At 41.2% G+C, this 517,107-nt stretch overlaps 5 protein-coding genes, 3 long non-coding RNA genes and 2 pseudogenes across 25 annotated transcripts; 5 read left to right on the forward strand and 5 right to left on the reverse strand.

The window, feature by feature from the left end:
• Positions 1-83,326: 83,326 nt before the first annotated feature.
• Positions 83,327-83,423, forward strand: LOC112656824 (U6 spliceosomal RNA; annotated as a pseudogene).
• A 13,412-nt stretch (positions 83,424-96,835) lies between these two features.
• SPATS2L (spermatogenesis associated serine rich 2 like) lies at positions 96,836-257,610 on the forward strand. Of its 11 annotated transcripts, none has more exons than XM_025441883.3 (14): positions 96,953-96,967; positions 119,251-119,300; positions 136,477-136,537; positions 177,987-178,047; positions 199,339-199,447; positions 202,617-202,666; positions 205,282-205,528; positions 220,190-220,396; positions 221,754-221,889; positions 241,751-241,809; positions 248,242-248,351; positions 250,782-250,884; positions 253,926-254,146; positions 256,700-257,610. In XM_025441883.3, the coding sequence occupies exons 4-14, from the start codon at positions 178,009-178,011 to the stop codon at positions 257,093-257,095; spliced, it is 1,677 nt and encodes a 558-aa protein (XP_025297668.1). In that variant the 5' UTR covers positions 96,953-96,967; positions 119,251-119,300; positions 136,477-136,537; positions 177,987-178,008; the 3' UTR covers positions 257,096-257,610. The 11 variants fall into 11 exon arrangements, 10 of the variants coding, with proteins under 10 accessions (XP_025297664.1, XP_025297668.1, XP_025297663.1 ...); XM_025441878.3 differs by lacking the exon at positions 96,953-96,967 and adding an exon at positions 97,878-98,058; XM_025441874.3 differs by lacking the exons at positions 96,953-96,967; positions 136,477-136,537 and adding exons at positions 97,959-98,058; positions 107,836-107,975.
• LOC112656483 (uncharacterized) lies at positions 161,421-167,611 on the reverse strand. Its single transcript, XR_003134336.3, has 3 exons — positions 167,350-167,611; positions 165,140-165,218; positions 161,421-163,655 (listed from the first exon to the last, which is right to left on the reverse strand). It is a non-coding gene; the product is annotated as an uncharacterized LOC112656483 (long non-coding RNA).
• On the reverse strand, positions 222,631-228,966 carry LOC118353448 (uncharacterized). Of its 2 annotated transcripts, XR_004812392.2 has the most exons (4): positions 228,838-228,966; positions 228,551-228,623; positions 224,823-224,996; positions 222,631-224,331 (listed from the first exon to the last, which is right to left on the reverse strand). It is a non-coding gene; the product is annotated as an uncharacterized LOC118353448 (long non-coding RNA). The 2 variants fall into 2 exon arrangements; XR_007408976.1 differs by lacking the exons at positions 222,631-224,331; positions 224,823-224,996 and having other exon boundaries at positions 227,885-228,623.
• Positions 257,455-266,564, reverse strand: LOC118353524 (uncharacterized). The gene is made up of 2 exons (XR_007408977.1): positions 263,308-266,564; positions 257,455-257,545 (listed from the first exon to the last, which is right to left on the reverse strand). It is a non-coding gene; the product is annotated as an uncharacterized LOC118353524 (long non-coding RNA).
• Positions 266,565-268,198: 1,634 nt separating this feature from the next.
• KCTD18 (potassium channel tetramerization domain containing 18) lies at positions 268,199-289,353 on the reverse strand. Of its 2 annotated transcripts, none has more exons than XM_035710689.2 (7): positions 289,196-289,353; positions 286,706-286,941; positions 285,030-285,241; positions 282,598-282,791; positions 281,390-281,484; positions 275,451-275,553; positions 268,199-268,899 (listed from the first exon to the last, which is right to left on the reverse strand). In XM_035710689.2, the coding sequence occupies exons 2-7, from the start codon at positions 286,863-286,865 to the stop codon at positions 268,488-268,490; spliced, it is 1,176 nt and encodes a 391-aa protein (XP_035566582.2). In that variant the 5' UTR covers positions 286,866-286,941; positions 289,196-289,353; the 3' UTR covers positions 268,199-268,487. The 2 variants fall into 2 exon arrangements, with proteins under 2 accessions (XP_035566582.2, XP_035566583.2); XM_035710690.2 differs by lacking the exon at positions 289,196-289,353 and adding an exon at positions 288,615-288,754.
• A 497-nt stretch (positions 289,354-289,850) lies between these two features.
• On the forward strand, positions 289,851-346,169 carry SGO2 (shugoshin 2). 6 transcript variants are annotated; one of them, XM_035710692.2, is made up of 9 exons: positions 289,851-290,074; positions 310,588-310,722; positions 312,219-312,394; positions 313,187-313,264; positions 322,052-322,137; positions 331,061-331,197; positions 332,700-335,867; positions 338,029-338,179; positions 344,296-346,169. In XM_035710692.2, exons 2-9 carry the CDS (start codon positions 310,590-310,592, stop codon positions 344,309-344,311), a joined length of 3,945 nt encoding a protein of 1,314 aa, XP_035566585.2. In that variant the 5' UTR covers positions 289,851-290,074; positions 310,588-310,589; the 3' UTR covers positions 344,312-346,169. The 6 variants fall into 6 exon arrangements, with proteins under 6 accessions (XP_035566585.2, XP_025297420.3, XP_035566584.2 ...); XM_025441635.3 differs by lacking the exon at positions 289,851-290,074 and adding an exon at positions 304,849-304,984; XM_035710691.2 differs by lacking the exon at positions 289,851-290,074 and adding an exon at positions 305,158-305,315.
• A 20,692-nt stretch (positions 346,170-366,861) lies between these two features.
• Positions 366,862-442,915, forward strand: LOC112656803 (aldehyde oxidase). The gene is given in 40 exon segments (XM_049106447.1): positions 366,862-366,918; positions 373,921-373,972; positions 375,993-376,089; positions 378,250-378,358; positions 379,828-379,894; positions 379,897-379,953; positions 381,872-381,946; positions 386,556-386,647; positions 387,582-387,662; positions 388,467-388,611; positions 389,489-389,581; positions 390,722-390,873; positions 391,067-391,148; positions 392,571-392,698; positions 393,714-393,731; positions 393,733-393,836; positions 393,838-393,912; positions 394,819-394,981; positions 396,639-396,731; positions 399,516-399,685; positions 400,333-400,450; positions 403,600-403,722; positions 407,052-407,145; positions 413,030-413,130; positions 414,814-414,900; positions 414,902-414,954; positions 415,910-415,953; positions 419,187-419,272; positions 420,079-420,279; positions 423,139-423,366; positions 428,775-428,799; positions 428,802-428,869; positions 430,972-431,100; positions 432,001-432,075; positions 433,589-433,641; positions 434,875-434,989; positions 438,038-438,103; positions 440,262-440,450; positions 441,163-441,330; positions 442,257-442,915. Coding segments are annotated over 40 exon segments (3,984 nt in total). The 3' UTR covers positions 442,308-442,915.
• A 33,092-nt stretch (positions 442,916-476,007) lies between these two features.
• LOC112656592 (60S ribosomal protein L21) lies at positions 476,008-476,643 on the reverse strand. The gene has a single exon (XM_025441990.3). It carries the CDS (start codon positions 476,592-476,594, stop codon positions 476,112-476,114), a length of 483 nt encoding a protein of 160 aa, XP_025297775.2. The 5' UTR covers positions 476,595-476,643; the 3' UTR covers positions 476,008-476,111.
• Positions 476,644-483,547: 6,904 nt separating this feature from the next.
• On the forward strand, positions 483,548-484,120 carry LOC112656706 (translationally-controlled tumor protein-like; annotated as a pseudogene).
• Positions 484,121-517,107: the final 32,987 nt, after the last annotated feature.

Here is a 517,107-nt window from a genome sequence, read left to right on the forward strand (position 1 = left end):
GTGAACGGAGAAAAAAACAACTAGATAACATGACTGAACACATTTCCCTAGCAAGGTACTGTGGTTCTTGTATTGAAGCACAATTGAACATGATGTGTACAAGATTTCTGTTCAAGAAGGAAGCGCATTTATACCTGTCTTCAAATTGACATTCGAGAATTTCATTTCCTAATTTGATTATGTGACTATGGGATTTGCAGACTTAACTCGATCACAAATATTATTAAAACTGTATACAGGATTTTAAGTTCACTGAGTAGATATTATCTTTCTAATCGTTGCATCCTTCTCAGCACCTCTTCTACAACAGACTCTCGATGCATATCAAATTGATATAAATAAGTATAAATAGGTCTTTAAACACAAATAAGTATAAATAGGTTTTAAATACAACAGTCTGATTGTTTCTCATATTTTTCTGCATTCTATGAAAGAAAATGAGATGTAATAACACTCATGGTATTAGGGACACCTTAGTTCTGAATAAGTGTAATTTCTGACCAATAAATACTATTCTTCCCAAATGGCTGCTTTTTGAGAATATGCTTGACCATATTCTGACCATAACAACCAATAGGGCAGGTTAAGTGACTCAGGCCACTGGAGGAGCATCTCCTGTGTTGTAAGAGCGCTCAGAATCCCACAGCACGGCCTCCAATATCTCAGCCCTTTCCTGCCTGAGTGTTGCCCACCCCCCCCACCCGCCTCCTCTGGCTTTGCTATTGCATGGATATCTGGTTTCTCCATTAGAAAAGACAATACAGCTCATAAAAGGTGATCAAAATATTACCTCAAATAAAACCGTTTTAGTTGAGAAAAGAAAGCACCAATAACTTTTCCTCTTCGCCTGCCCTCAAAAGTGTCAGAAAGAAAGTTACTCTAACAGGAAAATGAAAAAATGCTCCATCCTGCCATTCTTGCAGGGTTTGCTGTGTATTGTCTCAGAAGAGAATAATTACAGTCCACCACCTTGTTTTTCTTCAAGATAGGAGGATGCCAGAGCTGCACAGCTCCACTCTGGAAAACTCTGAAATGAACAGTAGGGGAAGTGGATCACCTGGGATCAGAAGTGGGCTGCGAGGTTTTACTAAAAGTTGAGTATTCTTCTGTTTCATTTCCTCCAGGATTTATGAAGGTAGAGCCACCATAAAGTTTTATTTCCCAGGACATTCCCTGGAACACTACAGGCACCGTGTCTAAGAGAATCGCCTCTAGGTTTTGCTCGTTGTAACTTTAACTTGAACTCTCTTCTTTTGCTGTGGTTCACTGCCGGCGTCTCATCTTATGTCATGATGACCCAAAGTTGGAGATTGATAGCCTGAACTTCACTGAGCCAACACGGTCTCCCAAGGAAACTCGTGTATTTATTAACTAAAGAAAAATGAATACTTTTTCTGCTAAGCATGTGTCTCGGAAGCCTCTGAATGATGTCTATAAGACACAGACAATAGAATATCCAAGAAGCAAGCAGGAGAAGGGTAGATAGGATCAACTCAGAACAGCTCAAATGAGACTGAGAACAATACGGTGCTTTGATTGATAAGGTGATTTAAAAATTAAAAGAGGGGAGTCTATCTGTGAGCTGAATGCCAGTTACCAGAGATTGATGGATGGCATGAGTCTTCTTTCCTTTGTGGCATCTCTCAGATAAAGACGTGTTTTCTTTTAGAGAGGATCTTTATGAGACAATTGCTTGACTAGGAGAGTATGAGTGTGTGTGTGTGTGTGTGTGTGTGTGTGTGTGAGCACGTGTGCACGCACTGCAGCATTTTAGGGCAGGGCTCTAGACCTAGAAGGCAAGGCTGCTCCATAGCTTTGCAAACTGTCTATGCTTTCCATAGCTCGTGCACAGCTCGTGCATTCTTTAAAAACATCCTTCCCGGATAAGCCTTCATTTCCAATTGTGTCTTTGCACCATGTGGTAGCCAGCATGATTAAGGAAAAAGTGATTGTGTGAACCTCCAAATCCATCTGTCATGTCATTGGCATTGAAGAGCCTCGCTGAAAAATTAGCCTCCTCCTTCCCCCAACTTGTGTTTTCCCATCCTCAAGACAATACAGGAAGCTCTTAGCTAGGAAAGAAAGGAACAAAGGGGCAAGGAATTCAATAAAAAAGAGATCCTAGGCAAAATGAAATATTGTTTCCCTGCCTGTATTGCTTTCTTTCTCTCCAATCCGCCCGAGCATTAACCACTTGCCTGCTGTACTATGAAGCAGCATCATTTCTAGGATTTGTCTGCAGAAGGCCGTAGTCTCTGAAGACATGAGGGATGTCCAGAGTGATGAGTAGTCTGGAACACAAGAGACTAAACTGGACATAAAAATTATAGCCAAATGTGAGAAAATTCTTAGATTTCCTCCCTTGTAATTTCTCTAATATACTTGCTTATTATTTAACTGCACATACAGGCTCAAAGGCTTATTGGATTTTTATATTCTCTGTACACATTTGAGGACTTCCTGGAATTGCATACCAAATTTTATTTACCTGCACATGTGTGCATTTTTCTGGGGAGAGGATTTTTGCAATCTTCAGTTTCTTTAGAGGGTCTGTGACCCACAAAGTTAAAATTCACCGCAACAAGGTATTTGCTGTTCTGTTTATTTTCTGTTATAGAAGGTGCACCTTCCTTCTATAACTCATTGGAGATTAGGAGCTGGGGGGGGTGGCGAATTCTGACCACAAAATACTTAGACCACGAGTAAACCACAAAAAATCCACAGGTAAATAGGGCAACAAATGCTGAATTAGAAGATGAAAGAGGATAAGGTGAGGGATATTAGATTTATAAGGCTTTTGTTTCATGTCATATTGCAGTTCATACTCAGTCAAAACATATAACATGCATCTTATATGGATTTGGGGGTTATTTTACTTTTTTTAAAAGAAATTTTCTTTTTAATTTCTCTTATTTCAATTGTTGAGAAGAAAAGATGTTGAGTTATTTGGACTAATGAACTCATTTAAAATTTCCTCAATTGAATATTAGATTTAAAGAAAGTTAATTAAAATGGGGAAATGACAGGTTAGCCAACTTGTTTCAGGTTTGGTGCTTTTGATGGAAAGGATTATTAACATAGCTTGCCACAAGCAGGTCAGTTAATGGTCAATGAAATTTTTAATCTGTGTCCATTCATCTTCACCGGGATATTTTCTAAAAGTTAAAAAAAAAAAAAACCAGCCTTCCTAGGTATATTTTACAATGGAGTATGTTGGCTACAATAAGAATAAAAGTTTTAGAGGCAAGAGAGAGACCCCTTAATATTGGGAATAATTGAGGGTACTATGTCTCATGAAGACATGAAGAACTGAACCCTAACACTAATTGCTCAGTTATCAGACTATGTAAAGCAACCTTAAAGAGACCAAAAATATCCTTTCATGATCGAAACAGTCAGCAACTAGAAATAGATGGAATTTCCTCAAACCAATAAAAGACATCTCTGAAAAACCAGAGCGAACCTCATTACTCAATGGGTAAGAGTAAAAACTTCAGTCATGAAGGTCAGAATGTTAATCTGAAAAGCCTATTGATTAGCCATTTGTGGTAGATTCGATTACTTGTTCCAATTCTTTATTCTCTTGGATGGTAATAGTATAAAGTCGAAGTACATGTTATTGACATTTTTGGATAAGTAAAAAAATGGTCAGGTATCAGCGATTTCATATGGTTTAACCTGTTACCGCTCATACCTCTGGCATGTAGCTTTGCAGTGCTCCCCCAGGAAAGGTGGGGTTTCCTCCATCATCTCACTGATGTAGGGTTTAGGCTTGGCCATTTGACTTGCTTTCAAGTCAAGGTAGTGACTGTTTGTGAGCAAAGACTTTCAGTGTGCTTGTGTGGTTTGGCTTGTACACCAAATTGTTCACCATGAGAACTTTCCCTGGTAGTCCCTTAGTCCATGGAGGATCAAATACGTATGGAACACAACCCACCGTGTGGAGTTGAGCGCAATAGACTTGCCACCTGAAGCAGAGCCTCCTCTCCCGGGGCAACTGAACCCCAATCTTCCTGCAGATTCTCATGAGCATGAGAATAATTGTTTTTGTTGTAAGCCACTGAGGTTTGAAGTTGTTTGTTACTCGGCATTCTCATAGCTGGAGCTAACTAATACAGCACTGAACAAGGGAAAGTAGCTGAAACAAAAGTAGGGTGTCTGTTCAAGCAATATTCAGAGGAAATGGAATCTTGTTACTTCAACTGGGAGCTTCCCAAGAGGAGACAGGCAGATGGGTGGAGTGCAGCCGTGGAAGCAAACACCCCAAGCAGTAGACCATAGCTTGAAGATAGGTTTTGAATAGTTGGTTGTGTATCACACTAGAGGGAACCAATGACAACCATCAATTTTTAACACTTGTCAATCTTGACCAAGATCTCTATCATCACCCAGGCTTTAAATTGGGTTCACATAAATAGGGGGGAAAAATCAAGAAAAGCAAGTTGGATTATAAGCAAGGGCATGACATTAGTTATGACTGTAGCATGCTGAGGAACAAACGCCTGGATTCTATATTGCTTTCATTTACTCTGAATTTTATGCTCAGTATTTTTCACTTCTGCAAGTCCTGGAGTTGAGAACAGTTTCAGAAATGAAGCGACAATTAACTGAAGTTGTCGGAAAATGTATAATCATGGGCTCATGCATTTATTTATGTCAACAGTTCCAGAGGAAATTGCTATTAAGTCTTATCAACTGTCATCCACTTGTCCTCTTTCATACCCTGGGTTAAACTATTACAACAATATCCTCCAGTGTCCCCAGTCATAACTGTAGCTGCTGTTTATAAAATGTTTATTACCATGTTCCATGAACTCTGCTAGGCACTTTTTTTTTTCTTTTTTGCTAGGCACTTTTTGAACGTTGTATCTAATTCTCACAATAACATTGAAAGACAAGTATTATTATCCCCATTTGAGAAGTGAGGTATCTGTGACTCAGAAAGATTGAGTAACTTCACCAATAATACAAGCAACTACCAAGAGGGGGAACTGGAATTTGAACCCTGGTCTAACTATAATCCTATTTAACCTTGAGCAAACATCAGTTCAAGCTGGAGGTTTAGTTGTGGAAATGCAAACATTCTATCCATGGAGATTTAGCTACTGGTATAGGAAAAAAACTTTGTAATAAGTTAGTCTCAGTTACCTTATTTATCTATCTACAGTAATCTATCAACAAGTTACCAGAATTTTCCAATTTGATCTAGATTGTTTCTTCCTTTGTCCAAACATTTAATTCATTTTCATTCTAGCTATCTTCTGTGTCCTCACAACACGTTCATCATGGATCTTTGGATCATTCCAGAATGGAGTTGTTTTTCAAAAGCATAGTATAAATGAGAATTCTAATATTTACTTATATTTCTGAAATGTACAGTGTGGGATATGAGTACAAAATCCCTAACAGCTTTTTAAAATTCTGTGTCTCCTGGGAACCGCTTCCTTTCAACCCCAGAAAATCCCCTTCCCTTCCCTCCCCTTTCCTTCTCCTCTTCTCTCCTCCCCTCTTCTCTTTCCTCTCCCCTCCCCTCCTTTGCTCTCCCCTCCCCTCCTCTTCCCTTCCCTTTCTTCCTCTCCTCCCCTCTTGGGTTCTCATAAATAGGGGGGAAAAATCAAGAAAAGCAAGTTGTTGTAAGGAGGTTGGAGCATGAGAGGGACTCAACCTCTCCCTTCCCCTCTTCACCCCTCCCCTCCTCTCTTCCTCTCTTCTCTCTCTCTCTCTCTCCTTCCACCTGCCTTCTTCCCCTGTGCCCCTCTCCTTTTCAGCCTATCAGTCCTAGGCCCTGCCACCTCCTCAGCAACTTCTCCCCACCTTCCCCACAATTCCCACCCTGTTCCCAGGCACTGGCTGACACTCAATCTATCCAACCCCATAGAGAATTTAGTGCCTCTTTCTTTATGCAGTAACAGCCCTTTTTTGGCAAAAAGCACCCCCAAGACTCTGATGTCTTCTAACCTTCCCCCTTTCTTCTCCTCTTACTCACTTCTCCCTCACAAAGTTCCAATAAAGCAAACTGACCTTCAGAAGGTAGCACGTAGCTAAGTGGGTAACTCCAAATTATTCTATGTCTGGGAAATAGTCTGGAGTAGAAAAAATTAAAAGGCTGAGATCTCCCTCATTCCTCCATATGAATGTTGTTTGCCCCACCATGTGATGAATTAGTTTCTTCTTGCTGCTGTAAGAAGTACTACGCAGTTAGTAGTTTAAAAAAGGTAGTGCACTATCTTACACTTCTATGGGTCAGAAATCCAACATGGGTTTTACTGGGTTAAAACCAAGGTGTCAGCAGGCTGCGTTCCTTTCTGGAGGCTCTAGGGGAGAATCTATTTTCTTGCTTATTTAGTGTCATTGGCAGAACTCAGCAACTGGAACTCAGACATGGGGACTGATATCCCCGTGTTGTTGCTGCTGTCAGCTGAGGGGCCATTCCCAGCTTCTAGAGGCCACCCACATTTCTTAGTTCACGGCTTCTTGCTTCCATCTTCAAAATCAGTAAGTGGTAGGTTGAGTCCCTCTCATGCTCCAACCTCCTTCCATCTCACCCAGTGAACCGATCCAGGAGAGGTTCCCTGCTTTTAAGGACTCATGACTAGACAGGGCTCACTTGGATAATCCAACCTCTCTCTCCTTCTCCAGGTCTATATCCTTAATCACATCTGCAACGTTCCTTTTGTCATGTAAGGTAACATAGCTGCAGGTTCCTGGGATTAGGGTATGGGCATCTTCTGGAGGGTCATTATTCTACCTTATATACATGATAAGTTTCACTGTTATTTTATAGATAGAAAAGCTGAGATCATGAGGGCATTGCATAGAAATGGAAGTCCTTCTATCATACCAAAGATAATAGCTGAGAGCTGGGCTAACCTGGATCATAAGCTTCTCAACCGAGGCTATATCCTCAGCCTATATATGACCCTTGTAGAAAAATCAAATAATCATCCTTAAAAGTCATATGATAACTCTGTTTTTTTTTTTACCTTCCCTCTAGATATTTCTATTAAATTTAGAAAGTTTTTACTTGTAGTATAAGAAAAGATATGACTTAGAAGATATATGTTCTTAGGGGAAAAAAACTAAAAAACTAAGTACATGTGGTCAACAAAGAGAAAGCCTCATTCATAGTTCTATTAGGCCACCTTTCCACAAGATTTGGTAAATTTTTGCCGAAAGTTCTCCTCACAATGGTCTTCCAAGAAGCTAACATTTTCCTACAACATTTTCTCTAAATGTTTTGAGTTGGATAGGTTGAGATCATTCCAGAGTTTCAGGCCCCATCACACTGGAACATCTGCTGAAGATGCTGAAGATGAGATATTTTAAAATATGTGGGTAAATGGAAGTCTTGTCAGGAGGAGGTGGGGTAGGGAATATTCGTGTGTTTATACCTTTTCCGAGTAGCTACTGCTGATGCTTTATGCTGTCTAGGAAAATTAGAAGCCCAGATTACGGCAGGTAATTTCAATGTGCAGAAACAAAGCGAGATACACTACGGAGGCTGCCAGGAGCAACTATGATTAAATTATCAATGACGAACAAGTCCAAAGGAAAAACGTGAAGCAAATTGGGACACCAAAGCTGAGTGAGTTATCATCACACATCAAGAGCTAATAAGAAGGGTGGCTTATTAGCCACCTTATTAGCCTCCCTGGGTGGCTCAGCCCGCTTAGCATCGCCTTCAGCCCAGGGCATGATCCTGGAGTCCTGGGATCGAGGCCCATGTCAGGCCCCCTGCATGGAGCCTGCTTCTCCCTCTGCCTGTGTCTCTGCCTGTGTCTCTGCCTGTGTGTGTGTGTGTGATGAATAAATTAATAAAATCTTTATTAAAAAACCCAAAAAACAAAAGCTAATAAAAAGGAAAGCATGTGGGAATGGGAGGTGTGGCCTAAAAGTGAGATAAGAGGCTCTACCTGCAGGACAGTCCGGGGTCTCTCGAAGACCTTTCTCAAAATAAATAGTGTTTCAGGAGTCTTGGCAGTAGATACAATGGGACGCTGCAGTGCATGCCTTGTTGTGGGGATTCATACGAGAGAGCTTTGTGCCGTATTCTTTGTTGTGTATTTTTATCCCACGTGCCAGAATTTTCTATTTATGCTTTCTCTTTTTCTTCAGCAGAGAACAGGAGAGTCATGATGGGCAGTTGATAAAAATGTGGGGCTGAATTTACATAGTCACTCGGTGACTGTAATGCGCCCTGATGCTTGTGGAGTACAATTAAGAGAGCCTCTAATCGGGATAAAAATCTGTTCTTTTCGTTTCGTGTCATATATAATATCACTACAAGCTCATCTACATAGGCTATTATAATGCACACTTTTATACTACTATAGCCTTCACCTAATCAGTCCTCTACGAGCTAATCAGCTCAAATACTGTCACAAGTGGCATAATGCATGCAATTATCCTTAATTCAACTTCTAAACATGGAGGTGAAAGATCAGATTTAACCAAACAGGCTTATCAGGAATTCATGAATTGATAATCATGATTAATGGGAAATCACAGTGCAAAACTTGTTTTAATTTACCTGTTCATGTGTTAGAGAGAAATGCGAACTTTCATCCAAGCAAACAAAGAATGTCTAGACTCTCAAATGAATTTTAACCCCAGGGTAAGAAACATGCATTCACTATTTCAAGGATAATCTTAAATGACAGAAATCAGTGTGGCTAAGTCAGGATTATAGTTTTGAAAATATCCTGACCTTGACTCACTGAAAGAGAAATAATTACTCAGAAATGGAATCTCTAGTTATCGCCAATAAACGTTTGAAGGGGAGATTTACTTTGAATGGGATAAACTGAACTGCGTGCCTCTGTAGATCCTCAGATTTCTGTAGAGCTGGCTATTTTTGAAAAATGGCCTTTGAAGATAACTGTGTTAGGTTTTGTGTTCCCCTAAATATCGACTACTTATAAGTCACTGAGAATACTGACCTACAGTTTATTCATCTATTGAAATATTTATTGAGCAAATATTATACAGCACAACCTATGCTAAGTAATGGGGATAAAAATACTGACAAAAGAAGTCTCATCTTTGAGAAACTTGCAGTCCGGCTGGCAAGATAATACAAAGAAACTGGAATAACTGATATAACAGGATGAGACATTGAGGAAAATGCTGCAGGCTATCTTATTTTGTTACTGTTTTGCAACAAGGAGTTCACCAGGGAAGAGTACAGCACATGCTACCGCAACGCCAGTGCTATGTCTCTGAAAGCCTTGGATTTCCCTTCTATACCTTCCCTGGCGGCCAGAGTAAACAACTTCCCTGTTCCTGGCAGGAATGTAAGGGTGAAAGCAGATTGCGCCAGCGGTGGAAGAGTTGGGCCTGGTGTCCCAGGTTAAAGTGGGAGCCTGGCCCAACCCCAGGGGGCAGCTTCCCCAAAACTGAAAGGGGATGGTGGTCTGTGGGTTCTCAAGGCAGAGATACACCCTCTTTATTCATATACAGCAGGGAGTGATGACCCAGAGGGTGGGATACATATGGGATACTCATGGAAACTGGAAATGGAAGGGTTATGAGTAGGGTCTGTGTTACCGAGTCGTTAGTCCATGGAGAGGACCCCAGGGGGGCACATCTCTGAGCCGACCCTGCTCACACACAGCATGTCAGTGGTGCACCCAGACAGCAGGGGACCCACACCGGGCAGAGCAAGGATGACAATCTTGGCCCCACTCTCTGGGAACTGTTCCAATACAGAAATCGTATACATCCCTGTGCATGTTTGGGGCTCCACAGACATGCCTGAGATTGAATTTCTTGCCTGAGGAATCTACTGTTGGGGAGCAAATCCATACCAGGTGGTGCAAACTAGATGCCCACAGGTATTACAAGTACTACAAAGGGATCTAGTGATGAAGTGGGCCTGGTTTGACTAAGGTAAACCAGAAACTATCCGCCTTTTACACAGAGTGATCGCTACCCAGCTCCAGCCGGTTATGGCCATGTGGGAATGCTGGTGGAGTATAGCGTGAGCTCTTTGATTTTTCTGATTTGTTTTTAAGAGAAGCTGAAGCGTTATGTAAACATCCTGAATTTGAAGTGCTGCAAACTAATTCACATTTTAAAATATTGTGCAGACCAAATAAATTTCATTTGCCATACCTGATCCAGAAACTGGTCATTGGCAACCTCTGGGCTACCAGGAAGATAAAAAAATATTTTTTTAATTGTGGAAAGTTGTGGGAAGTGAGTAGAGATGTTAGATTTTGAAATGGGACTAGGAGAATGGACAGGGCTTCTGATAAGATGCGAGATATCAGAAACAACTGAAAGAATGAAGCACCAGAATTCTTGTTTATTTTTCACTCAATCAATATTTACTGAGTTCCCCCGATATCAGGCAGTGTGCGAAAAGTTGGTACAGTTGTAGGGGAGTATAAGCAAGGTATCTCTGCAGAGCCCAAGAAAGTCTGTAATGGCTGGATGACAGAGTTCAAGGGGAACATGGTAAGAGGAGGCCAGAGAGACTGATAGAGGCCAGAGCCAGGAGTGCCCCCACGCAGAGGCCCTGCAGAAGAGTTTGTTCCCATCCTAAAGGCAATGGAAGATTAATGAAGGTTTTTAAACAAAAGTTCCACAATCAGATGTGAATACTCAAAGATCTCTCAAGGTTAGAGTACAAAACATAGAAAAAAAGGCCACGTATTGGACAATGTTATTCTGGTGAGAAAGAAAGGCCAGATAAAGCAGAAAGAAGTGAATGGAGAGAAGTGAATGGATTCAGAGCCAGTTAGGATGTGGAAGGATGATAAAAGGTAATTGATGAGTAGAGAATGAAGGAAGAAAGGATTTAAGGCTAATTTCCCCAAGTTTCTGATTTGGGCACTGTGTGATGATGGTGCCATTCCCTGAGATAATAAGCTCTCATCCGAACAAACAAACAAAACGGAAGCAGATTTAGGGGAAAAGTTTATTTGTTCAGCTGTGCCATGTTAAATTTATGATGTCAGAGAAACATCCAAGAAGAGATCTGCACAGGCAATTGGGTGTATGGGCTACGAAGTTAAGAGGAAGCTTTGCACTAGAGATGTAGCCTTGGGCTCCGTCAGCATGTAACTGGGACCTAAAACTGGGGAGAGAGGGCACTGTCCACAGACAGTTTAGAGGAAGGATATCAGACAGTTAAGGGAAGATCCCTTGGGACTAGTGGTACTTAAGGAATGAGTAGAAAGGAAAATATTATAGAGATAGTAGGAAGCAGCAGCCAGAGAGGCAAAGGAAAAATAAGATGATTGTAGCTAGAAGGCAAGAGAAAGGAATTTTTTTTTTTCAAAGAGAGCAAAACAGGGGCCTGGGTGGTTCAGCCAGTTAAGCATCTGCCTTCAGCCCAGGTCATGATCCTGGGGTCCTGGAATCAAGCCCCACATCCGGCTCCCTGCTCTGCGGGGACTCTGCTTCTCCCTCTTCTCCCCCACTTGTGCTAGCTCAGTCACTATCTCTGTCTCTCTCTCCCTCAAATAAAGAAATAAGATCTTTAAAAAAAGAGAGAGAGAGAGCAATACAACTAAAATATCCTTGAGACTTTATGACGTGTAGGACACGGGGAATTTAGGCAAGAGTAGTTTCAGTGGTCAGTTTTATCCTTATCCTTGGTGAAGAAATACAAACCCCAAATGTAGACAGTTCTTTAAAGAGTTTATTGTAAAAAATAAAAATAAAATAAAAATAATTTAAAAGTAAATTCAAAAAAAAGAGTTTGGTTGTGAATAAGAAGGGTGAGGTTGCTGGAGCCTTGACCAAAAGGTAGCATGGGATTAAGAAAAGGAGTGTGTGTGTGTGTGTGTGTGTGTGTGTGTGTGAACCGTGAGCTTATCTATATGTGGATACGAAAAGGAACCAGTAGAAGAAGCAAGGGCATTTTCTCCAGCGTAAGAGATGCCGAGGGGTCTGTAGATGTGGAGACATAGACATATTTCACTCTCACATCTCTTTCCCTGTGCAATGGCAAGCAAGGATATCAACTGAGAATGGAGTGGAGGAGATGGGTGGCCGGAGACTGGAAGAGACTGAGCAAGGTGTGACATAGATGTTGTGAAGAATGAGGATGGGAAATAAAATGTTGGGAGGGTTCAGGAGCCCTGCTGAGATTGGTGCTCATAAATGTGTGGTGACACAGATCCACTGCACTGTGACGTTCCCTTTGGCAGAGCTCGGTAGCCCAGGTAACGGCTACAGCATCAGGAGAGGGGCAGCTGGGTTCCTCTGGGGTTGGGGTATCACCAGAGGACACAGCAGAAGGAGACTGGGGCTGGGGGTTCTGGAATCCTAGAGAAAAAGTAATTAAAATCTTGAAACTTAACAATCTAAGAGGCCTCCACTAATAATAATATTATAATAATTTTTAAACTGTTATTATTATTCCTACTTATACAATGCTCGCTATGTTCCAGGCAACATTCTACATACTTCACGTAAATGACTCACAACAGTGTGATGTCAGGGGGAGTGTGTTCCCCATTTTACAAGTGAAGAAACTAAAGCACAGAAGATTTGATTAACTTGCCCAAGGTCGCACAGCTAATAGATGAAGAGTTAAGACTTGGACCCAAGCGACCTGGAGGTCATGTTTGTGACACGTTTGTTGATAACAGGTTTGTCACCATCTCCATCCTGCCTCTTTCTCTGACATCCATGCACAGGCATTTTCTACTCAATGGGAGAAACAGATGAGCCAGGCTTGCCTCGTGGAGAGATGAACACGTACAGACATAGCCCGGAGACAGGAAGCAGAGTCGGGAGGGTCTCGACTCCTTTTTTCTTTATTCTAAAATACCTAGATCAGACATGAGACTTGCTGTTCCATCCCAGAAGGACTCGGAAGCGCCCTTCTCTGAAAACCGGCATATGACAGTTGCAGCCACACCCCATCCTGACCGCCACATGGGCAGTGCTGGTGGGTGGAGCATCTATCAGTCCCTCGAAGCTGCTGAAGGGATCACTATCCCCGCACCCTCCTCCACTCCACAACATCCCACATCCCCATGGAGATGCACTCCTTTGCATTCAGCTAAAATGCGCACACTCTGCTGAGCTCTAACAGCCTAGTCGTTTGCACCTCGTTGTGGAAGTGTTTTCTGAACTCCAACTTTAACAGATAGGGTTACAGATGACAAGGTCACGCACGAAGGGGAAGGAAAAGAGAAGCATAGAGTGGACAAAACGTTGTGCCTACTTAAAATTTTATCACCCAGCTGACGGTGACCATGGCGTTTATAGTTACAGAACAATTAGATTGAACTATTCAGACCAGCTCTAGGACTTAACCTGGACTGTGATTCACTCCTAAATTAGAGGAATTTTTAGAATGAATGTATTTTCAGTGTCTTTTAAACAATGGATTCTTGCTTGGTCTTTTTTTTTTAAGTACATGTAATATAGCATTTTTTATAAAGCGTGGTTTCTTTGAGGTCTTTAAAAAGACTCTAGCTGTATAGAAATATCTCATTAGTGACAAAGACAAAGCAGGTTTTTTTCTCCTTTGTTTGCTCTAACAATGGAGGACTCATCCTACATTGGTGCCTCGGCTTACAATGGATTGTATAAATTGGGCATTTTTTTACCGTTTTTTAAACATTTCCTCCTCCTAGCATTTGTCCAGGTGCTCAGATTTCCTTCCAAAGTCACAAAATACAATATGAGTTGAACATCTGGTTCATAAAAGTACTTTGAAGGCAAAGCAGAGTGCCTCTCCAACCAAAGAAAGATGCAGGAGAAAGTATGTCCAAGGATTCCTACCAGGTATGGCTTGGAGGCTCATCTTGTTCATTGAAAACTGGAAAGAAAAAAAAAAAAAAAAAGAAAGAAAGAAAGAAAGAAAGAAAGAAAGAAAGAAAGAAAGAAAGAAAGAAAAGAAAAGAAAACTGGAACGTTATCGTCTGTCCTGGATACTTAGCTGCTGGGTATTATAATCAGGAAGTATTCAAAGAATAAGCATCCAGACAAAAGACAGAGTACACAGCGTCACGCCCTAAGCATGCTGCCTAGAGAGGTATAAGGGGTATTTCCTGCACGCTGTACAGCTAGGTGAAGTTGCTCTTGACACAATAACCATCTAAAACCTGCAAGTGTTTAATGACCAAAATATAGAGCTCAGGAAGCAAAAAGGAAAATGTCGAAGCCACTCACACGAAAGGATGATGAAAAAAGTCTGTATTTGATAAATCCTATATGACCTGTTGAGCTTGAGGCCAGGTCTCTGCTATTCACTTCACAGCACACGTAGGGGTCGTGGGTTTTGCGCGGCCATCCGTGTGTCAGCCAGCATGCGGGCCTCTGAGGGCAAGGATCTTGTCCATCTTAATCAACAATTGCATCTCCTTTGCCTTAGACAAGGCCTGGCACCAATTGGGCCCTAAATGATTTGTTGAATCCTTTAAAGACCAAATTACCTAGACTAAACCATTCCATAAATTACCTATGAAACAACTGTCAAAAACACATATTGAAATGTTGTTACTAAGACTTGGCCTCCAAATAAATAGCTTATTAAATGGATTTTTCCCCTCAGCTTTGTCCATGTTTTAATGGACATACTTCATTTACCTCGTGGTCTTCTGTTCCAACAGGAAAGAAACAAAATGATCTTTTCCCTTAGGTAAGGCCTTCCAGAAGGATATATTGCCTCCAGAATGTTTTAACAAATTTCTTACCCTGTTGGGTTCAAATCCTGGACACCCAATTTAGTCAGAAAAGAAAAACTATTGTCTCAATAATTAGAAGGGCGAAAAAAAAAAAAAAAAAAAACAACAACAACAACCCAAACCCAGGCCCCTATTGCCCAATAAACCTCCAAGCTATGTGACAAACAAATATCGAACCAGCACAAAGCCTGAGAGAAATTCAATAGCATCCACCTTGAGAACAAGCTGGTCTCAGGGGAGGACAATTATCAAGTGACCAGCGCTTACCTCTTGGTTATTTAGTGCGGTCAAGTATGGAGGCATCCCTGAGATGCCCTGACGCTCCCTCCTGCTCACCCCGAGCCCCTGACTCTGCAAAGTCACAGGCACTAACACTCAGACGTGTCCTGGGCTTCAGCAACTTCAAACACACCCCAGTTTCTCATTCTCTTTCTCTTCCTCCCTTCCTTTCCTCCCTCCTTCCTCTGTTTATTTTGATGGTTCAAGGGCTAACACCACACAGCAAGCAGAGGACACATGAAAAAAAAAAAAAAAGATCATTTGAGAAGAGTTTACTGAGAAGGCTGCGAACAAGAGTACGGCAGCCAGGGACAGTGCAGCACGCACCCCCAGGGGAGCATCGGTGGGACGCCCTACTAGGCCCGAGGGGGCAGGGTAGGCTTGGTGAGACCAGCTGGGCTACGTGGAGAGGGCCTCCCTGACAGGAGAGTAGCTCTCCCATCACTTTCCAGGGACCCCACAGGGAGGCAGCAGCCCCGTAAATACCTGCTTCCCACAGTCTCCTTTCTGTACCTGCTGTTGACCTCACCCAACAGGAAGCCAAGGGGCCAGCAACCTGTTAACATGTTCTGTACAGGTCAGACTCCGGAGGCACACAACAGTGCAGAAAGAGGTCGGGGGAGAGTCTGGAAGGGGAAGCAGGAGACGTCCAACATGGAACTAGACTCCTGGCTCCCACATTTAATTTCTGGCTTCATGACATAATTAAGAAGCCTCTGAGCCCAATTTTTCCCTCCCTCAATTAGATTTCAAGGCATCTTTATTCTTCTGTCTGCTGACTATATGGCCTATTTTATTTTAATTTCATAGACTTTGATTGCCTGCTTCCCAAACTCCATGATTATTTTAGAAGTCACAAACCAAAGTGATCATTTAGAAAACCAGTCTGGTATTTAATATCAGACAGACAATGACGGGTATTCAAATACTCATTGTTAGCATTTTAAATATCTAGGGTTAACTTTAACACACACACACACACACACACACACACGATATCCTGGAGCCTGCACTAAGAGAGCAAAAATGAAAACCCCTCAGTCCAAAGCTAGACAAAAATGCTAGTTCTCACAAAGTTAACCACATAGTCCTCTCTGTGCAAAAATTCATCCAGGGCGGCTTATGCTGCTAATGCAACAAGCGCTTGAGTCCAGAATGATACTTGGAATTCGAGCTTGGAAACCAGAAGAACATTTTACCTGCAAAGTTTTTACATCAGGTCCTCTCCTCTCTGCTCCAACACCATAGTAGGGGCAGAGGTTCTGCTCCCCTCTGCCACATCCCACCCTCACATGACCATAATAAAACTCCCCCCATTCAGTTTCCCAGGAGAGCCATCATCTGATGGTATCTAGCTAGAGAGTCGTTTTTTATTTATTTTATTTTATTTATTTTATTTATTTCTTTTTATTTTATTTTTTATTTATTTTATTTATTTATTTTATTTATTTCTTTTTATTTTATTTTGTTTTTTTTCATTTTGGTTTTAAACACAAAATTACTTCAGGTCATACATGGGTCGTTTGTCCAGCATGCATCCGTTTATATGAGCGCATTTTCAATCAAAACTCCACGTCCTTCAGGCTAGCTATTTTGGATACCATATTTCGCAAGTGGAAAAATAATCACGGTAGATCAAGCCACGTGGCCAGGCACTCCTGCCCAGCACTGGACATCCAGCAACCGTGACTGAACGCAGATGCCAGCCAATGCCCATAGACAAGTGAAAGTAAATACAAGGAGACACTTGATGAGTAGACATTTGATGCTATCTCTCAATTTGTTCCACGTATCTATTCTCAAACCAGCGTTCCTTGAGAGTAATTGAAGGCCTATCTAGTCCACAATAATGCCAGGAAAGAGGAGTCACTAGCTCTTTAGCACAGATCTCTGTATCTCTAGCTATAGGTACCAGCATTACCTACTGCAGGCCCCAGTTACGTTGTGCTCGGAGTTAAAGCTACTTTAGACATCTCCATGTTTGGTCAAGAATATCTTTACGGTAAGGATTCTAAATGTCCCCCACGATCATAGTTGCTTGTTGTGGAATTGTGCGTGTCATGTTAAATACTCCTTGACATCTACCCTTGCTCTGTAAGTCATGCAGCAAACTGTAGTCAAAAGCAATACAGAAAAAAAAAAAAAAAAAAAGCAATACAGTTCTGACTTCCTAGTACACTTGGCTTAATTCTCAAAGCATTTTTTTTTCCTTTGTCTAGTCATTTGGTCCCTTTATAAGGTAATAAGATAATAAGCATTTTTAGGTCCCAGCATGTGCAGTATGATGTGATAAAGAGAAATAAACCTTAGGGAGGGTGCCTGACAGGGACCGCCCCCCCCCCCAGCCCGGAGCAGAGAAGCAGTCAGTGTTGAAGACCCCCACATGCAGAGAGCTAGTGAAATAAATACCTGATCTCACTACCTTCCCTCTACTTAGCTTTTTTTTTTTTCTCTTTTTTCTTTTTTTTTTTTTCTTTTTTTTTTTTTTCTACTTAGCTTGAATCCCACTTTCTCCACTTATCAGCTCTGTGGTCTCAGACACATTTATTAGCCTCCCTTAATCTTGAATTTTTTTTTTTTTTTTGGCAAATTTGGGATGGTGATAAAAACCTATTCCACTGGGTTGCTGTGAATGTTGCTGATTAAATGAAAATGTAAATCCCTCAGGATGTCACCTATAATACTGACAAAATGAATAATAGCTTCCATCCCTCTTCCTTCACTTCCCCACTCCACAGAACCAGGCAGAAGCAGCACTTGCTAACAAGCTGGGAATCACAGAATTTGATCCTTCAAAAGGATAGTAGCGGTCACGTACCCTCCCTTCCACGTATCATTCCCATTCAAGCCCCTCTTGCATAAGCTGTGGGGTTTAGGCCTCATTTGGACTCTAGAGAGCTTTGTGGCCTTGAATAAATAAATCAACTTCCCTGGACCTCAACAGATCTAGGAAATGGGGGTGATGACACCTGCACAGACGCCTTCGGGGTGGAGGGTGCAAGGGCTTGTGCACACCAGCTGACAGCTCTGTCATGCTCCTCCCTGCTGGCCATGCTTCAACATTTCTCCACGTGACGACGCCCTTGTTTCTTTTAACGGGTTTTCATTTGAAAATTTTAAAGGACAGAGCATATTTAAAATACGAGCTGGTGACTAAAAATGCTTAATAAAAAGTAACAGTGAGCAAGGGTCTTCCAGACAATAGGCAGCGAAGAAAAGGTTCTGACTTTGAGAAAAGCACACAGGATAACGGGGAGATGATCCCAATATTAATAAGGAAATTGCATGCCCTCCTGAGAATGTGGCTGATGGATTTGGGATCCAGCTAAAAAGTTTAAAAGAGATATAATAGAAAATTGGAACTTCTAAAAGTCTTGAAGCCAGAGAAGGACATAGTAAAAGTGCCACAATAAGAAGCGTTTTCTCCTTAAAGGAGAAGACCTTGGTCAAAGCCTGCAGGAAGGATGGGGACCATGAAACCCCAGAGTTAAAGATGCCAAATGTATACCGGGTAGGAATGCCCACGTGAGCTGCTGGAGCCTGCACTAGTGGGGTAGTCGTGACATAAGTCGATAAATGCGCACACAAGACAATCTGAGGAAGCATCCGGTGGGATGTGGGAACTTCCAAGATGCAGGAGACAGCAAGAGGAAGCGTGAGGGTCCATTCCAAACTTTCAAATCCACACACCTGGGAGAATGTGGGGACTTGGACCAGAGGCAGGAAAGTGAGAGACAGAGTTTTGTGGAGTCCAGAGCAGACACCAGTCTCCCAGTCCTGTGTGCAGTGGTAACAGATATGGGGTGGGTGGGGGGGTGGGAAGCATGGTTGGTGGCTCTCTCCAAAGGAGCACAGACATGTGGCCCAGTCTGGCTCCTATGCTACACTGGCTTGGTTTATTTTGATTTATTTCTCATCTTTAAGTGGCAGTACTATTGCTGTGTCTTCATCACTCTACTCGTACAGTTTATGAGTCTGTGTGTTATTGTAGCTATTTCTGTCTATCTTGTCCTTAGCGGACTGTAAGCTCTTTGAGAGTAGGGATCCTGTCTAGCTTTCCTTGATATCCTCCAGGATGTCTTTACGCACAATAGGTGCTAATCAATATTTTGAATAAATGATGAGCCTAATTGGCTAAGATACAAGGGAATCCTGGAGAGAGACAAAGTGGGCTGCAGCAGTCTCTGATGACTTTGTATTCCCTAATACAACAGACATGAAGCCTGTACAGGAAAATGGTAACATCCGCCAGATCTGAACGCTGAATGACAGATGTTTCTCGTATTAGTCTGGAGCTTTGGTGAGGAAGGGGTTACAAAGAACCAAACGAGTAGTTTTTTGGCCCCGGAATAGAAACAATTGTCAGCCTCAAAACACTGTCCTCACTCTTTCTGCCTGTTCCACTCTCTGTCACCATTTTGAAACTGTTCCAGATATGGATGCAAGGCAAATTAGACCAAAAAGGATTACGAAGAATGAGCAAACTCCATTCATCTCATTCTGATCACTTGTGGGCTTTGGTTTTAAATCCCAGACACAGACTGCTGCTGTTTTGTGACATGTTTGGCTGCTTGATGAGTCAGCAAATCCAGTGACTAGGACACAGAGTCAAGGTGCCTTTGTGGAGAGGACTGAGCGTGGACGGGGTGATTTCACTCACCTTTGTACCTTTTTTAATTAATTGTTTATCAGAACACCTCAGAGTCTCTTTCCATCCCTAGGGGAAAGAAAAGGATTATTAAGGAAAGAAAATGACACCCAGATTTTGTTAGCAAATATTAGGAAAATTTTCAATCATGGCAAGAAGAAACTGCCAGTTGCCCTGGAAGCATATAGTAGTGTCGATGTGGGGGTTGGAAGGTAAGATGACTGCAAAGCCCTTCACTTTGAACCTATGAGCAAAGCAAAAGTCAGAAAAAGAATATTGATTTTTTAAGTAATATAAGGTTTGATACATTTTTTCCCCTGTAGAATTAAATTTATTGTCATTTTCATTGTGATATTTCACTCTAAAGATGTGGATTTGGAATTGAAATGTACATGCATATGAAAAAGCATATAAAAATTGCACAAGCATAATGTGGCCTTTCTAGATGGTCTCTGCTGTTAATCCACGGATGGCTGTGCTAGTAGGTATTCATGGTAAACCGATGACATGTCTTTGAAATAGGTGCTTAATTGAAGAAAATAGGATTGTTGGATGCAAAGCCACGAAGGTGCTAGCTGGCTTATTTTCCAGAAGCACTCAGCCCAAAATGAATATCCTTGCCTATTTGCAACATTATATTCAACATTAATCTGAATGATTTTTCAATGGAATAATTTCAGAGTTGTTAGCCGTGATTTTTGAAATTGCTCATGGTGGTTATTAATAAAGAAGTCTCTCGTCCCTCCTCTTACACCCCTCTGGAATTAGTTCTCATATAGTTCTACTTCCAAAGACCTGCCTGAATTTTTCCACTTTTCCCAACCCTCATCCAAGCCACCCTCCTCTCTCACATGACACTCTGGTCTTCCCGTAGCCACTCTGGCCTCCTCCCTCTATCTGTTCTCCATACAACAGCAGGAGGAATCTTTCTAAAATATGAAACTGGTCGTGCAATTTCCCCTTTGAAAAAAGTTTTCTGGCACTTGCTTCCTACTGACTTTAAAATTCATAATATGGCCTAGAAGATCCCACCTCCTGCTTGTGACTCCAGACTCTGCTCAGGCCACTCCCTGCTTCCTCCAGACACTCCTGCTACTGTGTGGTTTTTATTTTCAATCCAAGTTATAATATACTTAGAGAAGAAAGGAAAACAATTCTGTGAAGTTTGTAATCCCCCCATCTGAGGAAATGTCACACGCCCCTCTTCCCACAGCTTCCATCTCCTCAGGAGCAAACACTTAAAATTATTTCAGCTGATTCCTTGGAATTTTGTGTTCATATCTCTAAATACTATGGTTTTAAGGCTACTTTTATTTTGGTTTTTATTTATTTATTTACTTATTTTTAATAAACCTCAAAGCCCAACGTGGGGCTTGACCTCAGGGCCCTAAGAATCACATGCTCTACTGACTTAGCCAGCCAGGCACCTTTTCTTTTGGTCTTTATGTATTTCATTATTATTTTTTTTAATTTTTAAAAGAATTTTTTCAGGAATCTCTTTACCCACCATGGTACTTGAACTCATGACTCTGAGATCAGGAGTTGCATGCTCTACCCACCGAGCCAGCCAGGTGCCCCCTATTTTTGTTTTAAGCATATTCTATTGAGTTCTTACTATGCAACATCAAAATTTGTTCTTTAATGCTATTCTCCAGTTCTGTCCCCAACACCATCCTTCCCATTCCCAACATAGTTACCTGGTGATTGTGGTTAGATAATACCCTGTATTTACATTATTTGGGCTATGTAAACATTTTTACAGCTAAGCAATGTGCGTCAGAGATTACTCTTCCTTTCCTGAATTGCTTGTACTTTCCCTGGAGTTAATAATTGTCATTTTTTTTCCATTGGCTTGATTTTCTTATCACTAAGTCAACCCTACACTCCCCCTTAGGTGTGTAAACATCTTCTCCGTACTCTCAATTAAGTGTATTGTCAATGTTTATTAAGATATTTCCCTTGCCCAGACTTCTGCATCTGATGAGTAGCTGTCATCCTGGGTTCTCCCTTTATTCTCATTTTAGTGTAATTTCAGGGAAAGGCAAAGTAAGGGCACATGTACCATTTGCCATCTCAACCCACACTTCTGGCTTTCTTTCAGATCCTTATTCAGAGGCCCCAGGGCCTTCACACATGCTGTTCTCTCTTCCTCAAATCTCTTCCCTAGTCTTTGCCTTATCTCTTCTTGTCCCTTAGATCTGAGCTTAACAATCACTTCTTCAGCAGCATTCCCTGACTTCCCAACCAGTCATCCTCATTACACATTTTCTTAATATCCTGTGCTTCACCTTTATAACACTTACCACAAGTGTTAGTGCAGTGCGATAGAAACTTGAAATATTAATTTTTTTCCCTCCACAACTTACACATGACCTTTTCCCTAATCAGACACTTCCATTTATTCAAAGAAAGTAAAATTTATATAAAGGGAGTGACAAGAACAGGAAACATTTCATGCTCAGTTTTTCCACTTCCAATAGAAGCTTGTAAAAATTAAAAGGGCAAGTCATGAGGATGCAGGTGGAGAGCAGAGCTGATGCTGTAACCTGGGGACCAGGTAAAGAGGAAAAGTGGAGTTGGCATCAGGACCCTGCCAAGCATCATTCTTGGCCACTACAGAGAGCCCTGGGAGGGAGCAACACCATATAGTCAACTATTTGGCAATCTGATGCTAATATCCACTAGTACATAAACCAATATATAAATCAAAAATTTTAAATATTCCCTTTTATTGTCAAAATTATCTAAACTAGAGTATGAAACTGCATGTGATGAATGCAAATTATAGTACAAGTTAGTCATTAACTCATTCTAACAATTGCCAAAGCATTTGTTGGGTTGTGACAATTGGTGCACCCGTGTGTTTGATGCAGCTGTCACTAACTGAGGAAGATTCTCCGGGCACCCCCTACCACCACCCCGGGGCCTCCCTCTAATTTCAGTTGCAGCTGAGGTAGTTGGCTCCCGTGCACACCATCAGCATCCCAACACAAGTGTCTGCTAATCTCTTCGCGTTTCTGCTTCGACTCTTTCTCCGAAGCCACAATTCAACCAACCCTTGTGCAGGCAGATCCTGGGAGTACCCAAGAGCAAATACCCCAGGAGCCAACCTCAAACAACAATAACCAGGCATCAATGGGAAACAGTGCCCCCAGACTCCCACCCTTTGGGAGGACAATTTTGAGGTGTTCTGCATGGTTTCTCAAAGTGTCCTGGCAGGATCTGGCCCCAGTCGTCCACAGTGAAAACCAGCACAATAACAACATCTCATCTGTTGACATCCCTTCGTTTCCCATCCCATTCCCACTCCCCTACTGTTGCTCTCTTGGGTTGACTTCAAATGCACTCCCTGTACCCAAGAGAGTATCCTTGTCTCAGGCTCTGTTTTGGAGAGAAACCCAAGCTAACATGCTCTCTAAATTATTTCCTGGAATGAGTCATGGTTCGATATTGGGTATTGCAGCAAACTTTTCAATGACTTCTCTCTTGCTGTGATCATCATTAGGTGACTGGAGACCCTGTGAGGACCTGAGTGATGATTCAAGCAGTGGCCCTATCTCAGCTCAGCTGTGTGGTGCTATCATCCCAGGAAGACTTCAAAAACTAGAGTGATGGATATGTTCATGAACTGATGGGAGGAAGCCTTCCGTAAGGCCTATGTATATGTTTATCAAATCACGAGGATGTACACTTCACATGTCATTTTGTATGTCAATTTTACCTCAATAAAGCTGATTTTTTAAAAAAAGAAGACAAATTAAAAAAAAAAAAAAACTTTAAAAACCAGAGGCGTCTTTCCAACACCTGAAATAAATAATCTAAAACCCAAAGCAAGTTCCAGTAATCTGCACTCAAATCCAGAAAAACAGTCTCAATACTCCAGGGCACGGGGTTTCTGTGATAAAGCTCATGTTCTGGAATGTATATTATTTATTCAATTTCATTACATATTGTAGTTATTCTTAAATTATTTTACAACTGGTATGAAAGTAGTCCCATACTTTAGCAGTCAGTGCAGTCATACTAGCGGACCTGCAGATGATCGGTCCTGCCTGCAGACTTTTATCTCCATTCCAAGATAGCCCTGTATAGGCCTATGGATAAGCCAGCAGAAGCAAAATAAGTCAGTCAGAGAAAGACAATTATCCTATGATCTCACTCATATGTGGAATTTAAGAAACAAAACAGAGGATCATAGGGGAAGGGAGGAAAAATAAAAATTGGACAAAATCAGAGAGGAAGACAAGTCATAAGAGATTCTTAACTCTAGTAAACAAACTGAGGGTCGCTGGAGGGAGGTGGGTGGGAGGATAGGGTAACTGGGTGACGGGCATTAAAGAGGCATGTGATATAATGAGCACTGGGAGTTACATAAGACTGATGAAGCACGGATATGTCATTTGCAAATATCTTCTCCCATTCTGTAGGTTGTCTTTGAGTTTTGTTGACTGTATCCTTTGCTGTGCAAAAGCTTCTTATCTTGATGAAGTCCCAATAGTTCATTTTTGCTTTTGTTTCTTTTGCCTTCGTGGATGTATCTTGCAAGAAGTTACTATGGCCGAGTTCAAAAAGGGTGTTGCCTGTGTTCTTCTCTAGGATTTTGATGGAATCTTGTCTCACATTTAGATCTTTCATCCATTTTGAGTTTATCTTTGTGTATGGTGAAAGAGAGTGGTCTAGTTTCATTCTTCTGCATGTGGATGTCCAATTCTCCCAGCACCATTTATTGAAGAGACTGTCTTTCTTCCAATGGATAGTCTTTCCTCCTTTATCGAATATTAGTCACCCATAAAGTTCAGGGTCCACTTCTGGATTCTCTGTTCTGTTCCACTGATCTATGTGTCTGTTTTTGTGCCAGTACCACACTGTCTTGATGACCACAGCTTTGTAGTACAACCTGAAATCTGGCATTGTGATGCCCCCAGATATGGTTTTCTTTTTTAAAATTCCCCTGGCTATTCGGGGTCTTTTCTGATTCCACACAAATCTTAAAATAATTTGTTTTAACTCTCTGAAGAAAGTCCATGGTATTTTGATAGGGATTGCATTAAACGTGTATATTGCCCTGGGTAACATTGACATTTTCACAATATTAATTCTGCCAATCCATGAGCATGGAATATTTTTCCATCTCTTTGTGTCTTCCTCAATTTCTTTCAGAAGTGTTCTATAGTTTTGAGGGTAAATACCCACCATTTGCTTCAACGTGGATGGAACTGGAGGGTATTATGCTGAGTGAAGTCAGTCAGTCGGAGAAGGACAAACATTATATGTTCTCATTCATTTGGGGAATATAAATAATAGTGAAAGGGAATATAAGGGAAGGGAGAAGAAATGTGTGGGAAATATCAGAAAGGGAGACAGAACGTAAAGACTGCTAACTCTGGGAAACGAACTAGGGGTGGTAGAAGGGGAGGAGGGCGGGGGGTGGGAGTGAATGGGTGACGGGCACTGGGGGTTATTCTGTATGTTAGTAAATTGAACACCAATAAAAAATAAATTAAAAAAAAAAGACTGATGAAGCACGGATCTCTACCTCTGAAACCAATAATACATTATATGTTAATTAATTGAATTCAAATTTTTTTAAAAAAAGATAAACCAACAGATCACCTCTCCATTCCTATGTCTGTTAAGCCCCGTCCAAATGTCACCATGTGGAATTTCACCCACACCACCCCTTTCAACACCCCTTTAGGAAGATAAGTCCAGGCCTTGTTTCAGTTTTCATCTTCTGTATAAAAAAATGCCAAAACCTATGGCTTAAAACAAGCATCTATTATGACCTTTAATGGTTCTGAGGGTTGACTGGTCCCAGCTGGGTAGTTCTCAATTGTGGTCCCTCACGGGGCTGTAATAGAATGTCAGCTGGGGCTGCTCATCCAAAAGCTTGACTGGCTGGGACAGCCAAGACGGCTTCTTCACCACATGTCTATACCCTAGCCTGGGATCCTTGGGAGAACTGGCGGTTGTAGAGGCATTTCTCTCCCCACGTGGCCTCCTCACATACTAGCTCAAGCGTTCTTGGTGCCTAGTGGACTCAGGTAAATGACTGGTTAATATTTCAGCAAGCCTTCCATGAGACCAGGTGAAAGGCTTCTCCTGGCCCAGTCTAGAAGCCACACCATGTACCTTTTCCCATACCCTCTGGCTTACAAGCAGGTTATAGATTAGCCAGATTTTAGGTGAGAGGAAGACTATATGAATCTGAATCGGGATCCTTGGGTGGCTCAGCAGTTTAGTACCTGCCTTCAGCCCAGGGCGTGATCCTGAAGTCCAGGAGTCCTGCATCGGGCTCCCTGCATGGAGCCTGCTTCTCCCTCCGCCTGTATCTCTGCCTCTCTCTCTGTGTGTCTCCCATGATTAAATAAATAAATCTTAAAAAAAAAAAAAAAAAGAATCTGAATCCTGGGAAGCCCATTAAATTGGGGGCCATCTTTTAGAGACTTCCTACCATAGGTCTGGATATTAGAGGGGCTGAGAAAGGTAGTTGGGTAAGACCAGACAATAGTCAAACCCAACCACTTTGCTTAAATATCTATTTACTTGTGTAATCATGTGTTTGATGAATTCTATCAAGACCAGCGGTTGGCAAACTTTTTCTGCAAAGGGCCATATAGTAAATACTTCAGGTTTTGGGAGCCCTGTGACTCTGTCACACTTACTCAACTCTGCCCTCCTGTGTGAAGGCAACCAGAAACGAGTGAGCAAGTGGGCTACACAAAATAAAACTTTCTTTATGAACACTAAAATGAAAATATCTTATAACTTTCATGCATTGCAAAGTACTGCTCTTCTTTTGATTGTTTTTTTCAATTATTTACAAATGGAAAAACCATTCTTAGCTTGCAGGCAGAGCAGAAGCAGGCAGCGGGCCAGATCTGGCCTGGGGGCTCTAATTTGCCAACCCCTGGTCTGGTCTGGACTGAAGCAGGGACTATGTCTGCCTTATGCGCCCTTACAAGCCCTGTATTTAGTACATCATAGCAGTGCTCGGTAAATATTTATTGAATGAATAGTTGATTTATAAACAAATTATAAAACCCTGAAATAAGAATTTCTTTGAAACATCTTTAGTGTTCACCTCAACATCAATCTCCTCCACTTAAAACCTAGGTCAAAAATTACATTTGCAGCTTTATTGACATTTTCCTGGAAATATAGCAGTATCAGTACACCCAAGTCTCACTTACCCATGCTAAATGTGCCCAGAGTACCTTGAATAATCTGAGACTTCAATACTGAAGAGTGATGGAGGTTTATTGCCTTCTCAGCTTCTCAGAGGCGCAGGCCGTGAATCAGTGGTCTCATAACTCCTGAGCCACACATCGCTATTGAGGTGCTAGCAATATGACACCGTCGCATCCTAGAATTGCCAAAAGTCATCCTGGAGACTCTTGGTCATGTCCCCTCATTCTCCAGCCATCCCGCCGGCCATCCCTGCCATTGATGCCCTAACCACAGGACCCGCTGCCAAACCAATGGTCTTGTCTCTCTGCATTCCAACCTGCTCCTTCTCCTTCCTTGTTTCTATTAAGGATACGATCAATCCCCAGTCCCTGCGGCTCAGAACTTTGGAATGTCCTCTTTCTTCTCCCTCTCCCCCATTATCCCATCTTCTCATTGCCTCAGGCCCAGTGTAGATCCTATTAATTCTTATCTAGAATCTAGACTAATATAATCTCCTAATTCCCCACCTCCCACCTACCCCCCTACACCCCCTACCTCCCCCCACCTGCCTCTTCTACCTGCAACACAACCTGTAGGTGCTAAACTAGGAGTAACCCTCAAATTACACTTAGTTGTTACTGCCTTACTTCTTAATCATGTTAGTAGCAATCTTCCTAACGTATAAACCTCATCATGTTACTAGCCGGCTCCAAAACCTGTAATGTAGTCCATTGCCAACCAAATTAAACAACATTGGCCTAACATTGAAGTGCTCCTAACCAAACTTTCTAGCTTCACCCATCACACAGAGTCTACCCTTTTGGCAAAGTGGGAGTGGAAGTGAAAGAGACTGTCTCCCAATACTTGTTCTTTCCTTTTTCCTTAGAAATAGCACTCCTGGGGGCAACCCGGGTGGCTCAGCAGTTTAGTGCTGCCTTCAGCCCAGGGAGTGATCCTGGAGACCCAGGATCGGGTCCCACATCGGGCTCCCTGCATGAAGCCTGCTTCTCCCTCTGCCTGTGTCTCTGCCTCTGTGTGTGTGTGTGTGTGTGTGTGTGTGTGTGTCTCATGAATAAATAAAATCTTAAAAAAAAAAAAGAAAAAAGAAAAGAAATAGCACTCTTGGTTTGCACACAGGCTCCGGGCCACTGCATTTTCCAGCCTGCCCTGAAGTTAGGCATGTCCATTTGACAAAGTTCTGTCAAACAGGATGTGAGCAGAAATGTTGTGTGCATCTTGTGAGAAATACCCTTAAAGTGTGGAGGGTGAGCCCTTTTTCTGTTTCTTCCATCCAGTTAGGCAGAATGTGAGTGTGACGGTTGGACCTGGGCAGCCATCCTAGGCTGCAGAGTGAGCAACCACTGATGAAGGATGGCAGTGCGACATGATGGAAGGAGCCTGGGTCTGGGATGCTTGCAGCCATCCTACAAACCCTGAACTCTCCACTCCTTTGCATGAGAAGAAAATAAGCTTCTATCTTGCTTAAGCTGTGGTTATTTTGTCGTCTGTTCTTTTGTTTTATCACTTGCAGGCAAACCTAATCACAGGGATGTCAGGGGTCACTCCTCATTTTCTCAGAACTTGTTCTTGCTTCCAGGCCTCTCTTTTGTCAGTGTTCCCTCCTCCCGTTGTACTCAACCATTTATGTCCCCATTCCCTTCTTCTACGTATATCTCTACCTTTACGATCGACTCATGATCAAGGTCCATCTCCAGTGTCTTCTCCATGAAGCCTTTCCTAATTGTTCAGTCACTAGGTTCTCCTACTCCTTAGATTCCTCCAGAACTTTCAGTTCCCTTATGCAATGTCTTTCCTCATAGGGGTCATCTGTAAACTAATCTTACCCCATGACCCTGCTTTTCTATGTGAGGGCAGATAGCCACCTATGATAAGGAGGTATCTGTTGAGACATATTTTGGGTGCTGCTCCAGCTCCCAGAGACTCTCCTGTTTTTGGCAACTGCCACTGCCCCACACCCTCTCCCATGACCACCCCCCCCCTCAGGTTTTACTATATGACTGCCCAGGGCCCTGGCGGAGTGGACACATGGACACCTCTCTCTCAGCTGACCTAGTCAGAATCTCTCTTCTGAGAAACGGGTGTAGAATTCTGAGGCAGCACGTAGACTTGAGAGCTGTGGGCAGCCATGTTCTACCACAGGGGCAGGAGAAGTGGCAAATGTCAGTCTGCAGTATGATAAAAGGTAGACAAGAGATGGACAAAAGTTCTGATGACTTTCCACCTTCTTGGAATTTTATTTAACTGAAATTGCTAGAGGGTCACAGATTAGTTAGCAGCAAAGTAAAGGAGTTCTTCAGCTCTACCAGTTTGGTGGAACAACCACATGGGCTGGGAACTTCATAAACGTCTTTTTCTTTCTTCCTTGGCCCGAACTGTGCCCTCTTTGGGCTTTCTGTGACATTTGTTATCTATGGCACTCACATGACTTTATCAATTATTTACTGCCTTGTTTGGTTGGTCTCCACGTGCAAATCTAGCTCATAAACTACAGTGGAGCGTGGCTTTCTTACTTATCCTCCTGTTCCTAAAAGCTCAATGAATCCATTGGTGCGTTAGTTTTTCTCTATTTGCTTTGGGAATAAACTGAACACTCACAGGCCAGTGTTTATTATCCAAATTAGATTAATACCAAGATTGAATTTATTTTAATTTAATTTAGTAGAAAACTAAGTCCACAGATGGAAAGAAAGAGAGAAAATGCTATATTTTCTGCACTACCTAAAAATCCTGACCCAAAAGAGAAGGAAAAAACAGAAGAATGTTGAAGAAAAATAAGTTTCAGTAAGTGAATAACTTTAAGCTTTAACGTGAAATTCACTCTCAAGTGTGCTGCGCAACGGAACACGTATTCTTCTGTTTTCTATGTTCAGCAGACAGCTGGAAACCCACACAGGATGCCAAAACTATGTGACCTACATTTGCAGCTAGACGGCATTTGCTAAAATGAAATCTAAGATTTAGAATCTTTTAGTTTAAATGTCCTTGGGAGTATTATGTATACTGGATAATGGGGCAACAGATGCATTACTTTGTTTTTTTACAGGTATTTAAAACCATGCTAATCTAGGTCTCCATTCATTTAAAAAGAAAAAACAGAAACAAAACAAAGCACCTCACTTTTTGAAGGACTTTTGTCAGGGTATGAAATATTAATCTACTGAAAGTTTAACCACATTTCCACGTCTTTGGAATTAAGGTAGACTCTAAAATAAACGAAACTTCTTGCATTTTGGCTTACATTTGCTCTTTGTTAGTGTGGGTGAAATAAATAAAGCTAAATAATTAACATTGCAGTCAGATTCATTTTCTCTTGAGGCAAATGGCCTGTGAGTACATTTTCAGAAGCCAAAAGCAACTGTTTTAAGGGGAACTCCACATTTCCACAGGATTCCCTGAATAGGCTGACTCACATCTAGCGGCTAACTCCTTAAAGAGGGCACAGAGTTGGTTTTGATGACTGTGGTAACCATGGAGGTGGGCGGGAAAGTATCTTTGCGGAGGCCAGGTCAGGGAGGGACTTCCCTTAAAAATCAAGATCTGTTCTGAACTCAAGTGTCCACACCCTCTGACTCTCAATCCCCAAACTGAGCAAAGGCAGCCTCAACCTGAAGTGGCCACACATCCTCGCAGCCTGTAGAGCCGACTCACTGAGAGCCTTCTGTTTTCCTGCATGTCCAGGAGCAATGAACAAGCTATTTCCATGTTTCCATGGCTTCCATTTCTGTCTGGAATGTTTTTCCTACTCCTCTTTATTATTTCTTCCCCTCTCCCCCCATTCATCCACCCCATGTGCTGAGATCTGTCTCAAAGGTCATTTCTTCAGGAAGTCTTCACCAACCCACCAAAATGAATCATTTTCCTCTCAGTGCCACCCACAGTTCTGTTCTCATATCTACAGCTCTTACAAATTACCTTAGTAAACGCTTCTGTCCCCTTTCCCAGGGGGCTCGCTCCCCCCACCCTTCCCCCAGTATATGAAGTCCCTTTGTGATGTGGCCCTGTTTTACTCATGTTTGCATCTCAGCACCCAGACTAGTCAGAGTTTAAGAGTTGCAGAATAAAAGTTAGTTGCTTTGCTACATCAGTTAGGCGCTCTCCCTCCTAGATCTTCCCTGGCTCTTTTTTCTATGTTTATAAAGGTGCTTAAGTGTTTTCTTTTGTTCTTTTAAACTACCCATAGTAAGAATGAGATCCTGGGATTTGCAACAACATGGATGGACCTCAAGGGTATAACGGTAGGAGTTAAAAAACTCCCCATAGTAAATGATTTTAAGTGTTTGAATGAATAAAGATCCATGGCTCCACAGTGACATGAATGAATCATTAAATGAATGGAGGAGAAGGGAAAGCTCTTCCTTATACTGTGAAGCCAATTAATACATGTAGAAGGAATAATGAATTTAGAAAATTACCATTTTGCAACCAATATGATAATAATTGATTCAGCAAGAATCGTCAACAGATGCTATAGCTAGGGGTAAAAAGTTGAAGAGAAATGGACTAGTTACATAGACTCAAACGATCTCCCATAAGATTCTTATTAATTATAAAGAGAAAAACAGAAAGTTTAACAGTGAAGAGATCTAGCAAATATCATCATCTTGACCAGATAATTCAAGTGACTGGTGTGAAACCAATCAGCACCATGGGCCTCCTGATATGTATGAGAAAGACCAACATCACTTGCATAGTATTCCTGCCATAAATGCATTAGCAGGATGTAATCAGGAGAAGCATCAGACTCACTCAAATCAAGCAACATCCTACAAAATAACTGATTTATTCTCTTCAAAAGTGCTAGTCCACTACAAAGTATAAAGAAAGACTGAGGAACCATTCCAAATTAAAGGAGACTAAGAGCTATGACAAATGAATGAAACATGTGATCTGGGATTTTCTTTTGCAAAAGAGGACACTATTGGAACAATTGATAAAATCTAAGTAAGATGCATACATTACATAATGGTATTATATCAACATTAATTTCCTGATTTTGATTATTTGCTTATTGTAATGTAACAGAATATCCTTCTCTTTTAGGAAATACACTGAAATATGAAATATAAAGCCACGTTATATCTGTGACTTATTCCCAACCAGTCCAGAAAAAATAATGAAGTGTGTATTGAGATGTGGGGTAGTGCATGGAGAGAGAGATAGAAATAAAGCAAATGAAGAAAATGTGATAAAATATTAACATCCAGGAAACACAAGGGCTAGATAGGGATTATTTGCACTATTGGAAATGAACTGAAGTCTAAAATTCTGTCAAAAAGAAAAAAGAAAACCACAAGTCAATCAAACTTCTTTTAATTCCTCATCCTCCAAACAAGGTTCCAGAAGATGGTGTCTGGAGTCTCTGTACTTCTCATTGACTCTCACCCACTGTAATCCAGTATCTTTATCCATTACCCAACTGAAATGATCTTGATTTACCCTCCAATGATCTCAGTGCCACCAAATCCAATAACATGTCTCTGTCCTCTTCTACTTTTCATCCCTGCAGCACTTGACACTCTCTTTACTTCAGTCATAGAAGTTCAGGTCCTTAAGCCTAAACACAGGTTATGACTTTCTCCTCACCTACTTTTGTAGCTTCCCTCCTGACCATTCCCTGCAAGGAGGCTCCTTTACTATTATTGGAAGTGTAGTACTATTTAAGTATGGCTCTTCTTATGCATTTGTTTTACTTACATTGCTCTCATCTTCAGTTAGCAAAATCAAAGTCATCCACCAATTGTCAGCTCACATATCGCCTCCTTTGAGAAGTCTCTGCATGCCACATCGAATTTTGGTGGTACTTTTATCCTATGTGACTCCTCTCCATAGCAATTAGCACCATAAAATATAGTTGTGAATTTACTTATCTGTCTACCCACTATCAAATTCAGAGCGACAGAGACCATAGCATATTCATCTTAATATTTTCAACATCTAGAACAGTTCTTGGCACAGAGCACTCAGTGTGTAGTGGGTGAGTAACTGATTGACAGAGTAACATGTTGGATCTGAGAAAAGAATCTGGCTTCTAGACATCAAAGAACAAAATCTTATCTAAAGCAGAATGTTGTGGTGGGGAGAAGGCGTTCATTTTTTTTAAGTAAGCATATTTCATAGTTATGGGTATTTAGTATACTAGAACTGTAATACCATTTGTGGAACTACTGTCTGGCTCCTATAATAACAGACCACAACGAGAGAGCAAAAGCCTTCCATGTAGACTTTCCTTGATGTGCAAGTCTTCTCAAGATTAATGCCAGTTATATTTCTCTTTATACTCGAGTTTCCTAGTGTTTTCCATTTTATAGAGAAAATGAGGTCTGGCATGGAGCATAAAATTTGTTCATTTATCTTACAGCAGCTTCAAAATGATGCTTAAATAATGGCCTCATTTTTCTGAAAAAATATTGGTCAAATTGTTGAAACAAAATGAAACCCTGGAAGAGTTTTGCCAGAGAAGCACATTGTTTTTGTCCTCCATAAGGACTCTGCTAGAGACCAGCATTCATAGTTATCTTTCACTTAGAAAAATACTGACCTATAGCGTGTGTATCTAAAACCATAAAGATGTGATAGAGATGACACTTCAAGCCCTTGACAGGGTTTACATGCTATGGAATAACAAGTTCAGTGGTGCTATTCTTTCTTAATAGTAATAAAAATCATTATTTTTTTTTTTGAGGGCTATAAGGAAAGGCACATTCAGAGCTAAAATTGGCCTGGCGCCTAGTTTCATTGGGCTCAAGTTAGTATTCTTCTGTACTTTGGCTTTCTCTGTTATCTTAAGGAAAACATGGCTTCAGCTCGGTGTGGTTTTGTGGGGTTTGGATTTTGGATAGGCGTTCTGGATGGACAATAAACTATGAAAGTACATAAAAGTCTCAACAAGCTGGGAGGGAGGAGAATTGCTAAGAATTCAAGAGTTTTCCTCAAAGATTCCTTTTTCACACACCCAAAATGTAAATTCAAATGCTGTTCTTGTGCAATGCTCTGCACACAGAAATTCAATATTTAGTGATGGTGATGATTTAGAACACACACAGTTTCTGAGATATAAAAATGGAAGTGTAACAGAGCAATCTTTCTTGTGCCACAAGAGCACAAGAAGGATAAAAGGTGACAACAAGATCAGTGAGGAAAATTAAGTATTTGAAAACTGATTTTCCAGGGAGAGTACAAAACACATAGGAAAACATCCCCGGGGTAGGCAAAATTTCTTAAGTAAGATACAAAAATAGTGCTAAGCGTAAAAGAAGGATGAATAAATTAGAGCATCTTAAAATATATAACTTAGGTTTATAAAGAGATACCATTAATGAAAAGAGAACATACCTTCCCCCCAAAAGTGGGGAAAATATTATTAGCATAAAGAATTTGATTCTAGGACATTTTAAAAGAAACCCTCCCAACAATCAGTAAGAAAGAAAACAGAAAAGTCAGTTAAAAAAAAAAAACTGGTTATTGATTTGACAGTACTTCATGAACAAAGATATCCAATCGGCCAATAAACATAGGAAATGCTGTTCGACCTCATTACTTGTCAGAGAATTAAAATTGCTAGTTTATCTTCAAAGATAAGTGTTTCTGTACTGGTCATGGGTATAACCAACTATTCAAAGATGCAAAAAATAAAAAATAAAAAAAATAAAATAAAATAAAACAAAGATGCAGCAGGACACCTTTTTACTATTTCTATTTACTTCATTCTGCATTGCATAAAGGAAAATAAAAAAGGTTCCAAGATGCTATGGCTCTGTCCTGAGTAACAATAACTGAGTCTTGGGAATAGATCTCAGTCGTTAACAGCGTGGCTCTCACTGAGGAAGTAGATGGTGGCTGGCCTCTTACGTATTCATACGTGTTAGTTTCAAAATGACCGCATCCCAATCACATCAAATACCTAGATGAACATAATCACCTCAAACCATTCTCTTTAAAGTGAAAAAGGAAAGAAAAGTAATTTTTTAAAAGTCTAAAATAGCAAATAATTCATCCAAATTCCAAAAACAAATATGAAACCTTAGATTTTAATTATTCAAATATTATTTGATCCTTCCTTCAACGAATCAGTCATTTCTTAAGCATCTACTACCTGTCAGGCACTGTGCCAGGGTTCCAGGGATGAGAGCTATACACACTTGTGGCAGGTAGGATACTTCAAGTCACTAACTCAGAAGAGCATACATGTAATTTATTTTTTGCTAACTGGAATCATCTTCTATCTGTTGGCATAGCCCTTATTTTAGTCATTCCCAGATAAAACCAGTTGTTTCAAGGTCTACCCCCAGATTTTCCCTTTCCCTCCTTGCCTTCTGCTGGTTATGGGGTTCTGAGTTCCTAAGGTCTAGCACAGCGGTAGCAGTGGGAAGAAGAGGGGGGATCTGATCGGCAGTCCGATGCTGGCATAGGTCAAGGTGACTGATCAGTCCCTTGGGTTCTCAAGCATGACCGCACCTCTGTCTGGGATTATTAGGACAAGTTATTTCTCCAGTCCACAGTTCCTGTGTCCTCCTCATCCAGGGATTACAAACCTACTCTCAATCACCATCTTGGAGCAGAACTGTCAGAAGCTCTCTTGGAATTTTGAGAGCAGGGTCAAGCCTCTCAGTGAGCACATGCCGTGATGAACATTTCTACTTTATTGATACTACACTGTGGTAGATAGGATTATTTTTCCCAGTTGCTCTTTACCACCTTTTGGATGTGGTCGGCCCATGTTTGGTAGCTTGACTAGAGGAGAATCGGAGTTCACGAGAAGAAATTCAGTGGAGTCCAGTGTGGAGTGGAAACACTTTTATTAGGAAATCAAAATAACATCTCAATGAATGCTTTCAAAGAATTTATAGCCTCCTAGGGGAGATAGACTTTCACCAGTAAATATGAGGAAAGCTTTCAGGTCTGCAGTAGATACATTCATGTAAGGAATTTATTGGAGTCCAAAGGAGAAGAATAGTAAGTACCACTTGGAAAGAAACATGAGTGAGAAGTCTCCTGGAGAAGATAATTCTAAAAATAAAATTTAGGGACACCTGGGTGGCTCAGTTGAGGTCTGCCTTTGGCTCAGGTTGAGATCCAGGGGTCCTGGGATCGAGTCCCACATCGGGCTCACTGCAGGGAGCCTGCTTCTCCCTCTGCCTGTGTCTCTGCCTCTGTGTGTGTGTGTGTGTGTGTGTCTCTCTCATGAACAAATAAAGAAAGCCTTTAAAAAAATAATAAAATAAAATTTAAAAGGTGAACACAATTCCTGTGGATGACAAGTTAGGATAAAGCTGTTTGGAGCAGAGGGAATGAGCAAACTCTGAAGGCTTTGTCCTAGATATACCTAATTTTGAGACATATTGAAATCTCCTGTTATAATTTTTATTAAGTTCTCCTTGACTTCCCAATGGACTTAGTTTTATTTTCTAGGCCATTTGGTACATATGGATTAATAAGTGTTATAGCTTCTTCATAGATTATGCTTTTTACCATTGCATAATTTGCTTCATTGTCCTATTTATCACTTTTAACTTGAAATTCCAGCACGTCCAATATTATTTTTCTGCTTTCTTGCTTTCTTTTTTATCTTATCTGGTTTTGTTTTGTTTTGTTTTGGTATCTGTTCCCCTATTCCTTTATTTTCATCCTTCTTTTTAAGAGATTCTTCTTTAATCAGTGCATAACTGAGTTTTGTTTTGATCCTAATTTAATAGTCTCTGTCTTTTGTGGGGGAATTATGTTAGTTCCCACGTACTACCATCACTGATGTAACTGATTTTATTCCATTTATTTCATATTTATTTTATATTTTCATTTCTCCCCTTTTCTCCTGTTTTTCCTGATTTGATCAAATTGCTTTTCATTCCATTTCTTCCCTAGTGAGTTCACAGTATTTTTCTAATCCAGTAAATTGCTACCTCTTCACCCTCTTATCATTACTTGTCAACTTTTCTTTTGTTATTTGAAAGCAAAAATAGTATTATATATTAACTTATTGAATTTAAATTTAAAAAAAGAAAATAAAATAGTATTTACACCAACATGATATACTGTTTCCCCGTTGATAGGCTATCTTTCCCTTCTGTTTCTCTCCTGCCTCGGGAGGTGACCTTTAGAACACTTTTACTTCCCTCTATGCTCTCTCATTCCTGCCTGCTTCCTAGGTTTTTATCAAACAACTCAGCACTTTAGATCTCAGACTGCTTTTGAATTTCACCTGAAGTCTGTCATTGAAGAGTTTTAAACATGAGGCTGAAGTGGTCAAATTTGTATTTTTAAAAGAACACTCTGCTTCAGTGGAGAAGCTTGGATAGGAGACAGATATACTTTACAGCTCACATTTTCAGATCATCCATATGCAGAATAAACACTCAATAATAAATGATGCAAGCATGAATGAGTTATGTGCAAAAATATGTATATTGTTTCCAGTGACAGACATGTTTTTGTATTTTGTGCTTTATAAATATTGCCTCTTATAAGCCTCATAAAGAAGTGGTAGGTAAGCTAGAAGCAACTGATAGAAATTCAGATGATGATGGGATCATGAACTGAGCACCTTAATTTTCCGATCCCTATCTTTAAGTCTAGAATGCCAGTAGCTTAGCTTTATGGTAAAGAGAAATTAGAGTAGTTAGAAGGGGAAGCACCATCTAGAAGTCTAAGAATGTCCAAGAGCCTGAAATGAAAGATCTAATTCTACTTCGATTTCCTGTGGTTTTTGCTTTGTTTTAATGACATACTTGCTATCTATCCTATCATATATATATGTGTGTGTATATATATTAGTATTTTATTTATTTATTTGAGAGAGAGAGAGCAGGCGAGCATGATGGGGGGAGGGACAGAGGGAAATCTCAAGTAGATGCCACATTGAGAGTAGGGCCAGAGGCAGGGCTGCATCCCATGATCCTGAGAGCATGACCTGAGCTGAGCCCAAGAGTTGGACACTTAACCGGCTGAGCCACCCAGGAACCCTTATTCTATCCTATATATAAGGGAAACATGGATATACTTTCTTCATTCAAGTGTGGCATTCCTTTAACATTGTAACTCCTTGTAGTATGACTTTAACAGTATAACTCCTATGTCTGATGTCACAACATCTCAGGATAACTCTAGCTATCTCAAGGCAAAGCAGTCATAGCAGTAATACCTAATGAGTGTCGAGTGATTATCATATGCCCAACATTGTTCTAAGTGCTTTATATGGATATTGAACAATCATATCAGAATTCTCATAATACAAGCATTTCTGTTTGAGCTAATTGAAAATTCACTGTGCCTAGGTATCTGTCTTAGAGTCCAGCCTAATGAAATGATTCAGAATATGAAAAATACCCTTTACAAAAAAAAAAAGAAAAATACCCTTTACATGATTATGAATATTGCTCAGAATAAGAAACAGGGGAAAATAAGTAAAACAGAGCATATCTGCCTGGTGAAATATTTGTTATATTTTTTAAATGATCACACAACTCATATTTTTTGGAATTATCTCTTGAAAGCCTAACTGCCCTTTGAGAATGCCATCTGTAGGTCTGTTTTCTTCCCTACTATATTTTTGGTGGCTGCATAGGGTGTCTGTACATAATTGGTGCTCACTTAATGATTGTTAAATTATTGGATGAGCCACAGAGAAAGGTGCTCATAACCAAACAGTAGATTAAACAATGAAGAAAGGTCATAATACTGAATTTATAACTATATAAAATATGTCTGTGAAAAAGGCTGGTGCGGCCTACTGAAGCTGATCACTTCCCTACAGGAGCGAGATTAAGGAATTTACTTTCTACTGTTTTCGCAGTACCAAGATTGTAACAGGAGTCTAAATGGAACTTCTCCAGGCTGTGAATTGAGACATAACAATACCTGTTTAAGTGTTCACATATTCTTGTAACATTTCCAAACCACGCATGCATGATTTCCAGGCTCTTCTGCTTTCAGTGTCTCTATATAAGAAAAGGTCAGCATGAGGAGAAGGTTAGAAGAGAAGCTATTTTGGGAAGAGATTTGTTGCAGGGCCTTGCTCTTCCTTCTCAGCCACTTTCAAAGAAGGCGGTGTCTCCAGAATATGGGCTTGAGGTTTGGCCACCGAGACCTATACCCACTTCTCACTTAGATAAGGGCAAAGTGAGGGCTGTGAGCCGAGAGAGCTGCAATGGAAGCAGTCTACACTCCCAGCATTTTTCAAGGCCAAGATTCCTGGTGCTTCACATGGAAAAGTGGACGTCACAACCAGTAGCCAAGTATGATCTGTCCTGGGAAGACCCCATCCCAGATTCTGTGGGAAGGGTATTGCCAGAAGCAGTTCCAGCTAAATCACTGCACTGCACAACCCCATGTAAGATATGGTGGCACTGAAAGGTAAACCCTATGTGTCTAGAAAGGGTGCAGTGGAAGAGTCTAAGAGGAAGGTCACCAAACAAACCCCAAAAGTGCCCCATTAGGGAAAACCACTGCTTAGGTAACAAGGACCAAGAGGAGAAAAGGAGGCCCTCTGTCTCCTTTCCTCTCTGCAGGTGTTCAAGCGTGGGTCAGGTACAGGTATTGAGCAAAAGTGAAGCTTTAGACTGCATGAGAGTTGGGAGATTATGGCTTAAAGTAAGCTGGACCTTTTAATACTGGAGGCTAGCATTGTTAGTATACACAAGTGACTGGAAAAAAATGACTTGCCTTAGAGACCTTTGAGTGATGGGGAAAGGTGAGTGGATAGAGCAGTTCTGAAACGCTGCGGTATGAGACAATAGAGCTGCTTCACAATTCCACTCCACAGACTCTAGCTCATTCATTAAACTGGTTCTATTGAGCAAAAGAGAAAAATCCGCTTTATGCTTTTTAAATTGTGTGTGTGTGTGTGTGTGTGTGTGTGTGTGTGTACCTACATGCATATATACATTGTGAGGAACTGTGTTTCTTGCAGAAAAATGCAAAGGTAAGGAATAGGCATCTTGATTATCAAGAACAGAAGGGGGAAAGAAGGCAATGGTAAATCTTGGTATAAAAGTAAAGAGAATAAAGGAAAACTTTCAGCCACCAAATATTTATTTATTTATTTCCCTCCTGGTTTGCCTCTGCGGCTCTAAGGTCTACTCTCTTTCCCGCCCAGAGTCCCAGGGGGCTGACTTCCATGGACTACTTCCCCTAGCCCCTTGCCTTTGATTGTAGAGGCATTACTAGAAGATCAATGGGCTTTAGGAATAGACCAATACCCTACAGTATTTATTTCCTGTCATCCACCCCTCCCCACCCCCGACTCTTTGCCAGGCCTAGGGTTTGGGCAGTGGTTGCATTCCTCTGCATTCCTCTGGATTCCTCCAGGCCTCTTTAGGTCCTCAGTTTTTCTCAGAAGTTTCCTCTTTTAAGGACTCAGTTGTACTGGATTCCAGTAATATCATTCCCCCTCCTCCTCAGGCTTAGGGGTGGTTGTGGCTTCCTGCTAATCCCTGGGTGCCTCACCATCCCCTCCTGGTTCTCCTGATGCCACCCACACCTCTGTGAAAAGAACTTTTCTTAAATGCTATCCATTAAAACTCTTGATGAAACCATCTCATTCTTTCTGAGAATCTAAATAAAACAGTACCTCTCTCCAATCTCTCTTACCATTATACAAGGGGAAGAGACAAGATAACTCCCTTTGGAGAATTTACTTGCAGTCGATGATGAACAAGATTACTGATGTGCCTGGCATAATCAGTAAGGAGGGGCAGCGGAGGTACGAGATCATGGTAGTGTAGCAGTGAGCTTGGAATCAGAAGAGTTGGGTCTGGGTCTCAGCTCCAACATTTACTGACCATTTATATTTTCTTGTAATTACCAGGGAAGAATAACTCTTACTCTATTGCTTCATAGGACTGTTGTAGGAAACAAAAAGAAAAGAAAAGAAAAGAAAAGAAAAGAAAAGAAAAAAGAAAAGAAAAGAAAAGAAAAGAAAAGAAAAGAAAAGAAAATGTTGTACATGAGAGTGCTTTGCTTATCAGGCATCTGCATCTTTTCTGAGTTTCACAAGGATATGGCCACGGTGCATTGGCTTCTATTGTTTCCTAGCAGAGAGGGACGGAGAGCACTCAGACTATGGGTGAAACAGTGGCCACGGGAAAATGCTCCCATCATAAACTTCTGTCTGTAGAGGGTCAAGAAGGGTAAAAAGGGCAGGGAGGAGAAATGTGAGCTGGATCTGCTGAGACTCCAGTCTTTAATCGGGCACCCTACAGCTTCATTCTGTATGAATCGTCACCATCATTTTTAAAACCAACAAGGCTCCACAATAGCTTTGCCTTTACCATCTTTCTTCTAGTCCAACGATTTCTCACTTTTCCAGATTGCCCACTATTTCCAGACCTCATAAAAGCAACATGATATAAAATTATCTGATGGAGACAGCACACATGTATGCATTTTGTGCATTGTAGGGAACCACTTAGGCAGACTCCTGCAGAGAGAACTTCACAAGGCATACTGCTAACTGAGGCTGGGCCACTGCCATTCAAATGCTCTACGCTGTTCTGAAGTTCAAAAGACATAATCACATCACTTTCTTCAACAATCAGGAACGGTAGAGACAAGATTAGGTGACAGTCTCTAAACATCTGTTTGCTGGCATTACGTATTTATTAATGAGACTTTTTAAACATGTACATACTCCTAAACCACTCAGAAAATTTTAAATACTTGTGCTTTAGAGACTACTCTGGCATATTAACATTTCATTGTGATAAACTCAATTGGTTCTATCATATGCCTCAATATTTGTGGATCTTGAAGATCAATACATGCCAGCAAGGAGTTTGCTAGCTTTTAATTTGCCCTTTAATTTTTAATCCGTGTGATTCTTAAGGAAGAAATGTAATATATTGATTTGAAATTTTGTTCAATGAAAAATTAGCTCTCTCTGGGCTGCAGTTTTAAATTAATCATCAGTGAATTTATTGAATCACTACAAAGGACCTAAATTTCTGTTATATGGGTGGTAACATGTCATTAAGCAGCTTCCTTCTGCAAAGGGGGAAAAGGTGCTCATGCAGGGGGATGAGGGAAATGCTTTTAGAACAGAATGAACTTTGCCGAAGGTTTGAATTGAGCATGCAGAGTCAAATAATGAGGAAAATAAACAATAAGACTATTTTGAAGAAGAACTTGAAGACAGGTAAACCTTTTGGCCCTAACCTCAATCACCTTGGTACTTGATACCTCTTTCCCCTCTAAAATCTCACCCAGATCCCCAATTGTTAAGCCATAAGTGAGAACCAATTAGACTTTAGTAAGTCACTGCTGTAATTTGCCCAAATTATATGCCGTATCCTTAAGAGAAATCCATTCATTTATTCAACAAACATGCATCTTTCACCTTCAGTGTAATATTCGATGAGGTAATCCATACAAAGCTCACGGAATAAGTTAACTGGGAGATAATGTCAGTTACACGATGAAGATAGTCATCATCATGATGATGATTTACCAAGCATTGTGCTAACTGCAAGACATATTTTTGTGAACAAGAAAAATATGGTCCCTGGCCTTGAGTGCCTTTCTTTCTGGTTGGGTAAGACAGAAAACACACAATAAAAATAAGCAAGATAGTAACAGTGTGATAAGTGCTTTAAAGGAAACAAATGGGGTGTTTTGATAGAAAAACTGGGAAAGTCATTTTTTATAGGATTGAGTCTTGTGTAAAGAATTTAACCAATGGGTCTGAGGTTACTTCCTTTTGTTAAAATACCCTGATTTGTAAAAAAAAAAAAATTATCATTTGAAACTAAATCTCTTAAGACATTTGTTCATCACTGTTAAGAATCAGGCAATCATCCCTCTCTTCTTTCACTTGGCCTGTGTAGGGTTGGATCCGTCTTTACTAACTTTATTTATCAGGAACAGAATGTAATCTACAGAATTCTCTGCGAGAAGGAGATACATGAAAGGAGTCACCCTCCCACCACAAGGAAACAGATACCGGAAATACCCCATCCTAGGTCAAATCTCTTGTTCCAGTTCCTGCCAAAAATTAGTTGTTGGATTCATTTCCTGGCCGCCCCCCCCCTTTTTTTTCTTGAGTATAATCCAATTACTAAATGGCTTAGAAGAAATCCTAACGAAGCAAGAGTCCTGGTTAAAGGGGAGAGAAAATGAGACTTTGAAGTACAACCCCAAGGACCAACTTTTTTTTTTCTCTGTTTCTCTGCGAGCGCATGATGTTTCCGCGTAATTTAATTGGCTCATTTCTCATTTTTTGTCATCTCTTTCTTGTTTCCTAGCCCAGGGGCAGACCTCTGTACTTTATACTATTGTTTTAACCTCTATCAAAGGCCTTATTATGCATACACCATCATAAGTAGTATCAAAATCCATAATCCTTACCTTCAACTGAGTTAAATATAATTGGGCTTAAAACAACCAATTATGTCCTCAATTCAGCTGGTGTATAAGGTGAAGAATGCAATTTCCCTGAAGGAAATGGGAACACCCTGATTCTATAAAATACTTCTGAAGGAATTTTATAATTGTTCCCGTTCCCTGCCAGGCCTATCTCCCCTCCAGCTCCTGGAGCAAGATTACATTTGTGTATGTTACCTACCCTCTCCCCAAACCCCCACCTTCTTCCCAGCACTGCTTTTGTTCTCTGTAGAGAACCCCTTTCCTTCCTCCCTGTGACCACCCGCCCCCCCCCCCCCCCCCCGAAATCCTACTCATCCTTCAGAGCTCAGCTCAGGTGTTACTTCCTTCTCAAAACTTCCCTCATTCCCAGAATTGTTACTGTCCCTTGTTTGCCCCTGTAACATCTAGCATCTCTTCTCACACCATGCCTGATTTTATGGATACTTAAGGTCTTTTCCTTATTTGTAATTTTTTTTAAAGATTATTTATTTGAGAGAAAGAGAGAGAACATGTGCGTGAGCAGGGGGCAGTGGAAGAGAGAAACAGAATCCAAGCAGACTCCCAGTTGAGCATGGAGCCTGCCGTGGGGCTCGATCCCAGGACCTTGCCATCATGTGACCTGAGCCAAAACCACCAGTCGGATGCTTAACAGATGGAGCAATCCAGGAACCCCTCTAATTTGCAAACCGTTAAGAACAGGAATTTGGACATGTATGTTTAGATCCCTTTATCCTCTTGCATGTTGCCATTGGCCTACAAGGCAGTCCATATTTGTATTTAGTGAATGAATATCAACCAGTCTACATACGACACCCATAATGGTTTTCTTATGTTCCAAATCCTGTGGAATAGAATATGTTTTTTCTTCCAAAAAAGAATTCCATACTAATAAGACTTTTTTCTTCCTATTCACGTTTATAAGAAGATATAAAGCCCAGTACAGAGCAAATGGCTAATGTGGGCTTTCTTTTTCCCCCCAGCAGCAACTGCATATCTAGAAAGCTATTTTTCTCTAATCATTGCAATGAACATGTAACGTACTCTGGTAAACACTGCTGTCTGATGTGAACCTTTCCTGATGTAGGCAGTTCCCTGGCCAGGGCTTTCTTTAAACAGTGCACCACACTGGGAGCTGGGAGCTCTACTATGCATATCCTATGACAAGACATCTGAGTCTTTTATTGGCACATATATGGTTGTTTCAGAATAGTAGTTTTTCCACCTCTTAATTATTGAATGCAAAGGCAATTAACATACATTTACTGGATTGGTGATTTCATTGAATTAATTCCAGATTTGAGAAGACATCTCCTAGAGGATGCCCAGCCCATATGGACTCAGAGTCTTCAAAACGGGAGTGGTCAGACATTCAAGTCATTAAATCAAAGAATGCTCTTCTCCCTCCCTAATGTTTGGATGGAACTTTTAGCACGCTCACACACACACACACACACACACACATAATTGGTTTTTAGGATATTTCATCAGTTTAGCTAATCTAAAAACAGAGCAGAACATTCCGTTTTTACATGTGTTGGGCTGATCACCAAACTTGATTACCTCTGCAACAAAAGGTTTTATGAACAAGTTTAAGCGAGATGTCCCAGTTATAAAAACATGTGCATGAAGCTCCAGGCTTTCAGCCCCCCTTTTCAGACCCCTCAGACTTGCCCTGTGGCCATGGACTGGGTTACCTTCAACTCCAGCAGTTAAATTTTCAGTCAAGCTCGAGACCGTGCTCTCAAGAATGGATACAGTGACCATTTTGGTGCATCTCCCACAAGATGTGGCTCAAGATGAAGCCAGGCTGTGCCGGCTGCACACTCCCCACAAGATCGCCTCTCAGTTGTGCTATGGTAGCCCTGTGACACAGCGGAACACTGCAGACGTTTTCCTGCAAGCTTGAGACTTCACTGTGTCCAAAAATAACTAGACAGGCCAGGTTTGGATCTAGGAAACTTTTTAGCTCATAGACATGTTTAATAATGGAAACACTGGCCCAAAATTTCCTACAGAGACCTCTGCTTTGGAAATGGTTTTATTTATACACAGCCACAAAAATACCATTTCTGAAATAGTTATGTGGGGCCCAGTATTTAATCTTTTCGTGACTCCTGGAAAAGTTCTTTCAACTGGTAAAATCCAAGCTCTTCTGTTTTTCCTCAACAGCCACCTCTAGAAGTGTAACCAAGACTACAAAAAGCAAGTAAAACCAGGGCCCATCCGCCTACTTATGATTTGACACTTCCTTGATAAGGACTTCTTTTTCCCAGAAAAATCTAGGTGCATTTTGTTCTGTTTCATACCACCCTATATTTAAACTTGCAAAAATGGTGGTGGATATTTTTTTATGTCATTTAATGCTTAACAATGCTATGCATATTGTCATTATGCGGCTTAAAATAAATGTTATAATTCCAGGGGAGTTTCGAATTCCCTGGAAAACCTTGTAAAACGTTTAAATCTCATTAATTCCAAAAAAAAATACTCTTTTTAATCACCAGAGTATGCGGTTATTGCTGGATATAAAAGAAAAGGCATCTTCCTACAGCAAAGGCCTTTACAGTGCTCCGGGCTGGTGCTGGAAATATGGTAGCAAACAGGATCCAGCCCTTTATCATCTCCGAGAAGAAAAGGACTTGGGCTTTAAAGTTTTGTCATTGAAGCGCTGGCTTTGCTACCCCCCGTACAAACCTAACTTCATGTTACAAAGCCTTTATTTTCTTATCTGTAAAATGGAGCAATTCATTCTTGCTTTCCTCCCCCCAGGACTGTCGGCAGAATGGAATAATATAGCTTGTATGTGCAATGCTTTGTGAGCTATGAAGGATCAAAGAAACACATGTATTACTTTTTTTTACTTTTTTAAAAAGGGAAATGAATTAAGTTACTTTAAAAGCTACTGTGGCTTTTTTTGGAGGATGGAATATGTTGTCTTTCACCTTCCTGATTTCTATGAAGAGGCAAACGTAGCAAAGGAGAGCTTTCCTATCTGCTCTCCAGCTCTCTGACAGCTAGGCAAAGGAAACTCATCTGGCCAAAAGAGTTATCAAAAGCCAATAGTACTGAATACATGTTCTGTTATTCTTACACATGCGGACAAGCACTCAGAAACTGAATCTGTAGCAGTAATTCTGTACCTTCAACTGTGGGAGGTCTCTGGATTAATGAGGATAACGCTGATTCTCATGAGGAACAGATCCTCACATATACAATGGCCCAAATACGATATATTATCTCTTGCTCATGTGAAGACCAGCACAGATGTCCCTGAAAGGTAAGGGCTGTTTTCCAAGCAGCATTTGAAACACAAGCTCCTTGTATCATCTTTTTTTTAAGATTTTATTTATTTATTCATGAGAGACACAGAGAGAGACCCAGAGTCACAGCAGAGGGAGAAGCAGGCTCCATGGGGAGCCTGATGCGGGACTCGATCCTTGGACCGGGATCATGCCATGAGCCAAAGGCAGATGCTCAACCACTGAGCCACCCAGGCGTCTCTCCTTGTATAATTTGGAATCATATTTTAGCCTCTAAATCTACATATGTTTTTAAACTTAAAGATGACCATCTGTGGAAACATTGCCTGTAGTTTATATACACCTTTATATACATCTTTAAGAATTTCGAATCTTGAGTACGTTGAAAAATAAGGATTCAGTTTTGTTTTCCCTTTTATGCATCTGTCTTAATCCTGAACTCAATTTTTCTCTTAGAAAATATTTAAATTCTAAAAACATCTTGCCTCAGAAATGCTAAATTTACTTTTAAATCTCCACTCTTAAAAATTTTTTTCTAAACACACAGGTATGCAAAACTCTAAAATGATAGGTGTGCTGCTTTCTTTTATCCCAATGTTATTTTCAAATTATAGGGTCGCTTGGAGAGTGGGCCCGAAGAGTAGCATTTGGAGGCGGAAGAGCATCATCCTCGTCAGAAACACTGCCATCTTGGTCTTGAAGGAAGAATGATCATTAAGAAGCAAAAACATCTCTGAAATGAACACACCCTCTTTAAATTCAGTTGCATTTTTATTTTTCTTACATTCTGTGCAAGATTTATGATGTTCTCATGATCTCTTGCCAATTCTTTTGATTAAGAAGATTGCGTGGGGAAAAATGCTTCTTTGAGCACACATCATACATTTTCCTGGAAGAATTGTACTATGCAGGGTAATTAATGTTGTCAATAGTGATTTTTTATTTGCAAAGCTCCTGGGCCCAGGTCCCAGCTGGCTAGGTGAGTGTTTCCTCAACTGGGAAGTGCACAGTGTAAGCACGATGGCTTCGGTACCCAAGGTGGGTGCAATGGGAGAGGAGCTTAGGGATACCATTGTAGGAGGAGAGACTCCCACATTACCTCTAAGTTAGCAGGAGTTGGCTTCCGATCCTAAACTTTGACTGCGTTTTCTGGTAGCATCAATGTGACATCAGGCAATAGCGGTGTACAACGAAGCTGAGAGCATGAATTTTGGGCTCAAACCGAGCTGGGTCCAAGTTCTGACTCTTCTCCCTACAATCTAAATGACTTTGGACAATTTGCTTAACTTCTCCAAATCCTCAATTAATTCTGTACAACAGCACTGCCTGTGTTACAGGATTTTATGAGGATTGAATGAGATAATGCATGTAAAATACTTGGAAAACGTCTGGTATATGGCAAATGCACAATATATGCTATTATTAAGTTAAATTTTAAGACCCAAAAAGGAACCTCACAAGTAACTATGAGGCTTCATTTTTTTTTAATTACTCATGAGCAAATCCCTCTGAGTCAGAGAAGAATTACCATTGTTATAAAACTCCAAATTTCTTTTTAAAGGCCTCTATAGGCTGAATTTGGTCTTCTCTAAAATTTGATAAAAAGGCCCTTTACTGGCATCATGTGGCAAAATAATACAGCAGATTAATTTATATTTAGAGAGAAAAAGATGTGTCATCTGTCTGACGTGAGATACAGATCACATTCCAGAGTGTCATCCCGGATTGTACTCTCCAGATCTTTGCTTGCCCAGAATCCAGACGAGAAACACTCTTCGGGGCTTTCCTGGATTTCAGCACCGCACACCTCAACAGCTTCACCGTCCTGGTTTGGTGATCTGGCTTGGTGAAAGGCATATCCCTTTGTGCTGCTCAAGAATCCAGAGAAATAAACAATACTAAACTCTCGTGTCCTGTGGCATATCACCTCAGTCATCTTTAAGGGTGGAGAACTGAGACAATTATCTAATCGACAAGCCACACACTGTCTCAGGGAAGTAAATTGAGGCTGTTCTCAATGTGATTTCCCTGTCATCTGGCAGACGAAATCCAGGTTCTTTTCCTGGCTCTTATGCCATTTAAATCTTAAAGACTTAGGAATTTATGAACTTCAAAAATTATTTTCTATTTAAATGCATTACTTATTTTGAGAGAAGATTTCATCTATTATACACCAGTATTAAAGCATGATATTTTCTGCCTTTTGGGGAACTTCCTTTTTCACTCTAGGGACAAAATAATAGCAATTCTATATTTGTTGGTAACTTTCAATTTCTGCCTCATATCACATTAGATTGACCCCATAAAATACTTTATTTCAAAGGCAATTGCACAGGAAATGCTAGCTTAACTCTTTGGCAATGGCTACACTACAGCTTTAACGGTTTTGTTCACTGCTGCATCCTAGCACCTAGAACTGTGCTTGGCACATACGTGGCCCACGTACATGAAAATTAATTGAATAGGATAATAATCCATTAAATCAACCTTAGACATAAAATTATGTTACATGCCGTAGTTTTATTTTATTTTAAGATTTTATTTATTTATTCATGAAAGACAGAGAGAGAGAAAGGCAGAGACACAGACAGAAGGAGAAGCAGGCTCCATGCCCTGGGCCGAAGGCAGGCGCTAAACTGCTTAGCCACCCAGGGATCCCCCTTGCCGTAGTTTTCAAATAAAGATGCCTGCAAGATCATGATGGAATCAAAATAGAAAAAATAATTATTACTCATTAAATGAGACTATTAAAATATCTTTATTGATTGTCATGCATCTTCAACAGTTAATAGTATATAGTTGAACAGAATCATCGGCCATATTCCTTACACAAGTAAATCTTTGATTCTTAAAGTTCAAAGTCAAAACCATCAGGCACTAGAAACTCTTTTGATCAACTGAAACTATTCCTTTGCTCCAGGAACTGCTCCAATGAACAGAATTTTCTTGTTTGCAATTTTCAGCTGGCAGATGAGAAACGCATGAAGCTTTATCCAAATGGAAAACTCAGTCACTCTTGGTAAAGTAGAGGGAAAAAAACCTGTCACCTCTAAGAATTTGTCACTGGGAAGAATTTTAAAGTGATGCACCTTATTTGCACCTTATTTGAACTGGAACAGGCATAGGCTAAGAACTCCTAATTTTCACATTTAACTGGACTTTCATCACAATTATTCCTTCTCTTCATTCCCCAGTTCTGCTGCAACACTTACACACACACACACACACACACACACACTACACACTCACTCTCATATGGGTGGTTTCTAGGAATTTCTTGGTGGGATTGGAAGGGTCACAGAAGGGGGAGAGATTCTCTCCCACCTACCCAGTCCCACTCAGCCTAGGACTCATGCAGGAGAGGTGAGGCGAGGGTTGCTGTTGTGATTCTCCTTCTGGGTCAGCTCTCCCCTCACCCCGGCCTGCAAGTTGCATGGGAAAGTGCATATTGCTGATGACTACAGAGGCCCTCCTGGGAGGAAAAGCAGTGTTTATACAATTATGACTGAGCTGGATTCCAAACTCTTTATTGTTTTAGCTGTCTGTTTTAAATCAGAGAGAATGGCTAGGAAGTATTTTGGAAGCCAACTGAAAAAGAGAAGTGATGTAGACTTCTCAAAAGTCAGGGGTTCCCAGACTTTTGGGTTCCATGGACCAGTAACATGTCAAATAACTTCAAGAACCAAAAGACAGTTGCCTCCTTTTATTTTGCCACGTAAGACAATAAAACAATATCAAGTCATAATGTCCACAATCGTCAGCTCTTCATAAAAGGAGCAACGCTCTAATACCAAAACAGCAGGAAGAACACAATCTAGGAATAAAGGACCGTTGTCCTAAGACAGAATGGTTGGTGGCCTTAAACAGCGAGGGAGAGTGAGCGTGGGGAGAGGCTCTGGTAAGGGAGCCCACGGTCACCCTAGATTTCCTCAGATCTCACTCGCTGGTTCTTTGTGGCCACCTCCCAGCTTCTGTGCTGTACTTCTCTGGTCACTCCACCAGCCTCCCTCTTCAGAGGACTCAGGGTTCTAGAGCTGCTGGGTTCATGTACAGAAAACTAGAAGTGGCTGCATGTGGCTAAATATGCAAACCCGACTCCCTTCCTTAGAAATGGATGACCCCTGAGGGGTAATTTATCCATGATGGAGGGAGACTGGGATTGCCCCTGAAGTCATGCCCCTACTTGGCTTCCTTCCCATCCTGTCCTACTTCCCCACCTTTTCTCCTGGGGGCCATTCCTTAATATTTCCCATGCACATAAATCCTCATCTCTAGGTAGCTTCTATGGAACCTGACCCAAGACACTTGGGTAAACACTTCTTCCCAGATTGGTGTCCATGCATCTATGGCCTTTGAGGGAACATCCAGAGAGGAGACTTGGATGAGAGGGTTTGGGTCCAAGTGCAACCTTCACCACCAACCAACTGTCTGCTCTTGGTCACATCCCCGACCTTTGGCTTACCCTGTTTCACATCCATGTGACATGGTGGCTATGTGGGAGATATGAATGAGGGTGAAGTTGGGAGGCACTTCCACAAACTCAGGGAGGGGGAAAATGTAGCTTCTCTACCTCCTAGAGCTGATCTCATTTTGCTTATAAACCTCTGCCCCACTGTAGAATGAGGGCAAATGCCATTCCAAACTAATCGATGTAGTTCATCCAATAATTTAAATAGACTTTTCACATCAGTCTTTATCAGCCAAGTGCTATTCTTTCAGGTGTCCCATTCCTTTCTGAGGTGGCATCCAGAAGAACAGAAGGAAGGTATATGACCTCAGAGTGGCAGGAAAAAGGGGAACCTCAGAGTGTGGGGTGAGGACTAAGATCAGACTTTCTGCTGCCTGCTCTCTTTGGCCTTGTCCACTCAACTCCTGGGCACCCTGCTGGCATTGGGTGCTGAAGTGAGGGCTGGGCCACAGGCAGCAGCTTCCTTGTCTCAATCAGAGCATAACCCGCTCCTCTGCAGTCTAGACGTCCTCAACAATCTCCCTGCCATTAGAATCCCCGGAGGTGTCCATCGAAAGATGAATGGATAAAGAAGATGTGGTTTATGTATACAATGGAATATTCCTCAGCCATTAGAAATTACAAATACCCACCATTTGCTTTGATGTGGATGGAACTGGAAGGTATTATGCTGAGTGAAGTAAGTCAGTCGGAGAAGGACAAACATTATATGTTCTCATTCATTTGGGGAATATAAATAATAGTGAAAGGGAATAGAAGGGAAGGGAGAAGAAATGGGTGGGAAATATCAGAAAGGGAGACAGAACATAAAGACTCCTAACTCTGGAAAACGAACTAGGGGTGGTGGAAGGGGAGGTGGGCGGGGGTGGGGGTGAATGGGTGACGGGCACTGAGGGGGGCGCTTGACGGGATGAGCACTGGGTGTTATTCTGTATGTTGGCAAATCGAACACCAATAAAACATAAATTTATTTAAAAAAAAAAGGACCCCCGGAGGTTTGACTGCGACTTCCATTTGATGGCCACCTGGATGGCACTCTGTAAGCCTTGTCACAATTCACTATATGCCTGCTGTGGTGACCCCTCTGGTAGGTGCCCCAGCCACACTCTCAGTCTCCATATGTTCCTACAGATCATGAAGGACATTCAGGTCTCTGCGATACCACAGAAGAGCAGAGCAGGGCTAGCCCCACCTTCCCCTCTGCCCAGTCACACTGTGTCATCACTTTACAGTGAGCACAGGGTACGTGCAGCAAAGGCGTATCTTCCTGGAGCCTCAAACAGCAATATGAGAAGATGTGTTCTTCTTTGAGCTTTCCCCTAAACTTACCCAAATGCTTCACCCTCTGGGATTTCTCTCTGAAGAAGAAAGATCAGGGCTCATAGTCTATCCTTCTCTTACGTCTGTCTTTCTCCTCTCCACAACTCATGGAGGTCCTGAAGGATGAGTTCTTTTTAGCCAGGTCCAACCCTTGGTACATCAGGGGCCACCACGTACCCTTGTACAGAGTGCCTGCACAAGAATCCCCAGTGGGACAATGAGTAGGTCTTAAAATCCAGCCTTCTCTCTGCTCACCCAGCCAAGAGCTCAGGCCTGGACTTTGTCTCTTTAGAGCAAGAAGGTCCTTTTTCTAGTTGTCATGAAAGTATTGTAAGGGCTACCAGCAGCTCTGGTCATACCCGTTCTCTTCTGAGGGTGCTATCCACCCCTTCCCTGGAGCTTCAATGGCTGTCAGAGGACACCATTTACGAGGGAGAAGAATGACATACATGCTGCTTAATATTTTCTAAATGCAGTCCACATTCTAGAGGCTGAAGGCCTTCGAGACCAGAGGCGTCTGGGTGGTCAGTTAATTCACAAGTAGCTGTTGTATTTTGCCATGAATCAGCGTTGTGCAAGGGCTGGTGTGATGCGGGGTTGGGGGCGGGAGAAGTATGACATGACCCTTAAAGAAGGAAAACTGAAGTGAGCTTTGGGGAGCAAAGCAAGAAACCACACAATTAGGCACCAGCTGTGCAGCGTGGGCTTCCATCCCGTGGAACTTCAGGGCGGATGCAGGCCGGTGAGGTCAGGAGCATCCGGGGAGGGCTGATATCTGTGACTGGAATACAGATGAGGGTGGCTCTGCTGCTCTTAAACATGGCACAATCTGACTTCTCTTTTTCAGAAGACTTTATCAGTTTGGGTTTTTTCTCTATTCTATGTCTATTCAATCCCTTAAAAAAAAAAAAAAAAGAAGACAAGCGAAGCTTCCAGAGGTGGCTGATTTTTGTATATATGTACTTAGAACAGGAAGATTCCTGGAAAGTCTACTGATTTCATGAAATCATGAAAGTCTACTGATTTCAACTTGATTTGTTTCTCCTGGTCAGAAAAGATCTGAAATATGATGATGAAAGTAAAACTGTGAGTGGCTAAAACAACATTGAGCGACGGTGGATTTAATCCCACCTCCTCAACATGACGCTCACCTGCCATGTTGTTTGTGCCTGACCTCGATCTCATAAGACATGGGCGTGTCCACCAAGACTTTATTTGGCCAGTGTCCATAGTATGACATGTGGACATCTGAGCTGCTGTGGCCAGGTTCCTCAGGTTGTCAATGACCATGCATTTGGGTGCTTCCCTCATATACTTGATTGTTGCCCAAAGGTAATTTGTGTGGCTCAGAGCAATCGGTTCACCGAGAAGTGATGGGCATAATGGTCCTCCAACACCTCACAGACCAAGTAAGGGTGACATATATCTGAAGAGGGTGCAAACTTGGAAGATTCGGAGAAATCAGTGAATGATTTACTTTTAGTGAACTAGGGCCTATATCTACCTTATTTCTGTAAATAAATAGGTTTATCAATTTATGTGGCATCTATAAGTATTACAGATTGTTTCTAAGGAAGGGGGGAAGAGAGTATGAGAAAGAAGAGAGAGAAGAGAAAATAAAAAAATGCTTTGCTAACAAGGGTGATAAAAAGGTCTATTTATGGCCTTTCTCAGGAGATGTTTTTGGGTGCTTTTTCTTTTCTTATGTTTATCAGAGTAGACACACTATGGAAAAATAATGCACTACCTAAATTCTACTTATATTAGCATAAAAATGAAAAGTAATCACAGGAAATGATTACAGTATAAGTATGCTTATAAATTCAATATTTTTCTTTGCAAAAGATGCAGCACATGATTTTTTAGTAGGAAAAAGAAGCATGTTTATTTCATATCATCTGAAAATGGACTTTTTTTTTTTTTAGTTTGAGGAAGGAAAAAATACCCAGGATGCTTCATGTGAGTTAATAGAATTACAATCAGTCTGAATGACACTCCCTACCATCTGAGGCACTCACCAATATTGAACAGAAATGCCAAGTCTGATGGGCTATCAAATGAGAATAGCAATATTCATGGTTGTCCCTGCCCATCCCATCGGGTTGTTCTGGAAGATAAAATGAGCCAGTAGCATGTACAATAGGGACCCAACCCTGCATCAGCACAGGTGCTTTTTTCTCCATTCAGTCACAGCCCCGACTGTCAAGGCCCAACACCATCTGCATGCAGAATGCAGGGTACAAGCATCTTGAATCCTTGAAAAGAAAGGGCATGCACCTGAAGGGGCTTGGGTGGGGCTTGGCAAAGTCTCTGAGATGTGCCATCTTCCTCCTGATGGTCAGTCCAGGACCACTGTGCAGGTGACGGCAGCTGACAGAAACATACCCCAGGGCCTCAAGGCAACAGCCACCCTGGCTCCTGCCTCTGGCTGACATGCGGGGCTATCTCTAAGGGACAGTGAAAGAAAAGAAAATATCAGCATTTTAAGATTTTATCTTGAAGCAGACTTACATTTTTGTCCTCTCAGCTTCCCCCTCTTCCCTACCCTGGAAAGAGCCTTCTCTCTTTGCCAGCCCTGGAGACAGGAGGAAAACAGGGCTGGGGTCTGAGGCTGTGGAAGGGAGTTGACTGGGAGTAAGGGGTAAGAGTCACAAGGACGAGAAGCTTCTGTTCACTTGGTGTCTGAGAAAATGAGGAAGAGAAACCCCCAGAAATGTTCCTAAAGACTGTGAAGCAGACCGTAAAGTCAAACCATACAATAACCAGAAGATAAAAGTTCTTTGAGAAGCACAAGTAAGGCTTGAAGCGCTCCTTAATTACCTTGGGACACTAGATTGTGGTTTTTCCTGGATGATATACTAAGTAACACTGGGCTGCATGAAGCCCTGGTATTAATTTAGGTGTTTATTCAGGCACCTCGCCCCAATGGCCTATATATTGCCTGAATGATAACATATTGCTGACAAAACTCAAATGATAAATCTAGTAAGATTTTAGTAATGAGACCTATCTCATGTGCCACAGAAATTCTTGAAACAACTAAAAATTCTTTCAGATCTCCACAATGATGTGGAAAGCAAAAGACTCTGTTTTCCACAGGAAAGTGAGTGTTTCTAAGGATGCAATATGCTCTAGTAGGAATTAATATGTGAGTCGTGAGTCTTATCATCTATTTCCAGTTACAACCACAGATTATTTTTTCACTTTGGCTAAGTCATCCTTTCTGACTCTTTATAACTCTCCCAAGGATGTAGTAAGAAAACAAATCAGATTATTGTTTGTATCTGTAACGTTTCAGCAAAATGAGCCATGAGTCACAAGGCTGGTGCATGAGGCAGTGTTCTTGGGAACCATGTGGCCCAGTCAAGTTGACACATAAAGTTAACCATCACAGCTGGGTTTCTAAAATTATAAATAAAACCACATTTTCATTTGATAGAATGTTGCGTATGATGTGTCTCTGCCTCTTTGCCTCAGAACTTGCCAAGAATTCATCCTTTGGGCAAGGGTACGCCAATGTTGAGGGATTCCCCTGATAGATGTTTTCCTACCTGGAATTGCTCCTGAAGAGCCGCCCTCTCGGAGTAAAGGGAGGTCAGATGCAGGGTCAGCAGCAGACTGAGAGCAGGATGGGCAAGGGGGCTGGGAAGAGCCTATGGGGGCTCACAGGATGCCCAGAGCCTTACAGTGGATGCCTCACTAGGACACCTCTATGGAAACAACTTCTTCCCACACGGAACTCCCAAGAGTTTGTGCCACCAGAGACTTAAGAACTGGACAATCTTTGAGACCTACAACTAAGGGCACGATGAAGTTGCTCAAAGAGGAAACAAAGGAAGGCCTTGGCTGACTGCTGAGCTCACATGTCAGCCCCAGAGAGCCAATTTCTCTTCTTTGCTTTGTCTCTCAGAGTTCACTTTGTTTTCCAACGAGAAAGAAATTTCATTTTAAAACTGTATCTAAGTTACACCTCCACTCTTCTATATTAGGGGGCACCAGCTCTTCCCAGAGTGTGCCTTGCATCCAGATGAGAAATCCTTAGTGAATATCATTCTGGAGTAATAGCTCCTTTATAATAATGACTTACAAGTAACTCATTACCTTCTCACCAGCCAAAAATATGCACTTCTCCAGGGCATTTCTACATGACAGTAAGTAAATATAGAAGGAAAGAATTAACTGCTTTACATGGAAATATGCATTAATTTCTTTTCATAGAAATTGACTTGACAGTCTGATAGTTCTGCCCTGATTCCTGAGTAGGTAACTGTTCTTAGTCGATTACTTCTCATAATAAACAAGATTCTGGTATACAAACTTGTTGCTCAGTCCTCAAGCTAATCTCTCTCTCTCTCTCTCTCTCTCTCTCTCATTTATCTGTCCATTTCCTCTAGATTATCAGCCTTGTGGTATAATTATTGGGGTATACATCTTTTTTTTTTTAATTTTTTTAACTTTTATTTATTTATGATAGTCACAGAGAGAGAGAGAGACACGCAGAGACACAGGCAGAGGGAGAAGCAGGCTCCATGCACCGGGAGCCCGACGTGGGATTCGATCCCGGGTCTCCAGGATCACGCCCTGGGCCAAAGGCAGGCGCCAAACCGCTGCGCCACCCAGGGATCCCTATACATCTTATCTTTCTGCTACATTGTAACTTCATTTACCTTTGTGTGATTCACCTTTACACCTTACATAGCACTTAGCACAGTGCTTTGCTTTTAGTAGGTTCTCTATAAATATAAGCAACATAATGAGAACATGTATTTGCCATGCAAAAGCTAGTTAATACTTACTGAGCAACCACTTAGTAACCAACACTGTGCTATCCCAATGGAAGGGCATCATCTCCAACAAAGAAAGGTTTAAAATGTTGTTAGTGAGATGACAATTACTTCTACACAAACAACTAGACATTTTGTATAGAGATTACTAGTGGGCTACTTTCTGCTTCGGTTAGTATCTTCTTCAGCTTGGTGCAATGACAAAAATAAGAAAGTATTCAAAATAAGGGACACCTTATTATATATACATGGTTTCTGTAATACCATTGCAGTATATTAAGAAAAACTGACATATACAGGCACACACACACACACACCGTATCTTCTTCATCCATTCATCATAAAAAAGAATGAAGTCTTGCCACATACAGCGACATGGATGGGGCTAAGGAATATAAGATGTCAGTCAGAGGAAGACAAATGCCATATGATTTCATTCATATGTGGAATTTAAGACACAAAACAACTGAAAAAAGAGAGAAAGAGAGGAGAAAACAAAAAAAAAAAGACTCTTAACTACAGAGATGAAATTGATGGTTATCAGAAGGGAGGTGGGCAGGGGAGACGGATTAAATAGGTGATAGTAATTAAGGACAGCACTTGCTGTGATGAGCTGATATTGTATGGAACTGTTGAATCACTTTATTGCACACCTGAAACTAATATTACACTATATGTTAACTAATTGGAATTTAAATAACAACTTTAACATTTTTAAAATTTTTTAAAAAGAGAAAAAAAGATGTCTGATTTAGTAAAAAAAAATCTCTATAAAAAATGAGGGTATCAAGTTAATTGTAAAGTTCATTTGCAAGAAAAGCAAGCAAGAATACCAGAAAAAAATCCTTTTTAAAAATTTATTTGTACAAAAAAACAAAAAAACAAAACCCCACACACAACCAAATAATAATAGCAGGGGAAAACCTTTAAAAAAGGATCAATTGTGAAGAAGTATATTGAGATGTATTACCAAGACTCTATAACTAAAATTGTGTGGTATTGATACATTAAGAGAGGGAAAGACCAATGGAAAGGAATAGAAAATGCAGAAATAGCCTCAGTTGCACATGAGAATATAATGTATGATGAATTTGAAATCTCAAATCAGTGGAAGAAAAACGTGCATCTTAGTAAATAGTGATAATTGAAGAATTACAAGGAATAATATAAAATTGGATCCATTCCTCACACCACACACCAGGATAAATTTCAAATGGATAGAAGACTTAAATGCAACGAAGTAAAACTGAATAGAAGAAAATGACATGAGTGAATCTATAATCTGGGAATGGGAAAGACTTTCCTAACCAGAACTCAAATATCCAGAAATAATGAGAAAGGTGGATTGCTGCTACATAAAAAAAAAAAAACCTTTGAATGATAAAAGTATACTATAAACAAAATATAAAGATAAATAACACATTTGGGAAAAATATTTGATAAAAGGTTAATGTCTCTAGTCTATTCGATATGAAGGAATCGTTATCAACTTTTTAGGTGTGATTCCTGGTCTGGTGATTATGTTTTGGAAAAATAGTCTTTATTGTTTAGAAATTCTTATTTAAATACTTATGGATAAAATTATATGCTGTCTTGGACTTGCTTCAAAATAATCAAGGGGGGCTGCACTGGTGGCCCAGCGGTTTGGCGCCACCTTCAACCCAGGGCATGATCCTGGAGACCCGGGATCGAGTCCCATGTCGGGCTCCCTGCGTGGAGCCTGCTTCTCCCTCTGCCTGTGTCTCTGTCTCTCTCTCTCTCTCTCTCTCATGAATAAATAAGTAAAATCTTTAAAAAAAATAATCAAGGGCAGGGAGGAGAGGGTAGATGAAATTAGAGCAGACACGAATTGAAAATTGTTGAAATTGGGTGATTGTAACATAGAGGCTCATTCTACTATGTTCTCTCCTTTTGTATATATTTTAAATTCTCCATATATAAAGATCAAATCCTGTTGGGAAAAAAGTCCATATAAAACACACAAGTAGCTTAAAAAAAAGTCATTAGAGTCATCCTCAATCCATTTGTGTTCAAATGGAATGCAAACAGTCTCCCACATTTTGCCTGATAAATCCTTATCCACCGTATTTTTAAAAATAAAGGTCATCGCCTTCATCATTATGGCTGACCAGATGCTCTTGGGGACTCTCTGCAAAACAATGAAATCCTATGAAAGACAAATTCTGAGACCTGACTGATTTCACACGAGATAGGTGGTGTGTTGAGAAGTCCTCCCCTCCCCTCTGCCCCCAAATCATTGGAGACCAGAAGTTCCAGGACATGGAGCAGCTGGAAGGGACAGGGTTACCAGAGTCTCATTGGACAACAGTGGGCTGACTGGCTGTGGCAAGAGTAAAAAGAACCTCAGACTCTCTGTGCTAGCTGAGACTCTCAGAGAGGATGATGTGATCCCACATACAGAGCTCCTCTGCCACAGCAGAATCTAATCATATCTGGGGGAAACACATCCAGGCTCGTGTATTTTTGTATTGCCAATAATTATTTTTTGCTATGGAAGCACAATTGAATAATTGCAACAGAGACTATAAAGCCCACAAAGCCTAAAATATTTACCATCTGGACCTTTACAGAGACATTTTTGCCAACCTTATCTTAGATCTTTAAGGATGATGCCAATTCCACTATCACCTCCCCACTCCAAAATGTATGCTGTGCTTGATTTACTATCTTGGCTGGGCAGAGGAACAGTTTCAGAGGCCTCTGCTTCACTACTTCCCTATCACAGGTAAAAGATCCAATGTGGGGATTATTCCAATCACCATGCATAAAAATTCTAACTGTACATTCTGAGACCAAAGAAATGATCATGGACCACTGTGTCAATAAACCCCGGGGAATGCACTGTAAGTTGACCTTGGCCAGGACTTCATCTGTCACCTGGCTTGCTTGTACTGGTATATGCTAGCTAGGTGCTATAGCTACTTTAGGGTATAGTCCCTTTCTTCCCTTATCAGTACCCTTACATCCCCAAGCTGGTTAATGCCATGACTTAGCCCTAATTATAGGCCAAGTGGTCCAGAGGAGGGTTAGAGGTAGATCCTGAGGGGGCACATGTTGTCATGTTGGGGAGAAACTGCTCAATTGTCTCAAGGAAGGCGAATGTGCTAGTTCTTAACAGGGACAGGTGGTACACTTCTGAAAGCTTACAGGGTGCAGGAATCCGTGATTCAAACTGGGAGAGGTGATTAATCCAGATGTCTGCAACCCAAAAGTGGAGCCCCACTTTACCCAAACTCGGCCTGACCTGGGCAGAACAGAGCCATCTTGGTTGGATCGTTAACTTTCTCTGGGGTTTGGTCATTTGCTTAAGTCCTGGGCCTCAGCTTTATATTCAGCTTTTTCTATCTTTCTGCTGCAAGACATGAGAGCCCCCTTTGTAAGTTATCAGAGAAGTCCTCTGCTTTTCAATTGCTTGTTCAGCATGTACAGCTTTTCATCACCTGTTTCTAGGACTCAACAGTGCTTAGCAATAGCCATCCAATCTCATTGCCCTTAGAGCTGCTATTTCCATATATTTCTCAACGGTCTGGTATGTCATACTAGCTAGTGTATTACACGCCAGTACACCGCCCTAATTCATCTCTGGAGAGAGCGTTAACCAGCAGATCACTACCTTGCATCAGGTGCTGTAGGTACTATCATCCTACCACGGTGATGGGAGTGCCATTGCCAATAGGGAGGTGTGTGGTCCAACTCCAAAACATCATCTTATCACCCAGTTTCTCTGACTACTCCTAATACCACAGCTGTCTCAGATTGGGTTATTCCTGCAGAAGAAATGGGGATTATATAAGGGAGAAGCACACAGATTTATGGAAATTATAGCTAATGTTCCTGTTCTTGGATTGAGTGGTTGAGATTTACTGTTGTTTATTGAGTTATTTGATAATTTACATATATTTACATATAATCTTTTGGGTATATCTAACAATACTTTTTAAAGATAGGTAGGCAAAAAATAAATTGCTTATTAATTGTTTACAGTGCATAGCATCTTAAGCTACCATAATTAGAAAATTATTAAAAAGTATTATTGCAGCAAAAACATTCTTTTGTAGGCTTCCAGATACTTTAAACCAGTATATGTGTTCTCTTGTTGTTGTTGAAAGTATATATGCTCTGCTGGACTTAACCCAGAAGAGAGGTAGTTCATTGCCTTTGTCACATTTTTTTTTAAAGATTTTATTTATTTATTCATGAGAGATACAGAGAGAGGCAGACACATAGACAAAGGGAGAAGTAGTCTCCCTGTGGGGAGCCCGATTCGGGACTTGATCCCAGACCCTGGGATCACGCCCTGAGCCGAAGGCAGGTGCTCAACTACTGAGCCACTCAGGTGTCCCGCCTTTGTTACTTTTTATTGTAATCTTGGTAATTGATTTTGAAAGAAAAATGGCTCAATTAACTTCTAATAATATAGCTTACTTTAGCCTTTTTTGGAGGAGGAAGGACAAAGGAAGAGGAAGAGAATCTTAAGCAGGCTCCATGCCCAGTGTGGAGCCCGACATAGGGTTCTATCACAGGACTCTGAGATCATGACCTGAGCCCAAGTCAAGTGTCAGACAATTGACCTACTGAGCCACCCAGGTGCCACAAGTCCATTTTAGCTTTTAACCAATTAATATTTTACATCTCCATTTTGAGGTGCAGATATCTCTGTAAGAAGTCATGACCTGAACGGGGCTCTGAGGTAGCATTTTCAACAAAGGATAGTTTCCTGGGTCAAATGCTAATAAATCATCTGTGCTGATCTTGCCTCATTGAGTTTCATTTTTCCATAAACTTTATTGCAATGTTAATGTACTGATTCTCAGTTCTTTGCATGATGGAATCCTTAAATTTTGGTAAGATTTTATATGGGCCAGAGTCATCAACAAAAATCTTGGATGCCTATTTTTAGTTTTTTAAGAAAGAGAGTAAATGATTATATCTATGTTTTGTAAAAAAAAAAATCTATATTTATACCAGCTATATCTATCTATATCTATATCTATATCTATATCTATATCTATATCTATATCTATCTCCTGCTGTTCTGTGGATAATGAATGCAAGAGAAGAGTGGAAGAAAGAAAGGAGAGATCCCACTGAGGACTCTTACCAAAGCCAAGTGAAAAACAGTGTCTGAATCAGATGGTGACAGTGATCATGGGGAGGAGGAACTGAAACAAGAAACCTTCTGCATATACCCTGGGGAAGGGCTTGGTGATGAATTCAATATAGAGATAAAGGTAAGGACTACTCAAAGGTGACTCAAGTTTCTAGTCAGGTGGACTGGGTGGAAATGGTGCCATCTGCACAGTCAGGTAATCATCAATGAATTGATAGGTTAAGCAAGGAAAAGATTAACTCAAGTTTTACTCATATTGATTGTGAGAAGCCTGTCGAGCACAAAGGTAGAGCCATCAGGGATTATCAAGCAAGGACTATTTTAAAAAATTGTTTGTAAGATTTTTAAATTTTTAAAAATTTCTTCTCTGCTGTTACCTCAGTTATACTTTTCCTATTTTTTGAGAGGAAACCAAACAGATCTCGTGGCCCTGTGGGAAGGAAGACAAGATCACCATAAAGACAGCCTGAACTTGAAACAGCCCTGGGCCAATCCTAGTACCATGTGCCAGCCCATGGAGGTCTAATATGGAACTATAATTTTCCCATATTATTGTCTATTCTATTCCTTTTTAAAGTAATAGCACAAAATATTGCCAAAACTACAAACAGTTCAATTCTTTGTAAGTTTGTAACATACAGCTTATACTTAAAATAAATGGTCATACGTTGACAACCACACAATCCATAATTCCCATTTGGGCCAACACAGAAATAATCAATACATAGCAACAGGCCTACCAAATATCAATATACAGCAATAAGCCAAGCAGTCCTTTTATAGATGGGATGTATGAAGCATTAGCAGCAGGCCCACTTCTGGCTTTTATTTTTAGTTGAGCTTAGCTGACCTTTAAATAGATTTGCATTGGGAGAAATGTAAAATTTCCTCAAATATAGTACTACTTAATTCTACACAAGCCATGGCAGGGGAGGGGGATGTCTCTGGAGAGACTTTTTATATTCCAGTAACTGTAAAAGAAAGGTTTAATACTAAGCTATTTCCCTGAAATTTTCACATTCTAGTGAAGTTTATAAATGTGTCTTTGGGCTTAATAAAAATGCCATGGAACTGTGTGTGCCCTCAAAGCTGTTCTCTCTTCTAGGATTAGTTTCTGGCATCCACTCTCAGGGTGATTGTTTCACTTTGACAGCTGTCCCTGCAATTATGTTATGATGCCACAAGATGGTGATAAAGAAAAAATATTATGATCAAACTATAGAGGCTGCACCACCAGGATGCAAGAAGGGCAGGCAATTAATTGATTGGCTGACACATCTTTTCCACTCATGATTTTAGTTTGTGTAGTCACAACACACAAATCCATTACTGTGGGCAAGTCTTAAATAAGTGTCTTCTGGATCCTCAACTTTTCCACCCCTTATGATTGTAGGTACTTCTTCCATTCTCTTGCCCACCATTAGTACTTGCCTCTGCTCCATCAACGGCAACCACAATAGCTGGCTTTGCCTTTGGTTGGCTTTATTCCATCTGCACACTCCACATGGTAGGCAAATTTTACATAGTCCATACTTAGAAATCACAGCGGAAAAATAGCTTCTTCAACTGGTGTCCATATATCAATTTCAAAAGTGGATTGTGATTGGCTCTAGTTGGAGCACCTGTCCACCCCTGAACTGATCACCATGCCTTGAGGGACACAATGGTAGAGTCTGAGGAGTCGTGTGCACACGCCAATGGCCAGTGAGGCAGGCTGTGTGATTAAAAGTCTATAGGGATCTCCCCATGTATGAAATGAATTCACTTTTGAAATTGATATATGGACACCAGTTGACGAAGCTATTTTTCCACTGTGATTTCTAAGTATGGACTATGTAAAATTTGCCTACCATGTGGAGTGTGCAGATGGAATAAAGCCAACCAAAGCCAAAGCACTGCTAAGACATGGAGAGAGTCACAGGGCCTGATGACATCATTTGAGCTCTTGGGTATATTACTTAGACTTTTAGTTATATGAAATAAATACACGTGCACACACACATAAGCAAAACATTTTGTATGCATCCATTTTTTTCAGACTTTATTTACTTGATTGAACTAAAGAAGCAATATAAGTTAGGTCAAAAGTATAAGAAGTTAGGGATCCCTGGGTGGCGCAGCGGTTTGGCGCCTGCCTTTGGCCCAGGGCACGATCCTGGAGACCCGGGATCGAGTCCCACGTCGGGCTCCCAGTGCATGGAGCCTGCTTCTCCCTCTGCCTGTGTCTCTGCCTCTCTCTCTCTCTGTGACTATCATAAATAATAAATAAAAATTTAAAAAAAAAGTATAAGAAGTTAGATTGAGTATCTTTTGATCTGTTGCTTGGAACAAGAGTCTTGACTTAACAAAGAAAAAAAAAAAACAATGGTACCCTTAAATCTAGCAGTTAATGGAGCTTAAATCTCTGAGGGTAATAAGGCATAAAGTAGAGGGCCTGGTGCGGATGCCCTCTTCCTCATTTGCTGTGCCCATATAAACAGCTGTCTTGAGTAGGCGTTCACCGTGTTTCACTGTGTTTCCCAGGTCTCTCTCGGAAGGACTTGGAGCAATTTCTGCTGCTCTCTGACAGTATCAAGGAGGTCGCTGAGAAAAGCATCTTGGAATCCTAAGTACCCAAGCCAGCCTTCACCTTCCTATTAAACAGTTTGAACGGTTTGCCATCAGGTATTGGGACTTGACCCTTTTCCTTGCTCTGACTCTCTGCAGATGCTGAGCAATGAATTGAGTTCGCTGATCTAAGGTTTCTACCTCCACAAAGAGAAATATTTTAGCTCATTCCTGTTAGTGCTGAATAAATAGACTCCCAACTATGAATAATCTGAAAATAAGCATTTTGTGGGCCCTCACTGACCATTGTTAAATTGCTAAGTCATTAATCAATTTCAATTACCTGGCACGATGGGAGGGTGAGGTCTGGAAGCCAACCTAATGGCTGACATGTGGTCCAGGGTGCCCTGGTCTGGAATCTGGCTACCAAAAACATGCAAAAAGTAGCTGGGGTTTCAGCCTCACAAGCTCTGATGATTTACCGCTAAAAATAAACATGTGCTCAAGAGACAACTACTATGTAAACACTCTCAGAAAGATTTTTCAGCATCTGCATACAGAAACTGCCATCCAATACCCAGGGAAGCTGAGGGCACAGCACACAAAGAATGCTTTATCTTTGGGGGAGCCAGCATCTGCTGAGCATGAAGGAAAGGCAGCACAAAGAGTCGCTTCTCTTGTTCAGGCAGGGAAATGAAACGTGATTCTTTGTTCTGTCTTAAGCAGTCACACACTTACTGTTCCGTAACTATGCGAAGTCCTGGAGTTTGCCTTTCATTAGACTAGAAGGCCCATCCCTAGCCTTGGTTTTGGGCTACCAGATACTTCCTAGGAAGTAGAGGCACCGATACTCCTTTTGCTCACTGAGTCCTCTGTGCCATGCCCAGCATCTTACCTGGCACTTAGTAGGCACTTCAGAGATTGTATTTCTTGCCCATCTTTCCATTAACACTGTCTACTTTAGGCAAGTACAATTTGTGAAAAGCAAAACCATAAGGCAGCTAAATTAGGACACAAATATGCAAAATCTAAGGACTCTTTCCTTTGCCTCGGGTTAATTTTAAACTGAAAGTTTCCTCACTTGAGGTGCATTTAAAATGAACAATTTATTTTTTTAAAATGCACAATTTCTATACAACTCCTCAGCAACACTTTTAGTATGTAAGAAACAGGGCACATATTTGTGCGTGCCGTTTCACCTCCATCAGGATTTGCAAAAGAAGGCTAAAGGAAGAATTGAGCGAAAGAACAGCTGTTTCATGAGGCAAGAAGTTGAAAACTTAAAAGCTTTTAGCTTAAAATTAGGTTTGGGGATTATCTGAGGTCTTCAAATATTCATACAAATTGTATTCTCCGTTATCACGGGTCATAGGAGAGACGGTGCAATGCATGAGAATGCACTGCCTAGCATTGTGACGGGAAAACCTCTAGAATCATCAATTCGTGGATTTATGGGTTTTGAATATGAATTCTTTGCCATGGATCACAAACTCAACAAGTTGCATTGGCCGAGCTGTGTGGGACACAGAAGCCCCTGCCAAGATGAGGAGGGGTGGGGAATGCCATGAGGCTGGGGAAGAACTGCATGCTACTGGATTTCTCGGCTTGTGTGGAGGTCTGAAAGCCTATGTCTGCCCCTCACCAGAGATCACACTTCTCTGAATAGAAGAGCCTCCCAGATGAGCCCCTAGTTCCTCACCAGCCCAGGCCTGCCCTGCGGTTATTCACAACTGTCCTAGACACTGTAATGAAATTCTCCACCCCGATCTAAGCTTGAGTGTCTCTACAGGTGTCTTTCTAAATTTAGGCAGATGGTTTAGTTTCTTTTCTCTTATTTTGAATTTGTTTATGAATTTGTGACTTTTTATAGTTACACATAACATTTAAGAAGGATTGAGGTTTCTCTTGACTAGCTGAGGCCTGATTCTCATTCATAGCATTCTGGCCACCAGCTAGCTCCTTTCCATTCTTGCTCCCCACATCAGAATTTATGAAAAGCCATCATCTAACTCTTGTGCTCAGTGAGTCTCTCGTGGGGCCTTAATGTCAGAGACCAGAATTTTAGAAACAATCTTGTGACTAACTCTACAGGCTTGAGCAATTCCCAGACTCCAGGCCTCTTGTGATGGTTAATCTTATGTGTTGACTTGGCTGGGTCACAATGTCAAGCGATATGGTTCAATGCTATCCTGGTTGTTTCCGTGCAGGTGTTTTTGGATCAATGCACTTAGTATAAAGCAGATTGCCTCCGTAGTGTAGGTGAGCCTCATCTAATCAGCTGAAGGCTAAAATAGAACGAAATTTCTGAGCTCCTCTGAGCAAGAGGGAATTGTGCAGCAGGCAGCTGGCTTTCAGACTTGAACTGCAACATTGGCTCATCCCTGGATCCCCAGTGTGCTAGCACTTGCCAGTCTCTCAGTTTCCATAATCATGTGAGCTAGTTCCTTAAAGTAAATCTTTCTGTCTTTGCGCATGTGCACATGCGTGTGTGTGTGTGTGTGTGTGTATGTGTCTTATTTGTTCCGTTTTTCTGGAGAACACCAACTAATGTAATATTTTTTCTTCCATTTTAAATTATGGAGTAAACTGAAACTGTTCTGCAGACACCATGACTGGTATGATGAGCTAAAGAAATACTATGTGCAAAAGAGATTTGAAATAAATAAAGAACTGAACAAATATAAGGATTTACTCTAGTAAATAAAGCACCAGAGATTTCTTCTGGAAAAAGCTCTTGGATGAATTTCTCTTCTTTGGTCAGGTTTCTAGCAGTGGGGTCAGACAAGTTTGACCTAAGTATGGCCCCAAGTGCCGCAGTAGAAGTGACACCATTTTTAGATGAAAATCAAGGTTGCTCTCCCTGAATTGCTCACCAAGGTCCTGGGAAGAAGAGAGGTCCTCACTAGTCTCTAATAAGTCCCCACTCTCTTCAACAGAGTACACAAGGATTTCCTAGGTGACCCCCCAAAATCACCTACATTTTCTTCACCAAGACCAGACTGATGACACAGAGACCTCTTTGTTGATTAATATATATATTATATTATATTATATTATATTATATTATATTATATTATATTATATTTTATATATATATTATTTTTAACCTATTCCTTCAACAAGGCTTTTAGAAAAATCCATTGGTATGCCACACACCAACAGTACAAAGAAGATGAAGACACCATCCCTGTCTAAAAATATACATTATAAATTCTTAACATTTCCAAGGGAGATGACCTGAAACTTCTCAAATCCCTAAAATCGAGAATATGGAAATGCTTTCATAGCATCCTGGTTTTTCTCCTGATTCATATTTTTTGCTTGGAGTCATATACAATCTATGAATATTTTCACACCGCATGTTAACCTCCTTTTCAACTTGACTTGAGCTTAATCTCTTTAGAAGGTACTCTTTTCCTTTCGCATAGAAAATGGCTTTGTTTGTTATGTGTTTGCTCCTGTTACCAGAGATAGAATCAGTGATGAGCAGAGAGGATCAGAATCGATGGGTCAGGAGGTTTATCTATTTACCTGATGCCCAGACTTGGACCAGAAAATTATCCATTTGGACCTGATATCCAGTCTCATAATTCAAACAACTGAACTGATGCCCGAGTTTACATATTGACATATTTTTTCTCCTGTAGTTGACAAAGTGTGTGTTAAACACTTAAATGCCAAGACTCAACCACAAAATACATCTTTGTTCTCACGCCCAACTTGGATCTCTGAGTGTTGATGCCATTCTGTCCTCTGGAACTTGACACCTTGCCTGGGCATTCTTTATGGTAATGTTTGCTCCCCATCCACTGATCTCCATTCATGGGTTGCTCTCCCCACCCTACCTGCCCCACAACTGAAAGGCTTTATTGATTTGTTCAGATACTACCAGTCTATTCAGTGTGCCCTAGTCCACACTGCTTCATTTCAGTCTAGTTCAAGCCCTGATAAGAGGCTAGGCCAATTGTTTTACTTTTATTTTATTTGAAGTAATTATTTGATTTTCTATCAAACTCTTCAATATAGTCTACTGTATTAAGCTCTTCAATATTATTTTTCTTTTGAGCTTCGCGAATAATCTTTTTATTTCATCTTTTGATGTTAATATTGCATAATACAGAAATTGTAAATGTATAGCTCAAGGAATTTTCAGAAAGTGAACATATCTGGTGGATAGGAAGTACCCAGATTAAAAGATAGAATATTATCCTCACTATTAAATAAATAATAGTTAATGTCTATTAACTAAAATAGACATTTTCCTTGTATTCCCTTCCAGTTATTGCCACCATCTTGACTTGCCTGTTTTGTTTTTTAAGATTTTATTTATTTATTTATTTATTTATTTATTTATTTATTTATGAGAAACACAGAGAGAGAGGCAGACACACAGGCAGAGGGAGAAGCAGGCTCCATGCAGGGAGCCTGATGCAGGACTTGATCCCAGGACTCCAGGATCACACCCTGAGCCAATGTCAGGCGCTAAACCACTGAGCCACCCAGGGATCCCCTGTCGTTTAATTTTACGTAAATAGGAGCAAGTAGTATTGTTGCAAACATGGGTATATGCCATTCAGATCTCCCTTTAGGAAGGAACTTGCACTGAGGAGCGTGATGAGCTGACACCCTCTACGAATTGCACAATCACGAGCCATTGCAGAATTTCACCAATACCATGCTCTCTCTAGGCTGCACCCAGCCAATGACTGAGCATAGTGTGGGTACTAGAGCCAAACTATTTCTGCTTAATGCTGTTCTAATAGGCAATCTTTGGTCTAGGGATCCCCGTGAGCCTGGCTGCCCTATTGTCTGAGAGTCTTCTTACCCACCCACCACCTTCCTTCCCCCTTTTCTTTCACACTCTACCTGCCTATTTCCACTCTCTCCCCTTTATTTTACATATTACATCTCTTGGAACTTCAATTCTATTTGGCATCTGCTTCCTAGAGGACCTGACCTGACACACATTTTTTTGTGTGTGGTGTCTGGCTTCTTTTGCTTAACATCATATGTTCATCCATGAGCAATCCTTTTATTATGAAGTCAAATTATATACCAATAAGGCTATTAAAAATCTGTAGATTTATATGTTAAATTTTTATAACTCACTGTAGTCTCTTTCTCATCTTTGTGATTGGATCTATTCTCCCAACTGCCAGCCTCCTTGAGCCTCAGATTCTCCCTGAAAGTCTAACATAGTTTGAAGTGCATCTCTGATAACAACATGTCTCAGAAAAAGCTCATAAACTTTCAATGGCTCATTCATTCGTGTAACAAATAGACATTAATACCCACAATGCCAGACTCCAGGAGGGGCACCCACTGGTAGGTCAAATAAATTCCAAATTCACTGCTGATATCTAGCAGTGGAGAGTCCCACAACGTGGCTCCAGTCTGCTTTTTCAGGTGCACCATCATGAACCCCATATTTACCCTTGAAGATGTATGTTCCTCCATGCCAAGGATTCCTTAAAACTTCCCACTTGTGCCAGTGTGACCCTCAAGGCAGATCTGGGCAGGACTGCAATCCCTCCCTATCTGCATCCCCCAGGGCAGAGAGTCAAGATTTGACTTCAGCCCTCAGGCAGTGTCTATGATGCTGGTTATAATAAAGGTAGGCCTTAAAAAATAAGGAGGAAAGCACTGGGCTGAGAACTGAGAGAACAGAGTTCAAGACCCTGTTCTTCCACTTACCGCCTTTGTGATTTGACCTCGTCATGTAATCTTTCTGAGCCTCATTTGTTCAATGAAAAGATCAAACTAGATTGATCTAAAGTCCCTGATGGCCCTGTTGAAGACTAGATGATTAGAGAAGAGACAGTACTGGTGCATTTGGCTGCATAATGAGCCACAACATGTACTAAATGGTGCGGTCACTTTCATTGTGTCATTTACTTAGAATCTTCTGCACTGCCTTGCCCAAACACTGGGTTACCCTGGTGTCCATCTGGTACCTATTCTGTGGGCATTTCAGGGACTTTCATTTCCTATATTCAAGTCTGGAATCTTTGAGAGCCCTAATTTCAATTTGGAAGGGGATAAAATTGGCCCTGCATTTCCAAACTTAGAAAAGCTCAACATTCTATGATCCATCTGTGTCATAAACATGTTCACACACAAACACACCCCAAAATCCAATGTCATTAATATGGAACAGCTGTGTGGCATATTAATAACTTTGGTTTTTAACTTGATTTTATACAATTGAATCTTTATATCCTTTTGTATGGGTCTAGAAATTTTAATTGTAAGAAGCAAAGTGTTCATGATTCTAGGAATGCAAAATTAGTCATTTCAATAACGTTCCTTTGGTTTAGAATTCCTGCCAATGATCTAAAAATAGTTAAAGAAGTTCTTTTGCTTTTATTTTAAATATGAGTTCCTTTAGACTTGATCATCTGTCATATGAGCTTCCTAGCTTTCCTCTGAATCGAATTCCATGTGTGAATTTGTAATGCCTGAAAATAGTAGTTAAAAATGTAAGCATCAACAACATACACATAACTATGCTCAAGTTAAAATGCTTACTATTAATGAGTATGATTATGTAATATTTTAAGCACTTATTAGCACTTAAAAAATCTTCATATAGGGCAGCCCCAGTGGCTCAGTGGTTTAGCGCCGCCTTCAGCCTTAGGGTGTGATCCTGGAGTCCCAGGATCGAGTCCCACGTCAGGTTCCCTGCATGGAGCCTGCTTCTCCCTCTGCCTATGTCTCTGCCTCTCTCTCTTTCTCTCTTTGTGTGTGTGTGTCTCTCATGAATAAATAAATAAAATATTTTAAAAAAATCTTCATATAGCTCTAATTTTCCTAGGAGTCTTAATTCCATTTTCTTAGCACATTTACTTGGCAGTTTTAAAAATGGCTAGAGAAAATCTAGATAAATTCTGACTGGAAATTTAGTACATCTCTTTACATTTATTATATGACAGGGAAAGAAAGGAAACTAATATCGATTATGTGTATATGTGCTAATGCAAAAGCTAAGTACTTTCACATACATACTCTCATTTAATTATAAACAAAAATCTTATAGTAAAACAAAAAAAAAGTATAAATGAACTTAAGGATTTAATAGAAGTCTAATGACTTTACTTTGAAGATTTTTTCAGTGCCTATTTTAAGTTCAGGTTGAATAATGAGCATTTATTTGAGCTCCCTAAAAGCATCACCTCTGGTGTATAATTAAAATAAAATCTTCCAGGATAACCTTGATAATTAAAAATAGGTTCTGCGTTTTGACCCTTCTATTTCTCCTGTTCTGTCATGTTCATGTAATATTAAAATTACATTTTATTTAGTCTCCCTTTGTTCAGCTTATTTTCTAGAAAATCTGAGGACAAATTTTCATTAGGTATGATATGTTCTTCATTGAGTGTTGCCAAAATGGGTTTCATTTATATCTAATAGACTTCATTGACATAAAGTAAGACATTTTTAGGTTACTTCTAATTCAAGTTTTGAATTGTTAATGAGTCTGCAGCAAAAAATAGCAATTAAAAAAATAATAGCACTTAAATAGACCTATTTGTACCTCTGAAGTATACTGAAATTGTCTAAGCATGCTATCATAAAATAGAAATTATTGGAGGGGCAAAACCTCTTTTATCCTGATTGGCAATGAATAGTCACCAAGATAAAAGATTGCAAAAATTTTATCCTTGTACAGAAAGAGCAAAAAAATCCTGCCCCTCCTAGGAGCAATTTGTAGAAGGTATAAAATAAGAACACATTCTTTAATTATGCATAAATAGAAAAACATGGACAAAAGACAAATATTTTCAAATATTAAAATGTATAATAGCAATGGCAGTGGCAATTTTTCTAATTGATTGAAAGTTAGCATTTTGGGGAATTGCCACATACTATTATAGTTCACTAAAGTGGAAATTTAATAAGTAAGACTCAAGTGACTTAAAAGACTCATGTTATTAGAAACAGTTACTGACATTTAGGAGCAAAGAACCACCACATTAGTTTCTGGTTTGATTTGCACAACAGGCCAGGAAGTTCTCCAACATTATCACCATTCCCTATTATAGGCCATGTCGATGTTAGAGGCAGGCCAAGATAAGAATGGCCCCTAACTCCCTGTTGGCCTCATTTTTCCAAGAAGTTTAATTGGGGGCATCAGATGTACATAATTATTTACGTTTGTTCTCTCTCACCTATATTCAACTCCTGTTAGCTTAGCCCATCAAGAGATTGTATAAATTATAGGCCAGTGTTTCTCATTACCTACAGAACTTGTTAAAATACAGAATCTTGGGTGCCTGGGTGGCTTAGTTGGTTAAGTGGCTGCTGTTGGCTCAGGTCGTGATCACAGGGTCCTGGGATCAGGCTCCCTGCTGGATGGGTAGCCTCCTTCTCCCTCTCCAATGCTTGTGCTTTCCTGCTCTCTCCCTCTCTCTTGCTCTCAAATAAAATCTGAAAAAAGAAAGAAAAGAAAGAAAAGAAAGAAAGAAAGAAAGAAAGAAAGAAAGAAAGAAAGAAAGAAAGAAAGCAAGCGAGAGCGAGCCCCGGCGCACTCTCCTGGGCGCGCAGGTGCTCTGTTACTGTCTCAGGGAACCCGAGGGCATCCTCGCCCTCCTGGGTCCTGCTCCAACTCCCCACGAGCCCCTTCCCGCAAGATACATCCACGAAGGCAAAAGAAACAAAAGCAAAAATGAACTATTGGGACTTCATCAAGATAAGAAGCTTTTGCACAGCAAAGGATACAGTCAACAAAACTCAAAGACAACCTACAGAATGGGAGAAGATATTTGCAAATGACATATCAGATAAAGGACTAGTTTCCAAGATCTATAAAGAACTTATTAAACTCAACACCAAAGAAACAAACAATCCAATCATGAAATGGGCAAAAGATATGAACAGAAATCTCACAGAGGAAGACATAGACATGGCCAACATGCACATGAGAAAATGCTCTGCATCACTTGCCATCAGGGAAATACAAATCAAAACCACAATGAGATACCACCTCACACCAGTGAGAATGGGGAAAATTAACAAGGCAGGAAACAACAAATGTTGGAGAGGATGTGGAGAAAAGGGAACCCTCATACACTGTTGGTGGGAATGTGAACTGGTGCAGCCACTCTCGAAAACTGTGTGGGGGTTCCTCAAACAGTTAAAAATATACCTGCCCTACGACCCAGCAATTGCACTGTTGGGGATTTACCCCAAAGATACAAATGCAATGAAACGCCGGGACACCTGCACCCCGATGTTTATAGCAGCAATGGCCACGATAGCCAAACTGTGGAAGGAGCCTCGGTGTCCAACGAAAGATGAATGGATAAAGAAGATGTGGTTTATGTATACAATGGAATATTACTCAGCTATTAGAAATGACAAATACCCACCATTTGCTTCAACGTGGATGGAACTGGAGGGTATTATGCTGAGTGAAGTAAGCCAGTCGGAGAAGGACAAACATTATATGTTCTCATTCATTTGGGGAATATAAATAATAGTGAAAGGGAATATAAGGGAAGGGAGAAGAAATGTGTGGGAAATATCAGAAAGGGAGACAGAACGTAAAGACTCCTAACTCTGGGAAACGAACTAGGGGTGGTAGAAGGGGAGGAGGGCGGGGGGGTGGGAGTGAATGGGTGACGGGCACTGGGGGTTATTCTGTATGTTAGTAAATTATACACCAATAAAAAATAAATTAAAAAAAATAAAAAGAAAGAAAGAAAGAAAGAAAGAAGAAAGAAAAAAAGAAAAAAGGAAGAAAGAAAAGAAAGGAAGGAAGAAAGAAAATCTCAGACTCAAACCCCAAAGATTCAGATTCAGTAGATCTGGGTGGACCTGAGAATCTGTATTTTAACAAGTTCTCAGGTGATGCTCCTAAATGCCAGTCCTATTTATTATGTTTCTGTGGAGAATCCTGATTAATACCAATACACTATGGGAGCTCCACCCACATCATCTTGACATTTTGGCATTGTGTACTGCCATGCGTGCTACCCAAGGGCTTCTAACAGACACACTTGCAACTCTTAGCCTGATGGATTTCTCAGGCCAATAGAATCTACTTGACTGGTACACAGAGCTGCTGGAAGTGCCAGCCTGTAGGACTAGAGGACACTGAAGCTGTCCACGGCAGCAATGTATTTGAAACTACACTTTTTATTAGGCTCTCTGCCCCTCCCTGTCTCATTTCCTCATAGTCCTACTTGTACTTCTAAGGATTACCTCCTAAGTAAACTGTTTTATTCAAGTCCTTGTTTCAGGGTCTATTCTGGGTGTGCCTTCGCGACAAAAGTAGTACATACAGGGTGGAAGAATCAATAAATAACAGTCTGTAACAGTCTAAGCATGTTGTTCACAAGCATTGACAACAATGCCAGAAGAAACAGGTAAAACAGCTGAAAGTCATTGCCTCTGGGGAGGAGATCCGGGATAGACCTGAGGAAACAGGTAGGCAAAGAACAGCTGGTGTTTGTTAAAACTTTGTAATATTATTTGATTATTTAATACATGCATATGTATTTCTTTTATGAAAATAAAAGATAATATAGTATGCTTTTGACTTACTTGCAGAATAGGAGCAGCAGGGGAGAAGAAAAAAAAAATACTGGTTGATTAAGCAAGAAGAAGAAATTTTCTTGGAAGAAATGTGATGTTAGTAATCAGGCCAGAAAGAGATGATGGGAAAAAAATCTACACAGACTTTATCTATACAGTTTAGGAAGGAAAATGTACCCAAGTCTAACTGCATATAAATATGGTAAGATAGAACATGGTGGTGTTTAAGTCATTGCTAGCCCTTCAAAAGTGAATGGGGCTCAAAAGAAATGTAAAAGAGAAAGACTCAAGATTTCAGGGAGCAAAGTGGAATGGTATTCCTTAAGAGGGAATTCAGATGCAAGAAATTTTGAAGAGCATTCTCTTAAAGCCATGAATAGGATGTCCAAAAAACACTAACCAAGAAATAGCCCCTTTGGAGAATGAAATGTCTCTAAGTGATAACAGAAAACCTGAACAGCTTTTGAGAGAAAACAACTGAGAAAATCAAGATAGAATATGCAAAATATTATTAGGTAGGTGGATTTCACGGTGACCTAATTTTGTAGCATGAATCCAGAAACTGCCAGTCCTATGAGAGAATTCACTCCAAACATTCATAAAATTAAGTGGTTCAGCTTCTGGAAATAACTGAATAAACTCCTATCAGACCACAGACTACAAACTCCAGGAAAACTATAATAACAGAATAATCTGAAGTACTAGAGAGAGAAAAAAAGAAGGCAGATGTTGGAAAGGGGTAGATACTTGGAAGAAGAAGATGAACCAAGGTGAATTTCCCATTTTTTGTGGCTTTTAGCTCAGGGCTAAGCTGCAATTGGCACCACGCAGAGCATCTAGAACTTTGAAAGGAAACCAGTTACTTTGCCTTGAAGAACCAGAAGACATAGTGTGCATACATACAGCTGCAAGGAACTGAGAGAATTATCCCAGAAAGTATTTAGATAGATGGAGCTCCAATAGCTCCGTACAAATCTCTGCTGGACCCCTCAAGTCTAGATAATGATAAAAGAACTGAACTGAGATTTGAACTCCCATCTAAGAAACAGTGTTTGAAGTTTTAGTCTAACCAAGTCAATTGCCTGATAAACCAAAACAAAATTAGATAAAACAAGAAGTCAACACTCTCCAGAGGAATTTAATACCATCTAGTCTCCACATAATAATAGCCACATTGTCTGGGATACAGCCCCAAATACTCAACAAATAAAAACAAAGAAATTGCAACCCAGACTCAAAAGAAACAACAATCAATGCAGACCAAACCCCAAATTATTCAGATATTAACATTAGGAGGCAAGAGTATTTTAAGATTTTATTCATTCATGAGAGACACAGAGAGAGAGGCAAAGACATAGGGAAAGGGAGAAGCAGGCTTCCCATGGGGAGCCTGATGCAGGACTCGGTCCCAGGACCCTGGGACCATGACCTGAGCCAAAGGCAGATGCTCAACCACTAAGCCACCCAGGTGTCAATGAGGTAGAAGAAAATATGCTCAAAATGCATGCAACCTAGAAAATCTCAGCAGAAAAAGAGAAACCATGAAAAAATAAAACAGAAATTCTAAAACTGAAAAGTGGAATATAAAACATTTGCTGGGTGGAGCAGAATGGAGATAACAGAGGAAAGAGTCAGTAAACTTGGAGATAGATCAATAGAATTGCTCTAACAAATAGACGGGGGGTGGGGGGGGGGCACCTGGGTGGCTCTGTCAGTTGAGAACCTGACTCTTGATTTTGGCTCAGGTCATGATCTCATAGGTCATGGGGTTGAGTCTTAGGTCAGGCTCTGGGCTCAGCAGAGAGTCTGCTTGAGATTCTCTCCCTCTGCTCCTCACCACTGCTTGTACATGTACTCTCTCTCTCTCTCTCTCAAATAAATAAATAAATCTTTAAAAGAAAACAGACAGGAAGGAAGAGGCAGGGAAAGAAGGAGGGAGGTAAAAAAGAAAAGGAAAATTAAAAGACAGAAACTCAGAGACCTGAAAGACGATATCAAAACATGTCAAAACACCTTAACGAATTTATAATTAAAGTCCCGGGAGAATAATAGCATGAAGCATAAAAGAATATTTTTAAAAAGTCACAGCCAAAATTTTTCCAAATTTGGTAAAGTCATAAATTTACAGATTGATGAGGCTCAGCAAGACTCTAGCAAGATAAATATGAAAAAGCCCTTATTAGCACATGATAATCAAACTGCTAAAAAACTACAAAAAAGAAAAAGTCTCAAAAGCAGCCTGAGAAAAATACATTTCCCCCAGGTTATTGTTAGCTTCGTATCTGAAACAATGGAGGCCACAATACAGTGGAGTGACATATTTAAGATAGTGAAAGAAAAAAAAGCTATATGCAGTGAAAATATCCTTCAAGAATGAAGATGGAATAGAAACACATTCTGAGTTAAGAAAAAGAAACTAAGAGGATTCATCCTCAGAAGTCCTGGACTACAAGAATTACAAAGAACATTCTTCAGCCTGGAGGAAATGGTACTAGATGGAAACATGGATCCTCAGGAAGGAATAAAGAGCATTAGAAACGGTAAAGAGCTGGTAATTATAAACACCTTTTAATTCAACCTTTAAGAATGCATACAGTTTAGAGCAAAAATTATAACACTGTCTTGTGGGATTTATAATATATGAGGCTACAATAAATATGCTGATTATAGCATAAAAGAGAAAGGAGGTAAATGCAACCCCTATGGTTGCAAGTTTTGTACGTTTTACATAAAATGGTTAAGAATAGGGACACCTGGGTGGCTCAGTGGTTGAGCGCCGTGGGCTCAGGCCATGATCCTGGGGTCCTGGGATCGAGTCTTTTACCTCTGCCTGTGTCTCTGTATCCGTGTGTCTATTGTGAATAAATAAATAAAAATGATAAAGAATAACTCTAAGAAGGCCATAAAAATTAAGGATAAATTTTGGATTTTTAAAAAAATATATTGTTTATTTATTCACGAGAGACACAGAGAGAGGGGCAGAGATAAAGAGGGAGAAGCTGGCTCCTCGCAGGGAGCCAGATGTGAGGGATCATGACCTGAGCTGAAGGTGGACGCTCAACCACTGAGCCACCCAGGTGTCCCAAGGATAGACATTGTAATTCCTAGAGTAATTAGTCGAAACATACAATAGAAAAAGATATAGCTAAACAGCCAATAGATAGATTAAAATGCAATTCTAAAATATATCCAACCGGTCCAGAAGAAGGCATAAAAGGATCAACAGAGGAACAAATCAACAACAGGAACAAACAGAAAACAAGTAACAAAATGATAAACGTAAATCTAACCATATCAATGAAAACAATTCAATGGTAATAGGAGTCTTTCAAAAAATGGCATTGGAATAACTGGATTATCCATATGGAAAAAAATCAAACCCTCGCTCACACTATACACAGCTAGAATCCGCCATGGATCAGCCAAATCCATAATCAAAAGCAAAATCATGGTGCTTTTAGAAGATAATCTAGGGAAATAGTTTCATGGTCTGGGGATGGGCAACACTTTTTAAGACAGGATACAAAAGCAATCAACTGATTTGGGAAAATGATAAATTAGACTTCACCAAAAACAAAAACTTGTGCTCATCAAAAGTTACCGTTAAAAATAAAGAATAGATAAGCCACAACGAAGTGAAAACTGGGATTTATTTATAAGAGGACTATTTATAAAGATGTGATCAGAGTTTAGGGAAACCAAAAGAGATAATGCCAGACCAGAGCTGGAACAGCAGAGGGCAAGCAGAGGTTACCGGAAGCCCGAAAGATAGAATCCTGTACAAAGAGTCACATTTGGGGGAGCTGGGAACTCCAGGATGCAGATCGGTGATCCTTAGTCAAGGAACACAGCCAGCTTGGGGCAGTTCCATAGGATAAGACCTAGGAGAATAAACAGCCTCACATTACTCTCCTCCATCTCTCCCGTCTTTCCCGAAGGCTCCCTCTTGACTGAAACCAACCAGAAGCCAAGGGCAGGGAGACACTGTAGGGGCCCCCACCCCCATCACCTTGGCATTTATATTCCCATATGATTCTCTTCAAAATCACATTTTAACATTTTTATTATATGATCACACAGGACTTGCCAACAGGACCATTCCAGAAGTCCCCACAGACACGTGGTCAGATCTCTGCCAACTCTCAGCTTCCCAGCTCCTTCAGCTCTCACACTACCCATCAGAAGGTTAGGGATTCCAGAAAGCACAGTCTTGGACAGCACATTCACGTTGCCTGACAGACTCTTTTCTGAGAAAGCTTTGGTAACTTTGGTTAACCCAGAGCCTACTGTGGCAGATTTCCCTACCCCCTGTCACCATGCTTTTTAATGCTTCATCTCATCCTCCAGGGTGGAGTGGATCAGCCAGCTATCTGTACATTTTCCAGGGACTTTTTTTTTTTCCAGGGACGTTTGACAGACATTTTGAAATTATGCCTGAGTGACCAGACCAAAATTTGAATGTGGGATAAAGTAGAAGCGTCAGGTAACTGATAGTATTTGGAGCAGAAAGCAGCTAAGTCACCAGTAGAAACAGAGCACTGGAATAGGGTTAGATTCTAATTTCTGAAGAGATTAAAAAAAATCAGATCCCCTAAATCTCAACTGCTTCTTGAACCAATTTTCAATTTTTCAAGAGACTTGCTAAGGCTTTGAGCTGTATCCCAAGAAACCTGAAGAAACTCTAACAGACCTCAGTTCTTGCAAACTTAATATACTCAATTGTTTCTTTCCTGCAGTTAAGTGACAGGCATAAAAGAAAAAGGAAACTTATTGCCTCGCACAATTGAGCAGTCTTGAAGTAGTCAAGTGAATTTTGATCTAGCCGCTCAATTATATCACTAAGGACTTTTCTCATTGTCTATTCCTTCTGCCATCGACAATGTTGGCTTCATTTCTAGGTTTCAGACAGAACCTATCCTTTCGTGGTGGCAGCAGTTTCAGCCCTTACCATTTTATCATTGAGTGCTTGGAGAGCAGAAAAGAAACTTCTGATAATTTCTGTACAAATCTTGAGATTCACTCTGATTGAATCAACTCCTATCACATTCCTATCCATGAACCAGTCTCAAGCACCAAGGGCATTATTAGAGCTAATATATCAATGTTTTACACATGAAGCTAGAGATGGGTTCAGCTTTTATAAAACTATCTGACTTCCCAAAGGTATGGGGGTTATGAAGAATGGGACAGTGGAGAACGGATGCTTGGAAGCAGCACATATGTCCACATATGTCCTAAATGGCTATCCAAAGATTATACCTCTTCCACCGGTTTATTGAGTCCTGGCATTTGGCTTTAGGACTCCATAGACCATTCCAAATATTTCAGACATATTTTATTAAGCTCTGGTGGGCCACTCCAAAGGGGAAGATGGGTTTATCCTAGAACTTCTCTCTCCACTAAATTAAAATAAGATCTGTAGTCAGCCATCTTCTTCCTGCCTTCTACTAAAATACCCAGACATACACATACTATTAAAGGTATTTCATTCTTGGGGTACCTGGGTGGCTTGGTTGGTTGAGTGTCTGCCTTCAGCTAAAATGGTGATCCCAGGGTCCTGGGATTGAGCCTCACATCGCGCTCACTGCTCAGCAGGGAGCCTGCTTCTCCCTCCCTGCCTGCTCATGCTCTCTCTCTCTTTTTCTCGCTCTTAAATAAATAAATAAATAAATAAATAAATAAATAAATATTTTAAAACGGTATTCTATTCTTGCATGGGTCAAAATCCACACAGAAAAGATGCTTCATGGGGCACCTGGGTGGCTCAGTAGGTTAAGCATCTGACTCTTGATCTCAGCTCAGGTCATGATCTGAGGGTCATGCCCCACACTAGGTTCCAGGCTGGGTGTGGAGCCTACTTTAAAAAAAAAAAATGTTTCATGCAATAACCCTGAAGTTTCCCTAATATGGCAGCTAAGGGTTTTGAGCATTTTAATGAGGTACCAATTAAATACATTTATCTCTACTTTATAGCTACCTTGTTTCCCATTATTCCTCTCTCACCTGCCTGCAAGACCCAGGATGCTAGTGATAGGATAGTGACAAATTAAAACCACAGAGAGATACCACTTTGCTAGATCAAAGCAAGCTACAGAACTCAAACTTGACAAGCTGATAAGCCAATGGAACAGGAGATACAAATTATGCTGATCTATTCCTTTACTATACAAATAAAAAAGGTAATAAGATACCTTGAAAATAGAGTAAATAAAGAATATGTTTTTAAAAATTAGGCAAGCAGTTAGTTTGGGCTGTTGGCATATTATCCTTGATTACAGAATTTTAAACTAAAGGTTTCCACTGATTCACAAGAAAGATTCTCTTATAATTTGTTTACATTTATGTGTTTCAACCAATTAAGTACCCTTTTGCAAAACAATGAACTTCAACCCATACCTTCCAACATATATGAAAATTAACTCAAAATGGATCATGAACCTAAATGTAAAATCTAAAATTATAAAATTTCTAGAAGAAAACATGGGAGAAGGGTGCCTGTGTGGCTTAGTGGGTTAAGCGGCTGCTTTGGGCTCAGGTCATGATGGGGGATGGCTGGAGTCTGGTTCCCTCCTCAGCAGGAAGTCTGTTTCTATATCAGCTCCTCTCTTTACTCATGCTCTCTCTCACTCACTCACTCTCTCTCTCTCTCTCAAATAAATAAAAAGTTTGTTTTTTTTTTTAAAAAAAAAAAAAGAACACATGGGAGAAAATATTTATGACCTTTGGTTAGACAGATTTTTTGGATATGCTATTAAAAGCTCAATCCATAAAAGAATAAATTGAACTTCACCAAAATTAAAAACTTCTTCTCTTCAAAAGACAGTTAAAAGTGTAGAACAGACAAGCCACAGACTGGGCAAAAAATATGTGTAAATCATATATATCTGGTAAATAGTTGTATTCAGAGTATACAGCTGATCTTTGGACAACATGAGTTTGAACTGCGCTGGTCAACTTTATACATGGATTTTTTGGATAAATACAGTATAATACTGTAGTGTATTTTCCCTTCTTTAAGATTTTCTTAGTAATGTTTTCTTTTCTCTAGCTTATATTAATATAAGAATACAGTATACAATACTTACATAAAATAGGTGTTAAATCAACAGTTTATGTTATTGGTAAGGCTTCCAGTTAATAGTAGTCTATAGGTTAAGTTTTGGGGGAGTCAAAAGTTATAAGTGGATTCTTAATTCTGTGGGGGGTCTTTACCCCTAGTCCTTGTGTTGCTCAGGGGTCAACTGTACAAATAAATCTCATAATAACACATTTTAAAAATGGGCAGAGAAAATGAAGAGACACTTCGCCAAAGAAGATATAGGAATGGTAGGTAAACACATGAAAAGATGCTCAACAGTATTAGTCAAGAGGAAAATGCAAATTAAAACCACAGAGAGATACCACTTTGCATCTGTTAGAATGGCTAAAATTAAAATTATTGACCACACCAAATGTTGTTGAAGATGTGGAGGAATTAGAACAGACCCCTGGTGGGAATGTAAAATAGTACAAAACTTTGGGAAAAGTTTAGCAGTTTCTTATAAAGTTAAATATGTACCTACCATATAATCTAGTCATTCTGTTCTTACTTATTTATTCAAGAGAAAAGAAAGCATATGGCCACACAAAGACTTTTCCACAAATGTTCATAGCAGCTTTATTTGTAATCACTAAAAACTGGAAACAACACAAAGGTCCATCAATCTGTGAGTGAATAAACAAATTGTGGTATACCAGTACAATAAAATACGATTCAGCAATAAAAAAAGAATGGATTACTGATACATGAAGCAATATGAATAATTAAAATAATTATGATGACTAAAAGAAGCCAGGCCCCAAAGGAGAGTATATAATATAGGAGTTCATTTATAGGAAATTATAGAAGATGGGAACCTGGCTATAGTGACAGAAATTGGATCAGTGGTTGATTGGTGGTGGCAGGGATGGAGAAGATAGAGGGTAGGGAGGACGTGAGGGATGAATCACAAAGGGGCACAAAGAGGCAACTTTTGGGGATATGACTCTGTTCCCCATCTTGGTTGTAGTGAACATTCAACAGGCGTATATATGTCAAAACATCAAATTGTACAATTCAAATGTGTACAATTCTTTGTATGCCAATTATATTTCAGTAAAGTGTTAAATAAATAAAGACTTAGTGCTTGTTTCAGGAGCACATACACTAAAATTGGAATGATACGGTGTGGTCCCCGCACAATGATGACACACAAATTTGTGAAGCATTCCATATTTATAAATATGTACACAGGGACATTTAAATATGTTTGTTGGAAATATCCAACCATGTTGTCATTTGACAATATTTGCTGAATGTTTCCATGCACTGAAGGTACAAGAAAAGGTCTGAGATGTAACCCCTATAATCCAAAGGCTTTCAGAGTTGTTGGCAAGTTCTCATTTTGAACTTGTGGGGTCTGAGCTGTGTGTGGGATCTATGATCCAGATTTAGGATCTAGAAGTCCAGAGCCAAGGACAAGGTATGAGCTGAAGGCATAGATACTGGAGTTGGGATACATCACAAATGTATTTATTTGGAGAAATCACCCAATAGGACACTGTTGTATACTGGAGCACCAAAAAGATAATGTCTGGGTCTAGTTTTTACTGCTTTGTTCTCTTATTTCCCCAAATAAACATAATCCTATTCTCCTAATTTTGATCAGAATTCATGGCAGGCACCACTTCGTTATTCTTTTTTTCTCCTTCGCTCAAGCTCTCCATTCGAATCGTTATTTCCTTCTAGATCCATCTCTCTCCTTCAAGTGCATCTCTACTCCCTGAAGCTCTCCTCACCATCTTCAGGCATCTTGAAGTCTGGTCCTGACCAGAGTGGGGGTGAGCTGGTGAGTGGGGATTGTAGTATCAGATCAGGGGTAGCCTGCAGAGTTTCATCACCAGACTGTGGGAAGCCAAATGTAGATTGTTCATCCAGACGAGAACTATAGCATCTCATGAAGTCCTCGTAGGTCTTGATATCTTCTACATTCTCTGAAATCTTCACTACCAATGCAGTTACTCTTTAGAGTAATGACCTACCTGGTCATTACTAGCCTGAGATGGCCCTTCTCTGTCCACAGCCACCCAGCACTTGACTGCCACCTCTAGACCATCTGCTATCCTGCCTGTGGCTTATTGGCAAAAGGCAACGTTGGATGGGAGACTTCAGAATCTGGATTGAAGTAGCTTCTTCAGAGAAGTAGGCTTCAAATAGTGTTGCCAGTTTCCCTTTTATCTTATCTCATAGTCCTGGTAACTGTGCCTCTTCCTTCTTCTCCACCTTGTACTAGAACTCTTGAAACAAAATCCCCATCTCTGCTGCTTTCCTATTCCTTAGCACCTGGCTTGTTGGCTGGCTGTATCAGACAAGAATTTCAGTTGGTACCAAAGTAGTGAATAACAGTGGCTTAAACAAGATAAAAGTTTATTTTTCTTTCAGGTAAATAACATCCAGAGGTAGACAGCCCAGGAATGCTGTAATGGTTCTTCAATGCTCAGGGACCAAGATTCTGTCTTTCTTTCTAAAACAACATTCTTAGCCCTGTTTCTATTTTCAAGGTTGCCTCCGGGCCCCCATTGTCTGTTGAAGCGCTGGCCATCACTGTTGTCTTTCAAGGAAATAGCAGGAGAAAGAGATAACGGGAGAGGGAGTAGGGGGGGGGGGGCACATGGCAACTTTTCCTCCTCTTTTTACAGAACCTTCCAGAGAGTTCTACCTAGCAACTGCTGCTTATATTTCATTGGCTAGAAATTAGTTACACGGCCAAACCTTGCTGTGCAAACCAAATAAAACAAAGATTCTAAGTAAGACGGAGAGAATGGATTTTGGATACACAATCAGAAGTCTCTGACAAAATCGCTCAGCTTAGGAACTTTTGCCATTCACATTATATTCCCCTCTTTCCCTGGTCCAGTGTCCTATCCTATCTCCCTGATCCTAATATCTGCTGATGGACTTCTATAAATCTGACTGCCTGCTGATTACCCACCTGGGTCTCCAAATTTTGTCTGTTTCTCTTGCTATATATATAATTGCTGAAATTACTCGATTAGTCCTAATTGGCCTTCCATGCTGTTGACACCATGCTTGGACTTCCTGTCTATGAATTCCTGGTGAGCAGTATTTTCCAGTATTGCCAAAGATGCTTGAAGTTTCCTCAGGGAGAAGAAGATGAACATATTGCACAAGAGGCAAATGTGGGAAAGGGTGATGACAATCACCATGTCAGACAGGAACGCACATCTGGTCTGAGGCAAGCAGATCCTTACCCTGCCTAAACTACAGCATCTTCCTCTTCTCCTTCCCGTCTAATCAGTCCTCCTGTGTGGGATATGCCCCTGTATCCAAGGCCTTCATTCTCAGTTTGGAAACTAGATCGCTATCTTCCAAAATTTCTCCTCATTGTGGCCTCCCTGGCTCAGAATCATTTCTGGTTGTAATTCTTCAGTCTTAGACTTCATCTTAGAAATTATGTTTTCTTGACTGTTTTCCTTCACCTGAGTTGTCAGACACCCATTCTCAATAATAGTATCTCCAGGCTCTACCCTGAGAATGGTGATAAATAAGTTTGCTGGAACAGGATCATCCTGGCTTGAGAAACTCAATTGTTAAACTTGAAATATATTAAAAATAAAAATAAATATATAACGCAGTTGAGATGTTGATAGCTTGAAACTGGCTGCGGTAGGAGTATTTACAACACGGAAATTGGCAGATGCTACCAACTAGGGCCTCTTTTCCCCAAAAAAGTGGTTTACTAGCACATCATTGCTTGTTTCTCCCCAAAATTGTCCCTTGTGCACTCACGTGTGTGTGCACCCCCCCCACACACACACACACTCACACACACAGTGGACAGTTGTAGCTCCAGATCTTCACCTCTTAATTCTACCTTAGCTTCCAGCAGCAGATAGCCTTTTACTACGTACCTACAACCAGGATTCAACATTTTGACTCCTACTTAAACACTTTTGATATTCAATAACTGAATGAGAATTGATATTTTTGAAATACATTCTAGACCTTAAATACACTTATCCAAAACTCCTGAGCACACTGTTTGAGAATTGCTAATGTAGCACATCTGTCTACAGATAACACATATAACCATATGCAGGAATCATCTGTGGGGGGAAAACCTATATACCTAAAGTGGCGTTTCAGTAGAGGGATTCATATATTAGCATCAGAGATGGTTCACCACAGAATATTAACTTCTATGAACTTAATATTTGGAGAAAGAGAGCCAATTAATTATTATAGGTATTTCAGAAAGCCTTGTGCAAACTGTGCAATCAAAAAGCTTCATGAGCCAACCAAAATTGTCAAGTTGCTTTGCCTTTGACAAGAATTATGTCAGTTCAGATAATGCTGTTACCTCATCATGATCAGGAGCTCTGTGACATGTTTCTTTGATGAATAACAATTAAAAAATGAAATATTCCTTATCTTTACAGTATTTTAGTAAATAAAACCATTCAAAATATGGAAGAAAAAATAATAGAAGGATGAAGGAAGGCTGGGGACACTAGACTATGAATTTTTTAGAGGTTGCAAATACGGTGATTAGAAGCACAGGCTCTGGAGCCCGACTGCCTGGGTTTGTATTAGAGCTTTGTCACTTACTAGCTCTACGATTCAGGGCTAGTTACTTCATCTCTCTGTGCCTCAGTTTTCTCACCTATGAAATGGAAATAAAAGCACCTACTTTACATGATTATTGTAAAACCAAAATGAAATACCCCATAAAGTGTTTAGACTGGTGTCTGGTATGTAGCAAATAACTAATAAATATTTGCTCTCATTTTTATTATTAATGCTATTTTTGGAGTGCTTATGATGTGTCAGGAACTACGCTATATGCTTTAGATTGAATCTCTTGTAACAGTATGAGGTAAAAAGTAAAACCCATTTTGTGAGTAAGAAAACAGACCTTCAATGAAATGATGTACCTTTTCCAAGTTATCCTGGCTAGTAAGTGAAAGAGGTTGGCTCAGTGTAGTTTCGGAGTTCCCATTTAAATGATAGAAATGTGTAAAACCAATCCAAGCTGCCTGATATTTAGTATTCTATCGGGAAATTATTTCTTCATAGTCAGCCGAACCCTTGCATGCTGTAGCATAAACTATTCTGTTCTGTCTTCAGCAGAGTCAGAAAAACTCATCAACATCCCTCTGTTTCCACTCAAAGGCATTAAGTTTCCTTCTGACTTGTTGTCTCCAGGTTTTAACAACACACAGGCTCCAAAGGCCTTCTTCATGAATTCTATTTATTAACCATAGAATAATTTCCACAGAAGTATTTCCACTTTCTTTACTGTAATTTTAAAATTAGACTTTAAATGTAGGGTTCATTCTTAATGTAAGTAGGGTGCTGTATCCTTTGGCTGAACTTGCTTTGTTTATGAAACAGCTGGATATAAGGATCCTTTTCCCCTGTTTTAGACTTCTTATCCCAAATTCTTATCTAGAAGCTGCTGTTCACAAGTTGTCACAACATACTTAATAAGAATTTTTAAAATGTTCAAGTTTTCATTTTGTTTCATCAGGGTAAGTCTAGGTTCATTTACATTTAGTTGTACAATCAGGAAGACTTTTTTTTTTTTTTTTTTTAGGAAGACATTTAAATAGCTGTGTGGACTGGTGTTCTCTAAGAGATGGATATTATGTCATTGTTTATCATTCATTCATTCTCCTTGTCTGGGTCAGCAATGTGCTAGACATCAGGAACAAAGGACAATAGTCCCTGATCACAGGGAGTGTGTACGTTTGTCTCATCAGAGACAAAAATGTGCAATTGCCTAATTACAATGGTAGAGCAAAGTACAGAAATCAACAGGAACATGAGAGAAAGGGGGCAGGAAGATACCCTCAAATGTGGAGATAGTGGGGTCTGATAAAAATCCGTGGTGACTGACCAATCAGAGACCCAGGCTCTAAGTCCATGCTTACTATTTACATCATAATTATGCCATCCATTATGGTTGAATGGTACTCCTCCCATGAAAACATATGTTGGAGTCCTACCTACCCCCAGCACCTCAGAATGGGATCTTACTTGGTGATGGGGTCATTAAAGTGAAGTCACTAGGGTGGACTCAAATCCAAAAGAGAGGAATTGGGATGCAAAGACAGATGCGCATGATGGGAAGACAATGTGAAGACATAGGGAGAAGTCAGCCATCTACCAGCCAAGGAACACATCTTTCCCTCATCAGTCCTGCTGACACCTTGATCTTGGACTTCTGGCCTCCAGAGCTGTGAGGCAATACATTCCTGTTATTTAAGCCACCCACCCAGTCTGTGGTACTTGGTTATGGAGGCCCTACCAGACTAACAGAGCACTGTGCTGTCATAAGCATACCTCACATCACAGGCTCCACTCTGGGTGAGGCGCTCAAAGTACAACCAACCATAAAACTGTCTGCATCTGCCTTTGGCTCATTTGTATGCTATGACTCAGAGGAATCTTGAGGTTTCTTTAAATAGTGACTTTGAGTCTACAAGATTCCTTTATCCTCTTTAGTGTGGATACCACCCATGGGCCTTTGTTTGTTTATAAGGTAAGAAATATACAAGTATATGGGGAATTCTGGAGTACAAGCAATACCCAATGGGTAAAACCTTACAGTAAGTAACAGATCACTATGGCACTACTTAAGATAAATGGTTAATAAACACAAAAAAGATGTTCTGTCTCACATGTAATCAGATTTGTGACAAAAGTACTCTTGGTAAATGGAAGAGGCTACTACACATCAGAGAACCAACAAATGCACGCATCCAGAGTGAATGACGGCCTGTTCGCATATATCACACACACACCACTGCCATTTGTCCTCCTGTTGAATGAACCTGGAATTATCATCCTGGAATACACAGGGACATGTGACCTTTAAAACCAAAAACCAAAAAAACCCACCTTCCGTTGTATATATTCACTTTAGGCAATAGCTTCTGAGGAGAGATTTTTAACCTGGAAAAACTCTGAGGCCGTGAAAAGATAACCTAATATTTAGCTCCTGGATAGACTAAGCAAGTTCAGCCAAAGGACATTATTTGTTTTGGGGTTTTTGTTGTTGTTGTTTCCAGCATGTTTTGCCCTTAGGTCGGCAGGGTTCCCCTTTCTTTTCTCATCCCGAGTCTTTCTCTCCCTGGAAAATTTCCAAGCAGAACCCTGGTTCCAGGTCCTAACAGCCCCATCTGCCGCCACTGGAACTCAGAGGGATGACTCATTCCTGTGTGTTTGCCTCAGCAAGCTCTTCAACAAGACTTCGTTCCTCTGCCCTTCCATCCCTCAACCCCTCGGCCTTGGCCAGTGTCCACAGTGGGCTTTTCTTTCAGTCTTTCTTGATTTCTGTCCTTCTACTGTAAAAGAAAAAAAACTAAGTATGAAAACCATATACATAGGGGAAAAAGGAAGTGAATAAGGTTAAAAATGGAAGCCCCTCCTTCCAAGGATTATCAGTAGCATCAATGTGTACATCCTTCAAGGTACACAGATTCCTGTTCCTTCTCCCCTTTTTAAGAGTGTGTTCTCTACATATTGTTCTGACTGGCTCTTATCACTCAAAAATATGTCAGCAAACATATATCTCCCTCATTTTTAACAGCTATTATTCCACAGTGTAGATGGATTACATTTATTTAACCATCCCTCTACTCCTAAATGTTGAGGTGTGGTCCGGTTTTTTTGGCTCTTACAAATGGTACTATAATAGACATACAATATAAATATATTTTGCACATTTAGTGTTTCTGTAGGACAAAATACTTGTGATGGAAATGCACGGTCAAAGCATATATGCATTTTTAATATTTATAGATGCTGCAAATTACTTAACAGAATTTTTATCAGTTCACACCCCAGTCAGTTGAGTATGCAAGTTGTTACTTCTCATACACACTCATGAACACTTGATATTAAAGCTTTTTTTTTGCCAAGCCAGTAAGAAAAAAGTGCTATCTTGTTTTTACTTACACTCTGATTATCGGTGAGATAGAGTATGTTTTCATATGCTTATTATCACATAGTCCTTCTTTTGAGAATTATTTCCCCATATCTCAGGTCCATTTTCTTATTTTGCTCATTTTCATTTTGCTGCTTCTTTTCCCTATTAATTTCGAGAAGCTATTTGTTGTTCAACTTCTTCCTGTTGTGTATATATGTTGTATATATATCTTCTCCCATTAGGTAGCATTGTTTATGGTACCCTTTGCTGCATAGATATGTTATTTTTTTGTACTCAAATCTGTTTAATCTTTTCTGTTAATTTCTAGAGTTTTTATAAAGATCACTAATATTGTGAGTCGGCTATATTTTCTTACAGTCATTTCTATTTTCCTTTGTTTAGGTTATTAATCCATCTGGAATTTCTTCTGGAACATAGAATAAGATAATGTTTTAGTTATGCTTAACAGGTTTGTTTTTTTTTTTTTTTTTTTTTTTTTTTTTTTACAAAGATAACAATTCCCTGTCGGTGGTCCACAAGTAGCTACCATAGAGTGACTCAGAGATTCAGGCTCCTTTCATCTTTACTCTCCTCCAGTAAGTAATCAGCAAATTACCATTCAGGACACACTGACACACTGCCTATTTTTGTAAATAGAGTTTTATTAGATCACAACCATATCCATTTGTACACAGAGTCTATGACTGCTTTCCTATAAAACAGAGTTGAGTAGTTGCGATAAAGACTTTATGACCCACAAAGCCTAAAATGTTTACTATATGGCCCTTTGTGGAAAACGTTTGCTGACTCTTGCTCTAGAGACCCAAGCTCCTGAGTTTTACATGGCAGATTAAAAAGAGAGATCATGTAGTGGAGTATAAAACGTTCCATTGGTCAGAATTCAGTCACGTGGCCTCACCTAACTACACAAGAGGTGGGGAAATGTGAATTAGTTGTGCCCCCACAATGAAAGAAAACAGATTTGTGGAATTGTTAGCCAATACCTTACACAGTGTACCCTGCAATGATTTTTTTTTCTTCCTCTCTACTTTTAATCAGAATAGGCTAGCATATGCTACAGAAACATTACAACTCCTAAATCTCAGTAGCTTAGAACAACAAGGTTTATTTTCTTGCTGGTACTACATATCCAGTGAGGGTGAGCAGGGGTGGCATTGCTCATTGTTGCAGTAAGCCAAGCCAAGAATTTGATTCTGGAGCCTGGGAGGATTATGCATTGTGGGAAACCCAGAGTGGGAGCTGACTCTAGAGGAGAGAGGAGGTGCTGGGTTCTCAGAGCTTTGGCTTGGGGCAGTGGCCGGTAGGCAGCAGGGCTGCCTCTTAGGAGGCTGCTTCTAGGGGCACAGGGGACTTTTCCCAAGGACCACTGCCTGGTTGTAGTAGAACCAGGCATCACCTTGTAGTAGTAGAACCACCTATAGTGGTAGAACCACCACCAGTAGAACCACCAACACCTTGCTGGTTGTAGTAGTGGAGGGCAAAGAGAGTGTGGTGATGTGTGAACCTCTTCACTTCTGCCCGGAACCGATACTCATCACTTGAAAGCAAGTTGTAAAGCTCCACTGTACTTCAGTGGCATGGAGAAGTGCATCCTACCATGTGCTTCAAAAGAAGCAGGGCTAGAATATTTGTGGACAGCCCTAATACATGCTACACTCACACACAAACAACACATTCATCTCCTCCCTAAGGGAAATCACCAGTTTCCACTCAGTCACTCCACCTAGTCAAAGTCAAGGATCTCTAAATGATGACTCTCCAGCAGGTCTGAATAGTGGTTTGGAGCCTAGTAGTCTAGCGGTCTTAGATTAAAGCCTAGCAACTAAAATCACTCTCTGTCCCCATTACATATTCAGATGCCAAAATTGTTATAGAGACAACAACTAATCATGGCCTGTAACGGCCTTCTGGGATCTGAGCCGTTTGCATGAGTGTGAACCCTGCTCTGAATGTGCAGAGAATCAGGAGCCAGCACAATCTAGGGGGGTGGAATATGGCACTTTGCTGAAATCAATACTGCAGGGAAAGAGCCTCATTGAGGATAGGTCAGTGTTGCCCCACACTTATAATTAAGTACATTGGATAAAGGGTTTGAGTGACAATATAGGGGAAAGCGCATTAAAAACACCTTTATAGAAATATTTGAATATGTAAACTAGCATAATTTGTTCATCCCTAAGAGAACATTTACTCTTAGGATTCTTGTTTGTTTTCTTAAGAAAAGACCTTCATTGTTCTATTTGATTTAGAAAACAGTAAAAAGAGGTTCATGGATTATAATTATAGAGAATCATTTTTGAACAACAGTGTCATCCTAGCATTAGACAGGTAATCCCCAGATAAAAATTTCAAATGATACAATTTTTCAGATAAATTTTCAATATCTGATTCAAACACTGATATTCCAATATTTTTCCATATCTATTTCTTTCAACTTTTACATCTCCATGCAATTATAGAAGTGCAATTTGTATGTTTTTAAAATCATTTATGCTTAATTCATCAAAATACTGCTTTGTGAGTTATTTGATGCGCAAAAAAAGGTTTTTTTACATACTTTTCAATAAGCATTTAAAACCCTCTGTCCCAGAAACAGGAGAAATTTTCATTTTTTCCAGAGTAAATAATTATTTTCTTTAGTTACTTTATAATTGTCTTTCCATGGGCTAGGCCATTCCCAGGAGATGATTAATTTTAGTCCAGTTTGTTGTACAGTGGCCACAACTACACAGCTATTCTCCATTTGTCTTTTTTCATCAATTCAATGCTGTAACATTTTGCTCTCAATACACATGCCAGTTACTCTGATAGCTACTACCTACTTGGTGGGAAATAGCCCTCAAATGCAAAATGCCATGTATGGGCTTCTGAAAACTCTTCCCGCTGGTCATATTCAGTTCTTGAAAGCATTTTTCTTTCAGATTTTACTAAACCAGTTAGATTTGGGAAGAGAATGAAGTGGTGGAGGAAAGGAATAAAGACTGAGTTCAATGTTATTTCCAAAGCCTTCCCAGGAAAACAATTTATTATTCACTTTGGAATTCTAATTATAGAGATAACCCCTCTAATTAAATGAATTATTTGGCCACAGAACCTAAAATGTACATCAAATTTAAGTCTAATTGCCACAAGTTATCTTTTACACCTAAGTTTAATAAGCAATGGGATGTTTATCCTTCATATTTCTATGTAATACGGCTTCTCAATGCAAGTTTTTCTATCCACGGCACAGGTAGGGCCAGACTATATAGATAAAAATCCTCATTCCACCATTTGCCAGCTAAATAACTTAAGCAAGTTTAAAAAAAAAAAAGTTATTTAAATTAAATTAATTAACATATAATGTATTATTGGTTTCAGAGGTAGAGGTCAATGATTCAATGATTCATCAGTCTTACATAACACTCAGTGCTCATTTCATCACATGCCCTCCTCAATGTCCATCACCCAGCCACACCATTTCCCCCCCTCCAGTGGCCCTCAGTTTGTTTCCTACGATTAAGAGTCTTTTGTGGTTTGTCTCCCTCTCTGATTTCATTTTGTTTTATTTTTTCCTCTCTTTCCTTTGGGACCTCTGTTTTTTCTTAAATTCCACATATGAGTGAGATCATATAATTGTTTTTCTCTGATTTACTTATTTCACCTAGCATAATATCTTCTAGTTCCATCCATGTCATTGCAAATGGCAAGATTTCATGTTTTTTTTTTTTTTTTTTTTTGTGGCTGAGTAGTAGTCCGTTTATATATATATATATATATATATATATATATATATATATATATGCCACATCTTCTTTATCCATTCATCTATCGGTGGACATCTAGACTCTCCATGGGTTGACTATTGTGGACATTGCTGCTATAAACATTGGGGTGCAGGTGCCCCTTCAGATCACATTTGTAATCTTTGGGGTAAATACCCAATAGTGCAATTGCTTGGTCATAGGGTAGCTCTATCTTCAACTTTTTGAGGAACCTCCATACTGTTTTCCCGAATGGCTACACCAGCTTGCATTCCCACGTGTAAGAGTGTTCCCTTTTCTCCACGTCCTGGCCAACATCTGTCATTTCCTGACTTGTTCATTTTAGCCATTCTGACTGGTGTGAGGTGGTATCTCATTGTGGTTTTGATGTGTATTTCCCTGATGCTGAGTGATGTGGGGCATTTTATCATGTGTGTCTGTTGGCCATTTGTATGTCTTCTTTGAAGAAATGTCTGCTCCTGTCTTCTATTTCTTGATTAGATTATTTGTTCTTTGGGTGTTGAGTTTCATAAGTTCTTTATAGATTTTGGATCCTAGTCCTTTATCTGAGGTGTCATTTGCAAATATCTTCTATTCTGTAGGTTGCCTTTTGGTTTTGTCCAGTGCTTCCCTTTCTTTGCAGAAGCTTTTTATCTTTATGAAATATCAGTAGTTCAATTGGCCTTTGTTTCCCTTGCCTTTGGAGACGTGTCTAGCAAGAAGTTGCTGTGGCCAAGGTTCATGGAGGTGGCTGCCTGTGTTCTCCTCTAGGGTTTTGATGAATTCTGGTCTTTAGGAATTTAGGTCTTTCATTCATTTGGAGTCTATTTTTGTATATGGTGTGAGGAAATGGTCCAGTTTCATTCTTCTGCATGTGGCTGTCCAATTTTCCCAGTATCATTTGTTGAAGAGATTGTCTTTTCCTATGGATAGTCTTTCCTGCTTTGTCAAAGATTGGTTGACCATAATGTTGAGGGTCCATTTCTGGGTTCTCTATTCTGTTCCATTGATCTATATGTCTGTTTTGTGCCAGGACCATGCTGTCTTGATGATTACAGCTTTTCAATAGAGCTTGAAGTCTGGAATTCTAATGCCACCAGCTTGCTTTCTCAATAATCCTTTGGCAATGTGAGGTCTTATCTGGTTCTACAAAAATTTTAGGATAATTTGTTCCAACTATGTGAAATAAGTTGATGCTATTTTGATAGAGATTGCATTGAATGTATGGATTGCTCTAGGTAGCACAAACATTTTAACAATATTTGTTCTTCCAATCCATGAGCATGGAACTTTTTTCCATTTCTTTGCGCCTTCCTCAATTTCTTTCGTGAGTATTCTATGGTTTTCTGAGTCCAGATCTTTTGCATCTTTGGTTAGGTTTATTACTAGGTATCTTATGGTTTTGGGACCAAATGGAACAGACCCATAACCAGCAAAGAAACTGAAGGAGTAATCAAAAAGCTCCCAACAAACATGAGTCTAGGGCCAGATGGCTTCCCAGGGAAACTCTACCAAACATTTAAAGAAGAATTAATACCTATTCTACTAAAGCTGTTTCAAAAAAATAAAAGTGGAAAGAAAACTTCCAAACTCTTTCTATGAGGCAAGCATTACCTTGATCTCAACACCAGACAAAGGCCCCACCAAAAAGAAGAATTACAGACCAAAATCCCTGATGAACATGGATGCCAAAAATTTCACCAAAATACTAGCTAATAGTATCCAACAGTGTATTAAGAGGATTATTCACCACAACCAAGTGGGATTCATACCTGGGCTGCCAGGATGGTTCAACATCTGCAAATCAATCAATGGGATACACTACATTAATAAAAGAAAGGACAAGAACCACAGGATCCTCTTGATAGATGCAGAAAAAGCATTTGACAAAGTACAACATCCTTTCTTGATTAAAACTTTTCAGTGTAGGGATGGAGAGAACATACCTCCATAGCATTAAAGCCCTCTGTGAAAAGCCCAAAGCGAATACCATTCTCAATGGGTAAAAACAGAGCTTTTTCCTTAAGGTCAGGAACACGACAGGGATGTCCACTATCACCACTGTGGTTCAACATAGTACTAGAAGTCCTCCCCTCAGCAATCAGACGACAAAACGAAATAATAGGCATCCAAATTGACAAAGAAGAAGCCAAACTCTCTCTGCACTGTATGGAAAAACCCAAAAGACCTCACCCCCAAATTGAAAGAACTCCTACAGGAATTCAGCAAAAAAAAAAAAAAAAAAAAAAAAAAGGCAGGATCTAAAATCAATGCACAGAAGTCCGTTGCATTTCTACACACTAGCAATGAGACAGAAGAAAGAGAAAATAAGGGGGTCAATAGCTTAGGCAAGTTATTTGATTTCTCCATGCCTCAGTTGCTTTATTTGCAAACAAAAACAAAAACAAACAAAAAAAGAAAACAGAGAGAGAGGAGAGAGAGAAATCGTATCTACCGGATAGGATTGTTTGAAGACCTAATGAGTTAGCACATATAAAGCACTTACAAATGTTTAAATTATGTGATCAACACACAAGCTCAGTGGAACAAGAACCACCACCACCACCAGGCCACGTAAGTTACTTTGAGCTCCTCTATTCATCCTGGCTGTGCTTTGCCGACACAGGCACGTAACCTCGGCAGATCTGCACTTGACCAGAGAGGGGTCGGATTTTACGTCCGATTGTGAAGTCCTAAACACGGAACGACGAGCCGTTCTGTACACTCTCTGGACCCATCGCGCAGCGTGGGAGACACAAGCCACCCGGGTCTGGTGCTCGTCGGGGGCCGCCGAGAAAACAGTTACTAGTATTGAGAGAAAGGGAGGCTAGGAAGTCCCCCTTTTCAAAGAAATCAACGGAGCTGGGAGTGCTGCCGGCGGCTCAGTCCCGCGCCCCGGGAAGAGCGCTGAGGGACCGCCTCTGCCGCCGGCTCCCGCGCTGCCAGGTGGAGGCCGTGCGCGCGCCCAGGTGTCTCCGCAACTTGGTGGCTGCGCGCGGCAGTGACCCAGCCCCCGGCGCCCGGTGGGAGCGGCAGCCAGAGAGGCGAGCGGCGGGGACGCTCGGGGTGAGCGTTGCCAAGGGGGCACCGGCGCCCCGGCACTTTCTCAGCGCCTGGTTCTCCGGGTCCTTCCGGAATCGGCATCTTTGTTTGGGCTTCGCGCTGGGCTCGGCGCCGCGGGGCACCACTGCCTTCCCCGCGGAGGAGCATCCTGCAGCGGCGGACGGTGCTGGGGGCGGCGGGAAAGTGCACCCCCCGGGTGGGAGCCGGCTCTTGGGGCGCGCAAGGCGGGAGGCAAGGTCTCTGAGTGGGGGGCGGGGGGCAAAGTGCATCCCCCCCCGGGATGGGAGGCCGGCTCTTGGGGCGCACAAAGGGGGCGAGGCAAGGTCTCTGAATGGGGGGCGGGGGGCAAAGTTCACCCCCACCCCGGGATGGGAGGCCGGCTCTTGGGGCGCGCAAGAGGGGGAGGCAAGGTCTCTGAATGGGGGGCGGGGGGCAAAGTGCATCCCCCCCGGGATGGGAGGCCGGCTCTTGGGGCGCGCAAGGGGGGGAGGCAAGGTCTCTGAATGGGGGGCGGGGGGCAAAGTTCACCCCCCCCGGGATGGGAGGCCGGCTCTTGGGGCGCGCAAGGGGGGGAGGCAAGGTCTCTGAGTGGGGGCGGGGGGCGGCCCGGGGCTGGGGGCAGGCGAGGAGCTAGGTGCGGGGCAGGCAGGCAAAGTGCGGAAGCCGTACGGGGATGCTTCTAGAAAGTGGGGTGGGAGAAGGAGCTGGGGCGGGCGTGGGGAGGGAAGGCATCCGTGTCAGAGCGTGCGTGCGAGCCGATGCAGAACCCGAGGGGCGGGAGCGGCTCCGAGTGTGCGGGCGGGAGCGGGGGGCGCCGGCTCGGGTGTGCGCGCCCGGGTGAGTGACACCGAGGGGCGGGCTGGCCGGCGGCCGGCGGGCGGGGGCAGCCGCGAGGGGCGGGAGCGTCCCTGCGTGGAGCGGGCCGCGCCGGAGTTGAGTCGGGGCCGGCGTCCAGCCCGGGGGCCGAGGCGGCTGCGCCCTCCGCCGCGAGCGCCCGCAGCCCCGGGCCAGCTCCGCTCGCCGCGCGGCCCGCCCTCCGCCCGCAGGGGCCGCCCCGCCGGCCCGGGACAGAGCGGCCGGCGCTCGGCGCGGAGGTAAGCCGGTCCCCCGCGCTCCTCGCCCCCGCCTCGTCCCCCTCCTCGTCCCCCTCCTCCTGCTCCTCGTCCTCGTCCTCGTCCTCGTCCTCGTCCTCGTCCCCGCGCGCCGGGCCCGGGCCGGGCTGCGGGGCTGCGGGGCCGCGGGGCCGCGGGGCCGCGGCGGGGCCTGGGCGGCCGGGACGGAGGCTCGGCCGGGGCCCCGCGTTCCGCCGCCGCCGGGCCGCCCAGCCCCCGCCGCCTCCCGGGGCGCTGGGTGTGGCCCCCGCTCGGCGCCGACGCGCGCTGGCGGCTCAGACCGGACGCGGAGGTCGCCGTCCTTCCTTTCCCGGGCCGGCCGGGCGGGCGGCGGGCGCGCTGGGGAGGCGGGCGGCCGCCGCGCTCAGCCCGGGACCCGCCCGCCGAGCCTCGCCGCCCGCCCGCCCGCCCGGCGCGAGCGCCCCCTTGGCCTCGCGGAGCGGAGAGCTCGCCCGGAGCCCGGAGCCCGGAGTGCGCGCCCGGCGGGAGCGGGATGCGCGCCCCCTCCCCGCGATGCCCCGCGATGCCCCGCGATGGGCCGCGGGCAGGTGCGGGCAGGTGCGGGCAGGTGCGGGCGCCCGGGGCGGCGGGACCCCGAGTCCGCGGAGAGCGCCCCTCGCGCCCCGGGCACGCGCCCCCCCCCCCCGGCCCTGCCCGCGCGCCCCCCCCCCCCGGCCCTGCCCGCGCGCGCTCCTCCGCCCGGGGGCTCCGCGCTCCCTGCGGACGTGCGGCCCCAGGTGACGCCTCACCTGCCCGGGGCCGCCCCCGAGGCTTCCCATCCTCGCAGGGGCGGCGGCCGGCGCTCGGGCCCGGGGTGCGCGCCAACTTCCCGGGCCCCGCTCCCCGCCGCGCCGGGCCCGCTCGCAGGACTCCTCCCGTGCAGCGCCTTGCCCGGAGGCGGCCCGCGATCCGCAGCTCGAGCGCCGGTGAACAAACCCTTGAACTTCAAACACAGCCTCTTTCTTTACAGAAAATGTGATCTGTGATATTTTGCACTTGCTTTTTTTTTTTCTTTTAAATGTGAACCTTATGTGAAAAACTTTTGCCAGTCCTATCAAAACTAAGAGAAAAAAAAAAAAGAAAGAAAACCGACTCAAATTGTAGAGCCTATGCAGAGGAAGAAAAGGCTTTATTCCAATATTTTAAAGAGTATCGTCGTGCGACCTTTTAGGATGTCGTCTTAGTGTGTCTTAGAGGAACAGTTCATTGCCATTCTGATTGATTGTGTTTTCTACAGATTAAGCAGATGGGCAAGATGGCAGGGAAAAGAAGGGACAGGAAGTCAGAAATTGCTTCATTCTAAAAAAAATAAAAAAAGAATAGTCAAGCAGCAAATCCAATTATTGTGAAAGATATTCTGAAAATAAAGACTAAGATTGCTTTCTGGATAAAGTATTTCATTGGCTTTATTATTGTTTTTTTTTTAGATTTAAATTCAATTAGCCAACAGCTTTGGCTTTATAAAATTGTATCACTTAACTAGAAAGAAAAAACAGTGTGTTGTATGCATGGGGGCAGTTTTGTCAAGCAACTGAACTGTTTAAAAATATCTGTGTATGATAATATTTATTGGATCTTTAGCTGGGGAAAAATCAACTTTAGGAATGATTTTCTATTTGAACAAGGCAAATACTGCTGCAGCCTCTAATAAGTATTTTGGATTAAACTCAGGCTTTGCTAGAACCTATTTTATGGAGGAAGAGAATGTAAAACCTGTCGAGTTCTGTATCTGTGTGGCTTTATTTTTAAGATTTTATTTATTTGAGAGAGAGGAGAGAGGGCATGGACAGAGGGAAGGGGGAGAGGGAGAAGCAGACTCCCCTCTGAGCAAGGAGCTCCGCAGCACTGGATCTTAGGATCCTGGGATCATGACCTGAGCTGAAGGCAGATGCTTAACCGACTCAGCCACCCAGGCCCCCCTCCGTGTGGCTTTAAACACACACACACACACACACACACACACACACACACACACACTAGACTAGCCCCAAAGATAATTTGCATAAAAATACAGATCACTTGAATGCAGGGAATATTTAAGAGGATAGTAAAATCTCAGCATCTGGGAAAGGAATATATTGGCAATTTTCTTTCTCCCTTTAATCCTTGCCTCTGAAAATATTAAGTCATTTCCAAGAATCAGCATAGTTTAACATACTAATTTGAGCAGGCAAGATCATAAACTCCTTTTGTATTCATGTGGTTTGGGGGGAGCTCCCTAATGAAAGTCTTAAATTGATTGTTTCTGTGCTCCCACTGATTTTCAAGTGGCCATTGTGAGGATGGGCTTGTGAAGCTGTTCTACCTACCACTTCATAATGATCAGGGAAAGAAAATGCTTAGGCCACACCATCGCAGGCTTTGAAGCGCTGCCAGTCGGGAGCATCTCATAGATCAATTTTGCTGTGCAGATGGAAATACTTGCCATAAGAAGTTAAGCTTTAGCGATGTCTCATTTTGGGTTCTAACTTCTATCAGTTTCTCAGTCAGTGACCATAGAATTGTACTGCCCTTAACAATGAGTATTCATTTATGGCTTATGGGCGAAGGGCGCCTTGGTGGTCTTTCTTCTATTCTCTTTACACAGTTTTATTTTTTTTTATTTTTATTTTTTTTCTTTACACAGTTTTAATCAGCATCTCATGATGTGAGCCAGGATGAGAACTTTTGGGTACAGTGTTGATGAAATGGAAGAAGTTGGGGTAGCTCATAGTAAGATCCAAGTGGCCGCCACCTGTCTGGCCATATGATAAAAGTGGAGTGAGTTTTAGATAATAATAGATATTGCCTACTCACTGCCCTGTCATCTTCTGTAGACCCTTTCCTGACTCTGATAATTGAATCTTATGGCTGTTACAATTTTTGTACACAGAGTAGTCGCTTTTATCAGCATGGCACAGAACATGAGAGCAGATATATAATATGGCAAGATTTAAGTGATGGAGTCTGTTTATTGATTTCTGAATGATTGTGCGTAATTCAGCTAATCAATTCATTCCATCCCTGTTCTGCCTTAGAATGTAATCACGCAATTAAAATATGATTTTCTTGATACAAACAGTTAAAAACCCAGTACACATAATTAGAGAAGAAAAACAAACCTTTCTTTTTTCTTTCCTTTTTTTGAAGTAGTCTGCTATGAAGGTGTTATTTCCTTGACACATCAAAATGGCTAATTTGGAGTTGTGATGCTTGTTATGTAAATAGGCCATATGTTGAATTTCTACAGAAGTTTCTTCGTTCAGTGTTGTGGTAATGGATAGGATCCCCTAAGTACCATAACTAAGAAACATCGTCTGTGAAGATGTATCTCTCTACTATTTATATCATTCCTGTTATTTTTGTTTAATAGCTGGTGTTTTTATTTTCTAATAAAATATTCTTAGATGCGATGGTGTTATCCTTACAGCATATACATTTTTATCTCTAGCTCTGATACAAACTCTGCTCCTGTTTATGCACCTGTTTCATGGTGGGTGTCCTGCTGTCAGACTAACCCTGCTGTGTGCCTGATAACAAACTTTGCATATTCTCTGCTAAACCTGTGCCTTCCACAATGAAAAGACTTCCCTTTGCCTGATACTCAGGGTTCTTTTCATCGCCCAGGTCCTGTGAACTTTTGCTTTGTAATAGTTTCTCTGAGCCAGTCCCCACAATCTCCTCTGCATTCCTCACTCTTCCTGAGAGCTCAGGTCCTTGGCCATCACTGTTCTGGAATGGCTAGAGCCAGCTACATCTTGATCTCTTAGTAAGTTGTCCCCACTTTGCGTGCTTCCACCGCACCAGCCTTCCTAAACTCTTCTCGTTGGAACTCCTGTCCAGGGACTGTCTTACTGGAAGACTGTGTTGACCTCAGGTTTATCTGATTCTAAAGCCAGTGCCCCTTCTACTAGTTCAGATACTTTCCATACTGTACCCCCCCACACTTCAGTCCCATCTCTCCATCAGGCTCTAGTATAGTATATACTTCACAGTCTTGCCCAAATTTGACTTACCAACTTTATTTTCTACTTCTTTCCAAAATGAACCTTCTTCTCCTCCTGGTAATTGAATCTCACTGCCCTTCTAAGATGACTTTGTACCCTTTTGTTCATGCTCTGCCTTTTAGAATGCCTTTTCCTTTTCCCTCTAACCTAACAACCGTCTCCAAGTTAAAGTCAACCTGATTAGGTTACTCACTGGTTTCTTCTTCTTCTGCCCTTTTGTCTGCACCGTCCCTTTAGACCATCAGATACTCTCCTATGCTATCCCGTGCTTAGTTCTTGCTTTTCCAACCTGACGGCAAGTTCCTTGAGGGTGCTGATGTACCTCGCATGCTGCCCTTGAACCATCTACAGGGCTTTGGCACAGCAAGCTCTTGATAAGTATACCAGCAGAATCAATAGGCTGTAAGGGTGAGTTTTTTTTCTAAGTGATGGGCCTTGATATTGCCTGTGTCTTGCTCGCCATTATGTCCCCAGAGCCTAGCCTGCAGCTTGACACCTAGTCATGACCTCAATAAATATTTGTTAACATAGAAATTAATGTTGACATTGGATAAAAGGGACAGGCATTTGAAGGAGACATCTGTCAAGGAGTTTTTTCCCATTTTTCTTCCGTGGTTCTAATCAGCCTCTCCATTCATCAGCTGTGAGATTCTGAGGCCTCGGCATTTTCCAGAGTCGAGATAATGATGGAGGCAGGCAGTTGTGAGTTGGAATTAAGGAGGCTGTCGTTTTTTTAAGGTGGAGTGATGGGTCCCAGTAGTGAGCAAAAATAAAAGCATTCGGGCTTTATGCCAGTACCTTATACCTAAAACAATTAGGCTGGAGTCCTCAGTTAAGTACGAGTTCAGCTAATCAGCCATAAAATCCAAGACTGTGTTGCAGGGACTGCCCAGCACTTTTCATTTTAAAATTTCCTTGTAAATTAAAAAAAAAAAATCATCTGGGGATCCATCCACAGATGAAAGGTAAGGTAAGGGAACGTTGCCACACCAATAATATTGTATTTGGGACAGAATTCAATTCTTTAAGCTTGCAGTTAGACTCCCTTTGTACAAGACCCTGTTTTTGCCAGGAAGGAGTTTATAGTTTTAACAGGAGAAATGACACCATGTGTCCCGAAAATGAAGGTCTAAGAGGGCGCAGAAGGGAAGATTTCTTCTTGGTAGGAAGTAGTGGGGATCTTTCTAAAGTGACAGTTGTCTGAGCTGTTTATTGAAAGATCTCAGTAGCTGTCATCGGGAATATAGGAGCAGGGGAATGGTGGCGGGGTGTGGGGTAGCGCTGGGCAGGCATTCTGGAGTTCCGACTGTAACATCTGTACTCTGTGACACTGCCACTGCTCCTAAGCTGAAACCCCGCCAGAGCTCTCCTGGGCCTTGGTGGGCTGCAGTGTTCAATAATGAAATGTAAAGGATCTACAGATCCCTGCAATAATTACTTTTGGTGCCAACTGCTGAACTGACCATGACATAAAGCACAAAATAAATCTTGTAAGCAATATAACCAGTGCATTCCTGGGTAGCATCCAACTTGCTCAGAATGCTCAAAAAGGTTTCCTGCATTATAGAAACGTGGCTGAGGATTGAAACTTTAATAGGGAGAGGTCTGGCCCTCAGCAGCCAGCCATCTGAGACACTGCCTCGTGTACCTAAGAGAGCTCAATAAATGAGCAAATATACTGTTCTGTAGAATCCTGGTTCTGATTCAGTAGAATCAATATTATCATGAGCTGTAAAACTAGGACAGATGGGTCTAAGTTTCAGGGAGACAGATTTGGGGTCAGTGTAAGAAAGGTGGCCCTGATATGGATTGTGCTAACCCCCCGCCCCATGACAAAATGTATTCGAGCACAGGCTGTAACAGGTAGCATCTCATTTAAACACATGCCTTACCTCCTTTTTTTCCCTCAAAACAGTGCTTTGAAGTACATCCCCTTATTACCCCCGTTTTACCGAAGCACAATACCCAAGCCTGGAAAGGTTGAGTAGCAAGTTAGGGGTAGAGCAGATGTCAGACATTTGAGGGTTGAGACTAAATATGTGCCGTGATGAAGAAAGGACACCAATACTGGATGGGCATTAGGATTTTTAATATACTTTTTAAAGATTTATTTATTTATTTTAGAAAAAGAGCTCAAATGAGTGAGAGTGAATGGGGAAGGGCAGCGGGGTGGGGGGAAGAGATTCCTCAAGCAGACTCTTGAGTGCCGAGCCCAGCCGGGGCCTGAGCCGAGATCAGGAGGCTGCTGCTTAACCAACTGAGCCACCCAGGCACCCCTTGGCCGTTAGGATTTTTAGGGCCCTTCCTAACACTAGGATTGGTGGTGTAATTCTCCTTAGGGATCAAGATATTGATTGTTGCAAAGCACAGATTCATCAACAGCAGCACCCAATTCTAAAAATTCAGAACAAAGTGAATAGAATCCTCACCATCGTGATAGGTATCATCTCCTGATCATCTCATTTAAACCTTGTGGTGATCTTGCAAGGTAGGAATTGCGTATCCTTTTATGAGAGAGACACAGAAGTCAGGGATGTTACATAACTTGATTGAATCTGCAGAGTTGATAAGTGGTAGAGGAATCTGTTTGGTGTCTGACTCCCCCCCCTCTCGCCCCCCAAAGCCTCGGCTCTTTTCTTACACCGCTCTGTGAGATAATTCGTGGAGATACTGAAATATTTACCTATCAGTTCAGCACAGACACTGACCGACCAGAGGGGCCACAAGCTATAAAGAACTGCTGTGGCTCTTCCGAGTAACCAAGGTGACAGAGGTAAAGCCCAAAGGTATGCGAAAGGCTTGGTCGCACACCAGACCACAGATCGGGGCTCCAGGAAACCAGTGCCTTCTGTGTTCAGCATTTATCTGATTTTATACATGATAGGTAGTACTATTTTTTTTAAGTCTTTTTATGTAATTATATTTCATTTCTATTTCTAAATAAAGAGAAATAGTTTGGCAACTAAAATGTTCTCTCTTCCTTATAAATGGTAGGTCTTCCCTCGCACCTTTTCTTCCCTTTTCTCTCTTTACTCTGCAGCTAATCTTTCTGGACACCTTCCCCTCTTGCTTCCTCTGGGACTTGGCTCTATTTTCTCTCTTTTCTTTAGGGTCTCAACCAACCTTTTCTTTCAGTGCATGAACATGTGTAAATCTCCTCGTGTTTTATAAAAACAGGAGACAAGACAAAACTTCCTTGGCCCCTTCCCTCTGGGTCTGGTTGTGTTCCATCCCGTTCCCGGTGTTAGGAGGACAGGGTCTTAGGCAGCACTGCACCTCCCCTTCTCCCTGCTCAGTCCTGGCCTCTCATGACAGCCACGTCTGACCTTCAGACTGGCAGATCCATTGTCCGGGATTCTCTTCTGAGTTTTGACCTATGTGCCTTAGAGATCCCTCTCTGCTCCTCAAATCCTTGCCCACCTGTTTTCTGAGTCACTCCTCTCTCCTGGTTTCCCCTTACAGCATATTCCTAATGTATTTTCTCTCCTGATCAATGAAACCCACTTCACCAATTTTTAAATTGGGAAGTTGTTCTAGATTCCTCCCTCTTCCTCAACCCCTACATTTCATTGATCACCAAGCCCTATAGAAACCATCTTTCTCAGCTCTGGAATCCACCCTGGCGAGAGCACCACCACCGTTACTGCTTTGGTTCGGGCCCTCATCACTTCTCTTGAGGGTCATCGCAGTGGCCCCGTAACTGGTCTCTCTGCCTCTGGCTGGCCTGCCTCCAGTGCGTTCCCCACACTGCTGCCTTTCTAAAAGGCAAATTTGATCACGACTCTCTGCTGCTTAAAATCCTCCAGCGGAGTCACTGCTTCTCCACGAGAAAATCTAAGCTCCCTAGCATGGCACAAAAGCTCCTTTGTGATCTGGGCTCTCCCTTCGCGTGTGTATCAAAAAGTCTTCTCTAATGTCCTGGTCTCTGCCCTGCCCATAGCATCCTTACTAGAGGAAATGAGTTGTTACAGGAAAGCAGTGAGAGAAAAGATGGGAACAGAGAAGAGATTATAGAACCATGCTATCTAGTACTGCAGCCACTAGCTGCATGTGGCTACGGAGCACTTGAAATATAGCTAGACCACATTGAGATGTGATGTGAGAGTAAAATACACCACAGTTCAAAGACTTTTTTTTTAAAGATTTTATTTATTTATTCATGAGAGAGAGAGAGGCAAAGACACAGGCAGGGGGAGAAGCAGGCTCCATGAAGGGAGCCTGATGTGGGACTTGATCCTGGGTCTCCAGGATCATGCCCTGGGCTGAAGGCAGGTGCTAAACCATTGAGCCACGCAGGGATCGCTCCAAAGACTTTATATGAGAAAAAGTCTCATGTATGTAGACTATTTTGTTAACAAATTTAAATCTTGATTACGTACTGAAACAGTAATATTTTAGATATGTAGTTTAAATAGAATATATTATTAAAGTTAATTTCACAAATTTATTTTTACCTTTTAGAAACATGGCTACTAGAAAAACTTAAATTACCTGTGTGGCTTGCATTATGATTCTGTTGGACAGCATTGTTATAGAGCATCTCGTTCCCGGGAGGTGGATCCTATATGAGCCAAGCCCATGAGCTTCTTGAATGATTAAGTCAGCCCTACAGGTATAGAGAAGCAGCAATTGCTCGGTTTCTTAAATCCAGAGATACAAAGTGCTTTAGATAAGATTCAGAATCAAACAGACAGATTGTGAAAGCTACAGCCAGGAGTCATACTTACAGTGTGCACAGAGCTGAAATCATGATTAAAGCACATCTGTCTCCCTTGGCCTACCCAGTCACCGTCAGGAGTGGGAAGCAAGGATACTTGCATGGTAGAGGGAAGATTTGAGATAGACAGGATAGGGGCAAGAAAGGGCAAGTGGAGTCACATTCCTGAGTAGCCTCCAACATTATGGCACCAGCTGGAACGACGAGAGTCTTGCCTCGGTCTCTGAGATGCCCCCATCCTGCCATTGATCCTTCCTGATGGTCTAAGACCCAGCTCCCCCACTGTCTAGCTCTAGGATTCTGAGCAAACTAATGAGCCACTGGGCTCTAACAATACGTATGGCACAGAGTCATTGTGCATCAAACAAAATGACGTGCCAGGCAACCGTCAGGTACTGAGGGCAGCAGTCTGTGGATCAGTTGGCCCACAAGGCTTTGAGGAAGGGCATGTAGACTGTCAGAAAGACCCAGAAGATATGTTGTGTCCCAGGAGATACGCAGAGCTTTGTGTTTTCACAGTGGAAAAGCCAACCAGTGATAGGAAACCAGAGCTTATCAGGTCGGAGCAGCAGGGAGAAACCTGGAGGTGAGGGGAAGCAACCATCACCATCATGAGAAAAATTTAGCAGGATCAGATTCCAGTGAAGTCTGATAGGCAGGGTGACTCAGCGCCCTCTCTCCTGCTCGTTTGCAGATTGTGTTCTGTTGAGCCCCCTCCAGTTCAGGGAAGAACCCCCTGAGGAGTTGTTTTTACTTGTGTCTACATATTAGGCATTTGTCTAAGATTCTCGTAAGGAGAAAGTTTCATGTGCTAAAAATAAAATTTTGAAAGTGGTGTACCCACAGAAAATGGCCACCCAGTCGGTGTTTTGCTGTGCCATCTGTAGGATCTGGGACCAGCGTAGGCCTTTGCAGGAGGGTTACAGCTCCTTGCATTCGTACCTTAGGGGCTCTCCATGGGATTGGCCCCATAGTTTGCCTTGCCCAGGCAACTTACCTAGGAAGCCATGACGCATCCTCAGTCTTGAGTAACCACATTTTCACTTTGTGCCCTAGGTTTCACTTGTCTCCTCATTCCCAAGTTCCTGCTTTGCGTTTTTGTGTAGGAAACCCAAATTGCCTTCGATGAAGGTCCGGTCATGTATCTCTGTGCCTTCTTAAGACCGTAGTTTTGCTGCTGAGCCACAAGCCCTGGGGTAAGTCCCTGCTACTCCCTTCCAGGCTTCTTCAGTACTGACACCTGCCAGCAGTGGGCAGGAAACTCACTGAGATTGACAGCCTCCCTGGACCCTGGCTGTTACCTGGTTCCAGACCCCTAACAGCAAATACTACTTACTAATGAGCTGTTCCCCTGGTCTCTGGGTCCCATTTGTACCATATGTGCAACTTGGGAAGAGAAGGGGAAGGCAAAAAGACCCGGCTGTTTTTCCTAAATTATGATACATCCTCTTCTTTGTCTCCAGTGGGAAGGCTGGTCTCACGTGTAGACGAGAAAGGTAGCAGCCTTCATGGTGTGATTTCAGAATCCGTACTACTCGAAGAGGCACTTCAAATATCAACAGCTTCTTTCCTGCTAATATGTGAAAGCTTACATCATACAAATTCTGTTCCCTTTCTTAACATCAATAGGATTTATCAGAAAAAAAGAGGACAAATTTGGTGCTTGAAAGACTTGGATTTGGTTTAGGTAATTGGCTGTCTGTATTATTTAAATTATTTAATCTTCCTGAATCTCAGTTTCCTTATATATGAAGTGAAATTAGTGATACCTACTTGTTTTGCTGTAACTAAATAAAATAAGGTATCAAGTGCCCAGCAGCCGGGGCTCAAATGCAAAGGCTAGGGAAATGGTAACTTAAATGGGTTGGACCCATGCTCCTTAGGTCGAATACTTTGATAAACCCTTCCCTGAGACTGATTAGGAAGAGAATAAGCAAACTGGGTCAAGGGGCCCAGACTTTACCCATCCAGGGGTGAAAAAGGGCCATAAGGAAGTTTCGCTCAAGGCCAGTCCTACCTAATGGTTTGCATCAGTGGAAGTATTCATCTGGGATTGAGTACAGCTTGAAGGCATGTTTACATCCTCTGCCAGGATAATATAAGAATAAACAAAGCAAGTTTTTAAATCTCTGAATAGCCAGGTGCGCTCCCGTCAAAATAAACTTTTATTTCTATTCTTTGCTGATAAATTACAAATAAAGGAAGTCACTAAAATACCCTGAAAAGGACGATTCATAGACAAATTAGACACCAGGGACAGATTTCACACTTACTTTGTTGGAGCCGTTCTTTCCTTAACTGTGGGTGTTTGGAAAGTTCTTTTGTTGTAGTCTTTGTTGCTTACAAGAAGTGGAGAAAAGCTTTAGTGTACTAAGGAAAGAATGGTTTTGATTGGAGGCAATATTGTTCTCAGTGTGGGCTTTCATATATTACAGTGATTGCTAATACATAACTGAGAAAACCCATTTATTGAAGTGCCACAAACAGCGGTGGGATAGTCTGATGTGACATACCGCCACTAATGATCGATGAGTGTTTATTATAGGATTGTGGGCAGTCTTCTAATTTTTAAGAGAGAAGTAGAAGATATTATGCTGGCTCTTGTGGCTGCTAATGTCCAGACCTAGAAAGTCTTTGTCCTTTCTGTTTACTTCCCCTGTGAAACCTGAACGGTGGGCTGGATTCAGGGCATGCACGGGGCTCCCAGCGACTTTCTCAGCTGCTGATGAAACTGAACCACCCCCCTTTGATACCGTAGCCTCAGTACAGTGTCATGTGAAAATAGTGAATGCTCAAGGAGAAAATGCAAATCAACGGCCTCAAAAGTTAAAACTAAAAGCATTACGAATATTATTTAGTGCTGGTTTGTGACATTGAATATATAAACCCATTTATTGTTTTGATAGTCCCAGAGCAAGAACTGTTTCAGCTGCAATGGCTGATATCAACTGAGGTTGCCATGACAACATTAATTTATAATTTCCAAACTTTGGGAGAATTTCACCTTCTGGACTCTTCCAGATTGCATTTAAATTTATAGCTATTTCTCATTTACCAAGGCAGGCATATTTGGATATTGCTTACATAAATGCCCCAGGACTATCTTCATGAAAGTCACTAATGTGAAATTAGAAGCATAGAGTGTGTGTTGGAAAGGCATAGTGGGTGATACGGTTTTTTTGAGTACCTCCCCCCGCCCCCAAGTGCAGGATTCCCCTCCACAGCATCCCAGTCAGCCAGCTGCCAGTTGAACCCTGCCAGGAATGAGGACTTCACAATTTTGCTATGCTGAGGAATTCTGCTGGCAGTCGCCTGCCATGCTTCTAAAGCACCTTAGATTTGGACCTTGTCTCATGTGTGGTGGATGGACCAGCACTCATTATGAGGCACAGGCAGACAAAAAATGCTAAAATCCACCTCCCTGCAGCTTCTCCGTTGACCCCCAGAGTACCACCTTCTTGTGGTAGCTCCTTAAAGTATTTGACCACAGCTCTTGGACCTCCTACTAAGAGTCTTCTCTTTTCAGGGAGACTTGGTCCCAGCTCTTTCAGCTGAGATTTCTCATCCTGTTGACCCTCCTCTGATCACCCATTGCTCTGCCCATGCCTCCCTCTGACTTCTCTAAACAGTAGGAAACAACCTCGTTCAGGGCACCCTTCTTTTATTAATCTAGCCAAATAAATGTTCTGTTGGCCTCGACTTTAAATCTAGGGCAGCACCTCGTTAGTTTATCTCCAAAGTCAAATAAAATTTCCAAGTCTTTTTTTAAACAACTACTACAAAGCCATGTCTCCCTTGCTGTGTATTTGTGCAGTTGATTGTGTGAACCTGTGTAGGTGATTTAACATTTGTCCTTATTACATATTGTCTCTTTTTGTCAAATAATTTTTCTCCTCTAACAAGACATTTTTGAATCCTGATTTTTTAAAATTTAATTTATTAATGGTACTTCTTTCACTTACTAATTACACACTTGAGAATTGCACTTTCTCTCTCATTGATCAAAAGTTGACCAGGACGGCCCTGTGACTTTTCTTTCTAAGAGACTTGGCATCAATATGTGAATTTTGTTAGTTGTTTTTTTTTTTTTTTTTTTAACTAGTTTGTAGTCTTTCACTTGTGTTTCCTTTCTTCTCCCCAGGCTGTCTAAGAGAATAGAGTCAGGAAATATTTAGTGAGATGCCTCAGTAATGCTATCATTGTTGATTCACTTATTGCCAATCATAGAACCTCTATTATGAAGGGAAACAAGATTAATTTGAGGTCACTTTTAGATGATATTAATCAGGTTTTCTTTTGAAAAAATTACTAAAAGCATACCTAAATAACCTTATTTTTAATTTGATTTAAAAATAACAATTTTATAAAACAAATGCATCCCTCATCTATAATTTCAACTCACATGAACTTATTTGGTTCAAAGGAATTGCTTTTTTGTACATCATTCAGTTCTCTTTATAGAATCATTGCTCTGAAAACGAATTGGTGGTGTGACAGGAAATCACTCCTTAGGTGTCACTCCAACACATCATTATATTCACACCTTCTGGGATAGACAGTAATCAGGCTGAGGCATGTCCAAACAGTGTGCTGGTGTCTACGTAAATGGCTCTATGACAGTATCACTTAACATGACCGTGACAGAGTATGCTGATGGCATCATGTCACTAATGGATGTGTTTTCTCTAAGTGGAAAATTCTGTATTATTTGAAAAGATTTTTTTTTTTTACCCTCACACAAGCTCTTTGAGGTTTTGTATTAATATCACATATCTGTCAAATATACATATGGCGCTTCCTGTACTATATTTGGTTGTATTCATATTCAGAATAGTTTTTTACATGCTTTTTACCTTGGACTCAGTGGAAAGAAAAAAATGATGTAAAAGAATAGGAGCACTGAAAAACTCACATTTTCTTTTTTAAAGAACTCTGTAAGTCCAGGAACAAACTATCACATCATCAAAATACTAGTATTTGTGTAATACTTTACATTTAACAAAATATTCTCACACCTTTCCTTCTTTGAAATTTTCTTTCTGATTGTAAAAACAACGCATACCCATTGAATTGGAATTTTTATCATTGAAATGGATAAAAAAATAATAATTAGAAGTCAGCTAAAATTTCACCACTCGGAGATTGTCATTGCAAGCAGCTGGTGTGTTTTCCTTCCAGATATATGTGAGTGTGGGGTTGAGTATGCATATGTGTATGTGTGTTTAAACTAGCCCCCTGGTAGACCTAGGAAGTTTGTATCGAAGAATTAGTGTGACCTAGTAGTTAAAAGGGCTTTGAGGGTACCTGGGGGGCTTAGTTGATTAAGTAGCCAACTCCTGATTTCAGCTCGGGTCATGATCTCAGGGTCCTGGGACCATGCCCCATGTTGAGCTCAGCACTCAGTGGGAAGTCTGCTTAAGGATTCTCTCTCCCTCTTCACCTGCCCCTTCCCCTGCTCTCTGTCTTACTCTCTCTAATAAATAAATAAATCTTTAAAAAAATAACATAAATAAAAGGGCTTTGGAATCAGACAGTTCAAGATTCCAGTGCTGGCTATGCTATTTAAGACTGTAAATTACCCAAACTATCAGAATTTCAGTTTTTCTTTCTATTAAATGAAGATGATAATAGTATGCATCTAATAGGTTTATTTTAAGAATTAATAAGACAATGCATATAAAGTACATAGTATGGTGCGTGGTTCATAGTCAATGCCCCGTAAGTATGAGTTGTTATTATTATACAGGTTTTCTCATCTATTTTCCTCACTTAAATTCTAGGAAAGCAATTTCCCTTGTCATAAAATATTATTGGAAAAATATTTGGAATGACTGCATACATTTCAATATATGAATATACTTTAATATAATCATTTTCCTATGCTTAGACCATTTCCAATTGTTCGCTATCATAAAGAGCACCAGCATTAATATCCTTTACATTATTTTTTGTGCATAGACACAGATTCAAAATGAATCACTAATGGCATTTTATAAGAGAGGTGGGGAAAAAACTAACAATTCCTTAGTGTATACTAATTTACTAGGCTGTATGCTAGTTTTTTTTACAGTAAAATTCTTGTTTATGTCTTCCACAACCCCTTTGAGGCAAATCCATTACCCCCATTTTTCAGATGAAAAAGCTCTGAGGGGAGATAAGTAGTTTGCCCAAGGTCATAGAGATAGTGGTGGTGGAGATGGTATTTGAAGCCAGCTGTCTGATTTCAAAGCTTAAGCTTTTCCATTCTGGCATGCAGCTCATGCCTATCCTTTTAAGGCTGGCGGAATGAATAGTTACCATTGTGCTTTTTACAAAATGTCACTTGGTACCACGTAAAAGATAGGACACTTGGCTGGAACTCTTGGCTTACTCAACATAGTACCTCTTGTGTGCGTATGTTCTTATATGTTTTGGAATTAAGCCTCATTAAAATAAGGTGTTAACTAAAGGCAATCAGACATTGATATGATTATTTGATGAAAGCAAACATCAGGGAAGAAAACATTTATTTAGTCAAAAATACAAAAGTCATCTTTGTTGTAGTTGTATGGACTAGGCCAGAATTACTTCTCTCCCTCGGAATCAGAGTATTTCACATAAATCAGTATAGGAATTAAGTGATAAAAACAGCCAAAGTAAATTGATGGTGTCAAAAGAAATTGTAAATTTCATTACTTTTACATTAGGGGTTGAAAGGAAAAATCTTTAGCTTTAGCTATAAGATGATGCATCAGGAAAGAGCTATAATATTTGCTCAACATGTAAGTATAGGTATAGGGGAGACATCGAATATATTGGGATAAACCCCCAAAGAATTATTTGGTGAACTGACAAGTTGTCTTTAAAAAGCCAGCCATTTGGAACATTTATCTTGGCAGCTCTCAAATCTGACTTAGAGCATGTAGTGTGGCAGTCAATTTTGTAGGAAAAATGCATAATTAATATGAAGATCAAGGTGTAGGTATTGCCAGTCAGTACCTAACACAGTTTCTTAGAACAAAGGAACAATTGAAGTTGTCTTTTAATAGGGTAATCCTGGTTTGTCATTTTGTAGGCTTCAGTTCTTACTAAAAATGAACAACAACAACAAAAAATCCTAGTAGTAAAATTTCACATTGAAGAGGTACTTTGTTGCAGAGTTTATAACCAACTATTGTCTAGTCAAGAAAACTATCTTTGCCTAAGAGAAAAAAAAAAAGAAAGCTATCTTTGGTTTTGAGTTCTTGAATTTTTATAGCCTTTGAGCTTACACATTCTTGCCTTAGAATTGTTCCAGTTCTCCTTAAGTCATTTTAGTACTTGCAAGGGATCAACAGTGTCAGCCACAGCCCCAAAACTACAAAGGTTTGGATCTTGACAGAACATGCCTACCAGCTTGACCTGTTGAGGGTATGTCCCCTGTGGCGATGTCTTAGCTGCAAAGGGCCCAACAAGTTAAATTTGGGCTCTGTATGCAATTGGTGAGTAGTCGTAATATGAACAGAGAACTGGATCTGAATCTGCAGACTGGATTCAAGATGTGGCTCCATTATGTGTTGGCTGTCTAACTTGGGGCTGTCTCTGACCTGGGCTCCCTCAGCACAGAGGGCATAGAGAGGATTAAACATATTGAGCAAACCATTTGGTTAACTTAAAAGTACTTTTTATAATGAGTTTCCAAATTATTAATTAATGGCCACAGGTCATCCCTCTGGAGGAGAAGCCCATTTACCATTTAAAATATTTTCAAATGAATAATGGGAGTATTTGTAAAATGTATGTAAAAATACACCACTCCTGGGGCTAACCTCACCAGACCCTCTTAACTCTTTGCCCCTGCTTTATCCCATACTAATGGGATAGGCCCTTTCTCTGCTCTGGAAACCCCTGGTACCTTGCTTGGAGTCCCTCAAAGCTCATTCCCATGGTTCATTCCTCTGATGAGGGAAGGAAGCCCTTGGCATCAGTAGGTGATTCCTTTGAACACAGTCAAGACCTTTGTGAAAATAGGCATTTAAGATCTATTATGTTCCGAGTTAGAAGCAAAATTTTTATATTTGATATGTTATGTACCTTTCAATAAAAAAAGACTCAAAGAAAAAAAACTAGAAAGTGGAAAAACATATTCCAACTAGATTGCTTTATACAAAATTATAGGAAACTCTTTGATTATTAAAGTAATCATTGTTGCTGGAGGGAAAAAGGAAAGAGAACAAGAAGGTAAGAATTTTGACACTAGGCAGTGTCCATGCAAGCTCTTCAGAAGTCCCTCTTGGTTTTTCCTCCAGCCCTGACTATGTATGTCCTAGTTAAGGGCACAGAAACTACTTCTGAATCCAGCTGTAAGAAAGTAGCTCCCAGTCCCAGGGCTGCTGTGGGCCAACCTCTCTGCCTTTTATTGCCTCCCAGTCATGGTGGTCCTTTCTTTCAGTCCTTTAGAAGGACACAGTTTGACCATTAGCTGCCCTAGGGCTGAAGGGGACTGTAGGACTCTTACAAAGGTGTTTCTGGCAATTAATGATTGAAATGGCTCTGTGGCATTCTGCAGGGATGGGCATGTGTAAGCTGGGTGCTGGACATTTTAGACAGGCCTCCATGACCGTTGAGCAATAGGGAGCCACCTGCAGGCCAACAGATCCCCAGATGACTTGAGCATGCTAGCTGGGAATGGCTAAACCTGCTTGCTATACTCATTTTGAATCAGTTTCTAAAGTTTATCTCTCTTACACTGGAAACCATTCTGAATTTCCCCTCATTTGCTTTGGTACCACATTTTATTCAGCTCATTTCTTCATCAGCTATTCATTGCGTGTCTATTCGATTCTAGGCACCGTGAGAGGAATAAGGAGTAATCAGACACTGAAAAGGAGAGAACATTACATACCTTGGGTGGAAAGTGAGATATGCCTCCAGAGTTGGGAAAAGGGGGAAGTTAAATCCATAATGATTTTACTTTTTTGCTGTACTTTCTACAATAAATTGTACTACATAAAAATCTATACCAATATTCATTTATGTAGCAAATCCCATTATAATGAAAATTCATGTTATCTGTGACTGGGGCAAGCATCACCAGAGCACAATACCAATACAGCAGAAGACTTTGGATGGTGCCTCGGAGGGAGCTGAAATGGGACTTGACCTATATATCAAGCTTTTCATGGTTTTGATATTTTTCATTTCCACGTGTCAACAAATACCTGACTTGATATTAAAGCCAGTTAAATCAATATTTCTTCCTGTAGTGAAGGTACAGCAACATATATCCAAGGGCAACATATCCCCAACAGCCATATTTTGTTGAGTACATATATTTTGTCATAAACCTAACTGATTGAACTACCTTCAGTGAATAGGATGAAAATATCAACATAGCTAGCATTAAAAAAAAAAAAAGAAAAGAAAAGCCATGAAAAAATCTTCTCCCTCACCCCTCATTTAAGCAATCCCATAATTTATTTTGCTTACTTTAATCATCAGGAATGACAAAATGGAAAAGATCTTGATTGTGGTAGCTGTGGTTTCTCCTTGTGCTCCAGTGGGTCTGCCTTAACCCTTCCCCCAACTTCCATCCCAACTGGAGGATTTCTGAACCAGAGCAGCATAGTAATGGGTGCAAGGGAGTCCAAGAGTTTTAGATTGTAGGGTCCTAATGATTGTGATGGAAAGGAGAGTAGGGTATATACTCATTCCTACATTTTTTTCTGAACTTGTAACTATTAGAAGATTTCTGAAAGTTACCTGTTAAAAATTCCCAGTGTTTCTATAAATAAATGGCCCGAAGTCAATTTATACACACACATTTATTTCCTGTTACCAGAGAGGGCTTACTTCCTTGCGTACCATGGAGAGAAGAGGGATTATTATTCACTGGGCTCCTACTCTGTGCTAAACACTGACAGTATCTCACCTCTAGTAGTTGTTATATCCATCTTATGTGCATCATGGGCTGCTGAGTAGTGTATCTGAGGGCACCAAACCAGAAAGGGATTTGAACCCAAGTTTGTCTGCTTCCCAAATCTGTTCACTTTTTATATCAGGTGATTTTCCATAACATAAGGATTGAAAAAACATTTTAAAAAAAATTGGTAAAGTAACACATGCTTATTATAAGGAAGTTCGGAAGGCAGAGAAATTATAAAGAAAAAGGAAAAAAAAACCAAACCACCCGTAATTCTTCACCCAGGGGTTAATCACTACTAAATTTTTAATTGTTTTCTTTACAAGCTTCAAAAAACTATCATTTATAAATTCAAGTGAGTATTGTACCTCAGAGTTGTCATCTTTGACATTTATACATGTACTCCAGCAATGTTGCTCAAAACATTTTTGGAATCTCAGGGCCAATTTAGGAACCAAACTCTATAGACGTCCATGCACAGGGTACTTTATCTGGATACCTATCAAAATAATACTTTTTGGGGGTACGTTCTTCCATTTTTTGCCTTCTAAATTTTTTTGCTGAAAATACTTAAGCACCCTGCAAAGAATACCGTCGTCGCTGTCTTTAAGAACCATAAACATCTTGTGCTGACTGACTTCTGTTGTGGTGGGAGACAGACTTTGCCAAAATGCTACTTCCTCCCACGTCAAAGATTGATGGACATTTTGGGGCATGTTTAAAAGTCCATATTAAACATTATATCTATAAATGTTTAATAGCTTATTTGACAACTCTTGTTATTTATTACATTGTCTCTACAACTTTGTTTGCCTTTTTTAGTTTATAAAATCAAAAAATTGCTTCTGTCAAAAGTTTGAAAAGCATATTTTAAAATCCATTTCTTTTTAATGGAAGTATTACACTCACAGAATTATTATTCCCCTCCGAGGAGTTTCTGTGAAAGCAAACATGTTTAAGTGTGATGAACTGATCCTTAAATAAAGTCAGTAGCATCTTGTGTCAAAATAGATGTTTCTCAAAGAAGCAGTCACGTGTGCACTCACACACACACACACACACACACACACACAAAAGATTGCTACCAAAGTGGCCATTCGTATACCCTGATGAAGTCAAGAAAGTCAAAGTGTCAGACGAGTTCTCATCCCTTTGGTTTATTGCGTCCAACACTATTACTTTGAGAAAACAAACCTAATGCTCAGCCCAGGCATTTCACTGCTTGTCTGGTTTCTGCCTTATTTTTCACAGACCTTTTCACCTGCCCCCTCCACGTAACACCTCCTCCCCCAGTGTGGGACTCCAGATTTCGGATTGATGCAGAATTCACTGGGCCACCCCCAGGGTTCGTAGAGGGCAGGGTGGGTGCGTGCAGCTATCCTCAGGGCTGCAGCCTTCCCTGGGCTTCAGGTTGCCAAGATCGCCGGGATAGGACTTGGGCACTATGCTCACAGAGCCTATACAAGGCGCGGGCTGGGCCTTGGGGTGCGCCCCAGCGCTGCCCGCAGTGCCTGGCTTTGTGTTCCCCAAGGTGGGCTGGAGGAATGAAGGATTAGAATATGTTCTCTCAAAAATGGACTGTTGAGAGGAGGTTAGTTAGAGTGAAAGAGAATCAGAATAGAATTGCAAATTGGGATCTCAGGGTGTAAGAGCCTCTAGGTCGGTCCCCTCCTTTAAACATGAAACCCAGAGAGGTCAGCTGACTTGGAGAAGGCCGCCAGGAGGGCTGGTGCCAGAGCCAGGCACAGTGTCCCACATCCTGACCTCCTCGCCCGTCCTTTCTGTGCTTCCTCCTTGCTGTCACTCCCCATTTGCCTCTTGGAGGTTGAGCTGACTGCAGGATCAATGACCAGAGCCCCTGCAGCCCCACACAGTGCTTAGCAGGACATCGGGTGTCCACGAGCATTCTCGGGGAACACCTGAAGAGATTGTTGACTTAGTGAGTGACTTATGACCCTGGCACCTATCCCTGTGCCTAAGTGGTTACTAGCTAAATGGTGAGCTCCCTGGGGTTTGGTGAATATTATAGACTGTCTCTTGGAGAGCATTATAACAGTAACAATAAGAGGAGTGAACATTTGTTTGTAATAAATTAGGCAGGATATCACTGTATAGCATCCAGCTTCGGAGGCCAGATGGCCCCATGTCCCTCCTCCACCACTTACCTGGTATACTTTTATGACTTGACCTTCCAGTGCCTCATTTTCTACATCTGCAAAATGCCAATGGCAGTAGTGCCTACCTCAAGGTATTGAAGAGTCAGCCTATTTGAAGCCCTGGAGCAATGCTGGGCACTTTCTAAGCAATAAATGTTAGCTATTTGTACTTATTAAAACAGCACTGTTGTGTTTTGAATTCATTGCATGAATTATATATTACCCAGGCTTCTCAACAACTCTATGAGGAGAGGGTAATGTTAGTATACCCCATCTCACAGAGAGGTTCATCTACCTAAAAGGTAGGAAGGTTAGGAGGGACCAATTCCATGTCTGCCTGCCTCCAGATCCTGTGCTTGGGTGTGGATGTGATGGAACGGGGTGATATGGCTGCTAAATGTGAGATCTGACCTCCCAAATTAACTTTCTTCCTAGAACATCCCGGGATCCAGGCTGCTTTCAGGAATATCTCCGTGGATTCTTGGGTAAGTAGAGATGTTCCTTCCCTTCTCTGTGTTCTCTTCCATTGCCCCTGGCCGGCTGTCCCTGCACCTGCAGCTGACTCCCAGAGGGCCTCATCACTGCCTTTGTCAGCCTCTCGGGGTCTCAACACCAGTTCTATTTACAGGGGTATAGACCGAAGGCACTCTTGATGGGGTGCAGGGCAGGGGCAGTGGCCTCACCCACATCGCCCTTCTCCACCTCCATGAGCACTTCAGTGGATTTCTTCAGAGTAGTTTCACGCATGCACAGTACTTCAGCATACCAACAGGTATTTTATAGATGCCTTGTGATGGAGAAGGGAATCATTCTTTCTACAGAAAAGAAGAATGATTTCTGGAGCCAGGCTGCCTGGCTGTCCCTCCTTGCAATGATTCTATTTTTGCTGTTGCTGCTGCTGCTGCTGCTGCTATTGAAGAACTTGCTCTGTTGCCTCTAGAAGTCTGACTTGCAGTCTTCACTGCTCACCCAGGGTTGAGTGGCAGCAGAAGGACATAGGCTTTTGAGCCAGACAACCTGGCTTTGCATCCCGCTTCGGCTGCCTAGTAATTATGCAGTATTTGCGTGTCAGCTGCTTCTCTGAGCCTTAGTGTCCTGCTCTTTGAGATGGGGATAGTTCTACCCATCTTGCAGAACTGTTGGGATATTTCTAGCCATGTGTGTAACGTGAACTGCACAAGATTGCTATTCCATTACACACTAATTATGATGATCAGTCATTAGTATTTGAATGGGTTCATCAAAAGTGTCTGCTGCACAGAAAGCATATTGTTATTTTTGATTCATCATACTTTACCTGGAATATTTTTTATTCTTCTCCCAGTAGTCTTGCCTGTTTAAATTAATGTGCTTAGCAAGCCATATATTCATTGTGAAAAGATCATCACTGGCCCATCCGGACACTGTCAAAGGATTGTCAATTCTAAACTGAGGTAGTCCAAACGAATGAGGTCTCATTGTACCTGAATATTTCCATGAATGTTAAATCTGAACTTGACTTTTCTCTATAACCCTGAAGCTTTAGTAGTAAGATGACTGTAACTTTTCGAAAAGAACCATTAACATTGGTGGGAATTGGGATTTTTCCATGAGTGGACTAGAATAAGTTTACTTCCTCATATCTGAAATCTGAATCACCACTGAAAACACTTTGTTTATAGTTGTTCAAAGAGAATTATTATGGAAACTACTGGCTGGATTCCTTCTCTCTCTCTCTCTCTCCCTCTCTCTCTCTCTCCCTCCCTCTCTGTCTCACACACACGCACATGCACACACACACACACACACACACACACACCTGCTGCTTAGTTTTTCTTTGAGTTAGGCCACTGAAGAGTTACTGTGTAAATTCTGGCAGCCTTCTCCCCATCAGACAAGCAAGGGCACAATCAATTACTGTTTTCTTGGAACGTACCAAATAATCAGAAACTCTGATTATTCTGCTGGAAGGCAACAAACAGCTTGATGGAAAGATATACCAATTGAAAACAATTCTGATCATATTTTTGTCAGGAGAATGAGATGCCTCCAGCTGTCTGTCACTAATCATATTAGAGGTGGAAAGCAGGAATGTTTTGGCCTGCAAAAGATTACTCCAATCGCATGTTGGAACACTACTTTTACTGGCTGCTTATCCCAGAACAGTAACATTGGACATCCATTCTGTAACTCGTCTTGCCAGTTGGTCTGTAGTCTCAAACATATGTCACATGAGCACACTTAAGGAATTTTCTAATTACAGTTCAAAGGCTTTTCTTTTATCTTTTTATGCCCGCTCTGTACACATCGCTGATTGAAATGATTTCTCCCTTAGCATAATCCTATTGCCAGCAGTTACAAAAGAGTAGGGAGATGGCAAAGGAAACCCACAATAACTGGAGAGGTGTCCGAATTCAATTAAGAAGAGGCCTCTCCCATGTGGATGCATAAGCCATATAAATCCATTTTAATTGTGAGCTTGTGGTACTTATCTGGTCATGTTTATTTTGGATGAAAGTGCCAAAGCTGGATATAGACCAGAACTCCAGATCTTTGAGCTCTGATGACTAATTTGGGTATGCATTGAATCCCTTAATTCATTTCTTAATTAGTTCTCCCAGAGTTAGAGTTGCTTGGTTACAATCATTTTCACAAAATTTTCATAAATCAAAACAAATGTACATGGATTTTTTTTTCCCTCCTATTGGTTCACATGTTTTGCTCTGGTTTTGTTGGTATCAAAATAAACAACAATGCCAGCAGTGATGACAATCAAATCAGTATGTTGCCAGGCATGTCTTAGAGTATGGACTGAGACACCAATTAGTTATACCTAACTCAACCACTTACTGCCGTGGACCTTGGTCAAGTCACTTTCCTGTCTGTACCTCATTTCCTTTTGTAATTGGGAAGAATAATAGTACCTATCTTAAGGATTGTTTTGAGGATGAAAATAGCATTGCATATATGAACTAATTTGCAGAAAGTACCTGGCACTATAATAAATATGTTTATTACTATGCTTTTTGTCAGTAAGATAATGAGAGACTGATGAGCAGAACAGTTTTGCTGGTTCCACAATATTGTCATCTAAGTATGTTCTGTCCCACTTATGCAATCCATTTGGAGATCATTCATGATGGTTATGAAACATTGGAAACTCTAAAGTTGGAATTAATCTCTTATTTGCATTCCTCAGTTTGGCTACAGGATTAACATTTTGGCTTTTCATGCTTGATCAATATGAGTGTTAACTTGAACCCTTTCGGTGCAAAATTCCCTTTAAGATTTGAATGAGCATTTTGTAGATACAATATTGGCCCTCATGAAAAGGAAAATTATGATCACAATATGTAAAAAATGTGGGGAGGGGTCTTGAGAGAATTGGCTTCAATAAATTCACTGGAAATTTTCAAACTGTTTTTAACAGCGTTAAATGGATTTAATATCGTGGTTCAGATTTAATGATTGTGCAGGAGTGAAAATCCAGGGAAAAATAAATTTAGTAATTTAATGAGCTTTCATCTTGGCTTCAGAAGAGTTAGTTAATATTAAAATTGATTTGCAAGAGATGCACTAGAATTACCTTCCCTTAGGTGTATTTTGTTTTTGGGGGGTTTTGATTTGCAATCTGTAGTGATCTCTATTGTCTTTTCTTTTTTAAAAAATAAGTTTAAAAAAAATAACATAAATGTATGTTTCAGATGTATAGTTTTAGAATTTGCCATCAGTATACGCTACAAAGTGTAGTGTTACAAGTCTAGTTACCATCCATCGCTGTACAGTTGACCCCCGTCATCCATTTCACCCACTCCAACCCTCTTCCCCTCTGTTAAGCATTTGTCTGTCCTCTATATCTGTGAGCTTGTTTGGGCTTATTTTATTTGTTCTTCTGTTTTATTTTTTTAGAGTCCACATATGAGTGAAGTCATATGATATTTATCCGTCTCCATTTGACTTATTTTGCTTTGCATAATACCCTCAAGGTCCATCTCCGATGTTGCAAATGGCAAGATTTCATTCTTTTTTATGGCTGAGTAGCATTCCATTGTGTCAAAAGACCACATCTTCTTTATCCATTCATCTATTCACAGACACATGAATTGTTTCCATATCTTGGCTATCGTAAATAATGCTTCAGTGAACATAAGGAAAAAACTTTTTAAAGGAAAAAATTAAATAGAACTGCCATATGACCCAGCTGTTCCATTTCTGGGTATTTTTCCAAAGAATACAAAAATACTAATTTGAAAAGATAAGATGCACCCTTATGTTCACTGCAGCATTTTTTGAGGAACCTCCATACTGCTTTCCACAGTGGCCGCACCAATTTACATTCCCACCAGCAGTGCACAAGGGCTTCTTTTTCTCTGTATCCTCTCCAACACTTGTTATTTTTTTGTCTTTTTGATAATCACCATTCTAACAGGTGTTAGGTGATATGTCATCATGGTTTTGAAATGCATTTCCCTGATAATTAGTGATATCGAGCATCCTTTCATGTGCCTGTTGGCTGTTTGTCCTTTTGGAGAAATCTATTCCGATCCTATGCCCATTTTTTAATTGAGTTGTTTGTTTTCTGTTGTTCAGTGATATGAATTCTTTATGCATTTGGGATATTAACCTCTTATTGGATATATGGTTTGCAAATATCTTTTCCCATTCAGTATGTTGCCTTTTCATTTTAGCAGTGGTTTCTTTTGCTGTGTAGAAGTTTTTTACTCTGATGTAGTCCCATTTATTTTTGCTTTTGTTTCCATTGCCTTTGGAGTCGGGCCCACAAAGATGCCGCTAATACTGATGTCAAGGAGCTTACCACCTATGTTTTCTTCTAGGAATTTTATGATTTCAGGTATTACATTCAAGTCTTTCATCCATTTTGAATTAATTTTTGCATATGGTTTATTTTTTATTTTTTATTTTTTTAATTTTTATTTATTTATGATAGTCACACACACAGAGAGAGAGAGAGGCAGAGACATAGGCAGAGGGAGAAGCAGGCTCCATGCACCGGGAGCCCGACGTGGGATTCGATCCCGGGTCTCCAGGATCGTGCCCTGGGCCAAAGGCAGGTGCTAAACCGCTCACCACCTAGGGATCCCTGCATATGGTTTAAGATAGTAGTCTAGTTTCACTCTTTTGAATGTGACTATCCAGTTTTCCCAAAACCATTTATGGAAGAAACTGTCCTTTCTCCATTGTATGTTCTTGGCTCCTTTGTCATAAACTAATTGTCCTTATATGTGTAGGTTTATTTCTGGGCTCTCAGTTCTGTACCATTGATCTGTCTACCTGTTTTTGTACCAATACCATACTGTTTTGATTACTGTAGCTTTGTAGTATAATTTGAAATAAGGCACCATGATTAGTTTTTTTAAACTATGATAGGACCTAGCAGTTCCACTTTGTGCACAGATGCACATGCATATGTGTATATATTCTGCAGAAATGTAAACCCTTGTGCATCCAGACACAGGTGTGAAGTGCTCTTAGTAGCATTGTTTATATTCATCTCAAGTGAGAAACATCCAGAATATCTATCAGTAACAGAATGGCTGAATATATTGTGATATAATAGTAAGATGGAATACTATGCATCAGTGAAAAGGAATAGACTAGAGCTACACACAATAGCACAGATGGATCTTATAGACAGGATGTTGGAAGGAAAAAGATACAAAAGAATATATAACAATCTTATTCTGTTTATATGAAATATGAAAACAGACAAAACTGCACTCTGTTGCCAAGGGGGGCATACATAAGTAGCTAAAACTATAAAGAGAAGTAAGGAATTTATTACTGAAAGAATGAGGATAGTGGTTACCTCTTAGGGGAGGGTGTGCTAGGGAAGGAAAGAACCTGGAGGGCCTGTGGGAATGCTGGCACAGGTCCTGTTTTTTTTTTTTTTTTCTCCACAGGTCCTGTTTTTTGACTGGTCTGGTAATTACATGGATAATATGCAGCACATTGCATCAAACATTAATATTTTATGTGTTTCTCAGCCTGAGTTATAGTTCATAATTTTAGAAGTTTTTAAAATGCAAAATAACTTTCTTTGTGCCCTGAGTTGGTTTGTCCTTGTCCTCCAGAGTGTTAGGCCTGTCATTGTAAGATGCCCTGGAAATAAACTATTGCCTTGTTGCATGGAAAAGTGGACTCCAAAGCGGGATGTCGACCGTGGGGACCTCTTGAGAAGATGCATTTGAGTGGAAAAGAAATTGATTAGAACCTACATTTACATTCATTTTATTTTCATAAAACATTGTGATAACTGCTGGTGACTATACTGATACTGACATAATCCCTAGGTCCACAAATCGAGTGGTCAGTTATCACCTGGAGAGAGGGAGGCAAGGCCAGGCCCTTCATAGCGGCTTCCCCACTGGTTCCTCGACTTAGGTTTTTTTGCGAAATATATTGTGCCTGGTTAACTGGATTTACAAATTTTATATTTTAGTTTTAATGAATCCTCACAAACTAACAGAATCTTTAAAAGATTCTGTAAGGAATTTCATATTCTTTTGAAAATGGCAGAGTTTAACATGAACTCTCTGTCAGGCACATTGTGAAGTAATGACCGTGACCCTTGAATCAGATCTTGCAAGAAGCTGGCTGTGAAAATTCTAAATTATCTGGGAGACCTATGGATTTATGTCTACTGTGGTTAATTAATCCTTGACCTTGTCCTATGTATATTTGCCTGGAGGTAGTCATGGTTAGCAAAGCTGTCCTTTTCTATTTTGTTCATGTTATTCAAGGTATATAACATGTTAACATAATAATATAGGTATATGAATTGCAATTAAATAATCACACATATTTGGGGATACATGTTGGAAACATCTTGAACACCCCTGCTATGTAGCTCAAAGGATACACCCTGCTAATAGTTAAAATATGTAGAAGATGGTAAATTTGCTACCCATATCAAAAGGAGGCACCTCTCAGCCCTAATGTTTTTTTATTGGCAAATATAAACACTAAGGCAATAGTTTATATATTTTACTTGATTAAAACTTTTCTCAGGAGTGGGAGAGATGAAAAGACATGCACACACACTCAGAATAGTTCTGTTTTTCTGTTTTGTTTGTATTCTCTGTACAAACATATCATTTTAATTTTTTTAAGATTTTATTTTATTTATTCATGAGAGACAGAGAGAGAGAGAGGCAGAGACACAAGCATAGGGAGAAGCAGGCCCCATGCAGGGAGCCCAACGTGGGACTCGATCCCCCGTCTCCAGGATCACACCCCGGATGAAAGCAGCACTAAACTGCTGAGCCACTGGGGCTGCCCACAAACATATTCTTTTAATTACGGGTTTTGTATGTTAACAAATAAAAAAAGTTGAATACCATCAGGTAGGCTTCCCCAAAGCCAAAGTAATAGAATGTACTAGATGGCACATGCATCAAGGCTGCAATGGGAAGGGCACTCTCCACCAGCCGTCAGTAGGCATGGGTTCTCAGCCTGGTTCTTGCCACTTGCCAGCAGCCAGGCCACAGCACACAGCACACACCTCTCTGAGCTACATTGCCTTTTCTCCATTGTGAGGGTGATAATAGCAACCCTTCTTCAACCCTTACGGGAATCACATACGAGAGCATCTGAAAATGTAGGGTTTCCTACAAATGTGATGAATTATGATCGTGTCCCTTTTCTTCTCCTTTAACAAAATGTACCTCTTTATTGAAGTGGTGATGTCCTTAACCTACCAGTTTCTTTGGTTGGAAGACACAGAAACTGACTGATTAGCTTAAACAAACAAACAAAACCCCAATCATTTTCAATATTTCTTATTGGGAGTATCCTGGGGCATCTCACCATCTTGAAGGAAGGGTGGAGCCATGAGCTACATGAAGGTTTGCAAGCAAGGAAGCTCTGGCCATCAGTGTCTGTCTTCTCCAAGATACTGCTATTAATGTGACCAAGCACTGATGACTTTCACCCTCTGTGTTTCATAGTTCCAAGTTTGAGGCCCTTGGAAGAGAGAATCTTAATTTGTCCAACTTAGGTTGATTGACAACTTTTGACCAGTCAGCCTTGGGTGAGGGGACAGGGTCACCGAGTATAGACAGCATTCCTGGGAGGGCTAGTCCCGCATACCCTGGGCCATTCCAGAAAATCAGGGATCCCTGTGAGCTTCTACCTACATTCGTGTTATTAGTATTAGTGTTCCAATAATTGCTAATGACTCGACTTTCTTTAAAGAATTTACATTAAAAGCTTCAGATATAAATACAGAATTATGTGAGTGATTTCTTCAGTAAATGTCAACATACTGACCTGAGCCCCAGCTGCTTCTCATGCTCTTCTTTAGGTGTACACTGAACTTGAAATCACTTTCATTGTTGTGGAAATTTCTGTGTAGGTCCCAAGGGGCATCCTTTTGCTCAGGCTGCTTCTCCAGGGTTTGACTCTGTGTCTCCCTTAGCTGCTGCTTGACCTCTTGTTAGAAGGTATTAAATACACGTTAGCGTTCCTAATGCTGACATTCCCTTCACTGACAGCCCGACTTGCCCTAACATTTTATGGCAAAGTGTAAAGATGGGAAGAGAAGTGCACAGAGTCTGTGTACTACAGATGTGTTGTCCCACTCTTAAAGGATCACAACTTTTTTCTCTTGGTAGCCTCTTAAAGTATATTTGAGTATATCCCAGCCATTCCTCACACGAGACAGGTATCTGATAAGTAGCATTTGTCCCACCAAGGCTTAGGCAATTCTTTGTAATGTTTCAAGAATGGAAATGATAAAAACATTTATATGCCTGAAAAAGTGATAACAATCTTCCAAAACAAGCTACCCATCACTTTCAAATATTGCCCTGACAGGTCCTAAATAGGATATTGTTTCATTTGGATCATTCACCATAAAGCATTGAGAGTTCTGAAATTCTTTGTCTTTCAAGCACATATACATCCAAAATCACCACAGTTTTTATTGTTAATACAAAGGGACATATTCCTCCCCTAAAGAAGTTTCTTTCTTAGTTAGAGAACGCATGCCACGAAAGACGGAGAGACAGTAAAGCAGTCACCATTTACTTAGCCTCCATCGTCCAAAGTGCTGAGTTACAACACAATCTACAGTATGCATTCTTTCTTACCAATTCCCAATATATTACCAACCAAGTGCCTCCCTGGTTACAAGGATGATTTATTATTCGTCATATTTTAAGTGCTGAGCCACGAAATGTTAAACTTGTATTGGCAGCTGTTGTCTAAAGGTTTGCAGGTGCCCTGTCTAATGCTTTGAAAATCTAGCATTAGCAATAAATCACAGCATACATAATTTTTCAATAAAGTAATGGAAAGGATTTTGCATTCTGGTTCCTCTAAGCTTTGGTATTTAGAAGTTACGTGGGAAATTCAAGTCAAGGGGTAAAACATTCTCAGGCTTTAACCCTTGAACTTTGGGGCAGCCATAGTCAATAGCAAAAGCATCTTGGTAGCTTTGTTCTCCTAACCCTGAGATCTCTTGGCTCTGGGAACTGACAGAGTGCCAAGTATAGGCCTGATTGCATTCCTTGTTACTGAGGAAAACAGTCAAAGGAATTTTCACTTTCTTTTCAAGGGGGTACCTTGGGCATTAACATTTTCCGGAATAGTGAAATTGTCTGTAAGACTTTTGCCAAGCTTGCTGAAAAGAGCGCTTCAAGAGGGCTCTGGCAGCCAATTAAGAGGACATGTGTTGCTTACCTAGAGTGACAAAGAGTTAGGGAGATTAAATCAGAGAAGTAGGAGAGATGTGGCTTTGTCCTCTGGGAGCTTGCACTCTGATTAACGAGCCCATGTCCTCTTTTCATCTTCTTTCTCTGTGGTTGGCTCAATGATTTACTAAGAGTGCATGCCATATTCAGCTAGCCCCGTAAGAGACCACCGACCATCCAAATGTAAACTCTCTTCACAGTATCCCCAGTGCTGTGCCCCTTGCCTGGTACATAGGGATCTTTAATTAGTGTTTGTTGAAAGAAGGAATATGTTCTGGCAGTTGTTTCTGCGATTGACATATTGATGAATTAATCACATGTTGGGCCCAGATATACTTGGGACCAGATAAACTCTGATCAAAGAATCAGTGCCCAACTCTAGTAGATTGGGATCTTCCAACCCATGGAGCTAACATTCTAGTAGAGGAGCCAGACAGTGAATAAACACAGCAAAACCCGCAAATGATAAGGGCTACAAAAGACCTCAGCAGGGTGAGTGCTGTGATGAGGACTAAGGGATCTGAGAAACCAAAATCTAGAATAATGTAAACACTCAGTGATAGGGAAGGAATTGATACAAGTTTCCAGAAGGCTTAGTTTACTCGAGTAGTTAACATATCCAAAGAAAAGGTTTCAGCTGATCGCAGCATTTCTTAATGTAAATAGGTTCGCAGAGTTGTCACCATGCTGGCAGTGGGAGTTTCTACTTTACGGAATTTTGCTTTAACCCATCAGTTGATTAGGGCCTGGTGCCAAGGCCAAGGGTCAGCTCTCTGCTTCACTTCCCTCCTCCAGGCTGCAGCTTCTCGCCCAGAGCCAGGCAGCTGTCTCCCAAATGTACGCTGTCAGTCACATAGGAAACCAGACGACCGAAAGAGGGTAGATCAACACAAACTTATCATCAAAGCTGAAAGAAAGAAAGAAGCTCAGAGCGAAAGCTGTGCTGACTGTGGGCCAGAAGTGTTATCTTTGTATCTCAAGGACAGAACGTTTAATAAAGATTTGGGTACAAAGTACACATCACCCTCCAGGCATGCTGAACTATGTCAACCGGAAAACTGTTCCTTAGGGTTTACAATTTCCCCTTTTTCCTAAATTAAAAAATGCTAATGTGAACTCTTGACTCTCAACAACACATGTTATTATTGTATATAGGGCAAAGAGTAAATAAGACACTTGCCTAATGACATAACAGTTCATTTTAACTCAGCAAGCTGGAAGTAATTTTAGCTTGTTTTCTTTTTTCCATGCTTCTTTAATGGAAATAGGCCACAATCATTTTTATCCTACCATTCTTCATAACCTTCTAGCATGCTTCCTGTTTATGCTATTAAGAGCTGTTTTTAAAGACCCTTGAGGGATATCTTTTAATATATTCTTTTAAAAATAATTAGTCATCTATAGTACCCCCTTAGAATGTCTGAGGGCTTGGAAATATAGAAACTTCTTAATGAGGTACGCTAATGGTCTATGCGGAGTATTGCAATGTTTACACCTAGTTCAGCTAATGTAAATTATTTTTAATTAGTCATTCTGGAAAAGTAGTAGATGTAGATGTTTTAGAATAGGTTCAGTACCTAAAATGCACCATTTGGCTTTTATGTGTGATATTTATAGATAAAATTCTATAACTAGTATTTATAGACTTTTTAAAAAAAAATCACAAAGCCAATTGTTAGGGACTCATAATAATGTGAAGAATGTGTCTTGTTGGGGCATGAAAAATACCCATGTGGGACGGGCGACCATTTCTATTAAAATGCTTTATAAACTTTAAAATCCTATACAGATGTGATATGTTATTATTCTTTTTACACTGGTGACATGCAGAACTTCTGGAGTGAGCATAGCTTTGTGTTTTAATGCTAAATATGTTCCTGTTTTGAGTGAGTCTTTTTTTCACATCTAACTCTTATGTCAGAGATACCCTTGAGTTCCCTTTCCGGGTTCCTTCATACTACACTTGACTTTTGAACCCTCCAGTCCACACTTGTGTCACCAGAAGCACGCGTCACATGATGCTTTAGAAGGAGCTGCCATTTCTAGGAAGGAATGTGAGCCGACCGTAGATGATGGCCATCTCCCCATCCCTCACTTGCCCTAGAAGAAGACTGAGCAATCACTCAATCACTCATTCCTGGTCTTCTGTGGGTCCTCTCATGACCTTCTGACATATCTACTCTTCAGAACCTCTCTACCGTAACACTCTTTGCTCTTTGGCATGATACTTTCTTTGCTGCTTTGGTATGTTCTGCAGCCTGGTTCTTTTTTCTTTTTTAAAAAAGATTTTATTTATTTGAGAGAGAGAAAACACACGCTGGGGAAGAGGCAAAGGAAGAGGGAGAAGCCGACTCACCACTGAGCAGGGAGCCCAGGGCGGGGCTCGACTCCAGGACCCCAGATCCTACCTTGAGCCAATGGCAGACGCTTGACCGACTGAGCCACCCAGGCGCCCCTCGTTCTTTTTTCATAGTTCTTCTAGGCACCTGCAGTTTGCATCTGGCAGCCTTGCGTGTTGGTTATTTCCTCTGTTCCTTCCTACCTTCCCAACACCACCTTCTCTGCACTTCAGCCTCTTCCCTCCTCACCCCCACCACAGCCACAGGAAACTACAAACAAGAAAATGTGTTCTGGCGATACTCCTCTGCTGATTTCCCACCGCCCTCTTCTCTGAGGGAAATTGCTCTTTTCCACAGCACTCCAGAGTTGCCAGCTGCAGCTTTGTTCTCCTCCTTTCACAGAAAGCTCACGTGGAGTGGGCGAGCAGGAGGCGGGAGGACTGGGTTGGGGGGCGGGGGCAGGCCCAGCTCTCTCTCCTCAGTGCTCCGCCTGGGAGAAGTGCTTCATTGTCCACATCAAGGACCAGGCCATGGGAAACAGACTCCCCGACAGTCACTATGGGCTACACAAATATTACTTCCATTTAGCTTGACCTTTCATTGTGCTCAAAAATGACTGAAAATACTTAAATCGTGTACAGTATTTTTCTGGAAACAGAAATTAATGGGGTTCTTTCAAGAAACCACACTTGAACTTTTGCCCTTTTCTCTCTTTTTGACTCATTATATCCAATTCAAGTTTTCCTTTTATCATGTATTTTCCTTTTGTGAGAAATAGCTAATTTCTCTACTGATAAAATCATGAATTACAGAAGCAATGTAATTGTTAAAAATATGGATACCCATTCGGCCTTAAAACAGCTCTGGGACCTGACTCTTCCAAACATTTTTGAAGTGCTTACCGTGTAAGCCAGACTGGCTTTCTAATTCTGTAACTACTCTAATGTATTAACTCGATTAGTTCTCAAAACAACCCTGTGAGGGGGCTAGTGCTGTCATCTGTCAACGTTTTACGACATAGACACTGAGGCCTCGTGAGGGTAGCTTGCTCAAGGTCTCATAATTAATGGTGGGTAGGGCCTGGACTTGAACGAGGTGGTCTTGCTTCAGTGTCCATGTTCTTAGTCACTGAACAAATAGCCTGAGTGACTCGACCGTGTCCTGTAATCTTTGGGAGCTTGACTTTCCCCATCTCTGAATTGGAAATAGTAACACCTGTAGTGAGGATCAAACACAATAATCATTTGAAAGGACTTCATACCCTGTGAAGAGCCACAGTATGAGGTTTAGGTTGGGGTCAACTGTTGGTACTTTCTATTAATTGGGTGAATTTGGCCCTTGCTCCTTGGATATTCTGCTGGTTCAGGGGAAAAGCAACATGTTTCTCTTGAGGTTTTCTTGAAATCTCAGCAACCCTCGGATTTCACAATGAAAATGATTTTTTTTCCTTCCAAAATGGTGGCATTCGGGAATATTTAGCGCTTCGGCAAACTCGGCCTAACACTTTTAACATGCCAAGGAATTTCAGTGATACTTGTTCCCTTTGATTCTCCCTTATTCATGTAGTCCTTAACACCCTTTCCTTTTTTTCCCCCCAAATCATGCAAAATCTATTTTCTTTCAAGTCTGCTCACCACATACTGGTGACTTGTCTTTGAGTGTCCTTCAATGTGTCATACAGGGTCTGGGACTTGTGTCTTACTGCTCGCAGGGGCCATGAAACAGAAGAGGATGTCAGACAAGGTTTAGACCAGTGGAAATGGAGTGGAAATCAACTACAAACATGAGGATTTAGAAAGGCCATGGCAAGGAAAAAAAAAAAAAAGAGGCTCCACAATACGGAACAGGAGAGCAGAGCTAGACTCCAGAGAGTTGTGATGGGTGGTGCTGGAAGAGGAGAACCAGGGAAGAAAAAGGGAGAGGAGACTGGAGCGACAAGTGGTAAAGGAGATGAGTATTTCCTTGCCACTGGTCTAGGGAAGATGGAAGCTTCCTCCTCCTTCTAATGCTAGACCTGCTTTCCTGGCAGGCTCCTGCATTTTCAGGTCTGCAGTTCCCTCACAAATTAGAATGTTGGGGGATCTGAATTCTTACAGTCCCTTGAGAAGAATGAATAGCCTCAGGGCCTGACTTTTTGTGATTCGTTGGAGCTTTTATGCTTCTTAGATATTGAGTTCTTCCTATTTTCTTTTAATGGGACTGGTATCGCATACCCAGGGTCACTTTGTTTCAAGGGGTCTTCCAGGCAGGATTCATGATCATAATGAGTTATTTTTTCCCCTTTTCTGGATAAGAACAATATCCTTGTCATTCAGTCTCCAAATATAGCAAGCAGTTATGATAGAAGAATATCCTTATGTTAGGAAAGAAGTTGGCAGCCTCAATGATGTGAAAATGTCCAATTTAGAAAACATGTTTAAAAAGAAAAGCGGCTTTAAGTCCTTTTTGGAATCAGGTGGAATAAAAAGGAATAAAAAAAATGTAAAAGAAAACGTGTGGTCTGACAACACATTCCATTTCCTGTCTTTAGTCTTACAGGTACTTGTTGATTTTGCGGGAACTTCAAATGTCATTTCTATCATTTCATTAAAATGTCAAACTGCAAACTGGTTCTGGCATCTAATTGGGAGCATAACTTGGAGGATAGATTTTTTAGCTGATGCATGTAATCAGAGCACTACAAGAATGTTGCCAGGGACTGTCTAGAATTGCTTTAAGAATGGTGTTAAGTGTATAAAAAGACTACTTAGCACAGGGAAGGGGAAAAAGACATCAAATCCTAAAGAAAGAGTCAAAATGAAATATAGAAGTTAATCCTGGCTAGAGGTATATAAATAGGGAGCTCCTAGTATAAAATTATCTGATTGATTAAAGTGTCTATAGTTAACATTCATCAGAATTATAGGTATAAGCACATCTATCACATTTGGCCAACCCAAACATGCCTGTAGTTCCTCTTTCTGAAGTGCTGAACTGACCATAGCATTTGAAATGCATATAACTCAAGTAAATAGAACCGTGTGAGTCCCTTTGTAGAGGGTAGTTTGACAATATGTATTTTTTAATCCTTTATTTAAAAATTTTATTTTATTTTAAGTAGACTCTACACCGCACTCAGGGCTTGAACTCATAGCCCTAAGATCAAGAGTCACATGCTCCATGGACTTTCATCACAGAACTTTTATCTCTAGGCATTTGTGCTGAGAAGATAAACTAAGGATACATGCAAAGGTTTTAGCCACAAAGATATTTAGCAAAGTACTTACTACTGCTAGACATACTTGCCAATCCTGCATTTTTCATTATTAAATCCATTATTTACAATAGGGTACATAAGAAATGTACAAAACAGATTAGTTACAAATACTATGTCTAGTACAAGAGTGAAATACACTGTTCAGCTCCTATAGATGATCTTGTAGATAAATGTTGATAAAGAAGAAGTTCATTCTATGTTAGGTGATGAAATCATGTTCTAGAAAAATAAGGATGTACAATGTGATCACATTTTTGTTAATGTATGGATGTATTCTTAGAAAATATACTTATTTTCTAAGAAAACCTGGAAATATATTTAAGGGTTTTGAAAGTGGTTCTCTGGGTGGTATGTATGATCATGGGTATTTAAAATGTTCTTTTTTGTTTATCTGGGTCTTTAATTTTCCTACTCTAAACACATACTGCTTTTACAACAAGAAAGAACCAACAAAGTTTATTTTTAATTGAAGAAAGGAAAGTATGTGAGCCAAACCATATGAAAATGACTGATTCTGGATAACTAGAGACCTCATGTGTTGTGTTTCAGCTGAATATATTTGTAAACATATTTCAGCTGAACATGTGTGCCTTGATTTGAGAACAGTGATCACTGTTTCATGCACCTGATTTAGCAGAGATTATGAGCTTTTTTTTCCTAATCTCTGCAAAATAAAGGAACTCAACTTTGTAGACCAAGTGTGGGGTTTCTTCCTACTTCCAAACCCCAGGTCTATACTTTCTAGGTTTACACAGAGAAACTGCTGAGTTAGAGACTCTTGCATTTCTCATATTTACAAGCTGCCAACTGGTGAAAGCATATTAATAAGGATTCACCTTATTATTTGTAGTACACTAACCTACTCTGCAGGTTTATCCCTGGTGTCTTTTTTCTGCTGTTTTGAAGAGAAGCTTTCAAAAGAGCTAGTTTTTCCATTATTCGATGGTTACTCTAGTTTTGAACTTTTGGGGGAAAGCTTATGGTGAGGATCACACAGCCAAGAACTGCTCTGTGTTCCAGGGGAACTTTGGCAATAGGTGGGTAGCGGTTGAAGCAGACGGTGGCAAAGAACTCACTTCCTTAGCAAATAAAATTCAAACCAGCTGTTAAACCCTCATGACCTTTCAGTCTCGGCCTTTGGTATCATGGAGGCCTCTGTCTGCCCACACCTTCTGGGCCCAGTTTAGCACAGGGAGGGGCGATGTCATATGATTTTACTCATCAGTCACTCTTGACAGATGTCATAATATTCTAATAATTTTCTCCTGCCTTTAAAAGTATAGTTTCAGAAGGAGTCCACAGTCATCAGAGAGGTAGATTACAGTACACCTCTGGCAGACAAGCTTCCTCATCCTCTATCTTCTGAAATGGAAGTTAGTGCAGAGTGTTGTGCCATGAGTTAGGAAACCCGTGTTTTAACTCTAGCTCTGGCATAAACTTGTTGTAAAACATTAGAGGCATGACCCAATCTTTTTAGGTCCAAGGTTTTCTCTGTACAGCGAGTGGGCTGACTTTGGTGGTTTTCAAGCTTCCTTTCAGCTCTGAGATTGTATGAAAATGATCTACAAAGGCCGTTTATTGTTGTCTACATAACTCAAGAGTGAAGGCAGGGCTTCTGTTAACAATCCAGCCCTGTGCTTCTTCCTCCTTCTTATCTCTCCTGGTGCAATAAACCATTGTTTTCTTGTTTATCTTCCTTTTCTCATGCCACACGACATTATTTCAGAGAGAATCTCATTCTGGCATTCTCTATATCCTCTAATGTATGATGTGTTTTTGTGACTAGTGAAAAAAAATTCTTAAGCAGCTACTTCCATTATTCTCCAGTTTTAAAAGCTATCCCCTGGGAACTAAATGTCAATTCAAACATTCGTACATTTGTTATCATTTCTAACCTAACCCATAGAAGTCTAAGGCATAATTTGAAACAGAAGAATTCCTGCCTTGAGACAGTGGACTCATGAATATGTAGTATGATTTATCCCTACAATTTAAGAAGAAATTAGGATATTTAACATTTTTAGCAGCATTTTCTTTCAGCATCTACGTTGAATATGAAAAATTCGCCTGCTACACATGCTTGCCAATTCTGCATTTTTAATTGTAGATAGCATATTTTAAAATTGAGTAACAATTTCAGATGAATCTACTGTAAAAGAAAAATCAGGTTAATCTAATGAAAGATTTACAAATCAGAGATTTTACTTGGGTGTTTTAGTTTGATATCTAATTTGTAGACTCTGAAATATGTAACATCTCCTTAACCTATACAAGGTATCTGTTTTCTGTAGTAAGCAAGAAACCCCAACCTAAACAGGCCACAGAAGAGACTGGAAACTGCTCACTCAATACCCATTCTTTCTTCCTTCCTTAGTTATACAACCTGACTTTATTCAAGGAGCCAGTGTGCCCAGCCAGAAGACTGCCTCCTGCAGGTAGGGGTGGCCAACAGAGAAATCTTTAGACAGGACTTCCAGGAAACCTCTACAGCAACAGTTGCCTGGGCTGTGCATTCCTTGACTCTGCTTCCTCTACATTCCTCTATGTTAGCTCTTCTCTGAGCTCCACATGTTCACAAGATGGCTAAGGCAGCTTTAGTCCCACCACTGTCTTCATGCAAACCTAGCAAAGAGAAAGTCTGAGTTTTCTAATAACTCAAAGTTCCAGATTTGCTTCTCTTTGGCCCGATTGCCCATTGAGGTTGCATCAAAGCCATGACTGAGGCACTTAGAATGATGATATGCTGATGGGTTCATCCTGGGTCATATTATCTCACCCCCAGACCCCTTCTGGATGTAGCTTTACTGAGTCCTCTAAAGCAGAATAGAGCAGCTGTGGGAGTGGTTAGATACCGGAATGTGGATAGATGCTGGTGGCACAAATATCTACCCTACCAAGTTTGCCAGTTTCTTCTCCGATTTATTATATAGTCTCCAGTAATGAGGTAAACTTGGTTTGCAAAGTTACAGTACACAATGATTTGGTCTCTGAATTCATTTATGGTGAATGAAATTGAAGTCTCAAGGCCACACCATTAATCCAGATTAGATATCAAAATATCTGTCTTTAATTTTTCAGATTAATGTCTTGCAATAAGCCATACAATTTCCCACTTTCATTACCTTCCTCTATTTGGCCCTCTGAAAGGGTAGAATCAGTTTGCTGAAAAATGTTTTTAAACCCCAAACAACTGTATTTTCCAGTATAGCTTGTTGATGCAGCAGAGGACATTGTTTCCAAACATAAAGTTGTATAACTAGTTAGAGCTAAATGGAATTTAAAATGACTTGTGATAAACCCTGAAAAAGTGGTACTTTAAAACAGTAATGTCAGCAAGCTGCCTATTATGTTACCATAATACCAGTGCTCTGAGTTTAGATGGAGGAGCTACAGGGCAATGACAAAAAAATATTGTGGGCTTCTGTTTTGTATGAGTGAACATGCAGAAGTGATTTTCAAGTGATTTACTGCAGTTGCATGTTGGGACATGGTATGCAACAAGACAGATGATTATGGCCACAGTTCTGAAAATGTTCAGATGGCTTTCAATTAGCTTTGGGCAAGGCTGCTTCTTGCAGAAGCCAGTATTGATTTTTCAGAGTGCCTTGTAGCTTTTCAGCAGAAGGGCTGATCATGTCAGTCCTTTGAAGCCACAGGAAATGTCATTGGAGAGTGGACTGCAGAAGGCTCGCCTGCTGGGAGACTGGCTATCTGGGACCAGCGTATGGGTTCAGTTAGAGGCAGATCTAGCTCTGACCCTGGCCCCCCCACATGTGCCAGTAGATCACTCAAACTCTTGGAGCTTCGACTTCCTCATTTGTAAAGTGGGGGTACATCAGAATCTCATGAGAAAAGGCAAGTGAAGCTTCTAGCCAGGGCCTCAGACCTATCTGAGTATTTAGTAAATGTTAACTATTGTTCTGTTTTCAGAGAGGACTCTTGAAAAGAGGGAGGGGAGTTGAGTTTTTCGCTTTTTTCTCTTTTCTGGCATTTCATTCAGAAAAAAAAAAAGTGTGAGAATGAAGAAGTTGAGTTTGGGTTGGCTCCACCTGATGATGCTTTTACTTTGTCATATGAAAAATGGAGAGTTGATATTGGCATTTTGTAGGTGCTCTGTCCTCTACTTACTTAGGACGCAGGTTTGTTGAAAACAGCCTCTCTGGAAGGATGGTGTCATTGCATCACATCTAAGAATGGCAGCCATCTGCCGTGGGAGCAGCAAGGATTTCAAGAAGTCATCGAAACTTCAGGCTGCAGATGGCACCACGTTAAAGACCCCTGACATTCTTTCTGTTTGTCATCAGAGACCTGCTGGGAAGAGTGAGCATCTGAAAATAACAGGACCCAAGGACTGGAGACTGAAGCCTAGAAAGAAAAAGTGACTCAGAGGTCACGTTGATGAGTCAGTGACAATTGCAGGACCTAAAGCCGAGGGTTCCTGATACCCAGGTCAGGGGGAATAATGACTGTAACCACCGGATAACTATTGGTTATCCTCAAAGTCTCTCCTTCCTCTTGCCATAAGCCATATAAATTCCCTTTCTCACTACCACCTATATATGGCCCTCTGAAGGGGCAGTTGCTGGTCTCACCCAACCACTGGAGGATAGGAACTCCCTTCTGCAGATTCAGTTTGTTAGAAGCCACCTACTCCCTCCCCAAATGTCAACATTTGTAGATCTTCCTATTGTCACTCTCTTTTCCATGAATTGAAGCCACATCTCTTGCTGGAGTTCTCAGAGTAGCCACCCTCCTAAGCTGGTGAGTTGGAGAACGGCTGGAGGTCTCACTGTGAGTGCCTCGACTTCCTCCTAAGGCCCTTGTTTCCAGCCTGGTGCCACAGACAGCCCTCCATCATACCTGAAGCCTCCTGCTCCTTGGATTCCATTTTTCTAGAGAATAAACCCATGTCCCGAGGGCTGGGGAGGGTGGTTGCCTGGCTACTCTGAGTGGGGTGGATCTCTTATCCTCCTGAACCTTCTTGGGGTTGGAGAAGCCAGCCATTTGGGGTCCCCAGCTGGCTGGCTTCTCCTGGACATTCTTATCTCGGGGTCCTTGAGCTCGGACCACCTCTGCAGAGTCCATTCTGCTCTTCACTTTGCCTTCCATCTTCCCAAACTTTTGTGTCACATCTCAGCCACTTGTGTCTCCTCACCCATTTGTTGTCCTTTTGGGCTTTTGCAGTTTTTTTTTTTTGTTTGTTTCTTTCTCACAATACTAGCAGGTTTTGGAAAGAAGCAGACATCAGCGTATCTGTTACCTACCTCCTGGATGTCAGTACCCTCCCCCTTTCCATATGTTGTACAAAACTTCATCTCTCTTAGTACGAGGCTCTAATATGGATCTAAAGCCCAGTGAGTAGCGACTGACCAGGGATGACTGTAGTTTATTATGATTAATTATAATTATAATTATAATTATAATTAGGGTATTGGGGATCTTGACCTTCAGCTACAGAGAATGGGTTAAGGAAATCTCTCAGTACTGATGTGTGCATTACCCCCAGCAAGGAACACACCATATGTCCAGTCACTACCAAGAACTTTCCAAATAACAAATTCAGGTTTTGTGTTATCACCAAAAATTAACCTCACAGTCATGTTTATGAAAGTGTTCTGAAAATGAAATGCACCACTCTGAAATCAATGGATGGAAATCAATGAGAACTCTTGAGGGAGAGGCGGATTTGCGTGTTCTTCTGTAGCTGAGCACTTGCAGGGAGGAAGTGCTGAACCTCTCTCTCAGTGCTTGTGTTTTTTAAATGCATAAACCAGCAGCAGAAGGCTTTCCCACATGTGTGCACATATCAGGGATGCAGGAAAACAAACGTGTGTTTAGTGTTAACGTACGGCAGTGGATTTTTGTGACTACAGCATGTTTGCAGTAAAAATATTTCAAGGCAAGACGCTTTTCAAAACCCCGAGAAATTAAAGTTAAGTGAATGGTGCATATTCTATTTTGCCAAGGACTAAAATTCTCCATTAACAAATAAATATATTAGCCTGTCAGTATAATTTTTCCACCACCTGATGTATTTTAGTTGATACTACATTATTCCTGGGTACTGACATGCATAATTGTTACTGAAGGGAGTCACTAATAGTGTATTCAGAATTGATGACTGATTTACATACCTTAAACTGAAAGGTGAGACCAAAAATTTTGGCATTTCCCCCTCCCCCATTCCTCCAGTGAGAGATTATAAATTGAGTTTTTGCTTTACTACAACTACCGTTCAGCCTTGAGAAAACGTAGCTAATGGTAATGTCGACTTCAGCGTGAGATAGCCCCGTGGACTTCATTCAGAAAGTGCTGGATTCTAGAAATATCTGAAGGGCCCGGTGGTAAATCTCTGCCTCTTGACATAGTTCTTTAAGAGGGTGGATCTGGTTCAGTATTGTTCAATTAATGGTTGTTTCCTACGATCCTTTAATGGATTCTGAGAATGTTGTTATATCTCTTCTCCAGTCTCTTTGGCCACCTTTCCAGTTTGGGTACATCTCAAGTTTTATGTGTATGTGCTTGAAGAAAGAACCAGAGACTGATGATGTCTTTCTGTGTCCCACCTCTTGGGTTTTGTTAGCGCCCCACCAATGAGACAGTGCCTCATGGTTAATAGCCAAAGGAGAAGCAGCTGCATTTGTATTCTGAGTTTGTGTCCTTGTGTGAGCAAAACTGGCAATTTAAGGACGATGGAAAAGGGCATACACTTAAAGACATAAGATGAGTTTTGCAAGCTGTCTATTAAATACAAACCCTTTTGATTTTGAAGCCACTATATAACCAGCAGAAGCTAAACAAAAAATAAAGGCAAACAAGCAGTGTTTCTCTCTTAAACATCATCCCAAATAACTGGTTTAACCAGTTTCTCCGCCAGTCTATTGATCAGTTGCTCTGGCCTGGTGCAGATGCGGCTATGGAATGCTCTTGTGAACCTGCTGCCCCTTTTTTTTTTTTTTTTTTTAACCCTTGGCTTTAGAATAGCTGGATTTAATGGCAGGGGGCCTCAGCCTCCGTCCCTGAAGGCACTTTTCCTCCGACTCCTTGGAGGGGGAAGCATGATTAATTTCTCCCCCTTCCTGATGATAGGCAAGATCGGCAGGCCATGGGTACCCCCGTGCCAGCACACCTGAATTCAGGGGGCAGCTCCCCAGACAATTGCTCTCTTGTTCCTTAGTCTCTTGGGCCTGGGGAGCAGTGAGGGCGAAAGGGTAATGAATTCCTCTAGGTGGTGATAAGAGCTACATTCCAAGAGGATTCACGGCACAAAAACCAGCTTCTAGGAGGAAGAAACTGAAAAAGCGAGGGAAGGGAGACACCCACACTGATGCACAAACATAGACGCACAGTGAGCTTTTTCCAGTGTGCTCAAAACCACATTCCGATTTTAGCTGTCAGAAAGTGCAGCTACTTTGACAAGAGCATCTACATGCTTTAAAAGGCTTGGGAGCACCTTGGTTTGCTGAAGGGAATTGTGGTCATATCCTCCACTTCGCCGTAACAATTACATCTGGTGACTATCACGACCTCCTCCTTGATCAAGACGCAGAAACATTTTCCGAATACCTTGATTTCAGAGTTTTCAACCTAGAGGAGCAGAAGAGGGGAAGAAAAGGTTCACGTAATTCGTGAACCACATCTGAGAATGGTTCTGTCAATAGAAATTTGGCCCCATTTAAATGTTCCTCAAATGGCAGGATCACTGCAATGAAATTTGGGATCCTACTTGTGCAACTCAAGTGGAGGCCCCTTGTATGTGCTTCAATGGATTTATCTGGTGAAACGTAAAGGCAGTATCATTCCTGTGTGCTAATCGAGGGCCAGAACCAACCCACACACATCTGCCTAGCGATTCCTCACTGCTGTTATGAAAATAAACCTCTCATTTTTTACAGGAAGTCACTACCCCCGAAGGGGAAAACGAGAGCACATGGCTGTGGTCCTTGATTTCCTCAATCACTTCCAACCCTTTACCACCCCCTCCCCCCAGTTGTTGGGATACCCTAAATGTTCAGATTTTAAATCTAAACACCTTCTGTCTTGCCATTTCCCCTATTGCTGCACGTGTGTGCGCGTGCGCACACACACACACACACACACCAGACTTAGTTTATCTCCACAAAAATAATTCTGAAAGTGTTTGCTAATCAGACACATTTCTTGAGAAATAAACACATCATCAGCTCTTATGGAAGCAATGACTTTTACAAGTACTGTGCTATAGCCTAAACCAGAAATACATCACACTATTGTAGGAAACTACAGCTTTTACATTTTCTTGTCTGAACTCTGCTCCTCTTTTTAGTGAGAAGAGGACATCCATCCCCTAAATATCCAAGCAGGGCTTCAGTAGAGAAGCCTGACCCACACTTTGTGTGGCCCAGTCCATCGGAAATCTACCCTCTTGATGTCAGTACAGGCTTAATGAAGTTAAACATTTGCCTAGTGAGTTTGTTTTTGAGAGGAGTCGCTTCAGGAAGGCATGTTGGAACAAATCTAAGCTTAGCTAACCATGAGTAATTCTTTGCCCGTGTCCATAATTTTAACAATGTGAATCATTAGCTCAGACCCTGTTTTTTATCCCAAAGAAGAAAAGATGCATTAGGCAAGACCACGAATTTTAGTGAAGGCTCTTTGTGCTTTAGTAGAAAAGAATGTTGATGTTCCTCACCTTTGTGCAAGGAGATGACTTTAGCCTTGGCCTCGTGACCCTTAAAAAGGAGCCGCAGGTTTCTGCAGTGTAACCTGCTCTAGTAATGAGCCACATTTGGCCATTTCCATCTTGCTTACGTGCTTTGGTCTCCTGCCTCTGGAGGCCTCACCAAAGTGGGAGGCTAATTATTGACAAGGATTCTTGTTTTGTTTTGTTAAGATTTTATTTATTTATTCATGAGAGACACTGCGTGAGAGGCAGAGAGACACAGGCTGAGGGAGAAGCAGGCTCCCCGCGAGGAGCCCGATGTGGGACTCGATCCCAGGACCCCAGGTTCACACCCTGAGCCAAAGGCAGACTTCAACCATAGACCCACCCAAGGTGTCCCACCAAGGATTCTTGTTAATATCCTTTCTTCCCATTTTGAGGGAAAGTTTGTAGAAAATACAAGTAGCTTTAAATGTATTTTAAAGTGATTTCTGGGATACACAAGAAAATGCTTTTCAATTGAGTTTGTTAGTTATTTGCTATGACTGAACAAACCAGATTTTAGCAACAAAGGCAGTACCTTTGACGTCTTGCCAGGGTTGTGTTTTGTAGCTAAACATGACATTTAGGAAATGTCAACTCTGAATGACTTTTTAAAAAATTGTAGTAAAGTACGGTTGGATATACGTACAATCTCTGATTTACAAGAACTTGACAAACAAGTTTCCAGTGGACATAAAAGGCCGCCCTTCCTCCTTCTCTCTCCCCTTTCAGGATCCCTTTCATTTCTCCTCTTTGCCCTTCCACCCGTCTCCCTCCCATCCCCCTCAGTGTCAGGCCACTTCAAGCACTGCCATGGAAACTGCCTGTGGAAAAACTTGGCTGTTCTGGAAAATGCGTGGTTTCTATAGAAAAAAGTGGAAGAAGAAACTGTGTAATAGGCACAATTGAGCCTGGCCCCAGAGATCACTGCTGGGGAGGACCAAGTGGACTCCCCAGTATTTTCTTTAATGTGGCATGATTCCTTTTTATTCCATTTACTTTCTTTGTCTTAATTTACAAGTTAGTTTCTCTCTCTTTCTTTCTTTCTTTCTTTCTTTCTTTCTTTCTTTCTTTCTTTCTTTCTTTCTTTCTTTTTTTTCTTTCTTTCTTCCTGATCTAGCTACCTTTGAGAGAGTCAAGGAAAACTGCTTTCATTTGGTGGATTGAGTCAGGCTATAGTGACCATACTCATACACAACCCTTGTGTATGTTTAGCGCTTTTTGTCTTACTGTTTACAAAAGATTTCCACACACACATTTGTTCTTCAGCTGCTTTACAAATGGTGAGACAGACTCAGAGAACTTGAAATATTTGAGCTGCTAGAAGCAGAACTAAAAACTGCAAATTTAAATTCTGAATTTAGTTCTCCTTCCATTCCATATTCCATTGTGTGTGTCAGTATTTTTATGCATTATGTTTTTGTATATTCACACACGTGCACACATCTCTGCCTTTTTAAATAGTGGAGCAAACCTGTTTGCAGATGATTAAGAAACAGTACAATTCACAGACTCTCAAACCATCTCTCACCTCAATATTTTGCTATCTTATAAGATCCTTATGCCTAGACGGTGAAAATTAGATAACTGGGCCTTATTTTGAGAGCTTTAGAGATTGAGAATGTTGTGTGTGTCCATAAAACATACTTAAAAACCTGAATGTTAAGATTTTACAACTTGACTAGGAAATAGCTATGTAACTATTAATTAAAAAATTAATAAAATTCATGAAATATATCTTTTCAATAACAGGCCTAATCCCAACACTAATAGTATTTTTACGTCTGTGTTTTGCACTCCTTATGTATAGTAAGTCAGTACACTCTTGGCAAATGGGTATTATTTGTAGCTACAAAGTATATTTGAATTCCATATGAGAAAGCCAGGTTCATTAGATATTTTCATGTGTTAACCTTCTGATCAGGGCTTAAATAACACAGTTCTGAAACTGAAAATGATGAAACATGCAGAAAAACACATTTTCCAGGTCTATTTATAGTAATAATAATGATAGTTCTAAACAGATTGTCTCACTGGCAATGAACATACAATGGGGACATGATAAGAGATGAACTGGTGCCATTTTCTGAGATAGAAAATTCTCACATTTTACATAAAGCCAGAAGTAAAAATGGTTCCAAGAAAAAACATGTGTTAAGAATTATAAGTGTTTAGCTTAGAAGGAGGGAAAAAAATTGGGTTATCACAAACATTGCTTTTTTTTCCTCCCAAAGTATAGAAACAGTTTCCATTCTCTGACTCCATGATGTCATACTCTGAATAAGAAATAGTGAAGGAAATGGAATTATGCAAATCAATGACAAACTTGGTATCAATTAGATTTAAATAGGAAATGAAAATCTGAGCAGTGTGGTAAATATCTACTAAAGCCTTAAAGATCGTGGAATTATTATTTGTTAGAATCTTGTTTATGGCTAAAATTGTGTAAAGTTCTACCTAAATATTTTCTCAAACTATAGCATCATCCTCTATAAGAATATAAGAATATATATATATATATATATATATATATATATATATATATATAATCTATAAGGATCTATAAGAATCTATAAGAATATAAGAATGTTAACATTCTTAACAGATGTTGAATTTTTGTTCCATTCATTATTATTTTATGGCCGGGTTTTGGGGAACATATATTTACCTCTCTAATCTGCCTCACTTATAGGTTACTGCTATTGCTGATGGTCATCCCAATGGCAGTATCTATAGGATTAGGTACACTTGGCTCTGCTGCAGCCTTTAGCATTGCTGGCTAAGTGAGGCCACTAAGAAATGAAGCCAACCCCCCAGTGACCTGGAAAGACTTCTCCCTATCTGAACCTGACAGAAGTTCATAGGCTCTAAATCTCAGCTCACCCTCTCACTTTCTTTGGAGACTGGTAGGCAGTTATGGAGACCAGCAACTTGTGCCTTTCGAAAAACCTGGAAAGGGAGAAAAGCCACTATGTAACTGATGTGATTTTTTTTTTTAAATGCCTCTTTTCTTAGTTTAAATAGGGTTTGAAAAGCCAACCCAGACCAAATTATTTTTTCCATACTTTGATACATCTTGGCTAAATTTTAAAGCACAGGTTGTATTTTATATAATGAGGACAGGGAAACTTTATTCCCATTTCACACAAAATTCCAAGTACAGTGACTTGGTCTAGGTCCATTTACATGCAAGTAGACCATCATAATGTTAACTGTGAGCTAGCATTGGGTTTTAAAGTCTTTGTAGTTAATTTTAGAGCAGCAGTATATACGTGAGAGCAGTACCTGTCTCCCAAGTGCATTGCGGACATCATGTTTGAGAGGTGACAAGGATAATCAGTTTGACTTCATAGCTGAAGGCATCCAAGCACAACAGAGCCTGGGAGAGACTTACTTAACCAGAGACAAGGAAACTGCCCTGATGTCAGGCAGCTAATGTCCTGTCACTTGCCAAACATTCCTGCTACAGATTCATGTTCTGAAATTTTCATGAACCAACTAGACGAACAAACTGTGTGGTCTGGATTAAATAATATCTGCTGAAAAAGAAAGGAGTGAAGTTAGCCAGAAGGCCAGATGGCAGCTGTATTTTCTGCAGAACTCTATTTGGAAAGAGCTTTATGTAATTTTTGGTCATTTCTTCCTGTCTTAGGAGTCTGCTTTCAGAATAAGTCACACAGGTTTCAAAAAACAAATAGCATAGACATAGGCTTGTCATACAACCCATCCACACAGCATTCTAGCTATTTGATGAAAAAGCTTGGTTTCCATTTCTTCCAGAATTGTTGTCTATTCTATCCTCTGTCCTTTTTGTTACCCACCTGTCTGAATTACCCCAGAGCTCACTTCCACAGCTTACAATACCGTGGAGTTCACATAGAGGAAAAATGGGGCTGAAGAGGTCATGAACTTATCACTAGCTCTTTGTGGTTGACTAACGTTGTTCGGTTATGTGCGGGAAACCAGCAGTTGTCAACTGCATACACACAAATGTGGAGTTTCCTTTTTCTTCAAGGCGGAGTGCCATTTCTTGGCTGTATCTTCCAGCAAACTTAGAAAGTAATACCTTGGACTCATGAAAATTTAGTTCCTGTTCCCTGTTTCAGAATTTTCTCCTGCGGTTATAGGGTGAGCTTCAAGCATTTAAACAGGAACAAAAAAACACCAACTCACACCCGGATTCCTGAACCAGAGCAAATCAAGAGAGAGCAAAATGTCCAGAAATCAATTAAGGTTGTTCATTTTCCAAATGGTGGGAACATCTCTAGGCATATTTTGTTTCTTCTCTTTCTTCCTTCATTTCTTATTGGTAACCAAGACTTGATCATATTCCTTCTAATTGGCTATTTGTTTGATAGTTTCTTCACCATGATCTCCTTTATCACTCTAGCCAGAGTCTCATGGTCTCATTCTAGACTCTTCAGAGCTGCTCCAACCAAATGCAAATATTGTTCCATCTCCTATGCATCCTAACCCTAGTCTGACCTTCATAAAACATAAAACACGATGGTGTTCACATCTTCAGAGAGGCTAGCCATTCCATAGTTTGTTCTGCAGGAAATGCAATGCAGATAGATATCTCTGCCTAGACCTCATGGCCTGAGTGACCTGCCAGCTCCTCTCTTTTCTCTGTCCTCCAAGACCCAACTTCATTTCCCACTGCTTCACATTATGTTGGTTCTGAAGTCAGCGTCTGATGAAAGCCAGCCTGTATCCCATTTCTGTGATGTCTGTTTTTGGAATAAAGTGTTCCAAGAGAAGTCTCACTTGGACTACCCTTCCCTTTTTCCTTCTAGCTCAATAAACACTCATTCATCCACTTTCTCCTTCTAGTTCAGTTCAACATATACTTCCTGAGCATGTGCCATTAAATAGTGCATGGTGGAGTGCAAGGCTGTGTGAAACAGGGTCCCTACAGTACTTGTCCGGTACTTAAAGTCTAGACCAGCAGGCTACAGAGTGGAGTGCTCAAAATAATCCACTGGGGTTATTTTGAGCACTCCAGGAAGAATGTACTGGAACTTATATTTACATTTTTTCATGTCATTTTAAATTTCTCTGTGAAGTATATAACATATTAGTACATGGTATTAGGCACATGGTAGACATTTACAGATAAATGGTATACACATATTGTGTATCCACATGTGAAGCATTTTTACTAATGGAATGAACAATAAAAAAATATAGAGAGCCTCAGGGGCCCCTGGGTGGCTCAGTCATTTGAGTATCTGACTCTTGATTTCGGCTCAGGTCATGGTTTCAGGGTCCTGGGATCGAGCCCTGCATCAGGCTCTGTGCTCAGCAGGGAGTCTGCTTGAGATTCTCTCTCTTCCCCTCTCTCTCTGTCCCTCCCCCTGCTCTCTCTCTCTCTTTGTAAAATAAATAAATAAAATATTGAAAAAAATAGGGCCCCAAATTCAGAATTTTAATTGGGGTTGTAGGAGGTCAGCAAATTGGCCCACTCCAATCCATTTATTCTCCATTTAAAAAATTATTTGCTAATCCTGTACAGTGTGCCAAGCAGTGTGGAGAGAGAGAGGTCAGGTAAGAGATCAAAATCTCAGCTATATTTCTGACAGATGCTCACTGGAAAATGTGGCTTTATATCAGAGCCAGGATGATTAGATAATACTTTGCTCTTGCAGTAAGCAGACCCAGTCATAGGCAACATGGGACATTATAGGACATTTTCTACCTCCCTCCTTCTTAACCCAAAGCTTACTGGACCAGGAGCAGCTAAGAAGTCACTCTCTTTGTTAGAAAGATCCTAACATGGGGCATGCTCAGATTTTTTTAAATGCACCTATGAGATAAGCCGCTTCCTCATGGGGGAGAGAAAGTAGGCAGCAGGTGGAAAGAGGTCACAGTGTTTCTATAATATGCAGTTCCCTTCTGATAAGTACGCCACTTTTGTTCAGCTTTTATCACCTCCTAATAAGTAAGATTTTCTGTTGTTTTGAACGTATCTCCCTAAAAAAAGAGCACTCTTTTCACCAAAAGTATAAGCAAAACACATAAAACTTGATGACGGGATTTTGAATTGTGTGCTTGAAGGCCTAAAATGTATCTGGACTGAGGCCTGGAACCTGATGCCATTATATGGCCCTTCCCCAGAATTCACTACTTGATTTCTTAACCCTGCATTAGAACACAAAGTGTGTGTGTGTGTGTGTGTGTGTGTTTGAAAATAATGGTGTGGCTGTCAGTTTCATCTAACTTGTGAAACTCCTTTCCTAGCTCTATCCCTCTATTCTTCATCACGAGTGCACAAAAGCACGCACACACACACACATCCACACACAGGATTTCCTACAGTTAAATTTTGCAATTTTTGGCACGTAACGGAATCAAAAACATGGGTGAAGCCATGCGGCCCTGGGGGGGAAAAAAGCAAAGAACGACAAAACTTGTTGCTTCTCAATGCTAAGCACAAGGTAATTTAGTGTCATTCTAGAAAGAGCGAGGAAGGGAGAAAGAGAAGATGCATTGGAAGGACATCTCGTCTTGGAGTGAGGGACTTTGTTGAGGTCCATTCTAGTCCATCCTCACTCCTCCTGCCTGACCTTCTAGGGCAAAACTCTAACATGACCTTCTGGAAGACTAAAATCTATCCAGTTTTTAAATATCTACAGAGAAAGATTTCACAACTTCCCTCAATAACTAATTCAAAGGATTAAAATATAGGTTTAGAGAACACCACAAACTGTCCAGGCATTCTTGCTTCAGTTTAAAATGGTTTTCTTTCAGTACTGGGAGAGACAATTCATCACCATCCCTCGTGTGATATCATGGTATTAAGTTGACCACTAGATTTACAACTGAATAAGCCAATCCAATGCCATCATATACCTCCTTTTGTTTACTTTGAATCGTCTGCATGGTGTCTCTGTCTTCTTCAATTTTTTGCACCCTGCTTTAGATGTGGAAACTAAATAAAAGGATTGTATGATGGTTTCCATGTGCTTATCCAAACTAGTCAGCTTAAAAAAAAACAATGCTAATTTAAAATCAGCTTTTTGCCTGTCCCTTTTGATTTCTTCGGGGTATTGGTGATGTGGAAAACAAAGGCAGAAGAGAAATTATTAAATTTCCTTACTACCTACAGCCCATTGACAAGTCCTTGAAACAGGCTGAGTGACATTCCTCTAGGGGCTCAACTGCCTTGATGTTGATACTTTGCTAAGGGCAAGAGGCAGTCTGATCCCCAGGACCCTGCAAGTCTACCTTAACATATAAAAATTCCTTTGGAAACTTCCTTTATCTCTGCCCTCCAAGATACGTGCTGGCAGTCATCCCCCAAGCATCTGACCCATCGATATACATCTGAAGGGTCTCATGACTGACTTTTTACTAAACAATAATAAATGACCTTTTGTAATAATAACTAGCCCCTTTGAGATCCTGGAAACCTTATTTCCAAAATCCCTGAGAGGTTTACGCTCTCCCCAACCCCCTCCCAATTTGAAACTATAGAACCAGCCACTCCTCGTGACCCTAGTGCAGCTCCTTCTGCCCACGGGTTCTCCCCCCTACTTTAATAAAAACCACCTCTTTTGCACCAAAGACGTCTCAAGAATTCTTTCTTGGCTGTCAGCTTCAAACCCTAACGTCCTTCCTACGTCATTAGGACATTTATACATAGTTCTTTAGATTACCAGAAATCTTCTTAATCCAAAAATGTGAATGCTGGAAATTTCAAGAAGGTCAGGGAAGGAAATTTTTGAGCAGATCTTAGTTAGGATACCTATTTGGCTTCTGAGATAAAAACAAAACAACAGTGGCTTTAAAATGTAAAGGTCACTTTCTCCCTATGAAAGTGTCCACAGCGTGCAGGCTGACGTAGAGGCTCCACAGTCAAGGGGACTCATCTTCTTACCTCGTTGCTCTGCTCTCTTGTCCTGATGGCTTCCATTTCAAGATATTGTCACATTTTAGCCAACAAAAGAGTGCAAGAGGAAGAGGAAACCACACCTTTGTTTTTAAGGGGACAGCCTAGAAGCTGTGCATCTCCCTTCTGTTCACATCCCACCCGCCAGCACGTAGCTGCATGAACATACTAAGCTGTAAGGGAGGCTGGGAATGATGCCAGGTGGTCTCGTGCCCAGGTAGGAGTTCAAAGCTGTATTACCAAAGAAAGAAGGAGGGGATAGATGATGGGGGTAACAGCCCTGCCTCTGGCTCTGTCGATCCAGCCTGAGAAGCACGTTTTGACCATGACTTCAGCCAGGGGACCTTTAAGTAGTGTAGAAAATACCTAAGGATATGAAGAAGGAGAAAATCCTGCTGTCCAGTAAGAGCCCAGACCACTGGAGAAGATTTGTGTTTCAGGCTAGCGGATCTCAGGCCTGGCCTTCAGTCTCAGGCCTAGCCCTCTCCTGCTACTAGAAATGAAGTTGAAGCTTAATTAACTCCAAGAATACTTTGGCTACTGTACCACCTAATTAAAATATATTATCTAAGTGAGGTTTCCAAACTAAATAGGTTCAATATAAAACCAAGGTCACAACTTTGCCTGGTTACTCTCATATCAGGCCATGGAAGCCACGCTGCTCTGTCGCTCCTTGATCTAGATCATCTTGTTAGTCTAAAGTATTGCTACACTTCCATGAAAGGGGCACAAACATGTATCTGAGGCTTGTAGTAAAAAAGATATAAAACTTTTTAAATGCCAGTAAATGAAAATTTTAAGTTAAAAAACAAATTGTACTACTGCTACAACTCCCCTTGTAAGATCTGTATAACTTTAAGAATGTTCTAGGAAAATACCCATAAAAAGACATTTTGCTGATTACAATGCTATACATATTCCATCTGGGACTTGCAAGTTCTATTTGTTTACTCGATTAACCAGGCGCTTTTTCCTGTTAGTGTCCACATTCGTCTTTTTCAAATGTAACCCTGGTTTTCATCTCAGCCTGACAAGACCAACCTGGATTTTGACAGTCACACTGATTTTTATCTATTTAAACTGCTAGAAGCAAAATCTGATTTTGTTCCTGGCTTTTGTTATTGAGAAAAGTAATAAAAACCAAGGCGGAATTAGATCAGGGACATCCATTATTTTAACCAGGAACAAAAAATAAATATATAGCTCTACCTAAGTATTGGATTAATTTAAGTATATGGGGGATATTAAAAATTGCATTTAAAATGTGTTTCTCAGCTGATCACTTATTTGACATACAAATTTAACACTTCTATTGTCTGATGTAGAAATAATAATATAATAATAATGAAAATTCTCATGTGTTGAGTTCTCAGTATGTACCTTCCTGGCACAAATTTCTCTGTGCTCAATGCCTAAGCCTCGAATCAGTCCTATCCCATCTGCATAGCTGCTAACAAAGCAGAGGAAGGAACTTTGAGTGGAAGATAAACAACAGGTTCTACCTCAATTAATGCTCCCAATGGAATAGATTATGCATTCTCATCAAAGGCTATATTGCCTGCAAGGGGGTGAAAATTCATTCTTGAAGAGTGAAGGAGTCAGATATTATGGCTGAAGTCAGATTGGGCGGGGAGGAGACGTGACAGTGGAAGAGTGGCTGGAGAGAAGCTACAATGCTGACTTTGAAGATGGACGGGGACAGGAGCTAAAGCATAGAGATGAACTCCAGAATCTGGAGTTCCAGATCCTCCTCTGGAACTTCCAGAGTTGAATGCAGCCCTAGTGACACCTTGGTTTTAACCCAGTGAGATCCGTGTTGGACTTCTGACCTACAGAACTGTAAGACAATAAATTTGTATTCCTCGAAGCCACTAACTTTGTGCTAATCTGCAATAGCAAGCTAATACCCCAGTTTCCTGTCCAGAAGAATAGAATGATCTATGTCACAGGTTTTTGGTAAGCATTAAATAAAATAGTCCATGAAAAGCACTTAGCATAGGGAGCATAGTGACATCCTGACCTTGCCAGTGCTTGGATGGTCAAGGTTTGCACTCAGAGCGCACTTTTCCCATGTTTATGTTGCTGATAGACCTCTTTCTTTCTTTCTTTCTTTCTTTCTTTCTTTCTTTCTTTCTTTCTTTCTTTCTTTCTTTCTTTTTTTTTTTAAGATTTTACTTATTTATTCATGAGAGACAGAGAGAGAGAGAGAGAGAGAGAGGCAGAGACACAGGCAGAGGGAGAAGCAGGCTCCATGCAGGGAGCCCGACGTGGAACTTGCTCCCAGGGCCCCAGGATCACGCCCTGGGCCGAAGGCAGATGCTCAATTGCTGAGCCACCCGGGGATGCCTGACCTCTTTCTTTATATCAGTGACAACAGTCAAGTTTTATACTGGCCCTGTCACTTTAAAAAGATTCTGTAGATTTCTCCTTAGATTCATGATACATGAATTTATATTTCAATTATGGGAAATGCCTTTTATTAACTTCTGTGAACAACCAATCCTTAGGTCCTCCCCCAAAGCTGTTCTGTGTCTTCCCCCTCTCTGCCCTGTCTGAAGAAATGCTTGCAGCCTTGGTGGGGTCTGTGGAGAGGTGAGAGAGCAAATCCCCAGCAGTAGCAGAGAGGAGAGAAGGGCCAGCTACCAAGCACCCCAGTAAGGGAGAGGGAGCACCAGGTGAGGCTGCCCTTTCCGAGAGAGGCTTTCCAAGTTAGAGCCTGGCTGGCCTGGGAAGGCTGAACCTCGGCTGTATTGTTTTCTTTTCTTAACTTTAAGGAAGTGTGTGTGTTTTCATTCTTGCTTTTTTAACAACCAGGACAATCCCTGCTGAAAATGAGAATCTTTGCAATGAACATTCACTGACTTGCTTCATTAAGTCAGTTGGGTAGAGCCTAGTGTAAATGAAGTGAAGTCCACAGGTTTTTCTCTATCTTTGTTGAGTCAATTATTTTCACAGAGAACAGATTTTGCATTATCACAGGAAAAGAAACTAACAGCATTATATTCCTACTACCCGAGTGTTAAAACTGTGTGTGTTTACATATGTTATCTTTTAACTCACAGCATTGCTGTGAAATAGAAATTATTACTCTCATTTCCTGCTGAGGAAGAGGGAGTGTCCTCACGGTATCACTATGAAGTAAATCAATAGGTATTATTACTCCTGTTGTTAGCCAGGAGCCCAGGGGCTCAGGGAGGGTGGCATCTGTACTGGTTTGGCTGGGACAGCAACGTGGCTGTTGTCTGGGGCTGCTGCTAGCTGGTTGCCCAGGCAGGACCTGTTCCTGAAGCCATGTTTCAAAGCCTGGTTGTTAGTCTTTAGGATCCATGTATTAGACTTCATCTGTGAGCTGAGAGATGCTCAGATTCTACAGTGATACACTCAGGCTAACGAAGTTTTAATAAGGATAATGAGCAGGCCTTTATTTTTAGGGCATTTCTTTCTTTCTAAGGACCAGGACATCCCCTTTCCAATATTAAGGGCTCATGGACTTCTCTTGCTCCCCACACCAGTCTGATCCCTGCACTGCCCTAGCATTCTTTCTGAAATGTGCATCTGGCCTTTCCCCTCCCTTGCTTGTGGCCTCTCAGGGACTCCTTGCTAACCTCAGGATAAGGCTGAGGCTCTACATCCTATTCACAGACTTCTCTTTATGTAGATTCATCTCCTCTTCTGGTTCTCGGATACGGAGCACCAGGCCTGAACATCTTTTGCACCTGGGCTTTGGTGAATTCCAGTCCCTCTGCTGAGATCATGTTCTCCCTTTTCATTCCCTCTTCGCTGCACCCCATTCATCTGAATAATCAGGGTCCAACTTAGATCTAACATCCATCTCAAAGCTTTCCTTGAACCTCTTAATGTTACTTATTTACCCCCCAACCCTCTGCCCCATCAAAATGCTCTAATAAAATCTTGTACTTCCTCTGTAATAGTGTGTGCTGACTCGTGTCCCGTTTACCTGTCTGGTAACCCTCACCAGAATCAAAGTTCCCTGAGGCCAGGGTTTGTATTCCACTCACTGTTTTTCTAGTACTTGGCACAAGTCTACGCATTTAGGAAGTTCTTGGTAAAATGTTCTCAAATGAATAAGGAACAGAAGACCTACGTTCAAGTCCTGGGCCTGCTGCTTTCTAGTTGTGACTAGAAAGTTGACTTTGGACAAGTTCCTCATACACTTAGGGTCTTGGTTTCCAAATTTAAAAAAAGAGAAATTTTACTGAGATGTTATGAAGTTCTTTTCAAGCATGAACATACTGGGATTCTAATGCAACTCATTAGCCATCCAGAAACCATAAATCAGCAATCATGTCTTGCAAATGAGAAGCTGGGAGCATTGCCATGGACTTAATTTCTTGAACATGGATTGATTATTTCATTCCATCCACTTATACACATTAATGGTCAACAGATTCATACTTGTTCTTATGTTGGTATTTTTGTTCTTGACCCAAGGGTTTATTTTCTTCAGGATACTCTCTTCATTTTATACTGACTGGCATATCTGAAAAGAGCCCCTTAAGCCCGAGAAAATAATAAAGCCTGTTTATGTCTACTTTTTTGTTCTTATGTCCATCTGTTTTTACCCAGAGGGAGTTAATGAAACTTATTGCTGTACTAAGAATTTCAAGTGAAGGTAATTTTAAAAACTGTTAGATGAGAAACTGTAGTCTCAAATAAGAAACAAAATCTGCAATTTTTTGCTGATTTTCGTGGACTTGAGTTGGTAATAGATCTAATACCATATATAACTGTGTGAAATATTTGATATGAAAATAGAGACGCCTGGGTGGCTCAGTGGTTGAGCGTCTGTCTGCCTTTGGCTCGGGTCGTGATCCCAGGATCCTGGGATCGAGTCCCGCATAAGGCTCCCATGGGGAGCCTGCTTCTCCCTCTGCCTGTGTCTCTGCCTCTCTTTATGTGTCTCTCATGAATAAATAAATTTTAAAAATATTTGATATGAAAATTAAAGGAAAAAAGAGAACCACTAACATGCCAGCAGCAAAAGTGTTAATGTCAAATGTAAACCATTGCAGTAATTCACATGCAGTAACTTCACTTTCCTGGTGAAGGAATCCATGTCAAACTAGGGGTTATCTGTGCTTATACACTTTGGAGGTTGCTTCCTTCTATGTTCCCAGCACTAATTATCATAGGAGTCAGAATCTAAGTATATCTCAGATACTTGTTGCTAGTAAATTAAACATGTTTAGATATTTCATTCATATTTCCTACATAATAATCTACAGTGGTAATTTACTAAGAATTTCTATAGATATAATTAATTTTTCCTAAAATTTGCTATATATTTCCTGGTAAATGTGACTAATTCAAACTTGAAAATGATTTTTAACATTTTTCGAAAGTTACTTCTTAACCTTATTGCAAAGTCTTGATCAATATTATTAAAATGTTACATCTAATGAGATAAAACATCAGTACTCTACCTAAACCCACTACATGCGATTTTTATTTTCTGCTTTTAATTGAAAGTTTTTCTTGCCCAATGCAGAATTCCTTTTATCTTTGGACAAAACTGTATTTGGCCTAGCTTATAGGTTAATTAGCATCAGGATCTTTTCCCTGTATCTCCATTATTTTTATGCATTGTTGCTTATTTAGCAATCCATGGTGATCTCTGACCTCCTGACTCAGCAAAGCTCACTTCCAGGTCAGGTGGCCATGACCTCTTGTAGACAGAACAGTTTGTTAGCAGCACACCGGGAAAACACCAAAGACAAATGGATTTGTTGTTTCTTTAACAATGAGTTACTCAGAGCTCAAATCACAGCCAATGAAAATTATTTGATGACTCAAATACTTGGTATAGAAACCTTGATGAAAATCTATACTTTTCAAGAAAATAAGAATATATCTTTATTTTATATGGAAAATAAATTGTGGTTTATTTGGGAGACAGTTTTTGCATTTGATTACAGATGACTTAAATTACTTTGCAACATCTGAGTGTTGAAGTGAATTCCAGTTTTTTAGGCTGCATATAGGGTATATGGATGTGTAAATGAAAGTTCAAACCCTAAAAGTTACTGGACACGTTGATGATCCACTAAATAATACTATTAATTTGGCTATATTCTTTAGCATGTTAATAGTTTCCATCATTAAGATCAATTATTTTTTTAAGGTTTTATTTATTTATTTTGAGAGAGAGAAGGAGCACAAGCAGGGGGAGGGGCAGAAGGAGAAGGAGAGAGAGAATCCCAAGCAGACTCCCTGCTGAACATGGAGCCCTATGTGGGGCTCAGTCTCACAATCCCGAGATCATGACCCGAGCCAAACCCAAGAGTCTCACGTCCAACCAACTGAGGCACCCAGGCATGCCCCAAAATCAATGATTCTTAATGGCAGGTGATAAATGATGCAGTTCATAAACAGTGTAGTGCTTTGTCTCATAGGTCTGATTTTTAGAAATTACTTAATTTGATATTTCAGTAGCATTATAGGAAAATAAGAATGTTTTCTTTATCAAAAGATTGAGAAACCTTCCTTTAATTAATCTGCAGTTTAAAAAAAGGTTGGTTAAATGGCAGGATTTTTGGCAGAGAAGAAACAAGGAAAATGAGTTGTTCCCGTGCAGCAGGAATCCAGATGTTCCAGGGCAGGCAGAAGTGTGGGTATCTGTAAACCCAAGAGAGGACACGCACTTGTAAAAGGAGGAAGGGAAAAATACAGTGTCCAGGAGAGTTTCTTGTGCTCAGTAAGCGCTCAGTAAATAGTTTTGAGCGAATAAATGAGCTGAGACCACCCAGCCATATCAAGCATTGGTATAATTTACTTCTGATATAGCATACAAAAGTGACACAAAAAATAGTAAATGGGAGTGACGAGAAACTTAAATTATTTGGGCATCTGCTAGAAGTCTTATTTATGTTCAAAGAAATACAGGGTTTCAGATACCAATTTACCTCATTTTCATCCCTAAGAAGATGAAGGAAATGAAGAGAACTGCTATTTTGGATCTAATTTTAACCAAGAGATTGGTTGGTGGAATAGAAGGAGAAGGAAACTTTATTCACTTATTCAATGAAAGTTGAGCGTCTACTATGTGCCAGACTCTTGGAAGATGGTGACCGTGTCATTTTAGCTTTGTGATAATCAGCGAGCAGGTGATGGATAAAGCCAGATATATATCACAGATATTGGGAGAGAAATTTCAAATTTCAGAGAAGAAATAGATATGATTCTACAGGTTGAGACTCTAGACTAAAGAGATGAGAACCTCAACTCTTAAAACTGTGATTAGGGCTCTTTGAATGTGCTCTCGAAGCTTCTCAAACCTCCCTTCTCAAATTCAGTATCATACCAGGTCACTATTGCCTTTGTACTCACTTATCTATTTGTTGTGAAACTTTAAGCTTCAACAGGGCAGCCCTGTATCTGTCATGTTTATCTTTGTATCCTAGTAAATGGGACAGGCACATAGCTGATACTCAATAAAGCACATGTATACACTCATACACACACACACACAGGCACACTTCATTGTGTATATAATGAATTAAGCAATAAACAATAATGAAATTCTGATAATATAATCATGAAAGTTTTTCCAAATTATCAAAGATAATGCACACACACACACACACACACATTTGTTAAGTTGAAGAGTCCACATTTTTTTGAATGATTAGAACTAGAGGTTTGAAAGTTCTAAAAGGGTGAGGAAAAAAGATGGCTATGGCTGCAAAGGGCATACTCAGGTTAACTCAAAATATAAAAGACCATTTAAAGAAAAATGCAAGGATAGGCAAATAACCAAGAACAGATACCAAAGAGAGAGATAATCCCAATAGAATGGTGTCAGGAAGCCTAGAGTTCAGAGTGAGCTGAAGTATGTAAAAAAAATTCTAAAAACAACAAAAGGGACTTAAAAAGCTGGCAAGGAAGCGTTCTACAGAAAATGAAGGTCACAGAATAAACCAGATGTAGAAAATTGGAATGCTTATGATGTCAACTGTGTTGTTCCCATTTTTGATAATGACATAGTTACAATTTCTGTCAAGAGTGGAGTATTATTTTTAGTTGTACTTCTTACTGTAGAATTTTGTTTTACTTCTGTAGAAAAAAGAACAAGAAAAGGACAGGACCTCTGATGAGAAAAACAAAGGACTGTTCAGCTCTTCTTATTCTTGGCTTTTAATCAAGGATCAGGATCTCCCATCTGATAAGGTTAGAATAGAATGAGGGTAAGAGGGAATTGAGGGAGCAGCCCAGGTGGCTCAGCGGTTTAGAGCCGCCTTCAGCCCAGGGTGTGACCCTGGAGATCCGGGATTGAGTCCCACATCGGGCTTCCTGCATGGAGCCTGCTTCTCCCTCTGCCTGTGTCTCTGCCTCTCTTTCTCTCTGTGTCTCTCATGAATAAATAAATAAAATCTTAAAAAAAAAAAAAAAAAAGAGGGAATTGAGGCTGATGGCAGCATAATACCAGATCCTTAGCCCTTCCTTGTAGATTGGGGTCTCCTGGCCCAGATTGTAGCCACAGGCCTGAGAATGCTCACACCTGTGATTCCCCCGCTCCAACCAGCCATCTTGAGGGAATGTTAGCAAACACAGAATCTCAGCAGAATTTTATAATTTATTCTGAAATTTTTGGGAACACTCAGAAAAGAAAGCGATAATCATTAGGCACCAATAAGAAATCAAGAGGGACTAAGTGATATTCCTGTTCCGTAGAGAAATTAGAATGCAAGATGAAGAAAATGTGATAGTTAAAGGTGTGTAGGAATATCATCCAGCCAGTTTTCACAGTATCTCAAGATTTTATTGTCGATTTAATAGAGAAGTATGAAGGGAATAACAATAGTTAAGTGGATTCACAAGTAGGTTTGCATAACCAAGCCCAGAGAGTGCTAAAGAATGGGTCCATGTGATCACAGAAAGTGATGTATAGACATTTACTTCTGTTTTATTCTAGGTTTTTCTTTAGCAATGACTTTAACAATGATGAGTTGGATGAAAATAATAGGAATGACAGATGCCTGTTGGATTCTTAATGTGTCAAACACTGTTCTATTACTCTGCATTATTAGTTTATTTAATCCTTACAACAATCCTATGTAGTCAATACTTTTATTTCCACTTTATAAATGAGTAAGCTGCAGCACAGAGAGTTTAAGTAACTTCCTCAAGGTCACACATTTCTTAGGTATCAGAGCTGTGATTCAAGCCCAGACTGTTTATTTAATGGCGTAAGTTACATAAATGATATCCTTCAGGCTTGTGAATGACCAAAGTGAAATGTACAGCTGAAGTGAAAAGCTGTAGATTTGGTATCCAAAAGAATTCCAATAGACTGGAAAAATTGGTTAAATTAACAAGACAAAATTAATTTAAAGTAAATATATCCTCATGCACTTAAGTTCCCCCAAAAATCAACTGTGAAAGTAAAGATTGGGGAAATGGGACTTACTAATGAATCAAATGAGGAAGTCTTGGGTTTCATTAGTAGAGGCTTATTATAACCAAAGTATAGTGTGGTGTAGTTGTCAATGAAATGCAATCTTGGGTTGCATTAAAAGAAGAATAAAACCATTAAATGAATATATATATGTGTGTGTGTATATATATTGGCACATAACACGATACAACATAATATATGGTATAGATATCATATATACCAGAATGAGAATACACAAAACTATGTCATGTGAGGAATGAATGCTCTCTCAAAAATAAAGTTCTAAAGATCTGACAATACAAAATGTTTTGTCTATAAAATAATTTAGAGATTTATGAAGTCCTTACCAAATCTAGCCTGAATGATCCTGTACTAAAATAGAGAAAGCATACATAGGACAAATGTGACACATGGAGAAAAGTGGTCAGATTTACGGACTATCTGAAAGCATAGCTAGGAGCATTGCATGGGAAATTATAGGAAGGCAGTTGATTCAATTTTACCTAAGAATTTGTACACAACTAGTCTCATGCAGAAGCAGCTACATTAAAAGGCATGGAGTCCCCATGATGGAATTTGTTTGAGCAGACACCGGATGGCCACTTAATGAGGGTGTTGGAAAAGAATTGACTTGTAGGTCAGGAAGATGGGAGACCTCTGAGTCCCTTCTAAGTTCAGATTCCAGAAGAATGAACAATTACTCGACCTCTCTCTATGAAATAAGGAGTGAGGGATGGATGTTGAGTGTTGAAACTGTTCCAGCTTACAGAACTATGGGGAAGTTGAGACTCCAGGGAAGTCAGATTGAGTTATGATCCAAATCAAACAAAAAGTCTAAGTTACACAGGAGTTATCCATGCCTTTCTGGTGATAGTTTTCTCTTGATTTTATCTCACTAGTAAGCCACAAATTATTTTCCAACAAAGCCATAGATTTGGAAGCATTTCCAGTCTTGCCTGCAAGCAGGCTTTTTTCCGTGACCATCTCAGATCCTGGGCACAAGGAACCCAAAGAAGTATTTCACTTCTAGGAGTATGCCTCGAAAGTATCAGCTAGACCTAATAACTTGGTTTCAGTATTCATGTCAAGCTTTTAGACAATACACGACTAAGGCAGAATGAGACCAGTCTAGATACTTCATGGAAAACTTAGAGGAAGACGCTGAAGAAAGATTATAAAACTACCTCGTCTCCCCTTTTGGAACTTTGAAGTTTCAGAGGGACTCTGAGGTCCCCCATTTTCCTGAATTATAAGTGAATTGTTTAACAGGAAGTATCCGGTGCAAATTTGAATATTTCAGACCTGAAACTTCTCTCTCTCTCTCTCTCTCTCTCTCTCTCTCTCTTTTTTGTTTGCATTTTTGAACAGGGTGTCTCCTCAAGAGAGGTGAATAAAATTCAAAATGGCATAGCAGCTAGGGTTCACAGCTTTGCTGCATGACTTGTGATGGTGTCTGGAAGTCATCCTTCCTTTGGACTTTCCCACTCCACTTAGAGGCCAGGAGGCCAAAGTCCATTCTGTGCTCTGACTTCTGTACTACTGTGGCTTCACCTTGCTCTTAACTGAGGTTTATATGCAAGATAGAAAAATATCTCATTTAAAAAGGTGAAAGTCTTAACTCTTATTTCTCGAATGCATAGTATCTTAATTCTACCCAATTTCCTAATAAAGGAAATCTTAGGAAAAAAAAAAAAAGCATCCCACTAAGTGGTCTTCCAGTCTATGCTTGAACAAATCCTGTGCCAGGAGACATGTTACTCTTAATGACAGCATCTTCCATTTAAAGACACCAGATGTTAATATGACGTGTCAACTATACTTCAATTGAAAATTAAAAATGGGCAGCCCCAGTGGCGCAGCGGTTTAGTGCCGCCTTGCAGCCCAGTGCGTGATCCTGGAGACCCTGGATCGAGTCCCACGTCAGGCTCCCTGCATGGAGCCTGCTTCTCTCTCTGCCTGTGTCTCTGCTTCTCTCTCTCTCTCTCTCTCTCTCTCTCTCTCTATGGATAAATAAAATCTTAAGGAAAAAAAAGAAAATTAAAAATGTTTTTAAAATAATAATAAAGATATAAGACGTAATGGGAAGAAGGGAAAGGGAACTCAGGGAGATAATGCAAGTAAAAGAAAGGGTGAGCAGAAAGATGAGACATGGTTTTGGCAAAGTGTATTCCACCGTGATTTGTCCTCACTGGGAAGTGAAGAACAAAATTTAAAACACTGAGAAAACATTGTTCTTCCCGTTAATAACTTTTCTATCCCATTTGGCTTTTCTGCCAATCCGGCTTTACAGTTCTGATTATAATTGTTGCAAATACTAAGATTTCCTAACTGGATCGAACCCATTAAGTAGTTTTTAAACAATTTCCTATATTTGCATCAAACCAAAATAATGGCAGCTGTCTAGTAGAATAAGGACAAGCTTGGGAATCAGTTTCAGAGATGTGAGTCCCTGCCTTGCTATTGACTGGCTCTGGGACCTCGGCCTTAACTTCTCTATGTCCACTTCTCTCATCTATGAAATGAAGATAGTAATACCTGTGGGAGCACTGGGAGGACTCGGTGAAATAGACATAAAGGGATAAAACCCAACATGGTGCTTGAGGAATTTTTGTTTTGTTTGCTATTGCATTCCCCAGCATCTAGGGTAATGCCTGGCCAAAGGAGATGCTCACTAAATGTTTGTTAAGTGAATGAATGAATGAATGAATGAATGAATGAGTCAGTGAGCCAGCTCAGCATATGACCCTTCTTGCTAAAGGCATGTCAGTGTTATCAGACACGAGAAGTCTTCTGATTAGTCAGAGGTTTGAAGAAGGAGAATGCTTTGTCACAGATAAATGTATTTTTTCCCATCATACAGCATAGCTTCAGGATCTTTAAAAAATTAAACCAAAACTCTGAGCATTGGGTTGTCTTTATAGTCTTTCCTCAGTCCTTCCTTTGTGTTTTCCATGAGGTTGTCTGGAGTGGTCTCATTCTGTCCAGTCATATTTTGTTAGAAAGCTTGAAATGAAAAATGAAACCAACTGAAGTCTGGCTGGCAGCCATTCAGAAATAGACTTTTTTTTAAAAAGTAGATTAATTTTCAAAGGCATTTTCCCTCTTTAATACTTACTCAGATTTTTAGAAGAACCACTTAGTAAAACAAACAAGAGTGTCTTTTCAGTGTCTGGTTATCTCTTTTTCAAGACTGAGTTTGGTAAGTTACATAATATTAACTGTTGATTATTCCTGGGGTGCAAAGCCAGGTAAAAAATAAAACCAAATGAAATATTTAATTTATGAGTTGCTTTCCTAGAGTGAAATGAAACTCAGCTGCATAGCTTTTATTTGTTTTAGAGCACATATTTAATATTAGTCAGATTAAAGTATATTTTTGCAAAAATAAAGGAAAAAGAATCAAGTTGCACCAAGTTGAAATGGTTAAAAAAAAGTCAAGTTTCAATTCATATCAAAAAAAATAGAGAAAATTGAGTTTAGTTTCATTAGTCATAACCAAAAATGACAGGGGAGTGGCTCAGAGAATTGGCGTGCAGTGGAGATGGAAAGGAACTCTCTCGTTTGCTAAAAGGAAAACAAAACAAGGATGTTATCTCTTTGCTTCAGTATGAACAAGACAAGTGTGTAATTGAAACCTCACCATATAACACCTTTCACAAACCAATTTCTGATGTCATCTGATTGCTTACTGCCTGCTAATCTTATCTCTGTTCAAAGCTAATCTTAAAACATTGCATCTATCTGAGGTGCATAGTGGACCCCCAATAAATATTTATTTATTTATATTTATTGACTTCTGTGCACTATGGAGGCAGGCTTTCCTTCTGGCCTTACATGTGACTTACTTGTTTCTGCCAGAGAGGTTTCAGTTTTGCTTTTCCTCTTACCTGAAATGCCATGCCCATCATTGTCAGTACTTCCTTAAAATAGTGTAAAAGAGCCCCGCCCCTCAGAAGCCCTAATAAAGCCACCTATACTAAAGCCTCCTTGCCCCTCTGGAAGCCCCATTATAAACATGATTATAGACATTTCAGAATGGTTTAAGATGCTGCTACTGGCATTCTTATTTCTCTTGGTTCTGACACACCCCCAACTAATGCCCCACAATAGACATCCCTCAAGAATGATTATCATTTCCCATGGGGACACACACGTGTGGACATCCCTCCACATGCAGTGTCCAGCCCATTGGGGGCACACTCACAGGACATGTTCTCTGGCTGGATAATGAAAGTTTTAGCCTTAGTAAAAAAAAAAAAAAAAAAAAAAAATTAACAACCCTACTTGCTTGTTTCTGCCAGTCTGCCAAGAATGGGTATAAGCGGAATCGAGGCTGTGAGAGATGGATCTTTTTTCATCAAACAAGTGATCAAAACCTAATACATTTACACCTGAAAATTGCTTTAAGGTAGATTGGATGACTAACAGAAAGTCTTCCAAAGGGAAATAATATATGGTATTATATTTATTTGAAAGGCCTGTACAATATTTGAACTACTGTACAAAAACCAGTTTTGATTCAATCTTTAGAAAAATGATTTGGAAGAGATTAAACTACATATCGCTGAGGCCTAACAGACCATCGTAAGCATTGGGTATTTTCTGGACTTCCCCCAGTGTGAGTTGAGCCACAGGGCAGGCTGGAGTTCAGTGCAAAGGAAAGAGGGTGAGGTGTGTGCTCCCACGCCTTTCATGCTGTAAACTCAAGGAGTAAGCAGGCTTGCCGTGGAAAAGCTTACAAAGAACCCACAGCATACATATGGGTGTATGCAGCAATGAAAATCTGTATCTGTGGGTAGAGTTAACAGGCATATATAAATGGTAAGGTTAGTGGTTAAATGTAGTTACCTTTGGACTGAAAACCAATTAATTTTTGTTTTCTCATATTCCATAGTAAGGGTACAGCTTCAGCCTTTCTCTTTTGGGCAGAGTATAGGTTTTGATGGAGGGGAACTAACTAGAGGGCTAGTCTAGTGACCTGGTTACCCCAACTACAAGACTATATGTGCAGAAGAAATAAAATAAGTAGAAGACATTGAGGAAGTTACCTGGTTAAAGAGATGGGACACCTGGGGTTTGATATGGGAAGATGTGGAGGACTTCAGTGCTCATGGTTGGACCTTGACCCTGAGAATGACCATAATATTACAGATTAGACATACGGGCTGGGGAGGAGGATAGGGAGTGGATTGGAGGGTATGTAAAGTGACGTGGCTAGAAGAGCATTGGACAATGCTGGTTTTCATGGTGGTGTATAAAGTGATAACCCAGTCTTCGATGTTGAGAACCGGGGAATTTCTTGCAATCAAGAAAGGAAAAATAAAATAAGAGGACATTCCTTGATTTCCATGTCTTTACTGAACATTTAATTGTCTAAGGCACTCTTCTACACTACTACTTTGGAAAAGAGGAAGAAGTGGAATTTATCAGAGATAGGCTTTTTAAAGGGAAGGACTTCTTTTTGTAATTCATTGAATCTATTAATATCTTATATGTTTGAAGTGCTTTAAAGGTCTTTATTTTCTCATCATAGCATATTTCAGGTGGCAAGTTTTTATTTTTTATTATAGTTAGAAACTGAAAGAAAATTTACTAAAATAGTAAATATGACTTGTAGAATTTTTAGCATATCATAAACTGGTCAGAATGAGTTTTTTATTATCAGTGATTGCATTAGAATAAACTCAAGAGCATTAAAATCATATTAATTCTCTCTTTTATCCATCTTAATATGGTTACTTGAAATCAGAAGGTATGAAAGGAGATTTAGTAATTTTTAAGCTGTTCTCTAATTAGCTCTAAGACTTCATTTGAACTTTGCTCTTTCTATATTTTTACTGCTTATTGTCCTCTGAAGACAGGTACCTTAGCTATGAATTTGGTCACCAGAGCACCTATCACATCTGGTTAGCCACATGGCCAGAAACTGACTTGGCATGGGTTTCCAAGCTGTTCTGCAGGGAGGAGGTATTCATGAAAAAGAACACGAAAAACAAATGACCCTTTGGGCACAGTCGGAGCAGTGAGAGTTTACATCTTTCTTGGCAATGCTGCAACCAGGCCTCCGTTTGCCACCCACGCCTCTCTGGAGTTGCCCTAGGGTGGCAGTATTCAGGGGAGGGGAGGGCGTAGCCCTGTAAGGGCAATTTGTGGTCAGAAGGTTGCATTTCAGGGGTCAGCCCCATCACTGGCTAGATGTATGGCCATGACCTCTCAGGCTTAGTTTCTCACATAAAATGAGGATTATGGAAAAGCAACCACACAGGCTATAGAGGGATCTAGTGAGATGATTTCTCTATTTATATTTATTTTATAACTCCTACTGTGTGCCAGGCACTGTTTTAATCACTTTTACAAGTCAGAACTCATGCCATCCTCATTACCACCCAATGAGGTCCTTATTATTATCACCCTCATTTTACTGATGAGGAAGCGAAGCCATAGAGAGATGGGGGTAGTCACCCAAATCCCAGAACTACTCAGAGGCAGGATTGGGATTCCAACTTGGTAAATTGTAATTTTTTATTTCCTATCATAAGAAGATAAGTAAGGAAGAATCTGAATAGCAAAAAAATAGGCCGGTTCCTCTCTGCAATTATTTAAGGGCCAAAGGTGCTCCGGATGTTGACAGAAGCACCTTCACTTGTGCACCTGCCTCTACCAGTCTAGTACGGGGCCAGCTGCGTGGGCTCCTCAGAGGACTTTGCCTGTGGGCGGTTTAACATGGGCTCTGGTGGTGGGGATCCCGACAGGCCTGACCCTAAAAAGAAATAGCTCCTTTCTGTGGACATGTTGAACTCACATACTAGTTTTTTTTGAAAATCAAACCAGCAAACAGAGGTAACACATACAAGACTAACTTGCCTATAGGGAGAACAGGTGTTCACAGGTAAGAAGGCCCTCTCCATTTGCCGGGCCCCGGCCCTGGTTATCCCCACCCCCATACGCCTCACATCAGCTTTTCACTGGGAGAGACTGAACGTTCTCCATGAGCATTTCATTCCTCTGGCTGAGAGCATGAGCCCTCATGAAATGGATATACCCATGGATATAGTAGTACAGTATTCATTTAGTGCAGAATTAGCCAACAGATGCTTCCAGTTAGGCCTAGAACCTGGGGACAGGTTTTAGAAGGGGGAGGGGAGACAGCAAGCCTCAGGGTGCAGAGCCAGGAATGTTTGCTAATTGATTGATGCGCCTGCACTAGTGGTGCAGGAAGATTAGAAGCCTTTAGCCGATGACCAGACCCAGACCTGACCTTTGGAGCGATCGCTAGAGTCCCAGCCGTACTGTCTCTCGGCCTCCGAGGCAGCGGAGGGTTCGCAGGGCCCGTCTTCTGGCTCGGCCTTCTCTGAGAGAAGAACGGAGAACTCGGCGTTCACTGACAGGCCTGACGGCGGAAGCTCGGGCCAGTTAACAGCCGGTCGGTCCTCGGAAGGTGAGTCCCTCTGAGCCGCAGCCGGCTGAGGCCACTCCGGGCCTGAACCTACTCCGGGCCACACCCAGGATCCTGCCACCTACCCTGGTTGCTGACTCCACCTGCATCATGATTGAGATGACTGGTCACAGTAACAGCTTGTTGATAAAGGTGGCCAGTTGGGGAACAGGGTTGATCTGCCTGTTGAGAAAGCCAGAAGCTCGGGCCTTGGCCTGGGATCCCTGATTTGGAACACACCGGGAGGCCTGAAAAAGTGAGTTGAGGTTGACTTTGTTGGAAAGCCTCAGGAGGAGCAGTCACTGGGGCCGCGGGGGCTGGAGTGGAGTGAGGCGGGTGGGCAGGTGTCGGTGCGTTGGAGTGGCTAGGCTGCTGGCTGGTTCTCTCCTGCTGGATGTTGAGGTGCCGCCTCAGCTTCCTCATATTCCCTCCCAACCCAAAGCCAGGGCATGTGAGACAGTCATCCTAGACCGTCTTTACCCAGTCAGGGCCAGTGCCATTTCAAGGAAGTGGGAAAAACCTTCCTCTGCTACTTTGAGAAAATCATTACGTGTTTACTCAAAGACTTCTGACTTAATGGATTAGGAATATTGCGCGCTTCTTGGAACAGAAGTTTTTGAAACCAGACTATGCTCTGAAAAGATGATGGTTCCTTTGCCAGGTGTATTCCAGGACAAATGAGCCAGCTTCCCCAGAGCTGGCTTTGAACGTGTGGCTCCTCTTTGCCAAGTTTAGTTAGGATTTCTCTTTGCCAGTCCAGAGTTATGTTGCAGAACTGCAGTGCATGTTTTCTTTGGAGATGCATATCAGTGTTTTCTTTATAAAGTTGCTATAAAAATTTTTAAAAAGCCTACAGCCCCCACTGACGGCAAGCCTGCCTCCAGCCCTCTGCTATGCCTGGTCTCTGCTACGAGACTTGCAAGCAGCCCTTAGTGCTGCTCTGCCCAGAACCTTGAGCCAGCTCACTGCCAACTCTGATTTCCTGAGTCCACACTCTGATTTCCTTCTCCACCTCCTCGTCTGGCTCTTGTCTATGTTTTTGTGTACATGTCTGTCTCTATCCAGTGATGGAAGGAGTCGGGAGGTCCAAGTCGAGTGCTCAACTCAGGCACTCATTAGCAGTGGGACTTGAATAAGTAGCTTGTTCTCTACGCTTCCATTCCTTTTTCTATGAATTGAGGATAGCACACTCCATATGGAGTTATGATGAGAATTAAATGAGTTAATACATGCAGAGTGCTTATGCAGCGCCTGATATACAGTAAGAGTTCAGTAAGTGCTATTTGTAACCGCTGCCAGCATTCCCAGTAGAGCCTGGCACGTCGTAGGTGTTTAGTGAATGTCTGTCACGTAGTAAGAACAAGCATTGCCCTCTCTGTAGGAACCGCCCATAGCTAGTTGAAGAGCTGGGCACAAGGAAGTAAAGGGAAAGCGTGTGTTTTCTCAGCATTGAGGCTGGGAGTCGTCTGTGCATTTGGTGCTCAGCTGTGTGAAGGAGAACTGTGCTTGGTATTTTTGTCCACACCCCTCCGGGATCAGAGATTTGCTCGAGGGGCAGCAGAGGGATGAGGGGAAGCCAGTGTAATCTGTGGGAAGAGAGCCTTTGATGGCATGCTTGGACAGAGTGAAATTTCTCCTTCTGAACCAGTCACTTCACCTTTCCCAAGGCCTCTCTGAGGATGGGCATGTTTTAAAGACTTGAGCTGACATCATTGCATCTTGAAACATAATTGAACTGCTGGTACAAGTGGGTACTTGTGCCAGGCCCAGGGTCACCCACATCGCTATGGAAACACATGTATGCTTGAAAGCCCGCGATCAGAAGCAGAGCCTTCCAGGAGCCCAGCACCAGGTCACTTTTAGAAAAAGGCATTTATTTATATTCGCAAGCCGTCAGAGACCTATGAAATGAAATAATTTCAAATTAAATAGAAAAACCATGCCACAGCTGAATGCTAATAAAGCCTGCCACACGCCCACCCCGTGTGCTCGCAGTGCCTGGGATCTGCTGCATTTATTTTAGTTGCCCTCTGCTCTTTTGCCTCCATTTGCATTCTGCTGCCGCCCGTGGGGAGGTGGTTTGGCTCTTGATGCAAAAATGGTTCATCTTCATTCACACGCATTTGCCAGTACCAGAGTGGAAAAATGCAAAGCGGGGCCTGCTATAGAGTGTGCTTTGTGCTCTTGCTCTCTGTGTCTGTGTGTGCAGCACATACAAGGGCGTCCAATTCGGATGACTCTGCCTCCCACGCCAGTGCTGGGCTGTTGAGTGGAGATGTTCTCCCGTGGAGGCCTGAAACTTGCATCAGCACATCTTGCCCTAGATGTGCTCGAGTGATATTCTAAGTGATTGGGAGCTTTTATCTGCCTCTGGAAGCAGGCCTTTTCAAATAAGTATTGACTGTTAATGACCTGTTTAAATAAAACATTCAATTTTCTTTCTTCTCCCCACAAAGAACTTTGTAGGCAGCGACATTTCTAAACCAGAGGCTAACCCGGCCTTTCAAAAGAGGCAGAGCCTGGGCTCTTAAATGTGAAATTTTTTCCTGACATTTGCCCTTAAAATGCTTCTCAGCGAAGTTGTTCTAACGGTGAGTTTAGTACATTGAAGTCTCTTTGAATGGAAATGCAACCTTGAGAGGTTTTATTCCCCCTCCAAATTAAACAAAAAAGTCCAGGTAAAGTATCCTTATATGAAATTCATATTTCAGTCACCATTCTCTGTTTCATTGTTTATGTGTCCTCATTCCTAATAATTAAAGGAGCTTTCCTCCAAGGAACAAGGCACTACACAAGAATTTTTATTAAACTGCGGGAATTAAACCACAGAAGAAAGAGCTAAAGCACTCGGAGCATAAGAGACCTCAGTAATTACGACACCAGATAAGGAGCAGCAAAGGACGGAGGGGAAGGGACCAGAGCACAAAACAGAAGAGGGGGATTAAGCAACAGGAAGGTCAAGCACCAGAAACCCCACATAGTGTTAAATTTAGACGAAGTCCCGGTCTTATAAATTTTTAAATTTATTCTGAATTGTATAAATGTAGATGAAGCCTTCTGCTGGCATGAAGGTACCCCTGGTTGTGCTTGGCGGACTGGACGGTTAGTCCCTGACCAGTTTAAAGGTGATCTTTACAGGGAGACAGCCTAGTACTTTGGAGATGACACCATGCCTTTTTTTTTTTTTTTTTTTTTTTAAGGCAAATTTTTAACTTTCTGCTGCCTTAGCTGTTGAATGCATCCATCCCAGGGCCCGTACCCCCTTGTAGTACTGAGAGCTGGGAAGGACCACAGCGGTCATGCTCTGAAGGGTAGAGAATGTGTGGCCCCGAGTATGACTGTAGGAATTCAGGACTTGCTTCCAGAATCTGCTCCTTTGACCTATTGATTTCTATGAGCTGTAGGCCCTTGGAAAACAGCAAATTCAGGGAGAGGCTGTGTCCGAATTCCCCTTGGGCAGTTTTGTCAACCAGGTAAGACTGTTGTGTCCTGTCACAGGAGAGAGAGGAGCCTAGAAGTTGACAGCACATTCAGACACACTTTATCACAAACTATCATACCTCTCGTCTTTCCTAAAAATCATTTGCTCTTCCCTGAGAGGCCTGCACACACACACCCCTCCCCTTCCCTGGTAAGATGGTATTTAATTCTGAATCCTAAGCCACCTCGGGTGCTTCCCCACTTTTCCTTCGGTATCTCCCGTGACTACACAAGGTACACATGTCAGTAAATTTCTGTTTGTTTTTCTCTTGTTCATCTGTCTTCTATTACAGATTAACAAGAGAGCGTGTCAGGTAGGAACTCAGGTAAAATTATTTTTCTTCCCCTGTAACTCCAGCCTCTTGTTCTGTAGCTGGAGACCTGAGGCCCTCATGCTGTATGGTACGGATCTAGAACCTTTCTTCAGATGTCCATCAGGACGAGGCACCCCATGTAGACAGATCTAGTCGAAACTCGCCTGACCTGTTTCTCATTCCCTCAGAACACTGCTCTCTGCTAAGAGCCAATCAACGGCAGAAGAGAAGGAAATAAATTAATCGGTTGTGTTACACCTTCTTCCAGAGGTACCAGCATGCTGTACACCGAGTAAGAAAGCAGATGGCTCTTTAAGTTTGGACAGGTTAGGAGCTGGCACTCTGGGCGACTGTTGGATACTCTGCTTTGACTGGGGTTTTTTGCTGCTTGCGTCGATCGTGTTGAGTAATTGACTCCCCACCCACAAGCTCAGTCCTGAGTCTTCCTCTCTGAGGCACCCATGAAAACGTCTCCAGGGCCACCTTCGTGATCACACGCTGTCTGGGCTGCACCAGAGTCAGATACGTGGACACTTTAATTACTTTAATGTAGAAAGAAGAAGCAGTTAAGCCTTAGACCCTGGAATGTCCTGCAGCCCCTGGGCAGCATGGAGGAGCCTAGGAAACACTTTGTTGGCTCAGGGCCAGCTAAATGCAGCCTTCTACACGCTCCTGCGAGGTAGGAAGCCACAGGAAAGCAGCCATCTCTTTATAACAAGTCCATTCCTGTCCATTCCTGTGTGAGTTGAGTGGTTTTGCTCTGCAGTTTGTGTGCCCTGCGTAGACAGGCCCAAGGCACGTGTCCCATGCCTGCCCTGCTTGAGGAGCCAGCGCTCGGACGGCCTCCACTCTCCCGCAGAATTCTTGCAGCACTTCAGCAACAGCCCATGACTTGTTCGTGATGGTTTTGAGGGGCTGTACGCACAATGGCCGTGGCTCCAAAGTCACATGGCCCGGGTTTGAGTCCTGGGCCTGCCACTTACCTTGAGACCCAGGCTCAATTATTGAATTCCTGCGTCTTGGCTTTCACACATGCAAAATGGGGGATAATCATCATTTCTACTTTATAGGGGGAGGGTTAACTGAAAAAAACAATGCTTGTTGAGCACTTAACATAGTGCCTGGCTCCATAAGTGTGTTAAGTGCTCCATAAGTGTGTTAATTATTATTAATAATATGTTGGTGGCCAGATCCATCTTTAATGTAATCCGTGGGAAACTGGGCCCCCATTTACGTGTCTAGGCTTCTGTGAGAGTCTGTGTGTTGTGTGTGGTGGTTGAGATCAAGAAAGAGGCCCTTTCTTAACATTCCCAGGATGGAGACTTGAGAGTAGTGGTTCTCAAAGCCTAGGCCATGTGCCTCTGAATGCCCTGGGGGGGCCGCCTAAACACTGATGCTGAGCTCCCCACCAGAGCTTTGGCTTCGGTCGGCTAGCGAGAGGTGGACAACTGGCGTTTCTAACAAGTTCCTAGGTGACGCTGATCTCCTCTAGGAATCAAACTGAGAGCAGCTACTCCAGGACAGTGCTTCCCAATAGAAATACAATGTAAGCCACGGTGGTCATTTAATATTTTCTAGTAGCCACCTTTAAAAGAGTAAAAAGAAATGAGCAAAATTCATTTTAATGTTGTATTTTATGTAACCCAGTATGTCAACTATTATCATCTCAACACATAATAGATAGGAAAAATATTGAGACAGTTTACATTCCTTTTTGTAGTAAGTCTTTGGAATCGAGGGTATGTTTTACAGTCCCTGCACATTCTGGTTCAGCCAGCCACATTCAAATCTGGCTTTGCATGAAAATGACCTGGGGAGTTGCTTTTCTCAGGCCTCAGCCCCCTCATCCCAGTTGGCGTTGGGTTCCAGAAAACCCTATTTCTGAAAGCTCCCCAGTTGATCCTGATGATTAGCCAGAAAGTCAAACTGATCCCGTCTTCTCCCAACCTGCTCATTTCCCTCTCTGTGCCTTATTGTCGGGATGTCCGCCACTTACCTATCTCCTTCAGCTACATTATGATAATTTATGAAATACTCTATTAACAGCTCCAATTATGCGTTATGATCTTTATGCCTTTATAAATCATGGGAGAACTTTGCATAAATGACCTTGAAAAAATTTGCTAAAATCATTATTTTAACATTTTTCTTATGTATTACCTCTGGTTCCCTGAATCCATTTCAAGAAAAGTGATGTAGTACCTGAGAACAGGAAAGTGAATCTAAAAGCAGTAATAGGTTTCAGAGAAACAAAAGTGAAACTTCATTACTGTCTACACAGTAAAACACAAGGGAAACAGGGTCAGAAAGCAATTTGACATTTCAATGTCTTGTTTTCACTTTTTGTGTTGTATATGATTGCCTGAGAATTAGAAATACGTATATTTCTTAAACTCAGAGTTTGGTAGTTGGACAGATTGTCATATGCTGAGTCTCACTGAATTGTATTAATTAGAAATGCTGAAGCATATTTTCCAGAATTTGTTCTGTTCAGGTTTTTCATAAAGAATATTTATTTTTGTTATAAACTAATAGATTTTCTGACTGGCATTAATGTATATTAAGTAAGATCTCTGCATAATGAGTAGTTCAGTTTGATATAACTTTGTACATGAAGTGACTAGTGGTAACCCTATTTGTGGATTATTAATTTTACACCAGAGAAGTGTATAGATGATATATTGGTGATAAATTGTGAAATTCTTTTCTTTGGATTGATATCTTTTCCTAATAAATTTTTGACTATGGAATATATATATCTAGAATGAAGTGAGAGATTAATCTGTTATTTCATAAATAAAATTTCAGTAAACAACTTTCTTGATCTTTATTTTCTCTAGGATATATATAAAACTTAGATGATATCTCTGTATGTTTGTAATATTATTAATGAAAGCGAAGTACAACTTTAAGGAAAGGAATTTCAAGCAATACCTAAGCTATTGAAACGTTACATCGATATCAGGAATTTCTGGTTATTTTAATTTTATATTGATTGATTGATAGGTACAGAGTATGTATTTATGGATCTGAATAATTGGGCTTCAGTAACTGGTAGGTTCTGAGAACACTCTTAAGTGATAATTAGAAACAGAGGCTTTGCCAGGAAGTCAGAGATCCCTGTACATTTCTTGTGGATTTAAAGCTCTTTTGATCAAGGTATGTTAGGATATGGGCATCCATCCTGTCTGATAGTGATAAACAAGTACGTGTGGTGACCAAGTGTGACATGAGAGAAATAAGGAGGTCTCTTGGTCCCAAACACCTGTCACTCACAGCATTAGAGGCCTCTTAGGTTAGCTCAGGGGTCTGCAACTCTAAGTTGCCAAACTCTCTGGGTTTATTATTTTGGTGTGTTCTTTACCTAAGTTAAGCAATCAAGATTAGATCAAACTGATCCGACTGTCCAGATGGAGTCCATAGGAGAAAACAGAATCCCCAAAGAATAGGAGCACAGCATAGTTTCATTGTCATAGAGGAGGAAGTGAGCTCAGGAAGGGTAACGAGCCTCTGATACCAGGCCACTTGGGGTGCGCTTCGCAGTAACCCAGTGGGACTGGTGCCGGACTGAGGGTGTGGACATTTAACACGGGTCCTCAGCTGGTGATCACCCCTGCCCAAACCTTGTCCTGACCGAGAACTCAGTTTGACTGTCTAGCCATTTAAATTCTTAATTCTTTAAGGCAAACCAAATTTAAGTTCTATTTATATTAAAATCCTTCATCTAGTTTCCATAACTGGAACTACAGCTGATTCCCCAATCTCCCTGTTAGGCACCAGCCAGCCGAAAGCCTTGACATAGAGAGAGCATTGGAATCCTCCTGGAAGGTAGAGCCTGTAGACGCTGTGCTCCACACAGGGGGAAAAAATTAAGAGAATAAAATGGGCCAAGAGCAGCCCCTACAATTATCTTTATCTTAATCTTTTCCATCTGAGAAACCTATAATAGCCCCTTTCTACCCTCAGAGCTGGCTTTTCCTCACACACAAACTCATGTAATTAATCCACTGGCACCACTACCACAGAAGAGTCTTCTTGAGTTAGACGTTGAGGTCAGAGAGAAAGGGAATTGCCGAGGAAATGTATGTAAATATGTATATTAAGTAAAAGAAAAGTATATGTGTGTGTATTGTTCATCTCCAAATACAGCTCACCTTTCAGTGCTGCTACCTCCTCAGATCTCAGAAATGTTCTGTCCTCAATGGAATTCTTCCCTGATTCCTCCGTGGATTCACTCCAGCCTTAGGAAACTCTTCACACCCAAATCCTAGACATCAAAGCACAACAAAAACAAGACGCTTGCTTTTTCTATCCGATTTCACACATCTATAACGGCAAGAGGAGATGTATCCAGAAGATTCAGCTAATCTAGTCTAATGAAAGGAACTGTGGCTCCCAGATCTATCCTAACAAATAGCACTAAATCCATCTGTCACCTTTGACCCTCATAGTTCCATAGGTATAACCCGTATCTCCGCCTCCCTCACATCCTTGTTGCCACACACACACACACACACACACACAGAGTAACATGCAGAAAAATCCACATATGTGCACAGTGTGTGTTTACATGCCAAAACTTCCATTTGAATAAGAAAATCAAACATCCAAATGTTTTCAAATATGATTGTAGACCATTTTGAAGGTATTGTGATGACTGATCAAAGGTTCCACTTTTCATCTATGGCTTATCAACAAAAATGCTTGCTTATTTATCCTTGCACTTCACAGACCATGTCTCTTCACTGTTCCAGATCATCAGAAAATAATCCCATTCTCTGTTACTAGTAACTGTCAGGAGTAGCAATAAATGAGAATGAAATTCAATTCAGGTATTATTTGCTGGCTAGTATTTTTTTTAAGATTATTTATTTCAGAGAGAGAGAGAGAATGGTGGGAGGGGCAGAGGGAGAGAAAGAGAATCTCAAGCAGACTCCCCACTGAGCACAGATCCAGACACAGGACTTGATCTCAGGATTCTAAGATCACGATCTGAGCTGAAGCCCAAGAGTGGGTCGTTTAACTGAACTTTGCCCCTCAGGAACCCCCCAGCTAGTATGATTTGCTTTCTTCCATATGCCAAATCAGAGGATATAGAATTTGCAGTCAGTTATGTAAATGGGAACTGTATTCAATGGGATGGACACTCATTGCAGCCCAATATGAGAAGGAGCTGTCTTACTGGGGATTGAGTTCACAGAGTCTCTCCTGCTAGTGTGCCCAAATGCATGTGTTAGTGGCATTATCATTTGGAAACTTATTAACATGAAATCTTACTGTTTATAATATCTGATAATATGTAGTAATAGATCTATGTGGATTCCTATTTGAGTGGTAATAGAGTAAAGAATACATATTGCCAAGCTTTCATCCTAAATGAACAAAAGATAATGGATCTGAATTTATGTTTTATTTAACTTATTTAAGACCTAGGTTTAAAAGGAAATGGTGAGGAGAAATCAGAGACTTATTGCAAGTTGTCCCCGAAATGTATCAACTCTAGATACACTCATTGTAACCTGAGTCAAAAAAGAATGTAAGATAGTTTCAGTGGTTCTTGATTGACAAAAAGCATTAATCATGCAAATAGGGAGTATAACGATATCTTGGCCTATCCTACTGCTAATTTGAACCAATCTGTTTGCCCACTGAACTCATTTATGCTCTATTTCAAAAAGAGATTGAGACTATTAAAGGCTTAAGTCCTGTCTTCCATAGTAATGGTGAAAGATTTAGACCAGATGAAAAGAAAGAAAACACCACCGATTCTTATTAAGAGTACAGATCTTTCCTGAGTGGGTCATTTCACAAAGAAGTTTGGGCTCCAGAGGTGGAAACCCTAAAGAATTTAAGGAAACAGAAAGACTGTGGGCAATTTTAAGACTCCATTTGATAGAGATCATGAATTTATGGTCATTAAAATTATGGTGAAGTTATTTATCTGGAAGGATGTTCATATGTTGATAAGTGAAAAAGCCAGTTTAAAAACTTAGTACATGGGGCACCTGAGTGGCTCTGTCAGTTAAGCATCTTCCATTCTGCTCAGGTCATGATCCCAGGGTTCTGGGATGGAGGCCTGCATCCAGGGCCCTGCTTCTCCCTCTGCGTCTCTCTGCTGCGTGTGCTCTCTCTCTCTCCCTCAAATAAGTAAAATCTTTTAAAACTGTTATGTACAGTGTTTCTTATGTTTAAATTTGGAATCATTTCTCCTGTTTTCTTCCTTGAGTGCTTTCGTATAGTTATGTATATGCAGGAAAGACTCAGTAAATGTTTATTTTATTAACTAGAGGCTAATAAAAACTTTGGGACAGCAAGGATTGGGATGACAATGCTCTGTTAAAATAGATATGCTTTTCCTCCTCTCACTGTTCTTGACCACCTTTCTTTTACTTAATAAACACGGTTTGGGTGCACACCCATCTATCCTTGTCATTTTTCATGTCAATACAGTATGAATAAAAGATTTTACATTGCCTTCTAGAGTTATCATAACATGTTTTTAGAACATATCTAAGACAAATGCTTAGCTTTAAAATATTTTTATATTCTAAAATGGTATTTATGATTATGACTGAATGAAATTGTTTACTGTGTTGGGAGAGAGCATGAAAATATCACATTGAGAAATCAATTTTAAAACTTTAATCCTTTTTTCCTTTTTTATAGGGCTTATTCCACTAGAAGCAAGATGGCTGAACTCAATACACATGTGAATGTCAAGGAAAAGGTAGGATACAGTTATAAATTGGTTATAGAAACTCCAAACTGTGTAGTCTTTAGCTGGTAAAAACTCAGTTACAATGGAAGAAGGGAAAAATGGTTTTAGGGGATATACAGTACGTTTGACAACTAGAAAACCACCCAACAGAAAGAATCATAAGAAGTATTTACTCATTGTGTGTTAAGCATATTACTTTCATTTTCTCACTTAATCTTGACCATAACTCCATGAAGTTAATAGTGTTGTTATTCTCATTTTATAGAGAGAAGAACTGAGATATCAAAAAGTTAAGTAATTAGCCTAAGTTCACATAGCTAGTAAGCTACAGAGCTGGGATTTGAATCCAGGCAGTGCCATCCTACAGCTCATACTCTTAACCACCATGCTGGGTTACATCTGAAGGCTAGGGTATTATGTTACATCTCCAGAATAGCCTCATATAGAGATGTCCACAGCATTACCTAGTGGTTATGCTGGATAACCTATAATGTTTCTTTCAATGCAGGGAGTTCATGACTCTGAAAATCTCCCCCTTCTCATTATTTGTTGGGGGCTGATTATACTTCAAAGCCCTCCCATGTCTTGTCCTTCTCTGTGAAGGTTCCTCACTGTTAGGGTCAAAACCCCTCACTTATATATGCTACCGTGCACTACTAGCACTTAATGATCATAAACCGTAGACCATATGAGACCATGGAGACAAATTTGTCCAAGCCATTTATCTGGCACTGTGGAGACTGAGGCACTACAAGAGATTTGTCTGTGGTTGTATGACAGAGTGGGAAGGTCTCTCCACCTTCCACAGGGCCAACTCCCATCCTCCGCTAGATTGTGAACTACTTGAGGGCAGGAGTTTGTCTTTCATGTGTTTGTATCCTCACAGTACCTAAAACACAGAGTGAAGGGTTAGAGAAGTAACATTTGTGGAGTCCTGACTTTTTCCCTTTCATTTGACAAAGAAGTGTTGAACTCCTCCTTTGTGCCAGACACTGTTCTAGATGCTGGGATTATGGCACTGAACATGTAGGTGAGGTTCCTGCTACCATGGAGCTTGCTTTTTAGGGCAGAGAAACAGAGTCCGTACTGAGAACGTATAAATGCATATAGTCATTTCAGACAGTGGTATGATGAGGCTGGCCTGAGGAGAGGGTCTTTAAGATGGGGTTGGTCAAGGCAGCCCTCGCAGAGGAGGGGACACTTGAGCTGAGATGAAGACAACAGGAAAGAAACACCATGCAAAGATCCAGAGACAGAGCAGATAGAAAAGCAAGAGCCTGGAGGTGGGATAATTTGAATGTGTTTGGAGGCCAAATGGTTAGTGTTGCCAGAGTGTCCGACAGAGGGATGGCGAGGGGGGATGAGATCAGTGAGCACGGCAGGATCCAGTGTTGGTAGTGTTGGCTCTTCTCCTGTGTTGCTGGACCTCCACAGGATCCGTGGGTGGAGTCCAGGGTTCCACAGACTTGCATGAGAGAAAACACATTTTCGACTTCACTCACATCTAAATGAAATATAGCATCTCCTGCAATCATGAATGCAGGCAAAGGAAGAAACCCACGGTTGCAGCAGGAGTCTCTGCGACTTTCACAACTAGAGGTCACAGATACCTTCATATCAAATTACACTCGTTACAGATGTCCTGAAATGTCGTTTGTTCATGACCACTTCAAAACTACTGTAGTTACTGGAACTTCTGCTGCGTTGTGTTATTCGATGTTAATAGAGGAGCACAGATATTACTGTAGCATGAATTTTTTAATTTCAACTTTATTTCAGTGTGAATGGTGGTTTCCTTTATAATCATATGTATTTTATTTAAAACTTCACCAGACTGCCAAAGAGGGCCTGTGCCCCAAAAGGTTTAGGATCTGAAATAGCCATGTAGGGCTTTATTCAAAGGGCAAAAGTAGATGCTAAAAGTTTTTAAGCAGGAGCCTGACCTGTGTGATATTTTTTTAGAGCTCACCCTGGCTCTGTCAACTACTATGCTACCTATTTGACAGATCTTCGTATTAAATAACATTCTGAGGACACGGAAGTTTACAGTAAAGTAACTTGGTCAAAGTCAGACTCTCAGGAAATGTGGAGGAGCAGGGAGGGATTCAAACTCACCTGTGTCTGGTTCTAAAGCCTATCTCCTTTCCTCTGCATTTCTGCTTCCCAGAGTTTTCCACCAAAGTACCCCCAGGACACAAAAGAACACACTTGTGACCCCAGGTCTCTGAGAAGATGGCCAAAACCATTTTCTACATCATACAATTTATTTGAAGTCTTTCGTGTTATCTTAGAAATTAATACAAATTTTTTAGTTACTATATTCTATAAGATATTCCATATATTATGTTAATACAAAATTATTTTTACTTATTAAGTATTGAGCAAACAATAGCAGAAAGATGTGCCTCTTTTACATCATGACTTCACATTCTTCCTGACTCACAGTCATAGTCTTAGGTGAGACTGTGTTTCCCAGTTTGAGAAGTTGGGTCTGGCACCACCATGCTGACCCAAGATTGGCCCCTTTCCAAATGTCTGTTGATGAATAGATTGGACAGCTCCTGAAGTTGGATTATGGGAAGGAAAAGCACTTTAAAGAATCAGAGTCATAGTAATCGATTCTTTGCAAAACATGGCTAGTTGGACAGACCAATATGGTAGGCTCAGCAGAAAGAGTGTCTTATTCAAAACGAGGTGGCATCCAGCCAGTCAGGGGAAGGAGGCTCATCTGTCAGCGCCCAGACCACAGAGGTTCAGTGTGAATGCTCCATGTATTGGCTTAGGCGCCACATTCATCCACTTGTCATGATCAATGGCACATATGTGCACGAAGATTAACAGGAGATGGTGTTTCTGCCATCACACTTCAGTAACTTATCAAAATGCTGGCATTATTTTGAAAGAGGGTGACGCTTAAGTTGTAAATATTATCAATCTGCATGACAATGAAAGTAGAGCTCCTCTAACTCAATTAGTAAATTCCATCTTCCTATACCAAAAGGTTAATAGATTTCTCAACTCAATAAAATAAATCATCATAAACAACAGAAAATTCTGATCATTTATAATTTTACATTGATTTATTTTAGTACATGTATTTCCTTTAGTTATTAGCTTTTATGGCCTTTTTATGATTAGTTTGTTTTTCAATCTGTCACATGAGCAATGACATTTTAGTTTTGAAAATTAAGAATAATAACAACTGTTATGTCTTAAATTATCAATTATAAGCTTTTACAGACCTGAGAATGGATCTATGCAGTATTCTTATAAAAACCTAGACAAGCACTGTGGGAAATTAATACTTAACAAAAGCCTTGTGATGAAATGAGTACAGTAGTTACCTCTAGTGGATCCCCTGTTGGATGAATCAAAAAGGAGTAGGTGCTTGGTGAAGAAATCATTTCTGTCCTCGGGAAGCTTTTAGTCCAAAGGAGAAACTAATAATTGAAGGTTTAATATCCAAGACAACTGAAATTTGTAATTGACGCTCTCTGTGGCTGTTTTATTTTAAACTATCATTATATTATTGGATTATAAGGATTTAAAATCAAAGTTATCGTTGACTCAAAAGTTCAGTCTCCTTAGTGTGACCTACGTCCTCTGAGATCTGACCCTGTTGTCTTTTACACCTTGTTTATTGCCATTTACCCACATGCCCCCTTCAGCACCACTATCCTGACCTTGAATGTTCCTGCCTGGGGGCCTTTGCAAAGGCGGTTTCCTCTATATGGGAGGTGTCCTCAGGAACCTGGCCCTCACTCACCTCCCTTTCAGGAGCTCTTTCAGGGGAATGTCTCCCTTGTCTTCCCTCCTGCCCCATTTGAATTCTCTATCCTCTTGTTCTCCTTTGAGTGGCTGCTTTCTGATCAAAACCATTATTCAGATTGTGATTGTTAGTTGTCTTCTCAGCAAGCAAGGCTTTGTGCTTCTTGGGGGACGGGATTGGGCCTCTCTTATCTTCATATTCTGGGACTTAACACATAGTTGACCCCCAAATACAATTGTATAAATGAATGGAAAATGAATGAATGAACATCTCTACTTGAATAATGAAGTACTTTAGAGACTATATGTCCCATTCACAAAATTTTGCGAAATCTGGAGCCTTCTTAAAAACTAAAATATAGGTTAATGGAATTGTCATCTTATTTTAGTACTCTCTTTGCTATGAGATAAAGCAAGCCTTGAATTGCTTCTTAAAACAGAAAGTAGGGTTACTTAGGTTGACGGTGGTTTTGCACAAAAAAAGCAGCATCTTTATAAGATAGTTATCAAATACCGGTAGCCTCAGATAGGTTTCACCATAACAGATGAGGTCCTTTGGTGAATAAAACTAGTCATCCTGATGTACAAAAAGAAGAAGAAGATGAGGAAGAAGAAGAAGAATCCCACATCTCACTTTGTTAAGGAAAGAATACCAGAACAAAATCTTTATGCTAATCAGGACCTTATATTTGGGACATCTTCGCTTTTTACAACTCTTCTAAATGACATATTTTTTAAGGAGTTCAGTACTAGAAACTCATGGATGAATTAGGAAAGAGGCTCAGTAGTGATGATTATATTATTTCTCATGTGAAATACTTGATTGTCAAGCTAAATTGATTAATAAAATTTTATATGTAATTCTCAACTAAAAAAATGATTAGAACTGGCAAAGACAAAATAACATTTCTAGTCAGATATTTTCATGCATTATTATAAATCAGTTTAAATAGACTATAATTCAGCAATACAATTTGGGGATGGAAAGCAGAGGGGAATCCTTGCTTATAAAATGGGATTACAAAATAATATTTACTGACTGTCCAGTAATGGACTGATAACTCATTCCAACAAAGAGTGATCCCCAAGCAACCTTAGGGAACCGTGTATGCTTGGGACGTGATCTCCAGTGAGGTAAGGTCATGGAGTTTGGAGACAGAGGCAGAGATTATCAAGTCACCTAACTTTTCTGGGCCTTGTTTCCTAATCTGTAGATTGGACATGGTAATAATACCACCTAACAAGTCAGCAAATACAATAATAAATTGAGTGTATGAGCTCTTAAACTCTAAAAGATCTCGGGGGAGCTCATCTGTTTTCATTTTATAACATAAAAAATGGAAAAGGAGCTCTAATTAGCATTCTTGTTTGGAACTCAAAATACAAATTCACACAGAACCAAGATTAGAAAAAAAATAAATAAAAAAGCCCAAATGAGAAAATGAATATAAAACTGGACTTGACTTTTTCAAAGAAACATTTTATAGCTATTGCTGAGCCTCACAAAAAATAAGTGAGGCTGGAAAACAGAATGATATGGCAATGGAGAATAGCTTAGTCTAGAATATCCTTGCTGAGCTGTACCACTTATTGTGAATAGCTTTGAGAGCTCTTAACATTATAGAGGTAAATTGGGCTGTAAACAATAATCATAGAGAGTCATTAAATTGAAGAAGGAAGAAAAGAAAAGGAGGGAAGAGCCTCTAGTCCACCACGAGGACAGAGAGGGGTCATTTCTACAGATGACCGAAATAAACTGTATCCTAAAGTCTGTCCTCAACAGGTGGGCAGATGTCCCATTTTATGACTCTTTTTTCCTATTAACTGTCTTGATCTACGTTTTACAACGTACTGAAATATAGGTCTTTTTTTTTTTTTTAAGATAGTTCAATTCTTTATGTGGGATGGGGTATGGTCAGAAAAACCTAAGCATTTGATTAAAGAAATTTTAGCAGGGTCAAAGCATCTGTAAAATATTAGCTTCATTTAACAGAGAACTCATTTCATAGGATGTGGGACAATTTTAATGATAGGCTGTTGTGTTTGTTTGTTTAATTCCAGTGTAGTTAACACACAGTGTTATATCAGTTTCAGGTGCATGGTACACAGTTGTTTTTAAAGACCAAATCATGCCAGCTTTGGGGCAAATCTTAATTTCATGATTTTGTAGGGATGTGTAAATCAGTTGAGCCCAGTCCTTGGATTCAAACAGCAAAAACACAAACCACACAAACGGCTTCCAGGTTTCACATGGACAGGTTCTTGTCATCATTTTCTCATAGGAAAGGGTCATTAAATTTCCCTTTCAGAGAAAGGAGAAACATTGACAATAGTTATTGCCTAATGCTTATGTACAGAACTGCTGTTATTGTTGCTTGGCAACTAGAAGAGATTTGACAGGGAGTCTAAAGGAACTGAATGAATAAATGGAAATGTCAGCATCAGTTTCAGGGGATAAGAAGAAATTTACTATTGCAGGATTAGCATCACATTGCTTTTTCCAGGCTACATGATTGGAATTCACAGTGTTTCTGTTCTGCTTCTCCTGCCCCCCTCCTTCCAGCCTTTTGCTGGGAAAGGAGCCCCTTTTGCACTGTGGCTGAGAGGTATATGTAACATAGATGGTTAATGCTAAAGTATACAAGGGCACGCCAGAAATTAAGACCTTTGGCAGCAGGGAAAAAGTTACTTCTGTTGGCAATCCCTTGGAATTTATGGGCACTTCACCAATATTCTAGCTGTTTCTCACAATGATCCTTCGTATTAAATTATCCAATTGATAGGGATTTTTAAAAAATGACAGGGCTACAGTGGTTTCTTCTCTTCTGACCTGGAGCACTAAAAATCTGTCCAGATATGTTGGATTGGATTAGATTAGATTAGATTAGATTAGATAGATTCAGCACTTAAAAGTGTGCTGCTTATGCTGTTACTGAAGCCACTCTTTCTCTGGAAGTCATTCCTCTACAACTTGATTACTTGCTCCTTACAAACACAAATGGACTTTTAATTTAGTTATGTACTCAAGGGCTCCTGTAATAGTAATATCATAGACTTTGTGTCCCTAAAATATTTGTTAATCAATATTTAGCTAAATAAATGAGCCAAGATTCTGTAATGGTGGTTCTCAGCTCCACCCCCAAGAAGGGAGGAGGGAGTGGACCATGCCTCCCTGGTTTGGGGCAAACATTGGAATGTCAGTGGGGAAAAGACAGGACTAATTAGAAAAAGCATATTTGTGTTCCTTTGCGTCCTCCAGGAAGCAGATGCCAGTGTGGAATTAGATGAGCAGGAGATTTCTTGGGGGTAGGGCCAGTGACAGAGTGCTTATAAAAGAGAAGGGAGAGGAAGCATGAGCAAGCAGGAAGCATCTACACACTTCCATGCGGGTCCGGCGTCTTTGAAAGAAAAGGGAGAAAAAAGGAAAATCCGGTAGGAAGAGTCTGAGCTTGCAGTGCAGTTTTAAGGACATTTCTGCTGATAGAGAATCCACTGGCCGAGTCCCACATCCCTTAGAAATGAGTTTCCATTAATACCTGCCACCACAGTCACTGGCTAGGAGCATCCTGTGGGGAGTGTGGCTTGGGTTCCGTTGTGGCTTCCCACAGCGAGAGATTTTCATAGCACCACAATAATTCAAGAGTATAACATTTTATATTTTAAAAAAATGGAAATACCTATATTTAAATTCAATCATATAAGAGAAAAGCGTAAGATTTATATGTTCATTGTAAAGAATTAATAAAAAGTTTGAGAACCACTGTTAATTAGTAAATTAAAATGCAAACTCCAGTATCCCCCTACCCCTTTAGCAAGCTAAGCCATACTGCCACTGGTATTAGGGAGCCTTAACTTCTTTGGCAAATAATAATATTTTCTATTAAAAATGTATTCTATTTCTAATCACATTTAAAGAAACAAAACATGTTAATTCTGCTGAAAAACTGTGTATCCTTTGGTAAGATTGTATAACCTTTCTGGCCTTCAGTTTCTTTATCTGCCAAATGAGAGAATTCATGTAGAGGATTTCCAAAACCCTTCCCAACTCTAATGTTGGAGAAGTTCATAGTCATTCCCACCTTATAGGTATTTTATAAGACCGTCAAAGTGGACTGCATCGTGGGTCAGAGAACATGTAGGCAGTCATGGCTCTGAAACAAATTAGCTGCCTCAGTTCAAATGTAGGACATAACCTTCCTGTACTCAGTTTCTTGTAAAATAAAGAAATTTGATTAAACCAGCTCTAAGGTCCATTTGTGGCTCACTGGTAGGGCATTTCTGATGTCACCCTGTCTATAGACCCTTCAGAAGAACTCTGCTTCTCAATCCTTGAAGATAACTGTCAATAAAAATGTATTGAAATGATGATGGGGATCAATTACATAAGCTAAAGTTAACGTTTTTTCTTTTATTGTGGTAAGAACATTTCACACGAGACCTCCTCTCTTTAAGTGTACGATGTGTTTGTTAACCGTAGGCACAGTGCACATCCCTAGGACTGAATCATCTTGCATCATCACTGAAACTTTGTACTCATTGAAAAGCAACTTCCCATTTTCTTTTCCCCCAGTCTCTGGCAACCCCTGTTCTTACTCTTTGCTTCTGTATGAGTTTGACTATTTAGATACCTCCGATGAGTGGAATCATGCAGTATTCACCCTTTGTCTGGCTTATTTCACATAGCAGAATGTCCTCAAAGTTCCTCCTTGTTGTCACATATGACAGGAAGTTTCCTTCTTTCTTTGAGGCTGAAGAGTATTCCATCCTATTTACATACCACATCTCTTTATCCACGTATCCATCAGTGGACATTTGTTAATGTTTGGCTTTTTTATTGGCTGAAATTGTAATTTTAGCTATTCAACCAAGACTGAATATGCAAACTAGTTTTAACTCTTTTTTACTGCCTTTAGAGGAAAAGCAAACAAACGCATAAAATCATCAGGAAAACAAAATCGGATGATAATATTTATGGATGTTTAAACCAGTATGCCTGTTTTGAATTTGTCAAACCTGTTAGAATTAAAACATAGTATAAAGGTGAACAGCTACACTTCCCCCGTAGCAAGTGTTCCTGGTTTCCATGGTGTTTAGACAGTCTCCTTACTTCACACCACAGTGAAAAAATATCCAAGGTTGTGATATAATTTAGAGATTAACTTAACTCCTTTATTCTGGTATTGACTAACAGGTAATTAACTTCTTTATTCTGGTATCGATTAAATGGTAATCATGACTTACATCTTCCTGGTTACTCTTTATCTGAAAAGTTCTGTGAATGAGCGGGAGGGGGGGGAACCCCAGAGGGAGAGTGGACGTTAATAATTCCCTTTTTCCCCCAAGTGGAGACCTTAAATTCCAAAGAAGAGGCGGAAAGCTTTTTACTGAGTATTCCAAGTTAGAAGCAGATCAATTAAAAGCATCTTACTTATTCCATTCTGATTAAAATCTCAAAAACAAAATCCCTTGAAAAAAATAACATTGCCTTTTTTTTTTCTCACTAATAAGTCGAAATGTGGAATCCATCAGAGAAAGTAGCCAGACAGAGTATTTACCCAAGTCCTAATACTGTGTGGGTGCAACGGGCTGCTGGAAGCACTTCCAGGGGACCCAGGGGCTTGCCCTGGTCTGAATTATGTACAAGTCTAGCTGGTAGTTCTGGGAAAGTATGAGGGGTCAGCCCAATTACAGTCAACACACAGGTATGTACTGAATCCATGCTAGCTAAATGGGTAAAATGAAATGTGTATGAAGCTCTTTGCTCGTCTCCATATGGATGAGAGGGACCACTGCTGCTAATAGCAGCCATTTGATATATATTTTTTTAAGCCTGGAAGTATCAGATTAAAGGTCAGAATTTGAATTATGAAAAATTTATCATGGACTGAAATTAAAAGATTTAAGACACTTTGGTTATTGGATTTTAATTTCACTATTTCTTTAGATAGGAGAAAAGTCCACATGAGTACCTCTTGCTCTCCAAGTCATTTCTAAGAATTAAAGAAGTGATGTAACTTTAAGCTATTGGTTTTCATTTAGTATTATAACAACAGTTCAGTTAGTTCGCCTCCCTCCCCCACCTTCAGATGTTGAGTGACTTGACAAAGCGTAGACCTCGAATTGATGGAAAGAAGTCTGGGTGGTGGTTGTTTTTAACCCTTGTGTGCTATTCTTCAATGGCTGGAACAACATTTCTCCCATTGAGAGATGGGGTCTGTGTCCCTCCCCCTAAAATTAGGTAAGTTTTTGGAACTGGTTGACTAGGGCAGTAGAAAGGAGATAACACCATCGTGTGACTTCTAAAGTGGGTGATTCAGCATCTTTCTTACCAATTGGAACACTTGTGCTGGTCCTCTGGGATGCCATATAAACAACTGAATTATTCTACTCCCACCGTGTTGTGCAGAAGCCCAGGTTAGCCCGTAAGGAGAGGCCACATGGAGAATGCCTGAAGCTCCATAAAGAGAGAGGAGAGATGCCCGGCTAGATCCCACCCATACCTGCGTCCCTCGGCCCGGCTATACCCGCTCCTCCATCTGTCTGCACAAGAGACCCAAGCCAGACCTGTGCAGCTGAACTCCCAAATTCCTGGCCCACAGAAATGTTGAAAAATTACAGACTGGTTGTTGTTGTTGCTGCTTTAAGACTTTATTTATTTATTCATGAGAGACACACAGAGAGAGGCAGAGACACAGGCAGAAGGAGAAGCAGGCTCCATGCAGAGAGCCCGACGTGGGACTTGATCCCGGGTCTCCAGGATCAGGCTCTGGGCCAAAGGCAGGCGCTAAACTGCTGAGCCACCCAGGTGTCCCTGATTGTTGTTTTAAACCACAAAGTTTGGGGGTGACTTTTTATGAAGCAGTAGCTATCTGGAGTACGCTCTCTAAAAGTAAAACTGTCATAAACCGGAACTGATATTTTTGAAGTTATGGTGTTGCGTAAGTAGTGGAGAATGACTAGATGACTAGATGGTACACACAAGTGAATTAGTGGATAGGTGAGCAGTCTACACCTAAAAAGAGGTCTGCCTTTCGCGATCCTCTTTTTCTTCCGTACTGTCCCTTACCCTTGTGTTTCTCATTCATGGTTCTCAGTTTCTGGATGGACATTAGAATCACTTAAGAAAACAAAAAAAGAATCCATGACCAGGCCTAGATTTAATTGTCAGAGATGGGACCTAGGTGTAGGAATATTTTTAAAATTCACCAGGCAATTCCAGTTTGCAGCTAGGGTGAGAATCGCTATTTGATGGCGAGACGGTGCCCAAATCTGTTTTTCCTGGCTCGGTTCTTCCTTGGAACTGCAGATTCAGAGACTGAGCTGCTTTCTGGGTATCTGCATATGTAGAGACCTCACAAACCCCTCAAGTAGAGTGCTGCACCTCCCCCAGGGCTCCTTGTCTCTCAAATGATACCACTCTCCACATAAATGGTCAAGCCAGAAACCTGGGTCACCCATTGTCTTTTGTCTTCCTCATTCCTTGCAGCTACATAATACAAATTAGTCACTTCTTCTGACTAATTTGGGAGTCATTCTCTATAAACTGCCCAATCTTGGGCTATTTTCTGTCCACTGGACACTGCATCAGAATCCTGCCATCCACTTGACCTCCTCCCACTCACCCAAATGGAAACAACAGTGACCTTCTTAAATATGCAAATATCACTCTCTTCTTCTGAGTAAACCATTCAGTGGCTTGCCCTTAAAATGATGAAGCTTGCTCAAAATGATAAGATGGCTTACAGAGCCCTACACATCTTTGCCCCATGCCTTTTCGATCCAGCTTCAGCTGAAATCCCCTTCCTTGTAACATGCAATGCTCCCACTGTCCGGAAGCTTTGAATGTGCTTCTAGTCACTCTCCGTTAATAGATGCTGTATGCTCTTCTTGGAACACTCCATTTCTCCCCGTCCCCGTCCCTTGTGGCCTTAATCACCCTTCATCCTCAGTGCTCAGATGGCGCTTCCCTGACTCTAGATGAGGATAGGCTTCCTTGTTACTGGCACCCAGAGCGTCTCTATGCCTTCTGTAGCATTCCTCAAGCATCCGCCTTCCTGCCTTCCTGCCTTCCTGCATTGTGAACTCCAAAGCCGGTCAGGGAGTGTGTCCGTCACCACCTACAGTCCAGCCTTTAGCATAGTCTGTACATTGTGACTGAATGAATGAATAAGCAAATGAGCATGGGTTAAGAGGTGAACATCAGCTCGGAAGGAAGTTCTTGTAGTAATACTCTGGCCTCTGTACTTGGCTCTGACCCATCCAAGCTTCAAATCAATTGGGATAAGGTATAGAAGATACCAACTGATTTTAAAAGCAATACAAAGTTAGAAGGAATGGCTAATGCATTCTCTGGTTTTTTTTTGGGGGGGGTGGATGGGGGGATGGCAAAGGCAAGGTTCCAGTGGATAACAGCTGGCTTGAGGGATGGGTCAGAATTTACAGATTGAAACTTAACAAAGATGAATGCAAAATCCTACACTTGCATTCTGGCTGCTGCACAAGTATAGGACAGGGGACACTTGGCGAAGAAACGGTCCACGGTGCGTTCATTGCAAAGGAAGCTCCGTTTCAGCCAGTAATTGATGTGACTTCTAAAAGTGCTAATGCCATCTTAGATTCCTTTAATGGACAAATGGAGCCCAACCAGGACAGCTGCAGGTCCCACAGTCCTCTGCTCTGGTCCAGCCACTCCTGGAGCAGTGTGCTTCATTTAGAACCACATTTCAGTCAGATGCTGGACCACGGTGGTAAAAGCTTGGGAAGCACCACTGATTAAAAAAACAACAAAACAAAAACCCAAACTGCTGAAGAGAATACATAGAGAATACATTTACTCCATACAAGATGGCATTCTGGGGAACACTTTGGTCCCTCAGAAAAAGTGAAGGGCTGGCTGGAGGGAAAGGATTATATTTACACCCCAGAAGACTGGGACCAAGGATTGGCGTATCTAACATCGCATCTCTGGCCACATCCTTCTTATCATTGGCCTCTCTCATCCTCCATCCTCTCCCTCCCTTTGACATCTGCTCTGTGTTCTTGACAGGATTCCTCATCCCTCAGCCTCTCCCTTCTCTCACTCCATCACCCCCCTTCATAGACCACAGAAGCCTCCATCAGCTCCATTTATGATTCTCAGCCCCACTATCCTGGAGTCCTAAGATGTACCACCGTGTTCCATAGGGTCTGTAACCTTGAATCATTCCTTTTCTCTGCTCCTGCTCCTGGCTTACTGAGAAGTGCTGTAAAGACCATGACAACTCTGTGTCCAGCACTTGTGGAGACCCTCACTCCTGCTCTTCATTCTTGCATTCATCAAGGCCACTCCTCTCACCTTCCCTGAGGCAGCTCTAGGCCTGTTCCCAATATTTAAGCCCTGAAGCGAGCTGTAAAATTCACTCAGGAAATCATTTCCTTACATTCTCCTCTTCACAATCTCAAGTTTGTATTATACCCTCCTTCCTCTTCTTTCTCAAAATTCTGAGAATGAGAGGGAAGACTGTCCCCTCCTTTCAAAAGCTTGCTTTCCCACATGGATTTTGATACCAGTTTTCTTTCATTTCCTCTGGGGCTTTGTTTCATAATTCATCTCCTGTCTTTCCTCTGCTCAAATTCTATCTCATTGCCGGCTCCTTCCCTCAGTCTGATAAACATACTCACCCATTTTGAGGAGGCTAATTGTGCAGTGATTGTTTTAAGATGGTTTGGAGAGACATAAAAACCCAGCCAGAGAATTCCATCAGAAGGCTTTTTCCAGAGTCCGGGCAAAAAGCAAAGGGAGCATGTGAGGGGTAGTGAAAGGAAGCATAGAGAACATGTGAATCAGAGAGGATTTCATTGTCAGAATGACTTTTGTCTGGTTGTAATTTATGACTTTGCCTTATTTTCCCACTGTTTTGTCAGTTCCTGGGGGCAAAGATTGTGTCAGATTCATGTCACTTTACCTCACAAAATCTGGCTTGAATGAATAGTTGGAATTCCCTCAAAATACATGTGTGTGGTAGGGAATGCTGCCCTTTGAAAGGCATCTTCTTTTAAAAGATTTTATTTATTTATTCAAGAGAGAGAGCACAAAAGGTTGGGGAGCAGGGGCAGAGGGAGAAGCAGACTCTCAGCTGAGCAGGGAGCCCACCACGGGGCTCCGTCCCAGGACCCCGAGATCATGACCTGAGCCCAAGGCAGATGCCTAACCGACCGGAAGCATCATTCCTGGAGGGTAGACATTTTCTTAAAGAGGTTAGTTGGCAAGCCAGGGAAAGTCATCCCTGTATTAGGAAGAAGAAAGGAGCAGACCTTTGCTCCTCAATTGTGCTCCCCTGTATTAGTTTCCCTTCGTTGTAACAAATCACCACAAATTTAGTAGCTTTAAACAACACGAATTGATTATCTTACATTTCTGAAAATCAGAAGTCCAGAGGGTTCTCACTGGGCTCAAATCAAGATGTCAGCAACAGCTGTGTTCCTCTCCGGAGGCTCTAGGTGCAGAATTTGTTTTCTTGCCTTTTCCAGCTTCTAGAAGCTGCTTGCACTCCATGGTCATGCCCCCTTTCCTCTTCAGACTTAGCTGATCAGGTCTTTTTCACATTGCATCACCCTGACATTGACTCTCTTCCTCCTCCTTCCACCTACAAGGACTCGGTAATTATATTGGGATCACTGAGATAATCCAGGATAATGTCCCCATTTCAAAGTCAGCTGCCCAACAACCTTAATTCTGTGCATCCTGAATTTGTCAGGTAACCTAACGTATTCACAGGTTCCAGGGGACCAGAGCATGTATGTCTTGGGGGTCCATAACCACACTTACCACCTCCTTGGACAAGCAGCCTCTACATCACCCAGGAGCTTATTAGAAATGCAGAATTTTGGGCTCTGCCCCAAGCATCTGAATCAGATTCTGCATTCTGATCAGATTACTAGGTGATTTGAATACTTTAAAGTTTTGGAAGTCACAACTAGACTATCTCTAAGATCTTCTCTACTTTAAACTATCCATGATTCTATGAAAATTGCATTTTTTTCCCACCTTCAAATCTTCATTATTCCTTCTAATCCTGGTTTCCTGCCAAAAAAAAAAAAAAAAAAAAAAGTTAATTTTGATTTGTACCCCTGGTGTTAATTCCCAAAAAGTCAGCCAAGTAGAACATGACAACACCTCATGCATATTTTTTTGCTGGCAGAAAGTAGATGTTAGAAAAGGCAATTAAATTATAGAATTATCCATGATGCAGAGGTACTGGTCTACAAAGAGTATTTTCTTCCTCAGGATTCATAAGAGAAGTGCCTTCATTAGCGTGAAGATATTAGTGGTCCAGCAAGTGAAGCAAAACATACACAGATGAGCTGTTTTTAAGGCGTCTCTGAATGGCTCAGCATTTGAGAAATGTGACCAAAGCTGATTATAAAATTCCTTTCAAAGTTGCAGGAATGGCAAACTCATAAATAACTCTGGCTCTCACTGATGTGAAAAGGAGGTTGCTGGCTGTTTGATTGCTGTCCTTGTTGTAGGGGATACGATTAAGCTGCAAGATTGCAAGCTCCTCAAGGCCGAACCAGCCATGTACAATGCCTGGTACCTAGGAACTCCATCCATTGTGGGCTTGAATACTTTTTAATACTGTAATACTTTACACTGAATTTCAGAAATGCACCGGGAAAGAAGTGGATAAATAAAACTGGAATATTTCATTGGCCATCTTCCTAGACTTCCTACTCCCTTTGGTTCATTCACTTGTTCATTCATCTATTCAGCAAACATTTATGGATCATTTACTGAATGCCACCCATTGTTCTAGGCTCCCATCAATATAAAACTATGGTCTCTGTCACTCAGGAGCTCATATCCCAGTGAAACAAATAGTCACATAAGTAATTATGCCAACACGAGTGCAGAAAGCAGTATGTGAACAAGGCTCATGGGCCTTTTCCATTCTGTTCCTTTCACATTCTAACTGGATTTATCTGGAAAACCCTCTATTTCTCCCCTTTGCCAATAGAATCAATTATTTGGCTTTATTATTTTTATCTTCAGCCCTCGCTGCTAGCGTTGCATCTAGGCACTTGCTGCTTATCGTGGAAAATGAAACCCTCTCAAACCAGTGCAAGTAAAAGAGGGGTTATTAGGTCCAGCATGGTCTCGTGGGACTTCAAGGAAAGTGAGAGGAGCAGGAAAGGCAGGAAATGAGGCAGCTCCAGAACAGCCCCGCTTCATCTCCACTCTGTTCTCTCTCATGGCGTTAGATAGTCCAGAGTCCCAAAGGCTGACAATCCGAAGAGCCCACTCTGTCTTTCCTGACAGGCCGCTCCCTGACCCCTGTGACCGGTGTCACTACATCTTGATTGCTTCCTTCGTATCACTCACTTAGCGTGAGTTGCAGTTATGTATAGTTTAAATTTACACATTCACATGTCTTTTCCTGTGTACATTTGTTGTGATCATATCTGTTTCGTTACTGCTGTATCCGGCCACTAGTACGTGCCTGACCATAGAAGGCATTTAGTGAGGGAGTAATGAAAGCCTTGGGTCTGCTCACCGTTCACTGAGGCTGTGCAGGAAGTTTCTTGAGAAGTACCAGCACCCTGGCCACATGTTCTTTCCATGTCAAAGACACTCGAGAGGGACCCTTCTCCCTTGTGGCCCAATGTAAATGCGCCAAGACGTCTCTTTTTGAAATTTATTGAGCAGCTAATATATGCCAAATTCTATATCAAACACTTTACATGCATCATCTCCTTTCGTTTTTACTGAGACTCAAGCAGGTAGTATCCTCATTCTACAGCGACAAAACCAAGTTTTAACAGCTTAAGCAGTTCATCCAAGGTCCTAGGGCTTGCAGGTAGGGGGACCGAGGTTACACCGTAGGTCAGTTTAAGAGCTCTGTCCTCTGTAAAGTATTCCCTCCAGGCAGGCCTTACTGCTGCTCTCTCTGTAGTACCACATACCTTGTTCATGAAGACGGCACTTTCACGTGCAGACGGCTCTGGCTCCCCTGCTACACTACGCTGTCCCTCTTAGGGCAGGAACTGTATCCTGTTCCCCTTTGCATCCTCAGCACCTGTCACTTTGTGGGAGCTCAACCAGTCTCTGTCTGTGGGGCTGACCTTTGCAATGACAGGCAGTTACTATGCTATTTCATATTTTTTAAATCTCACAAAATACTATGAGTACCTAAAAGGAAGTAAAATTACCAGGTGTCGCGAATAATCCATCCCATCTCTGTTATTGAAATTTAGAGGACATACGCAGATCCTCCCCACCCCTGTAACGTTGAGGTCATATCACAGTCAACTGACCCCCACCCCCATGTTATTGTGGATGGTACATGCAGAGTGATGGGATGGCTCAGACCTGCTGGCAGGATCTTCCTTTGACTCAGAACGGCAGATGGATACAGCTACGAGCTGACATTCTCTCACTCAACAAATAGTTAAGTACCTACTACGGGCCGTCGTTAGTCAGATGCGGTGGGCGTGTTGAGCATGTGGAAAAGTCTGAGAGGAGAACTCTGGCCCTCATGTCGCTTACCATTGAATAAACACAGTGCGTCCGCGCTTAGGATAGAGAGCAGAATGTGCTAAGTGTAAAGAGGCACCTACTGATAAAGTCTGTGGGAACTGAAGGGGGGGTGACTTCCAGCAGGGCCAGTAGAAAAGGACTTCGTGAAACACGTGGCATCTCAGCTGGACCCTAAGATTCAGACAAGCAGACACCTTTCGTGTCAAGGGCAAAGCACAGAGGTGGGGGTGGGGCCTTTTGGAAGGGCAGTTGAATGTGAGACCATAGGGAGGTAGCTTTATTCTTAAGAAAGGGAGGAAAACGCCATGGCTGTGCTCTAGAAAGTGCAGTCTGGGGTGGCCTCGGAGTGAATTTGCGGGAGATACTGGAAGCAGAGGGAGCAGTTATTCTAAGTTTATTTGATAATACTGGGTCTCTCTGATCACACAGCTGTGTAGGTGGATTGAAAACTTTGGTCAGGGAACCCTTTTTTGAAACCCAGACATAGTCTGAGTGACTCATCAGTAAGCCAAGAAGACTTTCTAAGGAGTCATCACAGACAGGCTCAAAAAATGCACACTGTGAACGAGGAAACCTGCTAACAGCTCTTAAACCAGACAACTCAAGTCCAGGGGAGGTCGGGTAACGTGGGAAACTGCAACCAAACAGCGTCTGTGCACGCCAGGCCGCCTCGCTGCTCGGTGCGGGCGGGATGCCAGCGGGGCGGGCCTGAGGCCCAAGCGGGCAAAGCCTGCTGAGCCAGATAGAAGGCTCCAGAGAGAAGAAGAAGGAAGGGGAGCTTAAAACTCAGAAGGTAAAATCAAAACAACTTCTGAGGCGCGAAAGGCAGATTTCGCAGTTGCAAACCGAATTTGCCAGGCCAGGTTTAACTTGGTAGAAGCCAAACGAGGGAAGTGTGATTTGAGAAAGCTTGAAGCAGCTGCTGGAGGACCCGCCGGCTAAGCGGTCCCCACTGTCACCCAACAGTGCGCCCCTGAGGGGCCCGGCGAGGGCCCAAGAACCCAGAGGGTGTAGCCACTGGGCTGCCAGCCGGCCTCCATGGGCGCTGCCACTGCAGGCACCCGCTCGGGCCGCGGGCCAAGTGAAGGCCGCAGACCCAGTGAAGGCCGCAGACCCAGTGAAGGCCGCAGACCCAGTGAAGGCCGCGGGCCGAGTGAAGGCCGTGGGCCAAGTCAAGGCCGCAGACCCAGTGAAGGCCGCGGGCCGAGTGAAGGCCGCAGGCTCTACCAAAGTCCCTGCAGGCCTGAAGTTTGCGAGCGACCCATCTGCGACCTACCATCAGTCACGTGTTGATTGTCCCTTCCTCCAGGAGCTTCAGTTCTCTACCTGCTCACTGTAACCCCGCCTGTGTCGCCCACTCCTTATTTTTAGGGTCACCTCATCATGAGGCCTTGCGAAGGTTTAAACGCTTAGACCCCTCATTATGACTCTACTGTGTCCTGAATCTAGTGACACTGCGAGGTTCCTGTGTTTTTACGCGCACATCTGAGCACATAGGACTTCTCCGTCTTTCTCAAAGACGTTTTCATTGGAAAATAGATGGTAGCGAATTTATAAATAAGAAAGTGGAAAAACAATACTATGCTCTTCACATTAGCCAAGCCCTGTGATGAAAGCGAACGCAGAGCTTGGCCTGGAAATTCACTAGAATTCAATATTACTGTGGAATATCTAAGAATAAGCAGAAATTCTTTTTTCTTTTTTCTTGTTTCTTTAAAACTTGACGTCCATGTCTTAAGTATCTTCCTCTGAGAATTGTATGCAATATTCATTGTTAGATTTGATATCAGAACTCAGTTATTGGCAATTTTCTTAGGATATGTTTGGAGCTAGTGTATATAAAATGACAAGGATGGATGTTTTCCATATATGACTGTGGTTATATTTTTTTTCCTTTTAAAGAGGAATAGGCAAGGGCTGTATAAATGTCTACAAGGGAAGTGTCTCCATAAGCTGTGGTTTATATATTATGTTTTACTTTAACATAATAAAAAATATGTTCTGCAGAGGAGAGATTGGAAGCAGGGCCAACACTTATTTTATGTTTCTTCCATAATTCTGTGTCTTTACTGATCAAACAACTATGCAGGGAGATTGAAAACTTTGGTCTCATGTAATTTTGATGCAGTTAACATAATTAATTAATAATTATTGCACTATATAGAAGGGTATGGCTGATATAGTAATAATAATGTAATTATCAAGAAATTTTATGTAATACTAACCAACCATGATGGCTTGAAATACTAGAATTTTATTTAAAAGAACTTCAGGGGCACCTGAGTGGCTCAGTCAGTTAAGCATCTGACTCTTAGGTTCAGCTCGGGTCATGATGTCAGGGTCCTGAGATCAAGCCCCCTGTTGGGCTCCGCACACACTCAGCACAGAGTCTGCTTAAGATTCTCTCTTGCTCTGCCCCCCACCAAATAAATAAATCTTTAAAAAATAAATAAATAGGGGTGCCTGGGTGGCAGTTAAGTAGTTAAGCGCCTTCCTCTGGCTGAGGCCATGTCCCAGAGTCCTAGGATGGAGTCCCGCATGGGGCTCCCTGTAGGGAATCTGTTTCTCCCTCTGCCTAAGTCTCTGCCTCTCTCTGTGCAAGTCTCTCATGAATAAATAAATAAAATCTTTAAATACGTAAATAAATAAAATGTTTCTTGTTCTATCTCTATCTCTGTTAATGTATAAGTGAAGATATCCTTCTAATGTAGTTCTTTTATTTATTTAAGAACCATAAAAGGTGAGAATAGAAAAAAAAAAGGAATCTTGAGTCGCATACATATAAATATATATATTGCATTGAAGTCCTTGGTAAAACCCATATGTTTAGCATTTATGATTGTCAAGTTTCAGAACCAGCTTTCTCATCAATAGTGTCAGACTTCTATACGTTAAGTACTTATAGCTTATGCTGTTTCCTCACGATAATCTAAATACTTTTGTTTAGTGATCTATGTGAAACAGGCCGCCTATTTTCTGACATGATTAGAAAATGGGCTATATTGCTTAACTAAATGTTCTGCTCATTAGACTCACATTACACATATCTTACCCATGTAATCCATAGTCCATGAATCTGATCACAGTGAACTGTATATAACTCTAAAACTCAATTAGCTATAATTTAACCATGATTTCATGATCATCATTATGGATACCACTTACCCTTGCACATGCAGACTAGAATCTATCAGTAGCAGCTACAGTAATCCCCATGATAGAAAGTTGGGTGAGCTAGGTTTTGCTCAGGTAAGTAGAGCATCCTGTAGTAATTCCAAGTTCTGTGGGATAGAGGTCAACTGATTCTATTAGTAAAGAGTATGTGCTAAATTCGATTAAGAAATACTTATAGGTCATTAAAATTTTATTATAAACTTGACCTGTTGAAATCCTTAGCCCTTACTTTTACAACGTTTTAAATGTTTGATTTTTCAGAAATACGTTTGGGAACATTCTATATTATGGCTAAGATTGCCATTTCAAAAGTATAGTGCCCCACATTTTTATAACTCTATAAACATTAACGGAGTTTTACAACACACTGGTGTGAGCCTTGACATGACTGCTTCCACTGTGCAGATGAGAGAAGCTGAGGCATGAGGCTATTTTTGTAAATTTTCCAAAGATACCCCCTGAGCCAGTGGAGAGGAGAGCCTGAAACAGAAAACAATCTGTGTCTTCACTGAAAACACATCCTGTATGCATCTGTAGTCTTGGGGGTGGGTTGGGGGTGGTGGGGTAGATCACAAGACCAGAGTTGGCTTTTCACACTCACTAGTACGGTTCCCACAAGGAGCTCTTTGTGAAAACGTGTACACAAATAAAAAGGATATCGAGGTGATTACTAGGATGAATTTTTCCTCATCTGAAATGCTTGAGTCTGCTTAATGGCAAGAAGATAGATGAGTTGGCTTTTTAAGGCCTTTCTAACAATTATACTTCTATCCAGTGAGAGATTCATGGGTGAACAGTATTTAAAGTGTTTACCTTTCTTTTTCTTTTCTTTCTCTTAATAGATCTATGCAGTTCGATCAGTTGTTCCCAACAAAAGCAATAATGAAATTGTCTTGGTGCTACAACAATTTGATTTTAATGTAGATAAAGCAGTGCAGGCCTTCGTGGATGGTAAGTATACATGACCCCTGAACCTGTTAGAACTAAATATTTTATACGTTCTGTATTTTTTTCCTTCAATGCATTGAATATCAATTAGTTACTAATAATTTAATTCTCATAAAAATATGCTAAGCTTTAACAACACCTTTATGAGCTCAATAGAGCAGAATTTGGGGTTTCTTTTTCTCCCATTAAAAAAAAAGGAAAAAAATTGTAGCTAGTTTCCAAGGGATACCTATTATAATGACACTAATTCTGTTGTCCACCAGTCTTTCCAATGTGTTATAAACATGTCCTTTACTTGATGGTGTCCTTGTGCATGGAGAGTAGTGCACTTCCTTCCTGATGAACTCTTCAGCCAGCGTAGTTCTCCTTGGCCTTACTGACTGCCATCCTTGAACTCGATGCTTACATAGTCTGAAAGGACTGGTTTATTCTTTAATACCCTTAGTTTTTGATTTTGAGATTGCCTAATTAATCAGAATATCAATTTATCTCCTCTACCTTTAGAAACTTTTTGCTGCCTAAAAAACAATTTTCTTTAGACAGCCCATTGCCTATTCCTGAAGTCTCAGGAATAGGTTTGTCTTATAAATTTATAACCTACTCCCTTATATTTTCTATAAATTCCGGGAAAATTATTCTCCTCTCCTATTTGAACGAGCTCCATTTATGCACAGAGATCTCGTACTTGTCCTTGGTTACCATATGTCTTCTGTGCTGGTAATAGTTTCTATGTTTTAAATATGGACCAGCGAGACATAATCTGGGTCAGGGAAGACCTGTCACACATTTCTCAGCTATATCCTATTTGTACTTTATTTGTTAAGGATGGTTTGATTTACTTACTTTTCCTAGGACCAGAATAATTTTCCCAAGGTTCTTACAAGTATAATTGCAATTCAGGCAAAGTCTTGAAACCAGGCAACATTTTCACATTCTGATATCCACAATCAAGGCTTAGAGTCCTAATTGAATTTAAAAATGATTGTCATTCAAAAATAGACTTGCAGGCAGACCTAGAGTAACTTTTCTGGTTTTTTTTTCTACCTCATGTACTAGCAGATACAGAATTTTGAGTTGGAAGGAACAAATAGTAGAGAATCTGATATTAATCTGATTTGTGGCATTTGGTGCGATTCGTCCCAAGAAAAAAATTTTGGAAATCTGCACATCAATTCACTTGCCAACATCGCTTGCATGGAAAAAAGCTTTAGGAAAAGAAAAAAGTTATTATCCCCATTCCTCCCCCACCCTTACTGGGATTAAAGCCCCCACATTCCCTGTCATGAAAGTTTTTTTTACAAAGTGACCCTGATGAAATGCACAGATGCCCAGGAACTGAAAGGCTGTCATCAAATCCATTGGTACTTCAGTAAAGCACCTTTTGCTTGTCCTTGAAATTGTCACCTTGTCAGTATTGAGATCTGGTTAGAGAAACTCATTGATTTGCTGAGAAACCTCATATGACCTTTGGTTGGGGACCAATTGGAAAACTTGTTTAAAAACCACTGAGATACAAAAATATTTGTTAGGAATCACTTACGAGACATAGTAAAAGCACTATTTCCAAGTGGCTTCAAAAGCTTCAAGCAGTTTCAGTGTAATTAAAATTTAATAATAACAGTTTCAAAATTCCCTGTGAACATGAGTATGTTTTCTTCAGAATTACTCTCTTAAAGCTCATTGTCCAAATTGCAAATAGAATTTATGTCAAAATATGAAAATTAGAGGAATAATTGAATATTGCACTTAAAGCAGTAAGCAACTCACCTCCTTTCTCTGATTAAAAAGAGCAGTACTTAACACTTTTTTTTTAATTTAATTTTATTTGGAAAACTGAAGTTTAGCTGTAAGAAGAACTACCCTAATGATTATTAGCCTGGATTGACTAACCGGGAAGTCTAATAAAAGTGACTTCTTAAGGTTCTTCAAAAGGAAAATACGGTGAAACACTCATTCTCTGGGCAAATGAGAGAGGGACCAGCTCAGTCAATAAAAAGTCTGAATTATAGCTTACTTTTAAGTGCAATCTTATTATTTCAAGTACATGTAACTCTGAAAGCCTAAGAGGGGCATTGAATTGGAAACTTTGAATAGATGGGAATAATTAGCCTGTCTAAATGGCCTTCTGCTTATCTAACAGTGACAGTGGACCCAATAATTGGGACCCTACTAATTTGAAATTTGTTATAAAGACCAGCCTGAAGTTTATCTTTGTTTAGCCAACACACTCATCGTAGAGAACTGTTAGTATAATGAGATTGTATGAGAAGGCCTAAAATTGTTAAAAGAATACATTTAAGAGCTACTCTTTTAGCAGTACTACTACTTATATGAAAACAACCGATGTACTTACTACCAATAACTTATTGTTGAAATTACCAGCACCACCCCCACCACCCTGCTCCACCCAGTTGGAATGAGCAGAGAACTTTGTTAGACCATGTGGAAAGTTATCATAGCCGATCAGCAGTAAACATGTCTTTTAAAATATTTTACTGCCTAATCAGGTTAGGCTTTTCCTCTCTGAGTCTGTGCATTGCCACATATGTACGTGAACAGCACCGAGAAAACCTGGGATCAACTTGTCATATGAGGAACTTCCTTTGTTTGAAAGTGGAAACCTTCCGAAGAGCACATCCCATCCCCACGCACGGTAACTAGAGCAAAACCAACATCAGATAATCTGTCCTCCTTATCACCCCGAAAGTTGTGAACATAGTGAGTGGAGGCAGAAAAAGAGCAGGAATGGCCAAACAAAAAGCTTTGATTCACTTGGTTAATAATATTCAAAATCCCATGTTTGGTCTGGAAGATTACAGGTATTTTGATTCATATATCAAATAGAACAATTTTAATTCCACCTATGGCAACGAAGCTAACAGAACATTCTCAAGATATATTTCATTTTCTCTAAGACAACATAATGATAAAAAGGTAAGCTTCGTGTAGTGGGGCTTAATACTTTGATAAAACCAAGATCATGCAGTGAATTAAATGAAAATCTGGAAATAAAAAATGAAACTGGCATTTTTATTAAGGTAGGATGTCTCAAAACAAATGAAAAAGCAAAAAAAAAAAAAAATAGACTTGCTACCAGGATCTAAAGACAGATGAATTTTGTGTGGTGTTTTATTACATGAATATGTGTTGAAGACTCTTTGTCTTTGTCTAGGCAGTGCAGTCCAAGTTCTAAAAGAATGGAATATGACGGGAAAAAAGAAGGTAAGATTAATATTGATTGTAAATGAATAACATCTCCAGTCAAAACTTTCTTGGTTGTTACCACTTAAACAAGGTTACCCATTTTACACTTCTTTCAAACTTGTTGATATGTATACGCAGAGAGCTTGCAAATTCAAGCCTCTCTTCACTTACCAGCACCCTCACTACTAATAATGCCCTTGTTTTCCTTTCGAGCCTTTTGAACCACCAGGTGTGCTTTAGAAGTCCCAGAGTTTTCCTTTTTAAGTATTAAGGGGAGCCCAGCCGGTGAATTCAAAGGATTCAAGACGTTAACTTGCCTGAACATATTCCATAGCACAAAGGAAAAAATTAGGGAGTGTTTTAAAGATACTTGAAAAGCTCTAAATATATTTTCACATGTTTTTCCAACTGAAAGAATCTGTCCAAGGCTGCCTTTTTTTTTTTTTTTTTTTTTTTTTTTTTGCCAAGCTCTAAACTCGAGCTTTAACCAAAGGGAAAGAAAAGAAAATACTTTAAAGTCATAGGAAGTTAGGGACCTGTTTTTCCTTCTTGACAACCCTGGCAAACTGCTCTTTGAGAAGAGAGGAGGAGATTTTACTCTGCCCTATTCGAATCATTTTGCTTTCTTGGCTAGTCACAGAGTCTGCGTTGTGGGCACCTGGGGGGTGTGCCTGGGTGCACACCGGCCCTCTGTGTCCCGCGTAGAGGCCTGCCTCCTGTCATGAGCACATGTAGAGCTCACTGGCTCCTACAGGGCGCGCCACTCTTGTTCCTGGCCTGCAAGCTGTTTTATGACTTTCACAAGAATTCTGATTCTCTTTTCAAAGTCACTGCTCCACCCATTCCCATTATTCCCCAGCCAGGCCTGGTGTTTTGGGTATCCCACAGTATAATAGGACCAGTCTATACCCTTCCCCACCAGGGAAGATCACAGGCCTGCCAAACAGGTTTTCAGCCAACAAAAAGCAGCAAGACTTTCATAAAATCCTGAGATGACTGAAATTACCCTTCCTCTTTTCTTTTGCCCCCTAGTTTTATGTGGAATAGGGAGAATTACCAGGCTTTTTTTTTTTTTTACCTCTGTGAGTCACCCTCTTTGACAGTCTCTGCTTATCTCGACTCCTGGCTTCGCTGGCATCTGTGCGAGTGACGATGACTTACGAGCCATCAAAAGGCAGTAGTTACACGTCCCTGGAAAAATTTCAGATGTGGGGTTTGGGGATCAGCCTTCTCTGATGTGAGAAAAACAGGGCAGACAGCAGCTGCCCACCCAACTCCCTAGTCAGTCCCCATCAGAGAGGTTCATGGAGAGAGTCTCCCCGGCCCGGCAGCCGCCAAGCTTGTGTGGGAATCCCCGGCGCCAGCCCTTCCCTTCGCCCCGTGAATGGCTTCTCTCAGCGAGACGAGCACTACTCAGGGGCCTGATTGGGGTTTCAAAGGGAGAGAAAGGGAGTGGGGAGAAGTAAGAGAAAACAGTCTCCTTTTATTTTTTCTTTTCAAACGTGTTGAAGAACAAAGCCAGGCTGATGTTCAGCGGGAACTCGCTGCTGCAGCAGTGGGCGAGCCAGGGTCTGGTCTGAGGGGTCAGGCGTCTGCTCTGATTGGCCAAGGCCTGCCCCATCCTGAATGTCCAGGACATAGAGCACCCCCTGGGTGCAAAACCCAAGTCAAGGAAACCATACAGCACAATTGGGAACATCTTCTTGATTTACTAGAGATGATCGTGTATTGACCACTAGGGCCTTTTAGGAGAGCTACAGTAAGACGCTGCCTTATTGTGATAATTGGGGTCCAAAAACAATTTTTAATGGTCTAAAATGCAGGGGTGCGTTATTTCAAAGTAAATAAAGTGAAGCCCTGTAATGTAGTCTGACTAGCAGCTGAGAGGTCCAGGGTTCCGGCTGCACAGTCCAAGTCCAGGTGGACCCCGATCAGCTTGGCATGACTCGAGAGCAGTTGTCTGCTGCAACTGAAGTACTCACGGGGGTGACTCTGTGTCCTGTGGGTGTCTTGCCCTCCGTGGACAGTGGCAGCCATCCCAGGAACCTCCTGCTCGATTGCTGCCTATCTCACGGACTCAACCTGGACTTTGGGACCTGCCTTCGACTTCCTCATTTTGCAAGGACTTGTGGCCTTTTTCGTCCTGATTCTCCTACTCACGCTCCTGTCCTCTCCTGGAGGATCAGAACCCCAGAGTCCTCCTTGCCTCCCCACCCACCCACCATCACCTCTTTAAGAAACATGAGCTCTTCTCCAGTGGCACTATATCCGGATTCAAGTTCTTTCAAAACAGTACTCACAAGATTTTACTATATTACCATTCATATATGGAGGGCTTCAGTTTGCTCAAATAATATTTCAGCTTTTGAGCCATTCCTTTCTCCTTTTCCCTTTTAAGGGAGGCTCCTTTGTTTACTGTGTTTATCAGGTAAAAGTTTGCTACAACCTACTGTAAGGAAAAGATACTCACATCCATGTGGGCAGTCAGTAAAGATGCAGGTGCTTTCCTCCATTCTATTCGGGGGCCAGAAAACAAATAAGATAACACACTTGATTTTTATCTCCCACGTTCACCTTCCATCTCAAGAGTCTGAGCTGAATAATACTATCTTCTCATTTGATTTTCATTCTAGAACAACAAAAGGAAAAGAAGCAAGTCGAAGCAGCATCAAGGCAACAAAGATGCTAAAGACAAGGCTGAGAGGCCTGATGCAGGGTCCCTGCAGCCTCCGCCACCCCAGATACAGAACGGCCACGTGAACGGCTGTGAGAAGGACAACTCATCCACAGATTCTGCTAGTGAAAAACCAGTCCTTATCCCTCGCGAGAAAAAGATCTCGATACTCGAGGAACCTTCAAAGGCACTCCGTGGGGTCACAGGTCAGTAACTCTTATATAAAATTGCTTAGGAGAGAAGGAGGCAGAGGGAACCCACGGAGGCAGTGGTGGCCACTGCTGATACTGCGGGAAGAGAGGGGTCTCCCTTCAACAAGGACTCCTACATCTTCCTGCAGGAATGGGGTTGGGGTCGGGGGGATGTTACGGGGCCGAAGAAGAAAGCTCAGCTTAGTCCTGTCCTAAGTCAGAAGAAAATTTTGTCTAAAGAACATAGTTCTAGTCTGTATTAGGATCATTGGGAAAACAAATTCCACTTAAAAGAAGTTTTCTTTCAAGACACCTTTGCTGGGATAAGGGAGGAATAATTGGTGATAACAGCAAATGTTATTAAAGGGTTGATCAAATTATTTTAACTCCTGGGACTTTATGTCAAGTGCAGAATGTCACCTTCCAGGGTGTTAGGATCTGGAATGTTGATTATTTGTGCTATAGCCATATCTTAATTAATCCACAAAAGGCTACTTTTTAATCAAATGTATGACCTTGGGCACATCATTTCATCTCTACTGTCCTGTTTCCTTTCTGTGAAATAAGGAAACTGTGCCAGAATGTACTAGATCAGTGGTCCTCAACACAGGCTAACCGAATGCTCCACTTTTATACCAAATCCTAAAATAAAAATCAGAGATAATATAATCTACCTAAAAACAGAATTTCAGTAAAGCAAAAAAAAATTTAAGAAATCAGGAGCAACTAAAATAGAAAAACCTGATAAAATGGTCAGATATTCACACCCACTTATAATGAATCACTTTGCACTTAACACAGTAGTCTACAGGATATTGTGGACACTGTATTTTTATATTTGACATGTGAAGCAAGAGCCAAAGCATGTTTGCGTGTAGACATACAATCACTATGAAAGCAGCTAGCTGATGCAGGGTATCAAGTCAGATACCAGGACTGCATGCGCCATTGGCCATGTGATCTCCCAAATGGTGCAAAACTCTTGGTCAGTTCTTTTTATTTATTTATTTATTTATTTATTTATTTATTTATTTATTTATGATAGAGAGAGAGAGGCAGAGACATAGGCAGAGGGAGAAGCAGGCTCCATGCAGGGAGCCCGACGTGGGATTCGATCCGGGGTCTCCAGGATCGCGCCCTGAGCCAAAGGCAGGCGCCAAACCTCTGCGCCTTGGTCAGTTCTGAACACCATAAAGTACCATCTTTTTCTTAATTTACCCAGAATTAAATCCTGGAAATCCCAACAAATCCTGGAAATCCATAGGAGAATTATACAGAAAATACTTGGTGTTTATATGTAAAGCATCCAAGAGGACCTGAGAAGGTTCGGGACACAGGGAGATCCTTTGCTGTGCAGGATTCCTGTGATTGTAAATCACTTGGCTATGGATGCAGGCCCCTCCCACACGCACAGATTGTAAAAAATGCCCCATCAGTTTTTCAAAATGCCTCCTAAGTGGTAGTAGATCCCCCAGAGAGGGCCAGGTAATTCCCAAAGTCCTTCTTCTAGTTATAAAGTCCTGCATTTATTGACTCGGTGACTTTCTAAACTCCTCTTACATGCAAAGCCCCGTACTGTTACGCCACAGTAAATTCAGAGAAGGATATGATGCAGTTGAGGCCCAGAGGGAATCACTTTCTGTTATTCTCGAAGAGAAGGCTGACTTTACTGTCTGGGGAAGACAGGTGCTACATCCGTGAGTGATCCAGGGAGGTTTCGTGGGCGTAAAGGTTATTGAAGGATCCAGAGCCTTGAGGCTGTAGAGGGGCTTTGGAGGGAAGAGCCTGACTGCCCCCGGGTCTGCCGTTGGTAAGGGAAGCAGTGCTGTCCTCTGACAAGCCACAGATGAGCAGGGCGGGGCTCTGGCTAGGAGGAATGCAGTCTGGCAGGAGAGACCAATGCAAACAGAACATCCCCTGGTGACATGCACCGAATCAGGGCTCCGGTGAGGAAGCAACAAATAACTGACACGCTGCACAACACACTAGTTAGCTTTTAGATTGCTTGCAAAGCACCGATTTTCTTCCACAAACACATTACCTACCAGCTCTGTTGATAGTGCTGTGATTTCAGATAATCCTTCCTGCACGGTGCTTCCTTACAACCAGACAAACCACAAAAACAGCTTATTTCCATTTAGAATCTAAATTTTCCAGGAATTTTTTAATTCGGTTTTTACGATCCCTACAATTTTGAGGGTGTCTTGATTTATAGTAAGGGCAGGGGAAAGAAATGAAATAATTGAGTGGCAGATTCCCAACTTTGGTTGTTACTGCTTTCCCATGAATTACTTTCAAAATCTAATTACTCAAGTTGCTGTTTTGATATCAATCATAGACTAAAAGCCTAGCACGTACATTCGTTCATTTCCTTATAATTTATACCTTCTTTCTAAAACAATTTCAGTAACTCTATCAAGTATACGACATTAGAGCAAATTCAATATTGAAGCGCTTCGCTTCACAGTGGTGAGCTGCCTTGAAAGTTAAGTACCCACCAGAGGAGTTCTCTGTACAAGGAGGCTTTTGTCAACTCCAACATGAAACTTTCTGTGAAGACTCCTTTATTGCACAAAGAGCCATCCCAGGGTCCTTTCGGTTTTATTAAGTTCAGCATACAGGTGTTGCAGTGTGTCAGTATTATTTGTTAATATTACTGGGTCAGTACAAATCCATGCTTCATGTCAGCTTTCCTGTTAAAGAATACATGATGATAATGGAAGGTCATTAGATGCTTTTGCAAAAGGAAGGGAGCCCTCCTGGTTGACCATTAACTTCATCAGCAGCTCACTTGTTATGACCATAAATTTAAAAATGAGTTTGTAACTAGTTAGGTTTTCCTCCCCAAAGACAGTGAAAGTTTATCAGGAAGTGGTGCCAGAATTGGGAAATGACTTTGAAATGCTTATCCAATCCATCGGCAATCCCGAGGCCTCTAACAGATATTTCACAGATGGGTGTTAGGTCTTGGACATTATTTTTTTCAAGACTTTATTTATTTATTCATGAGAGACACACACACAGAGAGAGAGACAGAGAGAGAGAGAGAGGCAGAGACACAGGCTGAGGGAGAAGCAGGCTCCATGCACCGGGGAGCCCGACGTGGGACTCAATCCCAGGTTTCCAGGATCACGCCCTGGGCTCAAGGCAGGCACTAAACCGCTGAACCACCCAGTCTGCCCGGTCTTGGATATTCCACCCCATTTGGAGCAGAGCCATGGAACTGGAAGGGATGGGAATGATCCTTTAACCTCATCCCGTCACTGAATTGCTGAGGAAGCCAAAGCACCCCCTCCACCCCCCAGGTTGAGAAGCTGAGAAGAGAACCCACACCCCTGGGGTAACTCTTGTTACTTTGCAAAAACCTGACTCAAATCCATGCAATTTAATGCAGGCATTGGAGAGTTTCTGCTGAAACCACAGGCTCCCTACTTCTAAAAGATGTATAATTGAAAAATTAGGAAAAAGGAATCATAACAAAGCCATATAATGATATTCTGTACTTGAGTGGGTTCGAAGTATGAGCGTAAAAGAAATCTCCCGTCTGCTTGCAGTGGAGCATTTATCAATCTTCCCAATAATGAAACTGGCTCAAGGAAGCTTGCCCCGAATGCCCAGCTGGGCAGCAGGCTGTGAACATGTGGAACGTGTGTTTTATCTTTTTATAACACCTTGACATTCAAGATCTCTCTTTTTAAAAAATTTTAAACAGAATCGTTTTCTGGTAGGGGAGAAGTTCACTTTAAGATACGTGCAGGTGGTTCAGGGGTGTTAGTGTGACTTCCTACGTGAAAAATCACCCAAAGCAGCATCATTTCAGGCTGTAAATATAGCATGGTCGAGTGGGACAATGCAGCCTGTCAGCATGTAGCTTAGAAGTTGGGGAGTTTGATTTAAACTTAGTACAAAATGACTTCTTTAAGCCATGGAGTAGTTTTTTCTGTATTTCAGAATTTTTAATAACAGCTCAAATTAGATCTTTTACATAATCCAATCAAGATCATTCTGCGTCCAAGTACAAAGTCAGACAAGGAGTAGATGAAGATTTATTTTTACCAAAAGTAATGCCAGGGATCATTTTTATTCCTGAGGCCCATCTAAATGTCTAAAGCACATGATGACTTTAGGGTTCAATTTTTCCCAAGTATTTCCTGCTTTACTTTTCTTAAGACTCTGGTCGCTGAAATGTTGAGGCGCTTATCCCTGTGTAGCCCAGGATAGGACTGCAGATCTCTGTGTTGTCTTCCTCCCACTGGACACAATCCCCCTTGAACGGGGAAGGAGTGGGATGCCGGGCCACCGGCAGGCCCCATTGGGATAAACTTTGGGGCGGGCCTTCCAGCTCGACTGCCGGCCAGAGGCTTCCTTGATGTCCCCTCGTCTTGTGAAGCTTCCTGGGAAGCCAGCTCTTCTGTTACTTGTTACCTGTCTCAAACAGAAGGCTCCATGCTGTGTTCACTGACCTCTACAAACCGGACTTTGCAATCTGCTCGGTATCCTGGAACAGGAGCGGCCCAGTCGGTTTGCCTTGACAACGCAGAGTCTCTGTGTTGGCGTGGGCCTGGCACCGAGCTGCCTTCTCGTTCTCAGAGTGAACTGAACCAAATGTGAGAGAAAGGGTCCTGTTATTTTAGAATGTTGGCTGCCTGTCTCTCATTTGTGCTTCTTGTTACACACACACACACACACACACACACACACACACGTGCGCGTACATCTCACCAGACCATTTCACGGTATTTTTATGGTGTGAGGTTCCCTATAGGATTTCCAAGCAGATTTTTTTTTTATGCTGCTGTTGGTCCTAGCCTCAAGATTATCTCCCCCGCTTCTCTAAGCCCTATATTGGACCAGAGGATTAGAAAAGATCAACAAGATGAAAGCAGCTTGCCTAGAACTTTAATAGTAAAGCCAAATGTGTATATTCCAGGATTTCAGCAGTGCCAGCTCTCAAATGGAAGCAATATAATATTGTAGCAGAGAACCAGGCTTTAGCATTAGGGGTGTCTGGATTCGAGTCTTGGCCTTGTCACTTCCTAGGTGTGTGACCCTGGGCAAGTTAACCCCTCCATGTCTCAGTGTGCCCTCCCCGGAAAAATCACAACTATAACCCCACTTTGCCAGATTGTGGTAAGCAATAAATGATTAGCACAGCACCTGGCGTGGAGCAAACCCTCACATTATTTATCTACCTGGTAAACATTTTTAAGCATCCTGACATGTGCCAGCAATTCTTCCAGAGGAAGTGAACAAGACAACAGAGTTTCTGCCCTCAGGGAACTTGTGTCCAATTTGGAAGGTGAGGAGAAGAGATACACAGTAAACCAGAACACAACTAAGCCACCAAGAGAATTCTAGAGTATAATAAATGTTGTGAAGGCAGTAAATAGGGCAAAGACCGGGGCAGGGGCGGAGGGAGTGTGCGGGACTTGAGATAAGGCCCTGGTGTCCCGTGAGTGATGGAAGAGGAGACGCGGGGGCCAAGACTGATGCCCCAAAGCAGGTTCTCTCACACCAGCTTACAGTGGCCCGAGCAGCCAATATTTTATTTAAACCTTAATTAAGGACGTTAGCTGAAACTCTTGCAGAGTTATAACCAAAGGGTTTTTTTTTTACTATTTTTTTTAAATTAAAGATATAATACTTTATTAACCTCTACAGCTGATAGTATGTCCTGTTCTATGAACATGCATTTGAAAGTTCACATTTTAAAGCACATTCATTGTTATTATCACTCCTCCTTAATTATTGTGTTGGCATCTAAATACTTAGCGTAGCTCCTGTGTAGGGCTGGGTGCATTTCAGTCTCCACATCAGCTCCTGGGGGCACCAGGTCAGGACCATTCAGGTAGCGTTAGGGGAGGTCTGTGACTGCATCTTCCAGGACTAGGACCTCTGCTTCCTTTCTCTGGGTATGATAAAGCAGAAAGAGACAGAGACCCACACAGGATGGAGTGATACCCAGGGCCCAGGAAATGCAAAACCCCTGGGGATATGTTCCTGTCACCTGGGTAGAGTGAAATCCAGAGCCAGCTCCATTCTCCTTCTCATTTGAAAACTACTTTTGTGGGATCCCTGGGTGGCTCAGTGGTTGAGCCCCTGCCTTCCTCCCAGGGCCTGATCCTGGAGACCAGGGATCAAGTCCCACATCGGGCTCCCTGCATGGAGCCTGCTTCTCTCTCTGCCTCTCTCTCTCCCTCTCTCTGTGTCTCTCATGAATGAATAAAATCTTAAAAAAAAAAAAAAAAAAACTACTTTAGCTGCAACCCTGCAGCAGAAGCACAAAAACTACTCATCTCTGAAGAGCTGATACCTTTGTAACTTCCCACCCATACCTTGTTGGGTGACTTCAGTTATAAACCAGCTTAATTAAATGGAATGCACTCCTTGCAAAGAACAAAAGGCTTCCCCAAAAAACCTGTTTTTTAAATTTTTGAACAGATTTAAATGGCTCTATCAGAATGCAATGAGAATTGAGCCTGTTTTGCAGGGAAATAACTGAAACAAATGAAGAGAACCTGCCTACCTGTGTCATTGGCAGCTTAATTCATTGACTTTATTATCTTTTTTTTTTTTTTTTAAGATTTTACTTATCTATTTGAGAGAAAGAGACAGAGAGAACTTGAGCAGGGGAATAAGGGGCAGAGGGAGAGGGAGAAGCAGACTCTCTGCTGAGCAGGAAGCCTGACCCAGGGCTTGATCCCAGGACCCTGAGATCATGACCTGAGCTGAAGGCAGCCACTTAACCGACTGAGCTACCCAGGTGCCTCTATTATCTTTTAACATAAATAAACCTGTAAAGATATTAATGACCTATGAGATCTTGAAAGGTCATGTAAATAAAACTAAAAGATTTGTTTCCAATCTGGAAGTTACCAGCCCTATGCCCACGGAACTGATCAAATTTCCTAAGACTTGAAATAATAAAGTCCATCTGTAGTTGATAAAGAGGTTATGAAAAAGCAGAACTGACCAACATTATGTCTGAAGTAAGCCTGTCCATTTTGGTCTCTATTTCAAAGCCATGGGTTCCTCTGACTTTCTGTTCATTCCCCTGTCATGCAGTAACAGAAGAATAACAGACCATGCAAATCCAGGTGCACCATCACTGTAATGTGAAAAGAATTTTCTTGGGGTTTCATCACCAGACCATTATTCTGTAACATCTGAAAGAATTATCTTTACTTAATGTCTCCATTATTTCACCTCTGTCTGTCGCTGATCAACCAATCATTACAGCTTACAGCTTCATCACTCCAAAGACACTGCTCCCACTAGTTTATCAATGGCCTCCATGTATTGGATCAAGCAGGCGTTTTTCAATCCTTTATCCTTTTTTCTTTCTGCAGCATTCGGTGCTGTCGATCACTCCACCTTAATGCTCTATCTTTCCTTTTTGGCTCCAATGACATGTCAGTCTCCTGATCTCCTCTCCATCTTCATTGCCCCTCTGTTTCCTTTGAGGATCACTCTTCTCTACTTGGCCATTAACCAGTGAAGCTTGTCAAGGCTTGGTAGGTTCCAAGTCTTTTCTCCTATAAAACATACCATCTTCCTTAGATCATTTCAACCGTGCCTGAGTTTTAATTATGTAAGCTGGCCCACAAATTCGTCTTCCCAGTCCAGGCTACTCTCTTGAGATAGATTAATTAATTAATTAATTAATTAATTCCAGGCTCTTACTTGACATTTTCACTTTAACAGTTCAAAGCACTTCAACAGCATGCTTCAAGCAATCTCATGATCTCGGCCTCGGCTTTCTTTTAGTGTTCCTGATGTTAATGTCCTACCTATTTGATGTGCAAGCCAGAAATCTAGCACCAGTCCTGACATCTTCCCCCTCTCACCCCCCACATCCAATCCATCAACAAGTCCTGTTGATTTTCTTTTCCAAATATTCCTAGAACCCGTCCATTTTTCACAGTCTCTGCCTCTGCCTTCCCACCTCATCCTCTCTTGCTTGTGTTGCTATAGGCGTCCACTGATTAATTTCCTAGTATTTACATCGTTCCCCTCTAAGTTACTCTGTATCCTGAAATCTTTTCAAAACACAAATCTGAACTCTTAAGATAAAAACCAAAAGTCTTATCATGGCTTGCAGGCTTAGCATGATCTGGCCCCTATGTGTTGCTATTCTTTCTTGCTCTCTCTGTTCCAGCCACCCTGGTTCCCTCTCAGCCCCTCATGCTGGCTGTATCAGTCAGGTTCAAGTTTGGAGACAGAAGCCACAGAGTTTATTTGAATGGGAGGACTGTAATACAGAGAATTACCAACTACAACACTAGAAAGGCCAGGAGGTGGTTACCTACTCAAAGAGATAGATGAGGACTCCGAGATCTAGACATGCAAGAGGGCAGTTGCTATCTCTAGGAAGGTTAGACAAAAAAAGAGAGCCCTCCAATCCAAGACTGATATTCTGATGTCGCCGAAGGGACGTGGCCATCAGAGGAACATGCAGTCTTGTGGTAGCAAAACAACAACATCCAAAACTGTCACAGGGCATGGACTGAGCTGTCCATTGCTGGGGGTGTCGGTAGGCTAGAATTGCTGAAAGCCACTGCCAGTGCACGAGTCGCAGGGGACAGGCACGAGTGCAGCTGGAGCTTCTCAGCATGGCTGCTGACTCCTGGGACAAATAAGCATAATAATGAAGAACCAGAACTGGAAGAGAAGAATATTCCTGCCCTTTTAGCCTTTCATGGTCACTTTATTGCCCTCTACTAATAAAGCTGACATTGTGCTGGCTGGCAAGAGAGAATCGTTCACAGGGGCCAGCTCCATTGGCACAAAGGAAGGCAAAGAAGGGTAGATTTGCGCCGAGAGGCAATAACTTCATAACTGGCACACAGCGCTTACTCCCACTGCAAATGCTATCTCTGTCTGGAATGCATTTTCCTGCCCCCTTACCTGATTAGTTCATGTGATTAGTAGGGCAATGGAACACTTTAAGATGTTTCATTTCCCTTTGCATTTTTCTTTTTGTGAATATTTAAGAACACTAAGATTCTGATCAGAGAACTATTATTATTATTATCAGTTATCATAAAACACTAACATATTAACTTAATTACTTTTAAGTGAATATAATATGCTTTGAGTAACACAGGCATTAGAAATTTTAGGTGTAATTTTATGACAACAAAATTATACTTTGGGTTTTTTTTTTTTTTTCAGTTTTTCCTGGGTAGAACTACTTTAAAATACTACATTAATCATCATCAGACAATGTACTTTACTGTGTATAGGAGGCTCTTAACTCAATGGGTTAAAATAATTTTTTAGACCTACTCTTATATATAATACATTTCTTAAACTTAGATTTGAATTCCATTTATACTCCCTTCAGTCTCCTTAGAAGTACATAAAGCTTTCACTGAAAAGTAAAATCTAATAAGAAAAAAAAGAGTTTTCAGAAGTTTTCAAGTCTGAACACATACATGGCTGTACATATATTATGAAAATCTTTGAATTCAAGTCTTATATTTCTCCCAAGAGGAAGATTTGTTTTCTTTGGTACTGTTAACAAGAAACAGCCACCACAGTTTATGTTTTGCTGTGTAAAATAAATCCACACAAGAAGCAATCAAATGTGACCTATAATAGAAAGAAAGATTAGCCATTAGAAGCAGAACGATATCGCTTATGAATGAAGAAGCAAAATCTTCAGCAAAATATTAGCAAGTTTAAGCCAGCAATATATAAGAAAGATAATACACTATGACCAATGTGCTTTTTTCCCAAGAATGCACCATTGGCTTAACATGTAAAAATTGATTAGTGTAATTTACTGTCAACAAAATAAAGGAGAAAAACAATATGATCATCTTAATAAGTGAAACAAAATTAAATCATTTGGCAAAATAATAAAAACTCCCAGAAAACTAGGAATATAAGTGAATTTCCCAATAAATGTGTGAAAAATCTGCTCTGTAGTTAATATCATATTTTATGATAAATATTCAATGCACTTTCCCTAAGATCAAGAATAATGCAAGGACACAAGGACACTTATTCTACATTGTACTAGGGTTCCTAACCAATTTAATAAGGCAAGGGAAGACTGGAATGAAAGAAGCTAAACTGCATTTGCAGGTGTCAGTATTGCCTATATAGAAAATTGTAGGAAACCTACAGAAAAAAAAAAAAAAACTAGTAAGGAAATTAGCAAGGTAACTAGGTATAAAGTTCAATATTATAATAAATCAGTTGTAATTTTGCATTCTGGCAGCCAACAACTGGGAAATGAAATTTTTAAAAATATTACATACAGTTACCTAAGACATCTAAAATACCTAGGAATAAATTTAGCCAAAGATGCACAAGACACCTAAAACCATAAAACAGTGCTGAGACCAATTAAAGAAAAGCTAAATAAATGGTGTGTTGTATCATGTTCAAAGATCAAAAGATGCAGTACTGCTAAGATACTAATGATCTCCAAATTGATTTATAGATTCAACTCAAGCCCAGTCAAAATCCCACCAGATTTCTTGTAGAAATACACTGACTGTTTTTGTAGAAATAAACTGATTCTTAAATTTGAAATGCAAAGGACCTACATTAGTCAAGACAATCTTGAAAAAGGAGCAAAGTTGGAGGACATATCACCTGATATGAGACTCATTGTATAGTTACAGTAAGAAAATAAAAAAATTTAAAAAGTGTGGTGTTAGGGGTGAGGATAGACAACTGTATCAGTGGAATAGAATGTAGTCCAAAAATAGACCACACATATATAGTCAATTGATTTTCAACAAAGATGCCAACATAATTCATTGGGGAAAGGTGAACTCAGATTTACTGCTATGATCTTAAGTTGCTTTTTCACATTTTACATGTTAGTTGTTAAGGGCAGAGAGACTGTGTCCCATGTATCTCCTATGAGGAAGCTAGGGCTGGCACATAAGGGTACTCCATATAAATCTGTTGAGTCAGATTGAATCAGAAACCAGAATGATACTCAGGAAGAAATATACAATCTGTGTTGGGATTTGATAAGTATTTTTAATAAAGGGAAAACTCAGGTAATAGTTAAATTCAAAAACATATAATTTTCTAGGAGCCATTTTTAGGGTGAAATTAAAATGTATATCAATTAAAATGTATATAATATTTATCAAAATCTGGGCAGATTAGGTGTTTCCAGAGACAACTTTTTTTCCAAGATGTAACTACTTTGATTCAAGTATTTGATGAATATTGGATAAAGACACAGCCAGGGACTCATATCAAACGAGGCTCCCTATAACTAGAAGGGCCCCAGGCATGAAAAGTACCAAAGTAATGCTGATTCATTCATTCATTCATTCAGTATTCATCATGTACTTACTAGGCACCAAGCATATAGTTATGAACAAGACATATATCCCTCTGTCGCCACTTTGCTCATGTAGAAATTGCAGAGGGTATTTTAAGGTTTCACTGAAATCAGTACTCTCTTAGTCTGGAATATAAATTAGAGTGATTGCAGATTTTAGACCAATAATTTTATGCTCCTTCTGATTTATATTAGTGCTACCCAATAGAAATATAATGTGAGCTACCTATGTAATTATAAAACTCTGAGTAGCCACATGAAAAAAGTTAAAAGAAACAGGTGAATGAGATTGCATAATATATTTTATCTAACTTAATACATGCAAAATATTATTTTGACATACCAGTATTTTTTAAATCATCAAAGTAATATTTTTAATTCCTTTTTTTTTGTACTAAGTCTTCAAATCTTAGTGTGTATTTTACAGTTACAGCACATCTCAGTTTAGGGAAGCCACATTCCAAGCGTTGAATGACCACATATGGCTAGTGGCTACCTTATTGGACAGGGATAGGAATCAACTCTGAGTCAGCTACTGTCTGTTGAAGTTTCTAAGTAAATTCCAGAAAGAGAGAATTGATGGTACTTCTGGCCATAATGTTAGAGGGAAATCACTGTATCTAGGAAAGAACCTCCATTATCCTGTTGCTAGAAATATCAGGATTTGTGGTTAAGATGAAACTAATTCTGTTATAGCTGAATAACTTAACCACCAGCTTTCATCTGAAAGAGCCCCAGAGTTTTACTATATTTGGAGACAGATCTGAACAGCCAATGTGCAAATATATCCAAGTCATCTTTGAGAATTTCAGATCTTTCCAGTGTTCACTGATTTCTACCAATAATAAGACAGCTTTTCAGGACCCTAAAAAAAACTCTGCTATTCATATTTCTCAATGAATTCTTGTTGGATGAATGATGAAATGAACCAGCAGCCCACATACCAGTTCTCTGAGACACAAACAAAATATTTTCAGCTCTAGGTTAATGAACCCATGTTCATTTGCATGCTTGCCTTCCATTTAAAATTCTTACACATGCACCAGAATAATGTTTTCCCTTCATTCTAAGGTCATTATTTCCATTAGGCTATAATATAAATCCCCTTGTTTTCAAGGATAAGACTGATTTACTATACCATGCTCAATGAGCTATATTTTAGATTCTCAATTTATAATATTTCATTAAGGCTGAATCTTCACTATGATTTAGAAAGGGACTGAGTTGGAGCCAGCCTGTACTTAATCATTATTTTAACCAAACATTTACAGATTCATCAAAAAAATTAGTTTTTCATCTTATGCAGTAGAGTTTCTTCAGGTGGGGGTGCCACCCATCTTCACCCCAGCAGAATCACCTGGCAGGTAGAATCTTGGGCCCATTGCTGAATCAAAATCCCTGGAGGTGTTGTCTGGGAATTTGCATTTGTAAAAAGTACTAAGGGAGACTTCCTGCACACTAACTCTTGACAACCACTGCCCTACACTGAAGTTCTTTAGTATAACAAAATTGCACACTACCACTTAAATCTGTTTAATCACTGGAGGAAATGCTATTTTCAGTACTTAATTTGTTCACTACCTTTGTTGAACATCTCATTGTGTATTGTAATTTCCCTTTAAAGAGTACTCATCAATTGAGCTTTGGGTGTTATACTATATGTTGGCAAATCGAACTTCAATAATAAAAAAAAAAAGAGTACTCACCATTCAGCCCATAAAATGTATGCTATGCTTTCTTTTTTTTTTTTTTTTTTTTTTAGATTTATTTATTTTAGAGAATGAGAGAAAGTACAGCAGGGAGGGGCAGAGAGAGAAAGAGAGAGAGAGAATCTCAAGCAGACTCCCCACTGAGCATGGAGCCTGCCCGAATTGGGGCTCATTCTCATGACCCTGATATTATGACCTCAGGCAAAATCAAGAGTCGGATGCTCAACCAACGGAGCCACCCCAGCGTTCCTCTGCTTTCTTGATATAGAAGTTATGAATGATGCAATCAACAAAGTCAGATTTACACTTGTCTTAAATGTCTAAAATCAAATTGACAAGGATGCAGATCATATTCTTTTGCACCTTCCATGTGTAATCTCTATAACGTCTGTGGCAAATGTTAGGAAAGGTGTTCTTTGTTCTTTGTTTTGTTTTGTTTTGTTTCCCATGAAATCATTTTAAGAGTACTTTAATTCAGTCACAATTTTACAGATAGCCACTGAGCCAAACACAAGTACTAGGGCTTCAAAAATGAATCAGGTTTCAGTATTTGACTTTAAGGGAACCCTAGCCTCCTCAAGCAGGGATGAGGGGCAGACACATAAACCTTGTGTTAAAATATAATACAGTAAATTTTTATGAGGTGCCAGGGAAGTAGAAAGAAGTGAAGCAGGATGAAAAGGACCTGCAATTCATAGAAATGACTTTGTGCTCTGAGTGTGAGCCACAGACAGCCGAAAAGTGAAGTCATTCCTACAGGCTCATCCAGGACACAGGGAAGCTCAGCACATTGGTCTCCTGGATCCAGCCCTGTACTTTCTCCTACACTCAGCTTCCTCCAAAAGCCTGGCCTTCAGAGCACACTGACTTCCCTTTTTTTTACACCCAAAGCTCTCTCTGGTTGTAAGATGTTAAGGGTAATACATTTCCTTTTCCGGCCACTAAGGTATCATTTAATTCACTCCAGCAATAACTAAATAGGAACCTACCTTTAAAAGATGCTGAACGCAATGTGCTGCTAATTTACTGCCACATCTTATTAAAGCTCCAGAGAGAATTTGACTCCCTAGATTTTAAATATAGTTGAGAATATTATGTTTCTCGATTTAATCCTCCATAAATTAAGTGAAATGATTATAGTACCTGTTGTCACTTCATTCTTGCCCTATCTCCAGTCACTCTCCTGCCTTCATTAATTAATAATAAAATACCACAAGACATTAATGCAGCACTTGGAGATAGTAAGGCTGCATTTTTATAGCCTCAATATGAAATCATACTTAAAGATGCTTACACCTATACTGAATGAGGAAAAAAAAAACAAAACTCTGCTCCTAATAACCTTCATAATCAGTGAGGAAACCAAGCCTCAGAGATGCTAAGTGGCTTGCCCAGGGCCGCTGTACAAAGTAATTACCAGAACTGAAATGCCCACTCAGGTCTTCTGACTCCCAAGTACAAGGCTCTATTTCTAGGATATCCTCAAATCTTCTGGAGATTCTATTAAAACAGTTTCTTCACTGTTTGCAATGAAGGGCATGATTGCCAACATGTAAACAAAAGCAGAAATCTTGGCATTCCCACCAGTCACTTTCTCATCAGTGTTTTTAGTTTATCACTTCACAGTCATTATTTGGTGTTTTCTTACAGAAGGCAACAGACCACTGCAACAGAAACTATCCTTAGATGGGAACCCCAAACCTATACATGGAACACCAGAGAGGTCAGATGGCCTACAGTGGTCAGCTGAGCAGCCTTGTAACCCAAGCAAGCCTAAGGCAAAAACATCTCCTGTTAAGTCCAATACCCCTGCAGCTCATCTTGAAATAAAGCCAGATGAGCTGGCAAAGAAAAGAGGTAAAGTGATTTCTTTTGCACAAATGATTCAACACATTTTGCACACCCAGAGAAGTGCCAGAATGATAGAACTTTCCAAAAGATGCTGCTTAGTGAAGAGAGATGCACATGCAATTGCATTTCTTTCTGTGACCCACATAGATTAAAAAGTAGATGTGATTCCTCCCATGTTAACCAAAGGCCTCAAATATTTCAGAGGAATTACATCCCCTTTCTCTGCCCCTCTGTGGTCATTCTTCCCTCTGTAGGCATGGATAAATTTGCACCACAAATACTTTCTACCCTCATATTTTATGAAGCAAACAGTTTTTTTTTTTAGTAATATGAATGCCGAATGTTTCGCTGGCACACAAGTTCTTAACTTACATTGAATGAAGATGAATCTCGAGGCTGATATGTCTTCTTCAGATATGATCTTTCTCATGGAAATTCAGTTCTGTGTTAGAACTTTCAGACAATGTAACACTGAAAGAGGATTTTATATTTGACACACTGTGTTTTTATTATCCTTTGAGCTTTGCTATACTTCATACATAATTGGTATTAAACACGAAAGGGGCTAAATCACTTCCTTTTTGATTCCCAGAGGATTAAATAATATTCTTCTCATTCAGCCTCAGTTGTATCTGATTTCCTTGGCTTTGATTTGACAGACTTTCGTACTTTTCTTGAGGGAGATTTCTTTCTTCTAAGAAACATGGCCTTGTTGGGATAAGTACAATTGGCCTGTTTGCTCTGCAGTATCTGTATACCTTGGTGACGGTTTCAGGAAATCAGGCAAGATTGGCACCCATCGAGCAGCTCTAAGTGCTGCTGCTATAATTACAGGCCTGGCTCAGAACTGATGGGGCCGGAGCCAGCATACCTGGCACCAAAGCTCCGTACTCTCTCTAGCTCATTTGTACCTCTCCCAATCTCCATGTCATTTTCCTCATCCAAAAGCCCTGCTGGCTTTTAACCACGCAGAGTGGTGAGAGCCAGCAGCACAAATGGTCTTTAGACATATCAGATTCTAAGAAACTGCAGTTCATAATAGAACATAATGATCACAGCCTCTTTCCAAAGCACAAAGGAGGCACGTGTGCCCAAAATGGCCCACCCACAGAACCCACTGGTCAAATCACAGCAGTCTCAGGGGCCACACAAATCACCCACTGTGGATTTTTAAAACTCTGGGTTATAAACACATAAACATCTCCTTGACAGAACTTTTTTTTTTCCATTGAGAAACAAAAGATAAATCTCTCTCTTTTTATTAGGGGGTATGGGAGTTAGCTGCTTTTGCTGTTGTTGTTTGGCTCAGAAATAAAAAGATAGAGTGTTCAATTTAACAGTTGTTTCATGACATTACTTTTAGGCCCAAACATTGAGAAATCGGTGAAGGATTTGCAGCGCTGCACTGTGTCTCTAACAAGATACCGTGTCATGATCAAGGAAGAAGTGGATAGTTCAGTGAAGAAGATCAAAGCTGCCTTTGCCGAATTACACAACTGGTGAGTAATTTGACTTAGAAACTATAAACTTAAAGCACTTGAGCTGTTCCTACAGGTAAAAGCATCTGATGGGAAACATTGTTTATTTAATACATAAACATCACAGAACAACTCCTCAGCAAATTTTTTAAGTCCTGCAAGCAGAGGCATATATCATGGGGATAAAAAAGAAGGGAAAATGTTTGAGTGAGAAGAAACCCAATACACATAATTCATTGGAGTTTGAAATTGGCCCCAAAGTGCATGAATGATGTAGAACACAACCTCAACAAATGATATTTTTGACAAATTCCTGGAAGGCTTATATCATGAATGCTACTGAGAAAACAAAATATTTTCCAACCTTATCATTAATAAATAAGAAAGACTCCCTTAACGAAACTCAGAAACATCTTAGACAAGCTTAGTGATAGAACTGCATTCTTGGGTATCTTGAAGACTGGAATTAAGAAATGGCACACTGGTGTGGTTTTGGTTGTGCCCTGCCCTGCCCTACTCTGCAGCTGACGTTGATGGAAGATGTTTCTTGGAGCCCTGTATATTTGCTCATGTCCACAATTGAAATGAAGCATCTATTGGTAAAGGTTAAGTTATTACCAGTAGAAAAAGTTCTCAGTGTATCACTCAAGACTCTTCCAGTTTCAAGTGATGGAAACCGAAGTCACACTAGTTAATGACAAAGGAGAATTTATTGGCTTATGTACATGAAAAATTGAGAAGATTCCTTTAGGCAAATTTGGTTCTAAGCCCAAATTGTGTTCTGAGAATTCCATTTCTCTCTCCCTCCCTCTCTCCTTCCCTCCCTCCTTCCTTCCCTCCTTCCCTTTCTCCTTGTCTCCGTCTCTCCCTCCTTTTCTTTCTCAGCATCTCGTATAATCTCCTGGTTCCACTTATTCTTGGCTTGATTCTTGGGTGTGATCTCTCCACATGGTAGTAAAGATGCCCCCGTAGCAGCTCCATGCTTACATAATCCTTAGTCCCTGTGATCTGAAAGAGACCTTTGTCTCCAGTAGTTCCAGCAGAAGCCCAAGGGCTAATTCGCATTGACTGGGCTGGGCCGTGTATCTGTCCCTAAACTGGTCACCGTGGCAAGAGAGACAGTCTTCCCACCAGCCAGGCTGGGGTCTTGTGCCCTGCACAGAGTTAGAGCTGGTGAGCCCCACCTGAATCCCGTGGACCAAGAGTTGAAGGGCTGTGGTTCCTGAAGGAAAATCAGGGCGCCAAGGAGAAAAAATAGAAAGACCAGAAAAACAAACCCACAGTGCCTGCGCTCAAGTGTGTTCTCTGTATCTCATTGGCTCTCCATGATTCTAGAAGTTGACCACGTGTTCCGCCTCTCTTTCCTTTCCAAGTCCTTTCTTTGACACAGATGCGCTTTTTAGCAGATTATAGAGTTGTGTAAAACCAAGGATCACACTTAACACAATCTAAAATTTCCAAAATTTAAACCATCTGCCACCTAGAGCTTAAGATCCCAATGTGCACAAGGTACCAGAGACTTGAAAGAAAACCGTCTCCATCAGTTATTGTGCAGTGAGGGACCGTGAAGGGCATGACTGGGCTCTCCACCCCGTCACGTCAGCTGGACCTTAGCAGAGCTCTCCTCTCTGCCACCAGACGAGAAACTAATTGTTCAAAGTACACTCCAGGAATATGTTTGAAAGTTCTTAGAGAAGGTAAAGATGCTATAAAAATGAAAGGTATTATTATTATTACTGGTTTTTAAATGCTATATAGTTCCATGATTTTTTAAAATCTATCCTTAAGTTACCCCGATATATATATCTAAGCACACTCAACTTCCAGGCCTGGTCTCTGGAGCCAGAGTCAGCCAACTTTACCTCTAAAGGGCCAGCTAGTAAATGTTTTGAGCTTTACAGTCTGCGGTGTCTGTGCAGCTCCGCAGCTCTACTGCCATGGCACGAAGCAGCCCGAGAAACGCAGGCAGGCAGTGGGCCGGGGCTGGCTCGTGGGGCCGGAGCTTCCAGCCCCCGGAGGCCCGAGACAACGCTCAGAGAAGGCCACTCTGTCTTACTCTTTTGTGTGGCATTTTAGAGTAAACTCTTCCTCTGGGGCCTCGGTAGGATACCTTCCATCCGAGTGACTCACACACCAATTGACAAAGTGTAGCACTGACCTCAAATTACCTCTCTCCTCCAGCTGCTCCGAGTACTTTTTTTTTTTTTATTTCCTTAGTAAAATGAACACCACATGGGTCACGAGACATCTTGAGATTTATAGCAGACTCTGAGTGTTTCACTCCTCAAGAGCTGGAAGCGTAGGGCCGGGGAAGTCAGCACCCAGGGAAGTTGTGTATCTTTTCTCTGCTTATATGTCACGCTTTGTTTCAAACCGATGGGTAGGATGGTTTCTGAATGAGCTCTGCCAAGCAGTACTGCTGTTTAAAAGTCACCTCGTAGCAAATGGCACTTTTCCTCCAAACTGAAGAAGAATAAATATAGATTAACCGTTTTTTTTAACGTGCTCTTGCTACAAAACGCGTCAACACCAGCACTTGTTTTCCGATCTAAACTTTAATAAAAATGACCCCCAAATAATCACCTACATGTTAACTTAAAAATAACACAAAATTAAGTCTTTCTTATCGACCATTAACATGAGTTTCTGCCAAATGGAAAAACGTTACATCTCTGTTCCAAAGAGACCTGCGGTCTAGCCAGCAGGGTGATTGATGTCCTTGGATAAAGTCTTCCTCCCATTTTCTGAGGGGGAGAAATGGATGAATTTTAGGGATTGTGGTGCTCTTTAAAAAGAACAGGTCACAGAACCGAAGACAAAAACTTAAATGTGTTAAAAAATGAAGCTTTCCTGTTGGTGGTGACATCATGGACTCTAGACATTAGAGAAAACTTTGAATGCAGTGCCATTCGTTTTACACAACCAGAGCCTGAGGATTACATTGTAAGGCTTACCCAGCTTGAGAAGATGTGGGACAAGCCCTCTGGAGATTTCCAAAATGAGAGCTGGTTCTGAGATAGATGTCGATTCACCCGGTGCACAGGCGATGTTGTACTTGTGCATCTTCTCTCCTGGCCCGGCGCCATCAGGTGCCCTCACCAAAGTGTCCAACAGGCATTTGCGTGTGACTTAGAAACAGATAGAAACTCTCAGGTAAGAAATTCTAAACATTCACTCTGCTACCCCGCTTCAGGAGGTGAATCCTCCCTGTTCAAATTCTCCAAAAGCCTGCTGGGATTCGCGGGAGCCGTGGTTGTGTGAGGCTGGGCGAAAGCCCTTTGCTTGCACATGCCGGGGCCCAGTGAGCACGCATCTGAATAAAATGAACCAAATGCTTTTCCTTCCCCATCTGGCTGTGAAGAACACTTTGTTCAATACAGTTATTGAAGAAAACCATCCAGTGGCTAAATCGTGATATCGAAATTGGCATCCAACCAGGACACAGTTACATTAGGCTAGATGACCATTACATGGATCGTTCTCATTTTCCCAGAAAGACTTGGGGATCTGAGAGGGCAGCAAAGATGACACGATGCTCTCACACCGTCTTAACAGAAAATATATTTTGCAACATGAGTGTCTGTGCGAAAAGTCCCACCAGGAACCAACATGAAACAGCTGGTTCCCTTTCTATACGGTTGGCCCCCTACCACAACTGGAAAATATTCATCCTTTGGAATCATAGATTTATGAATTTAACTGCCAGATTTAATTGCTTTGTGTGCAGACTAGTCTAGCTTCTCACCGCAGAATTGTGTGTGCGCGCGTGTCCAAGTTGATGCTGAAGGATTAAAATGAACAATAAACATTAAATTCAAGAAACATCGAGGAAGGAGAATAATACTTGATAGCTGTGCCATATGCTGGGAGGGAAAGCATTCCAAAATAGAGCTGTAAAAATTGCTAGGTGCTCTTGTCAATTTAACTTCTAATTAAAAGCACTCCTAAAGGAAATGGAAGATGGTAATGAGCCAGAGGGTCGAGCTTGTGCTGGGGATGGGGTAACAGGGTCATAGAGAATGGCGGCTGGGAGGGACAATATTTCTAGATGCTTTGCTTTCACGTAGGAAAAGGAAATCAGCCAAAGCCCCCATCCTTATCCGTCATGCTTATTTTTCCCCCAAAGTGATGCCAGGTCTTACTTCAGCAGGATTTGGAGCAGGTCAGGAGACCCAGGCCCTGCTCGCCCCACCCCACCCCCACCCTTCTCGCCTCTTTCTCTCCATCTCGGAGCAAAGACAGGTGCTCCCCACAGGCCTGGGGCTCCTCCCCACAACACCACGCACTGCGAGATAAACCTGTAATGGTTTCCCCATAACTGCTTTCCTTTTTTCGTATTGATGATTGACGCTCATTATTGTGTCACTGATCACCTCATCCCTTTGGTGACCATGGGTCCTCCTTCCCAAAGTGACATACTTAATTTTTGCGTTAGCGAAGGTTCGCGGAGTGTTGAGACTCTCTCCATCAGCCAAAGGAATTACCCTCCAAGTGAGAATTTCTGGCTGCAGAAAAAGCTGTTCTGAGATGATGTCTAGCTTCTTCCCGCATCCCTCAAATCCCCCTCCAAGGTGGGCCTCTCATCTGCTGTGCGGCTCTTGGTGGTAGCCAAGCGACACCACACACGACCGCCAGGGCGGGCGGCAGGGTGGCCCCACACACTGACCAGATAGCATCGCTGGGACATTTTAAACATTGTGTCCTTTTCCTAAGAAGGCCTCCCAAGGGGGAGCGGGGCCTTTCGGAACGAGCAGGGCAGGGACGTGTCCCATATTCCCCGTCTGCTGTTCCTTGGGTGCCCCAGTAGCGTAGCAACCGTGGGGTGTACGATATTGCAACCACTCCACTTTGAGTCCAAATAAGACAGTTCTTTCCTTGCAGGGTTATCACATAGCAGCATCCTTTCCTCCTGGGTTGATCCCTGCTCCGCCCCCACCCCTGCATTCCCCAAACTTTTAGCTGATTTTTGGTTAATACCTAGCTTTCCATTTTATGCCAAAAGCCTGGTTTTCCTGTGTTCTTGGGTGTTTTTCTTTTCTCTTTGTGAAAAACTTCACATTGACTGAAATATTACTTCTCTGCACGCCGGAGCACATGTGTGTGCACTAGAATTAAAACCTCCTCGGGCTTTGCCTACGAACCACCGCCAGAGCTGCGGACGGCACTGGTCCGAGGGGGGCTCAGAAGTAGGTGGTTGGCGGTTTTTTTTTAAAAGAACTCCGGGTGATTGTTTTGTGCATCAGTGGCTGAAAGCCGGCTCAGTGAGAGTCCTCAAACGGGGTGATAGGTCTGTGGCTAGAGCACCGTTCTCAGCTGGATGCATTTGCCTCCAGGAGACAGTTGGCATGTTTGGAAGTATTTTTGGTTGTCACAACAGCAGAGAGGGGGTGCTCCCGGCACCTATTAGGTGGGAGCCCGGGATAGGCCTAGAGATCCTAGAATGCACGGGACAGCCCCCCACCCCACCCCACCCCATAACGAGGAGTTACCAGAGATGTCAGGAACGCTGGGAAAGTGGGGGCGAGGGGGGGGCGTGGAGAGCAGAGGAAAGTGAAAGGAAGAGTCCATCCACTTGTCCTGCTGTAGCTCCTGGAGGGGGGAACTGGGATTCCTCCCTCGGCAACACCTCCCAGGACCCACTTGCCCCTCCCCCAGGGGCCCTCCTAAGCCACCCACCTCAGGAAACAGGAGAGAGGGTGTTTCTCATCCAATCATTTCCACACCCCCAAACATAAGCCCAGTGTCCTCTCTTTTCTTACCAGCGCCGTAGGAAATTTTGCACAGAAACTCTCTAGCTACACATTTTATAGGTCAGATGACATTTTTGTCTTCTTATGACCAGAAAAAGAATTACATTGAAGTGTAGAAAATTGAGGGCTTTGCTTTTGTGTGTGTGTGTGTGTGTGTGTGTGTTTGTGTGTGTCTACTTTGCATTGCAGAATTCAACTCTGTCCTTAGGAGCAAATGGAAAAATTAAGAACCGGAGGTTGTTGCTAACACCAGGCAGTCACTCTCATTAGCCATTCGGTCTCTACCTAAGTCTTTTTCTCATTTTGCAATAAAACCAAATATCACAGTGGGGGCTAGGATGAGGATGAGGTATGTAAAGATAAATACAGTGGGGGATTGTTTCATTAAGTGTCTGTTTAGAGGATTATTCTTTTTCTTTGGCTTCAGCCAGGCAGCAATATTACTTGGTGTTCCTGGGCACACATGGCCTGTGTCCAGCAGCTGTAGTGCCAGTGACATCCGCAGCTGTGCCAGCCCTTGAGCTGTTCAAGCTGAATGAAAACAGGTCTCTCTGTACCTTACGGTGCAGTCGCGGTTGAGCAAATACTTGGTGACCATCTAATTGGCTGAGTCGTGGAAAACTGTGGTGCCACGTATACCTCGATGGGTGAGTATAGGAAAAATATGTATTAGTGGACACAGTTCCCAGAATCAGAACTGGGTCACAGAATTAGATGCTGTGACAACCAGCAAACTTCGTTTTTGAGTTCGGTCACATGGCAGGTATTGACATAAGCGCGGATGACGAGCAGAGGCTCCATTTTAAAACCATTGGCATTCCTCGTGTTCCCGTGAACGTGGAGAGTTCTGGAGGAGGGTGTTTGTCCGGTTAGGTTACAAAGTGCTGCTTTTCTCTAGGCCAGTCAACAGGGGTTGTTTGTCAAGGGATTACCTGGAGGGGAGCTGACGTGGGGAACCTTTCCAGCCACTCGGCCTTGGTAGTTAATGCCTCAGACTTTGGCTTCCTGTTAAATGACAGCAAATGTGTCAAATGATTGCCAGATTTTGCCGGCACCTTAGATTAAACATGTAATGAAGACAAAATCAGGAATTTGCCTTGTCTTTTTTTAATGGTTTTTAAAAGAAATTTAGTAAAATTCTCCAAGTCCTTCTGCTTGGGAGGTAGACATAGTCTTCCCATTGATGGAAACCTGCCCCAACACAGACTTCCTGACTCACCTGCTTGTGACTTGTACCAAGAACCGTGTGACGGAAATGAAACAAACCCGAACCTTCTGGGCACACCCAGCGTTCGAGGTTATGCCAGCATGCTGAAAGAACCCGCAGCACGGAGATGAACACACACCTGCAAAGGATACCAAGGGGCAATGATGGACGAGGCCAATAAACGTATTTCTGCCCCCGGAGGGCCCTGTGCATGGTCTGTCGCTGTCCTAGCTGACGAATTGCCCAAAATGACTCCCTTTCCTTACTCTGCACCAGTCCAATAAATAGAAATAAGCTCCGGGATCCACTCTGAACTGTGCCAAGGGTAAATACCATAAACCATGGAGAAACGCAAGGGTCCCGTGACTTTGTGACTAAGGCAAGTCCCCGCCGTGTTTCAGATCTCGCCTCGTTTGTGAATATGTGTCATTCTAAATAGGTGCAGCTCGCTCCTTGGAGGTGAAGGCTTCTCCTTTCCTATTTTCTTTGCTCCCCGAGGTTTTTCTGTGCAGTGGATGTTTCCCCAGGGCCGCTGCCAGCAGCCCCAGTGAATCAGTCGGCGTGCAGGAAGCGAAGGTGGATAAATACAGAAAGTCCAGGCCTGGCCTTTTCCGGGGTGGAGTCGCCAGGAAACCAGCGCACGTGGCACCTTGTCCCGGCCTCGATGAGCTCCGTGCGCGCTCAGCCCCATACGTTTGTCCGCCACCCGCGCGGCGCTGGAGGTCAGCCTTCCTTGCGGGGTAGTAGGTCCGCAGGAAGAGCGGATTATGGTTTCAGCTTGAAATCTGAAAAGATCTCTGAACCTTTTCAGCAAAGGAGGGCTGCCGGTCCCACCGGCTCGGAAACGTGCCCCTGAATAGGGTTCATTTTCGTGGTAGAAAGAGAAATTTTAGAAAGGAATTAAGCAAATTGTTCTTTATCTGGACAATCCCAGGTGGAGAGGGTGTGTGTGTGTGTTTTAATATACAGTATAATCCCTTTTCACTGGGAAAAATCAAGACAAATTTGTTTGTATATAGTAGTGTAAATGGAAAACAAATTCTCGTTTTCGAACTGGGATGTCCCGGATCACAAGCTCAGAATGGATCTTAGGAGTGATTTCTGTTTATTGCACTAATACAGAGTGAGACTCCGTAGTCCTTAGGGGAAACTAAGGAGTCATTTTGGGCAATTTGTCAGCCAGGACAGCAAGAAATCATATAGCAGGCTGTGCCTGAAGTCAGTGGAATCCTTACTATGTCAGTCCCGGTGTTCTTGCAGTGACTGTAAACCCGTGGTTCTTCGCAAGCCATATTCTAACAAAAGTCACACCTTCCGAGGTTTATTAACCACTTAATTAGAAGGTATGGCGGGTAGAGTTGGAATAGGGTTTAAATCTCATGTCCGCGTATTCTAGCTCTGAAAGTGATTGAGGTTCTTAACCTCTACTCAGCTATAACACGGGGTACTACTGTCACTTTCTAGGGGTTTTGTGAAGATTTTCTGTGCCGAAATGCACGTCTCAGACCATTCTAAGAAATCTCTAGTCTGACCCACCTAGGTTGGTTCTCTTCCTTTCCAGATAAGTATTTCGTCACTCTCTTTCTCTCTGGGCCAAGACGGTGGGAAGAGCTCTCTTTCTCCACCTTTCTGTGTGGCGTGTGGTGGATCCCAGCTATGAGATACGGAGGTCTCCTCAAAAGGTCCTATTGCTCATTGCTTGATGCAGAGAGAAGTGAGGCAGAAGGACTCCCTGATTCTGAGCAGCCACCATGGCCAGCAGAGCAGCCCTCCTGCTCCGCTCAGGCCCTGCCATGCCTTCTCTCTGCCTTCTCTTCCACTTTCTTCACTCACCCCTCCAGCGGGGAGACAAACATGTCATGAGCTGGTGCTCTCAGACTTTGGCATGCATGGGGACACCTGGACTCCATTCCCGGAGGCTCTGATCCTGTGGGTGCGAGGGGAGCCCAGGACTCTGCATGTGATGAGTACCGTGGGGGCCAGTGTAGGCAGCCTAAGGACCACACTTGAAGAAGCACTGCTAGAAATACTGAGGGATAAAAGATGCTGTCTTTCCAAAAGGAGTCCAAGGGGTAGTGGGAGTAGATAGAAACAGGCTGTGTGATGCTGATGCAGGATGGCGGAAACTGTAAGGGAGCACACATGGGGATGGGTTTACGGCTGGCTGGACCTGGGTCCGATGCAGAGGTGGTAGTGGGCTGGCCCTCGAAGTGCGGCTAGGACTTGCCAGACTGAGAGAGGAGAGAGAGGAGTCCGTGCAGAAGAACAGCTCGAGGAACCAGAAGCAGAGAGGCCAGCGTGCTCTGGGTGGAGTGCATTTTCTGGGTCTCCCGCCACTAATAAATGAATCGTGAACACCTCTCTCTCAAACCAGCAAACTTATTCATAAGTCACATTTTCATCCGTATACTAGAAATTAGAAAAAGTCTACTTTCCAAAATAAAGAGTAAGTACCTAAAGTTTAATATTGCATTTCCCCCCACACCCTACCTCTCCCCGCCTTGGGAAGTTAGTGGACGAGGGAAGGTGGCAGTGAGACTGGAGATGCTGGCAGTGGTCAATCACCTTAGGGCCCAGACCGAGAAGCTCAGGTGCCCACCTCCCCCTCTCACACACGCGAGCACTGGGAGGCCAGGGCCTGGGGCCGGATGCGAGCCAGCCATCACCCATCCCGTGACTTCTTATGCCACATCCGTCTCCTCCAGTGTCAACAGCCACCACGATGGCTTCTGCATAGGTGGCTCCCCTCCCCCCTCCAATAGGAAAGAAATGCCATGCTATTGAGTGGTTGACTCTCTTGGGGGGTGTGAAACAAAGAGATACTTTGCCTTGTTTTATTTTGAAATTTGTCTTATTTTATCCAGCTTTTTTAATGAGCATTTAAAACGCAGTAAAAATACGAAGAATGTCAACTCGGCTCTTTAAATGGAGCTCCTTGGGCCATCACACCGTTAACATCCACAGATACAAGTTTACTTTCTTTTCCGTAGTGGTAGCATTAATTCTGGTTTTTCTAAAGGGTGTGGGAGTAAATGATAAAATTTTTGTAGCTACAGAAACTGAAATACAGTTAAGTTGCTTTCCCTGCACAGTGGTATCCATGGAAAGGAACAAAGCTAAGAAGTAATTAGCAAAGATAAGAAATTATATCATTAAGTGAAATCATATAAATGATGCTAGATGGAGGTATACAAGGAGTACAGATGTTTCAGCTAAACGTGGTATTGTGGGATTTGTGGAATTTATAGGATTTCGCGAATCTGATATCATTTTTAAGACTCCAAGAAGAAAGAATCCCTGTGGGTTGTTTTGTTTTGTTTTGTTTTGTTTCTCCAATTACCTGTTTGCTTTTTGAGGAGCTCCTGGGTTTTGTACGGACTGGGAGTCAGTCCGTAGGTGGAATCTGCAGTGTCTCATTCCAGAAGCGCACCTCAGACAGCGCGATGAAATATTCATTGACTGTGATTTAAATCATCGTAGGATTCCAACATAAAAATACACAACTAAGAGATATTAACATTAACAGGTGATATTACCTAGGATAAAAGAAAGAGAAATACAACGGGCTCACCTGATTGGCAAATCGAGTGCTGTTACCGTGTTCATTGCCAGCCAGAGGGATTTTAACTGCTGTGTTTTAAGTATGATTCACGTGCAGAGGCCCCGCCGCTTCACGTCCCTGGTAATCCCGATTACCAGGCCCCTCTTCCAAGGGCTGGGTCCCACCCCAGCCTACACGCTGTGGACACGTGTGTTGGGTTTTGCTTCGTTTACCAAAGAACAGTGTGGAGTTCAGGACATTTTTAGAAAGACCAACTTGTCACCACTGTCACATTCGGAAAAGAAGATTTCCAATTATTGGAAAGAAGGCAGGTTGTTGTCAAACCCCAGGGAGCAACGCACAGGGGAGCAGGTGACAGCCCCAGGAATCCCAACAAAGCAAAACGAAGGAATTGGACCCAGCCAACCAGTTAATAATGAGCGTGGCAAGAGCGGCCACGGCGGTAGGCTAGGCGGGTGGGGGGTCTCCGGGGCCACTTCAGAGGCGGGGACCACGTGGGGGCAGAGGAAGAGGAGTCGCGACAACTGGGTGAGTGATGATACCAGTGACCAGCGCGCAGGGTACGCGGCGGGGACAAGATGGGGATGGGGGCAGGAAAAAGAACTTTCCTCTGCCCTCGGGGCTTTGGCCGAGACCCCTGTAATGGAAGACCAAGAAGAGAAAGCCGAGCAAGAGCCTATTACCCTGTGCGCCTCACTCAGACCCGGGAGCGCCCGGGGCGCAGGGTGCCAGTCGGGTGCCAGTCGGCTGTGGCGCCGGCAGGGACCGAGCGGGAGGTGGGGGCTCTCGGGGACGGTACGGGGTCTTAGCGAAGACGCGTGGCCCTTAGCAGGACGGCCTGGGGCGTGATCACTCGGACAGTGTGTCTGGCTGTGTGTCGACTCGTGGGCCCCCCTCCTGGGACGGGAGTCGGCGATCTTCCCTGCTTGGCGCGCTAGCACCTCCTCCGGGACACCTGGGCCCCTTGGGAGGCTCTGCTTGGCGGCCCCGCAGGTGCCTGCAGCTCGCCATGACCGTCCACCTCAGCGCCGGGGCGGGGGCCGGCCCGCGACCCTTCTGGAAGCGGCGGAGAGGAGGGCTGGGGAGTCGGCAGCTCGCTGGATCATGGGTCCGTTTGCAGATCGTGGGTGCCGTTTGCAGGCACCTGCTGCAAGTGCTGGAGCTGCCGAGCGCCTGAGCCGGGGACGGGGAGCCACACGCGGTCTCGTTGCGTCTGTGCCCATCAGGCCCAGGACAGCAGCTCTGGCCACCTCAGCAGTAGTTGGCAAATGGGCCCTGCTGCCACCCCTGTCCGGCTCTACCCTGGGCCCCAGAGCTCCTGGTCCCGCTTTGGGAGCTGGACTGGACGTGGTGGCCCTGGGGACAGTAGAGTACACCCCGGAGGTCCAAGGGAGTGAAAGGCATCGTCCTGCCATGCACCTGGTGGGCAGAACTGTGGGGGCGCCCACAGGAAGGGGCCTCGGCCGGCGGCGCCCCAGCTGCCGCTCCCCGGACGTGCCAGCTGCCCGAGCCGGTGCGCAGGAGGGAGCGCAGAGCATGGCAGCGGCGGGTTTATGCGGGCTCTTCTCGGGGCAGGAACTCTGGCCCGTGACCTGCCGTTCCCTTGCCTGCCTTGTGCAGCCCGGTGCCCGACGTGCGCCCCTCTCTCCCCGTCCTGTCTCTCTGCTGGGCTGGGGGACGGGGGCTCCCCTGCAGCAGGCCCATCCCCCCATCCGCCCAGGCTTCGCCTCAAGGAGCCTCTGGACGCAAGCACTCCATCCGCAGAAGGCCCTGAAGCCAACTGTCGGGGATCAGAATGTCCCCACGCCGTCGGGGATCAGATGGGGATCAGATGGTCCCTGCGATTCCTCTGGCTGCGGCCCCCAGAGGCAGACTGAGCGAGGGGAGCTGTGGCCTGGTTTTAACTCTAACACCGAATCTGGCCCTGGTGCAGATGGAGTTCCTGAAACTCCCTTGGGGTCCCCGCTTGCATTGCGCAGGCCCTTGGGGTCCCCGCTTGCATCGCTCAGGAGCCACCGGCAGGTTCGCTCCCGGCTTGGCAGCCCGGCCAGTCCCGCGGCCGCTCCCAACCTCCCGACGCAGCAGCTTTGCTTAGGACGAACCGGACTGGACCTGGCTCCCCCCCAGCAGCCAAGTGAAGCGGTTTTGTCACTCAGTGTCTTCGTCTCCGGATTTAAAGAAGAGTCTGTCACAGAGCAGAAGATGATAAATCTCTTCCGGCTAAAGTGCCTTTCTGGTTTTCTTTATTTTTGTTGTTAGAAGTCCTCTACAGAAAAGAAGCAAGACAGTGGAAACATTTTCATAAGATGACACTTTATCTCTGTGATTAACTATATAATAAACCGTAAAGGCTTTGCCATGGTAATCTCCTCCTTACACCTTATTGCTTTAATAATAAAAGCTTTTTTTATGGCAGCAGAATAAAATTTTACTATCCAGACAGTTTAGATAAAATGAGAAGATGTGTTTTTGGAAGGATAGAGGGCACATCCGAAACACGTGAGGTCAGCGTGGGTTTTCTGTGAGCTCAGTGTCTGTAGAGCGTGTTCGGAGTGTCATGAGGCAGGTGCCCTCGGGGGGACTTCATCCAGCCATTTAGAGGACTCTCAGTTGGGTGTCTGGGTGGCTCGGTTGGTTGAGCATCAAACTTGGGATTTCGGCTCAAGTCTGGATCTCAGGGTCATGAGATTGAGGCCCACATGGGGCTCCATGCTCAGCAGGAGGTCGGCTTGTCCCTCTCCTTCCCCCTCTGCAGCCCCCCTGCTCGTGGGCGTGCTCTCTGTCTCTCTCTCTCTCTCAAATAAATTAAGAAACTTTAAATTAAAAAGAAAGGAACTTTTAGTGGTCAGTGAAAGGCTAAAGAATTCTGTATTTCTGTCAAGTACGGAGGGTTAATGTTTCAAAGCAAAACTGTTCAAAACCCAAGAGTTACAGATAAGTAGTGGGAGAAAGCACAACTTCTAATAATTTATTACCACCCTAATTTGCATACAGAATCATCAACTACCTGTTTTGATCCTGAGCCAAAGCCTGTGTGGTTTGGTGATTATCATCACACTTTTATTCATAAGCTTCTGTCTCAAATGATTAGATTCTTTCAGTGGCAAAAATCCTATAAATTTTTGCTTAAACATGATTTGTATGCGAGCACTACAGTACACCCATTAAGAAGCTTCATTACTGTATCCCACAGAAAACGGAATACATGGTCTTTCCTGCTCATCACTGTTGAGCAATTTCTTTTTCTTTCTTTTTGTTTCAAGTTTTTGTTTAGATTCGTGTTAGCTCACATGGACTGTAACCTTGGTTTCAGTAGAATTGAGTGATTCGTCACTGACATGTAACACCCAGTGCTCATCCCGACAAGCCCTCCTTACCCCATCACCCGTTTAGCCCGTCACCTGCCCACCTCCCGTCCAGTGACCCCCAGGTCGTTCTCTGTAGTTAAAAATCTCTTATGGTTTGTTTCCCTCTCTTTTTCTCTCTTCTCCTTGGTCATCTGTTTTGGTTTCTTAAATTCCACGTATGAGTGAAATCATATGGTATTTGTCTTTCTGTGCCAGACTTATTTCACTGAGCATAATATACTCTAGCTCCATCCGTGTTGTTGCAAATGGTGAGATACCATTCTTTTTGATGGCTGACTGATACTCCAGTGTGTGTGTGTGTGTGTGTGTGTGTGTATGCACGTGTATATGTATACACTACATCTTTAAGCATTTCTCAGTCAATAGACATTTGGGCTCTTTCCATAATTTAGCTATTGTTTCTATGGAACAGTTTCTTATGCAGCGACCCACAATAGTCTAAGACCACAAGGTAGAACAGAAGTTTTGTAGAATTCCGAGTTTCCCTGGAAAAAGTGATAATTTAGTGGAGACCTGAAGGAAGACTCCCAGTTAATGAGACAAAGGCAGGGTTGCGCGGGAGGGTTGTCTTGCAGCAGAGGGAAGGGCATGTGCCAAGTCCTGTGGTGAGGAGAGAGCAGAGCTCATGCCTTCTGGGCTTTCGTGAGGCTTAAACAAGGCCATTCCTGTAAGGTGCCTACCTGAGGTCCTAGCACGCGGTAAGCACTCAGGATGTGCTGGTTATGATCAGCTCTGATTTTGAAGCAACTCGGGGCGGATCTCTCTCTGTGCAGCTGTACCTAAAAAGCAAACCTGTGACCTTTCTGCTCCTCAGTAGGAATGTGGTCCGTGACACCGCCTGGGATCTCTCTGTGACTCTTCTACTCTCTGATGTCCTTCCCCTCGAGACCATCGCTCCCATCCTGCATAGCTGCTAACTCCGTCCCGGGGTTTGGCCCAGCACCCTCTGTCCTTGCCAGCCTGCAGAGTTTTTCACGAGGTGCACTCAGCGTACGTGTCTGTCCCAGGACCTCTAAGGAGACCCAGTAGGACTTAAACGCGGCACTGGATGACAGTGCTCGTGGAGCTGGATATGACACCGGGCCACCAGGGCATCTGGAAGGTTTTAGACACAGCCTGACCCCTCCTTTGGCCTGACTCTCAGCTCAATGTGACACTGGCTCCTCGCCGTCTGACGGGCTGCTAGGGACCAGGCTGCCCTTTGCCTACATATCCTTCATCCTCCCTGTCTGCTTCCCACGCTCTTCTTCCCTTCCATGGCCCTGCTGCCTTGGAAGTGAAACCCAAAGAAACCCTGGGGTGTACCTTGTTGAGATTCCAGAGGGAGGCTGGGAGGGAGCCGCTCCAGGCTGGCACCTGACCCTGCTCTGCATTCAGTTCATCAGTTCTGCGCAGGGTCCTGACTCAGCAGAGGTCCCTGGCTCGCCTTGGAGCACCTGAGTTTTGAAAGCGGTCGTACATAGGTGCTTGAGTTACTAAGATGCTTGAGGACAGTCTTGTGTAGAAACACCCAGAGGAATGGAAGCATGGTTGGATGCCACCCTCACAGGCTCCTTCACATCCTCAAGTGGGCACTAAGCAGGTTAACAGTTCATTGTGAACCTTCGTCCCTCCTGCCACTAGCCCAGAAGTCCCCAGCTGACCACTGTATGAATATCCAGCTTTGTGCGTGAGTGTTGCACCTGAGGATATGCCTTATCCCCCAGATGTCCATCTTGTAAACTCTCTGGGCACATCATCATGTGAACAAATTTCACCAACAAAAATTTACCACGATCTCGTGGCGGGTAAAGAAATTAGCAGAGGGCCCTTCTTCCACCATCCGCCCCCCACCCCCGGACCTCCCCAACACACACATAGGCTGCAGGTTCCCAGCCTCCAGGGCCTGGGCCTTGTTTGGGAACTGAGTGGGCGGGAGGATGGTGGGAGGCTGCCCTGGCACTTACCCTCGGGGAGGCTGCCGACACCCACTCTTGAATCGTGTGTGTGTGTGTGTGTGTGTGTGTGTGTGTGTGTGTGTGTGTTCCCTTTAGTTATGTACCTTGCAGGCTCTCAAATCCCAGAGACTCTAACTAGAAGCCTACCAGCTGCTTGAGGGTGCAGGAATTTCTTTTTGCCATCATCATTTTTCTCCCCTGTCTGTCCGGTCTCACTTTCCTCCACAGTAAGTTGGGCAGGTCGTCTCACTTTCGTGTCCACTTTCCCAACAAGACCATAGGCTCCACGGGGCTGGCAGGGGGGCTTCATTCAGCTGGAGCATCCCTGCCCCCAAGTGCCCGAGTAGCTGTCCCGGACTCCTGTTGGTGTCCAGTGGAGGCCGAAAGCCCTCTAAGATCTGCGCCAGTTCCCGGGGTGTGAGTGTGGGCTTCAGAGCCTCATGCTCGGTCTGCTTTCCTGTCTGTCCAGCCTCATGTTGACCCAGATGTGGGACCCAGCCACCTCCTCGGTGCCTGCGGGTGTGCGCTTGCACACATTCAGACCACGCACTCCACGCACAGTGAAGATCCGCACATCCCGCCAAGGCTCACGCCACACTCCTTACATCATGGGCCTTAGACCTTCTGGCTGCCGCCCACCACCGGCCATCTCCCCCATCTTCACCCTGCACAGTTCCCAGCCTTGTGGTTGGCCCTTCTCCCTCTCCCCTCTGCCTCTCTTTCTGTAGGGGATAAAAAATTCATGACAGTTTATCAGGCAGCATAGCTTCCTCGTATTGCTGCAATTGGGGCTCCTGACTCCACATGTCCAGGTTCTCACCTCATCTTCCCCCACAGCTCATCCGTTAGCCTTGTTTTCCTTTTTGTTTTTAAAGATTTTATTTATTCATGATATATACTGAGAGAGAGAGAGAGAGGCAGAGGCAGAGACACAGGCAGAGGGAGGAGCAGGCTCCATGCAGGGAGCCCGACGTGGGACTCGATCCCGGGTCTCCAGGATCAGGCCCTGGGCTGAAGGCGGTGCTAAACTTCAGCCTGGGCTGCAGCCTGGGCTGCACCACCCAGGCTGCCCCTAGCCTTGTTTTCCTAAACTAACATCGCACTGCCCTCTCGGGGAAGGTTGTTAAAAAAAAAAAATTGCTTGGCCCATATTGGCAATATGTGTGAACTTGACAGAAAGGCTAGATATACCTCATAATCTCAAAAACACAGGCCTCTTTTGACCCCACTCAGCATTTCATAGGACTAAGAAACATACTCGGGTTTATGAGTAGATGGTGTCTGGAAAGAAATGCAAGAAGCTGGTGATGGTGAAGACCTCCAGGGAAGGTTGCTGAATAAGCTGGGACAGAGACAAGATAAAGAACTTCCTTATCTTGTATTTCCTATATTTAAACCACACTGACATCATACCTATTTAATGTCAATAAACAAGGTCCAGGTATCCCAATGTGCTAGTCACACCAAAGTGATTGTATCCAGTGACCTTAAGCGATATGCGTCATGGGGATAGTTAATATCTACACCTGACAGATTAGGCTTAGAGCCCAGTTCTGGAGAATTTGCCATTTACTGTACACGTCAGTTCTTTCCATGAGAATTTCCTGGTTGGAAAGAGCTGGGCTTCTCAGCACACGGTCCTTACTCTCCAAGCGTTCAGATTCCATCATCTGGATGAGGAGCCCCAAAACTCCTACAGACATAACCCAAGGACACTTCTTAGATTGACAAATATTACAAAATATTCCTCTTAAGAGGAAATAAATTTTCAAGATGCTTTAAATTTTAAAGGTCCACCTGATGGAGGAAAAGAAAGTACATCTGTCGGAACAGAGAGGTAATCATTATGAACGATAACTTCAGTGTGTTGAAGCAATTAATTAGGAGTTCATAAACTATGCAAATAAGCAGGAAAAAAATCTGATTGGTTACCTTGGAGGGGTGCTAGGGAACCAGCTATCGTTTTGAAAACTGATAGACCAGCGTTTCTCCTGCCTTAGCCATATAAATTGTACTACATGTTAACCCAAATGGTTGATAAAGGAGAGTTTTTCTTTATGGACGGCTTCAGAGTAAATAAATGAAAAAAGAGTAGTAGAATTTGAATATCCCCATTTTTAAAACCCGATTTTTCGAGGCAACCATCGTGAGTGACTGCTCCTATCATAAAAAATAGAGATGTCCTTTGTATTTCCTATAAATTTGTTATGAGATGTAGGAATTTGAATACATTCAGGTTTGATTTTTTTCCCCAAGAGGAATATTTATAACTGTGTTGTGTCATTATATGTCTGCTGATGGAAGTAGTTAACTAAGGTATTCTTCGTGAAATAAAAACAAATCTGAATCTAATCAAATGTCTAGGGATCCCTGGGTGGCTCAGTGGTTTAGCGCCTGCCTTCGGCCCAGGGCGTGATCCTGGAGACCCGGGATCGAGTCCCATATCGGGCTCCCTGCATGGAGCCTGCTTCTCCCTCTGCCTGTGTCTCTGCCTCTCTCTCTCTCTGTGTCTCTCATGAATAAATAAATAAAATCTTTAAAAAAATTTCTATATCTCATAACAAATTCATAGGAAAGTTAAAAGAATGAGTTAAATAATACCACAGAGGTGCAGTCAGCAAAATTCAGACCTTGAACAACTTAAGAGGACAAACCACCTGGCTTCTTCAACAAATGAGTTGCCAAAACAGGGAGAAAAAGAGATGGAAGGGAATCTGTAGATTAAAACAGATTTATTTCATAGACAACCAGCCAATTGCAGTGCACAGAACTTATTTAAGTCCTGGTTCAAACAAACTTAAAAAATACCTATGGAACAATTGATTTGAACACTGCGTAGATACCTGATAACATTAAGTTATTGTTAATGTTTTTGGGTATTCTAATAATACTATCGTGATAGTCCTAACAAGCCCTTATCTTTTTGAGATATGTATTGAAATATTTATGATTGAAATGAAAATTTAAAAATATCTCACATCTATGCTTATATATACATAAAAATCTGTGAAAGGATATACAGCTGACCCTTGAACAACAGGTAGGGGGGCTGGGGTGCCCACCCCCTGCAGTCAAAAGTCTGTGTATTACTTCTGACTCCCCCAAAACTTAACTCCTTGCCTACTGTTGACTAGAAGCCTTACCCATCACATAAAGGGTCAATTAACATATTTTGTATATGTATTATATACTGTCTTCTTACAATAAAGGAAGCTAGATAAATAAAATATTCTTAAGGAAATCATAAGGAAAATACATTTATAGCACGGTGCTGTGTTTACCCAAATAAAATGCACGTGTAAGAGGACCTGCGTGGTTCAAGGTGTTGTTCGAGGGTCCCCTGTATAAGGGAATTGTGATGCTGTGTTCTGTTGTGAGGGGGACCAGGAGTCAGGATGGGAGAGAAAGGAACTTTTGGACAGATCATTATCTACTGTATGTAGGTAACACTTTTTCAAAGAACTAACCAAAAAGTAACATAGTGGGGGGAAAAAAGTTAAATTGAACTTGAAATGCTTCTTCGGGAATAAGAATGCATAGACTCCTGTTATAGAACATGTGGATGGATTGGCTCCGACCAATTTCCCAAAGTAGGCCCCAAGGCATCGGAGACGGGCCCACCTCCCCGCCTCCCAGCCAGAATCTGGGGGAGCAACACACACACACATTTGAGAACTACAGGCCTTGGTAACCTGAGTGCCAGCTTTTCAAATACTCATGATGTTGTTGTGGAACTTTGGAATTCCTAGGGCAAAAATACTCCGAAATTTAAATTCAAAGCAGCACAATGCTGAAAGTCTGAAAAGGCTTTTTTTCCCTAGATTTGCTGACAGTGATTTAATCAGCAGATGTCACTATGAAATACTTGGGAGCATCCCTTCCGTGTTGCCTCATTTTTGGAAAGGCAGAGGGTGCTGCTGGCATTGTAACATAGAAGTATTTATGGTAATTTTGTATTTTGTTTAATGAAAATAATTTTTCTTTTGCTTCCAGTGCTTATTAAAAGGTTATCTTTGATTAAGCATTCTTTGCTTTTGTTTTTGTTTTTCCCCTCCCAGCATCATTGACAAAGAAGTTTCATTAATGGCAGAAATGGATAAAGTTAAAGAAGAAGCCAGTAAGTAGACACATGGTTGTTTGGTTAGGAGCCTCCTAGTCAGAAGCAATCCATAGGCCAACTGGCAGTGATATGGATTCTGAGTGAGGTCCTAAAATTCACACTGAAATACCAGCAAATGAGCTCTGTAACCTCAGGCAAGTCCCTTAGCCCCCAGAAACCTTGGGAACGAGGATGACCTGGTGTGGCTCCAGGATAGAGTAGTAGCACCGCTGAGCGCACCGCGGAACAGGTACTCAGCAAATAATAGGTGCCAGGGGAGTTAGCGAAAATTTTGGGCATATAAAGGACTACTTAAAGTTAATCAGGTTTAAAATGACTTTGAATTTAGAATTAAATTTTAAAACGTTAAGTTTGATGCTTTCACAGCTTACACATCTTGCTATGTTACTTATACAGTCCTTTTCACTTGTTCTTTCTTAGGTTCAACTAACTCACGTTTAACAAATTAAATTCCCCTAAAAAAAAAAAAATCAGTCCATTTGAAACTTACTTAAATCCTCCTTAACATTTTGAATTATGTTTATAAATTTAATGTATCTGATTTTTTTTTCCGAGCACTTTAGATGCCTGACAAGGCAAACTCACCAACCTAAGAGCAACATGCTCCAAGCTTTTAAGCAGCTCTTATAAAGATTAATAATTCAAACTTAGAGATGTACTAAGTGAAGTTTTCTTAAAACACTCTGATTCTGTTTACAAACTCCGTCAAATCCGCTGACAGCTGCCAACTTAACACCTCAAAAAAAAAAAATCAATTACATGTTTTAAGTTGAAATCACAAATGAGACTATTTAATGTCCCAAACACTCTGTTCAAATAATAAACACACTTGAGACAATCTTGATCATTGCAAAACTTTTCCTAAATTTAACACAAAATATTAGTATACCCCGGGTTGGATTTATTGTATTATATTTATGCTTATTTCTAATTCTAAATTTTTCCAAATAGCTTTTGTAAAGCTGTTCAACAGATAGTAGGACAGATTTAAACTATCTCAAAAAGGCTGAGGTTCCTGGGATGGACATTTTCCATGAGACTGGACTGATCGTCAGTTCCAACACCGAGCCCCAGTGGAGCTGCTGAGCCCTCTCTTGTTATCAAATGCGGTCTGCTGTTGTTGATGGGAATTCTAAGACATATTTTTCAGCTGAGATATAGTCTTACAATTTTTGTCTCCTGGGCATTTTAAATTCTTCACCCTTACCCAAATTTATCTCTTAAGTTGAATGAATGGCCATCTGTACCCCAGCCAGGTTTCAGCTAAATTCCTTCATTCACCTTTGACTATAGTGCCTTTCTTTTTACCGGAATGAGGGATCTGACCAGATTCTTCATTCTTTTTATATTTTTCTTGCCTGGCCCTGGCCATAATTCAATAGTCACTTTATGAAAAATAGCTATCAGTATTTTTTGTTACATAATTTTTTAAAGATTTTATGTATTTATTCATAAGAGACACAGAGAGAGAGGAAGAGATACAGGCAGAGGGAGAAGCAGGCTCCCCATAGGGAGCCCGACGTGAGACTCGATCCCAGGACCCCAGGATCACACACTGAGCCAAAGGCAGACACTCAACTGCTGAGCCACCCAGGTGTCCCATGTTACACAATTTTTTTAAATGATTTTAAGCAACATGTTAGAATGTAAAAGACAGCATGTTTTATTAAAGAAAACTAACTGTGATCCACGGTTCAGCTGTGGAATATTTAGGTAGTTACACAATCTACTTGATTGTGAAATTATTTTATTCTTATGAAATCTGTTGATTCCTTCAGTAAAAGTTGCTTACCACGTGATCATGTAAAGCTTCATCTTTCTTTTCAGTTTCATGTCCTATTGATAAGAATGTTAATAAGCCAACACAGAGACAAAAGTATCTCTAGCACCAAAACACCGTTACTAGCACATCACTCCCTAAGAGGTTAACAGTAGACCTCAGAGGTCACATGCTCATTCTGTCTTCTTGAGACGATTCCAGGTGCCAAGGCCTGTAGGATTTGGAGCATCTCCGGAGAGCATCCCCATTTTTCAAATTCATCCAATCAATAAACATTTGCCGTGTGCTCACTTCTGTATTGGGCACTATCAGAAACTGGGTTAAACAGGAAACAGCAAATTTTGGGACCTGCACACAGGGAGCTTTCAGCTGAGCCAAAATGGTGAGATTGGTTGGAGGGATTTGCCTGACCTCAGTCATCGGTGCCACAGCTCCTGGTTTTAGAACCACCTAGAGCCCCAGGGAAGCCATTCGGCCTGCATTGGAGGCAAGCAGAACTGAGTTCGAATCCAGTTCCACCCGTCTACTGGCTGCATGATCTTGAACCACTTTGTTAACTTCCAAGGGCTTCGTTAAAGTCCAAGGTTACTTCAGAAAAGGGGCATAAGAAGAGTATCTATCTCAAAAAGTTATTGCAAAGATAAAATGAGAAAATACATGCCAGGCACTTAGCACAGTGCCCGACACAGTGTGTGTACAAAAAGGGAAAAACACTTACCGGTGAGGGGGTCAGTCCAGCCTCCTCATATGACAGCCAGAAAATGACAGCCACAAGGGTTAGCATCTCTCAGTGACCCAGGCATGTGTCTCCACAGGTAGAAGAAGTCACTGAGTTGCCCTCCACTAAGAATTGAACTATCTTTACAACCATCTTGAGCTTGCTCATCTGTGTCCTCCAGAGTCCCTTCCACATTTTCTATGTGCTGCGCATACTACAAACCTTATGTCCTCAATTATAACAGTAGCCCGTCTGTCTGTCATGGCACCTAACATAGTGCTGAGGAGACTGGAGGCACCTCATAATATTTGTTAAAGGAATGATTATGATTAATTTAGTGTCTGTAGGCTGTGGGATCCAAAACTCAGTAAAAAAAAGGAAGTATGATCTAGATGAACATATCTCACTTTATTAATAATATTTGAGGTTAGCATGTGATAGCATATGATACTAAACGTGTCGCATATTTCATTTAGTTCCACAATAGCCCTACCCTACAAGGTATATATGATTATTATGTTTACAGATGAAGAAACAAAGCATGTGCTATGGTCTCAGACTTTGAGGGGACTGAAGGCCAAAATAGGTGTGTTCTTGAAGCATCAAACTTCTTGGAGATCTGGGAAGAAAACATATTAACAGAAACACAGATATATTGTGAGGTAAAATGCAGAATTCACAAGAATAAAAAGGATTTCAAAGGATCTTTGTGCTTGAAGGCTGTGTGTCCCAGCTCCTCCCCACCAGGATTTCAAGTCCACCCTTGCTAAGAAGTATTATTTGAGAAGAAGCCCTAAAATTTTCCATCACTGATGCAACAAGAACAAGCTTCCAATGTGTTCCAAAAACTTGAAGGAATTTATAAATCCTATTGAGAAAATGGATTTCAGCATACCAGATACTGTTTCTAAAAGTACCCAAATATTATTAATGAAGTTCTGAGTTCAATGAAAATTAAAGGTTTATGAAACTGTCTCCCTCTACAGATTTCTGACACGATGGTGCTTTCAAAACATAACTTATTATTCTATTTTAAATTTTAGGATCAATGAATCTTAGGAGCTGATCTGCTTTTGTTTTTTGCTTTTTGTTTCTGTGATGTTTTTTGAGGTGAAAATGTTAGTGTCCCCACAGAATATTAGCTTTAGATCTCCAGTTTTAAGGCTTTTTCGTAATGAAAGGCTTTGAAATGTTAATGAGACTATATGTAAAACTCATCCCAACACTTGCTGATGCAAAAGTATTCATTTCCATATACATTTGCATGAGGGTAAACTCAGAATTTATTGGTGATCTTGCACCTGCATTCCTATTTTAGGGCCCATTTATATCTCTTCCTACAAAACCTTTTGTGTGAATGCCCAAGTCCTCAAAAAAATACAATTATCCCTAATTGTCACCAGTCCCCCTAATGATCCATTACAGAAAGTCAGCTCTGTTTAACTGTGTAGCTGTGCAGGGTCTGCTGACCCCTTACTATCTGCTCACCGAGTCTGGGCCTTCAGAATTTCTTTTTTATCTTTGTAAGAGCGAAATACATTGTTTCATCTTCTTGCTTGAGAATCGTTTTTCTATACTGAGGACTTTAGTCCCATTCCTGTGTTGAACTGTAATGGAATACATATAAATAATCAAGGTATAAGTGCTAAATATGTGTAAGTGGTTCTTCTAGAAAAGGAACTTCTGTTCTTCATTGCAAATTCCTTTTTTTTTTTTTAAAGATTATTTATTTGAGGAGAGCACAGAGGGGAAGGGCAGAGGGAGAGAGAGAGAGAGCGAGTCAGTCTTAAGCAGACTCTGCACTAAACAGGGCTCAATCTCACGACCCCAAGACCGTAACCTGAGCTGAAACCAAGAGTTGGATGCTCAACCGACTATGCCACCAAGGCGCTTCACATATTCCTTTTAAATAATGGGTTGATGCATTCATTCAATCCTTCACTCACAAATGTACATTTTGGGCACGCACTTTGTGCCAGGCCCTAGACATTGTGGACAAAAAGAACTGTAAGTGTAGCCTCTGCCATGATTGGAGATGTCTACAGGGGACAGGCTGGGAATTAATGAGCTGAGCAGGGCAGGGAGTGACCATGGTACGCTGGGTGCCATGCTCCATCTATCAAGGGCAGCAGCTCAAGGGTAGCCAGTTTTGCCACGTGGGAATGTTGACCAACTGTGGCCAGAAGTTGGAATATTTGAAAGAAGCCAGGAACCCAGCTTCCAAATGGAATCTCCTAATTTTCAAATGTGGACAATTAATTTATAAAAGTAATATGTGGACCAAACAAAACTCTATGGCCAAATATGATATTATGCCACCTTTTTGTGACTTCTGGTCTGACTGGGTAACTGGGACATCATTCAGTAATACAGTGTCTGTGTTCAGGTGGAAATTCTTTTCACAGCCACCATGGGGACAAGTTTTTACTAACTCCTCTGCATTCTGAAAGACTCCAGGCACAAATCAGCCTCTGCTCAGCTGCATGGGATTGTAAATGGGAGGCAGGAGGAGTCTTGGTAAATAACCAAAGCATGATTAGAGTAGTTTGGCAAAGAATTAGGCTTTATGAGTTATAGATTACTTATTTTATCGACATCTCAACATTGGTATCAGCATAGAAAAATAATGTTTCTCAGTCTGTCTGCAGAATGGTTTATAGTTTACAGGAAATCTTAACTCTTGATTGCTTTTGAACGTTTTTTGTACAGGGGAAGGGTTTGAAGTGGCTGTTTTTGACATTTATAAGTTAGGAACCTTTACAATCAGAAATCATTGTTTGGCTCTGCATGTGTGCTATGAATCTAGTCTAATAAAGCAGTTGACCTTTGTTCAGCCAAGAAAGGAATGTGAATCCAACATGCATATCATCTTGGTTGAATGGACTTCTTTTTTCTCATAACTCAAAATGCTTGTTCAAAAGAAATGAAGGCAATTCATCTATGACTAAAAATTAGAGAACAACAGGTTATCTTTCGGAAGATGAAATTTCGTATCTAAATCTCACCCTACATGTTTGTAGGCATTGCTTTTGAGCTTTATGATCTTTTGGAAAACACACACACACACACACACACACACGTACACACACACACACACACACACACACACAAACTCACCTGTGGACTACTACATTTGCTTGAACCTTTAGGTCATCTGACAGATGTGAGAAATGCGGCACCAGAAAAGTCCCTGGTGTCTTCTCTGCATGTGCAGATGCTAAAGAGTATACACAAATCCAGTCCAAGCAGGCTTTGACCCACCCTTCCATTTTTCCATGGGGGACACTTAAAGACAAAGACAAGACATTCTGGTCTGGAACTTCTCTCTGGTTGCAAAAATGGAAACAGATCTGCAGAGTATCAAAAGCAGAGGCATTTTTTAGCTCACAAAAAGCTAGTAAAACTTCTGTGTCATATTCCAATAATACAGCTAGTTGCTCTAAATGAGTAAGTGTGAAAGTTTAGGAGGTTTAACGCTGTTAGAATTTAATAGTTCAGCACGTACAGAAGAATGGTTTTTGCTCAGTGGACTCGCTATCTTTGCAATATCATTCAGATGGGATTTTACCAAGTATCTTTTTTTGGTGCTAGCTGTTCTGAGTAATGCACAAGTTGAAAAGTCCAAATTCAGTAAGTGAGATCAGATGCCCGTGAGGAAAACAAAGATGACTACGGGTGTACAGTGGGACCGTGTTTGGTTTGTACAGAAGGGACCGTGTTTGGTTTGGGGATTGGTGGATAAGGACATATGGAAATGAGTGATTGGTCATGAGCACCAAGGGCAAACCCACCTCAGTAACCAGCTCAGACAAACATAGTCATGGTCCAACAGAGCCATCAGTGTGTGGAGGGAGAACTGATTCCAAGAAATTAGGTCATTTAATATGTTTAGATCTCTGGCCCTAACGTATTATTCTTTCTTCTTTGGCAGTGGAAATCCTGACCGCTCGTCAGAAGAAAGCAGAAGAACTAAAGAGACTGACCGATCTAGCCAGTCAGATGGCAGAGATGCAGCTGGCTGAGCTCAGGGCAGAAATTAAGGTCAGTTCTAAAATATCAGAGCCTGAACCCTGAGCGTGAGATCTGATCCCCCATGTTTGCTTCGCGTCCACAGAGTGCTGCTCTCTGAGGATCTAACGTCGTACACCCAGCTCTCTTTCACAGTGTTCAACTAGGGAATACAGAAGGGCGAAGAAGCAACTAATCACTGTATTTAAGTATACTATGGTTTCCAGGGATATATTATTACAGAGGAGAAGCACAAGCTATTTTCTTAGTCAGTGGAGACTGACCCAAATAAAACATATTCAACCATGAATTAAGCTGGAATGGAGGATATTATTTTCTCCATATGTAACTTAGGTGTATGTATATAAACACTCACACCTGTGAACGCACGGTAAGTGTGAAGCCAGTATAACTAAGGACTCTAAAGCTTACACAATATACAGCGACTTCTTTCCTGTATCCCTTTCTAGCTTACTTGCCCTTTTATTAAGAATACCACCCCCAGATATGTATTTATTGGATCTCTACAGTTGCAAGCGATAGAAGCCGACCCTGGCTAACCTGGAGAACAAGTGGAATTTGAAAGAATATGAGTGTAGCTCACCAAAGTGTGATCTGAAAACTCGAGGCTACACTAAGGCAGAAACCCAGGCAGCCACCTGGGTAACATAGACAGCTGTAATTACCAGACTCTCTTCAGGGCACCCTTAGAGTGGGTGACCCTCAGATGTCGTCATCCTTTGTGCTACCCCACCCGATTCACATCCCAAAGAAAGAGATTCTGACTGGCCTTCACTTGGATTGCATACAGACCCACCAACACTGCTGCACTGGGATACGGTTACCAGAAAAAGAAATGGTTACCAGAAAGGCAAACACAAGTATCTACAACAAAACACACGCAAGTTAGTTTACACATTTTACCATATCCTCTTCTTTTTTCCCCAGTACACGAAACATACCCACATATATAGGCCCTCAGCTCTGACCAGCTTCTAGGGTCGAGAGCTTTGAAGACACAGTTGCTACTAGCTTTCTAAGTAGGACTCTCTCCTCATCCAGGCATAAAAGTGGTTGGGTGGGTAGAAAGTAGCAAGTGATTTTTTTTTCCCTCTGCCCTGGTTAGGCATGAAAGGGAGCCCCTTGGGGATAAGAGCCTCCTCTTAGGGTCCTGAGAAGTCCTAATGGCCCTTCCCTTCTCATCTGGTCCTTTTGCTGCCAACCAGTCAACTGCAGTGTCCTCCTACCCAGTCTTTCTGCCTCCACTGTCTCCGTCCAGCCTAAGACCAGAGTAATACCCCAGAGCAGATCTGGGTCCCCTAGTATGGTCTACCCCTCAGAATAAAATTCACAACTAGACTCCTATATACATAAATATATATATATATAACAACTCCCGTGCTCACCTGGCTAGAACATCAAGTGAGGACCATGGAGTCACCAGCTTCTGGGTCTGTTGACATCTATTTATTTTCCAAGTTTCATTTCTGCCTACCCAAATCCCACTCATCATAAAATGGTTAGCGGCCCAGGCTTTGGAGTGAAACAGTTCAGCTCCTGTGACCTTGGGTAACTTAACTTTTCTCTCAGATTCCTAGAACCTCGATTCCGCCTCTCTAAAAGAACAGTACTGACTTTGTAATAATGTGATCGGATGAAAATGAGATTATCAAAAAAAAATGAGATTATCTGTTAAGAATTTGGCCCACATCTAATAAGTGATCAGTATATTTTTTTGTAATGTTCCAGCACAAACGCTCCCTGTGACATAACACTTCCTCAGTTCCCCTTGGTAGGAGATACTTCTTCCACTTTTACATTCGTGAAGCACCTACCACATTCTACCTTGTGTCGTGTTCGGTGGTATCTGGTTCCCTTGCCGTGTGGTAAACTCCCTGGCAAGTTCAACAGGGACTGAGCCATAGTTATTTCTGTATTCCTCACTCTGTCATCTACACACAGATCTTAATTTTAAACGAATTGAAAACTAATCTCTTTCCCACTTCCTTTAACAGCACTTGAAATTCTAACACTCAAGATAATGTCTTCTAGTTTCTAAGGGCTTTGTGGACCTCCTGGGTCCCTCTTACGATAGGGAAGGGTAACAAGCAAGCCATGGGCCAAATGAGGAAGACTGCCAGAAAGCAACCCCAAATTTGTAACAGAACATGCTAGAAGGAGGGCACGGGGTGCTAAAACTTAAATACGTGAGTCCAGACACACATGTTGCTCCATCACAGTTCTCTCCAGGTCTAGGCAGGAGCAAGGCAAGACCCTCACATATTCCCAGAAGAAGGTGCTCGTGCTCCAATCCTGGTTGAACAGAGCCACGCGGTCCAGAACTGGCGGGACCGGCCTCCCGCTTAGCAGTGGTAGCGGAGAAGAGCAGAGTGAATGAACCCGCGGTGTGCCTCAGACACTTCTGTAACTGTGGGGCTCCTGTTCTACTTCTCTTTCCTCCAGCACTTTGTCAGCGAGCGTAAATATGATGAAGAGCTCGGGAAAGCCGCCCGATTCTCCTGTGACATTGAACAGCTAAAGGCCCAAATCATGCTCTGCGGAGAAAGTGAGTTTTGCATACTTGCTAAATAATTCTGTGTGAGTAAGCTTGGTGCTATTTGGAGTCGATATGGGAAATGTCAGGTGCGCGGTCCCCCAGCGGGGTTAAAGCGAGGTCTAAAGAGATTTAATGATCTAAGGTCACAACACAAGTCACTAGAAATGTCAAGATTTGAACTTAGAGTCTTCAAATGCCACTGCCCATCAGTAAATCCCCAGGATGTATTAAGCAGAACAGGTCAACTCGTCTATATCTTTTGCAAACTTTTCTTAAGCACTGCCAGAGAAACTGCCTCTCTGATTTCCAACAGCCTGGTTCCACGGAGACCTGTTACACTGAGAGCCAGTCGCCCTAACAAGTCTGGGGACAATCGGCTCTTCTGTAAAGGGCCCAGCTGTTGTACGTGTGCTGCTCAGCGGTGCCCTGAGCCTCTCCCCTGGTTGGTTCTCTGCGCTTGCCGAGTGAAGTCTGCAGATAATGAAAGACTTCACTTCAACCATTAGCTTTAGTCTTGTTCGCTATTAAGCCTTAATTAGAGCAGTTAATGTGCAACAAAATTGGCTGATCTTTTTTTTCTCCTACTCCAGCCCACCCACCAGGGGAGGTGGGAATGAGCAGGGAAATGGCATCAAGGAGGGGCACAAGGAGGGAAAGGAGGACTGGTGAGGGACATGGAACAGCCACAACCCCAGAGTCAGCTGAAAATTTGAGATTGGGCTGCACTTTTTTTTTTTTCCCAAAGTCGAAAGTTCTTTTCTTTACGGAGTATAAAAGAATAGAAGCTTGATCTAAAAATTAGAGGACTGTATTAAATAGAACATGACATTACTTTTATGTATCTTTTGCACTTTTTATGCGTGTTTCATTTGTGTGAGTTAAATATTACATTTATCGTTTAATTTCTTTTTTTTTATTTATTTATTTATGATAGTCACAGAGAGAGAGAGAGAGAGAGAGAGGCAGAGTGAGAAGCAGGCTCCATGCAGGGAGCCCGATGCGGGACTCGATCCCGGGTCTCCAGGATCGCGCCCTGGGCCAAAGGCAGGCGCTAACCCGCTGCGCCACCCAGGGATCCCTATCGTTTAATTTCTTATACTCTACTATGTAATATATGGTAACAGGATTTGCTTTTATCATTTCACAACATATGGTTGTGATTTTTCCATGTCAATGTATTTAATTCATAATTTATATAAACCTAATTGACGCGACCAGTCCCCTGATTGTGGACACTTAGGTTGCTCCCAACTTTTCACCATTAAAATAAAACTGCTGTGAACATCCTCATTCACATACTTTTGGCAGTTATCTGATTTTCTGACTGCATTTCTTTTTTCTTTTTTAAAGATTTTATGTTTGAGTAATCTCTACACACAACATGGGGCTCGAGCTCACAACCCTGAGATCTAGAGTCTCATGCTCCACCAACTGAGCCAGCCAGGAGCCCCGACTGCATTTCTTTGCAATTATTTTCCTTTTTTTTTTTTTCTATGTGTTCCCTCCCTTATGTAAAAATCTACCCCATTTATCATTCTCTACCCCCAGCTTTTGCCTCATCTCTGAAAAAGCAGTTTGGTTCATAGTTGGAAATACAACTGTCCATGCAAGTTTCCACTTGTACCTACCTGGTGGTGAGCAAGACCCTGATGCCAAGTGACCGGCACCCTCTGAGGAGGGGTGGCCCATGCAGCTTCACCTGCTTTCCTCCAGAGTACTTCCAGTGCCATCTAGTGGGAGGAACCATCCCTTACCAAATAACAAGTGCCCACGTGCAAGACGGCCTCCCCTGCTGGAGACAGGAGTCCTCAAAAGGCCCTTCCAGCTCGGCTTTGTAGAGAGCACATTGAAGACCCCCCGCTAATGAGCCAGAAATTGTCATCTCCAAGTCGTAGGACATAATGACCCCCGTGAAACTGAGCATAGTGAGCACAAGAGCCACTGAAATCCCCTGGTCATGTTTGGACACCCCCCAGTGTGCCGTCACACCTTACCTATAAATGAGGGGACTTGAGATGCATCCCTGTCCTTTCCATTTCTAATGTTCTTTGATCCCTAGTAGTAACTGCTAATCCTCTGGAAGAACCCTAGGATTAAGTCTGATCCAACACAGGTAGCAGAGAAAATTGCTTTTAAAAATTGGTGACAATTTTAAGATTCAAAGGTCTTACTGTCCAGCATGGCAGTCAAATTCTGGTGAAGGGTGAGCGGGAGGTCAGAACTTTATCCTTGAGTGATTCTCTGCAGCCCAGATTCAGCATAATCACATAGAAATCATCTCCTCCAAAACCACCTCTTTCAAAACCAGCAGGGATGGTGATGATAAGCATTGAACAGACCTGCCTGAGCTCGCTGGGAATCTGTAGTTTAGTCACATCGACTTCAGCATTGGAATCGGTGCTGATCTATAGCGGAGCTGTCAAAAATGGGATTGAGAAAAGGCCAGATAATGTGGCTCTCGTGGAATATGAATGATGCTTTGGGGCATGTTTGGGGTTGGCAGGCCTGGCCCTGCTGTCACAGAATATGCATGACCCAGGGTGACAAAATTCCTGACACCCAACAGAACATCATGGCTCTCATGAGCCAAGTGTCCATGTGCCTCCCGATCTCCCTGCGTCTCTATAGCACCCACTGGCCTAGCGATCGGACAAAGACGACACGCACGGGTTAGGTAACGGGGAATCCAAGAGGCACAGTACGCTTGGGGACCAGCATGAGAGGGCATTTCAAGATGTCATTGTCTCTCTTCCTTTTGTGGTTCTTAACCTAAGGAATAGTATCATAGTCGCTCATATACATTTTATTTCCTACAAATGTTTCCCAACCTGGATGATGATGCTGTAATCACAGTTCAGTGATTGTCACAAAACTTTGCTGGTCTCCCAAATGTGAAAGAGCCTTTCAAATGACATCTTTATAAAAAAACAAACCAACAACAACTTAACGTTTTTATGAAGCTCCTGCCAGTGTCTCCCATCTGCTAACAGGTTCCTGAGGCAGGAGAGTCCATGGCACAGCCCCTAACCGCGCACGCTTTCTTGTTGCAGTTACACACCCAAAGAACAACTATTCCTCAAGAACTCCCTGCAGCTCCCTGCTGCCCCTGCTGAATGCCCACGCAGCAACCTCTGGAAAACAGAGTAACTTTACCCGAAAATCATCCAATCACAACAAACCCTCTGAGGGTAAAGCAGCAAACCCAAAAATGGCGAGCAACCTTCCCAGTGCTGCCGACAGCTCTCACCAGGCTATGCCAGCTAATAAGCAGGTAAGCCCCTGTGGGGAGGCCACCTTGCACTGCCTCCCGGGGTCCTGCAGCCCCTGGTGCAAGGTGCCAGGAAGAAACTACCTGCCTGACTTCAGAGGCCTCCATCTGCCGGCTGGTCCATCCGTCCACGTTTCACAGAGGGACAAAGTAGCCTTCATATGCTTTCGCATTAGTAGTGACCCCCTCAGTGAGCCACCTCTTCTGGTGCCCTTGAGGCCACCACCTCGAGCCCTGGTAACTGGCTCATGTGCAGAAGGGACTCACTCAGACGTGGGAACAAGGTTCCATACCTGGCCACCAACACTACTGGTGAAAGGCCATCTGGCATTTGTTTTTAACTCTCTTCTTTTGGGCTTTCGGTAAAGAAAATCTATTTCAAAATGACATTATTAATCTTATCTGCTGTAGCACCTAAAAAATATAAGTGTCCAAAGGTCAGTCTTCCTTCTTCTGTTCCTCCACTATATGCTTGAGAAATGATTTCCCCCTTATCATTAGAGAATGAACAAGAAACAGGATTTGATGATACAGACATTGGGTGTGCTATAAAGACACCTTTCATGGTCTCTAAGAAAGAGAGCTCAAAAAAAGAGGCTTTTTAAAGGCATTCCAAAATCCTGGTTTCCTAACAAGTGCCTTGTTGGATTCTGTGGTCTGCATTTTTTAGAATTCTCATTAATGACACTGACAAGCATTTCTCTGGCCCTAGATGTCTTCCTCACCTTTAAAACAGCACTTTGACCAGGAGCATTTCTTATATTCGTGGATTAAAGATCATAATCAAATCTGTCTTGTCATCTAAATACATCTTCACGCTTTCGTTCTTTGGTCGTTAATAAACCCCAGATGAAAAGTAAGTCTAAAATTTAGTTTGGGTTTCCCTTTCACTTCTTTAAAAACAAAAGAAGCCAAATTGAATGCTATCTACATAGATACTTTTTCAGCTCACTGTTACCATTTCCAGTAAAGCAATTCAGGCAATGGCTCATTTAAACGGAAATACACTTAGAAGCCAGAACCCTGCAGACGCAGGCAAGAAGGGCCTTTGCACCAGGCCCTGCATTTTGGGGTAAACCCTCCTGGCCCTCTCCCAGCCACGGTCCTCCCTATGGAGCAAGACCGAGTAGATGTCATTACTCTGAATCTCTACTCTCCCTTCTGAGATCCTGGAATTCTATTTCCAAGTGGCCTCAAGCCTGCTCTCAGGGTCTGTTTGGACAGCTGCCTTGCATATATCACCTCGAGAGCTGACCATACTACCTGTATGCACACCCCTAGATTCAAAGGTGATTATTTGTTGGCGGGGGTGGGGGGAGGACAGAGCTTAAGTGTGCAGGCTGGAGTGTCCACATTCATGTGTGCAAGGCCCACTCACAATGTGGCAAGGAGTCAGAGGTAGGAAGAGACCGTATTCACTCATGTGGTATAGGGGCCTGCCTTCGTACTCTTGCCCTGGGTCCTGAACGATTGGGAGTGGGTCTGCCCTACACCGATACCATCCAGTCACAAAGAACACAGTCAGAACCTTATATATTTGAGTCATAAAATCACATTTTAATAATAGAAATTTGATTTTTCAATAAAGGCCTATGTCCATGGGATAACGTATTTATGAATCTTGTCAGGAGACAATATGCAAAACGGGAATGGTTCTGTCATTTTCTAACTGTAGACCTTGGGCAAGTCGTTTATATTCATTATCCTCATCTATAAAATGAAGCACATAATAGCAACTAGGCCCAGTGTGATGACACACGAGACCGTGCCTTGCGTGATGCCTGGCACACTGCAAGCACTCAGTAAACGTTGGCTGTTCCCTCAAGGAGTTCAGAAATCCTTCCCTGGTACAGGGACAGACAAGCTAACCGTTGCTACCTCTCTGCTCTCCCATTTATGTTCTTGGTTGCTGATTTGTTGAAGGTTGCCAATTTTCCAGAATGATGCTTCAGAACTCATGTTGGCTGAGGATTACAAAAAGTTTAGAAGAAGAACTAATTACCTCTGTGAAAATACACGTTACCTCCACATCCTGCCAAGTTCTACCAGATAGACCTCATCCTTGTATTTACCCAGGATAATATTTCTAAGCTATGATATTTGTTTGGAGATAAAAATAGAAAAACTGCTTTAGAGAAGAAAACTTACAAAATGAATTTTAAGCAGAATTCTACATTTTTCTTATATAGAGAATGAGAATTCATATACATAATCTGTCTAGAAGGTCCAAGAAATTTGCATGGTAGGGAATCATCATTGTCCTGCCTCTGTGTTACATTTCATTCCATTATATTTTAAGCGTACTTTATGGGGTTTATTTGGCTCTTGAATTGTGTCTTATGCTTCTGAACCCTCTCGTCCAACATCAGTAATTTTCTTGGAGCTCTACCTACAAGACAGTCCACTATTCTTTTTAGCTTGAGGATTTTATCAGCTTGACCCCATCCGCACATTGTCCTATTCTTCTAGGGTATAAGTAGCTTAGAGTTTTGGTTTCCCTGATGTCATCTGGAGTTTGCTGGCATCTAATACCTAGCTCTCTTCTTCTTTTGGCAGAATGGGTCTTCTAGCCAAAGACGAAGGTTTAATCCCCAGTACCATAACAACAGGCTAAATGGGTCTGCCAAGCCACAGGGCAGCGGAAATGAAGCTGATGTGATGATGAAGGGCAACAACCGCCATGAACACAGAAGACAGCCGCACAATGGCTTCCGTCCCAAAAACAAAGGCGGCGCCAAAAACCAAGAAGCCCCCTTGGGGATAAAGACCCCCGAGGCCCCAGCCCATTCGGAAAAGCCCCGGCGAAGGCAGCACACTGTAGACAACTCTGAGGCCAGGCCTTTCCGGGGTAACGTTGCTAGGGTTTCACAGTGCAATCTCTGCCCCACAAGAATAGAAGTTTCCACAGATGCTGCGGTCCTCTCAGTCCCAGCTGTGACGTTGGTGGCCTAAGCTAGGAGGAAAACAAAAAAAAAGCAGTTTTCACCCAGTTTCGGTTCCCTGCCCGAGGTGCTGACCCAATTCGCTGCCAAAAGAGAGTCAATCAGAATATACAAACCCTATATGGTTGTGTCATCCTCTCTTAATCATTTTTACTAATTCTAATAATCAGCTCTAGCTTGCTTTCATAACTTTCATGGCTTTGCTTGATCTGTTGACGCTTTTTCTCATCAAGACATTGCAGCATTTTAGCCAGGCAATATTTACTCATTTGTTAGGAAAATCAAGATGTGGCTAAAGATCAGAGGCTCAGTAGCAACCTGTGTTGTAGCAGTGATGTCAGTCCATTGATTGTCTTTAGAGAGTTAATGTTGGAAAAAAAAAAAAAAATCTTACTGATCAGACAAACATGATCTGCTGAAGACACATGCGCTTTTGTAGAATTTAACATCTGGTGTTTTTCTGAAAAAAAAAAATATATACATATATTGCTTTATTTGAAACAAATTAAAATATGCTGCATTTGACACCTGGTTTGCTTTTTTTATTGATGCCCACTTTATTATTAAATGTGGGCATTCACTGACTTTCACGGAAACTGAGAGGTTGTGGCACAGAGCTCTCTCCACAATACTTTTTCACTTAGGACAAGTATTTTTTTCAGAAGAAACCAATGCCTCACAATGGCCCCTGCCAGTACGTTGCCCACATATAAGTGGTATGAACCCCAGTCATCTTAGACACCATGTGGTAGTTTGGAAATGTTGGTTGCAAGTAACATAGACCTCAGCTCAGTCTCGCCTAAACGATAAAGACAGTTTATTGGTTCAGTGCCTGAAAAGTCCAGCAACAAAGTATGCCTTAGGTCCAATTTGATCAGGATTCAAGCTCATTTCTCTTGATTACCTCAGCTCTCCTTCCTCCTTAGGCAGACCTTGTGTTCAGAATGGTGGCAGGTAGCCACCTTGCTTCTTAAGATTCAAGTCTATCCCCTACACTGTCCAGAAGAAAAGAGATGCACTCCAGGTAGCATCCATGTGGAGCAAGTATCTTTGTTGAAAGTCCCTGCGAAAAAAACCCTTTGCAAAGGTCTTGAAAATCATTGGCCCAGATTGCTGGCTACCAAACCAAACACCAAAATGGGGGAGGGAGCAGCAAATAAGATGTACTAATTAGTATAGACTGATTGGATCCCAGCTCTGGAGCTGGGGTGTGGCTAGCTCCCCAGGAGCACAGGGGCTGTATGGGAAGGGCTACTGTTCCCTCAGGAAGGGAGAATGGATGCTGGGAGCCCAAGCCCCAAATAACCCCAAGTCCCCTATCTTTAACTGCAGCTCAGTTTGGCCACTGCTTCCATTGAACTTCTGTGGGTGCTACAGTTCTGTTGGCCTTTTTCAAGGGCAAATGCTTATTTTCAGCTCAACATTAACATTTTTTCTGGCAACCCAGGTTCAGTGGTTCTCTTCCACAGAGCAGCCCTGAGCAGCTGAGCCTACACGCCACGCAAGCATCCATTTCTTTTGCCAAGCACAGGAGGATGTTTGCTTTCTCTGCGAGAGCTTTCTGAGGTCTCTGGGTGTACCCAGAGATTTAATAGGAATTTTAAATGTTAAGGCACATTCCAGGAAGGAAGGAAGAGTTGTTCGTTCAAATAAGAAAGATAAATGTTCAGGACTGCAATCCCCATTTACTCCATCTGAGGCCCCGAATTGATATTTTACAAGACAGAAGGACTTTGCACAAATTTTGTGTAGCAAGATTTGGCCTGCCCCTGAGAAATGTCAGTGTACATGGGACAGCTTGAAAGAGGAGTCAAATAATTCTTGCAACAGAAAAACAACAGATTTTCCAGACCAGGAGTGCACCTTCCTTTGTCAGCACTGGCCCCAACCGCTCTCAGCCTTGACTGACTCACTGGCTCCCATTGCTCTCAGGGTCAAGACCGTTCAGACACATTCCTAAGCACATTGCAAATGCGCCCAGGTCACAGAAAAAAAAGAATGTGAAAAAGCGTTCAGACCTAATTACATTTTTTCCTAGATTTTGCCTATCTTATGAGCCCCTGAACATGTGAGCTTTTACTAATTTGCATGTTTGAAGTGGTAATTTCAATATTGTAGTGCCACTGTCAGGCCATTTCAATACTATATTACATCTATTCAGGTGGAACCATTGTGATCTTAGCTGGGCAGTAGTCTGCCGTTCCGTTAAAATGCTTTAAATTCCTTTAAAAAAAAAATCCACAGGCAGGAGCACTCTCATGTCTCTACTTAATGCACAAAGCCAGAAGAATAGATTGTTCACTCTTAAACATTTCTTTAGTAGAGGTTAAAACATTTTAATACCCATGAAGATTGAATAACTTCAAAACTCACCTACGTTGTACCAAAACTCCATCTGAGAAATTCAAACCTCCCTGTTGGGTTTCCATTACATTCCAAATTTACATTCCATCTGAGAATCTGCATACCCCAGCTCTGTCCTGTTGAGCCTATCCTAGGGGTACTGAATACAGCAAGGCTCAGGAAGTTAAACACAAATCAAGCAAAATTCACCCTCAATAAAAGATGTAAGGAGTTTGAGGGAAGAAACTACAAACACAACATATCCAATTTAAAGCTCAGTTCACAAGTAGTTCAGTTCTGCTGGCATCAGAAAGAGAGATTCTAATTAAATATTCCTGGGGAAGCGACATCAAATGAGGTTAATGGGAAAAGTTGCCAGACCAAAAGCGACCTGCAAATTTTTTGCCAAAGTAAGAGATTTGGAAATTGTGACTCGGAAAGCCTAGATTTGAGCCTCGATCTCAATTTAATCATGAGAAGGAATCTAGGACTTGGTCAGTTCTTTTTCCTGGGTAACTGGGAGGAGGAGGTGGCTGTGGAGAAGGGGAAACAGAGATAGGGGGAACATGAGAGGCTCCTTTGCCAGAGCTTCACCCTCCCTCCCTCCCCTTTTGCACTGTCTGTTTAGAGTGTCCTCTTGGGTCTAGAGAGGGTAAGATTTTTCCCTTCTCTGGGGACAGGCGAATGGTAGCATCAGGGAACTGTGTAGCGGCACCTTGGTTACTACGCTGGCTTCAGAGGCCATACCTAAAATTCTGGCACAGTTGGGCTGGGACTCCAGATTTCCTCCAGGCACCAGAAAACGAGACAAAGGAGAAAGAACCAGTTACCTGTTCCCACATTTCCTAAGCAAACTCATCACCACCATCCAAATCACTCAACTGGCCGATACACTGCTCTAGCATTTTCCCGAAAATAGTGAGCCATCGTAACTGCTCTAATTTGAGGAGAAAAAAAAAAATATCTCAGGGATTCTCTTCTTACCTCAAAATCTGAAGCACATTTTACTACTACTCATTGCAAGCTATTACAAGGATTTTTTTTTAATCCTTTTGCTTTTCAGAACAAGGCTTATAAATCCTAAGGAAGTTCTCTGTCTGTTCTTAGTTTCAAAGAACCAAGTCCCCAGTCTTTGGCCGTGGATCAGCCCAAACCAGCGTTCAGTCCCATGACAGTGGCCCCTCAGGCAGAGGCGCTCTGCTCTGGGCCTGGCCCCGCTGAGAAGCGCACAATGTTGCTCTCACCACGCAGGTTCTTATAAATTGTTTCTGGTGATTGGTGTTTTCAGGAGCCCCCTCCTTTGTGAACTCTGAAGCTCAGAAGAGCTTCTCACAGCTCAGAAGAGCTTTTGGTGCTACCACTACATTCAACTCTCACAGGCCACACACAGTTTTTAGGGAATAAAGAAATCCTAAGCAAATTTCTTTCTTTGCTTGAGAAAATATGTAGATTTCTCACCCAAAAAAAGGTATTTCAGAACCGTGAGTGCAACAATGACCAAAGAATTTCTACAGAAAATGGGTGTAAAATGTACCTCCCATCAAAAACACAAAACTATCCTATTTTTAACTTCAGATGCTCAAGTTTGAATTAGATTTACCTATTCCTAGTCCTCTGTGAGAATACACTTTCTCTAAAACACCATCACTATGTAATAAGCTGGCTGTATTTTTACCCCTCTGCCAATGCCTGACACACAGTACAAAAGCAATAAATACAAGAGAGCAGATAGGAAAGAGTGGTCAACTCCAATACCCCCAGAAAATTCTGGAGTCTCAATGGCTTTATGCAAAATAATCCAGTAAGCCAATTCTAGAGAAGATGGGAAGAGAACAGAGCAACTAAAATGCTGACCCTAGTGGCAGACTGCCTGGATTCACTTCTAGGCCCCACCACTTCCTGGCTGTGTAAACTTGGGCGTGTTTCTAAACATCTCATTACCTCAGTTTCACCATGGGCTGATAACCACACCTACCTTGAAGGTTAGTTATTAGGATTGAGTAAATTCATCTTTGCAAACCATCTGGAATAATTCCTAGCACTTTGCATAGATCAGGTTTTGATCAGGAGACTGTAACCACAAAATAATTTAAATGAGGAAGCTTTATAAATTTATATGAGGAAACTTCATATATGTGTCGTGTGTTTGTGTGTGTGTGTGTGTGTGTATGTTTGTGAATGAGAGAAGGAATAATTAGTAATGAGGGATTAGCTACTAAAGAATACAGGAATAGGGACACCTGGGTGGCTCAGGTTAAGTGTCTGCCTTTGGCTCAGGGCGTGATCCCAGGGTCCTAGGATCAAGTACCACGTTGGACTCCCTGCATGGAGCCTGCTTCTCCCTCTGCCTGTGTCTCTGCCTCTCTCTCTGTGTCTCTCATGAATAAATAAAAAATAATTTCAAAAAAAATGTCTAAAAAAAAAAAAAGAATACAGGAATAGTAGATACAGGGACAGTTACCATTGGAGTAGAGACAGAATGTCCAAGGAAAAACAAGTTTGGGTGAGCCTCCCACCCCTACTCACCCTGGCTGCCCAGGCAGAGATTCCAATAATCTGGAGGAGGGTGTATCTGTGGCCCATTAAAGATCAAGAAGCTCACTGAGGTGCTGGCATGCAAGAAGCCACCCATGGAGCACTGGAGAGCCAGTCAGCTTACCCCAGACGAGGTGCTGGCCAATCTGCCAGGGGTCTGCCTGCAGGGGTGCCACTGAACTCTGGGAATCTCGCTGGGGTACCAGCAAACCCTTCCAGGAAGGCCCCTGCAAGGGTATGGTTGAATTATCTGGGGAGCCAGCAGGGGTACCCACAGGACTAGAAGCTCCACCAAAATTTACTGGGGGTGAGGGTCTTTGGGGTTCCCACACCCCCACTGAGCACCACAGGAGCAAGAACACAGAGATGCACACTGAACCAGCAAAAAGGCCCTTCCTCCTGCAGTGTCCCCCAGGGATGAAGTCAGGGAGCTAAAGAGAAGTGCTTGTAGAGCTCCTGGACCAGGAGCAGGGCAATAGAGTGGATTTGGAACTGCAGGGACCAAGACAGCCCAGCCCAACAGAACCGAGAGGCGAAGAGCTGATAATTGGCATACTCTTAGAACGCGCTATCGGAGGATTTGATGAATACGTAGCTATGCAGCATACAGAAGACTATGCAGGAACGTGCAGAAGTCCTGCCCAGCTCATCTTTGGAAATGGAACAGCAAGGTCCCACAGGAGGAGGCCTACCGTAGTGCGTAAGGGCCGGTCCTCCAGGAAGAGGACATGCAAGTGAATCCTGTCTTTGCCTCCTACTAGCTGCTGGGCCGCTTACCAAACCCCTCTGTGCCTCAGTTTCTGCTACAATACCAAAACCAAAAATATAAGTGGGAGCTAATAGGATATGTTTTTTTAATTGATAGGCCCGAGACACCCTTTCTTTGGTATCATCCTCTCCCTTGGTCCCCACGGCTGCCTGTGACTGACAACAGGGATGTTTCCTCACATACTCATGGCCTCCAATTAGGAGAAGCAATTATTTTGCTCTGGTTAAGTCACCCACCTAAACCAATTGTTCTCAACTGGGGGTAACCAATTGTGTGCCCACCTCCCACCCATAGGAGACACTTGGAAAAGTCTGGAGACATTTTGATTATAACAACTGGGGTAGGGGTCGCTGGCCAGGGATGTTGCTCAACATCCTATGCTGCACAGCAGTTACCCACAATAAAGAATCATCCAAAACGTCAATAGTGCCGATGTTAAAAAAATCCTCATCTGGAGGGAACAAGGGATCTGGAGAGAGGGAAAAGGACAGAGCTGGTGAGCAGGTGCATGTTGCCTTCTTCCTCTAGCTACGCCAGGTTCCTGATGGGTTCCTGACGGGTTCGGCCTAGCTTACCAGTAAAATCCGGACTGTCTGACCAGCAGCTGACGTCTAAATGTACCGCTTCTGAGGTCCTTGGGCTATTCCTGTCATCTACATAAAAGTTGAGTTTCCACATCTTCCAAACCAAGAAGTTAGGGGATGCATTCTTGAAAGAGCTGCCCTTGAAACACAACGTCCAAATTGTTAAAGAAATCTTGGCAGAAGGAAGGAATGTTTGCCTTTTCCCAACTTGAGCAAACACACAACTGTTTCCTTTCAGTAACACAGTTTAAAACACATTTCTCTTCGAAGCTTCGAAGCAGCCCCCCCGCCCCCTTCATTCCAGCAGCTAGGCAAAATTTTACTAAGGTAATGAGGGCTTCAGGGTAAAAGAAGGAAAGGAAAAGCCTGAGAAGCAACAGAATAGAATGAGAAGTTGTTAACTACACGAGGGCAAAATACAGTTACCATAAAATTCTGTCTGTCTTAGCCACAGCCTACCTCAGGAACCATCTAGCTAGCAAATATGAGATGTCTCTGGGCTGTCTGGGGCAACACATGTGAACAAAGAAAACTGAGCTTCTCTGTAACAATGTGTGACAATGTGTGAGCCATGTGTACCTCATGAGGCTGACAGGACACTAGGTGAAAATGGCCCTTTTGAGGCTGCACCACCAACCAGATTCCATGACTAGGAAATTCTGAAAACAGCTGGAAACCAATTTTTTTTTCTTTCTGTTAGCTGTTCATGTTTCCTTTTTTGGCTGTAGTACATGCTTGAAATCCTGCATATTAACTGCAGCCTCCGACAAAGAATCACTCTTCCACTCTTCACCGAGGAATCCACAACTTGTTGACAGTTTTCAAGGGAGTTTCCACATATGGGAAAATGACAGTATTTTCCATCATTAGAAAGTTCCTAGTTAATTTGGGAATACGCACATGTAAATAATTTGAAAATACTTTCCATTTGCTAGAGTAGAAATTTTTTCCCTTCGTTTTATCAAATTCATACTTTCCACTTAGTATCTAACCAAATATAAATGAAAGTTATCCAAAGGAATTGCAGGTATAAGGCAATCCTTTCGAAGGTAACCCCATATTCATACAGCATTCTCCCCTTTATAGAACAATTTACTACCACAAGTCTTTGTGAACATTCAAAATGCTACTTAAATCAAAATTTTTCTATGAACAGTTTCTCAGGTAAAGTCAAATATACTTGCAATGTTAATTCTTTCTTTTAAAAAACATGAGGAATAGCTGGATAATTATACTATATTTAACCACAGACTGGGAAGTGAGTCAACAATTTTTTTCAGTGTTAGCACTTGAATAGGATTAAGTCTGTGAATGAAAAAGAAATGGCATCAGCAATTCTAGCAGAAGCAATAAAGCAGGAGGAGAGAGACCAGACCGCTTTTTTCCCTTCTCAGAAGTCAGGCAGTATTGGCATCGAGCTCTCTGAGATCAGCTCTCTGAGATCTCATGATCCGTGGTTCTGGATTACTTTAAACAACTTGACAAGTTATATAACTGTTACGGTCATAACTAACGGTAATTTTGGTCATTAGCAATAATCACCCTACTAAGGAACTTCCACCTCTTTTGTTCTGACACTATATATACTCTGCAAGGTCGGAAATCAGTTTCCACAGCTCCTGAAGATTGCTACCAGACATATTTTTAAAAATCCTTGTAGGGGGAGAGAGGGGGATTGCCTAACCGTGCAGAAATTTACCGAGGGACTACCATGTACCAGGCATTGCGCATATGGAGGCAACAGAGTCCCCTCTCTAGTAGGAAACAGACATGTAATCCAATACTTTAATACTTTTCTGCTCAAAAACTTTAAATATTAAACAAATTCACATTTTTAGTCTACTTCCTCTGTCTAGCTTTTCCTTTGGTCAGTGGTGTTGTGTCATTCTGTGGATACCAGGTTATGGGTTTGGGATGGGGAGTATCATGATCGTACAGCTTTTATTTTATTCAACCTCATTTTTTCCTTGATCTTTAAAGAACTGGGAAAGACTTCCTTCATTATGTCGTTGTTCTGAAACTAACAAGCAAAATGAACACAATAAAAAAGAATATATGAAAATACTTTATAAACTGTACTGTAATATTGAAACAAAAACTTATTATTTACAAATATAAAATATAAATTGTCAGCCTTAGGCTCTCCATGACACAACTAACCAGTTTTAATCTGGGCAAACCAGTTTTCAACAGACTACCTGTAAGGGCATAGTCAGGTATCTTTTCTTTGTTATGATCAGTAACTGAATGTCCTACTCACCATTAAAAATTTCTATTCTGTGTCCTCTGACCCAACAACTGCACAAAACCTACATTGCCAAAGTAATGACACCGAACCATTATTTATAAGGCACGCTTTTCCTTTTCTTATTTTTTATTTTCCAGGAAGAGCAATGGGTTATCATGGCTTACTCCTTTGTGTCTGCAGAATCTGTATTTTCATGCAAAAGTACCTAATCCCCAGGGAACCACTCCAACTAAAGTTATGTTCAAGGTATTTGAGCATTCTGAATTTGACTTTGACAACTGATACACAAAAGGAACTACATGCTCCTTTCCACCTTAGCTGCCCCATGGCCTAGAAGCGCTTCCGGAAACTCTGCTTATAAAGACTAGATGTGCTAAATCGACTTCTTTTAAACTGCTGGCAGCGGCAAGCAGGCTGTTCACAGAATCACCCATGAGGACAGGCACTCCTCGTTTAATTGCACTTTGCTTTATTGTGCTTCATAGATACTGCATTTTTTTTTTTTTAACAGATTGAAGGTTTTGTGGCAACCCTGCGTCAAGCAAGTCTCTTGGTACTACTGGTATAAAATATTCTTATATGAATCAACAGTCCAAAATGTCCTACATCAAGCAATACTAGGAACGTCTGAGATGCAAGTTCTCAAAATTCGCTGAGATCTTTGATTTTCAGAATGTTTGGATTCTTTATAACAGTATTTTTCAAGGTGACTAAATATTTTTTATATTCTACAGGGAAATGTCATTCACGTTTTTCTAGCCAAATTAAAAAAAAAAAAAAAACTATTTTAAAAGGCTGCTGGTATCTGGATAGCTACCCAAAATTGGTTTAATTATTTCATACATCACCTAAACAAGAAAGCAATTTCATAACCAGAAATAGATAAACTGCATAAACAAACAACTCTCAAACTACCAAAGGGCTCTAAGGCTTACAAATAAGTAGAGTCATGGAAAATGTTACTTTTTCTGGAAAAGTTTTGATTTTGTAAAAAAGTAATGTTCTGTAAAAAAGTAATATTTACTCTCTCAAAGTAATGATAAGCACTGAGTAAAAAGTACCCTGCTTTATGAACTTATTTTTAATACACCGAAGGCATACAGCCTCCTGAAGGTAGAAATATGGGATCCAATTATAAAACTTAACACGTAAGAGTAAACACATACAACTGAATAGTTGTGAAAAAATAGAGAATCGATCCAAATAGTTTGTTTAAAAATATTAAGTTCAAGTTAAGTGGGAATTTTATGTATAAAAATCTTACTGTATAATCAGAATGACTCCTCAGTGGTCATTCCTGAGAAACAAATAGTAACTTAATTAAAAGCTAACATTTAGCTTCTTTCCCGAAGGGCTTTCAAAACTTCACTATTCAAATATTTTAACGATTCATTCTGAAGACATGTTATCTAATTCTCATCCCAAGACATGTTCTTGTGATGTATAAATAAATCTGCCAGCAAAAAAAAAAAAAAAAAAAAGTACGGAAAAAACAATCTGGGAAAAGAAAATAGTTCAACAGAGTCAGAGTCAAAGCGTGTGGTCTTAAATTACTGTCTCCCCGCCCCCCCATTTCCTTTCAGGAAGCCTTCTGAGACTGAAGGGAACCTGTGGGGCCTCACCTAGGTCCGCAGGTTCTCTCCAACCTTCCGGCTACCACGCAGCCCAGAGGAGCGTCAGGGTCACCCAGTGTCACCAGGCCACGGGTAGCCTCCGGGTCACCCAGTGTCACCAGGACGCGGGGGAGCCTCGAGGTCACCCAGTGTTAGCAGAATGCGGGTAGCCTCGGGGTCACCCAGTGTCACCAGGCCACGGGTAGCCTCGGGGTCACCCAGTGTCACCAGGCCGCGGGTAGCCTCGGGGTCACCCAGTGTCACCAGGCCGCGGGTAGCCTCGGGGTCACCCAGTGTCACCAGGCCGCGGGTAGGCTCGGGGTCACCCAGTGTCACCAGGCCGCGGGCAGCCTCGAGGTCACCCAGTGTCACCAGGCCGCGGGTAGCCTCGGGGTCACCCAGTGTCACCAGGCCGCGGGTAGGCTCGAGGCCACCCAGTGTCACCAGGCCGCGGGCAGCCTCGGGGTCACCCAGTGTCACCAGGCCGCAGGTTGCCTCGAGGTCACACAGTGTCACCACGCCGCGGGCAGCCTCAGGGTCACCCAGTGTCACCAGGCCGCGGGCAGCCTCGAGGTCACCCAGTGTCACCAGGCCGTGGGTAGCCTCGGGGTCACCCAGTGTCACCAGGCCGCGGGTAGGCTCGGGGTCACCCAGTGTCACCAGGCCGCGGGCAGCCTCGGGGTCACCCAGTGTCACCAGGCCGCGGGTAGGCTCGAGGTCACCCAGTGTCACCAGGCCGCGGGCAGCCTCGGGGTCACCCAGTGTCACCAGGCCGCAGGTTGCCTCGGGGTCACCCAGTGTCGCCAGGCCGCAGGTTGCCTCGAGGTCACGCAGTGTCACCAGGCCGCGGGCAGCCTCGGGGTCACCCAGTGTCACCAGGCCGCGGGTAGGCTCGGGGTCACGCAGTGTCACCAGGCCGCGGGTAGGCTCGGGGTCACCCAGTGTCACCCGGACGGCCTACCTAAGCCCACCCACCCTGGGCAGCGAGGAGGAACATTACTGTAATCATTCAGCAACAAAGGGGACTTCTCTAGTGATTTTATTGTACTGTTTCGTTGCCTTAATACTAATCAACCATCCAAAAAAAATTAAAAAATTAAAAACCCGAAATTCAACTGTCCGGAGACAACCACGGCCAAGTTGGGGAAAGGAGGCGGGAAGGCAGGCCCGACGGGCGCCGCCTCCCTCTTCCCCTCCTAGGGGCCGCGGGCGGTCGTCTGTCGTCTTTCCCGCGACGCCCGGAGACACGCGAGGGGCCCCCTCCCGGCCCCGCCTTGGGGGACCCTGGGGGCGCCCCGGCCGCGTTGCCGTCAGTCGGCCGAGCCCCGGCCGTTTTCAGTCCGCGCGTGCGCGGCGGGGGCTCCCGGGGGCGGCGGGGGCGGCGGGGGCGGCGGGGCGGGCGCGGCGGCGCGCAGAGGAGTCCGCTTGAGCTTTATGACGCGCGGCCCCGCGGCCTTGGGCTCGGACGGCGGGACCTTGGCGGGAGGCGGGTGCGCGGCGCCGTTCTCGGCCCCGCGAGGAGCCGCGGCCTTGGGTGGCGCCCGGCGCGCGGCCGCCGTGGGGCCGGGAGGCTGCGGGGCGCAGGCGGGGCGCAGGCGGACGGACGCCGAGTTCCTGACCTTGATCTGGGTGCTGGTGGAAGGGCCCAGGAATCTGACGGGCTTGGGCCCCGGCTTACAGTCCACACCGGCCTCGTCGTCTTCGCCGAACGCCACCAGCCGCCTGTGAACACAGAAGCGGGTCACGGTCAGCCGTGCAGCCCCGGCCTCTCGCGGAAACCGCGCCACGGTTCGTCCTCCTCGGGCAGCCTCGGTCTCCTCAGGGGTCGGGGTTGCGAGGTGCGGAGGGCGACGGGCCCGCCCCTGCCCGTCTCGCGCCCGCCCAGGCCTACGAAGACCGTCCTCGCCGGAAGACCGACTCCGAGCGCCGCCGTGTCGACACCAACGACCGTTAGGACTCGGCGGTCACGCTAGGCCGCCCTCGCTGGGCTCCCAGGCATCCTCGCGTGACCCAGAGGACAACCGGCAGGATCCCAGCTGGCGGTTCCTTTCCCCCAGGACAACCGCCTTAAGAGGTTTCCTGAGGAAATTTACTGAGCGTTTCCCGGACAAACTCCTTGAGAAATGCTGCTGCATGTGCTACTCCCCTCTTGAAACGTCACAATCTCTATTCACAAAGGTTCTGGGGTCTAAAGTAAAGACATTCGTTTAATCTTGACCCATAATGTTCCCACTAATTCTGTGATGCAACATGCGGCAGCCCGTAAAACTAGCTTTCCGTGACGCCAATTCTGCGAGCTGCGAGAATGGTCAAACCCACGGTCTAAGCGTTGAATGCTTATTGAATTTGAGGTATTGGACAAACCTTCAAAGATTCTTTTTTAGGTTTTTTTTTTTTTTTTTATGATAGTCACAGAGAGAGAGAGAGAGAGAGAGGCAGAGACACAGGCAGAGGGAGAAGCAGGCTCCATGCACCGGGAGCCCGACGTGGGATTCGATCCCGAGGCTCCAGGATCGCGCCCTGGGCCAAAGGCAGGCGCCAAACCACTGCGCCACCCAGGGATCCCGCTTCACAGATTCCTGAATTGAGTTTGCCATTCGTTATCAAAAGTCTGAAGAAGGAACAGTGTTGTTTTTTTTAATTTTTAAAAAATTCTATTTAAACAACAAAAAACCCCAAACCACCCTAGTTTACCCATTTTCCCCCTTTCCCCACCCCACCCCTGCCTCTGGCTACCACCTATCAGTTCTATCTACCTGGATTTTTTTTTCCTTCCCTCCACATATTACATCACATGGCACTTGTCGGTCTTTGACTTATTTCACTTAGCATAATGCCCTCAAGGTCCATCCATGTTGTCACAAACGGCAAGATTTCATTTTTATGGCTGAATAATATTCTACTGTGTGTGTGTTTGTGTGTGTGTATGTGTGTCTGTGTTATCCATTCATCCATTAGCGGATACTTGGGTTTTCCCATATTGTAAAGAATATTGCAATTAACGTGGGGGTGCATGTATCTTTTCAAGTTACTCTGCATTTTCACCCAGAAGTGAAATTGCTGGATCCCACGGTAGTTGTACCTTCAATTTCTTGAAGAATCTCCATACTATTTTCTATGGTGTCTGCACCAGCTTACATTCCCACCATAAGTGCGCCCTTTTCTCTATATCCTTGCCAACATTTGTTATCTCCTCTCTTTTTGAAAATAGCCATTCTAACATATCTGAAGTGATAGCTCATTGTGGTTTTGATTTGCATTTCCCTGATAATCGCTGATGTTGAGCATCTTTTCATGTACCTGTCGGCCATCTGTTTGTCTTCTTCAGAAGAATGTCTTATTAAGATTTTCTGCTCATTTCTTTTAATCACTGTGCGGTTGTTTTGCTACTGAGTTGAGTTCTTCATATGTTTTAGATTTTAGCTCCTTATCAGATATATGATATGCAGATATTTTCACCCATTCAGCAGATACTCTTTTGATTTTGATGGTTTCCTTTGCTGTGTAGTTTTTTAGTTTGATACAGTCCCACTCGTTTATTTTTGCCTTTATTGCTTTCGCTTTTAGTGTCAGATACAAAAAAAGTCATTGCCAAGACCTATGTCGAGGAACTTTTACTACCTCTGGGTTTTTTCCAGGAGTTTTATGATTTCAGATCTTGTGTTCAAGTCTTTAATCCACCTTGAGTTAATTTTTGTGTATGGTGCAAGATAGAGATCCAGTTGCATTCTTTTGCATGTGGATATCCAATTTTCCCAACACTGTGTATTAAAGAGACTGTCCTTTCCTCATTATATCTTCTTGGCTCCTTTTGTTGTAAATCAGTTGGCCATATATGTGTGGGTTTATTTCTGGGCTTTCCGTTATTAAGATATTTTGAGAAACAGATCACATTCACATAACGTTTATAGTATATTGTTATAACTGTTCTATTTTATTGTTAGTTATTGCTATTAATCTCTTACTATGCCTAATTTATAAACTAAGCTTTATCACAGGTATGCACGTATAGGAAAAAACATAGCACATATACAGTTCAGTACTATCCGTGATTTCAGGCATCCACTGGCAAGTCTTGGAGTTTATCCCCTATGGAAAAGGGGGGGATACAATGCTAGTTTGAAATCAGGAACCATGAGTTTCTAGCTTTGTCAAATCTTCTTTCTCAGAATTGCTTTGGCGGTTCAGGATCTTTTGTGGTTCCATACAAATTTGAGGATTGTTTGTACTATTCCCATAAAAAATGCCTTTGGAATTTTGATAGAGATTGCACTAAATCTGTACATTGCTCTGGATAGTATGGACATTTTTACAATATTAATTCTTCCAATCCTGGACGACAGACTATCTCTTCATTTATTTATGTTTTCTTCAATTTCTTTCAGTTCTTTCGCATCTTATAGTTTTAATACACAGGTCTTTCACCTCCTTGGTTAAATTTATTCCTATTTTATTCTTTTTGACGCAATTGTAAATGGGATTGTTTTCTTAATTTCTCTTTCTGATAGTTCATCATTTGTGTATAGAAACAAAGATTTTCATGTATTAATTTTGTATCCTGCAAATTTAATTTATTAGTTCTAACAGTTCTGATGAAGTTTTAAGGTTTTCTAGATATACTATCATGCCAACTGCAAATAGTGCCAGTTTTACTTCTTCCTTTCTAATTTGGATGCCTTTTATTTCTTTTTCTTGCCAAATGCTCTGGCTAGAACTTCCAATACTGTGTTCAAGAAAAGTGGTGAGAGTGGGCATCCTTGTCTTGTTCCTGATCTTAGAGGAAAAGCTATCAGCTTTTCACCATTGAGTATGTTGCTAGCTGTGGGCTTGTTATATGTGGCCTTTATTATATTGAAGTGTAATCCCTCTATTCCCATTTTGTTGAGAGTTTTTATCATAAACTGTTGTTGAATTTTGTCAAATACTTTTTCTGTATCTGTTGAGATGATCATATGATTTTTGATATGATATCAAAACTGTCTGTAAATTTGTTTCAGTTCATGATGGTGAGGTAGGAAAATCTTGAATTTATCTCCTCCCATGGATACACTGAGTCTACATCTACATATGGAACAATTTCCTCTTAAAAAATAAAATTCTAAAGAAGAGCTGAGTGACAACTACACGTCATTGGCAGAATGAAGGAAATAAAGATTAGAGCAGAAGTAAATAAAGACTATAAAGACAATAGAAAAGATCAATGTAACTAAGAGCTGGTTCTTTAAAAAGATAAACAAATTGATCAACCTTTAGCTAGACTCCAAAGAAAAAAGAGAGAGGACTCAAACAAAGTCAGAAATGACGAGATGTTACAACTGATACCATAGAGATACAAAGGCTCATACGAGCTTACTACGAATAATTAATTACACACCAACAAATTGGACAACCTAGAAGAGATGGATAAATTTCTAAGGGATTAAGAGATACAAACTTCTAGTTATAAAATAAGTAAGTCATGGGAATGAAAAGTATAGCATAGGGAATATAGTCAATAATTAATATAATATTGTATGTGACAAATGGTAACTACATTTAATATGGTGAGCAATGCATAATGTAGAGAATTGTTGATTTACTATGTTGTACACCTGAAACTAATATAACATTGTATGTCAACTATACTTCAATGGTTTTTTAAAAAGGAAATAAATAAATTTTTAAAAGTTCCTAGAAACATACAACATATTAAGACTGACTCATGATGTAACTGACCACCTGAACAGACTCATTACTAGTAAGGAGACTGAATTAGTAATCCAAAAGCCCCCAGGGCACCTGGCTGGCTCAGTCAGTGGAGCATGTGCCTCCTGATCTTGAGGTCATGAGTTCAAGCCCCACACAGGGCCTAGAGCTTACTTAAAAAAAAAAAACAAAAACAAAAAGCAAAAATAAAAATCTCCCAACAAACAAAAGTGCAGGATCAAATAGTTTCACTGGAAAATTCTACCAAACATTTGAAGGAGATTTAATACCAATCCTTCTCAAACTCTTCCAAACAATAGAAGATGAGGGAACTCTTCCAAACTCTTTTTATGAGGCCAGGATAACCCTGATACCAAAACCAGATAAAAATGCCACAAGAAAAGCAATTTACAGGCCAATATCCCTAGTGAACATAAATACAATATACTCAACAAAATACTAGCAAACCATTTTCAACACAATACATTAAAAGGATCCTACACCATGATCGAGTAGGATTTAATCCAGAGATGCAAGGAATGGTTCAGCATCTATGAACTAGTCTATGTGATATACCACATTAACAAAATGAAGGAAAAGGCACAGGGAGTATTATTCGGAATGACCTTAAAACTGTCAAACAACCACTGCTGAAACACTGCCTGCTCCTACTGCTTGCATCAATTTCACTTCACAAAGATCATGTCCTGACCAGGAAGTGTAACAGCAATCCCCCAAGTCCTCTCTCTTTCATCAGCACTGATGTGTTTTCAGAGGCTAATAAATATACCATAATGAACTTTGATCCTGGAAATAGGATCATAATGGCATGGTGATCTGAAAACTGACGTGTAGTAGAGAATGCAAATATAATACATTCAAGCCTAAAACTACTGAACTAAATTTTCTTAAGTGAATCAAATGATTCTTTGGGACCTCACAGTTGCCTCTAAATCATCATTATCATTATCTTATCCATGAATCAAAAATAAAACCCCGATGTTTATAGCAGCAATGTCCACAATAGCCAAATTGTGGAAGGAGCCTCGGTGTCCATCGAAAGATGAATGGATAAAGAAGATGTGGTTTATGTATACAATGGAATATTCCTCAGCCATTAGAAACGACAAATACCCACCCTTTGCTTCAACGTGGATGGAACTGGAGGGTATTATGCTGAGTGAAATGAGTCAATCGGAGAAGGACAAACATTATATGTTCTCATTCATTTGGGGAATATAAATAATAGCGAAAGGGAATATAAGGGAAGGGAGAAGAAATGTGTGGGAAATATCAGAAAGGGAGACAGAACATAAAGACTCCTAACTCTGGGAAACGAACTAGGGGTGGTGGAAGGGGAGGAGGGCGGGGGGTGGGGGTGAATGGGTGACGGGCACTGAGGGGGGCGCTTGACGGGATGAGCACTGGGTGTTATCCTGTATGTTGGCTAGTTGAACACCAATAAAAAATAAATTTATTATTAAAAAAATATGTTAAAAAATAAAAAATAAAACCCCAGAGGAAAGACATATAGAGGAGAATCTCCTTAAAACCATTCCGGTTTGTTTTATTTTCTGTCCACATCTTCCACTAGACTCTTGACCAAGGTTTCTCAACCTTAGCATTATTGACATTTATGGTGGGATTAAATCTTTGTTGTAGGGGCTGCCCGGTACATTCTAAGATGTTTAGCAGCATCCCTGGCCTCTACTTACTAGGTGCCAGTAGTATCTCCCACCTCCACAGAGTCTCTAAATATTGCCAAATCCCCCCTATAAGACAAAACTGCCCCCAGTTGAGAAAACCACTGCTCTAGACCCAAACAATATTTGCTAACTCTAAGCTCAAAATGCAAAATAAATAATGATAGTAAAAAAGGGCCTTTAAGAAAAAAGATCTGTTTTAACAAGAGATAATGAACTACTAAAAACTAAACAAAACTCTGCATTTCTGTGAAAGATCCAAAGGGGGAGAAAAAAAGAAAGCAATCAGAGATTCCATAGGGGCATTGAATCAAATTCTAGAACAGATGACCAAGAAATCGAACATCTGAAAACCATGAATAATACCCAGACAATGAAAAACAAATATGATCTTAAATGTACTTAAAGTACAGTGAAAAGCACAGATGTAGAGTGAATTTAATGCTAATAATTCCATAGAATAAATGAAATGTCATCAAATAAAAATGCTCTTTGTGGCAACAGGAAGGAGAAAAGAATTCAGAATAAGTCACAGGAAATTCCAAATATTAAGTCTAATAAGTAAGTTTCTGACTACTGCCAATAAAGCCTAGGATTTCACTTTTATAGGGAAAAATACCACAGCATACACTGTGTCCACTAGTATTCTTAAAATCACACTCTCCCAAAAAGAACATACTATAACTCAATTCTAGAGAATTATTTCCAGTTTTTACATAGTTTCGAATTTATCATGACTTACCTTTTGGTGGTAATGCAGAAAACTTACCTGGGTGATTAATAAGCTTAGTAAGGTCAAGAACTATTATTCATTTCCCCAATAAAGGCAGTAAAGATACAGGTCACATTAAGAAAACAAAAATCAGTATTAACAGCACAGATAACCTCTTCCGAACTGGGGCCATGTGACGGAGGCTTCCAAGTAAAGGCCGCTCCTCCAGAGTCCAACATTCTATCAGCTCATGAGGCACCCGCCAGTAGCTAACACCTGGAAGATCGAAAGGCATAATTAAGAGAGCCACTGTCCGCTGCAAACGGTTCAGCAGGCAGAAAGAGTTTGAAGTTCGTGCCTCCTACTTGAAGAAGGTAGGGCGCTCAGGAAGCGTTCCCATGAAGCGCCGAGGTAATTGGGGCACAGCTCATAACCCAGGTCTAGGGATCGCTGGGTACCAGCCCCAGCTCCACCACTGATAATCGGCAGGTCGTTAAATGGGTCCTGGGCAGATGAGTGTGTGCTGGTTGAAGGCACAGGCTCTGGAGTCAAGACTCCCTGAGTCTGAATGTCACTTCTATCATGCACTAATCATGCGACCTTGGGAAAGTTACTTTTCCGTGCCTTAATTTTTTCATCTGTGAAATGAGAGTAATAGTACATAGGTTTTTTGTGACGATTAAATGAGTAAATTAATGCAAAATGCTTAGTATATGGCCTGGCACTTAAACAATACGATATGTGTGTGTGTGTGTGTGTGTGTGTGTGTCTATATGTCTATATATATATCTATAGGTGTCTTTATTTTATAATAATATACTAATATTATAAATTGTAGTGTTGACAGTAGTGTAAGGATTGGACACTGAGGGTTCTAACTCCCATCCTGTCCACCTCACTGGGTTGCAGTAATCATCAAAGTAGGGAAATTTTGTGAACCACCCTGTAAGGGCAACCAGTATATAAATATGAGCTGTCACTACCCTACAAGCATCTTTTCAAACAAGAATAGTCTAGTTAAATGTTAGGCCAAGACTGTGGTCAAACTTATTTTCATTTTTAAATCGTAAGTTTCTGAATGAAAGTTGGAAATGTATTTTTATGAACTTTGAAAACATCATCTGAGTGAAAAAGCCAAACACAAAAGGTCAGATAGTGTATGATTCTGATTACATGAAATATCCAGAATAGGCAAATGCATTGATACACAAAACAAACTGGTGGTTGCCAGAGGCTGAAGAAAGAAGAGAATGGGAGTAACAATTACAGGTACTGGCTTTCCTTCTGGGTGATGAAAATGTTTTGCAACTAGAGATGGTAGTTAAATAACATTGTAAAAGGAGTAAATGCCACTAAAGTGTATACTTTAATTCTATGTTATACAAATTTCACCTCAATTTTTTAAAAAAAAGAATGATAAAAAATTATATGTAGATGCATTTTAAAAGGCTTTTAAAATGATGTTGAATAAAACCCTTTTTAAAAAGGAGCTTTGGGGATCCCTGGGTGGCGCAGCGGTTTGGCTCCTGCCTTTGGCCCAGTGCACGGTCCTGGAGACCCGGGATCGAATCCCACGTCAGGCTCCCTGCATGGAGCCTGCTTCTCCCTCTGCCTGTGTCTCTGCCTCTCTCTCTCTCTCTCTCTGTGACTATCATAAATAAATAAAAATTTAAAAAAAATAAAATAAATAAAATAAAAAGGAGCTTTGAAGTCCCAGGAATGGATATGGTGTCCTGGTTTGTTTGTTTTTTTAAAGATTTATTTATTTATGAGAGAGAGAATATGAGCAGGAGGGGCAGAGGGAGAGGGTAGAGAATCTCAAGCAGACTCTACACACCAAGTGTGAAGCCCAATGCAGGTCTTGATCCCACAACCTGAGCCAAAACCAAGAGTTGGATGCTCAACTGACTATGCCACCCAGGTATCCCTGGTGTCTTGTTTTTTAATCATTAAAGATTTAGTAATAAATATTAACCAATTTAGCAAGCTGGGCATATAAATTATTATATATAATAGATACATCCAATATTCACAGAAGCCTATGAGACTTATGCTACAGAAACATCCCCAAATCTAATCCATTAAGACTTTTTAAAAGTCAGGTATATATAATTTACATAAAATAAAATCCACCCTTTTAAAGTACTCAGCTCAATGAGTTTTGATAAATGTATACAGTCAAGTAATCATAGCTACAGTCAAGACATCGAACATTTCTATCACCCCAAAAAGTTCCCTCTGCAATTAATGCCCTCCCCTTCATTCCCTAGTTTTGCCTTTTTAGGGGTGGCATATAAGTGGAATCATATAGTATACAGCCTTTTGCGTCTAGCTTCCTTAGCACGATGCTTTGAAGATTCATCCATGTTGATATACACATTAATGATCATTTCTTCTTATTGTTGAGTAGTATTCCATTATATGGATAGATCACAATTTACTTTAAAAACTTTTACGTTTTTCCTGCCTATAAAGTAATTCACTTTCATTGTATGAAACATTGATAATATAGAAAAGTAAATATTAAAAAAATCACTTCTAATCCTAAAAGTAGGAATCATGGTTCATGACATTTTGATGAATCTGATTCCAGTCTTTTTCTTATTAATATGACAGACACATAACTGAAAACAATTTACATTTCATTTTGTTTCCTACTTTTGATCACTCCATAATAGCTTATTTTATCATGGGCATTCATCTATGTAAAAAATTATTCATAATAATTTTAATAGCTATAGCTCAACTATATCTCATAGATGTACCAATATGCATTTAATCCTCTATTACAGATATTGATATTGTTTTTATATTTATTCTATTATGAATAATGCTTAGCTGAACACTGTTCATAAGCCTTTGTCTGCATTTGATTATAACCTTAAGGTAGGTACCTAGAAGTACAATTAGTGGGTCAAAGAATATGAACAATTCTGATGTTATTGATATATAATGATAAATTATTTCCCAATAAAGTATTATTAATTTTTACTCCTGCCAAGAATTCATGAGAGATCTTTATTAATCTAGTATAAAAAGGGAAGCCTCATCTAATATGTATTTCATTGATAAATAATGAGTTTGAACCTCTTGCCACATGTTTATCTCCTTTCCTGGAAATTTTGGGGTCATGAATCTTGCACATTTATTTACAAGAGGGGTTGAGCTGATTTTCTAATCAACTTAAATCATGAATCCTCTCTATTTTAAGGATATTCTTTGTCCAGGTAACATAACATATTTATCTAAGTTTTTATTAGCCTTTTAATTTTATTTATACTTTTTTGTTTTAAATATATTAAATATCACATAATAAAATTTATTCATCTTTGTCTTTATGATTTATTTCTCAGTTAAGAAATCAATTATTTGCTTACGTTTCATTATAGTTTATTATAGCTTCATTTTTCATCCATAAATTCACCTGGAATTATTTTGATAAATGACGCGAAGTTAAAGTTCTGTTTTCTCCAAGGATATTTCTCAACTACTTATTAAATCATCTATCTTTTTATATTGGTATTTAATACTTCTTTATCACATAGTATTTTTATTCTTATAACTTCATTGGGGTTTACTTCTGATCTCTGCATCTATTCTTGTACCAGAAACATCTGCTTCTTGTTATTACACGTAGTTCTTGTTATCCATATGTAGTATTTTTACTATCACACAGTTAGACTCATTCCTCTAACGACATCTACTTCCCAACATGTTCTTGGTGGTTTCACTGGCTTATTCTATCAAATGTATTTTAGAATCACGTCCTCAAGATTCCCAAAGAGCTCCACTGATATTTTGGTAGGAATTGTACTAAACCTATAACTTAATCTGAGAAGAACTGATGTCTTTACATGAAAAGTATAAAATATATTTGGTATATTTCACCATAATCTTTGTGTCTTCTTTTTTTTATAGCTGGATAGACGAACTGATGAATGGATAAGTATATTTCAACGGTTTTCTTCACAAAAGACTCAAGCATTTGATAGGTCAGTCCTAGTTATCTTGTTGTTCATTGCTATTGTGAATGGGATTTCCCCCTAAAATTTCTAACTAATCTATCATAAGTAAGCTTGTCTTTGTTTACTTATATTGTACCCAGCCAGTCTGGTCTATTAAACTCCTCATTTAAAATACCTTTGGTTGATTCCTTTGGGTTTCCTAAAAAGGCACACTGTCCACAAACAATAATTGTCTTCTTCCAATAATTCTTTCTCTTACTTCTGTTCCCTGTCTGATGGCTTTCCACAGGCCTTCCAGAATTGTGTTAAGTACCACTGACACTTCATTACGTGTTCTCTAAAAAGTTAACATCAGTCTTATGCTCTGTAAGCCAGTAGTCTCAGCTCTCCGCTTCAGCTTCCTGAGTCCATGGAGAAAGAAGCCCCGCCAGGGCCCTCCTGAAGCCTCCTGGGCAGACTGCCAGTCCAGAGGCACAAGAGGAAACAAAGAGAACACCAAGGGGGTTTGTTCCTCAATTTAAGCCTAAGTGCCTCAAAGTCAATTAAATCTAAAATTAAAAAGCTTAAAGAGAACAGCACTTTTTCCTATCTGTTTGCAGGGTATGATTTAGAAAAAAATAAAGGAGGAAAAGTGAGGCGGACAAAGCTGAGGAAAGGAAGGGCTGGTACTAGCACCCTGCCTGAAAGAGAAACAGGTGATGGGAGAGCTTTTAAAAGCCTCTTCCTCTCCTTTTACTCAATCTTATGTTGCTTGCAGTGTCTGTCTCTACCAGCTTTTAAGATCATTTGAGGACCAAGATGTGTCCTATTTATCTGTGGATCCAACCTTAGAACTTCTTATAGTGTTTGCACCTAATAGACACTCAATACATACTTGTTAATTAAGGAAAAAATAGGCATAGGGACACCTGGGTGGCTCAGCAGTTGAGCATCTGCCTTCAGCCCAGGGCCTGATCCTGGAGACCCGGGATCAAGTCCCACACTGAGCTCCCTGCATGGAGCCTGCTTCTCCCTCTGCCTGTATCTCTGCCTCTCTCTCTCTCTCTCTTTCTCATAAATAAATAAATAAATAAATAAATAAATAAATAAATAAATAAATATCTTAAAAAGAAAAAAATAGGCATAGAACAGTAACTCTTTGTGATCCTTAAGCAAGTGTCATGGCCTCTCTGAGACTCAGTTTTCTCATCAATAAAATGGTACATAGTATCCAGAATTGTTTTAAGACTAAGAGGTACAGAATGTAAACTTCTTATCACACTGGATACTAAATAGCATTATTATTATCAAATAATATAAGCAGTTAATAAAAATGGTCAAATTTCAAAGTGTGCATTTAAAGATGATGTTTCCTAAGCATTCTTCAGACATGTTCTGTGGCATTATTTTCATTTTTAAAATTTTTCCTTTTTTTTTTTTTTTCAAGATTTTCCTTTTAAGTAATATCTACCTAACATGGGGCTTGAACACTCAACCCCGATATTGGGAGTCACACATTAATTAAATCTAAGATTAAATCTATCCATATGTAGTATTTAGTAGTTCTGACAGGCACCCCTCCTTTTTTCTTTTGATTATACATCGTATGTTTAATTTAAAGGTATACTTCCTAGGAACAGTGCTAGGTCTACGGTAGATGCTAAATAAACCCTTTTTAAACTGAACTAATTTAGCACAACTAACAGATGCTGAAATTATAAACCATTTTTCAGGTTACTAGGTTATGAACTATTAGTAATATCTAGCAACTCAGGAGTCTAACCATTTTTTAAAGATTTATTTATTTATTTCAGAGAGAGAGAGCAGGGGGAAGGGCAGAGGGAGAGGGAGAGAGTGTCCCAAGTAGACTCTGTGCTAAGTGCACAGCCTGACGCAGGGCTAGATCTCATGACCCTGAGATCACGACCTGAGCTCAAACCAAGAGTCGGACACTTAACCAACCTAGCCACCCAGGCACACCAAGAGGTCTAAGATTTTTAAGCAAACTGCCTCAATCAATGATACTATGAGGTGATAAACATACAAAGAAATACCTGACCTATAGAAAGAAATGCTTTCTCAAAAAAAGAAATGCAGCATTTGAGCTTACTTTGTTTTATTAAGGAAAAGTCTACCTTATGCCATGAAATAAAAGAATTGTACTATACCTTTTCCTTCCCAGGCGTCAAAAGCATCCATCATTTTCTTCAGTTCAGCTACTGAATAATAGCTCCAAATATACTGAACATTATTTCCCGCCTCTCTAGAAATATTGCAAAAGGTGATTAAAACATACTACCTAAGTATGAATGTGTGTATAGACACACACACACACACACACACACAGCTAACAGATACTCACCAAGTACTTGTTAAATTAAGGGGAAAAATATGTTGTTTTTGAATAGCTGTTCTTCTGTGACCCTTCCTTAAGCAGATAGGGAATATACTATATATTATATACTATGAGTATAATATACTATACTCATGCTAACCTGTATTTCATCTCTTTTTACTGTGGTAAAGTACTTGTTAATTCTGCAATACAGACTGTGCAGACAAATCAACAAATCTTTAAGAATAAGTTTTCTAAAAAAAAATTACCTAACCCCAGGAAAATTTTTAAAGGATTCACCTTTGGCTAAAACTTTCATAGCATTATGCCAGGCACTCATATATCTTATTTAAACATCCTGTAAAGAATTCAGAAAACTATGACATATTTAATACCTACTAAGCAAGTTCATGTGGTCATTCATCAGTCACTAATATGTGACCCAATCCAAACACCCAGAGAATTTAAAAACAACAACAACAACAAAAATCCAACCCAGAACAGCTAAGTGAATTGACCAATGTTAAGTAAGCTTACAGAAAAAATATTAAGAGAATAACCCTTAAGAATTTGACATGTACAAAGAATAGAATTTTAAGGCTGGGAGGGACCAAGGAAGTCCTTTATCATTTCTCAGAACAGGACACCAAGGCACAGGCCTGTCCTGGGTCACTCAGAAGGCCTGCCGACTTCTAAGCAGTGCTTCTGCTACTGGACTGTAGTCCAGGGGAGACAGCCAGGGAGGTGGCTTTGCTCTCCTTTCTTTCCTTTTTTAAATAAAGCCTCTCAGGGGATTCTGATGCCCAGCAGAGAGGCAATCTACTAGACCACTGTGGATGTCCTATAGCTTACATATATGTGAAATGGTCTTCATTACAATCTCTTCATGAAGCAAGCCTGTCTTGACAGCCATGAAAGCTCACGCTGCTCGCCAGGTGTTGACGATCTTTTCTAGTCAACCACGTACTCCATTCAGTTAACACCTCTTACGAGAGACCAAGACTTTATTTTGTTCCTTTTCATATTCAAATATGGACATACCTTTTAAAAATGCTTTTACTGTGAATTCTTCCTCCCAGCTGCTTATCAATAGCATCTGTTCCATCAGTTTTTGTGGAATATACACCAATAATTCTACTCTCACAGCTTGCACCAGATGTGTTAAGATAGTGGAGAACCCAAACTGTTGGTTTATTGCAAACTAAACCATATGAATCACAGAAGTCTGTTAAAGCCTGAAGCAAAAAAAATATACAAAATTTGAATTTAATTCTGGAGGAAAGTAAAAATGAATCTGCTCTATTACTTTCATGTAAAGCTTCAATTTCAGTTGGTCATAAAGGAAATAAAAAGATCATAAATTTCAGCCTAGTCTTTATGCCTTGAAAAACCAAACATGCTTTTGTTGAATATGGGGTGGGGGTGCAGCAAATCACAAAAAGCACCACCCAAAAACCCAACACCTTTTCATGTATAGAACCTTTTTCCACAGAGAAATTGTATTTTCCTCCCTCCCCCTTTAGCCTCACTACCAACATCACTTTTAATTTTAAAATCTTTGTAATGACTAAAAATTAGACCTTTTAAACTTTATTTCCTCCCCAATTTCCCATTTGACTCAATCTCCCTTTCACCTTCTACTCATTAAGACCCATGGTTGATGCTTATTTTTAACTCCAAGGCCAATCAAGAATTAACCAGATTAATGTGTTCTTTTCCACTGAAAGATATGAATATAGGAACTCAATGCAAACTGCGGCTTTTATCTACCATTCAGTCATTCATATGAATATTAAGAAACTACTAATGTGGTAAGCAGTGTCCAAAGTCCTGGACACAGAGTCCCAATCCTCCTTAAGTTTATAGCCAATGTAAAACACAGAGAGACAATACCCCTCAGCACACAGTATAAGTGCTACCAGGTGAGCTTATGATGTGCCAAGGGACACACAGTAGTAGGGCTTCACCCAGTGGAGTGGCAAGGGCCTTCCCCGGGAGAAACAGCACTATTCCTGAGAATGCCCTGAGGACCAGCACTTGTATCTGCTTTATTTGGTATGCCAATTTCCTGGAATAGTGCCTGACACAAAGGAAATGCTTAAAATTTACTGACTCGGTAAATGAAAACAGAACCCTAACATGTCTTACATTTTCATTTAATATTGCTATCTAACTATATGTTGTATTTCTTTGTGTCCCACACAGTCCCTAAGGCAGTGCTCTATACACCAAAAACATGTGAGATAAGTATGTGTTGGTTGACATAGGGAATATACACATGCTATGTCCCTTTTGCATACAAATCAGAAATAAAAGACTATAGAGTTGAGACTTCAGAAGATGAAATGTTAACCTACCCCAACTTGGCTCATTTAGCCTCATTCTGCAGATAGATGTAGCAAATAACACCAAAGAACTGTCCAATGACTCAATTTCTAAATAACTTCAGTAGCAGAACCCATACAACCAATGCAAATTCCATGTGGTTGACTAGAAGCGGAGCTGGAACCAAATCAACTTTCTCTTCATGCTACACTAATAACCATACCCTCAGCTTCCTCTCCTAAGCCAATGTCCAAATCAAACCAATTCAGATCAGTTGTTACTATTATTAATTATTTAGAAAAAATATTTTCCTTTGAGATCCCCACAGGTGCTAAAGGCAAATATAATACTTAACAGTAAGACAGAAATAAGTAATGAAGCTTTTCAAGTCATATAAAACTCTTTAAAATGTGATTTAAAGGAAGAGCATCTTGGGCAGCCCGGGTGGCTCAGCAGTTTAGCGCCGCCTTCAGCCCAGAGCCTGATCCTGGAGACCTGGGATCAAGTCCCACATCGGGCTCCCTGCATGGAGCCTGCTTCTCCCTCTGCCTATGTCTCTGCTTCTCTCTGTGTGTCTCATGAATAAATAAATAAAATTAAAAAAAAAATAAAAATAAATAAAGGAAGAGCATCTTAAGAAAAGATTGATCTCAAAGTGAATTAAACAAACCAATTACTAAGTTTTCACTTAGTAACAAACTGCTACACTCACTAAATCAGGTAGGAGATTTTATACAATCTTTTACTTATCATGACCATTCTTTTAGTCCTTTCAGTAAACAAAATAATACCACTATATCCTTACATACTACAGTATTGCTGTTAATTTACGAAGAACCTAAAAAGCAGAATATTTCTATTAAAAAAGCCATCAAAAAGATATTAAATCTTCAATGAGAAATAAACACTCCATAAACCTCTGAGTGGCAATGTAATATACTTTCCTAGGAAGAACACAGAATTTTGTCTCTAAAAAAATTCGTAGTAATTCAGAAAAGTGTCTTCCAAAGTTAGGAAAAGTAAAACTTTCTCTAGTTTGGTTTATGTGACAACACAGGCTATGCAAAATAACACACATTGCTTTGTGTATAAAAATGTATATATATGTATACATATATATTTTTTAAAACTTAAAAAAATGCCAAGACCTTTTTAAGTTCTATATTTGACCTTAAAGAATATGTCTCCATTTCATTGGCCAAGTGGTCGGACAGGCTGTATGGATAAGGGATGCCAAAATAATCAGCCTCTTCCTGCAGAGCAATTCGGGTTTGCTCATCTGTGGGAATGTGAACTTCTCCGTGAAGATAATCCAAAAGGTATTTAAATAGATGTCCATCGCGGTCAATCACACAAGCCCCTAGAAAACATTCACTTCAAAAATGAGTGCATAGATACATATGACCATGGATAAAATCATCAAACTAAAATCCGGCTGAAGACCTCTGCAATTAGAAATGTTTCTTTCTCACAAGAGAGTTAATAGCTACTGTTCAAAAGGGTTTAGTCAAATTTGGTGATCCTCTGTTTTCTCACCTACCACATAGGAAAATGTATCCCAAGGTCCATCTGGGATTTTGGATGCAATGACTGTATTCCCCGCTATGGCCATTCAAAAGCCACAGAGACCCCAGATGGCTTCTGAAATGTAAGCTTACCCCCAACCCCAGCCCTGCCCAGCCAGGGGACACATACGGAGTTCGTCCCTAATGAGGGCATGCCCGTTAATAAGTCATGTTCATCTGTAAGTCAACCTGTAGTTTCACTGACATATAAACCCAGGGCTCGGCTCCTAATGCTACGCTGGTACTACTTTATGACCAAAGGTTTTCTTAGACAATTTAGCAGAGTTGGTGTGAGGTTACTCAATAATTCCTTTTCTCCCTCGATTAGCTTAGAATACAAGGGATTAAGAAGTTAAAACTTGGAGACAGAGAAAAACCTCAATCCCTGCTTATCATCTTCACCAGCCACCTTCCTGCCCACATGGCCACCAAGCCCTGGGTGCCAGCCGTTGGTGTTTTCCATTCATTCAACTGCCCGTCAGCTGGCAAAGCACTCTCTCAAAGCCCAGGGTTACTAACAGCCCCTAGTGCTCAAGACTCCTCACTCTCTGTCTTCTGACACAGAAGCAAGAGTGGGTTCTCTGAGCCCCAGAACAGTGCAGGTGTGCAGAATGCCTTACTCGAGTTGCTGAGGTTTCTCTACAACCAGTCGTAGGTTCAGTAGACACCAGAGCACTCCAAGCAGGGAGAGCAGCCCAGGTCCCTACCCTTGTGTTTTAGTTTTTTCTGGAACACTAATTTTCAGTCCCCTACCACCAGGTGGCCGATGGTACACTGCACTAACATTTTCTCACGTGTACACATCAGCCCACACAAGGCTACGCAGCCAGATTAGGTGGCAAGTCCAACACCAATTCTACGCTGCCGGTGACTGCCCTGTGAACAAAGAAGGCGGCTGCTCTCTCCAGAGAAATCGAGGTTTTAACTTGAAGAACACAGAGAGAAGCCTCAATACCTTTCCCCACAGAGTTGCACGACTGTAACAGCTTTCCAGATATAATCAACTCCCGTCCTGAGGTCATGGTAGGCCTTTACACGCAGATGTCTTTTTGTCACCTTTTAGTGACAGCATCGCAGATTCTGGAAACTGGCATTTCATTTCTCCCCGTATTTAATAAATCTCCAAACAGCTTTAATGGTTTCAATAATTAGCATACTAGTTGAATATATTCTACTGTAATTAGGAAAACCGAAGGGAATTTAAACTAGACTATTTTAGTGAATATTTATGAGCATGCTTACAGACTTTAGATATTTACCTGATTCATCTGTTTTTAGAGGGAAACGACCACTGAACATAGATGCCAGCATCGAGTCTTTAAAGCGGCACAAGGACTCACGTCTGGCTGTGTAAATACAGCCACCAACGTTCAGTTGAAGAATATCTAACACCTTTTCTTCTACCTCGTAACCTTCCATCGCTCCCAGCAACACCTGAATTTTTGCCTTCAAACGCTCTCAGAAACTGCACAATAGCAGTGGTCCTGGTCCACCTCTGTAAAAACAAAGAACCATCACTGCTGAAATCGCCAACAATACACTAAGTAGATAATAAAACAAATATATTTTAATGTGACTCAAAATAAATTACTCAGCACTGACAATATTGAAGGACTTTATGTAATATGAAAGAAGTTTGAGATACCAGCTGAGAAGCTGGACAACTTTGGCTCTGAGTATTTATAAATGCTAAACCCTCACCAACCAAATCATAGCTACTGAAATGACTGTTTAAAGAATTAAACAAAATAATGCATTGTCACCTATAAGGCAGAGGTGAGGTTAGCTTAGGTTCTTTGATCCTCCCATGTCTTTACAGTAAGCCTGAGGGAGCTGTCTAGACTGCAGAGGGGTCAGCACGTACCTCGGGATTAGGCTGCTGGGCTCTACTGCCTACGAGGTGGGGCAAATTACTCTCCTCTGCCTGCTTCCTCATCTGTAAGATGGAGCCAGGGATGGTGCCCACCTCAAAGGACTATCAGAGGAATAACCGCAGAACCTAAAAAATGCATCTAGAACAGTCTCTGGCTCAGGGACAGTCCTCCATACATGACAAATATTGTCTTTAAGGATATAAATTTCACCATAAGGTGTATACTGAGGGATCGATATTGGCCCTGGAGATTTCAGGAAACGTAAGAGCAGAAATTATTAACAATGGTGATTGTAGTTCCTAAGTTAGGTAACTAAGGAGTGTGTAATTTAGCAACTGAGGTCACAATTTGATGTATACCAGTAGCCAGACTGGTCCAGACAAGCGACTGATAACATCCCTAAATCATCTGGCTTCTCCATTCTAAAATGGCTGTAGCTTTAAAGAAGTTTTAAGGACTTGATCCCTTAAGCCATTCCAGGAGCTGGATGAACTCCAGGTGACCGTGGGGTTTCTACGGAACCTAAAACAATGCTGGGATGAAAGAGGCGCAGACACGCTCCCTGATGTCACTGCGTATTTCATAGCAAATGTCAAATGGCTGCCAAGAGGCTCGATTATATCCATGGCAACTCATTTTTACTATGTGATCAACTAGCATCCTTTTGTAGACGCTCCAATTTAGCGGGTCTCCAATGAATTGGGGACAGGAGTCCAGTGGTGCCTGATGAAAACAATGTGTGTCAAACATGCTCGGTGGACAGAGACCCTCATGGACCAACGGTCCAGCTTTCAAGGAGCACTTGTCCATGGGACTTCTTTTGCTGCCTACAAGTCCTAGGAGCAGCCGGCGACGATCCATGGGAGAGAACCGCCTCTGACCCGTGGGGTGCAACTGGCTCTCGCTGCCCCAGGTAGCAGCTTCCTGAAATCCATCTATTCTTCAAAGCCACAGGCAGTGTCACTACTGGCGTGACCTTCGCAGGGACCACCTCCCACCCCCTCCAGTTAGAATCTGTGCACAGTCCACCGAATATACTTCATAATCGCTCTTAATAATTCCCATTTACTCGGTGCTTATATGCAGGAGACACTTGGCAGCAATTCTCTTATTAAAGCCCTACTGGATAGGGCCGACTGTCCCTACCGACAGACGAGGAGAAAGCGAGCGATGGGAGCAGGGTCCACACTCGGGCGGCCCCGCCGGTACGTGGTCAGCAGGGCCAGCTGCACCCCACGCTGCCTACTTCTGCATCCCTAATTCTCCCGACCTGGGCGCTTCACCCGCCAAGCACCTGTCCCCCTGGAGGCTTCTTGTCGACAACAGGAGCACAGCAGCAGCCTGAGTACAGGGATGAGGAGGCACCCCGCCTAGGTCAGCTTCCATCACCGTCCGAGGCCCCAGCCTCCGATGCACCCCACCTAGACCCCCTGCTGTGTCGGAAGCGCCCTGCCCCCTGGGAGGTGCCCCCCATGCGGCTCCGTGACCACCTGCACCAAAACCATCGGAGTCGCTTGCTGCAAATTCAGATTCCCGGGCCGCAGCACGGTCGGGTTCAGAAAGTCCCGCGCGGGGTGGGCAGTCCGCCCGCGGACCCCACTTGGAGAAACGCTGCTCAAGGGGCTCGCCCTCCTCCCACGAGGCGGGACGGAAGCGGCGGGGCCGCGGCCCCAGAAAGCCCCGCCGGGGTCTCCCCGCTGCCCGGGGACCCCGAGTCGGCCCGAAGCCCGAGGCTGCAGCCCGGGGCGCCCGTGGTGCCGGCGCGATCCGGGCCCTTCCCCGGGGCGCCCACCCGGCGCCTCCCGGGCCCGCGGCCCACCCGGCGCCCCGGTCCTCGGCACGGGCGGGGCCGGGTAGGCGGCCTCCCCGACTGACCTGCGGCCCGCCCGGCCCTCGGCGCGGCCGCCGGACGCCGCGGGGCCCGACGCGGAAGTGAGGGCCTCCTCCGCGGCCCGGCAACTCGTGCAGCAGCGCGGCCCCGGCGGCGCCCCCCTGCGGCCCGGCCCGGCGGCGGCGACGGCCGGAAAGACGGAGGCCCCGCCCCGGACGCGCCCCGCCCCGGGCTGGCCCCGCCCCGGACACGCCCCGCCCCGGACACGCCCCGCCCCGCCCGGGCTGGCCCCGCCCCGCCCCCGGACACGCCCCGCCCTCTGGACTCGCCCTCTCCGCCCCCGGGCTGGCCCCGCCCCCGGACACGCCCCGCCCCCCGGGCTGGCCCCGCCCCGCCCTCTGGACACGCCCTCCTCGCCCCCGCGCTGGCCCCGACACGTCCTGCCCCCGGGCTGGCCCCGCCCCGGACACGCCCCGCCCCCGGGCTGGCCCCGCCCCGCCCTCTGGACACGCCCTCCTCGCCCCGCGCTGGCCCCGACACGTCCTGCCCCCGGGCTGGCCCCGCCCCCGGACGCGCCCTCTGGACTCGCCCTCCCCGCCCCCGGGCTGGCCCCGCCCCGCCCCCGGACATGCCCCTCCCCGCCCCTGGGCTGGTCCCGGACACGCCCCATCCTGCCCCGGACACGCCCCGTTCTGCCCGGGCTGGCCCCGCCCCGCCCCCCCGGCCGCGTCGGCCTGCGGGCGGTGGGGGCGGCAGCGGGAGCGCTCGGTGCCTGCGGGAGAGGCCGAGACCTGCCGGAGACGCGCCGCTGGGCCCCAGGGGAACGTCGTGTCCGCCGAGAGGCCCCATTACCCCGAGGCTGCGGTTGCTCGGGGGTCACTTCGGTGGTAAGAGTTAGAAGAGCTCCGTCCTCTCACTCCCAGGTGAGGACCCTTCGCTCCAAGCCGGGCTGCTCGGTGCCGAGGTTTAGTGACACGCCGCACGCTCTTGGCTAAGCCCATCCGGGGAGTGTTTGTAGTTTGCGAAGCTGTTGTTTAATTTAGTCTGTTGTACTGCCCCGTATTTTATTCCCATCACAGCAAGGAAAATTGAGGCAGGAGCGAACATTTAGTGAACACTGATGTCCATCTGACGTGCTGAGCCGTTTACATGACTTTAATTTTAGCCCAACAGCAACCCCAAAAGAGTTCTTCCAGCTTCCAGCAGCACCCTGCCTTGTGCAAAAGACTTTTCTAGGTATTTCAAGATGAATAAAACATAGATCTGTTTTCAGGGTACTTTCCTACAGTCCATAATAGTTGGTTCCCAGTTCCTCTGTCTGGGTCTTGGAAGGGAATAAGCCAATAAGACCTATGCCCACCTACTGCCTCAGGTAGTAGTGGGAAGATTGGAGAGTGGGAAGATTGATTCCTCCTACAAATTGCGCATTAGCCGTGGACCAGGCACTAGGAGTGAAGGACTGCACGAGACAATCAAGGCCCCTGACCCATAGCACTCACATTCTGGTGCAGTGGTCAGAACACCTTTTCTGGGTGTGCCTGGCTGACTCAGTCATTAGAGCGTGTGACTCTTCCTCTTGCAATTGTGATTCCAGTTCCATGTTGCGGGTAGAGATTACTTAATAAATAAAGGTTTAGAAAACAAAACCTTTCCTGTAAATGTTTAGGCTTTGTGGGCCACATACAACTACTCAACTTTGCTGTTACGGTGTTAAAGCAGCCGTAGATAACACATAAATGAGAATGACTGTGTTCCAACTGTACTTGCGCAGACTGGAATTTGAATTTCACATAATTTTCATGTGTTGTGAAATAGTCTTTAAATTTTTTTTTACAACACTTAAATATGTTAAAACCATTCTTAGATCATGGGCCACACAAAACAGTTGTCTGGCTGTGGCCATAATTTACCTGCCCCTATTCAAGTCGGAGAAACAGACACTAAGCTAAGTAGTTACAGATAGTGGTAACTACTTGCAGGGAAATAGGATAATGTTGGGTGGATATATGGCTGGGGTGGAGCAGGCCCTGCTGATGAGGAGACATTTAAGTTAAACACTAAGGATGAGAATGAGCCCACCTGCCATGATGGGGGGAAGAGTAACTTATGCAGAAGACAGAGCAAGCAGAGCCCAAGGCAGGAAAGGATTTGACAATTTGTTGGAAGAGAAAGGACATTAGTATGGCTGGAGCTTGGTGAGTGTGAGGGCATGGAGGAAGATGATATGAGATGAAGCTAAAAAGATGGGCAGAAGCCAGGTTTTACAGCATCTGTGGCAGTTGTGGGAGTTTAAATTTTACTCTAGGCATAATGGAAAACCATCGAAAGGTTTTCAGCAGGGAAGTGGCATGATTGATTTACTATTTAAAAAAAAAAAATCACTCTGGCTACTGTGATGAGAATGGATTGGAGAATAGACAGCCGTTGCAGTAATCCAGGGGAGAAATGGCACAGCTTCTACTCAGTGATGATGGCAATAGAGAGAAGTGGATGGCTGCAAGAGATATATTTAGGAAACAAATAACAAAATTGCTGACAGTTCAGCTGTGGTATATTAGTTCAGGTTCTTTGAGAAACAGATTGTAAGGTCAGATTAGACATGTGAAAGACGTATTGGGGAAGACACCCGTGAGGGAAAAACAGGGAGGGCTGAAGAGGACTGGGGAAAACCTTTAGACTGATGCTGATTCAACTCTCATGGAGGACAGGAAAAAAAATGGGTAGAACAAGTTGTGGGGATATGTATAACATATATACACACACATACATACAAAGATGTTAAGTATCTTTTCATGTATCTGTTGGCTATCTGTATGTCACCCATTTTTTAATTGGATTTTTTTTTTTTTTGGTGTTGAGTAGTAGAAATTCTTTATATATTTTGGATATCAACCCCTTATCAGATACATCATTTGCAAATATCTTCTCCCACTCAGTAAGCTGCCTCTTCATGTTGTTAATGGTTTCCTTTGCTGCACAAAAGCTTTTGATTTTGGTATAGTCCTAGTAATTTGTTTTTACCTTTGTTTCCCTTGTTTGAGGAGTCGTATCCAGAAACATGTTTTTAAGGTAGATGTCCAAGAGATTACTGCCTATATTTTCTTCTAGGAGTTTTATGGTTTCAAGTCTTGCAGTTAGGTTTTTAAACCATTTTTTAGTTTATTTTTGTGTATGATGTAAGAAAGTGGTTCAATTTCACTCTTTTGCATGTAGCTGTCCAGTTTCCCCAACACCATGTATTGAAGAGGCTATCTTTTCCACACAGTATATTCTTGTATCCTTTGTCATAGATTAATTGAGCATATGGGCATGGGTTTATTTCTAGGCTCTCTATTCCTCCTGTTGATCTATATGTCTACTTTTGTGCCATTACCATGCTGTTTTGATTACTATTGCTTTGTAGTATATCTTGAAATCTGGAATTTGTGATACCTCCAGCTTTATTCTTCTTTATCGAGAAGCTTGAGAAATAGCTTTGGCTATTCAAGGCCTTTTGTGGTTCCACACAAATTTTAGGATTATTTGTTCTAATTCTGTGAAAAATGCTATTGGTATTCCGATAGCAATTGTGTTGAATTTGTAGATTGTTTTAGGTAGTATGGACACTCTAACAATTTTAATTCTTCGAATCCATGAATATGGCATATCCTTCTATTTATTTATGCCATCTTCAATTTCTTTCTCCAGTGTCATATAGTTTTCATAGTATAGGTCTCTAACCTCCTTGGTTAAATTTATTTTTAGGTATTTTGTTCTTGTTGCTGCAATTATAAATGGTATGATGTAAAATAATATATTATTAATTTCTCTTTCTGCTACTTCACTATTATTGTAGAGACACACAACAAATTTCTACGTATTAATGTTGTATCCTACAACTTTACTGACCTCATTTATCAGTTCTATAATTTTTTGGGTGAAGTCTCTAGAGTTTTCCAAATATATGATATCATCTCCACCTGTGAATAGTTACAGCTTTACTTCTTCACCAATTTGGATGCCTTTTGGATGCTGCAGCTAGGACTTGGCATACTGTGTTGAGTAAAAGTGGTGAGGGCAGATACTCTTTTCTTACCAGAAAGCATCATACTTGATTTCAAGGTTTCAGAGGTATTACATTACAGTGACTATAATGCCAAGGCTCCAGGCTGAGATGGAGTGGAAGAAAAGCTAATGGAGGTAAGCAGTTTAAGGAATGATTATTTTTAGATGAATTATCCTCATAAGTAATAAAGTCAACAAGAGTGGGAAGAACGATGAAACAGAAGCTAATGTCATCAATAATGGATAATTAGAAGAACCTTAGAGGGCTACATTGAAGAGACAATGAGAGACACTATATCCAGATGGCACACAGTTCAGATTAGCTAGGACTGAGAGAAAGGAAGGAGGAAAAAGTGTTTAACAGTAACAAGAGAAGACACCAACCCACTTCACCTCCTGACCCTGATGTATGCAGGGAATGGAAGGAAAAGCAGTCACTACTTGAGAGGGCTGCAGAGGAAGCACACCCTCTCAGAACAGACAAGTTTCAATTTAAAAAAAAAAAGAAAAAAGGATGAGAGAAATTATGGTAACATTTAAAAAGGGAATTCTAAGAGGCTCAGTGGAAATGTTTAAGAGGAATGAGAAGAGTTGAGGATGGATTCAGACTAGTGGACATAGTAGCAATATGAGAATGGGAGCCCATTTGGCAGTAGACAACTTGTGGAGGTGATTAACATAAACGGGGATCTGAGCCAGGATGGGAACAGTCCTAATGGTCTATTAGTGCAAGATTCAACCAAAGCCCAGATTCTTAGCTCAACAGGATTGGGGTGACCCTATGCTCTGGCTGTTCCCCTTCGTGTGGTAGACTGAATAGAGGGGAAGGTCTTATAAGGAGGCCAAGCTTTCAGAAAGCCCTTAACTGACTATACTCTCTACCACCTCTCCCGGAAGTAAGGATAATCCCAGCTCTGATGCACAAGAGCTTGAGGGGTAGGAAAAGAGGAAGCACCATACAAATCAAAGCCTGAATCAGAGACCTGATCAGAATTAAGACTACTCTTCTCTTCTGACTCTTCCTGAGATGGGAAAGATAGAGACTTGTCATGATTGAGGAGAAGCAAATAACTTTATGTACATCCTTAGGGAAAAAGATTCCCCAACCAAGGACAGCCCGGGTGGCTCAGCGGTTTAGTGCCACCTTTGACCCAGGGCATGATCCTGGGGATCCAGAATCGAGTCCCACGTCAGGCTCCCTGCATGGAGCCTGCTTCTCCCTCTGCCAGTGTCTCTGCCTCTCTCTCTCTCTCTGTCTCTCATGAATTAAAAAAAAAAAAAAAAAAAAAAAAAGATTCCCAAACCATAAATACTTCCCTCCCTCCAATCCAGGATAAAATATAGAAGTATAGGAAGGAGAATGAGAGAGTCTGGTTGCTCCTTTATTTAATCTGGATGGGTTGCAGTGTTTCTCTTTTTAAATGCCTGGTGTAAGTGTGCACGCCCATCAAAATAATACTAGTATAGAATTTTTGGGTAGCCAAGTTAATAGCAGCCATAGCTGCATTAATCTGAATTCCCTAATTCCTTCTCCAAAAAAAATAATACAGAACAATAAAAAGAACAAATAAAACTACAGGAACCTCATGCCACCTGCAAAACTAAAAGAGAACTCCCAAACTTCAAATTATCATAATTACAGAAATAAACACCAAACCTCAGCAGTGTCCCTTGGTCCTACCACAAGTTGTCCTACCACAAACTTGCACAAAGATAAAGGGCAGTATGGAAAGAATACATAGGAGAAAAGGATAACTGTTGACGGGCCTATAATTGATCTAAATAACCAGGACAAGGAGAAGTCTATTCTTGTGCTATACTAGTGGTAAAGAACTCTGGTAGATCAGAATATTTACTATATATTAAAAAAAATTTTAATGAACATGATTCAAGGTGACAATGTATGGAAACCATTGCTTCTAGAGGTATAGAAGGTAAGAAGGGAATGGAAACACATCCTTTGGGGCTTGGTGAAAACAAAAGAAGTAAAAGGAAAGTTTAGGGTAAAGATATCCAAAGCTGTGAAAATATGTAATCATTAATCTGTATCACACACACACACACACACACATTATCCATTAAGAAATTATTTCACTACAGAAAAGGGCACCTTTGAACTTGAAATCTTACAAATTATCCAAACTCTTTGAAATAAATAGGTGGAAATAGAGTAAATATATATAAAGCTATTATAAGAAGACAACAAAAAAGAAGACCATCCAGCTCTGATTAAAAAAAGTACCCCTCCAACAACAACAACAACAACAAAATAACCCCAAAGCAGAAGAAAACAGCAACACAAACTCTCAAGTAAATTAAATATCCACAAAGAAGCTTTTGAGGATATGATAAATCACCTTAAACCCAAAATTTTAAAAACAAAATTCAATAATTGCAAAATAGAAATGGGTGTTTTATAAAGGAAGAAATAAAAAGATTGAACCCAGGAAGAAAAAGACCAAAATTATTACAGAAATGAAGTATAAATTGCAAAGTTTTTGGAGGAAATAAAGTCCAGTGAAAATTTAATAAGTTGTGTTGAAAAAAGACAGGAAAATGCCAAGATAATGAAACAGAGATACAAAATGAAAAATACCTAGGGACAGAGAGAAATGAAAGATGAAGAAGAATCAACATACAAATAATGGTGGGACTTGAAGAAGACAAAATGACACTGGAACAGAACTATAGAAGAATATAGAAATCTGTATACCGAAATGACCCATCAATTACATTGGAAAATTAAACCAGAATTATCAATTTCAAGCTATAGATAGGTAAAACTATTGGGCTTCAAAGATAAAGAAAAATACCCAAGCCTTCAAGCAAAAAAAGATAAATTACAAGAATGAGAGTATTAAACTGACACCAGAGAGCTCAAAAATGACACCCATGAAAGGCAACAACAGAAGAGCACTTTTTAAAGCCTCAAGGAAAAAAATGTGAGTTAAGAATATTCAGTCAACTTGTTTTTCAGGTATTAAAGCAAGAGGAAATGAACTTTAAACAGAAAAAAATCGAGGAATTTTATATATCTGAGCCCTCCTTGAAGAATATGTGAAAAGATTTTTCTATCCTACCAAGTGACAAAACTTTATCAAAAGGACTGATGGTCAACATAAGAATGGATAAAGAATATGTGGTGTATATATACGATGGAATAATTATTCACCCATAAAAAATAATGAACTCAACATTTGCAACATGGATGGATCTAGAAAGTATAATGCTAAGTGAAATAAGTCAGTCAGAGAAAGACAAATACCATATGATTTCACTCATGTGGAATTTAAGAAACAAAACAGGTGAACATAGGAGAAGGAAATGAATATAATAAGATGAAAATAGAGAGGGACAAAAACTATAAGAGATGCTGAACTCTAAGAAACAAACTGAGGTTTGCTGGAGGGGAGGTGGTTGGGGGAAGGGATAATTGGGTGATGGACATTAAGGAAGGCACCTGCTGTAATGAGTACTAGATGTTATATGGAATTGAAGAATCACTAAATTCTACCTCTGAAATTAAAAAAGACTGATGGTGATCATTTACTATATTTAATTATAGATCTAAAATAACACAATGGTGAGAACAATATTTAAAGAATAATGTGTGATAGGTTCTGACAAAGTAAAAATAATGTAAGTAAAATGGGAGACACCAGAGAGAAAAAAGAAAGTAGAATAAGTTCATTGATTGGTTCATTGATTGTGATATAGGCAATAAATGGGGGTTAAAGGATAATGTTAAAATTGATAAATCAGGTAAGAGAAGGTTAAACAAGAAAGAACTAAGGGCTTCATAAAGGGTATAAATAAAAAGATAATCACAAGAATAACACTACAAACCTTCCTAAATGCAAAAAGAAATTTTAAAAATAAAAAGAGCAAAGGAAATGCATCATATACAGAAAGAAACCCAACAATTATAACAATGTTACTATCATTACTTTATATAAAACATTTTTAACATAAAATGACAGTAGGATTAAGTATATGTCATATCAACCAATATGAATGGGTTTAATTTATCTGTTAAAAGAAAGATGTTTTCTTTTGATTCACAAAGAATGCAGCTGAAAATAAGAAACCTGTCTAAATCAAAGTGACTCAGAAAGTCTAAAACTAAAGTATGAGCAAAAGTGTGCTAGGTAAGTGGAAACAAGAGAGCAGACATTGTGATCCTGATGTCAAAGTAGAATATAAGACAAAATGCATTAAATGAGGCAAAGAAGAAAAAAAATAAAATAAAATAAAATAAAATAAATGAGGCAAAGAAGGACATGTTTTAATGTCACAATTCACTATGAATATATACCAGTTATGAATTCTATTCACCAGACAACTCAGCAACACATAATGAAGCAAAAATCATAGGGCATGTAAAGAAACACTGTAGAAATATGCTAATAGTAGGAAACTTAAATATACTACTTCCAGTACAGATGAAGTAAACATATAAAATAAGAAAGGAAAATAAATAGATATGTAAATAACATAATCAGGAAGGTAGATCTTAGGGGTATATTTATTATACACCCTGAAAATAGAGAATACAATAGTAACAAAGAAGATAAAACATTTCAGAATAAAGTTATCAGGAAATGTGCAAACCTTATACAAGAAAAACTTTAAGGCATTCTTGAAAGATAGAAAAATGGACTTGAACAAATGAGAAGACATTACAGAATGTTATAAAGATACTATTCTTCTCTAAGTTAATTTATAAACTTAACAAGTACCAACCAAAATACTAACAAGATTTTTTATGGAGCTAGACAAGTTGATATTAAAATTCACTTGGAAAAATAAACATGCAGAGATAACCATGAAAACACTGAAAAAGAAAAGTTTATGAGAGGAGACTGGCCCTACCACTCATTAAAATACACTGTGAGTCTGGTTTTTTATCTAAGTACTGGTGCATAAATTGACAAAGGAGTGGAATAAAATAGAAATTTACAGAAATAGATCCAAATACATATGGCAATTTAGTATGTGATAAACATGGTATCTCAAATTACTTGGGAAAAGGTGGACATTTTAACAAATGTTGGTGGGACAACTGGTTTGCTATTTGGAGAAAGATAAAATTAAAACCAAGTGTCAAACTATAATCAAGAATAAACTCCAAAAGGACCAGGGATATAAATGTCAAAGATGATATCATATAAGTACTAGAAGAAACCATGTATGATTTTCTCTATAACCTGGAGATAGGAAAAGACTTTCTATGACTTTTCTACTTACTATGACTCAAAATTCAGACACAATAACATATATTGATAAATTTGACTATGTTTAAACATATTTTGAACAAAACAAAGAGAAATTCCTGTAAGACAATTTACATACACACAAACCTTTTTCACATATTTCTCAAAAATAGGAAAACATATTCAAACTCACTTATATATGAAATGCATATTAAATCAACCTTCATGGTATATCTCCAACAGTATGAATGTTCTATGCACAAAGTTAGTGATTATAGTATTGTAATTGCAAAATATCAGAAGAAAACTAAATTCCTATACATAGGAGAGTGTGTAGATAAACTATGATACATCCATATAATGGAGTACTATGAAGTAATAGAAAAGAATGAGGTCATTTTCTATGAACTAATGTAGAGTGATTTCCAGGATATTTTATTAAGTGAAAAAAGACAAAAATGCAAGAATTTTGCTCATGTCACTTTTTGTATAAGAAAGAATGGGAGGAGCGCCTGGGTGGCTCAGTCCATTAAGCAGCTGACTTTGGCTCAGGTCATCTTCTCAGGGTCCCAGGATCTCAGGGTCCCAGGATCTGCCCCACAGTCAGGCTCCCAGCTCAGCGGGGAGTCTGCTTCTCACTCTCCCTTTACCCTTACCCCCTGTACATGCACTCTCTTTCAAACAAATAAATACAATCTTTTTTTAAAAAAAGAATGGGAAATGAGTAAACCTACATATATCTAATCAATTGTACAAATAGAAGCATAGGAATGAATCATAAACAAAAAAACTATTAAGTTTAATTGCCTACAGTTGGCTACTGTATTGGCCACTGTAGACCTACAAATTTCTGTTGTTTCAAACTATAAGTGTGTGGTAATTTGTTACAGCAGCAATAGGAAACTAATGCAGGCAGTTTGGAAGTAGGAGAGAGAAAGGAAGAGTGATGCTTTTGAATATATGCATTCAGAAAGTTTTGACTTTTGAAATTAATGTTTCCCATACTAAAATGCATAGGTGAGTATAAACATACATGCATATAAAGATAGGGGAAAAACTAAAACTATATACAAGTAGACATAAGTAAACCTAACCATAATGCAAATGAATATTGTGGACAGCCACTTTGAATAGAGGGGAGAAAATTCATGAATCTAAGGAACTTTATTTTTTTTTTTAAAGATTTGTTTATTTATTTATTCATAGAGACACAGAGAGAGAGAGGCAGAGACACAGGCAGAGGGAGAAGTGGGCTCCATGCAAGCCTGACGTGGGACTTGATCCTGGATCTCCAGGATCACGCCCTAGACTGCAGGCGGCACTAAACCGCTGCACACCGGGGCTGCCCATCTAAGGAACTTTAGATCAAAGTATGTGACCACATCACCTCAAGCAAAAGATTAAAGCAAGAATAGTAAACAAATCTTCAACTCTAATTAGTCAAGTTTTCACAGAGTTATGGATTAGGAATTCTGAAATTACTTTCTGTGCAGTCTAGGACTGACAAAAAAGTAAATATATTGTAGTTGGTAGGAACCAGATTCCTCACTTTTGCTATGGTTATATACATTGGAAAGGAAAATGGTAGAATGAGTCCTTTTTTTTTTTTTGGCAGTGGAAGTATCAGTGCAAATGGATGGTTTTTAAGACAGATAAGGTAATGGATAGAAACAGTAGATGATAAAGATAGAAATATGGATGTTTATGTACATGCAGGTATGTCTATATAAAGGCATGTCTATTTTCAAGCTCTGTCTCTTTAGAGAGCCTAGAACTAATGACACCCCAGTAGCAGTGGGCCCACCAAGTGCCAGATTTTTGGTTTCTAAATCCATTCTGCGCATTTTTTAGTAAAAAGAACAAAACTTCTTGGTGAAACTGCTGATTGATTGCAGGGCTGGGTCTGAGAAAGTACAAAATGAGCCAGGGGTTGGCCTCCAGGAGGCTTGTGTCTCTTCCTCCCCCACACTGCCTCTCTGGCTGCCCTTTCATCTTTCTCCACGTTAATGTTCACGAGCGTTCTGCTTTCTACCCTTCTTGTGCTTCTACACGCCTTCCCCCCGTAACTTAACTCCAGCGATATCTATTACTGTTCACTGCTGACTCCCAAATCCAAATATCTCTCGGAGTTGCATGTTTTATATCTGTGTGCCTGCTGGACATTCCCACCTGTATATCCCAAGGGGATTTCAAACAGAACTCATTATTGTCCACAACTGCTGTTCCTTTGCATTTGCAGTGAGGAGTAGAAGGAAAAATAGGTATGTTGAGCACAGGTGTGGATGGAGATCTCCTGGGCCCCTCTCCAGCAGCCAGGGGGATGTCCATGTGGAGGGAACTCTGGAGATGTGGGCTTTGGGGCCCTGCACTGTTGGATGGAGCATGTTAATGTTAGTCTATTAGTAAAGCTAGTGAGCACCACAGCTGAGTTTTCAAGCCCTCCCCAAGCTTCCAGTTTATATGGTTCAGATTTTATCATATGTTTTTTTTTTTTTAGATTTTATTTATTTATTCATAAGAGACAGAGAGAGAGAGAGAGAGAGGCAGAGACACAGGCAGAGGGAGAAGCAGGCTCCATGCAGGGAGCCCGATGTGGGACTCGATCCCGGGACTCCAGGATCACGCCTCGGGCCGAAGGCAGGTGCGAAACCACTGAGCCACCCAGGGATCCCCTTATCACAGGAAATCTTGAGTAAAAAAGATGCTCAAACCTTTTTGGAAAAACCTGTGGAGGCCCAAGATAGAGATTGGGAAGTAGACCCAACCCCAGTTTCTCAATGTAGCCCAGCATGGGGACCAGGGAGGAGGCAGTGAAAGAGCCCTTGTAAGACCTGCTGGAGATCATCCAGCCAGACAACCAGTTAGATGAGACCCTTGGGTATTTTATCCCTCCCCCAGAGAAACCTGCCTGCCACACGTACTTACACCTACATCAGAAATAAGAATGCTTAGTGCTGCTGTTACATATTCCCTACCCCTGCCTGAACCAGAGAAACAGTGTTGAATCATCTTAAGTCTCTACTAGCCATAATGTATGGGAATGGATTGTTTGCTCGTCTTCCTTATCCCTTAAGAAAAGAGGATTTGCCTCATCCACCATCACTCCTGGCATAATGCCAGGTGCAAAAGGGACTTAAGAAAAGTTAATCAAAGAAAAGAGGTGGCTGGTAAGCAGGTAACACAAGTAGGCTTGCATGATGAATGCCATGCCTTGAAACTGAAGTAACAGAATGGTCGTGGCCAGACTGCCTGGGTTCAAATGCCATCTATACCACATACTAAACTGCATAAGTTACTTAAATTTTTGTGTCTCCATTTCCTCAAGGAAACAATAGTATAACAAGGAAATAATAGTATATACCACATAGGATCACTGTGAGGATTAAAAAGCATATAAAGGTCTTGACACAGTGCCTAGGACATAGTAAATGCTTGATACATGTTGTCTGTTATGATTATTACCTATCCCTAACCTGGCACAGCAGGAAGTCTTTTCAGTAAAGAAAATAGAAATAATTATTGTAATACAGTAACATAAAATACTGAAATGAACCTTTGTCATTCTTTTGGCTGCCCAGCTCAAAAAGCCCTTCCTGAGACTAGATGGAAGGCAGAGATGACCTCTCACTAAGAAACTACAAAAACCAGCCCCAGGCTGAATGTTCAGGACTCCCTTCCAGCTAGAATTTGTAGCATATGATCCAGGCTTGACCCGTCAGACACACGCAACTCAGGCCTAGCACCCGGCGCTAGTGGTGCCAGACAGAAGGGATGGAGAACTTGTAGCAGTCATGCCCACTTTCTCCAGAGGTAGCAGCAGTGGCCATCCCAGTGGTAGCATGCAGAGCCGCTGATGGCTACGTAAGATCCGCAGTATCCTCACAGGACTGCGGCTGGCTCTGTTGCCAAGGTCCTCTTGTTCCTGTTTTCAAGCTCACATCCTCTCCAGAAGTGCTTTAAACCACCCACTGTTCTTTTCTGCTTTCTGCCAGCCTTAGTTTTTCTTGGTGTAATTCAACCTGCCAGATTGATATAGTTGATCAGATCAGATGGTTTAATAAAATGTAAGTCCACTATTTCTACTTTGTTTTATTTGTTTATTGATTTGCAGTGTGTCTTCTACTCAGCTCCTGTTGAGGGTCTGTTTTTCTAGATGATTTTGTGGTGTGGGGGTGTGAGTGAGAACAATCAAATTTTAATTGACTGGAACCTACCCTTGGAGAAAATCAGAAGACTAATGAGTGTAGGAATAAAGGAAAATGGAGGGTGAGAAGCAAAATCCACAAAATGGAGTGCCTTGTGCGGGAGAGTATCGTAACAGGACTGAGACTTCATTTAATTTAACTGCTTTGCTTTATAGATGAGCCCAAAACAAAGAACACACAGCTAAAGTATGTTCAAGATAAAACCAACTCTATCTTCACACTCTTAGTCCAGGGCTCCTGCCTCTATCCATTCTAAGAGGCGAGTGACCTAAAAGCAAGCTCAGATCAGGTTATATTCAGTTCAATTAATTATACCTTTTAAGTTTATGGTTGCTTATGAAAAGAATTTACACTATCAAGAGCTTTTTACAATTTACAAAGCACTGATTAAATTCTCTCAACTACTCTGAAATAAGACAATCATCACTTTTTAAAACAAGGTGTTGGGGGGCAGCCTGGGTGGCTCAGCAGTTTAGCACCACCTTCGGCCCAGGGCGTGATCCTGGAGACCTGGGATCGAGTCCCACGTCAGGCTCCCTGCATGGAGCCTGCTTCTCCCTCTGCCTGTCTCTGCCTTTCTCTCTCTCTCTCTCTCTCTCTCTCTCTTTCCCTCTGTCTCTCATGAATAAATAAATAAAATCTTTTAAAAATAATAATAAAAAATAAAACAAGGTGTGGTATTTATGTCTTGAAAAAGTTTGTCACATTTCCTTTACCTCTGGCTGTGCCCTTCTATTTCTTTTGGTGTTGAAGTTGTAGCTACAAAATAAGTCAAGAGGAAAGCAGTATTAGCATATTTGAACAAAATGGTCTGCTGGTTGGAACTATCATAAAAATATACTGGATGTTGTTATTAACCTCCATATTACAAATGAAGAAGCAGAAGCGCGATGAGATTATATGACTAGGCCAAGATTAAATAAACACTAAATGGCAGAGCCATGACATGGTTCATTTAAAAAACATATTAACATATATTGAGCATTTAATGTGTCAGACTGGATAAACAAGATATAGTGGTAGTTAATCCCTAGATAAACCAGAAATTTCTATAACCAGCATATTACATTCTAAACCACTTTTATGGAAGTTTTTTACTAATGTTAGCAGCTGGCCAATCAATAAATACTCTTCTACTTACACAAGATTCATGTAGCCAGATCTCTTTGGTCACAGACTATGAAATATACTAAAAAGGTCTAACTCAGAATCATACTTTACATGATTTTTCTAGATTCTCTAAAGTAAAATGGAAATTTGTGATTCTCCGATGTCCCCCCAAATGAACAAAACACTGACAAGAATATGAAGTTGACTATATCACTGTTTATAACCAATCATTAACATCTAGATTTAAAAAGCTATTTTCAACTTCAGTTTTTTTCACTCTAACGTCGTACAAAGAGGGAATTTTATTGTCAGTATAGTTTTTCCAAGTGTTTCCACAGAGTATGAAAGTCACTCGTCAGAGGAAAACTAAGCTAATTTACTTGGACATAAAGAGAATAATATATTTTTTAATGTAGTTGCAAATAGCGAAAAACTTTCCACGTTTCATAATGCAGTATTTATTTTCTTCGGGTGATTGATTCCTTTGACCTGGCGTTGTAGGTTTTCACCATTTAACCAGTCCAGGAGCGAGCAGACCTGCCCAGATGCTCCCAGATCAATGACAAGAGGGGAAACACTTTATTTTTTCACAATTAAAATAAGAGTTGTAGATTAATACACAGTGATCATGCATGGGAGGGAGTGAGATACACACTTTTATTGACTGTAAAATGGAATTTAAAGGAAGGTTTGTGTTACTTGTTGAGTTGAAATAAATCCTTTATACTGGGGGGAAAAAAACTCTCGTACATCTAGCTGAGCCAAACCATTTGTATTAAGACCTAAATACTCAGACCCAAGGTTTTCAAAAATAAAAATAAAAAAAATTTTCATTGCTGCTTTTCCTTGAGCAAGTTGAAAGAAAAATGGGGCGTGCTTTTAAGTGAAAACTCAAGATCCTGGCATCATAATGCGAAGACGACTGCCACGCCTTCCGGACATCTAATAGGGGTGTGTCTGTTAAAGAACGTTTCCTTTGGGGTCAACCCTTCAGCAGGCGCTTCAGGGCAACCTGCCGGGAGCGGTCCTCGGGTCCCGCGTTGCCCCAGGCTCTCCTGGCCACGCCCACCCTGTCGCTCAACTCGCGGTCCCGCCCCCTTCCACCTCCCACTTCCTGGTAACCGCGCTCCTTTGCGCGGCCTCCTGGGCATCTGATTGGTCGGCGTGGTAACCGCTAACGGCTGCGGGCTTTAAACCGAGCGCTCGCCGCCGGCGCCGCGCCTCAGGAGCTGGGTGCTCGTCGCCCCCGTGCTGAAAGGGGGTAAGTGCGGGGCGCTGGGCGCGGCCGCCCGGCTGTGGGGGGAGACCCGTGCCTCTCCCGGCCGGACCCCCGGCCCTGCTCGCCAGTCTCCGGTCCGGCGGGCCCCGCGCGGCCCGTGGTCCCGCCCACCGCCCGCCCTCCCTCCGCCCTCGGACCGCTCTGAGGGCCTCTCCCCGACTCCCTGGCGTGGACGTGAGTGGCGGCCTCGACCCTTTGCGCCCGGCTCGCGACGGGGACGGGGACGGGGACGAGCGGCCAGTTAGGTCCGCTTCTTGAAAGAAGGGCTTCCGTCAGCGCCCTGATGTTTAAGAACATTTTCTACCTCATCATTGTGAGCACTCGCTCAGTAACTGCTGGGTGAACGTTAGAGACTGCTTACCCCAAGTTCTTTTCTTTCTTTCTTTTTAAGATTTTATTTATTCATGAGAGACACAGGCTGAGGGAGAGGCAGGCCCCCCCCAAGGGAGACCTGACGTGGGACTCGATCCCGGGTCTCCAGGATCAGGCCCTGGGCGGAAGGCGGCGCTGAACCGTTGAGCCACCCGGGCTGCCCTCCCTCATTCTTTTTTTTTTTTTTTTTTTTTTTAGATTTTATTTATTTATTCATGAGAGACACAGAGAAAGAGGGAGAGAGGCAGAGACACAGGCAGAGGGAGAAGCAGATCTCGCGACCGGGGTCACGCCCTGAGGCGGAGGCAGGTAGATGCCCAACCGTCGAGCCACCCAGGCGCCCCTGCTTACGCAAGTTCCTGGGGGAGCCCTCTCCGTTAGGCTCTCTACAGCCGGGAAGGCCGGCCCAAGGCGAACGGGTGATGGAAGACTGGGAAACTTAGAACTTGCGCTGGGTCTCCATGGGCAGGTAGGGTTTCGGTAGGGAATAGGAACGACAGTTTCTCTACCTGACGGATCCGATTCAGGAGAACCGAATTTGGAGCTCGGTATTTCTGATGTAGAGTTAGCCGGGATGATGGAGACCTGAGCTGCAGAACAAATAATAAAGAAGGCCTGTTAGCGAGGGCCGTATGCCTAGTCCTCGGGCGGCCCCGGTGGCTCAGCCGTTGGGCGTGATCCTGGAGACCCGGGATCCTGTCCCACGGCGGGCTCCCTGCATGGAGCCTGCTTCTCCCTCTGCCTGTGTCTCTGCCTCTCTCTCTCTCTCTCTCTCTCTGTCTCTCGTGAATAAATAAATAAAATCTTTTAAAAAAATGTATGCCTAGTCCTGTACTAGACTCTGTAAGTACATTGTTGGTTCGTTTAATCCTTACAATGAGATGCTCTTACTATTACTTTGTAAGTCTGAAAGTTGAGACTTAGAGATGTTAAGATAACATAGCTATGAAATGTTAAAACTGGGATTCCCAACACAATCTCAACCGCTGTTCATAACGCCTCACTTTTGATGTTAAGTCCCCCTTGAATGGTACTCCAGTGGTCTGCCTAGGTTCCTTGAGTGTTACTTAGTGGGGCTGTTAATGTGCAGGGTGACAGGGCAGTGTTAAAAGGAACACTGATTTTCTGGCCTGAGCATTTGGGTGGATGATTGCTAGTGCCATTTATTAAGTTAGGGAACTACGAACCAACTTATGGGGAGGACAATTCAGTAAAATGAGATTTGATCTTTCAGAATGGATTTTTTTTTGGGAGACACACAAGATTTCTATGTTAGTATCTCTTCAGAGGTGTGAGATGCAACCATTTGTTGGGAGTTTCTGTATGTGCCTGTCTTCTATCTATGGAATATGTAATCTTTGATTTTACTTTTTTTTTTCTTTTTGGCAAAACTTTTATTCATTTTTTATTTTATTTATTTTATTTTTTAAGATTTTGTTTATTTATTCATGAGAGGCACAGAGACAGAGAGGCAGAGACACAGGCAGAAGGAGAAGCAGGCTCCATGCAGGGAGCCCAACATGGGACTCCAGGATCACGCCCTGCACTGAAGGTGGCGCTAAACCACTGGGCCACCAGGCCTGCCCTTGGCAAAACTTTTAGAAGAAACATTGAGCCTTAGCATTGTAAGGTTTCTAGTTAAACTGCCCCATTGCCAAAAATTCTTCTAAAACTGTCTTCTCATTATTTGCTTGACATCTCCCTATCTTCTGCTCAACATTTGCAAAGGAGACTCATTCCAGTATTGGTCAGTTTTTAGTACTCATTTATTCATAGTTTTACAAATGTTTATCCAGTAGCTACTATATGCCAGGCACTCTTGACACACTTAGGGACAGTAGCAAACAAACCTGACAAAAATCCATGCCCTCATGAAACACATTTTAGTAGGAGAAGACAGAATAAAATAAGGAAATTGTGTGATCTTGTATCAGACACCTATAAGCCAATGATGAAAAATACAGGAAGTGAAATAGGGTCGGGTGTGCAATTTTAAATAGTTTGGTCTGTAAAGGCTAAGAAAGTAACATTTGAGTAGACTTGAAGCCACTGAGTAAGTAAACCCTGTAATTATTTGGAGGAAGAGTTGAAACAAAGGGGGGAAAAAAGAATATAAAGTTTCTGTAGTGGGAGTATGCTAAGGTAGCTAGTGTGGCTGGAGCTTAGTGAGAAAAGGAAAAGAATTGTGAAGAGGTCAGAGAGGTACTGGATCGGGAATGGGGAAGGGGAGAAGTGTCAAATTGCGTAGTACCTTACAGGCCATTATGACTACTCCAATGAGATGGAAAACCACTGGACTGCTTTTAACAGAGGAGTGACATGAATTTTCATAAGGTTTAAAGGGATCATTTTGGTTACTAGATTGAGAATAGATAGTAGGGAAGAATGTGGAAATGGACACCATTTAGGTAGTTATAAAAATAACGTACATGAGAGACAATGGCAACTTGAATCAGAGTGATTAGGTGGCCCTAATGGGACATGTGAAAGTTGGGCCAGCATGACTAGTGGTAGAGTGGATGTAGGATATGAGAGAAAGTGTTCCAAGCTGAGCAAGTGGAAGGGTGGATTTACTATTAAATGAGATAGAGAAGACCCAGTGGAGCAGGTTTGGGTGGGGTAAGTTTAGGACATGTTAAGTGTGAGATACATATTAGACATCCAAGTTAGAGATGAGGAGTAGGCAGTTGAATAAATAAGTCTGGAGTTGATTTGGTTATAAATTTGCAGGTCATTGGGTACCCTCACAGGAGTATATATACATAGAAAATGATGAGACCTAAGGATTGAGATCTGATGTACTCCATTGGTAAAAGGTTAGGGAGATACAGAATAATCAGCAGAAGAGACTTAGAAGAAGTGGTCAGTGAGGCAGAAAAAAACCCAGCAGAATGTGGTATTTTGCAAACCCACTAAAGGTATTTCAGAGAGAATGACATGATGTCATATACCATGATTAAAATCATAGATTAATTGAGAACTGGATCTTGACTACTGTATCTGACTTAGTAACGTTGCAGTTTAGTATCTTTAATGATCAATTAATGTTGGTGAGAGCAACAACTTGATTAGAGTAGATCAAGAGGGAATAGGTCCTCCTATGTATTGGAGACAGCAAGTGTGGACAAGTCTTTAAAGGAGTTTTGCTATTAAGAAAAACAGAGATAGGGTAATAGCATTCAGTCGTCAAGAGATCACTGGCATCTTCTTAAGTTTTCCATTTTCATGCATTTACACATGCCATTCCTTCTTCCTGGAATACCCTTTCTAACCTTGATGCCTGACAAATTCTTTGTTTTTAAGACTTATTTATTCACTTAAAAAATATGTATTGTGTTCATATTATTTGTCAGGCACTAGTCTGTGAGCTGGGAAATACATCAGTGAATAAAACAGAAAAAAATTCATGACTTTCTAGAACTTTCTAGTTGGTAGGAAATTAGTAAATTCTGTAGTATATTAGATAGAGATTTAGATGCTATGGGAAAAAAATAGAGACGGGTAAGAGTAATCAGACATGCTAAGGGAAGGAGCTGCAGTTTTGAAAGGCCTCACTTAGAAAAGCAAAGACTTGGAGGAGAGTGAATTCGCCATTTCTGTATCTGGAGGAAGAGCTTTCTCAGTAGAGAGAATGACCAATAGAAGGGAAAGGACCTGAGGCTGAAGAATGGCTGCCGTCTGCCAAGCAGTTAGAGCTTGGTGGCCAGTGTGGTCTGGAAGGAATGGGCTGGGAGACAAAAGGAAGAATTCAAACTGGAGAAATGGGAAGAAGAGCAGATGATGGAGGGACTTGACCATTGAAGGACTTCAGTGTTTATTCTGAGAGAAATGGGGAACCATTGGAGACTTTTAGATTGTGTAGACTAATAAATACACTGCAGTGAGGGCAGCAGTGGAAGTAGAAGTATAAGAGGCTATTAAAATAATTCAAGTAAAGTGTATCAGCACCTTGGTCTAGGCTGATAGTAGTAGAGATATGAGAAGCAGTCAGATTCTAATGTATTGTGAAGGTTGATTGGGATATGAGAGATTTTTGGCCAGAGCAATTAGAAGGATGGAGTTGCCATGAACTGAAATAGAGAGGGCTCTGAGTGTATGTGCTGCCGAAGCGAGCACAGAGAGGGCTCTGAGTGAAGCAGGTTTGGGCAGAGTAAGTTTGCTATGCCCTGTTTTAGTTACTCAAGTAGTGCTACTTAGTGTATGGACACTAATGGAGAGCATTTGGAAGCCTAACTTGAATAGAATCCAGGACAGTCTTCCCATCACAAGATCCTCAACGTAAACATATCTGTAAAGACGCTTTTTCTACATGAGGTTTAGAATGATGGGGATTGGGACCTGATATCTATCGGGTATCATTTTTTAGCCTACTATGGAGCTGGAGAAGGATTAGGATGAGGGAGATGAGGGTGACTTGGGGGTCCGGAGGTTCTGTAATTGATATAAAGAGGATAGTGAGATTAGTCCTGTGGACTTAAGCAGGTAGTGGGAAGAGGCTGAATATTAGGAGTTAGGCAGCACAGGTAACTGCGTTTCTCTGAAATGGAAGCAAGGAGGCTTGGGGAGGGGATAGGAGTTTACAGAGGTTGGTCTTGTCTAAGTACATAGCTTAGCATCAACTGTACCTTCTCAATAAAACCCTTCTGGTTCTTTTCCTCTGCCCAGGCAGATTTAATTACTTTTATGCATTGTGTATTATATCAGTTATTCTTGTCCGAGTATGATGTGATTATCTTCTTCTTTCCACTATTAGGCTTTAAAGTCTAATAGACCTTAACTCAAATGGACAAATAGACATGTTCAAGATCTCCTGCTAATTCCTCCAAATTAGCTAGCCCCCAATCCCATAAGATTGGGTTTATCTGTTCTGTGCATTCTCTAAGGTTACACTTCTTACAATGTATCAAAATAGGATCTGTACCCACATTGGACTCTGCATTCCATGACTATGCATTCCTGTACAACCATATCCTGTTTTCTGTCCCCAGTGCCTAACCTAGCTCCTGATGCTCCTATATAATAATAACCTATATAATAATATAGGTTTGAATGAAAAAACAGTCCTTCCCTTTTTTGGATACTACTTTAAACCATTTTTGACTAAATGCATACTTTCAGATTTAGACAAAGTGTTTTTACAAATACTATCAGTCATCCCTTTTTCTTTTATTAATCAATACTCTGATTTCTTTCTTTTTTTGATTTTACTTTAGTGATGGAGCACCCAGTGATGGACACTGGCCCACTTTATACTTCTGGAATTAACAGACATGGGAAAGACAAAAGAATTTCAAAGACTGGGAAGTTGAATGTTTCTCTTGCTTCAAAAATCAAAACAAAAATCCTAAGTAAGTGCCATTAGTTTTAAAGTATGCTCACATTTTTACTTTCCCCTGGAGAATTGATATAATGTTTGGTCCTTTATTTTATTGAGTATGGAAATTATTAAAAAGATTATTTTTGTTAATTGATGTTTTGTCCATTCGATCTTTCCTGTCTCCTTCAACTCCTGTTAATTGAGGGGTTATGATGATTTACCCTCAGTGCTGACAGTAGAATTTTCAGCAGTAAGGCTGACATAGCCTAAGGCAGCTACCTCCTACACGACAAAGAAAATACCATGTGATGTTGCTGGAAAAGAGCTTAAAAAAAAAAGTGACCTTGTTCTAGCATGCTGTAGCAATAAGATGATGGGTAATCTAGATGTGGTGGGCCCAGATAGAGTGTTGTAGTGAATGATTTTTGTATAGCTAAAGCTCATGAGGGTACTAAGCATTTGGAGATAGGGTTTCATGGATTCTGGAATTAAGGTTTCAGAAGTAGGGGGAAAAAGAAGTAGGAAAGACTGCCAAGATAAATTCTCATCACTTCTGAAAATGATCTCCGTGGTTTGTAACCCGGAGTAGGAAAAGTTTCCAGCTGATATAGCACCTGTGAAGGGTGACTGTGTGTGCCCTGTGAAATAGCTAACATCCTGCATATCTTTTTTTTTTTTTTTTTTAGATTTTATTTATTTATTCATGAGAAACACAGAGAGAGAGAGAGAGAGAGAGAGAGAGAGAGAGGCAGAGACACAGGCAGAGGGAGAAGCAGGCTCCATGCAAGGAGCCCGACATGGGACTCGACTGGGTCTCTAGGATTAGGCTCTGGGCCGAAGGCAGCACTAAACCACTGAGCCACCCGGGCTGCCCACATTTCTGATTTAAATTATATTTACATAGTGCTTGTAAAGGGAAGGGGTCAAGTTTAGGTTGCAGTAAATGCCTAGAGACAAGAGTTGAATATTTAGAATAGAGATAGAAGATCCCACAGGGTTTAGATGATCTGTCTAACCCTAGAGTAAGTATGCTCCCTTTCACTCAAGATTTTGAAAAATGGACTTTGAGAGCATTAACTGATTTGTTCAGTTCTGGAGCCACAGAAACTGGCTTTAAAATTTTGACAGATTGGCTACCCTAATACCTACTCCAGTTAGAGCTTTAGAATCAGCTTCTCCATTCTACCTCCTAGTCAAAGTAGGAAGGAAAGTAGGGCAACAGGTAGCAAACTGAGTTTTGTGACTGGTATAATTATCTAGCATACTATGTCTATCCTAGATGTCTTTATCCCTGACTCCGTATTTACAACATTCTGCATTCCTCACAGCTCTTTTATTCTTCTTCTGTCTAGCTTTTATTTCTGTGGATCCAAGCTCGATACATTTTTTTCAAAACTACATCTAGACTGTCATTCTATTGTTTACCAACCCTAGTTAAAACTTGTATTTTGCCTAAAATAGTTTCATTAAGGATATAAAAACTGTGAAGATGTAAGTTCAATATTAACTTCTAAAATTTTTTTACAGACAATTCTTCTATTTTCAAAATTTCTTTAAAGCACAACAACAGAGCATTAGCTCAGGCTCTTAGTAGAGAGAAAGAGAATTATCGAAGAATTACAACTGAAAAAATGCTATTGCAAAAAGAAGTAGAGAAACTGAATTTTGAGAACGCATTTCTTCGCCTAAAACTGAATAATTTGGTATGGAAACTATATTGTGTTTGAATTCTAAATTATAGAATAATTATTAACTATATTATTATAGAAGCTCTAAAAATTTTTTCAAATCTCAAATTATTGTAAAAAATTATTGAAAGTATGCCGTATTAATGGACAGACTCTTAATGGGTAATAAAACAGATATTGTAAGTCTACATTCTGAATGGGCACTTAGGGCTCTGCAAACCAGTATAATAACTTGATCGACATTTGATTGTTTATCATTAGCCAATCTTGATGCATTAATACATTTTAAAAGGATGGGCATAATTCTTCCAATGAAAGGAGGGGAATTCCCAGAGTGTTTGTATTTTTTTTTTTAACCCTAACATTCCCTTGGCTACACACAAAATAGAATGAAGATTGTAGTCGTTGCTTTCCCTTCCAATTTCCATCTCTGTCCACAGAATGGTCAGCTAGGCCGCAACCATAGATCTAACTCTGAAATGCAGAAATTAATTTAAAATGGAAAAATTGATCTCTTCCTGAGTGTTAAATTGCCTGACAAACTATGTTTACTTGCCATGGGATGTATTATTATTGGAAGATAGAGGAATGTTTATAAGAAAATTTAAAATTGAGAGCTCAAAAGCAGTCAAGGGATGTGTGTGTCTGAGTGTGTGTGTGTGTGAACTATAGAATGTGGCACCCTTTTAGCTTAGCATGATCTCAGTTATTTTCTAAGTCTTCTCAGCTGATGATATCCATAATTGTATGATACAATAAACACTGAATCGTAACTGATTAAGAGAGGTCTTTATTTTACACATACAGAATAAGAAGCTTATAGAAATAGAAGCACTCATGAACAATAGCTTGATAACTGCAATTGAAATGAGTACTCTTTCTGAGGTAAGAGTTTATGTGTAAGTAGTAATATTTTTTAAGCATTACTTAGGATAATTGAGATTCAGTGGCATCAAGGTTGGGGATTCATATTTTAAGCTTTGTGTGAAGAAATGTTGATAGTTCAATTTTAACTGGCTAACAGCATATTATCATTTGATATAATTGATTATTAAAACTTTTATATAAAAATTAGGTTTTGATTAGAAGTAACACAGGACTAGATAGTTCAGTGGAACATAATGGCCCCCAAACTGTTAAAAACGTAGAAGACATTCATAGTATTTCAAATTAGGAAATAATTTGTATTATTAAAAAAAGGATGAGCACAATTGAAAACTATTTGAGGAAAAAATAGAGGCAGGTCCTACTATACACCAATCTCTAAAATAAATTCTAGATGGATTTTTTTTTTTAAGATTTTATTTATTTATTCATGGGAGACACAGAGAAAGACCTAGGCAGAAGGAGGCTCCCTGCTGGAGCATGATGCTGGACTTGATCCCAGAACCCCTGGATCATGACCTGAACCAAAGGCAGATGCTCAACCACTGAGCCACCCAGACATCCCAAATTCTAGATGGATTTAAATATAAAAGGGAATATAAATATAAATATTTAAATATAAAAGGGAATCTTATAAAGTACAAAGAAATTACAAATAAATTCATGTTAGATATGAAAGACTTTTTTATTTTTTAAGATATTTATTTATTTATTTATTTATTTGACAGAGAAAGATTGTTCCAAGAGAGCCAAGCAGGGGGAGCAGCAGAGGGAGAGGGAAAAGCAGGGAGCCTAACACAGGGCTCAGTTCCAGGACCTGGGGATCATGACCAGAGCTGAAGGCATATGCTTAACCGACTGAAGCACCTAGGCACCCAGGAGAGGCCTTCCTTTACCCAGAAACAAAGATAGAAAGATAGAAGCCTTATAGGAAACTATTGATGGATTTTCTCAAAAGAGATTTTAGAAGGCTAAAAATAAAAAAGGCCAATGGAAGACTGGGAAAAATTAAGCATATAGCAGATAAAATATATATAACTTTAAATAAATATATATAAAATATGCACACAACACACATAATTTTTTTTTCTTTTTGAGATTTTGTTTATTTACTTGAGAGAGTGAGCGAGAGAGAGCAGGAGCAAGGGGAGGGGCAAAGGGAGAGGGAGAAGCAGACTCCCTACTGAGTAGGGAGCCTGATGTGGGCTCTATCCTAGGACCCCAGGACCTCAGGATCATGACCTAAACAGAAGACAGACACTCAACTGACTAAGCCACCCAGGTGCCCCAAAGCATTAATAAATATTAATATTAATATCTCTTATAATCTATTATGAGGAAAATCAAATCACTAGAAAAATCAGGAAGGGAAAAGGGCCAAATATTAGTGAAATTAAATCAATTATCTAAATAGGGAAAATAATTGCTATGAATTAATAATGAGAAGACAAAATATACATAATAAAACTGAAGAAAGGTTAGTAAAGTCTCAATTTAGGTAAATTTCTTGATAGATTCTGGAGGCACTTGAGTGCTTTAGAGGACAGCTTTTACTTTATTTATTTTCTTTAAAGATTTTATTTATTTATTCACGAGAGACAGAGAGAGAGAGAGAGTGAGGCAGAGACATAGGCAGAAGGAGAAGCAGGCTCCATGCAGGGAGCCCGATGTGGGACTCGATCCCCAGTCTCCAGGATCAGGCCCTGGGCTGAAGGGGCGCTAAACCGCTGAGCCACCCGGGCTGCCCAGAGGGCAGCTTTTAAATGAGTTTGCCCGTAGTATTTCGATCCCAGCTCTGTTACTTCCTGGTCCTGTGATCTTGGCCTTTAGCTATCTGAACCTTAGTGTCCTCTTCTGCATGATGTGGATAATAGTAGTATACCTAAGGAAGAATTAGTGTAATGTTAAATGTGGCTAGCATGTGTCCTGGCAATAGGAAGAGTGTAATAAATATTAGGTGTCATTACTTTTTTTTATTATTGTGTGTGTATATCTTCCTGTTTTTTCTAAATTTCCTGCAAATCTCTTCTTTTAAAAACTTATAAAAGTCCTTTTTAAGGCTCCTAATGCATAGTCTTTGTAGTAAGAAGATAGGAACTCTTTCAACCTATGTGATCAGTGTTTAGCTCCTTTGAGAGTTTTATAAAAGCTAACCAAAGAGTATGTACTTATCACCAAACTTAATCCACATTTGGATAAAGAAAGGATTTGTAAAAATGTTCCTGTAGAAGAATATCTACTGGTTGTATAGTTACTAGTGTTATTATAAAGTTGATGTCAGTACAACCGGTGAGCAGAGATAGGCCTTATACATTTAGTACCCTCTAAGGAGAAGAGATGCTTTTCACTGAGTGGGTGGGTAGGGAAAGTCAGGGAGGGGGCTCTGTTTTGCTGATCAGCTTGCAGGGCTGAATCGAATTGCCCTGAATAAGTTACTAAGACTAGAATCAGACATAGCAGTGGGGAGTGTAGAGTTAGTACAAGAATTGACTTGGAGAGTGAGAGAAAGAAGTTAATTAATTAGTGAGTTATGTGATATAAAGCTCCTTCCTCCCACTGGTTCTTTAAAAAAAATCTTTAGTAAAGTCAACATAATAGCCAAATGCTTTTTGTGTTCTCTTTGGAGTGCTCGAAGAGGGCTGAGATCAGCATCTGGATTTAGGAGAAGTAAAGGAGAGTAAATGCAGAAGCTGGAGGATAAAAGGACAGCATACAACTTTGGTGTCTACTTTCTTAGACTTAACTGTTTAACAGACTAACTTGCACATCAGGTTTCGAGATTTGAATTCCTTTTTAATTGAAGGAGAGGATGTTAGGATGTCTACATTAGAATGTAGACATTCTAATAGAACAATATAGCCAAGTATAGAATGAAGGCTTATATATGCTTCTGTTCTGCTTTTAGCTGCTTTCTTCTTTCTCATTTTATCTCCTCATACTCATACAGGGAACTGCTTTGTTTCTTTGTATTAAACAAAAACATAAATATTTTCTTAATTTTCTTTTTTACGCAAAAGATAATATACTATCTCTAATTGTTCTATACCTTGCTTTTTTTAATGTGACATATCTTGAAGATCTCTCCATATGGTTACAAGGAGTGCTTCCTCATTCTTTTATAGTGCTCCTTAAGATAGATCTAGAATGGACTTCTAAACTATTTAACTAGACTCTGGGTTGGACACTTGAGTTGTCTTTTGCTGTCTTTGGCTTGACATTAGTGTAGAATGCCTTTTGCTCTTGCATTGTTAGTTTTTTCCCTCCCTTCTGGATTATTCCCATGCAAAAATGTTGTCTCCTAGCTCCCATCTTAAAAAAAAAAAAAAAAAAGAAAGAAACCTCTTACTCAGATAAATCCCCTACCCCTAGCTACTCTCTCATTTTTTTCCTTTATAACAAAACTCTTTGAGAGAATTGTTCACACTGTCTCTGGTTTCTCTTGAACCCACACTAATTGGGGTTTTACCACCATTCCACTTAAAGTGCTCTTCTGCAAATTGATCTCTGTATCCAAAACCTAGATATTTCTTGGTCCTTATGCTGGCCTACACGTGACTTTTACAATACTACACTCTCCTAAGTTTCTTTTCACCTTTCTGATTCTTTTTTAGTCTGTTTGCTGGTTCCTCTTTATTTTGGGTACCCCAGAACTCAGTTCTTGGACTTCTTTCTCTCTTCTATTTACACTTGATCCCTAAATGATTCATTCATTCTCATGGATTTAATTATTGTTAAATACCCATGACTCTCAAATTTATACTTGTAGCCTGGCCATCTCCTCTGAATTCCAGAGAACACCCAGCCAACTGCCTATTTGGCATTTCTCTTTGGATGTCTGAGAGGCATCTTAAATTTTACATTTGCCACCAAACCAGTTCGTTTTGGGTTCTTCATCTCAGTTAATTGCAAATCTGTTTTCCTATTTTTTCCTCACACCCCATATTGGATCCTTTTAGCAATTCCTTTTAGTGCTGCCCTAAAAATCAGTGCAGAGTTTTACCACTTCTCATGTAACCCTGATGTTCACCACTCATCCAACCCACTGCTCTCTCTTACCCAAGTTCTTGGAGTGGCATCCCAACTTGGGCTTCTTGCTTCTGCTCTTGCCTCTATATTTGCCTCCCAGTATAGCAACCAGAGAGAGCCTATTAAAAACATTAGTCTCTCCTGAAAACTCTCCAGTGGCTTCCCATGTCGTCTACTGCTGTTATTGTCTGAAAACTGAAACTTGTGTTCTTTCTCTCACCTTATTGACTACTCAGATCCTTCTACTCTTTAACATCTCCAATCCGCAGGCCTCTTTCCACTTCTCAAACATAGGCAAGCTGCCACCTCAGGGCCTTTGGACTTGTTGTACCTTCTTATGGGCTACTCCTTACTTTAGTGATGTTAGTTAAGCCTTCCCTGGCAACCTTGTATAAATCTAAATCCTTCCTGAAACCTGCCCAACATTTCATACTCTGCTTCTCTGCTTTAATTTTTCTCCTTACCACTTAATTACTATATGACATATAATTTTTTTATTCAGCTCCCCAGAGCATAAGGTTCTTGAGTACAGGATTTTTGTCTATATCACACCAATGTCTAGAACATACTAGAAAGCAATAAATTTTAATAAAATGTTGGATAATGTTTCCCAATTAGGAATGATCCTGGTTTTTTTTTCTTAAGGGTAATGTACATCATATTTATCGTATAATACTTCTGTTATTTAGTTTTTTAAATAAAAAAATAATGTGAAATACTATTTTAGCATCTATGGTGATAATCATGTGGTCTTTATTTTTACGTGTATTAATATGATGATTTACTTTATTTTTTTTTTGATGATTTACTTTAATACCTTTCCTAATTTAGCAATTATGGAATAAATTTCAGAAATGATTTAATATACTCCTAAATTCTTTTTACCAGTATTTTGTTAGGAATTTCTTTATTATTATTTATAATTGAGGTTTTCTTTTTTTTTATTTTTTATTTTTTATTTTTTTATTTTACCATTTCATTTATTGGTGTTCAATTTGAGGTTTTCTTTTTATATAGTCTTTAGACATTGATAAAAATATTATAAATACTGAACTCATAAAAAGAATTTGGCTAATTTCCTTGTGATCTAGAAAAATGATATAGTATTAGAATTATTTTTTCTTTAAGTGCTTCCTAGAATTCTTTTTTTTGTTTTGTTCTTTTAATATTTATTTGTTCATGAGAGACACACAGAGAGGCAGAGACACAGGCAGAGGGAGAAGCAGGCTCCAGGCAGCCCGATGTGGGACTCAATCCTGGGACCACAGGATCACTCCCTGAGCTGAAGGCAGACGCTTAACCGCTGAGCCACCCAGGTGTCCCAACTTCCTAGAGTTCTTCTGTGAAACCTGGGTCTTGCTTGGTAGAAATGGTCGTTCTTTGTTTACTTTATTTCTTTGTGGATATGGGTTTGCTTAGGAAAATTTCTATCTTTTGTGGTCAGTTTTGTTGAATTATATTTCCTTAAAAGTAATTTTTTCATTCATGTTTTCAAATTGATTTGCACACAGTTGACCAAAATAGTCTGTCATTTAAAAATTTTGTCTGTGGCATATTTTCCCAGTTAACTAATTTTATGTATTTGGGCTTTTATTTTTTTTGCCCCACCAGGTTAGGTAGTTGTTGTTTTTCTATTTTTCTTTTTCCTTTAAAAGAACCATCTTCTGGGTTTTTAATTTTTAATTCTAATTTAATTCTAATTTAGCGTTTCAGACTTAACTAATTTTTGCTTCTGTCTTTAGTAGTAATTTCTCCTTTCCTGTGGTTTATTTTACTGTTACTTCTTTAAGGCAGATGCTTATTTTTTTATTCTTTTTTTTTTTAAGACTTTATTTATTTATTCACGAGAGACAGAGAGAGAGGGGCAGAGACATAGGCAGAGGGAGAAGCAGGCTCCCTGTGGGGAGCCTGATGTGGGACTCAGTCCCAGGACCCCAGGATCATGACTTAAGCCAAATGCAGATCAGATGCCCCTATTTTTTTATTCTTAATTCTGTAGGAAGGTACCATTTTTTTCACATTGCTCTGAAGAATTTTGTCTTTAGTTTTGCAAAATATATCCTGGCATGGAGTTCTTGGAGTTTATCCGTTTTTGGGGTTCACACAGCTCGAATATGCAGATTAGTTTCTTTTGCCAAATGTGGGGGATTTTCAGCCATTCTTTTTCTTTTTTTTTTTTTTAAGATTTTATTTTTATTTATTCATAGAGACAGAGAGAGAGGCAGAGACACAGGCAGAGGGAGAAGCAGGCCTCATACAGAGAGCCTGACGTGGAACTCCATCCAAGGTCTCCAGGATCACGTCCTGGGCTGCAGGCAGCGCTAAACCACTGCGCCACCAGGGCTGCCCAGCCATTATTTTTCTAAAACTTTGTCAGGTCTTCCCTCTTTATCTCCTTCCTGGAACTTCAGTGACATGAGTTCTAACATCTTTTGTTAGAATTCCATAAATCCCTGATCCTCTTAATTATTTTTCAGTATCTTCTCTGTTGCTTAGATTGGGTGCTTTCTGTTGCTTTATCTTCAGGTTCACAGATTTTTCTCCCCGCTCTGACTTTGAGTCATTGAGTTTTTAATTTATTTTGGTTATTGTATTTTTCAGTTCTAAATTCCCATTTGCTTCTTCTTTGTATCTTTATTTGCTGAGACTTTCTGTTTCTTTGCTGAGATTTTTGTATTTTTTTTTCATGTAAGCAAGTTAGTGATTTCTTATTAAAGCATTTTTATGATGGCTGCTTTAAAATCCTTGTAAGAGGGATGCCTTGGTGGCTCAGTGGTTGAGCGTCTGTCTTTGGCTTAGGGCATGATGCTGGGGTTCTGAGATCGAGTCCTGTATCGGGCTTCCTGTGAGGAGCTTGCTTCTCTCTCTGCCTGTGTCTCTCATGAATAAATAAATAAAATCTTTAAAAATTTAAAAAAAAATCCTTGTTAGGTAATTCTAGCTTCTGTGTCATCTTGGTGTTGGTGTTTGCTGATTGTCTTTTCATGTTCACATTTAGAATTTTCATATTTAAGCCTTGTCCTAATTCTTTGTGTAGTAAGTTATTTTATATTATATCTTGGGCATTTAGGTCATGTATTATGAATCTCCAGATCTTATTTAAATCTTCTGTTTAAGCAGGCTTCCTCTGATACCATGCCAGTGGCAAAGTGCCACCTACTGCCAAGTTGGAAGGGGTCAAAGTTTAAGGTCTCTACTCAGCTTCTGTTGTCACCTTGGTGATGGATGGAGCTGGGAGTTCAGACACCACCTTGGATGAACAGAGCAGGGATGCCTCATGACTTTATGGCTTCCAATGACAGCAGGATTGTGGGAATTAGGAAGGGGGGAGATTGTTACCATTGAAGAGTGGTGAAAATCCTAACTTTCTACTAGACCTTTCTGTCACCACCCTAGAGGAGAAGAAGAGGGACTTCTTGTTACTACCTGGTGAGAATGAAAGTCTAGAGTCCCACGTATTCTCCAACAGTGATGGGGATGTCCGTCTTACCGCTGAGCTGTTCCACCTCTCTTCTTGGCCTTTTCTGACAGTATTCCCAGTTTGAAGGAGAGTTGCCTGGTTATAGCCTGGTGAACATGGAAGTCTAGGCTCTCCATTTGGCTTTTGCATGTTTGTCAAAAATTAATTGACCAAATGTGTGTGGGTCTGTTTCTGGACTCTATTGTATTTCATTGATCTGTTTGTCTGTCTTTACGCTAATATTATACTGTCTTAATTATCATAGCCCTCCAACTTTGTTCTTTTTTCAAAGTTGTTGTAGCTATTCTGGGTCCTTTGTATTTCCATTTAAATTTTAAAATTAGCTTGTCAACTTGGCCATACTCCTGTTTCTATTACAGGTTAGCAGTGTAATAAGAAAACATGGTTGTGTGTTGCCTAATTTTATAGTCTGTATTAAATATAAATAGTTAAAACATGTTCAAAAAATGTGTGAGAGGGGCAGCCCTGGTGGCTCAGCGGTTTAGCGCCGCCTTCAGCCCAGGGCCTGATTTGGACACCTCGGATCAAGTCCTGCGTCAGGCTCCCTGCATGGAGCCTGCTTCTCCTCTGTCTGTGTCTCTGCCTCTCTCTCTCTCTCTCTCTCTCTGTGTGTCTCTCATGAATAAATAAATAAAATCTTAAAAAAAAAAAAGTGTGAGAAAATTTCAAAAGTATAGATTAAAAAAAAACCTAAAAGATACATTAAAATCACCTAGACTGGGAACCCTGGGTGGCTCAGCGGTTTGGCGCCTGCCTTTGGCCCAGGGCATGATCCTTGAGTCCTGGGATCAAATCCCACATCAGGCTCCCTGCATGGAGTCTGCTTCTCCCTCTGACTGTGTCTCTGCCTGTCTCTCATAAATAAATAAATAAAATCTATAAAAAAAATAAAAAATAAAATAAAATCACCTAGACTTTTAGTTTTAAAAGATCATTAAAATGTAGATTATAAAATGCAATTATACATAATACATATGTAGACATGAAGATATTGAGTATTTATGTAGAGATATATATGTGCAGATATACACATATTTATTCATATACAGAGAAGACAGTTTGGAAGTTTATATATCAAAATATTAGCAATGATTATCTTTGAGGGCATAATAAAGGATAAACTATGTTTAATCTTACCACATTATTCTCATTCAACTATTGAAAACTAATGGAAGAATCGTTCTATTACTATTGGTATACTTGTAAATCTGGTATAGTAAAAATTAAATGAGATTAGAAATTATTTTTCCTTTTCATTTTCTTTATTTTTTTCAAAATAGTTTCATCAGAGTCCCTTTCTACTGTCAAGTATCAAGAAGAAACGGGTTAGTAAACAGTGTAAGTTGGTACGTCTTCCATTTGCAAGGTAATTGCTTCAAACTTAGTTAAATACTTGCCTAGATAATGCTTTGCACAGTTTTTATTTGGTCTTCTTTCTTGAAACATAGAAAAACATTTCAAAGTAAATAACGAAATACTTGTTAACGTTGTACCAGTTTCTTGTTAACATTGTACCAGTAAAAGAAATTGAAGACATAGTCTAATAGAACTGAAATAATATTCAGCTTTCCCATAGACTCTAGAGAAGAAAGAGGCAAAAGTGAACCTTTAGTTTCATGGGTTTGAATTATACTGGTTCAGAGGGTTTAGATTTTTATGTAACACATCCATTATTTGTGTGTTACAGTGTTTAGGTTTCATCAACATGTGGTTGCCTAGTAAAGTAGGAATGAGATGATCTGTAGTTCTTGGTACAGGTTATATCTCCAGGGTTCCAAAGAGACTTATGCATCAATTCAATAACCACAAGCATGTGTAGTATGCTGGTACTCTGGTTCTTTTCTTTCTTTTCCCCTAGGTCCCCACTGGCATCATGTCTTCTGCTGGGTAAATCTGATAACTATTTCTATCTTTATTATCTTGCATACTGCTCCAAGCTTCATCTATTTTTTTAAAAAAAGATTTTTATTTATTTGATAGAGAGAGAGCACAAGCAGGGGGAGTGGCGTGGCAGGCAGAGGGAGAGGATGAATCAGGCTCCCTGCTCAGGGTTCAGTCTCAGGGCTCAGTCCCAGGATCCTGGGATCATGACCTGAGCTGAAGGCAGATGCTTAACCAACTGAGCCACCCAGGTGCTCCTGCTCCGAGCTTTAAAATTAACTTTGACCATTGCTATTCTCCTGACCAAAATGACCATTTCTTGATTAATTTGATTATAAATCATTATAAAATTGAGTGTTCTATCAGTGAACATGGTATATTATTTAGATATTATGGATTTTCTCTGTTTTACCGAATAGTTATTGCACATCTTTTTCTTACTTTTCTTACTTATTAGATGTTTAGTGGTATTCTGAATGATATTGTTTTTAAATTTCATTTTCTTCTTGATGCTAGTATGTAGAAATACAATTGATTTTTAAACATTGACCTTGTTTCCAGTGACCTTGCTATTAATTTTAATAGTTTATCTGTAGTTTTTTTCCCCATTTTCTATGAATGTAATTTTATTATTTAGAAATAGGACAATTTCCCCTTCTCCCCTTCAGTTTGTAGGCCTTTAATTTTTTTCTTACCTTATTGCAGTGACTGTTTTTTGTTCAATAATGAATAAAAGTAGTAATGATGGGTATCCTTATTGTGTTTGCCTTATCTAATATGTTATGTTTGCCTTTGGTGTTTTGTAGATTCTTCTTAACAAATTGAAAACTTCCTTTGTACTCCTAGTTTTCCTGAATGGCATTTTAATTTTATCAAATGCTTTTTATGTCCTATCAAGAACATATTATTTTTTTTCTCTTTTCTATTATTTTTAATATTTTTCTATTAATATAATGAATTTTAAGGATTGATATTTAAATATTAAATCAATATTACAGTTCTACAGTGAACTGCTCCTAATGATACATCCTTTATCACTAAATTTTACTTATTATTTTTTTGTTAAAGATTTATTTATCCATTCATGAGAGACATAGAGAGAGACATAGACATTGATTATTTTTTAAAGGATTTTTCCTTGTATGTTAATAATAAAGATGTTTTATAATATTTCATTATTAAAATAATTTGTCAAATCCTGGTATTTATTATGCTGATCATAGTAAATGAATTGATAAGTGCACTTATTTTTTATTTTCTATAAGTATTTGTGTAAATATATTTTTTTCCTTTAAGTGTTGGGGAGAAATTATCCGGGCCTTCAGGTTTTCTTGTGGAAAGGTTTTTTTTATTATATCCTATTTTAATAGATACAGGAATATTCTGATTTTCTATTTTTTCTTGTGTCAAGTTTGTTATTTTTTCTCAGTTTTTCCATTTTATCTAAAATATCAAATTATTAGCATCTAATTGTTTATAATTCCTCTAGTTACATCTTTAATGTTTGTAGAGTATGTAGAGATGTTCTCTTTTTCTTTCTTAATATTGAGTGTATTTTATCAATATTTTCTTGATGAGTTGTGTTCTAGGGATTTATTAGTTTTATTCATCTATGCAAAATGAATCCTTTTTTGGACTATGTAGATCTTTCTTTTTAACATATTTGTTTCCTGTTGCGTTTAATCTGCTCTTTATTATTTCTTTCTGTTTTGCTTTTTCTTTCTTTTCAATTTAAAAGTTTTATTATTACTGCTATTATTTGTTTCTTGAGCTAGTTTAGATTATTAATTTTTAGCCTTTCTTTTAAAAAAAATTTTTTTTTAAAGATACATTTATTCAGCATCATGATCAGACTATTACATTTAGCAATCAACAGCATGGGTGCAAAAAAAAAAATCTACATTAAAACCCTTTGTTGGAATGCTTTACACTTTCCACAGAACAGAAACTAAAATAACCTGTTACAATTAGTCACAAATACAGTCCTCGAGTTTTTTGCCCATACACATGAGTATTGTCTAAAACATGTCTTCTTTGTAGCAGCTAGGCCCTGCCACCACTGTGCTTGGCTGAGTTCACAAATCTGTTGTAACCTGTAGCTTCCCTGTCACTTCTCTGGCTCTCCTCTCCTGCTTAGCTTTGTTTCCTGGCAGTAATTAAAACCTTCTGCCACTGCCATAGCTGCTGCTGCTGCTGGAACCGCCATAGCCACCTTGGTTTCGTGGTTTGGCAAAGTATTGGCCTCCACCACCATAGGGGCCAGAGCTTCTGCCTCCAAAATTTCCTCCTTTCATGGGTCCAAAATTTGAGGATTGATTGTTGTAATTGCCAAAATCGTTATAGCTTCCGCCACCTCCAAAGTTGCTTCCACTACCACCGCCATAGCTGCCTCCGCCTCCTCTGTTGTTATAGCTGTCATAGCTGCCACTCCTGCCATAGCCACTGCCCTGGTTTCCATAACCCTGTCCACCACTTCCATAGCCTCTGCTTCCTCCAGAGTAACCAGGGCCGCCTCCTCCATAACCACCATCATTACCAAATCCGTTATAGCCAACCCCACTGCCACCGTATCCACCACCACCTCGACTGCCACCGAAGCCACCTCGACCACTGAAGTTCCCTCCACGACCAAAGTTGTCATTCCCACCAAAACCACCTCCACAACCACCACCAAAGTTTCCAGAACCACTTCGGCCTCTTTGGCTGGACGAAGCACTAGCCATCTCTTGCTTCGATAGGGCTTTCCTTACTTCACAGTTGTGGCCATTCACAGTATGGTATTTTTGAATGACAATCTTGTCTACAGAGTCGTAGTCGTCAAAGGTCACAAAAGCAAAACCTCTCTTTTTGCCACTGCCTCGGTCAGTCATGATCTCAATCACTTCAATTTTCCCATACTGTTCAAAATAATCTCTTAGATGATGTTCTTCAGTGTCTTCTTTAATGCCACCGACAAAAATCTTTTTCACAGTTAAGTGGACACCGGGTCTTTTGAGAATCTCCTTGGGAGACAGCCCTCTTTGGTTCCACGACTCTTCCGTCCACCTTGTGTGGCCTGGCGTTCATGGCCGCGTCCACCTCCTCCACGGTGGCCTACGTGAGGAACCCAAAGCCTCTGGAGCGCTTGGTGTTGGGGTCTCTCATTACTACACAGTCCGTAAGCGTCCCCCAGTGCTCAAAATGGCTCCTCAGACTCTCATCGGTTGTTTCGAAGCTCAAACCTCTGATGAAGAGCTTCCGCAGCTGCTCAGGCTCTTTGGGAGACTCTGACTTAGACATGACGGCGGTGGGAGGGGAGACTTTAACGATGCTTACTCGGCGGTGTCCAGGGGCAGAAAGGAGTAATCTAACGAACGTATCTTCAAAAATATTTTTAAAGGCTTATTTAGCTGCACCACATAATTTTTGATGTGCCATATCCTTATTACCATTGAGTTTAAAATATTTTCTACTTTCTATTCTGATATATTCTTTGAATCATGGATCATTAACAAGCATATTAAATTTCCAATCAGCTGGATATGTTTTTTCTAATTACTTTTTTTTGCTGATTTCTAGCTGATGTCCATTGTAGTTATGGAACATGAATCAAATGATTTTGATCTTTTGAAATATATTAATATTTGCATTAGGACACTTCTTGGTCTAACTTGGTAAATATTTTGGGTACACATAAAAAGAATATGTATTTTGTGGTTGTTGGATACAGTACTTTGTATCAGTTGTGTCAAGTTTATGGATTATATTGTTCAAAACTTCCATACCCTTCTTGCTTCTGTCATCTCTTCTATAAGCTACTGATAGAAATGCATTAAAGTCTGCCACTATGATTATGGATTCATGAATTTCTCCTTTTAGTTTTGTCAATTTTTGCTTTACGTGTTTTAAAGTTCTTAGTAAACACATTTAAGTTTAGGATTGAGGGATGCCTGGGTCATTCAGTGGTTAAGCATCTGCCTTTGGCTCAGGTGATCCCAGGGCCCGGGAATCAAGTCCTACATCAAGCTCCCTGCAAGGAGCCTGCTTCTCTCTCTGCCTATGTCTCTGCCCCTCTCTCTCTGTGTCTCTCATGAATAAATAAATAAAATCTTTAAAAAAGTTTAGGATTAATTTGTTTTCCTGATGACTTGTTTTATCAATATGAATTACTTCTAGAAATGATTCTTGCTTTAAGTCTACTTGTCTGATACAGCATTTCTCTGGTTTTCTATAACTTTTAAATTCTATTAATTTAAAATGCATATAAGTTCTTTTTAAAAAATTAATTCATTGTAACATCTTTTAATTAGAATATTTAGTATGTTTGCATTTAATATCATTGACGATATAATTGGATTTATATATGCCATCTAGTTGTTTTCTATTTGAGCAATCTGTTTTATATTGTTTCTCTTCTTTCTTGATTTCTTTGGAAATAAAATGTTTTCCATTATTTTTCTTATCTATTAACTTGTTATCTTCTACTGTTCTTTTATGAGTACTCTAGTGACAGCAACATTCATCCTTAGATTTTTTTTTAACTTTCATACATACATATATTTTAATCCCACAAATTACTACTTTCATTGTTTTGTGTAGCCAAGATTCATTTAAATCACATACATATTTAACTTTTTTATCTTTTTCATATTGTTTCCTATATTTTTAGTTGTATACCCATTCACAGTTGTTTTCCTCAGCTTCAATGAGGTAAAATTCACTGCTTTCATTTTGAGATTCCTTTTTAAGATAATTTTTCTAATGCTGAAAGAAATTCTTTTTATTTCTTTTAATGCAGGTCCTGGCAATGCATTCATTCAGCTTTTGTTTTTCTAGGAACATACTTATTTCATCTTCATTTCTGGAGTATGTTTGCAATTACAAAATTTTAAGTTGGGAATTATTTTTAGCAATTTAAAAGTGTTATTTTATTGTCTGTGGCATCTGTCTTTTCTTTTGAAAAGTTAGTACCTTTTTTGCAAATTGAAGAAAAACTTTCCTCTTTATTCTGGTTTGCTTAGTGTTTTTATAATGAATTTATATTGAATTATGTCAATTTTTTTTTCTGTATCTGGAGATAATCATGACTTTTCTCCTTTATATCTGGTTTCATCCATGTTTTTTATCAGTTTTTTTTCCTATTTCATGTTTCATTGGTGACTGCTCTTTATTATTTCCTTTATTCTACTTAGTTTTAAAAAATTGAGATCTACTTCATTTGTCAGTGTGGTGACTTCAGTTTATTTGCATTAAAACAAACTTCTATCTCAAATTCTACGTGGTCATGGTGTATTATTCTTACTATATATTAATGGATAGGATTTGATAACTTTTTCTTTAAATTTTTTTATCTGTATTTATAAGGGATATTGGTCTATAATTTTCTTACTGTATCTTTGATGAGTTTTAATAAGAGTTGTGCTGGCTTTGTAAAACAAGATTAGAAGCATTCCCTCTTTCTCCATTTTTTGAAAGGGTGTACAACTGGGATTTCTTCCTTAAATGTTTGAAAGAATTAAAGAGAGAACATATTTGGACCTGAGTTTTTAATTATTAATTTGATCTCTTAAATAAATATAAGGCTTTTCAGATTTTTTCTATTATTTTCAAGTCAATTTAGAAAATACTTGTGTTGGGACACATGGGTGGCTCAGTGGTTGAGTGTTTGCCTTTGACTCAGGGCGTGATCCTGGAGCCCCACATCAGGCTCCTTGCATGGAGCCTGCTTCTCCCTCTGCCTATGTCTCTCTCTCTCTCTCTCTCTCTCTCTCTCTCCATGTCTCTCATGAATAAGTAAATAAAATCTTAAAAAAAAAAATTGTCTTTCCAAAAATTCATCTACTTCTTCTAGGCAGTCAAGTTTATTGGCATAAAGTTGTTTATAATATACCCTTATTATTCTTTTAAAGCCTGTGACATCTGTAGTGAGGTTCTTTTCTCTCATCATTGATATTGGTAATTTGTATCACTCTTTTTTTTTAATTTATCAAGCTAGCTATATTATTGTCAATTTTATTGATTCCTTTAGAGACTCAGCTTTTGGTTTCATTGATTTTTTTTTTTTTTTAAGATTTCATTTATTTATTCATGAGAGGCACAGAGAAAGAGGCAGGAGAAACAGGCTCCCTATGGGGAGCCCAATATGGAACTTGATCTCAGGACCCCGGAATGATGCCCTGTGCCGAAGGCAGATGTTCAACCACTGAGCCACCTAGGTGTCCCAGTTTAATTGATATTTTTTGTCAATTTTTCTTTCATATTTCATTAGTGTCTGCTCACTTTTTTTTCTGTTTAAGATTTTATTTATTTATTCATGAGAGACACAGAGAGAGAGAGAGAGAGGCAGAGAGACAGGCAGAGGGAGAAGCAGGCTCCTTGCAGGGAGCCTGATGTGGGACTCGATTCCAGGACTCCAGGATCAGGCCCTGGGCCTAATGCAAGCGCTAAACCGCTGAGCCACCCAGGGATCCCCGTCTGCTCGTTATTATATCCTTTATTCAAGTTTCATTCATTTTGTAGCATGTGTTACTATTTCATTCCTTTTTATGACTGAATAAGTTTCTGTTTTTTGGGAATCCCTGGATGGCTCAGCGGTTTAGCACCTGCCTTCAGCCCAGGTCATGATCCTGGAGTCCCAGGATCAAATCCCACATCAGGCTCCCTGCATGGAACCTGCTTCTCCCTCTGCCTGTGTCTCTGCCTCTTTGTGTCTTCCATGAATAAATAAATAAAATCTTAAAAAAAAATTTCTGTTGTTTGCGTATCTTATTTTGTATATCCATTCAGTTAATGAACATTTGTGCTATTTTTACTTTTTGACGATTCTGAACAGTGGTGCTATGAACATTCATGTAAAAGTTTTTGTGTGGACATAGTTTTCAATTTATGCCAACAAGTAGAATTACTGAGTCATATAACTGTATAACTTTTGGAGGTGGTGCCAAACCATTTTACAAAGCTGCTGCGTTGTTTTACATTTCCACCAGCGAAGTATTAGGGTCACAGTTTCTTTGCATCCTTACCAATACTTGTTATTATCTATGCTTTTGATTATAACCATCTAGTTGGTATAAAGTGGTATTTCATTTTGATTTTGATTTCCTTGATAATATTAATAATATTGAGAATTCTTTCATGCTCAATATTTTCATTTGAGCATATTTTCATGAGTGTTTTATATCAGGAACATTCTCTATTGGTTATCTTTTTCCCTTGAGTTTGAACACTTTTTTCCTGTTGCATTATATTTTGAATAATATTGGATTATATGCTGGACATGTGAGTCCTATGTTATAGAAAGTCTGGATTCAGGTGTGTTCCTCCAACAAATTTGTGTTTTATTTTACTAGGCAATTACCTTGTCTGAACTCAAACTTATTATTTTCCTGTAAGTGGCAACATATGAAATCTCATTTTAGTTCTTTTATCCTTAGCTGGCCTGCTTGGAATCTTCCTCACATATGTATGATTTTTGGGTCAGCCAGAGATGGGGAGGGGAACAATTTACACACAAAATTTGGGTCTCCCCTCTCTACCTGTTATTTCCCCATCACACATACTTTTGCATCTGTCTTAATTGTTTTTAATTCTTACCTTGAATCAGTAAGAATATAGATTTCTAACTTTTTAAAAATGTGGCACTGGCTGAGGTTGTAAACTCACCTTTTTTTAAAGTATCACTCGCTCTTTATTTGCTTTTTGTTTACTCTCCAGTTACTTTAGGTAGTTTTTAAAAATATTTTATCCAGAATTTATAGTCATTATGTTTGATAGGGCTGATTCAAAAATAGCTATTCAGCCATTATCAGAAACATAACCTCTTAAATTTGTTTGGCATTTAAGACAAAAATCTTTGTCTTTGGGGGATGTTAATCCTCATTCTTTGAATTCAAGGTCAGTTTAATTATTTCTGTCTGTTTATATCTCCCTGCAGCCAAATAGATTTAACTACTCTAGGAATATGGCCTTAGTTTACATGAATACCTTTTGGCACATAGGAAACTTTAGTTCACACTTAACTTTACATACAACTGTACTTATTGAAACTATAGAAAAATTTTTGGTTATTCTATAAAATTAACTGTAAGAAAGCTATAAATATTATATGAGTATTTGTTAGTATGTTTGAAGTTTATTCGTTTCATTAGTATTATTACTCTTAGTAGCCCAACCAGTGGTTATATCATTTATCTCTTTTTGAGGCCACTGGGGCTCTGAGGTAAGTAGCATTCCTGTTTTATTCCAAGTTCTATACTATTAGAAACTATCTCTTTCCTACCTATAATTGTCTTCATTGAACATAAAAAGATACCAGAGTGGGCTTGTGGTTGGATCTTAAATAAATGGCATATAAAAAGAACTATCTATGTAATTTTCTAATTAATTTTTGTAAAATACAAAACTCGTCATTTATTTCCACCTGCATTTAGGGTTCCATTAACTTCAAATGATGATGATGATGATGATGATGATAAAGAGAAAGAGAAAATGCAATATGATGACAGTGCTATATCAAAGATATCACCTGATATTCCCTCTTCGGTATCAACAGGGCAACCTTTATCAAGTCAGTATGATTTGTAATTGTTACTTCTTAAAGAAAATAATCATAATATGTGTGGTTTAGATGATTCAGACATTTTTTCTATTTTTGATATGTTTCCCAAAGGTGAGATTTAAAAAAATTTTAATATCAATATTAAAAAGTTATATTCATCAGACTTTTTTGCTTGAGGCCCATGGTTTATAAACAGTTAATAAGGTAGCTCTCTTATGTTATAGATTTGCTAACTCCCATCATTTAAAACTACTGGTGAAAAATTTAATTTTTATTGTATTTTATTTTTTTTCTAAGATTTTATTTATTTATTCATGAGAAACATAGAGAGAAGCAGAGACACAGGCAGAGAGAGAAGCAGGCTCATCACCAGGAGACTGATGTGGGACTCGATCCCAGGAGCCTGGGATCATGATCCAAGCCAAAAGCAGATTCTCAACCGCTGAGCCACTACCCAGGTCCCCCTGAAAAATTTAATTTTTAAATAAACATGCTGATAAATATCAGATCCACAGTGGCCTAATGCTGTTATTCTGCGAGCAGTATTTAAAAATGAGTCAGCCTTGGGATCTCTGGGTGGCTCAGTGGTTTAGTGCTTGCCTTGGGCCCAGGGCGTGATCTCGGAGCCCCGGGATCGAGTCCCATGTCGGGCTTCTGTATGGAGCCTGCTTCTCCCTCTGCCTGTGTCTCTGCCTCTCTGTGTCTCTCATGAATAAATAAAATCTTTTTTTAAAAAAATAGAGTCAGCCCAAAGAGCTTTTCTTGGTATCTTTTTAGTTTACAAATTGAAAGATGCCATATATTTACTTAGTTTCATCTTCTCCTTTTCATAGACAAAAAAAAAAAAAAAAAAAAAAATTGGAGGGACCTAAATAGATTTTGTTACTTTTTCAGGATCAAAGCCAAAGCAAAAACTTGAGCCTGGGTAATAGTTGAGCCAGAGGAAATGATGATACTTACGTTTTATTTACATAGTTATTTCTAAAATAATCCTTCAGGGGAGTCTGGCTTATGTATTTATCATAGATTTGCAGATTGGATTATAGAACCATAAGTATATTTGATTTAGAGCTTAGAATTGTTTTTCCTTTATAAAAATTTATGTGTGTATGTATAATTTATATAAACTTTAGTTGCCTGCTGATTGTCTTTCAATAGTAATACTTGTCAGACTTATCACTGTTATTTGGGTTCATTTGCTGGCCTCCTCTGACTTTAGAAATGTAAGTTAGTGGCTCTACCATCAGATGTGTTCCACTCTACTGTTGGGGCCAAGGCAGAGTGAATTCTTAATATATATTGTCCATAAATACAATGTAAAATGTAACTTATGAATACTCTGGTCATTTCTACTTTATTTTTATCAGCATAGATTCTTTGTAAGTATCTGAACAGAATACATTATCAGAATCCTTTCTGTGAAACAGCTTGATTTTTGCTCTGTTTGTTTAAAATAACAAATTCATTGTCATTACTTCTAAATTTTCTTTCCCTTTATTTTTTCCACTCAGACCAAAATTCCCTTAGTTCTCTAATGAGTGAGGTGAAAAATGCCCAGTCGATCAGCCACAGAAAGGAGAAGCCATCTCTCAGTAATGTAACTGAAAGGAAGAAACATGTATTATCTCAGGAATTAAATAATCCTGTCAGTCCTCATATGACAGATTTAGATCAACAACACATTTCAAGTCCAGAATTAAATTGGAATAATAAGATAAATGATCATACTAATGAAAAGAATATTGAAATGCAAGGAAACATCCAATGGCTTCCTGTCTCATCTGAGTCGACAAGCGAACCTACTGCAGAGTACAAGAATCCATTTCAAGGTAGTGATGACTTTCAGTTGCAGAAAACTGTGTATGATGCTGACATGGATTTAACTGCTAGTGAAATAAGCAAAATTGTTACAGTTTCAACGGGCACTAAAAATAAAAGCAATAAAAAATCAAATGATTGTGAAATAAAAACTTTCAGAAAAGTGAGGGATTCAAGCTCTGAAAAAAAGAGAGAAAGATCAAAGAGACCATTTAAAAATAGTTCAGATATCAATATTGAGGAAAAGATTGAAAATGGACCAGAAAAAAGATCAGTTATCTTGAATGGCAAAGGGGATTCAGACGATCCAAATTTTATGTTCAATACTGAGCAGCTGACTCAGTTGAACATACTGAAGAAAGTAACCCTTCATGATGACTTTGATCAAGATAAGAGACAAACTACACAGTGTAATAAAAAAAAGAAAATACATGTAACAAATGAGCAAGAAGAAGCATACTCTTTCTCTCAAAGTTTAGATAAATTCCATCAGGAGAGTAAATTTAGTATGGGTCAGAGTTCTCTAGCTTGTCATAAAAGTAAAGCTTCTAGACAGACTGTGATTTCTAAGTTAGAAAATGATAACTTACTCTCAAACCAAAAGAATAAAGAAACCACTTCTGAAAACCCAGAAGTCACAAGTGAATTTCAAACAGCTGATCTTTCCACTAAAGATAATGAAAGTTTATATGATTATGAGGCCCAGAATATGTCAGATTTGAAAAAGCATGTCACTGATATGCAGCCTGCTCAGCAAAATGAATCAAAAATAAATGAGAAGCTTAGGCAGAAAATAAATCGAAAGACAGAAATAATTTCTGAAACAAACCAAATATATAGGGATAGTGCTAAAGTTGTGCATGGCCCAGAAGAAGGTAACTTCTCCTTCCAAACCCAAGTGAATAAAGAAATTATTAGAAACCTAAAAGCTTCAGATGAGTTTCAAAAACCTGCTCTTTCCACCATTGATAATGGAAATTTGTATAATTGTGAGATCCAAAATGTATTGGATTTGCAAAAGCAGATCACTGATGTGTACCCTGTTCAGCAAAATGAATCAAAAGTTCATAATCTTAGGCAGAAAGTAAATCGGAGGACAGAAATAATTTCTGAAGTGAATCATTTAGGTAATGATAAGAATGTGTATTGCCCAGAAAAGGGTAATTCTTTCTTCCTAAACCAGAAGGATAAAGAAATCGTCCCTGGAAATCTAACAGACCCAAGTGAGTTCCAAACACCTGCCCTTTCTACCAAAGATAGTGGAAGCCTATATGATTATGAGACTCAAAATGTTCTGGGAGTAGAAGAGCATGTCTGTGGTATGCAACCTGCTTGTCAAAATGAATCAAAAATAGGTAAGAAGCTTAGGCAAAAGGTATGTCGGAAGACAGAAATAATTTCTGAAATCAACCAAATATATGAGAATGATGACAAAGGTACACATGACCCAGAAAAAGATAACTTACTTCCTCTTAACCAAAAGGAAAAAGAAATCATCCCTGAAAACCTAAAAGACTCAGATGAGTTTCAGAAAGCCGATCCTTCCAACAGAGGTGATAGGAACCTATGTCATTATGAGACTCAAAACATTTTGGGGGTGAAAAAGCTTGTTACCGATATGCCACCTACAAAGCAAAATGAATCAAAAATAAATAAGAGGCTTAGGCAGAAAGTAAGTCGGGAGACAGAAATAATTGTGGAAATGAACCGGACAAATGAGTTTAAAAAAAAAGGTATTCATGACCCAGAAGAAAGTAACTTCTTTTCTCTAAATCAAACAGGTAAAGAAACTATTTCTAAAAACCTGGAAGTCACAAGTGAATTACAAACAGCTTGTCTTCCCACTCCCAGTAATGGAAATCTATATGATTATGAGGCACAGAATGTGTTGGGTTTGAAAAAGCATGTGACTGATAAGCAACCTTCTCAGCAAAATGAATCAAAAAATAAGAAACTTAGGCAGAAAGTAAATCAGAAGACAGCAATAATTTCTGAAAGGTATGAAATATATGGGGATAATGATAAAGATGTACAGGATCAAGAAAGCTATACAAAAGATCTTGCTTTTCAAGTAAATAAATCTAAACAAAGACTTGAATGCCAAAGTATTATCAGTGGATACTCTATGGAAATAGATAATAATGAAAAGGAAAATTGTGACCAAAATTCAAATCCTTATAAATTAGTTAAAAAGCATGGGAAAGAATTATCAGGCAAGTCAAAGATTTTGGCAAAAGGTAAAAAAAAATGTATTTCACAGTTACCAGATTCTTTACAGACATCTGTCTCCTTAGAATCAGGTTTAAAATATATTACTAATGAAGCAGATTCTGATCCTGATAAGCACATGGACCTACAGGAGAATCTGAAGCAAAGCCCTACAACTCTGAATGAAAAAAGAGATAACCCCTTTGTGGAAGTGGTAAAAGAAGAAGAGTGCCAAGTCAGAAAAGTAAACAAAACGTCATCTAAATCAAAGAAAAAGAAGATCATCTATCCTTCTTCAGATAGCCATAAGGTAATGCAGATAATATCTGACACTGACCCGGGAATATCAGTTGAATCTGGACAAGATGCTAAGGAAAAAATTTCAGAAAATGAGGAAGTTGTCAAAATGAAGCCAGAGTTTTACACAAAGACATTTCAAGCTTTTTCTCAGGTATATTCGCCTAACATACAAGATTCTTCCTTTAAGAGTGCTCATGAGGATTCAGTGCCTCTGAGTATTTCTCCTAGTAAAAATTTGATGATAAAAGAAAATTTTGCCCTGGAGAGCTCACCAATCTTTCAAATAAGTGGTGATGTACATGAGAAGATGAAAGGGATGAAATTCAACCAGAGAACACAAAAATCAGGAATAGGTAGGTTAATGGCTGAAATGATCAAGTTTTAGAAGTATTTTCTTTTTTCAAACCAGTAAAGTATTTTGTTATAACTGATATTTTTATGGAGTTAAAAACAGTATTTAGCTGTGTAACCTGGTATATAGAAACTATAAAAAATTTTAAAGAAAGTGTACTATTTTAGGAAAGATAGCAGAGTAGTGTCTTGAATATTTAAAACCTAAAAAACAGATTTGGCCTTTACCACAAAGTTGTCTGATTTGGAGTTTTAGAGGATTAAAAAATCAGTAATATCAACTCCCTTTCCTCAGAATGCATGTTTCAAAATAGCAAACAACAAATAGATGGTAAATGTGATAAATGCTCTAATAAAAGCATACATGTGCTAACACATATATTGGGAGTGATTTGGACAAGAGGACATGAAATACATAGATAGCATTTTAGGCCCTAAAGGATAGGTAGGATTTTTATCTTTAGTGTTTACTTTTTATTTTCTCCCAGTTATTAAAATAATACTCATTGCAGAAAATGGAAAGTAGAAAATCAGGAAATTGTAGGAAAAACAATCACCCAGAAGAACTGCAGTCAGCATTTTGGCATGTGCATACAGAGTTCAATCTATGGAATTTAAATATATGCCTGAAGTCATGCTGTATGTAACATTACTTATCCCATTTTTTCCCCTTATACATCCAAAGGATATTCTTTCATTATTAGAAATTTTATGACGTTGGACTTTCCCATATCAGTCAAAATTTTCTACTGGGTGACTTAACATTTGAATATATATGTATGTAGAATACTAGAAATTTTTTCCCATTTTGAGAAATAATTGACATTACTGTATAACTTTAAGGCATACAGCATGATGATTGGATTTACATGTATTATGAAATGGTTACCACAGCAGGTTCAGATAATATCCATCATGTCATATGGATACAGTAAACAGAAAAGAAAAAAGCTTTCTCCTTGTGATGAGAACTCCTAGGATTTACTCTCAACTTTTTTTTTTGAGAGAGAGGGTGTGGGGTTGAGGAACAGAGGGAAAGGGAGAAAGAGAATCCATCCTAAGCAAGCTCCACACCCAGCACGGAGCCCAGTGCGGGGCTTGATCTCACAACCCTGAGATCATGACCTGTGCCTAGTCAAGAGTCAGATGCTCAGCTGAGCCACCCAGGCGCCCCCTCTTAACTTTCTTATATATCAGAAAGCAGTGTTAGCTGTAGTCATCAGGTTGTACATTGCATCCCTAGTACTTATTTGTCTTATGATTGGACATTTGTACCTTTTGACTGCTTTCTTCTTATTCCCCCCTTTCTCCACCCTCTGTCACCTCTGGTAATCACAAGTCTGATCTCTTTTTCTGGGTTTGGGTTTTTGGTTTTGATTATTTTGTTTTGTATTGTTCTCTGATGTAAATGAGATCCTACAGTATTTGTTTTTCTGTATATGACTTATTTCACTTAACATAATGCCTTCAAGATCCATCTGTGTTATCTCAAATTGTAGGATTTCCTCATGTTTTTATGTCTGAGTAATATGCATATAATATTAATATACATGTACACACATGCCACAACTTCTTTATCCGTTCATCCATCCATGGACACTTAGATTGTTTCTATGTCTTGACTATACATAATGCTGCTATGAACATGAGGGTACAGATTTCTTTTCAAGTTAGCACTAGGATTTGATAAGGCTATTCCACATAAAACGCATACTATAGCAAAAGTGCAAAAATCCAGAGTTCTAGTACATGATAGAGGACTGGTCAGCCATCTTGCATCTCTATTCCTCATGGTACCTTTCATAGAGTAAGCAGTCGATACAAATGTTGAATGAATGTGTAGTAATTTGTATGATTCTGTGACTAGAGTTGACCTATAAAGAATTTTTATCAGCCTATATGTGATTTCAGAATAAAAATGTTATAATCTACTTTGATAGTTTAAAATTTTAAGTCTCTTTTCCCCTCATTTTGAGGAGAAAAACTTATTCACAAATAATTTCATTGCTATTATAGTATTTAAAATTATAGCTTGATTATTGTTATATTTAAAAATGTGCTACCAGCAATTTGTAAACCACTATATCCCATATCTATTTCTATATAGAGATATCCCATATATCCCACATTTATAAATATTTGTGAAAATAATATTCTTTGCAGGTTGTAGAACACTACAGGACTTGACAAATACCAATTTTGTTTCAAATAATGCTGCTAAAGCTGAAAATAAGTCAGAAAATCCATCTTTAGAGCTACCAAGCCGGAGAAGAAGGTGTACGCCTCTCTATTTAAAGGAGCCAAATCTCAAAAGGTAAGTATTTCAGTGATATTAAAGTGATTTCAGTGTGATATTATAAATTATGTGCTTTAAAAGAAATTCCTGCCTGATGAATTAGTGTTTGAACGCTTCTCAATATCGGTATATTTTTGACATACAATAATCACAGTATAATCTGGGTAAGATTTGAAGAAATGTCTTCTTTTATTCTTTAAACGGGCTTTGTAAAACAACTTTGTTGCCTATGATTTGCAAACCACTATTTCTATGTCTCTTGTCTTCATTTGTACTCTACCTTGTTCCCTAGAGGAATTCAAAGTGGCTTATTTGTTCTTTGGCCTTAAAGAATAATAGTCTTTTTCTTTCTCTTTTTTAAAATTTCAAACACAGGGTGCTTGGGTGGCTCAGTCAATTAAGTGTCCAACTCTTGATTTTGGTTTCGGCCACGATCTCAGGGTCGTGAGACCAAGCCCCAGTTGGGCTCCGTGCTCAGCGGAGAGTCTGCTTGAGATTCTCTCTCCCTCTGCCCCTATGTGTCCCCATGCGTGTATGTACTCTTTCCCTCTCTCTAAAATAAATAAATCTTTAAAAAATATATCAAACCTCAACAAAGGGAAAATAGTACTCTTCCTACTTATCCATCCTGAGCTTCAACTGTTACCAGTATTTTGCCTTATATATTTTATCTATCCTTATTTGTTGTAGCATTTTTAAAACAAATCCCTAATATTGGGTCATTTAATTCCAAAAATACTTCTGTGTGTATCTCTTTTAAAAAGGAACTTCTTAACAAAACTAGATAACAGTAATCACTCAATTATCTGGCAACAATGAATTAGCAACAATTTCTTACTGTCAACTACCCAGTAGCCAATCCCTATTCAAATTCCCTTAATTATTTCAAAAAATGTCCAAATGCCTTTTACATGTGTTCTATGGAAAATCTCACTTTTTAAAAGAATAAATGAAGGAGCCTGTTTTGCAGAAACCAATCATATTTTCAAAAAGAGAGAAAATTATCCTTAAATTTTCTTATCCTTTGCATTGTGTCAGTATTTACTTCTTTTATAAGATGAAAGGCATTGGTGGTTCTGACAGATATTTTGAAGCAATAACAGGTATGGAGCACTGCTAGTGGGAAAGCCAAAGGATACACAGCTATTTTGCAAGACAGCTTGGTGGTCTTACAAAACTTAAGGTACCCTTAACATACAGTCCAGCTGTCACACTCCTTGGTCTTTACCCAAAGGGGAAAACATGTCCACACAAAAATCTGCACATGGATATTTATGGCAGCTTTATTCACATTACTAAAACCAGTAAGCAACCAAGAATGTCCTTCAGTAGGTGAATGGGGAAATAAACTATGATATATCTAGACAATGGAGTATTACTCAAAGCTAAAAAGCATTGAGGTACCAAGCTATGAAAAGACAAGGAGGACCATAAATACAGTTTACTAAGTAAAAGAAGCCAATCTGAGAAAACTACTTATTGTATAATTCCAAGTATATGACATTCTGGAAGAGGTGAAGCTATGAAGACAGGAAAAAGATCACTGTTATCTGGTAGGGATAGAGGAGACAGATGAATTAGGTGGAACATGGAGGATTTTTAGGGCAGTGAAAATACTCTGATATTATGATGATAGATACATGTCATTACACATTTGTCCCTACCCTTAGAATGTACAATACCAAGAGGGAACCCTAAGTACACCATAGGCTTCAACTGATTGTGATGTGTTAGTGTGTATTCATCCTTGATCCAGTATATACAATGCCTGTGAGTAATTGACAGTGGGGACGGCTGTGTACAGGTAAGGGCAGAGGGCATGGGGGAAATCTCTGTACCTCCCTCTCAATAGTATTGCAAACCTAAAACTGCTCTAAAAAAATAAAGTCTTAAAACACACACACACACACACACACACACACACCCAGGATAGCAATACAAAGGAGGGTAAAACAGAAACAAAATGAAATAAAAGATCAAGTGGTTTTAAAAAAAAATAACTGTCAAGCTGTAATTCACATACCATACCTATCATCATAAAACTTCAGAAAGAAACCCCATGCCCTTTGTGTGTCATTCCCATACCCACCACCCTGCCCCCAGCCCTAAGCAACGATTCACCCACTTCCTATCTCAATAGATTTCCCTGTTCTGGATATTTCATATGAATGGAATCATGTAATATGTGGTCTTTGTGACTGTCTTCTTGCACTTACCATATGTTTCTAGGGTTTATCCGTTCATTATATATAGTATTTCATTTCTTTATAGGACTGAATTAAATTCTGTCGTATAGATAATAACCACATTTTGTTTATCCACTTGTCTGTCAAAGGATGTTTGGTTGTTTCCATCTTTTGGTTATTATGAATAATGCTGTTAATATCATTTGCAAGTCTTTGTGTCTACATAGGTTTTCTTTTCTCTTGGACATATGCCTCCTTATGGAATTCCTGGGTCATATGGTAACTCCGTTTAATCATTTGCGGAACTGCTTAGACTATTTTCCAAAGCTGCTGTCATTTTACATTACCACCAATGATGTATGACGGTTCTGATTTCTTTAATTCCATGCCAACACACTTGTTGTTATTTGGCTTTTTGATGATTCTAACCATAGTAAGTGGGTGTAAAGTAGTATATGAAAGTTTTGACCTAATAAATAAAAAAAAAAAAAGAAAGTTTTGACCTGAAGCTCTCTGATAACTGATGATGTTGAGCATCTTTTCATGTACTCATTGGCCATTTGTGTATCTTCTTACACAAATGTAAGAGTGTAAGGCTCAGTCAGTTAAGTGTCCGAGTCTTGATCTCAGGTCAGGTCATGATCTCAAGGCTGTGAGTTCAAGTCCCGAATTGGGTTTCACGCTGGCAGGAAGCGAAGAAAGAAAGGAAGAAAGGAGGGAGGTAGGGAGGTCAGTCTATTCAGATCTTTTTCCCTTTTTTAAATTGGTTGTCTTTTTTTTTTTTTAATTGAGTTGAGAGTTAAATTTTTTTATATTAAACTAAACTTAGACTTAGCAAAGAGTTATAAAAATAGCACAAAGATTCCTCTCCCAGCTTTCCCTTATTTTAGCACCTTACCCACAGTACAATGATCAAAATTAGAAAATTAGCATTGGTATAATACTATTAACTAAACTATAGATGTCCATTAACATCCTTTGCTGTTTTAGAATCCTATCCAGGATCCCACCTTGCATATCGTTGTTGTTTCTCCTTAGCCTCCTCCATCCTATGACAGTTCTTCATTTCTTCCTTTCCTTTTATGACTTTGACACTTTTGGAGACTATTGGTCAATTATTTTGTAGAATATCCCTCAGTTTTGTCTGATGTTTTTTCTTTTTGTGTGTGTGTGTGATGTTTTTTTCATCATTACAAAGCAGTTACGCATTTTTGGCAAGAATTCTACAGAAATGGTGTGCCATTTGCATCATTTTAAGGGGTTTATCATGTCAGGATGTCTCAATAATGTTAACTTGGATCACTTGATTGAGGACCATGGTGTCTACTGGGCTTTTTTCACAGTAAATTACCATCTTTTCCTTTATAGTTAATGGACACTGGGGGATCTTATTTGTCACCATGCATCCTATTTTTCATCAAACATTTGCTTGCTAATTTTAGCATCCATTGATGGATCTTGCCTGCAACAGTTATATTTCTGCCTAATAGTGGCTTTCTGTTTCTCTCTTTCCTTCAGCATTTATTAGAATTCTGTAAGGAAGAGCTGTCCTTTCTCTCTCCTTCTTTCCTTTCCTCCCTCCCTCCCTCCCTCCCTCCCTCCCTTCCTTATTTAGTTATTTATTTAGTTAGTTAGTTAGTTAGTTAGTTAATTAGTTATTTGTGTTTATTCTATCAGTTAAAATCTAATACTATCAATAGTTATTCCATTGCCCAGATTATTCCAGCTTGGCAATTAGGAGTTCCTTCAGGGTGGCTTCCTTCTGTGTTCTTTCAACAAGACTTCATAATATTTTGAGCACTTCTTTTCTGACACAAGATGTTCCAGGCTTATCTTAGTGTTTTTCCTGCCCCAGCCACCAAATCAGGTACTTTTGCAAAGAACCCAGTTCCCCTGAAGAATTGTGTTTAGAAACCAAGATCTGGGCATTAGTTATTTGTACTATGTATATAGTATATATACTATATATATGTATGTACATAGTATATATACTATGTATATATTAGCTATTGCTGCACAACAGTTGTTACCTATAAACCTAATAGCCCAAAACAACATCCATTTCTTCTTTCCATTTCTGAGGGCCAGGAATCTGGACTAGCACACTGAATTAGGTACTCTATGGCTCAGGTCATGATCCTGGGATCCGGGATCGGAGATCAAGTCCTCCCTGCGTGGAGCCTGCTTCTCCCTCTGCCTATGTCTCTGCCTGTGTCTCTCATGAATAAATAAATAAATCACACAAGTATATTTCCTTGTAGTTACAGGACTGAGGGCCCCAGCTTCTTGCTGTTGGCTAGAGGCTATCCTCAACTCCTAGAGGCCACTCTCAGCTCCTTGCCAAGTGGGCCTCCCAAAATGGCTACTTATTTCAAAGCTAGCTAGAAAGTCTCTAGAGCAAATCCTTTAGCAGATAGATTACTATAAAATGAAACGTAATCTTAGAAGTGAGACATTCTATCACCTTTGCTGTCTTCTATTGGTTAGATTGAGTCACAGTTCCTTAAAGAGGCAGTTATACAAGAGCATGAACATCATCCTGAGTGTGGTGGCAGGGATCCTTCTTAGGGTCTGGCCACCACCACCAATACCAGGGGATATTGCTGTTAGTTAGGTCCTCTCAGCCGACAGAGCTAGGAAACATACACATGCATACTAATCCATGCATACACACACTTTTATATTTCTCTATCTGTATATTAAGTAGAATCCATGATGAGTTTATATATTGATAACCTCTGATTCAAAACCACAGCGTTCATTTTTGCTTTACTTATTCATAATTTCTTCATCAGTGAGAAGGCTGCCTCTCATTATAAGGAAACAAAAGCCAAACCCCCCCCCACCCCCACCCCCACCCCCAAACATATCTATTAGCTAGAAGAGAAGAAGAAAGCAAGCTCTTATCAGAGACTGAATGAGAGCAGGAACACAGAAAAGGTAGGTGGACTCTGAGACTGGCTTTTGCCTGAAGGCATTTACCAAACGAGGTGAACCTAAGTATTGAATTCACAGTATTATGGGGCTGGGGCAGAAGGTATATCCCAGGGTTTAGCTAAAATAAAGTCTAATAGTAGATCACCTTCAATAAAGTTGAGCTACCCTCTCAGTAGGAGAGCAAACTAAAAATAACCTTCCCATCAGCTTTTTTAAGCCCCAGGAAATAATTCTGGCACTGAATTGAGAAGGAAAGAAATCTTCTGAGAATTCATAATCAAAATCAAACTCTCATGCATTGCAGCTGGAATTTACAATTATCTGGAAGTCACAGAAAACCTTAAGCTGAAAAATTGTATTAGTCCATGAATTGTAGTGCCCCCTGTTGTCCATCAGAAGCAAATGCAAATATTTTCTAGAGTTCTTCTCAGTCCTCAACAAATTTTCCACAGGTAGAATTCCCAGGGAAATAAACAGATCACAGTAAACGAACAGGTACCAGCAGAAACAACTGATAGAATTAGATACAGAATGTAAAGTGTGAGTATTTAATGTTTCAGTGAAGGAGAGACTTGGAAATGAATAAAGGTGTTTAGAAAAACAACTTAACTATGAAGAAAAGCAAGGAAGAGATGAGCACAGTTCAGGATAGCAGTTACTTGTTGGGGAACAACAGGGATGTGATCAGAAAGGGGCACACTTGAGGCTTCTGAGGTGTGGTAGTATTTTATTTCTTACCTAGGTGATAAGCACATCATTTAATTACTGTTTTTAAGTTGTACATTTTCATATATTCTATGTATGCTGCAGTTCATAATAAAAAGGAAATATATAGTAAAACGTAAAAATCTAAGCTGGTCAATTTTTCTTAAACCTTATTTTGTAATTCCTACTATCATAGAGTATTCCAGATATATGATGCATCAATTTTCTTCTCCATGCTTCATAGCAAAAGCATCAGCTTTGAGTTGTCAGTATGTTTCATCTTCCTTTTTTTTTCCTACTTTGCAGGAAGATGAGAAGATAAGATATATTTATGGATTCTGGTTTTTTTGAATTCAAACCATACCAAGTCAAAACAGGGATATAACAAGATTCCAGAAGACGAAATGAATGCACAATGGAAGCTTTTTTCTGCTCCTCCTTTTCATGAGTATTAATTTATCCATCTTATGTTTACATATATGTGTTTAAGATAGCTATTTTGTAATATTAAGCTTCTGAAGTCATTTGGTCATCCTATAACTTATGTTCCTGTTTTTGTAAGCTTCTTTCGACCTGACAGCCTTTAACTAAGTAAAAGCTGTTAACCTTTTAACCAAATAAAATGTGTTGTAAATATTTTTGCATTGGTTATCTTGTTGCATACCAAGCTATCTTGTTTTGTTGTGTTTTTAAACCATCCAATATATTTGAACACCTAGAAGATTCTAAAAGCTGCCTTGTGCCCTTGGCCAGTTTTCTGGGACCCTTCATTCTTACACTTCAGAATTACCTGTTAGGTATCAGTTTCTGTATTATTTCCATTCTGTGTAATCTGATGACTTGACTGAGGGGCTTAACCTTTCAGGCTCTTTTAAATTTGGTTTTTCTAACTTTATTTTAAAAATCACTTACTATACTAGTAGAAAGTAAGGAATCCTATTCAGATCTGATAAGATCAATGAACATAGCTTACTGTATTCAAGTGACAAGTCAAATTCTATTGTGCCTAGGTAGAAAAGCTTGCTTAGATAATGTCTGACAAATGAAAGGGTAGACTCAGTGTTTTTAACAAACACTTCAGATTATCCTGGGGCAGACTGTCCCAGGACCAAACTTTGAGGAACTGCTGTAGGAGTGCAAAGTCCCATGGAACTTACTCATAATGTCAACAATGTGGGTTGAATGGAGAGGCCTTCTTAAAGGAACAGTTTATACAATGATTAAGAGCTTGGCACCCTGACAGTCTTTGTTCTCTTTACTGCAGACCTATAACTTGGAGACTATGGACCTCCTAGAGTTACTCTCCAGTATTATGTTTTTTTTCCTATTGCTTATTTCTATTTTTCCTCCTTGCAAATTGTTTTTCAATTTATGTAGCCAAATTTATCAACTTTTATTGCTGGTGGAATTTGGTCACAGTAAAAAACAATTTTCCTACTTCCAGAGTATAAAGAACATTTACCCATGGTTTCATTGTGTTCTTACATTTAAATTTCTAACTCATGTGGATTTTTTTCTATTATATGGGATATGAATGCAATTCCAACCTTTTTCCAAATGATTCCCCCATTAATTAGAAGGTCCATGTTTCCCACTATTGATTTGAAATGCCACCCTTTTTTATGTTGTATTTCCATGTGCACTTAAATTTATTTCTCCATTTTCTGTTTTATTAGTCTGTGTGTGTGTTTATGCCCCACTACCATCCTCTCTAGACGTTAGGGGGAGTTTCAAAGTTTCCCTCCTAGAACTTTTACTTACTTCTTAATAAGTTTATGCTTAGTTATTTTATTTTTTTTCTTGGTAACATAAATGGGACCTACCCTTTGATTCTCTTACCTAATTATTATTTGCATATATGTGTTGATTATTGATTTCTGTATGTTAATTATACCCATTGTTTGTAGTACTTTCCAGACATATGTCCTGAAAACTAAGCTATCTTTTACCTCTTTTTTTCCCTTCCAAATCTTATTCCTCTCATTGCTTTCTTTTGTCTAGTTAATTGTATGCCTGCTACGTTAAGTAGCATGTTAAATGGTAGTGAGAAGACTAGGTATCCTTGTATTGTTACTGATTTTCATGGGAATGCCTCTGGTTTTATCCTAATAAGTAAGATGCTGGATTTTGAGCTGGTTATGTATAATTTATAATCACATTAAAATATTGCCTATCAATTATTTTATTGAGTGTTTTTTGTAAAAATCGCGCATGAGTGTTGAATTTTTGTCAAGTGACTTCTGGCATAGATAGAGATTGTATGAGTCAGGGTCTAGCCAAGAGAGAGACCACACTTATTTTTTTTTTTTAATTTTTATTTATTTATGATAGTCACAGAGAGAGAGAGAGAGAGAGGCAGAGACACAGGCAGAAGCAGGCTCCATGCAGGGAGCCCGACGTGGGACTCGATCCCAGGTCTCCAGGATCGCGCCCTGGGCCAAAGGCAGGCGCCAAACCGCTGCGCCACCCAGGGATCCCGAGACCACACTTATTTTATAAATTGTTAGCCACATACTAGAGAGCTAAACAAGAGCTAAAAAGGCAGAAGGGACCACTCGAGTGTCATAGAGGAAGTAACTATGGGAGGTATCTCAGGGGCTGGGGAACAAAGAAAAAAGGATGGAATTTCTGAAAGCTGAAGGCTTGGAGAAAGAGTTCCAGGGTTCGGGGCAGGTGTACAGGGGGCAGTGCTGTTTCCCTTGAGAGCGGTGACAGGCCTGGCCTGATAATGTGGAAAAGCTGCAGACTGGACTCACCTGTTGTTTCTGAAGTCACTCATTCCTGCAAGGGTGGGTCATTCCTGTGATGATGCTGGCAGGAGCAAGAAGCAAATGGGAAGGAACACGTTTCTTCCACCCCCCCCCCCGCCCCCCCCCACCTGCAATTTGCTTCTATCTCTTCATCTCTTCTCTCACCTCCAAACCCATCTCTACAATTTGCTATGTGATGCTGGAACTCTACAAATCATATATTTTCTTTGCTAGATGACCTTTTAAGCTTCTTTCAAACAAGGGATGATAGAAACAAAATCAGAAAGAGGGGACAGGACTTGCTGTTCCTTGTTTGCCTGCTTTACCTATCAGCGTCACCTCAGCCATGATGATGTACTCCGGGGCAGCAGTTGGTTTGTCACCGGTTGGTTTAGCATTCCTAGAACCGGCCTCATTACACCCCCATGGAGGTACTAGCACTCCTTGGGCCCTGCCCTCTCATAGGCCTCAGGCCTCGCTCCTTAGGGAGTCTCCTTTAGGCTCCCAACGTGTCACAGCCATCTGTGCCACAAGCCATCTTTGAGAAGAGTTCCTACTCCTGGATGCTCTTTATTTCCTAGCTCCTGAAGTATTAAACAGTGGCTGAGCAGTGGCCTCTTCCTCAGTCGCCGAGGTTCTACTTTCCAATAATCCAAGCCTCTTCCTGTTATTACCCAGCTGGTTCCTGGGTACCTTGATGGAGGGAGTGCAAGATGATACAAACTTTATAGAAAAGATTTTGACAGTATCTAGCACAATTATATAGGCATACACAATCATACAACCCTGTAGTCTCACTTTTAGGAAACTAATGAAAATTTTCTTGAAAAAATACAAAACTTTCACAGGCTCCTGGGTGGTTAAGTTGGTTGAGTGTCCAACTCTTGATTTCTGCTCAGGTCTTGATCTCAGGGTCATGAGGTCAAGCCCCACATCAAGCTCCACATTCAGCAGGAATTCTGCTTAGAATTCTCTGTCCCACCACTCTGCCCCTCCTCTCTCTCTCTCTCTCTCCCTCTCTTTAAAATAAATACATCTTTAAAAAAATGTTTCACTCTGTATCGTTTGCAACAGCAAAAATGGAAAAGGAATAATCTAAGTAACATCACTAGAAGACAGCTAACTCGAAAACCAACTGAAATGAATGAAAAAAGCTATCAAGTTGGTGACAGAAACTCAAATCTTACAAAAGGTATTTTGAATTTGTATCTTTATTAGGGTATAGTCTAAGGGTAAAAAGAACTATCACAAAATCTTAAACTTTCATTTACTAGTCTCATTGCTGCTATAATATTGATGCAGCTACTTTGAAATCTAAGGACAGATTAAAGCTATTAGATTTCAGAATCTTGCAGAAACTTCAGAATCTGGTTGTAGAATCAAACTCTGTAATCTTAAATCTTAATTAGAAATATTAGCGTGAACTCGTGCTTTTTCCACTTTAAAAAAAGTTATGAATGGTCTAGCTCTGTCCACTAATGATGTCTAGAAACAGTGACAACTAAGTAGCAATGAGCACTTCTAGCATCTAGATTGTGGTTTCTAAATACTATTTCCCATCACAGAAACCAGGGCTCTTTGGAGAAATTGCTGATTCCTAGTTTGCAAAAGGATATAAACAAGGTGAGCCAGGGATGTCTTGTTCCAGAAAACAAGGACATTGTTAAAAATGAATATGAACATATCAAAAAGACACGAGTTCCAATTTGAAGGTGCTTCCATTGGTCTAAGATGGGACAAACTGAACATTAGTATGAAAGATTGTAACTGATTAAAATACATGATACAAAAGTCACAAATTCATAATGATACTCAAAAGAAACAGCATTGGATGCTCTGAAAATGTGTAAAAGAAAATAATAAAGATGTATTTTGCCTTTCAGGTATTAATTCTATTTGTGCATAGTCAATGGTCTCATGAATAGAGATACTTCTGTTCAAAACGATCTCAGCTGAAGAATGCTGAAGGAATGTTAGAATTAGGAAAATTACTATTTTGCAACTCCTAATAAAATAACTGCTTCAGACAGTGGTCAGCGATGGTTGGCAAAACCACGAGATGAGATGTTGATGGAGAAATTCATTAGGAAGAGATAGCCCATTGAACCCACCGATCAATCTTAGCATCATTAAGAACGAGACATCTGGGGATGCCTGGGTGGCTCAGCGGTTGAGCATCCGCCTTTGGCTCAGGGCGTGATCCCAGGATCCGGGATCCAGTCCCACATCGGGCTCCTTGCAGGAAGCCTGCTTCTCCCTCTGCCTGTGTCTCTGCCTCTCTCTCTCTCTCTTTCTCTGGGTGTCTCTCATGAATAAATTATTAAATAAAATCTTAAAAAAAAAAAAAAAAAGAATGAGAACTGGACATTGTAAGCCTCCTGGTGTGCTGCAATGCAAAGTGTATGGTGCCACCTGCGAAGTATTCTTATTACCTCCCCAACTCCAAAATGGAACTGGAATTTAATCAAGGCTTTAGATCGATAGGCATGATGTGATTTGAAATTTGGGTCCAGTAGCAAATGGCCAGGAAAGAATTCTTAAGACGTTTTTAGTACAAAAAGGTGATTTTATTATTGCATGAGGACAGGATCTGTGTGCAGAAAGAGCGGCACCTGCGAACGTGAGCAGCGACTGACTATATACTTTTTAGTTTGTGGAGGGAGGGGGGTAGAGAGAACTAAGTTTCTAAGGGATTTCTGTATGCTGAAAGCAGGGTTTTACAGGACCTTGAAGATTTAGCTATTGTCAAGATAAGGTTGCTTTTAGTCTAACAGAATATAAACATTGGGGCATTAAGGCAGCCATGACTCCTTGAGGAATGTCGGGCTCTTCTCGTCTCAGGTATCAGTATGCTGCAAGCTGTAAGGAGATTTAATTTAAGCTACATTTCTCTTGCTTTGTTTTCCTCATCATTTTCCCCCTGAACAATTTTGACCCTTAAATCTTTACGGTTGTTGAGGGTGGAAGGTCTTATCTTCTGTAACTTCTTCCTGCCGAACAAGGGCGTAGAGATGTCCCTACCTATGGGTCAACATGTCCTACATCAGTTGAGGATGTAGGAGTTACAAAAGGCAGAGGCAGCTGAATCTGAGCTAGACAGCATATATGAATCTCCCTGAGTAAAAAGGTCCATCTGTTGATGTGCAGTTACTATAGTGACAGAGTCTCAGCACCAAGCAAAAAAATATTGAATTAAAATAGCTATAAGAAGTCCAACAAAGGGACCCTTTATAGTTGACCGGAACTATAAAGGGTCACATCAGGGGGACCGGAAGTAGTCCCCCTCCAAACTAGGAACTTAACCAATCGTTGAAAGAGAGGGAAGGATTTTGTATAGCCTCAATTTGAGCACTCATATTTTCTAGTAGTCCTGTGACGTTTTTATGATATTTTGGGATGTATACACAGCATTCTGTTTTAATAATGGCACGTGTACCTCCTTGTGCTGCTGCTAGGACATCTAAAGCCATTCAATTTTGTAGAACCACTTGCACATTTGTGTGACCTCAGTATTAAGAAAGGAGATGATGTTTTATGAATCATTGAGTGCTTTTATGATATATTTATTAAGAGCTTCCATATGCCAAATTATGCTTCCCCGCCCTACAGATGCAAAAAAAAAAAAAAAATGGATGCCAAATGGTCATACCAATGAAAAACAGATCGCATCCATCTCTGTCTTAAATTGGGAGGATTAGCTGGGTTGGTAATGGTTTTGGTAACTCACCCATGAATCCAGGCAAAAACTAAGGTGCAATGACCTACCCACCCTGGAGGAAGCCAAGGCCATAGGTTAGTTTCACATCACTGATGGGTTCTGTCTGGGGCTAGCCATCTGGTTCCAGGTCACCTTAAACAATCTACAGCAAACCAATCAGTAGGCTAGAGTATAGTGGTTTGATCACATGTTTCTTTTTGTTTCTTTTTTAAGATTTTATTTATTCATTAGAGATACAAAGAGAGAGAGATAGATACAGGCAGAGGGAGAAGCAGGCTCCCTGCGGGGAGCCCGATGCAGAACTTGATCCCAGGCCAGGATCCCGGGATCATGACCTGAGAGGAAGGCAGTCGCTCAACCACTAAGTCACCCAGGTGCCCTGAGAACATGTTTCTAATGATAGCCATCCTAAATGGCGTGTGCAATTTGCCCAAGTATCATATGTATGATTTTTTTGCTCCCAGCACCAGCAAAAAGTTGCCTTTTGACTGAGCTGTCCAATGGTAGACATGAGCAGAAGTATGTATCCCAAATTTGATAAATACCATCCTCAGTATACTGATAAGTAGGATTTTGTAACTCAATGGGCATCAATTTGTGGGCTTGTCAAAAGTCATTCAATATTTTAATAGTTTGAGGGTATGAAAAAATCTTGTTAAGCCCTGGTAAATTCCATGTCATACTGATCATGGGCCAAGAAGAAACATTCTGATTAGTGATAGATTTATCACAAAACAAGGTATCATTACATATTATTTCTGAAGTATAAGTATATACAGAGTGCCAATCTGTGCCTTGTAAAGGGGAAACCCACCAGAGAAACCTGGATGTACTTGACATGGGCAAAACTCCACATATCCAATAAGCTGTTTGACTTTGTAGTTCAGTTTAATACTGTGCCCATTGTAGAAAGGAATTGTCAGGGATGCCTGGGTGGCTCAGTGGTGGAGCATCAGCCTTTAGCTCAGGGTGTGATCCCAGAGTCCTGGGATCAAGTCTCACATCAGGCTCCCCTTGAGGAACCTGCTTCTCCCTCTACCTATGTCTCTACCTCTCTCTCCGTATCTCTCATGAATAAATAAATAAAATCTTAAAAAAAAAAAAAAACATTGTCAGTTAAGATAGGTGAACAGAGAACGAAAAGAAAATAGGCAACCTTCATCATCATTTGAAGAGGACTTTGAGATCTGCTACAGGTGTACAGGAATAAGCAGATACATTAGTTTGCTCATGGGTGTCCTGTGAAAGAGGTACAGGTTTTATTCTAGATATGTGAGCTCATGAAGAGTGTCCTTCTAATTTTACTACAGTGGGAGTATATAATATGACCCGAAATGGACCTTCCCATTTTGGATTTAAGTCCCCCTCTGTATTTGACTTCCAATCTTTTAAATAAACCATGTCTCCAGAACTTACATGGGGTAGAATTTCAGTTACAGTTAAATCAGGTTTGAGGGGCATGTGATCAGTATATACACGAAGTAACTTAAGAATTAAGCCAGTCTCAAGTGAATAATTTAATAGAGCATAATAACTTTCATCTAACAACAGGTCCACTATAAGAAATGGCTTTCTATATAATGAAAGAGCTAAGTCTTACAGGTTGTTTTGGAGTAGTTCTCATTCTGAGAAGTCCTACTGGTAAGAGAGGGACCGAATTTTCCTGGGTCTCTAAACTAAATTTAATTAGGTGCTATTTTAAAGTATGATTAACTTTTTCTACCTTTCCAGAGGATTGTGGATGCCAGGCTGGATGTAGAAAATATCTAATTTTTAAAGTTTGTGCTATTTATTGGGTTATTTGTGCAGTAAAAGAAAGCCATTATCACTTTGAAGTTATCATGGAAGGCCAAATCTAGGAATAATTTCTCACAACAAAACTTTTGTGGCTCTTTCAGTTTTACAGGGAAAGGCCTGGACCCATCTCCAGTAAAGGTATCAACAAACACTAGTAGGAATTTGTAGCCTCTGCAAGGAAGCATTTGTGTGAAATCAAGGTACTGGTCCTCTCCTGGATATGTTCCATGCCTTTGGACTGGTTTTAAAAGTTGGAGAGGGTAGACTCACCTTCCAGATTTACTTGTGCACAAATAATACTGGATAGGCAGACCTGTTTCATTGGAGTTCTTAAGTTCATTCCAGCAAATGTATTTTAAGTTAAATGTTCTAAAGCACCTTTACCCAAATGAGTAGCCTGGTGTAAACCGTGTATTACCTTCCATTGGTTATTTTTGGATATAAAGATTTTTCCCTCATCATTAACAAGCCAGTCTTGTGTATTTTTTTGAATCTCCTCAATCCTGGGCTATGTGAATTTCTTGGTCTGAGTAGACTGGAGCTATGGACTTTATTGGAGTTAAGACTGGCATAAGACTTCATATTTGTTTATTTTGTGCTGCCTCCTTGGCTACATGATCTGCCAAATTATTTCCTTTAGATTCTAAAGTCATGACCTTGGTGTCCTCCAAGATGAATTACAGCTATCACCTTAGGTGTACAGTTTCATTCCAGGCCCGTATTTGACTGGGGAGTTACAATAATCCCCTTTCCTTCCGAATTTCCCCATGGGGATGTAGCACCAGGAAAGCATATTTGGAGTCAGTATAAACATTAATTTTTAGCCTTTTACCAATTGAAGAGCATGGGTAAGTGCTATTAATTCAACCTTTTGAGCACAAGTATTTGTTGGAAGGGCTTTTGCCTCAGTGGTTCTCTCTTTTTTTTTTTTTTTTTTTTTAAGATTTTATTTATTTGTTCATGAGAGACAGAGGCAGAGACAGAGGCAGAAGGAGAAGCAGGCTCCCTATGGGGAGCCTAATGCAGGACTCGATCCTGAGACCCCGGGATCATGACCTGAGCTAAAGGCAGACGCTCAATCACGGAGCCACCCAGGCACCCCTGCCTCAGTGGCTTTTAATTAAGCTAACTATAACACATCCAGCTTTTCTTTCTCCCTTATCCCAGAAACTACTGCTATCAGTAAACTGACTTTCTTTTTTTTCTTTTTTTTTTAAGATTTTGTTTATTTATTTATAGAGACACAGAGAGAGAATGAGAGGCAGAGACACAGGCAGAGGGAGAAGCAGGCTCCATGCAGAGAGCCTGACGCGGGACTCGATCCGGGGTCTCCAAGATCACGCCCCAAGCTGCAGGCGGCGCCAAACCGCTGCGCCACCGGGGCTGCCCGTAAACTGACTTTCATCTGCATTTTTGATAGGGGATCTTTTAAATCTGGTCTGCGAGAACAAACGAGATCTATAATCTCTGAGAAGCCATATTCTAACACAGATGTATGATGGTCAGGTGCAGGCACAAGGGTAGGTGGGTTTAAAATTGGACAGGTTTTAAGTATTATTTCCAGTATGTATACAAGTATAGCCTGGTATCTAGTAAGTCAGCCTCACAGCATCCATGGTGGCCTTTGGTCTCTTGGACCTGATGTGGAGTCATCACTGTCAAAGACTGTGCCAGAATAAGTTTTGAAGCTTCTTTTACTGGGAGGCCTGTGCAGCCACCACTTGAAGACAAGCCAGCCTTGTGTTACATTATCAAGTGACTTTGAAAAATAGCCCACTGGTCTTGTTTCATTTCCTAAGTTTTGGGTAAGAACTCCCAAACTTGTCCCTGACTTTTTGCAACATATAAAGTGAAAGGTTTTTCTAAATTGGTAAGGCCTAAGCTGGGGCTGACGAAAGCTTAGTTTTAATGTTTGAAAGGCTGCTTGCTGGGCTTTAGTCCAGAGTAAAGGTTACTCATCAGGGCCTTTAATTAAATCATACAATGGTTTGGCTAAGAGCCCAAATCCAGGAATCTGCAGGTGGCAAAATCCCGCCATACCTAGGAAAGTAGGGAGGTTTTCTTGTAGCTGGGGGTCCAAGCCTTTTTTTCTGTCTGTAGACAGGATACGATGATCTGGTGTTAGCTCATATCCCAAATATTGTACTTTCTGTTTAGATATTTGCACCTCTTTAGGCGAGACGTGATACCCTCTGTCTGCCAAGAAGTTATAGAATTATTATCAGACACTTCTTTTATGGGACTACAGATTACAATGTCATCCACATATTGGATTATAGTCTCTTGAGGCAAGAAGATATAATGGAGGTCTTTACTAAGGGCCGCCCTGACTAGTGAGGACTATCTCTAAATCCCCGTAGCAAGATTGTCCAAGCTAATAGAGCAGCCTGTGGGCTTAAAGGTGAGGCTCATTCAAAGGCAAATAGTGGCTGTGTTTCCTCACTTAGATGCAAAAGTGTCTTTTAAATCAAGTACTGTAAACCACTGAGCATCACCAGGGATCTGGGTGAGAATAGTATATAGATTTTGTACTACGGGATGAATAAGCACCATTGTTTCATTTATAGCTTCTAAATCTTTTACCATCTTATAGTCCCCACTTGGTTTTTTACTTGCAAAATTGGAGTGTTATAAGAAGATTGACAAGGCTTTCAAATACCATGTTTGAGAAACTTTTCAATACATGGCGGTGATGCAGCTTTTGCCTCAGGCTTTAAGGATATTGTGTTTTATGAGGTATAGTGGCTGGGCCTTTCAAGGTCACTTTCACTGGCTGGGCTCTAAGAGCCCGTCCTGGGACATCAGCATTCCAGACCTATGGATTTCCTTCCTTCCAGATATTAGAAGGGATATCAGGGTAAGATGTTAGTTCTCTGGTATTAAAGAGAACAAGCCATCCTCTTCTTTAGTAAGAACAAACCTTCTTCCCAGTTTATATATCAAGTCTCGTCCAGGTAATGGAGTAGAACAAGACAGAAAGACCAGAAAAACATAAGTAACCAACTGACTTTTGTATTCACGGGTTAAAGGAATTGTCTAGAGGCATGTTTTAGTTTCCCTTCTATGCCAACAATTTTATGGCTAGAAAGACAAGTTGTGCCAGAGTGCTGAATAAGAACAGAGTAAGCAGCTTTTGAGGTATAAGAAAATCAAGGGATCGTGTGTGTGTGTGTGTGTGTGTGACTATCATAAATAAATAAAAAAAAATTAAAAAAAAATCAACAGACTTACCTTCCTTATCCAGGATAACCTGTGGCTCAAACGTTTTGATGTCAGAGAGCTGGACCAGCCTCAGGGCCCCATCATGCTGGATCTTCTGGTTCCTGCTCTTGGGTGGGGAAGTGAGTTCCTGTCTTCCTCTCTCTCTAGAGATGAGGACAGTCTCTATGTTCCATGACCTCTCCCAGGGTAGGAACCTCCATACACTTCTGTGCTCCTCTCAGCACCAAGTTGATCACATAGTAGTTACTTAACTAACTTTTCTTGAAATGAAATCCATATGCAATTTCAGGAAAAGTCATTCAAATGGTATATTTTATCAATGTCCTTTTTTTTTTTAATTTATTTATGATAGTCACACACACACACAGAGAGAGAGAGAGAGAGAGAGAGGCAGAGACACAGGCAGAGGGAGAAGCAGGCTCCATGCACCGGGAGCCCGACATGGGATTCGATCCTGGGTCTCCAGGATCGCGCCCTGGGCCAAAGGCAGGCGCCAAACCGCTGCGCCACCCAGGGATCCCTTTTTTTTTTTTTTTTTTTACAGACAGGACATGGTCTTGGGGGAGAGCCTTTTTTGGACATTCTTTGCCCCAATGTCCAGTCTGGCCACATCCATAACATGGCATCCTATCTGGTCCTTTGTCTGAGATCGGCTTTTCATTTGGCCCCTGGCTAGTCTAGTGTTATGGGAGATCTGAAATAGCGCCAGCCAATATTTGAGCCCATATCTTACCCTGCAATTTAGCTCTCTGGTCCTTTTCTTGCTCTAAAGCCACATGTCTCTGATTAAAGACTCCAGTAGCTACCTCCAGTAGATGCTGAGTAGGAGTTTGAGGGCCACAAGCCATTTTAGTCAGTTTTCAGCAGATGTCAGGTACCAACTGACTTGTCAGATGCATGTTTAATATAGTTGTTTCCACAGGTGAAGTTGGGTCCATGTTTGTGTTTTAATGAATAGCTTCTATTAAATGACCCTGAAATAGAGCTGGATTTTCATCAGCTCCTTGAGTCACTTCCTGAATTTTATCAAAGTTTACAAGTTTGGAGAATCCTTCTCTCATTCCTTCTATTAATCAAGTGATCATATGGTCTCCTCTCTCCTTCCCAGTCTATCTCTTGCTAATTCCAGTGTGTTGGTATTTGGGACAGCAGCACTCCACCACCATCAGATAACTTTCCCTATCTCTTGTTGCCATTTCATCAGCAAACTCTCTTGGGCCCCTGCCCAGATGTGGTTTTCTTCAGGAATTCCACAAGTTAATATGATGTGTATATCCTGCCAGGTCAGATCAAACATAATAATAGATAATTGTTGAAAGCCTTCAATAAATTGTTGATTTATCTGAGCCAGGTCGGCCATAGAGAATGGGACATGGACTCTAAATGTGCCTATTTCTCTATTAGCAACTTCCCTAAGAGGATGCATTCCAGATTCTGGTGGAACTCCTCTGGTAGATAGGGAGTTCCCCTACTAGTCTGTTCAGCAGGGCTGGGAGCAGAGGGGTCTTGGGGTTTATAAGAAGGAGGGATAGTAACAGAGCCATATCCTCTTTGGACTGGTAAGTTATACCTCCACTAGTGCAGGTTTGTAAGGAATAATGGGCCTATTGAGACAATCATCATCCAATATGTCCAGAGGGAGTTTATTAACCTGACTGGTGGTTAGACACATTCTGCAAGAGGCCCTTAGGTCGGGATCCTGATTTAGGGCCATGAAGGCCTGAATATAGGGTACCTCAGTCCATTTGCCCTGTTCCTTGCAGAAGAGATCTAACTGATAAACCACATTAAAGCTTAAAGAACCATTAATGGGCCATTTTTCCTCATCTCCTAAGGAGTACTGAGGTCATGTAATGTTGCAGAAGATGATCAGTTTTTTCTTTCTTAGATCTTGCTAATTTGATTCTAGTGGGTTAAAAGGCATCCCAAAGGAGAATCCTTGGGGACTGAAGATCCCATGTTCCTAGAAAAGTAAAGAAGGTCCATTACCAAAAATCTCCCTGACTCTCACATAGGATATGTTAGAGGTTCCTGGTATCAAAGCAACCAGAGGCTTCCCTCAAATAAAATTGCTGTTAATCACCACCCTACCATAAAGGCCTTGTAGGACGGATGGCTAGCATACCCCCACTTCCCCATTACATTCTAGACTATAAATGGGTGCCGGTGAATGGACCAAAATACTGTGTCATGCCTTGCCATGAAGAACTCACTGTTTTTTTTTTATTTTTTTTTAATATTTTATTTATTCATGAGAGATACACACACACACACAGAGAGAGAGAGAGAGAGAGAGAGAGAGAGAGAGAGAGAGGCAGACACAGGCAGAGGGAGAAGCAGGCTCCATGCAGGGAGCCCGATGTGGGACTCGATCCCGGGTCTCCAGGATCACACCCTGGACTGAAGGGGTGCTAAACCACTGGGCCACCGGGGCTGCCCAAACTCACTGTTTTTAACCCATGGAAAACCCTAGAAAAGCTTTATAAGGGGAAATAATCCAATTGTTGTAACTTAAGTAGTCAGTAGGAGACAGTGATGAAAAATAGTAGAAATCCACGATGATCTAAGTGACATTCCATATGTCAGTGCATATAGTCTGCACAGCCAACTTCCCCAGGAAATGGTCCCTGGTTTGGTTTTAATTCAATTGGGTACTGGTTTCGGCCGGCTCCAGGTGGAAGTCTGGCAGCCAAGAGTGGCGAGACCAGAGATATGAAAGGGACAACATTAGACCAATGAGAAGGAAACCTCACATGGCAGTCTTTTTTTTTTTTAATAATAAATTATTCTTTATTGGTGTTCAATTTGCCAACATACAGAATAACACCCAGTGCTCATCCCGTCAAGTGCCCACCTCAGTGCCCGTCACCCATTCACCCCCACCCCCCGCCCACCTCCCCTTCCACCACCCCTAGCTCGTTTCCCAGAGTTAGGAGTCTTCCATGGCAGTCTTAAGATTGGCAGCCATCCTAGTGACTTAGGTGGTTGCCCTGTGCCCAAAAGACAATTCTGTATAAAAATAGGGAAAGTAGCACCTGGATGGCTCAGTTGGTTAAGCAGCCGACTCGTGGTTGCAGTTCAGGTCATGATCTCAGGATCATGAGATCGAGCCCTGCTTCAGGCTCTCCACTCAGTTGGGAGTCTGCTTGAGATTCTCCCTTTCCTATTCCTCTGCCCCTGTCCCCCTCAAATAAATAAATAAATCTTTTTTTGTTTCCTTTTTTAGAATAGGAATTAAGAGGGCATCAAGTTTCTGGGTCTTATTTCCATACCAACCAGGGTACTGCCTTCCAGCCAAAAGGCAGGCAGGTCTCTGGTGCTCCCTGGAGAATAGCCATGGGCTAGAGGAATGTAGCCTGAGTAACTGACATGAAAGTGTTCCAAAAGGACCACGCTCTTTGAAAAGCCCCTGAAATGAAAGTAAAGGGAGAGGAGAGGAAGTACTCGCCAAGTTTGTACTAAGCCTTGGAGTCTAGATGAGAAGATTTGAGGCCCACGTTGGTAACTTGCCAAAATGATGCGATATGAAGTTTGGGTCTGGGAGTAAACAGCCAAGAAAGAATTCTTGAGACTTTTTATTTATTTATTTTTCCATCCCCCCCCCCCCACAATCAACCCTCAGTTTGTTTCCTATAGTTAAGAGTCTCCCGTGGTTTTTCCCCCTCACTGATGATTTCCCATTCAGTCTCCCTTCCATACCCTATGATCCTCTGGGCTGTTTATTAAATCCCACATATGATGGAAATAATATAATTTTCTCTAATTGACTTATTTCACTCAGCATAACACCCTCCAGTTCCACCCATGTCAATGTAAATGCTATTTGTCCTTTTGATGGCTGAGTAATATTCCACTGTGTATATACCACATCTTCTTTATCCATTCTTCTGCTGATGGACATCTCAGCTCTTTCCAGAGTTTGGCTATTGTGGACATTGCTGCTACAAACATTGGGGTGCAGGTGTCCCTTTGGATCACTACATTTGTATCTTTGGGCTAAATCCCTAGTAGTGCAATTGCTGGGTGGTAGTGTAGCTCTATTTTTAACTTCTTGAGGAACCTCCACGCAGTTTTCCAGAGTGGCTGCATGAGCTTGCTTTCCCACCAACAGTGCAAGAGGGTTCCCCTTTCTCTACATCCTCACCAACATTTGTTGTTTCCTGACTTGTTAATTTTAGCCATCCTCACTGGTGTGAGGGGGTATCTCATTGTGGTTTGATTTGTATTTCCCTGATTCCAACTGATATGGAGCATTTTTTCACGTGTCTTTTGGCCATCTGCATGTTTTCTTTAGAGAAATGTCTGTTCTTGGCAAATTGAACTCCAATAAAAAAATTTAAAAAAAATAAAAGAAAAAAAAGAAATGTCTGTTCATGTCTTCTGCCCATTTCTTGACTGGATTATTTGTTCTTTGAGTGTTGAGTTTGATAAGTTCTTTATAGATCTTTGATACTAGCCCTTTATCTGATAAAACATTTGCAAATATCTTCTCCCATTCCGTAGGTTGCCTTTTAGTTTTGTTGTCTATGTCCTTTGCTGTGCAAAACTTTTAATCATGACAAAATCCCAATAGTTCATTTTTGCTTTTATTTCCCTTGCTTTTGGAGACGTGTCTAGCAAGAAGTTGCTGCAGCTGAGATCAAAGAGCTTGCTGCTTGTGTTCTCTAGGATTTTGACGGATTCCTGTCTCACATTTAGGTCTTTCATCCATTTTGAGTTTATTTTTTCATATAGTGTAAGAAAATGGTCATTTCATTCTTCTACATGTGGCTGTCCAATTTTCCTGGCATCATTTATTAAAGAGACTTTTTCCATTGGATATTCTTTCCCGCTTTGTCAAAGATTAGTGGACCATAGAGTTGAGGGTCCATTTCTGGGTTTTCTATTCTGTTCCCTTGATCTGTGCGTCTGTTTTTGTGCCAGTTTCATACTGTCTTGATAATTACAGCTTTGTAATAGAGCTTGAAGTCAAGCATAGTGATGCCACCAGCTTTGGTTATTTTTTTTTTCAATATTTCTCTGGTTATTTGAGTTTTTTTTTTTCTGGTTCCATACAAATTTTAGGATTATTTGTTCCAGCTCTGTGAAAAATATCAATGGTATTTTTATAGGGATTGCATTAAATATATAGATTGCTCTGGTAGCATAGACATTTTAATAATATTTGTTCTTCCAATCCATGAGCATGGAATGTTTTTTCCATGTCTTTGTGTCTTCTTCAATTTCTTTTATGATTGTTCTGTAGTTTTTAGAGTACAGATCCTTTACCTCTCTGGTTAGGTTTGTTCCTACGTATCTTATGATTTTTGGTGCTATTGTAAATGGGAGCAGTTCCTTAATTTCTCTTTCTTTTGTCTCTGTTACTGTATAGAAATGCAACTGATTTCTGTGCATTGATTTTATATCCTGCCATGTTCTTGAATTACTATATGAGTTCTAGCAATTTTAGGTTTTCCACATAAGGTATCATGTCATCTGTGAAGAGTGAATGTTTTGACTTCTTCTTTGACAATTTGAATGCCTTTTATTTCTTTTTGTTGTCTGATTGCTGAGGTTAGGACTTCTAGTTCTATGTTGAATGACAGTGGTAAGAGTGGACATCCCTGTCGTGTTCCTGGCCTTAGGGGAAAAGTTCTCAGATATTCACTGTGGGCCTTTCATAGATGGTTTTTATGATATTGAGATATGTTCCCTCTATCCCTATCCGGTGGAGAGTTTTAATCAAAAAAGGATGTTGTATTTTGTCAAATGCTTTTTCTGCATCAATTGAGAGGATCATATGGTTCTTGTCCTTTCTTTTATTAATGTGATATATCACGTTGATTGATTTGTAAATGTTGAACGACCCTTGCAGTCCAGGAACAAAGCCCACTTGGTCGGGGTGAATAATCCTTTTAATGTGCTATTGGCTAGTATCTTGGTAAGTATTTTAGCATCCATGTTCATCAGGGATATTGGTCTATAATTCTCCTTTTTGAAGGGGTCTTTGGTTTTGGGATCAAGGTAATGCTGGCCTCATAGAGCAAGTTTGGAAGTTTTCCTTCCATTTCTATTTTTTGAAACAGTTTCAGTAGAATAGGTATTATTTCTTCTTTAAATGTTTGTTAGAATTCCCCCGGGAAGCCATCTGGCCCTGGACTCTTGTTTTTTGAGAGTTTTTCTAATTACTGCTTCAATTTCTTTGCTGGTTATGGGTCTGTTCAGATTTTCTATTTCTTTCTGTTTCTGTTTTGGCAGTTTAAAAGTTTCTAGGAATGCATCCATTTTTTACAGATTGCCTAATTTGTTGGCATATAGTTTCTCATAATATGTTCTGATAACTGTTTGTATTTCCTTGGTGTTGGTCGTGATCTCTCCTCTTTCATTCATGATTTTATTCATTTGGGTCCTCTTTTCTTTTTGGTAAGTCTGGCTAGGAATTTTATTATCTTATTCATTCTTTCAAAGAACCAACTTCTAGTTTCATTGATCTGTTGTACTATTCTGATTTCTATTTCATTGAGTTTTGCTCTAATATTTGTTTCTCTTCTCCTGTTTGATTTAGGCTTTATTTGCTGTTCTTTCAGAAGCTCATTTAAGTGTAAGGTTAGCTTGTGTATTTGAGATTTTTCTAATTTTTTGAAAGAGGCTTGTATTGCAATATACGTCCCTCTTAGGACTGCCTTTGCTGTATCCCAAAGGTCTTTGAACAGTTGTGTTTTTGTTTTCATGAATTTGTTAAATTCTTCTTTAATTTCCTGGTGGACCCATTCATTCTTTAGTAGGATGCTCTTTAACTTCCAAGTATTTGAGTTCCTTCCAAATTTTCTCTTGTGATTGAGTTCAAGGTTCAAAACATTGTGGTCTGAAAATATACAGGGAATAATCCCCATCTTTTGGTATCTTGCAATGTTTTTAATTCAAAAAGTTGATTTTATTATAGCAAGGGGACAGGGCCTGTGGGCAGAAAGAGCTGCATCTGTGAGTGTGAGGAGTGATTGACTATATACTTTTTAGTTTGCGGAGGGAGGGAAGATAGAGATAACATTATGTTTTTAAGGAATTTCTGTATGCTGAAAGCAGGGTCTTACAGGTCCTTGAAGATTTAGCTATTGTCAAGATTAAGCTGCTTTTAGTCTTTAATAAAACATAAACATTGGGGAATTAAGCCAGCCATGACTCCTTGAGGAATGTCAGGCTCTGAGTGTTTCAGATACATATCAGTATGCTGCAAGCTGTAAGGAGATTTAATTTAAGTTACATTTCTCTTGCTCTTCTTTTCCTCATCAGGCACAGTATAGGTAGTAAGTAGAATGTAAGAACAAAGAATACTAGAAGAAGCAATCAGCCACCAGAAAATATGGTTCATTCTATAGGATAACTCACCAGACATGTTAATAGCATTAAAAAGGGGAGTGGGGATGCCTGAGTGGCTCAGCAGTTGAGCATCTGCCTTCGGCTCAGGGCATGACCCTGGGTCCAGGGATGGAGTCCCACGTCAGGCTCCCTGCGAGGAGCCTGCTTCTCTTTCTGCCTGTGTCTCTGCATCTCTCTCTCTCTAATGAATAAATAAATAAATCTTTAAAAAAAGGGGGGGGGGAATGGATGAGTGGACTGTTCTAGATTAAAACAGACTGAAGAGACAACAAACAAATACATTGAATAGCCTTTGTCTGATTCAAAGAAATCAAAAGTAAAAGGGCTCTTTTGGACACTGGGAAATTTGAGGATACTAAGAAAATATTTTGTTAGGTGTGATCATAGCACTTTCTCTGAGTAAGAAAATGTCTTTTTATTTATTTTTTTTTAATTTTTATTTATTTATGATAGTCACACAGAGAGAGAGAGAGAGAGGCAGAGACACAGGCAGAGGGAGAAGCAGGCTCCATGCACCAGGAGCCCGATGTGGGATTCGATCCCGGGTCTCCAGGATCACGCCCTGAGCCAAAGGCAGGCACCAAACCGCTGCGCCACCCAGGGATCCCGAAAATGTCTTTTTAAAAATGTATACTATAGTACTTGGGGATAAAGTAATGCGTCTGAGATTGGCTTAAAAATACTTCAGAAACAAAAAAAAACTTCAGAAAAGGGCACTTGGGTGGCTCAGTCAATTGTCTCCCTTGGACTTCGGTCAGGATCTCAGGGTCCTGGGATAGAGCCCCTCACTGGGCTTCCTGCTGGGTGTGGAGTCTGCTTCTCCCTCTGTCCCTCCCCGTTCTTGTGTGCTTCTCTCTCTCTCAACTAAATAAATAAAATATTTTTAAAAATAAAATTAAATAGTGCAGAAAACGTTAAGTCATTATGGCAAAACATTGACCATTGTTAGAGCTCAATGAGGTATATGGTGATGTTAGTTGTACTCCTTGCTTTCATGTACAAACTGGAAATTTTCACAAAGTTTTGTGTTCACATAAACAGAGTGACATGGCAAAGTGTTCTGGGTATATTTTTTTAAAAGATTTTTTATTATTTGTTTTAGAGAGAGAAAGAGTGAGCATACCCATGAGTGAGGGGAGGAACAGAGTGAGAGGGACAAGTAGCCTCTGTGCTGGGGACCAGCCAGACCAGGGGCTCCATCTCACCACCCCGAGATCAGGAGAACTGAAATCAAGAGTTGGAGGGTTGACCAACTGAGCCACCCAGGCGCCCTGGTGTTCTAAGTATATTAAGTGACAACAAGTCTGGGAAAAAATTAGTTTGGCTCTCTTTGAGTTTTTAAAAGGATTTGTGGGCAGATTTCAAAAATGTAAAGGTAGACCCCAAATTAATACTGATAAATTCTAAGTTGTAGGCTTACTGATGAGTTTTCTATTTATGCTTTTCAGTATTTTCCAAGTTGCATTAAAAAAAAAAAAGTTTTCCCAGGACGCCTGCGCAGCTCAGGGGTTGAGCCTCTGCCTTTGGCTCAGGTTGAAATCCCAGGGTCTTGGGATCCAGACCCACACCAGGCCCCCACAGGGAGCCTGCTTCTCCCTCCGCCTATGTCTCTGCCCCTCTCATGAATAAATAAATAACACTTTTTTTTTTTTAAATAAAAAAGTCATCCAAGATGTTCATATGGCAGTTCATATTTACCAGATAAACTTCATGGTTATTTACTGGATAAACTTTGAATAGTGATAAAGCTGTAAAAAAAAAAAGTTTATATGAAGTTAGCTCTTGATTTTAAAAATAAACTCGGATAACTATTTCTAAAACGGTAAAGTTGGGGCAGCCCGGGTGGCTCGGCGGTTTAGCGCCACCTTCGGCTCAGGGCGGGATCCTGCGGACCCGGGATCGAGTCCCACGTCGGGCTCCCTGCATGGAGCCTGCCTCTCCCTCTGCCTGTGCCTCTGCTTCTCTCTCTGTCAAACAAACAAACAAACAAACAAGACGGTAAAGTAAAACCAGCCGCTGTCCTTAGGTTCCTCTCCTGCAAAGCTGGACTGAACGGGGCTGGTTCATCAGGACCGCGCCAGGTGGCGAGCGCGGTGGGAGCAGGGGCACCAAACAAACACAAGACAAAACGAAACAACCCCAGGTGTTCCCAGACTGCACGTCTGGTGCACATCTGGCTGGAAAGCCCCTTTAAATACGTACCAGGGGGATCCCTGGGTGGCGCAGCGGTTTGGCGCCTGCCTTTGGCCCAGGGCGCGATCCTGGAGACCCGGGATCGAGTCCCACGTCCGGCTCCCCGCATGGAGGCTGCTTCTCCCTCTGCCTGTGTCTCTGCCTCTCTCTCTCTATCATAAATAAATAAAAAAAAAAATTAAAAAAAAGATTTTAAATAAATAAATAAATAAATAAATAAATAAATAAATAAATAAATAAATAAATAAATAAATACGTACCAGGGAAAAGCGACCGAAGAGACGCCGCAGGACCCGCGGCACCTGCCGGGAGCGGGGAGCGGGGAGCGGGGAGCGGGGAGCGGGGAGCGGGGCGGGCGGGGAGGGTCCGCCGCGGGCATCCGGGGCCGCCAGGTGAGCGCCGCGGCCCTGCCGCTCTCCGCCCGGGTTTCCCGCGCTGGCCGGGCGCTCTGGGGCTGCGCTGCCCCCGGCTCGGGCTCGGGCTCGTGCCCGCAGGGAGCGGCCGCCAGGTGAGCGCCGCCCGCGCGCTCCCCGCCCCCCAGCCCCGGCCGCGGGCCCCGCTCCCTTCCGTCTTACTCCGCGACGCCCGGCGGACCCCGCCCCGCCCCGCCCCGCCCCGCCCCACGGCTACGGGTCCTCCCCGCGGGCAGCGCTGCCCGCACCCCGCCCCGCAAGCCCGCAGGTAACGGGGGGGGGGGGGGGAGCATCCGTCGCTCCCGGGGCGTCGGGGTGCGCAGCGGGCAGCTTAGACCGGAAGGACGCGAATTCAGACGCGTCGGCAGCCGGGCTTTGGGGAGGTCACAGCTAGTTCCCAGCGGAGCCGAGCCCGAGGCGGTCCCGGGGGGGGGAGGGGGGGGCTCTGCAGAGCCTCGGGGTGGGGGGGCGGCGTTCAGCCCTGGGCCCCGAGCCCCCCGAGCCCCCTTTAAAGCACCTGCCGCCCAGCCCACGGGCGGGAGACTCTCTTCACTGCTGTTCCGGCGTATTGGCACCACTTTGCAAGGGGGAAACTGAGGCAGGAAAGCAATAAAAGGGCCACCTTGAGAGATGACCACCAGCGGGGCCGTGCTGCCCGCCTTTCCACAGCGCCAGCGGCTTGGGGCGGCCTGTGCACCCCCGGGGGGCGGGGGACGCCCGGAGAAGCTAAGCTCAGGCATCAGGGCCTCTCCTCCGAGCATATCCTTACACTTGTGGTTTTGTATTATTTTTCTTAAAGAGGACCCCTCCCCAAGTTCTACAAATTCTAGGCCCCCTAAAACCTGCGTGGGCTCCACACTGGGTAACAGCAGCTTGTTTTTCCTGATCTGTGTGAAGGGGGATTTTAGGATCCTCTCTGAGGGCTACTAGGAGAGTCAGTATGGCAGTGGGATGCAGTGTTAGCAACATGACACTCTTTCTTTGCATGACTGAATGGCCAGGACGTAAAACTCTGGCCCTTTTATTTAGACAAGCAAAGATTGGATTCCAGCTGTCTTACTGAGATGCCCGAAACTTTTGGAGCCCAGTTCCTCTATTAAAAGGGAATACTGGGATCCCTGGGTGGCGCAGCGGTTTGGCGCCTGCCTTTGGCCCAGGGCGCGATCCTGGAGACCCAGGATCGAATCCCACGTCAGGCTCCCGGTGCATGGAGCCTGCTTCTCCCTCTGCCTGTGTCTCTGCCTCTCTCTCTCTCTCTCTGTATGACTATCATAAATAAAATAAAAAAAATAAATAAATAAATAAAAGGGAATACTTACTACTTAGATCAGAGTGAGAATGAGTCTTTAACTGGTTTCTTAAGGGTCTACTCTGTAAGGCAGTGTTCCGGGGTTCTCAGGGGGTGCAACTGAGCGTAGAAACGATGAAGTCCCTGTTTGCATGGAGTTTGCATTGTGCCAGGGAGGCAGACAACAAGCATGTAAGTGAGTGGACATGTGTAAGGTCAGGCAGTAAGAAGTGCTAGGATAGAACATAGAGCCAAGTGAAGGGACAGAGAGTAAACAGGAGCTGATAGTTTATTTTTTTTAAGATTTTATTTATTTTTTTCATGAGAAACATGCAGGCAGAAGGAGAAGCAGGCACCAAGCAGGGAGCCTGATGTGGGACTTGATCCCGGGACTCCAGGGTCACACCTTGGGCTGAAGGCAGGCACTAAACCGCTGAGCCACCCAGGGATCCCAGGAGCTGATAGTTTAAGTGGGATGGATGTTTGGGTCTCTCTGGAAGAATGACAAGTATGAAGTGAGGAGCAAACATTTGGGGGAATGGGGGTGCAAAGATCCTCAGACATGGGGATTTCTGCATGCTAAGGGATAGTAGCAAGGAGGGTAGTGGGGCTGGAGATGTGGCCAGCGGCCAGATTGTTAGGGCTTTGTAGGTGATGGTAAGGGTCCTGATTAAATGTGGAAACTGGTTTCTGAGTCTTACTTCTTCCTTACCCTCCCTCCCCTAGCCCCAAACAAACCGTGGTTGGCTCTTTAACATAATAGCTAACAACAGTTGGTGCTCCATTGGTTTCTAAAAAATAGATAAGCTGGTTCTTATCTATGGGCTCAATTTTATCCATGGGTCAGATGTCCTGTGATCGTTTGGAAAGTACACTCTAAAGATGTCGATTCAATTTTTGTAGTTACCCTTTTAAAAGAAGTCAGGCCACTCTTTCCTGGCAAGCAACCCTGATTGCCACATAGATAAAGTTTATGGTCCAGAGGATGAGGGGCTATTGAGAAAAGTGTGAGAGAGAAACCACCAGGGAAGAGGGGGTTTAATGTCAAACTTGAGGTCCTCTGCCCATTTTTTTGGTCGAATTATTTGGGTTCTTTTGGTGTTGAGTTGTATTAAGTCCTTTATATGTTTCGGATATCAACTCCTTATCAGATCTGTCACTTGCAGATATCTTCTCTCATTCACTTGGTTGCCTTTCTGTTTTGCTGATGGTTTCTTTTGCAATGCAAAAGCTTTTTTTTTTTTTTTTTTTAATTTTGGTGTAGTCTCAGTAGTTTGTTTGCTTTTGTTTTCCTTACCTGAGGAGATATATCTAGAAGAATGCTGTTGAGGTAGATGTCCAAGAGATTACTGCCTGTTTTCTTCTAGGAGTTTTATGGTTTCACATTTTACGTTTAGGTCTTTTATCCATTTTGAGTTTATTTTTGTGTATGTTGTAAGAATTGGTCCACTTTCATTCTTTTGCATGTAGCTGTCCAGTTTTCCCAACACCATATATTGAGAAGACTGTCTTGTCCCCATTGTATATTCTTGCCCTTTCTCCTAGCTTCATTAATCATATAAGCCTGAGTTTATTTCTGGGCTCTATATTCAGTTCTATTGATCTAGGTATCTATTTAGTGCCAGTGCCTTATATTTTGATTGCTACACCTCTGTGATATTTCTTGAAATCTTGGATTGCGATGCCTCCAGCTTTGTTTTTTTTTTCCCCCTCTCAAGATTGCTTTGGCTATTTTAAAATAAGTCATGTAGAGAAAGACAAATGCCATATGGACTCTGAAAAGAAAAGCAAACAAATAAAAACAGATACAGAATCATAAATGTAGAGAACAAACTGGTAGTTCCTAGAAGGGAGAGGGTTGGAGGGATGGGCAAAATAGCTGAAGGAAATTACGTATAAACTGCCAGTCAAAAAATAAATAAGTTGCAGAGATGAAAAGTACAGCAATATTATAACATTGTATGTTGACAGATGGTGACCACACTTATCTTGGTGAGCATTGAGTAATGTATAGAATTGTACAGAAGCCAGTTAGGAGACTCCAGGTGATGTGATGAGCCTCCAGTCTGCTTTTTTTTTTCAAAATCCCCTTAGGTCATCAAACGGTGTTGTCAGGCAGAGTCTAAAGCCATCTGGAAGGAAAGCCTGTGCATATTGGTCAGATATTTCTAGTTGCAGAAAGATTTATGAAATTTTACTTGCTCCATCAGGGGCCCCCAGAACAGGTAACTCACTTAACACAGAGTTTGAGGGAGGAAGAAGCCATAAATAAGTTATACCCCAGATGCAACTCTCTAACACAACTCAAGAACTGAAGCATGTCATTCTACAGGGAGTGAGGCATAGAGGTCAAAGATGTGATGTTTTGGAACTACTTAGTCATGGGTTTGAGTCCCATGCTCTCTGCTCTGCCACTTGGCAGCTCTGTGGCCTCAGGCAGGCTGTTTTAGATCTCTGAGCCTCAGCTCTCCCCTCTGCAAAATGGGGCTAATAACCATAACTTCTCTCATGGAACTGAGGTAAAGAATAAATGCCACGGAGAGTGGCTAGCAGGGTGCTTGGCACACAGTAAGCACTCAATATATAGAAATGGTTATTAATATCTGCACCAGAAAATAACCTGCTTCATGTGCAGAGCCAGACCTGCCTGAAAGTGCGAAGGGGGCTGAAAAGTAGTCATCGAGCATTATTTGCTCAACAAAATGTAGGGTCTTGATATTAGTACAGGAATCTGGAAAGAGCTGTCCATTAGCTAGTTTTCTTTGGGTTCTTGGTCTGCAGAACTGAGAAAGGAAATTTCTGGGATGGTTATAATGATTCAGAGAAATGGGGGGAAGGGGGGCGCAGTGGTGCCTTAGGCAGGAAAAACCAACAATTAAAATGAACTTTAAAGCCACCAAAATCTCAGACAGAAGTGTCCTTGCTGTCTGTCTGCTTGGCCTCCTTCTCTGTTGTAAGGATGCTGAGGGTTATTGCTTTTCTCTACTGGGTCTCACAACATACATCTCTTTCTTCCCTCTCCTTGTGCCTCTCAGTCTTGTCCTTTCACACATATCTCTTTCCCTTTCTTAGTTTCTATTCTTTCACCACTTTCTTGCCCCTCCTCATCTCTCTTCTCTTTCTTCTTTCTGCCTCTGTCTCGGACATGGTGAAGACCCCTCGGGGTCACTAGTCCCTAACCTGGCACAGAGGAAAGTGATTTCTCAATCTTGTGCAATATGACCTTGAAATCTCACAGAGGGCTGATGGAGATACAGAAGGAAAGACTCTGCCCTTACAACACTCCAAGCTATACTGAGCCAGGAACAGGTAATGACCCTGACCCAAGGACTGGCATCATCTCCCCAAACCAGAGTCAGTGAGAGTAACTGTTCCTCATTCCCTTCCCACCCCCAGCCACCAGCTTGGCCTTGATCTCACTGTTTCACTCCAAGACTTGCCAGGACAGGGTGCATGCCATGTCCCTGCGCCTCCCTCCCCCCTCCAAATACCATCCATCAGATCAAGAACAATAAACACATTTCAAGCCAGGGGCACATTGAGCCAGGCTTCAGTCTCTTGACACAAGTACCCAAACAGGCAAGGCCTGCTTCTTCCATTAATTCCTTCCAGAAATATACCAATATCCCTTAAGCCCAAGTGCTCTTCTTTACTATCTAAGCTACCCTAAGATCCTGTTTCATCATTGAAATGGGTCTTCTGTAAAATTTGCCATTGCATGTACTAGTTAGGATTACTTTCAACTGTGAATGGCACAAACTCAGAACTAACAGTGGTTCAAACAAGATACAAATCGTTTTTGCTTTACATAAAAGGATGTCTTGGGGCTGGACCAGAAGCTTCATGATGTCATCTGAGACCCAGATTTCTTCTCTCTTTTTCTTCTGCTGCCATTAATATATTGCCTCATGGTCTAAGATACCTGCTGGAGTTCTAGCCATTTTGTCCCTTTTCCAGACAGCACGAAGGAAGAAAGGGAAAATGCATGCTGGGATAGACAACAACAGTTTCTGTCGTCATACTTGGCACTTCTGTTTTTCTTGCTTCTCTTCTGTTGAGATGCCCCAAGACTGTGAGAAATCCTTCATCTCTCCTCAGTATTCTCATGGCAAATTGCATGCATCATGATCATTTATTAAAGTTAATTAATACATATTATGTTCCTATGATATATCCCCAGCACCTAGCTCGGTGTTTGATACAAAGAAGAATAATAGAAGGTGGTGCTCCCAGGATCAAGAGAGGCTTATACACACACAGATGATTAGATGATTATGATGCAGGATACAGTTCTGTCCCTCAATTCCGATATGTGGGTGGTTTCTCCCCACAGCATCAAGTAATTCCCTACTCTTGAGCATTTTGCAATTCAACTCAATCCTTACACTATCTACCCAGAGACAGCATCAAATTCTGTTATGGGTTCAGTCCCACAAGAATGTCCCTCCTGCCCTCAGATGCCAATCACAAGTCCAGGTTGTTACCTGAAACTTCTGACTGACAGGCTATAAATCAGATTTTCACAGCCTCCTCCTTAGGCTTGATTAATTTGCTAGAGTGGCTCACAGAACTCAGGTAACCAGTTTAGTCACTTGATTACTGGTTCATTACTAAGAGTATTAAAGGATATGAATCAGGGGCACCTGGATGGCTCAGTTGGTTTAGCATCTACCTTTGGCTCAGGTCATGATCCCAGGGTCCTGGGATGGAGTCCTGCATTGGGGTCCCTGCTTAGCAGAGAGTCTACTTCTCCCCCCACCACTCCCCCGTTCATGCTTATACTCTCTCTCTTTCTCCGAAATAAATAAATAAATAAATAAATAAATAAATAAATAAATAAATATTTTTTAAAAAAATAAAGGATATATATCTATAGCCAGATGAAGATATAGGATGAGATCCAGAACAAAGGAGCCTGAGCCTGTGGATTTGAGGCCTGGCACAGGTAACAGATGGGTGTGTTCTGGTTCACCAACCTGAAACCTCTCTAAATCCATCCTTTTTGGGCTTTTATGGGGGCTTCATTACACAGGCATGACTGATTAAATCATTGGCCATTGGTTCCTCTCCCCTTTCTGAAAGTTCCAACCCTTTAATCATATGGTTGGTTCTTCTGGCAACCAGCCCGCATTAGTTTAATTCCAGAAGTTACACTATTAATATAATATGACCACACTCAACACAGGAAATTTCAGGACTTTTAGGAACTGTGTGTCAGGAACAGTGACTGAAGACTGAATATGTATTCCTAATTATAATTCACAATGTCACATGGAGTACAAAATTTAATGACAGATGTGTGGACATTGGCCATAGGAGCACAGAGGAAGCTGGTTACCTGGAGCAGAGAATGGAAAGGTATATTAGATGGCAGCACCCCCACAGAAGAGAACATTTGAGCATGGCTTTGAATGACATACAAAATTCTGCCAAGTGAAGAAGATAGGAAGAACTTTAAGAAGGAATCCTATATCCTTAAATGTAGTTAGGGGTAAAAGTCCTGTGGGCCCAGCCAGTTCTCCCATTGTTCAAGATACATGGGTTGAGTGGCAGGAGAAGGTGGGCATCTGTCAAAAAGGCCTTGTAGGCTATGCCACAGAGTTTGAATTTCTTCTTGTATTCCAGGAACTCTTGAACATAAATATCACTAAGACCCATACAGTGTGCTCATTAATGATGCATATTTTCTTGTTCTTTCTCCTAGAAATTCTGATTCCATAGGGATTTCATTTTAACAGGTGCCTTGAATGATTCAGGAATTCCCAGTGTGGTGGTTTGGCAGCCAGGAGGCAGTGTTGAATTATAGCAAATGCAGATGATCAGACTTGGATTTTACAGAGGTCATTCCAGTAGTGGTATGAAGAGTGGCATTGTGAGTGCCAGGAATGGAGGCAGGAGACATATTAGGCAGCTCTGACAATTGTTCAGGCAAGAGGTAATAAGTGTTGATCCTGAGGAGTGACAGTAGAAGTGAAGGGTGTTTAGAGAATTATTTTGGAAGTATCAGTGACATGACTTGGTGACACTGATTGTGATGGATTGAAAGAAATAGAAAGTTGAAAATAGCTCAGGTTTTTAAGCTTGGATGACTTAGCAGATGGTAAGGCTATTAAACAAGTTAGTGAAAAGAAGGGAAAGAGTAAGTTTGGGAAATAAAGAGTTTCATTTGAATATGAATATTCATGTTAAGTTGGGGATGCCTGGAGGGGCACTTTTTTGTATTACAGTATGGGTATGCATACTCTCCCCAGAAACACACAATCATACCTCTCACTATATTGCAGATTCCTCTAGGGCACAGATCTGACATTGGTAGTTGGCAACTTCACTTTCCCTGGCATATGGCCACTTAGAATTGAGGGTGAGGAGACATCCACAGAATAAGCATATGTCCCCTCCTCACCCAATTCCCAAAAAGGTAGCAGTATAACATGGTGAAAGATGAACTCTACTTCTGAGACTGTGAAGCAAATTATGATTCTCTTTGTTCTGTGACTCTAAAAGAAATCCAAAGTTTTCATCCAAAAAGAGAAAACCTGATCATTTTGGGAAACATAACCAATCATGACATTTCAATCTGCTGCTGTTCTATTGCTGTGCTGCTAGGCTGCCCACACAAACCTGCTTCTTAAGTATATCGTTCTTGCACATCTTTGTATTACTTGGCATATACATTTTATCTTCTCTCTTGTTTCTTTGACTTGGGAGTCACTGGTTGATTGTGTTCTCTTTCTGAAAACTGTAATTCTTTGAACATGATAAATAAGATTTTTAAAAAATTATATTAGTATCTCTGGGGCTATTCTTTCCCAGCATCCACCCCCTACTTCTTTCTTCCATATTCTTTTCTACTAATATCTTTTCCCTGTTTCAGACTTTCTAAGAGAAGCTGGACGGGAAACAGTAGTATTCTGTTGGTAGAAACAACCGCTGCCTTAGCAAACAGCGATGATTCAGGACCAAGGACAGTGGCAACCTGGTGGTGGGGCTCAAGATTTTGACTTTACACTTATGAGAGATGATTTGTGTATCACAGGTGTTCCATAAACATTAAATCAAATTGAAAATGTGAGTAGAAGAGTTGATTAATGTACATTTCCAACAAATAAGTGTGAGCTTGCCGATGTGAATATCACACAAGCTCTCTCGGCTTTATGTACATAACTCTTCTTTTCCGTCTGGTACAGGTGATAGAAAAAAAATGTTGATCCTGAAACAATGCTGTTACCACGGCTGAGGAAGAAGTGTATCCTTTTCTATGCTTTGAGTGTGCGCATGTGTGTGTATAGTACTGATATCCTTAGTAGGTGATATTTCAAATATCTTTTTAGAGCCATATTCCCTACCATTATGGTTTTATGTTCTTCTTTAAGAAAGTTTAGTTTTAGTTTTGCAGGCACTGCACAATTTGGCTGTCAGAAGAGCCAGATTCTTTCTAATATATGTTTTGGCACCAAATACATTGTATAAAATAGAGAAGCTAGCAGTGGGAATTATAGCAAATCTTAAAAGGGCTTAATTAAGCATCCTTTAGAACTAAGAGTCACAATATTGACATTCTATCTTCAAGAACTAATCATCATGCCCATTAGGAAAAAAAAAAAGAGCACAGAAATCTCCTGAAATGAAAGTTAAAGAACCATGGAGAACTTAAACCTGAAAATGTTACCTTAGAAAAACTTTCTAAATGAAAGTCATGTAAGGAATGGGTTCTTAGCCTGCTATTCATGAACTCCAGTGGACTTCCTGATGTCTGTATACTCCAGTAAATTACATGCAGAAACATGTGGCAATGGTAATTTCTACATTTTTATTCCCTCTCAAGAGATTGAGACTTCCCAAAGGGTGCACAACTCAAAAAGCATAAATAACTATATTCTGAAAGTCATTCAAGATCTTTGGATATAAAAACAATAAACACTGATTTCCTAGTTATCCATGGTACTAATGTGTAATATTTAAAATTTGGTTCTTGTGAGTAACAGAAAATCCCAAATAGCAGTGAATAAGATAGATGTTAAAAGTTTATTCCTTTTTCATTTTGTTAGTTTTGGTTCTCTTTGAAGCAGACACCCAAAATGGGATTAAATGTGCAAGGGCTGATTTCCTGAGTGAAAGGAAATAGTGAGAGAGTTAGAGAAGGCTGAGGGAGACATTAGACCATAATGCAAGTGCCACCCATGAAGTAGAGAGGATGAGGAGGCTGAGTGGGAGGGTCTAAGGCTGCTGTGCAGTCTAAAGTACATTCATCAAAGCCATTGGGGGTGGCTGACAAGCTCTCCCATGTCTTTCCATAGCACTGAGCCATTGGCAGGGAGCAACCCATGGGAGTCATGGCCTTGATGAAAACTAAGGTGATAGAAATCAAAATGCAACAGCTTGGTTATTTACGCTCCATGTTGAAGGAGGTCTGCAAAACACATTCTCATGGCCGTCACACTCACATAAGGGAATCTCAAAGGTAGGTAAATACCTGGGCTAGTAAAGCAGTGTCATAACCTTATTAGGGAGTCAAGCTCCTTGGATCTTGCTCCCCCACCCTCCTCAGCATGCAGCTTTGTCCTCATGGTCAGAGATGACTAATTGGAGTGTAACCATCATATCTGAACTCCAGAAAATGAGAAGAGGTAAGGGATGAGGAAGGAGGCACCCCTCTCCTTTTGAGGACATTTCTGTCCTAGAAGTCATACATAGCACTACACTAACATCCCATTGGCCAGCATTGTCATTAACCTCACCCACCTGCAGAAGAGGCTGGGAAAATATATTTTTTTATTCTGGAAAACCACATGTGTGGCTGAAAATTGGGGTATCTTTTACCAAAAAAGACTGAGAAAATAGATATGAGGGAACAAGTAGCAGTTTCTGCCATTGGGAAGCAGAGAGGTATAGTCAACATGGATACTAACACACAAATAATTGTTTACAATTTGATGTTTTACTTTGCATAGCATCAAAGATGTAGATAAGGATGAAGACAAATGTGCAATGTACTCATACTTTCAAATAATTGGGCCTTTATATGTACAGACTCTTTTTGAGTTTGGCCCTGTTTTGGCAGTCCAGTTGTTTTGAAACGGAGGAAACTAAATATGATACACAAATGCAAATCAGGAATCTACAAAACTCTAAATAATAACAGCTAAGGTATTATCTGAACTTAACTATATATTCAAGAGTCTTTTTGATGGTGGTGTCCTCTAAGGTCAGAGCTATTCTAAATAGAGAATTTTGGAAAATATATTATCTTTAACTGCTTTTTCCAGTTCAACTCACAGGAACTAAGTATGGCTGTGGAGTGGGAGGCTGTGGTGCCTGCACAGTGATGATATCATCATATAACCCCGTTATCAAGAGGATAAGGTACCTTACAGCCAAGTCCAGATATGGTTGCATTTTTAAAGTCTTGAACTTTGTTTTATTCTCTCACTTGATAAATATGTATGAGCTCCCACTATGTGACAAGAACTGTGCTAGATACTGGGTACAATGACGAACAAGATAGACATGGTCCCCCGAATATGAATGGGTTAGAAAAAACTATATCATCAGGGAGGATAACATATAGTCAAAGAATCCCCTGTTGAAAATTGAAATGCTGTCTGACTCTGTGCTGTCTGGGGAAGAAAGGAAGGGCTGAAATAGCAGTGAAGAATAATGCCATCATCACACTTTTGTGTTACCATTATAGCCTACTAACTGATATCCTTGCTCCCACCCCTGGCCCTCTATTTGGTGAATTCCATACATCAGACAGATCACTTTCAAGTATAAGTCAGATCACCACACTCTCCTATTTAAAAATCACCAATAGTTTCCCATTACATTATCATCTTCTCTTTATGTTTGATATTTATCCTTCTTCAGATTTGCCAAGTTTCTTGGATCTGTGGGTTAAAGTCTTCTATCAGCTTTAGAAATGTCTCAAGCCATCATCTCTTCAAATATTTACTCTTTTCTTTCTCTCCCTCCCTTCTACCCTCCCTCTCCCTCCTTTTTTCCTCCTTCCCTTTTTATTTTCTCTCCCCCTCCTCTCTCTAACTATGCATATCTTAAACCACTGTATATCATTCTACAGATTGCAGATGAAGGCTGAGGATCTGAGCAGTGGTAAGATTTCGGAGATCTGCCTGTATTCCACAGCTAAGTCACCTGCTTCCTGAACTCTCAGTGATCCCTCCCCTGCTTTACAGCCTGGCTGCCTACTTTAGTTCACCTGGAAATTCTCTTTACTCTCCTATCTCACTTCCATGCTTTGGGAGATCTCTTGCAGCCATACCTCCTTGTTTTAGTATCTGGAGGGTGGCAGCTGCCCTACACTCTGTGAAGCCAGAGTGCTTACAGCCTTCTCTTAGTTCTCTTGCTTTTTTCCAAATCTTCCTCATCTAAGAGTCTACATGCCTGGAGAGTTTTTTTGTAACATTCCTTCCCTACCACTAGTTTTACGGTATTACCCTCAGCACTCAGTGAAGTTTGGTGGGGAAGACTTTGGGGACAGTGCAGTTCAGCTTTATATTCAACCCACATTAGAAGTTTGTTGAAAACTGGTGTAGTTTCTCCTTACTCCTACGTATGGCAGATTCCTTCTCCATCCACATCAGTCAGAGATGAGGACATCTGTATCTCAATCTCTTATAAAGGGCTTGCACTTAATGGGGCTTAGTTCGTTTAAGTTTCTTCACATGCTCAGCATCTGATGCATTTTTTAAAAACTATAATTATATAGCTTATATGGCTTGTTTTGGTTTTTAGAATGAAGCCTTGGTTTCTAAATGAAGCCTTACAGTTACCTACCTTGCCTTTCAGCCTGGAATCCTACCATTCCTTCTGTATTCACTATGCTCCAACCTCACTGGCTTCTTTCTGTCCCTCTTTTCTGTCCCTAAACATCCCAAGCTCACTGCTGCCTCAGGGCCTGTGCTTGTTTTGTCCCTCTACCTGGAATATTCGCTCCCAAACCTTTCATGTCTGGCTCCTTCAAATCATTCAGAGTCCAGCAAAAATGTTACATTATCAACCCTCTTTGATCACCTTGTAAATAGCAATGCCTGCCTCACCTCTGCAACTCCTTATTCCCTTTGCCTGTATCAATTTGTTCATAGAACTTCTTACTATCTCAGTTTATATATGTATGTATGGTCTATGTATATATGTATTGTCTATCTTCCTGCAACTAAAATATATATTCTACAAGGCAGGAATTTTATCTGTCTTGTTCACCAATGAATTCCAGTGCCTGGAACTTTGCCTAGCACATAGTAGACACTCAACAAATATTTACATTTAGTTATAAATGAATAATATTCTTCCAATCTTTCTTTTGTGTGTGTATATATGTGGATGAAATACTTATTAGAAACCTGTGTATTTTGCTTCTAAAAAATGTGCATGAGCTGAGGACAGAATGTATTTGCAGAGCCTGAGGCATCATACAAAATCTGCCATATTGGAGGTGCTGGGTGAATGCTCATTCATTTCCCACTAGATACAATGTAATTTGTGCTTCTCTTTTGCATTCTGAAGACATTATGCAGCCAATGCCTGTCTGATCCCCATCTGCTCTCTGTACAGGGTTGCTGTCACCACAATAGAAGGCATAGGAAGCACCAAGGCCAGGATTCATCCTGTTGAGGTGAGGGTGTACTTCTTTCCTCATAGGATTTCTGTGCTTCAAAAAGCATGGCAAGCCACACAAGTTAATGCAGTCGAACAGTCTGAGCTCTGCTGCTTGGCCACTGCCCACCCATACATGAAATTGAGCTCAAGGCCAGGAGTGACACCTGGCGTGTGGATGTTTTATAACTGATTCCTTAGAAAGATGCTTTTGGAAGCCTTCAAGGCATTTTCTTTTGAAAGAAAACTCTGACATTACTGGGTTTGGTTTTTTTTGTTGTTGTTGTTCTAGTTAGATGGGACCTATTCTTCTTACATCTCCCAAATTCAAAGAAACGAGGGCCGTATGCATTGAGGGTTATAATTGCGTCATTTTTTTTTTTTAACAAAATGCAGAGTAACCTCATTTTAAAGCTGGATGAAAATCTCAGCTCCAAAAAATACTTAGTAAATGTAGGACTTGTTCAGAAGACAGATAATTGGAGTTTTTAATAAATTTGGAAGCTTTTTTCCCTAAGGCAGCACCTTGTTAGAACTTTACCTCAAATGAAAGGGCACCTTAGACTCCTGGCTCTTTAAATTATTTATATATTGCCCATAAAAATGCTGTTGCTACTTGTTTTTATCTAGGTTAATGAAGGTCACTTATGGGGAGAAGGATATAAGAGGAAAAAAGATAGGAGCAATATAGAGAATAACTAAACTTCACATTCTCTGGACTTGAAGGAATGTCAGGTCCTGTTTCTGTCCTGTGAAACCTCACTACCTAGAGGGAGCAAATTCTGCTTAGATGCTCTTGTGAGATGTGGCTGTTCTACAGCTGTGAGACATCCTTTCATTTAGTAGTGGCTGCTGAGCGACTGGTGTTGCAATGTTGCCAGAAGACAGATTCCAGAATGGGGTTGTGCCTTTGAAGTTAGACTCCAAAGAGAAAATGCTGGGAAGGAAAAGATTTGATAGAGAAATAGGCAATGTTTCCTTCTTGACTGTTTTCTGGGTTAATGGTTACACTTCGCAAACAACTTCTGTGTGCTCCAGTGATAGGGCAATTGTGGACAGCTAGAAGACTCAGGAGGTTTGGTGTGGTTTGATTTTCTCAACCTGAGTGCAATTTGCTTCACTTCTGTGAGGAACTTAAAGGGGGTAACTTTTATTTCAGTGATTCCCATTCTGGACTATGTATTGAAACCACCAGGGTATATATGCCCATGTTCTTGGTCTGGGCTGCTGCTTGGGCCTTGGAAATTTTAAAGTTCCCTTGGTGATTCTAAAGGATGAGAACCTTTAATGAAATATGAAGACCAGTAATCACAGCCACCTGGTCTGAAGAAAAGGAGACACCTAGGATGAGAAGGAATTTCTAGTCTCTTCTCCAATTTTAATGTGCAAACAAGTTGCCTGGGGATCTTGTCAAAGTGTAAGTTCTGATTCAGTGGATCTGAGTTCGGGCCTAAAGATTCTGCATTTCCAACCTTTCTGTGCTTCCAGGAGAGGATCGCCAGGTGTCATGGCACACAATGTGGGTTCTGTACCCCTGAGATGGTGATGTTCATCTATAATTGCTAGGGAACCATCCCGAGTCCTCTCTGGAACAGTTAACTGATGTCCTTACTGGTAGGTTATATATATATATATATATATATATATATATATATATATATGCTTCTTTATTTTTAAATAATGGTGATGATAAGAGTTGATGTTAGACACTTACCATGTGCCACATGCTGTATTAATGCTATATAAGGATTGTCTCATTTACTATTTATGATACCTTTGTAAGATAGGTATTGTTATTATTCCTGTGTCTTAGGTGGAGACACTGAGGTTTAGAGAATATAATTTATTTAAAGTTGACCACCAGGGGATCCCAGGGTGGCTCAGTGGTTTAACGCCTGCCTTCGGCCCAGGGTGTGATCCTGGAGTCCCAGGACTGAGTCCCACATCGGGCTCCCTGCATGGAGCCTGCCTCTCCTTCTGCCTCTCTCTCTCTCTCTCTCTCTCTCTCCTTCTCCTTCTCCTTCTGCCTCTCTCTCTCTCTATTGAATAAATAAATAAATAAAAATCTTTTAAAAAAAAAGTTGTACCACCAATAGTGAAGAGTTACTGTTTAAGTCAGGATTCAAACAAGATCCACACATTGCACTTGGCTGATATATTTCTTGTCTTTTCTTAATTTATAAAAGTCTCCTCCCTTTTTAAAAAAGATTTTATTTATTCATTTGAGAGAGAGAGAGAAAGAGCATAAGCAGGAGAAGTGACAGAGGAATAGGGAGAAGCAGACTCCCCACTGAGCAGAAAGCCTGGGCTTGATCCCAGGACCCTGAGATCATGACCTCAGCCGAAGGTAGATGCTTAACCAACTGGGCCACCCAGGTGCTCCTGTTTGCTCATTTTTACAAACATTACAGAGCCAGTTTATTCATTTACTCTTTGAAAGGATCCAGTTTTCTCCACATACCATTCTCCTCCACCACTTTCTCTTATGGAGTGGGTGCTCTCAGGATCATATTAGATATCAGAGGGCTCTTGATGAATACAATATAATATCAAAAAGAGTGAGATCTTCTGGTGATATTTATTTCAAATAACTGTCTTTATCCAGTCTAGAGTGATTTTATCAAGTTCAGAAGCTCAGTATGTGCATGGATAGAGGAGGTCTTCATTAACAAGATTCTAAACAGTTTTTTAGAATAATAGCCTCCCAAATCCTATTTCTAGTGAAACTCCCCATGGTTCTATCTGTCTGTTTCCTGCCTCCCAAGTACCGTAGTTCCTGGCCAGAGAACACGAGGTTAAAGCTCATGTGTCTAACTCTTCCACACACATGGAAGATCAGAGCAAGTAGAAGTGAAAAGAGGAGATGCAGCACATGAACTGTCTCTTGCCTGAATTCCTTTAGATCTTCTTATGCATTTGATCTCATGGCTGTTTATAATGTGAACAAGTGACAAGGGGTTTTCAAATCTTAGAGTGCTGAAGACTTCCATGGAGAATTTGTATAGAGTGAAGATTCCTGGGGTTAAACTCTAGATGACTTGCTTCAGTGGCTCTGTTTTCTCAAAAAGACCCCAGATTTGGGGGATGAGGGGGAGAATGTGGGCTCTGGACTACTGTGAGAGAAACTCTACCCTCCTGATTTATTGTAGATAAATTGTGTGCCCAGTTGTTTCAAAAGTTTAACATGTGCCTTTGCTGCTATAAAGTGTCTTTGATCTGTCAACTGAAGCTTAGCTCTTGAATGTGCCTGTAGACCAAGTTTTTAGCTTGAAATCATTGTGTTCTTTGAGTACCTGTCATAAGCAGAAGATATAAAACTGTTTAGAGAGAAAACACAAATAGCTGAGTTGTTCAGCTCTACCTCAGGACTCTCAACCTAATATCCCAAGTTGTTGTTGAAAAAAATCAGACTTTGTAGATTGTATAGACTGAAATGTCAAACAGAGCTTTCTTCTTGGATGGGGTCCTTACTTCCATCATGCATCTGGCAGATTGTGCCTCTCTACTGGGTCACTTAAGTAACACAGTTGAGCTTTTCTCCTTTCGGGTAACCTATGCCGTTGCACAGGATATAGGTCCATAATTGATACATGCAAAACTTTCTGTAAAATAAGTAGAGAGGAACACATTTTTTAAAAATTTATTTATTTATTTATTTATTTATTTATTTATTTATTTATGACACAGAAAGAGAGGGAGTGCACACACGAGCAGGAGCGAGGGCAGGGAAGAGGCAGAGAGAATCCTAAGCAGACTCCCCACTGAATGTGGAGGCTGACAGAAGTCTCAATCCCATGAGCCTGAGATCATGACCCAAGCAACATCAAGAGTTGAATGCTTAATTGACTAAGCTACCCAGGCATCCTGAAAGGAAAGGAACATATTATTGAGTGTATTTTTTTTTTCTAATGAAACAAAGCAGTAGAGATTACCAGGTGTGATGAGGACAAGAACCATTGTTACTAATACAAGGCCTTTCTTATCCAGGGTCTGTAATTGCTGTTTGTTATCTGATCTTGGGCAGGCACTTATTGCCATTCATTGAGCTTGCCCTGATAGTCACACAATGAACACCTAAGCCCTTCGATATTGGGTGTAGATCATTGTTTCCAGAGGTCTTTCCTGATCTGTTTGTGTCAGCTGCCTTGCACCCTGTTGCTTCTGTGTCCCTCTGTGCATGCCTCTATGACAGCAGTGGTTTAATTCTCATTTGCTCTCCCATGTGTCCATCAGACAGTGGGCTGTTTGACAGTGGAGACTGCATCTCCAGAGCTGGTCACCATGCACTGATTGAGTAGCTACCCAGTCACTATTTATTGCATGAATAAATGAATAAACAACTTGGAAATGAGGGACATAAGATTGCCCTTTAGACATTAAACTATGAAATCAATATGTCATAAATAAGAACTGAGTGATGATCATAATAATTGTTAATATAGATCATTAAAATATTAAATCTTATTAATATTGTCAATATTTATTGCTTAGTGCCAGACTTTATTATAAGATTTTTACATATTTTTACTTGTTGAATAATCGCTACTATTTAGATTTTCTCATAAGCTCAGATTTTTTGGAGTTAAAATTTAGAATGGATATGTTTACATAAACATGGTTCTTTTTCATAGGATTTAGCAGTATTGATTCGGTATTAGGCTTCAACTAGTAGTCACCTGTTTTGTTAATAGCTAGTAGAAGAGACTTTACCTCCTGCCTGGGGTTTGCATTTCATCTCCAGCTTCAGCAACTCATTCCAGAAGGCCAGCTCCTTCTGAGGCTGGACCAGCTGCTTTTTCATCAGGTACCAGGCTTGAACTAAGACTTAGATGATAGGGGCAGCCCCCTGGTGGCACAGCGGTTTAGTGCTGCCTGCAGCCCAGGGTGTAATCCTGGAGTCCAGGGATCAAGTCCCACGTCGGGCTCCCTGCATGGAGCCTGCTTCTCCCGCTGCCTGTGTCTCTGCCTCTCTCTGTGTGTGCCTCTCATGAATAAATAAATAAAAATCCTTAAAAAAAAAAAAGACTTAGATGATAGAGGAGTGACATCAGCAAGATGGTGAAATGGGAGTTTTCCACTGGCTTCGTCCCAAAGAACACCAATTTTGACAATCAATTCTGCATAAGAGTGACTTATGGAAGTCCAGAGTCCAGTGGAGAAATCCCATCACACCAATGGAACAAGAGCAATAAATCCAAGATTGTATGCACTGAAGAGAATGAAAGGAACAGTTTCACTTTATCTGCATTATCCTTCCTCCAAAGTGTCATGGTTCAGTGCCAACTCAGACCTTCCTGGCTCACAATTATCTAATGGGAGAACATGAGAGTATGTGAATGGGTATCTAGCTTCCCTAGCTGCGTGGACACTGCCAGAGAGACCCACTTCTTTCTCACCTCATCTCACCTCATGAGGAGTGATGCATAATCTAGGAACAGGGAAAGGTGGGAGGTTAGCAGCCAGGGCTCTGAGAAGGCATCAATAGGACATGGATCTTACTAACCAAGATCAACAAGAAAACACAGAAAGATAATTCAACAAGATCAGGAAAACAATGCATGGACTAAATGAGAGATAGAAATAATTTTAAAAGGAGGCAAACAAATTCTGGAGCTGAAGAATACAATGAAGGGGATCAGGAACAAGACAAGGATGCCCTCTATCACCACTTCTATTCAACCTAGTACTGGAAGTGCTAGTCAAACAATTAGGCAAGATAAAGAAATAAAAAGCATCCAAATTGGGAAGAAAGAAATAACATTGTCTGTACACATGACATGATTTTATGTATAGAAAACCCTGAAGACGCCACCAAAAAAATTGTTAGAACTAATCAATGAATTTAGTAAAGTTGTGGGATATAAAATTAACATACAAAACTCAGTTGTGTTGATATATACTAACAAGCTATCAGAAATGTTAAGAAAACAATCCTATTTACAATAGCATCAAAAACAATAAAATGCTTAAGAATAAAATTAACTGAGGAACTAAAAGACCTGTACACTGAAAACTGTAAGACATTGTTGAAAGAAATTGAGGAAGACAGAAATAAACAGAAAGATATCCCATGCTCATGAATTGGAAGAATTAATATTGTTACAATGTCCATACTACCAAAGCAACCTACAGATTCAATGTAACCCCTAATAAAATTCCACTGGCATTTTTCACACAAATAGAAAAAAAAATCCCAAAATTTGCATGTAACCAAAAAAGACTGAGTGGGCAATGCAGTTTTGAGAAAAAGCAAAACTGGATGCATCACACATCTTTTAAAAAATTTTTTTTTATTTATTTATGATAGTCACAGAGAGAGAGAGAGAGAGAGAGAGAGAGGCAGAGACATAGGCAGAGGGAGAAGCAGGCTCCATGCACCAGGAGCCCGATGTGGGATTCGATCCTGGGTCTCCAGGATCACACCCTGGGCCAAAGGCAGGTGCTAAATCACTGCACCACCCAGGGATCCCACATCACACATCTTGATTTCATACTATTTCACAAAGCTTTAACAATTGAAACAATGTGGCACTGACATAAAACAGACTCACAGACCGGTAACAGAATTGAAAGCCCAGATATAAACTCATGCATATATGGTCAACTAGTCTTTGACAGAGGTGCCAAAAACACAATGGGGAGAGAATAGTCTCTTCAACAAATGTCTTGGGGAAACCTGAATGAAACCATATCCCTATTTTATATCACTCACAAATGAACTTAAAATGTATTAAAGGCCTAAATGTAAGACCATAAATGTGAAACCATAAAACATAGGGGGAAAAATTCCTTGATATTGATCTTGGAAATGGTTTTTGGATAAGAAGCCAAAAGCACTGACAACAAAAGGAAAAATAAAAAAGTGATATTATCTCAAACTAAAAATCTCCTTCACAGTGAAGGAAACAATCAACAAAATAAAAAAGCAGCCTACACAGTGAGAGAAGATATTTGCAAACTACTAACCATAGGGCATTAATATCCAATTATATAAGGAACTCCTGCAACTCAATAGCAAAAATAAAATAAGTAATTTGATTTAAAAATGGGCAAAAGATCTGACTAGACAGTTTTTTTTTTTTAAAAAGACATGCAGATGGTTAACAGGTACTTAAAAAGCATCACTAGTCATCAGGGAAATGTAAATCAAAACCACAGTGAGATACCACACACCTGTTAGGATGGCTATTATCAAAACGTCAAAAGTTAAAAGTTGGCAAGGTTATGGAGAAAGGGGTATCCTTATACACTTTTCATGAGAGTATAAAGTTGTCAAAAGTTGGCAAGGTTATGGAGAAAGGGGTATCCTTATACACTTTTCATGAGAGTATAAAGTTGTACAGCTACTCTGGAAAAAAAGTATGGAATTTCCTCAAAATATTAAATATAGAACCACCATAGGATCTGCAATCCCATTTGGGGGTATATATCTGAAGAAAATGAAATTAGTAACTCAGAGAGATATCTGAACTCCCATATTCATTGCAGCATTATTCACCATAGCCAGGATATGGAAATAACCTAAGGGCCCATCAACAGATGAATGTACACATTCATACACACACACACACACACACACACACACACACACACACACACATACTGCACAGAGGAATATTATTCAGCTGTGAGAAAGTAGGAAATCCTGGCATTTGCAACAACGTGGCTGAATCTAGAGGACACTATGCTAAGTAAAATTAGCCAGATAGAGGAAGACAAATACTGTATGATCTTACTTACATGAAGAATGTAAAAAAGAAAAAAAGTTGGACTCATAGATACAGAGAGTATAATGGTGGTTGCCAGCGGCGGGGGATTGGGAGAATGAGAGATGCTGGTTAAAGGACACAAGCCAAAAAAATTAAAAGAAAAAAAAAAGGACACAAGCCTTCAGTTATAAGGTGAATAAGCTCTGGGAATCTAATTTACAGCATGATGACTATAGTTAATAACACTGTGTTGTGTATTTGAAATATGCTGAGAGAGTAGACCTTAAGTTTTCTCACAACACACACACACACAAGAATGGTAACTATGTGAGATGATGGATGTGTTAATTAACTCGATTTTGGTAATCATTTAATAAAGTATACATATGTAAAACAATCATATTGTGCACTTTAAATATATAATTTTATTTGTCAATTATACCTCAATAAAGCTGAAAAATGGTAGAATCAGCAATAAATTATTGATTATTTGTTTTTGCACCCACTAGACTTCTGGCTGCTGTCAAAGTAAAGAAAATGGGATTTGCCATTTGGATCAAGAAATAAATGAATTACCAGAATTTGAAGAAGTAAATAAGGTCAGTGAAATGTAAATTTTTTTATAAGGTTTTCACAGGACATGAACAGAAACCAACTTACTTTTAGGAAGAATAAATAACTGCCCAAGTTGACTTATCATTTGATGTATTTCAACATGTCCCCTCTCCATTCTCCATCTTCATCCAAAAAAAAAAAAAAATTTCCGAACAACTTTATTCCTCATTCCAGATATTATTCTGGTTCAAGTACAACTATCTATAGAAGAGAAAACATTAAAAAGAAGAAGAAGAAGGAGGAGGAGGAGAAGGAGGAGGAGGAGGAACACATTGATCCTTTAATGTCTCTTAGTTTAGTAATTTTTGTTTAAAAAAAAATAAAAAAATAAAAGCTTTTTCAAGTCTTTTTTCCAGGGCTACTAGAAGCAAAGTGAAGATGTTAGGGAAATGGAAGAACTGGCAGAGGGAGAAGTGATAGGTGGCAATTTGGGGAAAAATTTTTGTGTCAGTGTTGCCTGCCTCCTCTGCTTTCCCAGACTGCAAAGAGAATGTGCAGGAAGTTGAGTTTTGGAGGACCAGTGGCATCTGCACTGAGTTGCTAGAAACTAGGTCTGTATTAGAGCCCTTGACTTAGAACACAGAGATTGTGGCTGGACAGTTGGCTTTTTGTCTGTCTCTGTATGTCTTTCTTCTTTTGACCTCATTCCACAAAGGTTTTTTTTTTTTTAAAGATTTTATTTATTTATTCATGAGAGACACACAGAGAGAGGCAGAGACATAGACAGAGGGAGAAGTGGGCTCCTTGCAGGGAGCCCGATGTGGGACTCAATCCCAGGACCGGGATCACACCCTGAGCTGAAGGCAGACACTTAACCGCTGAGCCACCCAGGCGTCCCTCCACAAAGGATTTAAGGTAGTCAGAGTTACCTGATGACAATAACTCCTGTTACTTTTTTTTTTTTTTTTTTTTTTTAAGACAAGTCCAAAGCTCTTCTCAGAAGAGGAGTTTCTGCCATTGGATCCAACTCAAGAATCGGTTTTTCCTCCAGAGCTAATGGTAAGGCGAATTTGAGCTCATTCTAAAGGAATTCATGCTGAGATGCTTAGGAAGGGTATTTGCTTATGGATCTTCTCAGAAGCTGATTGAGAAATTGGTAACATCCGTCTGCCATGGTTAATCCAAGGTGTAAAGAGTGTGAGACTAGGGCAGCCTGGGTGGCTCAGTGGTTTAGCGCCGCCTTCAGCCCAGGGCCTGATCCTGGAGACCCGGGATCAAGTCCCACATTGGGCCCCCTGCATGGAGCCTGCTTCTCCCTCTGCCTCTCTCTCTCTCTCTCTCGAATAAATAAATAAAATCTTTTTTTAAAAAAAGAGTATGAGACTAAGAGAGAGATGGGTGAATGAGGGTAGAGCCATCATGAGGGGATAGTTGACTGCTAAAAGCAGCAGATTGTATCTATAAGAAAATGTCATGAAATAACATCACAACATTTATAAATGTAGACATGTTTCCTACTTCCATCTTTGTTGAAGTTTATCCTTCCGCAGAATGAGTTTATAAAATTAAGCATATTACAATATTCTGAAATATTTTTTTAATATTCTGAAACATTGAAATGAATTCCTTTGAGATATAAAAGCACCAAAGTAGGTATATAGGAACGGTCTCCAGAAGGAATAGAATATTTTTATGTGTTTAATCTGAACTCTGATTCCTTAGTAAAGCTTTACTCTTAGGTCACTTTTATTTTATTTTTTAGAAAGATCTCCATTTCCTTTCTCTGTTCCTACCAAAATGGGGTAGAGACAGGTGAAAGTGTTGTCATGAGATGATCTTGAGTCCCTCTTGCTTTTTTGACAGATAATGGCTGAGAAACAACCACAAAGGACCAAGATTTTTAGTGGTGATAGAATGATATGGATTTCTCCAGTGACCCTGAAGGAGCTTCTAGAAGCTAAATTCAACTATCCTCAGGCCCCTGTTGTCATGGGAAACACCTCTGTAGGTATGTAGAGCCCCAGGGACCTCTTATGAGGGAATTGAGGAAAAGGACTTTGGAGGAAAGAACCTCATATATGCATGTTCTCTGGAAAAACAGTCTGAAAAAACACTTTTAATCATTTAGACTCGACTTCCTCAGATTGCTCAAGAGACTTTCACAACTTCCATTACATAAGTAAATTCCGATTGCCTGCCTCAGTGCAGTGCATAGAGTTGCACCCAGGAGATCTGCTTCATAACCACTCAGAAGTAACAGTTCCAGTGACAGCTGTCCTTTCTTTCCATGTGGAGATTGATCTCAGGCTCATATTTGAAGTTGCTCTTTGTTTCCTCTTTTGGTGGTATCCAGATAGATATAAAATGGTTTTCTTACACCGCAGTTACAGGGTTTTTCTATTGTGTCTGTTTTGTGAACTCAGTTTGCCTACTTCTTTGAAGAGTCTCTCAGAGTCCTCCCAAAGAGAATTTTGAGTGTGCCATAAGTTGTCCCGTAATAGTCAGCCAAGACTTACAGCTGACGAGTTCAAAGAGTCCTCCGAGTTCAGTGAAAGTCCATCTGGCTGGTTTCCGGGTGATTTGGCAATGAACAGATCAATAGAAAGATATGTAATTTTTTTGTATTTAAAGATAATTACTTTTTTTTTTAGAGAGAGAGAGTGTGTGTGTGAGGGGGGAGGAGGGGCACAGAGAGACAGAGAGAGAATCGTAAGCAGACTCCACACCCAGCACAGAGTCCCCACACAGGGCTCAATCTCATGACTCAGGATCATGACCTGAACCAAAACGAAGAGTCAGACACTTAACTGACTGAGCCACCAAGGTGCCCAGAGATAATCACTTTTAATCACAACTTCAACATTTATTTTTTTCTAATCTTTTAGGGCCTGAAGTGAAATTTAAGGGCGTCTTTCACCCAGTTATAATTTCTCCTGATAGAATTGAAGAACTGAATTTTGCAAATTGTTCACATAATGGTGAGTTCTTATGTTCCCTATTTTCTTAGTTCAAATTCATTAATCAATTTATGTCCTTTGTCCAGCAGGCAAGCAGGAAAAGAATTATTCCAAATTACAATATACAGAGATTTTCTCCTTATAATAATGATAACATTCTGGAGGAGACCCAGGGAAGAACATGGAATACTCATTGTCTGAATAGTCAGTCTACTGAAAAAAACTTTCTGCCTGCCATATCAGAGAAATGTAACAACTACTCAGTGAAGAGTATTATGCTAAGTGCTGGATAGAAGATAAAGATGAATAGAACACAATCTTTGCTTTCTAGAAGCACAGTAGTAAGGAAAGCAGGTTTATGTATTAAGCAGCTTACAGACTGGCCCATCTGTTCCCACAAAGGAAATTGATTTAATGACAATGATGAGAGGTAATATAAATGTGGGTTTGGAGTCTAGCTCTAGAGTCTAATTCTTGACTTTCGCATATTGGATGTGACAACTTAGTCAAACTCTGAATCTCAATTTCTTCATCAGTGAAATAGGGCTATTGTCTCAAAGATTTAAGATTCAAGGAGATTCTGGGAAGCATTCAGCATAGTAAAAAAAAATTTGGCCTACATCACCTTTATCACCACCACCACCACCACCTCCACCTACATCACCATCACCACCACCTCATCACAACCATCACCTCCATTCACACGGGACCTCCATCACTACCACCACCACCTCCATCACCATCACAACTTGCATCACCACCACCACCTCTATCACAACTACCACCACCATCACAACCATCACCACCATCACCTCCATTAACAATACTACCACCATTACCTCCATCACCACAACCACCTTCATTACTACCTCCATCACAGCCATTACTTCCATTAACATACTATCTCCATTACTACCACCACTTTCACTCCATCACAACCATCGCTATCATCACCTCCATTAACAACACCACCATGACCACCACTACCACCTTCATCACCTCCATCTTCTCCATCACCACCACCGCCACCACCACTACTACCATCACTAAGCAGGGCAGCAATATCCAGGAAAAAGATCCCATGTCTATAACTTTGGCCTAATGACATTTCCAGGTCATCACTAATCACACTGCATTTATTTATAAATTATTTCACTTCAGGGCTGGCCTTAGGTGCTGGCCTAAGCCTGACTCAGGTGAAGGATATCTTGGGTGAAACAATCCAGAACTCCCCAGAGGAGAAGACACAGATGTACCAAGCTCTCTTGAAGCATTTGGGAACTCTGGCTGGATCTCAGATCAGGAACATGGCTGTATGTATTTGATGATGATAAACTCTGGCATGTGTGTCTGGAGTGACTATCTCTGACAAATCATGATATTTTAATTCTTTTGTAACAGACAAAAAATAATGATTCTCCAAAGCCTTGCTTAATCTTTAACTCTCACTTGTGTCTTTATAATTATACAACAGATATTGAAAATAGAACTCATTATTTTAAATAGTCTTTAGGGGGCCATATCATGAGCAGGCACCTAGATTCAGATCTGAATCCCCTCCTGGCCATGGGCAACTTACCCTCAACTTGCTATCAAAAAATAAGTGACAACCCCTTGGAAATTACTAAACCTGCTCCTCTTATCCATTTTTTTTCTCTGGGGAGGCAAGAGGTCCAGTTTTGAAAATGACTGTTCTTTGTAATATTAATAATTCTTCGCACCCTCGTGGATGCTGGAAGTTTGATCAGTTTGTTCCTAATTCCATACACTTCCAATGTCTTCGTCACTTTCTTTTTGAGGCCTTGTGCTAGCTATATTCCCATTCTGGTCACCCTAGTTGACCATACTTGTGTTGGTTAGTGTCCTTATGTGACCTGAGTAGTAGAGAGAACTATAGGCTGTTAAAAACTACCGAGTGAGCCCCCTTATTGAAGCCTTTCTCCAGGTGGTACAGGGGGGTTGTGGCAACCTTGTCATATTGTGTGCTCATACTTAATTTTTCATTGATGGAAGCCTACAGATCTTTTTTTGTTGAAAATGGCTGGACTCCATTCTGTATTTATGAGTTTTGTTTTTGAAACAAAATCAAGGGCTTTTAATATGTTTCTTTTTCCAACTTGGTTAATAATTATTGCTCATTGGTCCCCTATAAATGTTTTTCTTTTCTTTTTTTCTTTTTTTTAAAATAAATTTATTTTTTATTGGTGTTCAGTTTGTCAACATACAGAATAACACCCAGTGCTCATCCCCGTCAAGTGTTTTTATTTTCATTTAAAAATATGGATTAACCTTCTATTACCTGCCTACCTATGTTGTTAAATACCTACTCTTCATATCATCTGAACCACAAAATTATCTTTAGGAAAAAGGTTAGTATTCAGAGTTGTGTATTTAAGTAACATCCCTTTAAAACAATCATATGATGAGAAACATATTTTGTGATATGAATGTAAACATCAAAAGCTTCTTAACTTTCTTCCTAAAGTCATATTACATTATAGCTTTACGTGGTTCCACCCCCCAGTACATTGATTAAAGAACAGAAATTATTTAGATGCTGGAAAAAGATACAAAAAAAATAAGGCAGCACCTTACTAGTATAAATTTATTTAAGGCAATTTTTTTTTTATTCATTACTGAACCTACTAGGGTTCATGGTTATAAACAATACATGTTTGTTGAGTGACTTGATCAGATTATCAAGAAGGGTCTGATATCTACTGCCTCCTTACAAAGCTCAAAATGAATTGTGTTCATAATTGCGAAGAGGACTGTTCATGTGACTACTGGGACACTCTGCTAGATATTTTTATTTATAAACAAGCAAAGAAGCAAACAGCACCACAAGTGGGACCTAGTCTGTAAGAAATACTACAAGGTGCCATTGTAGGGGGGGCAATTTGCTAAGCATAGAAAGAACACTTCTTTTCCCAAACAACCAGTTTTATCAGGTGTTTGGTAGAATTATTTCCAAAGTTTTTTTGTTTAACGGAACAGATTCCCGGGGAAGTGTCATTTCTTTCCACAGAAGGGAAACAACAGGTTCCTTTAAATGGGGATTTTCTCAGAAGGTGTCCCAACACAGATCTGAAGCCCGAAGAGATCTTGATCTCAGTGAACATACCCTACTCGAGGAAGGTGAGAATGTCCTTTCAGTCTCCTGGTTTTCCTGTGAGTTTACGGGAAATTGTTAATTCCTGTACAGGAAATTAATTCCAACATATAGTGAGTTAAGGACAGGTGTTGACTATTTGCAGGGGAGATTATAGTACTTGTTAGTAGTTACCTTTTACTTGTGCTATGCACTCCCCAACCATTCCTAGAATTGAGAGACCTTTGTCTCTACCATTCCCTCTCTGTCTCTCTGTCTCTCTCCATCCCAACTCTAAAATTACTTCCCTATAGATTTTTATAAATTCTTTGTCCCATAAGGCTTTTTCTTAAAGAAGACTTGAAAATATGCTATACCTATATCTTGGGGTTTGAAAGAGTCTAAAAAAAATACATTTTCAATAGAACTTAGGGGATAGAAGGACTTTGGACTCAAAGTGAACTCAGACTCAAGACTGGATCCTGGTTTCAAGATCTGTGACCTGAACTAACTATGGAATCACTCTGAGGCTCAGATTCCTCATCTGTAAAATGAGAATAATTAAGCCTGCCTTGAAGGGTATAGTAGTTTGCTAGGGCTACCATCATAAAAAACCATAAGCTGAGTGGCTTAAACAATAGAACTCTATTTTCTCACAATTTGGAAGGCTAGAAGACTGGTATCAAGATGTCGGCAAGGCTTGTCTTCAGAGGCTTCTCTCTTTGGCTTGTAGATGACCATCTTCTCCCTGTGTCCTCACGTGGCTTTCCCTCTGTTTATGTCCAAATTAACTCTTAGAAGAACACCACAATGTTAGATTAGAGCTCACCCTAATCACGTCATTTTAATGTAAATACCTCTTTAAAGGTTGTATCTTCAAAGTCACATTCTGAAGTACTAGGAGTTAGGACTTTAACACATCCATTGGGGAGGGGAGGGGGGCAAGGTTCAGCCCATATCAGAAAGTGTGACAAGGTCCTGTGAGGCAGCATACATAAACTGTTTAGTGCATAGTTGTCACTCCTTATTTTTCTACATGTGCCACTTAATTTTCGTTTTCAGTGGGAATTTGTGTCAGCCTTCCTTCCGACAAGCCCAGCAGCAACAGAATGCACTTGCAATAGTCAATTCAGGAATGAGAGTCTTTTTTGGAGAAGGGGGTGATATCATCAGACACTTATCCATCTCACGGAGACGTTGGTCCAACCACTATCTGTGCAAAGAATCCCTGCCAGAAACTCATCAGAAGATATGGTATCATGTCCCTAGACTCCAAGTAATGGAGAAACTCCTTTTGTGATAACATACCATTACAAGAAGAAAAATGCTTACTAGCTTTCTATTTAATGGCATGGAATTCCAGTAAGATTTCATTATTATTTCCATGTATCTTGATTATGGTGAATCCTGAAGTGGGCATCATATAGTCTGTGTGTGTATAAAAGAGAAGAGGGGGCAGGGAGAGGGAGAAGGAAAGAGGGAACCCATCTCCTAATAGTACAGTAGACACAGTAAACAAAATAAGAAAATATGCATTCTCTACCATGAGAGAATACTTTACCATGGTAAAAAATAGACTATGGGAGTTTGTTTTATAATAAATTGCTAAAGTCATTTGCTTACAGACTTATCTTTATAGATAATACTAATAGCCCATATTTCTGGAGCATTTGCTAGGTATCAGTTACCATTTCAAAAGTAAGCAGAGAAATGGTGGTTAAAGTATGAACTCAGTCAACCCCGATGAACTATGTGATCTCAGTCAGCTTACTTTACTTTCTAGTGCCTTTCCTTATCTGTCAAAGGGCAATAATCATCCCTACCTCATAAGATTAAATGAGTGAATACATATAAAGTGCTTAAAACAGGACCAGGAATGCAGTAAATGCTCCTGTGATATAGGAGTTGGTTACTGCTGGGCTAAGGACTTAACACAGGTCATCATTTCTTTCTTATGACCATTCCAGGTGGAGAGTTCTACTCTTTTTCTCCTTTTACTGATGAGGAAGTGATGGTCCTGGGACTGTGATTTAAATGTGGGTTGCTCAACTGTGGAGCTTACACTCTTATTTCCTGCATTATACTGTCATTATTTGTCTCATACCCAAGCTGAGTCCATGAGGTAATGAGCCTTGTTGGCTAGGAGTCTTCTCTTTGATTCCCATAGGCCTTGGAACGAAGAGATGCTGGAAGCAGCTTGCAGGCTGGTTCTGGATTAAGTTACCCTTCCAGGCTTAGCTCTGGGTGGGAAGGTGGAGTTCAAGAGAACTCTCATCATCAGCTTCCTCTTCAAATTCTACCTAGAAGTGTCACAGATGTTGAAGAGGATGGTCAATGGAACTGACCACATATTGGCTTTCCCAGAACTGAGGGCTATGGTGATACCCAAAGTGGAGGCAACAACCTCCACTATGCCAAAGAGCTATAGAATAGAGGGAGACAACCCAAATTAAAGACACTTGGGCTTACTGGGCATCCTCCAGGCTGGCTATTGATGGCCTGTACACTTGGAGAAGATTCGCAAATAGAGCACAGAGTTGTGCAGGATTCCATTTAACACTACTCAGTTACTGTTTCTGACTGTTGTTTGGGTGGTATGCAGAAAGCTTGTTTGAACATATTTTCCTCAGTAGAACATCTCTTCCACTTGTGGAGGATCACCATCATGCATTTGACTTTCTTCTCTGGATTCAGCTTCATTTCTCTCACCTATAAGATGATGATGGCAGCCATTCCACAAGGTTATTATGAAGTGGGTCATCACAGGAAGAGGGCTCAGAGGAACATGGGAAGACTGCCTTGTAGCTGTCTTAGTGATAGTAGTGATAACCCAGGTGTTCTTTTACCTGGTCTCCCTTGTAAAAAATAGTTACAAGATTGTTTGCTAGGGAAGGTACAACTAGAAAGATTTCTCTGAATAAATTTTCTAGACCCAAAGGGATCTTGAAGCATCCCATGCTATAACCAGCTGACCAAATTAGACTAGAAGCCAAGAACATTCTTCATGTGATAGAGAAATTTGTATGATCACTTTAATAAGAGTCACAAAGTTTTCTCTTAATACTGCTTCTGAGTGTATTTTTTTTCATTATACATGGATTTTCAGTATACATTATACTAAGAACCAGAGGGTTATATACAATTTCTGAAAATGGAAAATGGACAATGTGTAAGCGACATACTCTCACCAGGCAATCAAAAGAGGAAAAAAATAAACCCAATGTGGATTATCCCAATTAATAGCAATTATTACAATTTCTTGGGTGAATCAAGTGATATCACTTAAAGCTTCTACCTTGCAGTCTTATGCCTTCTATTTAACCTCCTCTAGTCAATGTTTCTCTACTATTAAAAATAGTAGCCTTTGTTGGCTTTAATTTTACATTAAAATTTTTTAATTATAAAACATAACCATTAGGTGTACTGTTTAAAGTCTTATTTAAAGACTCAGTGATCCACTTCTCTCAGTTCTAAGAAGTGTTCCTTCTAGGGCCCCAGGAAATTTCCTCCTGTGGGGTTGTAGCAAGGATAGAGCCCTCTGCATTTTCCTTCCTCCCCCATTGGCCAGGTGGTGCAACACAGTTTCACATTCATTTGCAATGGTGTGCTTTGGCTCTCACTTTTTCCCCAGCTTGAGTATTCTCTTCCTTTCATGTTATTTACCTCACCCCTATCTTCCTATATTTTTGGTTTGTAAGTCCTCAAATCATTTAGGAAAGTATATGAGGGAATCATAAGCGTAAAGATGTTGGAAGTCTGTGATCTATATTTACTTGGTTCTTCATAATGTAGAGTAGTATGTATGGACCTTCTAGAGCATGTGTCCTAGAGGTCAGGGAGCTGCTTCTATCTCCAAGGTTCTGCACAGATCAAGTACTTACTAAGTGTTAGACTTCCAAGGAGCGCTGCTTGTTAAGAATCATGGTAGCCTCCCTTCCAAGACCATTCTGGCCTATTTTAGATATCTACAATGGTTCTACTTTTCAGGATCCTGTTCACTATCCTAGCTTTACAGACAAGTATGAGAGTGCTTTAGAAGATCTTCATTCCAGACATCACTGCAGCATATTAAAGTACCAGGTTAGTGGCTTTTTTTTTTTTTTTTTTTTTAATTCAGAGAGCCTGGCCTATAGCTTCTTCACCTGGACACTCCACTTATCTCACAGTGATTCTCAAGCTTTATAAGCTCAAGCTCCCCTTCTGGTGAACTCTGCATTTTTTGGTGTTAATTAAAATTTCAAACTCAATGAAAAATTATGACTAAAAATAAAACTAGCAATGGCAGTTTTTTAAAAATGTCTGTTTTGATCTTGAAGTTCATGTGTTTTGCTCTGTGGCCTTGTGCCACTGACAGGAATGAGCTGGCTAGCTTACCACACACTTCTGCCCTTGGCATTGCAGAAGTTGGAGCACAACCAAAGTCACATTCTGTGTCAGGGCCAGGGGGCTGCTTTGATTTTATTTATAGAGGAGCAGAAAACACAGCCCTTGGAAGTCGGTGAAAGTACAGTAATGGTTTTTTAAAAGAGCTACTGATTTACTCTTTTTTTTTTTTAATAAAGAAAAGTGTCTGCTTCTCCAGTCTCTATTCTCCAGGTATCTTTTCTGTGAGTTACATTTAGAGTTGACTCTAAGTTCTAAGAGCTATTAAAAACTCTCCTAATGAAAGCTGACTATTAGAACAGAATTCCTCATGACTTTCAAATGGAATTTTCTACTACAACATCATAGCAATATGACCTGAAGTCATCCTGTTGGTAAACTGGATAAGATTGATGTGTTTTTCCTTGAAATTATTGTCAAGAAACTTTACCTTGAGAGTTTTATTAAGTCCAGAATGTGACAAGGCTTTTTAAAGCATCAGTTCATTGAGTCTATTGTTGGATTTAGTTGTAAAAGCTGACAGTACATCATAATGAATGTTGCAGTTGGTATATATCTCTTGAGGGTTTAGGTTCAGTGTGTTCAAAAATTCAAGGACACCAAACTCTATTGAAAATGATGATATTAAAAGTTTTGAAAGCTTCTGCCTTTCCTGGTGTTCTACAAAACATGGAAGCTGCCGCCCTTTGCTTATAGATACCCTAGCGTTACCTTGACAATGGAAGAAACCTCAGAAAGGAACAACAACAACAACAAATCAATAGGCATTCAGATCATCCAAAGGAAAGTGATAATCTTCACACGATTGGTAATCATAAAAGGAAGCTTGTTGTTATAGATTGCAAGGCTGACTTTTGGAAGCAGTTTATCTCCCACACAGATGAGTTTTCTTTTTGTTTTCCTGTGGTTTTACACACACACACACACACACACACACACACACACACACAAATATCTGCATTGCCAGAGCATCTTCAGCACAGGAAAAATATGACAAACATTTTTCCCCAAATCAGTTCATTTGCTTTGAAAGCATTTTGCCATAGCTTCAAGAGATCACCCATTTGAAGAGACAAATTCATTCCTCCATTGTACCTTCAGCCACATAACAAGCAGAAGGTGTCAAGTCAAGTACAGCCTCTTTTAATAGTAGATTCACCCAACTGATGCCCCCCCTTCCAAAAAAAAAGTGTTGCATCTTCAGCTAAAATGCTGAACATGTTTTCAGATTTCATGTGCCACTCTCCTTTGCCTTATTGATGTAGGCCTGCCTCCTGCCTAGACAGCCTCTGATCTATCTCAAGCCAAAGGTTTATTTATTGAGTCCTTCAAGTAGGTTGACAATGAGCCAGGACCACTCTTCTCAAGTCCTATAAGCAGCGGAAGGCATTGGAGAAGTAGTGTGTATTTCAGTTATCTTTATCCTGGAATTTCCACCACCCACACACCCATCACCACCTCCTTAGCAGCCAGAGCCTTCATGCTGAACTCTGAGCCTGGCCTCTGTCCTGTCCCTTAATTCCTCTTTCTTCATGCATCCAGTTCTTCTCCCAATAACCAACCTACTAGGAAAGCTAACAACTCTCTCATATTTGAAATAATGGGGAAGACATTATGTTTCTTAATGTCCACTTTGGTCAATGAAGCTTATTAAAGGTATTTAGAGACCGGTAGCAAGACATTTTATTCCATGGGTCTTTAAGAAAGAGTAGCATTAGTAAATCATTCCTCAAAATGCAGGTCCCTTTGTCTTCATTCTTTATCAGGATTGTCTAAGTTACGAGTTTTACCCATTATTTCTTAACTTCTTGCTTGGAATAGAAAAAAAAAAAAGGCTCTTCTTGTTGACAGCATGCCCTCGATATTTTGTAAAACATAGTTACAATATCATAATGCTCTTCTGAAAAACATTATATATGCCATTGCTTAGATACAACAGTAAAATAATTTTGATAATTAAATTGAAAGAAATATGGGGTCCCTGGGTAGCTCAGAATTAAGCATCTGCCTTTGGCTCAGGTCATGATCTCAGGGTCCTGGAATTGAGCCCTGAATGAAGCTCTCTGCTAGGCAGAGAGTCTGCTCCTCCCTCTCCTGTCCTTCCTGCTCACGATCTCTCTGTCTCTCAAATGAATAAATAAAATCTTTAAAATTGAAGAAATATGTGAGCATTAACAAGAGGATATCATCTCACATTTTTAAGAAGAAATATATTCATTTGCTTACATAAATGGGATTTGTATTAGAGATATTTATGTTCTATATTCAGTAAAGGCGGTGGGAAAAAGAATGATGTCATAACCATACCTCCCAGTTTGTCTACTGTATTATTGAAATAGGCTTATTGTCCTAGGGTTATTATTAACAGTGAATATTTTCAGTTTAAAAGTGTTCTGGTTTGGATGTAAATTATATAGCTACTCTCTTATGGGAGAAGTGCATAGTATTATAAAAATGATCTGTTGGTTATTGGTTAAACAGAGTGCAGACTCAAAGCAGCTTCCTCAAGATACAATTGGCCATGCTATCATGCATCTGTCTGGTATTAAGCATGCTACGGGGGAAGCCATCTACTGTGATGACATGCCTACAGTGGATCGGGAGCTCTTCTTGACTTTTGTAACAAGTTCAGGAGCTCATGCTAAGATTGTGTAAGTGATAAAGTTGCTAATTAGATGTTAATGATTGCCTTTTCATCCAAATCACATTAGTGATAAGTAATGGTACAAAGAGGACAGGCTATTTGTTGGCAATATCCAGTGTAGCTTGGGAGGGATATTAGATCAAAATGTAGGATTTACTACAATTTTTCCCTCCACATACAGTTGACCCTTGAACAACATGGGTTTCAACTGTGCAGGTCCATTTATATGTGGATTTTTTAAATGTCAGTAGTATGAAGAACATTTTCTTTTCTCCATTTATTTTCTTGTAAAAATATACGACATGTAAAATACGTGTTCATTCACTGTTGATGCTATTAATAAGGCTTCTGATCAATAGTAGACTATTAGTAGTTACGTTTTAGAGGTGAAAAGGCTATATGCAGATTTTCAGCTGTGTCGGGGATCAGTACCCCTAACCCTTGCATTGCTCAAGGGTCAAATTCACTCATTTCAAGTAATAGCTTCATTATCCCAGGAATTTTTTCCCAGTTGTCTGGCAGAGAACTATTAGAGCAGCCAGTCACTGGATGTATCTTAACACTCAAATATCTTATTCTCCAATTAAACATGTTCTCCATGGTCTTCAGGCAAGAGGGCTTCTCTGAGGACCTGCTCTGTGTATTCTCCTCTAGGTCTATTGATCTGTCAGAAGCTCTCAGCCTGCCTGGAGTGGTGGATGTTGTGACTGAGGAACATCTTCATGGTGTAAACTCCTTATGCCAGAAGGAGAAACTTCTGGTGACAGAGGAAGTACTATATTTTTGCTTTCTGTTTCAAAAATAATTTCCTCAGTTAATGGCCTTGCATATTTTTTTAAAGATGGCATCAAATTTGGCACATCATAAAGAATTCCAATAATTCTTTGATACACCATATTCTAATGGTGAATGAATTCAAATATATTCATTTTCCATACAAGAAATGAAGTTGTCCAGTTCTATAAAAGATACTTGGTGTTTTCCTATTTTCTGGTAGTAAGACAGTGTGCTGCTAGCATGTATGAAAGGTAAATGAAGAGAGAATAATGATAACTTTTATTTGTTAACCTTTCCCCTAAGAATCCCTCACCATTGCCCTAGGCTCAGTGTCCAAGTCCAAGTTCAAGTAGTATCTCCACCATGAAGCCTTTCCTTATCCCCCTTTTTTTTTTTTTTGAGAGAGGAAAAGAGGGAGCACATGCACAGGGTGGGAGGAGCAGAGAGATAGAGAAAAGAGAGAAATCTTAAGCAGACTCCATACACAGTGTGGAGCTAGACTCAGGGCTTGATCTCATGACCCAAAATCAAGAGTTGGATGCTTAGCCGACTGAGTCACCCAGGTGCCTCATTTTTATGCCTTGATACAAGAATTCTGTCTCCCTCTCTGAACTCAGTCTGACTCATTCATTTATACTACGATGTATTCAACAGCATTTTTAAGTGAGCATCCAGTGTGGCTGACCACCATAGCTGAGCAAGACCCAACTGGCCCTTACCTTCACAGTGCTGAAGGTCCAGAGGAGAAGGTGAAGTGGACCTTTAATGCCCTTCCTGCAATGTACTAAGCTTACTTAGTTACTCCTTTGTCTTATGTATTTCTCCTCCCTAGTAAAAGTCCTTGAGTCAAGCCCCGTGTCTGATTCATCTGTATATTCCACACACTGCTTCCCATGTAGCAAGACAGAGGAACAATGATAGCACTGTTGCCATTTGAAGGTTTGGGTGATTCAAAATGATTTGGCTATTGTATCTTAGGTTCCCAGAAAATGCAACAAGGGCAGCTTCCAGCAGGTTTTCTGCCTAACTCACACTTCTCAGTTCAGTGTTTACCGAAAACAGTTTCATCATTTGACAGAGTCCCTACATCTGGCTCTTGCTGGCTGATTTAGTTGATAAAAATGAAAGTTTGATGACTGAGTGTGAAGTGGAGGTTGAAACTCTCCCAAGGCAGGCCTGTGTGGGACTAGCAGAAGACATTGAGAATTACGGCCTTTGCAAAATGTTAATTAGACAAGCAAAACCATTCTGAGCTGCACGATGGTTCTTCCTCTGGGAGGTGTGCACATGTTGATTATGAGCATCACAAGGGCATGTCTGTGTGCCGGGTCAGAGGCGCAGAACCAGGCCTCTGTGCAGAACTCCTTTTTTAAGTTATGCCTTTAAAAATTATTTTCATTGTAGAAACTTTAAACATATATAAAAATAGAGAATAATACAATGAATCCCCAAAGGCCCATCACTCAGTTTCAACAACTGTCGACATTTTGCCATTCTTCATTTATCTCCCCATTGTACCCCCCGCCAACTCACACCCAACAAACACACTTTTGTGTGTGTGGAATATGTCTAGATTTAACTTTTTACTATCATTTCTTCTGACAACAAAGCCACTATGTGCTCATTGTAGAAAAGATTTAGTAGTTTAAATCAATTTTAAAATGAGTGATTAAATCTGAATTGTGATCATGGTATAAGGTGAGACAAAACTGAGCAATCATGGTGAATTCTTCTGGTCTTATTTTACCTTTCTGGAGCCTTATATTCTTTTCCCCCATCAATTTTCTGCCCTTATCCTGTCTGAACTCTTTTAGGCCAACTGCCTCACCTGGAGGTGAAACGATGAAGGGGATGCTCTGTGCTTGCTTATGTCTTGGCGAGTCTAAACTCAGTCTCTTTGTGAAAAGCCTGTGCTCCACCATGGTTTGGGGCAGAGATTTGCTCACCAGCAGTGTTGTGTTTTCATTTTCTCCCTCCCTCGTCTCTGAGGAGGTGGGCTATCACCCTCTGGTACTCCCTCTCCAGATGCTGCCTCTCAGGATGGCCCTGATCATGGTGGCAGCCACAGGTTGAGCCATGTGCCTGGCTCTCCCAGGCCAGCTGGCCCTCCGCCCCTCCACAGCCCCAGTGGGTTGGCCTGAGCCTGAATCTGCCATATGACAGTCACTCTTGCCCTTTTCCAGCCACTTTTGCTAGTGATGCAGCACAAAGACCTGAATTCCCCTTGTGCCTGGGTGTTGGTTCTCATTGGTCCCTGTACACACAGGGCAAAAAGAAACTACTGAAAGAGGCAGACCACTCTGGCTTGGTAGGTAGTAGTTTTATTTATTTATTTTATTTTTTTAAATTTTTGTTTATTTATGATAGTCACAGAGAGAGAGAGAGAGAGAGAGGCAGAGACACAGGAGGAGGGAGAAGCAGGCTCCATGCACCAGGAGCCCTACGTGGGATTCGATCCCAGGTCTCCAGGATCGCTCCCTGGGCCAAAGGCAGGTGCCAAACCACTGTGCCACCCAGGGATCCCAGTAGGTAGTAGTTTTAATAAGAAAGGGAACTTGTGGGGAAGCCCGGGTGGCTCAGCGGGTTAGTGCTGCCTTCGGCCCAGGGCCTGATCCTGGGATCCCGGGCTGTGTCTCTCATGAATAAATAAATAAAAACTTAAAAAAAAAAAAAAAGAAAGGGAACTTATGAGGCCTGTCTTGGGCAGCCACAGGACTAGTTGACGTCTGCACCCATCTACCTTCATTGGTATGTAAAGGGCCTTCACTGGGTTCAGTCACCTGAGCCATCCAGATGATCTGTACCACACATTACTCTCTCAAGGCTCCATCCTTAAAACAGCTCCTAGTGTGGAAACTGTACCTTCTAAGGATAGGGAAGGAGTGAGGAGCCTCCATTTGCCTGGGTCAAACTCAAGAGTCAACCAGTGATCACATCTTGTCAGTGACCTCCTCCAGCACCAAGGTCACTGGGCCAACTCTGACAAATGCACTTTCTTACCAGGGTCCTTGTTATCAGCTGCACTGCACGTGCGAAGGGGGTTGTTTACTCTGTGTCTCGCTCTGTGCCAGGAGGGAGGAGGAAAATGAATGAGAGGACCTGGTGCCTGTGCTCCCTGAGGACAAAAGTCTTTTTGTGTTGTAGGTATTCTGTGCGGGTCAGCTCATCTGTGCCGCGATTGCAGATTCTGAGGTTCAGGCAAAGCAAGCAGCCAAACGAATGAAGATTATCTACCAAGATTTGAAGCCATTGATCCTGACCATCGAGGTAATGAGTTCAAGGGTAGCGCCAGGAGAACACATTTCGATGGTGTATCAGTTAAAATGCTTTGGCTACAGTAACAGGAAAGAAAATTTGACTCAAATTGGTGTCTAAAACATAGGGGCTTTGTTGGCCTCAGACTTTATCAGTGTCAGCAAATAACCTTATTTTGTGCCTCTGCTCTCTGCTGCCCATAGTCCAGGCCTTCTGCCCTGTAGTCACAGGATGGCAGCCGGGAGCTTTTCATCCATGTCCAGGGAGCAAGAGAGACCATTGTCCCAGCATTGTAAGCACGAGTCCTGAGATCCAGGTTTATCAGGCCAATTAGGTCACGTCCATCTCTGAATGAATGATTGGCCAGGGGAATGGAGGACCTGTTGGTTACTGCTGGGGGTTAGATTTCTCTGAAGTGTATGGGCTGCAGGGGGGTGGAACTGAGTGGGGTAGCGATGGAGATGTAAACAGAAATCTGATCACTGAAGGGGACAGGTGAGAGGAATGCTGCACTGGCAACCACTGATGTCCAGGACAGTTGGCACACCTTGGTGAATTCACCTTCACCCTGACCCTCTCGGGTGTGTGCAGGAACCAGCAAGATGCTCTGTGAAGCCAGTATTGGAGATGGTATTTTTAGATTCTCCAGTGCGTGTCTTAAATGAGTATGAAGAATAGATCTTATGATGCCTGTAGGTATTTTGGCAACTTAAACAAATTGGAGTATTGCATTTTCTATCATGTTTTTTAGAAAGGAGTTAAGAGATTTACAAAGATTGTACGAACCATGAAATGACAGGGTGCTCTGCATCTATTGCATCGGTTCTTATGATTTACTAAATAATGAAAGCATGCAAGTTGGGAAAGCAGCATGAATAGATTAGATTCAGCACAGACAGACGCTGTGGACTCTGGGAATACATTATCTTCACAACGAAATGAATCTGTTGTCCTCTAGGTGACTAGCATGCCCTGTGGCAGGGAATGAGAAACTGACTTGGCTAAGATTAGTGTCTCTAGGAGAACTTGGCCTAGGGTGTATTTCCCATCATGCTGTTTTATTCCTAGGAACATAGCATTTGTTTCTGGACAGTGTCCTCACTATTTTAAAATTAAAATAAAAGTATGTCAAGATGACAAACATTTAGAAGTTAAGTTGGAGTCAAGGAGTGATAAAGCTTCCCAAATTTTCCTGGCCAGTTTCAGACTCAAATATTCTCATCCCTTCTTAGTCAGATGTTGACTACCGTGCTTGCCTACCTTATACACAAAATGTTCCCCAACATTTTGTTTTAGAGTTACTTCTAAATAAGAAATGATTTCGTAGTTACTTCTTCATAAGAAATTATTTACATGATACTTCATCAAAATGTTATTTATAATCCTTTGCCCAGTACTGGTGTCTAAATATCTTCCCTTCCCTGCCCCCACCTTCTAGCCAAATAAAATTCCAAACAAGCAAACAGATGCCACTCTTTCCTTGCCCTCCGTCCCTCCAACTGGCAGATCCCCAGTTGTTTGCCAGAGAGTACCAGCATCGAACACCAAACTTTGACATGTGGGGAAGAGCTGCCTCACATTTTTATCAGAGTTCAAGCTCTCCAAGGTCAATCTACTAGAAGTGAGTGGATTTAATCAAAAATTTTAGGGGGAAATACACCCAACTCCATACACATTACAGTTCTTCAATCACTTTTTTGACCAAGAAATATTTGGGAAATTGTCTCAAAGTTACTCAAAAAGCAAATAGCAAGTAAAGAGGGAAAATTTATAAGGTGTAACTTCTGTTTTCAACCAGGAATAGATGAATCTTAGATTACTATGAAAGGCATATAAATTCATTGTAAGAAGAAACTGTGCTATCAATCTAAATAAGATAAAAATAAATGTATCGCTGTCACTAACACTGATGTTTAACTAAGCTGATGCTTTTTAGAGTGCTTCGTAGTTTGAATGGGGAAACTCTATCAAAACTCTTGGCTCAAGGGATCAAGTTGATGACCATAGCGAGAAAAATATGCTCCCGACCAGAAAGTCCTGTCAGTCATCATGATCAACAATATGACCGTAGCCAACACCTATACAGAGTTCGCCACAGTCAAAGCAGGTTTTATACACTAACTCACTAAATGCTCACGACAATCCCGTGAGGAAAACCTGCTATTGTCTTCATTCTGATAAGGAAACAAGAAGACAGGTCACACAGCTAGTCACATAGAAGCAATCAACAAACCCTCTGTCAAGGAAGCTGAGTCCCACAGTGGTAAAAACAAATGAACCCACTGTTTGAATGGAGGAAATGGCAGGATCACAATCCATCAGCCCTGTAAGGTGTTCTGATAGGTCTAAACATCTACTAGTGGCCAGAGGGAACGAGAGTTAGAATAATTCCTGTCAGCAGGCTGGAATTTCATGGATGGACAATAACCTGTGGTAGATAATGTTTGCAGGAGCTGGTACGTCACATTTGCCAGCAGATGCAGGGATTATGGCAAAATAAATTCCTAGAATAGCTAAGAAAACCAGCCTACATTATTGTAGCTACATCCTTGATTATGTGTACCTACCACTGTCTCCCTTCACTGGGCACCCAGGGGAAGCAGTAGGATCCAGTGTGTAAGTGGATTTGTGGTACACAGACTGGGCTTGTAATTGAATCTCAGTTCTGGGGCTGGAGTCCCAGGTGCCCCACTGCCCTATACAAATGCTGTGCTCAACCTCCCAGAAGAGGAGCGTGGAGCTGGCAGGCAGGCCTACCATGATCCTTATCACTAGAATGTCTTTGGCTAGCATTTACTGAGCATTTATTATATGCCATGTAAGCTCTTTATATGTCTCATTTCATTTTATCTGCACCACAATTTTATTGGAGCTATGTGCACAACTGTATCTCCATTTTACAGATGGGGCTCAGAGAGAAATAATAAGCCCACAGTCAAACGGTAGTAAATGGAGAGATTTGACACAATTCTGACTGGGTCTACAGTCCAAGCTCTAAACCCAGGTGCCATGTGGCCTTGGCTGCATAAAATGGGTTGTGGAATGCATAGTACAGTCTTCCTGGAAAATACTAGTTCCACTCCGGGACCACCTTACATGCTGGTTTTTTTCCTGAGCATACCCTCTTTTGACTCAACAGGCACATTTGTATTTACTCTGTGAGGAGTCTCTCTGAAGGCTAGTTCTTAGCTCAGGTCACTGGGATTGTGCTGAATGAAAGTGCATGGGACTCCGAAGCCAGGGAGATACTTCCTCCACTCAGATGCTGCCCCAGTGCCAGTGGCTGCTGCCAGAGGGCTGGGTCCCTCGCCCACAGAGCCTCAATTTTCTGTTCTTTCTAGGAAGCCATACAGCACAACTCCTTCAAACCAGAAAAGAAACTGGAATATGGAAATGTTGATGAGGCATTTAAAATGGTTGATCAAATTCTAGAAGGTAGAGCTATCTGGAAAAAGTAATGAGAGAGGAAGGAGCCCTGGAAGGCTTCTAAGCCTTTGCCTTTTAGAAATCATCTAGAGGGATGTCTGGGTGGCTCCGCGGTTGAGCGTCTGCCTTTGGCTCAGGGTGTGATCCTAGTCCCAGGATCGAGTCCCACATCGGGCTTCCTGTGAGGAGCCTGCTTCTGCCTCTGCCTGTGTCTCTGCCTCTCTCTCTCTCTCTGTGTCTCTCATGAATGAATGAATAAATAAATAATCTTTAAAAAGAAAGAAAGAAATCATCTAGAAATCAGCCTAGGTGGATATTGCTCCTTTGGACCAGGCACTTCATTCACAGATGTGTGTGTGTGTGTGTGTGTGTGTGTGTGTGTGTGTGTGTGTGTGTAGACCAGAGCAGGGAGGCAAAGTGGGAGGCACAGCCCCCTGTACTGTGCACTGACCACCTGCCCCATCATGGCCTAAGTTTTTACATGATGTAGTCTCTTTTCCTGTTCATAACCACTCTGCAGATTGGGAAAATGCGGCTCAGAGTGCTTACGGAGCATGAACACAGTCATACAACAGCTACTAAGTGACAAAACTGGTCAGTGAATTGATAGCTTTTCTTAGGATTTCCAAAGCCCATGTTTCTTTCTCTTCCATCCTATCTCTCTCTGACTTCTCCCTCCCTTCCTTCCAGACTTCCTTCCTTATGTTTAATTAAAATGAAATTTATCTCTTAGAATATGGTTGATTTGAATTTTCCAATGAAATTTTTATAACTTTTTATTTTGAAAGGATTTTAAGTTTACAGAAAACTTGCAGAAACATTAAAGAAATTCCTAGTAACTATTGAGATTCCCCGATTATTAACACTTTACTACACTTGCTTTACCATTCTCTCTTTCTGTACACACACATACACACACACACACACACACACACACACACATTATTTTGGAGCCATTTGAGAGTAAGTTACATGCTTATTTACCCCTAGGTACTAGTGTGTACTTCCCAAGGGCAAGACTATTATCTTACTTAAATAGTTATCAAAATCAGAACATCAGGGGCACCTGGGTGGCTCAGTCGGTTGAATGCCTGGCTCCGGCTCAGGTCATGATCCCAGGGTCCTGGGATGGAGCCCCACGACAACTCTGATCCCCATCTCAGGAAGGGTCCTAAGACATACTGTCCTTCAGCGTATAGCCAGAGCTGTGTCAGGTGTAATCAGTCCAACCACTTGAGGTCAAAGCCCATCATGTTTCTTAACTCCACAGCTGTATTAAGCCTGAACATGGTCACAGGATCCCTGGATGATGTCACCTGGAAGCTGTAGAAAAGACACCTCGCCCCATCACCCTGCCAGTATTCCTTGGCACGCTGTCTTATTAGCTGTGTGACTTGCTAGGGGCCATCTCCTTGCTTTAAAATTATATGAACAAAATAATCCTGATCTCAAAGATCTGTTGTGAAGATCCTAAGAGATAACATAAGTGTGCTTGGCATAGAGCTTGGCGATCCATGACGGTGAGCGATAATTACTACTAGGCTTAGATGTTCTTGTTCTCTGGTCAGTATTTTACCGTCTGCTGCTGAGCTAACACCCTGGCAGGTGCTCATTTAGCACACCCAGTGTTTCCCGGTGTCTCCCAGTATGAGACATTTGTGAGACCTGCCTGGAGATTCCTGTGCCTTCCTTTCTAGAATTCTGGAATTGGAGGATCAGGATAGCACAGGAATATGCTCTTGACAAGTTTTCACAGGGCTCCAGGTGATTCTTCAGATTAGTGAAATGTGGCAAACACTTGAAGGAAGAGTCTGTTTTCTGGGAGAAGAGGAGGGAGCATTTTTATTTAGCGTAAAGAGATGATGGCGTGAGCATCTTGGAAATAATCCACTTTTAAAGAGGTTCTTCCACTTGCCTCTGTTCTTGCCATGTGTGTTTTTGTGTGAACTCGATCGGTGTTCTTTCCCTTAACATCTTATTCATTTAATGCAGTGAAGTAATTCATTCAGTCTGTCTCTTGAATTTTAATTTGTATCCTGGCCCTTGCCGCATCGATAAATGTATAAGTGATACAGGATGGTTTAAAAGGGATGTTCATATGACTTTTAAGTTTTCATCTTCTTGACTCACTAGTTTGAGGTATTTTTTTCCCCTTACAATGCAATAGTCAAGGGCAGCCCTGGTGGCGCAGCGGTTTAGTGCCGCCTGCAGCCTAGGGCGTGATCTTGGAGACCCAGGATCGAATCCCACGTCAGGCTCCCTGCATGGAGCCTGCTTCTCCCTCTGCCTGTGTCTCTGCCTCTCTCTCTCTCTCTCTTTCTGTCTCTATGAATAAATGAATAAATAATCTTTAAAAAAACTAAAAAATAAATGCAATAGTCAAGTGAATGATGAGTTTTGGCCACTTATTTCAATGAGAAGTAACCGGAGGTGATAGCCACTTTTTCTGCCTTTTAGGAAAGTAGGTGCTCTAAGAAAAACAAATATTTAAAAGAGAAAAATATGTGGAGCACTAACTATATCAAGTCTTAGACTGTGTTCTAGAAGGGAGCGATATTACTGTGTATTTTTATCCCCTGTGAAGATCTCTTTTGCCCCTTGCTAACCCTGAGGTCAGAGCGCTGGAAGGGCATCAAGACCCCCATTCGTAAACCAGCGGAGGCTGGGAGGCGTGCGACTGAGCAGGAATCAAACTGATCTAATTTCCCAAACCTTAGGTGAATGTCTCTCTCTACATGATACCACTTCTCATTTTTCTCTTTAAAATTCCGTTAGCTGGGACGGGCTTTCCACTGGAGAGCACAGAAGGCAATCTGTGCAGCAGGATTTGCAAGAGATCTAAGAGCCCTGAAACCGAGATTATCTTTCCCACGTCCTGTCCTACTGGGCATAATACAGATAGACTCCTTCATATCCTAATGGCTTTTCAGTCTTTAAGGGCTTCTTATTAAAATGGAAATGTGCCTGAAGGAATCACTCCTAAACACATAGTGGAATAACGTTTTATCTCAGGGATTAGCTGATCAAATTAGTTGATCAAATTAGTTGAGAGCAACACCCTGAGAGGAAGAGAGGGAGGGCCCTGTGCGGGGAGGGCTGCAGGGTGGACGTGCAAGGTAACAGGGTTCTAAAACTTTGCCTGCTTTGCAGATGTGAGCAGAAGCAGCTCTAATGGTTTTTAGCATTTCTGAAGAGACAGGTGGGAACACTAATATTGTACACTATGAATGTGAGCCCACTGACAAGTGGATTTTTCAATGTGTGATCTTTGATAAAAGCTTGCATTAAAATTGAGATTTGGATTTTTGACATTTTAATTTGTATATTTTATAAATGAAACATAATCTCATTTTTCTATATTTCTCTCTTTATTCAGATTTTGGATAAGATAGGAAACCCAGACTTCAATACAAAGGATTTCCCTGGGAATCTGCCTTAAACCATCCGCAAATCACTGTTATTGGATACACTTTAAATTTTTTAAAGTTCTGCCTTTTACCTAACATGGTGGCTGGTCATAATTGCATTCTGTTTTTTTCTCTCTGTTTAATTTTTTCCCCTTTGTCTTCCAGTGCCTTAGTTGAATATTTTTCAGAATCCCAATTTGATGTATCTCTAGTGTTTTGGGTGTATCTCTTTGTCTAGTTTTTTTTTTTGGCGGTAGTTCTAGGTGCAAATTTTACGTATACATAATATATATTACAATATATCTGGTAGCAACATTTTACCAGTTTGCGTATAAAAATCTTACCTTTCTTCACATCCTTTTACTCTCTCATTGTAATAGTCTTATTAAATTTCCTCTTTATACTCTGAGTACCACATGAAACAACGTTATAATTTTGCTTTCAGTGAAATATATAAATTCAAGAGGAGAAGGAAAGTGTATTGTGTTTATCTGTATTTGTAGTCTTTCCATTGTCCTCTCTCCTTCCTGACGTTCCAAGATTCCTTTTAAAAAAATCACTTCTTGTTTCAAAAACTGTCTTTAGCCATTATTTTAGGATGTCTGTTTAAGACAAATTCTTAGTTTCCTTATCTAAGAATGTCTTGATTTCTTTTTCATTCTTGAAGAATATTTTTGATGGATATAGATTTCTGAGTTTACAGGCCTTTTAGCAGTTCAAGAAAGGTGTTGTACCATTTCCTCTGGTCTCCATGGTTTCTGATGAGAAATCTGCCTTGTGAAGTGTTTTCCTCCTCTAGGTGAGGTAATGTTTTTCTCTGTCTGCTTTCAGGATATTTTCCTTTCTTTTTTTACTTTTTAGAAGTTTGACTCTGATATGTCTTGGCTTGGATTTATCATATTTTCAAATATTCACTCAGCTTCTTGAATCTATAGGTTTGTGTCTTTTGCCAAGTTTAGGAAATTTTCAGCTATAATTCCTTCAAGTTTTTGATGTCAGTGACCCAAATGTTCAATCTTTTTATAGTCATACCAAGTCCTGAAGCTCTGCTCATTATCGTTTAGTCTCTTTTCTTTCTCATGTCCAGGGTAGGCAATTTCTGTTGTTCTATATTCTTGATTACTGATTATTTCCTCTGTTCTCTCTATTTTGTTGTTGAGCTTTTCCGTTGAGCCTCTTAAATTTTGGTTGTTGTATTTCTTAGTTCTAAAATTTCATTTGGCTCTTTTTGTGTCTTCTGTTTCTTTGCTGAAATTTTCCATTTTTCCCTTTGTTTTAAGTGTTTATGTAAATGGTCACTGATGCATTTTTGTGATGGCTGCTTTAAAATCCTTGTTAGATAACTCCAGCATCTGTGGCATCTCATCGTTGGCATCTGTTGATTGTCTTTTCTTGTTCAAGTTGGGTTCTTGGCATGATGAATGATTTTCAATTGTTCCTGGTCATTTGATTATTATGTTGTAAGACTCTGGATCTTACTTAAATCTTATATTTTACCAGAATGCCTCTGACCCCATGTTGGTGGGTAAAAAAGAGGGTTGCTGCCTTGTTATTGCTAGGTGAAGGGTGGAAGTTCAGGTTCCTCAAATAGTATCCAGTATCCAGTGGTATCACCACAAGGAAGGGTTTGGGGCATCTCATTACAGCAGCCTGATAAGGGTGGAAGTCTAGATTTTCCACCCAACTTTTGCAGATAGAGTTGGGGCCACACTTTTTTCACTGGAGTAGAGTGGTTATTGTATACAAGTTTTTCCTGCTAGGCTTTCCATCCCTTGGCCCTTTGGGGATTTTCTTTTTTTTCTTTTTTTTTTTTTAAGATTTTATTTATTTATTCATGAGAGACACAGAGAGAAAGGCAGAGATATAGGCAGAGGGAGAAGCAGGCTCCATACAGGGAGCCTGGGATCATGCCCCGTGCCAAAGGCAGATGCTCAACCTCTGAGCCACCCAGGCATCCCCCTTTGGGGCTTTTCTCTTGTCTTTTCCAATTAGTATTTTGGGATTACTGGCCTTTCTGGTACCAGTTCTGGGATAGATGAAGCAAATAGCAAAACAAAGAACATAACTCACTGAACTTACCATGTCTTTGCTTGGATCCCAAACTTCCTGTCTTCTCTCTACCTTTCAAAATCTTCTAATATTTCTTTTACATATAAATAAATAAAGTCATTTGCTGTATTTAGCAGAAGCAACCAAGAAATGTGCATTTACCCCATCTCCTCTTGGACCAGAAATCTCCTTGCCATAATAGTATTCTGACTGACTCTAGAACATCACACATCTTTTCCTAGACCTCTGTGACCTATCATATTGGGAGACCTGACAGATAGCCAAACAGAACTCCACTTCAGATCTGCAGATATGGTGGTGAAGCCCGTGGAGCCTGCTGTCCAGCAATAGCATTGCTGGTGGAATTTCAACAGCTGGGGAAGGCTACCGAATCTATCTGAAAGCCTCCTTGACTCCGGTGTACCTTCCTGTAACAGGTGAAATACACATGGGCGGTCAAGAACACTTTTATATGAAAACCCAAAGCATGCTTGTTGTTCCCAAAGGAGAGGACCAAGAAATTCCCAAATATATACAGGTAACATGGGGCCATTGCAGGGGGCGGGGGGACTAAATGGATTCTGCTGGCAAAGCATACCAAGAGCAATTAGAGACAAATATGTCACTGCAGGAACTGAAGGAATTTGGAGTACTAACAGCCCTATCCATTTGGGTATTAACAGCTGTACAAAGCTTTTAAGAGAGTTTTATGAAAGTAGGCACCTTTTGTTTGTGGATTTATAACCCCAGAACCAGTTTTGGAGTCAGCAGGTCTCTTTTGCCATACTCCTGGCATTGTTGAGAATACCAAAGAATAAAAGGAAAGCCTGCCCTCCAGAGTTTATAAGTACCTAATTCACATGAAGCAATTAGGAAGTGGTATTGGATGGAATGGAACTGAATACTTAATCAGCTAAGTCAGAATTTACACAAGTGGAAGAATTACAAGAAAGGAGGGTCTGCTAAGGGCTAGAATCATCCAGAAAGTCCACAAAGATTAAGTCTTAAGTTTGGATTTGTAGTGAGAATGAGATTTGTCTAGATGGTGAGGAGAGGCCATTTCTAGGCAATGCCACACCAAGATCAAATGCCACTCATTCAGTCATTCATTCACTCATTCCTTCTGTAAACACATATTTCCTATGACCTATATATCAGGCAGCATGCATATAGGAAAGGAGGAAAGGCACAAAGACTACCCAAGCTGGAATAAGGGATACATTTAGGAGTGACTAGGTTAAGTGTCAGGGTGAAAGCAAGGGGAACACAGCAAAGGTGTTGACTCAGTAGGTCATACAAGCCAGTGTTATTACCAGAGCAGGTAGGAATGTGGGAATGTGTGAACTGAGGCCTTTAGAAGCTGGTACATTAAGAAGGGTCAGGTGAGTCCCATTCCAGTCCTGTCTGCTCCTCATTACCAGTGTGATGTTGGGCCCATCACTTCATCCTTCTTGGGCTCCACATTTATAAACATGAGTTGTTAAGATTAAATTACCTCTAAACATTAGGATGGTATGGAAGAGCAAGACCTGCATCCAGGGAGGATGCACTGACCAACTGAGCAATAATCCAGATGCGAGGCGAGAAATGTCTCCAGTGGAGACAGAATGTGGGGAAATATGGGGAATGTGGGGAAAAGATCCAGTCTGAAAGAGGTTTGCAAGGCCTCAAAATCTCACTGCTTGAGGAAACATATCCCAAGGGATTAGCATGTAAAGGCTACTTTTATTATGGTTTGTGGGGAGATTTTTCAAAAATTTATTAGCACAGGGGTGTCTAGGTGGCTCAGTTGGCTAAGTGTCCAACTCTTGATTTTGGGTCAGGTCATGATCTCAGGGTCATGAGATTGAGCTCCACATTGGGCTTTATGCTGGGCATGGAGCCTGCTTAAGATTCTCTCGCTTCCTCTGCCCCTGCCACCCCCACTCCCCTCATACTCTCTCTCTCTCAAAAAGAAATAATAATTATTACTAGCACAAAAATAGCACGTTGATACCAAAAGGACTACTTAATATTAATGATAGTTTTTGCAGTGTCATAGCTAAATGCTACTGAGATCAGTTGTGGATGTATGCTTAGGTCATTGGAAATTGTTCTGCTATTTAATATAACTACACGGTTTCTGTATTGTGTGTAGCGTTTTGGAATCAAAATGTGTAAAGACTGCCCCACTCCTTTGCTGCAGATGGATCAGATTAATGCAATCTGTTGTCATTCACAGGATATAGTTGCCTCGACCTTGAAGCTCCCAGTTAACAAGGTCATGTGTCATGACCTTGTAAAGCGTATTGGTGGGGCTTTTGGGGCGGAAGGCCATTAAAACCAGCATCATGGCAGCCATCACTGCATTTGCTGCCAACAAGTAAGTGGAGAAAATCTGCTAAATAGACTAAAAATAAAATGAAGTCATGCTGTACATACTCAATATTGGGGTTAAGAAGAAAGAATTTGGGTTAAGATTATTTAAAATCACATATGGTATACAAAACATAGGCTGCCAGCTTATTACAACTTTTTTTTAATATAATATATTGTCATACCAGATACTAAGAACCAAAATGGGACTCAATCATTGAAGAAAAATGAAAGCCACAGTAAAAATACCTGTAGGCAGAAACAAGTCCTAAATGGATGGTGGTTATTAGCCACCACCCTTACTTGGAAAGCACAAAGTAAGTAGAAGAATGGGCATGGAAGGGATTTCTGTTATAAAGACAACACTGCATGGCTGCAGAGGGCAGCATTTGGCTGCCGTGAGCAAACCAACAAACCATTCTTCTGTTTAACTTTCTATGCCTTGTGCTGACTGATTGTGGCCGGCTCACATCTGCTTTACCCAAAGATGTCAATTCATGCAAAGATACTAACTGGATCTGGCTGGTACAGAGTGAGTGACTGGAAAACATGTGAGCGTATGTACATCTATGAAAGCAGATCTGATAACCATAGTGCTTCCACGTTTTCTAAAAATAGAATAATTTCCAATAGTGTTCTGTGAAATAACAATTATTTGCCAACAGGTTCCTTACTTTTCAGTATATCAAGGGTATCTTTGTGAAACTCTGTCCCAGAAATTCCCAGAAAAATTTCCATAGCAGAAAATAATTATTCTTTTGCTTTGTAAGAAATAAATTAACTTGTCAGAATGGATTAATTGCCATAATAAACAACTAAAAACTCTCAGGGGCTTACACCTGGATTGTGTTATTTCTTGCTCAAGTAACAGCTCAGTATACTCAGCAGGGGTTGTAGGGAAAGAGAGAGGAGAGGACCTTGCTCTGAAAAATTATTCAGTGACTTAAACTTTTTCCATCCAGCAGTGCCACTGTCATCCCCTCATGCAGTGCCACTGCATCATCTAGTAAGGGAGTCATAAGGCTCATATGACTATTTAGGTGTAAATTTAAATTAAATAAAACAGAAAATTCAGTTCCACAGTTGCATTAGCTATATTTCAAGTGTTCAGGAACTACATGTGGCCAGTGGCTACCATATTGGACATGTAGATATAGAACATTGCCATCGTCATGAAAAGTTTGATTGCATAGCACCATGTTACAGAATATGAGTCCTCTACGGGCTCTTCTGCAAGGGCAGAACATAAGGGAAGCGGGAGAACATGGAGTGTTATGTGGGAGGTGTTTTAGGCACCAGGCGTGTTAAGTGTAGACCTTGCTTCTGTTCACTTGTGATGAGCCAGGACTTTACCATCTAACTGCAAGGGTGGCTGGGCAATGTAGTCTTCCATGTGCCCAGGATGAAAGACAACAGCATTTGTTGAACACGGCACCATCTCCACCATTACTGGTGTAGCTGCGTACATATTTTTAGGAGATAATGGATGTATTCATTTCAACTCAGGTTCACTCTAAGCTCTATTTTGAATTTGGTTTAGTTTAACAAAGATTTATTAGAGTAAACTTTGTTCTGACAGAGATTACACTTTGGGGGTGGAGGAGGAAATACAACTTACACATATGAAGTCATCATGAAAACATAATAATGTCGGGTTAAAAGTTGAGATGCACGTGGTAAAACTATGAGGAGAGAGGAATATGAGTTGCAGTATGTACATGAGACATCTTAGAGAAAGTGAAACACAAATGGCCTTCAAGAACAGATGGGCAGAAAGAAGGCGTATGGGTGGTGGGCATAGTAAGAGCAAAAATGCAGAGGAGGGATAAACATGGCATGTTCGATAGGGATGGCAGTAAGGAGAGAGGGAATCAGAACACACGGTGATTACTGAGAGGTGGTGGAAAATGAGATTGGTTAGGTTAAGTGATGCCAGACGGAGAGGAGCCTAGCGTTTCAGGATGGGGGTTGAAACTTGATCTTGTAAGAAAGTGTAGGACTGGGTAGATCCTTGATCAGCCAAGTGTCATAACCAAACATAGGTGCGTTGGGGAAGATAATAGGATGGCACTGGGCAGGGTGGCCTGGGGAGGAGAGAGGATGGAGGCAGCCAGACCATCATATTTGGGGTCTGAGGAGTGATAGTAAGATGTAGAAGAAATGAGTCCAAGAGCCACTGTAGTATTAAATAAAATAGGAGTTGTGAAAACCTTGGCAAAATACAGGAGACAATAAAACCACAAACATGACGTGGAGGTTTCTAGTAGAGAGAACCAAGTTAGAAGGAGGAAAGAGGAAGGAGGAACCTGGAAGAGCAGTGATAAGCTTGTTCATGTAAATGTTGGGGGAGAAGTGACAACAGGATTTTTAAATGCAAATGTCTTTCACCCATATGGAACTTTATTAAAAGGACTAGTTAGCGTTACAGAAGCCATAAACATAGCGGTGATTATAATTATGAGAAAATAATGTTTTCTGATGTAGAGTGAGGACAGGAGATGATATTAGTAACACTTATAATAGTAATATTAATAATTTATATTTAGAACACTTGCTGTGTTTTAGTCACTCATCTATAATTTTCTGTGCATTACCTTATTTATTGCCATTTCACAGATGGAGAGATCATAGAGCTTGCCTAAGATCACAGAACTAGTTTAGTGGCAGAGCCAGGACTCAAACTTAAACTTCTGGAGTTCATAGGTCATGCCCTTCACTATGACTTTGGTTTGAATTTGGTACCGTTCAACAAAAACCACAGAGTGAGGAAAATGTGCTAGTCCATTCTGAGCAGGCCACCAGATTTGGAGATTAAAAGATGAAATGGCTTCAGGGAGAAAGTTCAGGTAGAAATGTGGAGCCAGAATTTAAGGACTTGTGGCAAGAATGGGAGGTTAGGATGTATGCAGTGGATTTGCTTTGAGAGGAAAGAGAAGGGTTGATTGAACAGCAGCAATGAATTGGACAGGAGGGTTTTTTTTTGTTTTGCTTTTATATCTACCCTTCCTTTTTCCCCCTTTTTTATTATTTTTAGTTGTGGCAAAATACACCATAAGATGTTCTGTCTTAGCCGTGTTTAAGTTTGGTAGCATTAAGTACATTCGCATTGCTGTGCAACCATCACCACCATCCATCTCTGGAATTCTTTTCATCTTGTAAAACTGCAAATCTGCACCCACTAGGCAATATGTCTCCATTTCTTCCACCTCCAGCAACCCCCTAGAAACCACCATTCTACTTGCCATTCGTTCTAATTTGACTACACTAGGTACCTGATATAAATGGAAATAGTATTCATCCTTTTGGCTTATTTTACTTCACATGATGTCTTCACAGTTCATCCATGTTATAGCATGTGTCAGAATTTCCTTCCTTTTTAAGGCTGAATAATATTCTATTATATATGCACCACATTTCATCAATCCATTCATCCATTGATAGACACACTTGGGTTGCTTCTACCCCTTAGCTATCGTGAATAATGCTACTATGAACACAGATATATAAATAGCTTCAGAACCCTGCTTTTAATGCTTTGTGGATAAATACCCAAAAATGGGATTGCTGGATCATATTGCTATTTTTAATTTTTTGAGGAACTGTCATACTGCTTTCCATAGCAGCCCGCCATTTCACATTTCTACCAGCAGTGCATATGGTTCCAGTTTCTTCACATGCTCACCTATACATATTACTTTCTGTAGCTGGTTGGTCAGTTGGTGGATTTTTTTATAGTAGCCATTGTAATGGATGTGAGGTTGTTTGTAATTTTGATTTGCATTTCCCTAATAACTAGTGATGTTGAACCACTTTTCATGCACTGATTGGACATTTGTATATTGTCTTTGTAGAAATGTCTATTCAGATCCTTCATCCATGTTTTTAGTCAGATTGGGTTTTTTGTTGTTGTTGAATTTTAGGAATTCATACACATACTAGATATTAACCTTTTATTAGATATACAGTTTGAAAATTTTTCTCCCATTCTCTGGTTGCCTTTTCACTCTGTTGATTGTGTCCTTTGATATATGGAAGTTTTACATTTTGATGCAGTCCAGTTTACCTATTTTTTTTCTTTTGTTGCCTGTGCTTTTGGTGTCATATCTAAGAAATCATTGCCAAATTTAATGTCATGAAGCTTTTTATCTATGTGAGGAGGATTTACAAGTGACAAAGTGAAATGTAGAGAGACACATGGTCCCCAGCACCAGTATTAAAGGTCAGTTCTCTTTTCCTAAGCTGGGTTCATGAATGATGGCAGAAGCTTGGCCCTGGATATGGAGCATTATAGCAATGGAGGCGCCTCCCTGGATGAGTCATTATTTGTAAGTGCTTTAAGGAGCAAGTTCACATTCTGAAAAGCATGACATAAAATGATATAATTCAGAAAATGTTCAATAGTTAAATAACATATTAATAAACAAAGACCCACATTGCAGGAATAGCCATGTTATTTACTGGCACCTCTAGGGTAAGTCCAGAGATACTGGCTAATTCTGTGTCTGCATATTATCTCCATATTTCCCGTACTTAGAGTTCTTTTCTCAAATGCAAGCATTATACTAAACCACAGCTCTACTGATATTCCGGCCTGGATCATTCTTTGTTGTGGGTCTGTCCTGTGCATTGTAGGATGTTGAGCAGCATTCTTGGCCTCTACTGGCACAGCTACCCTCTGGTCTCAACAACCAAAAGTGTCTCCAGACATTGCCAGGGAAGACAGAGGACTAAATTGCCCCTGGTTTAGAACCAATGCATTAGACCAAACACGAAAACATTTTTTTCATGTTTTGCAGATATTTTATTCATTACATTCTATAGATCCAGTTTTCAGAGCCTACAAATGCTTCAAAGCCTTTGGCAAATGTCTGAAACCTGAGGATAAACATATATTAGCCCTAAAATAGGAAAATTAAAAAATGATGATTACAAAAGAAAAATTATTCAAATCCTTAAAAATTATTTTATAGCAAAAACTATTTTAATATAGGGCCTGGGTCCATTTTAGCATGTTTAATGTGATGTAGATACGGTTGGTCGTTTCTGGCCTGGTTTTGGTCTTAAGTCTCAGGAAGGCAAAATAGGTATGAAAGGATGTGAATCTTATCACACTAACTCTGGATTTCCCCAGGTGATAGAAATGGGACTCCTGAAAATGGAAAATGCTTACAAGTTCCCCAACCTGTGCTGCCGGGCATGGGCATGCAGAACCAACCTTCCATCCAACACAGCTCTGCGTGGCTCTGGCTTTCCTCAGGCAGGGCTGATCACTGGGTCCGGTACCACGGAAGTTGCAGCCAGGTGTGGCTTGCCCCCCCCCCAACCCCAGAAGGTAATGCTAATCTAGTCTCTCAGCGGGGAGAACCATTGGGGGGTCTTTCAGGTTGAGGAATTTGGATCCAGAGAGGCTAAGTGATTTGCCGGAGGTAACCCAGCTAACTAGTTAAGACGGAGCCAGGGCACCAAGTTCAGTGATCCTTGTCTTCCTCAGGCTCTTTTCCCCAAAATCCTTCAGACAGAGGATATTGAGGAGGGAGCTTTGGATTCCAACCCATGCAGAGATTAATACCAAGAAGTCTCCAGTGGTTGCAGATGCCCCTGCTGCCAACAAGGTCTATCAAGCCTTTCTTTTCTCTGCTTCCTTCACGTCTCAGGCAGCTGTCATAGCGTTTCAGTCATTTCAGTTACTAAAATAGTTTCCAGACAGAACGTAAAGACTGCTAACTCTGGGAAACGAACTAGGGGTGGTAGAAGGGGAGGAGGGCGGGGGGTGGGAGTGAATGGGTGACGGGCACTGGGGGTTATTCTGTATGTTAGTAAATTGAACACCAATAAAAAATAAATTAAAAAAAATAAAATAAAATAGTTTCCTTTCTGTTCTTGAAGTCTCGGTCCGACTTCATTCATTAACAAGCTCTGCTCCCCTCCCTCTGCCTCTTGCGCTCTGAATCCTGGAGCAGAGCGAACGTGGGGAGACTCTGTGCTTTCTTTCACCCCTTCTTGGCTCTGTCCTTCTGCTGTGCTGCTGGAGCGGAGGGAAAGGAGGACCAGAGGAGGCAGCCTCTTCCCAGGGAGCTTTGTCGTCTCCTCGCTTACGTGGAGCTGCTTTTCACCTGTCTCTGTGGGCTCTATTTCTGCTAACTCTCTCAAAAATGGACAGTCCCCTGTGAAAGTGGGTTAAATCTCCAGCCACCCCCAGCCGGCTCAGGCAGTATTTCCTGATGCCTCTTTGCCCCATGCTGCAGCAAACCTTCATCCGCCTTCTCTCTATTCAGTATTAGGATCTGCCGCCCTACGCAGGAGTCATTTTCTTTGTGTCTCTTGAGCTTCTGGGGGTTCCTGCCCTTCCCTCCTGGCCATCTCATCACGCCTCCCTCCTAAATGTTCTGTTGCATTTGGTGGCATAGGGAGAATTAAATAATGACCTCCATCCACCTCTGGGGAAGTCAGAGGAGAGGGCAGCTACCCTTAAGAACACTGCCTTCTCCGAGGTGCCTGGGTGGTTCAGTTGGTTAAGCATCTGACTCTGTTTTGGCTCAGGTCATGATCCCAGGGTTGAGAGATCTTGCCCTGAGTCAGGCTCAGCACGGGTTCTTTATTTATTTATTTATTTATTTATTTATTTATTTATTTATTCATTTTTTAAAAAAAGATTTTATTTATTTATGCATGAGAGACACAGAATGAGAGAGAGAGGCAAAGACATAGGCAGAGGCAGAAGCAGGCTCCATGCACGGAGCCCGACGTGGGACTCGATCCGGGGACTCCAGGATCATGCCCTGGGCCGAAGGCAGGTGCCAAACCACTGAGCCACCCAGGGATCCCTGCAGCTTGCTTTTTTATTTTTATTTATTTATTTATTTATTTTAACAAATTAATTTTTTATTGGTGTTCAATTTGCCAACATACAGAATAACACCCAGTGCTCATCCCGTCAAGTGTCCCCCTCAGTGCCCGTCACCCACTCACCCCCACCCCCCGCCCTCCTCCCCTTCCACCACCCCTAGTTCGTTTCCCAGAGTTAGGAGTCTTCATGTTCTGTCTCCCTTTCTGATATTTCCCACACATTTCTTCTCCCTTCCCTTATATTCCCTTTCGCTATTATTTATATTCCCCAAATGAATGAGAACATATAATGTTTGTCCTTCTCCGATTGACTCATTTCACTCAGCATAATACCCTCCAGTTCCATCCACGTTGAAGCAAAGGGTGGGTATTTGTCATTTCTAATGGCTGAGGAATATTCCATTGTATACATAAACCACATCTTCTTTATCCATTCATCTTTCGATGGACACCGAGGCTCCTTCCACAGTTTGGCTATTGTGGCCATTGCTGCTAGAAACATCGGGGTGCAGGTGTCCTGGCGTTTCACTGCATCTGTATCTTTGGGGTAAATCCCCAACAGTGCAATTGCTGGGTCGTAGGGCAGCTCTATTTTTAAGTCTTTGAGGAACCTCCACACAGTTTTCCAGAGTGGCTGCACCAGTTCACATTCCCACCAACAGTGGAAGAGGGTTCCCTTTTCTCCGCATCCTCTCCAACATTTGTTGTTTCCTGCCTTGTTAATTTTCCCCATTCTCACTGGTGTGAGGTGGGATCTCATTGTGGTTTTGATTTGTATTTCCCTGATGGCAAGTGATGCAGAGCATTTTCTCATGTCAGCACAGGTTCTGCTTGAGTTTCTCTCTCTCCCTCTGCTCCTCTCACTTATGCTTGCCTGTGCTCTCTGTCTCCCTAAAACAAACAAATCTTTAAAGAAAAGAACTTTTATATTTGTTTAAATAAAATCAATAACTAGGATAAGTGGTCTTATCTTGCTACAGAATCTGAACAATCCAAATTTTGTAGATCACAGCCTGGAAGTTAAATTCAGGATTATCTATCAACAGATATTCACAAATGCAACTAGAATTAGAGGAGTCTACAATGTGCCTGGACTGCAGTGGGTTATAAAAGAAATATAAGGAAAGGCTGCCTCCCTTTGAACTTACACCAGAGCAGCATAGAAAGCACGTAAATGCTAACATATTCGATCGAGGCTTCGCATAGAGAAAGCTTCAGGAAAGGCTTCAACAAGAAACTCAGTTTGGGCCTACTGGGATGAGCAGAACTTGACTAGGAAGACATTGGATAGAAGAGGCTGTAGCTGTTGCCTCTCCTCACATTTTGATCTCCTTTTCTTTTATAGGTTCGAATGATAAACATGTACTAGGAAATTGGTCAGACACCCTACAAACAAGAGATTAATCCCAAGAACCTGACTCAGTGTTGGAAAGAACGTATGGCCATGTCTTCCTACTCCCTGAGGAAAGCGGCTGTGGAGAAATTCAATTCAGAGAATTACTGGAAGAAGAAAGGGCTGGCTGTGGTCCCCTTGAAGTTTCCTATTGGCCTTGGCTCAGTCGCTGCTGGTCAGGTCAGTTCTCTAAACGGACAAATCAGAAGGTGCTGGGGAAACTTTCTGCGAAGGCGGGTAGCTATAGGGTTGCAATGCCTCTTTGTAAATCATCTCCAGGGCTGTCCTCAATCAAGCTATTTTTTCTCCAGAGGAGATAAGAGCTCCTTTGCGGGAATCCCAAGGGTTAGTGACAAACATTCTTGCTGAGAAATTGGGGGACCTGGTATCTGCTTTTGGCCCTGGCACAAAGCAACTGAGTCAACTTGCTCTGGGCCCAGATCACTCAAGTATAAAGTAAGACAGCGGGATGGATGACTGCCAACACTCCTCTTTAGCTCCTCTTCCAGCTCCTCTGTTTCTGTGTCGCTGGACCATGAAATAGAAATGGGAAGTTGCATGACATTTGGGTTCACCACCCCTTTTGGTGGGTGGGATAAAGTAAACCCAGAATAGTAAGTTATTTAAATAATTTTTTTAAACACAATTTTAGAAGTTTGCTCGCTTCTTAGCTGTTAAAAATGTGAAGCGGAGGACTGGAAATCTGCTCCTGTAGTTTCTTCAATTGATTAAATAAATTCTCTGCTAGTTTTTGTTTGCTAAATCCCACTTGCTGTTTCTGCCTTTTTTTTTTTTAAGATTTTTTATCTATTTATTCATGAGAGACACACAGAGAGAGAGGCAGAGACATAGGCAGAGGGAGAAGCAGACTCCATCCAGGGAGCCCAATGGGGAACTCGATCCCAGGGCCCCGGGATCACAACCTGAGCCAAAGGCAGACACTCAGCCACTCAGCCACCCAGGTGCCCCTGCCTCCGTATTCTTGAATGAAACTTACCTGAACAGGTAGGCATCCGCTCTACTCTAGCTCACTACAGAGCCGTGGTGTGGGACCCCTGTCATCTACATTCTTACAAACACATTTGTATACATACATCTACTGGAGAAGACAGCAGAGCCCTCAAACCTGTTGTCACTCCCCTTTGCAGAATTCACACCTTTGGCTGAGCCATGAAGAAGGAATGGCCGGTGCCTTGAGTGATGACAGATTAAGGAAAAATAGAGTGGAACTGTGAGGAGCACTAATAAGTATGCTGTGTATTGAGGGAGCAGAGGAGGCCAAAAACAAAAACAAAAACAAAAAACGGGCAGGAAGGTCCTTCCTTCATGCCCATACTGATCCATTCACCTAACCATCCTGGCTCAGCTTTGGTATGATCATTAGAATGTTTCATGCTTGGTCACAGACATTTGGTGGCTCAAAGGAGCATGGTAACAATACAAGTGGTAATCTTTTTGCAGCTTTCCCATTCCTCGCCTGTTTGTGATGGCAGAAACAACACGGAGACATTTAGTCATCTGCACGCACTTTACTCAGATGAGGGAGACAGTTCAGAGGCTGTGGATGAGTAATAAAGGCAAAACCAAGATTATTCAGAAGGAGGATAGTCCGTCTCTGAGCAGACCAGCCAGGATCACAACCTAGAAGATCTGTAGCCTTATTTAGTCATGAGAAAACTGAGGCTTCGAGAGCAAAAATAACTTGCCTGAAGCCCCACATCTGGAGAGAGGTAGGGCCAGGGCTGGAGGCTCCAGTCTGAGAGGCTCTAGAAACAGTGTTTTCTCAGCTACACCAAGTTGCCTCCTACCTTTTGGTAGGAACTGAGATGGGATTCAGCTCACCTGGGAAGAAGCCAGATAACAGCCAGCAGTATGACTTCATCCTCAAACCACCAGTCCTACCCATCTTTCCCTGGAAACCAGCTTCCATGCTGAAAACATCGGCATAGGGCCAAACCCAGGAGTCCGAGATGGGGCAAGCTGCTTCCTGGAAGCCATACTTGGAAAGAGGAGGGAACTAGGAAGGATATTAAAAGGCCGAAGGCTGGATGATTCATAATGCCCACGTCATTTAACCCCTATCTCACCTTTGTTGGGTAGGTGTGATTCTGTATTATAGGAGAAATTGAAGGGCATAGGTGTTCACTCTCTTGCCCAAGGACATCCAGCTATTGAGCGACAGAATGAGGATTAGACTTCAAGGCCTTCTAGTCACATGTCTTTATCATTCCATGTGTCTCCCTGAGCAGAGGAGCCCCATGCCCATGACAGCTGAAGGGCTCACACGTTCCTTCCCTCTGATGTATTTAATTACCAGCCTGTGGACACCGATGAGCAGACAAGATCTAATTAACCTCCGCATCCGTACCACCTTAGTGTGGCACCTGACACAGGGTATCAACTCAGATGCCAGAGCGGCTGAGATATTTGGGGAATCTGTGGAACCAAAGCAAACTGCTCACCGACCCCAGCAGTCCCTGCTTGATGATTGAGATTTCACAGACTAAGTCCCCGATTTGTGTTGAGAACCATCTGTTCTAATGCTCCAGTTGTGCCTATTTCATAAATGAAGCTTTGCAGAATTTTCCTTTGTGGCGATAACAATGAACCATCCGGTGGTGCCACTTAACTGAACCAAATTTGACATTTTAAATGACGCAAGGGGATTGCAGCAGCACATGGGACAAATTACTCAGCAGTCTCCAATAGAAATGCTGCCCTGGACACGCAGGCGGAGGACTGTTGCCAGCAGGGCCACACAATGGAGAAAATGCACAATCCGCTCTAATTGTAGCTCTAGCACGTGTGCCAGCTACAAATTGCCACGAGCAACTTCTGAATTGCTTGCAGAGCCAAGGAGGCCAAATACAGACTTTAAAAGCTTCATGCTATTGTAAATTCATTTATCAAACTTTTATTGGGCACTTACTATGTGTGAGATACTGTGCTGCATTCCGAGGATGCCCTAGGACCCGGCCCTTCCGTTCAGGGGGCTTCTGTTCTAGCAGAGAACAATGAAGTGGCATAGAAAGGAGCCCAGGAGCAGCCCTTGCAGCTGCCATTACCTGGCATCTGATGAGCAACCAGGGCAGCCAGCTCTAGGCTCTCTGGAGGGGATGCCACCGCCTAGCTTTATTATTTTGGGAACAAATGGTCAGGGTCACAAGAGATGGTATTTCCAGGAGTGATGTGTGAACAAACAGTAAAACACATTCTGCTGCATCTTCTCAAGATTGGGTATGATTATCATGGCAACGACGCCCTCCTCAAGGTTCTGAGATTCTCCCTTGGGCTGAGAAAGTGTATCCCTATGTCTCTATGTGACCAATACATGCCTAGTGTACACCTGCTGAGCCAGGTAAATAGAGCCCATTTTCACTGCCAGTGTCTTAAAAGCTTTTATTTCACTGAATAATGTAAATCTTTGGATACTAATAAAAAGGCAGTCCTCCAAGTGTGACCCATGGCCCACAAGTGGCAGTGAAGACCCTTCTGGTGGTCAGAGAATCGATCTAGGAATGTAGTTCATCTCTTGGGTATATCTGGTGATTGTCATGTGATTCCATTAACTTTCTTTTTTAAAATAGATTTTATTTGTTTATTCATGACAGGAGAAAGAGAGAGAGAGAGAGACAGAGGGAGAAGCAGGCTCCACGCAAGAAGCCCGACGTGGGACTCTATCCTGGGTCTCCAGGATCACACCCCGGTCTGAAGGCGGTGCCAAACCGCTGGGCCACTGGAGCTGCCCTCCATTAACTTTCACTTATGACCAGGGTTGTTTATAACTTATCTGAGCAATGAAGGCTTACTAAAATTTTAGCTTCATTATATACATAATAGCTAGTTACTAGAATTTTCTAAAAACTCTGCCTTTACAGATCCTAGATTTCTATGCCATGCATAAGTATTAAGAAGCCTAATATCTGACAGATATTAAAAGCTGACAGAGCTTTAAGTCATCCCTTGCTGGTCCAAACCACACCTATGAGGTTGGCCTCTCCCAGTTGAACTTGCAGGGCTTCCTAAACCACAGGGAACCACTGGAAGCATTTTCTCTAGGACCACATGCTACTAATATTGCTCTTATACTAGAGACTCAAAGTGAAAACGCCATCCTTGTTTTCTGTAGCCCTCCTGGGATAACTTCATACCCCTTAGCCTAGCATGGACAAAATTGCAAGAAGGCACATTCTTGTTGATTATAAAACATGTTTAGCTAGAGTCTGGATGTTTCTGATTACAGAAGCCTTTAATTCTGTGTTAGCAGTTTGGTTCTTTCCAGATCCCCATGGGGAGCTGTACAGTTAGATAAGATTACTTCCAAGTTCTCTTCCAACTAAAGCTCTGAAATTCTGTGCCAGGATAATTTGGAGTGGGCTTAGCTCATTTTGTAGCAAATAATGTCTGTCTGTCCCATCTTATTTGGATTTGTGTTTTTTTGCTTCTCTACAACAGACCTACAACTATGGGAATATGCGTTCATGTAAACAATTCTCTCCTGCCGTGACCTATCTATGCTTAACTTGGCATTTTACAATGCAAAGTTGCACAACTTTTACAGTCACCAAAAAACAAATCCCAAACCTAGATTGTTGTTCCACTCTGGGTTAGGGAGATCCTCAAATGTCTTAATGAGGAAATAGTAGCTTAAGGAACGTAGTCCTGCCGCAGCCTCAAAGCCATCCCGTGACAGTCTGGCGTCTTGTGAAGTCATCATGAGGCAGCACTGGCCCCGCACTGCCCTGGCTCTGCTCAGTGTTCTCAGGGCAGTGGGAGAAGTGTCTGTGTATATTTTGGCAAGAGATGGAAAGGAGGGAATCATTTCCAGGGAAGATTTTTTTTTATTAATTAATTTATTCATTTTCATCTGGTACTTTTTAATATCTTCTAGAATAGACTGACAGTGAAGTGCATATTTGGTTGATGAGGACAATTTTTATGCTGACATCTTGTTATCATTTAACATTAAACTAGTAAAGTAAGGGTTGGCAAACTATAGAGGGAGTCAAATTCTGCCCATGGCCTGTTCTGTATGTCTGTGAGCTTAGAACAGTTTGTTACATGTTTTTAACTTTTTTTTTTTAAGATTTTATATTTATTTATTAGAGACAGAGAGAGAGAGAGACAGAGGGAGAAGCAGTCTCCATGCTGGGAGCCTGATGTGGGACTCGATCCCGGGTCCAGGATCACACCCTGGGCCGAAGGCGGCACCAAACTGTTAAGCCACTGGGGCTGCCCTGTTTTTAACTTTAATTCCAATATAATCAGCATACAGTGTTATATTAGTTTTGGGTGTACAATATGTAATTCAATACATTACTCCCCAGGGAAAATGTTTTAATTGAGAAGACATGATAATATCCACCAAAAAGATCATGGAGGGGCGCCTGGGTGGCTCAGTGGTTGAGTGCCTTTGGCTCAGGTTGTGATCCCGGAGTCCTGGGATCAAGTCCCGCATTGGGCTCCTTGCATGGAGCCTGCTTCCCCCTCTGCCTATGTCTCTGCCTCTCTCTCTGTGTCTCTCATGAATAAATACATAAAATTTTTTAAAAAATATCATGGAAACTGTTGTCCTCTTTTCTGGTTAGGCTGCTGCCTTGGTTCACATTTACCTGGTGGGTCTGTGCTGGTGACTCATGGTGGAATCAAAATGGGTCAGGGGGTCCATACTAAAATGATTCAGGTAAGTATGTGATAGTTGGATTAAGTTGGGCGTGTGCTTGTAGCTATATGTATGAGAGAGAAGCCATGGATGAATATTTTCTGTTCCAAAATAAAAAGGACACAAGATTTTAGCTTTGACGTCTTAAACTGTTAAGCTGTTAACAGAAACTGGATAAGCCAGCCAGTTTTGTAACTGAACACCCTAAAAGAACGTGGCAGAGGAGCCTCAGGTTTTCTTATTGCTGCAGAAGATTGTGTCTTAATTTGTTGCTTTCCTTTGGGTATACAGGTCTCTCCCACCATCCAAAAATAGAGCATTCCTTTGAAACCTTTTCCAAGCCAAAATGACATAAAGCAAAGGTGTAATTGCCATTAATTTACATGAAAATATTTTTGAGCCTTTCCACATCCCCCCCAAAATAACCTCCCCTAGTATTTCTGATTTGCTAATGGATGTACAAAATAAATCGGGATAAAGTACAGATGATGACAGATGCAGTTCAAAGCTCTGGCCGTCCCCAGGAAGGAGCTTCGGATGCCACTTTTGCTGCTTGGGGTGAGCACTGCTTCCAAACCCATGCTGCAGAACAAACACTCTCAGAATTTTTGCTCTTCACTTTTTTTCCTAAAAAGGAAAAATCCTCTCCAGATTTATTTCATTTAGCAAAAACAGGTACTAATGTACACGTTTTGTAAAAGCCAAGTGGCATTATGGAAACTTCCACAGAGAGGGGAATACTACTATTAAGTGAGTTGTCTTTTTGAACCTTTGCTGGGTAATGAAAAGAAGTGTAAATTCTGATACATTGTGTTGTTTTTTGCCCTTTTTATAGTAAGGACTTTGAACAATTGAAAATATAAAACGCACTTGGTATTTCTAATCAAAGTCTACCCATTTTTTGGTTCATTTACTCTAATTTTTAGGTAGTTTCTATTTTGCAAATAATAGTAATATTAAAGATTATAAAACATTTGGAAGAGGCAAAAAACTTTTTTAAAAGACTGAACAATTTCACTACTTAGCAATAGCAGTGTTTTGAGATCTTTCCATCTTTTTTCTCTTTTGAAAATTGCTAACATGCTGTTTATGTAATTTTTGTATCTTGATTTTTATGTGTGTTTTAAAATTTTTATTCAAATTCCAGTTAGTTAACATACAGTCACATTAGTTTAGCATACAAAGTTATATTAGTTTCAGCTGTACAATGTAGTAATTCAACAATTCCATACATCACCCAGTGTTCATCAGGACAAGCGCACTCCTTAATGCCCATCACCCATTTAACCCACCCACCATTGATAACCATCAATTCTCTATAGTTAAAAGTCTGTTTCTTGGTTTGCCTCTCTCTCTTCCTGCCACTCCCCACCCATGCTTATTTCTGTTCTTTTTTCATCTATTCTAATATAGAGTGAGCACTTCCTCCTGTGGCTCAGGATTCTTTGTAATTATGATTTTTAATGGCTGCTTGTGGATATATGTATAATTTATTTAACCACCTCCAATTGTTGAATACTTCAATTAATATTTTTGTATGTAAGCCTGTGGTCAAATCAATGACTATTTTCTTAAAATAGATTTCCAGAAATGGAATTACTGGGTCACAGAATGTATCTTAAATCACTGACACATGTTACCAAATTGTTTTCCCGAAAGTATCCATTTCATTACACCACTAACCAACTTTATACATTATGAATTTTTTAAAAACCTTAGATAATTTAATAGTTGTGAATGATAGTACCTCATTATTGCCTTGATTTGCATTTTTCCAATTATAGAGCTTTTGCTAGAATTTAGAAGAGCGAGGTGGTAGGCCTCAAAGGCCTCAAAGGTGTTGATTTCATGATTATGAAGACATGCAGCATTTCCTCCTGTGTTGGCTTTTCCTCCTCTTCCTGATGCTGTTGCATATAAGAAAGTCAGAAAAGCAAGAATATGTACTCAGGGTTTAGGGTCCAGACTAGCTACTAGTTTTTTAGAAAAGAACCTTTAGTGGCTGGAGAATTCATGTCCCTGTTGCACGTATGGGGGCTTCACATATGGGCTTCCGTGTAGGTGTGTGCACAGGTCTGTGACTAACCAGAGTATTTAAAAAGAATCTCTCTTCTAAAATTCAGGTGGTTAGTCGTGAATTAAGGATGCCCATGTCTAATATCCACCTGCATGGAACAAGCACAGAAACTGTCCCTAATACAAATATTTCTGGAGGTTCCGTGGTGGTGGATCTCAACGGGTTGGCAGTAAAAGTAAAAATCATTGCAATGGCGTCCAAATCATTAGCCTCACCAGGTACATGGGTGGAGCTCAGAAGATGTTGAGAATTAATCCAGTTCTTATCTCCTTCTCACACTGTGAGAAAAATGTGCTTTCCCTCAGTGTCAGGCTCAGTATGTGGTACAATCCAGCTGCCCTCCTGGGCTGGAAACCCATCTCCTTTTCTCCCCACTCCTGACATCTCACTGATCATTCCATTCTACTCAAAAATATCTCTGTGTCTTTCAACTTCCATGTTCCAGGAATATCACTGTTTTGATTCAGACTTGCACTTCTTGCCAGGGCCATTAAAAGGCTCTGTCCCTCCATGTGAATTTTATTGCCTTTTACTCTGGCTTCATGTAGACAGAGTGAGTTTTCCCATAAAATAAATCTGACCGTGCCGTGTTTAAAAACAGTGGTCAGGGGGTTGCCAACAATTTTTCGGTTAAGTCCTGACCTCTTAGCGTGGATTATAGGACCCCCAACCTAGATGGTCTGTCTTTAAGACCAGCTAATACTTCAACCCCACCCCTGGGAAACCTTTTATTTATTTTTTTAAAGATTTATTTATTTATGATAGACTGGGGGGGGGCGGGGGGTAGAGACACAGGAGGAGGGAGAAGCAGGCTCCATGCCGGGAGCCTGACGTGGGACTCAATCCCGGGTCTCCAGGATCGCGCCCTGGGCCAAAGGCAGGCGCTAAACCGCTGAGCCACCCAGGGATCCCCCTGGGAAACCTTTTATAACACCTCTTAAAGGGTTGGTCTCTACCTTCTCTGTGTCCCATGGGCCTCTTAAATAAGCCTCTATAATGGCACATATCTTGTGGTTTTGAAATTAGTGTTTGCCTAAAATTATGATAATAATTTTAATTAAAAAATAATCCCTAGGATGCTTGTTAGACTCTTCTAAAATGCCTTGAACCCATCATCAGCAAGAATCCTCAAGGTACTTGGAAGGATTGGGTAAGAATCACTATTACTTTTCTGTTTTCTGTTGGAAAAAAAGGAGGGAGGAGAAATGTGTGAATTAAATATCAGTAGAAATGGCACTTTAAAAAGTACTACAGTTACATAACGATAAATAGAGGTCTTTGGCTGTCTGCGTGTAGAAATGTTATCATAATATGGTAGAGAAACTCTTGCATCTGGAAAAATTCTCCATTAGAAAAAAGATGGTTTTTCTACCTAAAACTCTTGTTTTTATTTTTTTAGGATTATTTATTTATTTATTCATGAGACACACACACACACAGAGGCAGAGACATAGGCAGAGAGAGAAGCAGGCTCCACACAAGGGAGCCCAATGTGGGACTCGATCCCGGGAACCCAGGATCATGCCCTGGGCCAAAGGCAGACTCTAAACTGCTGAGCCACCCAGATGTCCCAAAACTCTTGCTTTTAAGCCAGAACTAATTAATGTTTCCTCCTCTGGATCCTGAGTGTTTTCTAGATAATAGCTGTAAATCTGTTCGTTCTCCTTCTTTGGGTTTCACTGTTCTTAAATGGAAAGACAACACTACGGTCCTTCCATAAAAGTAAAAATCATATAAGCACTCATTTAGAAATAGGAGACCAAGCCACTGGATATGCATCCAACCAATAGTAGGCACTAAATTCAGCAGAAATTTCAACTGCTTCCTTCGATATACTTACAACCTAATTGGAAGAGAAAACACACATTCAAAAGTCAGCTAGCACACTTTTAAAGTAATAGGTTATAAAGTACCAGATGGTGTAGAATGGATGTCAGTAAAAGCTGAGAGTATGTGTCATGCCGTTTTAGGAGTCACATTAAAAGCATTGGTTGGGGGGAAATAGCATTTGGGGAGTCTTCCTTAGAAATGGTTCCTGCTACTCCACTGAGCTAGGACTCGTTCTATAACTCATACATATGGGAACTCTTAGTCCTTTGGGGGTATATTTATGTCTGCCCTCTGCTCTGTGTTTCCTGAGCTAAAGAAAGGCTAAGAGAGGCTGGCTGAAGAGACAATGCAAGACAGCCCTCCCCCATCATGAGATGCTGCTATTGGGCACACTTTCCCCTGTAATGGTTGCACTTCTCACCTTCTCTTTCTCAGACCTGGGTACTTGGACCAGAATTATGCCACATTCCTAAGGCTAGTGAATACCTGGTATTTAAACACTCAACCACCCATTGTTTCCTGGAACATTCCCTGTGGATAGGCTATCTTTCCAGAAGACCGAGTGAAGTTCTTCATCCACAGAACACCCCTTGCCCGCTCTAGTCCAGTCTATGGGTATCACATACCTTGGCAGTCGTGGAAGGAGGTCACAGGCCCTGAATACATGCTGTTACTATAGCAGTGACTGCGGGTGCTTGTGAAGTTGGAGAGTAAGGAAAGGAATACATTAGGCTTGGTTCTTGCTGTATTTCACATATAGTAGAACTAAGGTTGAAGCCATAGGTGATCCTTTTAAATACCATCACTGCATCATCTTTCCTCTTGTTTCCCAGGCACAAGCTGCTTTTGATGAAAACATTAGCCTTTCAGCTACTGGATACTTCAGGTAAAGAGTCCTTTTAATCACACGCTATGAGAAATAGCAAGAGCTTAAGGAAGAGTTTCACTTCTGTTTGCAATTTTGGAAAAAAAAATTGATTTGAATGACCTTCTGTTAATCCACTGTTATAAGCAACATTTAGCTTTTAGTTAATCCAAATGCCCAGAAAGGTTTCTGTTGGGAAAAATTGGCACAAAAATAAAATATGGCTGAACTGATGATTTGAATCATATGGAGTGGTACTAGAGGGTTCTCTGAGGTTAGTGCTTGGAACCCACAGCAGTGGGTGATTTTCTTGTTGAAAACTTAGTGTATCCTTAAATTAAGAAACAAAGGTAAGGGGATGCATATTAAACCCGTAATAAGATAAACACCATTTCACACCTTCTAGATTGGCAAAAAAGAAGAAATGTGACAATAACCACGTGTTGTCAAGATGCAGAACAATTGTCACTGACCTACTTTGGAAAATAATTACCAAATTATTTTAATGGAAAGTGAAAGCCATCAGCGAGCAGGGTGATGCAGAAAGTCTTACCTGATTTTGTCATTTTGCTAGTTCTCATGGGCATTCCAGGGCACTGGCTGGCTAGCAGGAAAAGTGTCAGAAGCATTTTTCATGGCCACCTCCAGGCTGGCAGAAACAAAGGAGAGAAGGGTAGAAAGTGCTGGCAAGCTGCTGGCCTATGCTCCTCTTATACCATGACATTCTTCTGGTGTCCTTGAGAAGAGTCAGGAACAGAGCAGGTTGTGTAGATGAGAGAAGTAGCAAAGAATGAGAGCCAAGGGCCTGGTCCTACAAGCAGAAGGCTGAATCCTGGAGCCAGAATGACAGGCTAACAGGCACATGTACACCTTTGAAATAGCGTCTGGTCTAAAACGCAAGTGAAATTCCCCAAATCTGACAACAGTAGGTGACAGGACTCAATATCTACTAAAAGCAGAAGGGTGGATAGTCATATGATGAGCATCTAACTTCCAGGCATAAGGAATCATTGATTGGTTGGGAGCAATTGAACGTTTTTATCAGACAAAGCAAGTTTAATAAGAAGTAGATGTTTATTCAACAGATTTGTTGCATGCGTTACATGCAGGCACATCATGGTGCAAGCGTATTCCTCTGGTTTGCTGTACCTGCAAATCGAACACAGCCTCTGACTGGTCTGTTTAATCATCGGGGTCTGCAGTTAGGGGACTTAATCATTTAACAGCGCTCCTCAAAAATTCTGTTTCCTCCAGAGGTTATGAGTCAAACATGAACGGGGAGACAGGTGAAGTCCATCCTTTCAAGTATTTTGTTTTTGGAGCTGCCTATTCCGAGGTTGAAACAGACTACCTGACAGGCGCTCGTAAGGTCAGTACCAATTGGAGAGGTCTTCAAGTCGTACCTTAGATGCACCTAAATTCCATACATGCCATCTACCTGAGCATCATAGAAGCACCATGTATTTGGCTAAGGACAATTTCTCTGTGTTACCACAAAAAAAAAAAAAAAAAAAAAAAAAATGTTCAGCAGTTGCCTTGGTATTGTGGTTACTTCCGTGGAAAACAACTGACAGCCTCTCTTCTTTATTTTTCTGGCCCTTTTAAATGGAATCAGGAAAGAAACCACTTCAAGGAAGAAACACAGCTTAAAGAGAGCTTTCATGTAGACTGTCCTGACCTCTTATTTGAAATGCCATCCTATGACATTTTTGAAGGATTTCATAAGCATCCATAACCTGCTAACGAGCATGAAGGGCCAGCCCAGGGAAGGTAGTAGCCAACTTTTGATATCTTTTATCGAGCTAGGTCCTGCTTTTTAGATAGTTTAAGGGCATCCTTATGCTTTTAAGGGATCCAGTGAGGAGACACACACACACACTTTCTACACACAGGTTCTCCCTCTCTCTCTTTCTCTCTCTCTCTTACACACACATACACACACACACACACACACACACTTACATTTCAAGGAGAGGTGCTCCTCTTATAGGTGGATCTTTGTGGACAAATGAAGCTACTGACTGGCCACTGTCAATAGTAACAAATGACCATTAATACATTAAATGAGACTGTGATACCCTCACAACTGTCATGTGATAATCTTACCCAAACTTACCCAGAAGCAAGCTCTAGGTCTTGATATTTCCAAACGTACTTTGTAGCTGTATCTTGAATTATGATCAGATATAAGTTGTCATGTAACAGGTCTCCAGCATGTATGTTTTTAAAACTATAGTCAGCTATTCTTTGAAATTATATATACCTTTATTGAGCCTGCCTGGTAAAGTATCTGATTTGTCTGGATTCTAACTCAGACCAGATCACTTTGGGGGAAACTTGGACTGGGACAAAACAATGATCATTCTAAACATGGCTTTCTTGATAGGATAGCTGTCCTGTTTTAGTTCAGTAGAAAGCTTTCTCATGCTAACTGATTTCTGCATCCTTTCTCTCTCAAAGAAAAATTTGGTGAAAACTTAATCACTTGGGTTTTCTTTATATGTCTTGGCCTTGTTAAGATCTAAGAACAAGGGCAATAATTAGCCTTGGTATAAAATTCTAAGGTGTGTTCTTATAACTTATTTGAACAATCTTAAGAGATGTGCTAAACAGTCATTTTATCAGATGCATTCAAAAAAGCTAGATCTGTAGCTCAGGTTAGGTATAGACCTAGGTAAAATGCTGTAACATAACATGGCACCAGGGACCTCCCTGGAGGCCTCTTTCTCAGTCATTTTTCTTATGTTGTTAGAATTGTTCTTATTTCTACAAAATTTCCCTCGCTTTGAACCTACATCTATATATTACTTATCTATCTCTGTGTAACAAATTACTCTCAAATTTGGCAGCTGAAAATAACAAATATTTATTAAACCCGACAGCATTCTGAGGGCCAGAAATCTGGGAGCAGCTTATCTAAGTGATTCAGGCTCAGGATTTTTCACAAGATTGCTATCAAGCTGTAAAGTAAGGCTACAGTCACCCCAAAGCTCAATGGTGGCTGGAAAATCTGATTCCGAGCTCCTTCACATGCTTGTTGGTAGGAGGCCTCAGTTTCTCACTGGCTGTTGGCCTGAAGTTTCCATTCCATACCACAAGGACATCTCTGTGGGATGTCTCCATGTCTTCAGAACATACAAGCTGCCTTCCAAACCCAGAGAGACTGATGCAAAGGAAAAAGAGAGTATGAGCAAGTAAGAGAGCACCCACGACAGAAGCCACAGTCCTTTATGACCTAACACCTGACTGATGTCCTAGCACTTCTGCATATGCTGTCAATCTCACAAACTAACCTTGGTAGAGTGTGGGAGGAGAATAATACATAAGGATGTGAACACAGCACGTGGGGATCATTGCAGGCTGCCTTGGAGGCCAGCTACCACAACCTAGAACCACTCTCTTCAGCCCTAACAAAACAAACAAACAAAAAAACAAAACAAAACAAAACAAAACAATGACAGTCAGTCAGTCCATGGCTTTGAAAACAAAACCTTCACTAACACGGCCGGCATGAACGCACCTCCCCTCACCAATAACTGAGGCCGCTGGTCTGCTGGAAGGCCAGGCTTGCTAAGTGGTGTCATGGAGAACTTTACATTTCATCATGTCCTTAAATAAGAAAGTGTTTTATTATGATAAAACGTTCTGGTTCACTCTCTCATTTTCCTGAGAAAAATGTTAGATGGAAGTCCCAAATCAAATAAGAAAACTTGAGTTTCCTTTGTCCCCTTAATAATTATAGGTAGAATCTGTTTGTCATGGCAGATGGCAGAAGGCATTATGTCACATAAAAGAAGGTACAGACTTGCTAGAGAGCAAGGTGTTACCAGTAACCTGGCCGGGCCTGCTGCATTCCTCATTTGAAGTGTATCAGGAACTTTTGGTCACCACATTGTCATTTAGATTTATCTTTCCTCTGCTCTAAAAATGAAAAATATATAAGAGCAGATAACATTTGGGGACTTTCTGGCTGACGTACCCTTCTGAGCTTCAGTAAATGTCACCCAACCAGCTGGACTCTGGATATTGGGTTGTATGGTAGCCACAGTTTTTCAACAAGGATCATGAAGGCCATAAACATTTTCTGTGTCGTAGATTATGTCTGTTGCACTGGTTGGAACTCAATAAGTTACCTCACTCAGCCAGAACAGAGTCAAATAAATATTTTTCTCTCCTATTGTTTCTGAAGAAAAAAAGAAATCAGTGCTTAAGCTGGTTGAGTATGTGTATAGCTTTGAAAGTTATACGTGATAGACTTTGTGACACAATAAAATCTTTGTTGATTCTTTCTCCTGAAATATATTGTAGCCCAAAGAAGCATTCTAACCCAAGGGCATCCTGGCAGGAACTGTTTCTGAGTCTTCTCTCCTAAGTCGTATTCATTAAAATAAACATTTTTGCTCTTTTTCATTACTAGAACACCAGAACAGACATTGTCATGGATGTTGGCTGCAGTATAAACCCAGCCCTTGACATAGGCCAGGTATGTGTACCTGCTTTATCTCAGCCCCATTTGTAAAAGCCAAAACTGCTGTGGGGGTCTATAGGGAAAACATTCCATCCGGCTTATTCTTCATCTTTTTTTTCTACTCCTGAAGTCAGAATCTGTCTATTCAGGCCAGCCACAGAACTCAACTCTCTTACTGTCTAAAAAAGGGAAGAAAACAAAGATGTTTGAAGTAGTTTTTGAAGAGACATGCGGTGTGTGATTGAGGAGCTTGCATGAGGCAGAGGAAGCAAGTCTAGAGGTGACAAAATGAGCCCCACACCTCTGGGATTAGAAGTAGACTATCAGCTACGTGTGAAGTCTTGGGCCTACAATGGGGTCTAGCTTGGAGGAGTTTAAGGTCGGGTTGGGATAACATCAAATATCTATGGCAGTAGCCATTAATAGGTAGCCTGTTATGCCCACAGACATTTTTTTAAATGTTATTATTTATTCATGAGAGACATAGAGAGTGAGAGAGAGAAGCAGAGACACAGGCAGAGGGAGAAGCAGGCTCCATGCAGGGAGCCTGACCTGGGACTCGATCCCGGGACTCCAGGATCACACCCTGGGCCAAAGGCAGGCGCCAAACTGCTGAGCCACTGGGGATCCCCTCCGCCCACCCAGACATTTTTTATTTATTTATTTATTTATTTATTTATTTATTTTTATGATAGTCACAGAGAGAGAGAGATAGAGAGAGAGGCAGAGACACAGGCAGAGGGAGAAACAGGCTCCATGCACCGGGAGCCCGACGTGGGATTTGATCCTGGGTCTCCAGGATCGCGCCCTGGGCCAAAGGCAGGCGCCAAACCACTGCGCCACCCAGGGATCCCTTTTAATTTAAATTTGAAATAATTGACAAGATTTAAAAAATCACCAGCTGTCTTACATAATTGTTTAAGTGGCTGGTGTTTCTTGAAAACACAAGAAATTTGCCAACACTGGAGCTGTGTTTCCACAAGGAAGTCTGTTGGCTACCCTTTTAGAGAATCATGCACTGTGATTCTAGGACTCAGGACTCACCTGGAAGCTTCGCTCACTTTCTTTACCTGTCTCCTATATGTGGGCGATTCAGCTTACTACCTTCAGTTCAGAACATAATCTGAGGTTCTCTCCAATCATGACACATGTCATTGGAGAATGGGAAGAATGTATGGGTTGGAGAAGTCAGAGCGGGCTTCAGGGGGACCCTGGGTATGGATGAAGTAGTCAAGGAAGGAACAAGCAAAGGCAAGAAGAGGGTGGAGAACATCCACCTAAAGAAAGACAGGAAATTCAGCATACTTTGTGCTCACAGCTAGTGGGGGGCGGGAGAGGGGGTGACGAAGGTGGTGAATGCCTTTGTCACCTGTGCCAGAGGAATGGCATATGAGGCTGCAGGCAGAGGATGTCAGAAGGCTGGGTTGGGGTTGCTAGAGGTGCCCCAAGGACTGGCGCCTGCCTTAGTAGGTGGAGGTGACATGGCCTGGGTTGTAGTCTAGGCTTCTGGGAATTCTTCGAACATTGTGTTAGAGAAAAATCTCCCCGCAAATAGACACAACAGAGGGTAGAGAATGGGGTAGAGAAAAATACAGCCACAGCAAGGAAATATGCACAGAGGAGACCCAGAAGTCAGAAAGATGTGTGGAAAGACAATTTTACCTGCATGTTGACTTCTAAAATCTGGAGCATTTTAAAGCTGTAGAGGAAGCATAGAGAGCACGCAGTTCATGTAAGAAGAGAGTCCAGAAATGTGAGGCTAACCCCACTCATGAGCAAGGGTGGTGAGGTAAGATGAGGAGAGTCTCAGACTCTGAGAGTCCTGTCACTGTGCTGGGGTCCATAGACAGATCGGCCAGAGGGTTCCTTCTGGCTCATGGACAGAAGAAAGTAGGGCCCTTGGGTCACAGGCTGTTTGAGGCCTCTTCTAGAGCTATACTTTCACTGCCAAATTGAGATTCAAAGTCAAGTTCTTTGACTTTGAACTTTGCACCAAATATGATGTTTAGAAATGCTTTGAGGTAAACTTCTAAGTAAACTTTCAGAGACATCTTCCAGGACATGCTGAAAACCCTCTTACACTATATTTTAAATATTCAAATAAACAGCATGAAGTTGAAATGCTACTGTTGATTGTATTTTCTCATATATGGAAATTCTTTTTTTCTCCCAGATTGAAGGTGTGTTTATTCGAGGCATGGGACTTTATACAATAGAGGAGCTGAATTATTCTCCTCAGGGAGTCCTATACACTCGTGGTCCAAACCAATATAAAATCCCTGCCATCTGTGACATCCCCACAGAGTTGCACATTTCTTTATTGCTTCTGTCTCAAAGCTCAAATACCCTGTATTTATCGAAGGTAAGTTGCGCTTGATAAATAAGTGCAGGCTTACATGATTTGTGATATCTATGCAGGGGGCTGGGGGTGGTTCCTTCATTTCTTGGTTGTTTGGGGTTTTACCAGACTGATAGAAGAAAAAGCCCTATTAAACATGTTAATTATAAATTAACAATGTTACAATTTTAAAAAAATACTTCATATCTTGGAGCCTAGCATGAACTACTATTACCATCAGGTTGTATCTGAGTTTTCATTTTGTAATAATCATCTCATACCTATATCTGCTTTTTCCATTTGGCATCATTTCCTTAGGTAGGAATCCTAAGAATGAGAATACTAGGTTAAAATATTAAATTACTTGTTTAAAAGAAAAGAGTTACATATATAATCGTACTTTATAGGGATGCCTGGGTGGCTTACTTGGTTGGGTATCTGATTCTTGGTTTTGGCTCTGGTCATGATCCCGGGCTCTGGTCATGATCGAGCCCGCCCATAGTGTTCTGTGCTCAGTGGGGAGTCTGCTTAAGGATTCTCTTACTCCGCCCTCCCCCCTCACATGTGTGTGCTTACTCTCTCTCTAAAATAAATCTTTTTAAAAAATAATAATAATATTTTATATATACATCTACACACAGGTTTACCTATAGGTGTACTTATACATATATATACTTATAGATATACATATAGATATAGAGAGAGTCATAATCTGGTTGACTTGTTTCCCTTCGAGGGTCTAGGAGAGTCTGGGATATTCCTGGGATGTTCAGTGTTTTTTGCCATTCATGATGCAGTGAAAGTAGCACAACAGGAGAGAGGCCTGTCTGGACCATTGAAGCTCAATAGTCCACTGACTCCAGAGAAGATTAAGATGGCCTGTGAAGATAAGTTCACAAAAATGGTATGACCTGCCCATATAATTCTGAATTTTTGTCCCCTGTCCTCATGGCCAAATTTTATTAACCCACCATGGTGATTTTCCATGGAAGTAAAGGTAACAGGAATTCTGGGGGCATTTGACCATGGGAAGAGCAGACTGGCCTTTAGATTGGAATTTTTCATCAGCCTGGCCCTGCCTGCCCCACAGCGGGGCTCAGTTCTACACCACTTGAAAATGAAGGTCATCGCTCATTCATCAGTTACATGTTCCTCGGTTTTTTCCCTTCCCAAGACATATTGGTCGGGAATGGGAGGACAGGAACCTAAGACACCCAGGCCAAGAGTATGGGCCATGCCAACAGTCTGTCTCACTCTATCCAATCAGGCACTTGAGAAAGTGCGTGTAATTCCTGATTTGAACTGCAGAGTGGGAAGGGCCCTTTCAGGTCAAACCCCCAAAATAGCTCTTGCATCAACACCCCTGCAGAGCAAACATTTCCACTCTCCTTGTTCACTTTCAAGGATGAGATCTTAATTGTGGGAGAAAGTCATGCCGTTGAACATGACCCCTCTGACTGCATAGGTATTCCTTATATCAGGGGAGAGCCGCCTCCTGTTCCTCCTCACAGTGCTGGCTCTGTGTGGCACCCCTTATAGCTAGCTTTTCCTAAGTCTCCCGTGAATCACCTCTTCACTATGGGGGAACACAAAGAGTAATTGCACTTTTCATTTGTCCCCCTTCGAAGGTGAGATGATGGCTCTTGTAGCTGCCCTGGCCTCTTAATCCCGTCCTGGATTTTTCCACATTTCTCATGCTGTCATTCCAAGACCTCTCCTCATCCTGGTTGCCCTCTGGGTGATGTTTATCTTATTTTATATTACGCTATTTTTCACCTGTCACAAACATTTTCCTAATTGCAAACATCCACAATTGTTCCTTTATTCCAGATTCCAAAAGACAAACCTGGATCCTATGTTCTTTGGAATATACCCATATGAACCGAATGCAGACTTCTGGGGAAATGGGACTCTTCTGACGTAGCAGTCTATCCAATCTTTATGCTTTAAGATTCTAGGGCTAAAAGATAAATGTTCATAGTTTAGAAATCATTTCACAGAGTATTGCTTTTATATGATGCTGATTTTAAATGTTCCATTTGGATGTTGATAGATATGCTTAAGCAATTTAGAAATCATATTTTAAATAGCACAAATACTAACTGGTTTCCTCTAGAATGATATTCTCCATTACTCTGTTCCTTAAATCCATCCAGCTGAATGGAATAGAAGATGATGATTCGTATGTGATTCATATTTGGCTTGTATCCACCAACAGAAATTACACTGTCTAGTGAAAGGCAATTTTCTAAATAATTTTATTAGTAGTGTGAACTGTAAAGTTGTCATTTTCTCATATGTCCCCATCTGCTATCAGCCTCCTTTTATTGTCAGAATGGATCCAGGCACCATATCCAAGTGTCTGTAGGACTAAAGAAAAAAAATGGATAAATTAGAATTCATCAAAACTAAAAACTTTTGTGCTTCAAAAGATACCACAAGAAATTGAAAGACAAACCACAGAATGTTAGAAAATATTTGCAAATCATATATCTAATAAAGATGCAGAATATATTTTAAAAACTCTTACAACCCAGTAATAAAAAGAGAAATAATGCAATTTAAAAATGGACAAAGGAATTAAACACATATTTCCCCAAAGAAGATATGTAAATGGCCAATAAGCACATAAAAAGATGCTCAAAGTCAATAATCATTAAGGAAATGTGAATGAAAACCACAATGGAAACTATTTCATTGCCAATAGGATGGCTATAATCAAAATGATGGATAATAGTAAGTGTTGGTAAGGAGTGTGGTGAAATTGGAACCCTTATCCATTGCTGGAAAAATGAAAATGGTACAAACACTGGAAAAAAATCAGCAGTTCCTCAAAAAGTTAAACATGGAATTACCAAATGACCACTCCTAAGTATGTGCCTGAGAGAATTGAAAACATATGTACATGCAAAAACTTGTACACAAATGTTCATAGGATTATTCATAATAACCCAAAGTGGAAGCAACCCAACTGTATCAACTGATAGCAAAATATAATACACAAAATGTGGTACATCCATATAAAAGAATATTATTCAGCCATACAAAAGAATGAAGTACTGATCTATTCTACAATGTGGATGAACCTTGAGAACATTGTTTAAGTGAAAGTAGGCAGACACCAAAAGCTACATATTGTATAATTCCATCTATATGAAACATCCAGAATAAGCAAATTCATGGGGATAGAAAGTCAATTAGTGATTGCCAGAGGCTGAGTGAAGGGGAGGGGAGGGAATGGGGAGCTGATTGCTAATGGGTACTGGGTTTATTTTGGGGGAGGTGAAAATGTTCTGGAATTAGATAGTAGTGATGGTTGTACACCCCGTGAATATACTGAAAACCACTGAATTGCACATGTTAGAAGACTGGATTTTGGTATGTGCACTACATCTCGATATTTTTTGAAAAGCATATGTGTAGAGAAACAGAAAACATGGGAAAGATTGAGAAGTTGTGATAATCATAAGAAATTTATCGCAACGGCCTTGAGTGACAAGACCTCAAAGGGGACTAAGCAGCGAGACAAAAATTACCAAGAAATTCCACTTGCATTAATGGCAGAAAAAAAAAATCTACACTGAGGTATAAAACACTAGAGACTACTGGATGGCACATTCTCCCTGTCACACTCTCAACTCAAGGACTCTTGTCCCAAGGCCAAGTTAAGATGGTGGTGGTTCTTCAAATTTGCCTTTCATTACCACATGGATGTGTCTCAGAGACACCTCAAACTTAACATGTCCCAAGCAAATCTCCTTGTCAGAACAGCCATCCCTGAGATGCTAAGCCAGAAATGAGAGAGTGATCCAAGATGCTCCGTTCTCTCTGCGCATGCACCCAGTCAGTCCCACCTCAGAGAAATTGCCTACATCTGTCCCTCTGTTTATTCCTATGGCTGTTGTGTTATTCCAGGCCATCGTTATTTCTAACCTTTGTAGTAGTCTCCTTATTATTGTCCTACATTTATTTTGCTTCCCTTCCAAACCATTCCTCAGATTAAAGCAAAATCTGTATATAAGTTTATGGAAAAACACACAAGGACATATGATTATGTTATACCCTTGCTTAAAACCCTTTAATGGGTTTCTTCCTATTCATTCCAACATAATAATAATAATAATATCTGAAATCTCTAAGGTGGCATAGGTACCCTCTGTGATCCGGCCCCTGACCATCTCTCCAGGGTTGTCTCGTGAGCCCCTTCTTTCCCATCAGAATTTCCCATTCTGTTTCTCACTCTGAATTCTTGGTCCTCTGCCTGAAAGGTGCTATCATTTCCATCCCACTACTATGTAGTGCTTCTTAAATTTTAAAATGCACACAAATAACTTGAAGATCTTGTTAAAATACAATCAAGCAATCCCAGAAGCAAGAAGGTATGATGGAAGTGGTCCGTCTAGAATCAAACACAAGTAGGATTGGAAGGAACCCAGTTATCCACTGCTGTTGTATCAGTATCTTTCCTGCACTTCATACCTGTGGCTACATGGTGGAGAGAGAGGTCCCTCATGGGGAGGAGAAGAGAGAAGGAAAAAGTCTGAGCTTGGTTGCCAGGTATGGGAAGTGTCTGCACTACAGACCCACTCAGAGGTGGTGAGGGGAAATTCTCCCAATGGGCAGAATTTTGGGTAGTGCACCTGGTTACCCACTTTGTGTTGAAAACAGAATGACCCAAGGTTAGAGTATATATGTGTGGTATCAAATGGTTGGGCCAGTTGGGCAGGACCTGGAAGGGGAAAGATTGGAAGACTGGGGACAAGAGGCTCATGAATGGGTATATTGGAATGAGCACAGGGTGTCAAAGTGTTCATATTGCACATTAGACCTGTGAACTGTCCACTACATAAATTTAGAAAAAAACAATGTGAAACCTTACCTCTCTTCCATTCACAAAACAAGTTCATCTGTCTCCTTAGAATGAGATGTTATGCCAATATAGTTGGCTAAATGTCGTGAAGTTGCATCAAAAACACTTGCTGCTGTGTCCACCTGAGACCATGTTGGTGAAGGCTGTGGGGAAACAGACTCTTCTGTGCACGATTCGTCATATAGTACACAACATTTTGGAAAAGTGAGTTAGTTGGGCCTCTCAGCAATCCCACCCAGAAATCCCAGGTCCAGGTGAAATCTCTCGCCATGCAAGAGGCACTAAACAACCAAATACATACACAAAGTGGCATTTGACATTAGCCTTCTCTGCGATTGGTCACCCACTGCTGACACAGAGTGTGGAAAGAGTCATGACAGCAGAGATTGGTGCCATGCCTTCAGGTAACTGCTGCTCCTGCTGAATGCAATGTCCAACCTGCCCCAAGGCAAACCAGAAATAACCCCCAAGTTAGCACCATCCTTCCAGGAGACCAATTACCCACCGGGGGGCAAACTGACACCTCCACTCTGGAAGGAGCAGTGTTTTACGTTAGCAGAAATAGATAAATACGCATTCTGAGTAAAGGTTTGCCTCGCCTGCCTGTAGGGCCTTGGCCAACACCACCTAAGGGCTTACACAGTGCTAAGTGCACTCTCGTAAGATCTCCACTTAACATTGCATCAGACCAGTTTACAGCCAAGTAAGGGCATCTGCTCTACAGCAATGGAGTGAGAGTGTGACATGCAATCCACTGGTCATATCACATCTGTACCACTCGGAAGTGGCTAGTCCAGGAGAGCAATGGAATGGCCTAGACCAATGCCAGTTAGGAGCCTTGTGAGGATGGAGCTCTACCCTCCAGGATGCAGGATACTCGAAATCGAACAGTTAACAAGCTGGCAGAAAATATCTAGACCTTTATACCAGATTATGGTTAATATCCATCGTATATAACTAAATTCCTCAAATTGATAAGTCAAAAACCTAATAGAAAATAGTCAAAGAACAGAAAATAAATACAAATATTCATTAAATGTATAGCAAGATGGAAAAACCTCAAAATAACAAGAAATGCCAATTACGGACTGTCACTTCACCTACATATTTGAAAATGGTGGCACGGCTAATACGGTGTTGGCAAAGGCTGTGGGGGAGCAGACACTCTCGTACATGATGTGCTATCCCAGCACACACATTTTGGAAGGTGAGCAAGTTGGACTCAGCAGCATGCTTACCTTTCAACCCAGAAATTCCAGATCTCAGGATTTGTGCAACAGAAATACTTGCTCAAATGTGCTATGTTAAAGCCTAAGAGTTTTCATTGCAGCATCGTACGTCATGGTGAAAAATGGAAAACAACTTCATGTGAACTGATAGAGGACAGTTTAAGACAATAATAAAAAGGCTAATAGACACGTGAAAAAATGTTCTACATCACTTGGCATCAAGGAAACACAAATCAAAACCACAATGAGAGACCACCTCATACCTGTCAGAATGGCTAAAACTAACAACTCAGGAAATAGCAGGTGTTGGTGGGGATGCAGAGAAAAGAGAACCCCTCATACACTGCTGGTGGAAATGCAAAATGCAGCCACTCTGGAGGTTCCTCAAAAGGTTAAAACTAGAACTTCCCTATGATCCAGTGTTCACACTATTAGGTATTTATTCAAAGGCTACAAAAATAGTGATTCAAAGGGGCACATGCACCCCAATGTTTATAGCAGCAGTGTCCACAATAGCCCAAATATGAAAAGAGCCCTGATACCCATTGACAGATGAATGGATAAGGAAGATGTGGTATAAATATACACTGGAATATTACTCAGCCATCAAAAATAATGAAATCTTGCCATTTGCAGCAATGTGGATGGAACTAGAGGGCATTATGATAAGCAAAATAAGTCAGAGAAAGACAAATACCATCTGATTTCACTCATATGTGGAATATAAGAAACAAAACAGATAAACATAGGGGAAGAGAAAAAAAAAAAAACATAGGGGAAGAGAAGGAAAAATAAAATAAATATAGAGGAGGAGGTCAACCACAAGAGACTCTTAACTATAGGGAACAAACTGAGGGTTGCTGGAGGGATAGTGGAGGGGGGGGAATGAGGCAATTGGGTGATGTGAATTAAGAAGGGCACATGATAGAATGAGCACTGGGTGTTCTATGCAACTGATGCAAGTAGTAATACCCTATATGTGAACTAAATTGAATTAAGAGTCAAAAAATGTTTAAGAGAAAAAGAACTTTATTGAGAACTTACTAGGTGCCAGGCACTGTTCCACGTATTTTACATGTATTAGCTGTTATAATCCTCACAACGACCCGGAGAGACATACTACCATTTTATCCATTTCATAGGTGAGGCAATTGAAACACAGGGAGCCTACGTAACTTGAAAAAAAAAAGCAAAATTTGAAATAGTGCGAATAGTTGATTTCATTTTCTAGAAGCCAACCCAAACAATTAATGTATGTACACAAACATGCATGGGGAAATTCTGCGTGGATATGGAGGATTCTGGGAATCGTTAGCTCTGTGAAGTGAAACTTGGGAAGGAGCATTTTCATTTTCTGCTTTATACACTTTTGTATTTATTGATTTTTTTAAAATAAGCACTGGTTTTAGAATTTAAGAACAAATACATTAACACCTAGAAATGCACCTGAATGCATTATATGTACCTGATTTCGTTCCATATCACTGACTCTAAAGAAGGTTTTGTTGCTCTTTATAAGAAGAGATTTCATTCCAGGGCAGGAAGAAATGTGTGTTGTATAAGAACTACGTTGATATTGACGTTCAACTTGGCTTAAGGGAGGAAAAAAGTGGGGGCAGCAGAGGAAGATGGAGAAGAAATAAGAGGCATGGGAGCGTCGATGGACAGGATTTGATTAGAGGAAAAACAGACACCCCCCTGTCCTGGAAGAGACCCCAGGAGAAGTCTAAGGGCCTCTCAGCTCTGTATCCTCCTCACAGCCCTCCTGAAGGCAGACGACCATATTCAGGGGGTACACACTCAAGTTCTCATGCTCCCCTTGAGAGGTACAGTGAATCTCAAGTGCATTCAGAGCCTGACCATTTGCGGGAATGCCTAATTATCCTCATTATTCCTCCCACCAGTATTTTTAAGCTTCCCTGTCCTAGGCACTGGGAACCAGTTACCTGCCATCATGGAGCTTACACTCTGGTGAATTCTTGAAAGACTTGCCTTCGAGGTGTCTTCTCTGACTTTTCCTCATATCCTCTGATCTTTTTAAGATCACACATAACCTAGAGATTGCTTGAAGGGTAGCGAGTTAAGGATTTGACCAAACCTAACAACCAACAATTTGGAAAGGGCATAGGAATAAATAGAGAACATGTCAGCTCCTGAAATATGTTTTTAACAAGCTCATTTGGAGGAGGGAATGGCTTTCTCAATTCCAAGTAATAAAATATTTATTTTTAGGTAGCCGTGCTCAAGTTCAAAATCATTTATGTGATGGCTCGTTTTTAATATGTACTCAACTAATTATATTCCTGTCAAAGTGATCACTGTTATAATCATCTAAATACATTTTTTTCCCTTTTTTTAGGAAACTGCTATTGTAAGTGACAGCAACTCTCAGCTTCATTGTCCAAACTCGGAAGTCACTTCTTTGGCACCACCTGCTGCTCTCTCTCTTTGGGGCCGCAGTCATCATAGGAGGTGTAGGAAGCAGCAAAACCAGAATTCACCTAGTTCAGGTAAGACTACATGTTAACAAGTTCCAAATAACTATGGATTAGGTGGCTTCTTTATTGTCTGAGCCATGGGTTAGGGTTTTACAGGACAAAGATGCTAGGTAAAAGGTTTTATCCCTTTTATAGGAAGAAAATGTACCCTCTCCTTAGTTTCTTGTATCCTTCTCTGGATTTCTGTATTATTATTGGAAGTTTATTATACTCCCATTAAAATGTGAGGGTAGGTGGTCCAGAGGGCGAGACACACCATCTGTGTCACCTTGCCTCAGGACCATCTCATTGCCTCGGGAAGGAATCCTCCCTCTGGGAAGGTGGTGGGTCCAATGCACACAGAAAGGGGACAATTCGTATTTATTTGATTCCTATAATAAAATGAGAAAAAACAAGGATGCATATTCTATGTTCGATCCGTGTAAATAGCCATGCTATGAATTCTACCGGAAAAAAAATACTTGTGTGATTTGGATATTTGAATTCAGCCTGTTGTGTAATAGTCTTTAATCGAGACTATGTAGGTTGACTATCCCCTAAACTAAGTTATGAAGTGTTGGGGAGCAAGGATTATGTCTGTTTTAAAAATACTTTCCTAGACCATAAGGAATTTGTTGCCCTAAAGGTTGTTGGCAGATCACTGAGCCAGAGGCCAGAGGGAAGAAATATCACTGGTTTTTTTGTCCTTTTGCATTTGAGGAACTCCTCGGATCATCATAGGTACAGAGCTGGGTGTGTTAATCTCAAGGCCAAATTTGTATAGGATTTTTTAACTCAGGTACTGAAGATGCGTTAGTAAAAATGTTCAAATGTGAATGGAACATCAGATAACCCTCCAACATCAGAACAGGAAATGAAAAGTAGAAAAGCTGGACCTCTCTTTATGAACAGAAGACTTTATAATAAATCCCTCCAATTCAAACCCTTTCCCCCACCCTGACCCCAAGCAGTAGCAGAATGAGGGAGGCAACAAAATAGATGCAGATAATCTCCATGTCTGTGATCTTGGTTGAATCCAATTTGAAGTCATGCCCTGGATTGACTTTGACGGCTTCCTCTCCCAACTGCCTCCATGGAGCCTCTGCCCAGAAGGCTTCTCTCGGCATTTGCAACGTGAACCATCCCAGCACTTCCAGTTGATACCTGGCAGGCCTGTGCCTCTGTTTCATTTCTGAGAGCTTTCTACCTATCGCTTTCAGGCGGCATCCTCTGTGTTCTTTGCTTTTAAGAAAATATTGCTGAAGGCCATGGCACCCAATGTGGATTCTGCACCCCAGGTGTGGAATGGAGCATCTATACTCCTAAGGAACCACCTGGAGCTCTCCACAGAGCAGTCCATTAGAAGCTGGGGGGTGAGTCACAAACTCCTATACTGTAGAATGAAAACTGTCTTGAATAAGAGGAGCAGAGATGCTTGAACATTCTCCTCCAAAGAGGAAGGCCAAAGGACTTGACATTTATTTGTTGATCTTTATGATCCATGCCTCTCAAGCAGTGTTGGCAAGTATTATCTATCCCTATTTACTAGGAGGGGAAACTGAGGCAGTCAGCCAGAAAGTAAAATGAATTTTCTATATAATTATTCTTAGCACCGTATCAGTTGTTCATGATCATTTTAGTGTAATGTATGTTTGAATAGAATATGTTTATCGAATTCGTCAGCGTGGGTGACTTTGATGCAACCGCAGTGTTCTTGGAATGGTGTTTGGAAATATTTAGGATTTTAGAAAACTTTTAATTATGTACTTAGAGCTAGCTAAGAGAAACGGTGACCTTTGGGTTGTTTTTATTTTCATTGTGGCTGTTGCTATTACAGAAGTTATTTCAGTATTATTAATGCTTAGGAAATCATAGACTCTTAGGAATTAGGAAAAAAATCACTTATGACTGATAAACCTAAATTCCATTGAAATGCCTTTGAAAAGACTTTTAAAGTGGTACTTCCCCCTTTTTGCCTTTTAGAAACTTTTAAATTCTTATTAAATTTCATATATGTATTCTGTTCTGCTAAGGTACTTTTTTTTTTTTTCCAACGAAGCAAATGGATCCCAGACGAGCTTTATTGCAAGCACCCTCGGGCGAGGTTCCACAACTCACAGGGGGGTGGGGGGGGTGCTAAGGTACTTTTTAACTTTGATTCTATTATTTGAAAATCTGATGAACATTGCCCTCTATTTGTACGTAAGTTGTTGATTAAAATATCGGACATAATAAGCCAAGCAAAGAACTATGAGAAAATAACCAACACTGTTAACATTGAGCTGTTGTTCAGTCAAGTACACACCCTCCTGTGGTATCATGCATTTAGATTTCTCTATCCCCTCCACAGAGGAGCACAGACCCTGTCAGGTGCCTCGTGAAATCCCCGTGCGCTGTGTCCACAGCACCGATTAATTTTTCAGTCTAGCAATCTCGTCTCAAAAGGGAATGAAGCTAGTTTTCCTAAATACTCAGTCTCCTCTTTGGGACCATGGCCCCAGGCCCTCTCATCAATAATCCATTCCAGAAGAGATCCAGAAAGTTGCCCAAGGGCAAAGTCAACCTCACCTAAATCCATCTTTTTGGAAACCAGGATCAATGGTCGCCTGTCTCCAGTGTTCTAGCACTGCTTTGGTTTTCTGTGATCTCTAAAAGATCCCTGACCATGGTTTCACAATCTCATTTACAAATAAGTTTAAGGTCATGGGACATAATTCGCCTTGATTGATCTGACTACTGGAACAAATTTAAAGGCTAAGCGCTTTCTTATCATCTCTATGTATCCTCGGCTTCAAGTCTTTTTTTTTTTTTTTTTTTTTTAACTGTGCTTATCTGAGACTTTTAGTTTATGGAGTATTCCTTTGGTGAGAAATATGGAAACAAAAATAGGAATAAGATAACTCTGACTTCTCTGACTTCTGTTACTATTACTCCATTTTCATTGAGTTGTATATCTGGTCTCTGTTTAATATATTTTAGGTTGATAGTATTTTCTGCAAAATACATCCCTTAGACAACTTGACATTGCTCTGCACCACAATTTTGCCTTTGTTATCTGTTTGCCCCATTACTTCCATTATCTGTTCATGTCCTCTCTTTGTTTTTGCTGGTCAGAGAGCAATCTGGTTACAGTGCCTTACCAACTCCTTAGTTCTTCCTCATTTACAATTATATTCTCCAAATTTCATTTCTGAGAGCTTCCTGTGTATTTTATGCTATATTTTCTTGTTATAGTTTCTGGTAAATGGGAGGAAGTCCATCATTGCTCTGTGCTTTCTGAAATTGGCTTTTTATAAGCCTGTGGCCCTAAGTAAGAACACTGATGTTCTTTTCCTTCTCGTTATAAATTCAAACATGTTCTCCTCAAACATTCTGTCACAGGCTTTGTGACAGCCATTCCCCTCATTTATTCCCCTCATTTTTTGAGCCAGGCAAGGACCTTTTATCCCTTCTTCTTTAGAAATAGTAGAATTTTTCAAACCTGGGTAATTGAAGGATCCCTTCGTGGCTATATCCTTTCTCTGTTCCAGTTTTCTAATTTGCTTAAAGGAAGCCTCATCCATACCTTTGGTTTGACCAAGTGACCTGTGTTGTCTACCCTGCTGAGAGCTGGATGTTGGTTCAACTGATGGATGAGATTGGAGGTATGGAAAAAAAAATCCCATATTGGGGCTACAGAGGATGTTTTGGACAAAGGAAGCTGGTTTCAATAAGCCAGAGGTAGAAGTCTCAACATTTAGCCAAAAACTGGGGGCCTAGAGATAGATAGAAAAAGCAAAGAAGACCAAAGATCAGAGGGTCCAGTTAAAAAACAGTAAGGAAAGAAGAAGTAGTAAATCTAGACCCTTACCTTCAATAAACACTGAAGAGAGTTGTGGGCACATTTCTGTTTCTCTCCCTTTTAGCTCTTACCCACAAAGCCTCCACCTTGTTCTTCCCATTGAGGTTCCTGGATTTCCACTCATGTTTATGTTTTATAATCATATAACCTCTACCTTCTTTGTTAGTTTTTTTTTAAATATGGCCAGATGCCACTAGTGGGTCTCATCCCTCTGGGTTTAGGTGATGTCTAGTAGACGACAATGGCATCACTGCACCAAAATTGGAAGTCCTCTCTCCTTATCACCCACAGTCTGTGCTTTCATATCCAGACATCACCAAACAGCTAACTCGCCCTGAGTACTTTCTGTATACTAGGCATGTGCCATGGCAGGTGCTGGGTGCCAACTGTGCAGATGACAAAACTGAAGTACAGGGTGCTGAAGCCACTGCCCAAGATCACATCAGTAGCAAGTAGAAGGGTCGGGATTTGAACCCAGGAAATCTGGTTGTAAAATCTGTGTTCATAACCCCCTTATCTGAATCTATTTATTTTTCTGATACCGTTTTCTTTGTTCATTTTTCCTAGAGAATTACCAGGACCTCTTTTATTATTATTATTATTATTATTATTATTATTATTATTATTATTACTTCCCTGCCTCCACAACATAACTAGTGTCCTCTTTGGTTTCATATTTTAGAACATCATCCAGGTAAGCTTTTAGTCTTCTAATTTATTTATTTCTTTCTCACGTGTATTCATATGTCCTTCTGTAAGTTTGGCTGAGTGCCTTCTGTGTTACGAGCAGGGTGACCATGGTTCTTACCCTTAGGGAGAATCTGTCCCAATCAGCAGTTCTGATTTAGGGACAGTTAATGTCTTTAAGGGATCCACGAATACATAAAACTTTGTGCAAAATGTTTGTGTATTCACATGTGACTTTGACAGTATAGTCACAGAACAGAACTGTCATCAGATTCTGAAGAGTCTGTAACCCCTCCCATAAATACAAGAATCACTGGTCTAAAGAGACAGCGAAATCTTATAATACAGTGACATCCTGATTAGATCGAGATACCGTGCTCCCAAACATGCTTTCCCAATCATGTGAGAGTACTCCCTCTTTGATCTGGTGAGTCCTTCCAATGTTATATGATTTCTTAAAACCATCTAGTGACTGTCAGGAACTTTAAAGGGTCTGAGATTTTACTTATAAGCTAACAAGTTAGGCTAAAACAGTTCGATGAATGCTAACAGAACACACAAGACTCCCAAGTCAGAGACAAAAGACTTTATTCTTCACAGCAATAGTATAGCTAGTGTATTTTCATTTCCAATTAGCTCTCCAAGCCCCAATTCCCACAAGGCAACGTGGAGAGGGCCAGTTGACACCAGATGTGGGCTGCATTAAAGCAGAGGAACCCTGAGATTATGGAACTCAAATCTTTTATAATGGGTGGTAAGCCTCCCCGAAGGTGATGTTATCTTTATTACACTGAACAGTAAGCATTCCTGCTAATTCCTTCACAGGGAGACACTGTCTGCCTTCCGAGGCTGCTCACTGTAACAGCATCTTTGAAAAGATAGTCTGGACTAGAAGTGGTCAGTGCCTCTGTGCATGCAACGTGTTCATCTTTGGCATGTAACTTGTTCCCCTCTAGGGGTTTCCTTAGTCCTTTCCCTTCCTCTTCACTGACTTCCTGGCCTCCACACTTCCACTGAGTGCACTCCAAAACTGTATCCTAAATGTCTTCTGAGGACATTAGTTCAATCTAGAAAAACTACCAGGATTTTGCATATGATTCTGGAGGAGGGGAGTGGGAAGGAGTCCCAGTTATGACCAAGAGAGACATGCCAAGGGCAGAGAAGTGGCCTGTGGTTGAAATATTGTGCATTTCCTTCTACCTGGTAATGTATACTGCTGTCCTGGACACACACCCACTGTGGAGAGTGGGGGAAGTTTTCATCCTGAGAGTACGAGACAACTGATAGCTGCTGAGCCAGCACTTCTGTAGTAAATAGCAAAGCATCACAAACATTACATGGAATTGGTTTTCCAGGAAAGCACAATATTGTGCATTAGAGACTCAGAGGTTTACCATTTTGCCTATCTCAGTGAGGGTAACCAGATATTTTTCTCAGAAATGCAGACAGGTAGCACCTTAATGGCTTCTTCAAGAGTGAAGCTTATAAAAATAACATATTCTAACTGAAAATAGATTAGGCCATCTTCCTAAAGTCTAGCTTTGTGACAAGGAGAAGCAGAGAAGAGTCAATTCCTCACACTGCCATTTCAGCAGTGCATTTTATGGAATCACAGCCAAAGTGAAACATTTTTGTGAAATAAATGCCTGTCCTCTCTGAGTCCGATTCCATCTTTGATTAGTACTAATGGTCTATGAGGAAGAGAGGAGAAACCACTTCCATCTTTCATGTTGTGCAGAATCAATACCCACTAAGCATGTGTAACATCCATAGGACATTAGCATCAGACCCTCCTCTGCCTCTCCCTTCACACACAGCCCCGCCAAAAAACCTATGGTAAGTAAGAAAGAAATATTATATAGTATTAATTTCAAAAATACAGTTTTCTCCTATAAAAATATACCTTATAAAGCTACAGAAATTGTGTAGCCAGAGATATTTGGATTCCTAAATTGGATGGATAGAGAGAAAGAGAGAGAGAGAGAGATGTGGAAAAGTGAGAAATGAGTTAAGATGATGCCAACGGGGACATGCAAGGAAATATGTCCACAGAAAAGACTGAAGAATGCAGACTAGAAAACTAGGTAAACAAAACTGACATGAATAATCCATGTAAAATTTTTGTTATAGTGAGTAGCAGCTATAAATATTAGTATTACTATTTACCTGAGCTGGGGAGGCAAGACAAATTGTGGTAAAATGTATTTATATATTTGTTCATTCATTTTTCAAGTCATTTATTCATTCATTATTTACTTGAAATTATGTTTTCTAGAATCTAGGTACCTTCCATCATCACCTATATTTCATTTTGTTTCCTCGTGAATTTAAAGATTACTTGAATCAATTTGATTAGCTAGAACACTGTCATCAGATAAGCACAGAGGAAAGACTTGTGCCAGATTCCCAGGCTGAAATAGATGGAGGGGTCATAGATCCAGCAGAAGGAGGACTCCTTCAGGGGAGCCAGCTCCTGGGTCTCAGTGGCAGCCCGGGGTTGGAATTCTCTTGGGCAGCCTGCTCCCCACTCCTGTGTCTGAAGGTGTTGTTTTGAGCATTTGATGCTTTAATGAATGGGAAGCACTGGACTATAGTAGACAGTCAGGAAATTATAGTTGTTATTAACAATTACACGCAATACAGTTATTATTTTACAAGCATGAACTTCGTTATCAAAATGCACAGCTCCCAATTCTGCTACTCTTTAGCTATATAATCTGATAAATTATTTAATGTTCCTAAGCCTCTGTTTCCTTATCTGTAAAAGATGATTATGATCATGAGGATTTAAATTATATCATGTCTGTAAAATACAAAACTTTAGGCTGAGCACATACCAAATGCTAAATAAAATGTCTACTACACTTAATACAGCTTCTACTACCACTGCCCCTACTACTATCATCATCATCGATATCATTAATACCTCTTTTGTATTTTTTTAAGATTTTTATTTATTCATGAGAGGCATAGAAAGAGAGAGAGAGAGAGAGACAGGCAGAGGGAAAAGTAGGCTCCATGCAGGAGCTGATGTGGGACTCGATCCCGGGTCTCCAGGATCACTCCCTGGGCTGAAAGTGGCACTAAACCGCTGAGCCACCCAGGCCGCCCCCCTCTTTTGTATTTTACCACACTAGGATTCCTGCTTTACCATCCTTGTTTTCCTTCAATAGAGTCCATTTGCTGACAAATGAATAGGAGGGAAATGTTGCTTGGGCCAAGAAGAAAAGAAGCCTGAGAACAAACCTAGGATGTCTTTCTCACTCCTCTTTTATCTGCAACTTTCCATATTTGGCCTGTCAGGATGAACCTGACCAACAACAAGGCTTGGGGTGCTGGTGGGGACCTTGTGAACGTTCTCAAAGCACTTATCCTTCTCCCGGTGCTTCTACCCCTTCCCTTCCATTGGCCCTCAGCCATCACAAACCCAAGTCTTCTTGGGAGGCAAGGATCCTCATGCTGGGCCTGCAGGAAATGCCAACTCACCAACGATGGTTCCAGCATGGTGATACCAACTTTGGGTGATAGGACCCTGCTCAAGTCCCAGCCTTGAAATTTTCCAGCTTGGGTTTAACTTACTCCTCGATATAATTGGGATAATACTTCAAGGAAGCTGCTGGGAAGACTAGATGATACACAGAAGTGATGCACATAAAGCCCCAAACACAGTGACAAATAAATAGTAGTTGCATAGTCAATACTAGTTTTTCCTAATAACTGATGTTTGAAATTGTGCTTGCCAGTCTTGGCAAGAGATGGCTTTCTAGAAATTAGGAAGTGTCCAGGGAATTAAAAATTTCTATGTACACACTTTTTGAACCAGCAGTTCCACTGCCAGGAATATACCCCAGAGAAATAATTAGAGGTAGGTCAAAGATTTATTATATACTTGTCACAATGTCATAACAAAAATTAGAAATAAAATTTCAATAATAGAGGATCATTTGAATAAATCATGGCATAACATATGATTGGAATTTAAACTATCTTGAAAAATGTTTTTTGTGTAATAACTGAATTTGAAAACAAAAATGATTTAAGTAAAAAAATTAATTAAGCACTCTGACACCAAATTTATACGGAAAAATATTGTCTAGATGTACAGTATGTGCACATAGACACAGTGAGAATAAAAATGGAAAGAAATATACACATTAATAGTAGTTCTCTTTGTATGGTTGCATTATGAAGTTATTTCTAGATTTTACAGCAACTCTACATGACTTTTTTACATGAATATGCATTAATTTTATAACTGCACATGCAGAAAAATTTTAAACAGAATGAAATTCCTACAGATGTTACAGTAGTTACAAACGCATTTCCTCTGCGGGTGCTGGGTGGCTCAGTCAGTTAAGCGTCTGACTCTTGGTGTCAGCTCAGGTTGTGATCTCAAGTCCTGGGATCAAGTCCTCCCACCGTCCTGCCCCTTGGGCTCAGAGCTGAGTGCAGAGTCTGAGATTCTCTCTCTCTCTCTCCCTCTCTCCCTTCCCTCACTCACACACTCTCTTCCTTTCTCCCTCTCTCTCTCAAATAAATAAATAAATAAATTGAAAGAAAAAGGAAGGAAGGAAGGAAGGAAGGAAGGAAGGAAGGAAGGAAGGAAGGAAGGAAGGAAGGAAGGAAGAAAGAAGAAAGAAAGAAAGAAAGAAAGAAAGAAAGAAAGAAAGAAAGAAAGAAAGAAAGAAAGAAAGAAGAAAGAAAGAAAGAGAAAAAGTCTCTCTGAAAACCAAGTTTGCTTGGTTTCCAGTGTAGATTGGAAAGGGGAGAGGAAAAATGCAAAGACTGGCATAGCTGCTTACCTGGTGACCACCAAATGTCACTGCCTGAGCTGGCAGTAAAGGACAGAACTGCCACTAGCATTTGCAAGATCTGAAGCAAGAGTTCAAACCGAAGACGCCCAGCTCCCCTGTTCCTGCCCAGCTCTGCCCTGCACGGATGCCATCACGGCCTGGACTCCATTTACATGTCCCAGCTCCATCCCTCTCCCAAAAAGCCGTGTCTTCGCCACCACAGAGGCTTAGGGATGAGTCCCTAGTGGTACTTCTGTCTTCCCTGGGAGGAAAGACTAGGGCAGAGGCCAACATGAGCCCTGTAAGTGGGTTTGGAGCCTTTGGGGCAGGGAATTCAGGTGTAGTGTGTCCCCACAGCTTGTGGCTAGAAGACAGGGTTCTGGCTGAGAGTGGAAGATCCCTTTGATCCTGAGGAGTCCCTGCCCCCTGGGGGTGGGGGGGGGTGGCAAAAGAGGAACCTAGAGGCATTCCAATTTTAATTTTAATTCCATTCCAATTTTAATTCCCAGAATTGAAACCTAGAGCCGAGTTCCAGCAACCCAAGGCCTAAGGACAAAGTTGGGAATGGATCCTGGAAGCCACATTTGATGCTTCCGACACAGTAGAAATATAAATAAGAATGAACTCCAGGATGGCAGTTTATATGCCTAAAAAATAATGTTCCAGGAAATCGAAAGAAGTGCTTAACCTAGCCTTGCTCATCTTCAGCTGTAATTCTCCCTGCATCGCCTCCCTGCAGCATGTCAACTAATCAAGTTTAGTTCCTGTTGGAACATGACCTTCCCGGTGGCGCCCTCCCAGCCAGCAGAGCTGTGGTCCGCGCTGCCCCAGCCAGCAAAGCCATTTCCTGTGCCACTGAGCTCTGCTTTCCGGCCTGAATGGTTACCACCTGTTTTTGTATTTTCTCCCCCAAAACCAAGGCGTGATGATTTTCACAGGCACTGACTCTCGAGCTTACCTATCACCTTTCCTCTGCACTCCCACTGCACTGGTCCAGACTGTCTTCATTTGCACTGAGATTATTGCAACAAATTCCATACCTGGTCACCTTCCTCCCAGCACCTCCCCATATGACCCCACTTATGACAGAAAGAATTCCTTAGGAAGCTTTTTTAGAAATGTGATCACTTGTGTTTCACTGGATTAGAACCTTTTGCGGTATGGCCCATGAGAAGCTCTGAATTTTTATGAGGTTCCCCTGGTCAAATACAAGAGTCTGCAAGTCTTGTATTGAGAACCACTGCATATCATGGTCAAATTAATCTTCCTGAAACAATGGCTCAGAAATGCCGAGTGGCTCCCACTGGCCCCAAATATCATCACAAATCTGAAGCTTGCCTTTTAAAACTTTCTGTAGCCTGGTCTGACCTGCCACACACACCATCTCCTGGTCCCTCCTCTGTGGTCAAGGCCACCTACTTGATTTCTTCCTGACACCTTGTAGGCAGCCTCCCAGCCTCCCATCTGGATTCCCCCCTTGCCTTTCTTCCAGGAAGCCCCTGCTTGCTCTCTGACTGCCTGGCGAGCCTGCTGTTTGTACCACTCTCTTGACTTAGCTTCTGCCACCCCTAATTGCAGTTCATCTTTCTCCAGTGGGACCCAGAGCTGGGCAGGAGCAGGTATTTAGCAGCTTCCTGTTTTCTCTGTCCCCGCTTCCCACCCCACCTTCTCCTCCAACCAGGGTAGAACTGAGGAGCTGGTCTTGTCTTGCACCACCTCATCTCCCCTCTCCCCATTCTGGGGCCTTCTAAATAGGACAGATTCAATGCCCATGATGCTTATCAACCTCTGACTTGTTTTTACTAAAAAACTTAAACATTAGTTTTTCTTAAGACTTGTACCGAATTGTATGAAAAAGAAGGATTTCAGCCTTTGGACCCAACCCAGGAACATATATTTCCACCTGAACTGATGGTATGTTCTTTTTCTCCTGATTTATTTCTCTTTTTATGCCAACAGTGAGGGAATAAACAGTCCCATCAGCTCGTCCTCAGTTGATACTTTCCAGCATTTTTTACTCAGGTATCTTAACCTGAATGTCAAAAGGAAAATGTGAAACATCTTCAAGGCAAAACACACTCATCCTTATAATTTGTTTCTTTGGTTTTCATCCATTAAAGATAAAGCCAGGATAAAAAAGGGATTTAATATCTGTCATAACAAATTGTACTTACTCAAAATGTTCATTGGCTTAATATCAGTTTGTCCCCATGGTCATCCTTTGCACTACTATCACAGTCAGGAATGTGTGAAAGGCATTTTTTTCTCCCAGGACTTATCCCTGGGTGGACCCTCCTTGTCCCTGCCCTCTCACCTAGTAAAATTCTCCCTCTGTGATCAAAGCAGGAAAGTCACAGTCCATTCTCATACACAAGCATCTTTATTAAAAATCCCAGAAAAATCCAGGGTACAAACCATCGGCAGATGAGGGTAGTTTCCACCTCCAGATCTCTCTGAGAGGGATCTGAGAGTTTGGCAGAGTTTTTAAAGCATCTAACTGCCTCTTTTTATTTTTTTTAAATTTTATTTTTAAGTAATCTACACGTAAACATGGGGCTCAAACTCATGACCCCAAGATCAAGAGTCACATGCTCTACCAACTGAGCCAGCCAAGTGCCCCTCTTTTATTTTTTTTACTTGTTCCTCCAGGCTTCCATGGACCTACACGTAATTGTTTCATAAACTTCTGTTGAGAACCTCCCAAATGTCAACACTGAGCTAGGCACCTGGGATACAGAAATGACACATTCCCTGTCCCTCAGGAGCTCACAGTCAAATGGAGTCAGACAGATGTGCCAGTAACAATTCACAATAGAGCATGTAGAAGGTTCATATGACCTAAGAATCAGAGTCAGGAGTGAGCAGAGAGCAAGAGGTGGGACAGGAAGAGAAGAGAGAGACTTCTCCAATGAGCCAAACTTGAGCTAAAGCTTGAATTGTAAATAGAAGTCATCAGGAGGTGGGAAGGTAGAATGAATGGGACATAGAAAGGGAATTCTATTTTTTTAAATAATTTATTTTTTATTGGTGGTCAATTTGCCAACATACAGAATAACACTAGGTAAAGTAAAAATCACTCAGGTTGGCTTGTGGCTTTGAAGAACTTGTAACTTTCAGGGAAAACCAGAAATTCCAAATGACTAGGGCATGGCATGTTGGAAGGTCCACTCTAACCTCACCCCTACCCTATAGGTTAAAGCTGGGAAGGGAAGAGGAGGCCTGATCCTGCCAGGTCTATAATACAGGCCTAAAGACTATGAAGTTTTTGTACATATAATGGAGAGCCTTCACAGGATTTTGATAAAGGATATTTATAATTTTGAAAGATCACTCTGGCTGTTGTGTGGAGAAAATTGGATTATAAGTAAATGTAGGGTGACAAGTGGGTATCACCACAGCCCAGGAGAGGGACAGCGGTATCTCAGATCAGGGTGCTGGTGGTGAAAATGGAGAGAGGGCAATTGGGAGATATGGTTAAGAAGGAAAATCAAGAGGGATATTGGTGGATGGGTTGGATATAAGTGGATAAGAGAGGAGCGGAAAGAGTCAGGAGTGATTCCTAGGCTTTCGGTCTGCACAATGAGATGCTAAGTTAGGGATATGGAGCAGAAGCTCCTTTGAGGGGACAGATCAGAATTTGTAATTTCACATCCTTTTTAGAAAGTCCAAAGAGAAATGCCAAGTAGGAAGTTGGAAACTTGGATGAGAGGTTGGGATTGTTTACATTTCCATTTGGCCATTTGGGCTCAAAGCCAGGGGAATGGTAAGCACATGGCGGAGGAGAGGCCCTGGATCTAAGTCCTTAGGGGTTTCCAACAGCTAATGAATAGCTGCAAGGATGAGTGGACTCAAGAGGGAGAAGGAGAGGCCAAAGAGGGCATACAAATTAGAAGGCAGGAATTCCAGAGGCATTAGAAAAGGATGTTTTGAGGAGAGAGTGGTCAAATGCAACAAGTAGTGTTGAGAGATCAAATAGGATGAGACCAGAAAACAGTGGCAGAGGTGGCACCATCAACTGTCACAAAAGCAGAAAGGAGTGTGTTGTGGGGGAGGCCCATTGTGCCCCCTAGAACTCTACCTTTTCCCATAGGGTATTTGCTGCCTAATTGCCTATTTACTCACAAGGTTGTGAGCTCGAGTGAGCTCTGGGAGGGAAGGGTGGTGCTCACCTTTGTGTCACCATTGCTTGGCACAGTGACTCTCAAGTTTTTTATCATGGCCACCTATACCTTTAAAAATTATTTAAGACCCCAAAGAGCTTTTGTTTTTGTGGGTTATATCTATTGACATTTGTAGTATTTGTAATTAAAACTGGGAGATATTTTATTTTTTTTAACTGGGAGATATTTTAAACATCTATTTATTTGAAACTCATTGCGCATTAGCATATATAACATGCTATTCATGAAGAACAACTATATTTTTCCCAAAAAAAAATCATTGAGAAGAGTGGCATTGTTTCACAATTTTTGCATATCTCTTTAATGCTGGCTTAAAAGAAGACAGCTGGATTTACGTATCTGTGTTTATATTCAACCAGTCATGATACCACACAAGGTCAACCTTTGGGAAGCTCCACTGTACACTCATGAGAGAATGAGAACATTTTGATTACAAAATAGTTTTGACCTTGAGACCCCTGAAAGGGTTTCAGGGACTCTCAGGGATCCTTGGACTCTAAGAACCACTGCCCTGACCTGTTGAGAGGAGCATATGAATTATTTCATTAACCAGAGCTTTTAATACATTCCCAAGGACTTCCATCTCTGTCATCCTTTCCAACAGAACACATAATTGAAGGCAACAATTATAGAATCCTCATGATAAAGAACTCATTTAGCCAGTCCACCTTTAATTATTATTCCCATTTCCATCCCTTTAGTCAGTTAAACAGCTTGTACCATGATTTCCGTTGAAATTATTGGGTGTGAAATGACTTATGAAAACATGGAAATCTCACCAAAAGATCTGCCCTATTGATGGCTCCCACAATGAACAAAATACTTTTATGTAAAATATTTTTGTAAGGATATTATCAAATTTAATTTTTAAAAAATTAAACAATTCAGTTCCCTTGAGAAATGATTCCCTTGTTAATTATTAACCAGCAGAAATGGTTTAAGCCATGCTTCTTCCAGATGCATGGAACCATTTCAATTTCAAAGACTGAGCAGGGAGCCTGATGCCCTTGGGTTCATGGTTCTGGTCACATTAACCATCTGTGTCACCTTGACCAGGTCACTTCCCATCTTTGGGCCTCACTATTACTTTCTTCTATAAAACTAGACCAGTGGTTCTAACACTCATGTAAAGGAGCAATGGGAAGTCAGGGGCTTTTCACTGAATACCATATTCTTTGCTGAGCACCATAAAATAGTGGCAAATTTAGTTAGACTGGGTGGAATAGGAAGTTTTAGACCTCGAAAATATGTATTATATGATCCCTGCGCTGGATCAAACCAGTGAGCACAGAAGCCCATTAAAAAGAAAAGAGAGAGGGGAAGAAAAAAAGTCATGCAATTAAACATGGTCAACTATTTGCAAATTATCCTCATAAATAGTTATTTTCTAATTGTTTATTCCATCTTACTATCAGCTATCACTTGTGGTACCATGGCTTTAGAGAAATGGTTGGGAAAACCTTAAAGGGGAAAACCTTAAAGAAATTCTGTCCATTAACTACTTGTGCTAATTGAAGAAGGTCTCAATTTTCGACTATAGCTGTGAAACCCCTCAATTTTGCATTGGAAACCAGAAACTTTCCTCATTGGCTTTAAAAAGTCTAACATTCTATGCTTTTGCCATACTTCTGCTGTTCAACAAACAGACTTTGAAAGCCAAAAGAGCTTCTAGTCAAATCTCTAAGTGTAAATAAAGCAAAGCCAGGCCTAGAGAGATTCTGGGGTTTTCCTAAATTCACCCGGCTAGTTAGCAACCAGGCTGGACTTAGAACCCGGTCTCTGTTTACTGGCATGCTGGGCTTTTCCATTCTTCAAGCTTGCCTGATAAAACAGCATACACACCCCAGTGCACATATAGTTCATTGTCTGTTAATGTTCCATCATCATCTGTAACTTAGCCAACAATTATTTCTTCGGTTGAGAAGTTGACATTAGAAATCTCATCTCTGGCACATAAGATTCTTGATTGTTTATAAGTTAAGATTTAATTAAAATTCATTTAGTTCTTTTTTAAGCTACAAGAGATGGAAAAATATGCAAAGCAATGAATTTAATTATGCATTGATTAGGCTACTGTTCTATAAGTATCTGTCTTCCTTTTGTTATCCATGGTAGGTTCTGTTCATTCTTGTTTGGTTTGTGAGCTATAATGAAGTCTGTGTCTGTCTTTGAGATCAGCATTAAGTCTGCACTTAAGGCAGCCCGGGTGGCTCAGCGGTTTAGCCCTGCCTTCGGCCCAGGGCGTGATCCTGGAGTCCCGGGATCGAGTCCCACATCAGGCTCCCTGCGTGGAGCCTGCTTCTCCCTCTGCCTGTGTCTCTGCCTCTCTCTCTCTCTCTCTCTCTCTTTCTCTCATGAATAAATAAATAAATTAAAAAAATAAAAGTCTGCACTTAACTATTGTAATGGAGGGCAGAAGATCTCAAAAAGAAATTTCTGACTGTCCATGGGGAGAAGACTGCCCAGATCACTATAGAAACACTAATGAAGTACCCCCAAAGCTCTTCGTGTGATGGGGAACACCTTTCTTGGTGGGCAACAAAGAAGCCATAGTTCCTACTTCCTATGTTGAAAACCAAAGTTAGTGAAAGAACATGTGAGTTGTAGCATCTGGTCACAAAGTACAATACATACCTGATGAGCCAGCTTGTTATATAACTACTATCTCTGGCTCTTCAGGCAATTGGCCTCTCGTTCCTACTCAAGAATGCAATTGGATTTTTTTCTGAGGTTACAATTTCTATTCTTCAAAGTATCAGTAAATAGTTAAACAGATGTTTCTCTCAGGTTCTGGAGTGAAGAAACCTACAGATGGGTTTACTCCTTAGGTCAAATTCCACTCAAATATGGGGAAGTTTGGGGAGGAAAGAAAGGCTTATTTGTCATAATTTTACATCACTTTGCTTATTAAACCTGTATTAATCACTTCTAGGTTATAGTGTCATTTACAACACAAAATCTAGTTGGCTTCTTTTCCACTCATAATAATTCTACCTTTTTAGGGCCTGATGTGAAATTTAAAGTTTCCCATCCAATTATTATCTCTCTTGCAAGGATTTTGGGATTCCTTACAGTGACTAACGTAAAAGAAGGTACATTCTGTTGATTATAACAAAGTCCTTGTCTTGCACTTGGTCCTGCTAAAGAAATCTAAGGCTCTCTGACATTAACCAAATCACAGGATCATGCAGATGGAGGAAACCATATCTGGTCCTGTAATGCTGAACCACATCTGATCTTTTGAAAAAAGGATCTCCTAGATTCAGGAAATTCTAGTAAAGATTGCACATCCTCTCTTGAGAATCCATTTTCTGCTCCTAGCTGGAGCTCCACAAATGTCTGTTGATTTATCTAGAAACTCTGTCAGCTGTCTCTAACCACCTCCGTTATTCATGAGTCCTTACGCTGGTTTTCCCTCCAGCAGCAGATGCGATCAGCTACCACGCTGTCTGTCACATTGCCCACAGCATCTTCGCAGGCCTCCTGGTCACCAGGTGTTTCTTCTGTGTCCCTCCTCCTACTCAGCAGAACCAATTTCAGTGCCTGTCCCAAAGGTATCCAACAAGGAGAGAAGCATGTATTTTTTTTTTCCACAACTTAGGACGCAATTCTCTAGATCAGTATTACTCTGTGCAGAGTACAGGTGGAAAGAAATCATTTTTAAACACTCATTTGCTTATTAATATCATAGTTGCTAAGCATTTACCCTGTGCCAAGCACTGGGCTGTATGTCAATAAATCAAGCCTATTGAGAAAGATATGATTTCTTCCGTAGGAACTACTAGTATTATGGGAAAGATAGATATTTTAAAAGATAACTATAGAGTGATATATTAAGTGTGGTACTTGACCTTTGTATTTTCCTTTATCATCAGAGGATTGTCTCCCCACAATCTAAGGGATGCTTTCCAAATTGTACTGTCTTTGCATTAACCCAGTTATAGCAATTTTTAATTTTAATTAAGAAGTATTTGGGGATTTCTAAGGAGGAAAAGATAAAAAAAAACCCATTTCAAATGCTGTATACACTAACTGTAAAGCTAGATATAAAGTTATAAGCACTAAGTAAAATAAATACTTTGTGTACTTATCCCCTTATTAATACTTCTGTATTTTCTATTAGCAAATCCATTTGACTTAGACAATGAGAAAAAAAATAAAGTTTTTAAAAAATTTTTGCTTTCTATCTTATAGAAATATACTAAATAGGTATGTGCAGTAAGAGCATGGGTGATACTAAGGAAATCTGTACCTAATATGCCATTTTCTGTAATTATTAGTCTTTTGGATCACTGAAAATTGTAGTTTACACACACACACACACACACACACATCTGTTAGTGTTACTGATTCACCTATGACTTCAATACTACAGAATCTCTTCATGGTTCTGGCTTTTAATCTGAGAGATGAATTTATTTTCTCAATCTTTATTTACTTTGCCTTTGAACTGGGATCATGTATAGTAAACATCCTTTGAAGTCTAAATAAATATCTATTTTATAATCTCAAAGGGCAAGTGTTCAATGTCAGATCATAGTCATGTTAAAACAAGTCAAATAAGTTTATGCCCTGAGTTCACAGTACAATTTTTTTTAAGATTTTATTTTTGTTTATTCATGAGAGGCACAGAGAGAGGCAGAGACACAAGCAGAGGGAGAAGCAGGCTCCCTGCAAGGAGCTCGATGCGGGACTCAATCCCAGGACCCCGGGATCACGCCCTGAGCCAGAGGCAGCCGCTCAACCACTGAGCCACCAAGGCGCCCCTCTCACAGTGCTATTAAAAAGGCCATTGAAATGTGTACATATGAACAGTTATCATTTTTCTGAATGAATCCTTAGGCTTCTGCACTGGGATACTTGTTCTCAGCCTAGTTGGTAAGCAAAACTGAACTTTATTGGAAGAAAATCTGCCCCAAAATGAACTCCTCAGTCCCATCTATTTATAAAAATGAAAATTAAATTATCCTTAATCATACAATCTTTGCTCCAAGTACTAAAAGGAAACCTTATTTTAAATGAGAGCTGCAAAGTTTATTTCAGGTTCTTTTTACAAGAGCCTTGCTTTCTGTTCAATGCCCCAAAATTAAAGCATGAGCTCCCTCTGCTGAGTAGATTAACATATGTCAATAAAACCATCTAAAACATTTCTGCATTGCTCGTTATGACATTATGTTCTTAGGAACAAAAACAATTAAGAATTATAAAGAAGTTTCCTCGTGACTCTGATATAGGCTGTAATGGAAAGGTGGAGAAAAGTAATTTATGATGTAGAGATTCATTAACTTAGATTTTTCCCTAAGCACTGACTCCTGGCATGATGACATTTCATAGCCACCATTAATCTAATTACTAGGAAGTATTTACAGGCCTCTGTTCTCATACGTACCCTATTACTCCTCTTCGGTTCTTTAAAACACTTGTGACACCTGAAACTGCGGGACTTATTTATTCGTTGATCTGGTTATGACTGTCTTCCCCTACCGGAATGTTGACTTCCTGATAGAAGAGACATTGCGCTCTCAGCCCCTAGAACAGTGCCTCACACACAGCAGATACACAGAAATATTTGTTTAGTGAATGAAAGGAAGGAGGAAGGCAAGCAGGCAGGTCTGCAGTTACTTATAGTGTCACTTAGGATCATGTCCAATTACAGATGATGAAGAGCTAATCATACGGCACTGGATACAAATTTAGTAGGAAATGAGAGAAAGGAGAGCATCAATGAAGGCATGGCAAAAGAGCTGTGGAAATCAAATCCAACCTTAAAAGTGGGGAGGGTTTAGTGAAGTTAAACAAGGAAACAAGTACGGTGCTAGGTGCTGGGGATGCAACGGTTTGGTAAAGAAAGCCAGGGTGTAGGGGGGAAGGCATGGACCCTGCCCTCATGAAAGCCTACAGTCTGACAGTGAAGATGGGCATCAAATAATCACCCAAATAAATGAGGTGGGAGTGCTTAGGGAAGACTTCTCCTAATGGTGGCCAAAGGGTAAGTGGGAACAACCTAGTAAAGAGGGTGGACACAGCATGTGCCAAGGGCCAGAGACAGAAAAGATCACTGTTGCTGGAAAGGGAGAGAAGAAGGCAGGAGACTGACCTCACTGGGGAGGGGGCACTGTCTTCTTCCCAGGAGCAAGAAACAGTTCCAATATTTGCCTTAGTATTTTAGGGATTCTAAGTGCTTTCTACTCTTTTTCCTATTTTCTGTATTTACAAGATGCTCTACTTCACATATGTGTTACTTTAATGGTCAGAAATATGGAACATTTATGAAAGAGAAAGGGGAGGCATTATATGCCTACCAAAGCCTTCCTTCCGTACTGGCCTTATGCTTTTCCAGGCTTACAGAATTAACGAACATAGCTCCCTTTTGGGCTGCCCCCCCAGCTGCTGGCCCGAGCCTGGCCAAGTGCAGGGCATCGTGGGGGAAGCCTTCATAGCTCCCAGGCTCCAAGGCACAAACATGAGTCATCTGAGGACCTAGATCAGGAACGTGGCAGTGCGTTCTCTTTATCCACTACCCGGGTGTGGGTACCTAAGTGAGGATATCCTCTCATTTAATATTTTTGCTATCTCCTGCTATGCCCATCTGTGTTTTTCACGTGGCTGAGCCAGATGAATTCCTTAATTTCAGATCTTTGTGGTATAAGTCACTTAAATGACCAGGTTCTGGCTGGGGTAGGTCCTGCCTCACTGGTCCCCCCCACCAATGACCCAATCTGGTCTGCGGTTTTCTGTAGGAATCTATCCTGTCCAGAAAGGTCTATGTTTAATGACTCCCAACGGGGCTCTTCAACCTGTTGCCTCATAAAGACAACTAATAGTTTCATTGAGAGTAACTAGTCTGGTAAACAAGTGCAAAGGAGTTCAACACGACCCACTCGACCTTATAGGGTAATTCTAGGTTGTAACGACTCCGATCTCTAACAATAACTGTGAAGTAGCAACTATAACATAAAACACAGTCAGATAACTAAACTCGAACACCCAGCGAGTTAATCCTCGTTAACTCCAGGTCTCTCTGTATGAAAGAATTGTTGGGTTGTGTCTAAGTCCCTTGTGTGAGAGCAGAGCCCTGTGTTCTGCTGGGGCCTCCTGCACCCGGTGACGGTGACGTCGGCAGTCTAGCCACTGGGGTTCTCCCTGCAAGGGGCCTTAACGCGGGAGGGTAATCTCAGCCCTTGTATCTGCAATTCGCTGTTCAGAGTGAATCCATCGACGGCCTTCCCAGGGCGCAGCTTCCCCGGATGGAAGGCCCGGACTGTGCCCCCACCGTGACCCGCCCGCTCTGTGCCACCTGCATCTTTCCCGCAGCCTTGGGAAGGATGTGCCAGTGCCGGGATGGGAGGATAGAAATCTTTCTTGTCTGTCCTGGGGATGTCACTGCCCCAGGGCTGCTGTCTGGTCCCCTGGACCAGTCACATCCTCCTGCCCTACCCAACACCTCACCCCCTCCCTGCTTCTCCACCCCTACTTTATCTCAGTAAGTTCAGGTCGTTATAACAAAACACCAGAGGCTGGAGCTTAACAACAGAAATTTATTTCTCACAGTTCTAGAGGCTGGAAGTGCAAGATCATGGTACTGGTATGTCAGGTTCTGGGGAAGGCCCTCCTCCTGGTTCATGGCCGGTGCCCTCTCACTGTGTCCTCACATGGTGGAAGGGACGAGGGCTTTCTCTGGATGGCCACCTCTTTCAGAAATTACTTATCCTGTTCATAAGGGCCCCATCCTTATGGCCTGATCACCTCCCAAAAGCCCACTTCCTAATACCGTCATCTTTGGGGGTTAGTATTTCAATACATAAATTGGGGGGATATAAACATTCACTCTATAGCACCCCCCACCTCACTACCCACCTATCCCCACCCACTCACTGCCAACTTACTCTGCTTAACCATATTTTGTCTATTTATGCAAGTTACACATGCATCATTTCAGAGTGAATACTTCAAACATAAAATTATAAATTTGGGGATCCCCGGGTGGCTCAGCAGTTGAGCGTCTGCCTTGGGCTCAGGGCCCAGGGCGTGATCCTGGAGTCCTGGGATTGAGTCCCGCATGGGGCTCCCTGCATGGAACCTGCTTCTCTCTCTGCCTCTCTCTCTCTGTGTCTCTGATGCATAAATAAATAAAATCTTTTTAAAAAAAATTATAAATTTGAATCTCTCCCACTAAAAAATTAGAAGTGGGCAGCATTGAAATGACTTTCACTATTTGTCTTCATTGCTTCTGTTGTATAAATAAATAAAGGAATTCATGATTCCTGTAAAACCTTTTTAGGACTTGCAAGGACTTCTCTTCTACTGGCATTTTTTATTCTAATTATCCAGAGTGAAAAGAAATGCATTCTCTACTTAATTCAGCATTCACAGTAAAAGCCCCAAGCTTGCTGATCCACCTTTCTTTTGGTCCTTGGGAAGCCATGTTACGAGCAGACTTTGAACTTGTGACGCCAACCCATTTGGGGTATAGGTAACTGCATCTTCGATGTGGTTTAAAAGGGGAACTGCCAAATCCCCTTTTAAGTGCTGATGTCAGTATTATAAATATATTGAACACAGAACTGTGGGATAATATGAACCCTCATTTATGATACAGAACTTGCTTTTCTCTGGCTGTGGACAGAACTGAAAGCACACGCATTATGAGGATGGTGGGTAGAAATGAAACCCCATATGTAATCGGGAAGTACCAGTGAAGCACCCCAACTTGTCCTTCTTCTCTATTCATTATCAGGAGATAAAACATTTGCAGTTGAAATACAGTTTATGATTAGTGTCATGTAGAAAGACTATGATATAATGGAGCGTAGAGTTTTATTTTAAGGGCAGATTTATTTCGATATCTTTTTGACTTTCTGTCCTGGACTTACATGTTCAGGTTCTAAGAGAACATTTACTTTTTTTGTTGGTTTTTAAGTTTACATTTTTGGAACCTTTTATGGAAAAACTTTTGGCCATAGTGAAATCCCCAAAAGAAATTTCATGAGGATTACAAGACATCTCTCATGCTATCAAGAGCCACTGTCCTGAGGAGGCCAGCACTATTGAAATAAATGTGTGATCTCTCTTAAGGAGACGACTTCAAAGGGAACACCATTTATTGGCATGTCTATATTTCAGGGTTTGGGTTGAAAATAATCACATGACTTTCTGGCCATCTTTCAGGTCTTAATGTTACTATTGTCATTTGTACTTCATTTGGTGATGTCACTGCTCGCCTGAGTAATATACCCATGCTCACCTCTGTCCCTCTCGAGATGCTTCAGCTCTTTGAACTCACCCTGAGGCTCTTCCCACAACACACCCATCCGGCCTTAGTGTCGCATTTACCCACTGCTCCAGACCATTGTGACTGGTAGATCACACCTTGTAACTTGGGCAGAGCACCCCCATAAGCTGGAAATTCTGCTCTGTTAGGCAGAAGACTGTTTTCCCAAGGCAGGGTCCTCGGACACATCTGGATATGGCCACATCAGGGGAGAGTCATGATATATTAGGTGCGGCTATTTTTCAATTTCATTTTAACTTTAGCATGCACTTTTTTAATAAGAATACTACTGGATTTAATAAAGTACAAAATCACTTCAATAGTATATGGTTCCTTTAAATGAAATGCTTTCCCTCCTGCCCCCACCCAATGGAAGGAACACCAGCAAATTCTTTTAAATTATCATTTTCTTTCTTTTTTAAGAAAAGATTTTATTTATTTATTCATGAGAGACAGAGAAAGAGAGAGGCAGAGACACAGGCAGAGGGAGAGCCTGCATGCAGGCTCCATGCAGGGAACCTGACGCGGGACTCGATCCAGGGTCTCCAGCATCATGCCCTGGGCTGAGAGCTGCCCCAAATTATCATTTTCTTAATAGAGCAACAAATGCAAGCCTTAAGCCAGGACAAGTCCTAATTTCTGTTTTCATTCCTGTCTCTAAAAAGGTACAAGATTATGAAGTTTAGGGTGTCCATTTTTACCTGTTTATTTTTATCTTGAATTAAATTTATCATAATAAAGATAGAATTTTCAGCAAATACTTTATACATGCCTAGGTGCAAGCAATAAGAACAGCTTAAATGTTAACCTGCTTCATTAAAGAACCTCAAGATATTGCACTATTTTCTTTAAACGCTCTGCAAACCTAGGATCGTTGAAATCACAAATCACGTCATTGAAAGAGAATAATTATGTAATTGTACAGGTGAGGGACTGAAATACAAAGAAATTTAATTTAAAATTTTAATTTTAATTTTAAATCTCATTTAAAATTAATTTAATTTATTTCAATGAAGTTCATGGTGAAAGGGCGGCGGGACCAGGACCCAAACTTTTGTATGATAAAAACACTGAAATTGAGTAGCATATTCTTAAATTTTTTTAATAAAATGTTTAAGGTTGGCAGGAGCCCACCAACAGGGGGCAGCAGAGACCTCTTCTGGCGGCACAAATTCTCTGTTTCCAGTTTAGGAAGGTGGCTTTTTCTCTGAGTGGTCTCAGAGGTGACAAAGTGTAGCAAGAAGGCAGATTTGGGAGGAGTTCCTGCCATCTGCTAGCGGTGGGCGGCGAGGTGCTATCTCTGGGGCCTTCTCTCCAAGTCATTGTAATTAAATATGCACAACCTGCATGGCTGGAATCTTGCTGTCCCACCCACCAGAGCCCACGGACCACAGCACCTCTGTCCCTAGGTTATTACCAAGTGCTGCAGTTGTCTTTTCAGGAAGCTGGCATTATATTCATGGAATATTCCTCAGCTACTAGAAACAACAAATACCCACCATGTGCTTCCATGTGGATGGAACTGGAGGGTATGATGCTGAATGAAGTAAGCCCATCAGAGAAGGACAAACATTAAATGGTCTCACTCATATGGGGGATATAAAAAATAGTGAAAGGGAATAAAGGGGAAAGGAGAGAAAATGAGTGGGAAATATCAGAGAGGGAGACAAACCATGAGAGACTCCTAACTCTGGGAAACGAACCAGGGGTAGTGGAAGAGGAGGTGGGTGGGGGGGCGGGGGTGACTGGGTGACGGGCACTGAGGTGGGCACTTGACGGGATGAGCACTGGGTGTTATACTGTATGTTGGCAAATCGAACTCCAATAAAAAAATATACATATAAAAAAAGAAAGCTGGCATTTAAATCACTGGCACTCAAATCTGGATTCTCTGCTGAGTCCTTTCCAACAGTCAATAAGTCAGGCCAAGTAGAACAATCAAAGTAGGAAACTGCCATAAATTCTCATTTGCATTTCTTTTTTTTATTCTTTTAATAATAAATTTATTTTTTATTGGTGTTCAATTTGCCAACATACAGAATAACACCCAGTGCTCATCCCGTCAAGTTCATTTGCATTTCTAAGCAAACCCTAAATCCTTCTTGGCTACGTGGCTTCTGGGTTGGAAAGGAGGAGGGGCTGGGAGGGGAAGATGAAAGAGAAAATCTGAATGGGAGAACAAAAGACTAGGCTGAACCAGTGCCCCTCCCTCCCCCCCTCCTGGTGCAGGGGCGGGCAGGGAAGGGGGTGTCAGGGCAGGCTCCCCCTCCAGTGGCTGCATCTGGGCTCTCTCCCAGGCCTCAGCCCCTTTCCTCCAGGAGTCCTCCCCGCCCTCCCCTGGGCCTCGCATTTGAGACCTTCCTGTGCTTCTCAGTCCCTCACTGGGGACTCAGACCCCTGTTTCCATGAGGAAAGGGCCAGAGCTTTTTCAGGCACTGGTCTTCTGCTCCCATTAAAGCTCAGCTCACTATGGAAATGGATTTCACCAACTTTAGCATGTGCTTCTCCAGCAATACAGGTTAGTTCTCAGGGAAACACCTTTTCTTATATGTCCCCTGGAGTCAGAGCTCACCTGCCAGCTGCAAAGCTACTTTCACAAGTCCTGGGGAGGTAGGTCCTTCCTTGGGTATAGGGCTAGGGAAAGTACGGACTGAGAAGTCAATATAGAATGCGTGTATACACATACACACATATATATTTGCACTTTCTTAATGTAAAAGTAAAGTGTGTCCTTTAAGAGATTAACATATATAAAAACAGTGTAAAGGAGAAAATCTAAATCTCCTGAAACCACCCATGGACAGCCATTGTCAAATTACTTTTAAAATATTAAAAACTTGATTCTCCTATGAATCTAAAGTAAGCACATGTCAGAGACCTCTAATTCATTGGTGAGGGAAGCAGCAAGATGACAAACTGAGTGAGAGTGAATCTGAGAGGCTGAGGGTACAGATGCTGAAAGAACAGTAACGCAAAATTTGTTAGTTTAGGTGCAAAACTAGTTGACACCTTATGGAAAATACAACTGTCACCTCTGAGAGCAGAACTGATTTGATTTGCTACTGGGGAAAAAAAAATCCAATGTTATCTTGTATATTCACAGCGTCTAGTTTCTACTCGAGTAAATAATAACTTAGAGGAACATCCCAACAGAGAATCAGATAATCATTGGGCGGGTCTGCTGGACTGTTTCCATGTGACATAGAAAGGATATATAGTCATATGGTTTTTTTTTCCAAGGAGAAAATTTAAATCTGGATTGTTTTCCTTAATATGCTATTATTATTTTAATAAATTTCCTTCCATTCTTAAGAGTTTTTAGGGTGCATATAAATATATGAATAAATAAAATACTTATTTTTACAAAGTGAGGATGAGATGGTGTATATAATTATGTTTCTTCTTTCACTTAATAGTATATCATAAAAACTTCTCCGTGTCACTAAATATTTTTCAAAACTGAAATTTTGTAGTGGTTTTTCTTTATTCAAATTAATGTGCTATAATTTATTTAACCAATACCCCATTATTGGGAATAGGTAATATTTTAGCTAATATTGTAGTACATAAATCTTCATACGCATTTCCTTTTTTTTTTTTTTTTTTTTAGTGGGAACAGGTGTAAGGACTTTATTCTACTATCCCAAATCAGAAATAATTTTTCTCCTGATTCCAAGCACTTTCGTTCCTCTCCTTAAGATACTCTTATCAGGGAAGTTTCACCTATGACACTCAAGATGAAATGAGAAAATTCAGCAACTTAAAGTGTAAGTATTTCAGGCAAAGGAAAGTGCAAAAGAATTGGGGTAAGAAAGAATACCTCCAAGAAAACAAAGTTTTCCTAAGAGCTAAAGGACCATACAGGAAAATTGTGACAGGAAATGACAGGGAAAACAATTTGGTAGGAACCAGACCAGTGCTTCAAACAATCTATTTATAAGTAGTTGACTTCAAAGGCAAGTTCTTTATCCTCAAAACACAGCTATGTATGACAGGATACAATTACAAGTACTCGTAGCTATCCCTGAACTTAAATGTAATGAATGTGATAGGTAACCTTTCATGTATTTAATTTTTTGTCCCTTAGGGATTTAAAGGGACTATTTCCCAACTACTATAAATATTTTCAAAGTAATACCTGGCAGTTTTCTAACCAATTAAGCATACTCTGTTGTACAATAAACCACCTCCCACCTTGAATAAAAATATCACCCAATGAATTAGAACAAGAGTTTGCTTTAAGTATTTTTTTAAGTGAAAGGACACCAACCACACTCCTACTCAATTAAGAGAAACACTTTTACACTCGTGAGGTCTTTTATTTTCTTTACAGTTATCATGCCATGAATTCATAGGGAATGGGTTCCAGCAGTTCAGGCTCCTTTCCATTGGTTCTCACAAAGTGTGCTTCTCTGGGTGGGGCAGGCTGGCGCTTCAGTTGGACCCAAGTACCTTTCTCTTTGGCTTCCTTCTTTTTCTGATCATTTTCCTTCACACGCTTCAGGAAGCTATCTCGGCTCTTTGAGTGTTTAATATGCTCAATGCGGACATTAATTCTCTTGGCAAGAATCTTGCCCTTAACTTGTTTGTTTACAACAATGCCAACAGCATGCTGAGTAACATTGTAGACCCTTCCAGTTTTGCCATGGTAACATTTGTGGGGCATTCCTTTTTGAACAGTGCCCACTCCCTTGATGTCCACAATATCACCTTTCTTATAGATTCGCATGTATGTGGCCAAAGGAACAACTCCATGTTTTCTAAAAGGCCTAGAGAACATATAGCGGGTACCTCTCCTCTTTCCCTTTGTGTTGGTCATTTTGGCGAATTACTGGAAGATGGTGGTTCCGGCCGAAAGGAAGTTCATACGCATTTCCAATTGATTCTTGGAAGTAGAGTTTCTGTCCACTTTTTAGGCAACTTGTGGCCTTTAGAAAGATTAATTTGCTCTCAGCAACTGGGTATGATTACACTCACTTCATCACACCCTGACCACCACTGGCTATTATGTACTTCTAAACTTTAAGAATTTTTTTTAAACGTTAAGAATTTAGAGAAAAATGATATCTTATTTTGATTAGCATTACTTTATTAATGCAGTTATGCCTTTTTCAGATGTTTTATTGGCCATTTATAGCTCTGTGATGTTTTGATGCCAATGAAATCTTATAAAAATGATCACTAAAGATAGGTTTGAAGGACATGAATACAACAAAGGTCAGCTGGAAGCCCGAGGGCAACGTAGGGGAAAGGCTATCGCAGCTGACCCTGTGGCTGGAAGCAGGACTGTGTGTGTGCGCGTGTGACACTCATGCACATGACCCTCAGAACCCCAGGCTAACCCACTGCTGCCCACCCAGGAACAGAGGAGAGAAGATAGAGCAGTGGTCAGATTTGTTCCCCAGATCAAAGAGCCTGAGTCTCCCACTGACATCAGCTGACTTGCTGTAGCTGGGTTTGTCGTGGCTCCATTCAGGTTTACCAAATGGCAGGAACGAACCTATTATTTGGCAGACTGCCTGGCACCCATCCGCAGGATCACTGGAAGACATCTGCAAGGGACAGGAGTATTCATGTCTGTCTTTTATGGGAGAGCTGTGATTGCTGATGAAGGAGTTACTTCTGCCATTTACTTCCTAATGTGTCTTACATGTTTTCTGTTCCTCATCCCTCCATTACTGCCCTTTGTGTGTGTGTGTGTGCAGTTGATTTTTTGTAGTGTACCATTTCCTAGTTATGTGGAATCACAAAATTTAAGGACACTCCTTTAGGATCTTCTTTTATATGTTGTCCAATATACCTGAATGGGACTTTATCCTCACTTCCAAATTCAGAGGCCCAGGCCAATAGAAAATTTTCTTCTCTTTATGAATTCAAAATAGATTTCTTCTTTTTAGCTGAAAAGCCTGGATCTAATCTTACACCTGCATTTTGTTGATTCAAAAACTGAACCCCAAAGAGCTTGAAACAAACAAAAACCATTGCCCAAAATTATATGACAGAACTGAGACTAGAAGTTATGTCTAATGATGTGGGAAACAGAGCAGAAGAAAGATTAAATTTCCTTACTACCTACAGCCCATTGACAAGTCCTTAAAACAGGCAGAGTGACGCTCCTTTAGGGACTCAATGTTGACAGTTGGCTAAGGGCAAGAGGCAATCTTAGCCCAACTCTCAGGATGCTGTAAGTCTACTTTAACATATAAAAATTCCTTTAGAAATTTCCTTTATCTCTAAACCCCCTCTCCCAAGATACATGTTGGCGATCATCCCTCAAGCATACGACCCACTGATACACATCTGAAGGATCTTGTGACTAAGGTTTTATTAGATGGTAATAAATGACTTTTTCCCAGCAATAGCTAGCCCCCCAAGATCCTGGAAATCTTGCTTACAAAATTCCTTAGAGACTTAGGCTCCCCCTAACCCCCTCCCAGCTTGAAAGCATATAATCTCCACTCCTCATGAGGCCAGTGCAGCTCTTCCTGCCCCGGGGGTCCTGCTCCTGTGCTTTAACAAAACCACCTTTTTGCACCAATGTCTCAAGAATTCTTTCTCGGCTGTGGGCTTCGAACCCTAACATCTCTTCCTACGTCATCTCCCAGTTTCCATCTGCCCTTCATTTGCTCAGCACTGCCTCCCTACCTGAGGAGACCCATCCACCAGGCTGGCTGCATAGTTCCCAGAGTTTCAAGTTGACATTAACAAGAGCACTTGGGGGGCAGCCCCGGTGGGTCAGCGGTTTAGCGCTGCCTTCGGCCCAGGGCCTGATCCTGAAGACCCAGGATCGAGTCCCACATTGGGCTCCCTGCATGGAGCCTGCTTCTCCCTCTGCCTGTGTCTCTGCCCCCCCCCCCTCTGTCTCTCATTAATAAATAAATTTAAAAACCTTAAAGAAAAAAAAGGAGTACATGGACTTCCCACCAGCCTCAAGTGGTCTGTCATTAACATCTGTTTTATAAAACGTGTTTTCTCCAAAAAGAGAAGTTTCCTGTATGCCGGCTGTCACAAAAATCAGTCTTCACTCATGGTCCAGTCCCTTCCCAGCCCCCTCTTCCTCACACCTACCCTCTTTAGCTTCACACAGATTGACAATGAAGAAGAAGAAAAATCAGTTTAAACTAAATAAACTCACTTGAAAAGTCCCGCTTTGCATTTCTTAGCAGATGTTTCTATCTCATAAACACTCCTACTGGGTCAATTTCCTTTTTTTTTTTTTTTTCTTTTTTTTAAGGTAGGCTCCACACCCAGCATGGAGCCCAATGCTGAGCTTGAACTTGAGATCAAGACCTGAGCCAAGATCAAGAGTGGGATGCTTAACTGACTGAGTCACCTAGGTGCCCCATTTGCTTTTTTTAAAATTTACTTTTATTTATTTATTTTGAGATAGGGGAGAGAGTGGAGGGGGGGAGGGGCAGAGGGAGAGGGAGAGGGAGAGAGAAGATCTTAAGCAGGCTCCACACCCAGCGATGAGCCCTACTCAGGGCTTGATCTCAACAACCTTGAGATCATAACCTGAGCTGAAATCAAGAGTCGTCTTTAAACCAACTGAGCCAGGGATCCCTGGGTGGCGCAGTGGTTTGGCGCCTGCCTTTGGCCCAGGGCGTGATCCTGGAGACCTGGGATCGAATCCCACATCCGGCTCCCGGTGCATGGAGCCTGCTTCTCCTTTTGCCTGTGTCTCTGCCTCTCTGTCTCTCTCTGTGTGACTATCATGAATAAATAAATAAAATCTTTAAAAAAAATAAATAAATAAACCAACTGAGCCCCCCATGCACCCTTCCAATCTGCTTTGTTTTTTCAGCGAAGTGTGTAGATTGCCAGCAGCATTCCCAAGACCCAGTCGGATGCCTCGTCATGCATCATTCAGGTGTTAAACATGGCACATGAAAGGCAGTATTTTGTAATGACATGCCTGCCTTGGCAGGAGAACTTTTCCTGGCTGTGGTAACCAACACCAGGCCACATGCTAAAATCACAAATAAAAGGACAGAGTTGGAAGGTCAGTAATACCTATGAGGCACTTAAAGGCATAGTTATCTATCAGCAATCTACTCCATTCAGTACACTGAAGTATTTCGCAAAAAGCAACCCCAACAGGTAACTTGATAAAAGAAAAATTTAAAAGAAGAAAGAAAACTGGGTTTGGGAGTGGATAAAAAAAGCAAATCCCTGCCAGGGTAGAAAGCTGGTATCTGAAGAGCCAACTGTTATTATCTGAGAATGTAAAGGGTGAAAACCAGTCCTTTAGGTTGTGAGATTTTAAAGAGCTTTAATTCTCCCTACTGTTTTTCTGAATGTCCATCTTCTTAGGAGCCTGAGTTCCTAAAAGTGGCACCAGCTGAGCCTTGGTTTAGGAAACTCAAGGATACACCCCCAGAGGAAGGTGAAAATAACACTCTCCTGAGGATGCCTTTTCCTGTCATCCTCTGCATCCGATGGAAACCAGTGGTTTCCACCTCCCATTATGGACTTGCCTGGTGGCGCTCCTAGGAGTCCTGGTGGGTCATCGGGCTTCTATTCACATGGAAGACGGCCACACCATCCCATGTAACACTTGGCACCATTGGGATTCTGTTTCCTTCTTGGTCCCATCGATGTCTCTGACCTTGGCATTGCCTGGCGTGGTCCACAAGGTAATGGCTCAGCATGTTCCCAGGGACAGTGGCAGCAAAGAAGAAAGACTGTACACACAGGACAAGGTAGGACAGTGATGGTGTCGGAGATTCGCACAGCCCATTAGTAATAGTGGCAACTGCTCTTCCCTGGGTCTGTTTTCCGGGTTCCTTTATACACATGACCCCATGGAGTCCTCCTAACAACCTTAGATTACTATTGTAATCTCAGCCCATTTCAGAACAAATTTAAGGCAGCTAAGAACCCTGTTAAGGTGACACAGATGTCTCCATTTTAAGATGATGACACTGAGCCTCAGAGAGTTGTAGTAAATTGACTGCGACCACATAGGGCAGCAGAGCCAATATTCAAACCCAGCCCCAGGCTCTATCCTGCAAGTAACCCCACACATGTCACATCAGGGCATGTTGTTCTTGGCCGAGGGGACCTCGCTAGCATGTGTTTTTGTCCCCTTCTGGCATGTCTATTGGTCTTGGTCTATTTTTTTTCTGCAGGTGATTTATGGGATCAGGTTGTCTGTATTAAGGAAGCTGATTCATATGCTTATGCCAGGCAGGGCACAAACAAAGTGAAGATTGTACACCACGATGTGGAGTGTGATCAAGGGCATTCGGTCAGAATTCAGTCAGTCTCTGGTCATTTGGCAATGATGACTCTTTCCGGAAAATTCCAAAGCATATTGTTACCACAGTACTTGTGAAACCCCTTTATCTTGTGTGGCTTTCCCAGCTGCTGCAGAGATAGAACACAGACCAGAAACATACTTTCTCCTAAAAGTTTCAGTCTGCCTTTCTTTCTCTTACTGCTACCTGGAAATGTGTCCTCTCAGCCCACAAAAGGTCCATAAATGTGCCTACTGCCCTTAAGTATTCCTGAAATGCATCTGCTTGTCCTAAAGGGAAACCGTTACAGAAAGCCCCAAACTCCAGATTTGACTTTCAAACCTTAGAAAGTTCAAATCCTTGCCCTTTAACATCTTTAAATGTGAACTTTGTTTCTCTTAGCTCCTGCCCCGTATTTCACCCACCCTAGTCTTTACCTCCTTTCACTTTTCTCTTGCTCCACGTAGAGCCAGCTTACTCATCATTGGAATGTGTGAACTGTCCCCCCCACCTTTTTTTTCCTGGGCTTTTCTGCACTTTTTGCCAGGTTCCAAGGTAAAGCTGCACTGATTCCCTTTGTGCATTCCTGATACAGTCAGTGAAGAGGGACATAGCAGTCATCAGGATTATTTGCGTTATGTTGGCCAGGGTTGGTAGCCTACTAGATGCTTTACTTAAGGGCAGAAACTGAAGATTTGTGCACAAATGAGTACAGTAGAGTCACATGTCACCTGGGGCCAGCTTCCAAGTGAAAATCAAGACTGAAAATTAACTGTAACACACTGCACCACTACACCAAGATAAACCAAGATAAAAAAGATTAACATTTAAATGTCAGAAATGAAATCCAAAGAGTAAAAGAAGAAATCACGGAAGAATTCCTTTATATGATTACTATGACTCAGACTCTAAATTCCATAAAAGAAAAAATTAGTAATTCAGTTGCATTCAATAACCTCGTTCTGCATAAGGAAAAATATAACAAAGTTCAAAGACAAGCACCAATTGGAAAAATTTTTTGCAAACCACAACACACACAAGCTAATTGCATAAGCATATAAAGATCTCCCAGAAATCATGAAGGAAAAGCCAATAAAAAAGTGGACAAAAGACGCAAGCAGTCAGATCACAGGAAGAAAATATATATAAATGACCCTTTTACATATGAAGAGAGGTTAGGTCTTATTAATAGGAGAAATTCAAATTAAAAGCTACAATGAAACAAATGCCACTTTTAACCTATCAGACTGGCAAAAATATAAAAATTTGACAACAAGTTCAGTTGCAAGCTGTGGGGAAAAACAGGTAGCCTCTTACGTTGCTGACAGAAATGTAGTGTAGAACAATCCTATGAAAGGAAATTTAGCAACGTGTATTAAAATTCCAAATGCTTGTGCACCTTGACCCAGCAACCCACTGTGGAAACGTATCCCACAGCTTGAACACATTCAAAATAATATGTTTTCAGTTATTTATTGTGGCATCATTTGCAATAGTAAAATATTAGAAATAATTCATGCCCATCCATAGAATGGAATTTTATTTGGCAGTATATATTTTAAAAAGGAATGAAGACATTCTCTATATACGGATATAGAAAGGTCTCCAAGTTATACTGATAAGTGAAAGAGAAGTACAGAAGAATGTACAAAGGAGGGTCATAAAAATATTCATTTTGCTTATATTTGCATATAGGAATTCTAGAAGGACACACAACCTAACAATGGCCATCAGCTTTGATAGGAATAGGTAGAAACTAGACAGTGAGACAGGGAGAGGAGCCAGATTCTTCATCAAATACATTAAATACATTTTTATTTTTTTCCTTTTTAAGTCATTTGGATGTGTTTTCTACTTTTGAAAAACAATTTTTTAAAAACATTGAAAAATCCCTTAAATTGTCCATAACACACAGAACATAAGGCTTCATACATATGATCCTATGCCTAATGTTTATGCAGATTGAAGTTTGAGAACAACTTGACTAGAATAAAAAACAAAGGTTAGGTTGCTATGGAGATGTCCAGGTATTGAAATCATTCTCCTTTGGCACACCTGTCAAATCCTTGCCTGGGAGTGAGTGGAGAACTCTAAAAAGGACTTGCTTGCCTGGAGGGATTAGACTAATCTTATACAAGCCTCTAGAACAAGCCTGTCTGTTGCTGTGAGAATTAAAGGGAATCCAGGACAGGGGCCCCTGGGTGGCTCAGTTGGTTAGAAGGCCAACTCTTGATTTTGGCTCAGGTCATGATCTCAGGGTCATGAGATGGAGCCCCAAGTGGTGCTCTGCCCTCAGCTGGGGAGTCTGCTGGAGATTCTCTCTCTCCCTCTCCCACTGTCCTTCCCACCCCTGCCCACCTCAAATGCCTTCTCTCTCTCTCAAATAAATAAAATTTAAAAATTTTAAAAATGGTTTTTCTGTCCGTTCTCCACCCTGAGTGCCCCTCTGGCTACTTGCTTAGAGCTCCTGGCTCCTGCTAAGCTAGCGCCACTGTCGTCTCTCTCCAGCCATCATCATGATCATCTACGGGACCTCATCAGCCATGATGAGATGTTCTCTGACATCCACCGGATCTGGGAGATCCCAGACGGGCTGTGGCTGGAGGTAGAAGGGAAGATGGTCAGTAGGACAGAGGGTAACATTGATGACTCGCTCATTGATGACTCGTGGAAATGCCTCTGCTGCAGGCCCAGAGGCGTAGGTGTTGTCTGAGCCATCACTTGCAGGAAACCAGCTTCACAAAGGAAGCCTACAAGAAGTTCATCAAAAATTACATGAAATCAGTCAAAGGCAAACTTGAAGACAGAGGCCAGAAAGAGTAAAGCCCTTTATGACAGGGGCTGCAGGACAAATTGAGCACATCTTTGCTAATTTCAAATCTTTATTGGTGAAAACATGAGTCCAGATGGCACGGTTGTACTCTGGGACTACCGTGAGGATGGTGTGACCTCATATATGATTTTCTTTAAGAATGGTTTAGAAATGGAAAAAAACGTTAACGAACTTGGCTATTACTTTAAGTATATCACCTGTTGTCCTAACTGGCTGCTGCTCTTCATCCACACAACACCAGGACTTAGACAAATGGGACTGATGTCATCTTGAGGTCTTCATTTGCTTTGACCTTGCTCTATTTGGAGCAGATACACTGTTTTTAAGAAAAAAACATGTCATGTAGATTGTCTAAAAATAAAAGGCATATAAACTCATTTGAGAGAATTCCTCTTAGTTTAACACATTTTAAAATCCACCCTGTGTAGTAGTGTCCTGAAGAAGCTGGAGCCTGGTTGTAGACTACTGCTAGAAAGGGTAAGACTGCCTGCAGAGAACTTCTACGGTGACAGCTACTTCTGGGACTTAGAACATAAAAAACAAGAACCAAAACCTTAATTCTGAATTCAAGTAAAGGGAAAGACCAGGCTCAGAGCTGGGCCAACATTTGAAGTGAATTTCTTACACATTTCATCACCTACAAATGGAACTAGTTAACTCTGGAAGAGATTACCAAAAGAATAAAAAAGAGACAGATAACAGTTGGGGGGAAAAATAAAAGGAAATCGAGGAGTCCCAATTTCAGGGAAGGTTGAAGTTCATGTGTAAGTTAAATATGCAGCTGATGGGACTCCGTGATCTGGTGGTGATATTTTCTGAACTGTGCCACACCAGGGTGTGTGGTCTGAGAAGTGTAGCTGTAGCCAGTGAGGCACTAGGAGGGCAGATGAAAGATGCATATGATCCTGCCTCCCACTCCACTGGCCGGAACTCGGTCATACCATGTCACTTAGAAGTCGGAGAAGCTGAGAAATGCAGTTAGATGCTCAGAAAGGAAGAGAATTGGGTATTGGTGAACACTGGGGGTCTCCCAGACTCCTTGAAGCTTAGATTAAGAGCTGCATTAATTAAATGTGCATTAAAGAGCTGCATTAAATCCATTGGATCCCCATAGTCCATTCCTCACTCTTCTTAATCTTTTTTTTTGTTTTGTTTTTTAAGATTTTATTTATTTGAGAGAGAGAGAGAGAGAGAGTAAGAGGGAGAGCATGGGATGGGGGAGGGTCAGAGGGAGAAGCACACTCCCCACTGAGCAGGGAGCCCAATGTGGGGCTCAATCCTAGGACTCTGGGATCATGACCTGAGGCCACGGCAGGCATTTAACCCCACTGAGCCACCCAAGCATCCCACTCACTCTTGTTTTTCAAGGTCTCACTGGTACTCACTGCCTCTCATCTTTACCCTCTCCAGACTGATAATTATCCAAGATACATCTCCTAGCTCTGATCTTTCTCTTAAAGATCTCACTTTCATATTTATGATATTTCATTTGGTTGAGCCATGATCACTTCAAAATCAACAAGATCAAAACTCAACTAACCATCTTCTTCTTTAAGCCAAATTCTTACTTTATTTTTGACCTTGAATAATGACCTTATCATTTACCTACTTGCATAAGGCAGAGAACCAAGTAGCATTTTTTAATCTCTCCCTCACCCTTACTTCCTGTAGAAAATCCTCCCAGTTACCTCTTACATGTTTTTTTTAACTATTCAACATATTTCTCTTAAGTTTTACTATTTGAATTTATTTTGAAAATTTTCAATCATTTAGAAAAATGAACACCTGTACACTCTTAGCCTGGATTCACCATTATCAATATTTTACCTCATTTGTGCCCTTCTCGCTCTCTCTCTGTTCCCCCTATACCCTCCTCTATCAATGTTCATTCTTCTGAGTGGTTGAAGTTTTCAGAATAAAAGATTTAAAAATAGCAAAACATAATAAAGAAATCAAATATGTTAAAAACTATATGTACACACATATTCTTACAGTATTCTCCTTCATAATCACAGCCCAACGTTCTTGGGAAACTTAACATTGATAGAATAATATTTCTGATATAGTAACATATGAGGGACACCTGAGTGGCTCAGCGGTTGAGCATCTGCCTTCAGCTCAGGGCGTGAACCGGGATCCAGGATCGAGTCCCATATCAGGCTCCTTGCAGGGAGCCTGCTTCTCCCTCTGCTCCTGTGTGTGTGTGTGTGTGTGTGTGTGTGTGTCATGAATAAATAAATAAAATCTTTAAAAAAAATAATATATGAGTCTTTTTCAGATTTCTCTAATTGGTTTGAAAGTGTCTTGAGGTTTATTTGTTTTTTCTGGCCCAGGACTGAATCTGGGATTGTGCACTGCCTGTCTCTTTTATCTCCTTTAATCTAAAACAGTCTCTTAGCCTTTTTTTTTTTTTTTTTATGGCATGAATATTTTTAAAGAGCCAGGAGACTTGTTCAGGAGAGTATTCCTTAGTTTGCATTAGATGGTTGCTCCCTCCTGAGTAGACTCAGGATAACTAACCATTTCTGGCAGGGATGTCTTTTGAGGGCATCACATCCAGAGGCACATGACATTCGTGTGGCCCATTATCAGTGATGCTCAGTTTGATGATCTGGTCATAGTGGTATCTCTAGGTTCATTGTATGCAAGGGAGGCTTTCCCTTGTGAGGTGAATAAGCTATCTGTGAAGTGCTCATTTGAATGAATGAAATTCTGTTCCCCAGGAGTCTTTCACTCTTTAATTTATTAATGTCAGAGAGAGAGAGAGTGGGAGGGGCAGAGGGAGAGAGAGACAAGCAGACTCCCCGCTGAGCAGGGGCCTGATACGGGCTCCATCCTGAGACCATGAAATCACGACCTGGGCCAAAGTCAAGAGTCAGAGGCTCAACCAACTGAGCCACCCAGGCAGCCCTCACTCATTAGTTTCAATGTCACTGGCAATTGCCTGGTGATTTCTTCTAACTCTCTTATGCACTTACATTGATTACTTGGCATTTTTCTGTAAGGGGCTTTAATTTTTTTTGTATCAATATAGACTCATATATTCTTTTTTTTTTTAATTAATGTGTCAAAATCCATACTGGCCATTATTTTTGATGCTCAAATCATCCTAAATGTGGCCCATAGGAGCCCCTCGAGGTAGTTTCTGTATCCTTTTGACATAGATTCTTCAGCCTCTGAATACTTTCTGGCTCAACGAGATGTTTCAGGCTTACTCTGTCCTTTCCTTATCCCAGATCTGGAACTGGCCTTCTCCCACCCACCCTCCCCAATGAGCCTTGGTTCCTTCCAGTGGAAAATAATATTTAGACACTAGATCTGATGCTACTGGGCAATCTTTGCTTTTAGGCTTTTTCAGTGGACAGAGCTAGGAAATATATATACTTTTTAAAGAAATGAGACCATAACAATACCTCTAATTCTGATCTGACACCACAAGGTTCTTCCTCACTTTCCCCAACTCCATATTTGGATTTCCCCTCACCTGCAGTGGAAAGCCTAGTTCCCAACAATATACATGTACTTATTCATTTGCTCAGTCATGCAGTATATTCAAAATGGTTCCAGAATCACTACCCTCAACACTGCCATTCACAAACTTACTAAACACAGTTTTCTTTTTATTCTAACAGTCTTTCCTACTGAAAGTGTGTAGCCCAAGTATCACGTTCAAAGTTTACTTGGATTAATGGTTTTGGGAAATATCAATTTTATATACAGCTAGGTTCATTTGTTTCTGCTTATATATTCAATTTTAGAGGATTTTCCCCATTGCCATTTGCTTAATTTTTTATTATATAAAACATCCTCATAAATATTAATGGCTGGGAGCACCTGGGTGGCTCAGTCAGCTGCATGTCTAACTCTTAACTCCATGCTGGGCATGGAGACTACTTAAAAAGAAAAGAAAAGAAATATTAGTGATTGTATATATGCTTTAATTATTGAGATTTTACTAACAAGATATTTAGCTTAATTCCAGACTTTACAAGGCTTTCTTTAGGGGCCACAGAGAATTTTCACAAATATAGTTAGTAATTTGTTTTCCCCCAGTGCCCTTGTAAACCTGAGAGTATGACATACCATTGCCTACCAACCTACCTGCCATGATTATCTAGGTGTGGCCTCTTGGGATATGAGCTATAAGCCAGGACTTGTGGTCTTTATCCTCATTACCTCCAGCCATGGTATTTCCGGGCACTCCTGGGACTCACAGCCCCCATAAGCAGAAATGACCCAGCAAGACCACTCTTTTGAGCAGTAGTCTTAATCCTTGGTACACATTACAATCACCTGGAGAGATTTTTGAATGCTGATACTTATCTCCCCTTTCCAAAACCAATTAGATCAAAATTATCAGGTAATTTTTTTAACGCATTGCTTTATGGGGGCCTACTTACTGGGCTTGCAAACTCCAGACATAAGATTCTTGTGGAATGCCATTCAATCCAGATCCCTATAATAACAATCTATGGAGGGCATTTTTTCCTTATGTACCAAGAATTAATTATGTATCCCTGAACCTTTAGAAATTATTTAAAATTTTATGTAACTGAGATGTCATTAAAGAAAATCGAACAAAAATTATATGGAGTGGCCCTTTGATATTAACTAATAATTCATACCTCATCCAAGAACTGGTGAGTCTTTGGCCAGTTGTAACTAGACTGTCCTTATCTTCTTTCTCTGCCCCAATTCTATACCACACCTATGTTTCTAGTATCTTTATTATCTCCTGCAGCTCAGTGGATGTCTGACTCAGGGCCCTCTTGCACTCTATAGATCATTCTCAGTTCCTACAGACACCAAGTCCATTTATCATTGTGTTTCCCTGGGGACTGCTCCCATCATCACTCACTGCAAAGAATGCCTCCTACTCATCCTATGGCCTCAAATCCAGAGGAATCTCCATGTCTTTCTACCTCTATTCCAAGGGTCACCCAACTGAGCATTCTATACCGGCGGACCAACAAAGCAGCAGGAATCATTTTCTTTCTTTTTAAGATTTTATTTATTCACTCATGAGAGACAGAGACAGAGAGAGAGAGAGAGAGAGAGAGAGAGGAGCAGAGACACAGGCAGAGGGAGAAGCAGGCTCCATGCAGGGAGCCTGATGTGGGACTCGATCCTGGGTCTCCGGGATCATGCCCTGGGCTGAAGGCTGCGCTAAACCGCTGAGCCACCCGGGCTGCCCAGGAATCATTTTCTGACTGACGTCTGAGTTAATCACAGATCCTGTGCTAAGCAGGAACATAGACATCATAGAAAGAAAAGGAGACTCTTTTCTTTAAAGTTCCTCCCATCCTGCTGCTGTGGACTTACTGTCCCTACTTCTCACCTGCCACAGTGGGGCCATTTCCAGCTTCCAGCTGGCCACTTGCTCCCACTCCAGCCCTGCCCCTGGGTCAGCTACACACTCAGATTTCTCTTTATGGCACATGGGCTGCTGCTCAGCCATTTTCCAGAAAAGAACATAGTTTAAAAGGCATGAGGCATATGTTCTGCTTTAGTAGTTCAACTAAAATAGGAGCTTAAGGGATGCCTGGGTGGCTCAGTGGTTGAGCATCTGCCTTTGGCTCAGGTCGTGATCCTGAGGCCCTGAGATCGGGTCCCACATCAGACTCTGCATGGGGAGCCTGCTTCTCCCTCTGCCTGTGTCTCTACCTCTCTCTGTGTGTCTCCCATGAATAAATAAATAAAATCTTAAAATTAGGAGTTGAAGACCTTCATAAAGGAAGTAATATTAAGTGAAATATTGGAATAAGAAAACAGTGAGGTTCAGTATATTGAAGGGAAACCACTAGGTTGATGTTATAGGAGTCATAATCAGTGTGATATTTCCTTAGAAGGTGGCTTCTGCTACTTTTAAGGGGTAGATTGAAGATGGAATGATCTGGACTCTGGAATTTGAACAACTGCTATAGTCGGGATGTAAGGAAATTAAGGCTCAGACAAAAGAATGGCTGTTGAAGGAGGAAAGCTGGATCCTAAAAATGCTGTGAGAGAAGAAATAAATGGATTTGAAGGATTTTAAGATGGATTAGTGCCTGGATGAAGGAATATGAGAAATTGGGACTTAAAACTAAAATTTGCCAAGCAGTTAATCATTAATGTCATTAATGTAAAGTGAAGAATCTTGCCAACAGGTATCAGAAAGGAATTTTGAAAAATCATAACTTATTAAGAGATAATCCAATGCACAGTTGTTGATGACCAATCTTAAAAACTGAGAATATGCATAAAAAAAACAATGAGAAAAAGTGGTCCATCATTACTCCTAAGAAAGATCAACAGAAAAAAAGATAGCTTTCTAGCTGCCTCGTTTATTGTGAAAAGCAAGAAATTCATAGCTTCTTACTCTTTCCTGGGAGTAATTCTACTCTTTATCTCTTAACTTGTATACTCAAGAGAATATTGGTGATTTCTGGAACATCCCACAAAACTGAACTGGAAATCTCAAATCATAAAGTTATGATTCTGTTGTTTTCCTCTCTAGGACTTACCCATTTTATTCTAGAGTATAAGGATGGCATATTAGTAACTGGCAGATGCCATCCACCTCTTGGTATATATTAACGTGAGTGGAAAGTCATGTTTAACACAAATTCAGTGATTCACCAACCTGAAGTTCCAAATTTCTGTAGAGCCCTGTGCCTACCAGGATTCCCAGACAATGTGATTGGTGCACCTTTTTATCAAGCCTCACTGCTGCTGCTCTATATGACAGTTGAGTCACTGCACATAAAAGAAAAGGCAACGTTAAGGCAGGGGATGAAATAAAAGCTAAAAAAAGATGGAGATGTGAGCAGAATCTATGGCATGTACAGATCTCCAGTTTCTGGGGGGCCTCAGGAATACAGATATACTAGGATTTGGGGTGAAACTTATCCAAGCCTGATTCATCCAATGCATTTGTAACCTAGTTATACAAATGCTCCCACTTCTCTAAAGGATATTCTTCTGGCAACATAAGCACTGTGGAATATAGCTTTGAATCTAGAAGGAAGCAGCAAATACCACTAAGAATCTAAAATAATCATTGCAAAGCTGCAGCACTAAACCCCAGAAGATTTCAGCCTGGAAGAGAAGGTCTTTGGCTCTCACTTAGGGCTTTATCAAGCCTAACTTATGGGCACGGGTGGTTTCCCATACCACCATGGATCAGAAGCAATCCAATATGTTACCTTCCCTAGGAAATCTCCCTGTGTGAGCCTGGATTCCCTATGGAATGGGTTCACTCTGCACCCATCCGGGGTGTTGGCCCTTCTCAAAGTTCTAAAGAGCTGTAGAAGAAAGGAGCAGAGCCATTCACTGATCTAATGGAAGATGCAACCAAGGAATGTTGGGTACAAGACAAAGGCAGACTTCCATACCGTGTGAGAGCTGGATCGACATTAGAACAACTGCCTCCCTGATGCTGTTCCTACTGATGAACAAGAAGGGATGCTCTAGGGCAGCTTTCACCATGTTTCACCATGATGGTAAAGTATATTTTATGATGGGACCCAATACACACACACACACACACACACACACACACACACACACGCATACTGAAACGAAGTTACCCAGGACAATACTTACCATTGCTGTATGTGATACAGTCTGATATTTCATCTTCTTATTTCTTCTTATTTCTACTTATTCTTTTAAATATGCTGGTCCCAACTGAATGAATTGATTTCATGACTTACTATGGAGTCATGCTCGCCAGTTTGCCACACACTGAACAAGATGCTGTTTCTGTAGAGATGGTCAGAGAAGCACCTGCATCAAAGCCCGGGAGATGCTTATGAAAATGGAGACTCCTGAGCCTCATCTGGACCTCCTGAGCCTGAATTTCTCAGGTTGTTTAGGACCCAAGTACAGGCTCCAGAAGGAAGCCCTGCACTGAGAGAGTTTGGAGATGACCTCCAAAGCTCCTTCCAACTCCAAAGACTGGGATTTCCTGAGCCCCTTCCAGACACAGGCATTATACTAAGAGTTACGAAGACAAAAAGGAGTCTACCACACAGCACCTGTCCCCCTGGAGAGACTGGGTGTGCACATGGAGGGAGCTAAATAAGAACTTCACAGTTTACAGCCAGGGAGGAGTCCAGGTCCTGATGCCCTGAGTCTAGAAGGTCTGAGTGCACTTGTACACTGCAGCGGTCAGAAGGCCTCACAGTCCGGAAATATCTGTTTCCCATTAATGGGAAGGCATTAAGTTCTCATGTACTCTATGCTTCCTCACTGATAACCACTACAACAATAATAATAAATAGTTAACATTAATTGGATAATATTAAATAGCTAACATTTATTTAATTGCTTGCAACGTGTGACTGTGAATTCTCTTAGATGCTAACAACAGTCTTACGCATTGGATCACTGGTCCTCAAAGTGCAGTCCCTGGACCATCAGCATCCCCTGGGAATTTGTTAGAAATGCACATTCTCACTCAATGAGAAATTCTGAGCCAGGGCCCAGTGATTTGTTTTAACCAGCCCTCTAGGTAATCTGGATACATGTTAAGTTTTGAGAACCAGTGGATTAGTAACAGTTCTGTCCCCATTGTTCCATGTGGTCAGAAGCACAGAAATGTTGAGTGAGCTTCAAGGTCACCCAGCTAGTAAATGGTGGAACCGGAGTTTGAGCCCAGGCAGTCAGACTCCCCAGGACACTCTTGCCTAGAACAGGGGAGACCCCGTTTGCCTCTGCCAATGTCCAGGATGCAGTGCCTAGGCCTGACCTGCTGGCAAGATCTAACGTTGCTTACCTTTCAGATTGGCTTCTTGAACAGTGGGGAAATCATGGGGCACTGAACACACTACCTCGACAGGGGCTGCATACCAGGTGGTTCAGAACTGGTAAGTGACTTACAAAAATGACCCAGGTTCCATTATTTGTGGTAGTAGATTAAAAGTGAGCCTGGGGCGCCTGGGTGGCACAGTCTGCTAAGCATCTGACTCTTGGTTTCAGCTTAGGTCGTGATCTCAGGGTTGTGAGATGGAGCCCTCTCTTGGGCTCCATAAAATCTTGAGATTCTCTCTCCCTCACCCTGTGTCCCCCTGCCTCTGCCTCTATGTGTGAGCTTGCTCTCTCTCTCTCTCTCTCTCTCTCTCCCTCAAAAATAAATAAATAAATCTTTAAAGGAAAGTTTCTTAGAGTATTGCTTTAGAAGATGTGTGTGTAGAGTGACCAACACCCACTTTGCATGGAATATAAACTGGGGACAAAGTGGACTCAAATAGCTTCCAGGTCTCCACTGCCTCTGTCTTTGAGGCAGCAGGGACCAGCAGGGCCTGTCTGCTGCTTTAAGGTGTTTTATTGATCAGAATACCCAATGCTCATTCCCCTTTGCTACACTCTGGACATGGTATGTCCCTTTGATGAATGGCTCCAGTTTCCCCCAAAATACCCAAAATATACTTCTACAGAGCTCAGTCATCCTTTCTCCTCCTCCCCCTACCTCCTTCACCCTAGGCAAGGCCAGTAGGATCAGGGAAGGACATTATTGGTGTCTGAAAGTAGGGCAGAGGCTTGAGCCTGTCCCAGGCAAATCCCTCCTCTGCTTATGGCAAGGGAACAATCTACCTACACACTTCCCAGCATCTCCTCTCCACCCCAGAGCTTGGGCCCATCCTTGGCCCTCATCCAGGCCCAGCTGCCCTTGAAGTGTCTCATGCTCCAAAATCACAGAGTCCCTCCCATGGCCTCTTTTACTCACTATCTAATCCCTTGACAATAGGTATGAAGACATCACTGGCCTCTTTGGCTTTTTTCCACTTTGCCCCATATTTCTGCCTATTCTAGAAGCTTCAGAACTCATCTTTTCTCAGTCTGCTCATTTCATCAGAAGGAAGCCCCACTTGTTACCTTTGCTTCCTAACGAATCCTTAAATAGAAACCCACATTCGACTCCCAAATGGAATTTTCATGGCTCACCCACCTATGGTTTTATGACATGCAGGTTTTTTGTTCCTTCTCAAAATAAATATATTCTAATTTAAAAAGCAAATGTGCATGAGCACTTTGGAGGAAGAGATGCTGTCCTGATATCCTAACTCCACAAAAGGCTGGGAACGAATGCGTCCATTTGGCAGAACTGTTCTTTCCCTTCTTCTCTCCACCTGGCATTGGACTCGCTGATTTGCAAGAGTCTCTCTAGGCCATCAGTCCCGAAATGCGTTGGTTGGGTCATTATTCATAACTTTGGGCTTTACTTGAGGCTTCATGTTTTAAGTACACAGAAGAAAAATGGAGAAGATCTAAGAAAATATTAAAGAAGTCTCTCACCTAAAGGAAAAAACTCTGAGTATCTGTAACACTCATAACATTTTGAGATGTCAGAAAAATTTTTAAAAAACAAACATGAAGTTGTTTCCATTTCTACCAAACACAGAATATAAATTAGTTTAAATTGCAGAAATACCTATTCATATAAGTATGAGCATATATACATAAGTGGAATGCTTATCATTTAAAATTAAGTAGCTGGTCACTAAGCCTGCGGAGCCTGTGAGATTATTTTCTCTGGTTGCCTCTGAGAATCAAGTAGAGAAATACATTTCAGAAGGGCTAGTATTCCTCTGGCCTGAACCTGATTATTGCCTATTTAAGGTGGCATCAATCCAGATTTCATCACTTTAATCCCCTTTGTACTTGAAACATTCTTCCTGTAATAGAATACACTTTACTCAAGCAAAATGCTTATAAGATTCTTAAGCTGTGGGCTCAAGGCCAAGCCTGCAAAACCAACTTGCTGTCCAATAGAGCCTTCTAGGGGGTTGAGTTTCCCCCAAGGATTATTTGTAACGGGGACTTGCATCACAGCTATGACAGCCAGATGCCACCTGCCACCACAGAAGGTAACAGACAGGAACTGGTCATCAGAAAAAGTCTTTGAACAACAGAAGCACAATCTTCTCAATTCTCAAAACTGTTGAATCTTAAATGCTTAATTTTTCTTTAGTGTATTCTTTCAGGTTGGTTCCACAATATTCCACAGGCTCATCTCTGTGGGTCTTGTGAAGCTTGGCATCTTCACCCTCCAGGTTAGAGAGTTAAACATGTACAAAACGATTGGTAGGACAACTTGCAAGCAAAAATTTGATCCAAAGAATATGATTGGATATTGGCAGAAATGTATGAAAACTCTTCATACTACAGTAGGAAAAAAAGCTGTAGAAGGACTTAACCAGCATAGTATTAACTCCATTAGGAAGAGAGGAATTGCCATTATCCCTGTGAAATGCTCAGTTAAATATCCAAAGACATTTTATTATCAGGTTATTTTCAGAAATGCTTTTAAGTCTGAACATTTTCTAAGGGATTATGATGAAAGATCTATTGATACTAATTTTTAGAAAATTATCTATCAACTCCCAAGGTTTTGGGACTGATTTGGCAGATTTGTTTCTACTTGCTATATCAGCTACATGCTATTGGTGAATGATCGATTGCTGACAACAAAGAAGGTCTGCAAGGAAAATAGATACTAAAAACACTGAAGTTCTAATGTACAGATAATTTTGAGAACTACCCTAAGCCACAGTACCACTTAACAACTGATGTCATGTTTTTGTGTAACGCTTAAGTATGATTTCTGGAAGGCTCATATACCCTGCAAAATCAGCTCTGGTTCTTAACGGATTGCAGTCACACAATGGTAAAATTGTTGATTTCCCTTTAGGGCTTCTCATTATAGGCCATAAGCTAAGTCCTTGTGTTATCCATCTCATTATTCTCTGCCTAGCATAAGGCATAAATATCTGGATGGGTGGATGGGTGGACGGATGGATGGTTGGATGGATAAATGGATGGTTGATGGATAGGTGAATGGATTGTTACATGAATGAGGCGAAACAACTTTTGGGAGGTATTGGGTCCTCCTCTCTAATGTCTTTGAAATTGCTTTACTAACTCTAGAAAAATGAGATCCATGTTATGGTCTTCCCTACAAAGGCATGGTAGAATCATTGGAAAACTACGGAAGAGATACTGATATTTCTGCTTGCGGTTTGTGCCATTGAAATCAAGCAAACACAGATTCCTGAAAGGCAATATTAATGAGTGGGATTTTTTTAAAGATTTTATTTATTCACAAGAGACACGGAGAGGCAGAGACATAGGCAGAGGGAGAAGCAGGCTCCCTGCAGAGAGCCTGATGGGGGACTTGATCCCAGATCCTGGGATCATGCCCTGAGCCGAAGGCAGATGCTCAACCATTGAGCCACCCAGGTGTCCCAATGAGTGGGATTTTATAACAATTTATTTTAACTGAGTTTTGTGGGATTGCACTAGATTATTGGGGGGAAAGCGGAAAAATTCCCTTCTACAGGGAATATTCATGGACTCCTTGCCAAAAAGATGAAACTCTACAAGATACTTCTCCTGCTTCTAGCAACCACCTTCCCATGGGTGGCCCTGGGAAACAGCATCTGCAGTGTGTTAAATTGCCCCAAATGGAGTCATGTGTCTACTTCAGCAGTTTCACTTACCACTAGATTATTTGAAAACATAATCCTTACTTTGTAAACAGAGATTTCTTTGAGGAGTTTAATTAACCACACCCAAAATTGTGACTGTAGCCAACCATTAAATTCAGAGAAGACAATGACTAGCTTAGTCTCCCTCCACCCCAAATTAATGTATGTGGATATTTATTAACATGCCCAAAGTTGCCTATGATCTGCCCTCCTGTCATAGCTATCTCCCAGAATTATTTACCTGACAAGATTCTACTTGCTCAAGACATTCTCCCTTCTGCTCTTGAGAGATACTAATCTGATATTATAGATGAATGAATGAATTGCACCCACCTGGTAAAATCTGTATTTTAATGTTTCTAGAATGGTGCCTAAATCTCTGTGTTTCCCCAGTTTAGGAATCTATGACAACATTCAGAGCCCCACTGAATACCTGCTTGGACAAGGGGATGCCAAGCATCCTTATACCTGACCATAGATGCCTGCTTAGTGTACTTTCTTTCAAGAAAAAGCTGTTGAAATATATATTTTTAGTAGTCAATTTTTTTTCTGAATGAAAATAACTTTACTGCTTTTTATGTAAATAATATGCTTTTTGTGATTATGTAAGTAATATAAAGTAAATTTAAAAATGATTATGTAAATAAAAATGTTCACTGATATATTAATATCCTTTTCTATACTTCTCAATGCATATGTACATGCCTGTATAACTTCACAGAGTTCACTTTGTGTATACTGTATGTACTCGTAAGCACATTTTAAAAGGTTTTTCCTTTTGTTTTTCTTTGTTTTGGTGGGGTAAGAGAATACGGCCTCCCTGCACCCCCCCTCCCCACCACATACACACACCCACACCCACAGGTAACCAGTGTTAATAGTCTGGTATATATACATATCTTTCCATTTCTTTCTCCATGTTTATATAATCATAAGTAAACGTTCATCTACATAAATGGAGTTGTGGCATACAATATCTTAACGCCTGTATATGAGTATATTCCCTCATCCACTATGTCCTACCATTCTTCTTCACCTAATGATTGGGTAAATTAAAAGAAACTTAGTATCAAGCTAAGTGGAAGAGTAGTGGTTGGAAGGGAACTGTCATGAGGTGGGGGTGGGGTGGGGGTGGTAAAGCCTCTCTGCCTCCATGGCATCCATGTAATACACATTCCCTCTCAAGTCACCTGTCATCTTCTCTCAATCAAGAAAAATAAAACCCAGGGCCACTCAACTCTGCACACCTTTACCTGGCACCTGCTGCAAGACTGATGACGTACAAGGTAGTGGCCCAGAAACAGGGGATTTGCTACTGGGAGATCGGAGTTTGAGCCCTGGTTCTGTGTGTCTAATGGCTGTGTGACCCTGACAGGTCTCCAGTTCTTATCTGTTTCCTCACCTGCAAAATGGGAATGCTATAGTCAATTGCAGAGGGTTATCAGGTGGATTAAATGAGATAATACCTGTGAAAGCATTCTTAAGTTATGAAGTGTGTTAGATAGTGTGGGAAATATAAAGGAAGTATAAATCTTACCCAAACTGATGAGATTAACCCAAAAGGAATCATTACAGTCCTCGGGCAGCTGGCTGCTGAAGGGTAGAGCCATATACTCTCATGACCAAGGGCAGTAACTCCCCCAGTTAAGAAATATGCCCACATACAGGCTGCACCAGCCTCATCCCATTGGTGGAGTGACACCCTTCCTTCCATGAAAAACCCTAAGGGAAGGCCCTTGGCCCAAGTCACACCCACCAGGCTCAACAGAGCAGAGCAGACTCAAAATGCTGTGAAAAGTGAGATCCCTTTTGTGGCTGGACTTCAGGAAAGCCTTTCAGGCCCCAGGCTCAAGGGCATTCCTATAAGCAATAATTACCATAACATAAACACCCAAGCGAAAAAGCAGAGTAGCGCTGGTGAGGATATGGTGAATGTGCACTATCCTCATGACAAAAATAATACAAACATTTCACTACACATATCCTCAAACCAATTGCTTTCATTGCTAAGAGTTAACAGCTTCATTGAGATACAACATACCATAAAGTTCATCCATTTAAAGCATACAATTCAGTGGTTTGTAGTATATTCATAGAGTTGTGTAACCAACACCACATCTAATTTTAGGACATTTTTATCACCCCAAAAAGAAACTGGGAGTCCACTATCACTTAGGAATTTAACCAATGGACATAGTCACAAAAACTTTTTTGCCAAGGTATATACACAAAGGCATTCACTGCGGGGAGATATTCATATAAGAGTTAAAAAAACAAACCTATACAAAGTATGCCTTATTTAGGACTTCTTAAATAAATTATGGTGTGTCTATATAATGAACTACTGGGAAGATATTAAAAGAAATGAAGTAGACTTACATATATTGATATGAAAAATTATGCAAGAATTGTGTTTATAATATACCTTTCAAAAATTACTTTGAAATATTTATACCATATTCGTAAAAATAAATTCTAGAAGGAATTACAAGGAACTGGTAATTCAGCAGTTACCTTTAGAAAGAGAAACAGGACTGGTGAGTGGGTAGGGGAGCTTTCATTCTTCATCTCATGCTTTCTTGTTGGATTTTTCTAGGTACGTGTATGTGTTCATAATCCCTTCTGTGGAACCCTTGAGCTTGGAATTTTAAATTTTTCTGATTTTAAAATGTCATATCTGTATTATAATATTACATAAAATCTTCAGTGGAGTCTAGAGCAACATATTCTATTTAAACATGTTAATATCTCTACAGTGAAATGTATGATTATTCACACTAAGTGGAATTTTTTGAAGAACTATGAATCTTATCATTAAATGAGATTGAGTCAGATTTGTCCACCAAGTTGGTTTTCAGGGCTTTTTGGAATTCAGAAAAATTAAGTTAAGGGATTGTGGATTTATATTAGCACTCTTTGATTTTCTTATAATAACAGGGTGTGTGTGAATGATGAAATAGTGAACCATTTTTGTCTCTGTATGTTACTACTGTCTCTTATTCCTTACTTCTCTGCATGCTTTTTACTCCCCAGAGATAGTTGAGAATAATTTGCTCAGAGGAATAAGGAGAATGAACTCAATAAGACAGAATGTCACTCCCTAAATGACAACTAAAGGCAGAAAGTCTACAATTCGACAAAGGACAATGAGGTCTAAATTCTACTGGTTGTTAACAGTGTGGGTCCATCTGTTACCGCTTCACAGAGTAGGTGAAGCAGGGTGAAGAGCTCTCCTTCTTGAAAGCAGCCACATACTAAAAGAGACACAGAAAGGGGAACAATGCCCAGCAGGCATTCAAACTGTGACTAGTTAGTGCTGTGGAACCTGGCCAGAGGACTGGGAGACAGCTCTTGACCAAAGTCGAACAATACAGTACACATTTAGGCTTTCCCTTCCCAGTGTTCATAGAATGGCACCTTTGCTATTCATAGGTGGTACACACCTTTGAATGAAACCATTGGTACTGTCCCTAATAGCATGATGCTGTGGCTTTATTTCAGGGACTTCGGGTAACTGTACTTGTTAGGTACTGTCAAAGATTCCTATACAGGTGGCAGGAAGAACAGATTTCTCATTTTTATTTCCAGGCAACTACTCTGGTTCATGTCTACACAGATGGGTCTCTGGTTGCTCCTGGTAGAGTTCAATTGGGACAAGGTGTTAATACCAAAATGATACAGGTGACAGAAGTAGTTTCAGTGTTGCCATCAGCCAAAGTTAGACTTTATAAAATATTCCCAGACACTGTGTAATACTGCTTTTGGGTTTTGTGATGCAACAACCAGAATCGTCCCCAGGTGTCCCTAGGAGCTCATTCTGGATTACCGAGAAATAAGCCAGCTGGGACTTGGGAAGGGGGCTTCATCTCCCTTCTCTCTCACCAAAACTTCACTTCCCCAGGGACCGATGGCTTTCTCCCCTCGGGCAGAAGTTCTGTAACTTCTCATGGGCTCCTAAGTCCAAATCCTCGGCTGCCAACATTTCCAGACCAGGCCGATACATAATTAGCACCCCAAATGCAGACTTCCTGGTGCCAGACAATCTGTTCATTGCTCCATCAACAAGTCTACTTTCTCATGATCACCCTTTACAAAGGGGCCCCACCCTTTACAAAGGGGCCCCCTCCTCCAGAATGTAGACACATGTTCCATGAATATGCAACAGGCCTCTCTGCGGGTCATGAAAGGATAGAGAATCTGCACTTTCTCTCCATAAAATTCCTCTTTCCACAATAAAGCCTATTTTAAACCCATGCCATGTGACAATGTGGGATTTGTTCTGACCCATGGCACTTGAGAGGTTTGCAGTATAGAGAACCACTTCTCATTTTAAAACTTTAAAACTCATAAAAATTTTGGTTTGAAAATGTCTATTTCAACCATAGATTATGAATCTCCTTGTCACTTTTTAAAAGAGAAAAAAAAAAAAGCTTTTCTAATAGGTTTAGATTATTGTTGCAGTTTCACTTTGGACCAGTATATTCTGTCTGTTGTCCTATGCAGGTGGCGAGCCATGAATTAACGATACCAATACCTTCCATGCCCCTTGGCGAGATGAATACCATGACAGCGCCCAGCACAATTCCAATGACAGCCTCTACTAGTGCAGATGCCAGTGGAAAAGCTGTGCAGGTGAGGATTTTACTGATTCCCACCCAACCTTCTCTTAAGTCTCAAACTCTTTTTGAGGGGAGCTTTCTGCTCCAATCTAGAAAATTTTTCCCGATGCTTTTCCCCAAGAGCACTGAGGTCACAGATGAGATCCCTGAGGTATGGAGAGTATAAGTCACTTGTATGATGAGAAGAAGCAGAGCCCTTCCATCCCAGGTATGTCTGACTCCAGAACTCAAATCCCTTCACACCACACGGCCTTGCTCTGTGCTCGGCCTAGGGATACTTCTTGTGCTTGCTGCTCTGGACTGGTTTTTATGGCCTTGTTATGTATTCAGCAAATCTTAAATGAAACCTTAACATCAAGAAAATTAAAGCAGAGCTCTTTGGGTTGAACTGGGCAAAGCGGGCTCACATTTATCTGGCTTACTTATAGCCCCCTACCTCACCTCCTAGGTGGCCTCCTAAGCCCCACCTCAGCCCCTCTTCTACAGGGAATCCCAGCCCAGTCTTACATTCTTACTTTCCTTCCTTCCTTCCCTCCCTCAACTCTCAATTATCCTGCATTGCCACTTCTTGCTCCTCCTTCAACCTTCTACCTCAGCAGAATCCCTTCTTCCTTCCAAGACAGACCCTCTAACAGACGTGGCGATCCTGTACCCTCCTTCCTCCTTTGAGAGTTCATTCCATCAATAATCCCTATCTTCAAATCTTTCTTCCAGTTCATTAACTTCTTCTTACAAATATATTCAACTTGCCCTGATCTATTAAAAGACAAATCAAACAACAATTGACTTCTGCCCTCAAAGTCCCAGAGATTGATCAACAATTAAGTTTCATTTTATCCTGGAGCTTCAGCTTCAAGCCCTGCTGTAGAATGTTGGGCATTACGGGGGACTACACTTGGAAATTCCTTTGCATAAACTGGAGGTAGGAAGGAGAGTTTTTCCTAAAGCAGAGCTGATTCCTACCCTGGGCATTCCCGAGTTTGAACAGCTCTCTTATGGGAAGTGCTGCCAAGCTTTTTTTCATTAGCCTTGGAGGCAGAAGAGTCAGGAGTCAAAGTCCCAGGAGAGGAGACCCAGCGCTGCCTCTCCCCTCTCCAGCCTCCCTTTGATGGGGGCAAGAGAGCATCTCAGAGTTGAACTTGTCACTAGGGAAGCTCTCCTCATTGAAGTGTCCTCACAATAAAAGCAGTAACCAAAAAGCCCTTGACCTATTTTGGTAGCAACACTCTCCTTCCTTTTAGAGGCGAATGGGGACAAGGAGAACTCTGGATTTCCCTTAGCCTATACAACATCCCCTCTTTCTGAACTTATAGCCATCTTAACTGCAGGTTTCTTGGGCTGGTTTTCCCCAGTTAATTACACAATGCCCCCATGAGGATCTCAGAGTCAAAAGATCCCATCTCACTCTTAGATCACGTGATGCAATTTCACAGTCAGCTTGTCCGGATAGTATCCTGAGCTGTTCTCGGGATTTTGGAATGCCTATATAGCAAACCAGCAGTGGAAGCTGCTCTTCTTCTCTGAAAGGACAGGGGAACCTAGCAGATGATGGTCCGTGGATTCCCTTGAACTTATTAATCCTGAAGACCAGGAAAAAGTGTAAAATGAATGTCTTCTACCCCTTCAGACATGAGAGAGACTCTATCCTATAATACCTACTCACCCAGTCAGGTAGGGGGATCTTTCTACACCATCATTACTACCATCCCTCAACCAAGAAGTAGGCTAGGTACACAACACTGTAACTTTTACTGAGGGCCTTCTTTCCTGAAGCCAGGCTCATTAGTGAGAGGCAACCCCAACCTTCCAAAAATGAAATCTATACCCCAAAGGGAGCAAAGCCAGGGCATCCCTGCTAGTCAAGGTCAGGATGCTAAAGCAGACAGCTGGTTCTGTAGCCTTACCACCCAACCCCATATGATGCACAAAGGGATCCCCTGTACCACCCCTCCAGTCAACAAACCCCCTACCTGAAGCCAAGCTCACAGATGTCAGTATAAATGGAACTTAGCCCATAACATCATCAACCCTCTCTGTGGGTGGATAATTTGATGTGTCGCCTCAAACAACTTCCTAGGTCTCCCCACTCCACTCTTTCCTGTCAAGCCAATTGTACTCCAATTTCTCAGGAACTTTTGTGGTATTCATTTTTTCTATTAACAGCACTGAAGGACAGCCTGGGTGGCTCAATGGTTTAGCGCCATCTTCAGCCCAGGGCGTGATCCTGGAGTCCTGGGATCGAGTCCCTCGTCGGGCTCCCTGCGTGGAGCCTGCTTCTCCCTCTGCCTGTGTCTCTGCCTCTCTCTCTCTCTCTCTCTCTGTGTGTGTGTGTGTGTCTGTGTGTGTCTCTCATGAATAAATAAATAAAATCTTTAAAAAAAAAGCAGCTGAAAATTTCATGCAGCCATCTAAATGTCACATAAGGGGATTGAGACCTGGGGTCCCATTTTAATATGAGTGGATCTTAGGAGCTTCCAGTCCCCAGAGAATCTAAACTTCCATTTGATTTTTCCATCTTTTCTTTAAGTTTTAAAGAATGACACTCTGTTCGATAGATTGATTTTTTTCCTGTCTCTAATCAACTCAGATCTATGACTGACGCCCAGATCTACTTCATCAGCCTGTTTTTACCCACAAAAAGTGTAGAGTTCACTATACTGAAATTATTTCTTTCCTTTGCCTTCTCCTTTCCCTGGGATAAAATTTCTCAGGTAAGCTCCTGAGTAGTTTTAACCTACAGTTCACTGCCTATTAAAGGATCATAGAGTTAATAGACTAGATACAACCACCATTTTAATTTTAACTTATTTTATACTAGTAGAATATACTACACTAGTATAAAAAATCAAAATCGTATACACATAACAAGGAAGCGATTTGTTTCTTAAATGTTGGTGTGTGTGTGTGTCTGTACATGTGCACATGTTGCATAAGTGGGTGTACTGGTAAAATGTAAAATGCGTATCTTACATTGAATTATGGCCAAAAAAGTTTGAGGAAACACTGCCCTAAAGTGTCCACATCCTGTATCCAGGTCAAGCGCGATTCCAGTAAGTTTATCTCATACACAACATAGCGTGACACATATCCTTCCCCTTCAGCCCTAACAAGTATCATGAACCTAAATCCATTTCAGAACAAGTTTCAGAAGTAATCTTTTCATGTGAATAGTTTCGTAAAAGGACAGGCTATTCAGAAATTTGGGTCTTGTATTGTCACTTAAATTTTTTGTTCTCTTAAACAGACGTCATCAAAATAAACATTTTAATGTCATGATACATTTTGGCAGAATATATTTCATATCATCAAAATCATTGTTTCCGGAAATGCATAGTTCTATGTAGAATAGATCACAGGCATTCTAGACTAGATAAAACCCTAGGAAATTCCATAAACATGTGACAAGGCTGGACTGCCACTTGCTCTATTCAGGCCTGTGAAGGTGACCCATGATCCTTGCACTCTACTTCCTCCAAGAGCTTTCAAGAAGGACAACTAGGTACCTATTCCAGATCCTAGAAATAAAGGTATTAGTGGTAGAAGAATCTCCTTTCCAATGATTGTGATCTTTTGAAAGCCACATGGGGAAAAGGTCATAATGATGCATCACAAATCTCTTTCTCTGGTTTACTTTTCTGTCAGTGTGCATTTTTCAACCAAGACATGGTTAGATAACAAGAAACTTCTTGATTCAGCACAGGACACAACACTGTCTCCTAATTTCCTCTTCTGTCTACTAACCCGACCCCACACCCATCTAGGCCATAGGACAGAGGAGGGGGGGAAGCTGGATCTATCAATGTGTCATGATCCTTTCCTTCCCTTTTGCCCTATGAGGCATTTGTGCCCAGAGCCCCATTCCACCCCAAGTCTCTTCACCTTGGGAAGCCTCCCAGCCCTGGAAACTCTGCCCAGTGGGCTTGCATGTGCTTGCTCTCATTTGCAGTTAGAGCATGGGCCTGCTGGGCCCGAGCCTGGACCCTGAGGACCTCCACCACATGTGGCCTCCTGATGCTAGACGGACACTTGGAGTGCAGGGATCCCATTTCCCAGAGTTGTTGACAGGACTCAGCAGAATGTATGTGGGAAGGCACTAGTGGCATCATGCAGAAGGCAGGTGTTAAGAATCACAACCATAGGACCCCTCCTGTCTGCCTGCAGCACTCTGGCTTGCTCTGTGAGTGCGTGGGTTGTGGGAGGTGGTGGTGAACTGTACACCTCCTGCTGCAGAGACCTGACTGCTGCTGAGAACAGGCCTGCCCCATGGTCTTTGCTGTAGGACCTGACTGAACCAGGGCAGGTGGATTAATGAGCCACCCGTTAATGTCATTTGAAAGCCCTTGAAGGCTTTCCTGAGCCAAAATAATTCCCCCACCTGCCTGCTAATTCCCAGGGTTAGTCACACTCATTGCTTGAGGGATTTCTGAGTTGTATTAAGTGAGTTACTGCGGCGTCCCTCATCTGCTAGGCAACATATTAGCTACAGAGTACATGAGTAAGGAGAAGGTTATGTAATTCACAGCAAAAACCCTTTGATGGCTTCCCTTGCATTGATAAAAAAAAAAAAAAAAACAAATCATTCTTAATGTGGTTTCCATGATCTGCCCTGCCAACCTTTCCCAAGGCTCCTTGTGCCATGATGACCATGCTTAGGCCAACCTGGCCTTCTTCAGATCCTTGAACGGACCCATACTCTACCATCCTCAAGGCCTTTGCACACACGACCTGCATAAGATTCTCCAGAAAACCAGAACCAACAGGATGTATACATGGATGTATGCGTATGTATCTATGTGTGGGGTATATATTTTTTTAATTTTTTTTAATAAGTTTATTTTTTATTGGTGTTCAATTTGTCAACATACAGAATAACACCCAGTGCTCATCCTGTCAAGTGTCCACCTCAGTGCCTGCCACCCAGTCACCCCCCCCCACCCACCTCCCCTTCCACCACCCCTAGTTCGTTTCCCAGAGTTAGGAGTCTTTCATGTTCTGTCTCCCTTTCTGATATTTCCCACTTATTTTTTCTCCTTTCCCCTTTATTCCCTTTCACTATTTTTTATATTCTGTGTGGGGTATGTATAGATGTATTCACACGTATACATACACACCATCTCTGTATAAACATACGTATACGCATACACGTGCATATATACATGTGTACACATAGACACACACAGAAAGATATATACACACACACAGAAAGATATTTATTTTAAAGAATTAGCTCATGTAATGGTGGGACCTGACAAGTCCAAAATCTGTAGGGCAGGCCAGCAGGCTGGAAACTCAGGTAGAGATTTCTACGGTACAGTTTTTCCCTGGGAAAGCTCAGTTTTTGCCCTTAGGGCCTTCAAATGATGTGGCTTGCCCGCATTGTCAAAGGTAAACCTCCTTTACTTAAAGTCAACTGATTGCAGATACAATCACATCTACAAAATCCTGAGACGAGCGTTTGACCCAGCTACCGGGCACCGTAGCCTGGCACAGCTGATGCACAAATGCAACCACTGTACTGCCATCCTGCTGGGATTTCCCCTCCCGAGGACACCTCACACACACCCCCACCACCACCCCCCACCAGGGCCTTCTTGCCTCTTAGATGTCAGCGTAAATATCACTTCTTCAGGAAGCCAGCCCTGTCCCCTCACCTTATGTAGGTGCCGCAGTTGTTCTTTCTTTCTCCCCTGTTGCCCTGCCCCGATTCTAAGCACACCTCTGTGCTTCCTCACTTCCTCCCTGTATCTCTCCCTCCTGGATCTACACTGTCGGGGCAGGGCCGCTCTAGCCCACAGATCATCTTTGAGTACAGTAGTAAACGGCTCCCTTCCCGCAGGTGGTGTGCCCCTCACAGGCAAGGCCTGGGGAGTAAAGTGGGGCCTGGGTTTCACCCCATTGCCTGGAAGCACCCCATTGCCTGGAGTCAACCTGTACAGCCAGGCAGGATGGGAGACAGTGAGTGCTGTCAACAGAGGACGGGGCAAATGGGTGTCCCTGACACAGCTGAGCAGGGACCAGGCTCTGGGAGGCTTACACTGGGGATGAGGAAACAGAATTCAGGATTGGGGAGAGAGTGGGACTTGGGCAGTGGGAATGCCTTAGTCACCACAGTAGGGGGAAGGCAGAGAGGAGAAGCCAACAACTGTAAGAAAAAGATATCAGAGAGGAGCACCCATTAACAGGAACAGGAGGGCAGGGTGGGGCATGAGTGGCAATTGGCAATTGAAAGGACATAGATATATACACCATCAGAATTAGAATAGGCCATTTACAATTACACCCATAAGCGGAAGATACCTAGGAATAAACCTAACCAAAGAGGTAAAGGATCTATAGCCTAAAAACTACAGAACACTTCTGAAAGATACTGAGGAAGACACAAAGACATGGAAGAATATTCCATGCTCATGGATTGGAAGAATTAATATTGTGAAAATGTCAATGTTACCCAGGGCAATGTACACGTTCAGTGCAATCCCTATCAAAATACCATGGACTTTCTTCACAGAGTTGGAACAAATAATCTTAAGATTTGTGTGGAATCAGAAAAGACCCCGAATAGCCAGGGGAATATTGAAAAAGAAAACCAGAACCAGGGGCATCACAATGCCAGATTTCAGGTTGTACTACAAAGCTGTGGTCATCAAGACAGTGTGGTACTGGCGCAAAAACAGACACATAGATCAATGGAACAGAAGAGAGAACCCAGAAATGGGCCCTCAACTTTATGGTCAACTAATATTTGACAAAGCAGGAAAGATTATGCACTGGAAAAAGGACAGTCTCTTCAATAAATGGTGCTGGGAAAATTGGACAGCCACGTGCAGAAGAATGAAACTGGACCACTCTCTTGCACTATACACAAAGATAAACTCAAAATGGATGAAAGATCTAAACATGAGACAAGATTCCATCAAAATCCTAGATGAGAACACAGGCAACACCCTTTTTGAACTCGGCCACAGTAACTTCTTGCAAGATGCATCTATGGAGGCAAGGGAAACAAAAGCAAAAATGAACTATTGGGACTTCATCAAGATCAAAAGCCTCTGCACAGCAAAAGAAACAGTCAACACAACTAAAAGACAACCTGCGGAATGGGAGAAGATATTTGCAAATGACGTATCAGATAAAGGGCTAGTATTGAAGATCTATAAAGAACTTATTAAACTCGACAACAAAGAAACAATCCAATCATGAAATGGGCAAAAGACACGAACAGAAATCTCATGGAGGAAGACATAGACATGGCCAACAAGCACATGAGAAAATGCTCCGCATCCCTCGCCATCAGGGAAATACAAATGAAAACCACAATGAGATCCCACCTCACACCAGTGAGAATGGGGAAAATTAACAAGACAGGAAGCAACAAATGTTGGAGAGGATGCGGAGAAAGGGGAATCCTCCTGCACTGCTGGTGGGAATGTGAACTGGTGCAGCCACTCTGGAAAACTGTGTGGAGGTTCCTCAAAGAGTTAAAAATAGACCTGCCCTACGACCCAGCGATTGCACTGCTGGGGATTTACCCCAAAGATACAGATGCAGTGAAACGCCGGGACACCTGCACCCCGATGTTTATAGCAGCAACGTCCACAATAGCCAAACTGTGGAAGGAGCCTCGGTGTCCATCGACAGATGATGGATAGAGAAGCTGTGGTCTATGTACACAATGGAATATTCCTCAGCCATTAGAAAGGACGAATACCCACCATTTGCTCCGACGTGGATGGAACTGGAGGGTATTATGCTGAGTGAAGTAAGTCAATCGGAGAAGGACAATCATGGTTTCACTTATACGGGGAATATAAAAAATAGTGAAAGGGATTATACGGGAAAGGAGAGAAAATGAGTGGGAAAAATTAGAGAGGGTGACAAAACAGGAGAGACTCCTAACTCTGGGAAACGAACAAAGGGTAGTGGAAGGGGAGGCGGGCAGGGGGGTGGGGGTGACTGGGTGATGGGCACTGAGGGGGGCACTTGACGGGATGAGGCACTGGGTGTTAATACTGTATGTTGGCTAATTGAACTTCAATTAAAAAAAAGAGAGAGAGAATAGGCCCCAGGGGACATGTAATCCAGAGACTCTTAATGGCAGGCCCCGCCCACCAAGGGGACCCTGACTCTCCACGAAGGGGCATGTGTACCTTGAAAAAGCATTGACTCTAAGTACTCTAAGTTTATATTTTGAGGAAAGCTTTTTAAAGTCTATTACTTCCTGAATTTAGAGTACAGAGGATAAACCTCTAGCACCGGCCCGACCAGAAGTGTAATCAAAAAGCAAGATGTTTAAAAGCTCTCTTCCTGCTGTGGATAATCCCTGAAACTTTGGCCAGCTTCGCCAGCCGCACCCATGCTATCCCCTGGGGCATTTGCACTCTGGGCCTGATAGTCACCTGCCACTTGGCAGGCTGGGCCAACTTCTGAATTGCTGTCCGGGGCCTACCCTCCCCCAGGGAGCCGAGCTCTGCAGAACTCAAAGCTGCCCTGGAGAAACGCCATCATCTTAAAAAGAATGAGCCCAGGAAGGCAGTGATTTAGAAGAGGCCCGAGAGCGTCCGCCAGGACTGACACGTATTTAATGAATTCAACAGACATTCGCTGAACGGGGCTCAGCGGTGAGGGAGATGGAGATCCACTCCGGGCCTTCCCACTGGTCACCAGGGATGCTCCAGGATGGAAGGGAGGGGGACCCCTTCAGATGCTTTTCTAAATCAGGTCAATGTGCCTAACCCCCACAGGCCGAGTGTCTCAGAGGATGGTTATTAAAAATCCTCCCTTTTGGGACACCTGGGTGGCTCAGCGGTTGGGCGTCTGCCTTGGGCTCAGGGGTGATCCCGGGATGCCTGGATCAGTCCCGCATCAGGCTCTCTGCAGGGAGCCTGCTCCTCTTCCCTCTTCCTATGTCTCTGCCTCTCTCTGTGTGTCTCTCATGAATAAATAAATAAAATCTAAAAAAGTAAAAATCCTCCCCTTTTTGTCTTCTCTACCCCCATGGCCTAGGGGAGTCAGGAATGTATCTGGGGTTTTCTGTGTCCTCCACCGTGATAGACACTGGGACTACAGCTCACAGGGAGAGGGGCCTGGTCCCAACTTTGATGATGAATTGTCCCACCAGAGCCGATTCAAATGGCCTGGGTGGATCGTTTGCAGAGCTGGTGTGGGGTCCCTCCTAGTCTTGTTAATTCTCTGTACCTTCAGAGATGCCTAACAGGGGTAGGGGCAGGGAACATATGTCAGTTAAAAGCAAATTCACAAGTCCAATAGAATGCTTTCATTCAGAAAATGAAATCATCCATGTGAATTTTCAAATAGGAAGCTAAAAAGCTTTCTGTATTTATCCAAAGACAATATAGATTTGAAAGGATGGAGAAATGGTGCCACCCATCCAGGCCTCGAATGGGTTGCAGGTGGGTGAACTAATGATCTTTCGAGCTGTGCACAACCTCCTCACTTATCCCAGGTGTGCGGTACAACAGACTCACCGTCACAGAGTGGCAACCCTGAAAAAGGTTGGGAAGCCTCACTGGTGGCTCAAGACCCCCACTGTCCAATACCATACATGATCTGAGCCACTTGTCGCTACTGAGCCCTTGAAATGAGGCCAGTCCAGACTGAGATGTGCTCTAAGTCCAAAATACGCAGTGCATTTTGAAGACATTACCAAAAACAAATATAAAATGCATCATTAATAATTTTATATTGATTAGCTGTTGAAATGATAATATTGACCATATTGGGTTAAGTAAAACATTATTAAAATTAATTTCACCTGCTTTGTTTTTCCTAAGGTGGCTAACTAGAAGATTTTTAGTTATACGTGTGGCCTCCATCTGGGCTTGCCTTCCATGTCAATTGGACAGCCCTGCTCTGGACGATCCCTACTACTTGAGGGAAAAAGACAAGACTTAGGAGTACTGGCAGGTAGAGATTTAGTGGGGGTTGGGGGCCTGGCCAGGAGATCAGCACTCTGACTGCTTTAAAAACAAACGTTTGTAAGACCCAGAGCTTAAAGGTGCATACCAAGAAATCAAGAGGAGGAGAACAAGGGAGAGGACAGGGAATAGGAGGGGCAGAGATGGAAGAGGAGGAAAAAACAGCAAAGGAAAGGACCTCTGTCTCGGGCAGTTGGGGCTGCTATAACCAAGCACCAGAGACTGAGCACACTTAAGCAACAGACATTTATTCATCACAGTTCTAGAGGCTGAGAAGCCCAGGGTCATCGTCCCCGCCAATTTGCTGTCAGGAGAAGGCTGCCTCTTGGCTCATGGATGGCCATCGTCACACCATGTCCTCACATGGTAGGTAGAAGGGGCGAGGAAGCTCTCTAGGATCTCTTATTTAAAAAAACAAGAACACAATCCCTGCCATACACAAATCCCACTGATGTGGGCTGCACCCCCCATCAGGGGCCCTACCTTTTAATACTGTCATCTTGAGAGTTAGGATCTCAACACATAAATTTGGGGAAGACACAAACATTCAGTCTATGACAACCTCTAAACCTCCTTCATCACTCCAGTTGCCCTTCCTCCCTGAACCTTCCCAATTGTTGCAGGATTTATTTTCCTTCGGTGGCTGTGGCTCTTGGTCACACCACTTCCAAGAATGAAGAGGTGGACCAGACAAACAGTGGTGTGCAGCAAAACAAAGTTTATTGAGCAATAGTAAAGTAAAGTTTATTAAGAATACAAAACTCCCAAAGAGGGAGGGGACCCGAGAGCATTGCCAACACCACAATTTCTTTTTTTTTTTCTTATATGTTTTTTTTATAAGTTTATTTTTTATTGGTGTTCAATTTGCCAACATATAGAATAACACCCAGTGCTCATCCCATCAAGTGCCCCCCTCAGTGCCTGCCACCCAGTCACCCCCACCCCCACCCACCTCCCCTTCCACCACCCCTAGTTCATTTCCCAGAGTTGGGAGTCTCTCATGTTCTGTCTCCCTTTCTGATATTTCCCACTCATCTTTTCTCCTTTCCCCTTTATTCCCTTTCACTATCCTTTATATTCCCCAAATGAATGAGACCATACAATGTTAGTCCTTCTCCGATTGACTTATTTTACTCAGCATAATACCCTCCAGTTCCATCCATGTTGAAGCAAATGGTAGGTATTCATTGTTTCTAATGGCTGAGGAATATTCCTTTGTATACATAGACCACAGCTTCTTTATCCATTCATCTTTCGATGGACACCGAGGCTCCTTCCACAGTTTAGCTATTGTGGACATTGCTGCTAGAAACATTGGGGTGCAGGTGTCCCGGCATTTCTTTGCATCTATATCTTTGGGGTAAATCCCCAGCAGTGCAATTGCTGGGTCATAGGGCAGATCTATTTTTAAGTCTTTGAGGAACCTCCACACAGTTTTCCAGAGTGGCTGCACCAGTTCACATTCCCACCCGCAGTGCAAGAGGGTTCCCCTTCTTCCACATCCTCTCCAACATTCGTGGTTTCCTGCCTTGTTAATTTTCCCCATTCTCACCGGTGTGAGGTAGGATCTCATTGTGGTTTTCATTTGTATTTCCCTGATGACCAGGGATGCAGAGCATTTCCTCATGTGCTTGTTGGCCATGTCTAGGTCTTCCTCCATGAGATTTCTGTTCATGTCTTTTGCCCATTTCATGATTGGATTGTTTGTTTCTTTGGTGTTGAGTTTAAGAAGTTCTTTATAGATTTTGGATGCTAGCCCTTTATCTGATACATCATTTGCAAATATCTTCTCCCATTCTGTAAGTTGTCTTTTAGTTGTGTTGACTGTTTCTTTTGCTGTGCAAAAAGCTTCTTATCTTGATGAAGTCGCAATAGTTCATTTTTGCTTTTGTTTCTCTTGCCTTCATGGATGTATCTTGCAAGAAGTTACTGTGGCCGAGTTCAAAAAGGGTGTTGCCTGTGTTCTCATCTAGGATTTTGATGGAATCTTGTCTCACATTTAGATCTTTCATCCATTTTGAGTTTATCTTTGTGTCTGGTGTAAGAGAGTGGTCTAGTTTCATTCTCCTGCATGTGGATGTCCAGTTTTCCCAGCACCATTCATTGAAGAGACTGTCTTTCTTCCAGTGGATAGTCTTTCCTCCTTTGTCAAATATTAGTTGACCATAAAGTTGAGGGTCCACTTCTGGATTCTCTATTCTGTTCCATTATCTATGTGTCTATTTTTGTGCCAGTACCACACTGTCTTGATGACCACAGCTTTGTAGTACAACCTGAAATCTGGCATTGTGATGCCCCCAGCTATTGTTTTCTTTTTTAATATTCCCCTGGCTATTTGGGGTATTTTCTGATTCCACACAAATCTTAAAATAAGGGAATTCTATCAAACGTTTAAAGAAGAAACCATAGCTATTCTACTAATGCTGTTCGGGAAGATAGAGATGGAATACTTCCAAACTCGTTCTATGAGGCCAGCATCACCTTAATTCCAAAACCAGACAAAGACCCCACCAAAAAGGAGAATTATAGACCAATATCCCTGATGAACATGGATGCAAAAATTCTCAACAAGATACTAGCCAATAGGATACAACAATACATTAAGAAGATTATTCACCATGACCAAGTAGGATTTATCCCCGGGATGGCAAGGCTGGTTCAACACTCATAAAACAATCAATGTGATTCATCATATCAGCAGGAGAAAAAACAAGAACCATATGATTCTTTCATTAGATGCAGAGAAAGCATTTGACAAAATACAGCATCCATTCCTGATCAGAACTCTTCAGAGTGTAGGGATAGAGGGAACATTCCTCATCATCTTAAAAGCCATCTACAAAAAGACCACAGCAAATATCATTCTCATTGGAGAAGCACTGGGAGCCTTTCCCCTAAGATCAGAAACAAGACAGGGATGTCCACTCTCACCACTGCTATTCAACATAGTACTGGAAGTCCTAGCCTCAGCAGTCAGACAACAAAAAGAAATAAAAGGCATTCAAATTGGCAAAAAAAAAGAAGTCAAACTCTCCCTCTTTGCTAATGACATGATACACTACATAGAAAATCCAAAAGACTCCACCCCAAGATTGCTAGAACTCATACAGCAATTCGGCAGTGTGGCAGGATACAAAATCAATGCCCAGACATCAGTGGCATTTCTATACACTAACAATGAGACTGAAGAAAGAGAGATTAAGGAGTCAATCCCATTTACAATTGCACCCAAAAGCATAAGATACCTAGGAATAAACCTAACCAAAGAGATAAAGGATCTATACCCTAAAAGCTATAGAACACTTCTGAAAGAAATTGAGGAAGACACAAAGATGGAAAAATATTCCATGCTCATGGATTGGCAGAATTAATATTGTGAAAATGTCAATGTTACCCAGGGCAATTTACATGTTTAATGCAATCCCTATCAAAATACCATGGACTTTCTTCACAGAGTTGGAACCACCGCAGTTTCTAAGCTTCAGGGCTCTATGGGCTTGTTGTAATCTGATTAACCCTGTATCTGTCACCCAATCAGGTTTCTGTCATCTGCTTATCACGCAGGAAAGGAGAAACAGACAGGGACCCAGGCAATTGCCAAACAAGCTCTCCAGTGCCAGGGACCACACACTGAGGGAGTGCCAAGGGCTGAGAGAGATGTTTTCTCACTCTGAGTGCTTCTAATTCTCTTTATCCCCAGCCAGTCTGCAAGCTCTAGAACACGCAGTATGTCTTTTTTCTTTTGCCTCCATCACTAAGCTTCCATACTCATAAGATGCTGACTGGAAAAGGTTTGAGTGACATGGTGGCTGTAAAACCAGGTGACAGGGTTCTAATCCCAGCCCTGCCACTTAAACCAGCCATTAAGTGGGACCTTGGGCAAGTTTTCGACCTGTCTGTACCTCAACTTCCACAACTGTCAGAGAAAATAGGGTACGTATTAGAGTCCCTTTATCAAATGAGCGTAACTGTAAAAGTGTTTACTACAGGGCTGGGGCATGTGTTAACAACTCAATAAGTGCTAATGATGGTTATCATGGTCATCATGACAATGGTTACTCCCCAGCCAGTCCTTTATACTTCCTTATGTTTTCTGATTTTTCTAGCCCACACCACCATCATGGAGAAGTGAGCAAGGGATGTTTGACCAAGTCACAAGGACAGAAGAAGCTAGCTATTTAAGGTTTGGCAGGATGCTATGAACCCTAACCTAATATTCCAACTTAGTGTCAGCAGAAATCTCCTGTAGCTGCCAAGACATGTTCAAACCTGACCTGATTAAACAAGACATTTTAAGATGCATGTGAAAAAACAGTACAGTTATGGATGCATAAGGTATGCAGCAACCAATTAATAGTTTTATTGGTTTGAACTGCTAGACTCATTCTTCTTCAGGGTCTAAGGCAAAAGAAGAGAGTAGAGAGCAGCCTGAGATGCATAATCTAAATGAATAATGGAGTTATTCAACAGAATTTTAGGGAGCAATTAAAAGTCGTGGCCAGGCATTTAAGGAATGGTGAAAATAAACCCAAGATCTCACCGCATGGGGCTTATAATTTAATTATACATGGTCTTCTAATGAAAGAAATGCAAGGTAGAAAGTGTTGTGCCAGATGCAGCCCAAATAAGAGTCCTGTGGAAGGTGAGAAGCAGATGGCATCCCAAGTTAATGGGTTAGATCTAGACAAAGGGGCAGGAAAGAAAAGGTATTCCAGGTGGAGGAAAATGCAGAAGCTAAGGATGGAGGTCAGAAAAGATCCAGATATTTATCAGGACATAGATAATTTGGTTTGGCTGGAGGTAGACTATGAATGGGAGAAACCTGGAAAGAAAACTGGAAAACGGGCTTGGATCACATCATAGATAGTCTTAAATATAAGTTAGCGGTTCAGGTTTTTATTCTGTCAACAGTGAAGACTTTTGGAAGGTTTTATCAAGGAAATGACATAATGAGGAAGATTTAATCCAGTGGAAGGGGTAGCACGAACTGACATGGGAGAGAACAGCTGGAAAGCTACAGATGAGGTCCACAGCAGGCTGCCCCAAAATGTACCACTCTGACCCTCCTCTGTACCCCCAAAAGCAGGAAATAAATTTTTCATGTGATGGGTACACTCTCTGCAGCTGGAGAATAGAAGGCATCCTTATCACCAGAAATGGAAAATTCAGGGTGGAGAAGTATAAACAAACCTTGTTACTGCTTCATTAATTTGCCACCCCAGCCCAAACGTCTTTGTCTTATCAACTCTTCACAAATCTCCTCATCTAAAAGATGAGGTCACTGATTTGGTCACTTAGTCTGAGTCTCATATTTCGATGAGCTCCTTGTACATTGGAAATTAAAATTTGCTTTTTTCTCCTGTTGATCCGTCTCATTTAAATTTAATTATTTGACCAGCCAAAGAATCTAGAAGGGAGAAAGAGAAAGTTGTAATAGCCAAGAGGTGACGAAAGCTTGATCACCAACCGCGCTGGCAGGAATAGAATGAAATTCAAGCAAGGGCCTCTGCCCTCTGATGGGGTGGACAAGGCAGAAAAAGCCAAAGATTATACAGGAGGAAGAAGAAGAAGAAAAGGAAGAGGAGAAGGAGGAGGGGGAAGGGAGACGAGGAAAGAGAGGAAGAGGAGGAAGAGGAGGAGGAGGAGGAGGAGGAGGAGGAGGAGGAGGAGGTACTTTTCAAAGGAAACGTGAATTCGATTTTAGATTCATAGCCTGGTTGTCAGCCAAAGGATTTACCTGTCAGGCAGGCAGTTAATTCAGGATTGGCAAGAGGTCTGGGCTGCAGGCAGATTTAGGAGTCATGCACGCAGCAATTAGGAATCAGAGCCATGAGACTGGATCAAACTCACCAAAGTGTGAGACTCCAGAGAGGGAAGAAAAAGGAAGGTGTAGAAGGGGAAGAGAGATAAAGAGAGAAAACTAACAGGAAGGGGGAGAGGCAGGAGCGAGTCAGCCGTCCTGGGGAAGGAGCCCCGCGGTAGCCGTCCGGCGCGGGGCTCTGTGCATCCCACGCGCCGGCCCTTACTCCACGCCCCCGCCCCCCGCGCACACCCCTGCCTCTCCGGGCCCAGACCACGGGATCCTAACCCCCCGATGGGTGAAGTCGCTGCAGGCCGCGGGAGGCCCTGTTAACGCCCCCTTCCCCCCCCCAGGGGTGCACCTCTCCGCGGCTCCCGCTGTCCCCGGCTCTCAGCACACCCGCAGGGCGACCGCAGTGGCCAGCGGCCTTTCGGTC

Source organism: Canis lupus, chromosome 37, assembly GCF_003254725.2.
Source record: "Canis lupus dingo isolate Sandy chromosome 37, ASM325472v2, whole genome shotgun sequence".
NCBI lineage: Eukaryota > Metazoa > Chordata > Mammalia > Carnivora > Canidae > Canis > Canis lupus.

Bases quoted from the DNA above. Each gene is read 5' to 3' on its own strand.
- SPATS2L (XM_025441879.3), top strand. From the start codon at position 178,009: ATGGCTGAACTCAATACACATGTGAATGTCAAGGAAAAG. The intron at 221,890-241,750 runs GTGAGTAATTTG...TTCCCCTCCCAG, and splicing joins TTTGCCGAATTACACAACTG to CATCATTGACAAAGAAGTTT. The intron at 248,352-250,781 runs GTCAGTTCTAAA...TCTTTCCTCCAG, and splicing joins AGCTCAGGGCAGAAATTAAG to CACTTTGTCAGCGAGCGTAA.
- KCTD18 (XM_035710689.2), bottom strand. From the start codon at position 286,865: ATGGAAGGTTACGAGGTAGAAGAAAAGGTGTTAGATATTCTTCAACTG. The intron at 275,554-281,389 runs GTATAGTACAAT...TCGATCTTCCAG, and splicing joins TGACGCCTGGGAAGGAAAAG to GTGTTAGCTACTGGCGGGTG. The intron at 268,900-275,450 runs GTTATCTGTGCT...CTGTGTTCACAG, and splicing joins ATGGCCCCAGTTCGGAAGAG to GCGGCTGGTGGCGTTCGGCG.
- SGO2 (XM_035710692.2), top strand. From the start codon at position 310,590: ATGGAGCACCCAGTGATGGACACTGGCCCACTTTATACTTCTGGAATT. The intron at 313,265-322,051 runs GTAAGAGTTTAT...TTTTCAAAATAG, and splicing joins AAATGAGTACTCTTTCTGAG to TTTCATCAGAGTCCCTTTCT. The intron at 331,198-332,699 runs GTCAGTATGATT...TTTTCCACTCAG, and splicing joins AACAGGGCAACCTTTATCAA to ACCAAAATTCCCTTAGTTCT.
- LOC112656592 (XM_025441990.3), bottom strand. From the start codon at position 476,594: ATGACCAACACAAAGGGAAAGAGGAGAGGTACCCGCTATATGTTCTCT.